Raw genomic sequence first — 558,807 nt, 5'->3', positions numbered from 1 at the left:
GTACAGCTGCTCAACCAACTCCAGTCACTGTGAGTCTCGAGCACAATAATAAACAGCAGAATCTTCAGTCTTCAGACTGTTCATCTGCAGATACACCTGCTGTCTGCTGTTGTCTCTGGAGATGGTAAACCGGCCTTTCACTGACTCAGAGTAGTATTTGCTGCTACTGTCATAACTGATAGCAGCAACCCACTCCAGTCCTTTTCCAGGAGCCTGTCTGATCCAGCCCATACCATAGTGGCTGAATGTGAATCCAGAGGTTGTACAGGTCAATCTGTGAGATTCTCCAGGCCTTTTAACCACTGCTTCAGATTGTGTCAGAGTCTGACCATCAACACCTGCAAGAGGAATAAAAACATCAAGTGAAATAAGCTGATGACACAAATAAAAGCTATATTAGATTCAGATCAGTGTAGATCTTCACCTGCCCAGCAGAGAGTTAAAAACAGCAGTCCTGTCCTATAGTCCATCATGTTAAACTGTGTGTCCACTGTTCTCTGTCCTCCTCTCTGCAGTCAGATAAGTAGAGGTGGAAGACATGTGAGTTTTGCATTGACTCCTCCTCACAGTGTAGAACTGGACTGGTGACTTTGCTTTGCTGTGTCTGATCCTCACTTGTTGAACTCAGAGTAGAGATTGAGTGATTGAGTCCTCTTCTCAATCTTTCCTCAAAATATACTTTCAAAGTTTCACTTTCTTTCCATCTTAAGTATAATCTCACTGCACCTCTTACAATATTGATTTCAATAATTAATTAACCTGAGATTATTGTATTATTATTTTATTATCCTTGTTTTACTGTAAGTCACATTGCATTATGATGATGCTAATGATGATCATTGTTACTTTCATGGATTTTTTTTTTTTTGTTAAGGGAAGTTTGTTTTATTTAGTTAAGTTTAATTTATTATTTTGTTTCTTTTTGCTTGTATCTTGCACTGTTTCAAATTGTTCTTTTGAACAAACCTCATGCACAACATTGTGAGACAATAAATTGATTGTTAAACAACAAAATTTAGGTTCTGAAAACTTTGTCAGATTGAGATGCATGAATCAATTTCATTTGACTCGATCACTAACTGTACATTATAACTGTATGAGTTCAACAAACGAGGTCCTTCAAATGTGAGATTTTGGCTCTGTCTGAAGAGCTCAGCTGGCTAAAGCAGCGATCAGGTTCACATCTGGAATTAGCCCAGAAAGGGACAGGACTCACATGGTTCATGTCCTCATGAGACAAAAACACAATAAGCCTCAGTCTGTTGACTGTTGTTATATCTGCAGAGTGAAAACATGCCTGGAAATCACCTCTGCTTTACATATGAATTTCATCACAAACTAAACTGTAACACTTTGAAAATGTGTCTGCATTTACAGAAAAAAAAAACAAGTGTTAACTTTGCTTTTACTGTTAACTATCAATGCCTAAATGTGATTACTGAAAACAATTCAACAATAAAGAAGATCTAAATTCTTGTAGAATTGCAAACAATGATAAGTATCATTATTACTATTCTTAATGTGAATATGAACATGAATAATGGACAATGGAAAACACATTCATTAAAATCAGCATTGCAATAACAATGATGATGTGTAGCCATGGAAACAAAAGGAGCAACCACCAAGAATGTAGCTTCCAGCAAGCCATGTTTACAGTGTGTTTAGCATGTTTTCAAATCATTAAAACACACTTTAAATATGATGTGAGCTGTTGTCAGCACCTCCTTCATCACATTCATGATTCACTTCACGTATGAACACAGCTTTGTTGTCAGGGCAGCATTTATTTTTTTATTCATTTATTCATTTGCACTCACTGCTGATGGTAAACACCTTATAGTCAAACTTGACTGTTCAACATGTGCTGAATCAAGTTAATGACTGACTTATGACTCACTTTACATTCCACATCATTTACAGCCATTATTGTGTCTTAATTTGTAGAAGTGTTTCCTATTTGTAGTAGTTTAATTTCAACAGATTGTTGTGCTGTCTTTCACCATTTTATCAACAAGTGATCTTTTCTGTGCTTTTAATGTGTTTCATGTTTAATAGTAATATTTCTCAACAACAATTTTATGAAATAATACATTAACAGAGAAAAAAGCAATATAAGACAAAATATAAATACTATCAAAATACATTGTGCCTGGGCTCCACCAGCCTGAAAGATGAGTACTGTAGGTTTTTGTACAGCTGCTCAACCAACTCCAGTCACTGTGGCTCTCGAGCACAATAATAAACAGCAGAATCTTCAGTCTTCAGACTGTTCATCTGCAGATACACCTGCTGTCTGCTGTTGTCTCTGGAGATGGTGAACCGGCCTTTCACTGACTCAGAGTAGTAGATGCTACCACCACTACTGACAGCAGAGATCCACTCCAGTCCTTTTCCAGGAGCCTGTCTGATCCAGCTCATAGCGTAGCTGCTGAATGAGAATCCAGAGGCTGTACAGGTCAATCTGTGAGATTCTCCAGGCCTTTTAACCACTGCTTCAGATTCTGTCAGAGTCTGACCATCAACACCTGTCAAGAGGAATAAAAACATCAAGTGAAATAAGCTGATGACACAAATAAAAGCTATATTAGATTCAGATCAGTGTAGATCTTCACCTGCCCAGCAGAGAGTTAAAAGCAGCAGTCCTGTCCTATAGTCCATCATGTTAAACTGTGTGTCCACTGTTCTCTGTCCTCCTCTCTGCAGTCAGATAAGTAGAGGTGGAAGACATGTGAGTTTTGCATTGACTCCTCCTCACAGTGTGGAACTGGACTGCTGACTTTGCTTTGCTGTGTCTGATCCTCACTTGTGGAACTCAGGGTAGAGATTGAACAGAGTCCTCTTCTCAACCTTTCCTCAAAATTTATTTTCAAAGTTTCACTTTCTTCCTTTCTTAAGTATAATCTCACGGCATCTCTTGCAATTTTGACTTCATCTAATTATTTAACCTGAGTTGATTTTATTTGTAGCAGAACCGGCCTTTAACTGACCCCTTCTTTCCCTCCTTTTCTGGTGATACTCAAGGGAAATGGAGGTGTAAACCCGCCAACTGATTGAATTATAGACCATCTGGTTTACCTATAATGCAATCTGATTTCGAAGAGAGACAAGATGTCTGGACAAGAGACATCTCCTCCATGTTTTCTTTTCAGGGAAGCCAGGGACACAGACACCTCAACATCAAAGGTGGCCTTCTCCTCACCTTCTCCTCACTATGTTTCTCATGGCAATGCTAATTCTCTCCTGATAGCCCCAAGAGAGATCAAGACAATAAAACCGTCTGGAGAGACAAACGCCAGGCTCCAGAGGAACATCCACAAACATCAGCAAATGCTGATGGGTCGTAAACCGGACATCCATTGAAGCAACTTGTGTATGCTTGTGTGATTTTCCTCAACACTCCAAGATAACCAGATCTTATGTTAAACTTAACTTTTCATGTTTTCAACTTGCAGGACTCGTTGTACGCATAATATTGATGTTTTCCCAGTATCTCTGACCTGAAGTATGACCAAGTTGTGATTTTAACGGTTTTATAAAAGTTTGTCTGAATTGTCACCACAAAACCATACTGCCATCCAGAGTTTCCTAACCATCAGATTGAATATGCTTGACTTGGCACATTTATCTATAAGTAACCATAATCATGATAATCATTTTTGGCAAATATAGCCTGCCCTCTTTATTCCTGTATCTTTATTTGTGTATTAGTTATACATTGAATCATTATACATGTTGAGATGAAACTGTACCATGATTACCATTTAATGTGTCACCCAACCATAGTAAGTGTCTAATGCATGCTGTGAACAATATTGAAATGTCATTGAAATTTTGTCATTGAAATTATATGCGATTGACCATAGTGAGAAGCAGATGAGCCCCTCCTATGAATCATTGATTAGTTCAGCCCCTTGAGGCAATCCCGCGTCACAGACCGTCTCACGTGATTCAATGGCCTGCCCTTTCCACACGCCCCGGAGCGACCTTTCAAGAACAGCGTGTAGTGCGCGTTACTCAGTTTAAGTTAGGTTTAGTTTTTTTAGTTTTTTTGTCTTGTCTTGTCTTAAGTTGGTTTTTTAGTTCTGTTCTTTTGGTTTCTTTTTCCACGTCTAGTTACTCTCAGCTGAGTTCTTTTCCTTACTTCTTTGTCTTAAGTTTTGCACAGTCGTTTTGCTCCTTAAGTTTTCGTCTTCGAGCTACTCCAAGCCATTCCGAGTAGTGTAAATTATCTTCAGAAGACGTATTCTTATAATTTGCCGTAAGCTTCAAAGTTAACTTTCTCTTTAGCCAAACGTTTTGTTTTTAACATCAGTAAATTTAGGCAAGTAATACTAATTTTGTAGCCTTCTTCGACCGGCCATCGAAGACACTCTTAATTTGTACTATCAGTCTAAAATAGTCCGTCACGGACTCAACCGAACCAAACCCTGCGGCCAGCTGTTGATCCTTGGTCCGGTTCACAACCATCCGGAGCCGTCCCGCATCTGTAACCGACACCACAGAACTAGTTCCAGAGACGCCCCGTTCAGCACCAGCTCGTCATCTTGGTACCTGGGCCTTCCACCAGAACGCCAAGCAGATCGAGCCACGGACGAACATCTGGAACGTCTTTGAGTCAGTTCGGAGCAGAGCACAACGGGACGCCAGCAACCAAGTAGGCACGCTAAGCGGGTTTGAATAAGAGTTGGTCCGTGAGGTTAAGATTAGGTCAATTCGTCCAAATTCTCTCCATTAATCGTTCATTCCCTTAACTCTGCGTTCGCGTCCCCATTATCCCCTTTCGACTGCCTCTCACTATCGCCAATTTAGTTACCATTGTTTTGCCATAAGTTTCTTGTGTGTTCTGTCATATCACCTCCCATCTTCTGTGTTATTATTCATGGTACATTACCCATTATCCACAATTCTGCTTAATAAATGATATTTTGATTTAAGTCCTGGTTAGACGGTGTCCTTTTGAACTGAATATCTACGATCCCTGTATCCAGAATTTACACTTCAGGTTATCAGACTGGTTTACTGTTAGTCCATTCGTTAGTATTTATCAGCGTTATAGCAGTTAATTTCTGCAGTCCTTCTTAGCTGAGGAAGGTGGTGCCCCGACATTTTATCAACGAATGCAACATCAAATTAAGGTAGTACACACTACATATTACTATTTTATTATACTTGTTTTACTGTAAGTCACTCTGTATGATGATGATGCTCATGATGATTATTATGAATTTCATGGATTTTTTTTTTTTTTTGAGTGAAGTTTATTTTATTTAGTTTAGTTTAATTTATTATTTTGTTTCTTTTTGCTTGTGTCTTGTACTGTTTGGAATTGTTCTTGTGGACAAAACCCATGCACAACATTATGAGACCAAAAATTGATTTTGACAAAATTTAGGTTCTGAAAACTTCTTCAGATTGAGATGCCTGAAGCAAATTCATTTGACTTCGTCACTAACTGTACATTATAACTGTATGACTTTAACAAACAAGGCTCCTTAAAATATGAGATTTTGGCTCTGACTAAAGAGCTCAAGCAGCGATCAGCTTCATATCTGGAATTAGCCCAGAAACTAGCAGGATGCCGACCGCTCAAGGCTTTAAAAACAAGCAGTGAATTCTTCAAGTCAATTCTACAATTCACAGACAGCAGGGATTGATGTTAAGTGTCCACTTTTCTTTGTGCATTAAAAAAGTATTTTGATCAGCAGTGGTTAGTGGATATGTTGCAGACTAATTTCAAAATAAAGTGTTTCACAGTAGTCCAGTCTGGAGGAGATGAACACTTGGACAATTTCTTCCAAGTCAACAACTGAGAGACACAACCTTATCATGCCTTACTTACTTCATGAAATCTTCAGTCAGTGTTTACGGATTCTTTAGAGGAGCAGCTCCTTCAGGCTTCCTGATGTTCATCTTGAGATCTACTTCCTGTCTGCTCAGATCAACTGACACTGACAGATGCAGCTGCACTCACTGCTGATGGTAAACACCTTATAGTCAAACTTGACTGCTCAAAATGTGCTGAATCAAGTTAACACATGACTTTAGTTCAGGGTACATAAGATGACCCCACACTGGGGAAATTTAGTTGTAACAGCCAGCAAGTTACAAAAAGCAAGCACAGTGGCATAAAGAGGTCAAAATAAAAATATAAAAGTATACAAGATACAGAATAGAAAATAACTACTTTGTACATGTTCATTTGTACAGATTATAAAATATAGCAAATGCCAAATAATCCTACTGCCATGAAAAAAAGTTCTGTTGCCAGTACTCTTATGAGAAAACTAACTTTTCAGATGAAATATATTGTATTGCACCTGAGAAAATACCATTTCACTTGAGAAATACTCGGTCTGTGTTTATGCACAATTTATACAGTTTATAAAAATACAGTTGCCAATATGGATCATCAGTAGTGTTATTGCACAGCTGAGAGAAATATGCAACTTAGAAATTGCACCAGGTGAAACGGATAAATGTGAGCATATATTAGCATGATAACAGTGGTACAAAACAAAAGTGGGTTTATGACGTGGAGTTGAGAAAGACAGCGTCAACATAGTGCTACAGTACATGATGCTGGAGTTAAACAGACTGACAGATGTAAGAAAAAGCACCTGCAGTATCATTCTTTCGAACAGACTGGATTCAGCAGTCTGTTACTGAAGGAGCTGCTTCAAGTTCAGCTCTCACAATATCCAGTGTACATGAGCAGCAGGAGTATTAAGCTTCAGTTCAGTTCAGGGTTCAAGTGTCAGTCACTTCAGATCAGTGAGAACAGCAGATCTGAGTGTCTCCTTTCAGCAACAGAGGAGAGACAAACTTGACACTGACTGCCCTCTAGTGATTTTATACAAGCAACATTATTTTTCACTCTCATATTATGTCTCATTTTTCAACATCAGCTTTGGCCCCTTTGCTAACAAGTCATCTTTGTTGTGTTTTTAATGTGTTTCATGTTTAGGTGAATTTTTCCCATGAACAGGATTCAGGAATTTATTTGATTATTTAAAATAATATATGTAATCTAAATATAGAACATAAAATAACATAAAAATAAAAATGTTGGAACGAAAAATATAATATAAATACTCTGAGAATAATACTTCATACTTGGGCTCCACCAGCCTGAAAGATGAGTACTGTAGGTTTTTGTACAGCTGCTCAACCAACTCCAGTCACTGTGAGTCTCGAGCACAATAATAAACAGCAGAATCTTCAGTCTTCAGACTGTTCATCTGCAGATACAGCTGCTGTCTGCTGTTGTCTCTGGAGATGGTAAACCGGCCTTTCACTGACTCAGAGTAGTATTGGCTGCTGCCACCACCATCAGCAGCAACCCACTCCAGTCCTTTTCCAGGAGCCTGTCTGACCCAGTTCATCCAGTAGCTGCTGAATGTGAATCCAGAGGCTGTACAGGTCAATCTGTGAGATTCTCCAGGCCTTTTAACCACTGCTTCAGATTCTGTCAGAGTCTGACCATCAACACCTGTCAAGAGGAATAAAAACATCAAGTGAAATAAGCTGATGACACAAATAAAAGCTATATTAGATTCAGGTCAGTGTAGATCTTCACCTGCCCAGCAGAGAGTTAAAAGCAGCAGTCCTGTCCTATAGTCCATCATGTTAAACTGTGTGTCCACTGTTCTCTGTCCTCCTCTCTGCAGTCAGATAAGTAGAGGTGGAAGACATGTGAGTTTTGCATTGACTCCTCCTCACAGGGAGGACACTGCTGAACTGGAGATATTTCATGAAACTGGGGAATTCATGTCCAAGAGTCAGTCCTCCAAATCAGCTGTTTACATGTTTGTCTGACATGTTTTCATTTGTCTAAAATGTCTTTCAGAATTAAAAACTCGACCACATTTACTCTCATCAGTGTATTTATAAGAGAGGAAAACTTTGTATTGACCTCCCTCTGCAGGTTTAAAAAGGGATTCTGCATTCAGGACTCTGTTTAACATGAAAGCGTATTGGGCAGCAGATTAAAACATACAATAATATCAATAATTTATTCTAACCACTTTTACTCTTAACACTCTACTGAGCTAAACATAGACAGTTTCTCTACAGAAAAAAAAAAATCTGAAGAACCTCTCTTTGTACTTTACTCTTGTTGACTATTGAACTATCAGCATGAAGTTGAATGAAGACTATTAATTTAGTTACTAATGCAGTTATGCAGTTTTAACAATGAATTTTTTTGTCATCACTTGAATTATTATTAATTTAGCTGAGTCTTTTATCCAAAGTGACTTGGAAAAAGTGCATTCAACCATGAAGATACAACCCAAAACTTGTAAGATTTTAAGTGCCATGGTGCAGTCTGAACAGACTCCAAGGTCATTTTCTTAACTTTTTAGTTTTTGCTTTAATATATTGATGCAACATCAACCAACTAAATGGTGGTTACTATCCTTTATTCAGACCTTAATGCTGGATAAAAATGCAGCATCAAAATCTGCTCAACTAGTTTTTAAAAAGGGATAGAGACCTCACAACAACACCAGTATCTTCAATTTAAATATTTCTAGATATATTTTCGAAGTAGTTTCAAATATATGTGAAACTGAAAAAAACAGTTCACTTTTTGCAGCCCTCAGTAAATATGAGGGGTCAATGATGACAGTGTAATGTTGTGTTATTATATATTTACAATATATTTATGGGGAGGCCAGGCTGCCTTTGGCCTCTCAGGGAAACCACCACTGTTCAGACACACTTTTGTGTTCATTGTCTATTCATCTAGTGAACAAGCTACATGTCGAGTCTGGAGTTCAACATCTCAATGTCTGAAGCTTTTGTCACTCTCAACAGCAAACACAGCTTGGTGATGGGTCTTTCAAGTTCTCCATACTTTGTCTTTATATGGTCGCTGCAAACCACACCTCTGGAATCTGCCATACTTCTGATGATTCGTCCCATCAGCTATGAATTGTGTGTAGCACTGCTGTCCACCACAGAACCAAGTCTCCAGAGCTTAAACTTCTTTTGGTAGTGTTCCACGTTAGCTCAGGGTGGAAAAGGTTCAACTCTCACAATATCCAGTGTACATGAGCAGCAGGAGTATTAAGCCTCAGTTCAGTTCAGAGTTCAAGAGTCAGTCACTTCAGATCAATGAGAACAGCAGATCTGAGTGTCTCCTTTCAGCAACAGAGGAGAGAGAAACTTGACACTGACTGCCCTCTAGTGATTTTATACAAGAAACTGCAACATTATTTTTCACTCTCATATTATGACTCACTTTAGATTCAACATCACTTACAGACATTATTCTAATTTGTAGAAATGTTGAATTACATTAACTAGTCTTTACTTTCAGCAAAGAGATTGTTGTGTTGTCTTTGGCCCTTTAATCAGCAAGTGATATTTGTTGTGTTTCATACGTGTTAAATATTCAGAAATCATATTTCATATTTTCATGATGCATGGACAAAGATTCATTTATTAATTGTACTTTAACAACAATGAACACAGAACACCTTTAAAAGCAATAGAAAAGTAAATAGAAACACAATAAATATACTTCATGCTTGGGCTCCACCAGCCTGAAAGATGAGTACTGTAGGTTTTTGTACAGCTGCTCAACCAACTCCAGTCACTGTGAGTCTCGAGCACAATAATAAACAGCAGAATCTTCAGTCTTCAGACTGTTCATCTGCAGATACACCTGCTGTCTGCTGTTGTCTCTGGAGATGGTAAACTGGCCTTTCACTGATTCAGAGTAGCGAATGGTGCTACTGCCACTACTGATAGTAGCAACCCATTCCAGTCCTTTTCCAGGCGCTTGTCTGACCCAGGCCATCCAGTAGCTGCTGAATGTGAATCCAGAGGCTGTACAGGTCAATCTGTGAGATTCTCCAGGCCTTTTAACCACTGCTTCAGATTCTGTCAGAGTCTGACCATCAACACCTGTCAAGAGGAATAAAAACATCAAGTGAAATAAGCTGATGACACAAATAAAAGCTACATTAGATTTAGATCAGTGTAGATCTTCACCTGCCCAGCAGAGAGTTAAAAGCAGCAGTCCTGTCCTATAGTCCATCATGTTAAACTGTGTGTCCACTGTTCTCTGTCCTCCTCTCTGCAGTCAGATAAGTAGAGGTGGAAGACATGTGAGTTTTGCATTGACTCCTCCTCATGGGGAGGATCTGGATTTGACTTGGATCTCAGTTACTGTTTGATGACAAGTTTCAATATAATTTGTGCAACAGGTTGATAAGCATATTGGTATGGTAGTAGTAGTAGTAGTAGTAGTAGTAGTAGTAGTAGTAGTAGTAGTATTGTCCAGTCAGACAAATTAAAACAAAAGTTGCAGTGAAAGCTAAAAGGTTTATCATCCTCTTTGCAATGAGATTAGTGAAGGTGAAAGACAACTCCGGTTTGCATTGAGTCGTCCTCGCCGGGAGGACAGAGTTTGACCTGGTGTTTGTGGGACTTAAGAAGCATTGATGAAAAAGTTGTGACACCAGACAAATAAATGAGATTTAGGCAAATCTAAACTTGAAACTTGTTAAATTTGACTTGTCTTCAAAAGTTGATTTTTTGTAATAATGTCATAGTGGTCAACATGTTAGTGTGCCAACACTTGCTACTTAGCACTTAACATAAGTCAAAGCTGATGGGGATATTTTTCTGAGATATGTGGACATGCACCAAGTTTTTGACCAGATGATGGCACTAAATTAAAAGGGATAATAAAAGTTATTACAAATCATCTTATGGCACCAGACAAAAACTAGGGGATCATCAAAATCAGGAGTAGGGCTGTCAATTAATATCCTAAATTCTAATTTATATTCAAATTGTTGAAAAATCCTTACATTCGAATGTGAAAATAAATACTGGATTGTGGGGGAAAAAAGCAGCATTGTTTTGCTGCCTGCTGAAAGAACTTCATGATGGACAGGAGCCACAAAATCAGAGTTTCCATTGTGCTGTCCGTTACTATTATTTTATTTTATTTTATTTTTTTACCAAGAACCAAGTCCGACATGTTTATGTCTACGTAGTAGTGTCAGTCTAAGTGTAAAAATATTAAACATTCCGACTCAATGTGTTGTTTCCCCCGCTGCTTCTCTGACGTCAGCCAGCTCTCTCGCTCCTCTCCCCATTTGGTGAATTGAAAGTTTATTTCAACCAATCCAGAGTTAGTAATTGTTGCCGAAATATTAAAAAGATGATCCAAGAAGGTTTTTGTCCAGTTTTATTTTGTTTTTGATGCATTTGAAGAAGTTTTTTTGAAAATGCTAAAATTACTGTTTTTTTGAATGGAGTCTGGTGGCTTTGGCGACAGCGCTGCAACAGCTGTTTCTGCTTAAGCAAAACAGATCTTACTCATCAACAAAGAAGTATCTCTGTATGGATTCTTTCCATAATAATGTCAGATACTCATTTGTAAGGTAACACAGTGGCACAAGTGGTAACACTTGTCACCTCACAGCTAGAAGGTCCCCGGAATCCCGCTGGTGGCGCCCACAGCCTTCGGTGCCTGCTGCTCGAGGAAAAAAGGGGGCCTTTCTGTGTGGAGTTTGCATGAAACCAAGGTTTCCTCCTTAAATAACCCCCACTAAAACAAGCAAGAAGATCACCAAAGGAAGGAGAACCCAAGCACCGAAGGAGAACTGGTCCCCGGGCGCCGGCGTCGGCTGGCAGCTGGCAGCCCACCGCTCCTGGTCTGCCGCGGAGGATCGACAGACCGAGGATGGGATAAATGCGGAGAAAATAATTTCACGGGAAGCATGGCGTGTAGTGTGCAACTAACTCTATGTGATGTGATAATAAAAAGTACGTTCCTTCTTCTTCTTCTTCTTCTTCTTCTTCTTCTTCTTCTTCTTCTTTCTTCTTATTATAACAATGTGAGTTTGTCAGTGGCAAAAACAAACACTTTTATTTTGGCGGTGTGCAAACACGCAGTATGATTACATTCATGCCTGCCAGCTGCAGTGCTCTCATTCAAATCTGAAAAAAACTTCCTAAATTGTTGTCTCCATTTATCAGTGAGACACAAAAAGATGGGAAAACAGGGTCCATAATCAGATGATATGTGAAATTTTCCAGCACGCGTGGACACTGGAGCCAACTGGAAACTAACATCACTTTCATTGACTGAGAATGGAAGTGTCCGCAAAGCTGAAACAAGCATATAATTCAACAACACAGTACAAGATATTGTTTGATTGGTTTATTTTGTACTGTGTAGGTACAACATGCATAAATGTTTCTTCCAATCCATCCAATACTTGTTGAGATTTTTCAGTCAGGACCAATTGGTGACATAGCCATACTCACCTGCAATGGAGCTAAAAAGTGATTGACAGTTACGGTTATTATCAAATCACGGTGTAAATTCATGACATTTGTTTGGTAACACTTGTTGTAATGGTGCCAGGGACAGATTGTAATGTGCTTTTTGCTTCAGCAGGAGATAGCAAGTGTGCCGCTGGCTTCATTGTTGACAAGCCAAGCTGCTGTAGATATACATCAGTGCATGCTAATGGCATTGACACTTCAAAGTAGCACATTTAGTGTAAATATACTTCCTAAATTTTCTGTGTTTGCCTCACTTCCAACAACAGCAGTCTTACATCCCCGTTCAACTTCTCAAGATACTTCATGACAGCCAGAACAGAGGTCACACCCCTGTGAAAATGATGCCAACTGATCTGAGAAGAAAAGCAAACCAGATAACTGTAAACCTGCGTCTTGGAACAGAGAGCCTGGTCTGTAGGACTCACTGGTTTTCTGTTGTAATAACCTCTCAGTCTGGGTCAGTTATTCCATTCTTTAGTGTGAATTAAAAACTAATCTCATCAACAAATGTTTCATTTTCCCTTTCTCAGTGACTTGCTCCTGACGTGTTATAAGTACGTACTGTAATTTTGTCTCTCAAAATCCCCAAATTTCCTCCCAGTTGGAACTGTGTTGACTTTGACCCTTCAAGGAGCCGTTTTATTATGAAGTGTTATGTGTGTTTTCCTAAACTGGCTACTCTCCTTCACCCTGCCTTGTAGTTAGAGACTGTCTTTGTTTCCCTACAATGACTTTTAATGGCCTCCTGCCAGAGTTGTAAACTTGTTGGTTTCAGTTACAATCAAGCAATCAAGACATTTGAATTAGTTTCTGAACAATCGGTGTGTTTGCTATGGTGGCACACCCACTGATAATAATGCATTTTGGCTAATTAATCTCTAGGAATATTACCCAGATTACAGCTGGGCAGACTCATTTCTGACCCAATTTTTCAGCCCCATGATTCAAATTAGAGCGAGGCTGGATTTCATGTTTGCTGGGCCTTGTTAAATACTAACATGCCAAACAGCCAAATAAAGCTAGAAATACAAAATACAATGCTAACTGATTTTAATAAACATGCTGTTTTGCCAGTCTTAGACAATAAGGCAAAGACTATTTTGCACAACTTTATGCTGTTTTTTCAATACTGTCCAGCTTTTGGACCGATCATTACAATATGCAGTCAAACATTGTCAAACCCACATTTTAATTATTTATTTTAAATTCTGATGGAGATCCAAAGTACAGTATGATACTGTCACACGTGATTTTAACATCTTAAAGCTACTGAAGAAGGCATAAACTGAAGGAGTTAATAAGAAGGGGATAAATATATATACAAATATGTAAATAAATGAGGTATGCCATAAATCTTCCTTAAAACAGCAATGCCGGTAAAAGACTAAATGTTATTCGATTGTTATCAATCCTGCCATGCACTATAAATCCCTGTTCCCTTGTAAATCATGACTACCAGCCCCCCCTCGTCCTCGTGTGTGACGAGCTCGCGCCTACGCTGTTTAAAACGATCTTCCCACGCGCTCCCTGATTCATCCCTGATCAGCTCACACAGAGAGCAGAGAGAGGAGAGCATGATTCAGTCCATACGTAAACTATTTAAGCCTGTCTACGTCTCAGTCGATTATTTATCAAGTGTTCCTCGATACCGGTCGGTGAATCTTCTTTCATACATGTACGCGGACAGTCAATCTGGTTGTATGTGAACGTGCAGGATAGCAGACCTCCACCTGCCCAGCAAGATCACGGGACTCTGCCGTTCACCTCAGGCGCACGAGGACATCGTTTGCATGAAACTGTGGCCACGGAAGACTCATTATGGAAAAAGTACACATTTGAATAACATGCCTAAAACTCAGTGATAGTTTATGATCTATTTGTAAAATCTAGAAATATAATTGTTTTTGACAGTGTGGCAGTCGCTTTTGTTCCAAAGTCAGGACTCTCACGGGACGCTGCGGGGCTCGCCGAACCGCAGTCAAAAATCCACAAATTTAAAGTTATCTCGCTTTTTCTCTAAAATCTTCGTCGGTCCGCGTGATTTCGATCTGGGAAAGTAATCAGTCGGCTCTGTTGAGTAATTCGGCTTAAAAAAATTGACCATGAGAAGGTTTTTAAAGTGTTTTTTCAGTGCTTCATCAATTGCTAATTAGATCAGGTGAATCGAACTCCGTTCGTCTCTGGCTCATCGAAGCTATGGCTTGTTGGGTGCTTCCTGACATTAACGGATCATTAATGTAGCGTCTTAGCTGACATATTTCTGTTCTATATTTGTTTTATTTTGCATGGGGCAGCAATCTCTCCACATAATTGGCTGTTCAAGGTCAATTATAGGTAGGGTTGCCACCCGTCGCGTAAAATACGGAATCGTCCTTTAATTGACAATTAAATGTTGCGTACCGCATTGAACCAGAACAGATTATGTTACTGACGTAAAAGAAGGGAAGTGTGTCATGATATGATTGGACGAGATGAGCCCCCTCACGTGTCAGTGAAGAAAATAACCTATGGGCCGCAGACCAGCGTGTGTCGAGGGCCGGCCGGTGGTTATGAACAAACTCTTGCGCTGACTTTTATTGTCGAATGCATTACAGCGGCAGGACCAAAGCGAAAGGGGTTGGCGTTTAATGATGTGATTGGGCCAGCCAAATGTCAATCGGGCCGCTGATCAACTGTCTGGTATTATGGGCTGGTCAGACCAATATTTTAAATAAAAAAGTGGCCGACTATCGACCCAGATAGCACGTCAGCCCACCGGGAAAATGCCCGGTATGCCAGATGGTCAGTCCGTCCCTGGCTGGAGTAATGCTGTCATTAATTTACAGAAACATTGTGAGTCAGACAGAGATGACAGTTTTTGTAAAATGCCTCCACTGTATATCTGATGTTATTATTGATATTATTGCATTTTAAAATGAGCCATGCTCTATTTATATCTTTTCATTGCTAAATATGTCTGTTTGTCTCTTGACTATAACAGTGAACTGGTGTTGAAATCATTAGTGGTCTGAGGGCTCCTCCTCTGGTGGCTTCATGTTGCAAGTGTTCAGGCACTGAGGGGTTTTTGTTCAGGTCTGCTGATGGTTTGTGTTATTGTGGATCTCTGGCACAGTAATACACAGCAGTGTCTTCAGGCTGCACATTCTGTCCATTTAGAGTCACTGTCTTACTGGAAGAGTCTAAGTCAATACTGAACTTGTTCTTTAGTGAATCTTTGTAGAATGAATCTCCAGTATATTTGCTTCCAATCCACTCCAGTTCTTTCCCTGCAGGCTGTCTGATCCAAACTGTGTAGTCCTCATCAACAGAATAAGAGACCTGACAGGTGTTGGTCAGACGATGACCTGGCTGCACAGTCACAGAGGCTGGCTGTGTCAACTGTTCACACTTCACATCTGTTGAAAAAAGAAAATGTTTCAGAACAAATGATCAAGTTATACTGCAAAAGAAGAACTGCTGACTTTGACAAATCCAGAGAGACTCACATCCAGCTGCCAACAGCAGCAGCAGAGCTACAGAAAACATGCTTGATGTTGAAAGTGACGTGCTGTGAACTCCACTGACAGCCTGATGTCAAGTTTTTATAGCTGAGTAACAAGGAAGCTCACTGAGTTTGCATAGAATCAAACATGTGAAGCATCAATGTTGGTCTGACTGGAGCCAATAGAAGAGTCTGTTGACTGTTGTTATATCTGCAGAGTGAAAACATGCCTGGAAATCACCTCTGCTTTACATATGAGATTTCAATTTCATCACACACTCAACTGTTAACTTTGAAAATGTGCCTGCATTTACAGAAAAGAAACAACTGTCAACTTTACTTTTACTGCAAACTATCAATGCCTAAATGTGATTATTGACAACAATTCAATTTTAAAACATGTTGAAAACATGAGCATTTATTTACTCAGTTATTTGCTCACTTCCTGTACTTCCTTCCTGTATTTGCTGCAGACAGAAATACAGTGACAGCAGCCAGGATCATGTAAACAGTCTGAAAACTTCAGTCTGATGCTGCTGGTTTGCATAAAAGACTTTTAATGGTTTCAGTCAGGGCTGGAGTGGGACTCATTTTCAGCCCTGGAGTTTCATGCCTCAGACTGGCCCACTTTAGATCACGACTTATTATTATTAAAATCATGTATACATTTTAAGTCTACAATAGCACACTGTTATGTAAAGCCTTGTAATTCACTGTATTTTTCTAAAATATTTCCAATTCAGTGCAAATAAGGGTTTCTTCACAATGTAGATTTATAGATTTACAATGTAGACTGTTTTGTATCAAAATGTCAATATTCTACCGACATCTTGAGAAAGTTGCACTTCTTCTGAAATGTAACTTTAAAGTCAGTCATACATCAGTGGATCTCAAATGTCTCTGTGTTGAATCTTTTTGAATGTCTTGACTTGAGGACATTAATCATGACAGTGCAGGTCTATCAGCCCACTGAGGACGAGAAAAGACAGAGTTGTTGTCCATAAGTTGCCCCAAATCTTCTTCAATGTACAATTAGATGTTCATAGTTCTAATTGTAATTAATTTAATTTAATTTAACATTCTTACTTAATTTGTTGAAATGTTTAGTATTTGTCATTTAATTTCAGAAAAGAGATTGCTGTCTTCAGCATTTTTATGAAAAACTAGTGCTGTCAATCGATTAAGATATTTCATCACGATTGATCGCACAAATGTCAGAGTTAACTCGCGATTAATCGCAAATTAATTGCACATTTTTATCTATTCTAAATGTCCCATTAATTATCATTTTAATACTGTTATCAACATGGAAAAGTGGATAGGCTTGTTTTGTACAAATGTTTTTTTATTGAAAACAACAACGTGTAGTGTTACAGTATATTTCACACTAACATTCTCACTTTGAGCAGTCATTCACATTTGAATGAATCAAATCTCACACAACTTCACACTGTCAATAAACAGATGACAAAAAAAATAAATACCTCGTTACAAAAAAGCCCCTTCAACAATCCTTTCTAAGGGATCAAAACAGGGTGATACAAAATAAAGTTACAGTTAAGTGCACATCATTGTAAACTAGGACTCAGCCTATAGTGCAGTTAAACCATGGTTCAAACTTTCCTTTCTTAACTTTCCTCTGAACATACAAGCAGTCAGACTGTGATGCTCTTCTGTTTATTCAACAGAGGCTTATCAACCCATCCTCTTATTTCTCTCCAGAAACAATGAACATTACTTGGCTATGGCTGCAGTAAGCTTGTTTTTAGTTGCGGTATCCATATGCCTCTGTCCAAACTTTGGTCTTGTCAGTGGACCCATCTGGCAACTTTTTGAAACTAAACTTTCTATTCAGAATCTTGTTCGCATCCATTTCGGCGTTTTGCGCTTGACATCCGCCTACACTTTCACAGCTAGCGAGCAGAGGCCTGTACCATAAAGCTTGATTAACCTAGCCGGGCTTCCTCTTACTTATCGGGCTTCATTTAACGAGACATCCGCCCTCCGGATTTTCGGTACCATAAAGCCGGCTATCAACTCACTAATTCAATTCAGGCTTGTCCAATCTAGATCTGTGCGCGCTCACATAAAAAGGGCAGAGTTTGCTGCATGCGACCAATCGCAAACATGGAAAAATCAGCCCGAGCCGCATATTTCACTACGGAGGAGCAAACAATAATAATTAATAAATACGAGGAATACAAATCAATAATCCAGGCAAAAAGCAACACAGTTGCAGCTGCCAAACGGCGCAAGGATTGCTGGCAAAAAATCGCCGACTGTGTCAATGCGTAAGTTAGTGCCATTATAATATTACTTCCCCACTATGACTGCACTTGTATATCTGACTACAGTAACATTTGTGTGTTCCATAAATGTATGTGTGTATGAAATTTTTCGTTATGGCATGTGATTGTAGCCTTATTATTTCAGATGCAACCCGAGTGGAGCAAAGAGAACATGGGAGCAAATCAAACATAAAAGTATACTTCAAAGTGGTCAGTACGCTTACTATATCTTATACATGTAGCATATGTATATGTAGGCCTACATGTTGGAGGCTATATACAATACAATATACAACGGCAAACATCCCAGGGCTTAGTCTACATTATGCAAATTACACATCAACCTTGCTTACCTGCGATGTCATAAAAGCCCTCTTTGATGCATTGCGTGGGCAGGTGGCCGGGAAACACCACGAATGCATCGACAAGCTCAGTCAGGGCCCCCGCGACTTTATGAATAGCTCTACATACTGTGTTTTTCCCGAGGTTTTCGGCATGGCCAACAGAATACATAAAAGTACCTATGAATGAATGAATCAATCCATGATTTACTTAAGCAAATAATTGATTAATGGCATTTTATCTGTGGCTTGCTTGTAACCCATCCAACGAGGGATTTAAAGCCATCATAATAATTACAAACATCACTAAGAAATATATTACCTGTGGCAAAAAACCCCAGTGCAATGCACACTGTCTGCGGGACTGTCAGCGCGTGGTTGCGGTGCGTTACATTACTGATGTAAGGCTCCAGCAGCTGACAGATGTATTGTAACCCCTCTCCCGAAAACCTGTACCTTTCGTACAGTGGTTGTTCAGACAATTCGAACGGATTACAGCGATCTCTAAATATTCTCTCACGCCTGAGTGCTCTTCGCACAAGATCCACCGGGTTCTCATAAAACGGACAGGCCATTTTCCAAGAGAACTGATTGGTCAGTAGGTGGGGCTTTTATACCTGCTGAGCTCTTATCCTGAACTTATCCTGCTCCGGAGCAGGTTAGGTGTTCAGCATAGGTTACCACGGCAACGTAGCCCGATAGAAAGTAAGCCACCTTTATGGTACCGAAAAGCCAGGGTTAAGCCTGAAGTTATCTCGCTAAGCCGTAATCCAGCTTTATGGTACAGGCCTCTGGTGAGACCAAAACATGCGTGAGGCGTGTCTATTGTTTTGTTTCCGGTTTACAATCGGATCTTGTAGTTTTTGTAACGTTACTGGCAGTGGCCACAGCTTATAAAAAACTACAAGTTCACGAGGTCACAAAGAACGTTAATCGCGCGATTAAAAAAAATGACGCCGTTAAAATTGATTTGCATTAACGCCTTAATAACGCAATATTTTTGACAGCACTATGAAAAACTGATCTTTACATTGTTTATTTGCTATTTAAAAAATGATAATTGATTACAAGATATTGAGAATATATTGAAATGACATTTATAGAAAAAAAAAAAAAAAAACTTCATGTCTGGGCTCCACCAGCCTGAAAGATGAGTACTGTAGGTTTTTGTACAGCTGCTCAACCAACTCCAGTCACTGTGGCTGTCGAGCACAATAATAAACAGCAGAATCTTCAGTCTTCAGACTGTTCATCTGCAGATACACCTGCTGTCTGCTGTTGTCTCTGGAGATGGTAAACCGGCCTTTCACTGACTCAGAGTAGTAGGTGCTTGTAACTTGGATATAAGCAACCCACTCCAGTCCTTTTCCAGGAGCCTGTCTGATCCAGGCCATAGCATAGCTGCTGAATGATAATCCAGAGGCTGTACAGGTCAATCTGTGAGATTCTCCAGGCCTTTTAACCACTGCTTCAGATTGTGTCAGAGTCTGACCATCAACACCTGTCAAGAGGAATAAAAACATCAAGTGAAATAAGCCGATGACACAAATAAAAGCTATATTAGATTCAGATCAGTGTAGATCTTCACCTGCCCAGCAGAGAGTTAAAAGCAGCAGTCCTGTCCTATAGTCCATCATGTTAAACTGTGTGTCCACTGTTCTCTGTCCTCCTCTCTGCAGTCAGATAAGTAGAGGTGGAAGACATGTGAGTTTTGCATTGACTCCTCCTCACAGTGTAGAACTGGATTTGACTTGGATCTCAGTTACTGTTTGATGAAACTGCAGAATGAATGTTTACTGTACATCAGTCATTCCTCCAAGAGTCCCTCTGACATAATTTGTATAATTTGTGCAATTTGGGACATCAGGATAAAGAAAACCTTAGAAGGAATAAATGTGAAGACAACTGGAGAAGATTAATTCAGCTTTAAAAACAAAGTCAGTAAAAACACATCAGCCCTCAAGACATGAGCATCATAAATATTCTTGTTTTCCCATGAATAAAGAGAAATTGTGCAGTCAGACATATAAACTCTGTCACCTCAACACCTCAAACGGCACGCTGTAATAACAGAAGAAGAACTGCATTTATACTATCTCTCCTGTGTGTTTTCTGCCAACTGTCTCACTTCCAGCACTCTCTCTCAAAATCACAGGTGAATCATGAGTGATGTGTTCATATCCTTCAAGGAATAGTTATTTCAACTAAGTGTTGAATTTATTTGCCCCTTTGTGCTTTCAAAGCAGGGATGTTTACAGCATTTCACTTTCAACCAGGTATCTGATTCTGAACACCTCATTGTTGTCACTTCATGTCAGAATGAGTTAAATCAATCCTAACTCAAAACTGGTCTGAAATCAGTCGTGGTGTGAGGGCTCCTCCTCTGGTGGCTTCATGAAACTTGAAACTTGATGTGCTGTGAGCTCCACTGAGTTTAATGAAGATCAATGAGAACAGCAGATCTGAGTGTCTCCTTTCAGCAACAGAGGAGAGACAAACTTGACACTGACTGCCCTCTAGTGATTTTATACAAGAAACTGCAACATTAGTTTTCACTCTCATGACTCACTTTAGAGTCCACATGATGTACAGATATTATTGAGTCTTAATTTGTAGAAATGTTTTGTATTGTTGTGATGTCTTTGGCCATTTTATCAACAAGTGATTTGTGTTGTTAATGTGTTTAATATTAAGTAATAATATTTCTCAGCAACAGTTTTATTATATAATGCATTAACAAAGATTCATTTGCTATTTAAAAACAAATCTAGTGTAAAATCTAGAAAAAGCATTATAACACAAAACATAAATACTATATAAATATTTTATGCATCGTCTCCACCAGCCTGAAACACGAGTACTGTAGGTTTTTGTGCAGCTGCTCAACCAACTCCAGTCACTGTGGCTGTCGAGCACAATAATAAACAGCAGAATCTTCAGTCTTCAGACTGTTCATCTGCAGATACAGCTGCTGTCTGCTGTTGTCTCTGGAGATGGTAAACCGGCCTTTCACTGACTCAGAGTAGGCAATGTTGCTACTATCATAAATAGCAGCAACCCACTCCAGTCCTTTTCCAGGAGCCTGCCTGACCCAGTGCATCCAGTGGTTGCTAAATGTGAATCCAGAGGCTGTACAGGTCAATCTGTGAGATTCTCCAGGCCTTTTAACCACTGGTTCAGATTGTGTCAGAGTCTGACCATCAACACCTGTCAAGAGGAATAAAAACATCAAGTGAAATAAGCTGATGACACAAATAAAAGCCATATTAGATTCAGATCAGTGTAGATCTTCACCTGCCCAGCAGAGAGTTAAAAGCAGCAGTCCTGTCCTATAGTCCATCATGTTAAACTGTGTGTCCACTGTTCTCTGTCCTCCTCTCTGCAGTCAGATAAGTAGAGGTGGAAGACATGTGAGTTTTGCATTGACTCCTCCTCACAGGGAGGACACAGCTGGACTGGAGATATTTCATGAAACTGGGGAATTCATGTCCAAGACTCAGTCTTCCACACCAGCTGTTTTCATGTTTGACTGATGTGTTTTATTTGTTGTAAATATTAGTATGAGCTTCAACATCACTGCCACATTAAAGCATATTGACCAGCAGATGAGAGCATACAATAGTCTAAATTGTCCTCTGTGAATCATTTCACCCCCTGAACATTTGCATTTTTGGGTGAGAGAGTGTACAAAATGTTATTGTTTCTCTTATTTCTCTTGTTTTAATAATTATTCATTGATTAACTCCAGTCTGTTTAGTACAGCCTCAAGACTTTGACACTGCATTTCACTGCACATCTTGTTTGAGCGTGAAACATCAAAACCTTTGAATCTTGAATCTTTTGAGATATTTCAACTGATAAACATTTCTAAAATAAATGAATGTCATTCGTGGTCGAGGTCTAGAAAGTTTTTCTGAGTCTTAAAATCTTAAGGGGGCAGCTGACAAGTTTATTTTAATGGCCAAATTATTTGTTTATGTGTATTTGTTTGTGCCTTTGAATAGAAATGAGTTCTGTTTATCTTAGTTTCCCTTTAGATGAAACAGTCTTTTCACATCCTCATAATTCTCAGCATCATAATACACAGATATAAAATGTTCAAATAAATCATATATTTCAAGTGTGAGAAAGACAAATACTTTTAAGTATTCAACAACTCACTCAACTCAATACTTTATATATATATATATATATTAACTTAGAATGTGTGTGTGGTTGAGTCTCATGGTTGCTGTGTTTGTGTGCAGGTGTGTTGGTGGTTTGTATCACTGTGGAGCCTCGTACACAGTAATAAACAGCTGTGTCCTCAGGCTGCAGATTATGTCCTGTTAATGTCACAGAGCTAGAAGAAGTGCGTGTGTGGTAAATGAACTTGTTCTTCAGACCATTATTTTGGTAAAAGCCTCCTCCACCCCACCGATGCAAAATCCAGTCCATTGGTTTTCCTTCACACTGTCTGATCCAACCTGTTGCATAGCTGTTATCAGTCAAAGAATAACCAGAGACCTGACAGATGATGGTCAAAGACTGTCCAGGCTGCACAACCATTGAGTCTGGCTGGATGAGATCAATACTGTTCACACCTGTGGAAACAGAAATCAACATTATCTCCATCATTCATCTGACTATTCACTGTTTCTAATGTGTTCATTAGAGTGAATCCACTGAAAGCTCCTCACAGGATCCAGCTGCCCGCAGCAGCATCAGAGCTGCAGAGAACATGGTTGATGTTGAAGGTGATCTGATGTGAGCTCTTCTGTCCTCTCACTGACACACAAACACACACACTTCACTTCTTTATGAGGCAACACACAAGCAGGCTCATTTACATACTGATGACAGTAAATCAGCTGACTAAAGTATATTTCAATGAATCAAAATGAAGATTAAATGTTCTGCTTTTTCTCGTCTCACAAACAAAAGGTGGAACTTGAATCTCTGACAAAAACACTTTAGATTGTTATTAAAAGCATAATTTTTTGTAGTTTGACACCATCAAATTGGCTAAAAACTCCTGAGTCACTGACTATTACAGTTAAGATTCAGATAATCAGTTTTATTTTTCTCCATTAGGATGTTATGGAAAGAAACTGACTTTCAGAAGCTGCATATCTTGTTGGATGACGAGCACTTAAAGCTAAGATGTCAACTGAACTCATTTCATCACGATAAAATTTAATGTTTAAGAATGTATAAAAGTGTAATTCATGAGTCACTGTGGGAAAACATACAATAATCAATCAGTGATGATAACATTCAGGTTATTTAGGTGATGCTTTTGAATTAAATGAAGAATCTTTGTAGAAAATCTGAAGTCTGTTTGTCTCTTGACTGTAACAGTGAACTGGTGTTGAAATCATTAGTGGTCTGAGGGCTCCTCCTCTGGTGGCTTCATGTTACAAGTGTTCAGGCACTGAGGGGTTTTTGTTCAGGTCTGCTGATGGTTTGTGTTATTGTGGATCTCTGGCACAGTAATACACAGCAGTGTCTTCAGGCTGCACATTCTGTCCATTTAGAGTCACTGTCTTACTGGAAGAGTCTGAGCTGATACTGAACTTGTTCTTTAGTGAATCTTTGTAGAATGAATCTCCAGTATATTTCATTCCAATCCACTCCAGTTCTTTCCCTGCAGGCTGTCTGATCCAAGCTGTGTAGTAGCTGCCAACAGAATAAGAGACCTGACAGGTGATGGTCAGACGTTGACCTGGCTGCACAGTCACAGAGGCTGGCTGTGTCAACTGTTCACACTTCACACCTGTTGAAAAAAGAAAATGTTTCACAACAAATGATCAAGTTATACTGCAAAAGAAGAACTGCTGACTTTGACAAATCCAGAGAGACTCACATCCAGCTGCCAACAGCAGCAGCAGAGCTACAGAAAACATGCTTGATGTTGAAAGTGACGTGCTGTGAACTCCACTGACAGCCTGATGTCAAGTTTTTATAGCTGAGTAACAAGGAAGCTCACTGAGTTTGCATAGAATCAAACATGTGAAGCATCAATGTTGGTCTGACTGGAGCCAATAGAAGAGTCTGTTGACTGTTGTTATATCTGCAGTGAAAACATGCCTGGAAATCACCTCTGCTTTACATATGAGATTTCAATTTCATCTCACACTCAACTGTAACACTTTGAAAATGTGCCTGCATTTACAGAAAAGAAACTTTGCTTGTACTGTAAACTATTAATACCTAAATGAGATTGTTGACAACAATTTAATGTTAAAACATGAGCATTTATTTGCTCAGTTATTTGCTCACTTCCTGTACTTCCTTCCTGTATTTGCTGCAGACAGAAATACAGTGACAGCAGCCAGGATCATGTAAATAGTCTGAAAACTTCAGTCTGATGCTGCTGGTTTGCATAAAAGACTTTTAATGGTTTCAGTGTTTGCAGATGTTTCAAACAATAGACAGAAGTTTCAGGCTTTTTTAACAAATATCATCAAGTCTGGATTGTAGTTTTTTTGGGGGGGGGGGGTTGTCAATCACTTTTTATTTTCAAAAAACAAAATAATAAAATGTTCTTAAACTGAAACACTATGACAAATAACAGAACAAGATAATTCCAGCCCATGGACGGATGTGGCTGCTCTTTCTTTATGTTAAGCTACAAATAACTTTTGTCAGGCCCGAACTCAAAACAGGACTCAGGAGCAGAGAATGACAGTGAGCAGACTTTTATTGAGTCAAGACAACCTCAATGCAGAGCAAACAAAGGGGCTATGAAACCTGATCTATGAGAATACTCGACTACTCTAGTGAAAACAAAAAACACTCCAAAGGAGGAAAATATCTCAAACACGGATCTTTAAAAATTATCAAAATCAAAATCACTCACAGAGAGGAAAATCAAAAGGCTACAAAACTTTAAACTAAAGTCTCTCCGAATGGAGAAAGAGCTTACAAAGAAACAGAAAGAACAGGACAGAAACAAAAAACTCTCCTAAAAGATGGAGGCTAGACTCACTACAACTATGAACTATATGAACTAAAAATCACTCCAAAGGGAGGCAAACCAAGAAAGCAAATTACTCAAAAGACTATAAATGCTAAACTAAACTACAGAAGTTACAACAAAAAATCACTCTGACGAGGAAACAAGACTTACAAGTACAGACTGTGGCTGTGAGCTATGATGCAGGCTTTGGTGATCGGACATAAGACGAAACACTTCGGCACAGGACAAAGGGAGACGCAGACTATTTAAACACATGAGGGTAATGGGGAACAGGTGGACACAATCAGGAATCAGGGATGACGAACAGGTGACACAAGAGGAAGGGCAAGTGATCTGAAACGAGAGGAGAGTTAGACTTTCAAAATAAAACAGGAAATGACAAGACAATAACCCAAGACAGGACGACCTCACTGCAGTGTGACAGTACCCCCCCAAGGGCCGACTCCTGACGGCCCAGGAAGTTCAGGATGGTCCCTGACAAAGTCGTCTATGAGGGACCGGTCCAGTATGAAGCGGGACGGGACCCACTGACGCTCCTCTGGGCCATAACCCTCCCAGTCAACCAGGTACTGCTTGCCCCGACCCCAGGTGCGCACTGCCAGCAACCTCTTGACCTTGTAGACAGGACCCCCGTCTATAACTTCCGGAGGAGGAGGGGGCGGGGGGGCCGGGACCATGGAACTGTCCTTGACTGGTTTGACCTGGCTTATGTGGAACGTGGGGTGGACACGGAGAGACCGGGGCAGACGCAGGCGAACTGCTGCAGGACCAATAACCTTAGTGATGGGGAATGGCCCCACGAAGCGTGGTGCCAATTTCCTCGAGGTGGTTCGGAGGTGAAGGTTCTTGGCTGAGAGCCACACTCTCTGGCCTGGCTGGTATGCAGGAGCGGGCCGTCTTCTCCGGTCCGCGGCCCTTTTGACCCGGTCTCCCTGGCGGATAAGGAGCTGCCGGGCGGCCGCCCAGATTCGTCGGCAACGGCGGATCATGGCATGGGCGGAGGGCACCGACACTTCAGGTTCCTGGTCCGCGAAGACAGGAGGCTCGTAACCATACGCACATTTGAAGGGTGAAAAACCTGTGGCTGAGGTGGGCAGGGAGTTGTGGGCATACTCGACCCAGACCAGGTGTTTGCTCCATGTTGAGGGGTTCTGGGACACCAAACATCGGAGGCCGGTTTCCAACTGCTGGTTGATGCGCTCGGTCTGGCCGTTGGCCTCCGGGTGATAGCCTGAGGTGAGACTAGCCGTGGCCCCGATGAGACGACAAAACTCCTTCCAGAAACGTGACACAAACTGGGGCCCCCGGTCAGAAACAATGTCCCTAGGAAATCCGTGGACTCTGAAGACATGGTTAATCATAATCTCAGCCGTTTCTTTGGCTGTGGGCAATTTGGGCAAGGCTATGAATCTAGTCATTTTGGAAAATCTGTCTACCACCGTAAGAACCGTGGTGTTACCTTGGGAGACCGGGAGCCCCGTGACGAAGTCCATGGAGATTTCGGCCCATGGTCTGGAGGGGATGGGCAGCGGCTGAAGAAGTCCCATACGTGGCCTGGAGGACGTCTTATTCCTGGCACAGACCGAACAAGCCTCGACGTACTCCCGGACCTCCCGTTCCATGGATGACCACCAGAACCTCCGGGAGATGGCATACATGGTGCGCCGTACCCCCGGATGACAGGAAAGCAGCGAGGTGTGAGCCCAGTGGATCACCTGTGGGCGCAGCTCAGCCGGGACAAACAATCGATTCTCGGGACACCCACTAGGTGGCAGGCTCTCACCGTTTGCATGCTTAACCTCATTTTCTATCTGCCAAGTCACCGCTCCAACCACACAGGTCCGTGGAAGGATTGGCTCTGGTTCTTTGGCAACAGGCTCGGGGTCGTAGATTCGTGACAGGGCATTGGGCTTGACATTCTGGGACCCCGGCCTGTAAGAAAGAGAGAAGGAGAAGCGGTTAAAAAAGAGTCCCCACCTGGCCTGGCGAGAATTCAGTCTCTTGGCTTTACGTATGTATTCCAAGTTCTTATGGTCGGTCCAGGCAATAAACGGATGTTCCGCCCCCTCAAGCCAGTGTCTCCACTCTTCCAAGGCCAGCTTGACCGCCAGCAGCTCCCGGTCGCCGACGTCATAGTTCCGCTCCGCCCTGGACAGGCGCCGCGAAAAGAAGGCGCAGGGATGCACCTTCCCGTCCTGTTCCGACCGCTGGGACAGGACTGCCCCAACCCCTTCATTGGAGGCGTCCACCTCGACCACAAACTGCCGCAGAGGATCAGGCATCGTGAGAATGGGAGCCGTGGTGAAGCGGGTCTTGAGGTGCTGAAAGGCTGCCTCTGCCTCCGGAGTCCAGAGGAATGGCTGCTTCGTGGAGGTGAGTGCATGGAGCGGAGCCGCTATAGCACTGAAGTGTCTGATAAACCGCCTGTAAAAGTTAGCAAAGCCGAGGAACTGCTGGACTTTTTTGCGGCTATCAGGCGTGGGCCACTTGGCCACAGCGCTCACTTTAGCCGGATCCATCTGCACCCTTCCAGGGGCTACAATGAAGCCCAGGAAGGAGACGGTGTCGGCATGAAACTCACTTTTTTCTGCTTTCACATAGAGCTTATTCTCCAACAACCGTTGGAGGACCTGGGATACATGGTTTCTGTGAGTTTCTAGATCTGGTGAGTAAATGAGAATGTCATCCAAATACACATACACAAACCGGTCTAAAAAATCCCGGAGCACATCATTAATCATAGTCTGGAATACAGCTGGGGCATTAGTGAGACCGAAAGGCATGACTAAGTACTCATAGTGGCCGCTAGGAGTATTAAATCCTGTTTTCCATTCATCCCCCTCTCTGATCCTGATTAAATGATAGGCATTGCGTAAATCTAGCTTGGTAAATACCTTAGCCTGCTGCAGCTGGTCGAAAACAGACGTCATCAGGGGCAGGGGATAGCGATTTTTGACGGTGATGGCGTTTAGGGGGCTGTAGTCGATGCAGGGCCTGAGAGATCCATCCTTTTTCCCCACAAAAAAGAATCCGGCCCCAGCTGCTGACGAGGAAGGACGAATAAGCCCCGCCCTCAATGATGACTCTATGTAATCTTTCATGGCTGCTTTCTCTGGCCCGGAGATGGAGTACAACCGGCCCTTGGGTATGGGGGAGCCAGGAATCAAGTCTATGGCGCAGTCGTAGGGCCGGTGTGGGGGAAGTGACAAGGCCTTGCTTTTGTTAAAAACCTCTCGGAGGTGGTGGTAGCAGGAAGGCACGGAGCTCAGGTCGGAGGTTTCAGAGTCTGTGGCAGAGGTGACAGAGAAGTGATTAATAGCAGTCATGTTATTCCCCTGGACCGGAACCGGTTTGCGGTGGTCCACACAATCCTCCCCCCATCCCATAATAGCCCCTGTTAACCAGTTCACGTGGGAGTTGTGTTGACATAACCAAGGGTAGCCTAAAACCAGAGACTGAGAAGGTGAAGTAACTAAGTAAAGGGTCAGGAGTTCCCAATGCCCCTGAATCTGCAGATCCAGTGGTTCAGTGGCGTGAGTGATCAAAAACAGTTTTTTACCGTTGAGAGCCCTGGCTTTGATGGGGCTGGCCAGGGGGTTCGATTTTAACCCCAATGTCTCCGCCAGCCCCCAGTCAATTAAGCTCTCATCGGGCCCAGAGTCTATGAGTGCCTCAATGTCCATAGTGATGGCATGGTGCATTACCTTAACAGGCGTCAGGCTGCGCGGAGCGCGGTCCATGGCTGGGGGTTGACTCACCTCCTGGATCTTTTTGGCCGGACAGGTAGCGACGAGGTGATTAGATTTGCCGCAGTAAAAGCAGCTGCCTTCCTGCTGGCGTCGTCGTCGCTCCTCCGGTGTCAGCCGTGTCCTGCCAAGCTGCATGGGCTCCTTTTCCCTGGTGGGGAAGGAGGGAAAACGGTGCTCAGGCGGTGAATCACGGAGAACTTGCCCCCCCGGGGTAGGAAAACACGGAGCCCTCTCCGACCTCGAACCGCTGCTCCGCGGTTGCCGGAGCTCACGAACCCGGTTGTCAGTCCGGATGGCAAGCGAGATGAGTGAATCCAGGTCCGCAGGCAAATCCAGGGGCAACAGCAGCTCCTGGATATGAGTCGCCAGCCCCTTCAGGAAGACATCGTACAGGGCGGTGTTATTCCACCCACTCTCCGCCACCAGGGTGCGAAAGCGAATAGCATAGTCGCACACCGAGTCCCGGCCCTGTGTCACTCTGCTCAACTCCCTGGCCTTTTCCCTGTCAGTCGACACAGGATCGAAAGTCATCATGAGAGCAGTTTTGAAGTCTGTAAAAGAGGAGCAAAGCGGAGAGTCTCGAGCCCACTCAGCGGCGGCCCAAGCTTTGGCTCTCCCTGTCAGGTAGGAAATCATGAATGCAATTTTAGACTTGTCTGTGATGAATGCGTGCGGGAGCTGTTCAAAATGTATGGAACAATCAATAAGGAAAGCCCTGCATTGTCCTGGTTCCCCCGAGTATCGCTCCGGGGAAGCCAACTTGATTCCCATCCCGGCCACGCCCTGGGACGCGGCCGCAGCAGGAGCTGGGGGTTCCGGCGCCGCTGATGGTGGGGCTGTCTGCCGCAGGTGGTCCGTCAGCTCCCTCACCTGGGCCGAAAGCTGGCCAAGCTGACCCACCATCGCCGTCTGGAACTCCTCCTGACGAGAGATGCGGGCTTCCTGAGCCTGTAACGTGGCCGCCCACCGGCCAGCCTCTGCTGAGTCCATACTGGCCGAAGTGTACTGTCAGGCCCGAACTCAAAACAGGACTCAGGAGCAGAGAATGACAGTGAGCAGACTTTTATTGAGTCAAGACAACCTCAATGCAGAGCAAACAAAGGGGCTATGAAACCTGATCTATGAGAATACTCGACTACTCTAGTGAAAACAAAAAACACTCCAAAGGAGGAAAATATCTCAAACACGGATCTTTAAAAATTATCAAAATCAAAATCACTCACAGAGAGGAAAATCAAAAGGCTACAAAACTTTAAACTAAAGTCTCTCCGAATGGAGAAAGAGCTTACAAAGAAACAGAAAGAACAGGACAGAAACAAAAAACTCTCCTAAAAGATGGAGGCTAGACTCACTACAACTATGAACTATATGAACTAAAAATCACTCCAAAGGGAGGCAAACCAAGAAAGCAAATTACTCAAAAGACTATAAATGCTAAACTAAACTACAGAAGTTACCACAAAAAATCACTCTGACGAGGAAACAAGACTTACAAGTACAGACTGTGGCTGTGAGCTATGATGCAGGCTTTGGTGATCGGACATAAGACGAAACACTTCGGCACAGGACAAAGGGAGACGCAGACTATTTAAACACATGAGGGTAATGGGGAACAGGTGGACACAATCAGGAATCAGGGATGACGAACAGGTGACACAAGAGGAAGGGCAAGTGATCTGAAACGAGAGGAGAGTTAGACTTTCAAAATAAAACAGGAAATGACAAGACAATAACCCAAGACAGGACGACCTCACCGCAGTGTGACAACTTTATTGACTGTTTTGTATCAAAATGTCAATATTCTCCCGACTTCTTGAGAAAGTTACACTTCTCCTGAAATGTAACTTTAAAGTCAGTCATATATCAGTGGTTCTCAAATGTCTCTGTGTTGAATCTTTTTGAATGACTTGACTTGAGGACATTAATCATGGGAGACAGTGCAGGTCTATCAGCCCACTGAGGACGAGAAAAGACAGAGTTGTTGCCCAAAAATTGCCCAAAATTTTCTTGAATGTACAATTAGATGTTCATAATTCTAATTTTTATACATTCCTACTTAATTTGTTGAAATGTTTAGTATTTGTCGTTTAATTTCAGAAAAAAGATTGCTGTCTTTAGCATTTTTATGAAAAACTGATCTTTATATTGTTTATTTGCTATTTAAAAAATGATAATTGGATTATAAAATATTGAGAATATACTGAAATGACATATATAGAAAAGAAACTTCATGTTTGGGCTCCACCAGCCTGAAAGATGAGTTCTGTAGGTTTTTGTACAGCTGCTCAACCAACTCCAGTCACTGTGAGTCTCGAGCACAATAATAAACAGCAGAATCTTCAGTCTTCAGACTGTTCATCTGCAGATACACCTGCTGTCTGCTGTTGTCTCTGGAGATGGTAAACCGGCCTCTCACTGACTCAGAGTAGTAGATGCTGCCACCACCATTACTGATAGTAGCAACCCACTCCAGTCCTTTTCCAGGAGCCTGTCTGACCCAGGCCATCCAGTAGCTGCTGAATGATAATCCAGAGGCTGTACAGGTCAATCTGTGAGATTCTCCAGGCCTTTTAACCACTGCTTCAGATTGTGTCAGAGTCTGACCATCAACACCTGTCAAGAGGAATAAAACATCAAGTGAAATAAGCTGATGACACAAATAAAAGCTATATTAGATTCAGATCAGTGTAGACCTTCACCTGCCCAGCAGAGAGTTAAAAGCAGCAGTCCTGTCCTATAGTCCATCATGTTAAACTGTGTGTCCACTGTTCTCTGTCCTCCTCTCTGCAGTCAGATAAGTAGAGGTGGAAGACATGTGAGTTTTGCATTGACTCCTCCTCACAGTGTGGAACTGGACTGCTGACTTTGTTCAATCTCTGCTCTGAGTTCAACAAGTGAGGATCAGACACAGCAAAGCAGAGTCCTCTTCTCAACCTTTCCTCAAAATTTATTTTCAAAGTTTCACTTTCTTCCTTTCTTAAGTATAATCTCACTGCATCTCTTGCAATTTTCATTTCATCTAATTATTTAACCTGGGTTAATTTTGTTTTTATTTTATCATCCTTGTTTTACTGTAAGTCATCATAAGTCATGCTCATGATGATTATTATGAATTTCATGGATTTTTATTTTTTGAGTGAAGTTTATTTTATTCAGTTTTGTTTAATTTATTATTTTGTTTCTTTTTGCTTGTGTTTTGTACTGTTTAGGGTTTTTCTTGTGGACAAAACTCATGCACAACATTGTGACACAAGAAATTGATTGTTAAACAACAAAATTTAGGTTCTGAAAACTTCTTCAGATTGAGATGCATGAAGCAAATTCATTTGACTTCGTCACTAACTGTATGTTATAACTGTATGAGTTCAACAAACGAGGCCCTTAAAATGTGAGATTTTGGCTCCGGCTAAAGACTTCAAGCAGCGATCAGCTTCATATCTGGAATTAGACCAGAAAGTAGCAGGATGCCGACCGCTCAAGGCTTTAAAAACAAGCAGTGAATTCTTCAAGTCAATTCTACAATTGATTGATGTAAAGTGTCCACTTGTCTTTGTCCATTAAAAAAGTATTTTCATCAGCAAAGGATATATTGCAGATTAATTTCAAAATAAAGTGATTTATAGTAGTCCAGTCTGGGGAAGATGAACGCCTGGATGATCTTCTCCAGGTCAACAGCTGAGAGAAACAATCTGATCATGTCTCACTTGAGGTAATCAGTGATCAGCAGTAACATGAAGTACACACAGGGAGCACCATATCAGCACTTTTTAGACCAAAGAAGAAAGTTTGATAGCTTTAGCATGGTTTGTATGAGAATAATGTGATATTCAAATGTGTCTGTGGTTCAGTCACATGTTTGTTTGTTTTTTATAAAAAAAAAACAAAAAAAACAGCAACAGCAAAATAACATCAAGTGAATGTGAATGACCATCTGTTCTGAATCTGTGTGATGTTGGATGGGAGCATATTCCAAGCAGAAGAAGCTCTATAAAGAACAGTTGCAATCACGCACTTTGGTTGACTTGGTTCCACCAGATGAACAGGATTCATTTAATGCTTCACATTGATCTGGAAATAAATAAATAAAGGGAACATTATGAAGCATTATGTGTTGATCGAACACAACAAAACAGGAAGTCTCAAACCACAACATCAGCTGGTGTGTGTGTGCGTGCGTGCATGCGTGCATGCGTGCGTGCGTGCGTGTGTGTGTGTGTGTGTGTGTGTGTGTGTGTGTGTGTGTGTGTGTGTGTGTGTGTGTGTGTGTGTGTGTGTGTGTAGAGTTGCTGTCATTCTCTCCTTTGTGTCATCTGATTTCATGTCTTCTGCTGCCACCTGCAGGTCTTTGGAAACAAATCTTCTGTGGGGTTTTTGGAAAGCTTCTCTGCTTCCTTGAACCAGTGTGTGTGTTTGGCACAGTAATACACAGCAGAGTCCTCTGGCTTTCAGTTGGACAGTGTCAGATACACCATGCTGTTGCTATCATCTCGACTGATTTCTACACGTCCTTGCACACTGCTTGCATAAGTGTTCCTGCTGGCATCAGAGTAGCCAATCCCGATCCACTGCAGTGCTTTTCCTGCAGGTTGTCTGATCCAGTGCATCGTGCAGCAGTTAAATGTGAATCCTGATCCCCTGCAGGAGAGACTGAGAGTCTCTCCAGGCTTTTTCACTACTGAACTGGAAGGAATGGACTCCATACTCTGACCTGTGTAACCTGATGAGATGAGAGGAGAGAGGAAGCACAGAAGAAAGTGACATCGACAAGTTTTCTGGCATCACTGACTGACCATCAGTCAGTTGTCTGATGAAAGATAAAACAGCAAGAAGCAGGAGAACTCACAGGGCAGAGAGAGAGCGACCAGCAGAAGAGTGAATGAGTTCATCATCCTGAGGCTGCAGATGTGACCTCTGATGCTCCACACAAAGCACAAGAGCAGTCAGCAGGACAGAAGTACACTGCACAGACTGAAGATTTGCATCAGGACATCATGGAGAGGGAGGGGCTCATGTACAGGACTCTGTTCCACTTTCATTCAATCATTGGCTCTTTGTTCATTTTTAATGGAGCTGATTGTCCATCCATGTTGGATACAGTCTCACGTCCAAAAAAAGGAGAGTCATTTTCCAATTTTCATAACATTTGATTTCAGGAAAAAATCCATCCTTCCATCCATTTTCTATATCGCGTATACCTTTCGGCGTTGCAGGGGGTGCTGGAGCCTATCCCAGCCATCAACGGGCGAGAGGTGGGGTACACCCTGAACCGGTCACCAGTCGATCGCAGAGCACAAACAAACAACTATTCACGCTCACACTCACACCTAGGGGCAATTTTACAGTCACCAATTAACCTAATGAGCATGTTTTTGGTCTGTGGGAGGAAGCCGGAGTGCCCGGAGAGAACCCACACATGCACGGGAAGAACATGCAAACTTCACACAGAAAGGCCCAACCCGGGAATCGAACCGGCAACCTTGTTGCTGCGAGGCACGCACACTACCTGCTGCGTCACCGTGCAGCCCTTCAGGAAAATCATTCAATGAATATCAATTAAAGAAAATTTTAAATAATACTTGATGCAGTCTCCCTGACAGACAATTTCTAAATTGTTGTGACTTTTTTCAATGAACTATTGTTGTCTGTCTGTCTTTAATCAACAAGTGATCTTTGTTGTGTTTTATACATGTTTAATATTCAGGAATTATATTTGATATTTTCATGATGCATGGACAAAGATTCATTTGCTATTTGTACTGTAAAACAATCAACACAAAACATTTTAAAAAGCAATAGAAAAATAAATAGAGACACAATAAATATACTTCATGCTTGGGCTCCACCAGCCTGAAAGATGAGTACTGTAGGTTTTTGTACAGCTGCTCAACCAACTCCAGTCACTGTGAGTCTCGAGCACAATAATAAACAGCAGAATCTTCAGTCTTCAGACTGTTCATCTGCAGATACAGCTGCTGTCTGCTGTTGTCTCTGGAGATGGTAAACCGGCCTTTCACTGACTCAGAGTAGTAGATGTAGCTGCTGCCACTGCTTATGTAAGCGATCCACTCCAGTCCTTTTCCAGGAGCCTGTCTGATCCAGCCCATAGCATAGCTGCTGAATGTGAATCCAGAGGCTGTGCAGGTCAATCTGTGAGATTCTCCAGGCCTTTTAACCACTGCTTCAGATTGTGTCAGAGTCTGACCATCAACACCTGTCAAGAGGAATAAAAACATCAAGTGAAATAAGTTGATGACACAAATAAAAGCTATATTAGATTCAGAATAGTGTAGATCTTCACCTGCCCAGCAGAGAGTTAAAAGCAGCAGTCCTGTCCTATAGTCCATCATGTTAAACTGTGTGTCCACTGTTCTCTGTCCTCCTCTCTGCAGTCAGATAAGTAGAGGTGGAAGACATGTGAGTTTTGCATTGACTCCTCCTCACAGTGTGGAACTGGATTTGACTTGGATCTCAGTTACTGTTTGATGAAACTGCAGAATGAATGTTTACTGTACATCAGTCATTCCTCCAAGAGTCCTTCTGACATGTTTCAGGATAAATTATGCCACAGGTTCACAAACATATTGTTTAAGTAAGTTTTTCTTCATTCAGCATTCTGCATCATATGAAGTCTTTGTGGGCGGCATGGCCGCAGCAGGTAGTCCTCACAAAAAGAAGGTTGCCGGATCGATCCCCGGGCGGGGCCTTCTGTGTGAAGTTTGCATGTTCTTCCCGTGCATGCGTGGGGCCTCTCTGGGAATTCCGGCTTCCTCCCACAGACCAAAAACATGATCATTAGGTTAATTGGTGACTCTAAAATTGTCCTGAGGTGTGAGTGTGAGTGTGAATGGTTGCTTGCCTTGTGTGTTGCCCTGCAATTGACTGGCGACCGGTTCAGGGTGTACCTCGCCTCTCGCCCAATGACAGTTGGGATAGGCTCCAGCCCCCCCCCCCGCAACCCCAAAAGGGATAGTCCGGCATGGAGAATGGATGGATGATAATGTGTCTTTTTTTAATACAAATCTGACAAAACTGAAAACACTGTAACACGTGGAGACAAAGCCATATTCCTGTCCACAGAGAGTTGTAGCTGCATTTCCTTCATATTAAGATTTAACTAACTCTGGTGCCTGTTTTATTGCATTAAACTGTCAATTTTGTCTGCACATCTTTCCTCGATATTTCTCTGCAGTTAAAACTTGAAAATAATTCTTTAATTACTATATTAATATAATTACTAGATTGTATAAATCTCAATACTCAATATCTGTCGAATCTCATTGAATTAAATTTGTTTGTTTGCATACACAGCAGCTCCTTCACGCTTCCTGATGTTCATCTTGAGATCTACTTCCTGTCTGCTCAGATCAGCTGACACTGACAGATGCAGCTGCACTCACTGCTGATGGTAAACACCTTATAATAAAACATGACTGTTCAAAATGTGCTGAATCAAGTTAACACATGACTTTAATTCAGGGTAGAAAAAGTTCATCTATCACAATATCCAGTGTACATGAGCAGCAGGAGTATTAAGCTTCAGTTCAGTCCAGAGTTCAAGAGTCAGTCACTTCAGATCAATGAGAACAGCAGATCTGAGTGTCTCCTTTCAGCAACAGAGGAGAGACACTTGACACTGACTGCCCTCTAGTGATTTTATACAAGAAACTGCAACATTATTTTTCACTCTCATATTATGACTCACTTCAGATTCCACATCATTTGCAGACATTATTGAGTCTTAATTTGTAGAAATGTTGAATTACATTAACGAGCTGTTGTTGGCCCTTTAATCAGCAAGTGGTCTTTATTGTTTTTATACATGTTAAATATTCAGAAATCATATTTAATATTTTCATGATGCATGGACAAAGATTCATTTGTTATTTGTACTATAACAACAATGAACACAAAACATCTTAAAAAGCAATAGAAAAGTAAATAGAAACATAATAAATATACTTCATGCTTGGGCTCCACCAGCCTGAAAGATGAGTACTGTAGGTTTTTGTGCAGCTGCTCAACCAACTCCAGTCACTGTGAGTCTCGAGCACAATAATAAACAGCAGAATCTTCAGTCTTCAGACTGTTCATCTGCAGATACAGCTGCTGTCTGCTGTTGTCTCTGGAGATGGTAAACCGGCCTTTCACTGACTCAGAGTAGTATTTGCTGCTACCACTACCACCATCAATCGAGGCAACCCACTCCAGTCCTTTTCCAGGAGCCTGTCTGATCCAGCCCATAGCAAAGCTGCTGAATGTGAATCCAGAGGCTGTACAGGTCAATCTGTGAGATTCTCCAGGCCTTTTAACCACTGCTTCAGATTCTGTCAGAGTCTGACCATCAACACCTGTCAAGAGGAATAAAAACATCAAGTGAAATAAGCTGATGACACAAATAAAAGCTATATTAGATTCAGATCAGTGTAGATCTTCACCTGCCCAGCAGAGAATTAAAAGCAGCAGTCCTGTCCTATAGTCCATCATGTTAAACTGTGTGTCCACTGTTCTCTGTCCTCCTCTCTGCAGTCAGATAAGTAGAGGTGGAAGGCATGTGAGTTTTGCATTGACTCCTCCTCACAGGGAGGAAACAGCTGGACTGGAGATATTTCATGAAATTGGGGAATTCATGTCCAAGACTCAGTCCTCTACACCAGCTGTTTTCATGTTTGACTGATGTGTTTTATTTGTTGTAAATATTTGTATGAGCTTCAACATCACTGCCACATTAAAGCATATTCACCAGCAGATGAGAGCATACAATAGTCTAAACTGTCCTCTGTGAATCATTTGCACCCCCTGAACATTTGCATTTTTGGGTGAGAGAGTGTACAAAATGTTATTGTTTCTCTTATTTCTCTCGTTTTAATAATTATTCATTGATCAACTCCAGCCTGTTTAACACAACCTCAAGACTTTGACACTGCATTTCACTGCACATCTTGTTTGAGCGTGAAACATCAAAACCTTTGAATCTTGAATCTTTTGAGATATTTTAACTGATAAACATTTCTAAAATAAATGAATGTCATTAGTGGTCGAGGTCTAGAAAGTTTTTCTGAGAGTCTTAAAATCTTAAGGGGGCAGCTGACAGGTTTATTTTCATGGCCAAATTATTTGTTTATGTGTATTTGTTTATGCCTTTGAATAGAAATGGGTTCTGTTTATCTTAGTTTCCCTTTAGATGACTTCAAAGTTAAAAGGGATTGTGGAAAAACATGCTCACTAAACAATGACATGAATTAATCCTGCTGATGAATAAACATTGAAATGTCAAAGATCTGATGAATTTTAAAATTTAGAGTTTGTTTTAACTTAGTGCTTTTTGTAGCCATCAGTATATTTGAGGGGTCAATGATGACAATGTAATGTTTTGTTATTATATATTTACAATATGTTTATGGGAAGGCCAGGCTACCTTTGGTCTCTCAGAGAAACCACCACTGTTCAGACACAGCACTGAAGTTGTTCTGGCTTCAGCTGACTGAAATCAGCTGCTTCATTCAGGCTTCTCAATCACTGACTTATTTAAAGTTGTATGCTGATGAGCTGACTGTATTCATGCAGGTGTTCAGTGTGAACATTGTAACCTGACACTATTCTGCTAATAGACTCTGGTCGTTTGAGAGCCTTTTCAACTGAATCTAACTGATAACTATTTGTTATAATGTATATATTATGTCATCAAATCTTGAAATTTCATATTTTGGTGTGGTTTTAGTTGTCTATAGGAAATTTGTTTTCTCAGGAAAATGTATGTGTAAAATCTGCAAATCAAGTGGAAGCTTTGCATTTTCTAATGTTTCCACATTGAAAAATCCTGTATTGCATGTCTAATCTTCATCCATGGACTTATGGACATATTTCACTAATACAGAAAATAAGTTCTGCTATATGGTACGGTACGGTATGCCAGATGGTCCTTTCCCTGCAGGCTGTCTGATCCAAGCTGTGTAGTAGCTGCCAACAGAATAAGAGACCTGACAGGTGATGGTCAAAATGTTTCACAACCAATGATCAAGTTATACTGCAAAAGAAAAACTGCTGACTTTGACAAATCCAGAGAGACTCACATCCAGCTGCCAACAGCAGCAGCAGAGTTACAGAAAACATGCTTGATGTTGAATGTGACGTGCTGTGAACTCCACTGACAGCCTGATGTCAAGATTTTATAGCTGAGTAACAAGGAAGCTCACTGAGCATCAATGTTGGTCTGACTGGAGCCAATAGAAGAGTCTGTTGACTGTTGTTATATCTGCAGAGTGAAAACATGCCTGGAAATCCATCCATCCATCCATTGTCCTCTGCTTATCCGGGGCCGGGTTGCGGGGGGAGCAGTCTGAGCAGGGACGCCCAGACTTCCCTCTCCCCAGACACTTCCTCCAGCTCTTCCGGGGGGATCCCGGGGGGATCCCGAGGCGTTCCCAGGCCAGCTGAGTGACATAGTCACCCCAGCATGTCCTGGGTCATCCCCGGGGCCTCCTCCCGGTGGGACATGCCTGGAACACCTCCCTAGGGAGGCGTCCAGGGGGCATCCGATAGAGATGCCCGAGCCACCTCAGCTGACTCCTCTCGATGCGGAGGAGCAGCGACTCTACTCTGAGCTCCTCCCGGGTGACAGAGCTCCTCACCCTATCTCTAAGGGAGCGCCCCGCCAAACTCATTTCAGCCGCTTGTATCCGGGACCTCGTTCTTTTGGTCATGACCCAAAGTTCATGACCATAGGTGAGGGTAGGAACGTAGATTGACCGGTAAATCGAGAGCTTCGCCTTTCGGCTCAGCTCCTTCTTTACCACGACAAACCGATACAGCGACCGCATTACTGCAGCCGCTGCACCGATCCGCCTGTCAATCTCACGTTCCATCCTTCCCTCACTCGTGAACAGGATCCCAAGATACTTAAACTCCTCCACTTGAGGCAGGAACTCTCCCCCAACCTGAAGGGAGCAAGCCACCTTTTTCCGGTCGAGAACCATGGCCTCGGACTTGGAGGTGCTGACTCTCATCCCAGCTGCTTCACACTCGGCTGCGAACCGCCCCAGCGCATGCTGAAGGTCCTGGCTCGAGGTAGCCAGCAAGACAACATCATCCGCGAAAAGCAGAGATGAAATCTGCCGGCCCCCGAACCGAATCCCCTCCGGCCCCTGGCTGCGCCTAGAAATCCTGTCCATAAAAATGATGAACAGAACCGGTGACAAAGGGCAGCCCTGCCGGAGTCCAACATGCACCAGGAACAGGTCCGACTTACTGCCGGCAATGCGGACCAAGCTCCTGCTCCGGTTGTACAGGGACTGTACAGCCCTCAACAGAGGGCCTCCAACCCCATACTCCCGGAGCACCTCCCACAGAATGACGCGAGGGACACGGTCGAATGCCTTCTCCAAGTCCACGAAGCACACGTGGACTGGTTGGGCAAACTCCCATGAACCCTCAAGCACCCTGTGGAGGGTATAGAGCTGGTCCAGTGTTCCATGGCCAGGACGAAAACCGCATTGTTCCTCTTGAATCCGGGGTTCGACTATCGGCCGGATTCTCCTCTCCAGTACCCTGGAATAGACTTTACCAGGGAGGCTGAGGAGTTTGATCCCCCGATAGTTGGAACACACCCTCCGGTCCCCCTTTTTAAAAAGAGGGACCACCACACCAGTCTGCTAGTCCAGAGGCACTGTCCCCGTCTGCCACGTGATGCTGCAGAGGCGTGTCAACCAAGACAGTCCTACAACATCCAGAGACTTGAGGTACTCAGGGCGGATCTCATCCACCCCCGGCGCTTTGCCACCGTGGAGCTTGGGAACTGCCTCAGTGACTTCAGCCCCGGTGATGAATGAATCGACCTCCAAGTCCCCAGTCTCTGCTTCCTCTACAGAAGACATGACAGAGGGATTGAGGAGATCCTCGAAGTATTCCTTCCACCGCCCGACAATATCCCCAGTCGAGGTCAACAGCTCCCCACCTCCACTGTAAACAGTGTTGACAGAAAGCTGCTTCCCCCTCCTGAGGCGCCGAACGGTTTGCCAGAATTTCCTCGAGGCCGACCGGTAGTCCTCCTCCATGGCCTCCCCAAACTCCTCCCAGACCCGAGTTTTTGCTTCTACAACCGCCCGAGCTGCCGCACGCTTGGCCTGCCGGTACCCATCAGCTGCCTCAGGAGTCCTATGAGCCAACCAGGCCCAATAGGACTCCTTCTTCAGCTTAACGGCATCCCTTACTTCCAGTGTCCACCACCGGGTTCGGGGGTTGCCGCTACGACAGGCACCGCCGACTTTACGGCCACAGCTACGGACGGCTGCATTAACAATGGAAGTGGAGAACATGGTCCATTCGGACTCAATGTCTCCAACCTCCCTCGGGATCTGGTTGAAGCTCTCCCGGAGGTGGGAGTTGAAAACTTCCCTGACAGCGGGTTCCGCCAGACGTTCCCAACAGACCCTCACGGTACGTTTGGGTCTACCAAGTCTGTCCTGCTTCTTCCCCTGCCAGCGAATCCAACTCGCCACCAGGTGGTGATCAGTTGACAGCTCAGCCCCTCTCTTTACCCGAGTGTCCAAGACATACCGCCGAAGGTCAGATGATACGACTACAAAGTCGATCATTGACCTCCGGCCTAGGTTGTCCTGGTGCCACGTGCACTGATGGACACCCTTATGTTTGAACATGGAGTTCGTTATGGACAAACTGTGACTAGCACAGAAATCCAATAACAGAACACCACTCGGGTTCAGATCGGGGAGGCCGTTCCGCCCAATCACACCCCTCCAGGTGTCACTGTCGCTGCCCACGTGAGCATTGAAGTCTCCCAGCAGAACAATGGAGTCCCCGGTTGGAGCACTTTCCAGTACCCCTCCCAGGGACTCCAAGAAGGCCGGGTACTCTACGCTACTGTTCGGCCCGTAGGCCGAAACAATAGTGAGAGACCTATCCCCAACCCGAAGGCGCAGGGAAGCGACCCTCTCACTCAGCGGGGAGAACTCCAACACATGGCGGCTGAGCTGGGGGGCTATAAGCAAGCCCACACCAGCTCGCCGCCTCTCACCGCGGGCAACTCCAGAGTAGAAGAGAGTCCAGCCTCTCTCAAGGAGTTGGGTTCCAGAGCCCAGACTGTGCGTGGAGGTGAGCCCAACTATCTCCGGTACCGCTCAACCTCCCGCACTAGCTCAGGCTCTTTCCCCCACAGTGAGGTGACATTCCATGTCCCCATAGCCAGAGTCGTTGTCCAGGGTTTGGGTCGTCGGGGCCCCCGCCCACGACTGCTACCCATTCCACATAGCACCGGCCCCTTCTGATCCTTCCTGCGGGTGGTGGGCCTATGGGAAGGCGGGCCCACGTCGCTCCTTCGGGCTGCGTCCGGCCAGGTCCCATGGGCAAAGACCACCAGGCGCTCGCCTGCGAGCCCCAACCCCAGGCCTGGCTCCAGGGTGGGGCCCCGGTGACGCCAGTCCGGGCGACGTACGCTTCCTTGATTTAATGTCTTTCATAGGGGCTTTTTGAACTGCTCTTAGTCTGACCCGTCACCTAGAACCTGTTTGCCTTGGGAGACCCTACCAGGGGCATTAAGCCCCGGACAACATAGCCTCTAGGATCATTCGGGTACTCAAACTCCTCCACCACGATAAGGTGGCAGTTCAAGGAGGAGTGCCTGGAAATCACCTCTGCTTTACATATGAGATTTGAATTTCATCACACACTCAACTGTAACACTTTGAAAATGTGCCTGAATTTACAGAAAAGAAACACCTGTTAACTTTGCTTTTACTGTAAACTATTAATGGCTCAATGTGATTATTGACAATTCAATTTTAAAAAATGACGAAAACATGAGCATTTATTTACTCAGTGATTCACTTCCTGTACTTCCTTCCTGTATTTGCTGCAGACAGAAATACAGTGACTGCAGCCAGGATCATGTAAATAATCTGAAAACGTCAGTCTGATGCTGCTGGTTTGCATAAAAGACTTTTAATGGTTTCAGTGTTTGCAGATGTTTGAAACAATACACAGAAGTTTCAGGCTTTTTTTTTTTTTTTTTTTCTTCAATCAACTATTATTTCCAAATAAAAATAAAAAGTTCTTAAACTGAAACACTGTAACATTTGACAGAACAAGATAATTCCAAACCATGGACGGATGTGGCCTCTCTTTGTTTCTATTAAGGAACAAATTACTTTATTGTCTGTTTTGTATCAAAATGTCAATATTCTTCCGACATCTTGAGAAAGTTACACTTCTCCTGAAATGTGACAAAAGTCAGTCATACATCAGTGGTTCTCAAATGTCTCTGTGTTGAATCTTTTTGAATGACTTGACTTGAGGACATTAATCATGGGAGACAGTGCAGGTATCAGGCCACTGAGGACGAGAAAAGACAGAGTTGTTGTCCAGAAGTTGCCCAAAATTTTCTTGAATGTACAATTAGATGTTCATAATTCTAATTTTCATATATTCATACTTAATTTATTGAAATGTTTAGTATTTGTCATTTAATTTCAGAAAAAAGATTGCTGTCTTTAGCATTTTTATGAAAAACTGATCTTTATATTGTTTATTTGCTATTTCAAAAATGATAATTGTATTATAAAATATTGAGAATATATTGAAATGACATATATAGAAAAGAAAGTTCATGCTTGGGCTCCACCAGCCTGAAAGATGAGTACTGTCGGTTTTTGTACAGCCGCTCAACCAACTCCAGTCACTGTGAGTGTCGAGCACAATAATAAACAGCAGAATCTTCAGTCTTCAGACTGTTCATCTGCAGATACACCTGCTGTCTGCTGTTGTCTCTGGAGATGGTAAACCGGCCTTTCACTGACTCAGAGTAGTAGATGTAGCTGCTGCCACCGCTTATGTAAGCAACCCACTCCAGTCCTTTTCCAGGAGCCTGTCTGATCCAAGCATTATCAGTGTGGCTGCTGAATCCTGAATATGTACAGGTCAATCTGTGAGATTCTCCAGGCCTTTTAACCACTGCTTCAGATTCTGTCAGTGTCTGACCATCAACACCTGTCAAGAGGAATAAAAACATCAAGTGAAATAAGCTGATGACACAAATAAAAGCTATATTAGATTAAGATCAGTGTAGATCTTCACCTGCCCAGCAGAGAGTTAAAAGCAGCAGTCCTGTCCTATAGTCCATCATGTTAAACTGTGTGTCCACTGTTGTCTGTCCTCCTCTCTGCAGTCAGATAAGTAGAGGTGGAAGACATGTGAGTTTTGCATTGACTCCTCCTCATGGGGAGGATCTGGATTTGACTTGGATCTCAGTTACTGTTTGATGACAAGTTGCAATATAATTTGTGCAATAGGTTGACAAGCATATTGGTATGGTAGTCAGACAAATTAAAACAAAAGTTGCAGTGAAAGCTAAAAGGTTTTTCATCCTCTTTGCAGTGAGATTAGTGAAGGTGAAAGACAACTCCAGTTTGCATTGAGTCGTCCTCGCCGGGAGGACAGAGTTTGACCTTTTGTTTGTGGGACTTAAGAAGCATTGATGAAAAAGTTGTGACACCAGACAAATAAATGAGATTTAGGCAAATCTAAACTTGAAACTTGTTAAATTTGACTTGTCTTCAAAAGTTTATTTTTTGTAATAATGTAATAATGGTCAACGTGTTAGTGTGCCAATTCTTGCTACTTAGCACTTAACATAAGTCAAAGCTGATGGGGATATTTTTCTGAGATATGTGGACATGCACCAAGTTTTTGACCAGATGATGGCACTAAATAAAAAGGGATAATAAAAGTTATTACAAATCATCTCATGGCGCCAGACAAAAACTAGGGGATCATCAAAATCAGGAGTAGGGCTGTCAATTAAGATCCTAAATTCTAATTTATATTCAAATTGTTGAAAAATCCATACATTCGAATGTGAAAATAAATACTGGATTGTGGGAAAAAAGCAGCATTGTTTTGGTGCCTGCTGAAAGAACTTCATGATGGACAGGAGCCCCAAAATCAGAGTTTCCACTGTGCTGTACGTTACTATTATTTATTTATTTATTTATTTATTTATTTATTTATTTATTTATTACCAAGAACCAAGTCCGACATGTTTATGTCTACGTAGTAGTGTCAGTCTAAGTGTAAAAATATTAAACATTCCGACTCAATGTGTTGTTTCCCCCGCTGCTTCTCGGACGTCAGCCAGCTCTCTCGCTCCTCTCCCCATTCGGTGAATTGAAAGTTTATTTCAACCAATCCAGAGTTAGTAATTGTTGCCGAAACATTAAAAAGTTGATCCAAGAAGGTTTTGGTCGAGTTTTATTTTGTTTTTGATGCATTTGAAGAAGTTTTTTTAAAAAAATGCTAAAATTACTGTTTTTTTTGAATGGAGTCTGGTGGCTTTGGCGACAGCGCTGCAACAGCTGTTTCTGCTTAAGCAAAACAGATCTTACTCATCAACAAAGAAGTATCTCTGTATGGATTCTTTCCATAATAATGTCAGACACTTATTTATAAGGTAAGACGGTGGCACAAGTGGTAACACTTGTCGCCTCACAGCTAGAAGGTCCCCGGAATCCCGCTGTGGGTGCTGGTGGCGCGCCTTCGGTGCCTGCTGCTCGAGGAAAAAAGGGGGCCTTTCTGTGTGGAGTTTGCATGTTCTGTGTGCAGTTTGCATGAAACCAAGGTTTCCTCCTTAAATAACCCCCACTAAAACATGCAAGAAGATCACCAAAGGAAGGAGAACCCAAGCACCGAAGGAGAACTGGTCCCCGGGTGCCGGCGTCGGCTGGCAGCTGACAGCCCACCGCTCCTGGTCTGCCGCGGAGGATCGACAGACCGAGGATGGGATAAATGCGGAGAAAATAATTTCACGGGAAGCATGGCGTGTAGTGTGCAACTAACTCTGTGTGATGTGATAATAAAAATTACGATCCTTCTTCTTCTTATTATTATTATGACAATGTGAGTTTGTCAGTGGCAAAAACAAACACTTTTATTTTGGCGGTGTGCAAACACGCAGTATGATTACATTCATGCCTGCCAGCTGCAGTGCTCTCATTCAAAACTGAAAAAACTTCCTAAATTGTTGTCTCCATTTATCAGTGAGACACAAAAAGATGGGAAAACAGGGCCCATAGTCAGATGATATGTGAAATTTTCCAGCACATGTGGACACTGGAGCCAACTGGAAACTAACATCACTTTCATTGACTGAGAATGGAAGTGTCTGCAAAGCTGAAACAAGCATATAATTCGACAACACAGTACAGGATATTGTTTGATTGGTTTATTTTGTACTGTGTAGGTACAACATGCATAAATGTTTCTTCCAATCCATACAATAGTTGTTGAGATTTTTCAGTCAGGACCAATTGGTGACATAGCCATACTCACCTGCAATATAGCTAAAAAGTGATTGACAGTTACGGTTATTATCAAATCACGGTGTAAATTCATGACATTTGTTTGGTAACACTTGTTGTAATGGTGCCAGGGACAGATTGTAATGTGCTTTTTGCTTCAGCAGGAGATAGCAAGTGTGCCGCTGGCTTCATTGTTGACAAGCCAAGCTGCTGTAGATATACATCAGTGCATGCCAATGGCATTGACACTTCAAAGGATTATTTTCAAGCTTTAGTGCGAATTAAAAACTACATCTCATCAACAAACGTTTCATTTTCCCATTCTCAGCAACTTGCTCCTGTCGTCTTGAAAGTACACAATGTGATTTTGTTCCTTGAAATCCCCAAATTTCCACCCAGCTGGAACTGTGTTGACTTTGAACATTCAAGGAGCTGTTTTGTCATGCAGTGTTATAATGTGCCTTCCTGAACAGGCCATTTTCCTTCGTCCTTTCCTTCACACTTGTAATAACCTCCTGAGAGGGTTGTAAGCTTGCAATCAAGACATTTGAATTAATGGCTGCCAATTAGTTTCTGAACAGCTGGGTGTGTCTGTAACAGCGGCACACCCACTGATAATAATGTCTTGTGGATAATTGTGGAGTCTAAAAAAAGACTGTGTTCTCCATCTGAGAGTTGACATTTGCATAGCTACAAATTCTCCTGCTGCAGGAATATTAACCAGGCCAAAAGTCTACAGCTATGCTAGCAGCTCTGTGAGGCTGCACATGGGCACAGTGACACTTATTGTAATACGAATGCCTGTATGCTAACATGTTCAGTGACAAAGCTAATATAATTGTTGTGGCTCTGTTTTCTGTTATGTCTTTTGGTTTTGCTCACATTGACACTCTCTCTCTCTCTCTCTCTCTCTCTCTCTCTCTCTCTCTCTCTCTCTCTCTCTCTCTCTCTCTCTCTCCGGTAGTGCGAGTGACGGGGGGGCGGAGCGATCTCCAGGAGCGCTGATTCTCCTGGCACACCTGCAGCTTGTTTCTGCCTAATCATCTGGCTTCATAAGCCACCCTCTCGCAAGTCCCCAGTGCCAGATTATTCTCTATGCTTCTGCACTTCCACGCAGCTAGAGATCATCCGCCTCTCGTCACGAGCAAACCACAGTGTGTTTTTTTCTCTCGAGTCATTAGTTTATTCTGGTTGTCTTTTGTTGCACTTTGTCCTGGCTTTTTCCCGACCAAGGTGATTTTCTGTTTGGAGTTTTTAGTTGGTACTTTGTTGTGAGTATTTCTGTTGCTACTTTGTTTTTTGATAGTTGTTCTTATGAACTGATTTTCTGTTGTCACTTTGTTAATAAATCATTTTTGTTGAACTCTGCTCCTGGGTCCGGGTTTTCATTGTCTGGCCGTAACAATAATAATGTTAAGCAAGTGTGATATAAATGGTATAATATTCACTCTTTTGGTTTAGCATGTTAGCATGCTGACATTTGCTACTTAGCACTAAACACAAAGTAAAGCTGATGGGACTTTTTTTCCAGGTATGTGATCACGAAGTATTGAATAAATAAAATTTTTGTCCTGATGATGCACGAAATAAGAAGTATGACAAAAATAATGCTGATTTTATGAGGAACATGACTATCAATACCAAGTTTCTTGGCAATCTATCCAACAGTTGAGATATTTAGGTAAAGACCACAAACGTCGACCTTATGGTGGCACCAGGGGATCACCAAAATCAGGAGGCTCCATCCACTGGGGGCCCTGAATGACAGCTCAAATGTTTGTCCCAATCCATCCAATAGCTGGTGAGATATTTCAGTCTGGACCAGTTGGTGGGCTGACCAGCCAATAGAACGACACAGCCATCCACATTTGCAAAGTAGCTAAAAGATAATTGACAGTTCCGATAATTTTCATACCAAAGTAAAAGTTCATGGTTTAAGACATTCTTTTCATAACACTTGTTGTAATGTTGTCAGGGGCAGATAACAAGAGGCCCACTGCCTTCATTGTTCACAAGCTGAGCTGCTGTGGATACACATCAGTAAATGCCAATGCCATTTGATTTACAGCAGTAGAAAAAGGGAACTGAGCATTAAACATTTCTATCATGAATGGATGGCAGTTATTGTCAGTTTACTTCCTAAAATTTCTGTGCTTGTCTCACTTCCAACAACAGAAGTGTTACATCCCCGTTCAACTTCTCAAGACACTTCATGACAGACAGAACAGAGGTCACACCCCTGTGAAAATGATGGCAACTGATCTGAGAAGAAAAGCAAACCAGATAACTGTAAACCTGCGTCTTGGAACAGAGAGCCTGGTCTGTAGGACTCACTGGTTTTCTGTTGTAAGACCCTCTCAGTTTGGGTCAGTTATTCCATTCTTTAGTGTGAATTAAAAACTAATCTCATCAACAAAAGTTTCATTTTCCCTTTCTCAGTGACTTGCTCCTGACGTGTTATAAGTTCGTACTGTGATTTTGTCTCTCAAAATCCTCAAATTTCCTCCCAGTTGGAATTGTGTTGACTTTGACCCTTCAAGGAGCCGTTTTATTATGAAGTGTTATGTGTGTTTTCCTAAACTGGCTACTCTCCTTCACCCTGCCTTGTAGTTAGAGACTGTCTTTGTTTCCCTACAATGACTTTTAATGGCCTCCTGCCAGAGTTGTAAACTTGTTGGTTTCAGTTACAATCAAGCAATCAAGACATTTGAATTAGTTTCTGAACAATCGGTGTGTTTGCTATGGTGGCACACCCACTGATAATAATGCATTTTGGCTAATTATTCTCTAGCAATATTAACCAGATTACAGCTGGGCAGACTCATTTCTGACCCAATTTTTCAGCCCCATGATTCATATTAGAGCGAGGCTGGATTTCATGTTTGCTGGGCCTTGTTAAATACTAACATGCCAAACAGCCAAATAAAGCTAGAAATACAAAATACAATGCTACCTGGTTTTAATAAACATGCTGTTTTGCAAGTCTTAGACAATAAGGCAAAGACTATTTTGCACAACTTTATGCTGTTTTTTCAATACTGTCCAGCTTTTGGACCGATCATTACAATATGCAGTCAATCATTAACCCTAACCCAGAGAGCAGAGATAGGAGAGCATGATTTAGTCCATACATAAACTACTTAATCCTGCGTCTCACAGTCGATTATTTATCAAGTGTTCCTCGATACCGGTCGGTGAATCTTCTTTCATACATGTACGCAGACAGTCAATCTGGTTGTATGTGAACGTGCAGGATAGCAGACCTCCACCTGCTCAGCAAGATCACGGGACTCTGCCGTTCACCTCAGACGCACGAGGACATCGTTTGCATGAAACTGTGGCCACGGAAGACTCATTATGGAAAAAGTACACATTTGAATAACGTGCCTAAAACTCAGTGATAGTTTATGATCTATTTGTAAAATCTACGGAGAAATATAACTGTTTTTGACAGTGTGGCAGTCATTTCTTCCCGAAGTCAGGACGGGGCTCGCCGAACCGCAGTCAAAAATCCACAAATTTAAGTTATCTCGCTTTTTCTCCAAAATCTGCGTCGGTCCGCGTGTTTTCGATCTGGGAAAGTAATCAATATGCTCTATTGAGTAATTCAGCTTAAAGAAAATGACCATGAGAAGGTTTTTAAAGTGTTTTTTCAGTGCTTCATCAATTGCTTATTAGATCAGGTGAATCGAACTCCGTTCGTCTACGGCTCATTGAAGCTATGGCTTGTTGGGTGCTTCCTGACATTAACGGATCATTAATGTAGCGTCTTAGCTGACATATTTCTGTTCTATATTTGTTTTATTTTGTATGGGGCAGCAATCTCTCCACATAATTGGCTGTTCAAGGTCAATTATAGGTCGGGTTGCCACCCGTCCCGTAAAATACGGAATCGTCCTTTAATTGACAATTAAATGTTGCGTCCCGTATTTAACCGAAACAGATTATGTTACCGGCGTAAAAGAAGGGAAGTGTTTCCTGATATGATTGGACGAGATGAGCCCCTCACGTGTCAGTGAAGAAAATAACCTATGGGCCGCAGACCAGCGTGTGTCGAGGGCCGGCCGGTGGTTATGAACAAACTCTTGCGCTGACTTTTATTGTCGAATGCATTACGGCGGCAGGACCAAAGCGAAAGGGGTTGGTGTTTAATGATGTGATTGGGCCAGCCAAATGTCAATCGGGCCGCTGATCAACTGTCTGGTATTATGGGCTGGTCAGACCAATATTTAAAATAAAAAAGTGGCCGACTATCGACCCAGATAGCACGTCAGCCCACCGGGAAAAAAAAAATGGATCTCTGGCACAGTAATACACAGCAGTGTCTTCAGGCTGCACATTCTGTCCATTTAGAGTCACTGTCTTACTGGAAGAGTCTGAGCTGATACTGAACTTGTTCTTCAGTGAATCTTTGTAGTATGTGGTGGATCCAGCTGCCTGTCCAATCCACTCCAGTGCTTTCCCTTCAGGCTGTCTGATCCAAGCTGTGTAGTAGCTGCTGACAGAATAAGAGACCTGACAGGTGATGGTCAGACGTTGACCTGGCTGCACAGTCACAGAGGCTGGCTGTGTCAACTGTTCACACTTCACACCTGCTTCAGTGTTTACAGATGTTTGAAACAATAAACACAAGCTTCTTGCTTCTTTATCAAATATCATCCAGTCTGGTTTACAGTTTTTGTTTTGTTTTTTTCAATCAATTTGTATTTCCAAATCAAAATAAAATGTTCTTAAACTGAAACACTGTAACAAATAACAGAACAAGATAATTCCAGCCCATGGACAGATGTGGCTGCTCTTTCTTTTTATGAAGGTACAAATAACTTTATTGTCTGTTTTGTATCAAAATGCCAATATTCTTCAGACATCTTGAGAAAGTTACACTTCTCCTTAAATGTCACTTTAAAGTCAGTCATACATCAGTGGTTCCCAAACGTCTCTGTGTTGAATTTTCTTGAATGACTTGACTTGAGGACATTAATCATGGGAGACAGTGCAGGTCTATCAGCCCACTGAGGACGCGAAAAGGCAGAGTTGTTGCCCAAAAATTGCCCAAAATTTTCTTGAATGTACAATTAGATGTTCATATTTCTAATTTTTATACATTCCTACTTAATTTGTTGAAATGTTTAGTATTTGTCGTTTAATTTCTAAAAAAAAGATTGCTGTCTTCAGCATTTTTATGAAAAACTGATCTTTATATTGTTTATTTGCTATTTAAAAAATGATAATTGAATTACAAAATATTGAGAATATACTGAAATGACATATATAGAAAAGAAACTTCATGCTTTGGCTCCACCAGCCTGAAAGATGAGTACTGTAGGTTTTTGTACAGCTGCTCAACCAACTCCAGTCACTGTGAGTCTCGAGCACAATAATAAACAGCAGAATCTTCAGTCTTCAGACTGTTCATCTGCAGATACACCTGCTGTCTGCTGTCGTCTCTGGAGATGGTAAAGCGGCCTTTCACTGACTCAGAGTAGTATTTGCTGCTGCCACCACCATTACTGATAGTAGCAATCCACTCCAGTCCTTTTCCAGGAGCCTGTCTGACCCAGGCCATATAGTAGCTGCTGAATGTGAATCCAGAGGCTGTACAGGTCAATCTATGAGATTCTCCAGGCCTTTTAACCACTGCTTCAGATTCTGTCAGAGTCTGACCATCAACACCTGTCAAGAGGAATAAAAACATCAAGTGAAATAAGCTGATGACACAAATAAAAGCTATATTAGATTCAGATCAGTGTAGATCTTCACCTGCCCAGCAGAGAGTTAAAAGCAGCAGTCCTGTCCTATAGTCCATCATGTTAAACTGTGTGTCCACTGTTCTCTGTCCTCCTCTCTGCAGTCAGATAAGTAGAGGTGGAAGACATGTGAGTTTTGCATGGACTCCTCCTCACAGTGAGGAAACAGCTGGACTGGAGACATTTCATGAAACTGGGGAATTCATGTCTAAGAGTCAGTCCTCCAAATCAGCTGTTTGTCTGACACGTTTTTATTTGTGTAAAATGAGTTTCAGTGTTCAACACACAACCACATTTATTCTAATAACACAACTGTTCATCATCGTTCAGACTTCTGTCACATGAACATAAAAGTTTTGTTGAAATGTGTTCACAATAATATAAATAATCTTCAGTTTTATTCTGGTCGCTACCAGCATTAATGAAAACTACATTATTGTCATCTCAGAATGTCAAACCATGAATCAATGTTTCTAACATTTTTTCAAATGTATTTTGGATTGTTGACATTTCACCTTTCAAATTAAACTATGGTCATGCCAAGTTTGCTGTCTGATAAAATGTTTTTCAGCTTGTTTCTCTTTTTAAACTAAATTCATGTAATTTTATTGACATCATTGTGAATATGAGACTTGTATTTTACTATTAGAAAATGATTTGTGTTTTATTGTTTATTGGCCATCATTCAGTTGTAAAAGGCTTGACCTGCTTCAGTGCTTCTCAGCTTTGTCGTCTGGTATGTCACTGTGGCTCTCATGCACAATAATAAACTGCAGAGTCTTCTTGTTTTACACTCTTCACCTCTCAGGACACAAGATTTTTGCAAGTGTCTTTGGAGATGGAAAACTGGCCTTGGAGACTTCGGGCAAATATGGTGCCAGTTCCAGCATCAGTGCGTCCAGTCCATTCCAGTTCTGTTCCTGGTTTCTGACAAATCCCAGTGCAGCCAAGCCAGCGACTCCTTCCACTTTACAGAACTGAGTGACTGGTTCTCCAGCTCTGCTGACCACAGGTTCTGAGGAGGTGAGAGACTGGTCCTGAGCAGCTGAAAGACATGCAGAGTTTAGATGACGAGGAGTCAGCACACATCCAGAGCTCTTTTTCTCCTCCTCTGCTGGACGCCAACTTCAATCACCTGAATTAAAAGCCAGGAGGACGAGACTTTGTACAGCTGTCTAGGTGGAAACTTGGCCAAGTCTACCACTGCAAAGGCTATAATGAAGGATATGCGCAGGCAGAATGGCTGGGGATTGTGCATCAGTGTGAATTTGTATTTTACCAGTGAGAGATTTTAGAGGTACAGTGTTGATACATAAAGACTGACTCTGTGAGAAGAGGAGGAGTGCTGGACTCTGAGAGAGAGAAAGAGAGTTAAAACAGACTGAGACACCAACAATAAAGATGACTCATAGAGGCAAAGGTATATTCCTGCCAACAGAGAGTTGTAGCTACATTTCCTTCATATTCAGATATAAATAACTCTGGTGCCTGTTTTATTGCATCAAACTGTCAGTTTTGTCCCCACAACATTCCTCAATATTTCTCTGCAGTTAAATCTTTTAAATGATTCCTTGATGAGCTTGTTAATACTGAAATGAAAGATGAAAAAACCCTGTTCATAAAGTATTTGTGTCTGTATGTAGAATTTAATTACATTAACTGTGTGAGGATAAACTGCGGCTCCTTCAGGCGTCCTGCTGTTCTTCTTCAGATGGATTGTTGTGCTGTCTTTGGCTCTTTTTTCAACAAGTGATATTGTTGACAGAATGTTTACTGTACATCAGTCATTCCTCCAAGAGTCCCTCTGACATAATTTGTATAATTTGTGCAGTTTGGGACATCAGGATAAAGACAACCTTAGAAGGAATAAATGTGAAGACAACTGGAGAAGATTAATTCAGCTTTAAAAACAAACTCAGTAAAAACACATCAGCCCTCAAGACATGAGCATCATAAATATTCTTGTTTTCCCATGAATAAAGAGAAATTGTGCAGTCAGACATATAAACTCTGTCACCTCAACACCTCAAAGGGCACCCTGTAATAACAGAAGAAGAAGAACTGCATTTATACTATCTCTCCTGTGAGTTTTTATTATCACCCTCTTCCGCCAACTGTCTCACTTCCAGCAGTCTCTCTCAGTATCACAGGTGAATCATGAGTGATGTGTTCATATCCTTCAAGGAATAGTTATTTCATCTAAGTGTTGAATTTATTTGCCTCTTTGTGCTTTCAAAGCAGGGATGTTTACAGCATTTCACTTTCAACCAGGTATCTGATTCTGAACACCTCATTGTAGTTACTCCATGTCAGAATGAGTGAATTCAATCCTAACTCAAAACTGGTCTGAAATCAGTCGTGGTGTGAGGGCTCCTCCTCTGGTGGCTTCATGAAACTTGAAACTTGATGTGCTGTGAGCTCCACTGAGTTTAATGAAGCTCAATGAGAACAGCAGATCTGAGTGTTTCTTTTCAGCAACAGAGGACCTTTGAACAGCAAGTTTATTTATAAAAAGAACAAAGACGGGACTATTAACAAGAATGCAGTGATTTGTACCTTGTGTAAAAAAGAATTTTCCTATCACCGTAGCAGCTCCAGCCTGAATTATCATTTAAATGCTAAACATGTAGTTGCTGCTAGTGCCGCTAGTGCTACCGTGAGCTCACTCCGCCAACCCACACTTGCTGAGTTAGGAAAACGAATGAGCAAAGCCACGACAGAAAAACTGACAAACTCAATCGCAAAGTGGGTTGCTGCTGATTGCAGGCCGATTTCAATCGTGGAAGACGAGGTCCTGAAAGAGGCGTTTCAGATAGCGTCATCTGACTCTAATTTCCAGCTACCGTCGAGAACTACAGTGATGAAAAGAATTCACCAGCTGTAATGTGAATGTCAGTGAATTGTAATGTCCTAGAATTCAAATTCTTTATTTGGGGACCTTTAGCAGATATGAGATTAAAATGCGATTAATTCGATTAATTAATTACAAATCCTGTAATTAATTACATTAATTTTTTTAATCGCCTGACAGCACTACTTTTAATATATAGATGCAACATCAACCAACTAATTGGTGGTTACTATCCTTTATTCAGACCTTAATGCTGGATAAAAATGCAGCATCAAAATCTGCGCAACTGGTTTTTAAAAAGCGATATAGACTTCACAACAACACCAGTATCTTCAATTTAAATATTTCAAGATATATTTTCGAAGTAGTTTCAAATATATGTGAAACTGAAAAAAAACAGTTCACTTTTTGCAGCCATCAGTAAATATGAGGGGTCAATGATGACAGTGTAATGTTGTGTTATTATATATTTACAATATATTTATGGGGAGGCCAGGCTGCCTTTGGCCTCTCAGGGAAACCACCACTGTTCAGACACACTTTTGTGTTCATTGTCTATTCATCTAGTGAACAAGCTACATGTCGAGTCTGGAGTTCAACATCTCAATGTCTTAAGCTTTTGTCGCTTCCAACAGCAAACACAGCTTGGTGATGGGTCTTTCAAGTTCTCCATACTTTGTCTTTATATGGTTGCTGCAAACCACACCTCTGGAATCTGCCATACTTCTGATGATTCGTCCCATCAGCTATGAATTGTGTGTAGCACTGCTGTCCACCACAGAACCAAGTCTCCAGAGCTTAAACTTCTTTTGGTAGTGTTCCACGTTAGCTCAGGGTGGAAAAGGTTCAACTCTCACAATATCCAGTGTACATGAGCAGCAGGAGTATTAAGCTTCAGTTCAGTTCAGTCCAGAGTTCAAGTGTCAGTCATTTCAGATCAATGAGAACAGCAGATCTGAGTGTCTCCTTTCAGCAACAGAGGAGAGAAACTTGACACTGACTGCCCTCTAGTGATTTTATACAAGAAACTGCAACATTATTTTTCACTCTCATTTTAGATTCAACATCACTTACAGACATTATTCTAATTTGTAGAAATATTGAATTACATTAACTAGTCTTTACTTTCAGCAAACAGATTGTTGTGTTGTCTTTGGCCCTTTAATCAGCAAGTGATATTTGTTGTGTTTTATGTTGTTGTGTTAAATATTCAAAAATCATATTTCATATTTTTATGATCATCGACAAAGATTCATTTGTTAATTGTACTGTCACAACAATGAACACAAAACATTTTAAAAAGCAATGGAAAAGTAAATAGAAATACAATAAATGTACTTCATGCTTGGGCTCCACCAGCCTGAAAGATGAGTACTGTAGGTTTTTGTACAGCTGCTCAACCAACTCCAGTCACTGTGAGTCTCGAGCACAATAATAAACAGCAGAATCTTCAGTCTTCAGACTGTTCATCTGCAGATACACCTGCTCTCTGCTGTTGTCTCTGGAGATGGTAAACCGGCCTTTCACTGACTCAGAGTAGTATTTGCTGCTACCACCACCATTACTGATTCTACCAACCCACTCCAGTCCTTCTCCAGGAGCCTGTCTGACCCAGGCCATCCAGTAGCTGCTGAATGTGAATCCAGAGGCTGTACAGGTCAATCTGTGAGATTCTCCAGGCCTTTTAACCACTGCTTCAGATTCTGTCAGAGTCTGACCATCAACACCTGTCAAGAGGAATAAAAACATCAAGTGAAATCAGCTGATGACACAAATAAAAGCTATATTAGATTAAGATCAGTGTAGATCTTCACCTGCCCAGCAGAGAGTTAAAAGCAGCAGTCCTGTCCTATAGTCCATCATGTTAAACTGTGTGTCCACTGTTCTCTGTCCTCCTCTCTGCAGTCAGATAAGTAGAGGTGGAAGACATGTGAGTTTTGCATTGACTCCTCCTCACAGGGAGGACACTGCTGAACTGGAGACATTTCATGAAACTGGGGAATTCATGTCCAAGAGTTAGTCCTGCAAATCAGCTGTTTTCATGTTTGTCTGACATGTTTTCATTTGTCTAAAATGTCTCTCAGAATTAAAAACATGACCACATTTACTCTCATCAGTGTATTTATAAGAGAGGAAAACTTTGTATTGAACTCCCTCTGCAGTTTAAAAAGGGATTCTGCATTCAGGACTCTGTTTAACATGAAAGCATATTGGGCAGCAGATGAAAACATACAATAATATCAATAATTTATTCTAACCACTTTTACTCTTAACACTCTACTGAGCTAAACATAGACAGTTTTTCTACAGAAAAAAAAAATCTGAAGAATCTCTCTTTGTATTTTACTCTTGTTGACTATTGTACATCAGCATGAAGTTGACTGAAGACTATTAATTTAGTTACTAATGCAGTTATGATTCAAAATCTTGTTTTAACAATGAATTTTTTGTCATCACTTGAATTATTATTAATTTAATTGAGTCTTTTATCCAAAGTGACTTGTAAAAAGTGCATTCAACCATGAGGATACAACCCAAAACTTGTAAGATTTTAAGTGCCATGGTGCAGTCTGAACAGACTCCAAGGTCATTTTCTTAACTTTTTAGTTTTTACTTTAATATATTGATGCAACATCAACCAACTAAATGGTGTTTACTATCCTTTATTCAGACCTTAATGCTGGATAAAAATGCAGCATCAAAATCTGCTCAACTGGTTTTTAAAAAGGGATAGAGACTTCACAACAACACCAGTATCTTCAATTTAAATATTTCTAGATATATTTTCGAAGTAGTTTCAAATATATGTGAAACTGAAAAAAACAGTTCACTTTTTGCAGCCATCAGTAAATATGAGGGGTCAATGATGACAGTGTAATGTTGTGTTATTATATATTTACAATATATTTATGTGGAGGCCAGGCTGCCTTTGGCCTCTCAGGGAAACCACCACTGTTCAGACACACCTTTGTGTTCATTGTCTATTCATCTAGTAAACAAGCTACATGTCGAGTCTGGAGTTCAACATCTCAATGTCTGAAGCTTTTGTCGCTTCCAACAGCAAACACAGCTTGGTGATGGGTCTTTCAAGTTCTCCATACTTTGTCTTTATATGGTCGCTGCAAACCACACCTCTGGAATCTGCCATACTTCTGATGACTCGTCCCATCAGCTATGAATTGTGTGTAGCACTGCTGTCCACCACAGAACCAAGTCTCCAGAATTTAAATTTCTTTTGGTAGTGTTCCACGTTAGCTCAGGGTGGAAAAGGTTCAACTCTCACAATATCCAGTGTACATGAGCAGCAGGAGTATTAAGCTTCAGTTCAGTCCAGAGTTCAAGTGTCAGTCACTTCAGATCAATGAGAACAGCAGATCTGAGTGTCTCCTTTCAGCAACAGAGGAGAGAAACTTGACACTGACTGCCCTCTAGTGATTTTAAATAAAAAACTGCAACATTATTTTTCACTCATATTATGACTCACTTTAGATTCAACATCATTTAGAGACATTATTCTAATTTGTAGAAATGTTGAAATACTTTAACTAGTCTTTACTTTCAGCAAACAGATTGCTGTGTTGTCTTTGGCCCTTTAATCAGCGAGTGATATTTGTTGTGTTTTATACGTGTTAAATATTCAGAAATCGTATTTCATATTTTTACACGTTACACTTTCATTCAACCATTTGCTCTTTGTTCATTTTTAATGGAGCTGATTGTCCATCCATGTTGGATACAGTCTCACATCTATAAAAAGGAGAGTCATTTTCCAATTTTCATAACATTTGATTTCAGGAAAATAATTCAATGAATATCAATTAAAGAAAATTTTAAATAATATTTGACACGGTCTACCTGACAGACAATTTCTAAATTGTTGTGACTTTTTTCAATAAACTATTGTTGTCTGTCTGTCTTTAATCAACAAGTGATCTTTGTTGTGTTTTATACATGTTTAATATCCAGGAATTATATTTGATATTTTTATGATGCATGGACAAAGATCCATCCATCCATCCATTTTCTATGCCGCTTATCCCTTTCGGGGTTGCGGGGGGGCCAGAGCCTATCTCGGCTGTCAACAGGCGGGAGGCGGGGTAGTACCCGGGGGGAACCCACGCGTGCACAGGAAGAACATGCAAACTTCACACAGAAAGGCCCGACCCGGGAATTGAACCGACGACCTTCTTGCTGTGAGGCTTGCGCACTGCCTGCTGCGCCACCGTGCAGCCGCATGGACAAAGATTCATTTGTTAATTCTACTGCAACAACAATGAACACAAAACATCTTTAACATCTTGCAATATAAAAGTAAATAGAAACACAATAAATATACTTCAGCTAGGGCTCCTCCCGCCTGAAAGATGAGTACTGTAGGTTTTTGTGCAGCTGCTCAACCAACTCCAGTCACTGTGGCTCTCGAGCACAATAATAAACAGCAGAATCTTCAGTCTTCAGACTGTTCATCTGCAGATACACCTGCTGTCTGCTGTTGTCTCTGGAGATGGTAAACCGGCCTTTCACTGACTCAGAGTAGAAGGTGCTGCCACCACTACTGACAGCAGAGATCCACTCCAGTCCTTTTCCAGGAGCCTGTCTGATCCAGCTCATGCCGTAGTTGCTGAATGTGAATCCAGAGGCTGTACAGGTCAATCTGTGAGATTCTCCAGGCCTTTTAACCACTGCTTCAGATTGTGTCAGAGTCTGACCATCAACACCTGTCAAGAGGAATAAAAACATCAAGTGAAATCAGCTGATGACACAAATAAAAGCTATATTAGATTCAGATCAGTGTAGCTCTTCACCTGCCCAGCAGAGAGTTAAAAGCAGCAGTCCTGTCCTATAGTCCATCATGTTAAACTGTGTGTCCACTGTTCTCTGTCCTCCTCTCTGCAGTCAGATAAGTAGAGGTGGAAGACATGTGAGTTTTGCATTGACTCCTCCTCACAGTGTGGAACTGGACTGGTGACTTTGCTTTGCTGTGTCTGATCCTCACTTGTTGAACTCAGAGTAGAGATTGAACAGAGTCCTCTTCTCAATCTTTCCTCAAAATATACTTTCAAAGTTTCACTTTCTTTCCGTCTTAAGTATAATCTCACTGCACCTCTTACAATATTGATTTCAATAATTAATTAACCTGAGATTATTGTATTATTATTTTATTATCCTTGTTTTACTGTAAGTCACATTGCATTATGATGATGCTAATGATGATCATTGTTACTTTCATGGATTTTTTTTTTTTGTTAAGGGAAGTTTGTTTTATTTAGTTGAGTTTAATTTATTATTTTGTTTCTTTTTGCTTGTATCTTGCACTGTTTCAAATTGTTCTTTTGAACAAACCTCATGCACAACATTGTGAGACAATAAATTGATTGTTAAACAACAAAATTTAGGTTCTGAAAACTTTGTCAGATTGAGATGCATGAATCAATTTCATTTGACTCGATCACTAACTGTACATTATAACTGTATGAGTTCAACAAACGAGGTCCTTCAAATGTGAGATTATGGCTCTGTCTGAAGAGCTCAGCTGGCTAAAGCAGCGATCAGGTTCACATCTGGAATTAGCCCAGAAAGGGACAGGACTCACATGGTTCATGTCCTCATGAGACAAAAACACAATAAGCCTCAGTCTGTTGACTGTTGTTATATCTGTAGAGTGAAAACATGCCTGGAAATCACCTCTGCTTTACATATGAATTTCATCACAAACTAAACTTTAACACTTTGAAAATGTGTCTGCATTTACAGAAAAAAAAAAAAACAAGTGTTAACTTTGCTTTTACTGTTAACTATCAATGCCTAAATGTGATTACTGAAAACAATTCAACAATAAAGAAGATCTAAATTCTTGTAGAATTGCAAACAATGATAAGGATCATTATTACTATTCTTAATGTGAATATGAACATGAATCATGGACAACGGAAAACACTTTCATTAAAATCAGCATTGCAATAACAATGATGATGTGTAGCCATGGAAACAAAAGGAGCAACCACCAAGAATGTAGCTTCCAACAAGCCATGTTTACAGTGTGTTTAGCATGTTTTCAAATCATTAAAACACACTTTAAATATGATGTGAGCTGTTGTCAGCACCTCCTTCATCACATTCATGATTCACTTCACGTATGAACACAGCTTTGTTGTCAGTGCAGCATTCATTCATTTATTTATTTATTTATTTATTTATTTATTTATTCGCTCACTTCCTGTACTCACTTCCTTTTTTTCTATATTTGCTGCAGACAGAAATGCAGTGACAGCAGCCAGGATCATGTAAATATTCTGAAACTTCTGTCTGATGCTGCTGGTTTGCATAAAAAGACATTTAATGGTTTCAGGCTCTGGAGGATCAGCTCTTCAGGCTTCCTGATGTTCATCTTGAGATCTACTTCCTGTCTGCTCAGATCAACTGACACTGACAGATGCAGCTGCACTCACTCCTGATGGTAAACACCTTATAGTCAAACTTGACTGTTCAACATGTGCTGAATCAAGTTAATGACTGACTTATGACTCACTTTACATTCCACATCATTTACATACATTATTGTGTCTTAATTTGTAGAAGTGTTTCCTATTTGTAGTAGTTTAATTTCAGCAGATTGTTGTGCTGTCTTTCACCATTTTATCAACAAGTGATCTTTTCTGTGCTTTTAATGTGTTTATTTTTTTTAATATTTAGTAGTAATATTTCTCAACAACAGTTTTATTACATAATACATTAGCAGAGAAAAAACAATATAAGACAAAATATAAAAACTATCAAAATACATTGTGCCTGGGCTCCACCAGCCTGAAAGATGAGTACTGTAGGTTTTTGTACAGCTGCTCAACCAACTCCAGTCACTGTGAGTCTCGAGCACAATAATAAACAGCAGAATCTTCAGTCTTCAGACTGTTCATCTGCAGATACAGCTGCTGTCTGCTGTTGTCTCTGGAGATGGTAAACCGGCCTTTCACTGACTCAGAGTAGTAGATGCTACCACTGCTATGAATCCAGGCAACCCACTCCAGTCCTTTTCCAGGAGCCTGTCTGATCCAGTGCATATAGTAGTTGCTGAATGTGAATCCAGAGGCTGTACAGGTCAATCTGTGAGATTCTCCAGGCCTTTTAACCACTGCTTCAGATTGTGTCAGAGTCTGACCATCAACACCTGTCAAGAGGAATAAAAACATCAAGTGAAATAAGCTGATGACACAAATAAAAGCTATATTAGATTCAGATCAGTGTAGATCTTCACCTGCCCAGCAGAGAGTTAAAAGCAGCAGTCCTGTCCTATAGTCCATCATGTTAAACTGTGTGTCCACTGTTCTCTGTCCTCCTCTCTGCAGTCAGATAAGTAGATGTGGAAGACATGTGAGTTTTGCATTGACTCCTCCTCACAGTGTGGAACTGGATTTGACTTGGATCTCAGTTACTGTTTGATGAAACTGCAGAATGAATGTTTACTGTACATCAGTCATTCCTCCAAGAGTCTCTCTGACATAATTTGTATAATTTGTGCAATTTGTGACATCAGGATAAAGGGTTAAAAGTGAAAAGGAATAAAAGTGAAGAAAACTGGAGGAGATTAATTAAGCTTAAAAAACAAAGTCAGTAAAACATGTCAGCCCTCAGGACATGAGCAGCATAAATATCCTTGTTTTTCCATGAATAAGATAAATTGTGCAGTCAGACATATAAACTCTGTCACCTCAACACCTCAAATGGCACCCTGTAATAACAGAAGAAGAACTGCATTCATACTATATCTCCTGTGTGTTTTCATAATCATCAATAGCCTCTCTCAAAACCACAGGTAAATCATGAGTGATGTGCTCATATCATTCAGGGAATAGTTATTTCATCTTTCAATAATTACATCATGGCAAAATCTGGACATTGCCAAAACATGAGGTGACATTTTCCTTTCTGTTTACTCACCTTAATCTGACTTCAGGTCCACAAAGTGATTTTCATATTCTATGGAGACAGTTCATTTCCTCATGAGACAAAAACACAACAAGCCTCCTTAAATTACATTGTGATTTCCTGCATTTTTTAAAAATTCATTTATGATTAAAATAATCTTCTTAATCGCTTTTTTAAGAATAAAAAAGTTGCAAAAAGTGGCGAGAAGAATGATTTATTCATGTTTCATTTGTTGTTGTGAGCTGAAGTCATGCTGTCATTTGTTTACAAAAATAGTCTGAGTCACACAGAGGTGACAGTTTTTGTAAAATGACTCAACTGTATATCTGATTATATATTTACTATTGCATGTTAAAATGACTCATGTAAACATTTTTTTTTTACCTCTTCATTGCTTAATATGTCTGTTTGTCTCTTGACTGTGACAGTGAACTGGTGTTGAAATCATTAGTGGTCTGAGGGCTCCTCCTCTGGTGGCTTCATGTTGCAAGTGTTCAGGCACTGAGGGGTTTTTGTTCAGGTCTGCTGATGGTTTGTGTTATTGTGGATCTCTGGCACAGTAATACACAGCAGTGTCTTCAGGCTGCACATTCTGTCCATTTAGAGTCACTGTCTTACTGGAAGAGTCTCAGTCAATACTGAACTTGTTCTTCAGTGAATCTTTGTATAATGTGGTGGATCCAGCTGCACTTCCAATCCACTCCAGTTCTTTCCCTGCAGGCTGTCTGATCCAAGCTGTGTAGTAGCTGCTAACAGAATAAGAAACCTGACAGGTGATGGTCAGACGTTGACCTGGCTGCACAGTCACAGAGGCTGGCTGTGTCAACTGTTCACACTTCACACCTGTTGAAAAAAGAAAATGTTTCAGAACAAATGATCAAGTTATACTGCAAAAGAAGAACTGCTGACTTTGACAAATCCAGAGAGACTCACATCCAGCTGCCAACAGCAGCAGCAGAGCTACAGAAAACATGCTTGATGTTGAAAGTGACGTGCTGTGAACTCCACTGACAGCCTGATGTCAAGTTTTTATAGCTGAGTAACAAGGAAGCTCACTGAGTTTGCATAGAATCAAACATGTGAAGCATCAATGTTGGTCTGACTGGAGCCAATAGAAGAGTCTGTTGACTGTTGTTATATCTGCAGAGTGAAAACATGCCTGGAAATCACCTCTGCTTTACATATGAGATTTGAATTTCATCACACACTCAACTGTTAATTTTGCTTTTACAGAAAACTATTAATGTCTAAATGTGATTATTGACAACAATTCAATATTAAAACATAATGAAAACATGAGCATTTATTTCCTCATTTATTTGCTCACTTCCTGTACTTCCTTCCTGTATTTGCTGCAGACAGAAATACAGTGACAGCAGCCAGGATCATGTAAACAGTCTGAAAACTTCGGTCTGATGCTGCTGGTTTGCATAAAAGACTTTTAATGGTTTCAGTGTTTGCAGATGTTTCAAACAATAGACAGAAGCTTCTTGCTTCTTCATCAAATGTCATCCAGTCTGGATTATAGTTTCCTTTATTTTTCAATCAATTATTACTTCAAAACAAAAATAAAATGTTGTTAAACTGAAAGACTTCAACAAATAATGGATCATGAAAATTCCAGCCCATGGACAGATGTGGCTCCTCTATCTTTATTTTAAGCTACAAATAAATTTGTTGACTGTTTTGTTTCAAAATGTCAATATTCTCCCGATGTCTTGAGAAAGTTGCACTTCTCCTTAAATGTCACTATAAAGTCAGTCATACATCAGTGGTTCTCAAATGTCTCTGTCTTGTATCTTTTTGAATGACTTGACTTGAGGACATTAATCATGGGACACAGTGCAGGTCTATCAGCCCACTGAGGACGAGAAAAGACAGAGATGTTGCCCAAAAATTCCAGAACTTTTTCATGATTGCAAGAGTTGATGTTCATCCATCTAACATTCATACGTTCACACTTAATCTATTGAAATGTTTTGCATTTATGGTTTGATTTCAGCAACAAGATAATTGTCTTTAAATCATTAATGAAAAACTGATGTATAAATACTTTATTTGTTATTTAACAAAAATGGATATTTGTACTGTAAAATATTGTATACAAAAGGGAAAAAAAACACAAAGAGGATAAATTCTTCATGCTTAGACTCCATCAGCCTGAGAGATGAGCTCTGTAGGTTTTTGTACAGCTGCTCAACCAACTCCAGTCACTGTGAGTCTCGAGCACAATAATAAACAGCAGAATCTTCAGTCTTCAGACTGTTCATCTGCAGATACACCTGCTCTCTGCTGTCGTCTCTGGAGATGGTAAACCGGCCTTTCACTGACTCAGAGTAGTATTTGCTGCTACTACCAGTATGAATCCAGGCAACCCACTCCAGTCCTTTCCCAGGAGCCTGTCTGATCCAGCCCATATGATAGCTGCTGAATGTAAATCCAGAGGCTGTACAGGTCAATCTGTGAGATTCTCCAGGCCTTTTAACCACTGCTTCAGATTGTGTCAGAGTCTGACCATCAACACCTGTCAAGAGGAATAAAAACATCAAGTGAAATAAGCTGATGACACAAATAAAAGCTATATTAGATTAAGATCAGTGTAGATCTTCACCTGCCCAGCAGAGAGTTAAAAGCAGCAGTCCTGTCCTATAGTCCATCATGTTAAACTGTGTGTCCACTGTTCTCTGTCCTCCTCTCTGCAGTCAGATAAGTAGAGGTGGAAGACATGTGAGTTTTGCATTGACTCCTCCTCACAGTGTGGAACTGGATTTGACTTGGATCTCAGTTATTGTTTGATGAAACTGCAGAATGAATGTTTACTGTACATCAGTCATTCCTTCAAGAGTCCCTCTGACATGTTTCAGTATAATTTGTGTAATTTGGGACATCAGGATAAAGAAAACCTCAGGAGGAATAAAAGTGAAGAAAACCCAAGAAGAATAATTAAGCTTTTAAAACAAAGTCAGTAAAAACATGTCAGCCCTCAGGACATGAGCACCATAAATATCCTTATTTTTTAATGAGTAAAGATAAATTGTGAGATCAATGAAGATCACTGGGAACAGCAGATCTGAGTGTCTCCTTTCAGCAACAGAGGAGAGAAACTTGACACTGACTGCCCTCTAGTGAATTTCTACAAGAAACATTATACATTATTTGTCATTCTCATATTATAACTCACTTTAGATCCCACATCATTTACAGACATTATTGTGTCTTAATTTGTTGAAATGTTTTGTAGGTGTAGTAGTTTAATTTCAGCGGATTCCAGTCCTTTTCCAGGAGCCTGACTGGTCCAGTGCATCCAGTAGTTGCTGAATGTGAATCCAGAGGCTGTACAGGTCAATCTGTGAGATTCTCCAGGACTTTTAACCACTGCTTCAGATTGTGTCAGAGTCTGACCATCAACACCTGTCAAGAGGAATAAAAACATCAAGTGAAATAAGTTGATGATACAATTAGTATAATTTGTGCAACAGGTTGACAAACAGCTTGTTTAACAGTTGATTTTCTAAAGTGTTCATAAGTCAAACCATTTTGGGATGCCATGTTTTTCAGCCATTAAAAATAAATTGTCCAGTCAGACAAATAAACCCCGTTAGCGTGATTAAAAAAGAGTTGCAGTGGAAACTAAAAGGTTTATCATCCTCTCTGCAGTCAGATTAGTGAAGGTGGAAGACAACTCAGTTTTGCATTGACTCCTCCTCACAGGGAGGACAGAGTTTAACCTTTTGTTTGTGGTACTTGAGAAAATCAGTGTAGAAGTTGTGACACCAGATAAATAAATGAGATTGAGGCAAATCTAAATTTAAACCTTGCAACTGAATCATCAAGACAAAATCTGGACTTCGCGAAAACATGAGGTGACATTATGTTTTCTGTTTACTCACCTTCATCTGGCTTCAGGTCCACAAAGTAATTTTCATATTACATGAAATAAAAGCTGAACTCTTCTGTCCTCTCACTGACATGCTCACTATTTCAAACTGATTTAGTGAATTTCACAATTATTTTATTATTTTTTATGATTTTTCACAAATCTGGCAAAACCAAAACATTGTAACACATGGAGACAAAGGTATTTTCTTGTCCATAGAGAGTTGTAGCCGCATTTCCTTCATAATCAGATATAAATAACTCTGGTGCCTGTATTATTGCATCAAACTGTCAATTTTGTCCCCACATCATTCCTCAATATTTCTCAGCAGTAAAAACTTGAAAATGATTCCTTGATTACTATATTAATATAACTAATAGATTGTATTAATCTCAATGCACAATGTCAAGTTATTAAGAGTTCATCCGCCTGAACTCGACCAGGCTTGGCACAGAGGACGCAGGAGTCAACTCAATTCAACTTAGTCCTGTCTTTTATTTGACTTTTTTTTGTTGTTGAATCAAAATCAGGTTGATAACCTCAAAAGAGAAAAACAGAAATCAGTTTCAACACTTTAAATCACAATCATAACCATACAATCACTTTCTGTCTTAGCCTTCGCAAATTAAACGGATTCAGATCCATATCATCAATCAAATCAATCTCATATCAACATATAATTAATGTACATAAAACACTCATACATACCAATAGCGTCTCTGTGCTTCTCTCCTTCAAGCTGAACCCAGGGCAGACAAAGGCTGCCAAGGTGTTTAACTAAGGTTAATCTCCATGGTGCTTCTCACTTTCTCCCTGAAAAGTGAACACTTGGACCCTCTTCTGCCCTCTGGCACATATCTCACACACAACTTAAACATTTAACACATACTCATCCTGAAAACATCAACATCATATAATACTCAACACACATCTGTAGAATGTCATTGACTTAAGGGCTGCACATTGGAGCAGCAGGTCGTGCGCGTGCCTCACAGCAAGAAGGTCGCCGGTTTGATCCCCAGGTCGGGCCTTTCTGTGTGAAGTTTGCATGTTCTTCCTGTGCATGTGTGGGTTTTCTCCGGGTACTCCGGCTTCCTCCCACAGACCAAAAACATGCTCATTAGGTTAATTGGTGACTTTAAATTGCCCTTAGGTGTGAGTGTGAATGGTTGTTTGTTTATATATGTTGCCCTGCAATCGACTCGCGACCGGTCCAGGGTGTACCCCACCTCTCGCCCGTTGACAGCTGGGATAGGCTCCAGCCCCCCTGCAATCCCTGAGAGGGATAGGCGGCATAAAAAATGGATGGATGGATGGATGGTCATTGACTTAAATTTGTTTGCATGCACAGCAGCTCCTTCACGCTTCCTGATGTTCATCTTGAGATCTACTTCCTGTCTGCTCAGATCAACTGACACTGACAGATGCAGCTGCACTCACTGCTGATGGTAAACACCTTATAGTCAAACTTGACTGTTCGAAATGTGCTGAATCAAGTTAACACATGACTTTAGCTCAGGGTGGAAAAGGTTCAACTCTCACAATATCCAGTGTACATGAGCAGCAGGAGTATTAAGCTTCCGTTCAGTCCAGAGTTCAAGTGTCAGTCACTTCAGATCAGTGAGAACAGCAGATCTGAGTGCCTCCTTTCAGCAACAGAGGAGAGACAAACTTGACACTGACTGCCCTCTAGTGATTTTAAACAAGAAACTGCAACATTATTTTTCACTCTCATATTATGACTCACTCTAGATTCCACATCATTTACAGACATGTAGAAATGTTTCGTATTTGTAGTAGCTTAATTTCAGCAGATTGTTGTGCTGTCTTTGGCCACTTTATCAACAAGTGATCTTATCTGTATTTTAATGTGTTTCATGTTTAGCAGTTATAGTTCTCAGCAGCAGTTTTATTATATAATGCCTTGGCAAAGATTTATTTGCTATTCCAAAAAAAAACAATTGCAATGTAAAATGAAATGTAAATAGGATAAAAATATTTCATGCTTGGGCTCCACCAGCCTGAAAGATGAGCACTGAAGGTTTTTGTACAGCTGCTCAACCAACTCCAGTCACTGTGAGTCTCGAGCACAATAATAAACAGCAGAATCTTCAGTCTTCAGACTGTTCATCTGCAGATACACCTGCTTTCTGCTGTTGTCTCTGGAGATGGTAAACCGGCCTTTCACTGACTCAGAGTAGTAGATGCTGCTACTACCAGTATTAATCCAGGCAATCCACTCCAGTCCTTTTCCAGGAGCCTGTCTGATCCAGGCCATATAGTAGCTGCTGAATGTGAATCCAGAGGCTGTACAGGTCAATCTGTGAGATTCTCCAGGCCTTTCAACCACTGGTTCAGATTCTGTCAGAGTCTGACCATCAACACCTGTCAAGAGGAAAAAAAACATCAAGTGAAATAAACTGATGACACAAATAAAAGCTATATTAGATTCAGGTCAGTGTAGATCTTCACCTGCCCAGCAGAGAGTTAAAAGCAGCAGTCCTGTCCTATAGTCCATCATGTTAAACTGTGTGTCCACTGTTCTCTGTCCTCCTCTCTGCAGTCAGATAAGTAGAGGTGGAAGACATGTGAGTTTTGCATTGACTCCTCCTCACAGGGAGGAACTGGACTAGAACTCACAGCAGAGATTGAACAATGTCCTCTGATCAGTCCCTCTCCCCTTTGTTTTCTCCCTTTTTTTTGTAATAAGTATAGTCATCTTGTATGTCTTACAATCTTCCTCACACAGAAATTGATGGGATTGAGTCATAGAGGCATGAGGGTGTGAGTCTCTGTGAAATGTATTACATGTCAATGTTTTTGAGGATTGAAACATTCAGAAAGAGAGCCTCCTGTTCAGAATTTATGCACAGTAATTTAGTTTGTGGAGATGTACATTGTCAGCAGTGCTATATTTTTTGTGTGTTTTCATAGAACCTAGCCAGAATTAGGTCTGGGTGACAGTTCAGTCTGATTTACCATGGCTTCTCAGGGATTTGACAGGTGTCGTGTGTGATATGAATTGCTCGAGACACTGTATATTTAGAGGGCTGATTTGTATGGTCGAGGACTGAACTTTCAGTGTTACCAATTCTAGTTGGCTCCTTGATTAACTGATGAGACCAAGCTTTATAGCAGTTGCTTTCAATGATTTTGATGAACTGTTATTGCAGTCTAGGTTGATATCACCAAATATAACAAGCTGCTTTGTTTTTACTCAATTTACAACATCAGTGAGATGCGATAAATCGACACTTTCACTGACATTTGGGGGCTTATACATACTAATTATTTTAATCACATCATGATGTGTCAAATTTAGAACCAGCTGCAACGTCTCAGGTTCACTCTCAACCAAATGTCTGAATCACAAAAAGGTGACTCCATGGGCAGTTTTATCAATATGGTCTCGATGGTCTACATGGTAACTCTATAGCCATCTCCTCAGTCCCCATACACACATGCGGATGCTTAGTCAGGACCCCTTGGCCTCACTTTTTAAGGCACTGAGTACCCCTTTAGTGTCATTCTTCAATGTGGAGGGTAAATGGACTTCTATCGACAGCCTGTTCTCTCTTCCAACACCTCAAATGACTCTGTATGAAGAGTGAGATGGTTTGAGTGGATTGATGAAGCAGAAGACTTTCACCCAGGAGACCCGGATTTGTGTCCCATGCAAAACCAAAAGGGAACATTGAATTAACCACTGGGAAATTGTTGCCATGACTGGAAGAGAGTGCACACAAGGCAAAATAATTTTTAAGTTCTTGCCAATTATGTCTCAAATTGCTGACTGCCTTGCATTGAAGGGATGAGAGAGTTTGGAGACCTTTGAATCCTGTTTTCATCCTTAGTTTATTATTATTACTATTAAGTGGGTTTTATTCTCTTATTTTACATATTTTTTTTGCAGCTGTTTTATATTTATTTGATTTCTGTCTTTTCTATCAATCATTTTTCTCCATGAATCACTTGCTGCACATGATTTTGTTGTTGCCAAGCACTTTGAGCTGCAATTCTTGTTTGAAAGGTGTTATTACATATTACATGAACTAAAACGAAAGGCTGCCTATTGGCATAGAACATCTAACATGACTCAATTTAAAAAAAATAAAAATTCAATTCAATATAAACTTAAAGTATACACAGAGGACTAGAACATAAATAACCATTGGTGTACTTTATAACTTCATCTTTTCCGCTCTGTCTTCTGTAGTCTTCAGTGCAGGTTCTGTGAACACAGTTTTCTAAAGCCTCTAATAAGATATGAGACATAGTAGGTGATGGTTGGAGTCTACCCTCATGGTTTGTGAGAAATGTCTGTTAACTCAGCTTTTTATATAACATTCGTGGAAAGAAAGCAAGCAGATGTACAGTGCATATTCTGAAATTATCTCACAGCAGCCCTTTCTTAAACAGGCTCACAAAAGCCTTTTAAAGAGTAAATGGATAAAGGATGACATGGTCTTGTCCTCACTTCATTACGCCTATCTTAAAAGCACGTGGAGTCAGCTATTTTCTCTTACTTGCATGAGGCCTGATCTCAAATGTCTTTGTCTTTAATACCTATTTTTTCCATTCATTGTGTGTTTAATTTGTGTGCTTTCAATCAGCAACAGATGGGAAGACCATTAACATGTACTTTGTTAGAAAAATTGTGCATGTCTGTAAAAAGCATGAAAAAGAGGAAGTGACAAACCACAACCCCAGATGGTGCTTTCACATTGTGTATGTAGGTTTGATGGCAGACAGGTTTGCCATATTTTCTAATCATATCTAAGATCTCCTGCTGCCCCCTGTTGGTGATAGTAAAAAGAGGCTGTTTGGGGTTTTTGTAAAGCTTCCTCACTTGTACAGATGAGTGTGGCTCGTGCACAGTGATACACAGCAGAGTCTTCTGGCTTTAGGTTGGACAGTCTCAGATACACCATGCTGTTACTATTATCTCTGGTGATTTCTGTACGTCCCTGCACACTGCTTGCATAAACTGTTTTACTTGAGTCGTAGTAAATAAGCCCCATCCATTCCAGTGCTTTTCCAGCCGGCTGTCTGATCCAGTGCATTCCATACTGACTGAAATCAAATCCAGTTCCCCTGCAGGAAAGACTGAGGGCTTCTTGAGGCTTTTTCAACACTGAAGTGGAGGGAATGGACTCCAGAGCCTGGCCATTCAAACCTGCCAAAGAACCAGAGGTGAAAAGAGACAAGCCTGAATGAGAGAGAGAAATATATGTCAGATCATTAAATGAGTGTATCCTTTGATCGGTCCTGCAACATGAAGTCACTTACAGGGCAGACAGAGCGCTGTCAGCAGTACAGTCAGTTTGTCCATCATCTCGAGACTGAAGGTGTGAACTCAAAACCAGAAGACAGCAAGTCAGTGTGATGACAGAAACATACCCCATAAAAACAAATGGAATTTGCATTGGGACTTTGTAAGGGAGGGGCAAATATATTTGTATGATATAAGATATATGAAAATACATCACATCGAATTCCACGTGTTTTCACGGTTCATGGTTTCACTGACAAACATGGACTCACCTGCTCCAATACGTTTGATTCTGAATTTCTACCAAACCAAGGTCCCTAAAATTCTGACCATCCCAGCATTTAAAATTGCATCTGTCCATCACTTTTTCTAAACCTTTTTATTATGCTTCCTCTGTTAATCCGTTTCAGCAAGCCCATAAGGCCTGTTTGAAAAAAGAATCTGTACCAAGGGGGTGGGTGATGGACAAAAACTGCAAGACCACAGTCCATCCAATGCCACCACTTTTCTCTTGCTAAGCAACTTGTAATCAACCAGTATACTATCACCCATGCCTCTCAACAGAAGTTAAACCTTTTTTATGTTTTCAAAAATAGTTTTTGTTGAATCACTATTGCATTGCATTTATCTTTTCTCCACATCTTTTTAGCTACTGTAACTCCGACAGTCCTCCTGTTTAGCAACATCATGCTAATGTGTCATATCTGATGCAGTTTCTTTAAATGGATAAAGGGTTATTTTCAGCACCTCCCTCTGCAAATGTATTCCAAGCATATGGATGATGTAAGTCCAAGTGAAATTCATTAACCTTTTTATTTGACACAAAAGTCTGTGATTTGCATAGCATAGAAGCGTGATTCTATTTTATCTGATGAATTCTATCTGTCTATGTAGTTTACATATGCAAACAGGATCAATGCCGTTCTCATATTTGTAAGATATGCAGACGGATAAGAACAAACTATCCAGCTTCCAATGTGATCATTGGGTGTAGATTGAAAGTGTCTTCTGAAGTTGCACAGAACCTTTAATTTTGCCAAAGCATATATGGTTATGTAATAGACCAACAGTCTGAAACTACAGGGACCAAGCAATCAAAGTGCTGCAGTCATTTTTTAATGATCACATAACTTGCATGCTAAGATTAATACACAGCATACAAAAAATCAAGTGCATTTATTTAGACTAATATTACATTTTAATCCAAATTTCTCCATTTGACATTTATATATTTCTTCCATGTATTTGAAGAAATTACTAATGCATGCAGTATATCCAGCAGCACATGATTCACAGTCCCTCTAATACTCGATTTTCCCATCTGTTGTATTCTGTTTCATTTCATTTAGTCGTAACAGATAGGAAGCTTTATCCAGACTGTCATTTACTCAACCAGCACCACATGACAGGATGAAGGGAGTCAGCAAACTGCAAACAATAAGCAAACGCAGATATAAATTATACATTAGCATCCATTTTCCAAATGAATCAAATTCGAAATTCAAATATGACAAAAGATAGCTATTCAGACAGTTCCTATTACAGTAAAATGTGTTCATGACATTTAGATACATTTACTCTTTATGAAAACAGCAGTAATGTTTGATTGTGTGCTATATGAAACTGTCTATATGCACACTGTTAAGCCTATCTTTCTTTTCTGGACCAAAGCTGCAGAGATAATCCATGTGAGACCTCCTCTCTCCTCTCTGGCATACAGAGATCACTACTGATCACGATTTACACACACACACACACACACACACACACACACACACACACACACACACACACATGCTCACACAGGAACAAGAGAAAGTGAATGACACAGCGACATATTACACAGTGACGTTAATTTTTCAAACAAAGATATTCCTAAACACAAGTTGTCCAGGATCTCGACCGAGGCTTTTGTCATGAGTCTTAAACAAGCCTGCATCTTTCTCAGAGGAGGAACCCGGAGACAAGTAAGTCAGAATGGTTTTACGGTAGATTTATGAGATTTTAGTTTCATTTTTGTTTTTGTTTTTTTACTATTTACCTTTCTTTAGCTCAGCTTTCTAGTTTTCCAAATTTAAATATATGGTAAATATAAAGAATTAGTCATTTATCTTTTTCTTTGGTTTACCAGGAACATAAATCTTACTTTCATCTGTTGATCATTTATGAAACAAAAGCTGTTTTGGTTTTATTGTCATTCTTTTATGGTGTTATTTTAGGTTAATGGGAAAAGAAGCTTACAGGACTAGTCCCATTGTGGAGTAGAGGTGGAAGGGCAAAGTTTTCAGCTGGTGCATTAGGCAGATGTATTGGCATTTGGTCAGTTCCTGTGCTTTGTCCCTAATTCCAACAAAAGCATTTACACAAAACCATGAAATTTTTTGAAATGGTATAAATCATGCAAAATATATTTACAGAAGTTGCATTCTGCACTCATCACTTTAATTCACATTTTGACCAGCAATTGAAATGTGTAGGCGATCTGCTAAATAATCAACGTACAGTGTGTCTGATATGGGATCAATCAGGTGAGATTTTTTTTAATCTTGTTGAGTTGTTAGACGCATATGAACAGAAATGTGTTTGGAAATTATTGCCAACCACACACAATGTACAGAAATACACATTAACGTGTGTTGATCAGAAACTTCAGGCTGATTTATATGTATAATATATATATATGATAATCATTTCACTGAAACAAAATAAAATTAGATAAATCCAAACCAAATAAAAGTATGTGTCAGTTTTTCTCACTTATTATATACTGAAATTATGTACTGTAAGTTCGCATGCACAACAATGTTGCAGGGGCACAAACATTAACAGCCTGTTCATAATAAACATCTAAATATCAGGTGTTACAGTGAAAGTAACAAACTGTTAATGTTTTGCAGACAAGAGCTCTTACACAAGATGAGATTGAAGGTAACCGATGTTTTGATGCTTTCAGATATTGTTGTTAGAGTGCTGTATGATTTTTTTTTTTTTCAGTCACATGCTATTCTCAGTTTTGTGTCTGCCTGTTCTTCAGAGCTGCGTGAAGCTTTTGTAGAGTTTGATAAAGACAAGGATGGTTTCATAACCTGTAAAGACTTGGGGAACCTGATGAGGACCATGGGTTACATGCCAACTGAAATGGAGCTCATTGAACTGAGCCAGAACATCAACATGAATTGTGAGTAATGTGAGGTGAAAGCAAAAATTGTATTAATACTTCATTACTACATCATGTTTGGCTGATACAGTGCTGAAAACATATATAATCCATTGTTGGTACGAGGGTATTTCCCTTTTTCTTACCAGGGTGAATGTACTGGTAAGTATAGACAAATATAACAAAATTGTGTTTGCAGAATTTTTAAAAAAGTGCTAAACAAAAGTTGGCCTCTTTCAAAGTATAATGTAATGCATTTTCAAGATTGATTTGTCACTTTGAAAGTTTCAGGAAATGTGTCTTTCAGACGAGGTCTCTGGAGATACAGAGCATATTTGCATATTTCTATCTTGAAAGCAGCCTGCCAAGCATTGACAGGAATACTCACACGCATACAGAAAAGCACAGAAATCATCTTAGTTATTGTATATCACATCTGATGGCTCAATGTGAACCACCTGTGTATTGTGAGTATTTCACTCCACTGAGATTTTGAGTCAATAATTAAATAAAGTCAGCAATTAAAAATAGGAAGATAAAGGCCATCAAACTGTACAACTCCTCCTTCTGAATGGCCTTTTTCAATATGTATATGAACACACACACACACACACACACACACACACACACACACATATATATATTTTTTTTTTTTTTTTCTCTCTCTTCTAATTAATCTTTTCTATCTCTTCTGTTCTTATAAGGAGCACCTGTAACAAAAATAATTTCCCCTCGGGGATCAATAAAATATTTCTGATTCTGATTCTGATTCTAAATAGAATGAGTGTGCTTGCATGTCTGATATGTGTTGTTTTCCACAGACTGTTGCAAATGTAATAAAACGGAGCAGCATTAATTGCCAAAGATAACAAATCTCTCCGACAAGCTAAAACATAAAAATATGTCTTTTTTGGGACAATGGAGTTACAGCACTGAAACGTTGCTTAAGCTGTGTTTTCTGGCTGCTGCCTGCTTATAATTATATCATTTGTGTCATAACAGTAGGGGGACGAGTGGACTTTGAAGATTTCGTGGAACTAATGAGCCCCAAGCTTCTGGCTGAAACTGCAGGGATGATTGGGTTGAAGGAACTTAAAGATGCATTTAGAGAGGTGAGCTCAGGATTCCTATTCTCTCTTTCTGGTCTTTGGCACCCCATGGTGGATGTCAAATGAGCACACTTTAACAAGTGAAATCTGGCAAAGCATTATGTTATGACTGCAGCATGAATCCAAAATGTCCCAAAAATTTTTAATGTTTTGGGGTTGTTTTTTTTCTCTCCCTCTCCTACAGTTTGATATAGACGGCGATGGTTCTATCACTTCTGATGAGCTGAGACATGCCATGATAAAGCTATTAGGAGAACAAACCAGCAAAAACGAAATTGATGCAGTGGTCAGAGAAGCTGACAACAATGGAGATGGAACAGTTGACTTTGAGGGTGAGAAATACAAACGCAAACAATAAAACTACTTTAATCTTTTATAGGACTATGCTAACTTCTCTCGTCAAGTCTTGTCGAGTTAGTTGAGCTGCTTTGCGAGACACAGAAGTTCAATCAGTAGTCTTTGCTTCGTGTTATCAATATCTTGTCCATTCTCTTCACAGAGTTTGTGAAAATGATGTCGCAGAAATGAGGACAGCAGAATGAATGGATGGCTGTGAATGGAGAGGATGCATTTTGTATTGAATTTTATTCTGATGAGCCTACATAATTTTATCTTACTTTCCTCATTAATTTCAAGCAACAAGTTTTTGTTACTGGTAAAAATTGATGGATATAAATTTGCAGATATTTGAACGGTGGCTCTAGACAGCCTCATGATTATGTTTTTGGAGTTTAGTTCAGCAGATTCGAAAAGGTTGTTGTCATCTAGTTTACTCTGAATCCACCAGACCTGTCCCACAGAGCAGTGAGCATCCACATCATTGTCAGCTGGTTAGAGAGAAAGAACTAAATACTAAAAAAAAAAACTTAAATTAAAGATGTACGCATTTTCCATTTAAGCATATCAGCAGAAGTTGAATTACAAAGAGTAAACAAATAGATTGTTTTTGACTTGGAATGGAGAACTTAGTTTGCTTAAAACTTTGGAGCAACACCTGGATCACCCTCTCCACATCTGCTTCCTGCCACTGGGAAAGGGACTGACCCTTATAGGACATGTGTCAAATAAAATATTATCCTGCTTCTTCACTGGTTTGTGGGAAACTTTGGTTTAATTACATTGTAGCTCCTCATCTGCTTTAGGGAGTGTTTACAACCAATTGCATCAAGTGGACACTTTCAGCCAGCTGAGAATGTTTAGCACCAGCCTCCTAAACATTGTGGTTGACTGCCACAGGCCCTTTCGTGTGACTGCAGCCTTGACCTTGGCATAAAAACCATCTGCCCCAGGCAGGCAGCCCACCATCTGCTTGAAGTTTCTTCAACAATGATGTTCACAAATGCGTTTTGCATGCGAGCATACTTAGATCTCAACAATAAATAGCAAATTTTAGAAAGTAAAACTGCAAGGTATATCTCAGACATTTGTTATTTTGTCCTTTTTTCCTTTGCAAATGACATTTGATGTCTGATACTCAGCACTTCCACTTGTTGCAAGGGTGACCTACAGGTCTGATTAGAAATTGTTCCTTTGTGGTGAAGTAGCTGTCTTGCAGAGATTATGCTCCCAGGTTATGCAGTCATACTGGCTGAGGAATTTCCTTTCAGTTTCAACACTTTCACAGTTATTAAACTTTAGAGTGTCAATGTTGATTCATTGATCAAAATATTAGATTAGAAACTATGTCTACTAAAGCCAAGGCACTGATTTGCCATGAACTTTCACCACATACTCTTTGGTCAACAGTGAGCTGTGGCCTTCGCTGACAACCAAAATTACTAGAATACTGTAATATACCAAGCAGATTAATCCAAATCTCAAAAAATATGACATATTATTTCTGAATGGCAGATTGCCAAAAAATAATAATAATAACCGATTTATTTTCCAACCACTTTGTTCATTTGGCATCTTTCACTGAAAATAATCCCTCTAAGGTCGCTAATACTGTTGCGTAACAAAAGGCCAATATTAAAATTGTTGAGTGTGACAATAGATATTTTTGTCTTTCAAATGAATTTGCAGGTCACAATCTTTTGAGGCTGTGGTATGTCACCATTGTTAGTGAAAAGTGAGAGCAGACGTCCACTTATCAGAAGGTCGGTGGTTCAATCCTTGGCCTCAGCAGATACCGAACCCCAAATTGCTCCTGTGCCATCGTGCCATGTGTGAATAGTTAAAGCTCAAGATGAGCAGACAACTACCATTGTATGAATATATGTGTGAGTTGGTTACTTGTGCTGTAAAAGCGCTTTGAGTGGTTGTCAGACTAGAGAAGCACTATATAAATACAGACCATTTACCATTTACATAATTGCTGGGAAACAAAAAATATTGCTTCATCAAACTATGTCGTGACCATTATTATTAATGCAACATATAAAACAACAACACATTAAGGATTTGCAAATGCCATGAAGTGATGACACAGCAAAGTGCATAACCTTGCCTTGTGATGGTGTGATAGGCAGTTGAGCAAATTTACGATCAAAGGTTTTTTTCCACAAGACTGCCACCAATTAATGCCGACCTACAACAGTAATACTCAATATTTGACTTGTTATACTATTTGCTTGTGAATTTGACAACAATGTTAAGCTTCCGATCTGATCCCACACGGCTCATAGAATAAATGTCATGTTGAATGAATCATACATCATGAAACAACATACATACAACTACATATAAACAGGAATCTCAGGAATAATCCGTCTCTCTGGGGTGGATTAGTTGAGCCTCTGTAATCCTTATCATGGGACCCTTAGATGAACAGATGGCAGATAAGACAAAATCACCACTCTAATTCTCATCTACTGACTGAAAAAAGTAACCAAAAAAAAAAAAAAAAAAGCTTAAAGGGACCTTAATGAACCAGAGTTGTATGTTCAAAATTATGTTTTTGTGTGTTTAATTCAAAAGGCATATTCATTAGAAATGTATGATGTGTTATAGGCTATTGTTTTTCTTCAACAATAATACTGGTTCTGATTGATTCTGGAGTTCCATAGAGAATAAATATATTTACACTTTATTTAAAATTCTTTAACAAATCTAATCTAAATATGAGATGAATGTGTGTCCTCATATAAGTTTGTTTAGCATTTTGAGAGCCCTATAAAACAATCAGCTGTGCTCCATTCACACTGTAACAGCAAAAGTGTACACAACAGTGTGTCTGAGTCAACATGGATTTATTTGTTATTTATTTGGGATTTGGATTCCAAGAATAACAGAATTGGCAAAAACCCTGATGTGTGCAATATGTAAACCACCAATTATATTAATAATAATAAACCAAAAAATAGATTCATAGATTTATAGACAGAAATATACAAGCATACATCTAGGATAGTAATATGAAGAGAGAGAATAGTATGCAAAAGTTTGGCATTCATTTTGGAAAACAAAAATAAAAAGAAATGTACATTTATACATGGTCTTCATGTTTTCACAGTTTTTTGGTTGAACCCAAGGTAACCAACCCAATTTTCAAAATAAAGCATTCCAGGCTGACTTTAATGGCCTTTCCATGCATTAGCATATCAAAATAAAGTCCAGTAATTGGGACATATAGGTTTCGCATGCAAGTAGCATTCACTAGCATAGTTTATGATGTCAAGAGAAGGTTTACAATAGTTAACACCAAATCAGCTCTTCCTAGGTTCGCTCTCATTGTGCTTTCAAGTGATGTCATTTTGTAGTTTGCAGCCAAATTGTCTAGCATGTAGCATTGTCTAACATCATCCAAAATCTTGCATTTGCGTGGCACTTCCTGGTGTACACCATAAATCAAACACCACTTGAAAGCGTGGCTAATGGCTTGTGTAATTCTTAGGGCAGATTCACACAGTGATTCATTGACTGGAATGAGATGCATGACCCACAGCAAGCAGGGCTAAGGTAAGGCATCCCTGCATGCTGTATGTTGGTAGTGCAGGAGTAAATTCAGAGGTCAGGGCTGAACATGAAGTCCAAAGCTTGTCTCTCTGCTGCGGCCACATTTGGATGCCAGAGGTCCACACTCAAAATGACTCGGGGTCCAGCATCTGGAGGCCCTTTAGAAATAAACACAGATGCAATTTTAGGTTAAAATTTGGTAGCTGTGACATTCAACTGCTGGGAACAACTTGTATTTGTCTTAAATGAAACTGCATTTTTAATGAATAAATACCATAATGTCCCACTCACCCAGAAATACAATATACGGTCAAACAAATTACAGTAAAATTTGTTTTTCAAAGTTGTTTGTGATTCACCAACCCATGTGGGAGACAGTGTGAAGGAAGGAGTCATCAACCAGGAGGCAATGTCCCTCTGACCAGCACTGAGGCTCCCCTCCCACCACCAGCTCACACGAGGGTGGAGTCTGCAGACCTACAAAAGTGATGTCTGTTTTTAAACTTTGGGAACGAAATATTGTGTTTGCCCTCAGCTAAGAAGGCCATGCACTCCATTCCTGTCTCTGTTTAACACAGAGAGGATTATATCCAGACGGATCACCACACAAAATGGGCTAAGGGGAAATGATCCTCAACCCCGACCTACAAAGTATCACATTATGCAATGGTTTAGTATTTTAGCAGGTCATTTTCTTTTCTTTTTTGGTGTAGTTAAGTCTGACAACAATAAATGTTGGCCTTGATTTGTTTGAAACATTAGTTGCAAGGTGTCTGGCACACAGCATCCTATTCTTGGAGACACTGGCATGTGAATGAAGCAAACCTGCAGCAAGTGAATACCTTTACAGTCAGTCAAGGACTACCCTCTGTTTGATAAATGTCATGCAAACATATGTCACTAGACGCAGGAGGGTTTAGATGGTAAATCTGTATGTTTAAATATTACCAAGTTAATTTGATCAAGAGCACAATTCAGTAGATTTTTATTGGAAGAGTCCATTAGGTCTCTTAGATTTGTATCATATCAATGCAAATAAACCACGATGAATGTAATTCTCCTTGCTCACCAAGATGACAGCGTAGACGTGTATTGGTGGGACCATATGAGCTGCCAAGTGTCGCTCCAGGTCCCAGCAGCCAAAATCCAGCAGATCCCAATGAGTTGCTGCTTATGAACGTGCGTAGAGAGAGAAGTGTCCGGTAGGTGCAGGGACAGGAGCGACAGTTTCCTGCCACACAGACACCTGCACTGTACAAAGGAAACACTGCCTGGCCCTAAAAGAGACAATGACCTGCAATTAACACAAGACTCAGAGGAGACATGTACATTAGAATTAAACAGCATCAATCAATTTTTCCTCCTGTCAACATCAGGGCTTATAGATGGAGATTTCTGATGGAGAAAAAGTGAATGCTGTTAATAAAACCACTAAATAAATTCAACGTTTATTTAGATTTTGTTTTTATGTGCAAATCCTATCCAATAAACGAGACAATACTTAGATTCAGCTTGTTCTCTGATTAATGTTGTAGATGAGAAATTGTTCCTGACACCAAAGGCCATGCAGTTGTGGAACAAACTGGCGGAGATGTTTTATGTATTTTTAGATTCAGAGTTGAAGAAGATCATTGGTGTGATTCAGACACTTTGTTCAGAAACAAAAGCTTTGTAACCCAAATATCAGAATATTTAAACTAATGTTAGCATAGATAGTAAAAGTGACAATCCAGCTGGTACTTTCTTTCACACAGTACGTTCTGTAACAAATATTTTTACATTCTTTATTTTGTTTATATATATATATATATATATATATATATATATAATACAAAGCATGGGAATGTTTCTTGCTCTGCCTCTTTCTCATAGATTTTATTGAGTACCTTTGGTCCCAGACAGGTCCAGCCTAATTTTGAGTCAATGCCCCGCTGGTAAACAGCCTTGAACTCAGCCAAGATTGCACAGTAGTTGGCTTCCAAGACCTCAATATCATGTCGATGGGCATCACGGGGGAAGAAAGGAACACTTGGGACATCTGGCAGGAAGAAGAGATGAGGCTTCTGTATAGCAGAGTGCTCATTCAGTCTGACCTATAATGAGAACATTGAGAAATCAATAATTGATTCTTGACAATGTTTCCTTCCTCCTTCGTTTGGAGGAACTATTTCCTTGATATAAAAATTTCTGGACCATAGGTTGACTACATTTAATATTATGCAGTGTATGCTTTGAAAAGAAACCACAATGAAACGCAATATAATACAATGATGAATACCTCATATATACAAGATTTACTGCTAATAGCAAGCAGCAGCTTCAACTTGTACCTGCTCACGGAGGCCCTTATGAATGCGGCCCATGCCCACCCAACTGTAGCGCTTGGCATACTCTTGCAGTGCTGCATACAGTTTCTTGGCTTCTGCAGATGCCTGGGCTGGGAACAAGGCATGACTCAGCACTGGGGTGAGGTAGCCCTGTCCCTGCTCCTCATCCTCCTCTGTTTCCATGGAAATAAAGGGAGTAATTTGATCACTCCTGGACAGCTTGGATCGGGCACTGCACTTTGTTCCAGCACAGCTACCACCACGGGACATCATGGCCCGCCTTGAGCCTGACTTGAGCTTTCCAGCATGTGCGTGGCCTGGGATTGGCAGGTCCGAGCCCATCCGATAGCAGTGCCACAGAAAAAGTAGCAGCACAGTCCACAGAAGGCCACTCAGTGAATGGACACCCAACTCAGCATATGGAGGCAAGGGCAGCGTGTTCATCGACCAGTGCATCCTTTAAATTTGTGGGACACTAAAATACTGAAAAGGAAGCAGATTGAGGGATTAAGGCATGTACTGAAAAATAATCTTGAGTTTTTCAGTAAAATATGTCTTTACTGGCCAAGAACAAATTCTACCAGTGACTACAAGACTTGATTATGATGTTTTCAATTCGTGTTTTTTTTCTAACTTTATACAAATTACAACAGTAACTGTTCTTGGACAGTCTTTCCTACTGTGCAAATATATTTTTTGGGCTTATCAAAATGTTGCAGATCATGGGAAGAGGACAGCTTCTGTTTGCCAAAAAACAACCTAAAGGGAATGATGGCCTGTCCTGGTTTCAAACAGCCTCCTCTTTCATTTATTTTCTTTACTTTAATCCCCTGGAGGGGTCACACGCTGCTGATGCGTGTCCCAGCATGCACTTGGAGGAAATTAGTGAAACATTTAGGACAGGTTATCTGTCCATCACAGAGCCACTGACCCTTAGTTTAGTTGCCTCTTAGACTGACTTCATGGTGTTATGTAAGTTCTGATCTCGTTCTCTGAGCAAGAGCTCCTTGTTGTGGATGGACCTTGTGCATTGCACTGTATTATGCAATGTATCTTTGTTCTATTGATTGTTGTTACTGGATTTGATGTTGTTCTGCTTATGTGTTTAATGCTGCTATTTGACCAAGTGTTAAATAAAGGTCTTCACAGGACTTCACGGCAGTCAAACCAGGGCTATCCATCTGCACTGTTACCTTGGTTGCTAATTCAGAGAATCTATGTTTGTGTTAAATTCAATGTATTTTTCTTTGCCACATCAAGGTCTACGAAGAGGCTGTAGTTTAACCATTTATGAAAGGTTGCTATTTGTTGTTATCTATCTTGTAGGCTTCTTGTAGTTTTGCCTCAACTGTTATGTAATTATGATTCTTGTCTTATGAGTCATTGCAATAGACAGTGCTCATCGCTTTAAGTTGAAAAATGTTTGTCAATTACAATATTGACACTTGACACTTGTGTGTCTTGAAATGTAAAGTGCTCCAAATATTTGCAGAGCCACACGACTTATTCACTCGTGTCATCAGTGAACCAGATGTTGCATTTTGGTTGTCTATCGCCATGATTCACTTAGTTTAATATAACTGCGTGTGTCTGTGGAAGATATTTTTTTCTTACTATTTCCTACAAGCAGAAAACATGAGTGCGTGCACGTCTCTGTGCGCGGGTGTGTATGTGTGCACGCGTTCGGGTGTGTTTCAGGTGGGAGGGCTCTTTCCTAATAGGCTTATTCCAATGGATTCGTTTCGTAGATGCATCAATTACATGCTAAGTGATGATACTGCCCACTGCAAGCACAGCACGGTTACGCATCACAGAGATGTTCCATACATTGTAGACTTGGGTGTTTTTTTCTTTTCAGCATTCATTTAGATGTTGCTCTGCAGCAGCCCCCACAGCTCAGTTGGCTCGTGTTTAATGCCCGCGTTCCATGTTAGCGCAAGCATCCACCCATGAGAGGAAACCACGGCACAAAAATGTTCGCCATGCATACCGTATGGCACATGCAGGCCTCGACATGAACAAACACACAGTGCGTGCCGCATCTCACATCCCTGCCTGGTTACCTTAGTATAGCGTGGAGCGTTGCTTCGGACACACTTCAGCACCGTGCTGGTGGACAGCTCCTCCAGCGCACACAGACAAAATGTGGACGTCTCCCGTGCGCCGCTGCAGTTCCCGCATGCTGCCGCTAGGGCGCACCTGACGCTTCAACACAAATGCCCTCACATCATAGCCGAATGCGTCAACCACACGGTAACCAGCTAGGGGCACCTCACCAGCACAAACCCCGCCGTGTTCTCGGGGCCTAAAGCAACAGGATACAATCCAAGAAACAGCACACAGGACGCAGCCTGGAGGATAAAGGTAAGCGGCAGGCACCTTTCAGCCTTGCTGAGACGGTTGTCGGTCTCACGGTGATGATGACTGATGCCAAAAATCGTCCTCCGCACAAAGAGGGCCGGAGGAGGTGCGAGTGATGCTGCCTCGGATAGCCCCATCATTTTGTCACACACCAGGCTGGTAATTTCACCGAGGAAACGCCTCGAATAACAGCGGATGGGTTTTATGACACGTTGCCATGAACAGGTTTATGATAGAATAAGGATTAGAGTATACCTGTCGTCGGGGCAGGCACATCTGGTGAATTTTGGAATAGCGCATTTTCGGGCATGTTGTTGCAGTTTTGAGTGAGGAAATGCAGGGCGAAATCCTGAATATTTAACCTTATGCCGTGTGCGATGTGTACCTGTTTCCCGTTCATAGGCATATAAAATTAACTTGTATTAAATCGTCATTTACGCCTCTGCATAGTAAAAACTGAATGGATATTTTCCAGATTGTCTGAGCTGAGCTTTTACAGTATCAAATCGCAATGATCCTCTAATCCGAGTCATTACGGCCTGTGTGGTATAAACAACTGCTCAATACCTGAATTACGATAGATTTTGAAATTATATGACTAATACTTAACAATTCATTGCCACTCCAGCCAACACGGGTTATTTCTGTGCAGCCTGCAGTGATCACAAGCTACTACTAAGCAATGACATTACAGTACAAGATACGTGAATTATTCTATTTACATTATCACGTCATAGTTTGCCAATCAGTCTGCTCACTTCAACCTTCTCAGGTCATCCAGTTTCATCTAAAGCCATGGGGTTCACACGCCTTGCTGTCCTGCTGTCTGCCACCATGATCCACCTAGTTTCAGGTAACTGTGTGTGAGTGCATGTGTGCTCCAGTGCATGGCCATTTGTTTTCCAGCCACAATCATGGACTAATGCGGAGTGCTTTGATTATCTCAAGTCGACAAAACTTATTTTCTCTGCAGTTTGCCCACCATGTCCGGCTAACTAGGTTTGTTTTCATTTTCCAAATAACAAAACAATAATTAGTCCTGACTATTTCAGGCATGAGCTTTATGACTCCTGAGCCTGATACACCACCAACATCAACCCCAGACTCTTACCCTCTGGGTGATCTGATCCATGCTGCCCTGCAGAGCAAGGAGTACTTAGGAGAGGCTTCTGCAGGCACAGGTACACCAGCGCAGGCCTTTATAGCTCCAGTCATGCAGCTACAGTACAATGTGGCTGATTGCTCCTTGGAAGTGACACACGTTGAGTTGAACCTTTGGACTCTGCAGGTACTACCACCAACCCAACGCAGGCTGTGCCTGGACTTGGGCAGACTGAGTCCACAGCGACAGTCATATCACCAGGGCTCCTCACCACAGCTTTAAGTTCCTCTTCTGCTGCCAGCCAGGCAGGATCAAAGAATACCATGTCCTCACTCCCCATAGAGGAGGAAACAACCACCACCCTGATCACCACGACCACCATAACCACAATGCATATGCCAGGTACTTGCATGGAACCACCTGGTTTCCTCTGAGTCTCAATTCATTGTTTATTGCAAGTTATGTGTCTGATAAAGTGATGTGACAGAAGTTTGAAAAAAGAATTCAGATTCTCACCTGTGGAATTAGAGGTGCTCAGGTTTCGTTGGCGTGGCGTCGTATTCCTACTGAATGACATAGGCTCCCATCGCAACTTCGGTCATTTGTGCTTTCTGCCTCTCTTTGAAGACGAAGTAACAAGGGCATCTTGACAGACGAGGTAATGTAAAACATGTTGTCATAAAATATTCATAATCAAACGTCAACAGGTCACTGTGCATTGTGAGTTACCTGGAAGGAAAAAGATTTACATGTTCTTTAGGTATTTTAGAAAATTGCAACACTTACATAACCAGCCTTTAAAGACTTAATGTAGTTTTTTAAGTTAGTGAACATAGCTACATGCTATATGCAGCTATTTACCTTTTACTGTACCTGCTAATCATGTGAGGTGACATTCTGTAACATATTCAGTACCCAGATTTTCAGCTCACTGCTAATGTTGGAATATTGATCTAAGGTAATGATATGAGTCGATGCTTCTGGTCTTCTCTGCAAAAATAATGTGGTTCTTGTATTTCTACATTTCAGGACCCATGCCTCAAATGTTTGGAAGCACAATGCCACGAGTGTAGACACTGAAAATTTACCAGCTTGAACTGCTATGAGAAGTCTTCTGCCAGAGGAAACAGAGTATAGGACAGTGAAGGGGTCACAATCCAAGATCTATATGCCTCTGTGAAATTGACTTATGATGTTTATTCACTACCTTCAATAATCAGTCACAAAAGACAAGGTGTATGGAGATAAAGAGATTAGATTAGATAGATTATGATCCTTTGAAATCAGTGAGATATGAAACACACAAGAGGGACTTGGATTCTTTCGCATGTGATGTGTCTGCTGCCATGTGAGACGTCCGCAGTTGTTGTCCTCTTTGTTCACATTGTCACAGAAGAATCTTAATAAATGGCAAAGTCTAAATATACTTGTTTGTCTTTTAGTGTCATTTAGTTATTCATTATTATCAACAAATTGAATCAGTGGGCAGGAAAACATTTTATAACTGAATACAGAGCAACTGTAAATGCGATCATCACCCCTGTTATTGTCTCAATATTGTAAGAAGAGAACCATCAATTTGACAAATCAGTCAGTCAAGAATAACATCCTGACCAGAAAGCTAATCAGGAGTGGTGGAGAACAGAATAGCCTCCTGTGTGAATGATTGTCAGAAATGGACTTAAGTGAGACAACATTACGGCGTTTCCTTTGGCTGAGCTGCCTGTGCAGCTCTTACTGCAGGTGGATGAGAGCTGTTACTCATTCTGGTCATGAAACAAAAGACACCATTACAGCAACGGCTACAAACAAGAGTTGAGGAAATGTGATTGAGTAGATTGGAGGTGTGTCAGCTGATTTGGACATAGAAATGTCAAGAGATGAATGATCAATGAGGTGTGTGTGAGAGAGAGACACCTACTTACTATGTTGTTGCATTGTTTTTATTGTGTTTTCACTGGGAATTATCATTTCAACCCCCCACAAAACACTGTCCGAGTGGCTAGGAAATGTCTCAAACGTGTCCACTGGTCATAGCTCTCTTGTCTGTACAGTAAATATGAAGTTACAGCCGTAGCTGGTTAGCTTAGCTTAGCACAAAGACTGGAAACAGGAGGAAACAGCTTGCCTCTGTCCAAAGGTAACAAAATCCACCTACCAGCGTCTCTAAACCTCAATAATTAACCCTTGATACCTTGTTTGTTTGAGCTGTACAAAAAACAAAGGTTAAAAACAACAAATGACCACTTTAAAGACTATTTGCTGGACGAGTTCTTGGCTGTGGCTACTAGCTGGGCAACCAGGCATTTACTGGCCAGTGCCAAGAAATAATCCATCATATAAGTCCCAGTAAAACTCATCCTACACTCTCTGCTAAACTGATACTAACCAGCTGCTGTATTTACCATACAGAAATGAGATTTCTGTAAATTTTGTCATCTATCTCTCAGCAAGAAAGTGAATGTGTAATGAGTGAGTGTAAATGTTGAACTATTACTTCAAGAATTTCAACTCTGAAATGCTCACTATGTGTTGTATAATAGGCATAACTTCTTGTACATTCTCTGCCATGAAAGAGTAATATGACAACACACAAGTCTATCTGCTACACTCAGATCCTTCAATTACAGAGAGATGCTGCATTTAAGTGGCCAGATTTTTCACTTTCTCCTACTTGTCTGCATGCTCAGTTAACACTGTCAGCAGTTACTTTATGGCAACTTTTTGAAATCTGCCATATAATTGAAAAGTGTTGGGTTGCTTTACCCTTATTGATGCTTCTGCCTGACACTTTTTTGTTGCTTTTCATTGTTAGTCAAATGGACTGTGAAGCCCTTTCCTCTCCAGATGCCATTTGTATTAAAGGTGGTGGTCAATAATTTGATTCTACCGAAGCATAGCAGCAGTTTCAGTCAGTCATGCGGTCAATAAAATAATTTAATGTAGGGTAATCCACCACATCAGTGCTACACCAAAGGCAGTGTTTCAGTTCAGCCAGTACTCACTGGTAGGAATTGCTTCTCATTTTTACCCAATTCAATTGGTGTACTGTTACTTACAGCTGCATACTGCCAAGCAGTGATGATAAGCCAGGCCCAGATTTGATTTCCCTGGCCCACGAGCCCAAAGAAGAGCAGAAATGTGATGGTCCTTTACCCTTGTCTGAGGTGAAAAATGCAATTATACTCAAATTAGTTGCCAGTTTAATGGTTATTGTGACAATATATGTACTGAAGAAAACTGCCACACAAGTAATATGTGAATATTTTGCTTAATAATGTGGACCTTAAGACACATTTATTTTACCATAATACATAGTTTCAGTGTTTCAAATGAATTGAGATACACTGCAATCTTTCCATGAAGTAGAGGAAGCAGTAAAATTACCCCTAATTGATCACTTTGCTCTTTGCTCACTTTGCCCCATTACACAAACATTACCAATATGGAGACACCTGTTTTATCCCACTGAAGGACCAACCCAAACAACAGTCAAGGATGCTATTTCCATTTGTTACAACTTTCATAATACTACATACATACTTGACAACTTTCACAACTTTACTTTACGCTCAGGTCATGATATTTTCCTGGAGCTCAGCAATGCTTCCCTTTATCCTTAAGATATTCTGATGATTTGCACAGTAGGGGTGAGCTATTCTGGCATCAGCAATGACTATGATTTGCATCTTTCACCACTGACCTACTTGAAAAAGATGAACAGCACAGGACAGTTTTGAGTTTTGCGCTTTTTGTCACTGAGGGATCCACACCCAAGAAGTCCTCTCTAAAATCACAGAAAACACTTATGTGAATGCTATTGTTAGCTTGCTTTTCTCCATTCCTCAACAGTTAATGCATTTCTATGCACACCAGAAATCCAGTTTTAATGTGATCATAGCGATAATGGCAGCCAAGCAGTCTGACCTCTTGGGTTATAATTCTTGTCAGTACCAGCCAGACACAATCGCTTGCAGGATCAAGGTCTTCCTTTCAGCTAACTAAATCACCACAACATCATGCTACATCTGACAGCAGTAGAAGTATGTGTGGCCCAGCTGCACCCTTGAGGGAAGCTTTCATGTAATCATTTAATTCCAGTACAAGTACGCATGCCTCAGTTAATGCAGAGCCGTGAATAAATCATGTGCAGCCAGCACCAGGTATTGTGCTTGCTATGTGCTTTTAACATGTTACTGATAACAACGAATTCTTCATAACTTCCTGGTTTATTCAGTGGAGTGCATGTTCACATCACTGAACGCCTTCAGCAGTCCCACCAGTCCTCATGCAAAATAAATAAATAAGGTTGCAACAAGATCATGCAGAAGAAGTAATGTTTTTTAAGTGCAAAAGATTTAGTAGGAGCATTTTTGTGACATGAAATGTAGCCAAATGTAACTTAATGCAACTTTAATAATAGCTTAAAAACACCTATGGCAACCCACGAAAGAGTCAGTAGCAGTAATGGGAAGGAAAACACTTTTACGGGGATGAGCCTTGCTCCTTGATTGCACGATGCCCCTTGATTCCAAAAATCCTTCCACTGGCTGTGAAAATAGCAGCTTAAAAAAGTGATATCTCACCAAGCCCTTCAGCAAAGTACCTGCACTATATTAATGTGAGTCATGCAGTTGCCATAACAAAGTCTATATGTAAGTCTGCTTAAGCTTTGCTGTATGAAGTGAATTTAAAAAGCATTAGATGTATTTCTCAACAAACACGTCTTTAGCTTTTCTTCTCCTGTCCTTTCCCTCTTATCACAGTACAATGCAATGCGACTTTGTCAGCGATGGAGGACGTTGTTGAGTCACCAGATCCTGCTTCATCGTCATCTTTTTCCCCTCTGGAGTGCACCTACAGTATCACTGTGTATGCAGGTTATGGTGTGGAAATTCAGGTAATGTGCTACAACTCCTGTGAATCCGTAAACATTCATCTTTTCAAACATGAACCTTTATTCAAAGACTTTTTTCCACTGTAAAGTAGTCAATTTTATGAAGTGTAGCTAAAGCCTTTACGTGATCTACATGAGTGAAAATGTGTATAGAAATTAGTGCTTATTTCATGTGGTCTCAGATATGTGTTAAATCAGAAACTCATTTTTTAAATGTACTAAGTGTAATAAATAGTGGCAGGGTCTGTGGCCTTTGTTGAGACGGTAAACCATCTATAATTAGCTGCATTTTAATAGAAAACATAGCAGTAATCACATGGGAGTACACTATAATCCTAATAGTAGGAACGTTGCAGCAGCAGTATGGTCAATCAGCCACACACTGTTAACTTTTAGCTAATGAGGCTCAAGTGGAATGTTAGTTAATTAAACAAAGCATAGACAATTCAAAAGATGGTGACATAATGCCTTATTAAATTAAGATCATTTAACACAGTGCACTCTATTTATGTTTTTCATTTGTTCATCTTAAGAGTGTAATATTTGCATAGAAAAACCTCAACACACTACTGTATCGCATGTGTTAGATAAGGCTGTAGAAGAGTCATTATTTCACTTGTTGCTTTCTGGCAAATTTATTTATTAAAGATAACTGCTGGAACAGGTTGCATGTCATCATTTCCTCTTTTTCCCTCCAGGTGAGGAAGGTGAACCTTTCTAAAAAAGAGTCCCTGACCATCATGGGTTATGGAGGTTTGGGACCAGAGCTCTTAGCCAACGAGACGCTGATGCGAGAGGGTCAGGTGATTCGCAGTACAACTAATCAGGTGTACATACACTACCGCAGTCTCCAACAGACCAACCATGGCATGTTCAGCCTTCATTACCAAGGTAAATTAATCCATCAGGTTTCATAAAATAACTACAAATAGCAGGTCTTTTCACTGGCCCCTTGGACTTATTTTCTTATTATACATTAAGATAATTTTAGAGATTTGTGAGTGTTAGTCAGTCATTTATTTAGAATCATGAAAGGTTTTGCAGATCAGAGTTCAGTATCTTTATAAAATGAGGACCCATAATGATAGACGATAGTGGTGTTGGTGAGCAGGCAGCCGGTAGAAGATGGCCAGGCCACCTGGGACAGTCTGATGATCGTGGTATTGATGTGGAAGGTGGAGGGAGAGCCAGAATGACAGCCCACACAGGGATCTGAATATTTAAAGGTCATCGTACAACTGTTTATTTCATAAAATGTGGAGGGAAAGCTGAAGTGATGCATGAACCATGTGAGTGAGAAGCTTGCTAGAAGTTGAATAGCAGAAGAATATATTAAAATATCAGGGAAGAGGTTCTTTTTTTAATTGTATCCTCAACATTTTGTTCTCCATTTTCCAAAATGTGTCATCGATATCAACAGCCTTTCTGCTGTCCTGCCCATTCCCTCTGTCTCCTGAGGGAGGTGGAGTGACTGTGACGGACATCCATCCTGGAGGTCAGGCACACTTCCACTGTGATCCAGGCTTCCAGGTTCGCGGCCATGAGGTGGCCACTTGTGTCAACACAACACAACCACACTGGAGCACTCCAGAGCCACAGTGTGTCGGTCAGTAAACTGACTTAGACTTGAATTAAATGTAATTGGTTATAATACTGAGTCTTTTGAACATCACATTTGGGATGTTATTTTTCCTTAGCCGTCTCATGTGGAGGGTGGATTCGTAATGCAACAGTGGGCCGGATACTGTCTCCACCCCCTCCATCTGTCAGCAACCACAGTAATGGAAATAACCTTAGCTGCCACTGGTTAATAGAGGCCAAAGAGGGACACAGACTCCACCTACACTTTGAGAGGATTGCACTGGATGAAGATGATGATAAGTAATATTGTGTTTCCTCTTATCTTATCATCCGAGTTCATTTTCAAATTTCACGTCCCTAAAGCTGCCAGATGAATGATAGACAGTTAGAAAACAGGCAAAGAATGTTTTAACCTGTATGTTTGCATCTTTGATAATTCTGGCTAATACATTACCCAGAAAGCAAACAGTGTTTTTTCTCCCCAGAAAGGCTACATAGATTTTTGTTTTCTTTTTTAATTTCTCACACAGCACTCATCATTTAATGAATGGCAAAACATTGGAGCTCATTACAATAAATAATCCAAAAAGAAGCTGTTTATTTCATATCTAAAACTGCAAAACAAACCCTTACAATTAACATTGAACTTAATGAAAACTTCCGTTTACGCATTACAAAAGAAAAACATGTTGCAATATCCTCACCAAAGCAAAATGTTTTGATTCGACACCAGAGTTGTATACGCTACAGCAGACTTGTTGATCTGCTATCAACGCACATTCACACATTCCTCATCTCTCGAGCTCACCGTCGGCCATCTTTGTGGTTTGCTCCTCTCAGGTTAATCGTGCGCAGTGGAAACAGTTCCCTGTCTTCGCCGCTCTTTGACTCAGATCTGGATGATGTCCCAGAGCGTGGGTTGCTGAGTGAGAGCTCCACGCTGTACCTGGAGCTCACAGCTGACTCTTCGTCCATCCCTCTGCTCCTGGCTCTGCGATACGAGGGTGAGCGGAGAGACTTCAGACTCTCAGCCTGCATCCTTTTCCGTACAGGACGTCTCAGCAAAATACAAAGCAGCGGCAGGGCTACACGTCCTTCTGACCTCATTATTGTGTAATATTCACTGCTTGGGTCTGCCTAACAAGTTCGATTTTATTCATTACAGAATTACCAAAAAACACCAATTATAAGAATTCAAAAGCCTCGAGGTGATTCGTCACAGGTTATTTTAATCTAAAAAAAAAACAAAACCTCTTTCAAGGCTAACCTTTTCAGTTTCGATAAGTTCTTGATCATTTTGTTGGATGTGTTATATATAATATCTAAAGCAGGAACAGAGTCTAGCACACCAAGACTTTTTTCTCATTAGTTTGTTTTTAAGAGGACCATAATGAGGCACATGAGTGCTTACTGCCTGCCCACGCTTCAGTGGGATTTATTTTTGGCTTTGGAGACGCTCGCTGCTGAAGCTTTTAGCGTCTTACACCTGGGCTTTTTCTAGCCAAGAGATTCTGGGTCATCCCAAGTGAGAAGCTGCACTCCCTCCTCAATTAAATGGCAGTTTAATGTTGTCAAGAAGCCGAACAACTACCAGAAGACAAAAGCAAGATGTAGGGGACAGGGAAATGCTTTTTTCTCCAGGACAGACATGCTGTGCCTAATTTCTTTTTGTCTGTCTGTTTTTTTTTTTTTTTTTTTTTAGCTTTTGATGATGAACACTGCTGGGAGCCCTACATGCCCCATGGAAATTTCAGCAGCAGTGACATCACATATCAGCTGGGCACCACCGTCACCTTCGCCTGCTCTCCGGGCTTCGTCATGGAACAAGGTTCGGGGACGATCGAGTGCATTGACCCCAGCAATCCCCACTGGAATGACAGTGAGCCTGTGTGCAGAGGTGAGTTGCAGGGCTGAGTTTCGGCTTAATTTCAAGTAAGTGAATCAACCCTCATCAGTTTATGAAATGTAAAAGTTTGTCATTTCTCTGACCACAATTTCCGACACGGGCTGTCGTAAAGCCATTTGATTCATTCAAAATCAAAGGGTGCCTGAAGTGTGAAGATGTTGTAGCATGAAGGCTGCAGCCACGCTGACTGTGTCATCTGCTGATCTGTTGGCATGCTGTGAAAACTGAGAGCTGCAGAGAGACTGTGGCAGATATGAAACTGGCAGAGACGCTGCTCCGGGTCAGGCACTGGCTGAAAACACAGGTGCTACGTTTTCAACCAAGCAATAAAGACAGTTTGAAAGCCATATGCTACGCTTTCTGCTTGCAGGAAAGCACAAGTATCTCATACACAGTGATGCCATGAAACTGCACGGATGTGTAACTAATGGGAGCTTTAAGTAAGCCGGCGCTGATCTCTTCTTTAAGAGCTCTATGTGATCTACATCATCTCTACTTGATCACTGTTTATTTTCTCCCCCTTCATTAATATTTCATGTTTCTCCAGTTGCTTTCCGTTTTCCAGTTCCTGGTGTTATTCCTTCAGACCTTCCATCATTCTCTCTCCATCGTCTCCCAGTCCACGTCCTCACCTCACTTTCTCTCCTCTGCTCTGTAAGCTCTGTGTGGAGGGGAGTTGACCGAGCCCTCGGGTACTATCCTGTCTCCTGATTGGCCCCAGAGCTACTCCAAGGGGCTGGACTGTGTATGGCAGATCCACGGCAACGAGGAGAAACGCATTGAACTGGACGTCCAGATGTGAGTATTGCTCATTTAAATTGACATTGCCTTTAATTTTCTAATTGGTGGAACTCAAAGGCTTGCTGAGGTGTCGCCTGTATTACGTACATGTACTGTATAATGACCTGGACACCAACAGAGCCAGTGATCCAGCATTGTGTTTCACACACTGAATCAAAATACTGGATATGTTAATCCCAGTCGGCAATCTGACAGATTTGTAGGAGTGCATGTTTCAATAATTCATGATACAACATTTTGTATTATTTGTTCTTCCAGCCACAGATGGAAAAATATCTTACAAATGTTGTACCCCTGTACTGCTGAGCATTGTTTTTAATATTTGATTTGTTTCAGTAAGGTATTTGTTGTTTGCAGAAGCACTATGCCCTTCACACAGAATGATCAGATGGTTGTTGTTTCATATGTCAGATAATCTCACACGAACAACATCTGTAACCTGGTGGGTGCCAAAGGTTTGCCATGCAGTGTATGTGAAGAAAGGCTGTGATGGGAGATGGTAGAAAAGCTTTCGATGACACAGAAATGCAGAAATGTCATTCAGTATTCATTCAGTAATTCAACCAACACCCTGTGTCAGCATTAATTCATGCGTGCACCACATATATACAATTTGAACTTGTCTAATTGCAAGTTCACATTGTGATAAATGTGCATTTACAGATTGTATATCGATAAGAATTTATATATATTTAGAAAAATAAGGTACATAAATTGTATCTTATGAAAATAGCAAATGAAAGAAAAGGAAGATAATATCATGTTGCAGCTTTATGTAATCCTTTCCTCTCTGTTCTGTGTACTGACTAATAAAATGCGTCAGGTGGGTGGACTGCCGTCTTAAAAACAGAGTATCTCTAAAGTGAAACCTCTTCTCTCGCTCTCACTCTTTTCTTTCCTCCTTAAAGTTTAAACATCCGCCACACGGATGTGCTGACCGTTTTTGACGGACGTGATCTCATGTCTCATGTGATCGGACAATACCTGGGGTCCAGAGAGCGTTTCCAGGTTGTGTCTGGGGGGTCAGAGGTCACCATTCAGTTTCAGAGTGATCCAGATGATTCCAGTTTCATCCTGAGTCAGGGCTTCCTCATTCATTATCGTGGTAAGTTTTATGGCTCAAAGTGTGAAAACCTTGAACCTGCACATTTTTACACTTAAAGAACAACGCAGCAGGCTCATGCAGAAATCTGTCTCTAACAGCATAAGTGAGGTCTGCTGCTACTGAGTAAGAGATCACAAGCCGTTCTAATGTCTTCCATTGCTCTCTGTCCCTGTCATGCAGAGGTTGAGCCGAACGACACCTGCCCTACCCTCCCCCAAATTGATTTTGGCTGGATCAGCTCATCCCACTCCTCCCCTGTGAGAGGCAGCGTCCTGACCTATCAGTGCCAACCAGGATATGACATCAGTGGCTCTGACATCATCACCTGCCAGTGGGACCTCTCCTGGAGCAGCAGTCCACCTACATGTGTCAAAGGTGTGTCTCAGACGTTACACATCCAAGTTTCATTCACGCTTAGCTTAGTTTAGCTTAGTTTAGTTTAGCTTAGCTTAGCTTAGCAGAGTGAGTGGCTAGCCTGGTTCTGTCCAAACACAACAAAATGCTCCGTCTAGCATGAACCACATCAGAGCTTTTTGTTTAACTCCAAACAAAAACTGAAGCTTGAATTATTCATTTAACTGTTGTCAAAAGCAGCTAAAGCCGCCATCATCCATGCTGCTATTGCCCCTCTTTTTTTGTATTGAACACTTTGTTCAATGGCAGGATTTAACTGCTCTCATGTGTCTCACTCTGTCCCTCACAGTCCAGCAGTGTCCTGATCCAGGAGAGGTGGTAAACGGAGCACGCTCGGTGCGTCCTGAAGCAGGTTTTGCAGTTGGAACGGTTGTCCGTTTCTCTTGTAACCAGGGTTATCAGCTGGAAGGTCCCAGCCAAATCTCCTGCCACGGACGAGACACTGGCACCCCCAAATGGAGTGACCGCAGTCCAAAGTGTGTCTGTAAGTCCCTTCCCTGGTTTTGTCTGTCTGTTCATGATGCTCATGGCTGCAAGTTTGGAAATGAAAGCAGACTCATGCCTGTTCTGTGTGTGTTTTTGTGTGCGCTGAACAGTAAAATATGACCCCTGCCCAAACCCCGGCGTCCCCGACAATGGCTACCAAACCCTGTACAAGCACAGCTACCAGGCAGGAGAAACTCTGCGTTTCTTCTGTTATGAGGGCTACGAGCTTATCGGTGAGGTCATTATCAACTGTGTTCCCGGCCATCCGTCTCAGTGGAACAGCCCACCGCCCTTCTGCAAAGGTAAAGGTTTTCGCTGTGTCAGCATTTTCTGCTCTGGGCTTTGTAACCATGTTTAAGATCAGCTGCCTTTTTCATTGAAGCATTTAGAATAAAGAACATAAAAACATGGTTGTGAGATCTGAAAGGAGCTTTTAGGACCTCCCTGTGTAATTTCTAATCATTTGTTTAGTTTCTCTTTCTCTCCTCTTCATTTCTCACAGTGGCGTATGAGGAGCTTTTGGACGATCACAAATTAGAAGGTGATTTCTTTTCCTTTCTCCTGTTTGTAATGTGTATAAGGTCAAACAGGATCTTAAAACCTAATATTTTTGCCAATTTATTATACTCTTTTGTATATCAGGTACATCACCTTCTATAGTTGATTTCATTTTGTACCTTTTTTTATTGTCCATTTATTCTACTTGTTCCATTTTATTCTGATGTTGTAATCAGAGAATTTCCTGAACATGGAATCAATATAAAGTCTTATCTTATCTTATCTTATCTTATCTTATCTTATCTTATCTTATCTTATCTTATCTTCAAAGCCAGTCAACATAGGATTTGAATTCTGTACTTTGGCACCATCTAGTGGTGCCATTACAAAAGACACTGAGATAGAAGCTGCAACAAAAATAAATGTTTTTATTGTATTTTTAGAAACTTTTGTAACAGCCAACACTTCAGTGTATCTCACAAAATATGTAGTGTAATTAATGCAGGAAAAGTCGCAACGAGTTTCTCCAGATTTAGCAGCCTGTGTTTACATTTAAGACATTTTCGATTAATAACTAATTCAAGAGCACAGTGTGAACAGAGGAGCGTCACAGCTGATGAAAAAGCTTCTTTTTGTGATGACTTTTCGACTGTTTCACAGTGTCCCAGTCATTCGAGCCGTCCCATCAGATCCTGAGCGAGAACATTGCTTTGGCGATAATTCTGCCAATCATCCTGGTCATCCTCCTGATTGGAGGAATTTACATGTACTATACAAAGTAAGTGCGCTGCACGTGTGGCATTGAACCACACACACTCGTCCATCTCTGTATGGGTGACCACAGCTTTTATTCTTCTTCTCCTCGCTTCATCATAACGTATCCACTGCAGCCTTTTATTCATCTGGTTGCATGTCTTTGTATTTCCTCACTCACAGCATATGCAGACTAGAATGGAAGCCGCTCTTCTGGAAGTCACTTTCTCACACACACTCCTACAGTCCCATTACAGTCGAGTCCGATTTCAACAACCCTCTGTATGAGGCAGGGGTAAGTATAAGGCTCAGACGTCAAACTTTGCTTTTTAGATTTTGTCTTAACTGTTATTTTATTGGTTGTTTTCTCATGTTGACCACAGGATACACGGGAGTATGAAGTATCCATTTAAAGGAGAAAACATCTTGAAGAGAATTTAAAACCGCTTTTGGAAAAACAAATTTCTTAGTATTATACGGCCTCACTCCCCTTTTATCAATCATTTTAAGTTAGATTTCAGTTTTACCATCACTGTATTTATCCGTTGTGGAAGTGCTTTATATTGATTTGTTGCACTGATATGGTGGTCTGCCAAACGTGTGTCCTACTTCACGGTCCAACTGTAACTTCTGTATCATTCGGACTGGTGCCTTACAAAGGGTAAGAAATTGACTATAAAGGGAAAAGAATAAGAGTGTGCAACGCATGTGAGCACGAGAGGGGGAAAGGGTGAACGGAAATGGATTTAATTATCGAGTTGAATTATTATGAGGCCAAAACATCAGAGAACTTGGCAATACTTTATTTGTAACCATCAAAGGTTACAGTCATGAGTGTACAGCACATGCTGAATGTTTTTCTTTTCATTTTTACAGTGGCTCATGTTACTTTTTACAAAGTGAAACCATAAAAGGGAAGAACACTTTCATTTCTAACATGGAAAAAGTTTTGTGATCAACACGGTCATTTCCTCTCTTCCTCACTTTGTCTTTCTCTCTCTGTACAACAAATACACACACACACACACACACACACACACACACACACAAACACACAAATTGAATGTAAATATCTGACTTAATATTGATTGAGGTTGATATATATACTAAATTATATATATATATAAGCCTCATATATACACTTATACAAGGTGGTGGGAGGTTATATATTTTCATTATATATGTAATGAAAATTCAGTGCCAAAATATAATGTTAAATAATTTAATGTCCCTAAGTGTTCCATCTGTTGTTGCAATACTGTTTACACAGACAGTGTTTATTTTATTCTTCGCTGTTGCTGGCGTGCAGCGTCACCCAGTGTCACATGACATATAGGAAAAGGTGAGGACATGAATGTCATTATGCTTAGAGCATGCACTGATTGTAAATTATATTGCTTCTGCTCAATCTTGCCATTATCATTATAGTTATTGACAGTTATCATTGTTATCAGATTTGATGTTGTATGCACTATGTTGATGAAAAATTACAAACTTGGCTGCTTGCTGTGATGCATTATGTATTTATTTACAACTGATTGTTTGAACAGTGAATGTAGAGTCATTCACTGTGCCAAATGAGGGATCCCGCAGACTGTTGCTTTGTAGACTTAATTCTTCTCTTATCATCAGTAGCATTTCTTTGCTTCATATATGAATACACTGTTTTGAAGGCAGTAAATTATTTGCTGAACTGGAAATAAAGTCTGTTGAATGGTGTAGAAACTTGTAGAAATTATCTTTTATGTTTCCAAATAACAAGTCTACACCTACATTTTTGCATACACAAAACATTTACCAAACAGACATATAAATCATCCATAATGTTACATAAAAGTACTGTCATGTGTTTTAGAGATAATTTTGATAATTTGTGGCTTTTTCTTCATAGAGAAGGACAACAATTCAATTCAATTCAATATTCCTGTATTAGTCCTGCAAGGGGAAATTCCAGTTTACAGCAGCACCAATAAAGCGGATAGAGTAGTGTAACAAGTGTATGCAAATTAAAAACAATAAGTATATACAAAAGAGTGGAATAAAAAATAAACGTCATCTCAAGAAATTAGAAATAGTATTTACAGACTGTTATGACATCTGCATTGACGCTACCTTACGCTACGAATACAATATTGCAGCTCCTCCTTCTAACCACTGGAAGGCAGTAAAGAGCCACAGCTACGGTCCACAGTCATCTGCAATTAGGTTGCCATGTACGTGAAGATGAAGTGATCTCCACACCAGAAAACAGTTGTTAAACCAACGCTTTACTCATATAATTAATGTCAAGTCTAACGTTACCCCTTTTATTTGTAATAATCACAAGAATAAGGAGTTACACGTAGTGATACTAGTTACAAATAGTGATATTCTAAACATTAATACTAACAGAATCAGTCACCGCAAACGACTCATGTACTAGTAATACGACCTTCACTCACTTTATTTTATATTTAAGTATTTAACGGAAGTGCATTCATACTTTTAGTATACATTAACGCTAACTTGACGAATTTATAATTGCAGTTTGTAGTTGTGGCCACAAGATGGCAGCAAACACCCATCACTCTAAATGTACTCAGGTCACAGCCATCTGCCGTGGTTATAAAAAAAAAAAAAAAAAAAAGCAGTTAGACGTGAAGACTTATTTCAAGAGAACTTTTGTTGAAAGGTTACCGTTATCTGTGATAATGAAACAAGTCGTGGCTGTATTAAAACGACAATACTACCGTAAATGTGCATTCGCCGCAAATTTAATTGTAATATTGTAGTTCCTTGTTGTGACCACCAGAGAGCAGTGCATGCTTAGCCACATACACGAGTCAAAAGTTAAGTCAAAATAGTGGCTGGGAGTATGTAATACTTTCGGTCATCCCTTTCAAAATAAGATAGCACAGTTTTTAATATTATGTCCACTGTTTTAGTGTAAAGATTTGGGATCCAGACCACCGTGGTGCCTGTAACTGGTCGCTGTTCAGTTCGAGCTAAATATAAATACATACTACCAGGGTTCCCTATAGTATATTTCACAGTAACCCAAGTATTATTCTATGAGTAACGCTCAACTCGAATCCAAAAGGTGGCAGTAATTCACGTTACGAGTTGCTGTTTTACAAACACAAAGCTGAGACTAGAAGAAGAAAACAGCGGAAGAAGATGAGACAGTTTCGTTTCCGAGTGACCTATTTAGCTTCTGCTATTATCATCAGTTAATAATCTTTATGTCTGACAATGGAATTGTCCGTTCTTAATTTAGCAGGTCGCACTTTTTGGGTGGCTAGCGTCTGATTTCTCACCCAAGAAGCGACACAAACCAAGACAGTATTGCTGTCTTACAGCGTAGCAAAATAGACTAGCTGTTGTTAGCCACTCTGATTTAGCCAGTCGACTGCGATTAAAATGAGTTGTCAAACGTTAGCGGCGTTGTAGATTCATCAGTGTGGTTTGGGCTCTTCATATTAGCAGACTAGCTGATTATCGATCGGTGGCTGATTAGCGCTCACACATTTAGCTATCTTGGCTTAGCTAGGTTCATTCTTAAAGCTCCCTTGGATGTTCACTGTGGTAAGTACACTTTGTAATAAGCTATTAGCCTGATAAGTTAGCATCTGTCATTTAAACAGCTAATCAGATCTCAGCCAGGGAATCGTTTTTGAAGTGACAGTTATGTGGTTGTAGCCAGGTAAGTTGCTGCTAACATGAAGCCTGATGAACACGTAACTTTGCGGGTCTGTTATCTGTTCAGCTCGTTTCAGTCAGTTGACAGGAAATGTGAAGAATAAAGGCTCCTTTTAGACAATGCTTCCTGTATCCCACTGAGGTGAAGTGTGGAAAGAGGGCACACAACGGGTGCGGTTAATGAATCTGTTTTTATTAAGACGGCTCATTAATAAAGATATCAATCCATAAGTAATTACAATTATTTAACGTTAAAAACCTCTTTGGCATTCATTTCCCGTCCATTTTTACTCTGGATATACTGAATCATCATTCAGTTATAATAAAAAGATGATGTTCAGATCTGTCACTTTCCTCCTCCAGCATTGTTATCAGTACATGTTTCAGAGTTTTGGTGTCTGTTCCATGTTTATGTGTCCTTCATGCAAGCTTGATTTGGACATGTTTCGATACACATGAGGAGATTTGACACACTGCACGTGTTCATGAACGTCCCTCAGCTTAGCTGCATTTAGCCTAATCAGGCAGGGTCTCTGCTGCTTCCATAAGTACAAAGAATCATGTCACCTGCAGAACAACAAGAGGACATCAGGCCATCAAAGGCCATTATACATGCTTTACCCACACAGCTGTAAATTATGAGACAACTGAAATAGTGACTATCCACATTTACAATAATAAAGAATCACTCATCACCAAACCTGTCCTGTAAACATCCCGCCTTGCTCTTCTGTGTTTCAGTCAGCAAGTGACTCTTCAGCCTCATGTCTGCTGAGGCCTCAGCTGGCAGTGATGCCGCTGACTCTGCCCAGTCTGCCGTTTCCCAGCCTGCCTTCCACAACACGGATGAGCTCAGAAATCGGGGCCTGCTCGGGAGCAAGTACGTCAAATTAAATGTGGGCGGCTCACTGCATTATACAACAGTTCAGACTTTAAGCAAGGAAGACAGTCTGTTGCGGAGCATATGCAATGGAGGGACAGAGGTCACCATAGACTCAGAAGGTGAGTGGACGTATCTCTCCGGTAAGCACTAACCGTCTCACTGCATCCTATTGTTAAGCAAAATCTAAAAGATGTTTCCACATTAAATGACACTGCGGACCGCTGGTCAACTGCAGTAAGAATGAAACTGACTCCAAATCATGTTTCCTGATGTCCCAGGTTGGGTAGTTTTGGATAGGTGTGGCCGACACTTTGGACTTGTTTTGAACTTCCTCCGTGATGGTTCGGTACCGCTTCCAGAGGACCACAGAGAACTGGATGAGGTTCTGAAGGAGGCACAGTACTATCGGGTCCAAGGACTCGTCCAGCACTGCCTCAGCGCCATGCAGGTAAATGGATGATGAGAATAATTGTCATGCACAGTAGCCCACCATAAAATCTCTAATAGTGTGTATTTGCTTCATTAAAGCAAATTAGGCAATGAGAAGCTGCCATTCATACAGGTTTGATGTGAAGTTTACGTTAGCTCGTTACAAACTTTGGCTGTGTGACATCTCTTCATTATCATCAGTCGTGTTTGCAAGCTAGCTAGCAAGTTAGGGATGAGCCAAGATGTGGAGATGAAAGTTTAATGTCAAGTGGTTGGAGGAAGATACATTGTGTGGGTGTAAAAAATGCCTGATTGATTAATTACTGCTTGAAAAGGAGCACCAGCGTTATTTTAATGGGCTCTCTCCATCGTCAGAAACAAAAGGATGTCTTTGAGAGTGTGTGTCGCATCCCCATGATAACCTCAGCCAAAGAAGAACAGAGGATGATTGCTACTTGTAGAAAGGTAAGTTGTATTTTATCTCAATCAAATGGACCCCTGACAAAAGTGGGAGCTTTACATTTGTGAGCCATGAAAATTGTAGTCTGTGTTTTTGTTTCAGTGTAACTCTTACTGAAGTTTTCTTCACAATTGCTCAGATTTATTCCCGTTTCTTGTCTTCACAGCCGGTAGTCAAATTGCAGAACAACAGAGGAAACAACAAATACTCGTACACCAGGTAAAAATTTAGGCTGACTGTTCACGTGACTTTCTGCCACATCAGAGTATTGATGTTTTTCACGTGCTCCCTTTTGGATTTTGAGTGGAAAGAACTTCTTCATCTTCTCTGCTGATCATTCCTAACACTTTGTCTCTCCCTGTGACCAGCAACTCTGACGATAACCTGCTGAAGAACATCGAACTGTTTGACAAACTTGTGCTACGATTTAATGGCCGCGTCCTGTTTGTCAAAGATGTGCTTGGGGATGAAATCTGCTGCTGGTCTTTCTATGGTGAAGGCCGCAAGATCGCTGAAGTATGCTGCACTTCCATCGTCTATGCCACAGAGAAGAAGCAGACCAAAGTAAGCATGACGCAGTGGACACACTGAGTCCTTAAAGCAATGGTTTGACAGTCCACCACACCAGTTTTCAAACTTGAACATCTGTGTTTTTAGGTTGAGTTTCCTGAGGCTCGAATCTTTGAAGAAACCCTCAATATCCTCATTTATGAGAACGGCAGAGGATCTGGTCCAGGGGGCTTGCACCTTTTAGATTCGAGAGGCTCAGGGTCATCGCTTGGACAGTCGGAGGAAGAGGGTGCCGTGGGAGGCGACCGGCGGGTACGACGGATCCACGTGAGGAGACATATAATGCATGATGAAAGAGGGCACGGTCAGCAAACCGTGTATAAGGACTAATAATGTGAAACCGTGAGGCATGGGAGAGCGACTTCCTGTATGTTCATTTTCTGTTGGATGCTTGCAGAATGAAAGAGGCGTCCTTGGTCATAGCAATAGCTTGATAGTTATGAGTTAGTTATATGTCACTGCAGAAATGTAGGGGTTGATGACTGATTTGTAACTGGAGTAAGAGTTGGCTGGAGATGAAAAATGCTTCTGTTTACAAGAAAACATAACTGTGTAAATTTTTTTAGATAGGAAATGTGTGAAATTACCTGGGACGTGAAACTGGCATAAATATTACTCTGCAAATGTCAAGGAACCTCCTGCAAGTGACGGAATGGGCCTCAAAACCCAGCTCCCACCCCATCGGTGGGTTTTATTCGTAGAGCAGACAGCCCACTGTCAATGCGGGCGTTAAGGATATGCACTGGCACCCTCCTCTGTGTTCGACTTGTAGGAAACACTGTGTCAGTCTGTTGATTCAGGTTGAGAAACATCTGTGGCCTTTTCATGAGTTGGACTGATTTATGCTGCCTGACAGCGATGAACAGAGGATGGTGGAGTTTAGCTTCGACGTGTTAACACTGGAATAAAACCGAGTAGCCATTTCTAGTGAGGTTGTCTACGAATGAGATTGTTGAGCAGCTTCATTTTCTTTGTTTAAATTATTACTGCTGTTGCTTCCAGATGTTTTTTTTTTTTTATTAATTAATTTATGAACTTAATTTATTGTTTGGTATTTAACGTATTGCACGCAAATCTCTGTGTTAGCTAGTGCTCAAGGGAGTTTTAATTCTTTTGAAATGATATGATGCACTCAATAGCACACGTCAGATTGAATTCACTCCTGTAAATGACTCAATAGCGAACTTACATTTCAGTTTAATGTTTCAAGAGGATCCGTGACCATTTCTTTGATATTGTATTGTATTCTGAGCCATGATCTTTCACTCTCGCTTTATGTCTTATACCAAACCACTGAAATTTGTAATTGGCCATACGGTGATGATAAAGGCGATTAATACTGAGATGTATGTTTATTTCCCTCAGGGAGAGGATACTGATTTTCTTTCTAATATTCACCAGTGTCTTGTGTAAATCTAATCATTCTGAATACTGAAAAAATACATTGAATGAGAGCAATATGTATCTCAGACCCTTTATAGAATCACCTGGGAACACCCTAAAATATGCACTAATATAACTTCCGTCCAATAGTGGTCATGGGAATGTTGTGAATAAATGACTTACGAAATCCAACTTGAGCTTCATGGTCTCATTTTCCGCTCTTTCCTTAATAAAGAAATGGACTCTTCTGCATACTACAGGTTACAGAAAACAAGTGGAAGTTACTGTGCTTGCTTGATGTGTCCAAAACATTTCAATCATTCAAAATGCTGATTGTAGGAATGTAATACTAACAGATGCTCAACAGTGGCATGGATTATTTGGATGTTATTCATATTATTACAGTATCCTATTATTACATTATGAATCATTTATTTAGCTGGTGCTTTTATGCAGAGCAATTTGGATTAAGTGCATTCAGTCATGTGGATACAACCCCAAAATTGCAATGATCATGCAATGCAAATAGAAGTTAATTACACTGTACATGCAGTATGGTGTCTTTTTTTTTTTTTTTTTTTTTTTTTTTTCCCAGAAGGCTTTCTCAAAGCAATTTTCTGTTTCATCAGGCTAGTGTTAGCAGTGTAAAAGGAAGAGACATCCAAATTGTTAAAGGAAATATTGAATAGAAAGGGCAAAAACAAGGGAGAAAAAACATTTAATCATGTTCCTCTGTATTTATGAAATTTTACAGTTTATGTTAAACCATGAAGGAAAAGGGTAAATCTAGGCAATCTTTTTGATAAACGAAACTTGTGAATAAAACATTTTTTCCATTAAAATCATTAGATATAAAATAAAAAACCTTGAAACCGTTGGGATCAAATTTCAATTTCCCCTCAGGGATCAATAAAGGAACTTTAAAAAATGAGTTTATGCTTTTCACAGTTACGACTAAAATGTCACCAAAATTTTTATGGTGAAATTAACTGATTCAGTTTAATTTCCATAAGAAGTCCAGGCTGTCGAAGGTTATATACCTTGTAGGGGGGGCGCAGCGTTTGGTCTGACGTCAGTTCCGGTTACGTCAGGGGACGCAGCCGCCAAAATGAAACCTCCACAGACCAAAAGTATGGTGTCGCAGAAAGAGTCGACGAGTATCCGCAGGTTTGTGTGTCGTCAGCTCCGCCATGCGCCGAACTTAAGGTACAGCTGAAGCTTTCAAAACTTGTTTGAGCCCTCGCTGTTTGTAGGTGGAATAATATCACAGCTTAACGCGCTTTTGTTGTGTTCACAGTTAAGACAACTTTGGTCTCGACGCTGTCAGCCTACTTTAGCTACACTAGGATTCAAGTCTTAAATTTAATCTAATTTAACTTTAGCTTGTTGAGCTAGCTTTGTTAAAAGTGAGGTAAAGTTGTTAGTGTGAGTGACAGCTGCCGATGAGTGGCGTTTCCCATAACAGGACTGAGTGAACTTTCCATTTTTACCGACACCTGCTGGTGAGAAGTGGTATCTTTCAGTGCAGTAAGAGTTAATGGTGAGCCAAACTTTTGGTTAGCAAGTTTTGTGCTAAAAGTGTATCTGGTAACGTTAGTGTGCAAATCTCTCACTTAGTAAAGTTTATCTCGTCTTTAGATGTATTAGAAACAAATTTTAGTTTATTATCTGGAATATTTTGCTTTGGGGGATGAAGAACAATAAAATAAATAATACCACATATGTTCTATGAAATAGATGGAGTAGACCTGCAATAATTAATCGATTGATCAATTAGTTGTCAGTTGTTAAATTAATCGTCAGTGATTTTGATAATTGATTAATCAGTTATTGTTATAATCGGAGTATTTTTTTCAGGAAAAGGAAGTCAAAGTTCTCTGATTCCAGCCTCTTAAATGTGGATATTTTGTAGTTTTGTTACTCCTATCGGACTGCGGGTTGTGGACAAAACAAGGCAACTGAGGATCTTATTGGGCTTTGGGAAACAATGATGTTTCACCATTTTATAGGCCAAACAACGAATTGATTAATTGAGAAAATAATGGACAGATTAATCGACAATGAAAATAATCGTTAGTTGCAGCCACTTTAAAAATACCTATGTGATGAATATTTTCTCATAAATAAAAACTCTAACTTTTGAAATTTAAAATTGTACTAAATGTAGTGCCAACAAAGTTACAAAGTCACACTTAAGATAAAATTTATCTAAAGTGTGAGTTTGTAACTTTGGCAAAACAACATTTACTATATTAAATATAGTAATAGTAAATATAAATAAGCAAATATATTTAATATAGTTTGTTTTTTATAGTATTCATCTGTCTCAATCAGCCATTCAAAATGTTTTGTGTATGTGTGTTATCATTTTCAGGTGTATTTCTCGGCCTGCATTCAAAAACAAAGATAATTGTGTGTGTTATTGTGAGTTACACACATCGTACACACCTTGATGTAACCTTTCTAATGTCTTATTCCAGCACACTGACCTTAGGGATTTTGAAAAGGCGATATCTGGCACACGTGCAATGTGAATCATTACGTCCAGAGGCCAAAAATTTCATGAAACAAGTGGTTCAAGAGGAGCTGATGAAAATGCAGGTATTTGATTTTTCCCATACAGTTTATATTGTGTGTTTGTTTCGGATTTTTGTAGGGAAATCTTTTTCAGCGCTGTAGTTGTTATTGTGATTGTCAATTGTTTTTTGTTTTTTATTGTTCCTGCTAGGACAATTACGAAGATGAGAGTGAGTTGGAGAGCAAGAAGTTCCAAAATAAAAGGAAGAGAGAAAAGGAAGATGACGAGGTGATAAGTGAGGAAGAAGATAAATCCGTGGCGAAGAAATCCCGTTGTCAGTCAAGCTCATCATCAGGTAGGTTATAACTTTTTTTTAATTCATTTAGGTTTGGAAACCATGAAATGTTTGTCTATTCTTGTGTGGTTCCTGACAGAATCAGTGGATAAAGATGACTGCAAAAAAGGAAGTGAGCAGAGTGAAGAGGAAGAGCAAGTTAAATCTGAATCTGAGGACGAAGAGCAAGAGGTGAAAAAATCACAGCGAAAGATGAATGGAAACGGTAAACAGCCACTGAGCAGTGAAGACTCTGCAGATGATGAGATTAATGAGTCAGAAAAAGAAGAAAATGAGAGTAACTGTGGTGACAGTCCAAAAGAAATGGTGAAAAAGAAAGCAAGTAATACAAAAAATGGAGAGACGGGAGGTGGCAACACAAGTCAAGGAAAGAAAACGCCACAGAGTGATGAAGAGAATGACACAGACACGTCAAAAAGGAGTGACAAAACCAACAGCGAAGCCTCCTCAGACGACAGTGAAAAGGGTGAGTATGCGAACTTTACACTTAAATGTCCAACACATAAAGACTTATTCATTTGTTCATTTCATTTGTCACTAATTTGTTTTGACTTTCTGTTGGATTATGCAGAAGAAAAAGACTTGGCAGAAAAGAAAGACAGTGACCCAGACTCTGATTCATCATCACTTCCCTCTTTGGAGGATAAACAGGATAGCGGGACAGAAAATACACAAGTTAAGAAAAAGGAGAAAACTTTGAAAACTAAAGAGAGCGCCAAAGTACAAAAGGTGAGGCCAGTGCCAAACATAGGTGCACACTGGTTAACTGCAGAGATGTAGAATAGACGTTGCATCTTCTATTCAGAACCTGTGCGTCTTCTGATTCGTCCCGCAGGGTGACAACAAAGCAGTTGTGAGGCTCAAACGTTACATCTCTCTCTGTGGTGTGAGGCGGAATTACAAGAAGCTCCTCGATGGCTGTCGCTCTGTTAACGCCCAGGTGGCTGCTCTGAAGAAGGAGCTTGAAGATCTCGGTGTCCATGGTCAGTGGCAACGCATTCACCTTTTAACAACACACATTCAGGGATTTACAAATAGCAATTTTTTGTTCATTTGACACAGGGCAGCCATCTATTGAGAAATGTAAAAAAGTCAGAATGAAGAGAGAGGAAGCTCAGGAACTTGCTGAGCTTGATGTCAGCAACATCATAGCCACACAAGGTAACTATTCATCACTTTTCTTTGACGTTTACATCCATCACTTTGTGCTTTTCCAGTTTTCTGAAGGAAAACACTCATTTTTATATATTTTCAAGCATCCAAGAAGAGTGTCTTATTCACTGACAAAGGAGAGAAAAGATAAGCCAAACAGTTTTGGTGTCATTTGGTGGTATTTGTTTAGGCTTGCATTGAAACACGGGGTGCTTTTCATTCCATAAATTGGTCTCCTCGTCGCCTCCACTCGCTTCCTCTCCTCACGTCTTAGCTCCGCCCAGCGAGGACATGAAAGAGGGATGCGAGGAAGGGACGTGAGGACGGAGGAAACGAAACTCCGAAATGAAAAATCCTCACTCCACAGCGTCAGTCCGAAGCGACGTCAATTACTGATGACATTTGCACAGCTATAAAAGCTGTAAAACGTGATATTATGGTCAGATCTGCAGTCAGACTGTTCTACTCCTGATTGCTATTGATGAGGTTTCAATTATATGCCGTTAGAGGCATAACAGAGGACGGCTGTGTGGTAGATTAAACCAACAGCCTTGTAGCCTTGCTTTAAAAAACCGTAATATACCAAGAATTTTCATTAATTTCTTGGTGACAGATACAATTGTTAAAAGGACACAGTTGAAACAAGAATCAAGATTACATTTGTGAAGACCTGCTCCCGCCATGATTCAAACGTGTGCCACATACGACACGCCCCTTAAATAATAAAAGACTTCCGCGTAGGCTACACCAGTGTATCCTCACTCTGATCTCCTTCAGAAGCCTCCTCTCTCCTCGCTCCTCGTCTCCTTCAGGTGCATTTAAGCAATTGGAAGATCCTTCATCATGGCGGAGGGGAAACGACTTCCGGGTCGACGAAGGAGAGAGGAGACGAGGAGGCACAATTCAACGTAATGAAAAGCACCCACGGTCCTTTTTTGAAGCCACATGATTAAAAAAAAAATTGGTCCTACAAAAGTACCATGATGCGTACCAGAATTTGTGAAATTTACATTTTTGTTGTTTTTTTGTTTTTTTTTACTGTGCATATCTCTAATCTATAATGTAGATTGTAATAGTGTCTAGTGGTGTGGTTGAATCACTAGTGTTATCATTTTATAGCACTTGTAAAATATGAAAATATTGATTAATAGTGTGATAACCTCTCTCAGGTCGACCAAAGCGTAGAGGTGCCTCATCATGCCAGGAACGACACGACCCTCCCTCTTCTACATACCTGCGCACTCTGAACTCCGGCTCTGACAGTGATCCGGAAAACTATAAACACAAAGGGCGCAGAAGAGCAACAGACTGGGCTAACCTGCAGGGGATCATCAGTGATGATGCAGACAGTGATTGATCAGAACAGTTCCTCCTATTCAGAGGCCACTTGGATATGGACATTACTTTTTTTCTTTGTACAAGTTGAGTTTTGGTTTGTACAAGTTCCTTTGATAGTAAGAATGTAATTAAACAAAATATCTAAGATTGATGCGTGTAAAATATGAGGGCAGAGTGATGATACATTATTTTTCATGTCTGTCAATGTTCTGTTTCAAATAAATGTATTGTGCACTAATTGAACAATTCTGTTTTCACCAATGTATAAAAACATAGTGCTGATTTATTTTTGCTTTTCCTAGCTGAGTAAAACATTATAAAAGAAGGACAGGAAAGACAGGGACCTGGTCGCATAGCAATAGATTATTCCGATCAGTTGTTGTTCTGTCTCCCATGGAAACTTGGCTGCGTCCCATTTCCGGAACTAATGTAAGTAAGCTGTCGGATATACGGAATATTTCGCAGGCGGACTGGTCCTATCTGTCGGTCCGACGGGGTAATGTGTCCGCCCGCAATCCGGCAGGTCAATGAGATATTTCTTGTTTATTACTTAGTTAATTACTAACAGCCGCGGAGGTTTTCTGTCTTTTTTATATGTCTATACAGCATAGCATAGCGTTATTTAAGGGCAGACGGATCTTTGATAATAAACATGTCAGTACTTGTTCTCAAGCAACGTCTGGATATGAAATAACTGCATGCATGTGACCCTCAACGCGTCTGCCGCAGAGTTATCAGTAAGTTAACAGGTTATAACCACCAATTGTTATTGTACACCTTTATGAGGCGAAATGGAAAATAAGTTCCTTAAGGGTGTGTCTGAAACGTACATTAGCACATTCTCTGTACCAGTGCAGTTGTGTGCTTCTGTATTGTCTAAGCAGGTTTATGTCCAAACACACCCATTCATCAGCTGATCCACGACTACATCATCAGCCAGTGAAGCTGTAGTCTGTTTTTCAGCCAAAAGATCATTCCGAACACACTGTGTCCAACATGTGACTGTCTTGAGTGTAGAAGAAAAACAACCCGGGCTAGATGTTAGTGTGTAATAATAAATGAAAGTATAGTGTGCAATTAGCATAGCCACCAAATTGTTATACTATATATACTGTGAGTGTTGAGAGATATCATAGACATTCAATATTTTAAAGCCCCAAGCCCCTCTGCCATGAAAGACACTATTTCATAAAGTGAAAAGAAAACAAATATTTATAACCCTCTCTCTGTGAGTTTTAGTCTATTCTCTAAAATTATACCCTACACGACAAATTTCATACAGGAATGGATGATGATGCACCAGATGAGGCCTTTGCTGAGCTCAAGACCAGGCACCTCGGAGGGTGGGGTGTTGCTCAGTTAGCTGCTGGCACTGGTCTTGCTGTTTATGCTATGTGGGTGGGAATCCTTCAGCCTGGCTTCCGAAAAGTGCCGTTGAGGCTACAGGTATAGTCTGAATCTTCATAACACTTTGGATAACTATTTATCTATCTCTTCTTGTACTGTAAATGTTGGAGAAACAACAGTCTTTTTTTTATCAGATGCGCTTTAAAATATCTTCCAGGTCCCATACATTCCTGCCAGCAAAGCTCAAGTAGGCAATGTAATGACATTGCTGAGAGGTCGAAAGGGAGGCTTTGTGGATTTGGGATCTGGTGATGGCCGCCTTGTAAGTACAATCAAGATACTTGGGCTCCTTTTTCTTACACTGGTGAACACTTGATTTTGACTGTGGTCTTTTTTAACCCTTAAGGTCTTGGAAGCCCGTCTGCAGGGTTTCACTCCAACTGTTGGTTATGAGCTCAACCCGTGGCTTGTCCGCCTGGCCCGCTTTCATGCATGGAGAGCAGGCCATCATGAAAAGGTGTCATACAGACGGGAGGATCTCTGGAAGGTTTGACATTTGTCACTTGTGTTACAGCTTTAGCAACACTCCTGTTCAAGTTTGCAAACAGCTGCTGCACCAGTTACACCAGCCACAATTAAATGACAGCATTTCACAATATTATTGCAGTTGGTCTTTTCAACCATATATTATTGCAGCAACATGATACTTGGAATAGAAACGTCTCCAATCCCAGAAGAAAAAGAATGACACAATCAGACTCCCTCTATATAAATTGCTAACAGAAGAGTTTCTTGTTAGCAGATACAAGTGTGAATTGACCAAACATCTATGATTAGTACACATAAGTTTTTTCAATGAGTAAATCCTTTAGTAACCACAGGCCTCTTGAAATCAATTTAAATACTAAAAAAATGTTTTTGCATGTGATCATTGTATTATATAAAGCTGTTGTTTTTTTTTTATAAAGTTACTGACCTGTTTACCCCCTGCCTTGTATCTCCTCACAGGTCGACTTGACAGAATGCAAGAACATCACAGTGTTTTTGGCTCCTAGTGTGGTGAGTAATATAGTAATAATAGTAATAAGGTGAGCTTATTAAAAGCCAGGTAAGATGAGGCGTGGTTGCTCACCTGCAGGCATTAGAGAAAGCTTCATCTCTGTTTCAGCTCGGTTGTTGCAACTTGTCAGGAACCTGATTGCCATGACTATACTACATTTTTTAGATTCTAGTTTAAAAAACTTCTAGGACGAATCTGTCAGCACATTGTTGAGGTGCAGTTGCATTCGGATGTATTGTTATGGGTCAGTTTCAGTGAATTTCTGTTTAAAGTATTGCAGTCATTCTTTAATTGTTTTTTGTGCTCTTATGTTCTTAGCTTTCGTTATTGCAGCAGAAGTTGCTGGCTGAGCTTCCTGATGATGCTTTAGTGGTAGCTGGTCGTTTTCCCTTCCCTGACTGGACACCCTGCAGGATTGAGGGACATGGTGTGGACAGAGCCTGGGCTTATAACATGCAAGCACAAAGACAACACACTTTCAAGAAAAATGACACAGGTAGCAACAGTGAATTCACCAAGGAGAAAGGATCCACTTGAAGCCACATGGATGTTTGTGGGGTTTTGCCCTCTAGAATGGTACCATGGAATTGTACTGCATATCATTAACTTGCTGCTTAAGAGATGTAAATATCCTTCACTGGAATATTGACAATGTTTAACCTAACTTGACTGTCTGAATACATTTGGACTCCATCTACAACCACATATGTCTGACAAAATATTGTGGTGCAGAAATGACTGAGTACAGTGATCAGCAAACATGTAGATTTTAGCACAAATGCTCTGTTCTTCAAACATGCTGTTTATCAGCAATGTTTGAACCAGAAATTCCTGGCTAAGAGTTTCTGTTCACATGAAAGGAAAACCACACCTTTGCCTCTAGACTGCTGTAGATGTTTTAGGAATTACCTGCCCGGGGACAAGAAAGCTTTTAAATGTTTTACATCTGCATTTCTTTCTGCTATGTTAAAAAAATGCTACAAAACTGAAGATTGTTTTCTGTTTTAAGTGTTCTGTTGAGTATTAGTCATTAGCACGTCTACACATAATTACACAACTTCAGAGAAAATGTTGGATGCCGTGGTGCAGCTAGTTTTCTGCAGGTATGAGGAACAAAAATTTTAAATGCTTGGATTGTGGCTCTTCAGCGTCTGGGTGTCAAAGCTGGTTAGTGTGTGTCCCCCAACACACAAAGAGATTCTAACACTTGAATAAACCCCATAGTGAATAAACAGTATCCATTTGTCTAATACATCCCTTGATGTAATCTATATATGGACTAAATATGTGTATAATATTTTGGGTGAAACTCTACTGTGGCTGATATTCTGAGATGGGACATGTGAATACTGGCCTAAGCAAAACAAGCAATTTTAGTTTACAGTGACTAAAACATGTCAGCATCATTCAAACAAAATGTGGTATTAACTACATGATCAATGATGCCTTTGAGAATAAACTTAATTAACTTTGTAAATAAGTAGAAACATTAAATTGGAAACTATGTTTAAGAAAAGGTGCAGCGGGGAGTGGAGAGAAATCTAAATATCCTCAAAAATCCAAACGGATTCAGATGATATATGGCTTTGAAGGCCTTACAGGCAATAAAGCAGCTGTGAAGATGCACTGCAGATACATGGCTCCAAGGAGGATAAACAGCCATTGGATTTGTTTCATCACGAGGGAGTACATGTTTGCATGCTGTCTTCTGCCAAATATCCAATTTATTCTCTTTCCTTTGTCATTTTCTTTTTGTGACTATGTAACATTGTTCCATTGCATGACAACCACGCTGAGCTATTTGGCAGTGAGCCTGTGTGGGTTTGCACTATGTTCTAGCAGATTAACAATACTAAAGCATTTTACATGTGATGGGGGGGTGGGGAGGGATGATATATATGTAAATGGGTTTTTGAGTAGGCAATTTTCCTTTCATTTATAACTCATCGCCCTTCACTTTTAAATTCATGTGCACACTGATACCCAGTGTTAAACGTTGTCTTTACTATTTGTCAAAAAATTGTGTAGTTTGAAAGATAAAACCGGAGATCGTGCTTTTATTGTTGTGACTGATCTGACAAGAGCTGATGGGGTTGGTTGTTTTCTGCAGCCAAAGAGGAAGTTGCGAAGCAAACCCTGTAACTAGCAAGCTAGCTGTATTCTTGAGCCGCCCTAAGCATTGAAAAGGGGAATAACAGGAACTAACGCGCATTGTATTATGTATTTAGTGTTAATACAAATTTGTCAGATAGATAATTTAGGTGTGCATATTCACACGTTTTAAAATTACAAACGGTAAACGCAAGTTGTCGTGACCAACAGTAATAGAAGCATGTCAACGTTTGACAGCTAAGTTAACATAGCTAACGAAAATGATACCTTCATCCTTCTAGAAAAGCTAGCGAGTTAGCCATCCGCTGCAACGTTAGCAACGGGGTAACTTAGCTTCGAAACGCTTGCAATAGAAAGCTAATTAATGTTGCACGTTTCTCCGATGCTGGAGCCAGTGTTAGTTATGCCACAATAGCAAGATTTCTATATTCAACAACGGTAAATGTAATAACACGACAATGCTGCTTAACTACCAGTTGGAGATAGCTGATTCAATGTTAAGCCTGTGTGCTTGGTAAACGAATGTGAACGCGGTTCATTTGAGCAAGGTAAAATCAACGCAGTGTTTAACGTTGTAATTGTTAGCAAAGTCAGCGACGCCAACCTTTGCAAGCTAGTTGTGTGTCAAATGTCGACCTGAGCAGGCGAGCAGACCATGATGAGCCCCCTCTGCGGTTACGTTAGCCAGCAACACCTTAGCTAACGTTAGCTACAGAATTGGCTAGCTGAGTAGCTAATGTTGGTTTATTACTGTAGTTAATCCGAGACTAAGTAAACTGAAGATAAAGTGAAGATAAACATGGTAAGTACAATTTAACTTGCATTATTTACCGAGTTAGTCGCGTTGTCTTCCTGTTTTATATGCTAGTGGCTAACGTGGTGCACAGGCTTTTGATTAGAATATTGGAACAGGAAGACCTAAAACTCTATTAATAATGTGCTGTTTTTTACGTGTATGTTAGCTAATCGTGTATGATTGTATGCACCACGCTAATGTCTGTTAAGTCACATAACGGGTTACGAGAGGCCAGGTATTTCACGGGATGTGACAGCTCGTTAAGCCATTTCATGATACAAGACGCCCATCTTGCAAAAGCGAATATTTGCCTTGAGTTGTGTTGTGTGAAGCCTCGGCAAGTTGTGGCTCATTTGAGGAATTCAGACACGCCTGACACAGGAACTGCTCTTTGAAATCTCAATTTGTTATCTCGGTTTTTTGTTGGCAGGGCCCGTGTTCCTCCACTTGTCAAGACGTAGCAATACAATTAATATAACATAAATGGTTTGTTTTAAGTGCAAATTGACTGTAACCCTATGATCAAGACTGGGATTCACATGCAAAGCTCAATGCTAAACCACATGAGAAAGCAAGGTTGCAGTTGTGAACAGTATAATTCTCATGTTGTGTGAGGTGTATTTCGACCACACAATGCCAAAATGTACATAACAATCAGCTATACATGCACTTCGACTGACTATAGCTATGTGCTGCTGTGGACATGTATTTATGGAGAGGTTTTTGATGGTCTGCAGTTGAGAATCTTCTGTGCATGTATACTGCGTGACATCCACTCCACTTAATTTCATCTGTCATTCGTCAAATGGACAGATACTGATTTAAATGTGTTTTTTGGCAGGGTAATGGGTAGATGATTATGACAGCTATACAGCATTCAGTGGTTTGGATTCTGCATATTTTAAAATAGAGAGGCTTAATGTGCCGTTTGTGCTCAACGTCACCTTTCATTATCAACTAGGCATCAGAGGAGGCATCACTGCGTGCACTGGAGAGCCTGATGACGGAGTTCTTTCACAGCTGCACAACCAATGAACGAAAGAGAGAAATAGGTAAGTTTGGCCTCATGAAACCCTCTACTGCACATTAGAAGCAGATATTTTCAGCTTTGTGTCATCAGCAAGCTGGTTTGTAATAGAAACAATGTCTTGTATCTAAAATAATTAAGACAAATAAAAAAAAAAGTGAAATTAAGATAAATTGATGATATCTTTGAATAGAAATTTGCCAAGCTGTAAAGGTTTTTCCCTACGTGATACTCACTCCCAGTTGGCACAGACTATATCAGTCTGGATCCCCAAATGCAATGTACTGTATGCTGGAGTATGTTGTAGTTAAGGTCTAGCTGTCACTGAAGAGTGTATAAAGTGACCTAAAATTATTTGCTTTCTGTTAAAGATATTTTTCTGTTGCTTTTTTATACACTTCCTGTGTTGTGACACATTACTTTCAGTCTGTCTGCTGGTGAAGTACTGCATAGTCTTGTACCTCTCACAGAGATCATGCCTACTTCCTTTTCTCTGCAGAAGAGCTGCTGAATAACTTTGCACAGCAGACTGGAGCATGGCGCCACTGCTTGTTCTTCCTCTCCAATACTCGGAATGAGTATGTAATGATGTACAGCCTCACAGTATTTGAAGTAAGTCCTGTTGGTGGGAGAAGCATACTTTCAGTTTTTAGTACTATATCGGGCCTTCTTTGCCTTTTTGTGCTTTGAATATAAGACAAGTATTGTTTCATGGATACTAAGAGGAGAATTTGTTTCAGGCTGTTTTTCTCTGTCCCCCCTTTTTTAAAATCTGTAAAACAGGTTAGCTAAATGTACCATATATTTTGCATTGGATAAAATGCTGAACATCTTGTGACCCCTAATGACATACTTTTACCTTCTTTAATATGTATTGGAGATATGTATGCTTAAATTTAGGTGTTTGATTTGCAGCATTGTATTCGCAGTTGAATATTTTTGTTTTTGTAGAAAAATATTTTTGGTAAGCACTGTCAGGGGTTGTGTTCACCAAATATTTTCTGCCATTGACTGAATTTTTTTAACAATGATGGAAAAATCTGAAGGTAGTCAGATTTTATCCAGTTAGTGGTGAGTGTGCATATTATCTATTGTCTTGTCTTTGATCTCACATGTATGACCTCGTTGGGACTGAACTGGCTTTAGCCATTGCATTGCTAGACTGTATCTCTACAACCCTATGGGTCACAGAGGACAGCCATGCCACTGGTGCAGAAGGAGCACTTGCAGTGGGATTTCCTCCCGATGATGTGAGCACTTATAGGATCAGGAAATCCCACTTTCAAAGTGTCTTGCTGACACTTTGAATTCAAAATTCTTGCTTAAATAGTGCTGGCAATTCCAGTCTCCATTGTGGCAGCAAAGCCAAGGTCCAGCCTTCAGAACGACAATTGCCTTTGTAGCAGTCTCCCTTGATACATATGGTTATACTCAATAGAGCACCCAGTTTAAGTTGATGGAGACCAGAAGAAAGATTTGAATTCAGTTGAGATTACAGGAGGTCAGTTGAGTTCAGTTCAATTTCTTGTTAATCGCCTGTTCATATTTAATTGTCTAATTCTGCAAAATTGCATCATTTATATTTCAGTTTTGACACATTGACCGCAGTGTTTTAGTGTCTTCAGCCGTCACAAACCAAAATAAAAAAAAAAATGTATCTGCTTCGTGTGGTGTTGACGTGACGTAAAGTAACCACACAGTCGGTGTTTCTGTTCATCTTCTCTTTCCATTCCTTTATAAATGTATTAAGTTTAAGTTTGCTCTGTAAAATAAATGTCACTGTGATTGAGTTGTTTTTGGAGAATAGGCTATGTCTCACTGTCATTACAAAATTGAAATTAAAATGATAGGCAATAATCGATTATGATGAAAATTTGAAGACCTGTCTGTCAATAAAGAGAAAGAAAGTGCAACCTCTGCACTAAATTGTTTAAAAAACCATTTACTTGTAAAATGAATCCTCATTCAAAGGAATTACTTATTACACAGGTTATTGAGAACAGTTACAACATATGTCTGTATACATTTTGTGGTCTCCCTCAGACACAGTTTTCTAATTACGCCCTTTTATTTTCAGAACCTGGTGAACAAGATGTGGATCGGCATTGCTTCACAAGACAAGATGGAGATTCGAAGCTGTCTTCCCAAACTCCTGCTTGCTCAGCACAAAGTGGTGCCCTATTTCATCCGTAACAAACTTTGCAAAGTCATTGTGGACATTGGGCGCCAGGACTGGCCAATGTTCTACCATGATTTCTTTACCAACACCCTTCAGGTAATCTCTGCTGATGTTGTGTCTGTTAATGATTATATAATATGTTTAGTGTAGGCATTAGTCATCTGTCACTGGGTGCTGGTTTGCTAAGAGAGAGATGTTTCATTAAAACAATAAGAATACAAAACCATAGCTTCTGTTACACTAAACATGAGGCTTGGGCAATATATACCGTGCAACAGTGGAAGTTTGTCCACTGGTAGAGATTTGTCAATACCATTTCCACTGTGGGAGATGTCCCTTAGTGCATGTGATATATATTCAGGGCAGGCTATGTAGCAAATCAGGACTAGATTCTCGTGTTGTCTCACAATTCTTACGTGATCTCGCAAGTCCAGCTGCTTGGCAAGGTAATGCGATCTGGGAAGCAGAACTCCTTACCACATGTCACATGATGTGAGAGGGACAGTTGATGGTGGTGATGCACCTCCAGGCTGGTTTGCCAATCATTGCAGAGGAAGAGAGTGACAAGAAAACATGGATTAGTGAATTTGTAAATACAGAGCAGGTGGCATCCCAACCAACTCAAGGTGAAGGAGAGGAACTCATTAGTGAAAAGAGTGTGACTTCTGTCATGTGGACAAGGTTTGGACTTTGAAAATCTGATATGGATCGGTTATTTTAAACCATCTCTCAATTGAATTTACACAACAGTTACTCTTTTGTAATATACTGTATGGTTACTGGGATCTAAAATTACATATGTATTAACATAATAGAAGATTTTGGCCATTTTGCCCACCCCTATTGAACATGTGTTTTAATGTGAAATTCTATAAAGTATCCCTCTCCTTTTACCTGTTGCGCATCTATAAAGTTTATTTACAAATTTACAACATTATACACTTGTTTGGTGGATAGATTGGACTGTTGCTCCAGAGCACAGTTTTGAAAAAGCTTTGTTGTCATTTCAACTCAAAAAGGGCCTTAAATAGTTTCCTCATTGCTAAATTAAAATGCAATGATAAACACTGGTTAACTTGAATAGAAAAGCCAGCAGTCCACGGGGTTCCCTCTTCCTTCAGAGCAAAGGGCTGACCAAAGAGTAAAATCATGGCTGCTTGGACATGTCTTGTGTCTACCTAGATACAATGTAATGTAAATGTTTGCCTTTTAAAAGCATCTCCTCTTTCACTGCATGTCACCAGATTATGAGCAGAAAAGTCATAGACTAAATTAACTTCACCCCACAGGAAAATGTTCAGCCAAGGGACAGACCACAGATCCTCATGCGTCTTGTCTTATGACCAATTAAGTGAGCAGAAAACAGCCTAAACAGCCACACTTACTGTACTTACTTATGTAAATGGAATTTGCTGTCTTAAGGTTAATGTGTCATTTCATAAAAGTGTATTAATTGTATGGTGGGTGGTAGCAGACAGGGTCTGTATTTTAGATGAAATGACCCATCTCCACTATAAAACTGTTACCTGTCGACTAACCCTCATAAAGCTTCTTTAAGTAGGGGTTCCCTACAGGGATCAGTCTGAAATCTGATTTGAAGGATCTGTTGCTGCTGGGTAAAGTTCGGTCATTTTTATTTTTATTGATATAGCTATTATCTGTCACTCTCTTGTGAACTGCAGTTGATCCAGTCCCCAGCTTTGGCTCCATTGGGGTTGGTGATGTTGAAAACCACATCAGAGGAACTTGCGTGTCCTCGAGAAGACCTGAGTGTCGCCAGGAAAGATGAGCTTCGTAAACTACTGCTGGAGCAGGTTCCGACAGTGCTTGGACTGCTGACAGGTGAGAACAATCTTTAGTATTACTTTAAATTACAGTCTGAACTCCAGTCCAAATTTGAAAGGCACATCTGAAATGCTATTTGAATTGGATATAAAGCCCCCTATGGTACAACCAGTTCACAAGGTTTAAATCTGACTTGTAAAATTTTCCAAACTTGACTAAAGATAAACTCTGCCAAAAAATAAGCTCAGGCTCTCAATTAAAACAAATGTTTTGGCAGAAAATCTTCAGCATTTGTAGATAATTGGGTCGTGGTCACTTCTTGTTTTGCAGGTATCTTGGAGACTTATTGGGACAAGCACAGTGTCATAGCCTCCACCCCACCTCCCTCACCCACCTCAGGAGAAAGTGGTGAGTGAAGTGTCCTTAAGTTGCCTAAAACTGAAGACTTCCAAGCAATTATGACTACAGGAGGCATTTTATTAAGGAGTTTGTTATTGTGTGTTAACAAGACCTTTTTTTGTCACTTCAATCTACCAGTGGAATTGCTGGGCAGTTTGTTTCAGGGCAGCCAGTACTCAAAGCTGCTTTGCCAGCCCATGGCAACATTGGACAATGACAGTCAGCAGCTCTGTTGTCTCGTTTTGGAGTGTTTGGCTCACCTGTTCAGCTGGATCCCTCTGTCCACAAGCATCACCCCCACCCTGCTGGCATCCATTTTCCATTTTGCACGTTTTGGCTGTGATCTTCGGACAAAGGCCAAGACAGGATCTTTCATCTCCTCCAACTCCTCCTCTTCTAATGGGCAGCTTAATCCTGGGACAATGCCACCAACATCAAATGGAGGGGGGCGAAATGGACAACAGTGTGAGGGCAACAAGGTGGATCGCGCCCGACTTGGTGTACTCGCCATGACCTGTGTCAATGAGCTTGTGTCAAAGAACTGTGTGCCAATGGATTTTGAGGAGTACCTGCTGCGCATGTTCCAGCAGACCTTCTTTCTCCTGCAGAGGCTGACACGAGAGAATAACGCTCATACAGTCAAGAGCCGCCTCCAGGAACTTGATGAGAGGTATGGCTCAGTCCATTAGTCGACACTAATGTTTCTGCATACTGTAGTAAGTGTTTGCAGACGAGAGAGTGTATTCTCCCATGTCAATTTCAGCATGTGGTCTGCAACTTAATTTTGATACACTCAAACCTAAGTTCCAGTCAGAGGTTGGGCTGTTGTATTTCTTAGTAGCATGTATTGCAAAATAACCTTTTTCATCACCGCTGCTTTCCGCACTGGCTCTATACAGCCACATACCTCAAATCTGTCACATATGTGTCTTTCTGACCTGTTCTTTCTGCCTATTTTGAAAACCATGCCATTATAACTAACTTTAAAATTTAAAACTATTTTGGTCTGTATCAGTTTCGAGTGTTAATATGGTAGCATTTACAAGCCCAGTTTCTACACAGACCTAACCAAAAGCTGCTGACATAACATTATGTGACGCAAGGTGGGGATTTGCAGACTGGACATAAGTCATTGTATTGTATTGTCTTGTCTTGTATTTTGTGCAGCCACATGAGCTGCATTGTCACTCTCCATTGTCAAGATGGAAACTAGGGCTGAGTAATGCAGCATCTTCTCACAATGTGGGCACCCAGCATTGGTTTAAGAAATAATATTGACCAGCAGAGGATATGAAATGTGAAGTAACTTAAGACTAGAAGTGTCAGTTTTGGCTAGCCATTGCCTGACAACTAAGTTAATTTTGTGCTAAGGATCGTCAGTCCTGTCCTGGACGACTTAAATGTCCAGCTCAGCTGTCAGCCGAAAAACAGGCTACAATGTAATCCCTCCTGCATTTGCACACTGTCCAAGTACATCTACTGAAAGTGGTTGTTTTTGTCACTGACGGGCTCAGAGTGTAGTTCTACATGTCTGACAACATTACAGAATGGATTCCTACAGAGATACATTTTTTGTTAAAGACTTAAATGTTTTTGTTTAACCAGGAACAGCCACTATACCGCTGTCACCAAAGCCACCAGACACCATTTACAGAAACAGTAATTTTATCATCATAAAACACACTTTAATTCAAACTTTACAGGAACAGTTTGAAACTTACTAACCCCATCTTGGTTTGTCCTATGCTGTTACAAGTGACCACCAACTGTATCTTGGTCAAAAAAAACCTTTCACCCAATCGAGAGAGGAGTGAAAGAGAGGGTGGACATCAGAGAATCAGAGGGGGAAAGCAGCCTGTTGAGCCAAAATATTAATAGTAACTGGGCAATTATTTTCAACTTAAGACTTAATCATGTTGGACTTTAACAGATGTTCCTGATTTAAAAAAAAAAAAAACAACTAATTCTGAACTACCAGATAACAAAAACCCTATCTCCAGTCAGTATTAATGAGGTATCAGATAGTGGTGATGTAGCTTTTGTTTGTGAGAGCTGTCCAGCAGTTGGGGTCAGAGCCATCTTTTCTTACCTGGCTAGCTTGACTTATAGCTCATCCTTCATGTCCTCATCAACTGTTTGATGGCCTCAGCCCACACTGTGCTCACACTGTCTGCGTATGCAAATTGACCTATAGACTGATATGCGTAACCGATCAAAAATATTCTTATGCACGGTGGCGTAGCAGGTAGCGCGCGTGCCTCACAGCAAGAAGGTTGCTGGTTCGATCCCTGGGTCGGGCAGGACCTTTCTGTGTGAAGTTTGCATGTTCTTCCCGTGCATGCGTGGGTTCTCTCCAGGCACTCCGGCCTCCTGCCAGAGACCAAAAACATGCTCATTAGGTTAACTGGTGACTCTAAATTGTCCTAAAGGTATGAGTGTGAGCGTGAACGGATGTATGTCTATATATGTTGCCATGCAATCGACGGGCGACAAGTTCAGGGTGTACCTCGCCCGTTGACAGCTGGAATAGGCCCCAGCCCCCCGCAACCCCGAAAAGGGATGGTCGGGTATAGACAATGGATGGATCCCTACTTTTGGCTGAAACATATTTGTGGTGACTTAAATGTTTTGTTAATGTGTTTTCTTTCATCTTGCAGTTACTTGGAAAAGTTCACAGATTTTCTGCGCCTGTTTGTCAGTGTTCACTTGAGGCGGATTGAGTCCAGTCCTCAGTTTCCAATTGTGGAGTTTCTAGCGTTGCTTTTCAAGTACACTTTCAATCAGGTAACGATTGTTTGGTCTAGCAGTTATTTGTTACCATAGTTACACCATAGGTTGTTAATTTCTCTCGCTTTCTTGCAAAATATGAGTTCTGACAGATTACAAAATTTGCTTCTCTCTGGATTTGCAGCCTACTCATGAAGGCTACTTTGCCTGTTTGGATATATGGAGTGTGTTTTTGGATTTTCTAACAACCAAAATCAAAAGCAGACTCGCTGACAGAGAAAGTGTTCTAAATAGGTAAGTTGCTCAAAAAATCTGTTTGCCCCTTTTAAACTTTCTGAAACACCCATTGGCCAAAAAATTATGAGTGATCTGAAATTAGAGCAGCCTTATGAAATATAGTCAATCAAGTTCATCATTTGTAGCTGCTTTTGTTTAAAATGTAACATGTTTGTGTATGGTCGGACAGGTACAAAGATGCCTTAGTTCTTCTGTTAAGGGAAGTTCTGAATCGCATCCAATTCAGATATAATCAGGCCCAGTTGGAAGAGCTGGATGATGAGACGCTGGATGATGATGTAAGAACAATTTACATGTAGTGTCAATTACACCTTTTTGATTAATACTGTATGTATTGTCTATCTCTTGTGCCATTATATTGTTAGCATATTAAGCCCTTTAAGATATACACACATTTTTCACTTCAAAGCCTGAATGTCTTCCTTCATTTTGTAACTATAGCAACAGACCGAGTGGCAAAGGTACTTGCGTCAGAGTCTGGAGGTGGTCGCCAAGGTGATGGAGCTGCTCCCATCCCATGCATTCTCCACTCTGGTAAGATTGTTGTTGTCATTCAATGTTGGTGTCACTGTGACATTTTCAATCTTTAAGTGGACTTTACAGGAGTATTATCATTTTAGACCTCTAGCAGGTACAAATTAGCTTCGGTTGTAGATTTTTTTCAACACTGAACTGGTAAAGTATTTGCTGGGTTCTCAATATGTTTACTAGTTGCGCAAATGCGTACAACCTCAAAACACCAAACATTTCTGTGCACAGTGTAATTTCCCAAAACAGTAAAGCAACACTGACTGCTGAATATTGTGCTAAAGCACTTGACCTTGATTGGCTACCAGGTGTCTGCTGACATTGTGCCTCAGGTCACCTCAAACATAGTCACTGTCAACAGTTAAACCACTTCTCAAAATTATTGTGTCAAGTATTTATTATTAAAATATAAAAATGCACAACAGGGATGCATAATATAACATCCTGCGGTACCAGTTGTACTGCAGCATGTTATATTATGCAAAATTACAAAATGAAGAATAGGCTGAGATGAGAGGACAATGTAGACGGTTGAAGCAAAGTTTGAGTTAAAATGTATTTAACATGTATTTAACACATTTCTTCCATCTGAATTTCACTCTTGCAGTGAACTTTCACTCAAAAGTGCTGAGGCATTTTCTAAGTTAAGAATGTAACACGAACGACGTTTTGGTTTAGTGAAGGTGTGAACATGTCTAACTAGAACAGAGCAAATATGAGGAGATGACTTGCAGTGTTTAATAAAATTCCGGTTCCTCCAGATAGATAGTCTTAGTTTCTAAGGTTCTTCTTTTCCTTTTTTGTCTTTTAATTCCGTATTGTGCATGTTTCATGTTTGTGTGTCTGCTGGTTTTGTGATGTATCTATATACCAACAAGTTAAAACTTTACAATATTTGATTGCAATAGTCTTCACATGGTTATGGATTTTATTATTACATATTCAGAAATGTATGTCCATACATCCCAGTCAGTAGCAACCTCGCTATTCTTCTCTCTCAAGTTTCCAGTCCTCCAAGAAAATTTGGACGTATACATGGGTTTGCAGCAGTTTATTGTCACCACTGGCACAAGTATGTAACTTTCCATTTATCTTTCAAAATTTCTCTTGCTTCTACTTCTGTGTTTTGTTTTGAGGTTCAGTCACATTTAAGATGGTCTGTCATGATGTTCTTCTTTCAGGTCGGAGGCTTAATATCTCAGCAGAGAATGATTGCCGGCGACTTCACTGTTCTCTCAGGGACCTCAGCTCCCTACTTCAAGCTGTCGGACGCTTGGCTGAGCATTTCATTGGGGAAATCTTTGCTGCACGTTTCAATGACGCACTGGCAGTGGTGGAGAGGTCAGTTCCCTTATACGCCATTAAAACATTTAAAAGGGATTCTCGTACCTACATTATGAGGTTATATTTATGTTTTGACATGTTACATCACAAGTTCTACAGTCTCTATTACCTGATCTCAACTCACTTTTAAGTTGGTTTGTTTAGTGTTAAAATATCAAAATGGACCATGTGTTTCTTTTTCAAGGTTGGTTGAAGTGACTTGCTACGGCTCTCAGACCAGCCTTTACGACCTGGAGACCGCTGTGCCTTCTGTGCTCAAGCCAGACCTCATTGATGTGTGAGTGTTGCATGTTTAAAGCAAAGCTTAGCTTTAACGTGTTGTCACATTATTTGTATATGAGCACATTGCTTTGGTTACAAATAACAAGACCAAAAGGTTGCCTTATCAAATGCGTCACTGATATCTCTGCTCTAAGATAAGGGGAACTTAGTGTGTAAACAACAGTAAACAGTGTTAATTGTGTGAACTTGGCTGTCAGCTCAGTGTGAAGTGGCCCCCTGTTCTTGGCTGTCAGTGCTACTGTTTTACAAAATGTTTCTGGGACTGATTTGAAAGAAATCCAGAACAATCCTTATTTTATTTGAATGTTAGGTTTCAGTGTTTCTATAAATTCATGACAAATATATAAAGATACTTAATGTATTGCAAGTAACATTCTAAGTATAAATTTGTTTTAGTCAGTGTTTCAACTGTGTGCGCTTGTGTGTGTGCACATGCATGTGTGTGTGTTTTGTTCATTGCAGACATGCACAGGCCCTTGCTGCTTTGCAAGCCTACTCTCACTGGCTTGCACAGTTCTACGGTGAGGTCCACAGTCAAAATCAGAGCCAGTTCATCAACCTCATCACGTCTGCGATAGATGCCAGTAGCCCACTCATCACAGCTAAGGTAGCTTGACTCTCTTTTTGTATTTGATAAATTCATTATTAAATAGCAATTTAACATTTAAAAGTGCTTACATATGATTTATGCAGAATTTCTTATTTGCGGCAAAGAAAATTCTGATTGAATCTGGATCAAATGTAAGAAAGTGCAGTTCATGGAAACTTGATGTTGGCTACATGTTGAAACAGTGGTTCATTAAGGGCGAAGTATCATATGGAAAGTACCAGTGACAGTTAAAACTTTTAGCCTGTGTTCACAGGAGTTTCTTTGTGTTTTGTTTGTTTGTTATTATGATAAAATGGTGCAATTTCATTTATTCATAGTTTGTACATAATTGATTATTTAGCTATGGTAGTTCAGCATTATTGACACTATTGCATTTTACGCAGTGGGACTGTAACATGTAACATATATAACAACTACATCAGTGCGATAGCGGAAGATTTAGGGACATGAGAAAAGATGTCTTTGTTATGTTTGTCAAAAATATACATAAGAGCATTTATTAACTATTAGTAAAGTGAAGACTAATTGTTTTTAAAGCTTGTCTCCACCATTGAGTGACATTAAACATGTAAGCTAATAGTGTTGAAAACTTGGGGAAAATAATGTTTAGTTTTGCGCTTAGATGGTGAAGAGAAACCGAGTGGAAGTGACTCTTTTTTCAACACTTCTCTTCTGTCTTTATCTGCAGGTACCAGAGAAGTTGCTGCTCTCAGCTTGCCATCTGATGGTCTCCATAACGTCTACAGTGCGACCTGTGTTCTTGGTCACTTTCCCAGCTGTTCAGAACATCTTCAACCTCATAACTACAGAGAGTCAAACCCGTAGACTTCCCCAAGAGGTAAATGTTTGTTGTTTTTATTGTGCATGATGCATTATGGTTCCCTTATAATTAACTTCCATAGTTCATAAGATGGATGATTCATCAGTTTCCGCGTCCACTATTTCTCTTTAAATGAAACACTACACAAGTAAAATTATTAAAATTATGTGGAGTTCTGAAAATGTCTTTGATACATGTAGTCATTGCTCTCTGTATGTTTGTGTGTGCCTACAGGCTCATATGTTGGTGTGTAGGGCTTTGTCCAACATGCTGCTGCTCCCATGGCCCAATTTACCAGAGAATGAGCAGCAGTGGCAAACGCGCTCCAACAACCATACCAGCCTCCTGGCAGCACTCACTCGTGAATATCGTATTTTAAGAGGGACTGTGAACATTACTCCACGGCAACCGGATCTAAATAACAGTCAGTCTTAATTTCTTTCTTTCTTTTTTCCTGGTATTTTTTATTATACCGACACCATTTTCACACATGGACATTCTTTGTCCCGTTGTTATGTTTTCTGACCATCTCTTTTCTATTTCAGTGAAAGCAGTGATACAGCAGACCCTGCCTGTGCTCAGAGACATTGTGGACAGCATTTCTGGGGAATCCACCAAATCACGTCAGATCTGTTACCAGAGCCTTCAGGAGTCTGTCCAGGTGTCCCTCAGCCTTTTCCCAGTGTTTATTCAGCAGCCAGGTCAGTGTCTACTGCTATCACAGTATGAAGATCCAATTAGTTTTTTTGTACCTACCTATCTAGTGCACGCATGATGATAACATTGCTTGTAACAAAAGACCAGATCTCTTATACAACCCAAAACAGTTGGGACACTGTGTAAATGAACAAAAAAAACTGAATGGCACAATTTGTTCATCTGTATGTACAAAGACAATATCATTCATGTTTAACATCATCAGCTTCATTGATTTTTGTTTTGCCTATCATTTTTAGAAGAGTCCTATGTCCAAGGCTCAGACCAAAACCATTCTCTGTTTGCATAGAAAAACATAATAGCTGTAATTAATAGCTGTTCAACTAAATGCAGTTAATTAATCCAAATCATAATAAACTTTTGTCTGACTGACCAGCTTTGTTAACTGGTACTTCTCTTCCCCAGATGTGACAGATGAGATGTTGGCCTTCTTCTTGACGCTGTTTCAGGCGTTACGAGTCCAGATGGGTGTTGCCTTCACAGGACAGATCATCCACACTTTCCTCAGCATGTTCACCAGGTTTGAAAATAAATAACCTCACAATTTGTACAAACAATTACAATGTTTATTAGTTGTAGTGACAGTAGTGTAACATCCTGCTTGATGGATAAAGATTTAAATAAACCAGGCACTTTTGTGTTGTCCAGGGAACAGCTGGCAGCCAGTATTTTGCAAGAAGGCAGTGCAGGGTGCCGAGTGGTGCAGAAGTTCCTGAAAATCCTGCAGGTGGTGGTGCAAGAGCCTGGTCAAGCTTTCAAGCCCTTCCTGCCCAGCATCCTCTCTCTGTGCATGGAACAGGTTTACCCGGTTGTGGCTGAGGTCAGTTGGTGCTCACCTCTCTTAATGTAACATTGATCCTGAAGTTTAATTGTATTTGCATCTCGATAGATTTGCCTGCTAGCACCTAAAATTAGCATACAGCGTCACTTCTCTCTTGGGAAATCATACAAAAATGTACTTGCTCTACAATGTGAAATTTGTGGAAAACACTGCCAGTATCACATAAAATAATCAGATAAATAGTTGGTCAGTAGAAACAAGACATTTAAGAAATCTGAAATGTTCTCAAATTTCTGAAGAAGAACTGTTTGTCACTGAATGTCTTGTGTGTCGTAGCGGTCTTCTCCAGACATCAAGGCAGAGATGTTTGAGTTGTTATACCAAATACTCCACCAAAACTGGAGGTACTTCTTTAAAACTTCAGTCTTAACGAGTGTCCAAAGAGGAGCCGCTGAAGATACCATGGAAAATGAGGCCCAGTTCACAGCTGCCATGCAGGTGTGTGGATGCATGTGGCTTAAGTTGTCATATCATTTGGGTAGATGATCGTTGTTAAACCTGTCAGCACTTCTTTTCTTAACTTGTGCTGAAATGTCTTTTCCAGGCTTTCGGGCAGTCCTTCCTGCAGCCTGACATCCACATCTTCAAGCAGAATCTCTCCTATTTGGAGTCACTCAACAGCAAGCACAAGTTATATCACAGAGTAAGTTTAGCTTATACACGGCGTGTCATAAAGTGGAGTTGTGCACTCCCTTCAAATTCTGAATTTCACTCATTCTCCAATAGGAGATTGTCCTCAAGGGGAAACTTTTCAGTCATAATCAGACCACTTCTACACTTTCCAAGCATCTCCATTTATAGACATGGACATGTAGATGGAAACGTGTGGATGTGACTTCATACAAGTCATAGCTGCAGCTACCATTTGTATGAGGTTTTACATTTAGCCGTTTTATCAGCAGTAAAATTTGTTAAATCTAAGAGTTGTCTTTTTTTCTTTTTACTTGTCCCTTTTTCATAAATAATACCTATTTATCAATCAGTAGCACAGAGAACACATGGCAGCACCCAGATCAGTGTGACCTTTGTCCTCTTCCCAGAGATCAGTAGGAAGCATGTTACAATTGAAATATGAATTATTTTAGATTTAACACAACATGAGAAAAAAAAAACTTTGTAGGGGTGAGTAATATGGTATTTCTGAGATAACAATATTCTTCACCGTATGACAAAGTACTGAAAAATATTTTTGGATTAGGATTCACAATAGCTGTTGAGCTGTGCTTCCTGGTACTCTGCCAAGTGCTTCTGCTTGCGGCCGTGATATAAGCTTGTTTTATTGCCCCCTTTTGTTGTTACAGCCTTCTTGCACTTCTCACTTGTTATGTGGTTTGTTGTACATCTGAGCATTTGTAACTAAACCACTTCCACAGTACTACAGTCACCCCCCTTTTTTTGAACTAACTCCTCCACCATGGAGCCTATAGCAATGTAACTTTCACTTTTAGCCATGCTTGTTGTTCCTGTGCATAACAGTATGTCATTACAACAAGTTGGATCATACATTTTTTAACATAAAATTTTACTGATATTATTATGAATGCTATGATATGGCACACCCCTAGTCCCTTGTAATTAAAGCAACAGTGAATGAGTGTCAGTCCGTCTGTTTGTCCTGCTCAAAATCTTAGACACCATGGACAGAATTAGATTCTTTCTTAATATATTTGAGGCAACAAGGGTCCCCTCATCCACACACTGTGATTGGTTGATAGCTACAGTGACTCCATTGTCATTATTTTGTTTTTGTTGTGCTTTAGAAGCTTTTCCGGACCTCGATGCTCTTCCACTTCATCAACGTGCTGCTGCAGGTCCTTCTCCACAAGAGTCATGACCTTCTTCAGGAGGAAATCACCGTTGCTATTTACAACATGGCCTCTGTCGACTTTGATGCCTTCTACTCGGCCTTCATGCCAGAGTTCCTCAATGGCTGCCAGGGCGTGGACACCAGCCAGCGAGCTGTTCTTGCGCGCAACTTCAAGCTTGAACGGGTAAGAGAAAAATTTTTTACGAACATTGTTTTTCATTCGACATCACTAAATTGCACTGAAATCACAGTTTCAAAGTTTCAATTGACCTGTGGCTTTTCTTTATTTACCACCTAATGGGTAATGCTGTCGGTGTATTTTGTAGGTAGTTGGCACATATGTTTGCATTAGACAGAGACAGCATTACTTATCTATAGTAAACGCTACATGGCTAAAAAGTCACTGGACACCTGACCATCACACCTATATGAGCGAATTAGATAAACTTTTCTAAAACCATGTGGATTTGGATCCACTTTTCAGCTGTTTATCCTGGGAAAGCTTTCCACAAGGTTTTTGAGTGTGTCCGGGGAGTTTGTGTCCATTCAGCCAAAAGAGCATCTGTGAGGTTGAGCACCGATGTTGGATGGGAAGCTCCTGCTTTCAGTGCGTGTTCTAATTCCTCCAAGAGGTGTTCAGTGGGCTCGAGGTCATGGTTTTCTATCTTTTATGCGCCTTTCTAAATTATAAATGTTTGTTGATGGAGATTTCTTGGCTGTGTGCTTGATTTTATGCACCTACCAATGGGTGTGGCTGAAACACCTGAACTCAAAAATTAACTCAATAATTAGTGTTAATTTGAGGCGTCCACTAACTTTTTGTCATATGGAGTAGCTTTAATCTTGAAATCATGTATAACTATGTTTTAAGAATATATCTGGAACATTTTCAGTGTCACTTTTACCATCAGTATGTTTCTGTTTGCCTGTTGTGTTCAATGTTGTTTCCTTCTCTGCACTCTAATCACTTGTCAGCTGTTGACTAGTCACTAAACTCCTGTCTCTTCTTTAAATTAATATGTTCAACTTTTCTCTCCTTTCTCAAGGACTTGCCTTCGTTCACTCAAAGCGTGCAGCGGCTAGTGAATGACCTTCGCTACTACAGACTGTGTAATAGTAGCCTGCCCACTGGCACCATCAAGCTATAGCACAATGACTGCTTGAACCACTCCACACATCGACTATGATCAAGGACTGCCTGTGCTGACCACTTTGCCCAACACTCCCTCTCAATTCAGCTTTGCTCCACCTATTCAGCGTAATAGGAAGGAACAACACACATTGTTTGGTTGAGTAATTGGAGGTTGAGGATGCTGCTGATTTTTCTCTTTGATTTCTACTGTAGAAGGTTGGCGCCTAATTATTTTTTTAAAAAGCAGCGCCCTCCTTATGTGTTGCCAATGATAATTTGGCAAGAAATGTAAACCTGGTCTGCAGTTGGCTTTCGCCCAGACCTGGAGCAGTCTGAGCCAGGCCTTCTTTCCCACGCCTCCGCTACAAAGCTGGGCTGGGACTGAGCACTTTCAACTCATTTTGAGTTTTTAAAATGTCTGCTTTTATTCATTTTGCCTTCAATTTTTTTTCATCTCCAAAGGAGACGGACTCTCAACTTAAGATCTTTCATATCATTCCATTCTGAAAAAGAAAACCTGCTTGATTAATAAAGTGCTTTTTTAGTAAAACTCAGGTATTTGTTATTTCATGAATTTATTTACTCTTGCAGTGTTGTTACAGTATTGTTTGTGAGAATAATGGTTGTATTAAGAGACTGAAGACTTTTCTGTATGTTTACACTGTTTTACTTTACATTTGTTAGTATCATCTTTTTAAAATTGCTTTTAACTTAAATTCATAGCTGAGTAGTGTTTTTCGGTCATGCATTCTTAGAACACTTGCACAAATAATCAAGTACTTGGTCTTGACAGAGTCAATGCATAAAGCAGAACCAATTTTAATTTTGTGAACTGGTAAAAGCCTTTGACGAAGATGAAGCATCAGCAGGTTTAATGCGTGGCATGTGACAAGTGTTGTGTGAGGACACAGCATGCAGAAGATAGGAAACATCCGCAGAGGAAGAACGATTAAACGACTTCAAAAACTCGACACAAAATGTTTCATCATCTTTTCTGTCAGTTGAACAGTATTGGTCTGTGTCGCAGTCAATCTGTCCAGGAATTTTGATAGTATGGTTTATCTTTACTATTGGGGACTGCTTCATATCCTTTAAAGACAGTTGCACTGTGTCTTCTGTGGCTGTTCAATGGGGACAATAACCCTAGCCTGCTTTACAAACTGTTTGGGGCCTCAATGATGTGGGTAATTATATGGCATAGAGTGTTTATTAAAGACATTGTGAAGTTGCATTATGGGAAGTGTAGCAGCCAACGGTTTTGGACCTTTGAAAATGATCCAAAAGAGGGTTCATTGTATTTTTATCCCCTCATGCAAGTCCACCACCTTCATGAAAATGCCTTACTTGGTGGAATACCAGTGAACAGTGTTGTGCCATGATTATGGTAATTTTGGACCTTAACTAAACTGAAATCATGTTTTCACAGATCTAGTTGTGGAAACTAAAGTGTAGGGTCAGCGTTTGGCCCTTAAACAGCTGGATATAGATGAGGATAGAGGTGAATTTCAAGACATACTGGGGGGCGTTTGGCATCACTGGAGTTAAATACGTTTCAGTTTGAGTGACACTCATGGGGTCAGGCAGGCAGGGGGATGACTCGGGTGGTTTCATTGGGGAGGGTTGACTCCTCTCTCCAGAGGCTGACAGAAGACGTCAAAACACGGTCATGTTGCAGCGGTCCATTTTTAGCAGAATTCTTCCGCAGTTTCATTCAGCGAATCCAGAAACCGCTAAAAGTTTACTGTCCAGGTTTCCCACTGCGCTGCTTCATGGACACAGAGCTGCTGCGCACAGGAGCACATCGAGTAAGTGACATTTCTTATTTCCTACTTCAGATGTGAATTACTCTCTTCCAGGATTTAATGTTGTGACGTAGATATTGATCGATTTACTTAACAAATCTCTCTGTGTCGAATGTGTGATGATGACAAAAATATCCATATCTTTGATTTAGACAACACATTACTGTTGAACATTTTTTGCACCGAGTCAAAGATACTTTACCTTATCAATTTGTTCCGAACTTAACGGGGCCGTTTGAGAAAACAAATCGCTTGCCAAACTTATGGGGTCATGAACTGGAACTAGGTTAGATGCACAGAAGATAGTGGTGATGGTGGAGGTAACTGACACAGTGACCTGCGGTGTGCGTAATCGGGCCAAAGCCTGCGCGCATTGTGCGTAATGGGCAAAGCACAGTACCATGAACGCCACCCATTTTTTTTCCCCAGAACGAAACTTCCATTGCAGTCCTCAAGTTAAATGCCAGTAGACTGACTTGCTCTCGTGGCGGGTCACGTGTGAATGGAATTGATCGCATGCAGCCATTCATTAGCTGCTGGTGTTGCTGCCACCTTTTACGAAAAAGTAGCAATACCGCAGAGTAAAAATAGTCTTGAATTAAAAACCTTACTTAACCAACAGTACAGAAGTTAGCATCATAAAACATAAAGTAACAAACGTGCAGTGCAGAATGGCGGGTTATGTCTGTTTCCCTGCATGTGGGTGACTTTGGGTCATTACTTCTCTGTAGGTTACTAATGTAGGCACTATGCATGAGTTAGAGCTGTAGAAGTCAGTAGAAGTTCTTTTCTGTGTGTTCCACCAGGTCTTCCAGGTGTGACGGAGCGGACTCTCATAGCTGTAAAGCCAGATGGAGTTCAGCGTCGTCTTGTTGGACAGATCATCCAGCGGTTTGAGCAGCGGGGCTTCAAGCTGGTTGGCCTTAAAATGTTGCAGGTACAGAAGTCTCACATAGATGTGTTTGTGTGATGTGCGCTTCCTCTGTTGAAGTTTTAACTGTAGCTGCCTCTGCTGTGAAGGTGTCTGAGGATCTCCTGTCTCAGCACTACTGTCAACTGAGAACTAAGCCTTTCTATCCCAGTCTAGTGCACTACATGACCTCAGGGCCTGTGGTTGTCATGGTGAGTGCTCCTCTGTCTGCCTCCTTGTGGGATGCTCCCTTATTTATACTTCTCTTTTATTTTTTGTTTTGATACAAATGAGTCTTGAATATCTTCTTTTTGTGTGTGCATATGTGTGTTGTTTTGTTTTGTGCAGGTGTGGGAGGGGCACAAAGTGATCCAGTCTTCACGTACAATGGTGGGGCATACTAACCCAGCTGAGGCCCAGGCAGGCACTGTCAGAGGAGATTTCAGCGTTCATGTCAGCAGGTAACATGATGCCATTTATGTGGACAATAAGTTTCAAAATTAAATAATAACCTCATGAGACTGCCACTTTACAGGTCTTGCATCTTGTGAGAGGATTCCATGTTTCATGGAGGTAAAATATTGATGTGTTGGTCATTTAAAGGAACGTGGCTCATGCCAGTGATTCACTGGAGGGGGCACAGAGGGAGATCCAGCTGTGGTTTCAGGGAAAGGAGCTCCTGAACTGGGAAGGCTGTGACCAGACCATCCTCTACGAAATGTGAAGAGGCTCAGAGTCGAACGCAGTGAGAATTAGCGATACTACCTCTTCTCCTGCTGCTCAAAGGTCGGTCTCGTGTGACCACAGTGATTGAAAATAATGAGTGATATTCAGTGTTCCTACCAAATAATTTACCTCAGTGAGTGCACTTAGATTCACAGATTTTTGTTTAATCAAATAGTTTTTAATGAATTAAACATGAATAATAGGTGCGGAAATTGTTAGTGGCTCAGTAGCTGATTTCCAGCTGAAATGTAGATCTTTTTATGTCTTGGCTCAAAGCAGGTCCAACATCAGAATGTATCCCACAATCACCTAATACTGTATGCCAAAGTACCTCTGACTAATGGATCAAATTGAAGGTGCTCATTTATTTTAGATATTTCAGCTTTTTTTCCAAAATCATAGTGACCAGTAATCTAAATAGCTCATGAAATAGCTCAAATTTATGTTTATGTAGACAAATTAATCTGCTATGTGATGATACACATGTTATATAGAGGATAAATTCTATATATACTGAGGCAGAACAAATTAATTATGATGGTAAACAGTTTCAAGGCGAGTGCAAGACTTTCTCAGGAACTGTCTGAAATGGGAATAGTTGTTCATAGTTGAGCCTAAATCAAACGATTGCTCTTTACACCAGAACATTTTGCCCGTGGTGAATGTTATGTGTAAAAAGTGCTGATGCTGTCAGTGTAAAAAAATACTGAAGGAAGGTGTTGTGCTGCAAAACTGATTGATGATGATTCACCTCCACCTGCTGTTACTGAGCTCTAGAATTATTTGGATTTCATGCATATTGGCATCTTCAGTGTCACTTGCTTTTTGAATTCTTCATAGAGCTCGTAAAATGTGTTATTAAATTATATATGGTATCTAGAATTTTTCACCTAATTTTCTGGAAATTGTATGTCTTGATCATTTAACTTATATGTGTCAGAATATGGGAAGAAGGATTGCAGCAAACTCATAGCTATCATATAAAAATACACATAATGTTTTATTCAAGCCAGTACATTGACAGAAATGTGTCCCTTATGTTTCAGTATTGTACATTATGTCATGATACACAGCTGAAGACCGTGAAATATTTTAGTCTCCGTAGAACATCATAGGAGTCATGAATAAAATTGTGTATTTATGACATCAGTTTTTGTGTTTTTGGTTTGAAAGAGCATCTGTCTGCAACAAGCAACACTGTCTTAATACAGTTTGACATGCAAGCAATAAAAACTCTGAATCGATGAAACATCTGACTGTCCTGTAGTCGGAGTCAAAACATTTTTAAACATATAGCTTCTATTTTCACTCTAAAAGTCAGATTCAGGTCATTGTTGCTAACATGTCAAAGTAATAATTAGTCTGTGATTATGTTTATTAGTACTGTCTGTTTCTGTTTCTTGTCATGTTTCAGATACTGCCCTAATAAAGTATAATACAGATATTTAAATTGTAAAACACATGATGAACACCAAATGGTAAGAATAACTTTAGGAAATTCTGCTGAGAATTTAAAGTTTAAAACCCCAAATGTTTTAAAAACAGAAGATAAAAATAGTCCCAATGTCAATTAGTATTAATGAGTGAGCTTTACCTTCCACACAGTTTGCTTTTCTGCATCTGTAATCTGTAGCACATAAGAGATGTAACAGCATTAAAGATTTAAATCCAGCTGTATAGTTGTATAGCATACAGCTGTGTATACAGCATTTAGAGTGTCTCCATCAATCTTTGATGCCACATCTGCGTTAGTAGATGTTCGAAAGCTCTGTCACACTACTTCACTGTTTCAGGTCGAGTTTCATCTTTTGCTTCTCCATCACCGTTTCCAGTTCTGTGGCTTTGCGCACGTCCTGCAGACGACACGGACAAAATGTGATTTAATCAAGAAATATGAAGGAAGCTTTGTTTTTTGAGCAAACATCAAAATAGCAGTTGTAGTCCATTAATTTGAAACTGTCATTTGAAAAGCACAGATGCAATTAAGTTTCAGTTCTATCTGATCACATTATAGCCAAAGTCTATGCTGTCAAAGTCAAATTAAAACACACCCCTGAAGACTCCCATTGTGAAATATCGAGAAGAACGAGAAGGCTGTTGAGTAATTAACAACTGTAAAATCCACTTACTGAAATTATTGATCTATAGAACATATGAAAGAACTATAAGAGCTAATATGTATTTGGGGTTTGTAAATTGAAAAGTAAATAATCTTTGTTTAATATAGGTCAGTAACAGTGTGGTATATGACGCAAGTCTGTGCATAAGCCAAGGCTGAGCAAACAGCTAGCTCAGAACACATGGACCCAAGCATAACCATGCAAACACACACATCCAGAAAAACATCGGACAAACCTCGAGAAGGGCCTTCTGCACCATGATTTGGCTGTAAACCCTTGAACCCTCATCTGGTAAGACAGTGCGGAGTTCCTCCTTATTCAGAGAAAAAAGCTGCGCTCCAGTTAAAATGCCCAGACTCTGAACCGTCCTGAGGAAGAAAGCAACAAAACCAGTGTTGGTGTCTGTTCACCTTCAGAGAGCTTTCATTGTTAAACGTTCACCTTTAACCTGGATATCAGTATCTTTGAGGAATCCAGTTGTTTAAACTGGAATAATCTAAAATGCCTCACCTCTTTATTTTCTTGTTGCACCTAAACGTCCTCCTAGCGCACTATTTTAGTTCAGCTCCAGCTCCCCTCACTTCACAGCTAAGTTGCAATACATAAACATTAACAGGGAGGATGTTCTGACATGTGAGGGCGCCATTGTGTACCAAACAAAATCAATGAGCATGTCTGACAGTTGCATGTGCTGCATGTGTAATGCAATAAACTGTGGATGACTTTGATTGCATTTTCCTTTTTGTTCTTTAAGTCCGCAGAACCCAAGTGTCCAATAAGCACCTATATACATCTCACTGGACCAAACCAAAACCAAAGTTGTAAATAGCCTTGTTCTGAATCAGGTTTCTGGAAACAGTCTGAACTGGATGTTTTTTTTCCAGCAGCGCACACTCACTGCTGACTGAAGCCCTTGCTGGTGAGCCAGGCCTCCACCTCGGCAGAAGGTGAGTGGTAGTTCAGGGGAACAGAAGTGTCAGGTGTGCGGGGGACCACCACTGGACGGACTGAGCCTCTTTTCCCAGCCAGCCGCTCAAGAAGCTCATCATTCATTATCAGGACTGCAAATACAATTTCAAGATTAGGGCTCAACCTCCAGGGCTCTTTGAATTGACTGTAATGTGATAAATATTCATGGAAGGTGTTAACAAAATGTGTCATGATTGAAGACATGCCACACAGTCTGAGGTCTGCTTATGGCCAGTTATCTCTGTACTTACTATCAACATTATCCCAGTATTTTTAAGGACAAAGATAAAAACATCCAATTGAACCTGCCTTCAAGATCTGCTGCTGCTGTTAAATGCTGAAATATTCTACCGTCTGTTCTCTTAACGTGCTCTATTTGAGGACACATTAGAGAATACTTCAGTGTTCATGCAGCAGATCCCTGTATTGTGTAGGTATGAAAAAATATTTGTGTTGATTCAACAACTTCCCTAAACTATGGCCTTCCTTTATTCATTTATGTTTATTTTGCTGAATTTTTACTAACTTGCCATCTAACTGGTTGAGTTTATTGGCTGCAGATTTGTAGAAGATGAACTCACTTGATATTCTAACAAGCCCCTCTTTATGATTTATCATGGCAGATATTCAACATGGATAGATTTGTTACCTCGGTCACTGTCTTCATGCATCGTTGTGGACGGTAAAACCATGCTCTGTGGTCTCAGTGGGCTTATAGGTGGAGGACTGGTCCCAATTGGGCTTGGTGGAGCATATGAGAAGTATTTTGTCCGAGGGGAAATGGCCGTCTTTTGATGTGGAAAAGCAGGAATGAATAAAAACTGCAAGGTGGCATGACGCAAACAGCCACAGTGTGTGTGACGTTTGAGGCACTGGTGTGTGTAGGTGTGTGTCTGTACTGTACCTTTGACTCTCTGCGTACCACACTCACAGCAGACAGAGGCTCCAGGATATTAAAGGGAACAAATCCTATCTGGTCAAAGCGATTCCGACACTTCCACCATCGCTTTGATGACTCAATTACCTACAGAAAGATGAGTCACAAATCAGTCAAGTTTTGTGATATGCTGCATGTAATACATTCTTGTACTCCAAGACTATGCGTCCTTTTATAGGTGGGTCACCACCTCAAAGTGTAATTATGGTTGTGCACCTCTAGTGTTTCTCCTTGTAGCACAGACAGTTCACTGCTGTTCCTCGCCACAAAGTCATAACTACAGCAGTAAAGTCTCTCACCCTCTGGTGGGAGCGAATTTCCATCTCTGAAAGAGAAACATCATTTCAAACATACGCAACATGAAACGTAGATGAAACAAGTTGACAAAGCAGAGTGAGAAACCAGTAATTTTAATCTCTGATGATTCACTGAAATGAGTTATTCTCATTTCAACTTCCAGACTGATTTTATTAGGTAATATACTGCTAATTGCAGTCATTAGGAATTTGGCTAGGAGTGTCACTCCTGTTATAAACATAATTATACCTTGTTATGTAACACTTTTTTTTTCTATATCTACAGACTTACACATCATTAGTGCCTTCACCAGGGCCCTCCACTGTCTGTTTAGCTTGGTCCTGTAGAGGTTGTGTTGCCCTTCTCTCCCTGAAAGCATCTTGTTTGTGCTGCAACTCGATGGGATCGTCCAAAGGCTGGCCAGCTGAGTCATAAGCCTGAGGCTGCCACCCATCCAGGAAGACAGGTGAGTATGGAGGAACGGACACACCAAGGTGTGAGCTGGGAAAGAGGGCAAGGCGATCTTGTTAGAGCAATATGACACACTCCCAAAGACTTACACACACATACATAAACACACAGACCAGGGTGAAGTCCAGTTGGGCCCTAATGAAGTCCACAACGCCTTTTCCTCTTCGGTCAGATGCTCTTGGAGCAGTGAAACTGCACCACTGGTCATAGCAGGGCTGACCACCGACGCGCCTAACGCTGGTCCTCCAGTGCTTTTCACCATCTGTGAAAGACAACGTCGCCACAGTCAGAATTACACAGACACAGAGGAACTACCACATGAAACATCAGAAAGACAGAAAGACCCACCAGTCTGAGAGGCACAAAGATGGGATGGAGCAGCTCTGGTGCGTCAGGATCTGTGATTGATGACTTGAGACGGTCCTAAATAAACCAGCATATGGGATCATTAACATTTTCATGTACAGCGGTCTTATCAAAATGTACCGCAGTTATTCAATGCACAATATGACCAGTTTAATCTCACCAGCAGACTGAGGGAGTACTTGATTTTCTGAAAGAGGTCCACAAATTCTTCCTCTGATGGAGGGCAAGCTTTCATGGTCAGCAGATCATCTGCACACAGAAGAGCACAGACACAGCTCCAAGCAAAACATCTGAACAAATACATAAGAAACACAGACACCAAAACACCCCACGATCACTGCTGTCATTATACATGCAGTGATTTTTCAAACATGGCATACGTTGGCATCTGTATCATTTATTAAGTGTTTTTAATATTTATTTTTTATTAAGCTGCCAAATGCGTGTTTTAATGCTTTATCTTTAGGAAAACAAGAGAGTAATAAACACCGCAGTAAATAAAGTCTTCAAGCAAAGGTGTGGAGCACTTGTTTCAGCTTGTTCCAGCCAGTACTTGTAGCAAAGCGACGCCAGTGGTAATGACTAAGAAGAATCTTGTCCTCTATTTCATTTTTAATACATTCATTGCCTTCAGTCTTAGGGTCACACCTATATTGGCACACACTGGCCAGAAACCTGGGAAACACCCTGGTCATGTTGCCAGGACATGCAGGGCTAAGACAGACAAACACTCAAATTCCCACTCAAACATACTGGAAATGTACAGTAACCAGTAATGAAGAAGCAGTATTCCACAACTCAACTCTTTCAACTAATCTTCATGTCAAATCTTAAACAGGATGCAAACTGGTCATTGAGAAAGTCTGGTATGAATATTTTACCACATACATACCATTGGATTGCCACTTCATGCCTGGTATACTGTCAGCTCAACACAATAGGTTGATGAATGATTAAAATGATCTGAAACTAAAAAATCTATATAACATTTAAGCTTCTCAGTCTTCCTGGTTTGACTTGACCCCAGCTTTAGTAGTGTCTTTGTTTTATTTCTTGAAGTTACCTGAAGAATGTCTTGGCCACCTGCCTGTTGACCTATTTCCAGCATGCAGGAGTGTGCCAATATTCGGCCTTTGTCTCCGGTTCCCTGCCTCTACTCTTCTTCTGCAGCCGGAAGGCAGCATTCGCCAATCTCCGACCAAGACTCCTTCACAGCCATCAAGCACTTCCAACTTTTCAGTCTGTCCGCCTCTGCCACCAGCTGATCTACAGTTTTTCATACTTCTAACCTGCCTTAAACACATGATCTAACTACTGTACATACTACTATTACTGAAGGTTCTGTCTGGCTGGGGTGTTTACATGCAGCGTATTTCTTTTATTTTTACCATCCTAGTTTAAACTACAGTCACTGTTAATTCTTAGGATGGAAGAAGTCTCACCATTTTGGTCCTCCTTCTTCTTGCCCTTTCCACTCCTCTTCTTCTTCCTTTGGTTGAGAATACTCTGGGCCTCAGCCGTCTGCTGCAAGCGTGCCATGAATCGCTCCACGTCGTCAAAGCAGTGGTTCAGAATCTCCTGATGAGGAAATATACTGTATGTTTTAGCTATTTAGGAGAGTGACTTACAGAACATTATGACTGAGTCAAACAACATACTGTACAAGGAGTTGAAATTATAAAAGTTGAAATATGCAACAGCTATGGAGTTGTTTTTTGTCGATGCTTAACAATTCAAATATTACATTTCATCTTGATCAGCATTGAAGACAGTCTTCACCTCATTGTCCCTGCTATTATGTATTTTGTCATGTATATACAATGGTTTTTGTCTAGATTGTGTAGATGTATAGAACATGATTTACTGACTTAAACTTGATGGATCATTTGCTTTCTTTTAGCTTCTTTTCACAGGTTGCCATCTCCTTTGACTTTAAGATCTCATTAATTATTTGTAAGCTTTAGTTGTAAAACCATGTTTACCCTACATGTACAAAGAGGAATGTGGAAAGTGAGTACATACCACTTCTCTCTCTGCATTCAGTTGAGGTGTATGACTTGACTCCTCACTAGCACCATTCTCTGAGCAGAGGGAGAACAAAGCCATTAAAGCAAACAACGACACACAAAAACATTAGGTTGGCTCCAAGCAGCAGGATAACATGCACAGAAGGAAAATACCTATTTGAGGCAACAGCACATGTTGACACATATACGTACATACTGGGCAGATGGATATACCTTTGGCAGAATGTGTGTAGACGTTCAGGCCACCAGGAGCAGGCTGCTGTCCTGGCATTATCATGACCCGGACACCCGAGTGCTTTCTCGGGAGCACCGGAGGTGGTGCAGACATCTGTTATATGTAGATGCACACAGAGTAAAAGTAAGCATATGCATACAATTAGCAGAAATGCTTGAGTAGTATGAAAAAAAGGATTTTTCTCTCAAAATGTTAACCTGTATATCACCTTTTATGTGAATTTTCCAACACCTAATTTCCTGTCTTTTTCCTGGAAATGTACATTCAAATACATTATCTTATTATTGCTTAATGACTCATACTTTGCTCCATGTTTTTACTTTTCTAGCTAGACAGTCTGCATCTGCAACATAAAAGATTTTCACAAGCTCTACCCAACAAGCTCATCTCAACTTTATCTGGATATCTTTAAAAATGAGGAATGAGAGCTCGATATTTGCCACAAGCTGATTGTAAGAATGCTGAGTGTTCGGTCTTCACACACACTTCTAAATGACAAATACACACGACAGGAAAAACCACTGTCACCAGATGCATGGTATGCAGTTGACACAACCATGGAACTTGATGGAGAAACTACCAAGTCAATATAAAGGTCATTTCATGACAAGCTTGTGCACACACAGTAGCTTTTTACTTAATCTCTTTGTCTCATCTCCCTGCCTTTGTCTGTCACCCCTCTTCTTCCAACATGAAGCAGTAAATAATGCATTAAATATTCAAGCTTTACCAATTTATGTACAGACAAAGCCCTTCATGCAGTTACAAATTAGGAAATATTCTAATGTATCCAGATGAAGGAAAGCTGCTTCAAAAGTCTCCTCTGAGCAATGTATAACTGGCACAAGGCAGCTGTCCTTCATATGACAGGTGAACCAGCTTCACTAACCCTCACTCTAACACACACACACACACACACACACACACACACACACACACACACACACACACACACACACACACACACACACACACACTGTACAAAGCTAACACAAAAAATCAAGATACATCACTGTACCTTTTAGTGAGGTTTAATTCCGAGGCACAGAAAACAATCCTCGTGCTGAGCTGTATGTGCACTGAGCTTAGCTGTTTACACGAGGATGTCCCACCTTCTTGAGATATGCAGAAACAAGAAAAACAAGTCTGGCTTTCCTTTCGCAGTTAATCTGCGCTGCTTTCACTCTCGTCTGATCCTCTGCCACACACACACACACACACACACACACACACACATACTCAGGCACATTCTCTCCCTCTCATTCTTCTCTCTGCATCTTTGTGAGCCTCTCCTTCCCTCTGACAGGCATTTCTATCAACAGGTGCCTGTGGCTTGTGCCAGGGGGATGATGTGGTCTGTAACGCATGCCATTCGAGAAATGCAAAGAAGTCTTCCTCAAACTCCCCAACTCCACAAATTCAGACATCAGGTTTCGTTTGAGATTATAATAACAAAGACAAGATAAGGCTCAGATGGGAAACAGGTCATTGAAAGTTCAAATTAAGAAATATGAATAGAAGGAGTTAAAGTTTTAAATGCAAATCATTTTTTGGATTTTCCTCAAAGGAGAAATTGCATCAGGGATAGCATTTGGTGTCTCCATCAGGATTTTAACAACTTGCAGCCTTGACTATAAAGGTTCATGCACACCTTCTGCCCCTTGTAGACAGGTGCATAGGAGGAAATATCCATGGGCAAGAGAAGAGAGAGCTCCTGCACACTGTCTTTTTACTTGCAGTAGATTTTACTGGAGAAACAATCTTTTGCTCCATAGACCTGCATCAGGTTAAAACTTTCAAACTTAAAACTTCCTTTCACTTCCTTTCTCTCTCTAACATCTTGCATCAGAAAGTCACTACAATACTGCATTAAGACACTCTTGGATACAGGAAGAATTTAAAGCAGGCACTGGAGAAAAAACTGAGCAGTCAACAGTGACACCAGCTGGCGGTTACAGGTCAGACCTCATCTGTCCCCGCACCTTTCCTTGTGTTTGACTTGGCTGTTGCACAAGTGGAGAAATTGTAAGCAAGTGTTCAAATTGAAAATCAAAAAGCTGATTGTGTGCTTCATGTTTTCAGCACATTGGCCTATAAAGCTCTTAATGAAGACATTGAAGTCCCAATTACTTTACTAATACTATGAAGAATAAACTGTAGGTGCAACAGCTAATACTGCCCAGGTAGCACTTAGCAAGCAAGAAAGGAAATTCTATACTATTTTTAATAACAGGATATGACTTTGCAGCAAATGTAGGGATTTTATTTAACATTTACAAGCACTTCAGTTCAGGATATCTCTCTCTGTGACATTTTCAACAGCAGAAACAACAAACCAGTGGGATATCTGTGTATTGGTATAGCCTCTCCCTGCTTTGGGTCAGTTATCTTTATTTTCAGGTCAGCAGCTCTGTGCTCAGGATCTGATGCTGATGTAGACTAAAAGCTTACATGAACAGAAGATTTTCTCAGCAGCTGCCCTCACCTGGCTTGAGTCGAAGCCAGACTACTCAAGTGAGTTCTTGTAAGGAAATTAAATCTTTCCTAATGATCTAAAAAATTACAATTTTGCGTTTAATGCTACTGATTTTATACACATAACATTGAGTAGCTACAGGTCTTATCGCAGCCTAAGAGCTTTTCAGTTGATTTTCACAATTAGCTTGGGATTTAGTGTACTGCTGTGAGCCTTGCATTCATTCCAAGCTTTGACTTATAGAAGGGCACTTAATCTGCATCCCAACAGGAGGCATACAAGGCAGTTCCAGTGATGTACAAAGAAGGAATAGGGGACACAACCCATCCCAGCCCTAATTGCATGTGGTGGAAAAGTGATCTTTTCTAATAGCAATTTAAGCATTTTCCTCAACACGAATCGCCTGCATCATCTGGCTGTATAAAGAGTATGCCCTAAATGCTACAACAATACACAATGAAGGACATGCTACAGGTTTAGCCATCTCCCTTGGAAAACAGTCTGGTCTGCAATACATATCACAGGAGCAACAAGCTTTAACATGTAGTAATAGTGGATTCCTGAATTCATTCATTTGTGCCAGCAAGTGTTTAGAGTCATCCTGGCACATTTTCAAAGGGCGTAAACTTTTTCTTGGATTCAGCCAACAGGTGGCAATTTACTACTAACTCGCTTAGCTCAGCTGTATGGACACAGAGGCTTGCTTTTCATGCAAGGGTTTCATATGTCATATTTTTTGTACAAATTTGTTGGCTTAAAACAAAAACCAAAATGACCACTGCAGAAACGAGAGCAATTGGAAATTCTCTGTGTAGCCCTGCTGATGGTGTGTTACCTGCTGTATGCAGGCAGGCACAATACACGTTGAGCTCTTCCAGTTTGGCATCTACACACCAGTGGTTCACAATAGTTACATGTTAGAAATGTTTTAGACTGATTTAAGTCATGCTGTATAGCAGGCCTTTTTTTTTTCATGCTCATCTTGTCCTTGAAAAAGCTTGATCTCTCAAACAAAGTTTAGACTATTCCCTCAGTTTTCAGGATAACTCTCTAAAGATCTGTTATTGACATGAATGACAATGCGAAATATTACATTTAGTGATGAGGTCACACTTCTCACACTCCACTATATTTGTGTGACAGGTAGTTTGCAGATAAGGATTTTATATTGGCCTACAAACTATATTTAATTAGTTCATGAATTATGATCCATACACCTTCTCCTCAAATAGCTGCACCATTAAACTGCTATAAGGGACTACTCTGGACATTTTTTAAATTATTATTATTAGTAGTAGTAGTAGTAGTAGTAGTAGTAGTAGTAGTAGTATTGTTTGGATAGTTGAATAGGCAACATTTTGCTTGTGTCATTTTTAAATTCTACATTACCACTCAGGCTACATAATGAGCTGGAATGGGGATTACTGCATTATCTCTTTATCTCTTCTTCAGGAGTTTGCTGGTTTTACACAACTGCTGAGTTTTACGCTGTTGCAGGAAAAAAAAAACAACAGTCAGTCCAATCAGGGCGCTGATTGGCTTAGCTGCTCGAAGATTTTCTGAGAGCTAATTGGATGATAATTAGGCGCATACAGCTCGCGCATATTTGTTCACAGCCTATGGGCAGACCTTTGCATTGAAGTGTACTTGAGATGCACTCTAATTACACAGTTGTTGACCGCAAGTAAGATTTTAAACTTTCTTTCTAATTAAATGAAAGTCCAGAAAGTATGGCACGCGCACAAACTCACTTTCTTTTCTTTGACACACACACACACACACACACACACACACACACACACACACACACACACACACACACACCGAGTAACGTCCAGCAGCGTGTGTACTCCTGTGCCGTTTTGGGGAAGGCCCGTTCAGCCCCCTCGCTCTCCCCATTGGCTCCAGCTGCACGTTATTCTTCACGTCCTCTTGAGTTGGCGACGGCAGAGTTTGTCCTACTACAAGAAACGTGGACGCAAGCTGCCAAAACGACGTGGTCGAGACCTTTCTCTCCCAGCAAATTTACATTGGTCACCTTGAGTTTCATCAAAAGCAAAAAGAAAAGGAAGAGGTTAAACGCTGTCTTGTCAGAAAGGGGCGAAGAGGGACGAGCCGAGAAACCAACACCAGGACCAGTGGAAAGTGTTGTCAGTGTCAGCATGGTATGTCCACAACACACCGTTAATCTGCACTTCATTAGCGCGACTTTATGAGCTGCAGTGACTGTCATTGTTCACCTCTTGCTTCTACTTAACTGTCCTCTCCTTCTTGTTGCTTGTGGGAAGTTTTTTACTTGAAGGTTGCTTGTAGGTTGCACCGCTTACAAGTCCGCTCTTTTGTCCGTTACTCAAGCAGTCATGAGCTGGCTTTCAGGCTGTGGTCTGCCTCTCTAATCTCTGCTATGCAGCTGATCTTCTGTGCATTTGTTCACAGGAATACCTTTGCTGCTCAGTATGTTATGCTTTAACAATGTGGATAAACTCTATACTATAATGCACAAATATTGAATTTGATGGCCCTTTTTGTCCCTTCATTTATGGAACTGACTCTAAAATGAAACCGTTCCTACACATTGATCTGGTGAGGATCAATTTGGAGCTGAAAGGCCACACATTCATAATCATAACTCATAATAATTGTTTCATTTTAAATGACATACGATGAACTTCAGAGCTGACAAACTGTCCACAAACCTCCACACTGGACACTGAAACATACTGTATGACGAGGTATTTCTCCATGGCATCCCATAGGTAATAAGCTACTCTGAAGGGGAAAAGTGAGTCAGACAGCTGTGTTGGTCATGCAATACTACATATTGTGTGTGTTGGTCCTTTTCCTTTTGATAAATGTATGCTCAGATTAAGTTTCAGCCCTAACACGTGGCATGTAGAGAACATGACTAATTAAACTTAAATGATCTCTCTTGTGATGAACACCTCAGTGCTCGTGGAGCGTAGGTGATAATGCACTGCAGCTCCCATTCGGCCACTGCGGTGACTTATAGATCTGGTGAGCTTCTCATTTTAAACACTGACACAGCATCATAAAGGCTGACAAGACATGACAGTTAAGTTTTTGCTCTTGTTTCATTCCTGTTTTGCTATCTGAGCTTTATCCTGGAGCAGCTGGCCTGAGTGAAAGTTGCATGTGTGTGGCCATCTGATGGCCTGATGAGTGTGACGATGAGTGTTTATTTTAGTCTTGAGATGGATGGAAGCGTTACAGAAATGTTACTTTGTCCTGAATGGGCCAATTGCAAAGAGACTTTTAGAGGAAAAGAAAAAAAACACTGGCTGCTTTTCAAACATGTAAAATAGCACGAGTAAAAAGGGCTTTATCCTGTCTGTTTGTGGAGCGCTGGGGTGTCTGCAAACTGAGACACACACACACAAAAAAGCATGTGTGTGTCATGCTTTTTTAGCGTTTACCCACATTATGTGTGAACACATAAAACAACATGCTTTAGATCCTGAACATGTGTGATGATAATTTATTCTATCTTCTGTATTCAGTTACTGCATTAACTGTTTAAATACCGGGATTTCATATGACATTGATTCCAATTTACTGTGTCATTTTTTGTGCTATTGGTACAGTACAGTGCATACTTATATGTACATGTGAGTACAATTGCCAATTAAAGTTAGATACTAATTTAAAAGAATATATACCTTTTGCATCATTATAGAGTGCAGGATGACAGTTACTGAGCAACAAAACCAGTGTTTGGTAGCAACTTAAAGGAAATACACAACAAAATATTATCCTAATCGCAGCGTGGTCAAGTGCAATATCCAAATCACAGGAGCTGCAATTTTTTTGGTAAAGTGTAAATGTGTCTCTACAGGCCATTATAAATGAAGCATTGTGGTGATACAGAGATGTAGCACCATGTATGTAAAGCAAATATGAGGAAGTTTGGTTGTATTCCAGAAGCCATAGACTTGTGAAAGGCCACAGTGCAAGAGATGGTCGGATTACTCTGTGTATTGACACCTTTACACCAAACAATCAGTAATATCCTGCACACTTGGAGATGTGATGCAGTCTAAGCATATTTCCAGAAAGTGCAACTATATTATTCTTCTAAAGGCATTTTAATTGTCTGCAAATAGAAAAACAAAACAGCGATTAGTCAAGCAGGTTGGACCACCGCTGCAAGCTTTTGCACTTTTACAATAAGTGTTCACAGAGTAAAGAAGTGCGGTTGCCTGTTTCCTAACTGTAGCCAAAGATAGACCTCGACTGACCAATAGGCAACAGAATTTACAACCGCTCTCTAGCCCCAGCTCTGTGTGCTTTTTGAGTGTGTGTGTGTGTGTGTGTGTGTGTGTGTGTGTGTGTGTGTGTGTGTGTGTGTGTGTGTGTGTGTGTGTGTGTGTGTGTGTGTGTGTGTGTGTGGTGGTGTTGGGGGAAGGGGGCTATGGTACAAGAAGGTAATTTAAGGTTGGCCAAGAAAAAATGCAGCAATCCCAAAGTCCAGAGCTGAAGCGTGAGCGTGCCGAATTTATTTACACACTTAGAATTCTTTTTGAAAAGTGCTTCTGAAGAAGTAGAAATCAACTCAACAATGGTCTTTCACTTTAAAACTAATTAGAGCTGTGTGCAAATTGGTTCATTATAAACTACAAGGAGACCTGACACAAGCTGTGAGGAGCTTGAGGATTCACTGGAATATCCAAGCTTGTAAATCTGAGTAGGAGTTGAACTGTCTCTGAACTGTGTGTGGTCTCTCATTTTCAGCTGTTTTGAAGGGCGTTTTGTTTTCCTTTGTAAGGAAATAGTTGCAGCACCAAGGTTACTCACAGATCTGATCACTTTCTAATAGCAGACTTTATCAGTTCACAGTGAGTAATACAGCTAAATCAGCTTCCGGTATCCTTGGTCAGTCACTATCCAAGGTTAGCTCGATCTGGAGGTAAGTGAGGCTGCAACCAGTCACTGACTTATCAATTAATATTGTTGGATGGTGTTTGACACTTATGAGACACCACTGCTACAGCAGAGGTCTGCTTTGGTCCATGATAAATGGGTCTTCACTCCACTGAAGTATATTTTAATAGCCTTGTTACCAACTATATCCACTACATGGTCCACCCATACACCTCAGCACCACCCACAGCATGAACCAGTGAGAACCTCACACCTCCCAGTGGTTCTCCCACCCACTCCTACCCACACGTCATTCAAGACTATCCCTCCTTCACCCAAAGTTGTGCCCAGTGGCTACTGCTGTTCTCCACGTCCCCTCCCCTCTATTTGTGTGCACATGCATATTTTTGTCACTCTCTCTCTCACACTCCTCTGTACATGTGTGTATACATATTTCTGAAATCACCTGACCATGTGTCCTGACCAGCCATGTACTTTCCTGGGTCATGCACCTCGTGTAATTTTCCATTCTCACCAGCTGATACCAGCAGTGGACATACAAGTCATTCACCCAGGTCATATCCTGAAGCCAGTTTGGCTCATGTTAAACCATTTTGGATCTTGCCCACTCATCTGAGCTGACTTAGATGGTGAGAGTGTGTAGTTCGTGTGCAGTCTGATGATCTGATGTCCTTCTGTCATTATTCTTTCAGAGCAATGTAACCTAACATTGGGGTTTTCTGTGCATTTTTGTAAGTCAAATGGCAGAGAATTCAGATGATCTAATCAACATTTTGATCATTTTCAAGTAACAAGCCACAGCAGTAACACAGAATAATTCAATCCTTGGAAATGATGCTCACCTTGACCGTGTAAACTTACTACAATCTACATCCTCCCAAACAATACATTGGTAACCATGGTTACTGGTGGTAACAGCAAGTCAGAAAATGACTGCTGTTTTGTGGACGCATTTTTGATTTGAGTTTCACCTCGAGTTTTAGCAATTGAATGGGTTTAATGTGAATGTAGAAAAAGTTGAGTTTGCCTCAGCAGTAACTTAACACAGCTCTGATACCACTGTGGAAGAGTGAGGCTAAAAATAAAATTAACTTGAATTACCTCCCACACTGTTAGACGCCATGTCTGTGCAGACTCATATCTGTAGTGAAGACTTTGAATGAATTTAATAAAAGGTACTATGTGTATTTTTCTGTAAAATGGACTTGTCATCATACTGACATGTATGATTCCAGTGAATAATTCCCAGTGAGAAACATGCTGTCTTCACTTTGAGACTGTTTTTACAGAGGAATACAGAGGACTGACACAGAGCTTCATCACATGGTGCAACAACAATCACCTGAAGCTCAACGTCAGCAGAATCAATGAGCTTGTGGTGGACTCTTGCTGTATGTCTATTAAGTTCATTGACAGACACAGAAAACAGGCAAATTCCTTGTATGTGTCCACATGCTTGGCCAATAAAGCTGATTCTGATTGAGCACAAAGTTGTCGCCATGTGGTCTCTCATTTTCAGCTGTTTTGAAGGGCATCTTGTTTTCCTTTGTAAGGAAATAGTTGCAGCACCGAGATTAGTCACAGGTCTGATAACTTTCTGATAGCAGACTTTATCAGTTCACAATGTAGTAATACAGCTAAATCAGCTTCCGGTATCCTTGGTCAGTCACTATCCGAGGTTAGCTCGATCTGGAGGTAAGTGAGGCTGCAACCTGTCACTGACTTATCAATTAATATTGTTGGATGGTGTTTGACACTTATGGTTAATAAGTTCAGGTCCGTCCCCCCGTCCCCCCCCCCCCCCCCCCCCCGGAACCCGAATTGATGTTTTGAGCATGTTATAAAGTAGTTTTAGCTATCCAGTACAACCAGTGTTAAAGTATATCATCGAAAGGGAAAACCTTCTACAAATTCTATAAAGGGACTTCAGGTCAGGGTGAAGTTTCTGTTCTTATATCTCAGTTTCTCTAAAGGTAGAAAAGATAGTACATCCCGCAACCACTGCAGAAATGACGGGGCTGAATTTGTTTTCCAATTAAAAAGTATGAGTCTGCGTGCAAGCAGGGAAGCAAATGCCAAAGCATTTGCTTATAAATTTGAAACTTTGCGGTCTGGGGGTGGTACGCCGAAGATGGCTGTGTGATAGTCAGGTGTTATAGTCTGACCGCAGATTTTGGAAAATACATCAAATATTTGTCTCTAGTAGTCGTTGAGGGAAGTGCATGACCAAAACATTTGTCCTATTGTGGCGGGTACATAGCTGCACCTTGGACATCCAGGAACTGCAGTGGGAAAGAGTTTGGATAATTTATCCCTTGAATAGTGCAGGCAATGGAGTACTTTAAATTGAATTAAACCATGGCGTATACAGAATGACAAGGTATGAATACGTTTTAGACTATGTTGCCACATATCTTCAGAAATCTTAACCCCCAAATCTTTTTCCCATGCCATTTTAGTTTTATCCCATGATAACCTTCCATATTTTTGTCACTCTCTCTCACACACTCCTCTGTACGTGTGTGTAGACATATTTCTGAAATCACTTGAGCTGGCCTCACCTGTCCTGACCAGCCAAACAAAGTTGTCACCATGACAGTAGACGTGTTGCTGCAAAGAAGCTTCAAATTGTAAAATGTGGATGCTTCACCCACATCTTCAACCCGGCAGCACAGAACATCTGTACAATCAGCACAGTTTCAAGGTGGACACCCAAGATAAGTGTCACCCATTCAGTATCTGACCAAATGTGGAATGTGGTTACAATCTGCCCTTCTGTTCCTGAGTCATGGTGTTCACTTATGGCCAGAAAAGTGTTTCTGCAGAACATTATGATGTCACAGTGATGTCGACCTTTGACCGTTTGCATATAAAAGGTCATCACTTCATCATTTTATCCTATGAGACATTTGTGTGAAATTTTATCCTAAATAGTGCAGGAATTACTGAGTTATGGCTGAATATGTGCTTTGTGACGTCACAGCAACCTTTGTCCTTTTACCACCAAAATCAAATCACTCCCTGTGGTATCGCATTCATGAGAATGGGATGGAATGGACAGAGAACCTGAAAACACAAAGCTTTAAAATATTAAAGCTGGATTAGACACATGCCTCATTCCCTGTGAGTCCCTGTGCATGTGAAGGCCATTGGAATCTTTTGCGGGATTCCAGCTAACAAGGAAAGCTGCTGTACAGAGAGGTAATTACAGAAAGTAAAACACTGAACAGCATTTCATGAAAATCTTAAGGATTAAGACTTTAAAATATGTGAGTTTTGTTGAGACACTGCGCAGTGTACAGGCAGCGCCTCAGAGGGTGTTTTCTTGGGACTGCCTCTGGGGAGCTCCCCTGAGAACTACATGCCTTTAAACACCTTTTCTGTGTTTGCAGTCACGCCACCAACAGGAATACTAACGGAATGTAAGATGGCCGGCGGTTGGTATAACAATGGCACTTCTACACTACATACAATGACGGACATTTGTCTGTTGTTATTCCATTTTTAAGGCTACCATTATGATTGTTAACTGTTGTTAACACAGTGCATCTACTCTGAAATAGGAGCTAAAAAAGTACCTCAAAACAGTCTCACCAGTCTTTTTCCCACATGGAGCATATCTCCCTTGTTTATTTATCAAACTGGAGAACCACATGAGTTGCAGCACATATGTCTTACAGTTGTGTTTTCACATGGTGGATGAGGAGTGGAGTTTAGCACACACTCTCCCATTCGCTCCTCTTGACTCTCAGTGGTCTTGAATCAGTCCCCCGCGACACTGTACACCTTGCATATTGTTATAAACTGCTGCAGTCCCTGAGAAATGATAAGTTGCACTCTGGGTATCTGCTGCAATCTGAAACATATTGAAAGCACTCAAACATATTCAGTGTTTTTCATGTGGTGGACGAAAAACCGTACACGCGTTGTTTTTGTTTGCAGGTGTGGGTGGAATATTTTGTCTTGATACACACATCTCTTTTCCATGTGCTGAAAAGGTTTATTGGCATAACATCTTTTTTCATCTGAGCTGTTCATGTAAATAAGAGACTTTTTATTAACTGTTTGTCAGCTAAGCTTATCATGCTTCTTCTTTGTTTATGGCTAGACGGAGAAACCACCACTAGACAGCAGCGAGGACAGAGCCTGGCTCAGCGAGGGCCAGTCTGAAGCTCAGCTTACAACTGTGCATGATCCAGATGGAGTTGAGACATCCAATGAACAACGGCCAGCATGGGACTCTAAGGTCCAGTATGTGTTGGCCCAGGTGGGGTTCAGTGTGGGCCTGGGGAACGTGTGGAGGTTCCCGTATCTTTGCCACCAAAACGGAGGAGGTGAGTGTCTTTAAAGAATGAATTGTGCATTTCGTCTCGGTGGTTTTGAGCGCTCTTCAAACCTTGAAGCCTTCTTTCATATGGGCATTTTGATGCTGGAAAACAGCTCAAAAATTTATGCAAGCTGCAGAAAAAACATAGAGGTGTGAAAAAACTATGTAAGGATGTACAAAGTGAAATAAGATAGGTGTGTGTGTGTGTGTGTGTGTGTGTGTGTGTGTGTGTGTGTGTGTGTGTGTGTGTGTGTGTGTGTGTGTGTGTTTGTATGTACTGAATACCTTCACCAAATCTTCCTTCCTTCCTTTCCTTCTTCCTTCCTTTCAGGTGCCTTCATGCTGCTGTATGTTTTTCTATTAATGATTGTGGGAGTTCCTCTGTTCTTTATGGAGCTTGCAGCTGGACAGAGCATTCGGCAGGGTAGCATCGGTGTATGGAAGCACATCTCCCCAAAGCTGGCAGGGATCGGCTACTCCAGCTGCTTGGTCAGGATTACATTTTTTTGTACTTATTCATGATATTGTTTTCTGGGTTTTGGATTGAACTGTTCATGTGTGTCTAAAAAGTGTGACGTTTGATGTTGATTACTGATAGCTCACAGTATCTCAGCAAGGCTGCTGTGATTTGGAAGATTTGTTTTCATGTTAGGGTTTCAAAGATAGGGTAATTTTAGTGAGCCCTAGAATGAAAAGATACAGAAGCCACCTGTCTTAAAACCACAGCACATACTAGCTCTTTATCACCTCTCTGTAAACATCTTTCTTTTTTTTCACTAGCCACACCGTGTATATGATGATGATGGCACCCTGCCGTATTGTAATGTGAGAGACGGCAGTGTGCTGCCAGTGTGTTACGTAACACTTTTCTCTGCAGACGGGACGAGGCAAACACAGAGTGGACAAGAATGTTCTGTGCACATGCAGCACACAGATGTATGCTTGTATGATAAGACACCCATGCTTTTTTTAATAAACATGTTTCTTTTCCAAAAAACCTCTTTGCTCTATTAGACAATTCATGATATCCACACTTTAGTGGCAACAGCTAAATGATAACTTAAGAACTTTTGGGGTACACATTTATGAAATTAGAGAACATCTTAAGTCATTTGAGGTTTGCTGTCACCACTTGGTAAATAGATATTTTGAACTTGAAAAAACTTTTGACAGAACAATCTACAGCCCAACACATACTGTATCCGAGAGGTTCTCAAAGGCCAGACCCTGGTCCGGATCTGGACTGAACAGCATGTCAATCTGGACCCAGCCCATATCGTCAAATGGTGGAGGTCACATCAATCCGGCCTGGAGAATATTAATGAATTCAGAAAATGTACACATTTTCCTCGTCCACTGGACCAGTGTGAATGTAGTTGTATCGGTCAAAATAAGTCTGGACTAACTGACAGCCTTGTCTGCCTCAGTTTATTGCTGGTCCAATCATAAGAGATGTGATGTTAACTGATTAAACGTTATTTTGTTATCACCAGTCGTTCTGGACGGCTGATCTTGAATGAAAATCAAATGCGGATCTTTGAGTGATTATGTTTGAGAACCCCTGCTGTATTCTTAAGAGCTTGCTATGTAAAGTCAATCATTCATGAACCTTTTCTCCTCCTCTAGGTCTGTTTTTACGTGGCTCTTTACTACAATGTTATTATTGCATGGAGCCTGTTCTACATGGGTAATTCCTTTCAGTATCCTCTGCCATGGGAGCACTGTCCAATTGATGTAACCACCAATGACACAGGTACTGAAATAAATGAGATGTTGAAGTGAGATGTCACATTCATGCCAGTCCAACGTCTTTAGTGTTGTCTGTCCTTGATCACCAGTGAAGGAATGTGCAAGTTCTTCCCCAACATCATATTTCTGGTATCGGAAAGCCCTGAACATCACAAATTCCATCAAAGAATCCGGAGAGTTTAACCCCATCATGACGGGTTGTTTGTTGGCTGCTTGGACAATCGTCTCCTTGGCTATGATAAAGGGCATCAAGTCTTCTGCAAAGGTACGTTAACTTCTCTTCTTTTTTTCATTGCAGCCCCGGAGATCCATACATGAGCAATCAGCTCATTTTGGTTTGCTTGTTTGCCAGCAGGATTATGGAAAAATACCGGCCTGATTTCATGAAACTTGTTGGAAGGGTGTACCCTAGGTGAAGGAAGGACCCATTGAATTTTGGAGCAGATACAAGAATTAATTTTTACTTATGTTAACAATGCAAAATAGAATATTTGGCCTCGGCAGAATAAATGCCATACATCTTAAAATCCAGTAGATGGTAGCAAAGTTCAGTAGTGACAAAATATAGGCAGTTGTGGAAAGAGGACACATTCATCGGTACCAGAAATCCTCTGGGAGAGCCGAGATATGTATTTGCTTGAACGTCATACAGAAAGCAGTCGTTATGGAGCAGTCAGTGATAGTAATTTGTACAATTGTAACATCCCTTTTTCTCAAACTAAGGTGTGGCGTAAATACACGCATACCATGCAACTAAACTATAATCTTGCTCACATCATCAAATCATCCTCCATTTCTTTTTCCAAATTTTAGGTGATGTACTTTTCCTCAGTCTTTCCCTATGTGGTCCTCTTCATTTTCCTTATCAGAGGGTTGACGTTGGATGGCGCAATAGACGGGATCACCTACATGTTTTATCCCAAAGTAAGCTCAGCCTTCATCACGGGAGTAGTCACGTTGCTTTTTTTCTAGATTTCTTTCCTTGATTTTTATTTTTAACTAATGAATGCCAAATGGAAAATGTATGTAATGAATGAAGTTTTTCAGCTCTTACAGCAATTCAGCTCATGAGACTTTATTTTTCTGGTATTTTCCAGCTGAAAATATGGGGTGAATTGCAGGTGTGGCGGCAGGCTGCTACACAAGTGTTTTTTGCCCTTGGACTGGGCTATGGCTCTGTTATTGCATATTCCTCCTACAATCCAGTCCACAACAACTGCCACAGGGACGCTCTGATGGTCTCCAGCATCAACTTCATGACGTCTGTGCTGGCCTCACTGGTGGTTTTCGTCGTGCTGGGTTTCCGTGCCAAGAACATCACCCTGCGCTGTGTGGCTGAGTAAGGATGTGTGCGTGTGTGTGAATCTGATCATTTGATTTAATTATTAACCACATAATTTCCAATGCTGATGAAATAACTGCTTTCACATAAGCCCATAACTTGTATGATTATATATTATTTACAGTATTACATTATTGCATATGAACTTATTAAAAATACAGCACTCTCAAAGAACATAGCCTTTAAGCGAAGTAAAATCATTTGTTTAGGGAAAAATGCCTTCTTCTTTTAAGTATGTGTCCATTTCAGTCACATTTTTGTTGTTAAATGTAAGAAATCATTTACTCAGTATTGAGGACAAACACTTACATGCACTGATCATCAAAGACTGATAAAATACAACAGTATGAGAGGATCCAGAGTGCAATGTTAAGCAATAATCCCTGATATAATTAACCCTCACAATTAACCAAAATGTTGGAGCCAATGGCTTTTCACTACAACATTTCCTTTCTTTTATTTCATCGTTTTATTCTAACTTCTTCCAGAAATGTTGGTCTTCTAAACCTCATGGCGTCCCATGAATCTAACCAGCACTTGGTTGCACTTGGTTGGCCATGGATCAACACGACTGATCCAAGCTCTGTGTCTATAGCTGAGTACACACAGTGGTACAGTCAGCACAGCTCCACGGTGGGTCCTAACATCACTGACTGCAGTCTGGAGGAGGAGATGAAAAAGGTATTGTTGAGATATGATTTTACCTTTCTTTGTATACGCAATGTTGAGACAAAAGTCATAACATGCTTCAGAGAGAGATGGAAAGAATCTCAAAAACAATGAAACAAGCAAAGCAAAGCATATTGTTGAAACAGTTAGCAGAGACAACAGTTGTATAGTTGTACTACACTGTGTGACATACCCACATATATATCCAGTAATATAGAAGCTGTGCTATCCATCAGGTACCAAGTGGAGTTTTGGTACAACTACCCTTTCAAGAGCACATTTTTGAGAGAGTAAAGGATCACCAAGGGCTACTGTATGAGGTGCTGGACACTGGCTTGCTTAGGAGAAAAATCAGGGAGGTGAACATTTCAATAACAATAGTAAGTAGGTGGAGTGTCGAGGTTCCCAGGACCCCTGAGGAATCTGAGGTACTGTGAAATATCCAGCCGGCAAGAGGAAGAAAACATATGCGACACTGTATCCACGAGGAGGTGTGTAGGAGAGATGGAAACAAGCTGTGACAGAGGAGTGAAAGGAGAAACTAAAGAAACAGGAAGGGGTACTAAATGTCATGTCATCAAACTGTGTTTATTTGATCAAAAAATTTAATCCTGCAAAAATAGAGGTATGAGGAGTATACATTTGTACTGAAATGTATGTTTTTCTTAAATGGATCACAAAAGGTGCATACTGTGCAGTATTAAATGCGTACTGTATTAGGCCTTCTGCCAGATATGTAGCTTTTTGATCTACCATGAATGTGCAAAGCAGTTTCGGATGCTGTTTTAAGTCAGACTCAGTTCAGCTTGAGATAAAGGGGCATGCTGGTTGTGAGGCCATGACGGTGCAAGGAAAAAACATTCCTCACCCCCTACTGCACAGACTACTACAGCGGAGCCACCAAATGCTTGTTAGCAGTCTTCAGTCAAAATGTCTATAATTCTTGCTCAGGCTTATTCCCTCTACCTCTCACTGTCGTTCCTTTGCATGAGCGCAGGGTGTTGAAGGAACAGGCCTGGCGTTCATAGCCTTCACTGAGGTGATGGCCCTTTTCCCTGCCAGCCCCTTCTGGTCCACACTGTTTTTCCTAATGTTGCTCAACCTGGGTCTCAGCACCATGTTCGGGACCATGCAGGGAATCCTCACACCTCTCATGGACAATTTTAGCGTCCTTGGACGCCACCGGACCCTACTGACTGGTAACGCACACACATCAACACGAGTGATGATGATCCGTATTACACGCACTTCAAGTCTTTGTCTGAATGACTAACTAAATTGAGGATGTATACAGTTGAAATGTGAAATAGTTCTCCCCAGGCACGACATGTTATACTCATCTATCTATGTATAACACTGTCACTATCAAAAGAGGTTTCCTTACAAGGTTTTGACAATACATTAATGTATTATATCAGAAATGCATGTTTTCTCACATGACTGCTATTTTCTAAGACTGTGTGCCACCTTCTTTGTTTTTCAGTGTCCAGCTGTGTTTTGGGGTTCTTACTGGGACTGTTGTTCACCCAGCGCTCAGGCAACTATTTTGTAACCATGTTTGATGACTACTCTGCAACTCTGCCGTTAGTCATTGTGGTCGTCTTTGAAACCATCAGTGTGGCCTGGATTTATGGAACAGATCGGTAAGAAACCAACACTTCTGACAGCTTTTATTTTTCATTATTTTTGTCTCATGTAGATTATTTTCCATCCCTGCAGCTTCTTGGATGACATTGAAGTCATGCTCAAATGGCGCCCTCCAGTGGTGTACAAATATCTGTGGAAATACGTTTGCTTGCTGGCGATGGTTGGTCTTCTGGCTGCCAGTTTTTTGCGCATGGTCATCAAGAGGCCCACGTATACTGCCTGGAATCAGAGCACAGTAAGATACTAGACCGCTGCTTTTATTGTTATTTTATTATACTTCACCATACGTATGACATATACACCAAGATACCTCTGTGTGTATTGGCTCTCCTGACTGCACTCAACACTATCTGTTGAAATGTATGTCATAGGGTGATCACCTCTATTTATTCATGTTGCTTTTCGTGTGTTGTGATTATTTTGTTCTAGGTCTTAATCTTGATCTACAACTATTATCCATAATCTATGGATATGCTAATATTAGCTGCTATAAAGACCCTGTTTCCTACAGGAATCATTTATCTTAACTTTGTAATTTTTTTATGGTAGACATGGTTTGGTGGTGAGCAGTCCTGTGCCTGCTCATGTGTCTCTTTCTGACATGCTCTGTCTCTTCAGGCGTCTGAGATGACTCTCGAGTACCCCAACTGGGCCCTCGCTATGATTGTCATGCTTATAGTCTTTGCCAGCTTGCCTGTGCCTATTGGCTACATCCATTCCATGCTGAAAGACCGCAGGGTCCGTAGCACTCGCTCTGAGGAGGTTGGCTGCCAGGAGATCCACCGCGAGTTGTACACCAAGTGCAGCTCCACCGAGCCACTGGATTCCAACTCCCACCACCGCGTCCCCTCTGAGGAAGACGAGGCTCATCCCAGGACAGCCTTCCTGCCGATGGGCAGCGAACACTACCGGCTCCTGTCCCAGCAAGAGGAGGAAGATGAGGAACAAGATACGGGGGTGTGAGCACAGCTGTGGGAGGGTAGTTGTTTGTGAAAGGATAAAAAGTTTAAATGTTGGACCTCAGACAGCGTAGGAGCAAGAGCCTGCGAGAGACAGGCCTAACCCTAACCCACAAAGTGAAGGGACGGCAGTCATAAACAGAACTGTTCTTTATCGGAGCAAGAGTCTTTGGGTTGCACCCATTTATCATATTCAGCATTCTCTACATTGCTGACAAGCAATTTTAACTATTTACATTATTGAAGGTGCATTACCAGCCAAATCAAAAGCTTTGTAGATTCTGTAGTTATAAAACTACACCTCCTCCGTGTACCTCTCTCTATTGTTTTTCTGAAGCGCTCATGTGCTTCAGAAAATAAAAACAAAAATACATGAAAAAGGAATGAGCTGCTATGTTTTGTGAAACAAAGGATTAATGGAAGGTTTTAGAGTAGTAGAGTAACTGACCAGCCACCAAATCTTTTTTCATGTGGGAGTCATAAGTGAGTTAACCTGTGGCCAGCAAACTGAGGAAGGCAGCAACAGACAAAAGTATGCTTTATGATAAGTACTTCTAGCTAGGAGCTGTGTGTGTTGTGTGTGTGTGCGTGTGTGTATCTGAACATTTGTGTTCATTTCTGTCGTGCATCAGTTTGGATGTGAGAGGACAGATGTTAATATGTTTATTTTACATTATATTTGTAGCATTTTACCTCATAAGACCACAGCAATGTTTTTACATGTGTTTCAGTGAAGTAATATTGTACTGTACCATATGAAGACTTAAATAAACCTCTAGGTGGCAGCAACCTGACTGGATGTGGGGTTTTTTGTTTTTCAGGTACACATTGCCCCTCAAACCTGAAGCTGTTGACAGCCTGAAAAAAACACAGATGATATTCATGAGGTTGTTGATGATGTATGGGCTTTTTATGTTTATTCAGATTAAGAAAGCATTAAAGAAATATTTGTGCAGGTTTTCTAACTTTCCATTAAAGCTGAACAACCTGACAGAAGTTTGACATTTTTGACTGTGTTGCTAAAAGGCTCAGTAGACTGAAGAATAGGAAATACATTCGTGGCAGATGGGCAGAGTAGCGATTGTACCTTGTAGAAACTTTACTGATAATTTCTTCTTCAGATCACATACAAGTGCATTTGTCTGGGGCTTTGACGGGATTGGATATCATAAATCAATATTTTGGCTGCTGATACCTGAGCAGGTCAAATACTTTCAACAATGATGTGCAGATGCATTTCTTCTATACTTGCACTTAATCTGAGCTTTAAATCAAGTAAAACTTTTGTATTTTCAATTCTTTAAAATGTTGGTTTATTAAAATGTTCTAAATCAGGGTCAAGGTGTTATCTGCCTGTTAGGTGCATGACAGGTCCTTTCATTACAGATCTTTCTTGCTGAACTCACAGTGAGTTACAGTGAGGGATGAAAATACCCTACATAATTAAAAAGAAAAAAAAAAAAAATACCAATTTAAAAAAAAATTAAATAAAGAAGATGGCAAACCGAAATGGCAAACCGAAACATTAATGACAAAATGCCCAAATTGTGCCACTTAAACCAAAACAGAAAAAAAAAAAAAATAATAATAGTAGAAGCCATTAATGAGAAATATATATTTGCGTCACAGCCTAATTGTCAGGAGGTTCACCCTCTATTTTCAACCTCTTCGTTTAAACTTGGGCATAATTAGCACTCAAGATGACGGTAGTTTTGTTAATCATAGAATTATAATTATTCTATTTCCACTGTGCAGATGTCCTGTGCAGACCACAAGCTGCATGCCGTTTCTTCCAGTGAACCAGAAAGGCCTACACCTTTCTGTGGCCCATCTGAGAGAAGTGGAAGCTGGTGTGGGTGGGGAGGGATGAGAGAGAGAGAGACAGACAGACAGACAGACAGACAGTGAGAGGACCGTGCGCGTTCAGGCAGGACTGGAGAGCGCGCGGGACATCAGCACACCGGCCGGGTCAAGAAGCTGCGAGGATGGAGATCCGACCAGACAGGTTTAAGGCGGTCGCGGGCAAAACTCTGGGGAAAATTCACAGGTACACACATATTTCAAATAATCCCGAGTCCACCTCTGACTTTTCCCCATTTTCATGCGTTTGCGGCAGGACGGTTTTGTTGAGCGGGATGCAGCAGCTCATCATGCGCAGCGTCCCCATCCTCTCTCCTCCAACCAGTAACTCTAGTGGAGAAAAAGTTTGCTCGTTGTTGATTTTAAGTGAGAAATGAGACGACTGACGGGTTCAAGCTGCAAAAATCATGTGGGCAGAGCAAAAGTCCAGCTTTGCGCAGCGCACAGTGCAGTGTTTGGGTTGACAGAAGTGAGTGAAAATGCTGATAGTGATGGGGAAAGTGTTTGACTGTCATTTCAGGAGTAGTTCATTTTTAGTCGTCAACAAACAAATCATGACCGAAACTATCAGAGAAGTCAATTATGGTGTTATCTTGATATAAGTGGGCAGTGAAAGTGCAGTGAACTCGCCGTAGAGTGCGTGTGGGACTAGAGGGAGGTTTTCCCGTTGTACTTTGATGATTTATTGCATAGGTTTCTTCTAAAAAATCATGAATGATGCTGTTGATCGTGTCAGTGTTGACCCAGCTCATAGTGGATTTAGTATATTGGTGTTTCAGGGGTGAAGAAAGTGTGGTTACATAATGTTTCCGTGCGTTATTGGTACGACCTGGCTGAGAGAGAGCGTTGATCAGATGGAACCAAAGTCATAATCTATCTATCTATCTATCTATCTATCTATCTATCTATCTATCTATCTATCTATCTATCTAGATATCTATCTATCTAATCTTATCTTCTTTGTAATATTTCAGGGCATCCTCTGACAAAAGTTATGTCTGTCTTTCATTATTCATTCAATTTATCAGTTAACCAACTAAAGCTTAATTTTATATAACAAACCCAGTACTGTAACCAGTTGGGTTAGGGTCATGGTAATAATTATTAATAGGCATTATACTAATGTAAAGTGAAAGCATTAGCTGATCATTAGTCGTCAACAAAAACTTAATTGGCAGCTATTTTACTAATGAATTCATTTTTTAATTTTTTTTTTTTTTTTTTTTTTTTTTTTTTTCAGGCAAAAAGTCCGTGCTACGTGTACGTGTACGTGTTTCTCGCCTCTAGCTTTTCTGTTTTACTTCAGTTGCTTTTGTCTTGTCAGTTACAAAATGGAACATATTTGTTGGGGGGGGGGTTTGCTTTTTTCCCGAAATTAGCCTTTGTTTGTTTGTTTGTTTGTTTTTACATTTTTTGAGACATTTTCTGAAATAATTGCAGCCCCACAGAAATAAAAGGAAATCTATATCACCTGCACAGCCTTTATATGATACACACACTGGCTCTTTCAGATGGTTAATCAAGAAGCTGACCTTGACTTGTTCATGTCTGTGTCATTGTAATTTTGAAAGAAAAGGTGGACATATATCATCGATCTCTTACTCATAAATGTGTTTAAGTGTTGGATATATGGAAAGAAATTACACATCAACACAAAATAATACACAGAGTGGTGTGCTGACAATATTTCAGTAAAAAGAGAGATTAAATACACTGATAGAACCTCATGCAATAACCATTGCTTTAAGCTTTCGCTCTCTCAGGATTTGAGGTAGCAACCAAATGTATAAATCCCGTCCTGAAATAGCCTGTTTTTCAGTCCAGCTGTCGAGCCACGCAAATCCCTAAACTCTCCCCTCCCACTCACTCCATCCCTGCCCATGTCACTTCCTCCAACCGCTCCATCCATCCATCCATTGAGCCATTGAGACGCCAACACAGACAAGTTTCAGCCTATCGGGGTGTCCCAGCTTAAAGGACATGCAAATCTCAGGCTTTTTCTCTGTTACTGGTCATGAGCCACGCGTGTGCACGGCCACAGCTGATGCTGTGAGAGATGTGATGCATCAGATTGGATCCAGATTGGTTTTAGTGGGTGTTTCCTCGGCTTAGCCAGTGAACTCTGGTTTTATGCAGCCACAGTGTTAGGTGCAGGCAATGTTTCAATAGGAAAAGTGACTATTTTGTTTAAATCTATGTGGAAAATGTATGCTTTGATGCATGCATCTGTGTGTGTGCGTATAAATGTGTGCATGTGCGAAAGAGTTGCATCTTCAACATGGGACATCCCTGCACTGTGCGAATAGATGAGTGTGTCTGTGTGCAATCTCACCACCTCTCAGACAAAATCCCCCCTGATGAAAGCAGCCAGGAGTTCTTCTATTATTTAAACATTTTCTCCATCAGAATGCATCTCCTGTTTCTATATTAAACTCCACTAGGTAAGCATAAACTTCAGCACTGTAAGGTCAAGTGCACTCTACATCTCTACGCTGGCTCTTCCCTTTTGTAACATTTTCAAATTAATACCTAAATATGATCTATTAATCTCCCTGTGCTAAGGAAGTGCTCCACAGCACCACATGAAATCGAATCACGCTACAACAGTCCTCTCATCACCATTTTGACGGTGTTAAAGTTTCTAATAGCATCCCATTCTGTGTCTCATAAAAATCTCACATACAGGTTTATTGAAAGACGTTTAAATGAATCATCTATTCGTTTGCCTCAGCAGGATTTCATGGCCACTCAAGGAGAGCTTGTGTTTCACTATGCACAAGGCAATACAGAATATACTGTAACAGGTAATCCATTTTTAATCCATTTTACTTGCGGCGGAGTACTACATTTTCAGTTAAACATTCAAGTGGTAATGAGATGAAACTATGCTTCTTTTTTGCCATTTAGGCTTTAGAAAACTGCAAGAGCTGCAAACTCTTTGGCATCATTTTAATCACAGCATTCTTAGAATTATTGTGAATCGCTGTATAATATATTGCACCATGTTCTTGACATTAATATTTAAGTACACCCAGAGACAGAGCGGCTTTGCTACTTGTCTGCATTTCTCTGTCAATGTGCACAATCAGAGGGGTTTCCCGATGAATCAGGGGTTTGTATCACATTTTGGGAAACCTGTGGAAAATAACACTGCAATTGACTTGCCTTTGTCACCTTTGTAGTTTCACACTGTGGGTGGTCTAACCGCCAGAGGTAAAGGCATATGAAAAATCAATTTTAACATATGGACACCTCACATCAGTCCAGCGATTGTGATGATTACAGTACAAACATTGTGCTTATGACAATGGCAGTGATAAAGTTATAGGTTGTCAAGTGCAAAGATGACTTCTCTGCCGGCAGTCACTGCAACCAAGGCAGAAAAAGCATCTCTCAGTGAATCCTGGAGGCCGACAGGGCGCTTTTGGAGATGTAAAGAATTTGAAAAGACACCAAATGTGACCTCTTGTGTCCTCTATCTTGATCTTTTATCTTTCTGTCTGTCCATGCCAGTGTGTCACTCTACCTGTGTTGTATGTGTGGAAGTGGCTACAGGTACATGGGCTTTTCCTGAAGGGTCTACACAGATGATGGATGTCTCAGAGCTCAGCAGTTTGGAAAGTTAGCTGCATCCGCTCAGCATGCCCAGTTTCTGGCAGCAGTGCAGTTTGTACCCGTGATGTCAGGAACGCTTCAGTACTTTTTATCTACGCTGCCTCCATGCATTATTCTGTTTAACACTGTGGTGCATAACAGAACTGGGAAGCAAAGAAAAAGGAAGAGAAGAAGTTTTTTTTAATTTTCTATGTATTTTAGCTCAATTCATTGTTTGAGGCTATTCGTGTGAATGTGTCGGCAGCACTCACACAGTGATTGAGTTACACTATGCGAGTATTTAGATAATATGAAGGTCACACGTGTGGGTGTTTGAACATTGTGTGTGTATGTGTGTGTGTCTGTGTGTGTGTGTGTTCACAGGAGAGACAGAGAGGGAAAAAAATGGTGTGACAGGATGGGGAGGAGGGTGTCTCCCTGGGTGACACAGTCCCACCGAGACCCAATCTGTTCACTTCAGGGAGAGTGAGAGGCTCGTGGAGGGAGGGGGAGACACCACTATCGAAATTGCAAAATAACTGCAATTCCAATATTAAAAAATTCCTCAAGTTACTACCTATATTTCCAAACACCTCACCCACAAATAGAGGACGCAAGGGGAGAAATCGGTTTCCAACAAGAGGGCTGACATGAGGAGAGAAAAGCATGGTTTACATATGGAGGATCAATTCAGCACAGGGATGCGGACAAATAATGACCAGGACGTCTGGCGTTATATAATATTTTTACCTCGCTGTCTCTCTCTCCCTCTATCATCCTCTTATGAGAGGATTACACAGGACGCTCTGTGAATTGGTGAATTTAATATACATGGTAACAAAAGCCCCAGGTCACCAACCGGCACATGAGAGTCACAGAGTGAATTTGTCAGAGCTGATGTGTTATTGCAAGATCACAAATTAGGCAAAAGTATATTTTGTAAAACAAAAAAACAAAAGTATATTTAGTAGAAGTGGCTTCCTTTCACCTGCTTGAAAAAATAATGGTCCATCATACTGGCTATAAAGGAGTTTCGTATCATACATGATTAAATATTCCATGGTTTATAGAACAAGTAGTGTGTGAGTGTGTGGGCTCTCACATTGCTTAACAGCTGAAATGGTTAGTTGATTATTTGATTATTCAACTAGTCAATCGATAATCTGTGACTATTCTGATAAAAAGTTGCTTTTTAAAGCGAAAATGGCCAAAAGAAAATGTTACTTATCAAATGGGAGGATATTGGTTTTCAGAGTAAACTAAATATCTCTGGGTTTTGGGCTGTCTTAATGCATCATCTTGGATATTTCTTTCACTAATTTTCCATTGTTTTATAAAATATCATCATCTTAAAAAAAAAATCGTTAGTATTGGCTTCAGTTCAAATGAACATGGTTTTATGTGGCTGTCCAGAGATATTCTCACAAATCATGTAAATTGAATCAAAGAGATCAAATCCAGTGTATAAAGGCATTGAAGTCATTTCATTTGAGAGACTAAATCACTTTGGTTGACTTTATGTATTTCAAGTCAGCTTTCTATTCAGGTTTTATGTTGATGTTTTTGTGCTCAGGTGAAAAGCACAGATAGGAGCTCAGTTTGAGGTGTGAGCAGTTACTGAGTCTCCACTGAGCCTGTTACTATTGTAATTATGATATTTCAGAGAGCCTGAGGTCAGGGGACTCCTGCCTGCTCATGCTCTCTCGCTCATTAATTGTTGCCAGCTGAGACCAATCAGGTCCTCGCTATGCTAACGAGAGCGGCTGTGAGGCTCACACAAAGGCCAATGTCGAGGGATGAAGCTACTTTTAAGTGTACGTCATTCCTCTGCTTAATCAAAGAACTAGCAATTTTACAAAAGGACCAGTAAACTCACAGTCTGACATTAAAACAACATATTAGAAGAGGGACACCCTCAGCTAGTCAGCTGTTTTGAGTCACTTGCCACGTGCCCTGGATGAGATTGCCCTTTGGTGAGAAGCATCTGTAAATAACGGTAATTTTTGCTGTGGGCTAGCCTCGTTAGCTGGTAGCGTATGTGTAGGTGTCAGGCTGCAATCTGTCATGAGGTTTAATGAGCTCCACTCAGGGGGCAAGTCAGCACATTTGTTTAGCACGGAGAGGACAGCAGCATGAGCGCGGCCAACTGATTCGACAGAAAAAATGTACACGGCCTCCTTTGTGTCACATCAGCTTTTTGATCCACTTATTGCTTTGATTTACAGATTTAGTAACAACTTCATCTCTCTGCTCCTCGTGTTTAATGCACTGTGGTGCACATGTTCGGAAGCCAGTGTACCCTCTATCACATATGTGCCTGCGTGTGCAAATGAAGAGAGTCTTTTTGTTCACACCACTGAGTCAATCAAATAAGTAATTTCTCTCAAATCTGAAATAATAATATAATATAATAGTATAATATCTCTCTTTATCTACACAGAAAAATATGTGTTTTTAACAGCTGGGGCGGAAAAAAAGATTCAGAAATTGTTAAATGTTTGACTTGAAACACAAAATAACTTCATGTAAGTGAAATAAATCTGATTTACAAAGGGACTAAAACACTGGATCAAAGGCCAGCATGAGCTCAACAGTGTGTCGTGATGGAGGGGGAAGCATGCTGAACCACGCCCAGTGCTAGTCTGTTCGTCCATATTCATTTCCGGAAGTAAATCATTTTTGTAATCCTAATCTGAATGTTGTGACAGATTAAGAGAGAGGGAGAGAAAGAGAGAGGATGCAGCCTCTCTAATCTCTTACAAATTCCAAGCCGTTGCTTAACAAAGTATGACTTCTCTGTTGTCAGTTGTGTGTTTTACTTGAAAAGAATATATCATGCTGGACCCAGGTTTAATTGATACATCATTGTGCCGCCATATCTTTCATCTTTTCTGTTTGTTGACTGATTGCATGGATGTATGAAGAGATTATGCAGAGTCGGCTGTGTGGAAATGGGGGAGGGAGTGAAAATCACATGCATAACGAAGAAACATAACGACTGGACGGATGAGATAGAGTGTATATGCAGAGAAGCAGACACACAGGCTAACAGATAGATAGATAGTGACAGATTATGGTGTAAAAGCTAGAGTGAATTATTTATCTCACCCAAAAACACATCAATAATTAACCAGTGTCAGAGTCTGACTTGTCTTGTGTTGGCGTGCGTGAATAAGTTATCTTGGAGGTTCAGTTTGCTGAGAGGACCCAGAGAGATGAACTACCTTGAATGTTTGCTTGGAAACATTCAGTGCAGTAAACCCTTGTTTGGGGAACTTATTAAAGCTCAAATATGAAACAACTTTTCAAAAATGCAGCCATCCTTCGTCACATGGAGCAAATCCTTGTGGTGATTGCATCCTGTTTCTGTGCATAATTCTCCAGCTCACTGACTAACTGGATCAACCCAATGGAAAGTGGACGGCTGACACACAACTGCGCTTTGCTGCGAGCTCACACATACCCCAAAACACACACTCTCGCACATATACACCCAGGTTAAAACGTATACACTGATTTAATCTGAGAAAAATGGATCTGCAAGCGTGCAAGCGTCTGCCATATGCATGTGGCAGTGTTTAATAGTGAGGGCATGTTGTTGAGAGCGTGGAGGTTATAATACACAGATGGTCGCTCTCCTGACTTCTCTGTTTGACTCCTGTGGAAAAAGTGACACTCGCCTCTTGACAAAACGGTCTCGCTCAAATAGTGGAAAAAAAATAGTGACAAAATGGATGTTATTTTTGGAAAAAAACGCTTCAAATATTGATTCGATACGTTTTGCAGTTCAGTGAACTATAAAAGCTTCTGCTTCCTTATTCCTCGTAATGTTCTATTCTAATGTAATGTTCTAAATCTATGTCGTGTTAAACAGGTCAACTAAAAGACAAAAATTATGCCTTTTTCTACTTTGACTAACTCTATTTTTCCATCTGTCTGTGCACTCACACACACTGCCTGAACAACCTCAAAGTCCCTTGAAGTATAATCACACGAGTCTGTCCGCTCAGTAATATGATGTGGTTAGATGTCTGTCAGAGAGCTCCTGTTTGTGTCTGAGAGAGAGGACATCTTGAACAGCACCAGTATGGCAGCAGGTCCCAGGCGTCCTGAAGGAACGGACACTGGGGGAATGTGCTGTCGTGCCCAACTCTGCTCCTCGGCTAGTGACAGCTGCTTCCACACACTGGGACGCGCTGACTCAGACACGACCCCAACATAGTGTGTGTGTGTGTGTGTGTGTGTGTGTGTGTGTGTGTGTGTGTGTGTGTGTGTGTGTGTGTGTGTGTGTGTGTGTGTGTGTGTGTCTGTGTGTGTGTGTGTGTGTGAGGGAGAGAGAGAGAGAGAGAGAGAGAGAGAGAGTGAGCGAGACAGAGTCTATGATAAATCGGCAAATTTGAGAAAATCTGAGTCAAAAAACATACATGAAGCAAAGATATATTGTCCTTGCCACAGCCTCAGAATAACACGGCATCCACACAAAATGCACACAAAAAATGTGGAGAAAAAAAGTGAGATCGTTTCTTGCTGGAAGATTTTTGCCGGGCCACCACGTTTCCTGCATTTCAGCTTTCACATGCAAACACAATTTTTTTAAAGCAGCGACCTGAACTGGAAATGTACCCCATGCTCCCAGGAAATCCTTTGAGCCACCTTTTCCATGTTATGCAAGTTTTTGTCCCCAGTGGAGGCATCACGTCACTCTCACCTCTGCCTCTTTCCCTCTTTTTAATGACGACTGTCTCCGTGTCCCTGATGTTTGTTTGTTTTTTTTAAGTGATATGCCAGTCTGCATTTCAGTACATAAATGTGCAGGTATATGCATGCATCAGCGAATTATTAATTTCAACATCTAGAACTATGCCCATAATATATTCTTGCAGTGTTGCACTGTTTGAGCACATCATCCCAATCAGGCTGTGTAAAGAATCAGCATTATGCATGGTAACATCACCATTAACATGTTTGCAGAGGCTGGCTTATAATTCACCTTTCCTGCACACTCTTTCTGTCTCCTCTCAGGCTGATTGAGAAGAGGCAGCCCAATGGAGAAACCATTGAGTTATCAGCAGAGGGCCGTCCTGAGCTGGTGGAGGAGAAGGAGCTGCCGGTTGTGGACTGTACCTGCTTCGGCTTGCCGAGGCGGTATATCATCGCCATCCTGTCTGGCCTGGGATTCTGCATCTCTTTTGGCATCCGTTGCAACCTGGGTGTGGCCATTGTAAGCATGGTCAATGACCACACAGTCTACAAAGGCAACAAAGAAGTACTTGTGGTAAGTGGCAAGGCAGAAATCAAGGCCTTTTAATTTGCATGCAAGCCTCACATGTGCATTTTCTTCAGTTTCGCTATGATCTGCTTTGTTTCTGCTCGGGACATGATTAAAACCAGGAATAGAGAGAAGCTAATGATAGTCTAAACACTGATCTAACTATTCTAACAGTCATATATCATCTTGTCTCCAGGCTGCACAGTTCACCTGGGACCCTGAGACAGTGGGAATGATCCACGGCTCCTTCTTCTGGGGCTACATCGTCACACAGATCCCGGGCGGCTTTATATGTCAAAAATTTGCAGCCAACAGGTGAGTGTTTTCACACTTACACCGTCTCCTTTGTGGGCATTACTGTAATCTTGGTCAGCAGGGCATTTCTTTTTTCTTCCCATCATTCTTGTGCTGCTGTTGTTACTGTTGAATATTCAGTCTGAGGCCACTTGTTTTGTCTTTTGTGTGTTTAAGAGTGTTTGGATTTGCCATAGTGGCCACATCCACCCTCAACATGTTGATTCCATCTGCTGCTCGCTGCCATTACAGCTGTGTCATACTGGTCAGGATATGCCAGGGCCTTGTTGAGGTATGTGTCTGTGTGCACATGTGCTTGCAGGGCTGTGTGTAAGACTTTTCCGCCGTGCATAAGTGTTTCCCTGACTGTTTTGTGTCCTTCAGGGTGTATCATACCCAGCCTGCCACGGGATCTGGGCCAAGTGGGCGCCTCCTCTCGAGAGAAGTCGATTAGCCACAACAGCCTTTTGTGGTTAAGTTTCACACTTACTGACATATTTCGGTATCTCCACTAGAGCTGAGTTCTGTGGGCTTGAGCATAATTTTGTGACAATAAAGCCCCTAAATGTTCCTGCAAAGTTTAAGATTTTAAAAGTAGTGGGCATGTGGATTTATATGGCCACCGGATAAAATATGTATTAAGTATTTTGAGTGCACAAATTATTATCGGATTATATGGAAAAAAGAAGAACTTTTTCTTTATGTTTGATGTCTCCTAAGGATCCTATGCGGGGGCGGTGGTGGCCATGCCATTAGCTGGGATACTGGTGCAATACAGCGGGTGGCCTTCAGTATTCTATGTATATGGTTAGTATCCTTATGTTTAAATGTGTGTTTGCTTACGACTGTACTATGACTGCTGGGGTTGTATGAGATACTTCTCCATAGTTGCTGTATCACCCACAGTACATGGTGGTTGGCACACCCATTTGGGGAGGCAACAAGAGCAGCAACACGGAAACTAAGCAACGTATTACTGTGGACTGCAGCAGCAGCAAAATGTATTTTTAACCACCTAAAATCAGTTTCAGAGTATGCTACATTTAGAATATTTTCACTGCTTTACCTTGCTGTCAGACAGCCCTTCCTGACAAGGGACTGAAGCTCCTCTGTCCGTCTGTGCTCTTTTCAAAGCCACCACACTCCTTTGACAAAAACAGTAATTGTACGTGTGTCTGCATCAGGTCTTCAGGTGTACCTTCATTTTTGCTAGTCGTCCTTATAGCATTCACCATCACGCTCTGAACTCCAAATTTCTCCAAATACTGTACCCTTGTACTCTGGCTCTCTTGCTCTTTTTCTGTTGTGCTCATGTCATTGTGTTTTGCTGTCTCTCTCTTCCTCTCCCAGGCAGCTTCGGGATATTCTGGTATTTGTTCTGGATTCTGGTGTCGTATGAGAGTCCAGCAGCCCATCCCACCATCACAGCAGAGGAGAGGAAGTACATTGAAGATGCAATCGGAGAGTCTGCGGCATTTCTTAATCCTCTCCATGTATGGCCCTTGACATGATGTTCACATGTAGCCTGTAGCATGTAGCCCTCAACTAACATTGAGAATCTCTTAGACCTACTCTTAAGCACAGACAGTGGATGTGCTGGATCCCAGTAATATTTTATTCCTTTTGCTGGCAGAAATTTAAAACCCCTTGGAGACACTTCTTCACCTCCATGCCAGTCTACGCCATCATTGTGGCCAACTTCTGTAGGAGCTGGACCTTCTACCTGCTGCTCATCAGCCAGCCGGCCTACTTTGAAGAAGTCTTCGGCTTCGAGATCAGCAAGGTGATATTATATCATATATATCATATATATAGCTGCATCTATACAACTTTATTTAGTTGTAGTTTTTCACAAATACCCTTATATACTCCTGTAGCCAACTACAGTTTCACTGCTGGGTTCAGGCTTCAACTGGATGTAATGGGAAATTCTGGTATTTTCCAACCTTTCTTCACACACACTCCCCCCCCCCCCCCCCCCCCTCAGGTGGGCATGGTGTCAGCTTTGCCCCATCTGGTGATGACAATCATCGTGCCTATTGGAGGCCAGTTGGCAGACTACCTGAGAACCCACAACCTGATGTCCACCACCAACGTCAGGAAGCTCATGAACTGTGGAGGTGAGCGTGTCACACAGAAAAGGGTGACCGTGGGAGGAGGGTGAGGAGAAATGGAGACACGAGAAAGCTCCAGGCACATAATGCACCAGCAGAAATGAAATAACACACTGGTGCACCCGAGTTTGCACAAGAACATCTCAAATTTATGACACAGAATAGAAAACTAAACTACTGTCTGAGTTTGTGTTTGTGAGAGGCAGAGAGAGAGAGACCTTGAATATTTTGAGATGCTGTAGAAATGAAAAGTCACCGTCACTGTAAAAGATTACCTATTGAATGAACTCAATAAAAAGTGTTTTCACTTTGGGTGTTGGAGAAAATCTCTAAGTGATGGTTGTAGGGACTGAGAGTCCAATCACCACAAAAGAAGAGAGGAACATCTCTGACACAAAACTTCATCATCTGTCTGAGCGAAGTGTGGCAAAATATCTGAGCACTGATAATGAAGGCATGCATATCAGTAAAGACAAAAGTCTTCATCTTATCGTCAGGTAGAAATGAAGACAGCATCTCTCTGCAACTGAGAAGAAAGACGAGAGACTTAAATTAAGCAACAATCCTCAGAAACTTGAAGAATGAAGGACCAAATGTATAATAACATCATTTGTCTGGCACCTTTTACACAGCAGCTCTCATTCAGAGTGTTTGAAGTGCAGCAGCTGCCAGTGCTGGAATCATATTAATATTTTAGCACAACTTAAAGGTTATATCAGTGTTTCTTCTGCGTGTGCATAAACATGTATATAATTTCTTAACATAGCAAATTGCAGAATATTTATAATGCACTGCGTATAACATGGACATTGCTGAGTATAGCTGTGGATAGTGTTAGTGTTTGATGTGTTAACGTGGACGTCTTCCAGGTTTTGGAATGGAGGCCACCCTCCTGCTGGTGGTGGGATACTCTCACTCCAAAGGTGTTGCTATTTCCTTCTTGGTCCTTGCTGTGGGTTTCAGTGGATTTGCTATCTCAGGTAAGAGACGTTATAGACAAGTTTGAAAAAACTGCTTAGCTTAGACTGAAAACTGGGGAAACAGCTCGCCTGGCTGTGTCCAGCACCTCATCACTTCACTGACTGACACTTTATTTAACACGTCTGCTTAGTCTGTAGAGAGATTGTCATGATAATTGTGAAAATGACACTTTGGGGTTTAATGGTGTGTTGTGTTTATGACTATTTTTTGGCTGGGACCAGCCAAACAACCAGTGAGGCACCAGGAAGTCACTGCATCCAGCTAAACAATAGTCCAAGCACTGTAAAAATGTTTCCCACTGTTTCCAGTCTTTATGCTAAGCTATGCTAACCTGCAGCTGGCTTTAGCTTTAGCCTGTAGCCTTTGCATTTGACTTCTTTGTTGCACAGCACTTTGAGCTGCAATTCTTATACTAAAAATGCCATACAAATAAAATGGATTATCATTGTTATTATTATTATTGAAATTCTGCTGCTGTTTAAAAATAAAAACTTAAGAAACTGGGAGAAATTATGTGATGCACTGTTTTTGTTCTTTCACTCAGGGTTTAATGTCAATCATTTGGATATCGCCCCTCGATATGCTAGCATACTGATGGGCATCTCAAACGGGGTGGGAACACTATCTGGAATGGTGTGTCCTCTCATAGTGGGAGCGATGACCAAACACAAGGTACAAAAAAAAAAAAATTCACTTGTACTCACTTTATGATGCCAGGTATTACGTTTCAAAATGTATTTATGGGAAATGAGAACTTGTTCTTGAACTCACCTGTGTTCCATACATTTTCACATCATTTCAGACACGTGAGGAGTGGCAGTATGTCTTCCTCATAGCTTCCCTTGTTCATTATGGAGGAGTGGTTTTCTATGGTACGACCTGACTTTGAATGCTATGTTTTGTGAGGCATGTGCGGAAGACCTGAGTTTAAGTACTGATCAGACTTTTCTCTCTCTAGGACTCTTCGCATCAGGAGAAAAGCAGGCGTGGGCAGACATAGAGGACACCAGTGAGGAGAAGTGCGGCATCATTGATGAGGATGAACTGGCCAATGAGACAGAGGAGCTCTACCGCGGAGGCGGGCAGTACGGGGCCATGAGTCAACCAGTTGTTGGTTCCAATGGAGGAGGGGCAGGAGGTGGAGGAGCCGGCACTGGGTGGGTGTCGGACTGGGATAAGTCTGAGGAGTATGTGCAGCCACCTGGATACAACTCTTACATGTATGGGGGAGAAGAGGAGAGGGAGCTGACATAGAAGACTGACATGTTTAACAAAAACAAGATAAAGAAAAGAGGATTGTTTTGGGGGAAAGCGATTGTAAGAGAGTCACTGTAATACTGAACGGACCTGCTGTGTGCTTAGGTACAACATTTGCAATTGCACATATAAAAAGTATGGATCTGACTCATTCCAGTGTGTGTGTGTGTGTGTGTGTGTGTGTGTGTGTGTGTGTGTGTGTGTGTGTGTGTGTGTGTGTGTGTGAGCTTGTGTGTAGGCATGTGCATGCAGGTGTAAGAGTGGTTAATGTACACAAACACATACAGTAAAAACTGAACTCATATCCCAGATTCCTTCCTGGTCCTGAGCTTGTTGTGATTGGTCAGGAGTTCTGTTTCCATGACATCACGGAGGAGATTCAGTGTGTGTGTGTGTGTGTGTGTGTGTGTGTGTGTGTGTGTGTGTGTGTGTGTGTGTGTGTGTGTGCGCGCGCGCGTGTGTGCCTATGTGTGTGCGTGGTGGGCTTTCTGCCTGTACAGCAACTCTCTGCAGCCACTGGCATTGTGTTGTATTTAAATTTTTATGTGTAGGCCACACGCTTACTTTTTTGCTGGGAAAGCACCTTTGGGGCCTCAGACTGGAAACGTAAAACTTTTTAGTTTACAATGGCGTCCAAATTGCTAAATACAAAATGTGATGTCACTACTGTACATTACTCACATCCATTTGTCCAGTCTGTATTACTCTCAGACACAATAGAAATCATACTGGTCAAATGCTCAATATACAAACTAAACGCACCTTTGCCACTGAAACGTTATGTTTCCAAAGCATGCATAGATTAATTATGCGTAATAGTCAACATGGGCTCATTTATGTGATTAGAATCTGTCATGTTTTGAACTACCATCAAACTGTTCTTCCTTTTCTCTCTGAAAAAAGTGCGTATGGTGTTGTATCAGTCTGTGTTTGTGTGTGTGTGTTAAGCTGTAAAAGCTGTTGTTAGGTTCCCCTTTATGTGTGTGTGCATTTGAATGTGCAAAGGTGTGTGTTTGAGCTTGTGCACTAAGTTGCATGTGGTGTCTAGATGAATCTCACCTGGGTCTGACCTAAGTAGGTCACGTCCAGCCAGGCTCATGGGTCACATGAGTAATCATCTGGCATTTGTGACTTTCCATTTGGTGTGTTTGCTCCCATTAGAGAGGTGGCCCAGAATGACAAGTAGAGTATAATTGTTGCTTAATTGTTCCTCTGCTTAACCAGTGAGGAACGACAGTTATAATATTCCCAGGCATCACAGCACGTGCTGCCTCAGTTTCTGCCTTTTTCTGTGTCCCTGTGGCTGCCTCTCCTTCTGCCCTCCTCTCCATATTTAACAGGACGTTCTCTGTCTCTTCTCTCTTTCCATGTCTTTAGTACCCACATGTCAGCCATGTTTGAGTTGGTGGGTCAGAGCTTTCAGATTGTCTGTGTGTGTGTGTTTGTGTGACAGTGAGTGTGTTACTGTGTTGGGTGCAGGTGCTGAAACATTGTGCGGTGAGCATGTTTTAATGAGCACAGCGGTGCAATACCCTGCCATCGCTCTCTTCCTTTTACACACAAACACACAGGATGCTAATTTCATGCAAGCACAGTCAACTGCACCATGCACAGTGTGCAGAGGGAGTGGTGGCACTCTACTTAGGATTTACATGGCTGTCGGTGTGAAGCGCACCCATGGAGACAGGGTGGGATTAGGAAGAATTTATTATTATACATTAACATGCAGTGTGTTAAGGTTTGTTAACAATGATGGTCAATCGCATCAGCTCCTCTCATGCCCTTTAAAAGCGGCACCCTCTCCATCTTCATGCAGGGACAGCTGGGTAACAGAGAGGAGAGTCCAGAGGTGCTTCCCCTGAGAGGACGCTAACATTCTCATACAGGAGAGGAACTGCCAGCTTGTACAATAGCTGCATAGTTCAACTCTTTGCACCTGTACATACAGTAGATAAAGCCAACATACTCAGATGAGAAATAACATGTGCATGCACGCGCGCGCACACACGCGCACACGCACGCACGCACGCACACACACACACACACACACACACACATAACGTCTGCATTCTGTGTGTATTCACAGACCATGCCAACACACATTTTTTTCTGAAATTTAAAAGAACATTTGCAGATGGCTCTTAATCAGAGAAAATGAAATACACTGCTGGAATGTTAAAAATACTTTCTTTGATTCAAATGAGGGTTTAATGGTAAGATGTGTTGGTACGTCAAGAAATTAATTTAAAGAGCAATTCAGGAAAATTATCATTTTGTTTTGGGTGAAATGTCTAAAAGACATGAATGATTATTCCTGTGAACAATTTCATTTTTAAGTGTTGTATCAGTGTGTTTTTAATCAAGTTTCTCTTTGTCTCAGTTTATGCTGTTCCAATGTTGTCCTCCTCCTCAATGAAATGTGTGGTGGGAATCAGTGTAAAAATAAAAAAGGAAGTGATCATATTTAAACATGCAAAAATGTGGAAAATATTGTATGTATAAAAGATGTATATGTGAGATATTCTTGTGTATAATAAAATTTAAGCAATTTAAGATGATGTCACTATTTCAGCACAATCATGTCATCGGGATTTATTACCTACAGCATGATGACGTATTAAAGTAGTGTTGAATTTTTTACATCATTACAGCACAATGTCAGTTTTCTGTCTTTCTCTCAGGACAGATGGAGGCTGGATTATCTCTGCGATTTAGGCAAAGATTAGATGGGAGAGCAGATGCACTCAGTGGGAGAGTGAGGGAGAAACATGGACGTCACAGACAAGGAAAGTATGATGGACCAGAGGGTGGGGCATGATGCCTGCTCCGTGTGTGTGTGTGTGTGTGTGTGTGTGTGTGTGTGTGTGTGTGTGTGTGTGTGTGTGTGTGTGTGTGTGTGTGTGTGTGTGTGTGTGTGTGTGTCCAGTGCAGTGCAGCTGAAAGTAAATCTTAAAGAAGCGCTTGAAGCCAATATACACAAAATATTCATTTGTGTGATTTCTATAATATTATTCAGTTCTTCCAAATTTACATAACCATCTCATCATAATTTTATCATGAATTTCTGTTAGTTCGTTTCCTGATACCTTCATTTTAGTCGTTATTTTGAAAGAATTGACCGGAAGTGGTAGTTCCTCAGTTTGGTCTTTATTTTGAAAGTACTCACCCAAAGTCAGGAATCATATCTCCACTGACGGTGTATGGACGAATTTAATATGGCGTTGCAGTTCGTAACTATGGCCGCTAGAGGACACACATGATTCTCCCCACTCATTAGCCTTTAACTGCTTGAGTCTGGAAGCTCTGGAGGTAAGGTAGTCCTAACTGTTATTAAAACAGCTCATAAATCTGCTAAATGTGATTTTTTTTTTTTTTTTTTTAATGACTTGGGAGCAGCAGATGCTGGCTGGCAGAAGCTGTTTTGGTGAGTTTATTGCTAAACAGTTGCTTCTTCTTTTTTTTCTTTTTCTTTCTTTTTAACATATCCAGCACACTGAGCAACATTAGCACTAATTTAGAGAGTAGCTGCACCTGAAGACCCCACCTGTTGAGTCCAAGTCCAATATTCACTCTTATTTTAGGTTTTGTTTCTACCAACTCCTGAGGGAAATATCTGGCTGTTGTCTGAAAATGCCTTATGTCCACCAGCTACTTCCTTGTTAACTTTGTCATTTGGTGCTGAGCAGGTAGCATGGTTGGTTTTAAGATTATTTTTTTTCTAAATGCAGTTGCCTGCTGCAGACAAATACAACAAGCTCAGTGAGTGTGAATTAAAACAGTAACTTTAATCCTTATCTTTACCAAAACAATAAGCTTTAAATTAAGACTAAATAGTGTTTGTAGAGGTTGACAGGAACCACAATCAGGTTGTAATTTTCTATGTGGTGTAGTAGTTTCCCGTTGTGACCACTGGAGGGCGGTGAACACTCATTCGAACATCACTCAACTCTCATGTAAACTCCACCTAGTGACAAATACGACAAGGCAGACACACTAACACTTCCGGTAAAAACGTTCAAAATAAAATATTTAGAAGACACCAGTGCAATAAATCTGTTAACTGCCCAGTGTTTGAATGAAGGTAGATAAAACATTCGCATATGTACTATTTATTGCAGTATTTATTGAACTTGATTACATGACGCTGGACTTCATAATGCTTGGAACTGGATGATACTTCAGATTAAGTTATTATTCACGGTGACTGTCATCAAAATAGATATCAGTCCATCGAAATATGTGGACTTGAGAAGAGCCATCTGTGAGAAGACAGAAGTTGCCGAAGAGGCCATGCCCAATTATGCATACTCCTGTTTGCGATTGGACAGTTCTGCCACCTTTAGGCTGGGTTGCAATCTAAAGCTCCACTATGGTTGGGCGATAGCGACGTCTGTCTGCGTGCTGTCGGTTTATTGGTTGTTTGACGAGGGGGATTAACGTGAAAACGCTCCCTTTTCAATGAACCTCAATGGAGACAGAAGGAAAGACTAAGGGAACTCGCCCGAATTCAGGCTTTTAATTTATTTATAACATGAAGTTAGATTTTTACTAGTCGCTTTACAAATCTATAGTTCATACTTTGAGAACAAAACAGAAAAACAAGTTGTGGACATATCTTGAAGTTTGCCTACAAGTGTTTTGAATGAGGAAATCGTCTCAGGCTAACGTTATGTAGCAAGCTAATCTCATTTATTCATTCGTAAGATCAGCTATCGTTTCACAAACTGTTACACATCCGACACAAAGGTAAGTACGTTTAAACGACTCCTACTTTTACCACCAGCATTCATTCATACCGAGAAATAAACTGTAAGGAAGACTTCACTTAAAGACAACAAACGTCAGCGGATAGTCTCCTTAAATCTGGGTCAGTGTCTTCGCCATGTCAGTGTGGGCAGGAAGGCTGCAATGTCAGCTGCTTAGATTTGTTCCCGTTCACCTGATAATTGGCTAACCGATACCTGCTGGATTAATCCTCTCCAGGCATGACCGAGTACAAGCTTGTGGTGGTCGGGGCAGGAGGTGTGGGGAAGAGCGCGCTCACCATTCAGCTCATCCAGAACCACTTTGTTGATGAATATGATCCAACCATTGAGGTGAGAAACTAAGCATCAGACAGTGTCCCGGGAAAGTCTGAGTGTGATACAACCGCGTTCACTTTCATGTGTTCATCAGTGTGTTACTGCTGCAAATCAGGAAATCAGTTGAATAACAAGTAGTGGGGAAAAGTGCTTAAATCCTTCCCCTCCCTTTACAGTGTTTGACTTGGACAGTTTTGTGGCAGGAGACACTGTAATTTGTTTGCAGTTTATTGTTATATGGATAAGGTTGTGTTTCACCAGTGCATCAGTGTTTTGGTGTTTTTTTTAAGTTTGCTAACGCAAGTAAACATAGCAATACATAAATGTGAAAATGTTACATTATAGGTAAAAGTCCAGCTTTTAAACCACATTGTTATTATTATATATTACAGAACTGCTAATCCACAAACATGTAAGATCTTAGCTGGTCGAGGGGAAAGCAAATTTATTTGAACTGCTGTAACAATGCATCATATTCTATAAACTGATATGTTTTTTATCTAAAATCTCAATCAGCACATGGTGACAATAGTTGTCAAATAAGTGCAGCAGAGTAAAACATTGCAATGCAACATGGTACTGTAGTAAACATACAAACAGTCAAACCGTCAGACAGCTCAAAAACCAGTGAAAATGTGCCTCTAAAAGTTCATTCTAACCTGGCAGTGCCTCCCCTGTAAGCTCTCCTTAGAGTCAAATAAACATAGAAATCAGCAGTTGACTCTGCATTGTAATCTCGATTCTCACATCATTGCCTAAAAATCACAAGTTGGCTGTAAATCTCTATTTTGAGACGGTGTTAATTATGTAAAGCTGTATTTCAGCTAACCGTGTAATTTCATAGTTGAATGTTTAAAAAACAAAAATTCAGGTTTCTGCAGGCTCATTACGAAACAGTCCATTCAGCGAGGTCTTGTTGCTACACGACGCAGCAGTCATGGGAATGTGGGAATTCATACGGCGCGCTCCACTGGCGCTCGCACTGCTTGTATGATCGTGTCGCTGCTGTGTTACAGGACTCCTATAGAAAACAGGTGGTGATTGATGGGGAGACCTGTCTGTTGGACATCCTGGACACTGCAGGTCAGGAGGAGTACAGCGCCATGAGGGACCAGTATATGAGGACAGGAGAGGGCTTCCTCTGTGTGTTTGCCATCAACAACACCAAGTCCTTTGAGGACGTTCACCTCTACAGGTACAAGATGACCATTGTCAGTACTAAAACACAGCTGGAAGAAAGTACAGTCAGTAATCCAGCTCTGTGTAGTGTACTGTACAGGCTTAGGCAGTCTAGCACTACAAAGGCTGCTTCCTGATTAGCAGGAACTGCACTTGTAATTATCTGTATCTCATATCTACAGATGTGCTGTATTGATTGACCCCACAAAACTTAAAACTACACTCAGCACATCTGTAGATATGAGATACAGATAATTACAAGTGCAGTTCCTGCTAATCAGGAAGCAGCCTTTGTAGTGCTAGAATCTGGTTCATGTTTCTGAACTGACATAAAGCAATACAGAAGAAAAGAGGAAGTGTTGCAAAGATATCTCGCACAGGTTCATCACCTTTAAGGGTAACAAGTGCTTCACGGTGGCATGTGTCTCTTCCTCAGAGAGCAGATCAACAGGGTGAAGGACAGTGACAGTGTTCCCATGGTGCTGGTGGGCAATAAGAGCGACCTGAGTACCCGCACAGTGGAGACACGGCAGGCGCAGGAGCTGGCACGAAGCTACGGAGTGCCATTTGTTGAGACCTCTGCTAAAACCAGACAGGTAGGTCAGACCTGACCGTAACAGCTGCGTTTTAATGAAACACCTGCAAATCTAAAATTTTAGCCTAATTTTAACATGATTCTGCATCTGTCTCGCAGGGTGTGGAGGAAGCTTTCTATTCGCTAGTACGGGAGATTAGAAGATATAAGGAGACCAACCGCAGCAACAAGAAGAGCAAGAAGAACACTCAGAGACGTTGCATCATACTATAACAAAACACACACACACACACACACACACGCACACACACACACACACACACACACACACACCAGCAGCATCCCTTACAGCACTTGTTTCATGCTCCCCCCTCACACACTGCGCCTCCTCTGTCACGTTGGAGACATCCAGCGCAGCTCCGGACAAGGAAGCAGACGTGGATAAATAGGTTTCCACTGCTGTCCCAGTTTCCACTTACAAAATTTGTCATGAATTCATCCACTGTGTCCATTCACCGCTGTTTCTTATCTTTGCTTTGATGACCAAACAACTAGAAACTTTTTTTTTTTTCCCCAACGACCCAGAATGAGAATTTGCCTGTGAAGATATATCTCTCTTTTAAGTGTCATTTTTCCAGCCACTGTTTTTAAACAGTTCAGCTGCTGTTGACGATTTAGGGGTCAGGGTTCACAGTGGTGCGTCACCACACTTTGCACTGTCTCATCAGGTGACTCAGTCCAGATCTCTAGAAGTGGACATTTTGTTTAGAGTGGTGAAATTTGTGATGAAGTTGTATGTGATTGCTCGGTACACGTGACGCCACGAAGTCCCACAAATTACATGAAAGCAGTGTCGCATTGACGAGGACACTGTCAAAAATTTGGCTTCCAGGCGATTGGAAGTTTAGAAAAATGTCTTCCCCTCGTGTGTTTTCATAGGTTAGTGTGTCCTCTGGGGCTTGAAACACAACAGAAATGTCTAGTTTGTTTGATTTTTGTCAGAGAAAACACTCGTCAGGATAGGATCACCACAGTATCAAAGCCTCAAAACTGTGTTCCAGACCCATAGGTGCACTTTATTAATTTCCTGTTCCGTTTTCATGGTGGAATTTAGGATTGTGTTAGTGCCATGTTACTCAGGAATATAGTGTTTTAACAGGAACTGAGGAGTAACAAACCGAGAGCTGTGTCACATGATTGGTTAAGATGCGATGCCTGCGTCCATCGTGTCCCGCCATCATTAACTTACTGAGTGTCAGCCCTGCTGTTTGTTCCACAGTGACGCTGTATTCTAAAGTCCACATTTAATGCAGTTGTTAAGTCACACCCAGTATTGCTGGTGGCTGCAGTGTTGCGTCACTGTGTCCAAGCACTGTTTATGCTCCACCACACTCTGCCAGAGCATGTAGCACGTGCAGCTGTGTGCGATTGTGACATTTAAACCACACTGATGCTGAAGCCAGTGCAGGTTAAATCTATGTAGTGTGGGTGGGAAACACAGCGAAGATCAGACTTGATGCTGGATAAGGATATTCAATAGGGCATCAGTGTTTTTTTTTTTTTTCTTGTTTTACAGCGGTGTTTGTCTTCTTTGATAATTCCGATCACCCTAAATGTAATGGATTGTTAAATTTCTATTTTTGTAGCATTACAAACGGCTTTCCCCAATTTAAAAACCAACATTGCATTAAGAAACTGCCGTCGAGTTCAACCAAAGTTCAGTGAGCTAACTCCAGCGAATCCACCGATGAAGGATTGCTGCTTTATGGTGGTGTTAAACCAGCAGCTGTGTCATTATCTGTAGTTCCGTTGTTAAAACAGTAACTCTAAAGATGTGATTTGACAACACGAAGTCTCTCACTGACAGCTGTGTAAAATCTGTAATGCACTGTGCTGTAATGAACAAGTAAATGTCTTCAGCTTTTATGCCTTGTCTGTTTTGTTCATCCAGGTTGGCTCTTTTAAACAATTGAATAGTAATTTGTGGATCTACTCTTTTCACAGTTCAACTTTATGATCATGTGTCTTAGAAAGACAAGAAACTCTTGCACTCTGGCTCTCATACAGAGAGCACACAATGAGACGGGCGGTGTGTGATTTGATGCTCTGGTAACATTTTTTTGTTTTTAGATTGAAGGAGCGAAGATATAGTGAGTGGTGGTCTGGTGTCCTCCATCATGTTTTGGGCTTGTATAATATAAATGTCACAAAGTTGTGACTTTTGCCTCTGTCTTTAGGCTCCTTTGAAGCAGTCTGAGCAGCTGAGTTTTGATACTCATGCCAAAACTGAGACCCCTGAGAACATACAGCTGCTGTGTCTTCCCGAGGATGCGGCTAGTGTTGAGACCACATGACAGCATCTGATTTGTAAACCATGAATTTAAATTGTCCACAATTTCAACAGATGGCTCATGGAAATAGGAATGATTTCCTCTGATCTTTCTAAAGTGAACAATGATGACAAGCTGTACTAAAGCAGTATGCAAGCGATATCACATCTACAGTAGGCAAAGAGCAGACACAACCTCCAGTTTGGGTCATTAACAGTTATTAATCATGGTTTTTGTTCTGGGTGGCAATGAAGTTCCTATTATTACTTCTGTTGAAGTGTGTACTTTCACTGTGACATCAAAGCATGATTGCATACATGCACAGCTGAACTGGCAGGTTAATACACTGTAACCCTCTCCATGCACGGGACATGTCACAGGCACATTTACTGTGGTCCAGCATCCTGTACGTATGTAAATGTTGTCACTTCCAATACGCCTGTTGAAGTCATTGTTAAATTAGTACTTTTCAGCCCAAAAGAAGAGATTGCACTTGACTTCATTTTACAAAAAGACACTACTTAATGTGAGTTTATTCATAGTAGAAAACATAGAAAGAGTGTGATATATATGCATTTTTACAAACACCAAAAGGCATAACAAATAGTTAGACCAGAGTCCAAGGTCATCTGAAATGAGGCACATAAGAAGGTAGAGAGTGTGTGTGCCTCTCACCAACCAAAGCGAGACACCAGCTTGCCCTGGTCATCCAAATCTTTCTGAACCTTCTTCCTCATGTAAAAGATGGGACAATCCCGGCTGCGGAGGAGGAAAGGACAGTGTTACTGGACATGAAGGGCTGCCGCTGCATGCTCAGCCTTGACTCTGCAGTAAACACAGTTGTAATAAATCTGTGCTCTACATACCTGGTACAGAGCACATCTTCATGGAGGGAGCCTTGACAACGCTGACACTGAGTCCACAGGCGAGAGAAACGCTCCTCCAGTGCATTTAGGTGAAAGATCTGTCATTTACAAGCAAAATGTTATGTCTGTTTTAGGTTTGACCCCTTAATTCTTATACTAACAAATAATAGCATACTAGCCTAAAGCAGCCCAAAAGTGCATAACAACAAAATGAGACAAGATTTGTTAGGGTATCAAAATTAGACATTACATTTTTCTTCAAACATAATCAATAACCAGATAATTGTAGTCCTGTTTGTAGAGAAAACCGACATATTAAAGTATTAAGTCATCTTGCCTACCTCCTTTTGGTACAGTTCAGACTCCTTCTTCTTACAGAAATCGCACACGGCCGCTGCAATGACACACACGTTAGATGTCACACATCTGAGGATAAGTGGGTAAGTGGAAGTGGAAGTCAAAAACAATTCTTAAACTTCTAAGGACACGCACTGTCCGTCTTGAGCACGGCTTTGCAGCCGATGCAGGTGCTCCTCTTCTGTGCAAATGCCATGAGGCCCCCGACCTTCGAGGTCAAGACAGTCTTACAGCGCGTGTGGTCGCCCTCTGAAAGACACCACGAAAAATCAATGGTTTTCAAATCAAGTTTACATTTCAAGCTTGAGAAGATAACACATGCCAAGTCTCATTTATTTGACAAGCACATGTATATTACATCTACTGGGACAAGAGAGTATTTTTATAAGCTTCTTGACTGAAATGTGCAGTGTGTGTGTGTGTTTGTGTGTGTGTGTGTGTGTGTGTGTGTGTGTGTGTGTGTGTGTGTGTGTGTGTGTGTGTGTGTGTGCACGCGTGTGCCTATGTGTGAAACTGAACTCATATCCCAGATTCCTTCCTGGTCCTGAGCTTGTTGTGATTGGTCAGGAGTTCTGTTTCCATGACATCACGGAGGAGATTCAGAGTGTGTGTGTGTGTGTGTGTGTGTGTGTGTGTGTGTGTGTGTGTGTGTGTGTGTGTGTGTGTGTGTTTGAACACTTACTGAGGAGGACGCTCTCTGCTTTGCTCTCTCCCAGGATGGGCTCAAATATTCTCAGCAGGGGCTTGGACAGCTGCTGCTCCAGGTAGTACTGTGTGTCAATGGGAATGGTGTTCTCCAGCACATAGATGGGGTCCTAAAGCAACATGTGGGTTCATCATCAGGATGGATAAAAGAAGAAAAGGGGGATGCACAAATGAAATAAACATGCTTATTTTTAGATAATCAAACGCTACAGACCTCTGACTTCATGTATGCTGCGGCTCCCTTTGCAGCCTTGATGATGACGTATGGAACTCGGTCTCCCAGGTTTGGAGCGCTGCCAGCGTCTCTTTTTCTCATTCTGTAAAACATCAACATTAACAGGTCAGTTCACCCATATCTCCCACACCAAAGCATCTTTCCTTGGAGTACTATTTGAAGTAAATGTGGTTAATCACACCTCTCAGCCAGCTCCACATGCGCCTGTTTGCCAGCGTACTCCTGGGCGGTACGCGTCAGCTCCTTGGTGATGACCAGCTGGCTGATGTCGATGCGGTTGCACAGCAGGTCCGAGATCACTTCTTTAGCGTGAACCACAGCACCCTGGGGATCCCTGACAAAACATCACATCCGCTGTGATTGCTTTCACGACAAATTAACAGCGTGGTTAGATTCTAGCAGGTAAATAAATCATTTTAATTCTAAATAATTTCCCAAATTGGGATCAATAAAGTAAAAGTCTAAGTCTAAGCAATTAGCCAGAAAGTGGGCTCAGCACTGAATGTCAAGTTTAGACCTGACAAAATAGTTCCAGGATCAGTTACAAAAGTTACATTACGGTGCTCTATTCAGTATTTCAAAATAAAATTCCAGATGCATGAAATCTTATAACAAGGAACTGATACTGCATTATCCACAGACAGTGTGTGTGTACCTGTCTATGAGGATTTTCTGCAGACAGGTGTTGATAAGGTTAGCCACCAGAGGACAGTTGTCTCTGCGGACAGTCTCAATGCCTTTACAGTCCATCTTGTCATGCGTGTCTGCACTGGAGGAGAAATAGAGGCCAGCATAGCGCTTCTTGTTGATCAGGAGATATGGGTAATACACCTGAGGAAGTGACAAAAGTAAGCTCTCGTTAGCTCGTTGCAATGTCAAACTGCTGCTGTGCTTCTGCACGTCTATCTCATCCTCCCACTTCAGCTTAAAAACTCTGTTTCAGCAGACAATATTTGTACCTCAATATACTACAGATATACTATCAGTCACAAGGTGGAATTATTTCACGAGGGTTACTCCAAAAGAGAAACGACTCAATCACAACTTCCTTAGATGATGAAGTTGCTTGGACAAGTGCTTTTTGGTAAATCAAGGGGGCAGAAATGGTACCTTCTCAAACTCCAGTTTGATGGGCGGTGTGAAGTGGGACGATACCCACTCTGCTGCCTCCTTCCCGATATCCATGGCCTCCCTCACTGTGGCAACACCAAGCTTAACCATGACGGAGTCTGTGTCTCCATAAATGACCTTTAAAGATTCAAAAATGACATTTAAAAAAAACACACACACAAACAAAGCGAGTCCTTTGAAAACAGGCTGTAGGTTTGGGTGAGTACTGGAGCAGCTCCACGTATTCCTCACCTTGGCATCACCTTGGTAACCATTGGAAATGACATACTTGGACTCCACCAGCTGTTTGGTTTGCTCAATCATCTGTCTTCCAAAACCAGTGACACTCTAGATGGAAGGAAAGCAAAGACTGAAATAAGGTCATCAGTAAATGATTTGTTGTGCTTGAATAAGCTTTGACTCACCAAGGAGGAAAATCATCAGCCATGAGCTTCGCAGTTCATCCCAAAACAGCTGTGAGGAAGTCAACCTTCCACAAAACAGCGAGAAACACAGCCTGGTGTGGTTCATGATTTGAGTTTTCATTCTTTAGATTCCCACCTGTTCTGCGACTTCTTTTTCAACGCTAATCTTTGCCCTACATCTTTGTTGTTTACCGTTTGTGCTCTGACTACATCTGTGCAGAACAGTGGGAAGCATGACAACACGCCACGTGGGGACAGCTTCTTTCTGCACGGCGAACAAACTGTCGTCTCAGGCCAGAATTTCAAGCATTCCTTATATGTTTAAAAATTACAAGTACAACAATACAGCTATGAAATGTCTGCCTTTCCTTTTGGGTGTGTACGTAGGACTTTCTTCCTCTTGAAAATGCCTTAGTTAGTAGAGAGCTTGCAAGACCACATCCTGCATAATCACTTGTATCAGGCGTGAACAAAAGAATCACTCCAAAAGTGCAAAGTCATTTTCACACATATAAAAAAACTGTGTGTCAAGCCAGTATTGTAATTTCAATTAAGACTCTAGTATCAGCATGAGACCCAGAGTCAAGTGCTCACCTGCGAGATCTCTAGACAGGGTAGCTTGCCCACCTGGGCACCTGTGAAGCCATAGACGGAGTTTGCGCTGATTTTGAGGGCGAGCTGACGACCGTCCAGCACCTGCCTCTTAAAAGGGTCAGTTTCCTTCTTTAGCTCTGCTTTGGCCCTGTGGAAGGACAGTGGGACCATCTGAGACGTTTGACTTTCATTCCAGAGTTTCATGTGTTTATTTTGGTACACGCTTTTGTATTTTTGTATTTGAGTAAAACTGATTGTCACAGCAAGAGGAAACGCATCGAACACAAGGAGGATCAAGGATCAGAGGATCAAGAAGTTAATAAGCTTAACAGCAAGTTCAATTTCAAGGTGCCATATTAGACTGAAGTCATCTACTCTCGTCTACTGAATTCCTAACTTTTCACTTAAGTTCAGGTCGAATAGATTTTGTGATATATCTGAATGATTCGAACCTCTTCCTGGCACACAGCAGGTTCTCCAGGATCTCAGGTAGAAGTCCTTTTCTCAAGGAGCTCTTCACAAACATATCACCTGTCGGAGTTTTGATGAAGTCCTCTGGTGAGAGGCTGAAGACACACAAACACTTCAGATATTAGTTCAAGTTAATACTAAACTAAAACAAATTTCTCCTGGATTTTCAAGATAACCTCACATAACAAAAAGATCTGCTCACCTATGTCTCTCCACTGAGCCTTTCTGCAACAGGGTGGTGTAGCAAAGATTGTGGGCCATCATGATGGACGGATACAAGGAGGAGAAATCCAGGGTGGCAATGGGAACGCTGTAATACCTACGCACAGTGAGGTGGTGAAGGGAAGGTAAGCTTGAACGAACCAAAATCCATCAACACCAAGAGTCATACACTGACACTACCAGCAGATGTACTTACCCTTTCTCTGGCTCAATGACAGTCGCTCCAGTGTAGTCTTCTCCTCCTTCCGTCTTTACAACAGGCATGACCAGGTCCTGTTTCATGGCCTACATATGGACAGACACTTATGGTTTCCATTCTTAAATCTATATGTACAAAGTAACGGCCCCATGTGCGTGCTTTTGTTACCTGTCGCAGCAGCTGAGAGACCACTTTAATCTGCTGTCCTCTTGAGAGCAGGTAGGTGAGAGGCACACCTGTCACTCTGGCCATCTCCATGTAGTTAATCACACACATCAGCTTCTGCAGCAAGCGCAGTGGGAGGTAGGCGTCTTTCAGGCAGTAGACGGCCAAACGACGACGGGTCTGTTCATTACCATTCTGTGATGGAGCAAACCGGAGGGAGGATAGATGTGAACAAACAGTGCCAACTCAATGTGAGTTTAAATATCTATTAACAAGGCCATGTGAATCTGCAGAGCTCTTAAAGACAACAGCTCTCCTCCAGATACATGGTTAGTGGTTCATGCTTTACCTGCAGATCAGTGATGATGGAGTGTTGCACATCCTCCTTCTGCTCTTGCAGAAAGTGGAAACTCACAGCGTTTAGTGTGTACGAGCGCAGTTTATAGTCCCTGAGGAGAACCTGAAAGGAACACATCAGACTGTTGTCAGTGTGCAGAGTCTTGTCCTGAAAACATTCTTACATAAGCAATGCACCACATGCTAATCGTATAGTAAATCTTGTTATGGTTATGATTGATAACACTGAATTGCTGTAGATGAAGCTCACCTGCAGTAGGTCAAACTGAACCCGGCCCTCCATGTTAATGGTCTTGTTCTCTCTGCGGCCCATCTGTTTACTCTGGAAGTTTAGGTCTCGTAAGACTGACTTGATGCCGCGCACACGGCCGAGGTAGGGAAAGAGGTTCACCTGAACACAAGAGAATGTGTTTTACTGAATGAACAGGGGAGAAATTTATGTGCATTACTTTCAATATGGCAGTTCTAAGCCTTGGTATTGTGTTGAAGTAGTAGACAAATGTGGCTCCATCTAACCTTTAGAGCAGCTGCCCTGTTGAGCAAGTAGGGAAAGTCGAAGTTTTGGATGTTGTATCCAGTGATGATGTCTGGGTCCACTGTCCTCAAAAACTCTGCCCAGCTCTGCTCACAAAGCCGTCAACAGACACACAATGATCAATAAAATATTCGAAAAGGGAACGAGGAAGCCATGCCAAAATATTTATCTTTTTGCATGGCCTTACTTAAGCCAGTGTGTATACCTGCAGCAGCTGTTTCTCCTGTGTAAAGCACAATATCTGAGAGCCCACGATGCTGGCGCAGGACTGGAGGGTGAACACAGTGCGAATAAAGGGCTCCGTCTCACCCTGTCGCTGCACCATAGACGCTATCTGAATCACAGGGTCTTTGTCTGCTTCTGGGAAGATTCCTGGAAAGAAACAAGTAAACGTCAGAGTCAAACTCTGCATTTGCTGTTTGTCACGTATGACTCAGCCTCCGATCCAAAAAGGTATGTTAGAGGTAATAGTTTGCATGCTGTATAATAAGAGTGAAAGAAAGAAACACACCTTTTCTTCCTGCACACTCGATGTCAAAGCTGAGGACCCTGAGCGGTGCGATCCTCTGCCAGTCTCCCTCTGCAGGGTGACTTATCAAATCTGTCCATCCAACATCCACCTCATACTGACACAAGGACTCCTGAAGGACAAAAAAAGGGGAAAAGTTCATGAAGTAAACCGCTGACGCATGTAGCCTGACAGCCATTTGTTCAAGTGACAGGCCAGATTGTGGTATGAGCCATGAACTCGACCTACCTTGCCAGTGTACTGAGAATCTGTGTTCCCCGTGCCTTTCTCTTCACGCACTCTGTACTTGCCTTTGGGAAGTTCAATCCAGCAGCATCCCACCACATCACTGTCCACCATAAACCTGACAACACAGAGAGGCTCATTAAGATGAAAAATACAGTTTTAGGGTTGCTTTTACTCCCCAGTTGTTTTGTAATAAAGTAATTTATAAAAACTCAGTATCAGAGTGGTCAGTCCACAATAATTTGTCTGCTCATGTGAATCTAGAAAACACACACACAAAGACTCACCTTATCTCAAAATCTATGTTGGCTTCAAAGGACTGGTAATGCTCTGCAGGGAAGGGTCCGAACTTGAAGCCCTGCTCCAGCAGTCTCTTTGCTGGGGCAATGAGACGAGGCATCGCCATGGTTATCCGCAAAAAATCCAGACTACGTTTCCCATGGTAACCATACATGTCTGCAGGAGAGAGGAAATCAGCTTAACTCCATGAATCGTAACAAAAGCATGGTCACTTTACTTTGCATGTGACTCATTCTGAGTTTCTGAACTCGGATCAGTCCTCTCAGTTCACAATAATCCTATCGAAGAACACACAACAAACGCACAGGAGCATCTGCACATCACTGGTACTCACTCTCTTTGCGGGTGATGTCCACAGCCAACACTGTGACGGAGATGTTGTCCTTATTGGATCTCATGTCCTTCAGGACAGCGGAGTTCAACTCTTTCTTAAATTCACCCAGGTAAGCAGACGTGAACCCTTTTCAAAGAAAGCAGAAAGAGGGAAATATTAATGCAATGATTACCCTCCAAAAGCTGAAATCATTCAGAAGTGACATGCTAGTAATTGACTAAAAGGTATTGCACTGAGCAAATGTGTCATCAAAATACATGCTGTTCATAGAGATAATGACAAATACTCACCACTTGGTGCAGGAACATAGAAGTAAGGCGCAAAACCGTGGACATGGCAACACACACTGTTGCCACTGTCTGTCACCCCAAACATTCGAATGATGGGGACTTTTCCCTGTGACTGGCCTGGCATGCCTGCCACCGTTGCCCCTGCATAACACAAATGTGTAAAACAACATACAGTCACAGCATTTGAGCAGGAACAAAGGTTTATACTCTTATTCAGACCCAATCAACAAAGAAGCTAGGACAACTCCTGACACCTGTGTCATGTCCATACTAATTACCTAAATAATAGTCAAGATCGATCTGCTGAAAAACCAGAGTGTCAGATGATGGGTCCAGTGGGGGGGCATGAGGCCGCCGCCAACGGGGGTTAAGGTCTGCTGAGAAGAGGTCACCTGAAGAAACAAAGTGGGAAGAGTTGCGGTTGAATTATGTCTGCATTTATTGAAATAACACTGTACTTATGCCACCTGTTGTGTAGTTGGTTGTGAAACACCTACCTATGGGAATAACGTCATGGCCTGCCTGCCCCTCCATCTCCTCTGCATCCATATCCACTTCGTCAAACATGGATAATTCCTCTTCGAACTGCGATGGACTGTCCTCCCACTCACCTGCCATTTTACCCCATTTGGCCTGGGACACGGCGCCCGTAAAAGAGCTACCATTGCGCCTTTTATAATCCATGTCTACAAGAAACATTGAAGGCAGATGAGAAGATGATTAGATATGTGAGGCGGAGTCATCGCAATAACAGATTCATGTTGTACTACTTCTGCATATTGTACTGAAAATAGGGCTAACATTTTGATAAACTACCAAGACATTACAGCACATATGAAAGATTAGACAGAAAAGAAAAGAAAAGAAAAGAAAAGAAAAGAAAAGAAAAGAAAAGAAAAGAAAAGAAAAGAAAAGAAACAATGACTTGGCTCAGCTTGTGTTAACATCCCGTGTATTCTCAGAGTATATCTGGCACGTAATGCACATGCAAACTGTGTAGGCTATAGTGGGCTTCACTGCGAGTAATTTGTGAAACAAGCACAGTGCTGTCACTGATGAAAGTGTTGCATTATTTAATACGACAAGCACAGGGTGCATCTCAGTGGATTGGATCAAGGCCAAAACAGCTTTAACTAGAGAAACAGGTAGCCTGGACACAGTTCAAAGGGAAAGCAGAGAGCGACACATCGGCCATGATGACTTCCTTGATTATAATACTTTCGATAACATAACATGAAAACGTGTTTTCTTGACAATGCCATTAACACATAAACATAACTGTGGGGTGAAAAGTAGTTAACTACATGCCATGTGGTTGGTAATAATCTCCAAGAAATGAGAAACAGACTTCCGTTCTGCGCATCATGTAACTTTAGCCCATTAGCCATGTAACTAGCATGGCTGGTGCTGTACTCCTCCTAAAGTCACAAACACATTACAGTTAGCATTACAACATTACTAACTGCTGTCACCTTAGTTGCTACGTTGCGTCTTCCACAGCTTTTCAATGATGTCGTTGTTAATAACTTCTCGACGCGTCAATGCAGCGTTACTTTTATACTCTGTAAGACTTAGTATGTATCGACCTCACCATTTCAGCAGAAGAGCTTCTGTCAAGTTATTTTTCAACCAAACTAACAGTTAAGGAAGATGCTCTCTTTGGGAAAGAGCTAAAGCAGCAAGCTAGCTCGCGCGAGTGTAAACACAGAGCAGTACGCGCCAAATCCGATCTTACCAAAACGGAGGACTGATCTCACTGTGCACCTTTCCCAGACAAATATCAATGTCTGCTACGTTTCTAAGCAAGTTTTACATACCTCACAACGTTACTTCTTTGCAGCACCCCCCAGCTGACAAGTGCAGCTCCCGCCACTCGTCTTCAATTTGTGAACTTTCACCGACGAAAGCGCGGAAATTTCCGCCTTGTTACTAGGCCCAATAGTAAAGGAATAGACAATGACGACACTGGTAAGGCGGCGACACGGCGGGTAGTGAAGAGGAAGTTGGAAGAAACTTGACTAAACCTAGTAGGTGAAAAGGGCCGTGTGTTCCCGGCAAAATGACGTCAGAATGTATGCAAAGGCGAGGGAGGGAAAAACGACTCAACAATCAGTGTAAGAAATCGATTACGTTTATTTTGTTTTCATATTGACTTCATCTAAGAATAACAGTTTGCCATGCTCAAAAATTTTTGTTGTTTTTTAAATTTTGTTTAAGGCATGAAATTACACAACATACAAGAAGGAGTTAAACCTTTTAACACTGTTCTGTTGTATATTTTACAATTTCACTTTGCACATCTGATTCCATTTTGCACATTTTTTTGCACATCCAATATACTCAGTATATTACTTATTTTTATTACTGTACATTTCATTGTGTTGCATATTTTGTGTTGTATATTTCTTAATTTGTGTTGTATATTTCTTATTTACATATATCTTTAGTATTAATATTCTGTTTCTTAATATTGCCTTTATATATATATTTATTCCTTCTTGTTCTTTCTCTCTTTTTTATTCTAATCTGTAATTCTGTTTTGTGTGGAGCACTGTACAAAAAACAATTTCCCCTTGGGGATCAATAAAGGAATGCTGATTCTGATTCTGATTCTGATTAAAAATACAAATATACACATATGCTTTAAGTCTGCCTCCTATAGCCCATGTGAATTTCTAACTTGTTATATTTTTGACAATAAGATGATAAGTATATTATATAACTGGTAATGTAAATGTGTTCAATTGTGAAATGTGTTTTTCTGTCTTAAATAAATTCTATGTGAAATTACGTCATTATTTGTTGATATGACTGCAGCTCTCTAAAGGCAATGTTTAAACAGTATTGCCGCACAATTACAAAGGGATGTAGTCTAAAAAACTGGAAATGTGATTTTACACTCCAATTTCCAGAGATGAGTCACTTCACTTGGGTGTTGGTTTATTTTACTTTATTAAGGGAGCCTCATGAGCCTGGAAGGTCTGCAAGGGGCCTGTGTCAGGTTGCATATTTCCAAGATCACAACAAGACAATTCAGTCACACAACATTCATTGCATACACTCACATAGTACTCAAATCAATAACTATTAATATCAGTAAGTCAAACTTCAAAGTACATAGGAACATATGTCTCTACACACTGTTATGCAGAACAACACATTTGAAGGATTTCACCAACACTTGTGCAGTGTGGATTTTTAATGGAATCAGGGGCCTGATACACTTACACTGTGAACAGAGAGCCACTCACATATTTTCAGCTGCTTCACCAATATAGACCCTGACCGCTTGGCCCATTTGTTTACCGCAGGATAGATTGCAGAGATATGTAGAGGGGTTGGGTGTCTTAATGTCACTAGTCACGTTGTATTCTCTAAACTATGCTCTCCATTAACCTTAGATGACATTATAAATAACCCAGTTGATCTTTCCCAGCTTCATTGGAAAAAAATAAAAAAGGTGACCGTGACTGTCCTGTTTTGTATGGATGAAATGATAATTCACCAACCACTGCACCTCCCGTTCACATCCGCTCATCCAATTGCGTCTCTTAGCGGCGGAAAACGCCCAGTTCTCGTCACATTGTGTACAGAGGCGGAGACAAAGAGGAGGTTGAAGCCAATGGGAGTGAAGCTCATGAATAATGTAACAGCAAAGCGCTCAACAAACCAACCCACTTCCCCGCATCGCAGGCCGTGGGCGTCCTGCCCCCTGAAATGACAGTGAACGCATCAAACCAATGTGAATCGCTGGTATTGAACTAAAGCCGCCGCCCCCTTTTCCTCACTGTCGGCTGGTCTACTTTTTTGTTTTTTTCTGCGATTGACTGCGACAGCTGCCCATGTGCAGTTCATCCTCATCAAGTTAGGACAGAAATCGAAGGGTGAGTAGACATCTGTCTTTTATTTTCCATAAGCACAGTAGTTGAATACTTCCTTAACGGGCGCGCATCAGGACGCTGTGTCCTTTGCGCGTTTCCGCGACTGGGTTGCAGTAGGTGCCTGCTCGATGTCACGTTCGCTCCTCAACTCATGAGAACACCCAGACGATACATACAGCAGCATTCTGCTGCTGGTTTCATGGTGCCGTTGTCGCCTTTGGACGAGCAGCCGCTGCCCGAGGTGGGCGTGCAGCACGTCCTCCATAGCTTGATTTGGGACTAGTGGGGGTGAGAGGGTCTTGTCAGATCTGTAGGCCCACCAGACAGAACAAATCAAAATGTTTGTTAAATGGTATAACACGAACGAGGTCATGATGGTAATAATTGTGATTGCATGTCCATGTGAGTGTCTGTGGTAAAGCATCCTTGAAGTGGTGACTCAGGCAGGTGAGGGCTCCCACTGAGAGTCCGAGGGAATCCCAGGGCTCCCCGAGGAAACGAGCAGCACTGCCCGATTAAGAGAAATTAGGGATGGCGGTTTGCTTATATGTTTGTTTCTACAACTTTAAAACTCTTCTCAGGTGCTGTTGCATAAGTTAGAGACTCTTTTCAAAGTCCCCCTCCTATTAGTTCACACGAATGTTTGAGCTTCACTTCACAGAATGATGGAAGTGCAGAGTTTGACAGCCCAAGACTGTTTTCACAGTCATCAGCTGAAGGAGGCAACGTTTCCCTGCGCTTTACCTTAAACCCAAGTTTAAGATGTGTCCACATGAAGTTGTGACATCACATGTAGGAAGCCAGTCGCCTTTCAATATACAACTTACACAAGTGTGATGTGGAAACATGAGGCCTCTAGTGGAGGAAGCAGGAGACATCTTGTGTCCATCAGTCAAACTGTAAAGTGAGCAATATTTGCATAGACTGTAGATTTCTTTAATGTGGGAGGAGGAGTAGACGTAATTTAAATTATCTCTGATGACGTCATTCAACTTATTTTGTGGCCTGAGGCCATCTCAGACATAAATAATAGTTCCAAGCAGAATATTTTTACGTCTGTCATTATGTGCTCGTCCAGTGCTATGAGTCACTGAAGAACTTGAGATCAGCTCTTTGTTAGAGTACACACAGGTTGAATTTCTGATGAGCAGTATAAAAAAACATCAAAGTTGTGCACAGGATTGTTGTGGAGGAGCATTTCACGCCTCAACTTCACGCTGTTACGACATTTTATATGATGTGAACAAGTGCCTCAGTGTGAGCGGCTTGATCAAGTTTATACTTGATTCATGCCGTTGGCTGTGCTTACCCCCGCTTTCTCACGCCTCTCCCCCAATTGTTCTGGAGGTTGCACCATTTCTGCAGAAACTGAACACACACTTGTTGTATCACTGCATCTCAGCGTCAGTCAGCAGAAATGCTTTTCTCCCCTAATTATGCTTTAGAAATGTCTGAAGGTACGGCCTCATGGCGTACGCCTGGTGCGAGGTTACTATCATTAACTAAAACTAAAATAAAAACTACACCTAGGTGTGAAAAACATTTAACCGAAATTAAAAAATAAAAACTGTACTTGAGAAAAAAAATTGAAACTAATGGAAACGATATTGTGCGCTTACAAAAATTACTTATGAATAAAAATGTGCAGGAAATGTCTTTTGTTTTATTCTTTGCCACTTTAGATGTCAGCCGGGATGTCTACATGACTATCAACCATTTGCCTTCACAAAGTGTTGTGTTTGTATTATAATACATATTCCAAACCTGGAGTTTCAGTATATAAATAGACATGTAGTAGTACGCCACACTGTGTGTGTGTTATTAAGTTAGAAGTAGTTGTGTTAGTAGCCAGAAGACACCCTTTGACCATCTCAGATTATATGCAGAACACATTCTGAAGACACACAATCGCACACCCACATTCACAGGTATGTTGGATCCCTGTTACTCAATGTACCACTTCAGTGTTGTGTGTTGGACCAGTGTTTCCTATAAGAACAGCAAAACATAATGCCAAAAGTTTAAGATAAGTTAGCAGAAAAATGTGGACCACAAGTTTCCATCATCAGTCCCTCGAGAGTTAATGAGGTTTGTAAAAGAACTGAGAAGGCTGAGTTTACGACACAGTAGTATAATGTAGTGGTGTTATGAAATAGGGGTTGTGGTTCATTGACGCCATACAGAACTGGTTTCTTGCAGTTATGAGGAAATGTTGGTCAGGAGAAAGTAACATTATTGAAATAAATATATCATTTACACTAAAGGTAACATTCAGTCTCAGGCAACTGGTTTAACGTTAGCATGTCCTGATGAAAAATGTAATACGTCTTTTTATTCCAAGGTTGATGTCATATGATTGAATTTGTTTGCAAGGAAATAAGAACAAAGAACAGGTTTCCAAGCGTGCATTGCTCACACATCAGTGACTTTTGGTAAATAAGTCCAACGAGTGATCATCATGCGCTGTGTGGTTTGATGGTGCTCCCATCTCATCTGAGTGTGCTCTATGTTTACCCAGCATGCCGCTGGCTCGCAGCCTGTCTGTCACGTCCCTGTCAGGACTGGAGGAGTGGGACGAGGAGTTCGATTTAGAGAACGCTGTTCTTTTTGAAATTGCGTGGGAGGTCGCTAACAAAGGCAAGTCTCTCTGTGTGTGGACGTGTGTTACTCGTGTTGTGAGGACATTAGTCTTTTTGCACAGTCACATTGTGGGGACTCGCCATCGTTTTGGGCACAAAAGGCAAGTCCCCCTAACAGAAGCTATTAAATTTAAGGGTGAAGATTTGGGTTAGGGTTTGGCAAGTAGAGGTTATGTTTATGGTTAGGTTAAGTCTCCAGGAAATGAATGTAAGTCTATGTAATGTCCCCAAAAGTGATGGAAATACGATATGTGTGCATGTTCATGTATATGTGCGTGCATGCGTTTGGTCCTTGCTTGTGTGCATTTGTGTCTGCACTTAATTTTTAAAGTTTATGAAAATGCATGTATTGTATATGGAAAAAAACTACAGATATTTTTTTTCATATCTAACCTTGTTTATTTGCACAAATAATTCTCTTCAGGCAAATTCTAGTTGTAAGAGAGACCTATCATAACTCCTAATACGTCCGTCAGGTTGAATCACTACATGTCTTTGTCTCGACTTTGTTCATGTACATGTGGCCTCTTTGCTGCACGTGTGAAGTTGGAGGCATCTACACTGTCATCCAGACCAAAGCCCGTTTGACCTCAGAGGAATGGGGGGAGAACTATTTCCTGGTGGGTCCCTACGTGGAGAGCAATGTGCGCACTCAGGTGGAGCTCATTGAGCCCACCAACCCCACGCTGAAGAGAACCATTGACAAGATGAACTCCAGTGGGTGTAAGGTACTACCGCACATACACAGTGAACACACACGCCTCTTAGTTAAATTTGTTATGTTCCGCTCAAGGACAGTTGGAGTACACACACTGTATGTGACTGTGTGTGGTGAATGTCCACCCTTAGCCCCTCTTTCATACCCGACGCATTCACTCTCCGCTCAGCCCTCTGTCCCTAAGAACATCTCTAAACCCTGTGACATTTCCTGGTAAAGGTTAGAGGTTGTATCTGTGTCTCTCTGTCTCGCCCTCTCTCAAAGACACGCACCATAAATAGCTGTCTGCGTGTGTGTGTGTGTGTGTGTGTGTGTGTGTGTGTGTGTGTGTGTTAGTGTTACTTTTAACACTTTGTGCTGTGTCACTCTGCAATAGCTGTGGAATTGTGGGCCAAGGCTGGGAGTGGTCGTGGTACTATTTTAGAGAGAGTGCAGCCCTTTCAACAAAGCCTAGCTGGTTTACCTTGAATCACGTGACCTTTAAGCTCACCGCAGTCCAGCACCACAGCACAGTTATTGCGTTTCTTAAAAGATTATTAGTGTACTAGTTTATTAAACTTAACATTAAAATTAAGCGATTCTGTGTCAGAAAGACAAATTTCGTCAAGCTGAATCTTGGATTGTGGTGTTGAAACTTGAAACTTGTTAATTGTTTGCCTTGCAAAGAAAGTACTTGTAGGTTAGTAACAGACGGATTAGCCCATTTATCTCCACATAAAAACACTGTGAAAGTAAATGGCTGATTAATGCATCTAATAAAAAATAAGAGTTGTTGCTGCAGCTTCAACCCCCCAAAATAGTGATTTTATTAAGTGAATGAGGGAAAACCCCTTTCTTCATTTTCCCACAGGTTTATTTTGGGCGGTGGCTCATCGAGGGCAGCCCCTACGTTGTTCTGATTGATGTCGGATTCACTGCCTGGTCTTTGGACACATGGAAGAGCGAGTTGTGGGAGCTCTGTGACATCGGCGTGCCGTGGTTCGACCGCGAGGCCAACGATGCCGTGCTGTTTGGCTTCCTCACGGCCTGGCTTCTGGGAGAGGTCAGCAGCTCACACTTGCAGAGCAGACAAGTGACAAGAAGTTCTATCAAAATGAAATGTAAAAGGTTTTAGATGTTTTGTGTCTGAAGGAGAGGTTGAATGGTGCATGTTTATGTGCAGAAAGTAGATGGATTAACTGTCTGAAAAGGATATGTAATAAAAATGCCAAAGCATGTGTTTTCCTTATATATCATGTGCAAGTCAGATTTTCCACCATGAAACTGAACCATCCTTCACAGGGCAATATTATATTTTATACTCTTTTTGTATCTAATGCACACATATATAGTTTATTTTATTTTGGATCCTTTTTTCTCTACTTTTTCTTTTTCTACCTCTTTATTCTTGCTGTCTGTAATAAGTAAATTTCCCTGGTGTGGAACTGATAAAGTTTTATCTTATCTTATCATTGACCCTGTTTTCTTCCATATTGCAGTATGCAGCCCAGAGTGAGGAGCCCCAGCACCTCGTCGCCCATTTCCACGAGTGGTTGGCCGGCCTGGGCCTGGTGTTGTGTAGACACAGGCAGCTGCCCGTCGCAACCATCTTCACCACTCACGCCACACTGCTGGGACGATACCTGTGTGCTGGAAATGTGGACTTCTATAACAAGCTTGCAGAGGTACTTTATGTGCACATTTCGTTGCACAGGAATGTAATAAAGCAAACACAAAATTATGGAAAGAGGCCATTTAACAGTCGAGCTGATTTTTCTGCAGGTTTAGCAAGCGGTTTAATTCATTGGACTCTCTCTCTCTCCCCTGTTTGTGTCCCATTCAGTTCAACGTGGATAAGGAAGCAGGTGATAGACAGATCTACCACCGCTACTGTTTGGAGCGGGCGGCTGCTCACTGTGCCCATGTCTTCACCACTGTGTCACAGATCACAGCCATTGAGGCAGAGCACCTGCTCAAGAGGAAACCAGGTGTGTGGAGGTGAAATGATGCATGAAATTCACTTCACAAACTTCCTCGATGGTTCGCTCTGTCCTCACCTGTCAATGTGCGGGCAAGCCGGTCTTACTGTACAGGGATGTAATGTATTTCTCACCACTTTCTTACCCAGTGATTTAGCTGTTAGTTAGCTACCGAGCTAATTGGATACTTGGATGCTAACTGGTTTCTCTGTCTCTGTGCTTGCTTAATGTCTGCCATCACGCACAGACATCGTCACTCCCAACGGGCTCAACGTGAAGAAGTTCTCCGCCGTGCACGAGTTTCAAAACCTCCATGCTCAGAGCAAGAATCGAATTCAGGAGTTCGTCAGGGGACACTTCTATGGGTCAGACAAAGACCCCCACAGCACACATCACATCATTCACAGCACGCTCAACTTAAAAACATAAATAAGTAGTTTTCCTGCTAGTTACACCAAATTAATTATGTCAGATGAGAAGGATACAAATCAAATTCTGAAGAATATAGTACTTTTTTGCTATTGCAGTCAAAAATTAACAGGTCGTGTATTGTAAGTGCTACACTCACCCAGCTCATGTGATAGGCTATGGTGTGTGTTTGGTTTGACCATCAGGCACCTTGATTTCAACCTGGACAAGTGTTTGTTCCTCTTCATCGCTGGAAGGTATGAGTTCTCCAACAAAGGAGCTGACATCTTCTTGGAAGCTTTAGCCAGACTCAACTATCTACTGAGAGTAAGTGTGTGTCGGTGTAGTTGTGTCAACGGATCTGTTCAAGTGTTTACGTGTGCTATTGGGGAAAGCGGAAGGTGAATCCTAGGTGTGAAAACTTAACCCCATATTCCTGTATGGTCCCCCTGTTGCAGGCCAATCACAGTGACGTGACGGTCATTGCGTTCTTCATCATGCCAGCTCGGACAAACAACTTCAATGTGGAGACCTTGAAGGGCCAAGCAGTCAGGAAACAGCTCTGGTGAGGATTCTTCTTATGTAAGGCGAAGCATCGACATAAGTGGCTAAGTAAAAGTGCACATTGTGAGCAGTCAAAGTTCTACTCTCATCCATACTGATCATCAGACACGTTGACTTCAACTTGGAAAAGTTTGTAGCTGTCTTGTTATACTTTCTCTTTATTTTTGTCACTAACAGGGATACTGCTCAGACTGTGAAGGAACGCTTCGGAAAAAAACTTTATGAGTCACTTTTAGTGTAAGTTGATCTCTTTAAGTCTACTACATGAAGCCTGATAAAGACGTGGAATTACTTGTGTTATAGCTCCATCAAATTATAAAGTATGAAGAAAGCAGGAAAAAACCCATGTAATGGCTTCAGCTCTGAATATGCAACAAGCTAGTTGAGTTATTTATGCTAATAAGTATTGTATTGTAGGTGTTTTTGGAAATGACAGAGACACCCAAACACACATCTTACAAACAAGGACCCAGCTAATCAAATTTAAGTCTAAAACCAGCTGTTTCCATTAGTGGACAGCTGCCAGATGTGTCAAAGATGCTGGACAAAGAGGATTTCACCATCATGAAGCGTGCCATCTTTGCGACTCAGAGACAATGCCAGCCTCCAATCTGCACCCATAACATGCTGGAGGACAGCAGCGACCCCATCCTTAACTGCGTCCGCCGCATTGGCCTTTTCAACAGTTCTGCTGACCGTGTCAAGGTATGTCAGCTGTCCGTTAGCCTAGGATACAAAGAAAATGATGACCCTGGCAAGATCCTAACCCTAAAGATAAACAATGCATTAAATGTGTAAATGCGTGGTTGCTGGTACATCACTACCCAAAACTGAATGGTGTCTCCCTTCTTTAGATTATCTTCCATCCAGAGTTCCTTTCATCCACCTCTCCTCTACTTCCAATGGATTATGAGGAGTTTGTAAGAGGCTGCCACCTCGGCGTCTTCCCCTCTTATTATGAGCCTTGGGGCTACACACCAGGTATGACTCACGCACACTGACGAGATGTTTTCACGTGTTGAGGTATGTTAACTGAAAGCGTTAATCAAGTCTTATGTTTCTGCCACCGTCAGCTGAGTGCACAGTCATGGGAATTCCATCAATCTCCACCAACCTCTCAGGCTTTGGCTGTTTCATGGAGGAGCATATAGCAGACCCCTCAGCATATGGTGCGTTTGTCAAACTTTATCTGTTCACTTCTTAATGATTCTCAAAGTTAGTCTGTAAGATGATACACATGTTGCTTTCTTTCACATAATGCTGTTTCTTTTTTGCAGGTATTTACATCCTGGACCGGCGGTTCCGGGGGGTGGACGAGTCGTGTAATCAGCTCACTTCCTTCCTGTTTCAGTTCTGCAAGCAGAGCCGGCGCCAGCGGATTATCCAGAGGAACCGGACTGAGCGTCTGAGCGAGCTCCTGGACTGGAGATACCTCGGCAGGGTGAGATTCCGACACCCGAAGGACTCACTTTGTGCATGTGACAACTTCAGGATGAATTATTGTTGTTTTTCTTGTGTTCTGCTCTAGTACTACGTATCTGCTCGTCATATGGCCCTAGCTAAAGCCTTCCCTGACACCTACCTGTATGACCTTCATGAGCCCACCTCAGTAAGTGAAATATTTATTGCATTCATCAAAGTGAGATCTTTACACCTCCACTCACTGCTTGAGACTCTGATGCTTCCTTGTTCTCGTCATCAGACCTCGGGCTTCCGTTACCCTCGACCAGCCTCTGTGCCACCGTCTCCGGCTCTGTCCCGCCACTCCTCCCCCCACCACAGCGAGGCCGAGGACAACGATGAAGATGAGCGCTACGATGAGGATCTGGAGGCAGAAAAGGACCGGGTGAACATCCGTCAGCCCTACTCCCTGCCATTCAAAAACAAGTCTTCGGTTCTCCAGGGGGCCAACGGCAACAGCAATGGCGTCCCAAGCGAGAAAAACTGACACACATGCACATACACACATACATACAGTAAACCTCACTAGTGAAATGTTATCTGTGGCGATCGTTAAAGTCATCCATGCACTCGCAAACTTTACAGTCGAGTGCATTTGTGTGAATGCGAGTGATAAATTTAATATGGGCTTGTTGTGAAAAATCGCATCACTCTCAGTGTCTTCCCAACTTGCGCGTACCTCAGAATTTTTAAAACTATCTGTCAGTTTGATATTGTTTCAGTTACACCAGCAGTGCAGCCATTGGTTTGCTCTGTGGACTAGAAGCAGCAGCTAGAAAATGAATACACGACAGCTCAACGTGGAAAACAAATCAGGATTGCTGGATTTTGTAGTGTACTAGCACTGATAACATAGGTAGACCTAAAGCATTGAAAAAATAACAGGATTATTATGAGACCGTGGATTCAGTCTACTTGATTCAGTGGTGGGTGACAGCAGGGAAAACAGCATAACCCTCCTTTTTACCAGCTTGTCATCTTCACACACTCAAAGCAGGATCAGCTATTTTCCTGGTATCAAAAAACGGCCCGTGTATAGAGGGCGTCAGCTGCTGTGAGGACCCACAAAGAGCACCTACTCTTTTTTTTTTTTTTTTTTTTTTTGGCTTAAAAGTGTGATCATGTTTCAGTGCTTCAAACTGTCCACCTTACAGCATTTTCTTGGCTAGAAATGAAATGTAGAACACACACACAAATACACAACAACAAATAGCGTGACGCTAACAAAAGGCTGCTAGTCCACTCATTTTAAGAATAGTGTTATGTGTGTGTTCTCCTTTTCTTTCTGTGCCTTTTTGTGCCACAGCCTTTCAGTGACAACCACCCGTGAATAACCTCACACTCCTTTTTATCTGTCTCTGTGTGTGTGCGCTTGTGTGGGTAAGGTTATATCCCAGGTACCCCTTGGTTTGTATTTGTGAGAGAAATAGAGGTGAGACAGGCAGAGTGGAAAAAAAGGACTGTGTCTTGAGATGACAGCCAGAAAAAGAGTTACAGTATCCTATGTCTTGACTATATGGAAGAAGTGAAATGGTTTTACCGGGCGTGAACACACACTCCCTGTAAGAGTTTTATCATTTGTTACAATCTTGCACCAGATGAACTTATAATAAAGTTTAAATATATATACCTATTAGTGTTTTACAAATGATAAGTGGCTCGTCTTTCTTTGTATGCATGCAGTTTATTGGGTCACAAATATCCAGGGGTCTGTGGGTATTCAAGTTCTCAGTAACATAATGATCTAGTGACAAGAAACAGTTTACATCACTATAAACTGGATCTTCTTGCTGTGTTGCAGTTAATCCTGTAGAGTTCTCTTCTGCTTCAGCACAAGTGGACTCGTCCCCCATGACCTTTACAAACTGTTAGAGGAAAGAATTTGAAGGATAAAAACAGCCAGGAGCAACAATAATTTGCACACAAACAAACTCAAGATCCTTTCTTTAATTCTGACTTAACAGCTGTTTCAGGACAGTGATTAACAAATTACAAGCATCATCGTCTCCAACAGACCTTCCAGCAGATGGTGGTAGAACGTAACTAAGTACATTTTGTCAAGTATTGTGCTTAAGTACACTTCTGAAGCATTTCTATGCAACCTTATACTGCTATGTCACAAATTTTCAGAGGGTCAGCAGTTAAACCCCTGAATTACAGCACATATAAATAGATAGCGAAATATTGCTCTTTTTACTCCACAGCATTCATCTGACAGGTGTAGTGACTAGTTACAATTCAAATTAAAAAGACGTTATAAGCTTATAAAATACAACACATTGTTGAAGATCAAACCTTTATTGTTTGTGACCACTTAAGACACTTTTTTAATGTCTTATTGAGGATCCCAGTCATGCTTCAGATGTCTCTGAGCTTCCACCTCTGAACCTCTTTGATAGTTTCATTCAAATAATTGCTTGACACCAGAGGGGTCAAGCAAATCTCATCCGCTACTTCACAAATAATCCAAATCCATAGAAACATTTGCAGAACAACCTTTTCTTCTTTCCAACCCCTTTAAACATCTCACAACCCCTCTTTTGTCACAGGTGCCCCTGGACTAAACTACCTCCTGGACATAAAGCAGTCTGTTAAAACTAGACTAGTTTTCCTTTTAAAACCAGTTCTACTAGTTCTTTTTAGATTGTTACTTCTACTTAAGTAAAGAATCTGAGTACTTCCTCCAGGGTTAGATAGTTGGTAGGATCCATTAGGGACTTTGAGGAAGTGTTTTGAAACCATGCAGGACTCACCAAGTAAACTATTCCAGAAGGAGTTGTATGTTGCACTGCCGGTTACAGCTCCGAGTCTGGCTGGATTCCTCCTCACTGTGTGAACTGAGAAGCCACCAGGCCCAGTCACCTCCACCTCGACCACATGATAGTCACTTAACCTGAGGCATGAAGAGGATTGCAAAGGATGATTCGAGCAGATATGAAAGGCTGCATCAGGTCAATCAGATATTTCAGAGGACTCACGCTGTGTCAGACACAATCTCTCCCTGAACGCCACTGAAGCCAAGCGTTCCTGCTGCCACCGCTGCTGCTGCCATGGTATTAACGTTGTTTGGAGCAAGTGGGCACAACTCTGCCACTGAGCCTCTGAATAAAACACGTCGGCCCTCTCCCTCTGTCCAATCAGAGAGGACGTCTCCAGTCAGCCGGAAGCAGGATGGATGCTTGGACATTCTTATAAACAAAGCCTGAAAACAAGAGAAGACACAGACTATAATCAGAACAGTACTCATCACAAGAAGACACTCATTTCCTGAGTACTAAAATAAAATAATATTTTATTTGCCATTTTGTCCTTTAAGTACCTTTCACTTTTAATCCTTGGCACAATTATCTTCCACGACATCTGTGGGCTGCTATGCTTATGATAATATTTGCAGCCACATGTCAACAAACCAGTGATATAATTGTTTTTAATGTTTATTCAAGGCGTCCAGCAGCACTTCAACATATTCTGTAAGAGCTGTGATGAACTTATCATTGTGCAACAAGAAGACAGCATGTACCAGCTGTAGTGGCTTTCTGTGTTGAAAAAAAAAATGCTTTTGCATAAATCAATGTATTCCTGTATTTGGGAATTAGTGCAGCTAACTCAAGTGGACAAGTGGAAAGTAAAGCAGCTGCACTTTCAATCTCAAAGTCTAAAGCATGTGAAGAGTGGTCACTGCATGCCTTCCTCTCCCTGTACCACTCTGCCACACCGGTACGACCTGTTACCTTCAAGGACCCACTATCATTCAGCCTCTGGATGTCCTGGCCTCCCCATAATGCACCACTGGGGACGTAAAGGGTCCTACCATACTGCTGAGCAGCCTGACGGAGCTTCTGATTCAGATCAGGATCAGAGAGGGCAGAGGGAGAGCCCACCTGAGAGGGGCCGATATAAAGGTATAAAAAGAGGATTCCACAAATCTGCAATTAATAATATGTACAGTGTCTATTTTACACATTTTTATTTTTCAATCAGTGTCAACATTTCTGATCAGTCATCATACATATCTGCTGGAGACAATATAGAAAATATTGCTACAACCTTTAATACTATAAGACTTTAATAGACTATAATAACTACATCTCCTCTTTCGAATGTTAAGCTCAGTTAAAAATAAAACCCTTGCTGATAAACACGAACATACCTCACCCCACAAAAAAAAAAAAAAATCCTCTCAATCATTACATTTTTGAAATACCCTGTTTATACCCCTTATTTTCCCTGGATTGGATGAAATAGCTCTTTCCAGACAGGGTCAAATAGTGTCTGTGAATAACAAAAATAAACACAAAACAAAGTAGTGACAGTAAAAAAAACACAACTCACCATGAAATGACACTGAGACAGGAAGTGGAGCCCAAATTCTTTCACTATCTGCGGATGGCACACCTCTACAATCACGTCACATGGTCTGTGAAACACAGTGATTTTTCACTGAAGTTTAAAAAAGATGTCATGGGACATTGGATTCATGTTGTCTATCACAGAGATAATAGAAGATGCTTATACAGCGTTTTGCATATGGGTTTAGAATACATTTATGTGTGTTTGCACCTGTTTGCAAAGGATGACAGGTCATCAAGTATGAGCTCATCAGGAACTAAACCTTTGAGCTTCTCAGAATTTCTGTTCCAAACGAAAGCCAGAGTTAGACCCAGAGCAGCTCCATCTTTAAGGATCCTCTCCACCAGGTACTGCCCTTAACATGATAGAAGATTACAATAGCTGAATACATTTTAGCAGGAGATTCATATGGCTGTATATCATAAAGTGTGTGTGGAGTTTGGAAACGGGAGTTCAGACCTAGGTGTCCATATCCTACAACTCCAATCCTTTGGGAGGAAGAGCTGGTTGCCATGTCCTGTGCTGAGAAAGCAAACGTGCTGACAAAAGCCTAGAACATTCACCTGCAACTTGACCTTGTGACCTTACTTCCTGTTCTCACTCAATCTCTTCTTGATCAGTGTAACACTCACTATTTATTGCTCTACTCACCAGATAATCCCACGTAGCTGAATCCGGAGCTGCACTTCTACTGACATGAAGCACAACGACCGGCCCACGACTCCAGGTATTGTGGGCAAGCTCAGTACAAAGTTTGACTCAGACAGGCCATAGTTAATCATTGTTAGTACCTAGATGTGTGCAGCAATCACATGATGGACAACTCCTCCATCCACTGAAACAATTTCAGTCTCAGGTGCATTTAGGATCTCTGGTAAACGGCAACAAAGAACTATGCTTTGTATGACAGATGAGACATGAATTGATTCTTACGTTACATGTAATGTACATCAATCATTCTTTAATTTAATTAAACTACATGTTTCTGTTTTTACTTTAAATCAAATGTATTTCTTTTATATCCATAACTTAACAAACAATTGTTTCTTATATTATAGCATCAAGTGGGGTGGCACACCTTTATTTCAGACACCTGAAACAGTGTGGCCATTTAGTGAAGTCAAAGAATGCAGTGAGAGATTTATTTTTTCTTTACTAAGATTTTGATCGCAACCCTCCCAAAAGTGTCACATATCGCTAATTGGCAAATAATCATGTACAGAAACACAATTTCTGCTTCCATATTATAAATTCCAATGAAAATTGGAGAGTGTTAGTTGGTTGGTGTTGCCAAGCTCAACCTATATTAGTGACTTTTTCAGATGTATTTCTCTCTCTTGTCATAGTTGTTGCAGAGATTGCGATTAATAGTTAACAGTTCATTCACCAACAGTCTTAGAGATGTGGTTCAAAGGATTTCCGCGAAGGAAGTCACTTTCTGGTAAGAATGTGGCGATTTTCTCACAATTAGTTTGTCATTGGAACAATCAGAAGTTCACATGCAAAGAAAGAAAACAACCTTTGTCATATATGAGTTACTACTGCTTCTACTTTGCCCCTCATGTGTCGATGTCACCAATGTATTCTAGCTGAAGAGGTCAAAGGTCAACTGTTTGTCCATGAGAACTCAAAACAGGGAGAACATTGATTATCAGAGTGTAATCGGACAGCAAAGATCGGTCCAAAGTTCATTGGTGTGAAATGCCAACAGACTGACAGAGGCTGCAGAGATTCGAGACGGGGGACAGGAAATCAAGACGAGAACATCTGAGGATTATGTGTTGGTAACCAAGCCTGTAAAGGCAGAACTGGAAACATAGAAGAAGACAAAAGTTGATAACAGGACGGGTTCGTACAACTGAGACATCTGCTGGAGCTGCAGACCCTGAGACGATGGACATCCTTGAAACAGATGCCTATGACAGGCGGCAAAGGAGAAATACGGTACCTGAAAACAATTTATTTTTACTAAGTCACTGATCAATTGTTGTTTATGTTACTTACTACAGCTTTTGCCATGTGCAATGGATAAAATTGTCTAAAATTGTCATTTCAGCCTACACTTGAAAAATTATTTTATGACTTGTCTACTTATTTCTCTCTGTTCCTCCCCCTCTATCAGTCCTGTGCTCTCCTTTTTTCTCTCTTGCCTTTCTTTTTGTCCACAGCTGTATACTTCTACTTGTGGACTCCTGACTCGTCCGCATCCATCACATCTGCAGGTGTTAAATCAGCACCAATACTCCTCTTGGCTGCAGTAGTGCTGAGCTGGAATGGAGGTCAGAGTGTCATGGGTGTGGTAGGAGGTCTAGTTTTCTCTGCTGTTGGTGACTGTTGCCTGGTATGGCCTGAGCTTTTTCTGCATGGTAAGTGCCCTGTTCATACACAAGTGAAGCACAATTTTAAAGATGCAAATAAAGCAGCAGGTTGGGGATTTTTGTCCATTGTCACAGTCAACAGTGAACTCTTGTTATAGGCATAATAGGTACTTAGAGAACATACTGTATGTGCATTGCAAATGTAATTATTTAACAGGTATTAAGATCCTTCAGTGTGATCTGTAGGACCTTCTAAATCATGACAAACAAATTCATCAATTAGCTGTCCATTATTAGTCACCATCTATTTCGATAATCAATTTGACAGAATTCTCTGATTCAAGTTTAAACGTGTATATTTTCCGGTTTCATCACTCTATAACAGTAAACCGAACATCTTTGGGTTGTGGACAAAACAAAATGTGTCAGGACGACATTTTGGGCTTTGGGAAACATTGATTGACGTTTTAGACCATTTTATGACATTTCATAGATCAAACAGCTATTTATCTAGAAAATAATTGACAATGAAAATAATTGTTAGTTACAGCCCTAATGATACCTAACATCTCCCACATCTGTTCCAGGCATGGGTGCATTTGCTGTGGCTCATCTGCTGTACTCACTCACCTTCCTCTCCGGTCGGTATGCAGCATATCGCTCTTCCTCCTGGACCCGTTTGCTATATCTGATTTTGTTCATGGTGGGAGGGAGCTTCTACATCTACTTATATCCTTTCCTGCGGAAGGCACCAAACTCAGATTTGCTCATTCCAGCTGTGGGCGTCTACATTTTCTTAATTACTCTAATGGGGATGCTAGCCATCAGAACCCGTCGCACAGCAACACTGCTTGGAAGTTTGTCCTTCATGCTGTCTGACATGTCACTGGCTCTGCAGGTTTTCAAGGTGACAGCACCAATGAAGCATGGCCAGACTGTTGTTATGGTGACATATTATTTGGCACAGCTACTAATAGCGGTGGGCGATGTGAAGGCAGTGGAGCACAAAGATGATTTTGCAAAATGGAAGCGGCCCTAAACAGTATCCATGTGGCATCCCTAAAGTCTGAAGTATCTCGCTCCTGGTCTGCCGTGGAGGAAGGACTGACCATGGATGGGTCAAAAAGCGGGAAAGAATTACACAATTGCATGGCATGTACGGTTTCCCTCCTCAACTATGTATGTTGTGACGAATAAAGGAATTCTTAATCTTAATCTCCCTCACCCTGGTAAAATCCTAAAACTGCCTATAAGCACTTCCGTCAGGTCTTCAAGTTTTTAATATGAACCTTTTACATACAGGAAAAAAGGAACATAAACAGAACAAGGTCAGCTCTCCTAATATTCAGCACTTGAGAGTTACTAAATTCAAAAGATAGTGTGAAAATCTTATGTGTTTCCAATTTGTATGTGATATTTCAATGATCATACCAAGCATACCATTTTAAAATATCACAGTCTACAAACACATTTGAAGGAAATCCAATAAAAATCAATATCATCTGCATTCTGTGATTTGTGTTGAAAATATTTTAATCAGAGACAACCATGTTTATATGTAGGTGGTGCATGTGGTGGCAATATTTTACACTTGTGAGCTGGAGCTGGACATCAGATAGATATAACTACTCCCACTTGTTTCGTTATTAATAAATTAATATGGTGTGAAAGAAATGTTGAGTCTGAGTCATGCTTTAAAAGACAATTGACTAAAATGAAATGAAAACACTTCTACAACTCAAACTTCAGACAAACCTAACATACAAACAATTTTAAATTAGTTGTACATGTAACTGAATTAAGACCGGGATGTAAATATTAACCATGAAAAAGAAAATACTTCCCGTACTACCTGTGATGGAGGTGTTTGGTATTACATTATATGATATAAGAACTGAAAACACTGGAGTAAAATAACAGCTGACTTGAAAAATTCTTTTATACACTCGAGTTATTTACACAGTAAAATCCATGTCCTGGATTACATGCAAAATATGGACAGCATCTGTCGTAACAGATAATAAAGTAGCTTAGCATCCATGAACCAGATCATGAATGTTCTGTTACATCTTTGCACACTGATACCAAAACAGGTGAGGTAAATAAGCCTTCAGCGATCCATCCCATTGTCATCTGACTGCTGGCCAGGGAAACACATAACCCTCAAACGCTCACAGAAGTCCAGCTCTTCCTGTTGGAAACAAAAAATGGGACTTTAAAAGCTGCATGATGGACAAAAATAAAGCCTAATTTTACCACCTTTCACCATCAGGGTAAAAACATAGGAATTACCTGACTCTCTTCTTTTCCTTGGAGATCTTTGGATCGCTGTTTGAGAAGCTCCTCCAGACCCAGAGTAGGATTCCTGCAGTCTCTGAGACCCTGTGCACAGTCTTCCACCAAACTAGAAAGATATCAGAGTGGCAAAAGTGTGTCCAGACTAATGTGAACCATGAATTAATGTCAACTTGTGAGTGTTGAAGACGTCAAGGTAGAGAGCGTTTCTTACCAGCAAAGGGCGCCGAGCACATGTTCATGGAAAGGTGAGTGTGGTGTGCGAAGAACAGATACCAGCTGCTGCACCATACCCATGGAAACAACTGTGTCTGCAGGAAGGTGGAGACACATAGAAATATCAGATCAAAATGAGTCCCAGAATCAGTTCAGGGAAGAAGAAACTCTACACTGTTATTGCTGACATGCTGAATAGAACAAAGGTTGACTGAGTGGATTTTTACTTCATTTAAGCAGGGAAGCCTTAATGAGTTTTAAAAAAAACTTTCAAAGGTTTCCTGTCCAAGAAAGAGAGCAATAACAATGAACTACAGACAAACATAGAAAACATGAAACGTGACACAAAAAAATCAGAATCAAACAGATACACAAGTGTAAAATCATGGATAACATAGATATGATCATGGAATCATGTAAATGCTCTATTTAAAATTTGAACAACCGGAAAGATGTTTTAAAACAAAAAATACCCCAAACTGTCAGCAGCCAGAGTAGAAAACATTCAGTGTACAATTTTTGATCTGCTGTAGCTGCAGATGGTTACAGGCAGAGGGAGCAGCACACAGCACATAAAGGCTCTTTTACCCAGTTCAGTGCAGACTTTGGAAACTGTCAAAATGAGCGGTGGGAATGAAAAGCATGGCTGTTCATGCATTTATTTTTAAATACATTCACATATATAAGATGGTTGCAACCCAAGAGAGAGGTTGAAGTGGACTCGCTGACCTCGGTATACAAGGACTCTCACAAGTTTACTGACATAACCATCCCATATTTTTCTATTTTATATTCTCTTATATCTATTTATTTGTTTTTTGCTCATTTCAATTCCTAATTCATTGTTTTATACAACTGACTGCAAATTAACTAATTTAAAGAGAGACATTTCCCAAGATTCATCTTCCATTGAAGAGGAATATCTTCACTGAAGAGCTACAAAACCTCAGACAAACATAGTATAGTATTACCAGATCAAAAAAATCCACAACTTAGTTTAACGTCACTGTCTCTCTCCTTCGTACCTTTCTGTTCAGGATGAGACGTCAACAGGTTGAGTAGAAGGAATGCCGACTTGGTCCTGAGTTTCTCGTTCTCTGACTGCATTCCTCGCATTAACACTGAGAAGCCATCATTAGACAAGAAAGCCTGGAGTCCTGCCTCCAGCTCACGAACCAGACCTAAAGACACGACAGGACACAGTTGGCGTTTTGCTCTGAGGTGGACTGTATACTTAATGTCAAGCTCCATGAATGCAAGAATGCTATCTTAAAACTAATTAATGCTTCTGATTAAACTACTACTCAGAATCATTACCAGCCAGTTTCAAGTGCACAAAATGGCTAATTAAGTGATCTTTATATTGAATTATTTGCAGCACTGTCTCAGACACTCACATGACACAGCATAAAGGGCTTTTACTCTGACGGTGGGATGGGGGTCTGAGTCTGTCAGCTGCAGAAGTTTTGGCAGTGCCCCAATGCTGAGCAAGTGGACCTGCACCTGCGGCATGTTCTGGGCACAGGAAGCGATAAGCTCGGCAGCACGCCACCTCAGCCCGCTTTGGGCATGGCACAGATACTGGGAGAGGCACAATTCCAGTCCACCAAGAACCATCAGGTCTGTGAAGCAAAGGAAAGAGGAAACAGTCAGTAAAGAGCCAACAAATAGTGTTTTTATCCATAACCTCTACCTAGCTAGTGGCTCTTGGTCCATGCCAACATCTGATAAACAGAATGCTTGGAAAACATCAACATCAATCATTACAAACCTCGCGCATTGTCCAGGTTCTCACACGAGTCAGACAGAATCTCAAAGGCTGTTTCCCGCGCATCTTCATCCTCTTCATCCTGCTCCTCTGCTCCGTCTCGCTCCCTTTCACTTATTCTCTCTTTGCGCAAGATAGCCAAGCACTGTTTCATCTGCTCCACCTCACTAATCTGCCCTTTGGAAATTTCAGCAAGAGCCTCTGTCAGCCACATTTTCCTCTGGAACAAAGAAAGAATATGATGATACAAGGTAGAGGTCTTCATACATCCAAATTAAGCCTTATAGTCAACCCATAAAAGGATGTAGCCATCTCGTTTGTTTTCGGCAAACCGAAGATGGAACAGTCCTTTTAAAACATAGTCTCAAAAACACACACACAAAATAGTACATGGACCAATCCAAAATGCTGCAGGAGGTACAATGTAATAAAAAACTGCACCTGTTGCTTACATTTGTCTCCTTACCAGACTTCTCTCAGGTCTTCACAAAGGTGAACTAGAATGTATGGAGATGATGAAGTGTGTGCTGAAGCCTGTAAATTCAGACTGTAAATTCACCCTCCTTACCTCCTCTGACATGGGTTCCAGAGGGGCGGGTCCCTCCGCGGCTGAGCCGGCCTCCACTGCCAGCTGTAGGACCCCCTGGAGGTTCTGGGGGTATCTCCTGTTCTGACTGTTTTCTGCCATGACGTTTACAGCTGAAGAAGAAAAACAACAAAAATCAGCAACAGAAGGTCAGCTGGATGGCGAGCTTTAGTACCGTACAGGATCTGGGGGTATGAACTCAAAAAGCAGGAAGCAATCACAGCAGACATATCTTCACTTTATACAAGACTTCATCTGGTTTCCCTCTGTAAATGCTAGTACTACCATTGCTCTACCTCTAGGACCACAGTCATGGAAGTTTAGCAGTAACACCTCGTAATTTTACATCACTAAAATTAAGCCAAATAGCAATACATACATACATACATACATACATACATACATACATACATACATACATACATACGTAAACTGAAGTACAGAACTAAGCAAACCTGCTAAACCTGATCTTAACATAGCTGGCTACAGACTCTCACTTACCTGCGGATAACATTGATTCTCCTTGACAGAATGAGTTTCCTCCCAACTTACCTTTTCAAGACTGTTATAAAGCTGTGTCGGATAAATGGACAGACGGGGTCTTTATGTAGCTGAACACCAGTTAACGCCACCTTACAACACAAACATGAACACGCTAGAACATTCTAGCTAGCTGAACTCATGAGTGGCAAGGAGGCCGCCATGTTTCCCCGTAAACCTTGAACCAAATTGGCAAGGAAAATGTTTTTACATTACTCTTGTCTCACCCCAAAGTAATTTCATTCTTCACTTTTTATGAGTCATTCCAGTCCTTCAAAATTACAATATAATAAAACTGACAGTAATACGGCCTTGTATTTAAAGGACAGCAAAGTTGTGTCCGTTAAATACAACAGCCATATTAGCGTACTTAAGGTAAATCAGTAGCGTCTTATGTGCGACACACAGAGAGTATCAGTAAGTGAGAGAAGTACCGTATGAGAATTCTTCAAGCAGAAGAGCAGTGGTCTAGATTATTCCCGTAATACAGGAAATTAAGAAAAACACATAAAAACAATGTTCCTCCAAAGAAACAGATCAGATGTGTTCAAAAACGCACTAGTCCGGTCTGATCTATTGGACGTATCCCAAAAACCGCTCTTTGTCACTGAGTCTTATTAAATTACTTTGATAAATAATGAATTGATGTGTGTTATTATTATTATTATTATTATTATTATTATTATTATTATTATTATTATTATTATTTGTAGTAGTAGTAGTAGTAGTAGTAGTAGTAGTAGTAGTAGTAGTAGTAGCGGAAACATTGCAGCCCAGGTCTGCGGCTTGGAGGCTCTTATCTTGATTTTTTTACTATCTTTGGGTTGTCTAACCATCCAAGATGGCGGCGCTTCTGGGACTGCGTGCATGTTTCTCTGGTAAAATCGTTTAAGTCTTTTGTAGTATGTAACTTTGTATGCATTTCTGACATTTTTTGACTCACGAGATTCTGGTTTGTTTTGCACACCATAATTTATTATTTGTATCTGTGGAAATATAAAATATAGTGAAAAAGACATGATGCTGTGTATCCCGATAGCAGAGCAAGGTCACGTTACCAGGAGTGTTAGCTTACGATACAGCTAGCCGAGGATGAGGACAGACTGAACAATGATTGTGATTGAAATTAGCTAATGTCATAGGCGGCTAGACAAGTACCGAAACAGTAGCTTATTTGAAAGAGGATGACACTGTCGAGGCCTCCTTTCCGGTTCTAATGGGTTTGTTTGCTTGATGGCAGGTGCTGCTTCAGCTACCTGATGGAATCAGAACGTTAAGGGTTTTGGCTTTATTATCTGAAATAAATCTTTGACACAGTCCCAAACCCTTCATCGCCTTATGCAAAATTTGATTGGACAGTCAGCAAAGATGTGGTCCCAGCGAGGTAATGGAAGTTATCTTTATCAATAGAGGGTGACATTGATTGAAACAAACATGTAGAAAAACAGCAGGTTTAGGATTTACTGTAAATATATTTTACAGTGCGTTTGAAAAAGAAAGCAGAGATTAAATGTCTGCCGTGGACCTAAAATACCTTCGTAAACTTTTAATGCTTGTATGCTCCACAGTGGTGGATTTATAGGATGATAATCCTGATAATCAGCCATTGTCTTATATTTCTAATTTTCATATTTTGATTTTCTCTTCTCAGCCCTTCAGCTTTCTTCACCAAGCCTCGTGCACAGCTCCCTCAAACTGGTGAGCATGCACTCAAACTGCAGTCTACGAACTGTTTAAAATGGATTTTGTAACTTAATAATTCTTTGGTTTGTCTTCGTCTGGTAGTGCCCTGTGCCTCTAAGTAGGCGGACCTTTGCTGCAGAGGTTAAGAAGACATACAACAGAGACAAACCTCATGTGAACGTCGGAACAATTGGACATGTTGATCATGGCAAGACAACCCTGACTGCAGCCATCACGAAAGGTACAATCACTGACGGCCTAGCTTTTACTCTTACAGTGGCCCAGATGAACATAAATCCAACACACTGAATTATCTAATTTGATCGAGAGACTTATTTGGCTCCACTGACCTACAACAAAAAAATCATGACCTTTTTTTTTTTTCCATTTTGTGAAAGATGAAATCAGAAATGTGACCTTGGTGTATTATTGGGTCCTCAGTTCTCGCTGGCGCTGGTGGTGGCAGCTATAAAAAGTATGAGGACATTGACAATGCCCCCGAGGAGAAGGCCAGAGGAATCACCATCAATGCCTCTCATGTAGAATACACCACAGCCAACAGACATTATGCTCACACAGACTGTCCTGGGCATGCTGACTACGTCAAGGTAACCTGATTTACTTGTTCAAAGCACCTGCAACCAGCCTTGCCTAGAAGGTACTGCACACGATGCAGCTTTGTTGTTATCTTAGCTGATTAAAATCCATGCTTATCTCAAGTATTCAAACATATTTGTTTATGTACTTTATAAGTTATGCAAAAATGTAATTAATCACTTTGAATTAACCCAAACTCTTTTCTTTGTCAGAACATGATTACTGGTACAGCTCAGATGGATGGCTGCATCCTCGTCGTGGCGGCTACTGACGGCCAGATGCCTCAGACGAGAGAGCACCTCCTCTTGGCCCGGCAGATAGGTGTCGAGCATGTGGTGGTTTTCATCAACAAGGCAGACGCAGTGGAAGATAAGGAGATGCTGGAGCTGGTTGAGATTGAGATCCGTGAGCTGCTCACAGAGTTCGGCTATGATGGCGAGAACACACCCGTCGTGATAGGCTCGGCCCTCTGTGCCCTGGAGGTGAGGGGAAGGCTGGTTGTAATTTATGTCACAGTTTAGATAATACTGGCAGCTGCTTGCTTTTATCAGTTAGCTACAGTAAAAATAATTAGCAATGTTATGTTCTGTACAGATGACAGCACTTTAAACAGATAGTGTTTATGTCTAACTAAGATCCCAACACAGTGTGAGTCAGACTACCTCCAGATGTGGTCGCATTTAATACCAAGTATAAATGGGTTTGTGATGTTTTCTTTTTGTTTTTTAATCTCAGAACAGAGAGCCAGAGCTTGGGGTGAATGCAGTGATGAAACTGCTAGAGGTTGTGGATTCTTATGTTCCTCTTCCCAAAAGAGAGCTGGAAAAACCTTTCCTTCTGCCCATTGAAGGGGTTTATTCCATCCCAGGTATGAAGAAAAAAAAAAACAAAATGCAAGAAATGCAGCCTGTAAACGCATCGATCTATTGATTGGTCCGTAAGATGTCAGAAAAGAGTGAAAAATATTGATCATTGTTTCCCAGAGCCCAAGATAATGTCCTCAAATGTCTTATTTTGTCCGAAACCCAAAGATATTCCAATCAATTATCAAAATAGTTGCAGATTGATTTAATAGTTGCCAACTGTTCGATTAATTGTTCCAGGTCTATTTTAGAGATGAAATTTTATCACTGATTTGCACCTCTAGCTGTAAAATGCTGTATCTCAGGAAAATTGAGATGTTTATCTGTTGTATCTTTCAGGCAGGGGTACAGTGGTGTCGGGCACTTTAGAGAGGGGTGTCATCAAGAAAGGAGACGACAGTGAGTTTGTGGGCCATAATCGTGCCTTCAAGTCAGTGGTTACAGGTGAGTGAAAGAAAAAGCAGAATAGAAACTCAGCGGAGGAGCTCCTGTGCTGTTTAAAAAGCACATGAACCAAAACATGACCAATATCCAGATGAGTGACAAATTTAAGGAAAACCCTTAGTAAATGAGTGGAGAAATTTTGCGAATGCAGCAGCTCCACACTGGGTACAAAGGATCACTGAATGCTTTAATGAGTATGCAAATGAATGCACTTTGTGTGCTTTAATGATGAGTATCTGATCTAAAGCTACTGCTGAGGACAAGTCCAATAAATGTGTGTCCAGAAGTATGTAAACTTGTAGGAGTACTGGTGTATACACAGGAAATTCACCCTGCTGTCCGTCCTGTTGGGTTCAGGTATTGAGATGTTCCACAAGTCTCTGGATCGCGCAGAGGCAGGAGATAACATGGGCGCTCTGATCCGAGGACTGAAGAGGGAGGAAGTGAGGAGAGGGATGGTGATGTGCAAACCAGGATCCATAAAGCCTCACCAGAAAGTCAAAGCCCAGGTCTGAGAGCACAGATTTGCTGTGTTGATTAATTAGTAATGGTTTTGCATAATCAATGAATCGAAATCTGAATCTGTTACATGACTGTATATAATCCAGCAATTGTAATGGTTAAAGAGCTGTTTAAAGACAAGCTGGGAAATCAGCCAGATGCCACAGTAATGACTCTGAGGGCGTTCACTCAGTTAAAGAGTGTTTATCTGCTAACAAACCAATTTCTGGTTTAAAATGAAGTGCAGAACCCACTGTTACCCAGAAAATGATGCACTAATGTGTGTGTGCTTTCTGTATGACAGGTGTATATTCTGAGTAAAGAGGAGGGAGGCAGACACAAACCTTTCGTCTCCAACTTCATGCCCGTCATGTTCTCTCTGACCTGGGACATGGCCTGCAGGGTCACTCTGCCCGATGACAAGGTGTGTGTGCACATGCGTGTGTGTCTGTCAGTAAATGGATGTTTGTCAAGTAGTGTCATGTTTGAATCCCATTCCCTAACAGTTCACCCAGCTAGTACTGGTAGCTCGAGTTACTTTATGTAATTTCATGATGTGTCAGGTCTGTAAAAGCAGTATGAGTCATTGTCTTTCTTTAATAGAGATTTTTGTTGTGATGTTTTAATGCTCTGTGCTGACAGCCGCGGCCAGAGGCATTATGTTTTCGACTTGTCTGTCTGTCCATCTGTACGTATCTTATATGTTATATGTCTTATATGTATCATATGTTTGTATGTACATCCCATTCAAGGGAAGGCAATATCTCATGAATGCCTGGAAGGTGTTTCTTCATTTCTTCTTGGCACAAATGATTGGATCTTGGTGGTCAACGGTCAAGGACTCTGTGACTGCTCAAAACACATTTTTGACCCTAACTCAGTAATTAATTTGCTAATTAGGACAACATTTCATACAAAGGTCAGCCTCACTGTGACATCATAATGTTCTGCAGAAGCACTTTTCTAACCTTAATTCAACACCTTAACTAAGGAACAGAAGGCAGATTGTGACCATATTTCACATTTTGTCAGATACTGAATTGGTGACACTAATCTTGGGTGTCCACCTTTTAAAGTTTGCCAATTGTATAGATGATCTGTGCTGCCATTTTACAACTTGTAGCTTCTTTGCAGCAGCATCCATATTTGAAGCGTTGTAGTCCACCACAAGCTCACTGGTTCTGCTGATATTGAGCTTCAGGTGATTGTTGTTGCACCATGTGATGAAGCTCTCTGTCAGTCCTCTGTATTCCTCTGTAAAAACAGTCTCAACGTGAAGACAGCGTGTTTCTTACTGCAAAGTATTCACTAGAGTCACACATGCTAGTATAATGATAATTCCATTTTTTTTTTGTAAATTGCAGCTGGACTGGTTGGTGGAGGCATAGTCCCCTGAGGCAGCGATTCTTGTTTGGCTTTTGAAGCAATGTTGCATTTTTGACTGAGAAAGTTATAATTTTAAATTTCACAAAGGTAGTATTTAATGCAGGACTGTATTTTATTACAGCATGTTTCTCATCACTCAATATGGGTTTGTCCCGTGAGGATATGGTTTTGGGATACACGACTTTACAAAAACAAAGTCTCCCAATATAAACTTAATGTACTTTTACTCTTCTTACAATTGTAAACAACATAATACAACAAGAGAATTTTAAGGGACATCCATCACTCTCCTGTCTGTTGTTGTTGTCTTTCAGGAAATGGTCATGCCAGGGGAGGACACCTCCTTGACGCTGACGCTCCGCCAGCCAATGGTTCTCGAAAAAGGCCAGAGGTTCACTCTGAGAGACGGAAACAGAACCATCGGCACTGGGCTGGTCACAGACATCCTGACTTATACAGATGATGACCAGACCAACTGGGGCTGAATGGAAACTGCAGAGAGTTTTGGGCTGGGGAGGGGGGGTTCAGGGAGGGAGGATGAGTGGGTGTCTGTGCCTGGTCAAATCAAATGATAATAGAAATAAACATTCAGTACATAAACCCATGCATAAACCTCAAAGAGTAGAGGAGTGCATGGCTCTGTTGTGCTGTTCCATCCAACCAAAATATCTGTAATGTTCAGCACTGTCTTTGTGTAACAGGCCAGACTGTCAAAATTATGTCATTTATGTAATAAAATGTATTTAATATAAAAAGCCATCCTTTGTTTTGCGGTATTGGCTATTGCTAGCCAGATGATCTTCAAAAAACAAACACGCAAAAAAGAAACCACTACAAATGAACAAGAAATACATTTCAATGTCACATTCATCTTAATCCAGAGATCTATTTAAGATTTGGCTGTAAGGCAGAGCTGCATGTTAGAGGATCATTAAGCCACATGAGGGCAGCAAAGAGGTGCTTCAAGAGCCTGTCAGCCAGTCCAATGAAATAGTTCTGATCTCATTATTAATTATAGAAAACAGTCAGCTATATCAGCAATGTGTTTTTGGTGATCTTTTGTGAAAATCAGTTCAATGAAATTCATGTGCTCATTCTACTGTTTGTAGTTGATAAATTCGTGATGATCAACTCTGTCATCAAGCAAATACAGCAAAATATTTGATATAAGGTTACAATTAACTGAAAATCTGAATATATACCAACCAAAACAGGAAACCATCTTCACAAATGTTTTGATATATATATGGTAATTTCCAGAAATAATCTGAGAAACACAAATTGTTCATTTCCCAATTTTCCCGAACTACTAACTAGGTTAGTGAATATATCTTAAAATTATGTGGTCCAATGACTTATGGATTGGGCCCTTAAAGACATTACTGGGGAAAAAAGAATCTGTGGACATGAACTAATCTGACAAGAACGCACACATCTCACTCAGGAGCCACAAATCCACTGCATTCAGAGCATTCAGAGCAAACACAGCATCTCTGTTAGATGGAGACACATAGCATCAGCCTGACAGAGAAAATGAGAGAAAGAGTGGATGGTTGATAGTAGAGACTGAGAACGAGATTGTACCAGGGGATTTTGGATAAGTCTTAATAGTTTTTGAACGTACAGCATCCTTTAGCGCCAGGCTGAACCTGTTGGTGTTTGTGCTCTGAATAGTTGGTGGTCTCTGCTTTTTCATCCCCAATAGGAAGTTCTCCAGTTGCTCTGTGTTTGCTGTAGGTATTTGAGTGAGTGCCTCATGTAATCTAATCAGCCTGTTGCTGTAATCAAATACTGTACGTCTGCAGGAGGCAGGAGCAGCAACTACTGCTGAGTGATGTGCTCAGCTGGAGGATGAATGTCTCCATGAGCAAAATAACTTAAAGAGATACATGATCAGTGAACTCTCATATGTACTGATGGTCAGTGATACTGGCTTTAACTGTCTCTGAAGAGGTCTGATACACTCAATGTCATTCAAACCAGCGTAACCTGTGACTGATGTTTGCTGAATCACGTCATGGCAATGCGCTTCAAGGGGCATTTGAGTTAAACAACCTCAGCGTGTAGACGTGTCAGAGGGACGAGATACATGAGCGATAATCGACTTGACCAAATAATGCTTTATAACACACAATAATGTATTTGTAAGCACATTTTATGATAAATTTGTCAACAGCTATTACTGCTCCTGTGAGGCATCACTAAGAGATGATCAATGATTCATCTATGAGAAAAGGCCTTAATTCAAAATTCTACTAAAGTAAAAGTGTATAACTATTACCAATAAAATCAATAGCAAAAAAAAACCAACAATAAAAAAGAAAATTCTACTTATATACAATATTTGAGTAAATTTACTTATTTTTTTCCCACAACATAATAAAGTGCAGCATAGCAGCAGTGATAGAAAATATGTGTTTTGTATAAATATGAAATTTGAAGTATTTATTTAATCAACTCGAGTAATAATATGCCTGTGAATGATTTGTCTGTAAACAGTTAATAAACATGCTTCGTAACACACTGTAGGGATTTATTAATGTGTGTAATCATATCGCATTAAATGTGATTACAGCTGTTTTACTGTGTTATTAACCTTTTATCAACTTTTTATACACCAGTTACCCACATAAAAACACTTAAATGACACTAAATTGTCCTCCTAACCTGTCACAAATACATTATAGTGTTTCTGTTATTCATATCATACAGTATGTTATATTTTATGTACTGCTTAAATGATATGGTTAAAGTAAACAAACAGGACATTTCATGCTAAATGTAACTGTTATGTGTGGAAAAAAAAGACAGGTTCGTCTCTTTCTACATTAATAACAGTGATTTTTCCTCTTTTTTGAGAGTAATGAAAATTCACACAGTCGTCTTTGTGCAGCTTCAAAGTTTAAATCACAGTTTAATCCACCCTGGTGTTAAAACCAGTTTCCTCTGTCAGACTGTCCCAGTCAGGGCGGGTTTTTTCCATCCAGCAATCCTCCAGTCACAAGTTCACTCCTCTAGCCTTTAACCTCCCCGCACTCCTCAATAACATGACTCTGCCTCAGCTATCTGAGTATTCTGTGAATGGAAAGGGAAGCTGCAATATAATATCAAGAAGATGCGACGAGTGGTTTCCTTGACTTGCTCTGTCCTGATTAGATGTCATGTCCCCGGGCGAAGGCCGACAAGATTTAACTCTTTTTTTCCAGCCAATCGTCAACATGGACGCCCATTTCCCAACAGCAATGACTGACTCTGACCCATATCTCTGTACATCAGAGCCGGGATGGGTGGTTACACTCCCATAAGAAACACATCAAGCCAAATATTATCTTTTTCTACATGGAGGCATGCAATGGCATATCGATGACAGTAATTAACCACAGAAGAGCATGCAGTCTGTGTTAAGCAATAGTCAAGGTATATTAAAACTCATACTTTCTTGTCTTGTCTTTTTTGTCATTTCCTAAAATATTTAAACTTCAGAATTATGCAACGTTTTCCATCAGTAGCGTAAGGAGTGGATCTGTTCTTGGTCAGAACTGATCATTCATAGATATGCAGGCACAATGATTCAGGTCTAAAGTGTCTGGAGTTATGGCTGTAGGAAAGGAAGTGCAGCTGTTGCATCATGTTGCTTTTTTTTCCCACCCCCCACCTCCTTCTGGCAGCTGAGGGAAACCAGCGAAGAATAGCGCTGCTGCAATTAAGTCCGAATTTGCCTTTCAACAGCCCACTCTGCATGCTGGAAGACTGACCCTCCACGGCTTCTCATCCTCCAACACTGCCGAGTGGGTGAGAGGCATCCCAGTTTATTCTCAGTGCTCCATCCATCACACAACACCTCTCAGAGGATAAGGCACTCTTAAAGCAGGAAATTAAACATTCATTTGGCACTAAAGTAACTTCCTGAAAGTGAAATGCATGAAAGGGTAGAACAGTTTATTTGTTTAGATGTCACTGTTATAGGACTTGTTGACGCCAGGATAACATTTTATTGTCTCACACACCCACTCTTTAGCTCTTTAGCTGAGAGGTCATATCAAATGGTAATTGTATAAAACCAGTTCTGGGTAATATTATTCTTGAATACACATACCACCAACGCATAGACACGATATTCTACTTAGGAATTTAAAGTATTTTCTCAACAGTGAAAACTTTGATTACATGTAGTGAAAAGAGTGAAAACCATTCATATTTTATCAGTAATGGTTTTCAAATATTTTACTCTTTGATCATGTGTAAAACTTAAAATAAATAAAATTTGTCCGGTGATATGGAGTCATGTCACAGAAGCCCACACAGGTTTTGGACTATTTAACTAAAGCTAATCTAAGCCAAGTTTTTGTGTGTGTGTGTGTGTGTGCGTGTGTGTGTGTGTGTGTGTGTGTGTGTGTGTGTGTATGTGTGCTCGTGTGCATGTGATCTCTTTTCCAGTGTTCAAGGTTACAGGGCAGTGAAATCAAGCAGGACTGCCAAGTCTTGTCTGTGCATATGCAAAGACATGCCTAATTGATTGCATAAGAGTGAAAGCAGAAACCTCTGACCCCAACCAGATACCATCCCACCAAATCACAGCCATAAATTACAGTCCATTCCTCTGTGTTTGTCAAACAGCTCGCTCCCACTTTTCTCTCCCCGCTGCTCTTATTTATTAGAACTCTACAACAAATCATTTAGTAGACGCTTCCTGTGAAAATCATCGCTGTATTTAGTGCCTGTCTGCCATGAAGGAGAAGGAAAACTGTTGGCTTTGCGAGACATATTTTATTGTGGTAATCAACAGGAGAATTCCTTTATTTGTCTGTCAATTTCAAATTGTTGTCTCACACAACAAACTAAAACCCTGTGAGGAGAAAACAAGGTGCAACTCAGAGTGAAGTTCCCTTCAAATGCATTTAGTGGAAGACAAGAAGAGGTCAGCAGACATTGTTTCAGTCCATTAAGCAAAGGGAGTATTTCCAGTTTCTTTCTTTTCTAAACAAACGTATTATATTAACACTGATTTCTTTTTTTAAATATTGTATTAATACTTTAACTCAGCCCGAAAGATCATAAAACCAAAAAAATAAATACATTTATTTACAACACCAGCCCGACAATGCACGAGTTATAGTTCTTCCCTCCTGCTTTACATGCAGGAAGACCTTCCCCCTGCTCTTGGTGCAAATGGCAGTGGAACCACCATTAGTTTTGTTTTCTAGAGCAAGCCTTTTGTGATATTTTCAGCACAAGTCAGCAAGATATAAATACAAATGTGTTGGAATTTGCTGAAATGGCAGTCGGGTATGTAAGTTACCTCACATGGAGTTTTTTAGTTTGAGAAATGTGGAGAGAAAACTAATTCATCTCACCTGGGACATGTGAAACTGCAGGCTGACCTAATATCTTTATTACTTGTCATATTAATAGTAAAAGAAAGGAAGAATAATGACACTGGCCAAGAACATAGAAAGACAACATACACTGTTGTATGACATCAACAAATTCAATAGAAGAACCAAATTAATATATAAAGTGCATCTATCAAAGGTTTCTTTGGACATTGGTGATTTTACAAAGTGAATTGATTTGTTGCTTGTTGCTGTGTGTGCGTGTGTGTGTGTGTGTGAGATCCGCCACAACATACACACACAGGCACACACGCACATTATTTTTATCATTGTGACATAATCTTCAATATGATTTCTTTCTTCTTCAAATTCATCTTTCACCATCTGTTACTTGGTTTTTAAATCATGAGCTACAATGTATTATCTCATATGATATACTGTGTTATGACATTTTTATGAAACTATAATGACTCTATAATGAGTTAGAGCTGTTTACCCTCACAAAAAATGTATTTTGCATGAGTTATTACAGAACATGTGAATGTCTGAAATGTGTCCCATGAACATCTAAAACATTCAAGAGTCATATGTTGGCTTTACATTGACATCCAAGCACTTGAAGAGATATTTCAGTGCCGTACTTTGTGTTGTGTGCCAGAGCTTCCCTTTGGTCAGTATTTGTTTTTTGGATTTAGTGTTTTAACTTAATATAGAGCACAGATGTATTGCAGTATTACTCCACTCTATCTCCCATGGGTCATACATGTGACACATCACTTTAATTAGACTCCTTTATTGCCTGGGGGGCCCTCCAAAATTGTGTCAAGTCTTTGATAACCAATATGCGACTGGTGACAGTTAGATTCTCCTGTTTTTAATGTCTTTTTATATCATAAGGTCATATAAAGGGCTGGACTTTGAGGTGTTTCTTATTTGTGTTGGTTATTTCTAATTTTGTAATTTTTATATTCACACAGGTCATGATGTTGGCTTTTTGACCTGCATCAGCAATTTGTATATTTCTAAGCATTTATAGAGAGAAAATATGTCACATGCAAAATATAGAGTTAATGTAGAGATGGATTGTATTCCCCTTTATAACACATTGCATCTGAGCAGAATTAAGAAATTAATTTCAATTGACCATTTACTTAACCCCATGCCTGGCCAGCGATTGTGCAATCATAGCTTAGCACCCGTGATTAGGCACAGTAGGCATGTCAAGCTTTTGATTTGTTCAAACGTTCTACATTTAAAGACTGTGAAGGGTGGTGGGGTTTTTCAGCCTCTCCAAAACTAAAAATGCATGCGCAAGAGTGTAAGGAATGGATAACCAGATGTGTTTGTCTAAGTCAGCTGCAAACGAAAGCATGGCCGTTAGCATTACCTACAGTACGTAACCTAACCCAGTGTTACTTCCAACTCCAGAAGCATTTCAAACTACGTTATTTGTGTGCGGTTACATGTTATGTTGCAGTTATGTGAAAGCCTTGGTCACAACTAAAGCACATCCACTGTGTAAAACTTCCTCACTGTGTGGAAACTGGTCCTGGATGCTACCATATATCAGACTGTCGGCTAATATTCACGGCTCTTTCCTGCTGTTAATTGGATTTGGGTTAGTTTACACCCCAGCAACCCAGATATTGTTGAGATAGCACTGTTAGTTCTGATCCTAAAAGCCATTTCTCTTGCAACATTAGTGAAACATACAGTATAATTTCCAAATGAGAAAAATAAAGCGTACATCTAACCTCCGTCTTGCCTGTAGAATAAGATAAGCAAACAAGCTAATCTATCTTTGTACTGCTGTTTCTTTATTCATAGGTTTTCTTCATGGATCATCGACTGTTGAGGAGGCCTACTATTTGCCATATGTGCCATGGGAAAACAGAGAGTTTGACAGGCATAGTAAATGTAACCAAGAGGAGTGGGGCTTAGCAAAGCTACAGTGCTCTCTCAAAACCACATTTACCAGGTTTCAATCAAATGTAGTGCAAAGTTATTTACATATATATTTCCATCCACTACCGCTATGCTAATATTAGAAGTTAAACACCTCGAGATCAACAGTTGGTGGCACTAATTCTCCAGCTAAGGGTTTTAGTTTCCGTCCAGCTTTTTTAATGCACAAATTGAAAACGGGCATCAAAACAAGCAAATGGAAACACAAAGATTGCCTCTGGTAAACTGTTGAGAAGTAAATGACATACATCATCTACTCAGGTCAAATGTTTCCTGTTTCACTGGCTGAAATGATAAGACACAGAAGAAGAGTGCTCACTGTTAATATGCACAAATGACATACACCATTCAGCCACAACATTAAAATCCTCTGTCCATTAAGGGACTAGTGTTGGAAATTAGCTTTGGCTATATACACATGTACAGTACATTTGAGACTGTTTCTGCAACTGTCTGTACTTGTCCCTCACAAACTGATAAACTAAAAAGAAATGAAAAACTAATAATTGTGTAGGTCCCCTTGTGCTGCCAAAATAAGTGACGGTCCATTGATGTATAGGCACAAAACCTCTGAAGGTGTTGTGCAGTATCTGGCACTTACAATCCTGTAAGTTGCAAGGTGGGGCCTCCAACTCTTTGTCATGTGCCTTAAATCATTGCCATCAGGGAATACTGTAGCCAGGAGGTGTGTACTTTGTGTGCAACAACATTCAGGTAGGGGGTACATGTCACAGTAAGAGCCACTGAAAACAAGGACCCAAGGTTTCCCAGCAGATCTTTGCCTTGTAAAGAGATGATCAATATTTGTTCACTTCCCCTGTTAGTCATTTTAATGTAGTGGCTGATCAGTGTATGATGCACCATCAACTTTATTTTCCCTCATCGTGATAGAAATGTTTATAACTCTACCTAGTCATGTGTCTCCCATAATTACATGCAGTCCATACAGTGTATGTATCTCAGTCGTGCATATGTCAACTAATAAAGTCACCCACTTACATTATACAGTGTAGAATATTTAGAATCTTTTTGTTCACATATTGTTATACTATTAAGATGAAAATCCACTGTTGATCTACATTTCTGTTTTTACCAAATGAGTCTGGAGAAATATGCCCACATTTTCGTTTTCTAAACGTCATCTGCAAAGACTCCACACTCAGATGTAAATCGCATATTTGAGGTCTGTGAACACTGAACAGCACCTACAGATAGACCTACACTATTAAAACATTTCTCAAAATATTCATACAAAACTATGCTATGGTCATGCACTTTATTACTAGGACCATCTGCAGATTGAAAGATTTGTTTGCATTTGATAAAGCTCAATAACCATCCCAGGGAAGCGAAAAAGTTAATCCGGTGAGAAATGTGAGAAATGAGTTTCATCCTCGCTTGTATGATAGAGATTAGAAATGTTTCTCCCCACCTGCAGCAGAAGTGTTAGCGGTATCCTCATGTCAGTAGAATGACAGTCATAGGGCTCTTCGTGTGACGCTGGAATTGCTCTGCATCCCAAAAACAAAACAAAACAACCCACAGGTTACATCTCTGATTCTCTACGAGAGGACATTTGATCACATCCAGGAGTGGCCTGCTCGGTCATTAGCTCTAATGAATACTTCCTGTCTTTCTCCTCATCTCCCTCTTCCTCCTCCTCATCCCTGCTGATGAAGGCCAGCTCATTCTCATAGCAGAAGGAGTTCGCGCCAGATGTTGGGAATTTTCTCTCCTCCATGTCCTTGGCACTGCATCTGGGGGTGGATGGTACTTCGAATGTTTTGTGAAAATAGGCATAATCTATCCTGTACTGGCTCTTCTCCTCAAAGATGACGGGCTCAAAGCGGTGACCCCACAGGATCTCTGAGGGCAGGTAAGAGCTACGAGCTTGCGTTGTCATAGCTGTGGCCTCCACCAACCCTTCTAGAATAATTACTATCTCAAAGTCAGATGTTTCGAGATCTTGCTTACTGATGCCAAACAGTGGACTTTCTTCATCAATTTCATGTATGACGGTGAGGGGTGCAACCAGAAACAGGCGGTCTGTGCCTTTGTCATAGCCTACATTCATGTCAATCTGATCCAGGGGGATATATTCACCTTCCTCTGTGTAGCGGGGCTTGACGAGCTGAGCTCTCACATGAGCTTCCACAATGTGGCTCTTCCTCAGATTTGCAACCCTGAACATGAGGCACAGTTTCCCATCACGCAGAGCAATGACTGCGTTGTGGCTGAACAGTAGAGTCTCTGCACGCTTTTTGGGTCGTGCCATCTTAGCCATGATGGCACCGATCATGAAGGCATCAATGATGCAGCCCATGATGGACTGAAACACCACCATGAAAACAGCAGCTGGGCATTCCTCAGTCACACAACGAGCTCCATACCCAATGGTTGTCTGGGTCTCAATAGAGAACAGGAAAGCAGCAACAAAGGTGTTGACCTGCGTGACACAAGGAACAAAACTGTCGTCCCCTCCGGGATGGTCCATGTCACCGTGTAGGAGGCCGATTACCCAGAATGCCAGGCCGAATGATAGCCAGGACACCACAAACACCAGGCTGAACAGCAGGAACATGTATCGCCAGCGGATGTCCACACAAGTTGTGAATATGTCAGACATGTACCTCTGTGACTTCTCATCCATGTTTGAGAAATGGATGTTGCATTGGCCAGCCTTGCTGACGAACCGGCTGTGGTATTTGCGTCTCGTGTGAATCTTGCCATTGCCGAAGCTGCCCACAGCAGGCATGGTACTCAATCTCAGGCCTTCTTCTTCACAGGACACAAAGCTGTGGTGGTGGGCCCTTCCAAAACTCATGCCTCCGTGGGGCACAGCCACGTGGCTTCACGCTATCAGGCCGGTTCATACAAAACTGACCAGACTCGCAGGAAGTGCACAGCTCCGTCCAAAACTGATTCAGTGTCGACTGGAATTGAAAGGTGAGGCACTTAACTGGTTTCCTGTAAGGAAGGACAGGGAAAATATAAGTATACAACATTATCTATTATCTGCCCACAATGTGATTTATGTAAAGTGATTTGACATCACCTGAAAAGTGGAATATGAATTAATTTAACAAAAATCAAAACAGTAGTATGATATATTTGTGATAGTACATTAACAACTTGTTGCTTGTTGTATGATGATCGATGATGCACACTTCTACTTAACATTCTCCTTAAGTAGCTTCAGTGAAGCTAAAACCTTTTGTTTCTATACAGTTGAAGAATATGAATATGACATTCCCCATCTCTTTGTCCCAGCGCTTCATTGACTGTAACTACGTATTACTACTACTACTACTACTACTACTACTACTACTACTACTACTACTTTTTAAAGGAGAGACTTCTGCAACTCATGATGAGGTGCTGAAAATTTGTTCAGCACCTGGTGTCTAATAAGAGGCTTCCGGTTTCCAAAGTCTTAAGATTATATTTTTCATTTAATAATTTTCAGCTGTTGATTTAGTTAACACTCTTTTGATTATTTCTCCTCTTGATTATTTCTTCTTATCTCTCCTCTCGTTGTTGTTGAATGTAATTCATAATATTCTGTGTTTTGAAGCTGTTTGATTTGTAGGACACAATTAAGGGCAAACATGGAAGTGATGAAGTGATTTTCAAACTGCCTTCTATGTTGAAAACTTGGCTTCAGGGTAAGATATTTACCCTTGTTGAAAGGACAGTAGCAATCCTGCTACATTTCATTTGTGGTATATCCTTTCATAGCCTACATTTGATTTTCTGTCCTACCACCATTTCTCCCCTGCTCTGTTGGAAATTATTCTGGTATATACAATACATGTTTCTCTGATCAACAAGGTACAGAAATAGCCAGCTAATCCAATGCCCTGCCATTTTATGTGACGTATCTGCTGTTTCCTCCAGCTGGCACAGCTATTAGAGTCACTGGAGTACTGTGCGATTCCCCTTTGAGGCTGAACTGGAAAATAATATGGGCTGAAAAAGACAGGGTAGAAGTAGTGGAAGAGACAGCTTTAGAGACAAATGGTTTGACAGCAGTAATCGATGCGATCACTACAGGCCCATTAATGGAAAATATTTTTAAAGGGGAACTTTATCCTGATCAGTCCCAACTGGAGCCCTTACCACACACAGCTTGTGTTGTGTTGATGATAGAAATAAATGCTGTTGCAAAGTTGTTAATATGTTAAGTGCCTTTTCTATGTTTATGACCTGAATTCTTGGATAAAAGAATCTTAAAAATTTGTCTTAACAACTTCACTCCATGTAAAGTAACTAGACGGTGCGAGAGATAGTTGAGTATACAAATCCATATCCCCCTCAGAATGCACTGCAGTCACTCAGTTTGTGAGTTCAACCTTTCTCACTCAAAAGCACACATTTAAACCTCATGCTGGCACTAGAAGAAAAATCAGGAATCACCAAAATCATTAGGAGCAATCCCCAGGGAACCACAGATGTCTGTACAAAAATGAATGCCAATCCATTTGGTAGCTGAGATATTTCTGTCTGAGCCAAAGTGGTCGACCAACAGGTGTATGGACAGGCATCCCCAGAGCCATGCCATCAGCATGGCATCAGCATGGCTGAAAATCTAATTTCCGTTTGATGGAACTGCATACATTTCAAGTCATAAAATAAGACGCTGCCACACTATCACACTGCAGACTCAAGGGACCCCAGAGGGAAGACCTTCATCTACAGGTCAACACAAGGTAAAGTGTTGGACAGCAACTGCTCGTGACACGCTTAGTGTTGCTATTTAGATAATTATTATAATGTTGATTTTGATTTTATTGTTAGTCTTTTAGAATATCTGAGAACTCGGCAGGATCACAAGATTGGTTGCGTACAGTCAGCCACAGAAAACATGGTTTAGGTCCTTAGCATGATTGGTTTTTTTGATTCTTCAAGAGACGAGATGCATGCAAACACCCGATAATGTCCCTGAGTGCTTTAAAAATCGATAGTTATTAAGCAACTTTCATTTTTAATAAAACTTCCAAATGGGGTCATAAAGGCTGTTGTGCAGGTTTTCCCTCCATGGATACTCTATAGCTATGGACTGGTCAACATTAACAGCCTGTATATACAAAGAAACAGGTACGTAGCAGCAAAAAAAAAAGCAAAAAGGAGATGATGAATTTAATACTTTCTGTACAGATTCAAATTGAGGTGTGTCTCTAACCCTCCAATCCAGAATGACAAAAACAACAAATTGCACATTTTTTATCTATGAAAAGTGTTTATGTATGAGTGAGGCAGTTGCTCTCTCTCAATGCTCTAGTTGCTAGGAAGCAGGATGTTGAGTGTCCAAAGGATATTAATATCTAATATTCTGTGCGACTGCTCCTCAGCTCTCACAGGAGCCACTCTCTGCCTGCTGTGCTGTGATTGTAGTGCAGAGCAGAGAGCAGAGATTAGTCTATTTCGCTGCTGACATTGCTCACAATCGAACCGGTTCTCACTGAAAATGTATTCGAACTGAACAATGAGAGACAGTCCACAGGTTAGGTAATCTATGCAAGGGTGTTGGCTACAATATTATAGCATATTTATATCTTCTACTGTCTAAAATCACAAGAAGCTTACCTTTTGTACAAGTGGTCCCAATAAATGTTGTTTTCCAACTTTCCTTTTCTTCCAGATCTCCCAGTCTTTCAACCAAACTGCTGCATGTTTCTCCTCAGGCTTCCTTCAACTCTTTTCTTCTGTTATGGGTAGAACCACTCTATCCTCCTGAGGCAGAAAAGTAAATGGCCACAGAGCACCATCATGTCTATGCCTCCTAGTTTCAACGCGTCTCTTCCTCCCCTCAGTGAGGAGACCATTACAATCACTCCTACTGTCAAGTCCTCCAAAGTTGCAGCTCGATTGATTTCCCGTCGATCAGGAACAGACAAGAAATTAGAAAACGACTTTAGTGGAGCGCTGAAGTCATAATTTTGAACCTGAAAATAGCACAACGACTTGATCACAGTCAAATTAAATGTCTGTAGGGCTCACATGGCCTGTAAGGTCTAACCCAATCAAAAAATCAATTCCTCACAGCTTATTTTAGAGTCATGGGCAGTCGACAGTCTCACACTTTCTTGGTATATCTGCTATCTGATCTTGCTCTGCTGCAGATCCCACTCTGTATCCCACATCCAGTGAACTATTGCTCACTGCTCAGCTCTCGTCCTCCCCCTCCCTTTCACGGTGTCACTGTAGATATTTGGCATTTGGAGACTACGTGCTCTTCCCCTACCAAGTGTTGCACCAGTGCTGGTCAGCAATGCTCAGAGTTCAAAGAACCATTTGGTTAATTTAGGATTGATGTGTACTAGAGAGACCACCTAAACACATACTGTGCATTTGTTTCCCTGATTTATCTAGACTTAAATAAATTAAATTAAAACACATGGGTGCAATAATGGGTACATTATTGGTCCAGATATAAAATCTATCAATTGCAATAACCAAGGAATAACTAAGTAATTCACACTTCTAATAGGCAACCATGCTCTGTAATGTCTTTATTTTACCTAAAACCAAATAGATCACAGAGTGGGTGGTGTGGTCTCCATTTTGACTCATTCAAAGCAAGGCAGCTCATGTTGAACACGCTGGACTTGAAAAGCACATGTAGGCAGTTTCTTGCTGAACATCACTCATTTGTCTTATGTGTGTGTGCATGCTTGGATGAAGGAGGACATCAGCGAAGGTCTTGTATATCACAGAGCCAATAAGCAGAATGCAATAAGCACAGTGGCAATACTAACATGCTAATGTTAAACAGGTGCAATATTTGCCATGTTCTCTTAACTGCTTACCATGCTTTGCCTATCTGTTATTTGCTTGTTACTTAGCTAAACTAAACTCAAAGCACAGCTAAGGCCGATGGGAAGTCTTGGGAGTGGGAACAGCTTTGCAGGTATTTGGTCACGAACTGAAACTGAATTTTTTGACTTAATGATGGCAAATGTCAGGATCACCAAATTCATTAGGATACATCATCTGGGAACCATGACTGTCAGTGTACCAAATTTTGTGCCAATCTATCTACTTGATGTTGAGGCAGCTCGGCACCTCAGTGGTTAGCTCTGTCATCTCACCTCAAGAATATCCTCTGTGTGGATCTAGGAGTATATTGTGGTCGTTCCAGTGCTACTAATACTTTGAATAGGTTGAATGCAAAGATCTAATATCCCAGTATGGGAATCAAGAAAGAGTAATTTAAGTGACTGTGACATATTTCACAGAACAAATGAATATATTGACCTGATAGTGGTGCTCGAGGAGAGGTCAGAGGATCATGTCATTATGGCTCATCTGCTTGACGCCATGATATTTGTACCAAATTTCATGACAATCCGTAAGTAGTTGTTGAAATGACTTAGATGGTTTCTTTATTGATCCCAGTTTGGGAAAGTATATTATAAATACAGTCTAAAAAAGCAAATGATGGAGTTTGAGGAAAAGTAGCAGTTAGATTGGTCCCCTGGGGGCCATGAATGTCTGGTATTCAATGGTGCGCTGACAGTCAGATATTGCCACTCCTAAGGCCATGCTGCTAGCACAACTTAAAAACATGTAAACCGTAAAGGGAGAGATATTCCCCTCTGGACCAAAGCGTAGAGCAAATGAACATACATTGTCAGTCAGAACTTATGTGCAACCACAACTGAACTGAACTGCCCTGGAGTTTGTAATTGTTTTGTGAGTTTCATTGGACAGAAACAGGATCGTTCCAGTACTGGCTTGACCCAGATTCACTAGAGGCCTTCAGAGAGCGGAGAGATGGGTGGAAGGTGTGTGTGACACTGGAAAATGACGGCCTCCGAAGAAGCTAAGCCGCGGTAGTCTGAGTATCAGTTTTCTGATTATAATAGGAAAAAATATTTGACCTTGGTGAGTGTTGGTGCTGTTGGATCTGTGTCCACTAAAGCAGGGAGACCGGCGTATCCTCATATCAGTTCAGGAGGACAAACTTACACATTTATCCAAAATAAATGTACTCAATACCCCAAAAGATAATGTGTGTAAAATATGATATGTTAATGTATGGTGTATGATAAAAATCAGTTTAAGGTGACCATAAGGATGTGCATATTTGTGAGGAATTGAGCAGATTCTGTTTTGTAGCGAACTACTCACAGTAGACATAGTAGTTATATTTGTGAGAAAAGTTTTATATATCAGGGGTAAAACCTTCAGCAGAAAATGTGCTGAATGTAACATTTGGTAGGCTTTAACTGTAATTCAATGATAATCCTTTTAATATAGCCCATTTCGAACCTTAAAATACAACATACTTTGTGTGTGTGCATGCTCCTGCGTGTGGGTGAGTGTGTGTTTTGTAGCTTTACATCATCACTATGTTACTGTTACTGTGGTGTCAGGCCTGTATGTAAATGGGTCACGGGTTCAGTCAAGAGATGGCAGACCAGATGGGGATGTGAAGTGTGCTATAGGGACAGAGAGAGACCAGCCGATACCTCGGACCCAGCGAGTTATTTAAAGGCCGCCTCACTGCGGCAGGACAAAGTGGGCCAGGCTCGACCACACTCGGAGCACGGGCTGCAGTGTTTGATCACACTTTGACCACCTTTCAGAAATTCAGCACACACTCTCCCGATTCATTTCAAGTGTTATGTCATGTTGTGGTTCTCCCCGTGAGGTACAGAAGACACTAGTCAGAGCACAGGATGTTTACTGAAAGCTCAATCAGACATGAGCCGTTCTGGCAGGACACTCAGGATCAGGAGCATGGCAGGTACTCCAATTATACAACTGTGTAGCCGTCTGTTTAGTTCAGCCCCCCCAGCTCTCCTGCCGTGTGTTTCTGCAGTTCCCGTTCATTGTTCTATTATATATCGCTGTATACAGTATCTGCGACACGGCCTGTAATTGCTGTTGGGAATAAAATCAATCACATAGTTAATCAATCCATTTATCTGCCATTAACTCTTGTGTATCATCTTAATGGTACAAGCATTTGTAAAATTGATGAGCTTGTTTAGCTCATTATGTCCTTTCAGTCAGAGGGAACAGTGTTCATTACAGCTGTGACTGTGTGTGTCAGTTGCATTCAGCATTTTCCCCTTTCTTATGCCTTTTATAGTAGTTTTACAAACATTTACAATGTTGGTGTTTAATATCTGTAAATGTATGATAAGTAAAACACCTTATTGCCATGAGTCAAGTTTATTACACTGAAACCACATTTCCAGGTAAGAAATCCCAGTTTATGCATGTTCACAGTAACTCTAAGATGAATGTGAACATGTCACACTGATGTCACCCTGTAAGTATTGTGAAAACATACAAGGGCTTATTACCCTGTTACACATTATAAATTGCTGCCACATTAGGTTGCAGTCACCTCGTGATTGAGGGTTTTTTTCAACTTCAATGGATAAAAGTTTGTTTCAAATAACATTTTGGAATAAATATAACTCTCATCCGAGAGTTAAATCATCCGAGAAAATGGCTACAGGCCTGTGTAACACAGCAGTGATCACAAGGAAGAGAACAAACATGAACGCCAGAGGTACTGTAGAGAGTCTCTGTTGGCAGCCAACACTGACAAAAGCAACCTGAGTGGGGAAGAGAGGCGTTGAGCACCCACCCAACAGAAAGAAACGCTGCATACACACAAGACACAGGAGTTTTTTTTAGGGAGCTGTTCACTAACCTCCCTGCTCCAGTTATGCTCCAGAACAGCCTAATCAACATCCACACAGAAAGGACTGGAGGCTGAATTTTACTGAGGCGACATCTGCATTAAGTCAAATAACTTTAATTAAACTTTTTCCTCACATAACATTAAGGTCATTTTGCAAGACGTGAGAGCGTTGGGCCATTTTTTGATCACTTGCAATGTTTTGGTTCTGCATTGTGGTCCGGATGAAAAGTTTAACATCACTCAGTCTGTTCTGTTGTCATGAACAGATCAACTTCAAACTGACCGCTGCTGAAAGACAAAAATAACCTGAGAATTCAAATTTATGACAAGATAGACAAAATCTTCAGTGTCATCAAATTTGTATAATTTTGATCTGTTGAGTTAGATCTAAAATTGATGCCTATTAAAACTGATTTCATATTGGATCATCGTTTGTGTTGTTTCAAGGTGTCTATAACTGATCTACGCATGTGTTTTTGCACCAACCAAACTTTGCTTGTTCCTTACACGTTTTACTTAGAGCACACACAGGAGTTGACTGTATTAACGTGCCTCCACAAATACCAATCAGCCTCATCACCTTCATCGCGGGTCTGGTGTTGCCAAACTGATGTCGGTGCCAAATCTATATTTAACTCAGGTGAACGGCATAGGATTTATCCATTGTCATGGAAACACTGACAAATTTGAGTTTGAGCAAACAAATTGCATGTAGGTCACACGCCTCTGGACCTGATTTTGTAACACTGTGATCCAAATCAAATTGGAAAAAAAAAACAGGTCCATGCAGCTCCTTGATGTTCACACAAATATTGAAAACACAAACACAGACCCATGTCACTTGTGAGAGGAAAAATAAGCAGAGTTGTGGTCCTGTCCGAAATATATCATTGGGGATGCAAGCAGTGCAGATCAGAACCGCCTCTGTGCTTTTTGCAGTAATTGATCTTTGCATGACTAAATGGGCCACTTATTTTTGCAGCCTGAGCAGGTGCACCTGCGTACCGGTGTTTCTACATCAGCCGCTGATCAGTCATGAGGGCCGGGAGCATTTGTAGGGCAGCTCAACTCTGAAAAAAACCCTGCAGGTGCACTTACACACTCACACACACACACACACACACACACACACACACACACACACACACACACACACACACACACACAGACACTGTTAAACACACAAAGGAATGCAGAAACAAACTGAGAGAAGTTTATATTTTAAATATAAACTTTCTTTTATTATCCTTAACATCTTTTAATCAGAGTAAATTTCACATTATTATGAGGAACTCATGTAGACAAAATAGTGAAGGAACTTCAATTAAAATGAGTGACAGCACATGAGTATAAAGCCAGAGAGAGCTATTTATGAACACGTCTGTCAAGTGTGTTTGTCCATTAAGGCATAAAGATTAAGAAGACGATGAGAAATATATGTTGAGAAGGAAAATTCCTTAACCTTATCACAAATACAATTTTCTATTGGTTATTTGAATCGATATCAGAAACTTAATTATCAGGAGAGTTACTGTACATACTGCAGTCTACTGATACCAAGAAACAGAAATAAACTGGCAACTTGATTCTTTGAAATTCCACTCATGAGAAAAAGTTTCTATATTCTGTCTTCATATTTCTGGGATGAGAAGAGTTCTTAAGCTTGATGATATAGAGTGAGGCAAATTCCAGTTTACTTCACAAAATCAAGCACGACAGAATAATCTGAACTCAGAGATTATTTTTCATTTCGCACTTTAGTAATCCTGCATGGTAATATTAATTTTTTACACTCTAAACTAGAGATGTCAGAGTGAGGGGGTTGCCACAGAGTCGGCGCTCCAGGCACAGGGGTTTGGTGTGTTGCTCAAGTGCCCAGTAGGTGAAGTAGCACCTCGAGAGTCCACACTTCATACTGTAAGACAGTCTGAGCAGGACTTGTCCCGGCCACCCTTGGTTCCAAATCCAAGTCTCTACATACTGAGTTACTACCATACCAACGGGTGGGATTCATAATCATTTTAATTATCGATTAATCTGACAATTCTTTTTTGGATTGATTAGTGGTTATGTTGACAGATTGTGAGAAAATCATGAAAAGGACCCATCAGTGTGAAGATGACCTCTTCAAAATACTTGTTGAGTCAGACAAACAGGCCAAAACCCAAAGATATTTATTTTCCAATTATGAAAAAAAAAAGAAAAAAAGAAGCAAATCCTCATATTTTAATTTTATTTATTTTTAATCAATTGTCAAAATAGCTGTTGATTCATTTGCTGCTGACAGATAATCAATTTACTCTAGTTCGATTATTAGATTGTTCCAGAACTTTCAACCAGTATTCATCAGCAGATCAAAGCTTCAGAGCGACGAAAGCTAAGAAGTTGACCTTGATTTAAAGATTATCTTGTCCAACTACTATTTCCAAGGAACTTTCATGCACACAATTTTTTCATTTCACTTATGACAAACTTTGAATGTAATGGCAGTATGAACTCCACTTGCCCAGTCCAGGATTACATCCCTGGGGTGTTTTAAGGTGAAAAATCTTACCTACCTGATGTAAAAACCATGCTGACTTTCAGAGAAAGCGGCATTTGTGTTGTCACAGCCTGCCAGAAAAGATCACAGGTGCAGAATTATATCCACTATGGATGATATCAGAATCAGCTTTGCTCTTTCAAAGTGTCAGCTCACATGACTGCAGTTTCACACGCCGGAGTCGCAGGGAAGGAAAGATGAGTGTTGGGTTTTAATGAGGTGCGATGTTCCTCTTTAGGAATATGACCCCAAGGAACAGAGCAACAAGATTAGGTCTTCTACAAGGGCACTGAGAGACATGATGACAAATGTACACAGAAATCTCTGGAGATGTGGATATTTATTGTGAAGGACTTGTGTATCTATGGAATAGAAAATTTAAAAAAGATGAAGTAAGACAACACGCTCATGAGCGCTCTCCATGTTGCGTTCTAGGTAATTCTAAGTTCACAAATGTTACGAGTTAACTGAGGCAAGCTGTAACATATCTCTGAGAAATGTAAGGCATGTTACCTAAACGTCAACAGCATGGTGGTTAAAAAAATAGTCATTCAGGAGAGATTAGGTGTTTGGGGTCTGTCTGGACTCCTCTTTATGACAGCTGGCCTGATGTTGGAGACCTTGTTGAAGTATGTTATCACATGAAGGCTCTGTGCTCCACGAATGACATACATTATGTGTATCCCCCATGAGAGCAGGTGTCAGTTTTTTCCTGCACCAGCCTCATCATTAGCTGCCGGGGCTTTTGAGAGCTCAGGTTTGTCAGTCGTTGTCACTGCATGTGGAGCTACACAACCAGAGAGGTATTGCCAGTCATTGCCGTGTCCTTATCATATTCCTACCAACCCAGCTACATCAACACTTGGGGCAATTTATTTTACTGTAAGTGTCAGTGAGCTGGTTTTGCATTTGGACGTCATGAGTTTGGCATTCTCTCCAGAAACGTCATCAGACCACTTTTAACAACACATGACATGAACCACATTCATGACTTCAGGCAGATCTTGAGACTGTTCTTTAGTTTTAGTAGCCAATAATTTCTCAACCTGTCACAAAAGACCTTCTCTCTCTCACATTTATATCTCATGATGAGGACCAGAATTGGAGATATGCTTTTAGGAGGATGAGTGTTTATGTGTAAATATGACCAATATTTCATGTTTTGTGTAAATCAGTATGTTTCTGTGTGGAACATGCACTCGCTGTCAAAACAAATCTACCTTACACTTACACTTACTCTAACACTTACCTATCTATGCTGCTGATAATAAGCCATAAACCATCTAGTACCTTACAACAGATTTTGCTGAAAGCTAGTTTTCAGTATCACAACCTTTCACTTTCTCCAATCAGATATTGTCAGAGGGAACCAGGGAAACATGAACAATGTGTTTTGGCTAACGGACAAATACGAGGCAAATACTTTATTGTTTGTCTTTACATAACTTATTGATGCGACAATACAAAAGCTTCATACATTACAGCTACTATTCTCAGATACTGATAAAAAAAATGCCCTAAAATTCTTGCACTTATTTCATTTTCCAACTCAAATATTTGTGGTCATAAAATGGCTGCATGTCTGCTTTTGCTTGCAGCAGCTGCAGGACAGATTTTAAGGTTTAAAAACAGACACAGGTACACTGACATCATCTCTGCTGCCTCTGCTGGGACAGTAGATGTTGTTTTATGCTACATCTAGTGGCAGAATATGTTAACAGCAATTATTATACAACTGATGCAACACACTGGGTTATTTTGTAATAAAAAACACTGGCAGTGTGTCTATAAGTTACATTGTGCAGTGTGCGGAGCACCAAAATATGAATATAATTTCTTTGTGAATGCTCTGTCATATTTGATATCAAACTTTTAGAAATGTTTATCCAGAGAAGTCAGTGTTTGTTGCTCCCTCTGGTGGTACTCTGATGCCTCTCTCTCTCTCTCTCTCTCTCTCTCTCTCTCTATCTCCCACACACATACAAATTCTTGTTTTGTTGTTTATGTACACATAAACAACAAATAACAGCAAATCATCTTTTTACACAGAAAAAAAAACATGATATAACTCATAGAGCACAAAGACAAAATTACTGATACTTTAATAGACAAAAATACATCTTCTCTCTTTAAACTGTACTGAGCTTAGATTCCACCTCCTTGTCTTGTTTGGATCAGAATGACTCAAACAGCTTCATTCTTTCTTGGACAGAAAGGCCTTCTTTTAAACTCTGCAAGCCAAACACATATAAAAAGAAACGGCATCAGTATGACCGAAACAGTTCACTATGAGCCAAGGGTTTGAAAATGGTTAAAGATGGTTTAAATGACAAAAGCCGACCTTCTGATGGGCAAACTTTACCTTTGATCTCACTCCTCTGATCTGACGTGTGAGGGATGATTTGTCTGTTTTCTTCAAAAAAGCAGCGTTACCTGTGTTTATCACAGTGTCCTCTGAGGAAACAAGACGAGGAGATCAATGGAGGTGCTTGTAAAGTGATTTTGTTACTTTTGGAAACAGCCTTTTTCCAGTTTTTATGCTAAGCAAAGATAATTAGTTGCTTGCTGTGGCTTCACATTTACTGTACAGACATGAAAGTGTTATCGATCTTCTCGTCTGGCTGTCAGGAGGAAAGCACATTAGCTTTTTTCCCAAAATGTCAAACTATTCCTTTGAGGTGGATCTAAATATGGATGTAGTCAAGCATTAGCTGACAAAAGACATCAGGCTTCACATCAAAGTATGCAGCATGTTCACTCACCAACTAAGAATATGTTAAACACTTGAATGTCTGAGTCACAAGAAGTTTTCCTTCAGTTTCATAATGTACACAGAGTGTCTCACCAAGGCTCTGTCCTGAGGCGTCTCTGCCCGGAGACCAAGTGGCGAATTTGAAATCTTCACAGAGTTTGTTGACATCATGACCGGGCTCATCCTGGCTGTTCGTGTAGAAGGCCTTCAGCTTGTTCTGGGCATATATCTTGTCCTGTTACACACACACACAAACTCTGAGATATAAATGTATGCAGCTTTTCACAGCATTAATCCAGCAAGTTTAAAGAGATGTCGGTACCATCCGAGCAATCTTCAACTCCTCCCTGAGAGAACGAGCCTCCTGTCTAAGAAACTGCATCTCTGCCTCCCTCGCCCGCAGGATCACCTGTAGCATAAAATACATCAATACACTGTCATAAAGACCATATTATGGATCATCTGTAATTTATATGGTCTGTGTTAGAGTAAAGGGGAGAAGATTACATGTGCAAACATTTACTACATTCCTATAGAAATATGTCATTACTCTACCCTTTTTTTTTTTACATTGGATTCATCACATCTGTAGTTTGCAAACTAGACAGATGGAGGTATTTGGGAGATTTCATGATGTGGTACAAAGATAAAGGTCAAACCTTTCCACTTACTTACTTACCTCCATCTCATAGAAGTCGTTTACCTGAGGGGCAACAAGTGGCTGTTTCCCATTTAGTGAGAAATGTAGCTCAGACTCTGTTTCTCTCTTAAAGGATGACAGAGAGAAGATACACTGATAAACTCTAAATGGCTTTAGAAATACACACAAACACACACACACACACTGTTAACGCCATCGACATGTGGTTACATTGAGTGAATACAAATGAGACACCTTCGTGTGTGCGTGCGTGTGTTTATACCTGCTTCTTTTTGAGCTCCTGGTTTTCCTCTTGGCACTGCATGAAGGACTGCCTCTCATCTTGCAGCTCCTGCTTCAGCTGAGAGGTTTCTAGGCATTTCTGAGCGTGCTGAACTGACAACGCCTCGAGCTCCTTATGCAACAACTGGATCTCCTTCCTGCAGTGGAAATCACAAGCACAGATGACATTATGCAGAAAAGTGAGCAGAGTTCTGGGAGAAACTTTACTAGGAGGAAGTGATTGATATTTGGGTTAAATATTAAAGTTAAAAAGCTGCTATAATAAGATAAAAATAGCTCCGAGCACAGGGCCACAGGGCACAAGGCACAGGGCTATAGCCATGGTAATTTGCAAGGAATTTGATCTGTGTGTTTAAGCTGTTTTTAGGCATGTTTTTTTGGCAATCAGTGAGTTCAAGAGGTTTCACATTTGTATTTATGTATTTATGTTGTCTACTATGTACACCATATACAGTAAATGACCAGTTTACTGCATAGGGTACACATTACAATATAATGCAATCCAATACAATGTCCCATGTCAGGAGCCGTGGTGTAAGAGAAAAAACAAACACTGTGAAAGGACACTCACTCGTGTTGGATGTGCAGTTGTGTGACATCAGCACTCTCCTTGATGTGCTGAGACTGTCTGCTTTTCTCCAGCTCCTGCTTATGGGCTCTCCTCATGGCTACAATGGCTGTAGAAACATGTGACAACTTGCATAACTGTTTACCACGAACCCTGAGCCACTGTAACATTCATTCAACTAGTGCAGTTCATCTAGTCGGCCCCCATGTCATTACAGGAATTTCCTTTATTGGCCATTACTAAAGTAGAGCTCATTGTTTGCAATCAGTTTAAACGCAGTTACAACTTCTGCAAAAATCGCCAATCACAAATAAATAGATTTTAAAAATTGTCTTTATATTGGCTTAATAGGCCTACGGTGCTTTTATTTTTGCATGACTTCCTCTTTACCCGCCATTGTGGCAGCTGTTTCTTCCTGCAGCAGGTGGTCTTTCTCCTTCAGAAGTGCTGCCACCTCCTTCTGATGCTGCTGCTGTAGGTCACCAATCAGCTTCCTGTGCACCTCCTCCATAGCAGTGAAGCCTTCAGCACAAGATGTCTATAATGAAATTTAGAAAAAGAGAGACTCCATAGTGTTATGTAGTGGTTGTGTGCACTTGTTAATGCTTTTTGATGTCATACTCATTCAAAAAAAAAGTTTCTTTTAGCAGTGATTGTTTAAATTTGATATTTTATTGATTAGATTATGAAGGACAAATGTCCAGCAATAAAGATGAAGAAACATAATAACACTACACTTAAGTACTGCTCTCTACCCTTCAGCATTTCTCTCTTTAAGAACAGTGGTTTTTCCACTACAACAAATCATGAAAGATTAGAATTAAAGGACTCATATGAGATGTAAGATTTCCAATTAAAGTGAACGATGGTTGATGAGTAACTAAAAAGCTCCAAATGAGTAGAAGTTACAGTAATTACTTATTAAATCGACCAAGAAAAAAAAGTCTTTGTTACCTCAAGTTTTTCTAGATCTTTCAGGTAAGCCTCTCTCATGGCTGCTGCATCACCTCCCATCATTCGGTTCCTGAGCTCCTCTGCTGTTTTTCCCTCCATCACAGTCTGGTCTGGCAGGGAGGAGGCACTCACAGTGAAAGCAGGTGCCTCTGTGCAGGTTTTGGTCTGTTTCTCTTTGGAAGCACAGGACTTGGTGTAGTAACCATGCAAGTGTTTCATCTCCTCTTCATGGATCTGTTGCAGTCCCCTTATCTTCTCTTGAAATTCTGTTTCCAGTTTTTTCATCCGTTCCTCATGATAATCCTCAATTTTCCGTATGTCTTCCAGCAGCCTCTGGTTCCCATTCTCAACAGATATTATCTTTTGCTCAGCCAGCTCTAGTTCTTCTCTTAATACACTGTTGTCCTCCTGAAGCTGACATAGGGTGTGATTAAAAGCCTCCTGCTCGTCCTTTAAAGTGATAGCCTGCTCTTTGCACAAAGCTTGAAGTTTGTCCTGTAATGTCTCACGTTGCTGCAGCTCCTGTTCTAAATCCAAGTTCAGCCTGTGTGACAAATAAATCAACTTTGCTTGCTCATGCATCCAATTTAAGTCAGCTGCAGAGGCATTTTCCCAGTTCTCGTTCATACTACACTCTGCCTCACTGCCATCAGAAATGTCCTGGCAGAGCTGGCGTAAGCATTTAGCCCTTCTTTGCAGCTGGGATGTAAGTCTCTCTAACCAGTCTGATGCTTTCTCTGCCTCTACCTTTATAACATTGGAGTCATCCTTTTCAGCTGGTTTTGCAGCTCCCTCTAAACCTCTGTCATTTACCTGCACTTGCTCCTCATAAGGAGCCAACTCCGGGGGACTGACATCTGCCAGACCCTTCCTTTGATGCCCCACTTCTTCATTATTTATTTGAGTCATGCTCTCATATTGCTGCTGAAATTTTAAGGCCGCATAAATGAGCTCCGCTTCAGCACAGACTTTACTGATTGCCCTTTCATTGTTGTCACATTCTGCTCTCCCAGACTGAGTCCTGTCTTCTGTTTTCAGGGCTATTCTTTGGGAGATTATGCTTTTGTACCTGTGTGCTACATTCCCCTCATCCTCTCTTGGTATTAAGGACAATTGTTCACTGCCATGTTGACTCTGCAGCACAGACACCATTTTTTCTACTACAAACAGTTCCTTCATTAAACACCTCCCAACACTTTCCATATCATCCTCTGGGGGTGATGCATTAGTGAGTTTACTTTTAGCACCAAAGTTGCTCTCAGCTCCAGCTAATGTCTCATCATTGAGGATCTTGTCTTCTCCTTTGCTGGCATTACGTGACTCATGCTGGTGTTTCTCTGCATCTTTCTCTCCTTGCTGAAGGCAGGCAGCGACAGTGGCTAGTTGCTTCTCAAAGTCTGAAATATTAATTGGAGTGGCTTGAAGCCTCTCCCTGCAGGCTTGTATGATGTTCAGAGCGACCTGAAATCTACCAACCAACATCCTGCAGCGGTTTTCTGTTTCCTGGGCAAAGCGCTGGCTCTGCTTGGCCTGACTGTGAAGCAGCAGACTGAGGTGCTGAGCTGTTGCTCGGCTCCTCGTGAGCTGGGAGCAAAGGTGGGGGTCCTGGCAGGTGATGTGACTCTGATGCTCTTCCAGTCTTTGCATGATGTCCCTTAACTTCTCCTCTGTTGCATAAAGCTTGTTTTCAAGTGTCTGGATCACAGACATAAACCTTTCTGGGTCATCCCCTGCAGCGACAATGCTCTGATATGATGAGTCAATAGAGCGAGAACGGGCTTGTGCAGGTTCCACGACATTTGAGCTGTTAGACAACTGTGCACTGTCTGTTGCCTTTGGCCTGTTGTCATTTACGGTGAAAAGATCAGTTGCCTCTTGCTGTCTGTCATTTTGCTGAGCAGGGTCTGACGATTCACCCTTCACCTGAGAGGAGGCACAGGTGCAGACTTTCAACACCTCATTCAACTTAACTTCTGTCTCCTCCAGGCTATTACCTAAGACTTCCATCTTCAGCAAAACCTCACTCAGCTCCTGCTCCTTCCTGTCCAGGAGTCTGTCGTAGCCTTCTCGTATATCCTGCATTTCAGACTCCTTCTGCTGCACCTTTCCTAAGGCCAGCTGCAGTTCCTCACAAACTGTCTCATATGAATGCTCAAGATTGTAGTAGTGAGTCTCATCTGTTTTCAAGCGGGTTTGCAGCCTGCTCACCTCCCCATCTGCCTCAAATAACTGGTTCTGCAGCTCCTGACAGCGGCGGTCAAGCTGCTCCCTCTCCTCTTGAAGTTTCTGCACAGCAGACACCGTACATGCTAGCTCCTCTTGAAGTTGTTGTTGAGCCTTCTCAATTTCCCTGGTCCAGGTCTGAGTCTTATTTAGGCTCCCCACTTGCTGTTCAGCCCTATCCAGTCTCTCCTGGAGCTCTCGTGACTGTTGTTCTGCCTGTGCCAGGCTAACGGTCAAGCTCCTCCGTTCTCTGTCCTGACTGGCTTGAAGGAGCATGAGATGCTTCTGCAAGCGAGCTTCCTTTTGAGCCTGTGCTTCTTCATTGGCATGAAGCTGAGTTGTCAACTCTTGGAGATGTTGCTGCAAGCGACCAGCCTCCTCCTGGACACTGCAGAAACTCTGCAACTCCTGCTGCAGCTGACTGAAGCGCGACTCAGCCTCTTTCCTCCGCTCCTCACTGATATTCAGCTGGGACTTCAGGGAGGCCATGCAACGTTCCCACTCCATTTGTAGCTCCTGAAACTGCCGTCGATCTTGCTCTAGATGGGCTTGCGCAAGTGCTGTTGCATCACCTGTGACCAGTAACTGTGCTTGCTGAGCTAAGAGATCTACTCTTCGCCGTAGTTCAGCTTCTCTGGCCTCCTCCTGACTCCTCTTCTGAGCCTCCAGCTCAAAGCGGAGGTCATGGTTCATCTTCTGCAGTCGCTGTAAAGCCAACGTTTGTTCTGATGACTTTGAAAGATCATTCTGCAGGACAATAGAGAGCTTTAATCAAGACAATATGTGTTTTGTATGATGATATTTTAGTATGTTATATGCAAGATTTTTGGTGTGTCGACACAGTGTGTATATTCACAATACGGTAGCGGCCATGACAAGTGCTGCTAAAAGAATAGTGAATATCTTTATGTGTCCTCTGTGTTGTACCTGTGGATGAACCCTTGCCCCTGAATGACTCTCCCTCTTTTGTTGTAGCTCTTCCTGCAGATTGCTGTTTAACTGCTGGAGTCGAGACAGTTCCTTCTGTGTTTGTTCCAGCTGATGAGAAATCACACAAAACAGGTACTTTATGCGTTCAGGTGAACATGCTTCTATGCACGTGTGCACTCCTGTTCTATTGAGTTTTTGTTATTTCCTGTTTGTGACACCTTGTTTGTTTGGCATGGGAAAAATAACAGGTAAGTGTTTGCACTCAAACGTGATCTCACCTCTTTGACAAGTTGCCCAGTGTGCTGCTCACAGGGCAGCTTTTCCTTCACCTTCATGCACTCACAGCTGATGTTTATTGACACTTGTTGCTCCTCACTCTGGGGTGTGGTTTTAACTTGCTGCTCAGTTTCACTCGGCACGTTTGGATGTTCATCAAAACGCCCATCATTTGACAGCATTGTTGTGGAAGTGGAGCTGTCACTTCCGGCTCCTTCAATGCATGACGACGCATTTGTCACACCTGGTTTTATGTGCAAAAAATATGGCTAGTAAAACATAGAGCAAATTGAAATGATCTAAATTTCATTCAGTTGTTCAGTGACACACTAGTTTGTGTGGTTGCAACAGGGATCGTACATTGACGACAGGATGTACCTTCGCCCTCCTCCACCTCCTGTGGAGGACTGATGGGAGATGGAGCATGCGAGGCGGAGGGGGAGATGGGGGAGGACAGAAGAGAGAAGGAGATCATAGCTGCTGCAGAGTTTTCATCATCAGAACTCTGCTCTCTCTCTGGCTGCAGTTTGAGCTCCTGTTCTTTCTGCTGTCTTTGAGTTTCCTCTGCACAGTCACTGATTTTGTCCTTTTGCAAAAAGCTGTTTGAGTGTCCAGTTTCCACCGGACCCTCAGCCAACTGTGAGTCTGTTTGCTGTGATTTCTGTTGAGTGGTCTGCTCTGGGAGGGAGCTGCAAGGAACACAAAAGAAGCTTCTTTACACAAAGGGTAATTTGTTCAGTATGTTAAATCCACTAACAGCCATTAAATGACCTATAAGGAGTTAAGATGATGTAAACTCTGAAGGAAATGTGATGTGTGATCTGAAACAGTGGATTACATTTTATCTAGAAATCTGACTCATGACCACCCATGCAGCACTTTTAGAAAAAAAAAAAAAAAAAAAACCCGCTCTATTTACCATGTGATGTCAGGTGTAAGACTGGGCCTCACATTCTTCAAAACTGCTTGGACCCAGTTGTGTCTCATCCCAGAGGTCATAGCACAGAGTGTGTACACCCCGTCTCTGGTCTGTGGAAAGAGAAATAATATTCATTACATACCTAAAAGTGAAATGTAGTGAATGTGTTGAGGTATGTTAGAGTAAGTATGCATTGGTGCTTCAGATCAATTGCAGCTAAGATTGCATTGATGATAAATAAATAATTCACAAAATAAAGGGGGAAACATAGGAAGTGGGGGGTTTGCAGAGAATACCTTTGTGTAAAATGCATCATTACAACATTAAAGAGGACATTGCTTCTCCGACACAGATCAACCCACAAAAAAAAACACATGTAAGTCAGGGAACTTGATCTTTGTGTGGATCCCTACCTCAGATATTTAGGATCATCACATGTCTAACATCATAAATCTCTGAGTGACACAAAAAAATCATCCTTTTTTCCACCTTTTTTTGCGGTACCAGTGCAAAGCCACAGAGTTGATGTAATTCACCTCTACAAAGCACACCCACACCAGACAGTCTATGCAGACTGTCACATTCCTAGTAGAGAGGCCAAAAGGAGCACAGTCACAAACAAGCCGCTGGTCCATCGTTTTCCAACACCAACCAGCAGCTTTAACCAAAGGAGCTGCTTAAAGATCCTCGATTCTGATTGGTTAGACATTGTTACATACTGTTTCGCCTACCTGCATGTGTAGTTGCTGAATAACTTTCTTTTACTGGTAAAAATATTTAATAAGCCATTCATGTTTGGATACATTGAGATCATGATGGGGGGGATCCATATAGCTCTTTATCATACCTAATTAAAAAGTATGCGCAAGTATTTTCTGCTCATGCCTTGTCACACTTGCCACATATCATGGAACACATGTGATGCTATATGTGATCAGACTCATTGAATGATAGGCATTGTGCATCTATTCGACAGTAAATTTGAGCAACTATTGAACTCACATGAATTTGAAAACCACAGTCCTTCTGAGTTGGGTAGTCTGTGATGTCAAAACATGTGGACAAGTTTATCTCACCATCCACATCAGCTGCCTGAAATGAACAATCAGGGAACAAATATCTGTAACATAAACCTGCAGTCAGACATTCACTCACATTGATGTTGAGTAGAGCGTCATATGTCTGAGTGTCTGATGTCACATTTGAAGACTTTGTGATTTTTCTTTTCTGCATATTTAAGTTCGCTGGGATCAGTGTCCATACTGACAGACATATGAGCTTCTTCTCCAGCTGTAATGTTACATTTATCTCTTCATTTAACAAAGCAGATTATAGTGGAATACAGCGCACCTCCTCAGCTATAGAATCTTTGTGGAACCTCAGGATTTGGCCAGTCAGGACAAACCAGTGTTTCTGCCACTATGGGAGACATATTCACAGTCAGAGCAGAACACGATTGTCAGACCTGTAATCATGCCATGGCCCGTAAAATTTCAAATCGGTGTGAATTGACCAATTCACCTGTCCAGATGCATCCTGCCGCATCATCCATCCTTTCTTAAAGTTGAGGAGGTCAGGCTGAGGAGGAAGCAAAGAATCTCATACCCAAAAATACTGTATGTATGTCAAAATGATGGCTTGTGTTGATTATTATTTAAATGCAATATTTTTTGTTTTTATACGTGCTAACAACTGAAATAGTCAGGAGGCTGAGAAATTTACAAGTAAAAGAGCCGGTGTTTGTTATATATTGTAAATAAATCTCAGACTATTACGAGAATGTGTCATGATCAGACTCACAATAGCAGAGGCCTCAGCATCTCTGCACTTGAAGGATTTGAGCCGGCAGTAACGAGGAAGGGACGAACGTTTCAACTCCTGGCACAGAAAAGAGGGTTTAACTGATGCTGAGCAAATCATGATCTACTTAAAGTGAGTCATCATTAAGTTAAAAACATAAGGGATTTGCCTGCATTTTGCATCCCAAAATAACAGAATTAATAAGAAGCAGAGGGAGTTCTTGTATATAACTTCTAAAGCACTGGATTCCCCACTCACTTCAGAATGAGTTTAACAGGGAGACATGGAGTCATTGAACATCTAATAGGTCACTTTTCTATGGAGGTTTGAATGTTTCACACAGGTTTTCTTGGATTATGATTTTGCTGCTGCAATACAATTCATACTTAAAGTGAGAGTTTTAACATGATTTATAAAATTTCAGGCATTTTATTGTTCCATTTTTAATCCATTTTTTTAAGTCTTGGGTTTCAGTATTTGTAAAATATTACTAAAAACTTTATTTGTGCTTTTTTTTATTCGGTAGCTCTGTCGAGATTGCCCTTCAGTGCTCCAGTGATTCCCACTTCATTAAATTGTCTAAAAGTGCCAAGGTGTAAGAAACATTGCAAATGAACCAACCAACAAAGCCTCAAGGATACTGTCACAAATGCACACATAAAAAAAGGGCCAAAAAAAAAAAAGAGGCATAAATCTTGGTGTTGGTTCCAGTTAGCAGGAATTTCATCACTCACAGAGGTATTGTGTCATTTTTTCAAAGCTTTCTGACTTTGGAATAGTTTGATGTGAATGATCGCTCCATGAGACAGCATCTAACTCACTACTATGAAAACAGTTTCCATGTGTTTGTGAAGTAGAACACAATGTTTTGTTGAACCTTGTGGTCTTGATTTCACAGTTTTGGGGTTTTAAAAATCTGTTCTCTATGTTAAGCCTGGGTAGTTTCTCTTTGATTGTCCGCTGCCCTCAGAGCCTGGTGAATAACAATGGGGCCAAGATGTGCCATTCCTTCATTAACCAGCAAGAAACCAGAGCGAACAACCCCGACATTCACTGAGTGACTGCATGCACCAGTTCCAATCAACTACGCAAGAAGATATAGTACAATCAATACATGTCTGTAATATGCTGATTGGTATAGACAGACAAAAGCAGAGACCCATCTTTGACATTTCTGGGCTGCAGGGCCTTAAATCCAGCATCAGCAGTTAACGCTTACTTAGAAAACATGTATTCATAACTACACATTAAAGGAAAAACTGAAAGTACCTGTTTCTTTACTTTGTTGCACTGACGATGACATTCAGCTGTGGAAACCAGAGAGGGGGAAGACTCCAGCGGCTCAGAGGGGCTGCTTGTTTTCATTGTCTCAGCATTATCACCATGACACTGGTCTTCGTTACCTCTTTAATGATGAAAACATAAATGGGACGCATTGTTGATGGTTATTACTGACAGATCACTGACATGTATCAGTCATTTGAAATATATTGCAACACAACAACAGCATTTCACAGAACACCCATAAATTAAAAAAATGCTCTGAAATACTTCAAAAACAACAAAAAACCTGATTTGCTCCTTGGAGGAGAACAGCTGATCACAACTCCGGGCTTTCTTTTCTGTGGTTTGTCCTTCATTGACTTGTGAACTTGGGACTGCACCTGAATCTGTTTCAGAGGCAGCAGTAAATAAACAACAACAGCTACATGTAAAATAATTTGAGAGGCCTCTTTTGTTGTATTTTCACTGTTTTCTTACAAAAGCTTCAGATAGTCTTTGTCATGGTGCAACTGAAAAAACACTAATAAAAAGCAAAATAAAACTCAACCACCACATTTAGAATTGTTTTTGACAATAATATAACTTAATTTGGATGAATGATGAATCCTCTGTATGCATGCTCGAGAACTACACAGAAACACACAGAAATGAAACATGAATGAAATTACCGTCTCTAGCGGATCTTTGGTCGAGTCTGCTGAGAGAGCGGCTGCTCCTCATGAATGGAGCAGCAGTCAGAGAGGAGGTGTGGAGAGAAGAAAAGCTCCGGCTGCTGCAGAGGTGGAGAGCCGGTCTGGCAGGATGAGACGCTTGTCTGGTACCCTGGTGGCCAACGCAGCCTTGGTGGCTCAGACTGCCTCTTTTCAAAGTGCCAGCAGCCTTATTGCCACCAGCAGCCGAGTCACTGCCTCTGCTGCTGAGGCTGTTGCTTCTTCCATAGCTAACCCTGCTTTTAGATATACTGCTGCCAGCCTGTTTACCTCCACCTGACACAGGTGCCTTTGATGCTGCTAGTTCCTTTAAGAGAGAGAACATAACAGAAAGGCTAAACAGTGATCGTGTAGAAAAAAAGTCACAAAAAGACAGCTTTGTATGGTTTTCAGTTCTGAGGATGATGATATTTAAATGTCAAACATCGTACCTCCTGCTCACCCCCCAACTTGGACTCTTTGACACATACAATCCAATCACTACTGGAGAGGACCTTTTAATCCTCACAAGAGCTCTTAATTTGCTTAAGTACCATCTGACCAACACTGCGATCATGGACAAACACACATTAAACTTAATCACACTTGAGCACTGGAAAGCCATCAGACCCAGACGGTCTATTCCAGTCTCTGCAGATGCAACCTCACCAACTGCAGAGGCAATCAATCTGTGGCCGGACCACAAGACAGAGAAATCAATTAGAGGAGGCTAGAAGAGCCCTGACTTAGCGACTTGTGTAGGTTGTAACTACGCTGACTTGGTCTTCGGCCATTAATGGCTACACAAATCAAACCAAATGCATCCGCGTCTTGCAAAAACATGCACCCACTCTGAGGAAATGGTGTTCATGTTAAATGAGCAACAGAGAACATTAATATACTGCAATAACATTAAACGCTTTTATAAATACAGTTGGCATTGGCTGCTGGAGGAAGGGGGAGTTGTTATACCGTAAGATGCTGTACTTCGACCCTTGTAAAATCAGGTTATCAAAAAGATATTTTCCAAAACTATTTATAATGGAATCAGTGATTTTTCTGTCAGCACTGAAAGAAAAGTGACAAAACCTGAGCAGATGCGTCAAATTCAGCAGACTTTTGCCTGCAGAAGGAACAATTTCTCTGTTTAAGAGTTTAATTGTTGTTGTTGTTGTTGTTGTTGTTGTTGTTGTTGTTGTTGTTGTTGTTGTTGTTGTTGAGTTTAGACACTCAAAGGCATTTTCAGGATCTCATTTGAAGGACCTCACACGATCCAGTAAGGCAATTTCACCACACAAAACAAGTGTAACCATACTGCTGTGCTGCATGTTGTAAACTGGGACAGTTAATCAGGGCTTTTATTGTCCCCTATTGAAAGCCTCATTTTCATTTTTTTCACTATCACTAAATGACCAAAGCAGCATTTTTGAATTTCTGACTGAATATGGAACTTACCGCCCCCCCTGTCTTCAGTGTAGGTTTGTTGGTCTTAGAGTTTACCAGGGTCTCATGCCACCTGCTATAGATAAGGTTAAGGCAGTTAAGCGCAAATCATCCTGCATTCTTACTCACTTGTTCAGCAAAAAAAAACATTATATACTGAATGAATGCATACATGTATTAATAATTTTGCTGAAAAGTGTCAAAAAAATTCAACCACATTGTGTTCACTGGTAAAGCAGCTCATAGACAGCTTGTGAACGTAGCGCAAGTTAATGGAAATAATATGTGGTCTGCACACATCTGCGCCGCTGATGATTGTTGTTGTTCAAAGGGATAATCTGTGCAGCTATTTTTCTCATGAACACGTAATATTCTGTTTCCTGTGTAAGAGACAATGTAGTTGCTATACTAACACAATTATATAAGTTCCAGGTTGCAGAAATAGTTACTTTATGATGCTGGGTATTAAAAAAAGGAATCAGCTTAATAATATGAACCTTTACAATGCAATGCAAAAATACATAATGATTGTCAAATAACTGCTGCAACATCTTGTCTTTTTCTCTTTTTCAGCTGTGTATCACATTCCAGAGTCAGCAGGAAGGTAACAGGAAACGAAATGGCAGCCATGTGCGTGCCATGTAGAGCGCAAAGCTTGAAACGTGTTTTAATCTATACCACATCCATCTCTTGCACATTAAGAAAGAGAAAATTCACAAATGTATTCATCTGTTTGAGCTTTAATTTGAACTCACTCCAGAAGATTATGCCTTAATAATAATTTTCTACATCACATAGGAAACAGCTATAGTGCCGACTTACCTTTGCTTCTTGGAAATCATTTTCAGCAGCACAATGAAAGAACACTATTGAAAGACCATTAAGATAAGCGTGACAACTTCTCACTAATATATCTACAAAAGAGGTACGTTCTCCCTCTCACTGTGGCAAAAACCAGAGAGAAGAAATCACGAACAGGTCTAGAAAACAGTGTCCCACACACACAGAGAGACACACATAATCCCACATAGAGTTGACATACTGCATTAGAGTTTTGCAGGATTAGACCAACACCTTAACAGGATTACTACTCTGTAATTTTAGTGATCTTGACATATCTGGCCACAATATCTAGAAATACTCAAATGTCTATCAAGTTTATATTAAGACACAGTATTTAATTTACATAACAACAATCTACAACACACACACAAAAAAAAACATGAACTTGAGCTGAGAAATATTTGTTTACTGACAACACAGCTGCCACTGTGGACCTGTGAGCTGTGACCTGACCTGAACTATCACTTGTCTGACTGAATGCACTGTTTAAATGCCCAAAAATCAATTATTACACAATTAGAGCTAACGTGCCTGAACTAAATAATCATGTAAGTGTATGTGGTCAGGGCAAAAAGTGTAAATCTATTTGGTGGCTCACACATGGGAACAAAAGAGGCTCCAAATAAAAAAATAAAAATAATTTTTTTCCTGATATTGAAATGACAAATTGTTTAACCTTTTTGTATATATCTAGAGGTTAACAGTATGTCACAGTATGTCAATTCTAAGTAGTTTTAAAGGATAGTATCAGGTAATATTAATGTGTGAATTTTAGATTTTGCTAAACATGCAAATGGGACACACACAAATGTGAAAAGTGTTGCAAGCATATCTGATTTTAATATGACGTTATTTTAATAGTGCAATAAGCAAAGTTGGTATATTATAACTTTCAGTTTTATTCGATCTCTGAATAATTTCCCTTCAATACTAAAATCAACAATCGCTGTATTTCCGATATGTTATGACCATTTCTTAATTAATGTTCAAAGTAGGTGTTTCTTTCACCTTTGGACGATTGAATTAAACTATTCAAGTTCTGTTTTCCCACGTGGCCTGAATGCAGCATGTGAAACATTCGAGGTCGGTCTCAGAGTTTGATGGTTTCCTCACTTTCAGGCGTCAAACAGTCTCTGCTTCTCCTCTCAACAACATTATTATCGTATTATCATAATTAACATCATTATAACAATTTGTAATAGTTACTTATATTGCACTAATCTTAATCTTTAAATCTATCGGTACCTTTTCCTTCTCTCTGTCAGCAGCGGCGTTGATTCGCTGGATGTCACGTGACCTCACAGCTGATTTCGTTGGATGAAGTGTTTTGCTTTCATCATTTCATGTAGCCATTTCTGGTTAGCAACACTGTGGGATAGCATAGCCATCATCGTCAGCCGTAGCAAGCTACTATGGCACAGGCAGCGCAGGCAAACGCCTTCGACGCGAATAGCTCTCAGATTCAGGTGGAACACGATAAAAAGCGCCGGCAGTTTGTCATAAGACTCAATGGTAAGTTCAACATGTAAACATTAGCATGCTAGCTGGCTAGCTAGCTAATGTTAGCTCAGATGTTGGTGTAGTTTTTCTTGCTGCCAGCATCGTCGTCGTGCCCTTATTGATAACTCCAGCTGCCGTTTCAGACACAGACTCGTTTTTATTTTCGTGTAGTTGAAATGTCACGTCTTTGTTCTGACATTATTTCCTGTCAGGAGCTGTTTGAATAGAGGGCAGTGCCTCGACTTGTAACTTCAACAGCTTGTTTTTTCTCTGCTGTTTTGGACACGACGAAAACATTTTCGTCGTTCCTTTCCTGAAAGCAATTATGCAACCTTAAATAGCGTGCACTCACTAAAGACATTCCTCAACATCGATTATTCTTCTGAGTGAAGATGTCTTATAACAACCAAGTTCCCCTCCCCAACCTCTCCAAGTTATGCTTCAAACAACAATCACCCACCGGCAAAATGCATCGTGTTTTATCAGTCAGACCCTCGTACAGGTCGGGGGACTTTTTTCAGTTTAAATCTTAATTGCCCTTAGTTTTTGGTCTTTGGACCTTTTTAGTTTATGATAAACTAAAATGCAGATGTTTGGAAGTGTTCTGAATGTTTTATATTATGTGTGATCATCTATGAATTGAGATGTTCTTGTGCGTTACAGCTGTATGAGATTCTTTGCTGAATGAAGATCTTTGTCAATCTCTGTCTCTCTCCTGCAAAAATACATCATCCTTTCCCACAAGCACTTGTTTGTACCTGATTAGGCCATGTGGTTCCTTTAAGATGTAGTCTATTGACTGTGGCACCATATCACGTGCTACTCTCTTGTTTTGAGGTCATATTACTTCATATTCAGCAGCCATGTTGCAGTATTGTAGATAGATTAAACGCTGTTATTACAGCTTGATCAATAACTTCAATTTAGCCAGTGGGTTTATGCTCAACTCTTGATAGTTAATAGCATAGGACTGTGTTTTTGTTTATGGTGGTGGTTGTCAATTTTCACGGAGAGCAATTTTTATGAAACTGCTGTATCAGGTTTGCCCTGAAACATTGAGAATTACATGCAAGTATGATCAGTATCTCCAAGCAAGGTGGTGTCCAGTTGCTGTTTGAAAACCATAGAAAACTGGGTTGGGTGGAGACAAACTTAATACAGCTGAGAGCCTTCACTTCTGTCTGCCCTCAGGATCTCATGACCGTGCGGTGCTTCTGTATGAATACGTTGGAAAGAAGACGGTCGACTTGCAACACACTGAAGTTCCAGATGCTTACAGAGGGAGAGGAATAGCCAAGCACCTGGCCAAGGTAAAACTCATAAAGACTATATTCACCATAGTGTGTTCACATGCAGAATTTAATAACCTTTTATTTAACCTTTTTGTTGTTGTTTACAAAACACAGATCGGGCCTTTTCTCATTTCCTTTTAAGTGTACAGCATTGTGAGTGTATGAACTCAAATAAGTCAAACGATTACCTGTAGGGCTGACTTACTTTATTATAAAAAGCAGAAGAGTACCTTATTTAGATAACATCAGTGATTTTACCACTTATGCATGGGAAATGTCCTCAAGCACAGCTCACATAGTTAAATGTTAAAGGTGTAATAAAATAAGGGTCCATATAAAATGCTGTCTGATTTTTATGCTTCTGTGATGGCAGGCAGCCATGGATTTTGTGGTGGAAGAGGATCTGAAAGCCCACTTGACCTGCTGGTACATTCAGAAATACGTCAAAGAGAATCCTCAGCCTCAGTACTTTGAACATATTTATCAATGACCCTGTGGTGCTCCGACAGAGAAGAGAAGGAGACAGAGACTCCCAGGGGATAAATGCAGTGTGGCAGCATGCTTTGGAGTTACAGGCTGATAATACAACAGAGGACCTTCCAGGCGTTGTTAAACATGACATTGAGTGACTCCAGAGACAAGTGATCTCGCTACAAAGACGTCTGTGAGCTGAGCGTTGGGTTGATGGGTCAGTCATGTGCATAACATGGGGATACACACTCACCAGAAACAGGAAGTCAATCAGCAGGTCAGCTTGTAAAACTACAAGCAAATGAACTAACCAAAGCTCAAGCCTGTTACCTCAGACAGACACCTTCAGGACGTGCACCTATCACTGACTGGAAGCAAGGGTTAGGCATGTAATGAGACCAGATGTGAGTCAGATCTTATGTTGCATATTTTTGTCCTCCTCTGGACTCACTAGTTGTGAGTGGTGCTACAAGATGACACACCCAGGCGTCATCTTGCAGTAGCTTTTTTTTTTTTTTTTTTTTTCCATTTTTTCAATTTCTTTTACACTCCGCTCAAGAAATTGTGTTTCAAGGGCTGAAATGATAATTTGGTGAACTGAAAATGCGAAATGCATCTTTGAAACATCAAGCTACTCAAAAAAACTTTTTTCAAGGTATATGCATAAATTTGGTTGGTAAAGGGTCATTTTTTTAAACATGTAACCTGTATTTTGAAGACATTTATATTCCTGAACTCTGTTGGTTCCAGTGATCTGCTTCCATTCTTCCCAGTTATAGAAACTTACTGTCCATAATTTGAGTTATAAATTGACTGGTCAAAGATGCGGGGACTTTTAAACCAAAGATTAAAACTGAGGATTTCTCACTCTGGAAGTACAATCCTGAACAAGCCTCAAGACAAAACTCATCACCTCCTCCACTGTTAAGTTACAGACACGCGTGTGATAATTGGGTCTGAAGCTTGTCACTGTGTGAAACCACACCTCAGTGTAGATATGGGTAAATCTCTGCTCAAACCAGCATTTCCGCATTCAACATTCAGGGCATTTACAGTGTATTGTGTCCACCATCCTTTGTTCTGTCATTCAGGGAAATGACACTGGATGGTCATCTGTCCTGTTTTTTTTCTGTTACCCACAAGGCTTCTTTTGCCAGCTGATGTCAAAATGATAAAGGTCATCATAGAAGAAAACTTTTACTTAAAAAAAGGGGGGGGGGGGGGGTCCTTTTTTGGCTCTTCAGGAGCTTTTGCTGTCGACAATCTTATGTGTTGAGGAGAAAATGAGCTCAGGTTACTCAAGACACTCTGGCAGGACACACATCAACACGCAATGCAGACCCTATCTGCTTTAATCGCTTAGAGGTAATTGCAGGAAACCACTTTCCCTTTGTAAAACTTTCCTTTCTGTGATACACACCTACTGATAGGCTGAGGTATTAAAGGTGTCTTTTTTGTTTATTGTTTATCTTTATATTTGTTTTTTTTTTTGTTTTGTTTTTGGAAATGAGCTTTTGAGCATGTGGCTCTACCAAATGCGTCAAAATGTACCAATCCTCATTATGTTATTTTGTGCTTGAGACTCCCCCCCCCCCATTCTTGTTGTCTATAAATAAATAAATCAAGTACTCATCACATTATTAATGTCAAAGTATGTATGTCTAAGAAAACTGAGGAAGATGCACTTGCAGCCAACTTTAAAGATAAGTTTTGATACTACACAATACATTTTTAGCCAGGGTGCATTTGTATCAAGATGTAATTTCACAAATATGTCTCAGTTAGGACTGTGGTGTTTAGTTCAGTGTTTGAAAATACCTTGAAAATACCACCTCAAAACACTTTTCCTTGGTCAGATCACCACTTTACATATGAGCAGGGTGGAGTAATTACTGTTTACTGCAATAATTACTACATGTGCAGTAAGTCAGAGAGCTACTTAAAAACATTCAACTTTTAATTATGGATGTGTGACTTTAGGTATAGCATGTCTTTAATAAAAACGTTAACATCCTGCAAACAACTCAATAATTTAATAAGAGAAACTGGCACTTGCAGATTTTTTTCAAACTCGTTTTTGGCGCCATCTAGTGACGATGTTGTGAATCAAATAGGTGGACGCTGTACAACCCCGATTCCAAAAAAGTTCGGACGCTGTGTAAAACGTAAAGAAAAACAGAACGCAATCATTGATCAATACAAGTGTTCACAAGCCCATGAAGTAATATCCTTTATCCTGTTTGTGAAGGACTGAGCCTTTCGAGGATGCGCCTTTCCTTCCCAATCATGATCCCTCCTTTTCCAATTTGTTTGAAACGAGTTGCTGGCATCAAATTCAGAATTTGCAGATATGTACAAAAATGAAGTTGATGAGGTAAAGCATGAATGACATTGTACTGTTTTCAATTGAGTATGTGTAAAAAAAATAAATTAAAAAGAAAAGGATTAGTAAATGATCATTCTGTTTTATGTTTTATCCAGTGTCCCAACTTTTTTTTTTTTTTTTTTTTTTTTTTTTTTTGGAATTGGGGTTGCACTATTTTGTGCCATTAACAATGCACGGGCAGACATAATACAGCTCTAACAAGTGTTGTCACGGCCGCAGCATTTGGTTTCGGCAGATCCCACATTCCTGAACGTCACATTCTAGTTGTTACATCCAAAGCGCCTCAGGTTACAGCACGCGGACAAGCAGCCCATACAAGTGCACGGGGACACCAGGACAGAGCGCGCGAGGGCACAGTATGGGTAAGTACCCAAAAGTATACAAACACAAATATTACTACAAAGCGAGATGGATAGGACATTATATTGCATACTGTGTACAGTATGTTATAACCGATGCGTGCAATATACTTTGCTTTTTAAAAAATAGATATGCCTCCTATATTTGATGTTCAATGATACAGTAATTATTAGGTTTTAAAGAAACATACCTCCGTTTCTTTATGTTTGATTTATTCAGAATATGGTCTGACCTGACCTCTCAAACTTCAATGTGCTGTTAGAAAATACGTAACGTCAGGTACTCTGGCTTCATAGCATCAAGGGAATTGTGGTCCGCATTCGTGTCCAAGTGATGCATCGACTTTGTTGACGCACTTCATTACCCAGAAGGCTGGGTGCCGTCATACGTCAACTGCAATCACGGTTGTATCTCCAACATGGCGTCGCTGGGAAGGAGGCGCGGTGTCCCAGTAAGCAGGGAGAGGTCAGTTACTCCACATCTTGGCCATTAAGCGAAAATGTTTTAATGTGTCACATCTTTTTGTAGATGTCACCATTCGCCAGATTCCGAACATGCATATCGTTTGGGATTTTATGTCAAATGCCAACACGTCAAGTCGGAATTTTATGGAATGGTTAGCTAACGTTAGCTGGCTAACGTGCACGGTTTGCTAACGTTAGCAAGGAAACAAACTAGCAGCTCATGTGATGTTTTGGTTATTTCACACCAGCCGCTTACCGGTGAGAAAAGTTGAGTTTAGCCGCATGTGGGTGCGAATGGTGGTGAGATTTATCACGGTTCACATGCTACACAGTCCTGGTTGAGCTAACAATGTTGTCCGCTGTGTTTATCGACCTGCTCTGAAATTAAAACGGTCCTCAACTTAGCTGACCAGTCCTCCAACTTTCTACCATACAAGCGAGTTAGCCACCGCTATCTAACCGACGCTGGGGTACATGATGTCCCTGACACGGTAATCCTAAAATGATTTTTCACTTGTATCCGATGCGCATTCAAATTCTTTGCCTACTTTGCCAAAACCCCGCTGTCTTTGAAGCCGGATAAGCTCGGTATCTATTTTGTAGTTAGGGTTTGCTTGTCAACATGTACTGGAAGGCCTCAGAGTGTTGTCACTGATCGACACATGTACTCGTAATGTTTGAAGATAATTTACAAACAATCGGAAACATATCAGTTTATAGGGGTGTTAGAACCAAATGTACTAGTCGGTTAATCAAAGAGGCTATCAACAATGTTCGAAAGAGTTGTTGGTTATAGAGTCGCAAATACTGCGTTTTATGTTTAACTCCGCATTGCACATTATGAAGGTATTTTGTTGACAGCAAATCACTTTTGAAAACTTTCGTTGGCCATTTGGTAATTTTGACATGATGTAGTTATGAATCAATGTAAAACAATATGGAGCAAAATTACTTGTGCAACTCAAGTGCCCTCATTTGAAGTGATGATATCCAAATGTTGAGTTGCATATAGTGTTGACACATTCAAGATTACAAGTTGAAATTGCCTTGATAATGTTGTAAAAATGTCCTCACATTCACACACCACATCTTATATTGTGGAGGTCATCAGTGTTTCATCAAGAATGTATTAAGTCATAGAAAGTGAATGTAATTAATTGGTCTTGTATTCATGTAGTTAGTTCAGTGCCATGTAGTACCGATTAAGAGCAACAAATGAAGTGTGTTGTGTAAATTATACACTTAATATTTTTCAACAGGAGAACATTTTGCATATGCCATGTTATTTCTTTATTTTTGTTTAACATAAATCAAATATATAATTTCTACATGCATGTTACAGATTATATGTTAATTATGGTAGTGAGAGATATGCTATATGGTGTGATATGGTAAACCTTATGGAATTTTGATTGAGAAGCCATTTGGGTAAAATAACCAGCTGGGAAAGTTTGTCTTAGCTATTGTAGACTAAAATTATACAAAGATCCATTAAGAATGGGCAAATTGGTTTAAAAACTTAGCCAGGCCAGTCTTACACCATATCTGAAGAGTCCTGTTACTCTACTCTCTATCCTTTCTCTCACTTTCCTTGTTGGTTTTTCTGTTTTTTTGCGCAGGGGAGTGATGGCGGCTACAGACTGCTACATTGTGCACGAGATCTACAATGGGGAGAATGCGCAGGACCAGTTTGAGTATGAACTGGAGCAGGCACTGGAGGCCCAGTATAAATACATTGTTATCGAGCCCACACGCATCGGGGATGAGACGGCCCGATGGATTACCGTGGGCAACTGCCTGCACAAGACGGCTGTGTTGTCAGGCGCCGCTTGTCTCCTGACGCCACTTTCACTGCCCCCCGAATACTCGCGTTATGTGGCGTTGCCTGCTGGCGCCCTCAGTGTGGCCTGTGCTGCCCTGTACGGGATTTCATGGCAATTTGACCCCTGCTGCAAGTACCAGGTGGAATACGACAGCCAAAAACTCTCGCGGCTGCCCCTGCATACACTCACCTCCTCGACGCCCGTGGTATTGGTACGCAGGGATGACATCCACAGAAAGAGACTCCATAATACGATAGCACTGGCTGCCCTGGCGTATTGCGCCAAGAAGATCTACGAACTCTATGCTGTATGAGTGCACTCTGAAGAGGGTTTAAGAACCAACAGAAAAATGGAAAAAACAAACAAAAAAACAGAAACCATCCACCCCCAGATGTAAGAAAAGTGGAAGTCACGATCAGGCCCAGCAGTTACCTCCACACATGTGGTGGGTGCTTCCATTTTGAACTTCGATCAGAGGGATATAGTTAAAACTAGAAGGAATTGTTTTTCCCTGACACTTCCTTTACTTCTATGTGACAGCAACAGCACACTTATCTCTGTAGTACCCTTGCGCCTCCTCCCCTGCACCCTCCACCTGCATTCTTGACACCACAAGCTAGTGCACAAGGGTATGACAGCAGTTCGTCTGGACTGACTTGTATTGCAGATGAAATGGACCGACGTGTTTTGAGTACCAAGCTCTTTCCCCCTTTCCCTCGTAGTTTTACTGTACACCCCTTTCTTGCTGATCAGTACGTCACCCTTTCATTAAACATTAGGATATTTCAAACTCACTTTTCTGTATTTTATTTTACTTTTTTCATTAAATGGATTCTACATGATGTCCCGAAAAATGCAAATAGCTGCAACTTATTTGAGATTGTGTCTTGGTCATGTAGATTTTCTTGTTTAAAATGGTGGAAGTCAGATCTCATGTGACAATGCTGTGGCTTAATGTCCTTTTGGAAGCACTACAAAAATACTAACTTCGAAAGTCACATTTCACACATGCTTCTAATAATGTATATTACATCGTAATCAAGACAAACCTTCATAAATGAAATTTAAGACACTCTTTGACAGTACACATAATAATTACTCAGCAAATTCTCAGACCACACTTTCTTGTATGTTTATCCAATGGTGCTTGTTATGAGTTGCTGTTTAGATCAGCAGTTTTAAAATTTGTTGTCCTAAGAGGAGGTAGCAATTATCAGATGAGCAGAATTAAGTATGGATGAAGTGATGGGTGAGTTCTGACACAACAAAGAGACAAGACATGCAACAATTGAATGATAAAGTGGAATTCTAGGAATCACAGTACTTGCGTTACAGTCACTGATTTAAAAGTAAATCCTATTTAAATGTCCTTACATATATGAAATGACTTTCCACCACACTTTTATTTCTTTAACAGCAGGAAATAAGCAAATGAAAACCTTTTTATGGTACATCTGTTCATGAAGAGTTTCCTGAAGAGAATTTCATGTAAATCGCTGAAAAGCTCCATTAAACAGTGTATCAGAAATGAACTCAATCTGTTAACTTGCTTCAAGGGTTGAAAGTGTTGGCAGTGTTTCATTAAGTAGTGTGACGATACATAATGCTAAGAGACATCTGTCACTGGTAGCTGTCTATCATGAAAATGTAAAAGTCTTTGCTTCATCACAATATTTTGTATTTCTGATACAGACAGGGAGTGATCTAAAACATTTCACATCGCTCTAAAATGACTCCAATAGGTTTGCCAAAAGTTCAGTCATTAATGGAAATGTTCAACTGTTGATAAATGTCATCTGTTGTCTTAAAATTCTAAACAAGGTGCTTTTGTTTTTGTTTTTTGACCTCAGTAAATGGTGTCTTACATTGGTGCATTGCATAGTTTCTTAATAAATGCATACAGCGTATGAAAGCAGTGCCTCAGACGATTGAGACCCAGGCTGCTGGCTGTCAACCTGGAGAAGATTCAGTCTGACACATTTGCAAGTTCAGCCTTTGTTGAGGTAGGCAGTATGCTGAACCTGGTAAACCATAGACATGGTGTTTTGCAGTCCATGCATTTCCCGTTAAGTCAATTTGAAATTCTATAAAATGAAAAGAATTTATGCACACTGTGCAACAGCCTCCAGTGCTCTCACCATTTCTACATACATACATGTACCTTGATGGGATGAGCAGAGACAGCAACACTGAAGCAGAGGAACAGCCTGAGACAACCCCATCAGTTTGCTGACTTGTGGCCAGAGCAGGCTAATTAACTGTCAGCTGACACTCCTGCTGACCCACATGAGTTGAGCTGAGTGATGGACTGGCTGGTTATCAACCATTTCAGGGAAGCACAGCGGGTTCTGGTGATTGGTGAACTAATTCATATTGCATTTTTTTAAAAATCGATGTATGATTCTTTTCTGAAAACATAAGGCTGGCCAAACTGAACCCTCTGGTGACCCAACTTTCCCGTGGAGCTCACTTTGGGCAGCCTTGTATTAGATAACATGAGGATTTACCCATAAACCCAAGTCAGATTGTTTGCAGTGATGGAAGGTAAACATTCCCAAACAGTTTCAAAACCAGATGTAGTCAGGAAAGACTTGTGTTGGATTAAAAATAAAGCTCTGGCTTTATTTGGCTGAATGTGTCCTCCAATACAAGAAGAATGACTGATAACTTGGCAGCAACGGATTCATATCTCAGCGAAACAAAAATGGGCGCACGAGCCCATCTGTGTCTTTTGGCATGCAGGAACTTCAACTCCCACAGTTCCTAGCGGGACACACATCCGGCAGCCCCTTCAGAAACGCGCTCCGGTCGTCGTGTTCCTGTCAAATGAGCCCGGAAATGCTCATAGCACCGACTCACGCTGCTGTTCAGTAAAGCAGGACTGCAACTCAGGTGAGTTTGACTGTAGACGACTGATGAGTTTGAGTGAATGGTTCATTACAATGTGTTAGCTAGCTAACATTAGCATTTACTTTTTACCTTAACCAAAGATGGCTAAACACCACTGAGGTTAGCTTGCCTGTGTACTGCATCCCAAGCTCGTTCTGTGTTATCATCCAGCCTATTTTATGTTACGTCAATGTGAAGGTTCCCACCATGCAGCTTTATGCAGCATGGTGGGAACCTGTGGTGTAAGTATGAAGTTGTTCATGCCGTGGTAGATGTTTGAGTGTCTGTGCCCACAATTAGAAATATGTGCAGCTGCCAAGGACAGACACAGGAGGACACTGTTAAAGCACACACAAGAAACATATTCAGAGTATGTACACTGTTTTCCCACAGTGTCCCAGCCTTCAATATCCAGCTGATATAATCAGTCCTTTAAGGACATGTGTCGAGGATATGGAGAATATTATAATAATATCATTATTAGTGGACACAAGAAGTCTCTAAATTGACTAAATGCCCTAATATTTTTCTTTCTTTGCTGAATGTGTGTGTGTGTGTGTGTGTGTGTGTGTGTGTGTGTGTGTGTGTGAGTGTGAGTGTGTGTGTGAGAGAGAGAGAGAGAGAGAGAGAGAGAGAGAGAGAGAGAGAGAGAGAGAGAGAGAGAGAGAGATATGTTAGTACTTGTCACTGTTGCCATGCTGGTTGTTTGTGCTGTGCTTTGGAGACAGGACAAGTGGAAGAGGCTTAACTAAATGCAACAGACATCAAAACATTCACAATCCCTTCAGCATGGGGGCTTGAGAGCTTACAGAACACACATGTCAAGGTCACACCGTGGTTTATTTAAAGCCCTTTTTTGCATCCACACATATTTGGTCACAAAACCAGTTTATGAAGTAAGGAGCTCAGGAGTCACATATGGCTTGATGCCACAATGAAGTAGGTGTTACATGTTAGCAGTGGTGGCTATTCTCATAATTCATCTGACAGAGATATGTTGGGCGACACTGTTCTATTCAGACCTTTGTTGGGTGACTTCTCTGCACAAGAGTGATGGATGTGAATGTTGTAAGTTGCAAATCAACAGCTGCACTTGGGAAAAAAACTCTTCCTAACTAAACCCTTTGAGCTTGTGTCTGCAGGTAGCTCACGCAGAGAAGCGGGGGGTGACTCTCAGTCATGGAGCGTGTCATGGGAGGAGGGCTGCTTAAGCTGGTTTTAGGAAGTGCAGGGGTCTTTCTGCTTTACCGGATACTACTCCGCCTCAGACCAGGAGCTGCTCTGCAGGATGCTGTGGTGGTCATCACAGGGGCCAGCTCTGGACTGGGGAAAGGTCAGTCTCATGCTCATTTCTTATGTTCAGCTTACATGTAGATGCTTTTTACAAATCAGATGGTGTTCAGACATTCATGTCAGTTGGGTGGTAGTAATATAATGTACAGTAACATGTTTTAGTGTCGTGGTGCAAGAGCTCAATATTCACCGTGAACAAGAGGTGTGTTTTCTGTCTTGTAGAGTGTGCACGGGTCTTCCATGCTGCAGGTGCACGGCTCGTGCTGTGTGGACGAGATGCAGTTCGCCTGCAGCAGGTGGTCCAGGAACTTGCAGCAAGTTCAACAGGCTCACAGCGACAGGTGTGTAGATTTTTCTCATCAGAACATCCTCTTTTTCCTCTACTGTGTGCATGTGTGTGTGCATATATATTGTCTAAAATCAAATATTTGAAGTACAAGATTAGCTTTGGCATTAATCCTCTGGTTCCAAGGAAGTTGGGATCATAGAATAATTTAAAGCACTTTGGCACAGATAGAAGATTTAGTCTCATAATGACAGCGAGGCATGTAAAAACCGTGCTGCTCTGTTCTGTTCAACCACCAGACTTACACTCCCAGCACCGTGATCTTTGACCTGGCTGACACAGACTCAGTGGACAGAGCTGCAGAGGAGATCCTGAAATGTTATGGACAAGTGGATGTACTCATCAATAATGCTGGAATCAGTTACCGTGGGAACATACTGGGCACCCACATCTCAGTTCAGCGGGAAGTTATGGAAACAAATTACTTTGGGCCCATTGCTCTTACTCAAGGTTAGTGAGGAGTGCACACTGTGGCCCTTTTTAAATAGCTTTTGGTTGTTGGATCAGAGCAGAATATGTGGCATAAAAAGTCAGAAATATATGGAGCTTTGTGTAAAGGGTCTTAAAATAAAAGCTAAATGAACCAGGAGTCCATGTTATGTGGCTGGGTCGTAGCTCTTGTGATGGTTTTGTTGCTTTGGTTGTACAGATAAGGAAAGGAAGTAACAGAAGCATAAACATAACGTGGACGTTTTCACCTTTGTTATGACAGGAAGCACAATATTTTATCTGTCAGCAGTTTTTCTCACCTCTCTCCTCCACTCACAGCTCTCCTGCCCTCCATGGTTCGGCGGCGCAGTGGGCACATCGTCGTCATTAGCAGTGTCCAGGGCAAGATAGCCATTCCCTACAGATCAGCTTGTAAGTCATCTTCCTCACTCAGTTAAGGCAAATAAATAGAGGTGGTGTTTCAGTCAGTGTGGTTGGTCGGAGATGAAGCAGGACTCTGGTTTGTACAAACTGTGGTCAGATGCAGCCTCCAAGCACGCCACCCAGGCCTACTTCGACTGCTTACGGGCCGAGATCGAGCGCTACGGGATTCCAGTGACCGTGATCAGTCCTGGGTACATCCGAAGCAACCTGTCACTCAACGCCATCACAGAGGACGGTTCCAAGCACGGAGGTGAGACAGTGAGACAAATGCATGACTACGTTTACACTAACAGTAAGAGAATATCAATCAGTGAGACAAATGTGCAACTGTAGATGGAAGGTGCCAAATACTTTATTCACAACTGACTTGTATAAACAACATAATCCTTAGCAACTAAAGTGTGGAAGTGGTCAAAAAGTGGAAAATTAATGACTTGCTAATGGTGGTGGGAGTGTATGGATCTAACATTGCAAGATAAGATAAACATGGGGGTAAGTAAAAAGAGGCATAAATAAACAGGCTGAAAAGAATACAGTTAAATATACGATTAAAAAAGAAGCTAAAATTGAATAAAACAAAATAAGCAGAATGATTGGAAACAAGAAGGAACCCAGTCCCACTATCTGATCAGTCTTCTGTATTACTTCATCTCCTGACTCGACTGTGTCATTGACATGCAACATGTTTCTTGTTTGTGCAACGCTGCTCAGTTTTGGATAAAACCATAGCAACGGGTCGGGACCCCCGGGATGTTGCTCAGGCCGTTCTGAAGGCTGTCCGTCAGAGGAGCAAAGATGTTGTTTTGGCCGGACTTGTGCCCAATCTGGCCATCTACCTCCGCACACTGTGGCCCGCGCTCTTCTTCAAAATCATGTCCTATCGCGCTCGCAAGGAGCAGAAATCTAAAGATGAGTGATGCTGGAGAAGCAGAGGGCCAAGAGGCTCACAACAAGGGCACACATGAGGGCCAAAACATGAAACCGACTGCTTCACCTGGACAGGAGACATGAATGTCTTCAGCAGCCTGTTAACCTGTTTGTTGCTTGTCCAGCATCTGAAACCAACCAGACGCCTGTATGTTGTAAGGCTGTGTTGTTCAGCTGCAGCAGGAATTCACTTTTGAAATGTCTTTTACTGACGAGACTGAACGCTGTGCTGTTCTGAGCATGTGATGCCGTTTTTCAAAGTGACTCCTCAACATGGATTTGGTTTGCAAATAAACACTCAGGCTGTGATCTATTTTCAGGAGCGTTTATGTTTATCCTGTAATAGATGTTAATGTGGCCTGTCAGGCCTTCCAAGTAGTTTTGAATTATTTTCCTCTCACTGTCTTGTGCTGTCCCACTTATGAAAAATCCTTTAAAGCCTGCAGTGTCACATTTTTAATGACTGAAAAATAGATTGAACAACAGTGCACCGCTGTGCGTCTGATACTGGCAGTAGAAACAAGTAGATGGGAATAGCTTATTCAACCAAACAGCAGGATTTGATAATGCTATGGTGTATGCTGTTCTGGCAGAGGATCCACCCACAACAAATACTACAGTTAAAAAAAACACTTTGTCAACATCTTTCTTAGAGGTGTGGTACAGCACCTGGCATGTTGTTTTTGGGTCATCTGTACCATATGGCACACAGAGCACACCACCGAAGATGATTCTCAAATAAAGAGCTTTTGATACACGGAGGAAGGAAACACTGTTCATCTCTGTCCAGACAAAAAAAGAATTTTTTTAGTGGCAAGTTTCCTGTTCACGTCCAGCAGTTTTCAACCATTGTTTTATCACCTTCAGTCCAGACGATCTCAGCCCGCCCTCCCCCATATGTCTGTATTCCTGTTGGGTTCATTAACTGAGCTGTATTGTTTTGATATGTGAGGATTTATTTCCTTTAATGGGGACAGTCAGGCATTCAGTACGGGGTTAGCAGAAAGACCACTCAGCTGTCTTCGGAAAAGCTGACAAACCTGCGTTTGTAATAACCCGGAGGCCACATAAAAAAAAGTTTGCATTTGAACTGGTTTTCCACAAAGTACACATAAGGAATACAGACACAGACAGGTTTTTGAACCATCTTTATACACAGAATAAAAACACCTTTTACAAACTGAAAACTTTAAACAGGTTTTTCCTTTTTAGAAGTCATCTTAATATTAAGTTAAACAAAACGCTTTTTCTGAAATGTTAACAATAAATACTCCAAATAACAATTTACATTATTTTACAAAAGCGCAGTGAATACTGGAATTGACATTTGTACAAATAAATCCAAAAAAAAAAACATGCCAGATTCAAAGACAAAACCTGCAATTTAATCCTTAAGAATAATCCTCATTGTCTCTTATCTAGTGTGAGAACACAGTCTTCTCAGATGTCCTTCACAAATGGATGAACGTCACAAGAGCTTTTACATTGTAGAGTCGAAGCCCCCAAGGTGCTTTAAAGGAGACCGTTTTAAATCCCACTGACGGGACGACAACAAGAGCTCTCCTACAATTTCCACTCAGATGAAGTTAAACATGTTGATGAGACAGAATGTTCACAATACTGCATATCGATGGTGCTGGTTAATTGAAATTCAGAGAACATCCAGATGCAGTGATTCTGGATATTTTATGGTACATGTGTATTTGCTTTGAACAACGGTACAGTGCAATGGTGAAACTGCACGTGGAAAGTAAGAGAAAGAACGTAAACGCATCCATTTACCTTTAACTTCATCACACACAAAGTGGGCTGACGTTAAGGGGACGGTGACCATGTTCAGAAGCGTCAGTACTCGTCACTGGAATTAATGTTTTGAGCACAACCAATGAGAAGGTTTGACTAGTGATTTAAAACTGACTACACAACCTAGAAAAACGTAAAATAAGGAGTGTGGCTTTAGTGTTTGAGCATACTTCTGACTGCTTACTTTGGTGGAAATGGAGTGTAACACTACTGGGAACTTTTTTACATTTTTAATTCAAGTCGGTCAATGAAAATCAGTACATAGCTGGTCACATTATGGGACTGAAAACAACTCAACCCGCCTCTTTCAAGTGCAAGATACAAGCAAAAAAGCTAAAGTAAATGAGCAATGTTATTTATCAGAGTGGCTGTGGGAAGACTCATCTGCTGTGGTAGCATTATTTTTTAAAAGTAGACTAAAATTAAATGTTTGGGTGAATAATTGACATGTAAAAAAAAGAGAAACGGGAAATGAAACATAAGTGACCTGTTACGCAAAAACCAACCTGAACACCACTGCATCTAAACATATGTTAAAAGTAAAGAAAGCTGCATGAAGCCACTGGTGATGGACACTGAACTCCAATATGATTTCAGCACTAAATTCAAGGGTAGCAGCTGCAGATGCTCACATCTGTAGCGCAACCAACAAAAGCTGCCGTTTTGCATGTGACCCTAAGAAATGACAAACCTGATTCCAAACACACATGGCAGGCTACGTTCCTAAAATGCAACCAGTAAAACCTGAACTGATCGAGAGCACATGAAAAGGGGGACAGTATCAGACGATGTAACCCACCCTGCTGTGTCGTGCTCTGCTTTTGCAACTGAGGCCAAAACTGAATAGAAACAACTATCTCACCACTTTCACTCTCTTTCTCACTGCCATCACTTTCAAAAATCACCTTCCAGTGGCTGCCAGCTGGGATCTGAACTGCACATTTTGGCGGATTTACACATTTTGGGGCTTGATCTGAGAGTAGACGACACACATACACACACACGCGCGCGCACGCACACACACACGCAGAGCAGGAGGAGACATAAAATATAAGTGGAAATATTTTGTTCAGATATGGCATAGTATTTTCCTGTACATGAGGTTGTGTTTTGTAAACGCATTTGTTTTTCTAAAGTGTTTTTAAAGGGCAATTCACCTTAAACAACAGTTCAGCGAAACAAACTCGTTTCAAACTCACTTTGAACAAAGGTCAAGGTTCACCATTATTATTGCACTTTTACAAACAGGGCAGGGATGGCTTCAGGGGGTTGGTCTTTCTCCACAGCCGCCTTTTCTCCAAAGTAGAGGAGACAGCATGGCGACAGTCTAGACAGAGAGGAGAGCTCCTCAGCTGTCCTCTGGGTGGCCGTGGTTCAGTCGAGCTGGGTCTCCTCTTCCTCAGGGCGGTGGGATGGAGGGCTCAGTCACAGCCAGCTCCTGAGCCAGGTCATTGAAGCGAGCGATGTAGTCCACGCTGCTCTCACTCATCATACAAGCAAGCTGGGAGTCCATCTGCAAGCACGACCGAACAGCTTTCAGTGTACAACAGCAATGACAACTGAAAAAAAGACAAATCCCCCTTTTCCCCAGGGACCCCTGGAATTTAAAGGAATAGTTTGAAAAAAAAAGATGATTTGCTTTCTGTTGGAGTTAAATGAGGAGATCAATCACACCCTCCTATTTGTCTGTTAAAACTAAATTAGCTTAGCTGATACAGAAACGGGGAAATGGCTAGTCTGGCTATGTCTAAAGATAATAAAATCCACCTCCGTCCCAGCCAAGAAATTGTCTGGACATTGTAGTTTTTACAATTCTACCTTTGTACTGATAAAACAAATGAGATACAGCCTGTAAATTACTGAGCGTTACAGGTACTGTCAGGCCGATTTTGTTACCTTTGGACAGAGCCAGACCAGCCATTCCCCCAGTCTTTATGCTAAATTAAGCTAAGCTAACAGGCCGCTGGCTGTAGCTTCATATTTATCTTACAAAGGTAAGACTGGTATTAAACGTCTCATCTAACTTGCAAAAAAATGTAAATAAATGTATTTCCCAAAATGTTGGATTATTCCGTTAACAAGGAAGCCAATTTTTAGACAGAATAGAAAGAATAAAGAACTAAAAAAAAAAAAAGAAAGAAAAAAATAAAATAGCAAATTTGCAGATGACTAAACACAAATTGTTTTCACTCACAAGTCCCTTGATGCAAAAAGGCTCAACTTACTTCTGCCACATCAGGAAGGCCACGGGATTGAAAGGAATCATGGGAGTTGCAGTCAAGGAGGCTGGGACCCAGCAAAGCCGTGCCGCTGGAGGGGCCAGAGGGGGTTAGGGTGGTCCGCCTGCCCTTATCAGGAGAGACCATGCTGGCTGGAAGGAAAATAGACACACAGAGACAGTGAATAGAAGGTGCAGTGAACATGAAGAGTGGAAACTAGGCCATCTTTACATCACTGTAAGAGGAAGTCTGCAGCTGTGTCAGTGTTCCTCTGTATTAATGAGAGAATGAAAATTTGAAGGCACACAGAGCTCTTTGTGAAGCTTTACTCAAAATAAAAAGTGTTACTTTATTAGGGCCTTTACTGATTTCAAGCTAGTACAGTGCGTATCGTTTTACAGTCAATAGAGTCCTAAAACCCAGGAACGAGTTAGCATCGTTACACTTCTGATTCCCCTATCTCGCCTGAAATAAGGTTTGTGGTTAACACAAGCTTAGGAGATTTTCACTTTTTTTTCTAGGACATCACTCTACTTGTGAATTTTGAAGCTTTCACGTGTCTTATGATTGTGTTAGTGGTTGCTAACAAGTAGCTAAATGAGACAGAGCAGAGGTTGTCAGGGGCATAAAACATCTTCACCACAAACAGGCAAACTCATCTCCTCACTCGTCCCCCTTTACAGCTTTGTTGTGTTAATGCAAACTATTCCAACTCAAACTACAGATTTATCAATTTATAGTAAAGCTACAATGAAGAATAAAGAAATTAGAAAAAAAGAAGCTCCGTAAGAGTATCTGTGTATGTTTATTTGAGAGAGACTTACAGAGAAGGCATCCCAGTGTGGAGTCAGATGAGTCGCTGGGGTACCACTGGGGGTCGTGGCTGGGCGAGGGGATCCAGCCTCTGGATGGGCTGACTGAGGGAGACGAGGCCAAGAGTTTGGAGCTGTCGCTGTTACCCAGCTTGGCTGGAGAGAGAGCAGCCTCTTCACCTTCATCGGAGCAAGCAAACAGCCATTAGATTACACAAACCATGTTCAATAAGCCTGGCCTCTCAGAAGTTTCACTGCGTGCATGTCGACATATTTCATCAACAGAATACTTCACATATTTTCAACAGGCAACACGAAGGTTACCCTTACCTCATGAGTACACAAAACCATCATCTCCAAAAACAAATGTCGCTCCAGAATAAACATTTGAATTTAATGCGAATACTCTTCTGCAATTTGTCATTTTTACTGAAAATAATATACACCACTTTAGATTTCCATGTAGGATAAAAACACGCACCATAATGGGCAGAGTTGATGGCGAGTTCGATGATGGAGTCACTGATGTGTGTCTGAGGGTCTCCAGGGGCAAGAGCCTCTTCAGGGGGTCCAGGGAGAGAGATGTCCAAGAGCGAGGCTACACTGGGTGGAGAGAGGAGAGAGTCCCCACCACCGCTCACTCCAGGAGACGGAGGAGGCATGCCGTTCTGTGAAAATAACAAGTTGAATACTTAATCAGGGCCATTTTGTTAGATTGTCTGAGGTTTTATTTCCTGAACAGATGTGTTTTCAGTGCAAAGTGCCCCGAAACCTGACCCGCACAGGGATAGAGACTGTCATGACAACCGCATACAAGGCATTAACAAAATACACTGGCAAAGAGGGACACCAGCCACGAGTCAAATCTCAGGCTTGAATAGACTGCAGTCAGCCACCATGTTCTTCTTGAACCTGTACCTCTGAATAGAGCCTTACAAGCTGTACTTTACTGTTGCATTTCCCAACGGAGCCCCACTTCACCCACACAGTAAAGCAGTTATTCTTCATCCTGCTACTCAAGCACCACAACCCTGGACGTTATACTGTATATTCTACCAAGACGTGACCTGCATTCCTGCTGAACTGCAGACATTCAGCCCCAAGTTCAACCAGCAGTGATCTGGAATGACATCCATCACATGTCTGATCTGGAGGTATGTAATCAGAAACTAGTATTTAATGAAACTATAGTTATTTGTGGAATATGTTAAACGGTTTGTTGTAACAAAGCTTCTCATAGAGTCTGAGTTTGCTTAATAGCAATACTAATCATAGTCTGGCAGGACTTGTTGTACCCTGCAGGATGAAAGAAACAGCCATAAAAAGGACAGCAGAGCATCTGGAGGAGCATCTAAAATCACACTCTGATATTTGTGGTATTAGCTTTAATATTTAAGTCCAGATGAAACAACATTTCGAGAGCATCTCGCTTCCATATTGTGACATTTCCTGTAACTACACTATTTTGGGAAACGGAACAAGGTTTGAAGTGCTAAACACCCAACAACACACTGACATATCAAGCTGTTGATAGCTAGCTAACTAACAAATCTTAGCTCTGTGCCACCAAGTCACGATAGCCATGATATTGTCTGAAATCGGTAAATTCAGTGTGCGCTGCTGACCTCTGGGATATTGTGCTGGAGGAGCTGAGAGTCTGGTTCAGCATCAACAATGGGCGTGGTGGTGAGCAGGGTGCTGTTGTCAACAGAGGGAGAATTCAGCTCCCGACAGGGACTGCCAGGGATGATACCTGCAGACTTAGCTGCCAGGTCAATGGCACCTGAAAGAGTATGAAGAGTTTAGAGAGACAAGGGAGTTATCACATTAGCACATCCCTGATAAGCATGTGAAGGTGGATTTTAACAAAAAGTATTTAACTCCAGCAATTAGATTCAGCAAGAATTTGGGTGAAAGGAAAAAAAAAAAATCAAGTTCTTCGTGTAGAAGAGTGAAGCTGGAAGAATGTTCTTTTTGTCTTTTTACCCCCACACAAAAGAGGACTTGTTCAAAACCATATTCACTGTCTGAGTTCATGTAGGAGTAACAGAGGCAATCATTTCCATACATTTTGAAAGCAGAACACAATTTTGGATTCATCCAGGGGATTCAGGGAACAGTGGTTTACACAAAAAAACAACTTAATCTGACAAAAGCAGGAAAGAGAAGGAAAAATACAAGATGCCTTTAACTAGGACTTTATCAACTGTAAATTAGTCAAGTGATTTGTAATGAGGAGGGTTACTTTAAACTTGAGAGGTTAAAAATGTAAAACTCTCTTTAAGCGGTTTTATTTGTGTCTATAGTCTCTGTTTTGTTGAGCCCATGTCATAAAATATCTGTTTAAAAGTGAAGTAAATGGGAATTTCAAAATAAGAAAAAAATATGCACTACTGTTTTTCATAGTGGCTGGAAGATTTAAAAAATGTCAAGAAAAGGTTTAACTAGCACTCAAACTGACAGTGCAACATTAATTATACTCTAAGAAGAATTTTACAGCATTTTGATACAGCAAAAAAAGGAGATGAAGGAATAAAAGCAGTGCATACTGGAGAGCTGGCTGGCTGCTGCAGAGCTGGCAGCTGCAGGGGAAGCTTTGGACAAGGGGGGGCGGGAGGAAGGGGCCAGGCGAGTATGGATTGGCCGGAAAGATCCAGTTCCTGAGGGAAGAAACAGGAAGTGAGAAAGCTAGAAATTTCTGAAGTTGTTGAAAAAGAGAAATGACGTTTAGAGCACATTAGCTGAGCGGATTACCAAGGTTACCACATAAATAAGCCTGTTCAAGTATGACAAGATAAAGGCTTTATCCTGCAGGACAGGGAAAAGTACAATCGTTTAAACATTTCCATCTTCTGCAACAAATTGCACTGTAGGATGCTGATGTCTGCAGAGTACCTGTGGCAGAGGAGTTGGAGAGGATGGAGAAGGAGCAGACATGCTGAGGAGTATCTCCTGTAGTTCGGGGTAGGAGTGTTCGCTGAGGATGAGACAGAGGCAGCTGAATTACATGCACTGTGTGTCTTTTAACCATTAACATATGTCACTGACATAGCGCAGAGATGCACTATAACACTATAACTATAACACTTACAGTATTCAGCCAATTTGCTAACCCCAAAAGTTTGAATTCTTTCTGCATCATTTCCTACAACAAAACTGAACTTTTCTCACATTTTTAGCACTGACATTTTATGCCACATGTTCAACACCTGCAGGAACTGTTTCGTCCATATTCTTTATCACAGCTCTCTAACAGTAGCATTTGAGTTCAGAAGGCATCACAAAAGGATAGTTTATCACACTGTACAAAGCAGGAGGAGATGCGGTGAAACACCTTTCTGTTTTTCTCTTACCTGAACTACAAGCGGTTTCCGAAGTTGTCTGCTTCGAGGTTTCCTCTGTCTAGACAAGAAAAGATCTGACTGCATCTGCGAGGAAAAAAAAAAAACATATTAATATTTGTGCATATCCCTGTGGACCATATACCAATGTAGTCTTTGTACACTTGGTGTAAAGCTTTGCTCCGTCTTACACTGATGGAGTCGAGCTGCTGTCTGAAGGCGAGCTCGGCTTCCTTGTTGGGAGAAAACATTCTGTTGTGCCGCGAGCTGTTAGGGGGCAGCGTGGTGGGAACCGCAAACACACCACCCTCGGAGTCACTGCCGGCAGTCGACCCCAGCAGAGAGCGGGGGAGGCTGCGTCCACCTGAAGACGGGAGGAAGAAGTAAGATATGTCATGTGAGGAGGACAATAATTAAGAATGTAAAAAGCCACTGGACAGCATTCAGTGATTCCACGTGTGAGATTATTCATTATTCGTCATAAACCATCCTAACCAGACTGACATTTTATCAAATTCAAATAAATTTAAGCCAAATAATCAAGTAGTTACTGTTCCAACTGCCACAGCTACTACGTTTCCCTCACAGACTTGACTTGAGCAGGTCACCCAGGTATATTTGCCATCCCATTTTAGCACTTTCATTATTTTTTTAATTCGTCAAAGAATGACACTCGTGATTGATAAACTAGCGGACAATCTCCCCCTGTCCTGATATTACATCCCTCCTGTAAATGCCCTGATTGTGGTGCCACATCCCCCGTTTAACGCAGGCCTACGTACACCTTTGTTTTGTAAAAGCTTGTGAGTGCACGTGTTTGGTGCAGACAACAAAGACATTCAAATGTGGCACACCTGCTGCGCTGAAAACGGACTCGAGGCTGAAACAATCCAAAACACGTTGTGTTGTTTGGGCTTTATGAAACATACTGTTGACAAAGATAGTCAACAGAGTCGACACACAGCAAAAGAACAAGACAAGCAAGGTGAGCAGATGAAAGTAACCAGTGAGTAAACACTGAAATAAGGTGGAGAATTAAGTAGAATTAAAATGGTGAAACAAGAAATAACCCTCTAGAAACGAGGTAATGTATTGTTCAAATATTTTCAATGTGAGAAAGAGGCAGAAATACCTGAAGCTCCAGCATTTGGCAGGTGTAACCTGGCCCCTCGGACAGACGCCTGCTGCCGGCCGCAGCTGGGGCTGCGAACGCCTGCTATAGGACCCTTCCCTGGAGGTGTGAGGGCCTGGTTTTGCTCCTCCTGATGGGTCTTGAGCGGTGATGTGGCTGTGGAGCACAACTCTGGAGCCTGAAGGAGAAGACACGTGATTGACATCATCTGCTCTACATTTCTAGATAATGCTTTCAGTAGAGTTTTAAGGTGACACATAGCACAATTCACAGCCCATTCCCAAGTTTCAGCTGACATCGCACAACTCTGAATGATTACTTGTGTTTATCCTTTCTCTGTAGAGGACTTGTTGCAGATTAATTCACTTAGCAATGCAGTTTTGTTTGTGAATCCACAGGGATATGCACCCTGCATACTGCTGTCCCATTTTGTTGGGCACACGATGTTCATTTTAAGTTGCATGCTTTATTCATGCCAAAAAATCATGACATTCAGAGATTTTGTCCACAGATCCAAGTTAAAATGGCTGGTAACTGTGAGAAGTAACAGTTAATCCCTACCAAAGGTTTCGGATTGACCTCAGTGGCAACCAGCTTGAGCAGGCAGCGTAAAACACGGTGTGTCCGGTTGGGCTTTGGCTGTGCCAAGGCTTGTCCGTTTTCTTGGTTGTTGGAGGGAACTGCAATGGGCTGCCACTCATACTCCAGCTGCAGCTTGCCAGGCTTCCCAAACATCAGGTAGAGCTCGGCCAGGGTGACGTTTTCTGCGTCGCGGGCGCTCCAGCCCTCCTCTCTGATCTGCTCAACAGCCCGTTCTTTGGCTGCTGGTACAGAGCCCTGCGACATTCCCTCCTCTGAGCCAGCCACTGCAGGTTTGGCTGGGGGAGTCTGGCTGGCCTCTGGGGAGGAGGTGCTGGTGCTCTGCTCCTCTTTGCACTGCTCTGATGAGCTTTCTGTACCACTACATAACTTCTCCATGCTTTTGGCCACTGCTAAACCACCACTGGCCTCCACACAAGTACTGGCCCTGCCCCCCTCAAAGGGTCCCATTCCTGTTCCCTCTTCCCTAGGAACCACAGTCTGCAGAGAGGAAGCAGAGACAGAGACAGACTGAGGTCTCCTCTCCTCAAGCTTTGTAGAATTGTCTTGTGAAGGCTCAGTGTTAAGGGGCTCAGTTCGACGACTATCACCCAGTGCAGACACTGGAGCACTACCAGCAGCAGCAGCAGCTGCGGCGGCGGCAGTGCCTCCCCGTGCAGATTTAGTGCCAGTCCGAAGTGGTGGAGCCGTGTGAATACCCAGAATCTGGGCAGCCGGCAGTTCCTTGGCGTTAGGCCGGTTCTTGCCACTCTCTAGCCAGTGTACAGTACAGGAAGCCTTGGAGTGAACCACACGTGCCACACCAGGCAGTGTGGTCAAGGTGATGCTCTCAGCTGGGAAAAGAAAGAGCTCCTCCCGCTGGGATTTGCTGGGAGAAGCTGTGCTGGACTGGCCGCCCTCCAGAGCCTCCCTCTCCATGAGACTGTTTAGCTGAAGCGTCAGTGTTAAGGACCCAGATGTTTAAAGCTGAAGTGTATTACCACAGCTCTAATTGACATACCATAAGAGGTTAAACTAATACTCAACATGTTATTGTAGCATGTTGTTATCAGATGGCTGTATAACAGATGTTGACATCTTATCCCTTCACTAACTGATAAAATGGATTGTTTCTAAGAATATTTCTTAAGCTTGCTGCTCCACTGCCACATCACGACTCTGCATGAAAGACTTGCTTCTCTGTGAAGCTGCTAAGCATACGATGTTTTAAAGGATACAATCCGCTGGTCGTGGTACGCCCACTTCTGTTTCAGGTACTCAATGAGGCTGGAGACTTTCCTGTGGAGCTCCACCACCATCCTGGGTTGGAAAAGAGACAAACAGAGACTGATTCACAGGCTGCTGTGGTAAGATGGAGGAGGGCTGGGTAAATTAATTCGTATGCTCACACTAAATAAATGACAGAGTAACCACACACAAAACAGATTAACTTCAGCCATTGATCTGAGCATTCATTTTTTACCATCTTTAATCCATTAACTACAAATACACTACAAATGTAGTATCCACAGGATTTCTGCTGACCTGAACGCTTTTAAATAGCTTCTTTGCGTCATTCCTATGTTATATTCTTGCGGTGCTTCAGCTCCAAACAGGCACCATTTTCAAAAATGCTTTTTGATGCATTCATGCAAACTCCAACATCTGAAAACTGGGATTCATTGGCTGGACATTTGCATGATAGAGCTGTGCTGTTGGAAAATTGATCCTGTAAACTCAGACTAAATCTTCAGGGATTTTAAGCAGTTATGATATTGCAGCAAACCGATTCTCGTGCAGTGCTGAAGTAAATCTTAAATGTCTTGTGATCATTCATATGGTCTGCTTTTGATAAGGTTTTTTGGTACTTAACTCCTCTCTTGGAGTGCATTATTATTTTTTATTATATAAGTATTGTTGTCTAAGCTCTTATACTGCTTCCACTCTTGTCTCCCTGTGACCCGCCCACAGTTCTATCTGACTGGTTACATGTCACAAGTAATAGCATATCAGCATTGAAGGCTACTGTGCCACAGACAGGCAGAGACTGAAGCTCCTGGGTGAGCAAACGGAGCTGTGCGTCGAAGGGAATGTAGCAGATATTGCCGAAGTTGCAGTAAACATCTCCATTTTATGATGCGTTTCTATAATGACAAGCATTCACAGTTATGAACACCATGACTCTCTCAGATATTAGTTAACAGGCATGCCTGACCTGAGTCGAGGGTTGTGGGCGAGACTCTGAACGCGGGCCCAGGAGTAGTTACTGCGTGGCTGGAGCTCCACAGCAACCTTCAAGGGTAGTCGCACCGGTTTCTGGTCCTCCTCGTCACTCACTCCTGTAGGGACACGAAGACAGTGAGACAGAATGAGTAACATCGTCAAAGCACTCTTGGGAGAGAACGTTGGGTGTGTCTGAAAAGCAAGAGCAGGTGTCCAGTCAGTGTGATTTTGTGACAGTATGAACCCAAAGAGCCACAAAAGTACTACAAGAACAGCTGACAGTGCAGCTGCAGAAGAGTTGAGTATGCTCTCTTGCAAACTTTCGTTCTTAATGGACTAGCAGGCAACAAAAAGACAGGAATCGAATTCAGTGGTACTGAAGAGGACACAGCAGGACCAGGCCCTTTGCAAAACACTGATACAGCACTGAAAACAGATGACAAGAGAAAGATGGTGGTGCGATTTTGTTTTCTCTACGTCTGGTGACTAGCTGTTATTGAACAAGAGAGTAGATTATAGTCAGTCTCAATCATATCCCTCCTGCTCCTCCTCCTCACTTTGCTCCCACAGAGTTACCATGGAAACGCCACTAGCCCACACGCGGCCATTGTTATTGCCAAAACCCTGTGCCTCACCATCGCCATGGTTTATATTATCAGCGCTGATGTTTGCTTAATTTGTATCTATAGTATGTGTTGGACATCTGTGCAAGCACACGCTCACCATCTGGGTCACAAAGTTTCTTCAGTGCACGGCACATGGGTGCTTTGATTCGCAAGTTCCTCCCTTTGGAGCGTACTGTGGTGGCCCTGGTCAAATGGAGAGCACAGCAGTGAAACCTTTTTCAAGTATCGATTGGTATTGGTGGTCTACTTGAGATCGCATTTATTCACTTTTACTACAGACTTACCCCTGCTGGATGAGTTCGTTGAGCTTTGCCACGTTCTTGTCATCCATTACTGTCAAAGACAAAACACAAAGGCAGAGAAACGCTTACAGCATTGTCCCTCAAGAGCAGCTGTCCCTTATGACTGGGAGCAAGCAATGCTTAATCGCATCCCTTGTGTCCCAAACTAACAGCACAAAAACACTTTGCACAAAAAAACAACTTAAAAAAAGGCATTCGTTCAAACACATGTACAGCCCGCACTTACAGCCTCCAACTTTTTTGCGGAGCTCAGCATAGCAGATGAGACCGTATAGTTCTTGAGAGGATTTCTTCAGCACTCTGGAGTACACTGAGGAGAAAGATGGCACAGGTCACAATACAGCTGTAAGCAGCAATGCAGGAGATGTGTATGTTACATAAAGAGTGGAAAGTGCGTCAGGCTTATCTGGAGTGGTACTTTAATATATGTTTTGGGACAAAATAAATAAACCAAATTTGCCATCCCGTCATGACATACCAATGTGAATTCAAAAATAAATACATGACGCCCTTTTCAACCCCTGGTCACATGCAATCGCCATGTTAACTGACAGCTCTAATGGTCATAACAGGATAAATGAGATGAGATGAGATGAGATGAGATGAGATGAGATGAGATGAGATGAGATGAGATGAGATGAGATGAGATGGTTTGTTGTTTTTTTCTTTAAAAAAAAAAAAAAAGCGCTCAAATTTTCACTGAGACTCAGTGAGGTACCACCTGTTTTTGGGTGTCAAAGATAAAGGGTAGCTTACCAGTGGCAAAGTCAATGTGTTTGGAGATCTTGTGCCAGGTCCGGTAGTAAAAGTGGCGGACCTGCTCCTTGTTCTTGACCATGTTGGCTGGCTTGCCTCTTTTCTTGTACTTCATTGCAATGTTGTTCTGGATAGCCTCAAAATCTTTCCCATGCTGGAAACCGGAGTAGTAGAAATAAGATGCCAAAAAAATACAGAGGAAGACACATTTTAACTCAGTTTAAGTGTCCTATGATACATATCATAAGCATGAATGCCAGGCCTTTACGGTGAAGTTTGTACCACATACATTAGTGTCAGTTTTTAACCTATGACAATCTGTTTGTTTTTACCTCATAGAGTCCTTCAAAAAAGCTGTTTTTGTCCTCTGCGCTCCAGGACTCCCACTGCCGACGGGCCCTCTTCTGGTTACCAGCTTGCTCCTCCTTCTCAGCAGACCCTTGGCCCTTGGAGGCCTTGGACACTCCTCCCGTGGAGCTGGCCACAGGCCCCGACTGTCCCACTGTCCCCTGGGTAGAGGAGCCATTCTCTGCCCCTGTGTTACAAGGCGAAAGGATGCCCACAAATCCATCAGTCGTGAAACATTCAGAGGAAAAACACATCTTAAATATCAGAAAAAATGTAAGGATTGAGCCAAATGTTTTGGTTGACCACCCTGGTTGTTTTATACAGCATGGGAAAAAAAATACAATTGTAGTTCTGAGGTGCGTGGTTTGGGAGATGTTAAAATACATGCCGCCCACTGCCATTACACTACAAAACCTGCAGAGCTTCCCCCTTTGTGGCTCAGCTCTGGCAAGGAGGCAGGAAAAGCAATCAGTTCCTATGGGCAGGTCCATAGTACACGGGTCCAAAACCAACTCGTGGTGGGCTCCAATAGCCAAATTTACCCCAGCATAATGCCAGGAGGCTTTAACACAAGCACAGAGGCGGTTGCTGCTGCAGCACTGCTCTATATTAAGACAACTGTAGATTTTCAGCCAAAAAGGGTATTAATTCACAAATGCAAATCTGATCGACACCAACCTAAAAGTGTCTCTTTCAAAAATAGATGTGGACCAATATAGCATCATATCAAAATAAGTAGGGTTTCATTAGTCAACTGGTTGACACTTGGCAATCTAAATATAAATTTGATGAAACAATCACAGTCTCTTTCCAACAACAAAAGAAATCCACGAGTCACGCCTGTCAAAGCACAATTATTCATCAATATTCGTTTATGATGACATTTTAACAAAGAATAACTGACTTCTTGTTAGCACCATAATTACACACACTGCAACAAATCACTAATGATTCCTCACTAAATCTGTGATTAAAAAAAAAATAAAATCCTTGAGCACAGACAATACAGGTTTCTGGTTAGTGGTGTAGCACTTTTCTAACAGGCTCCCAAATGAGCAGAAGCCAAACATACAGGATGTTAATGCTGCTGCCCCACTTTCATTTGCCTCTTATCAGATCGGTGGTACAGAGACCCAGGAGGAGACGCCTCGTTCACATGGATACACTGAACCAAGCCAGCTGTCCATTAGTGTTTATCATTATTCAATGAGGCAAACCTTCGGTGTGTTTACGTATGTTAGCCTTATGTTTTCTCTAGCTTTAGTTCTTTGCTCAGACACTCCATGTTATCATTTCAATTCACCAAAGACAGTGTCCGAAATTTGCTACAATGACAAGGCTCCACTAATGACATTTTAAGCTGTTTGTAGCATCACTATTGTTTTTAATGACATGTATGGATAATTCTAAATAGCAAAACACAAAATGTCTATTCACCAACTGGTTGCATCAGTGGCTCCATGAAATTGGCTGAGGGCACTAAAGTGTTCCTGCTCTTTTGTGCAATCCCTGAAAAGATATACAGATAAAAATAAAATTAAGTGTGACAACTCTCTATAATAATGACCCTTTCCTGTCCATGCAGAAACACTGAAGTCTTAAACCTGTGATTTATTTTTCCTGCACTCACTTGATAACAACAGTCATAACATCCAGATGTTCTTAAAGATATAAAGGCATCCGCGACTGACAATATTCAGATGATATACTAATTGAAATCTAAATTTTGTCCTGTGTTTCTCCACCTTTTCACAGACATGGTTCGTTGGATGGTGTTGCAACTTGGCCCGGAGCAGGCAGACAATCTAGCCGGAGTATAGCCAGTGGCCCAGAGGGAGTATACAGCAACAAAACCAGCACCAGTTTAGCCATTACTGATAAACAAACAGGAAACACGCTTTCAACTGAGAGCAGACCCCCTGCTAATCCCACCTATGCACACTTTTCTCCGAGCCGGTCACCTACAGTACCTTTCGATTTTGCCCCGCCATGTCCATTGACGGCCGAGCCGATTGAATCCTTCCGGATACGTTTGCTCGGAGGTCGAACGCTCGATCGGAGAAAATGATGCTGGTCGTGACACGGAGGGGCGGACTCCGCTGAGGTCTGGGGATGCTGGGTCGAGCCTAGCCCGGCTCGGTTCGGTGGAGAGGCGGGGAGGACCGGAGCCGAACCGGGGCTGAGACCCGTGGCTGATGGATTAAGAATTTCCACTCCGTCGTCTCCCTTTGTACTGCGCTCCTCGCTCGCCTGCTCTCCGCTCTCCTCCTCGTCGCAACCTTCGGGCTTTCTGGACGGATTCCTCCTCCCATCGACACCGATCCCCTCCCTGGAGCCCGGTGTCATGCTGCCGGAACACATTCAGGGAGAATTTGTCACATTAGGAGCAAAGCTGTGTGCAAAATTAACTTCTAAAGACGACGTTCACTGTCTCTCAACATGGCCGCCGCTGTTTGTTTCAAATCCCCTCTCCAGTCCCGACAAAACAACACCAAATATATGCATTTAACGTCTTGAGATAAATTACATTCAACAACCAAAACAGTTTAGTAACTACCGGCAGTGTTTCACCGAGTGTCTTTTGGCTCAAATGGGCGATATTTGGGACTGAATTTCAACTAAATTCAAATGCGAGCGCTTTTCAGTTTAGCGCCCTGCAGAAACGACAACGAAACCCCTCGGTGCATTCGACCTCTAAATAAAGTGTTTATTTCAAACATAATTTTACCCATTTTCGTGCTCTTCGGTAGTAGGCGACGTCTTCTTTCTCTTCACCATGAGTCCGACCGGTTAGATTGGCAAACGCTGATCAAATTGAGCATAATAAAACCCAGACCGATCTCTCCGCTTTCTGCCCTCTCCTTGCTCTTGCTTCGACTGAGCTGAACTCTCTGCGCAGTTCAACTGTTTTCTATCAGCAACAACATTACTCAATGCTTCTTTGCAACAAGGATAAAAACTATAAAACCACTGACGACTAGAAGATATTTATTGCATACATTGAAGAAAATGTTTCTACAGTCCATGTGAGCCGAGCCCGTCTGAATTGATAAGCATATAGTTTTATTAACCTCAGTGCAAGTGGACTTTGCTTGTCACTACGTCACCATCGCCTGCAGAAATTATGTCTGTAAAACTATTTTTTTCATAGACATCCTGCTATTTTAAGGCTTTATGACAATACTGAATTTGCTAACATTACTATTTCCTATTACAAATAATTCATTGTACGTCAAAATCAGGACGTGGCTTTAAGTGCCCAGTGCACATCAAGCCCTTGTGTATTACTACATTTAACATAATAGTGTTAAAATGTGTAAACATCATATAACTTTATAATATTGTCTTTGCGCGATTGTTTTCCCACTATTTATTTCTAAACAATCAGAAGGATGGCAGCACAAAATGATGCCAGCCAAGAGAAAGATAAACAATTTAAGATGAATTGGACATGAGTAGTCTGAGTCTGAAAATAACAAGGACTGTCTCCATTGCTACAGACCGACACAGTCTTTATATTCCTGTTTCGTGTCATCTGAAACGTCAATTCCATGAGCCACAAAATACAGGTGATCCAACAGCAGTGAAAGTACGAAACTAATAGTAAAGCTCGATAACACTCACTTTCGCTCATTGGAATCTTACTCCCTCAAGTGATTGTCACGTTAATAGACGGATGCAACTATAATTTAACATATACTCAAAATGTCGTTTCAGTGTAACTTCAGATTCATGTAAATGCTTACATGAATACACTGGCATACCACAAAGTTACAATACATGTCAAATTTCCACTGCAATGTTACAGTCCTAGCAGTCAAGTGATAGCAGTAGCGTTAGTCTAACCATTGGTCTGGTATTATACAAGAGGGTTTACGTTACTTAAGAAGTGGGGTGTAATGACGAATTACGTTTTTGTTTAAATAAAAACAATTGTAAACTTTGTTGAAGTAAGCTATCTTACATGTATACAACAGTCGCCTCCATACAGAACGTGGTACCTAGCATGGCTGCTGTTGTTCGCTAGTTAACGTTAACACTTTGGCAGTCAATCCAGCCAGAATGTCACAAAAACTGCTTGCAACATAATGATTATGTTAGTCGGACCCTCAATCAGGTTGTTAGATGGATAACACTATCAAAGTTTAAGAATTACCTGAAGTGGAAGCCTGCTGGTTGTATTCCCAATCGGGACACAGGATAGCATACTAGCTGACGGTAGCCGTCCAGCTTGTTACCGATGACAGTTCCTGCGGTACGATTGTCCACGCGTTTAGGCACGCCTACTACAACTCGAAAACAAATCCCGTGATTGGTCGGAAATACACGAGGATGACGGTTAAAATTTGATTGACAGAAAGCTCTGCCAATTCTTAGTAGGCAAAGCCCTACGAAGGACCAATTGCGATTCTCTTCCTGTCATGCCGTATAAGTTTCCCGATATTTAATTTCAAAGTTAAAAGCCAGTTTTAATCATCAATTATCTACAATTTTCGTGCAGTGACTAAGCGTTATTTTAACGATATTGGGTCACCACAATGGAGGTTTTTGACACTCTAAAAATAAGTTCCTCCCAGGAAGTGATTGACATTTTAAAGATCCAATCAATAGGCAGAATTCAGAGGATGCGCTTGATTTTAATCCTAGTGTACGCCGAAAATCCACCCACTAAGTGGAATCAGAAACTTACATTTACAGCGGGCAAGAAAACACTGACTAAAACCATGGTTCCAATGCACCAGCTAGAACAAAATAGTGTACAAAGGGTTTTTTGATTTAAAAGTATCTGCACCTTATTTTAGTCGCTACTTCAGGCTCACCCTACTTTGCCTTTGTCCAGGGCGGGCGCGGCCCCAGTGATAAAGAACAATCATATATCAAGACTACTGCTCTGGTTTGGTGCTGACACACCAGCAAGGTGGAGTTTCATCCGTTTTTATACTAGACGAGTACAAAGGATTGCATATATTCAACAGATGTACAATCAAACGTAATACAAAATACAGTCACCTCAGTCCTGTTGTGACCAAAGAGCAACTTTGTCTCAAAAGAGTCATCGCAATGGATTACTATGGCCAGTTTATCTGGAGGGATGCCTTGCGCAGTGAATCTAGCGCACCCCATCACTCAACAGCTTGGCAGCGAACCAGTTATATTACTCGGGTGGACTGAAATTCTTCACTCCGGAGTTTGGTTGGGCACGCGCAGATAGGGGAACTTACTGGTCGTCCAGTTGGCAAACCGACGAAGTTGTCTTCGGAAACTTGAAGGCTCAAAATAAAACCACTATGACTTCGACGAACATGTTTCAAGGCTTGGATGATGGTGCAAAACCAAGTTCAAGGTGAAGAGTATATAGTCGTGTAGCGTTGTTATTAGTGAAAGAAATGGCCTACAATGTCTTATTTCGACTTAGTCGTTCGGTCAGCTAACGTTAGTATCTCAGTGTGGGTTAACGTTACATGACAGGAGCTTTTCGGAGCTTTTTGCACCATCACTTTTCCGCTACTGCCTTCAGACATAACGCGAGCAACCGCGATGTTATAACAAAGGTAGTCGCTCATCTGGAGCTAGCTGGGTTTGAGTTGTCTTGCGTTAGCAAACTTAAGAGTCATGAATTAGCTTTTAAGCTAACCGAACAGGCGTTGTCTGCTGCGCCTGCGGAAGTGTGAAAGCCACTTCAAGCTGCTCTTCTTTGTACTCGTCAACAGCGGCGTTGTGTCCGCACTGTTCTAGTTTAAGGAGGTTCGGTTTCCTCTTGACTCGAAAGCGTCAGTTCTTGGGCCAGCTCCACTAAAATAGTCGAGTTTACGTATGTTGTGCGTTGTAATAACGCGAGAAAGTGTGCGGTCAAGTCTAACAAACTAAATATTTTTCAGACGTATGGCGCCGTTCCCGGTATATGCTCAAATAACCTGTTATTTGGCTGCGTTGGCTGAAGCTGTCGCGCCTGCTGTAACATATTTATAGCCAGGTTACCTTCAGTTTCTTACTTGTCTTCTTTGCGTATAAGATTGTTTCGGTAAACATTAACCTCCAAAGTTAAATACATGCTGAAAACAGTAGTATTCACTCTTTAATTTAGCCAGGCTCACCACCCGCTGAGACATGCTACCTTTAATGAATTGGCTCAGTATATGCCATCTGTTAAGATTTAGTAACATGAATTCTAAATCAATCACTATATATCTCTCTGTCTTTATTTAAAGTCTGTCTTTGCCTGCTCACACTGGCTCACAAGATTATTGATCTAAATAAGACTTAAAGGGGTACTATGTTCTTTTTTCTTTTGCAGGGTGTTGCAGCCTCCTGGAGGTGGTTCTAGTAACCTGTTTGGTGGCTATGATGATGATTCTGCATCATCAAGAAGGCCTCATAAGATGGAATCTAAAATTTTTGCTCCGCCTGAGCAGTCCCAGAGTGTGCCCAGACGCTCCAACCCTCCAGGTCAGACCAGCTTGTCAGGGCTAATGGATGTGCAGAGGCAGGACAGTCAAAGCATCAATCAGTGTCCAGGGTGTGAAAACTGTTTCTATAGTGTGCTAATTCAAGTATAAACACTTTCACTGTTGTCTGTGCCTGAACGTAAGACACCTCCAGATTTTGTGGAGTATGTGGTATAGGCAAGTGTGTTTTCAGTCCAGGCCACTGTTGAAAAATGGTCTGAGTTTCCAGAGAGAAACTGCTGGGTCACCCTGGCTGCTTTGTCTACTATTTTGTCATTGTGGCATTAGCATCCCTGAAATGGTCAGTGTATTGTGTCTAATCTAGTATATGTACATTATATGACACTACGATTTGCTTGTGCACACTGTGATGTTGAAGAGTGAGTGGTCATGAAGAAGCTCTGTTCAGATGACCGTTATTTCTTATGCCCATATAAGTGCAATCTACCTCTGTCATAAATCTGCAGGACCACTGACACTAAATGCATCAGAGTTGAATGTGTCAGTATGACATTGCGGCAAAACTTAACACACATCTTGATAATACTTTATGTAGGTGGGAAGAGTAGTGGAATATTTGGGGAACCTGAACCTCCAGCTCAACCACAGAAACCCATCCCTCCAGGTGGAGCGACCAGCAACATATTCGGGAATGCAGAAAGTGCTCCTGTTCAAAGCCCAAGCCGAAGCCACCCAAATAAGCCAAAGGTAGGAGACGCACCTACATTTTGTGCTTGATATTACTTGAAAAAGTACTTGATTTTGACTGCACTTTGACATGTTTTATTTGTTCCTTATTATTTTATTCCTTTTCACCCCTGAATCGAAAATAAACACTTGATAATAAACACAGCAGCTAGTGAGCTTCCAAAGTTAATAGTTCACCCCAGATTAAAAGTTTTTTTCATTGTCTACTCTCCACTGTTAGAGTCCAAAAGTCGACAAGTAACCTCATTTATTTGGTCCTCATGTTATCCTGTAAAACTTGAAGAGCACAGCAACCGTGTCGCATACCATCGTGTATCAGTATCAGTCATCTCAGGGGTCAGTAGTGTTTGTGCAACCAGAGCATTGTTAGCTGAGACTGCTGAGTCTATTGCAACAATATCAGCAGTGACACAAATAAATTCCAAGCATCCACTTTTCAAGATATCCATTAATTTACCAGCTTTCTGTACACTTGCTGAGATTGGTGATAGTATTTGTATTCCATACAGCTGTTTACTTGCAGCATTGGAAAACCTAGAAAAGACACATTGATGAGTTTATCATGTCTGGGAAAGTAGAATGTAAAGATTTTGGAAAAGCTTTTTGCAGTTACACGTTACTCTGCTTGGGTTTATTTCGAGAGGCCTTTTTTCTCGCTGACAGGGGAAGCTTACCAATATCAACAGTATTTATGATAATTTCCTCTTCACACATGTTCAAAATGAAGTTGGATTGTTACCATAGCCTGTTTTAACGGCTGCCCTCTCTGTGTTCAAGAGAAAATAATACATTGTCTATGTTAAAACAAAAGCTGAATTAATCTGCATAAATGGGAGATTTCGCTGCTGCAAAACCAGTCAAACCAGTCACAGCATGGGTGATGGTCACTCACTTGCTATGACTCATCTGATCCTTTACACTGAGGACATGTGATAGAATTGCGTGTGATCATAATGGAAAATGTTGTGTTTAGTCATATGACAGGATGTATTGACGATAAACATGTCACTTAAGTATTTTACCACTCTGATGTCAAGATGCTGTTCTGCTGGACCATTGATCATGGAAGCTGCACTGCTTTACAGAGTATAAGCAGCTATTCTAGATTTCCTCATGTAGCATGAAGACGAGAGCTTGTTTTTCATCCTCTCATTGATTACACAGTGAGTATTGTCTTATTTTCCTTAACAGGACAATCTACGTGTGGCACCTGAGCCTGAATCACCAGGTGAGTTTGTGGCTAAAGCTTGACATACTGAGTCATCTTACTCACTGTAGCATTTTGAGTTTTTCACCCACTGGATATATTTACAAATTTAAAAAAAAAAAAAAAAGACCCAAGTGTTGCCTTAAAGCTACACTATGCAGGAATTGTCGCTGATTATATTTTTAGGATATTTAGGGTTTTTTTTTTGTAAGACCTTTTCCTTGTCCTCACCAAGCACCCGAGAGCAAGGTCAGCCAACCTGAGGTGAAGGAGGAAGCTGCACCCCCAGCTCCCATGCCAGCCAAGGAAGAGCCCGCTGCTGTCTCAGCCCCTTCAGCGCCTGAGCCTTCCTCTTCCTCCCCCTCACCTCCTGATGTGAGAGATTCGACTGCTGACCTGAAGAAGCACGAGCCTCATCTGGGACCCAAGCCTCGCTCTCACAACAGGGTCCTCAACCCCCCTGGAGGAAAGTCAAGTGTGGTATTCTACTGATGAGCTGAACACGCCACTCCTCCCTGTTTGTGTCCATTCACTCCTTGTCTGCTCTCCTCTTAATCTTCTCTCATTCCAACACCCCTCTCCCCACGGTTATTTCACCTTCATCTATTCATAGACCAGATTTTTTTGTTATTCAGATTCCTGGTCAAATATGTTCTCCTCAACTTCTTGCACTTTCAGCCCCATTTTAGGCTCCCAGCTCTTTGTCCAGTTCTTCATATTCTTCCTCACTGAAACCTGCAATCATACAATCACCAACCAGTCAATCAAGATGGTTGTTGCTCACTTTGAATGTGACACTGTTCAATCTCAATAATCCGGTGACTGTTTTCACAATTTTTGTTGAAGTGTATGTTAAATGTAGTTTGGTTTAAGGCACAGTTGTTTGTCATTTCCATCTCAAGATTGGTTAAAATGTTAGAGGGCGTGCTCTGCTTTAAACTGTCCTACGTTCAAATAATTTGGTGTGATTGAAGCCCTGGCATAAAAAATTCATGGCAGACATTTGTTCAAATTTCAGGGTGATTGTTTTAAACCTTAATGCGGAGGCAACTGTTGTAGTTACTACTGTAACCTATGTAGTACAAATTATGAGTCAGGAGTGGGTGAGTAAATCCTTCTCACCAATGTAATATGTAAAATGTTTCAGGGAGTTTCACGAGTGCCACATCCTTACTGGATGACTACATAAAACCTTTTGTCTGGCCGTTTCTCAAAATAGCACACGTGTTAGACACCATTTAATGACTGTATAATCAGAAGCCTTACATCAGCTCAGCATTTTTCATCTTTCTTGCCTTCTCATGAGTTGCTTCTTCACGGTTTCCTTCTCTGAATGCCAAAAAATGACTGAAACAAAGATGAATACAGCTGTTTACTCCCAAATGCTTCTGCTTCCTTAAAGAAATTCCACTTTGATTTTACATGATTGTATTGTGCAGGTGCTTTTCTGCTTTGTCCTCATTGCTTGCTTTATCTGAGAACATGCATTTTTTTTCTTTTTTGCTTGGGGTAGGCCTTTGTTTATGTTTTAAATTAAAACGGCTGAAGACAAGTGAACTCCGGACAAGCGTGTGGCCTACCTGAGTCCAGGTGGGCTCATTGATAATCACATTTTCACCCACTTCATGATGCACATTCACGGTGTTCTGGTGCCAGCCTGTCCCCTGTGTGTTGATGTGCCTGGCAGGCAATGAGCACAGCAGAAGAAAGAAATCCTGTGTATTGCAATAAAACTATTGTTTTGCATTTAGAGTTTGCCTCATTTGTTTGCTTTTCAAAAACACTTAAAATAATACTTAAATTACACACATTTGAGACTCAATAATTACTTCAACCCTGATTCCAAGAACTCACTACATGGCCTCAGGAGCACAATGACAAACAGCTGTTGCGAAATACCATTAATTTGCAAATGATTACACTCTGTTTTAGACATCTTTTTGGAATCAGGGTTGGAATTAGAGGGGATGTAGAGAGTAAATTTACTTTTCAAAAATGGAAATGCCTTCCGCATCTTGTGAGATGTTTGCGTCGGTGTATCTGTGGCATTATGTGACGAACATAATCTTGTCTGCTCCAGATTTGTACTTAAGTGTTGAATCACTAACACTAATGTCTTTGTCCAGATTCGCCCTTTGGCAGCACTCAGTGCAAGCTGCTTGTTCTAAAAACAAAATGGCCACTGTATGCCTCGGGGGAAAATGTAGTTTTAGCTTTGCAACCGCACATTGGAATCTGTGCTACTGTTTTTCATTTCCTCTGTTAAGCAATGGTCTAGAAGAGCTAACGATGGTTGTTTGTGTCAGTACACACGGATACTCAGAGAGGTGTCCTATGTTTTTGAAACCAAGAAGCCCAAACTAGTTCTCCTTGTTTTACATTTTACTGTTGATAAACATTTTACAGCTTAAAAGAAAAGTATGATACCTAAGCACACCTCTAAACTGCCCATAAACAAAAGCCAGTTGGTGTAGAACGAGTTCTGGCTGACTGTTTGGAGCCGTTAAGACCAGAATCTCAACTAATCAAAGCCTCTTTCACATGCAGCCTGTCTGTAAGACTGTTTACAAGGAGTGTTTCTTGAGGAACAATGAACAAGGTTTGAGGAAAAGTACAATCTCCTCAGCCATGATGTACACTGGTGTGTCATAAGGAATCAAACAGACAAGCAACTGGTGTCCCATTTGGCTTGACATGCCACAGGATGGGGTTGTCTCACTCCTCTCTGCATTAAAAACTCCAGATGTGAATATCACTATTGCACTGTCTTCATGTCGAGCATCCTGTCCATCATTGGCAGGAGAAAAAAAGTTTTAGTAAATCCCAAATTACTCAAATGAGCTTCTGTCACTTACCTGAAGAGTAATGAATGAAAAATGAATGTTTAAACTGAGATGTTTACTTAAGAACCAAATAACAGCAAACCAAAATAACACAAAGTTCAAATGCAACCAAGCAAATTCAGTAGTATGAGATTTTCTTATTTTACATGCTAAGAAAACTGGACGCTATGTACGTGTCACCACTCAAACCAGGTTTATCTAAGTCCATGTGAGTCTGCTTTGTCCGCTTTTGGTGCAGTACCAAGCAGCAGGTCTAAACCTCAAACCCAGGGGGGACCCCCGCAGGACCACCCACCTTCTGCTGTGAGTCTGAAGAAAACTGATGAATGGTGTGAAATGTAAATATTGTCAGTATTTCACTGCCACCTACTGAAAGAAACACGAAAGACAGCTGAAGCTTTATGCTGATGAAACCAGTCCAGCCAACGCTTGGATATAGTCAACAGTCATTGTGGTAGATTTAAAAGTTTAGCTTGCCGTTTGTTCAATCTACATCTGACTTAAATTGTCTTGATTAACGCTGCCGTCACTCTTTCAGCGTGGCAGTTTAAAGATGTTTGATCATTTGGGCCTGATCACAGGTACACTGAGTCGCTGTTAAATATGGAGGTGGTTCTGTTTCATTTGGCTTTGGAGCTGCAGGTCCTTTATCCACCCAGTCTTCATGCTTCACTGACCAGTTTTTGTCTCCATTGTTAATCCTCTTCACAGCAGACAATAGGCCAAGCTGCACTTGTCTAACTGAAAGAAAGTTCAAGTGAAAGATGTTTGCTCTCAACTGCGTCCCTTTTCTTTATGTCCAGAAGTGATTGTCATACATCACATGCTGTCCTATCTGTGGGGTCTGTCAGCACTCCCCCCTCTTATGTTAAGGCTTTAGTCTTGTCAAGCGTAAGTTCTTATTGTTGATATTATTAATCTTATACAGGAAGCAATCTACCTTTGCAAGTCATTTTACATTAAATTAAACGTTTTTTTTTTAGGACAGCACAGCTCACAACACATCAATCAGGAATGTCCACTGCAAGAAGAGATTGTGACTCAGCTCATCTCTTTTGCAGAGTCGAGCGCGTTTGCTTCAAGTACCTGATAAAAGTCTGACCATCGAGAGCTGTATTCCTCCCAGTCTTGATCAAATGACTTCAAGGTCGTCTCATGGATTTCATTCCTTTTTCTGACCATGTTTTACGCTGCATCCAGGTGGATGCTGTATATGCTATCAAAGATCCTGCAGACTATTGACCAGCATTCTGAATATTCCTGATTATTTGACTGTAGTTAATAAAAGATTATTTCAGTAGCGCAAATAATTATTAAAACCATTGAAGCCTTTTTGCTGCTTCTTGAATTACAATGGTTGATTGTCCCTCTGTTGACTCAGTTTCTTCTGTAGTTTAAAACAAAATGTGTTCATAGCTAGTTCTCATATGCTGACCCCCTTCAGACAGTACAGTACAGACGGACGTAGACCACCTGAGCACCAATCCTTTGGACAAAAAACAAAAAAACAAAAAAAAGCTTGTATAACAAGATCCATTTTCGTTGCCAGTGTTCAGACAATTTGAGCTGCTCCCTCAAGAGCTGCTATAGTTAAACAAAAATGTTTTAGGTACTTTATTCTAGGTGGGAAATAGTATTTATCAGACTGGACCTTCAACTTTTAACTTTAAAATAATCAACAGTTAGGGTTTTAAAGGGGCTGGTCGTGTATAATTTCTATTGTTCGTCTGGATTGTGAAGCATTTTATTTAATTTTTACAGAGTGCATTGTCATTATTAAATTCTAGCACCAGGTCCTACTGCGGACGTACGTCAAGTGCGCTATAGCAAAGTTTAAACTTCCGGTTTAGACTTCCAAAATAAAATTACCTGCACATATGAGACTGCATAAATCAAAGCGCAAAGGACAGCGTGACTACCATAGAGGACACTGACGGCATTTGTCAGTAGTGTTTATGGGAATGTGGTGTTTAGATCTCTGTTTATGGAGGAAAGATAACGCACAAATAAATGAATAGATATAATGTGACATGGGCTGCACGGTGGCGCAGCAGGTAGTGCCTCACAGCAAGAAGGTCTTTGGTTCGATTCCTGGGTCAGGCCTTTCTGTGTGAAGTTTGCATGTTCTTCCCATGCATGCGTGGGTTCTCCCTGGGTTCCTCCCACAGACCGAAAACATGCTCATTAGGTTGACTCTAAATTGCCCCTGGGTGTGAGTGTGAGTGTGAATGGTTGTGTGCTTGTGCCCTGCGATCGGCTGGCAACCGGCCCAGGGTTGACAGCCGAGATAGGCTCCGGCCCCCCCGCGACCCCGAGGGGGGTCCATGGATGGATGGATGGATAATGTGACATGTAAGTTAAAATGTATTACCGTAGATATAGAGTAGATAAAATGCAGATGACTAACCTTAAGTTAGTCATCTGGGAATATGATGACATCAGTGAAGCCAAAACCTGAACCGTTTGGTTAAAGCATAAAAGGAAATCAGTGTATATGTGTGACATGTTCACTGGTGTTTCATAAACATCAAGTAAACCAACAAGATATCATGATAATGAGTTTGACTTTGTTTCTTGTGTTAACATACTTTTTTGATGCCTATCAGATTAACAGATCATAACTGAGCTCACTGAGAAAGTAGTGACAAAAATCTGAGATAAATGTGATGAACTTTAGAAAGCTCTTTCCAGAGCCACTGAAGGCAGTGTACAACTTTGCTTTTTAATTTGGAAAATTGCTGAAAAACCCTGAAAGCTCTCGTTTTAAAAAAAATGACAAACCCATTGTTACGTCCACTGACTTCCTCTGGCCTCTTTTTGGAAGAGCGCTGTCTCTCTCAGTGTTTCAGATCTGCGACACCTGACCTCCATCCGATGGTCACTGGAGCTGTATCACAACAACCTGAACCCTTGTTCTTCACCATTTGGCCACTGAGCTGTCTGTTGGATTGGTGCTTCTGAGTTACTGGTAAAGTTCTGTGTTTGAGGTAGTGTCTTGTTACAGCTCTGATGAGTTCATCCTGGCTTGCTGACTAGACTTTAGGGAGACCTTGAATGTGTCATTTTGACACGATTGCTGAAAAGCTCAGCTTTCGTAATTCATTATCTTATGTCGCTTTATCGTGAAATCGTGAAGCTGACTTCCGGTATGGTCTGTCTGACTGGACGCACTCAGGCAGACTCGCTCGTTGCAGACGCTGTGACGTCAGCGGGGTCGGTCAGCTGGCTCCTCCATCTGAACAGCAGGGAGAGCCTCTCCCATAGGGGGACATCACCATCAACGCCCGAGCCTGGCCAGCAGCATCGGCGGCCCGCTGCAAGGAGGAGCAAAACATGGAAGAAACGATATTATAGTGGCTGATCGGGCGTCGGCGGGAATCGGGAGCGTTAGATTATTTATTTACCTATTTATTAATTTATTTATTTCCCCTGCCAGCAATGGCTGGGGTCCATGGCTGCGGCTGCTGAGAGGCAGGTGCAATATAATCGACGAAGGCATTTCGTTCCTCGGCATGGACTCAACGAGGGCCGATCCACAGGCCGGCGCACTGCACACCCACTGCTCCCCGGATCGGATGCTCTCCGCGGGAGGAGAGCACTAGCTGGGCCGCGCCTGGAGGCGATACAACGGGCTGGCGGTGGGAGAGGAGGGGGCCCTCTTTACATCAAAACACTGGAGCCAGTATTTTCAGTACCGAGCTCAAGGTTATGCGCCGTTACACACAGTAACAGCCAGTTTTAATTGCGTGAATCGACGCTGCTGCAAAATGGCATAAGTTTTCTATATCTGAGCAAAGACTGTGATTGAATTGAATGTCCCTTTTTTTCTGCGCTGAGCGGATCCAAACCTTGTGACAGTCTCGCCTTACAGGCCTGAAAAACTGTTTGAGCGCAGCCTCCTCATCTGGAAAACAGAAGCCGGCTCCAGCTGCCAAGATGATGGAGCTGCAGATAGACGAGGTGGTCTACCAGGACGACTACGGCTCCGGCTCCGTGATGTCGGAGCGGGTGTCGGGCTTGGCCAACAGCATCTACCGGGAGTTCGAGCGGCTGATCCGCAGCTACGACGAGGAGGTGGTGAAGGAGCTGATGCCGCTGGTGGTGAACGTCCTGGAGAACCTGGACGCGGTGCTGACCGAGAACCAGGAGCACGAAGTGGAGCTGGAGCTGCTGAAGGAGGACAACGAGCAGCTCATCACCCAGTACGAGCGGGAGAAAGCGCTGAGGAAGCAGGCGGAGGAGGTGAGTGAAGCACCGGCTCTGCTGGGCCTCGCATCATCACACCCAGCCTCACGCCGCTTCCTTCATAGTCACGGTCTGAGCTGAGAGGCTTCATCAGACATGTGACTCATGTTTAGGCCTGTGACAAGACACTGCTGAGCTTATTTTCAGTCTCAATGCACCGCAGATACCGCTGACACATTGGCAACAGTGTTATCTGTCAAGCTGTTAAAAATAGTCTGTAACCCAATAATGAAACAGAGTAAATCAAGTGTTTACAGCAGAACTGCCTTTAGCCGAACTCTGTTCTTGCTTTGGTAGAAGTACATTACTCATGGGAAAATGATAATTGTTTGTCTTTGCTCAGCAGGTGTCATGTAACGCGTAAGACCAGTTGTGACATCGGTGCCAGATTTGGAGCATAAAGTCCTGCAAAATGTAAATTCTGCATAAAATACCAAACAATTCAAAGAACATTAGAGGTTGTAATCTAAATCTGGATTTTTAGGATTTTTGAATTGATACCATGTCAGTTAAGGTAAGACGTTGGGGTCAATATCCACCGTTGTACTGCATGCAGGCTACCTCATAACAAACAGTACTCAGATGTTAAATACATACAGTTCAGTAGTCAGAACTGTTACAGCAACATTTCTATGTATCGATGACAGAGGAGAGCATTTGTCTTTATTACTAAAACTGCTTATACTGCTATAATACGGCTGAACCTGCCTTGGTTTCTACTGTTACAGGTGTTACACAAATAATCATACCGCCACCACCACTATTACTACAACTACTACCCCTAACACTGCTTCCACCACTGTATGCTACAACTAACATCAGTGACAAGAACACAAGGCAAATTTCTATTTTTCAGTAAATAACAGGTATAAAGTTTATTTTTAGGACTGTTTTATTGAACCTTAGTTGGCGCTCAGCACAGCTGATGTTCTCACATGCAAATACATAAGGACACAATATGCAAACGCAGGCTTGATAGCTTACAGACATTATATGGTGATAAAGGGACAGTCAGCAAAGCTCTGACAGATGAAGGGTGGAAGCACTACTCTCAGTGGGCGTTTACACTGGAAAACGCAGTGAGAACAGGGACACAAACAACAAAAGTGGACATCAATATGGAGCTATCGCATTACCAGCCAAACTCCACCTCCAGCAAATCTTTTTTTTTCAGCCCACTGTCTTTCTCTGACTGGTGTCACAGCAGCCGTGGGATCCAGCAGGCATCATAAAGCAACTTTAATCCTCCTCCCATCCAAAGAGGCCTCAGCATATCACTGGCAGCTCTGCTAGTATCAGCTTAGCTCAGCTTTTAGTCTGGTTCATCATCTGCTCCCCCCGCCGTGTTCTCTCCCTGTGTCTGTTGTCTAGTTTGTTTTCACTGCAGGCAGTTAATTGGTTCATAAAACTTCACTTTCAGCATATTTAAGCTTCTTTAATGCCATGACAGAAAACCAAATCCTTCATTGTAAAAATGTGGTCGCATTGTAAGTGGTAATGCTGCAGGTTGCAGGAGGCGCTGAGACCATGGTTTTAATTGAAAGATGGCGACAGGTCCAGTCACATTTTGCAGTTTTCTTTGTTAAAATTGTTACCAAAACTCAAACTCAGAGTCTGTGTACAGTAACTTGATGGTGAAGACCAGATCATAATGACTGTATATCCCTTTAAATGCACTTTATGGTTGAAGTTACTCTGCACTCTTGGTTGCATATCCATAACTAATGTATCTCAACATACCAAAACACTCATTGACAAAACTTAAAGCTTTAAAGGCTTCATCCCAGTTAACACATTTAACAGTACAACACATTTATTTGTCTGACCCTGTTACTCTTTTTTGGCTAATGGCATAGTTTGGCTCACCAGACAAGAGAAAATCCAAAACTAAAACTATTGGATTTGTATTCCCACTTCATCGCCTCAAATAAAATTGCAATATCAAAAGTGCTGATAATCTTTATTTTCTGTATCCAGTGTGTAATTTATGTTGAAAACAAATTTGAATAGAACACATAAATGGAGAGACAGTTTTGTCTGACTATCGGTGGGGTTCAATGGGGGATGGGAGGGGGAGTCACAGGAAATCAATAGTGCACAGAGCACACTGAGGGAGCCTGGCACTGTAACCTGATTTGTGCTTATGAGGAGCAAAGACAGAACAACAAAAGCAGAGAGAAAGACCTAGACTGGAGTATAGAAAGCTGCAGTACGAGCGAGTAAACGCACAGGCCAGATCGCACAGAGGCTAATAAGAAGGAAAGGCGGCCTGAGAGAGAATCTCACAGCCAGAGGAAAACAATAACACAGCCTCTCTGCAAGATGCAGGGAGCAACGAGGAAAAAAAAAAAAAAAACGACTCAGATTACAAGGTTATTAGGCTCAAGCTAATGGTAAACAAAGCCACAACTCCCTGTCTGCTCATGTAGCTCTCACCAAGACATCCAGGATTACAGCTATTAAAGTGAGGTTAACAAATTCAGCCATCTTGCATCATCTTTGTTGTTTTCTGTCAGAGGCTGCGTCTGGAATGATCCATCACTTTGTATCACTGACCGTGCTTTGTTTCTCCGCTGTGTATCACGCTTCTCACAGTGTGATGACAGTGAAAGATTGATCATCACTGCTTTAGCAGACCATGCTCTTATTTCCTCCTCTCTTGATTTTGATTTTGCTTTCACTGGTTGTACCTCCTTCACTGAAATCCTCTGCCGATTGGAGAGGTTAGGTGTCAGATGCAGGCAGAGGTGGTGGATAGAGGAGTGCAGTTGAAGGGCGTCGCTGTAGGACACGTTCCCGGTCTGAGGGGACGGGGCCAAGGATATTATTTCGTGAAGCTGTGGTCTGCAGCTCTGGAGGTAGATCTACTGTACCGCATAATGGTGGTCCCTGGTTTTAGCACATTATGTTTTTAATGTAAAACAGACGCGAAATATGAGCAGAATGCATCTCAGCTTTTATCCATTTGAAGAAGTGACTCTTTTTGTAAGGCTTCATGTGTGAAGCAATGCATTTTTAGACACCACACCATCCCTCAGATCTGAATATTAAACATTATGAGAGATGGAAACTATAATTGTGTGTATAGTCAGATTCTTTATCTGATATGTAAACTTGGTCTTCAGTTATTATCTTGAAGCAAAGCAGTACCTGTTTATTCAGCTTGGTAGTTCATAATAAAATACAAATTCACCTTTTATTGAGTCATTTTTTTGTCATTAAGTTGCTTTACTAGAAGAAACCTGAGAGTAACATCTCTTGTCAGTGGCTGGAAGGACTAATCGGTTCTTTTTCTGCTGAAATCCATTCTGCATTGTGACAAACAAGCAGGGATTGTAGACCCACAGTGTTGGATATCAGTATCATGTCGTGGGTCATCGTGTTGTAGCAGCTGCCTTTGTGTGGTGCAGATCTGCTGCATATTCCTGGCACTTCGGTCTCCCTGCAGTCGGAGGATTACAGTATTAAGACTTTGTGGACTTGCTGCACTGAAAAAAAGGACGTCATTGTGAACAGCTTTATAAAAAAAATATCCAAACAGGCGATGGGAAGGGGAAGTAGGCAGCTGTGTGTTTGCCTGTTCTGCTTCCTCTCTGACTGAGTTAATGTGCACACTGTGGGACCAGCGGAGGTTTTTCATTAAGCTGTTTGCAAACTCCAACCGCTCTGTAAGAGACGAAGGCTTTAGATATAACATGCTTCTCATCTAAACACTGTTTTTGATGTATGCAGCACAGACTGCACAGTTAATGAGTCACTGAGAGGTGATTGCTGCTGTGAACTGTACCACAATTACAGGACACCACTGTGTGGCTAAATAATGTTAGTGTGCAGCGTTTTTTCCATATCAGCTCCATACACAAATCCAGTCCATACAGAACAGGCACCATATTCTATCATTTGTCTCTTTTAGTACTGTTTGTGAATGTATTCTCAGCTGTGTAAAGACCTGATTTTTCCTCACGTCTTCCCTCAGAAATTCATTGAGTTCGAGGATGCCTTGGAAGCTGAGAAGAAGGACCTGCAGGTGCAGGTGGAGTTTCTGGAGCTGCAGGGGAAGCAGCTGGAGCTCAAGACAAAGAACTATTCTGACCAGAGTGAGTGGGCAGGCATCCTAATTAGAAAACTCAACATACTGTACGAGCAGCACATCTGTTCTGGCTCTCTGGAAATTAAAAGTTATTTGATGAATTTCAGTTAATATCTCTGCAGCTCTTCAAGCTGTTTTTCTTCAGATACACAAATTAAAGAAAGCCCAAGAAAGCCTTTCCATTGTAGTTGTAATGGAAAGGGAAGTAGAGAGGATGGTTGTATTTTTAGATTTGGACACTTTTAAACTGAAACCCTGATTAGCTTTTCTCCTCTTGTCAGAACCTTAGGAACACTGGCAGACATGTTTGATTGGCTGTGTACTTTTATTTTCTTGCCACCTTTTTTCTTGTTTTCTTGATTTACAGTCAAGTTTAGAGCAAAACAGCTAAATGCTCCATCTTTCTTGTCAGTATTTTACCTCACAGAAATGACCTTAGGTTTGCTGTAACCCCATGCAACTGTCATCAAATTCTGTTTCATTATCCAAACCCCCAGTTGGTGACAAATTAGAAAGTGAACTGGTCAACCAGAAAGGATTACTGCTATTTAATCCATTACTTTTTCCTCCACACTCACAACTATGAGTCCCTCCTGGACTTCTTGCTGTTAAACTCTCTCCCTGTCTCTGTCTCACAGTCACTCGGTTGGAGGAGAGAGAATCAGACATGAAGAAAGAGTACAACGCTCTGCACCAGCGGCACACTGAGGTAAGATCAGTCCCTGGTTCAGCTTTATTGTCACAATGAAGTACAGGATTGCACAATGAAATGCTGTTTTAGCCCCCTCTGTGCTCCACACACAAATGGAAATGTATGAACAGGTATTAAACTATTTAGATTAGAATATAATAAATAAAATGGCAACTCAATAAAGCAAAATATATAAAAGTGGCCCTATATACATATGTACATGTAAAAATATGTCTAGTATATTCTAATAATAAATAAACAGCAAAATGCAAAAGCCCTCGCTGACAGTTATCCAACATTTAGTAGATGATAGATGGAATTAAATCAGTGTAATTCTTTTACACACACATCCTTTGCTCAGCATCGTTTCTCTTTTCTTGCCCTTGTGGGTCACAGATGATCCAGACGTACGTCGAGCACATAGAGCGGTCCAAAATGCAGCAGGCAGGGAGCAACAGCCAATCAGAGGGCCCCGGCTGTGGACGAACGTGAGTCGTTTTAGCGTGTTTACAGGCAGCACGTATATATTCGTGCGGATTTGAATCGTAACTTTCATCCATCGTCTTGTCGCTGATGTTTGTGTTTGTCTTGAATGTATCAGGCTTTTCCGTCAGCGCGCTCGTTGTGATGACGCTGGTTTGTCAGTAGCCATGATGAACAGTTGCTAGTTCCGTCTAACAGAGAGGAGAGAAAGTGTACAAAGAAACCTGGCAGTTATTATGAGCCTTGTGGGAAATAATTAGAAAAAAAAAAGTTTGGAGTTTATGTGCCAGCTTGCAATGCTCAGCCACTGGCACAACCCATGAGTCCTGAAGATATATGAGCATGAAACACGACGAGGAGTGGGACATCTGGTGCCGCTTCTGTAGCTGAACTGCAGATTATTCGCCTCCTGCAACATGTTCACTACACACACAGTGTCTTAAATGTCTATTTGGCTACACTGTTTATTCAAAGGCATCCTAATCCTACAAATCTTCAACTGTTCGAAAGGATGGTTGCATTATAAACGCTGATTCGGCTTCCAAGCTGCATTCCTCCTCAACAAACTGCTGATGATCAGAAGCAGTTTTAAATGCAGAATTGTAAGAAATACTTTAACCTTTAGTCAACTTGTAAAGGTAAAAAGGTGTGTGTGTGTGTGTGTGTGTGTGTGTGTGTGTGTGTGTATGTCTTTTCATGTGTCATGGCATGTTCCTGTCTCCTGTCTATCTCTAATCGGTGTCTGTCTGTCTTGCTGTCTTGCTGGCTTGCTCTCTGTGCTGCTGTTTGCACAGTCAACGCCACACATGGAGGAAAAGGTAAATCCAACACGGTCCCACGACTGCCCTCACAACACCCCCCCCCCCAGCTCCCCCATCTGAACCGGCCTGCTCTCACTTGAAATGTGACTTCAGATTTGCTGATGCCCCTCCTCATGTTCCTTTATGCGTTTGCTTTATTAGTTATTGGTGCTTGTGACAATTTCTGAGCGTGAATGTATCAATGACGTTGCGATGGATGAGATGAGGAATGGTTCGGAGGTTTTCCCCGTCTGCCTCCTCCTTTTTCTCCCTCATGAGTTGCCAGTGTCTGTCTGCCTGCTCTGCTTGTCTTGTCTATCTGTCTTCCAAGAGTGAAGCAGTAATATTCTTCAAAGGGGAAGCAATTATATGGAAATGCATTAATATTAAGCAAAGATTAAATGGTTGTCCTCTGCAGTTCTTGTACTTTTCTGTGGAACAACATTACACAAGCGGTAGGAATTAGATTTGTGCCTGTCTGATGTTTCGCTGAGGAGCTGATGTAAGTAAATGCGGATACATGGATCTGCACCCTGTGCAGCTAGTTTCAGTCTTCAGCTGTTCAGGCATCACACAACCAAAACACTGCACATACAAGGCGGTAATTCCTGTACAGCCCATTTATATGTTTAAACCTATATTTAATCCCATAGTCGTGGTAATCTATGTAATGCATCTGTTTAGTTTCCACCTGTAGTTTCCTGTGGTGATGGCTCTGTATTTTGAATGACTTGCATCTCCCCTGTAAATTAAGAAAAGCTCATGAGGAAAATGTGTTTGGCTTGCTCAACTGGACTGCATGCCGTCAGAGCCCTTGTTGCCTCTCATTGCGGGCCTCATAAAAGCAACCTTTCCCCTAAAATCTCAATCCCTGTCGTGCTCTAAGTCCATACTACTCATTTTCAAAATGATCAGGTGTGGGTTTGATTGCAAGCGTTTGCTGTTTCTGTGTGGAGTTTCTTATGATTGTGTGTCTTTCTTCTGGGTGGTCAGGCATCCTCCACAGTCCAAAAACAGAGTTAAACTACGCTCATTCACATTCCTGCCGAGAGCTAGATGAGAAGATCAATACTACTGTCGTAAATGTGAAGCTGCAGCCGATTATATTAGCTTGAAGAGTGGAAACAGTGGAAATTAGTAAGCCTGGCTTTGTTTAAAGATAAGAAAATCCATGTATGTGCACCTCTGAAGCTCACCAATGAGCACATTAATAAATGCAACAGTTCACAGTTTTATCCAGTGTTATATGCTGGACTAGCTCGGATAAGCTAGCGGCTGCTGGTTATAGCTTCGTATTTACTGCGCAGACATGAGAGTGGTGTCAATCCTCTCATCTAACTCTCAGCGGGAAAGTGACTAAAAGCATTTTCCAAAATGTTGAACTGTGTTTCAACATCGTGCTGAATAGTTGTCCAGGTTGTTTTGTGCCTTGCATCAAATGCATGCCAGGTCAGACTCCAGCCCTGGAGAGGAGAGAGAGGTTGAATATAATAAACAAGTGATCGATCTTGGCCTCATGCTAGTCTCCACCCCTCTCTGTGTCTCCTGTGCCAGCAGCAAAGTGGAGCGCCCACCGTCATTGAGCCTGTACCCCAGCGGCGAGGGCATGGTACGTGGGGGTCTCGGGGGGGCTAGGATGATGCCCGGGAGAGACATCTGGCAGGTCAGCGAGCTCGGCCAGTCCACCTTCTGCTCCGCCTATCAGGTGGGACAGACAGCGCCGCTGTCTTCCTCCACGACCACAACAGCCTGGGGAGTGGAAGGGGGAGGGGCAGGCTTACTGCCGCCCGTCCCACTAGCCACACCCACACGGACCACCTCCCCCCTCACGCCTGCTTGTGTCTCTTTTTGAGGAAACTTATTTTTGCTACATCGCACGGAAATCTACTCTTTAAATCAAATTTGTGAGGTGTATATGTTGACTCAAGCAAGCAGGGGTCCATTTATTTTTCCATGGAGTTTTCTTTATGACTGTGATCATTTTACTGTGTGATCATGGAGTCCTGCCATGCGTCCTCATGTTTCAGTTTATACTTACACATTAAGTCTAAGCCTGTGGTTCCAAAAGTGTGCTATCCATACAGTGTGATGGCATATATACTCTATCTGTCTCTTTAACAGCAAAGGTAAGAACAAAGAGAAATTTGACCTCACACACTTAACATTAGGAGTGCTAGTGGTGAATCCATGACTTGCAAAATAGCCAAAAGGTGTTAATGCAGTCTGTGCTTTAAATCCGCCCATAAAGCACAGAAGAAGTAATGTACCACAAAACATGGAGCTGCTTTTAAGAAAGCATTGATAATTACTGATATTTGAATCAGGTATCATTTTTCCAGCAGAAATTAAAAGAGGTGGAGGTGTTTTAGGTAAAAAATTAGCACCTGACCCTGCCTCACTACATAATGCTCATATAATGCTGTTTGTCTCTCTCCCATGTCCTCGTCTCACACGGCCTCTGCACATTAAGGAGGATGGATCAGAGTCCGACTCGGTGGCAGCCACACCCAGCAGCACGGGAAGCAAGTCAAACACACCCACCTCCTCCGTTCCCTCGGCCACTGTCACCCCCATCAACGAGGGCTTCCTCCCGCACTCAGACTTTGACGTGATGCGGGCCGGGAACCGCAGGAAAAATGCCAAGAGGCTCAGCCGGAATATGGAGGTGCAGGTTTCACAGGAAACCAGGAATGTCAGCATCGGTAAGAGGAAGTCACCACCTGTTTACACCTGGAACGTCTGAGACGATCGCTCTCAGCCTCCCTCCCCAAATTGTGGTGTAAAGTCCAACAAAAAATATCACCGAAATGTTTATAGTTGTCTGAAGTTGCAGCTGAAATGTAATTCCGTTGCATCTTGCTCATGTTTTTCCAGGCATGGGAAGCAGCGACGAGTGGTCTGAGTTTCAGGAGATTATCGATTCCACCCCCGAGCTTGACATGTGTGTGGACCCCCGTGTGTACGGAGGAGGAAACAGGTACAAAGATTCAGCTGGTTTCCATGTACAACAAATGTTGACAGTCACAGTCCTGTTTTTCCAAAGTTTTACCACCTTCAAAAATGATCAGCATTGTGCCACAAATTGCAGTTCCTCAAATGGCCACTTGAGGCTGGCTCCAAAAGTGAGTCAGTCCCCATAGACCCCCATATTAAAATGATAAACTTTATTACGAAATAAAAAATAATAATAATTAATTTACATCCAAAATAAACATGTTTGCAGGCTGCAGTCCTTGAATCTTTCAGCTGAAAATTAAAAATTTCAAAATGACCAAGGTTGAAGTGGCCAGACTTTTGATGGACAGCATGTGTTACACATGTGCAGGACTGTCGTCACAAAGTATCATATTTTGACTAACATTAATTAAAATAGATTTCGCACTCATTGTTCATTTGCAATTAGAGACTGAGAGGTACTACCGACGCCTTCTCATTGCTGGTTTACATATTTATCATTTGGTGTTGTTTACCTGTATGAATTGACCTGCAGACAGTCTGACAAATGAAATGTCCTAAATCAAGGGGAGTGCAAGTGACTGACTGTGAGCGAGATATTTCCATTGCCGTTGTCTGATGAGATCTGATGTCTGTTTCAGCCCCTCACAGGGCATCGTGAATGAGGCATTCGGCATCAACACCGACTCTCTCTACCACGAGATCAAAGACGCCAAGTCGGACATCATTGGAGATGTCGATGCAGGCGCCGAGCTGCTAGGTATGAACAGGACTTTGGCTACTGCTGCGGTCGTAGATTCATTGTAGTTATAATACTTTTCTTGGAATCCTGAAGAGGAAGTGCTTGAAAACTCTTTCGCCTCCTCTTGAGCTGATCAGTGCTCACTTTGAGCTGGTGAAAGTGAAGCTTGTGACTCCTACTTCTACTGCCAGTGTGTGATATTACTCAGTAATATCAGATTAAACCTGCAGTGCGGAACTTTTGTCTCCCCCTTCTGGCAGTGAGAGTAATTACACAAACACTGTCGACATGTTTATGACGCCATAAGCTCCGTCACACTCCTAGGGTGCTTTTCATTATGCTAACTTCCTCGCATCCTCTCTCCTCCTGTGACACAGAATTCGTTTGCCCTCCGCCATCATGGAGGAGCTTCCAATCCCTTAAATGCACCTCCAGGAGAGAGGAGCCTTTTGGAGGAGCTTAGAGGGAGGAAACACGGGTGTCTCCTCATCTCTCTGAGATGAAGAGACACCCGTGTTTAATAAAGAGAGACTTACCTGGCGGTGATGATCAGCATTGTGTGAACTTGTCTGACAACTGCTTGAATGTACCAGACAGTCACTTAAATGTAAAAGTCCCGCACTCCAGCTTTAAGTGTAGATCCAAAGTAAGGGCGGATGCATGTGTGCGTTGCACAAAGCCAGCATTTGTTTTTGCTTTGCGTCACTGCAGGGCAGGAGCTCCATGTGAGGCTGTGCAACTGTGCCACTGCATTGACTCTGATTTTTTTTTTACCTTGCATGGCTGAGGCTGGAATACACTCCATGCCAGCAGCTCATCCCTGCATCACTTCCTGAAAAAACATACAACCCCTCACTGGCTGCACCCTCAACCCCAGCTGCCCATTCATGCAGTGTTACTTTTATGATTTCTTTTATATTACTAAGTTTGTTCTGTCTTTTTTTTATGGGGCAGAGGCATGTTTGATGCAGCCCATTTCAGGTCAAAAGATCTTATTTTTAAAAGATTCATTTCACTTTATTTCATGTTTATACTCCGTCAGTCTCCATTTTTGGCCAATACAGCTGGGTTGTTTTTGGGTTTTAAATTTGTTTTCCCAAAAATAGAAAGGGAGATCTTGCCCGTCTTCTTGTCCATCTGTTAACCTCTCACCCGTTTCCTTTTTTTTCCCCTTTTATGTGCTTCTGCTGATGACACCCATAGGCGAGTTCTCAGGTGTGTATCTGAGCATGCGTTGGTTTTTCTTTTACCCTCTCGACTCCTCTCTACTCTCCAAACTCCACAGCTAAGAGTAAAAATCAGTCAGTATGCACAAATCAGAAAATGCACATTACTATAGTTTCAATTATTAACACATAAAGATTCATTTATTGTTTGGAAATCTGGAATTTTTGATGATGCCCAGTATCCCTACAGGTGCAGTAAGGCAATTTTTTCTCATTCCTTTAAAGTCACAGTGAAATTATTGATAATCCTTGAGTTTTCAGCCAATCGTATTAGAATAGATATTTGAAAATCCCTCCCCCCTGCACTGACAGCACATCCCATCGGTTGAGAATGACCCTCCCAGCCTCATGTTCAGAAGCAGAGTGCTCTTAAAAAGTCTGTTTCACTGGGACTTTAAAATCAGTCCGATGGCCTTTTGAATCAATCAGGCAGAGTAGCAGCTTTTGTCTTCTAGTTCTTTGTCCCTGCTGCTCTTCCTCAAATCCAAATTAATTAATGCTTATCAGCTTCCTCTCTCTCCTCTCTTCCCTTCCTGTCGCTCTCTCTTTCTTCCTCTCTGATCTGTGGCCTTTCTCCCTCTCCATTCTTCTTCTTTTGCCTCCAGTCCGTGATGATTTCTTCGGTAAGGCGTGCCTTGCCTACGCTCATGGTCACATTTGCTTGTTATGTCATTCCCTGGCCTCTAGCTCTCACATTCTGCCGGTTCCTCCGTGGTGTCTGTTTTTTTTCTGTGGCTTTATATTTACCTTTGCATCTCACATACCTAATTACATTTTTTTTTCCAATCAAGAGCTCCACATTTATAGAACGTTAAAATTAAAAAATCCTCTTGTTTGGTAGTAAAACACTACTGGAGGATAATGTAATGCAGAGACCATGCAGAACAACAGATAAATAGTGAAAGTGCATGTCTTGGATAAGATAACAGGCTGTGTGGTGAACACCATTCAACAGGAGACAAGTTGGCTTTAAAAGTGTTTTTTCTTCCCATTTCTTAAGACTCCTTTAGTCACCACCTTCAAAGTTCAAGATAAGAGTGATTTCCATCAAGAGATTGATTTTAGGCAGCAGCTGTTAGTTTGTAATTTAGAGCGCTGCAGTTAAAGCTGTCAGTCTGAGCCGCCTCAAGTAGACACGACTTAGTTTCCACCTCTGCAGTCAGATCACATATCTCAGCTCCACCAAGGACCATTTTCTCTGCAGAAAACACAAGCTATCACCACTCTTTTGTTACTGACACCTGGTGTATAAGAGCCTCTTGGCTTTTTTTTTTCTTTGTGGCTTTGTTTGGTTTTGACATGCTCTCATGTCAAACTTTCTATGTGTTTGCTTTTCCCGTGTGCGCTCGGCTTATGTTGCACAGTGCTTGCTGCTTGCATGGAAGAATTTCAGTTCACGCGTGGTAACAATTAAGATGATCAAGATCTAATAACAAAGTGAAGAGGCTGAGCATGACATTAACACTGTCGCTCTTAAGGGAACTGACCTCTGAATATATGTGCGCTCATGGAGCTGGATGTTGACTGATATTAATATTGACAGGATATTTTGACGTGTTCTCACCAGCGAAAAGCAGCTAAAGATGCTCCAGAACTCCTCGCCTGATATTTAACAACAGACCTTCCTTTTCAAACTGATTTATGCTCAAATCAATTATCTGTCCATTCATTTTTATTGCAATTATTAAACCGTTGCCTTTTGTGGAGGTTTTCCACAATTTGATCCACACTTACCTTAGCTGGTCTGAGAGTTGCCACAGAAACTTATCAATCAAATGGTGCATATAGTGTGTGGTGAATAACAGAGACTTGGATGTGACTGTTTCAGGGATGGGCAAGGAGGTGGAGAACCTGCTGACAGAGAACAAACAGCTCCTCGAGACCAAGTAAGAGACACACAAAAGAGTAATGTGCGTGTGCGTGTGCCAACATGAAAGCCCACCATGCAGTTTCCTGGGGGCAGTTTTGATGTCTTACCTCTTTCTGCTCTTTGCTTGACAGAAATGCTCTCAACATTGTGAAAAATGACCTTATTGCCAAAGTGGACGAGCTGTCGGGGGAGCAGGAGGTGCTGAGGGAGGAGCTGGAGGCTGTGAGGCAGTCCAAGAACAAGGTGGATGCCAGAGTCAAGGAGCTGGAAGAGGAACTCAAGAGGTGAGTATGAACAGGCCAAATACAACTGCGCTGCTGTTAGAAGACAATATGCACAATAACTTTTATGCTTCAACATAATGGCTTTATGTGTCGACCTGTAATCCAAACCTGAGTGACCCGAAAAAATGAATACATCCTGACATGAATACAGACACAGAGGGAGAGTAACAGGATCGTCCTGAAAAACCTTTACTGGTGATGTGTGCGACTATGAGAACCGGAGGACACAATGTCTGAATACAGATCTGAGGTTTTCTGTGTCGTAGACAGCACCTTGGCCACTTCAAGAGCCTGTAATTTCCTGTATTGATCCTTCAGTGATCTTAGCTGAGTCAGCTAAGAACTCCGCGTGCTGCTGAGTGTGCTCCTCCACTGTGAAACTTCCCTGTAAAGAAGCACACTGTCTCTTATTCAGCCATGTTTTCCCGCAGTTCGAAGGTGCCTCTTTAAACTCTTAGAAACCAGTCTGTGTTGCATCTGAGCAACAGGTTTCATGGTGTGATCATATGTCAGTGTTGCTCACACTGGATGCTTTTCACCTGCGGTTAAAGCTGATGTGGGATCAGCTTCTGCTGCTGTGGAGCGTTCAGTCGGAAACTGTAAAACTCACCAGGACACATTTCCAAAGGCCCAAGAACGTTTTTACAACAGCCAATAAATCTGAAGTTAAATTAGATACACTTGTGGGTTATAAAGACAGCTTTAAGTCAGAGGAGAAATGGGTGGTCGTAAATTTGGGATGGATGGAAAGAGGAGAGGATCAAACTAGCTGATAGAGACTTCCCACCGAGTTCAAAGACCAAGACACAGGATGTCATTCTGCTTTCTTGATGTATTTTTTACATACAACTAATGAAGTTCACAAGCCACAGGTAGAAATAAATGTTATGTAACCTGTTTTTTTTGGGCTGCAGGTTAAGAGCAGAGGCTCTCGGTGCATCTAGGGACTCCAAGGATGAAGGAGGTGATGATGTGAGTGAAACTGCTTCTGCTTCCGTCTGAACTTCTGTCAGTGTGCTGCACATCTGTTTGGAAATGTGTGTTTTCAGACCTCTGTTTAATTAAAGAAATGGCACTTTGCTCTCTCCCAGTTTTCATCACCCATGCAGGACGGCGACATGACGATGACGCAGCGGCGGCGGTTCACCCGTGTGGAGATGGCCCGAGTGCTGATGGAGAGGAATCAGTACAAAGAGCGACTGATGGAGCTGCAGGAGGCCGTCCGGTGGACTGAAATGATCAGGTAGACGAAAAGGAAAGACGCTGCTTTAAAGTAGAGAGGAAGAAGTTGGATGAGCCCAAAATGCCAGAGATTTCAAGAAAAAGCTCTAAACTTTTTTCTTTTCCTTCGACTCACTCCTCTCCTTCCTCTCAGGGCGTCCCGGGAGAGTCCCCCAATCCAAGAGAAGAAGAAGTCCACCATCTGGCAGTTGTGAGATTCTACTTTAATAAAACTCCTTCACAACAGTACAATTTAAACAAACCCTTAATGAATCATTTGGTAAATCCAGGCCACGAAAAGTTAAACCTCTTCTCCCCTTTTTCTCAGCTTTGCACGTCTCTTCAGCTCATCGTCCAGCCCTCCGCCTGTCAAGCGGCCGTACTACAGCGTCAACATCCACTACAAGTCTCCCTCGCCGGCCGGTTTCTCTCAGCGACGCAGCCACACCATGTGTCAGATCTCCACCTCCAATCGCACGCTGGAGTTCTTCCCCGAAGAGTGAGCAGCAGCCGTTTAGACCGCTTCGCTAAACTCGAAACCTCCACCTTTACCTGCTTCCCGCTTTGGTGCCGTGGTTGCTTGCTCGCTTGCGGCAGCTTGCAGAGTAGGAGGCTTCCAGCAGGCTCTCTGTTGCTCAGCGTTTGGGATTAGTGCCTTCATGTTCCGTTCAGTCAAATCTCTTCATGATGATTAAAGGAAATATTCTGAACGTTATCCTGACTGCATCTTGGGTTGTAATGGTTAACGCTTTTGTTATTGAACAATTGAGTAACTAGTATTAGTGCCATATTTCCTCTTTATTATTCTTCATTATAAAGTACTTATTAATGCCTTATTCTGGATTTTAGGACTATTAAGGGTTGGTTTATTATGATTATAATTCATGTACAACAACTTCCTTGCTTACTATAGGTAGGCAATAGGTCATTGGGAGGTTATTGAGGAAGAACTCAGTTTAATGGCCTGGTAGTTGTAGAATATGGTCATGCAGAATATGCAATATGCATACAATCTCATCTTTCTTCTCTTCTCTTTTCTTATCTTTGGACCTGCAAGCACAAACACTAAAGATATTTAAAATCCTTCCATAATTTTCACTTCATTGGGAATAAAGGCATTGCTTGGCTTGAGCTAGATTAAAGCTGTGTTTAACTTGTGCCTTTAACTGTTGTCGCGTTACTTCCTTCCTCTCCTCACCTCTTCATCTTCTCGCCTCTCCTCTCCATCTCTTGCTGCTGGCTGGCCAGGCTGCTAACGCTTCGCTCTCTCTCTCTTCCCCTTCCTCCCTCCCCGTTGCTTCCAGACTGGCCAGTAACGGTGTTGCGTCTCTCCTCAGTGACTCGGCACTGTTGGCCCGCCGAGAGCAGCGGCGTGAACAGTACCGGCAGGTCCGCGAGCACATGCGCCGCGATGACGGCATCATGCAGGCCTGCGGCTGGAGCGTGCCGTCTCGCTTCAAACAGGTACTCGCACAAGCCCACCCTGCATGGTCAGAAGCCCCTCTGAGCCTCCACATACACAAGAAAAACACAAATAACTCATTGCAGGAGGGGAGAATAACCTCGCAGTCGTTTGGCTGGTTGGTTTGTGAGTGCGTAAATGTGTAGAAAAGATGTGTAGTTATAGAAAGTAATGGAGATTGTCTATATAAAATTAAATGAAACGTGAAGTCACACAAAAACTACAGATTTAAATCAAAAAAGCGTGTGACCCTCAGCACTCAAATCTCCTACATTATGCGTGTCACTGTGACACATGCAAACACGCAGTGAAGTGACAAGAACAAACTTCTTTTTCACACATAAAATAAAATTTCTCATGCTGGCTTTTTCACAGATTTACACAGTGCGGTATGCTCGCAACACCTGAAAATCTTATTGACTCGCTGTAAAAACTGTTTCCCGGTTGATTCTCACGTGTGAAAGTGAAGGGGATTAAACATTATCCCAACAAGTAACAAGCCATTTTGCAAAGACTCATGATGTTTGTAACATTTTTCTTCTGCTGTTTATGTTGATTTTTGGATTTTTGCCCACAGTCCACTTTTACATTATGGGTGTAACAGCTGAAGCTGATCAGGGGTCAGACTGTTGATTCATTTTGGCTGCTGTTTGTTAGCTGGTACATCTTGGCACGTGAAGATTGTTCTGAATGTAAATGTACCTGCTGGGTCTTTTCTACTCTGTAATGTCCAGATTAAAAGGAACATTTCATAATTGCCACAAAGGGCCAAGCTGCCGATAGCTGTCAACAAACCTCATGAAAGGACCAAAACCAGTACTATTAGTCTCTCACTTGATGTTTTACAACCGCCCTGTTTGTATCACTTAATCAGGCCCAAGCCAATTGTCTCCTTTGCAATATGTGGTTTAATTCTTAAAAAAGGCTCAGTAATCTCCTTAAACAGCAGGGCACTGTAGCAAACAAATAGGAGTAAATAGAGCATTTGCTGGGAACTATTTTCAGATGCAGATTAATACACATTTGGCGCTTTAGTTATGTTTTTTTGGACAATAATGGAGCGCTGAGGCACAGGTATATGATTATCAGGCTCTGGAGACACAGATGCTATCCACTGACCTTGTGAGCAGGATCAGTTCATCGTTGGTTTTGGTTGTTTTATGGGATTTATCGACAATAAGAAAAATAGAGGAGCAGCTTTCAGTCTTTTCCATCATAGCATGATTTCATAGCACAGAAGTGTGTTTTGAATTAGCTGGCAGACCCTGTGCGGCGGGAAAGGCCAGAGAGGCAGAGTGTGTTGGTAGGCAGGTGGCTCTAACTCTGGTCTCCCACAGACTGGTGGTCAGACGGACAGCGCTCAGGACAACCCGCTGAAGAGACAACAGGCAAGTGAGACCGACAGAGCGCCAGCATGCGCCTTTAAGGCTTGCCCTCCCTTTAACCTCCCCCCCTAAAGCCCAGACCCCTAGACAGCAGCGGATGGCTAACACCAGAAAAACCAAGAGACAAAACACTGAACACACATCCAAATAATCAAGACATCGTATTGTGCACTCTGTCAACCCCACGTGAGACGTTTTAATACAACAAGCTTTTTTTTTTTTTTTTAAATAAAGACGAATTCTATGATCTGAGTAACTTTGCCCTGAAATGCAACTAAAATGCATGAACATTTTCATTTTGAGGCATGATATGACAAAAGACAAAATGTTACCACACACGCACACACACACACACACACACACACACACACGCACAAACACACAAACACACACACACACACACACGCACACACACACAAACACACACACACACACGCACACACACATGCACACACACACACACACACACACACACACACACACACACACCCCTTATTGACTGCATCTCTGATAAACTCCTGTCTTTGTGGAGTTGATTCCATCTGATCTCCTCTCCCACTGCCAATGTTGTTGCGACCTTTTAACCTTTAACCTCTGTCTGTCTCAACCTGCCTCAACTTCAACATTGATGCCGTCATCACTTACTCCTGCTTTGATGTCAGAGTTCGCCTTAAAGGAAAAATTCACTCTAAAATACATATATATATATACAACATTAAGTAGCATAAGGGCATGTGTATTTCATGCGACAACATGACTTCGCATCAGGATATTTCCCATGCAGCTACGATGGAGTTCAATAGCAGAACAATCTGAAATCACATCTCGGTGCCACAATCGAAGGATGGATTCTCTCTAAAAGCATAATTTTGCACTAACATGTCCTGCAGCAATCAGCAGAGATACATCTATTACAGAAGAGGCAGAGACAGTCCATTGTCCAGTGTGGCATCCTGGGAAAAAATAGCAAATCGTTAACATCACACAGTGATGATTCCAGTGGAATTTTCCTTTAACGCCTGTTGCGTATGTACTGTACATGCATACGGTACATAAACGAACTCTCAGTGTTTTTGTTTTTCATTAGTGGACAGTATTACCATTGGAGATGTTTTGATGGAACCAGCCAAAAATTCACTTCTCGCTCGTCTCCTGATCTGCTATCACCTGTGCTTCTAGACTACTAACGAGAAAGAAGACAACCGGATGAAGAACGTGCCCGTCCCGGTGTACTGTCGTCCTCTGGTGGAGAAAGATCCCAACAGGAAGGTGAGGAGTTCAGGGGATGAGGTTTTCTGTGATATGAACCACCGTAGCTCTGCAGTTGAAGTCCACCTCTGCTCAGAAATGCATTTGCTCGACTTGAAAGTTTGATCTTCACTGTGCAGAATGATGCACATGCAGTTTGGTGCAAATTATTATTCAATATTTGGGAACAGGTTGGGATCCAATGGTTTAGAACATGGTCTTTGTACAATAACAACATTTTTAAGGGGCACTGTGGCAGTCAGTCACTCACAGGCGGGAGTGTGTGCACATGCTTGTAGTTGTGGTGTGCAGCTGGAGTGGACCTGACCGGATGGAGGGCCAGCACCCAGGAGTCAGTACCAGCCAAAGCACCGTCAGGGAGCAGCGACCCCCTGCACGCTGAGGAGGACGGAGCTGGCAAGAAGAGCAGCCACAGCTCCCCAGAGAAGAGGAAGGTAGACCGAGTTCAAGACACACAATCATGACAGCTTGGATAAGTTAAAAAACGGAGCATTAAACTACAGAACAGGACACACACATGAACCATGTCTGTCCTTTCTCAGTCAGTTGTCGCTGTGTTAAAACCCATTGTCTGCTCTCTCCCTCCTCTGCTCGCCCAGTCCAAGGAGCTCCAGGAAACAGACACCATGAGCAGTCGAGTGTGGATCCTCACCAGCACCCACTCTGCCAGCAAGGTGGTCATCATCGACGCCAACCAGCCAGGCTCGCTGGTCGACCAGTTCAACGTCTGCAATTCCCACGTCCTCTGCATCTCCAGCGTGCCAGGTGAGACTTCTTCTTCTCTAACCTCGTACTCACGATTACTGTTCTCCAGAGGAGCATCTCTGAATAATACAAAGTGAGAATTCAAACGGCTCTTTCTCATTTGCTAAAGTTGAACGTCTTCAGATTTTTGTTATTAATTCAGAAATGTGTGTTTACATGTGTTAATGTGTGTGTGTGTTTGTATCCAGCTGCCAGTGAGAGTGACTATCCAGCAGGAGAGATCGTGTTGGATCCGGGTGACGGAGGAGCAGGTGGAGGCGACGACGCCGGCAGCGTGGAGGGCATGCTAGCAGGTATCACTCTTGTTGGCTGTGCTACCAACTGCAGTGTTGCCCGTAGCAACTGCTCCTCACGCACTGACACGCCCATAATGGACAAAGGACAAGGTGAGACAGCCTAAATGCTCCTTCCATCTTTTTTTTAGTATCATAGAAAGGTGTCAAGCCCACCAGTCTGTCTATTTATTGCAATACTGGTCATGCTTTAGCCCCCACTGCTCCCCCCATGAATGGGAAGATTCACCCCGCCCAGTCGGCCGAGGAGGCCACAGAGGCCACTGAGGTTCCCGAGCCAACAGCCAGCCACACAGAGGTGGGACCCCCAAGACCATTTACGGAGCACGTCTTCACCGATCCCCAGCCTCGCCCAGCAGACGCCTCCGACAGGTAGGAGCTCAAAGTCTGTCTTTAAAAGACGATCATGAGGAATGTTGGGAATAAATGACTGTTGTCTGTCCACACAGGAGCGCGGGTCAGTCCAAAGAGGAGACTTCTCACCTTCCAGAGTCAGAGGACGGAGAAGAGGCCAAGAACTACACCAGCGTGGCCCCCACTATGTGGCTCGGGGCCCAAAATGGCTGGTAAGTTCTGCTGGAGCCCCAAAAACACACAGTACAATCGTTTCTTTACTCTGCTCTGTGAGTCACATATGAGCTCATATTTTTAGTGATAATTCTTTACTTTTATAAGAAAAGATCAGTCACACTCTGGATGGGAAGATTCCCCCAAAGAGTGTTGTGTCTTCCCAATTCCAAAAAAAGCTGGGACTCTATGTAGGACATGAATAAAACAGACTGTGGTCATTTGCTAATCAAATGCTCAACTGAAAACAGTAAAAAAGACAATACGTTTAATGTTTGACCCCATCACCTTCATTGTTTTTTGTATCTGCTTATTCTGAATTAGAAGCAGCAACACAGTTTGTGAATGATTGCATTGTGTTTTTATTTGTGGGTTACGCAGTGTCCCTGCTTTTTTGGAATTGGACTTGTATAAATGTAATGACGGTGCTTCTTTTGAACTCTGTATGCAGTTTGGTTTTGCTCTGGAGTATCTTCCCTCTGTTCTCCCTCAAGGCTCTACGTGCACTCAGCAGTTGGAAACTGGAAGAAGTGTCTCCACTCCATCAAACTCAAAGACTCTGTGCTCAGTCTGGTGTAAGTGGTGCTGACCGTTAAACTGTCAAATAAACTCGGTTGTGGGCAAATGTTTTTTTCAGGTCTTTTTTTATGAATATGCGTTTCTCCAACAGTCTTGTGTCTCCTCTCTACTTGCAGGCATGTGAAAGGTCGTGTGCTGGTTGCCCTCGCTGATGGGACCCTCGCCATATTCCACAGATCAGAGGGTATGTGGAGTTTAAAATATGTGGTTTAACAGAGCTCCCATACATGAAGCCTCTAGTTGGTTCCAGGAACTAAAAAAAGCCATTTTGATTTTTACACAGAAAAAACTCAGCTCACAAAAACAAGAAAGAAAGCAATAGAATGGAGAAAATATTACTTAAAATAAGCAAAAGTATCTGCCAAAAAACAGGAAATTTTCACATACCGAGGTATTTAAAACAGGGAAAAATATCTCACCAAATAGAATGTTCAGACGAGATTAATGCATTCTAACTTTGCACTCTGTGTGCGTGTGTGTGTGTGGTTTTGTCATCAGATGGTCAGTGGGATTTGTCAAACTACCACCTAATGGACCTCGGTCGGCCTCATCACTCCATCCGCTGCATGGCTGTGGTCCATGATAAGGTTTGGTGCGGCTACAAGAACAAGATCCACGTCATCCAGCCCAAGAGCATGCAGATCGAGGTGAGTCATGAATCCACTGTTACGTCATCTAACAATCAGCGTTTATGGAGCTTTAGGTCTAATAAAACTGCAATAATGAGCTGATTTACTTCTCTGCAGAAGTCCTTCGATGCCCACCCTCGTAGGGAGAGTCAGGTGCGGCAGCTAGCGTGGATCGGCGACGGTGTGTGGGTGTCGATCCGGCTTGACTCGACCCTGCGCCTCTACCACGCGCATACACACCAGCACCTCCAGGATGTGGACATCGAGCCATACGTCAGCAAGATGCTGGGTGAGAGCATGCTGGCTTGTTATAGAGAGCCTCTCATTCTCAGAGAGAGAAAGTGGGCTGCAATGTACAATTACAATCTGGTTGTAATTCACAGGTACTGGCAAGCTGGGCTTCTCTTTTGTGCGAATCACAGCACTTCTGATCGGTGGAAATCGTCTCTGGGTAGGAACTGGAAACGGTGTGATCATCTCCATCCCACTGACAGAGAGTGAGTCTGTGGTCACTTGACATTTTTGTTTTAAAACCCCTGAACCGTGAGGTGTAGCAGGACGTTTTATTCCTGGATTGCTGAATTCAAAGCAAATGCAGATTTTACACTATTTAGATATTTTTTTAAGACGATCTGAAATTCAGCTAACAGGGTGTCCATGACTTTCCTTCACTACAGAAACTAACAACAGCAGCATCATAATCAAATCATAGCCTGAACTGACCAATCAGGAGCCTGCAGTTTCAACCTCGCATATCTGTGTTCTCCTTTAGCTTACTCCCTCTTCCCCCCACAAACTCTTTCTTTCCACCTTCTGTTTTCCTGCCTCCCCTCAGTGGTTTCACCTCTTTCGCAGACAATCTTGGTCATAACTGTTACTGTTACTGTCCTCTTTCTCCTCTGCTCTCCTCCCACCCTTCTCCTCCTCCTCCTCCTCCTCCTCCTCCTCCTCCTCCTCCTCCTCTGGTAGCGGTGGTCCTTCACCGGGGACAGCTCCTTGGTGTGAGGGGTAAGTGGGAGTGCTCCCTCCCTCCTGCTGTTGTGATCTCCCTTTTCTCACCCCGTCAAACCTTGACTTCCCCTGGAACGATGACGCATCCTCAGACTAAAGCTTCCTGTTTCACACATGCTGTCTCAGGCATTTTAAGTAGTCCTCTTTTATCTGTGGACGTTTAACTGGAGGTCACCAAAGTATTCTGTGTGCAATGATTTTACTTTTTACTCTCCGTCAGAACAGTGCTTTTACTCATTGGTTGCTTTGCATGCTCTTTATCATCACAACATGTTGCATCAATGACTAAAAGATTAGTTTGTGTGTACCGGGTCCGTTGCATGCAAGGGGTGTGTTTTAGCCATTTCAAACTTTTTGAAATATTCTTAAAAACACTTCTCATTTTCAGTTGATCTGTGGATATATGTTGATTGTCTGGCTGTTTTTCCTGTAAAGACTGATTGATTCATTTTGCCTGCGTCATGCTACCACATATGGTTTGCTCAGAAACATTCCTGGTTGGTCAGTTTGTCACCTCTGGGTTTCTCATCCCTCAGCCAATAAGGTGTCTCCTACATCATCCAGTGGAGTGATCCACGTATACGGTGACGACGGCTCTGAGAAGAGCACCGGCAGCTTCATCCCCTACTGCTCCATGGCACAGGCCCAGCTCTGTTTCCATGGACACCGTGATGCTGTCAAGTTCTTCGTCTCTGTACCCGGTAGGCACAAAGTCCGTCTGTCTGCTGATGTGACTGACTGTCGGTAACGGACTACGTTCCTGAGTCTTTTAACCTTGTTTTGATTTTTTTGTGTGTTTTTGTGTGTGTGTGACAGGCAATGTTCTGGCCACCCTGAACGGCAGTGTGCTGGACAGTCCATCAGAGGGGCAGGGTTCAACGGCGCCCCAAGAGACGGAGGCCCAGAGTGTTCATAACGTGTTGGTGCTGAGTGGAGGAGAGGGCTACATCGACTTCCGTATAGGTGAGCAATCACACCTTGTTCATAATTATTTATTTCCTGAGTTATGACTTGTTATTAGTCTGATTGTTATCATCGCTCCCCCAGTGGTCACAATGAGGAACTGCAACCCTAGATTAAATTGATGGTTGACACACAGTATTGATACTTGTGTTATTATTGATATGTACGACTCATTATCAATGTGATTATTGTAAAAATCATCAGCAACAGTTGCAGGTGTTTTTCAGCAGTGTGATTACTTTATTTTGAAAGTACTCACTGGAAGTGTCAGCAAGAGTGTATTTAGAAGCCTGAGTGTTCACTGTCTTCCAGTGCTGCAGTTCCCCGCTGTGACCACTGGAGGGCATTGATATTTAATGTCAGCTCTGCAACATGTAAATGTGTGTCGTCCATACCTGCAATGCCTAAGCAGCAGAATAAAGTTTAGTATGTGTTCATCATGTAATAACATTCTGTGTGTTTTCCTCAGGAGATGGAGAGGACGATGAGACAGAGGAAGGAGACACCGCTGGAGCTTCGCAGATGAAACCTGCTTTGTGCAAAGCTGAGCGGAGCCACATCATAGTCTGGCAGGTGTCGTACATACCTGAGTGACACCTGGATCTGCTTTAACACCTCGCCCACTCATCTCCTTAAAGAAATCTCCTCCTCCCCCCCCAAAAGCTTCCAGCCACCCAAACCTTGTAATTATCTCCGGTCATGTAAAAGTTCCCCCTTGGCTCTAAAACGACCCTCCAAGCCGTATATCGTCCCTTGTAACTGATATCCCCTCCTGCCCCACCACCTTGTAACTTTAATGCCTTGTAAGTACCTCCTCTGATCTAGTAATCTGCCTGCCATCCTGTTTCTGTCCCACCCAGGGCATTGTAACTATCTTCATGAGCCTTGTACCCCAGCCTCATAACTACCTCCCTCCTCTGTACCGATCTTATATTCACCCTGTAAGCACACTGTATCTCCTCCTATATTTACCTCAATTGTCCTGCATCTGCCCCAGAGTTACTCCTCCTCTTCCTCCACTTAGTTTGTCATCTGTGAAACCTCCATCTCGTCTTAAAGCGAAGCCCAGAGGCCCAACATTTATCAATTGTACCAAAACAAACAAACAAAAAAAGAAACAGCAGTGTGAATGACAGCACTGACTTGCATTTCCACCAGAAATCTGTCTGATTTTCCCAACAGCCAATCAGGAATCCATAACCATTTAGGCCAAGTGGACCCTATTTAAATGGAGTTAATGGATGCAGATGTCAGGTGTGTGTGGATCTATCTTTGACTGTGTTTGTGAGTGAAGACAAATGCGATGAGACACCATACAGGAGTCTTGTTTTGGCTTTAAGAATGTAGTGGCTGGCAAACAAGTTTGGGTTTGTTAAACTTTTAATGGTAAGTGACGGTACGACGACATGGAACAAATGGAAAGTCAAAAATATGTTGAATTCAGCACAGAAGTCTGGGTTTTTTTGGCTGTTGCTTAAAACATTTCGCATTCAACCTTGCAGTCACGTCTGTTTGAAGAGTCTCGATTACTGACGTTTGCTCACTTTCTACCCCAAATTAAAAAAAACTCATGTCTTAATGTGTGGTAACTGACCCCAAATGACAGAAAATATGTGGTGCAGCAGCCAGAGGAGTCATGCTGGAGTCGTGTTTTACACCAGTAGAACGGGGTTGAGCGTTATGTGTCGAGGGTTCAGTCTGAGACCCATTTCTCTCGTCTGACTGGCTGTTGATCAGACAGTTTGCAGGTGAACAGTGACGTGTTGTCATTATTTGTACAGGGGTTATTGTAAATCTCCAGACACACTGACGCCCATCCTCTTTGTTCAGTATGGAAATTCATGCATTGATCTCTGTGTGGATTAAATATTAAACATATTTGTGTGCTGAAAAAACGTACAGTTGGTGTGTGGATTTGTTACTTTACAAGACAGACACATCACAGCAGACATTTAAAAAAAACATGATCAGATTTATTGTTTTTGACAGTTCCAATGTAAGTTCATAGAGCATCATGGTATTTCAGAAAAGCCTGAATATGACAAAAGCAGCAACTGGAAAAATGACACTTTCATAGAGCAAAAGAAGATATGAGCACATTGAATAAAGTGCAGTTTCTCTTCCATTTGGAAACAGAGCCTGACATCATGACATTACAAAACCAGAATCAGAGCTGTGTCCTCCTCGAAAGCCTTAGCTGAGCGTCATGCTTTAAAACTTCTACCCTTTACATTCGAGTAATCCCATATGATGTGACTCTCTTTTCACACCATTACAGAACTGAAATGGAGGTACTGGAAACTGAAAATCAATTCAAAGGCAATAATTATGTTGGTGTCATTTGTTAATTGCTTCCATGTGGCTGGGTTTTCATTACAAGGACTATTACAGGAGACACATGGACATATGGCTGATTTTTCAGCAGAATTTCAAGGAGGCTTATTCCAAGTGACAAAAGAAGATACCGTGTGATGTGCAAATTTTAGCCAGTACTGCATCCAAAACAAACTGAGCTGGTAAACAAGTTATCTGTCATTTCATGATTAGTACAACCTCAAATAATTTGCACAGCACGTTTCCTGTACTTTAAATAGAAATGGACCTTTAGGGTGATTTTAAATGCAGCTGTTTGTACTTGTCATTCCCTGATGAAAATCATGACTCACAACCTTTTTATTGCTCCACATCCCCATCTTATTGCTTAAAAACTGTAAACATGAGCTGGCCTAAACAACAAAAACTACAATGAAAACCTTAACAAAAGCAGACACTGTTGAGTTGCTGATCAAATTATTGCTCACTTAGCGCAGGTCTGCTTTGTAAAGCCATATAAAAAAAATTTTTTTTGAAAAAAGCAGCAATGACACTTCCTCTCCCGAGTGGCTACAAGCTACTAAAGCTGAAAAAAAAAAAAGTCTTCTGGGGTCATGATGTGATCCATCTTGTAATGACACTAACAGAAAAGAACTCCGGTTTACCTACAGGACGGTGTGCACACGGAACATGTAGACGGTCAGTTGTAGATCCAGTGGCTGCTGCTGTCCTCCCAGCACTGAAGCTCACTCTGACGAAACCACAGAGAGATTTCCTTCTGGGCGCTCTCCACCGAGTCGCTGCCGTGGATCACATTCCTGCAGCGCACGCAGTCATGTTCAGGACACATATGGAAACTGAGGACAATCAGGAGGAGGAGAACTGAACCAACAGGTGATCTTACCTGCCCACATCCACACAGTAATCTCCTCGGATGGTTCCAGGCAGGGAGTCTGCAGGGTTCGTCTCACCCATCATCTTTCGTGCAGTCTTGACCACGTCCAACCCCTCCCACACCTGAACAAACGCAGAGACGTACATTACATAGGTACATAGGAGAGTGTTATTCCTTTGTGTTACGTCGATCACTATGCCTCTAGTTTCATGACACTCTGTGTGATGTGTCAAATATCTTTGCTTACAAACATATTTAAGTCACATTTTTTTCTTTCTGTCGTGTCGGCATTATATATTGGCCATCAGCCACCCTGCTCTCTAAATATCTGCACTGGCCATTGAAAATCCACATCGGTCAACCTATAGTCTCCACTGAACATCAGATGACTTCCTGCTCTAGTAGGACTGCAAACTACAGCTTATTATGTCAGTTGGGCAAACTAAGATCCCTCTAACTCTCTGAAAGTCTTTACTATCCCGTAGTCACATATACAGTATGAGGCAGAATCTCACCATTGCTACGATTGGTCCAGAGCTCATGTGTCTGATCAGTCCTCTGAAGAAAGGCTTACTCCTCAGGTCAAAGTAGTGTTCCCTGAGAAGATCCTCAGATGCCTGAGATAGACATTCAATTAAAATATTAAAAAAGTATATATCATTCATTCATTGCATTAGCCATGACTGTTTATTTGGACCACAAACTATTTTGGAGATATGAGTCTCAAAGCATAAAAGGCAGAACACCCCAAATACCTGCATAAGTTTCAGGGCCACTAGTTTGAACCCTTTCTTCTCAAAGCGATGCACAATTTCCCCCACCAGCCTCCGCTGCACGCCATCTGGTTTCACAGCAATGAAGGTGCGCTCATTCACACCAGTCCAGCCTAGAAGCAGGAAAAACATGTGTCAAAATCAAGGTAAACCCAGCAAGTGCTTAAAATGAAGAGCGATGGCCACCACACAGCTCTGAGCAGCTTGCATGCACCTTGATGCAGAGTGGAGGAGACAGCGTCATTTGTTCAGCTGATAGTGGCAAAGAAAAATGCAGTGTGCAGTCGTGAACAGATGACTGGGGAAAGAGACCATACAGTTGAGCTCTGTGTGGTGCTTTTCTGTCAGATCTAAGACAGTCTGTGTCATACACAGTTAATTTTGCTTGTAGACAGTCTCTGCACCCTTTACACACATACATAAAAACCCATGCAGCAGAGAACACAAAGATCTGAACTCTACAAAAATGACATGATCTCCACAAATATTACATTTTAAGTTTCACAGGCCACAGCTAATGAGAAAATGTAGTCCCCTCACCCAGCAGGAAACACGTCTGAACCCTGCACTTTGACAACAAACCTCTAGGCCACAGCAGGTTCAGTATCGATTATTTCTGCCTACGTTGCGTCTCACCAGATTCGTCAATCCGTGCATGTTTCACCACCAAATCCTCAAGTTTAGGCAGATCTCGCTGTGACCTTTTTTTCGGTCCCATAGCGGCTCTCCTCCTGAAGCAGCCTATCAGTGCTCGCAGGCTCCACATGAATCCTGAAGGCACCAATGGCAGCTCACTGACCCCCCAGCTATTAATAGCATGATGAATCAACTTATTTTACAGTGAGGACGCATGGACCAGCTGCTGTAAGTGTACTGTTAGTAAAACGCAGACAGTCTGGGTATTAACAGTCACACTTGAAAGCCGAGCGATTCTGCGTGGCTATTGTTTAATATAAAATTAGTTACAAAAGCTCAGTCAAAATTACTGAAGGCTTCATGACACCACTTATTCACCAGTTAACGACTCCTCCTGTAGCTAGCCGAGTCTGGCGAGTCCGCGTCTCCTGCTCACACATGGCGGAAACTGTGAGCATATTATCCAGAATGAAAGTCAAAGTGACGGCTGTTATCGACACATGAAGTACAAGCAGACATAAACACCAACCTGACTGAAAGATGTGAGCAAATATGGACAGAAACAGGCAGATCATTGTCGCCGGTGGACGGAGCAAACTGGAAGAGAGAGGGAGGACGTAATCACGCACGTACGCACGCACGTTGCTTGGGAACGATCACCAAAAGCGCGGGCACGTGGTGTTCCAAGGCTCACGAGGGGCAAAGATACGCAAAATCTACGGAAGCCCATTTCCACGGAGAAAGACAAAAAGTGCCAGTGTGACAGAAGAGTTCAAATGTTTATTAGTTGGCATTATAGCACCCCCAAGTCCCTTTTTTTTTATTTCTAATTTATAACAACTTACACGTTAGCACGTGTTCCTAAATCAATACGTCTAATTTCGTAGCGTTTCGCCGCTGTGACTTCAGGTATGTCGATGCTGTCAGTCTTGCATATGACACTAACCATGTTATGACGATGCTTACTGCCATATGCCACCGCTGTTGGGCACAGAAATGTGGGACGTTATTATGGAAGTAGTAGTTCGTGGAGCATGGACATGTAGAGCTCTTAATACCAAACTAAACTTTGTCTTTGCCCGAGTGGTAGATGGTCAAATCTGCTCCCACTCATTTTCCTCTGCTGATACTAAAAAGGTGATTTTAAGGTGTTAAACTATTAGTCCCAAGTCTTATCTACATTAAGTGTTTACTGTGCATTCTCAGTGCTGGAAGGCTGTAATAATCAGTGAAGTTGTCTGGGAAGGATTCTATAACACATTCACAAAAGAATAAAAAACAAACACTGATAGGACCCATGTTTTATCTCAAATTTATTATTTACCTCATCACACAGACACATATTACATACAGAGAGGCCCGCTTCAGATGAAAATGGCAGGGAACTAATTTGAGTCCAGGAGTTAGTGGGACACTGATGTGAGGGCTTCCAGTGTACTTGGACAGAAGAACTTACGACTTCTGTTAACACTGATTTGGTCCAAAATGTCCAAGATTTTCAGTTTCAGAACCACACCTGTCACACCGCTGTCCCCTCTGTCCTCTTCCTCTCCTGTTCCTGTATGCGGAAATAGTCTTTGTTGAACGCGACGTCCCTCTTTAACGGCAAAGCCGGCTCCTTGGCCTGTACCCTGCCATATGTTTTCTTGTGCTGGGCCAGCAACATGGCGCGGAGCAGGGGAGGGTATGCGACGTAGCGCACAGGCGGCTCAGGGAGTGGCTCAAAGCTCTTGAACTGCTCTTCCATGTGTTTGGGAATCAGGCGCCAGTCGTGGTACATAACCTTGTCCACCTCCTTAACCTCACTCTGTTTTCCTGCCAAGCAAAAATGCAACAAAGTCACTACATGCAGTTTATTTCAAGAATAATTCTAACTTACTGTTTATTATTTTATATGTTATATATGCTAAAATGTTTTAGTTGAGTTTTCCATGTTTCATTTATTTTAAGTGTTCAAAAATATCTGTTATATTTTCAATTTTACAAAAGTTAGAATGCTGTCTCACAGTGTTCTCCACACAATTCTAAAACCAACACTGGTGGATAAATAAATATATTGTTGTTGCCCTCAAAGTAGTCTAATTAATTGTAATAAGTCTGAAAAAACAGCATGGCGTTTGTGACCTCAATGGTAGTTACAGATACATATTGTAGTCACAGATAAATATAAGTTCATATATTGTCAAGCCTTGCTTTCAAATCGAATAAACAGGATTAAATCTTACCTTGGAAGGAGAGGATCCCCCATGCTTTGCCATGATCCATATTCTAGAAAACACAAAAATCAGGTGTCATTTGGCTGCAGCAATCCTATCGAACCCCGGGCCAAACCAGACTGTTTATTTCAATCAATCCCACACTTCACTGATAATGTGCAGACTTGACACTCGGTGTCCCGTTCTCACCTCAGCTGCGTAGTCCACCTTGACTTTGGTGATCTGCCAGTAGCTGGGCTCTGTATGGTCCTCCAGCCAGGACTTGCGGGTAAAGAGGCGACCAACTCCAAACATCCTCATGCCTGCCAGCAGGGAGAAGAGGCGACTCTCCCTGCGGACATCCTGCCAGGCCAGCACAGGCAGCATCTTCCCTGTGTTCGGTCGCCTCATCGTCTCATAGTCCAGTGCGTACTTCTGGGACTCTCGTGGCCGGGACTTCTGCTCACGGTACGCCCGGATCTTCCGAGCCATTTCTGCGATGAGGCGAAGTCGCTTCTTCTTGACCATGACTGTGATGTACAGGAGCTACTCGACAATCCTCACTGACACACACTGGTCGGTGTTTATCCTGCAAGAGATTTAACTGATTTATGTACATCTGAAATTGAAGGACCAATTGGACCCGTTGCTTACAAAAGAAACTAATTAATGTAAACCAGTCAGCATGGATTGTCCATGGAGAGCTCAAACATGTAACTACCCTGAATCAACAAAGCTACCCGGAATGATAGCTCACACTGGATGCTAAAAAAAAACTTTATAAAATCGTTTCGTACACTGACAACGACCGAAGGATTTCAATTAACTTCAAATGAACTATGGACAATGTTTATATTCTGCTAATATTTGAATTAAATATACCTGTGTCCCTAATGTGAGCACGTCAAATTCCACTTGACCTCCGCAGGCAAGGAACACAACTTCCGCTCACTTGGTCCGACCTTAAAGAGTTCCCTGTGAACACGGCAGTGCATTTCTTGTTCCGCTTGAGGAAAATTAAATAGAAGACAGGTGTCACATTAATAATGAATTAATAATAATTAGATAACAACGGATATTTAATAACCTATAAAGATTTTCAAAACAACTTCTAAATACCCATTAAACCAAAGTAGAACTGAACTGTTTCCATGTTTTGCTTCATTTTGACCACATAACAGGTGAAAGAATGTTTTTGTAATTCAGTTGTTTATTTCACTCTGGAACTAAAGCAAAATGATCAAATTACAAGTCTTTTTTAAATTGTATAAGTGAATTTATGTGTTACTGTGACATTTTATGTAAAATGAAACGCAAAAAGCGATCCTAACTTTATGCACTTGAACTAAAACTTGAACTAGCTACCAGTTTCCTTGGCAATTAATAAGAACATCGAGTCCTTCGTGCATATTTAGCATTCATTTTATTTTCAGCTGAAAATCATGCTGATAAGTTATACAGAAAAAGATGAGTAAAGGCCTTCACATACAGTATTATTAATATGACATGTTATAGAAGAAACACTTAAATTTTTCCTATTTACAGTAGAACAGTAAGAAAAAGTGCTTGGATGCATCAATGTGAAGACAGATACTGTGGAAAAAAAGACATGAAACCAATCTGCTGGACTACAACTAACCTCTTTGTGGTTACATTACAAGATCTATACAGATACGTCTGATAAATCATTACAGAAGTGGACAGAATTGTGTGTCTAACATCACACCACTCATGAGCATGGTCCTCTGGTGCCTTCACCACTGTCTTTGCGCCTGTGGCTCCATCATCTTAAACACCGATTCCTCCTGAAAACCATTCTTAGACAAGATGCTTGTATTGCATAGTACCTTAAGTCTTTATGAATGTCTACTTAAGCCAAGACCTTGAGGAGAGCAAATGATCAAACACCGGTGACTGAGGCAGCAGTTGACTTACTGTGTAGCCTCAACACCTGGGTCAAACACGGTTTTAATCTATACATTGTTGTGGTTTGATACTCTAAGGAAACTACATGTAAGAATTATTTCCATATCTGACCCAGGGGAAATGCTGCCCCCTTCAGTAATTATTGATCAATTAACACTTCAACTGACCTCCAAACCACTCAGCCCATGTTGGCTTGAAAAGTGACTGAGTATCACAACAACCATAGAAACGTTACAAACCACACCTGCAGCATAACCCACGTCTCTATTGTCCTTTCATATGCTCAGTATATTAAAGAAAATGTGGCTAACTCTACAGTTTCAGTCACAATTGTGATCACAGTAGCGCAACATGTTAACTGTTTTTAGCCATTTTCAAAAAGTTCCTATTGTTAGGAACACGCTAAGCTGCTGCAGGAGCAGTGTGAGATGTTTCTATAACCATACTGAGACTCATTTTCTGCTGTGAACACTTAAATGGGGAACAAATAACTTTTTGCAGCCAACTTTTCGGCCTACAGGGGCTTAGCATTTGATACCAAAAGGATTTAGAGTAGAGTACGCCCTTAATGAATTACAGTCCAGAGGAGCTGGTAAAGGAAATGATGGAACACTCTTGCATAAAGTACAAAGAAGTTTAACATTAAAACTGCTCATAGTCTCATATTTTGTCAATCAAAGAAACTACATTTTTTAAAAAGCTCTAAAAGAAACAATAAGGTGTAACAGTGATGAAAAGTAAACTTGACATGTGTGGCAGTCTCTTCTGAGTGACCTACGTGTCTCATGATCAGATTTAAAAGAGCTACACTAAATAACAACACATACTGCTTCTCTTTTAGAAAAGAGAAACTTGTTAGTTCAGTTTATCAGGTTTCAACAGGAGATTTTCAAAAGCTGGTGACAGATGGATGTTGCCGTAAATGTAACAGATATTTGACTTGCAACTTTTTCTTGGAAGTTACTCAAGAAACAAGAACTATCTGATGAGGAACCATAGGTGCAGGAGAGACAAAAAGGAATCTTTCCATTTTTGGGGGACCAACAGCTGCAAAGTACATTCAGGTTCATTCCACCTCCTAACATTTCAAGTTCTAAACATTTTTGACAGTTTTTGCTTCAGAGCTGTAACCTGTGGGTAAAAAATAAAGAATATGAGGTCCTGCATATCACCTCCTGTCTGTTTAACCCATGGGAAATAGTGTCCCACTGACTCTCACTTTGTCAACCCAACAGAAAATTGCAGATGCCAGTGAAACACTTAAAAGATTACTGTGACAATGCACTGACAGCATTTCGGTTGTGAACAATACACATTATTTGCATACAGGATGAAAACACAGAAATATACAGTTTCCCATTTCTGAAACCACCTTTTTGCAAATATACCTTGCTGACCACCAAAATTTGGCCACATGTGACTTCAGTGTTACACTGCACAGTCTACCCCTGCACCATTTCACTAATCCCCATACACACATGGCAACAGGTTACGCTAGCTAACAAAACGACACCACATTCTTCACTTATTACTGAAGCTGGTTTGGATACTGAATGTGTGATGAGCATGAAGACATCTGAATGGCATGAGAGGAGATCACAGTAAAAACGTGCAGGCAGTATTTCCGCCATCACAGTTTTCCACCTACATACCACTCCGATCCTTCACTACTTGACAACACTGATGTTGAGGAAAGCTTGAGGCAGGTAGGAAACACTAGATTAGATGCCATAGGACAGTAATGTCTACCAGTGTTTGAGAGGAGGTAGGATTTGAGATGTCCAGTCATGTCCAGCGGCATCTCTTCCTCTGACAGGCTTCAGGGTCAGATGTACATCCCTCTGAGTCACTCTCAGAAGAGGACGGTCCAGCCAAGGGGGGGACAGGCAAGCGTGAGGGGCGCTCAGGTCCATCTGGGGTTTCTTCTGTGGTGCCATTATTGAGACTGAGCACCCAACCCAGTTTGTTGTGGAGCAGCTGACGAAGGCCTGGTGGCAGTGGCAGCACGTCCAGTGTGTCGATACAGTCCGGCAGCAACTGGCGAAGGCGAGCACAGCAAAGGTAGAGCAGGGAGGTGGGCGCGGAGCAGGACCTGATCACCTTCATGCTGCTCTTCGCTGCTGTGGAGCACGCCATTGGATAAAACCTCTTATTCTGTAGCTCTGTGGCAGCAACACCTAAATGGAGAATGGAGATCATAAAGTTTTTATGTTCATGTGTAATATCTTCTTACTGCTCCAGAATGACTCATCCCACCATTAGGATTCTCAATTTTGCCTTTAAAACACATCATAGGGAAGCACTGATCCAATAAGCCAGATCGGTATCAGTCAGATGTGACAGATTCATTAAGTTCAGTTTCTTGGTCATTGTCATAAAATGTCACATTCATTGAGTCACAGCAGGCTGCACACTCAGTGTTTAGTGCCACAGTATTCTTGGCCAACCACTGCATATAAACAATGCTGACAGTGAAGTATACAGTAGAGCTAGACCGATGAATCAACCAGGTTAATATGTCAGCTGATATTATTGGTACTGGTGTATATGTCAGCCAATATGTAACACGAAATTGCTTTGCTCACTAGCACTAACCTATACACTTGCGATTCTTGAAGAAAGTGAGTGTGCCGTGCCACGTGTCCAGGTGGACCCCAATGATGGACCCCTGTCCAAACCGGGAGGAGAAGTTCATCTTGTCTCCTTTATGATGCAACAAGCCTGCCAAAAGGAAGACAAACCCCTGATGTTTAATTTCCGCAATAACCACCGTGAGCACTTAATGCTACATCTTAGCATGTTGTGTTGTTAACCTTACCAGTGTAAGAAAGCCCCCAGCTGTCTGTATCTTTTCCCAGCAGGCTGCAGAATGTGTGTCTGTATTTGTCTAGATTGACCTCAGAAGTACCAATGCCAACCATCTGTATAGAAGTAAAGAATAATTCAGAGACAAAGGAATTTCCACAAAAACTTTTGTTCATGAATTCAACTCTCGCCTTAGACCTTTGCTCTACCTTTGGATTACTTTGGAAAAATGTGTTTACATACAGTGATAAGAGCAGGTCACTGTTACGAGATGTGGGAGTAATTTATGGATATAAAGGAATGCTTAATTTATGCATTGACATGGATAGTTGGTCTGAGAGGGCCTCAATGTCCCTCACAGGGTGTCTGACCTTGTTGATGTTGACTCTCCTGATAATGGAAGGGACCTGATGATATGTGATTTTGTATGACGTAGGACATACTGTATAAAGCTGAACAAGTTTTTCTTCTTCTATCCATCAAGGTGAAGACTAACCAGAAGTACAAGAGGGTAGAGGTTTACCATGTCTGTTCCATAAACCGGGGACGTCATCTTGATTTCCCAAAAGTGCTGCCCATCAGCCAGCTCCTTGGAGCCACGGATTGCTGCTGTGCCACAGCTGTACTCAGAATGGAAGTTCACTTTGCGATTGTCGCAGCTCAGCAATGTTGCTGTTGACCGGCTGTTGGCATCCCAGACCCAGTCAAATTCTGAAACATCAGAAGTCGTTTATTCATGACAAATGATACAAGAAGCTGACATTTTACCTTGCATCAATTAGCACAGAAAAACATTATTTGTATAATCTGTAAGTGAGAGAATCACAGAGCTCAATAAAAGACAACATGATTGGCAACAGTGCGCAACTGAAGTGACATCACTTAATCAACGGGTCAAATATAAAATGGATGTATTCTATATTAGTTAGCCCTTAAAATCCAGCAGTTGTCTTGTACCTTGGTCATCCTCTCCACAGTGACAGTCTTTCACTTGGTGAAAACCACGCAGACGAGGGTTGTAGTTGGTCTCAGCCTGGGAATCACAGCCACAGTAGGACTCTCCAGTGACTGGCACTGCACTGGGGACTGGAGGCACCATCACTGCTGAAAAGTCCGCCTCAGAGTCTGAGTCACTGTACTAGAGAGCAACAATGTAAACAGAAAGATCGAATGCAAATGTCAGCAGCACTGTTTCTGTAACAACACAGGACTGGTTTTGATGTTAGGCTGCTACAAAGCCACTGCATTGGAAAATTCATCAATCTCCAGATCTTGATGTGTTGCTTTTCTGTTGGTGGGACAAAATTATTTGTCCTCATACAAAGCATGCAAACAACCCAACATTTGCTTCAAGCAGCAGACATTATCATCAACAAACACACATTGTTGATAATGGCCAAAGGCGAAATAGAGGCTGCGAGTTTGACACGGCTTCCTGGGGCACATTTTCCCTGCTAATGGTGACACATCCAATCTCCTGCCTGGAGTGTAAACAACTGGCATCATATGACACCAACAAAAACTTGAATGCCTACTGACACGCTGTATCTGTTCAGGGCTTTAAGTCCTTGGGAAAAACAACAACCCTTGTATGCTTACCTCTAAGCGATCATAGCTCCATTCTTCACTTTCAGAGGCCAACACAAGTGCCCGGGCATCAGCATCCCGCCGTATCCCACCCCAAACGTATCGCCATGCACGACTGTTCCTGCTTCTCCTGGACATGGCAGCAACAGAGTCTCACCAGTAGAAGAGCCAGCCAGTCAGATCAGGTTCTAATCCAGATGCTGGAGGAACAGCATCAGTCCAGCTGCTGAAATTCAAAATGACTGCATGATTTTCTTGAGGGACAGGCACTGAAGACTTATGAGGCAGTTAACCTGGATAGCTTTTGACACTGCTGTTTGTAGCTTTGTGCAAGTGCAAATCCTGACTCTTGTTAAAAAGACTAAGACTCACACCTGCATTAGCTGTATGACAACAATTTGTGATTTTTTCATATTGTATTGATGTCTTCTTACACAAGTAACATATGCTCCACATTTCCACAGCACTCATCAGATTATCTTACTTTATAGGCAATCTTACCAAATGCAATCTAGCTCACCCAGACACTTTGTAGGGCAACGCTAGCCGCAGCATCCCACATTAACATCGTCTCCCTGTAGGATAATAACTACATAAACATCATCTATCTACTTGATTTACCTTAACGTCCCCGGTCCACAGATCATTGCCATCATCAGTAAAATCATTACCAGGTATAAAATTAAAATAAAATTATTGTCTTCCTTCTTAGCTTCAGTTAGCCACCTAGCTAACAGGACCAGCTAACGCTAGCAACATAGTCCTCAGCCTGCTGAACGACGCATGCATTAACATGTTAGCAGGCAAAAAACAAAAAGATCAGAGGCGTCACAATTCTGGTCAGACTGCTGGTTATACAAGTGTATATAGCTTTATACACTGGTAGATGCCCTTGACTGTCGTGCGTTCGTGGCTTATCAGCCATGTAATAAGAAAAGGGTGACCGGAGGCGGAATAACTTGGCTGGTGATGCAGATTCAGACCTAGCATAAACCAGCTAACTTAGCTTCCGTTAGCAGCGCGTCGCTACCAGCACTGGATTAAAGCATAGAGATAACGTTACCTGCCTGTTGTTCACAACCAGCATTCACGGAAAATCATTGACGACACCACAGAGACGTCGTTCCTTGAAGCCACCTACTACTGGATAGTTAATATACGACAACTGAACGAGTGGCTAGCTACTCTTCCCGTTTTCCATGACCTACTTTACATTAGTCTGACCGTAAACAATAACAGCCAGGCAGGCTCTGTTTCGCAGGAAGTTTTCAGCTCACATCAGACTCCTGTCGGTACAGCCGAGGAAGAGTGAGGGCGTACTGCCCCAAGTACATCAGCTCGATGCTTTCCTGAAGTACCTGTGCAGTGTCACAAAATAACGCCATTACTTGTAGAAGCTCTGCATTCAAGGTTTTTAAAGGGTATCAGCAAAATAATGTAGCAGCAGTAGGAGTACGTTTTATGAACATTTGCCCAATTTCAGAGAGTTGTGTGTTGTGTGTAAACGGTAGAAGCATTTAGGGTCAAATCATTTATTTAAGCAGTAATACCACAAAATAGAAAAATACTCAAACGCAAGTAAATTAAGTAAATTAAGAACTAAAACACACGGGGAGGCGGCTTCTGGTCATTATGGCCCCCGACTGTGGAACAGCCTGCCGGAGAACCTCAGGGCCGCAGAGACTGTTGATGTTTTTAAAAAGAGGCTCAAGACTCACTTTTTTAATCAGGCTTTCAATTGATATGTTTGATTTATCTCATTCCTTTAATCAGGCTTCTTATCTTATCATATTTTAGTTGTATGTTTTAGCGACATGTTTATTTACTATTTATTTCATTTACTCATTTTATTTATAGTTTATCTATAGTTTTCATTTATAGTTTATTTACTATTTATTTCCTTTACTCATCTTATTTCATTCAGTGTTCATGTTTTATATGTTGTATTATTTTACCCTATTTTATTTACTTTACTTATTACCTTATGAACTTTTCTTCTTTTATTTAATTTATTTTTTTTTAATTCCAGTGTTTCCTCGGCGGGTCCTCCACACTGAGAGATGTGTCTGATCTGTGCAGGGGGTGCTGTCCTCGGGCCCTCTTGGCCCGGCTGGTCGGGCGACTCCCTACCTTGGTGTGGGGTCCACCGGGCTGTCGGGCTCGGGTGGGCCCGGGTGCGGGTGCCCCCTGTGCTCACAGTCCCTGATGTCTCTCGGTGTGGACGACCCCAAAGGTGGCATTCTCCTCAATCATTAGTGCCGTGCCATGTCTCCTTACCCGTGCTATTCTCTGCAGTAAGAATGTGTGTGTGTGTGTGTGATCGAGCTCTTTAAAGATGAGGTTTCTGCAGCACTTGATTGACCTAAGTATCTGGATTACTAGTTTACTTTGCAAATTTAGGAAGTCCTAAATGCTCTACATTTAATTCACTGAATGAAAAGACTCAACAATGATATTCTGGAGGAGGTTGAGTTTTATTCGGAAATCTGACAGGCATGGCTGAACAGTGAGCTCTCACCTTAAACAGAAAAAAACAAACAAAAAAATCAAGACAGCAGCACTACAGGTAAACAATACTAGTGTTTGAGAATGTCATATTAAACATAAATCCACTTGCACACGTTACGCACTCGGGTCATTTACACACACGCGCTCACACACACACGCTCACACACTGTCAACTCCATGTCAACATGAGGACATCCTCCATTAATAATCACACTACATCCAGAGGAATTCCAAGCACTTAGAACAATTACCCACAGTGCAATTAATCTAACTATACACAGATAATTTATATATTTTGATGTATATAGGGTATTCAATAAACAGTATTCCATTTAGACAATTTTATTAAATCAAAGTCATTTTCATAACTTTCCATAAATAGTGAAAAAAAATATGTCTTGTCAGTTCCTCACCACTGTGATTCAAAAATGGTCCCAGAAAAGAACATGAAAAAAATAAAACACTAATGTGCACAATTCTTCAGCAGTCTCAAAACAGAGAATGATCAAAACCACCAACAAAAAACAAAAATCGAAGGAGGGGAATGGGCAGAGGGATAAACGTTGATACTCACAGCACAGACTGGTTACTACATTTACAGGGGGTGGAGGGACTCTGGATCACTGTACAGGTTAAGATCAGACAACAAATCAAGCAGACTGTCCACACATCATCCCACAACAACCAATACATCTTCATGCCCGTTCTGTACACACAACACCTGACACAACCGGATGGCTTTAAACAATATGGATAGATCACATCTACTGAGGACACAGCTGTCAATTCGACCGCTAACATGTTTCTGTTGCCATCCCATCCTGTCAGACCCACGGGGTGTAATGGAAGTAGGTGAAAATCTCCTATTTGTTCTTGCTGCTTTGATGTGGAATGAATGAGATGATGTTTGATGCAGACACTTATTTTGTAGATAGGATGAGGGCCACGATGAGGCCGTAAAGCCCCAGCACCTCGGCGAAGATCAGGATCAGGATCATGCCCACGAAAAGCCGGGGCTGCTGGGCGGTGCCTCTCACACCGGCGTCTCCCACGATGCCAATGGCAAACCCGGCCGCCAGACCACTCAGGCCCACGCTCAAACCAGCACCGAGATGCAGGAAGCTCCTGTTGAAGGGAAACGAAGAAAAGAGAATGGATTTAGTCATATAATGGCAATATTACACTATGAATGTTTGAAACATGCTAAGTATACAGACGGACAACAGAGAAGCAGATTATGATGCGTGAGTGGTTTCCTCATGTCGCCTATCAAATCTGTAGAGGAGAAGTATTTGACATCCGAAAGATGGCCAAATTGTCAGTCAGTACATTCAAACACATTTTGTTATCAGACAAAATGTCAGTGTCTAATCATGTGGTAGATGAACAAAATGTAAAAAATTCAGAAAGAAAATATTCAAAATGTAATGAATATCAATGAATTTGTTGTAACACATTATTCATTATCAAGTGAATCTTCTGCAGGACAGCCTCCATATGCAGCTTGGGTCTGACACAAAATCTTCAACATTACAAACACTGTAAAGCTATGAAATTTTGTTAAAAGCAAACCGGATTGCTTTTAAATCTACCAGTAATTGTTTTCCTATTAATAATGTGGCCTGTCTGATGGTTAAGACATAACTCTGACTTTCAACTTTCAAAACCTTTGAGAATTACTTTGGTCATCCTGTCCACATAGTGTGTATGATTGGATCTCACTGTGTTCATCAAACCCATATATTAAAACTCTTGCAAAGAGGTGGAAATAGCATCTGTGCTATGAAGAAGGGAATCAAACAAAATGCAAAAACATAGATCATGGCAGAACTGATCAAAACAGAGAGGATGACAGCTATGTGCATGCATGTGCTTTGGCTCATAAGCATACTATGTAGTAGATACTGCATGGAATATTTCTGAATTTACACAGTTAGCCTGAGTATAAAAAACAGGTAAATGTAACAGAGGTCCATCTTACTTGTAAAGGGTGACTCTCTCAGAGATGTTGTTTGCTATCAGCACAGCCACCACCAGCCCATAGATGGCAATGATACCAGCCATGACCACGGGGATGATGGACTTCATGATGAGTTCTGGCCGCATCACAGACATGGCGGCGATGCCTGTGCCACTCTTCGCTGTCCCATACGCTGCTCCTAGTGCTGAGTGAGAGAGAAGAGAGTTTCTGTTTATTCATCTGTTCAGTTCAGTCAGTGTTACCTCTTCACTTACAAATTCCTGACAAATGACTCTAATCAGACAAGATACGGATTTAGATGGAGCTGCGTGACAGCGATTAATCCAGATGACCAATTTCGATTCTCTGCGCTAACATGCTGGATCTGAGACATGCAGGTGACAGACAACATGAAACAGCAAAACATGTTCGACTGCCTGTTCTCTTACACCCAGCAATAACGGAGAAATCTAAGTGGTACATCAATAATATCAGACATACTTGCAATCTATTTTTAAGGTTCTTCTCAAACCGTGCCTGAAAATCATTTCAAAAAGTGGTAAATGGTTGCACTCCAGAGCCTTGCTACCCCACATCACCCAGCAACTTCAATACTTTACTACAGGACTATTTTCATGATGTGACAGAAAATGGGAGGTTTCCCCTTGAGCCCCACTGTCACCTCATGTTTCGTCAGATAGCCAGTTGTATGTCTGCCAGTTTATCACTTGTCTGACATCTACCCTTTTTTTACCAAGCAGTCTACATCATGTGTGGGGGTTCATCCCCTGCATGTATTCACTAAAGCTCACTGAAAAAAAGAAATACAGATAATCCACAGTGATCAGTGCTATTCTTCATTATCTGTACAGCATCAATCTGCACAGGTCAGTAACTGATTGTCTTTGATGGTAACAAGCACTAGGTAAGTCTGAATACAGGATGCTACCTGCTTATAACGAAGACCTGCGGGAAACAAACGAATAAATAAATCACACAACACCAATCCTTGCTTCTCACTTGCGGCTGTGGGTGTGATGACACTTGTACGGGCTATGTTCTTAGACAAAAAGCTATTGTTGGTGTGTATTTTTTAAATAAGCAACACGACATTTTGTCCAACAATTTTAAGTGCTGTGGCCATACAAAAGAGGAATCCCTAAAAAGTCAATAATGATTTTCTTATCCACTGATAGTTGATGCAGTTTGTATTTGCATGTAAGTATAACATAATGTCTGAATCTTCCCATTTTCAGCGCATCATGTGTCAACTCCGCAGTGCATACTTTCCCACTGTACCTTGAAAGGCAGTACATTTGCATCCCATAGACAAGGAACGGGGATGAACATCACATTTCTGTCCTGTGGGTCTTCAGCCTTACACAGATGTCAGCTACAAGATGCTTGATTGAGTTGCCTTGAGTGTTTATTAAGTATCAGCTTTCTGATTTCCTTTCTGAAACATAACATCACGGTTTGTGTGTCACGCAACTGTCAACTCAAGAAATCCTGGACCGACTCCACTGTGAATAAGCAACTGTTATGACTCTATAACAGCACCAATGAAGAAGGAGAGAGAGACATAATATTTTTCTGATTCAAAGCTGTAAAGCCAAAACTGGATCCACAAAGGAAATAATTTATAACTGAGCCTGACCAATACATTGGCTGATAAGCAACAAGAAACTGCAGAACAGAAAGGATATTCTGTCTATATTCTATATTTCTGAGGAAATTTAGAAAAGTTTATTTTTCAAAACTTACTTAATAACTAAGCTGTTTCTGTTTAAAAACAAATACTGGCCAATAAATTAGTATCTGGATCTTTTTTAACTCTCCAAGATCAATATTAGTACCAGCCTGACACTGCTGCAAGATTAAATGCTAATGCCATGTATTCAGGCAGTGCTGTGCTACACACTAACAGTAACTGCATTAATCATCTGATTTGTGATACAGTATACAGCAAAAAAAAAAAAAAATAGCAGTAAAAATGACGATGGAGATGAAGTAATATTTCTAACCATCATTGAGAAGAACCTGAAAGATTTTTTTTTTCTAGCCTGCGATGTCGTCTTTTCACAACCTTTACACAACCTGTTTAATGGATTAAACATAACAGTTCAGACAGACCTAAGTTTGTGCAGGATAGCCTCAACATTTTGGTATACATCTGCTAAATAACAAGATATCTCTGACATAGATCACAAGACACTCCAACACAAAGGTATAAGGATGTCTTCTGACCTACATTAAAAAAAAAAGACCTCATTTAGATTAATTACAGATGCACGGATCCAGTTGTAGGCCAGGATGTGACCGATCCACATTAAATAGAGTTTTCTTTTGTCAATGTCATTATAAAATGTGGTATTTCTGCTATCACTTCAATTCATTCAGGCATGCCAGGTGGTGCAGCGTGCTATCCAGATGTTGAATTCAGAAAAAAAAGAGAGCACTGGCAAAGGATCAGTACTCAGTATGACAGCCGGGTTAAAGTATTGGAAGTTTTGTCTGTGCGTACTCGGCTTTACTATCTCAAACAGAAATTTATGAGCAAAGTCTGGCACTCACTCAATAAACAAATTCCACAAAGTGTCACTTGATTTCATCATGAAATCATCAATGATTTCCACTTCATGGAGACAGTGTTCTGTGTCTGCAGGAATAGGCATCCTCCCATTGACTTGACCCTTGTGAGGGGACCTTGTATATTCTGTATGGAGGTGTAATGTCATCTCTTCTTAGACAGACTGGGTGTTTCCTACCTCCATCCTCGAGCGCATGCTACACATGATAGGTGGCAGTACATGAATGAATGGATGGATTCTCCCTTTAATTTCCCACACTGATATTCGGGCCTTGACGCTGGCCTTCCTGTGATACGGCTCAATTCAACCAATGGGAAACATGCCCTGGATCCTATTTCAGCAAGAATCGTATTTATCTTATAATTCATGAAGATCTGGACCCTCCTACTGTAAAATGACTTCATTATGACAGATAAGAGATGGCCTGATGGGGCAGCTGCCACCTCAGTGAGGGTCTGCGTCACCATCCAGCAGCCACCAGGACACAGCGTTACAGCTATGATTTGATGTGATATAATATAATAAAACCTGTCTCATACAGGGGGTGGCTAGCTATAATGTTAGCAGTGTGAAGAGCTGGTGGTCAGCAGCTTGATGTCGGCGCAAACCTCCCCCCACCTCTGCCTCGCATCCCTGGCAGGTGTGTATGAGCCGTGACCGACTCAGCTAACACCGACACCGTCTCTTTTAAGACAGCCCCGTGTTGTCGTCTCTAATATCGCCACAAGCATTCAACATCTGGCTAAGCTAATTCGCCGTTAGCGTGACAATGACGCCGAAGGCTGAAATGTCAGATGAAGGAGCTGGTGTAGTTACCGCTGAAGACCATGGCCGCAGAGGCTCCCATCACAGCGAAGAAAGGCGAGTACTCGGGGCTCTCCTCAGAAGACATTCTCGCACTTTTCTCGGGGCGATATAGCTACGAGGAAGACTATCTTCTTTTTGGGGTTTCCCCTTTCCCACCGTCAGCTTTGGACAGGTCAAAACACTGCGAGGGGGCGACAACGTAGCTGCCAGCAAGAGCACCGGTGTAGAAGAGGAAAATGGCGAAACGGAAAAAGTCACGTGACCAACCATCTCGGAACGGTCCATTTGTGTGGATATAGGGGTGCATGACACAAACAGGCTTGAAATATCTCGTCCTTGTTGTTTATTGTAAGGTAGAATACCTTGTAGAAATCATTTCCATTTGATAGAAATTTTCACAGCGATTATGTGTTAAAGCAGTTTGTTATACCCATTGTATGATATGAGTCGCTCGGACAGTGTGTGTGCTGTGGTATGTTCTGCTGCAAGTGACTGCAGTTGAAACGCCAGTACACGCTACTCGCTGGTATTAATTATTAGGTGTCAGATTGAGAGTAAAATCAACAATAAACACTATGTTTGCTCTAATTTATAAGTACTACAAGTTAACAGAGTAATCTAAAAGCGTTCAGAAAGCTCAGTAACACTGTGTCCTTATCCAGCATTCATGTATCCTCCCAGTCATACAGCAGTATGTGCATGGTGTATGCTGTCAAAATGAAATAACAGGGAGAGTTTAATTTCAAACACTTCCTTTTGTGTTCAAACAAACTAACACAGTCCTAATTCAGTGAGCTTCCTCTTGTAAGGTGACACTGTAAAATGGAAATGGGTGTTTCTAATGCATAAAGGACATTTTCACCTCATAATTCATCATAGATGAATGAAACATTTGTTTGCTTGTTTTGGTCAGATTTTCTCACATTTTTATCAGATAATTTTTGGCCTTTTACACAATTTAGTTTTTAAAAAAAAAAAAAAAAATCTTATTTGCATTCATTTGTTTTGTAGGTTTGACAGCTAGAGCAGATTTATTCCCTGACAATAACACTAATTACACTCAGCATCAGCTTTAATAAGAGGGATTTGTCCTAATGAGCTGTATTGCTGCAACTTGCTTAACAGGGAGTTTTAATGTCAATTGATTGGATCATATCAACTCCTCAAGACATTTCTCAAGCATTTATATTCAGTACACTGGGGGAAGAAAACACTGACAGTACTTGGTGACATGTACCATGCAGTGAAGGAGACCCTCTATATGATGCAACATATCATGGAGGATTAAATAAGAAAACATTAAAATGTGTGTCCCACAGTGTTACTTGTGTAAAGTTTCTCTGTCACTCCATAATGCCTTTAATGAGTTCAATTCAGTCATGAGAATGTACTTACAACCCAATCTTATGCAACAGGTACATTTTTCAGGCATGAGAAGTGAAAGCAGAGCGGACAGTTGAAAATGTGAACTGCACGCATGACTGCCAGCAGCCTCTCCACTTTCTGGTCAGAGTTCACTCATGTGACCTGTTCTCGAGTGTAACAATCATTTCTTTACAATAAAAGGAAGATGTGTTAGATGTTAGAATATATATTAAAATTATATAAACCACTAATTAATCAAACACCACACACACACATGCATTAGTACTGCTATGCAATTAACTGTACAGAGCCAAGGCCGCTCAGTGCTAGATGTTGTGAAATATTACTGCAGTATCACTATTACAGTACTTTCTTTCACTCGCAGAACTCCACTCGTGTCTTGTATGACTGCACATATTGTTTATGTAGTGTTTTATTTGAACTGTTTTCTAAAAGTAGAAAGCCTTTTGGAGTGTGGAATTTAATTTTTCTGAACAAAATGACACATCTTCAACTGTATGGAGCAGCCTTGTACAACCAGCAAGGTATCTAGCATGTTCATATGTCGTATATACATCTACATCTAGTTAAAACTAATGCAGTCTGATAAAACAGCCCTGCACTACCTTCATGTGTGTTGTCATGTTCAGCTTTTGGTGAGTGTTCCAAGTTGATATATAGTGCATATGAAGTTATAATGTATTGCAGCGTAGCATACATACAATCTAACAGTACCCACATCCCCATCTGCTGGCTGATTTCAGGTCAGTCAGTCAGGGCATCCTGTTCGCTTTCTTCCTCCTTATAAATGAGAGCTCTGCTCACATGCATCAATACATTACAAACTTAAACTGTGAACAGATTGTTACACCATTACGCCATATGCATCAGCAGGTATGCTCTGTAAAAATTACCTTAAAATGATGCTGAAATTCAGAAAGTGGGGTAAAGGATGATCAGTTCTTAAGCGGTGGAGATCAGATCTGAATGCTGTCTTTGTAAGCTGAAGATACAAAATATTCCTGTATTGTAAACTAACTGTATACTAAATTACATAAATAATTCAAGAGGAGTGTTGTGGGAATCTGAGACAAGTTAACATATGTAGAGTAACATACCACAAGCAAAAGAAAACAGAACCACAGAGGTTACAGACACTGCATTTTAATGAAAGATTAGGTTAAAATAATACACTTTTAATGAAAGAAGCAGACATTAAAAATCACCATAAATATGCTACATAATCCTAATCACACCTTGCACTAACACGATTGAGTAAATGTATGTGGAAGGGCGGCTCAGTGTTAGGTTATACACAAACACATGTAGGATAGATCTCATCAGCATGAAGGAAAAGTGAAGACATCCAGCTGTGCAGTGAAAACTCTAGATGTGAACCCCAGACTAATGCTTCTCAACACCATCCATCTTAAGACATCTCAGCACCTGCTGAGCGCACACGCACACACACACATGCACACACACACACGCACACTAAAATGTACACCTACAAGCAGAAAACATTCATACTCCAGATTTAAGAATTCTTGCCGGAGACTTTTGCGGGCTTTAACATTACTAATTCAACATCCTGACTGCCTTTGGCAAAAATATGAACAGGTGTTACTGATCTTACCATAAAAAACATGAATTTCACTGATAAAAAAACGAGCCCTCCCACTGCTATAAGCATTCCCATCACTTGCATCACTCAGAAATGATCTATGGGTTAAACAGGCCTAAATTCTTTCCTCAGATTGGGCTAGATATGTCTAATTGTGCACCTTAAACTCAGAAGGAAAACCCACATACCTGCATCCAATGTGAAAGAAGGTCAGATTATTTGACTTGGTGTGGCCTCGCCCACACAGAGTGTGTTTAGCGGTTGCTGATAAGGGTTTCATTACTCAAACACACGCTTTAAAATCCCTCACGCACACGTGCCTGTGTGACTACGTCTCCCAGTCGTTCACACACAAACCCTGCACTCATTCAGTTCATGTCCCAGCACAACTAGCAAATGGGATAGCAATATCAGCACATGTGTTGTTGTGGTTGCCGGAAAAACATGAAGAACAGAAAAAGATAAGGCATCACATGCTATTCTTGACGAAGCCGTACGAAGTGAAAGTGTGGCACACAGCGATGGCTCTTACGCGGGATGAGGAAGCTACACTGGAACCCTTTTAAGTCAAGGGGATGCAACTTTTGAAAAAGTCATGAAGAAAGACGAAGACTTCCCTCTCAGTCCCAGCCGTTGTCCTTTATCATGTGGGACAGCTCGATGATAAACTTCCCCTCCTTATACTTCTGACTCAGCTCAAAGGCTTGTTCCTGCAGAAGGAGGGCATTTAAGAGTTACTCGAAAGTAGATTAAAGTGAAGATCAAGTTAGCTGTGTACCAAGGTTATTTACTACTCTGGATTAGTTTAATAAAAAGATATGCAGATTCTCCAAATGGGTCATTTATTCAACTCAACAAAATCATCTGCAACAACAATATAAAATGTCTAAAGATGTAATTATACTTGTGCAGGTTACAGTGTAGCTTCAGATCGCTGTTCTCAATAACAATGAATGAATGTAAACAGCTACTGCAGTGGTGGCCTCCTGCTCAGTAATGAAACAAAGCACACTAGAAATCACCTGGCTGTGCCTCTACTTTTATAAGCACAAGCATAGCTTATTGTTGCTCTATGGCACAAAACTGGTGAAAGAATGTAAACGCAGTCGGGAACACAAATAAAGCACGACACGGTCGAATCACGGGCCATACTGTTACTGTTACCAGGGTGCTGCCAGTTGTTTAAATCTGATGCTGACCTGTAAACCCTACACCATAGGTGTGCATGGTAGGAACCACGTTAAGTGGACGCACTTACATATTTCCAGCCCAGTGTGGTGTGACAGTTTTCACAGTAGATGTCAGCTACTGCGTGAAGTCCCGTGAGCAGCAGCCTCTCCTCTGCGGGGCCGCAGCCGACGTTCACCCTGAAAACAAAGGAGGTGTTGTTAGACAGCAGCTCCTTTCTGATTCACAGGGATTCCCATCCTTACCCTGAGACTACTGTGATCCTAAAGGAACAGTAAAGGAACTACTTTCCTGTATTGTCATAACTTCTTTTGAGGGAAAAAAAAGGTCACGCACAGTCGTGGAGAGGACAGCTTTCTATGAAACCATTCAGAACAGAGTTCCACCTTCAGAAATCAAGGTTTAAACTGAAGAAATGCTGATGGACTTAGATTATGTGTTATTTAATGGGCTCACAGAGAGCCCGTGTATTTCTGACCCACTAACCCAGCAGGAGTGTGACCAACGTGAACTCACCCAACTTCAAGGTTCACTCAAGAGCAAATCAAATTATCTGTTGACAATGTGGTCTGTGCAAACCCGTGTGATACTGGGAATACTGGGAGAGAACTAGACTTATTTTAGAAATGATACGCACGCAAAACAAAGAAAAGCAAAGATTCATCAACTTCTTTTAGTTTCTGAGACCCACTCAAGAGGCCACTAATCTTATCTGAAAAAAATTGATAATGTCGAGCAAAGGGCCATTTAAGGAGAGTCTTCTTAAAACTGTGATGAATACAAATCAATTGTAACCTTCGCTGAATTCACGTTTTTACCGTCTGCGCAGTGATTATGGAGATAAAACTAAAACTGGACACCTAAAATCATAATATCCACTTCTGTACATTCAATGTGCCAACATGTAGTAATATGTAGAAGAAAGTACTCACACAGAGTTGAAGAGGTAGGCTCGGCCCTGACTTCCTTGGAAAGACTAGGACACATGAAATCAGAGAATTAAAAATAAATAAATAAATCACAACATAATATTTATTAGGATTTTTCCAGCTTTACAAAATATTTCCAAAATGTCTCCTAACTTTGGGAGATCACTTATTTGATTTATGTCAGTCCGGTTTTTCCAGTGTAGCCACTTGCACTACTATGTGAGCTATGAAGTGGTGCCACCTGAAATGATTATTAGCAACAAAGAGTGGCAGCACACTCACCTTGGAGATAAGATCGTCATGGTTGGCCAGGTGGGCGCGGCAGTGCACACAGCTGTAGCGGCGGTGGCAGGAGTCCAGGTAAGCCTGGAAAGTCTTGGCCTTTGTCAGCTTCACCATGTCTGAGGACGAAGAGGGTAGGGGGATGCAGGATTGTCGTATATTACCATGCACAGAGTTAGTGATTCCCAAGAGCCACTGATTAATCGTATGTGTGAATTTAGGATTATCACTTTACATTTACCTGTAGCTGTGAGGAAGTGGACAGGTTTTCCATCAACTTTTAATTTATCTGATAATAACAGCAAAACCCTGCAAGGCATTCCCCCCCAACAAGCCTGAACTAAATGTTAAGAAACTGTGACACTGGAACAATCAGTTGGTTAACACACTCATTTTTAAATGTACTTTTTTCAATCATTAGCTGTTTATAGCTTTATAAATCGTATGCTGGCTTATTTTTTATGTAGTTACATATAATTATGTGAAGTCAATATTAAGAGAAGGCAAGCCATTATTAGATAAAAATCTGGTATCAGGACACTTTAACTAAATTTAACACTTTATTGATCAAGTTCATTGAAACTGGATGAAGAGTTAAAAACCACAGTAAGTCAAAATTACAAACTGTTACTTCCTACTTCATAATTTTGACTTAGTAAAGCAGTACTTTGTCTTCATATCTCATAATTTAGGCATGGTATCTTACAAACTTGACCAAGTATCATAGCTTTATAATTGACCATGATTATTTCAACATTTATCTTTCTTTTCTGGCAGAAATGGTCTCCACAGTTGGACAGATTTATCTATCCTGCAAACTGACTAAATTGCAGCTCTACTACACAATGTGCTGTGATCAAGAAACTTCCTATTGTGCAAAGACTGACGTATGGTCAAGGCACATTAGACAAAGCATGCATTGTTATAAATTAACAAAATTGGTTTCAATTAATGCTGGCAAGCAGGTTCGGACAGTTTGCCAGCTTGCTTCCTGGTCCATGATAGTTTGCACAAACAATCCTCGCTTCATTAGATACAATCAGTTAACCCAAATTCAAGCCCCTGCAACGTGTGCTGCGCCATTTATGCGCCACTAACACTGGTGACCGTCTGTCAGTCGCTAAATAACGACCCACATGGCCTGAAACGGCACGATAATAGTTACATCTGTCAGCTACGAGACAAACTGCCCACCAGCTCGGACCTAGCTTGCGTGTTAGCTAGCTGGCTAGCTTCACTGACACAACATACAGACGCTAACAGCAGCTCAGATGCGCATTGCAGGATATTTTCCAGTGTCTGTCGACTCACCTGATACTACTGAAGCTCTTCACAGTCTACACAGCGGGCCAATGCGACTGACAACTGAAAAGCATCCGATCAAAGCGGGTCTGTGGTCGGCGGGTCCGCTCGGTCCAACAGTCGACCACGCGCTGGCGGCTCGGACAATGAGGACGAACACAGACAGCCTTCGTTTGTTGCAGCGGAGTCCGTTTACCCGCGTCTCTCTTTTGAATGTGAAACGGCTTTCAAAGTCCCCCCACGACCTTCGTTAAAACAGGATACAAAACCCGACTATGCTGGCTGGCAGACAGGATGACCGTGCGGCGGCCCCGGCGGGAGAAAAATGTGGTTTGTTTATGAAAACACGCAGAGGAGGAAGTCTGAAGAGTGCAAAACAAATCCCTGTCGACCAATAGGAGCCTGCGGGTGACGTTAAGAATGTGGGTCAACCAATCAAATTCGCTTCACACGAGCCCTTTATGGCTATCGGTTTGATTGTTGGTACACAGTCCGATAAATGCTGTTAGCGGTTTATCGCGACTCTCGTCCTGTAGTTTGTGTTTATGGATTTGGGATGAAAGTCCGTCAGATTGGCTGCAGACTGATCACACGCACACTCTGTAGGGGACAATCATCAGCGGCTACGTGACAGGATTCGGCAAATCTTTAATATCCCTGAAGGAGGAAGCAGGAAGGATGTGGAGATGATGTGGTTTCTTCTCTTCTGTCCAGGAGGTCCAGATTCCTTCAGCACAGCACCATCCAACATCAGGAGACATGTTAATGAAACGGATTCTGCTAAAGCTTATGAACGCCCCCGCAAAACCACCACAGCAGTTCACATTTCATTGATAACAGTTCAATTTAATTTAGCTCCCTGTATCATGCAGGGTTGAAACTAATTATTTCCACCCGTATTGATGAATCTGTTAATTATTGTCTAATCATTTGGTCTATAAAATGACAGAATATAATAAAAAAGTTCCCCAAGCTCAAGGTGACGTCTTCACATGTCCTGGTTTGAAGATGTTCAGTTTACAATCATAGAAAATGAAGACAAATAGCAAATATTCACATCTGAGGTTGTATGATCAGAGGAACGTCATTTCTCTGCTGGATTACTTATTAAAATGTTTGCTCTACTTTCTTAAAGACCTCAGTGTGCACTGATCCACTTATGTCCCACTAACTTATTTGTCACACGGCAAGGCACTGCCAAGCAGGTCAGAAAAATACAGCCATTGTTACACCAGAATACTGGTTGATTATTATCACAGCAGTGTGGCTGGACTTTGAACGTAGCCTGGGACACAGGTGAGGCCCACTGCACATGTAAAACCCTCTATTTTAACTTGCATGTGTAGTAGATGAGTGACTGTATTACACACAAATGCATAACATGGCCTAAACACTACATTAATGACACTCCACGCACCAGGATATATTTAGAGTATCACAAGAGTGTGTTTTCATTTCACTCGTTCATACTTTTCATTTTAATCCCACAAAAAAGACATATGAAGGAATATAAAAGTGAATCATACCAGAGAATTTATTTTCTTAAGTCCAGCACTTTCTCAAACCAATCAAATAATGGAAAATAATAACACATCCAATCAAAACAAAGCCATGCTTGCTGCCTTATCATGAAAAATGTGATGTCAGGTGACTTGGTGCAGCTGGTTAAATATTCACTTCAACTACAAACACTACACCCTCCCAGCGCCACTTTTCCACAGACTGACAACTGAAATAAAACTGAACTACCAGCAAAGACAAATGCTGCTATAATCTGACTTCTTTTGAAACTTAAACACCCCACTCTGCCAGACAGCTACCGTCCCATTTCAATAATCATCACAGACATAAAAATCATGATTAAAGCTCTGGCTCACAGACTAGAAAAGGTGATTGCTCCCATAATCCACCCACATCCAACCAGTTTTATTAAAGGTACACACTCATCCAGTAATACACATAAAGTGTTTAGTTTAATACATTACTCATGTCCCTCCATACAGAAAACGCTTTTCTTGAGGTCGATTGGAAATTTCTATTTGCTTCAGAGAATCATCAAAACTTCCAGCTAGAGATGACCACACTGTCCCACTGCAGTGGTAACATCACATACACCCCCATTCCAAAAAATACAACAGTGAGATAAATTGCTAATCCTTTTTGACATATACTTCATTGAAAACAGTACAAAGACAATATATTGAATGTTTGACTTCATCAGCTTCGTTGATTTTTGGAAATATATGTTTATTCTGAATATGATGCAGCAACACATTTCAAAAACTTTGGCACAGGAGCAACTAAAGACTGGGAAAGCTGTGGAATGCTCCAAAAACACCTGTTTGGAACATTCCACAGGTAAACAGGTTCACTGGTGACAGGTGATAGTATCATGATTGTGTATTAAGGTGGCATCCTGGAAAGGCTCAGTGATTCACAAGCAAGGATGGAGAGAGGTTCACTACTGTGTGAACACATGATTATATAATGGATGAAACTACGTGGACTCAGAAACTGTTGTCAGTCAACGGTTTGTTTGCAGATGATTGAATTCTGTTTTTATTTTAATTTTAAACAGCATCCCAACTTTTTTTGGGATCAGGGTCATACATGGGGAGTCACGTTTCCCCAGGCTGTCAGGGCAGTCCAATGTAAACTGCTCAATAAACAACTTATCAGTTTCAGGCAGAATAGCTGCTGAAATGACAATGCTCTACTCCCTAAATTTAATGATCTATTCTCAGTGTTTCCAGTTCAATCATACCTGGTTTAAATCATTAAACTCTATCATCACCCAATATTAGTGGAAAACAAAGACACCCAGAATCAAATCAACAAAATCCAAAAGTCCAAGGAGGCTTAGAAGCGCCACACCTCCTCCATTATTTCTTAGCAAACCAACTCCAATACATTCTCAAGTGGATCCATCAAAACCGGTCAGAAAACGCACATCACCAATATATTTTTTTCTTTGTTCATATCCTTGTTTCTTCTTCTTTTTAAATATTCATTTATTTATTTGTTCTCCTCTGTCCTCCTTCTCTTCCTCACACCTGCACATTCCTCTGGTCACACTTTCACAAACATGAATACTCAACACACACAACACACTTTCACACACGCGCAGGAACACATACCGACATGAAACGTCACTATGTTGTTCCCTCACAAACACAAACAACTAAAAATCTAAGCCAAATTCAAATCTTAACCTCTGTGTGTTACATGTTAACTTTTCTGCGTTGCTGTCTTTATTTCACCTTTATGGACTAATTCCAGGAAAATACAATAAGATCGCTTCAGCACTGTTTGAGCTGTTGCTGCTCAAAAATCAATGATAGTTTCTCAAAACACAGGGCTGTGCTGACAGATCAAGAGTGATCAAGGATTGGGATTAAGGAGTTTTTTTCCCCATAGTTAGAACAATAACTGTCCAACATTTCTTGTGTTCACTTCTTTTTCACAGTCTTCTCTTTTTTGCACACAATCCTCATTCACCTCGTTCATTCGTCCTCATTGTCGTCATGTGTGGATGCATTTGAGGTCAATCCTGACTTTGGTTTTGGCAGAGGTAGCTTGACAGAAGAGTTGGGTAGTCAGTCATCACCCCTGTGGCCCCCACTTCAAATGCAGCCTTTATGTCTTCATCCTTATTGCACACAAACAAGTGCACCTGCAATTACAGATGTATTAGTCCACTGTAATGATCCGTTCAGGCCCCCTTTAACACCTCAAAACACTTCATCACCTTCATACAGATCTTTTCATGTTTTCATTTTAACAGAACTGCTTATAAACCTGATTTCAACTGAAGAAAGTCATTACAGAAAAGGATATTTTTTATTGGGTTGGGGTCTCACTGCATTAAAATGGGGTTAAATACAATTCACTTTTGTCTGTATATCTGTGATTGGTGTTGCCAGTTCCTTCTACGCATCACTGCCCCTCCCAAATCCCCAATAAATCTCTCTGGATTTCTGTGTGTACACACCTCTCAAGAAACTTTTGACCTCAAACCTGCTGTAAGAAATGTCACTGTGAGGAATAACAACCTGTGCACTTTCTGGAAAGCAGGCTGTGTTTGTGCTCATGCACAGGAAGAGGGGAAGGGGAAGCTAACATGTAATTGCATTGTGATGAAGAAGAGATGGAAATATCGACAATCTTTCTCCAGAATGACTCACTCCACCTTTAAGGAAGTAAACAAAATGAGTGAAAGAATCTGCTGGCATCCTGTTTCCCTGTTATCCTTCCTGCAGCCTTGAGCTACAGTATGTGACCTGACCATCAATGGAAGTCAAACTCAGCTGTCCTAAATTTGGAGGGTTGCAGTTGTCTCAGACGTAAGAGTCAAACTAGAGCAGACATCAGCATAAAGTGAAACTTTGAAGCACTGAGGAGCACCTGATCAGACTAGACTGTGTTTATATGTTGCAACAATATATGATATCACTGCCATGACAGCAGCTTTATTATACTGCATTACTGAAATATACAGTATATTGTACTTATACTAACATATACAGTGGATTTATGCACTTGTTTTACACTTTGTCCATTTCTAATACTGACCTAGGTCCACTTTTTCTAGAAGCAAGCAAATCTTGTCCCTCTGTTTTGACGTGGATAATGAGGAGCAGAGCTTTTCTTAGTCACAACCTCAGCAGAGAGTGCTCACATCAGGACAGAGGCGATGCATTCAAGACACTCAAAGAGGCTGTGTCAGTGTTACTGTTTGTCTCAGTTGAGATACTGGTGTGCAATGTGCATTAAACCCAGTGGTTGGGGACCGCTACCAGTAGCGGTCTGTGGGCCATTTGGTACTGGGCCGCACAGAGCATCCACTGTGTCTCCGGGATCCAATGTGGGATCTGACCCGGGACACACACACTAATAATAATAATAATATCAACAACTCACGCTGGATCCAGACCTGGGCTCCAACCTGGGAAACACACACTAATGATAACAATAATAATATCAACAACCTGGGCCAGATGTGGACCAGGGATCCAACCCGGGACATACACTAATGATAATAATAATGATAATAACAGCTGGGTCAGCTTGAATTAAAGGCATGAATCAGTTTTTCAGTATCTGACCCGGTACCTCCACGGGTTCGAACCGGTACCGGCCCGGAAATTTCCCAGGACATTGCCGGGACTGACCCAGAACTTTCCCAGGACCAACCCGGAACTTTCCCTGAATTTTCCCAGGACATTGCCAGGACCAACCCAGGAAAGTTCCAATATCAGCAGTCCTACTTTATATACGGGTTTATCGCTTCAGGTGATTCTCACACACCAAGCCCGCTCTGCGTAATATGTGGCGTCAGGCTCGCAAATGAGGCAATGAAGCCTTCTCGTTGAGGAGAAACAAGCGCAGGGCTCCCACTAATTACAACAACTACATTCAGGCTAATGGTTAGTTGTATTTTTAATAATTTGTTTTTATTTGTTTCTATGCTAGTCAGGCAAATTATTGCTTTACGTGAAACCAGTCTGTGGTGCAAAAAAGGTTGGGGGCCGCTGCATTAAACCATTCAGTGCTTTGATTAAATGAAGTCCCACAGTTGGTGATCCAGGAAAAAAACAAGAGGACTTGATTTTCACTGTGTCATATCATGATAATTGGTATACAACTAAATGCCAAGGCAATGGCCTTGTATGTGAAAATTTACTTGGCAATAAACTGATTCTGCCAACATTTTCATACCTGAATTCCACGGGCTGCGAGGTGTTTAAAAAGACTGTTCCTCATTGTTACTCTGAAATGACAACAGAAACGAATACAGGAAGATTTCAGTTTTCATACAAACAGGAGTAAAAAATCAATTTGACCTTGCTGTGTATAAACTGTGCCACTGTACTCCTGCATAAAAGCACCACTCCATGTGTTCTGGATGTAGTGCTCTCAGAAATGCTTTCAGTTTTTTTTTTTCTCGCATGACCATTTCAGATTTCTACATACAGCAAGTTCACTCACTTTTGTAACAAATAGATGATCAGTCTGTTCCTCAGGATGCGCTTCTTAGGGATGAATGTCCTTCAACACACAAAGACAGAAGCAAGAAAAAACAGAAAATCTGAAAAAATCTGTAAGATCTGTCAGACACACACAGCACGCGGTGTATAGAAATGAAGACAGTTGTGAAATAGTCTGAGCAGAGACGAAGAACATCTCCCTACCTGTGTAATGGCACATGCATGACAGACACTTGGACTCAAACATGCACACATCTGCAGCCGCACCTGTTGATGATGTGCGGCAGGTAGAACTGCAGCAGACTCTCTCCCAGTGGCACAAAGGGCAGCAGGCCGCTGTAGAAGAGAAGCAGAAGCAGCACGCCTCGGCTCGCAGTGAAGCTGTACGGCATGGAGCTGTTCTACGAGGAAGCAGAGAGACAAGCAGATTTACAGTACACACAGTTTACACTTTAATTTCACCTGTACTGATCAAGCAGTCACTATAATGTCACACTGTTTGTGAACTGATAGTAAAATGATGCACAAGTAACTCTGTCTCCCCCAGGTGGTTTATATACCGTTGTGCGACATTCCTTCATGATCCTGGAGTTCACCGTGGCCCAGACAGTGATCTCCTCCCTGTTGTAGTGTTTCACCAAGTCTGATATCTACACACAGAAAACGGAGGGTCGCAGATGAAATTTTGCAATATGAAGGTGAATCCAAATCAGAAAGTAAGTACAGTTAATACGAAACAAGACAGACACAAGTGCACACCAGCAGTGTTACAAACAGGAATATCACAGGCATCGCTGTTTTAGAGAGCATGAAAAGGGCGGCAGATACATCATGGAGCATAGAGAGAACCAAATATTGGAAACAACTCAACTTTGGAGTAAAAGAAAAGCTGCAAAGTCAAACAGTGGCTGTAATTCAAATCTCATCATCGGGGATAATCTTGACATTTAGCAGGCTGAGCTGTGGCTCAGACCGTCTGATTGGTTAGTTTTTCATGTAGACATTTAAAGACAGACAAAGCCAAGAAATCATAATGTCTGCTGCTCAGTTGAAAAAAAGTAAAGGTCATGTGACTTTTATGTTATAATTCTGTGTAAGCCGAATGATGATGATGTTTTATTGCTTAGTGAGTTCATACCTGTTTGTTTTGGGCAGTGCTACATATCATCTCTCTGAAATGTCAGCACATATTGTGTCACGGTTTAATGGTTAGTGGAGGTTTCAGAGTGAGCACAGCATGGGGATCCAACATATCCACCATATTGAAAACTACAGACAAATATGAACATTATTTCATATTTTGGAGATTCTTTCATACCACTGGGAGAGTACTGAAACTGCTCAGGTAAGAGCTGTTTTTCTGTGTGAACTCTACCTTTTCTATCAGCTGGTGGTTATTCTCTTTGATCTCAATGCTGACAGGCATCTTAGGGAACTTCCTGAACAGGTCCTCCAGCAGAGCGAACTTCCTGTCTTCACCGCTGCTGTAGCAACCTGGAGAAGAAGGGTGAAAACCGATGCATCATCTTCATCTTTTCATTACTAATTGAGAATTGGAGAATGAGAGGAGGAACTCACCTGCATAAAATGTGACCTCCAGTCTCTCCTTATACAGAGGCAAATCCTACAAAAGCAGATGTATGGAGGCATGTATCATTTATAAACTATTTCTAAGCATGGTTGTCTGAAAAAAAACCCCAAAAAAACCACCACTTTGACACTGTGTTTGGTTCATTGGCCAGAGCTACAGTCTCAGCATGACCTTGTGACCTTTGTCCTAACCACCTGTAGCTTGAGTGAGGAGACGGTGACGTCTTGCCCGGTCTGCCTCAGCAGATTCTCATCATGTGACACCACCACATGTCCGTCTTGCGTCAAGTGACAGTCCAGCTCCAGCATCTCAGTGCCCTGCTCCACTGCACTGGAGACAGATGGAGGTACAGAGATAAAAATAGTGTAAGGCAACATGAACTAATCTCTTTTAGTAACAAGAAACTAAAACACCTAATGCTAAAAAGACTGAAAACTGCATGGGTACATCAAATGTTTGGTTTTCTGAAACTCCACTGACTAAGGTAGCTTAGATTTCCAAATATGCTGTTGTTAAGCCTAAAATCTCACAGGGACAGCTCATCAGACAGCATCCAAAGCTTGCAAGTGCACAGATGCTAAATGTAAGTTCAGTGGTGCTCAGTTGCTCACAGACTCCACAGAAACATCAGCGCCTGTGAAACGCTGGCTGTTTTAAATGAGGCTGGCAAAGGAATCGACCGCTCCATTTCACTGTCAGTAAACATATGGATGTCGACCATCAAAAACTTCTTTTCTTAATAGTGGAAGAGGATGTTAAGAGGTCACTGCACCATTGACTTCCATTAGTTTTTGTCTATTATGATTTTGTTAATAATTCCCATTTGACCCTTGACCCCTATGGATTCTCAAAGGTTGGCTACATGGTTCGATTTGAAGGACAGTAAATCTTTGCTGTTGATCAATTTTCACCTATTTCATTTATTAGTGATGGGGCCATAGTTCCTGTCAGTTTCACCAAAATCATCACAGATGTCACCGACTTGTTGGATTACTGTTCTGTGATGATCTTATGTCATATTTTCTTTATCATATTCCGATAATGTGAACATAAATTCTGTTTATATAATCCATCATAAATCCTGAATGTAAAAATTGAGCTCATTTTTTCATCATTTTCAAATAGCTCTGGTTATTCCGAAAGAGAAAATGTGCAACACATCCACATTTGAAGCTGACAGACTTTGAGGGACTGATGAATCTAAGCAGTGATCTGTTTCTCTCACAGCTGTTCTGAGAGCAGCGGCTCACCTCTTGAGTTGTGTACTCACTGTGTGAACGCCCCCATCGTGCTTTCTATCCTCTCTCCACATCCTGGTAACAAACAGAGGGTTGATGACGGCAGCAGAGGAGCAAGAGGGACCCAAAAATACAGAAAAATAGCTCATGGGGCTACATTTGGACAAACTGGCTAAGTCCTGAGAATATTGCATCGCTGTCTCCACTGCAGGTCAGGAGGAAACAGTGAATAATTAATCCACAGATCAAACAACATACTGGAAGGTCCTCAGTGTTGTCATATCATTAAGGATTTTTCCTGATGTTTCAGTAGCCATAGACTCTCTCCATGAGGTTAGCAATCACATCTGGATTCTCTTTTCAACATGCTTCTTTTGCTAATTGTTGACATCTCACATTTTCATTTGATCTATGTGCTGCAGGTTAACATATTAATGAGAAAACATATGCCATAAAATGTGTGAGTGAGATTCTGCCCTCACCTTCTAATCAAACATTTGTGCACGAGACACACTATAGGAAAGCTTTTGTGTGGATTCCCTCACAAACTTTGTGCAACTAGTGGATGAAATGAGCCTTTAAAAAGGGGGAAAGTGACACAAAAATACAAACATCCTTCCACCTCCTTGGCTACTTCACAGTCGGTTAGCCTTCTCCACGCCCTGTGCTGCTTTGACTGATCAGAACATCATGGGTCCCTCTCCCTCCAGGTGGAGCACCAGTCGCACCCTTACCTCCTCTGTGTGAGATGTGTGTGCTGTAAAAGGCTGTGCGTTTCCTCCTGTGCAGGATGAGCGGATTCTTCAGCAGGTACACCGAGGTGAGAGTGTATCCACCCAGAGCTGGGAGGATGAAGTACACAAAACTGCTCATCCTTCCCTGCAAGTACGTCCCGTGAGCTCCTGAGTCTATGCAAGGTCGCACCACAAAAACAGTGATCAAACTAAACAAAGGGTGCCCTTGATCAGGAAGAGATAATTACACTCTTAATAAAGATCTACAACAATCCCCCTTTGTGCTTCCAAGAACAAGTGAACAAATCCGAAAGCTTGACTGAAGACAGTCTGCTCTCTGCCTTCCTTGGAAGATAAGAACAAACTGGACTGACTGGTAAGACCAAAGAGAGCCTCCCTCTTGCTCGCTCTCAGCGAACGCACCTGAAACCTTCAGAGCTCTAAAATCAGTTAATGAAGAACTAGCTCACAACCTACAGCTCACCTCACTGCTCCCTCTCGCTCTCCCTCTCTCTCTCTCTCTTGCCTCTCCCTTTCCTGTGGCAATACTATTTCACTCTCTTTTGACTGCTTTGTTCAGCTGGGATCACGGTGGCTTTGTGTACGTGTGTCATACCTGGGCACTGCATATTTGCCAACACCTTTCTAGGATTTCTTTTACTCTGCTTCATTGTTTGGAGTGTGAGGTTGTCCATCGGTATTTAGTGATACAGAACATATCTGACACTAAATCATAAGATCATATGCTAATTCACAGCTGGTGCAAAATGAGGAAAATAAGTAATGTCCTTTCCAGATTTAATGTGGCATAGTTTGTAGCAAGTGGCTGGGCGGTAGAAAGACAAAGGCATCACTGGAAATGCAGCAGGACTCTTAGCCTGTGTGTATTTGACAAAGGTGTGTATAGATATGTAAACTCACCTTTAACCCACAAGGCTATAACATCACATGTCTAGAAACATGCATGCTCACTATATATGCAGTACAAAGTCAGCAGAGTGCGTAACTGTATTGTTCAGCTTCAACAGCAGAGCTGGAATGCGACAAACAATCAGCGTGACGGCCTGAGCCGCCTCTGAAATGTTACAACAAGCCCGGTTTTCACCCGAATAGAGCAATCTATTGACAGCAGTAGGACGTGACTTTCCAGCATTTTCTCCGCAGGTGTCTCCTTTTGACGTACAAAGTATGAGCAAATCCTGGTCCTCTGTCACCCAGACCATGTTGCCTGTGTGCCCACGTTTCTGTTCTCCTGCTATCTTTCCAGCTGTGGCCAAAGACTGCGGGAATATCAGGGATGGAGGGGGCAGCCATGCTCAGACATGTCATGGAAGAAGATGGGAAAGGTGTACAGCAGGAAAAGCAAGTTCACGACGTGCATTCCTGTAACTCTCGTGCTTAAGGTTCTTCTAGGGACAGTTTCACAGACGTATTTCAGACTCAGCTGCAGTGTTAGTCAGTTTTGCTTTGAGATTAGTCTAATGCACTTTAGACAAACAGACAGACTTATTAGAAGTGCAAAAAGTTAACCAGCCAATCCCCAAGCTGGCTGAGAACTAAGAGCCATGTTTCCATGGTAACACTCAATGACACTCGCCATCCAGCATTTCCATGGTAACAAACAGTGGCACCTGCTGAACGGTGTCTGTGATGACATCGTCAGTCGTTTTCATCAGGACGCTTTGCTGACCGGCGCGTCACTGCGAGTCCTGACAGCATGGACAGCTCCGCACTGCACACACACTCTGACCTGCTGGACTCTGCACTGTTCCACTTTCACACCACTAAAGTGTCTTTTCATGAAGGATGAGTGAACAGAGCAGGTTTAGAAACTTTAGAATGGTTGAAGGGTTTCAGATTCTTGGCAATAATACACTTTACACTACACCTTTTTAAGTAACATTGAAAATATTCTAATATGAGATAATGTCAGTGAATAGATGCCAGAAGCACGGCTGGATTATGAGACATCGGGCTCCTGGACACACACATTAAAGGCCACACACACCCTCCCTCACTGGAGCAACACATCCAGACTGGGTTTGTTTGTAGTTGTTATTTTTCTGGTAATTTGGCATCTGTTTGTGATTGTTTTGCATTACTTTGAGGCAATTTTGTGTCTCTTTGTAGTTATTTTGCATCCTTTTTTTTCACGTCTTTGTAATTTTGCATGATTTGTGGTCACTTTGTGAGCAGTCTTATGTGATTTTACAATAGTTTTGAATCATTTTCTAGCAGTTTTGTATCACATTGGGGTCGTTTTGATGCCGTTTTGTGTATTCTAGATGTTTGATTTGCTTTTTGACAAGGAAAATTTACAGCCCCTTCATGCAATGGTTGTGATCTTACCAATCCAACTATCTACCACTTTCTTACTCTGGTGTGTATCTGAAGTCTATTAGTTAGATCTAAGCTGTAGTCAAAGTCTTTCTTTGTGAAACCGGGCACTGGAGTTCAGTGACAGAAGGCAAAAGGAGCTGAAAAACAAAAGACCACAACAAACAGTTGCAACAGTATCAGGAAATTTTATTTAATTATATGTATATAATTCTGTTTCTTTGTTAATCGTTTAATTCATAATACCCATGAATATACAGACTATAACCCTCAATAACTCATATCTCTTTGACAATCTACTTAAATCTTCTTTTAAAATAATTCCTTATAAGATCTTGGAGGGGAAATCAAAAAAAAAAACCAAAAGAAAGGTTTCAGAAAGATTGAAAACACTGCCAATAATAATCACGCCCATAAGAGAAATAACGAAGAAAAAAATACAAATAAAAACATCCTAATATTTAAAAAAATGATACAACTTTAACTCCCTTTTATGTAAAAAAAAAAAAAAGAAAGAAAGAAAGAAAGAAAGAAAGAAAATACAACAACTCACCAATATAACAACAATAGCAATAATAAGAACAGCCATTTAAAAACAACAATATCTGGTAACAGGCCTTGTTAGCGACAGGCCTTTAGACTCGTTGATACTCTGAATGTTTATGGTGTGTTTAAGTGCAACTTTTCACAAACACACAGATACACTCCTCAGAAAGAGAGAGGAAGTGTGTGTGCGAGCATGTCAGGAGGATTGCAAAATGTGGTCCTCTTGGTTTGTTCCCATGGTTACCCAGTGAGATGTTTGGTCTGGTGGCAGGTTGAAGAGGAAAAAAAAAAAAAAAAAAGCAAGCATGGCCTGGACATAGAAAATATCTGTGCGACTGTTTTGGTGTAAGAAAAAAAAAAGTCTCACAGATGTAAAAGCACAGGTAACTGCAGGGAGACGAAACACGACACACTTCCAAAACACACACACATACAGGACAAAAGGAGTCTTGGCTTTATGTTACTGAGGAGCAGATACACAAACACTTGGACAAAGACAAATTACTGCAGACCATCAATGAGTCTTAACACACACACACACACACACAGCAGGTGAAACTTAAAGCTGAACGAAGAGGATGCAAGACGGGGAGTGAACCAAAACAACAACCTTGAAGGGGAGAGAGTGTGGCTGGAGAGACAAAAGTGCAGGCGTGCTGATTGAGTGATGATTGCAGTCAGTTCCCTGCTTGTGTGGCCATCCATGATCTATGATCCAGGCAATGGTTTTCTGAGGAGGGGAGGAGGAGGAGGAGAAGTGGCAGCAAAGTCAGTCCCACTGAGGAGAAGCAGACACGGTTGGGAGGAGGAGGGGAGGAGGAGGAGGAGGAGGAGAAGGAGAAGAGGGGAGGCAGCCCTTTTAAGTAAAGCGTGGTCAGAGTCAGGGGGGGTTGAACAAAAGGATGAAAATCCCCACATGCACCAAAAAGCCTCACACCGATCCCAGAGTGCTGGCTATGGCTTCTGAGAAACAGCCTACGACGCGGCTCGAGCCCGAGACAGAAAAAACAAACCAATGGCTCTGCGGACGAGTGGGCGAGGCCGGTGAGCGCTCCAGATCTGGAGTCTCTAAGCATCACGGGCCTGCCCCGACGCAGAGGGGATCCAGTGCATGTGTTGGTCCAAACTGGGGGCTCCTCTACTGGTCCCAGTGCAACAGGCAAAAACTGGTGCAGGCAAAGCTGGTGACTGAGCTGGACCTGCAGGTGGTGCTCCAACAAGCAGCTGTTAGTACAGTCACGTCCAGAGCGAAGAGAGAGGAGGGAGCACACACTCACGGCTGACAGGAACAATGCACACAGGTAATAACACACATGCACACACTCGAAGAAACATGAGAAGCCGACAGGAGCGCAGGAACTGGGATATATGCTGTACAACCATGAAGGGGTGATGGCTGCTTGGCTGTGCACTGAGCAGGAATAGCTGTGCAGCACTCTGACATTCCTGAGTTTGACCATTTTGTTGTTGATTACGCTGCATTCAAGTCATATCGGAGTTGTGATTACGAGTTTCTGACTTTTACACAGCGCTCACGTCCACTCTCAAGCCACGACGTCTCTGAAAGCTCTGATATATCCGACTTGGCACTGACTAAAAGATAAGTGCCTGAGAGCAAAACAAACTTGGACACATCAGCCAAAGAACGCTCGCAAGTCGATCGTCCGTATCAATATGACACGAACGCAGCATTTTTCAGCAACACATGCAGTTTTCTCAGTAGTTGTAAAAAAAAGGAGCTGTTCTTGTAACAGTTTGCAAGTGGTGAACACTAAGCTGCAACGACAGACTCCAGAAAACTCAGGCCATTTTCAACGCTCACGTCAATGAGCCAAAACAATCCTAATCTGAAAAGGCTTTGTTGGAAAGTGCAATTTGCTCTTCTGTATGCTGCATTCACATGTAGTCACTTAAATTTCATGAAATTTCGTGCAGAAATTTTAGGTTTGGGCCTCTGCTGACAGCTCGGCTCCAGCCTGCGTACACGTTTGACGGCACACAGTTGTCCTGGGTCAAATGGCAGCTGAAATGCAGAACAAAAATAGCACGGTAGGATGGAAAGGTTGATGTTAACCAGGCCCCATTTTCCAGAATACTCTATGGGCTCCGTACACATGGCTCTGGAAATTTAGGATTGAAGATACGCTGAGGAATGACAGCTGAGAGCTTCAGTAATGCTGTGAGACGAGCAGTCAACCAGTCAGCTGCTATGCGTTTGTAACTGAAATGTGATTTAATATAGGAATGTGATACTGACACTGGATCAGCTATTTGATGTTGGTTGTATTTCAAAGAAAAAGGGATATTCTAGGGTCAAGTGTGGACAACACAGTAATGTTACACTAGCGTCTCACATCAGCATTCTGGCAGTATCTTCCACTATAAAACTTCAGGTAGCTCCTGATCGTTACATTTCTGATGATTCAAATCTCCGACTCTCACGTGTGTTGCTAATTTGGAGACTGTTGGGCAAAAAAAACAAAACAGCTTTGATATGGTGCCATGAAGTACTGTGAACGTCCTGGAAAATGGGGCTTAGCTGTCACTGCTGTAATATCTGAATGAGCACGCAATACAAACTATATCTCATGCTATTTCGCTTTGTTCCAATCATATAGCGCCTCCTAAATATAACCAACTTTCCATAAATGACGAGCGCGTTCACCTTTGTCTACTCTTGGTATGAGTCATGTATAAAGAAACGTGTTTAAGGTACAATTCAAAACTACGACAGATATTCTTTCGTTGCTCCCCAGCTAAGTTTCTCACATCTCTCTGCCACTTTGGTTAATTTCAGGAATGCATGCATTCATATGAACATCATACACAGTTTGTTTTTAGGAGGGGGGTGGGGAGAGCGACAACAAAGAAATCTATAAACCTGCCAACATGCCACTAAAACATTGTATGTTTGTCTTGAAATCAAGTTTTTCGAAAAATGACTACCAAATATAAACCCCAAAACATACAAATACGACTGAACTGATCCGAAAACACTCGAACAACGATGTACAAACAAGAACTGCGACAAGCACACTTAAAAAGAAAAAAAAAACAAAAGCTTTTATATTTTTGTATATACATACACACACCTGATTAGCATCCCCCGTTCTTTAGCCCTCAATTTTTCCCGGTTGGAATTTACATGGATCAAGACAAGAGAGTTACGGTGTTGGTTAATACAGTAGTATGTGTTTATATGAGAGGGAGCGACAGAGAGAGGAGAGCTCAGACAGACAGATCAGCGACAGGTGCAGGAGAGGAGAAAGAAAGGGTTTGATCGGGACGAGAGAGTTACTGTAGACGGGACAGTATGAGGCAGGACGTCAAACAGGTGAGAGGAGGGAGAGTCCAACATGGATAAAACTGAAACAGTATGAGTACGCCAGACCCTACCACCCCACCCAACCACAGAAATCAAAGTTAGACTTAGCTCTCTTGCAGTAGAAATGGAAAGATAAGCAGTTAAATGTTCATATTTCTTGTTTTCTCTTTTTGTTGGTTGCTTGAAGATGCATTTTTCTTTTGTTTTAGCATGTCGTTTGGGGTCTTCTTGGTCCAAGCCTCTGTGTGGCTTTGCCACTCTTCAGGGCTAAAAAAAAAAGAAAAGAAAAAAAGAAATGCACTTAGGGCCGTTAGCTCCCGTAGGACAGGATCTGACTCACTCACCGTTCGCTAAGATACGAGGATGTAGCAGAAACGTCCATTAGAGTCACAAATTCAATTGAAGAACTGCAGAAAACAACATCCAGAGAAATTTCTACCAAGAAGTATACAAACAATGGACAGCTCAGGTAATAACTTTCACCTTTGTGTGGATCTCCAAATAAACAATAAGGTGGTGATTGAGATGGTCAGTGTTTAGAGACTGAAATCTGGGCTTTTTTGATGAAATAAACACGTGTGGCTCTACAGCCACAATTCCACCAAGGTGTCCGGTTCATGTCAGTTCATTACACCAACAGAACACCAACAGAACCACTCCACTCCATCCTGTTTTTGTCAGCCCGCTGTTGAGGTACCAAGCACACTAACACAGTACCTAACGGTGGAGCAACAAACACTGCAGCCTGTTGATTGATCAGAGAGATGTGGACCAATCACAGTCGTCTCATTGTCTGCGCTCTGATGGTGGAGTTTTTTCCTCCAGCAGCCTTTTGTCTTGCTGCCTGCAGTCTTTTCTCTCCTCAAACAAAGCTCATATCCTTGCTGTAATAAACAACAAGACACTGAGAGAATATGAAACATTTGGTGTCCTCTATCATGTTCTTGTTGTTCAAAGAGCAGCACAGCTCAGTATGTAATGTGACGGTGAATACGAGCAGAGCAGAGGAAAAGGTGAGCAGGAAGTCGTCAAACTGGCAGTAAATTTATAGTAGAGGTTACAGTTAATAAATACTACAGCCTCTTTAGACCAAGAAAGGTCTTGTCATTTAAGAGTACTGTCTGTGGTGGAAATGTGGAACAGATCATGGGTTTAGCTACGTTAGTGTGTGTCAGGGATGGATCTGAAGAGTACTACTTTGAGAGCACATCATGTTCTCAAAAGTCAAATATTATGCATGCTAATAGCAGCAGGACATTAAGGCCGTTTACTGGACATCATCGCTCTGGAGATGATCATTTGTTGTCTTAATAAAAGGGCCTTCCTCCACTCTGTCCAGTAGACTGTCTTTGAGAACATGCACACAGCTCGACCTGTGTCAAACCAGGCCAGACTCGGTCTAAATAAACAGTTTTTGATGAACCCGGACCGAGTGTGAGTGTCATTTTTAGATAACCCATTTAGCCCACATCTGGCCGCTTTTGTCTAATCACAACACTCACCAACCATCGATTTCTGCCGCATGCGTACAATTACTGTCGTCTTTTAACTGGCTGGTGGAAGCTGCAGGGTTTGAGTGAATGCATAAAAGGCATTTGCTCCACTGGCATCTAGTGGTCTCAAACCACCACAAAGTCTATTCAGAGCTCTTATGGAAAAAAAAAAAAAAAAAAAAATCAGGCATGGGGTGAACCAGCTTTCAGTACAGCTTTCTGACATGAACTGATACTTAAAGCGGTTGATTCTTGACTTATGTTGCAGTTTGTTTACGTTTTTCTCTCTTTAACAGAACATGCTGCTAATCACTCAGATAAAGCTGCTGGGACTTTAAACCAAGAAAACTAGCTTGGTCTGTTGCTATATGTGCTGAATACTGAGAATCAAAAATAAATTGCCATTTCTTTCCATGAAGCTGGCCAATGCTAGGTGGTGACACTAAACCAACTAGTTTGTGTCAAGAAAAGCAAGGGAAAATCTTCCAAAGTACATATTCGTATACTAAATTTGTGACAGCAGAACCCTGTGTCGCCCTGACTGTGTGTTTGGTGTGAGGTCACTGGCCTTTTCACATACCTGCGGGTCTCAGGAGCCCTGGTAGGTTTCCTGGAAACGAGCCGTTTCCTCAAAGATCAGTTCCTTCAGCTTCTCCTTGGGAAGGTCATCCAGCTCCATGGAGAAAGTGAAGGGCTCCTCTGCTACTGGCTACACACAGACACATTGTACAAACCTTCAACCACAAGCTCACATCTAGCTTTAAAAGAAAGTCTGCTGGTAAAAGTGAGAGGTGAGTTGTGTTACACAGTTGCAACTTGCTGCAGAGTTATTAAACTTGTAAGAGGCAGCAGCAGCAGCTTATGATCTGGAAGTAGTGGTTTGAAGGCTTTAAGACTGCTGCTGCCAAGTGGATTTATGTAGCCACAGCAGTGCAGTACAGTGTGATCAGGATACAACAAGAGCAAATGGAGGAGCAATTCAATGAAAGCAGTATTTCCACAAACACTGCTGCACCGCCTTGAGAAAGCTGTGCTCAAACACACTGATTTCTATGGCACAGTGCAGCGTAGTAGTTGGATTCCTTCTCTGCTGACATAAGATGTGACGTGATTAGCGATTACATTCTCTAACATCTCTCAAGCCGAAGCATGGAGCAAAACTTAATACTGATTGCATTCCAAACACAGCTAAGAGGATTCCCGGCACACAGTGAAGTCCTGGCTCTCGGTCGAAAACAATGACAAACGTGTTTGAATGAATAAGCCCTTCTGCCTCCAACATTTGTGCAAATCTCAAAACTGACGTAAGACCTGCTGTTGTCGTTCTTCAGTTTGTGCAAATTTCTCTGTGCAGTTTAAATATTGATAAACTGATCTTACAAAGGCTGCCGTTCTTACAAGTTGAGTCTTTAGCTTTAAAAAACTTTCTTCACTGAGCACATTCCTCCAGGCCAATATTCCACAGCTTTTCATCTCTTACAACTTCACTGTAGAAGTAGAATAATTCACAAATCAGCTTGATACGGTGGCTCCATCTGCGCCTACCTCGTCTGAGGGATCGTAGTACTGCTCCAGGTAAGGATGAGCCAGGGCCTCTTCCACACTGATGCGCTTGATGGGGTTAAAGGTCAACATGCGGCCAAGCAGGTCCAGAGCTGCATTAGATGAGTCAAAAGCTTTTGTTAGTTCAGTCACCAGGTTGTGCATGTGATATGAAATACAACTTATTTTATTTCACTGTCAAAATGTTTATTTGAACAGATATTGAAACAACCAAATATTGCACTATTTCCACTTATTTACTTATTTTATTCAGTGTATTCAGTGTATACATGGACAATAGCATTGGGAGTGCACATAAATTGTAATTCAAATCTACACCCGTCCATAGAAGGCCTTTTTTCTGATTTTCTCCCCCTTCATATTCCAGATTTATAAATGAATTCCATACCTTTAGAGTCAGCCTTGCAGTAGAGCTTTTCCCAGGGGACCTTGGGTTTGTCAGGCAGGGCCTGCAGGTAGTTCCTTGCCTTCATGTTGATAATGCAGTTCAGATCTTCTTGAGATGGAGAGCCAAGGACACCTACACACAGAGGAGAGTGAGAGACATCTTTTAATGTGGCTGACGGCCAGCCATATGCTGGTGGTCTATGGGGCAGATGGTGCTGTTAGTGTGATGAAAATCCTCCATAAATGCCACCAAAGAAGGTCCAACGCTCACCCCATTTTCAGCTCAATCACATCTAATTACTTTGTTGTTTTTGTAAGACAGAAACTATGCACATTCACTTTTCATAAGTTGAGTGATACTGTAAAGGTCATATGTACAAGCTGTTTAAATTGGCTGTAATTTCAAGGATCACAAACAAAACAAAGAGGAAAAACACAAGAAAATCAGACTTGATGCCAACGTGAATGATCGACTTGCAAATAAAAATGACTGATGAATGTAACAGGTGCTTCAGCCAAGGTCACAGCGTTAACATCTTGTAGAAATGAGTGGAAACTCGGTCTTACCCAGTATGTGGTTGAGCTGGTCCAAGTAGTGCTTCCCGGGAAAGATGGGCCTGTTGGACAACATCTCAGCCAGGATGCAGCCCACTGACCAGATGTCAATGGACTTAGAGTAGCCCTGAGACACAAACACACGTACAGTCAACAAACCAAGAAGCCATCCACTCTGATGCAGAGTGCAGCTCGGTTCCTCAGACACCTACCTTTGAGTTGAGCATGATTTCTGGAGCCCTGTACCAACGTGTGGCCACGTATTCGGTCAAGAAGCCTGTGTGGTCGTGCTCGGGGTCGGCTATCCGTGCCAGGCCAAAGTCACAGATCTGAGGATGACACAAAGGGTCAGAGGTCACAAACATCATTCTGTTGTAGATTATGTCACAGATGTACTTTATGTCATCACTTGTATGTTGTGTACTTCAATGATATTCAGTTTGATTGTGCAGATGTCCAATAATAAATTCAATTGTAGTTCAGCAGTGTTTCACTTCTGGCCCCTTCGAGTTTGGCGAGCTATCTGCTAACATAAGAAACAAACACTTGAGAACAATAGTGGAATCAGGAAAGGGAAACGCCTTCAGGGAACAGTTTCTAGCATCCAAACCCAACTGTGAATCATTTAATATGAAGCATCTGCTAAAGCAAAATTTCATTCAGTGTTTAGTGCACAGTGAGCGGTTATCCTGAAGTATCTTTAACTTAGATTAAAAGTAGTGAAGTCAATTCCATATGAGACACACACAGACCAACAGGACTCTAGTGGAGGCAACCAGGCTCCTCTGTGTTGTCATGAAACTCTTACGGGCATAAGAATAAGTCAAGGCTGAAAATCTGGATCATATAGAGAAATAACTGGGGGATCCGTGGTAAACAAGGAAGGGCTTGGGTCAATTCATCAGCCGCATCCTACATTCCTCAGATTCCTTTTCAATCTTGTTGAGAGATGGTCTAAGTTGCTGCTGGTACCAGTGTTTAAATCAGCAATATGGTTCTTGTGCAAGATGATTACTGAAAATAAACATTTGACTTTACAACTAAAATCTTTTTAACACTTGTCAGGTAATGCTTAATACCTGCAGTGAAATTCACAATATATAAATGCAGGATTTCAACAAATGTTTAAAAATACTGTGCAAAGCATTCAGATGTGTAAAATCCACCATCACCTAAAATATCAATGCTGTGTGTGTGTGTGTGCGTGTGTGTGTGTGTTGACCTTGAGGTCACAGGTGGTGTTGATGAGCAAGTTGGAGGGCTTGAGGTCACGGTGCAACACATTGGCCGAGTGAATGTACTTGAGGCCTCGCAGGATCTGGTAAAGGAAATAGCAGATGTGGTCGTTGCTTAGCTTCTGGCTCTTCAGCAGCTTGTACAGATCCGTCTCCATCAGAGTCTGCACGATGTAGCTGGAAGGACACGCGAGTCAAGGAGGACAGCGACAAGTATCCACTGACAACAGGAGAAACATAAGGACCGCTCCGAGAGCTAATTCAACATTGTCCTAAATTATTCAGACTTAAGTTTATGAGTAAAGTCAAATCAAAAACTGCTGAGCCATACTTTATATTATATCTACCTTTGTTTAAACCTCCAGCTTCTGGGTACAATGATTTTTTTCCCATCATGTTCTCTACACTTTCATCTTGGTTAGTAATATATAAGCGTATGATGCATGCCATTGATCATCAACATAACCTGCTATATGCGTGTTGCATTCAGGGACCACCAGGGAAGGACATGTTAGCCTACTATCCATCCATCCATCCATTTTCTATGCCGCTTATCCCTTTCGGGGTTGCGGGGGGGCCGGAGCCTATCTCGGCTGTCAACGGGCGGGAGGCGAGGTACACCCTTGACCGGTCGCCAGCTGATCGCAGGGCACAAACACACAACCATTCACACTCACACTCACACCTAGGGGCAATTTAGAGTCACCAATTAACCTAATGAGCATGTTTTTGGTCCGCGGGAGGAAGCCGGAGTACCCGGAGAGGGAAGAAGAACATGGGACAACATGGGAAGAACATGCAAACTTCGCACAGAAAGGCCCGACCCGGGAATCGAACCGGCGAGCTTCTTGCTGTGAGGCACGCGCACTACCTGCTGCGCCACCGTGCAGCCCGTTAGCCTACTATTTTGTGTTATTTCCTTCTATTACAGAAAAAAAGAGTAAAAGCTGACCGGAGATTTTTTTCAGATTTCAGTTTCTTTTTTTGTATTTATGAAATCCCTCGTGGGCTGGATCAAACGGTCTTGTGGGTCGCACACAGCCTGGAGGCTGGACATTCTCCACCGCTGCTCTATTGCGACCATGAGGTTCACATTTGTGGTTTTGAGCAAAATGCCATACAAACTACTGGATGGACTGCCATAAAATATCAGTGAACATGACATTTATGTCCACATCAGGACGACTTGTAATAACTTGTCATAATTTTCCACCTATCAGGCCAAAAATTCAATTTCTCCTATACTTTGGTTACAATCCTGCAAAACTTATGACATTCCCATTAGCCTCAGCTGTACTTTGTGTTTGTCAACTAAGATGGTGAAAGTGGTAAACATTATAACCACCAAACATCAGCAGTAGCATTTAGCTCAACGCACCATTGTGCTCAAAGTACGGGCTCACTGAGCTGCTGGCATGACTGCACCACTCTGAGGTCACAAACTTGGTTAACACAAGTACAGTATGGGGCCGCAAATGACAACACCAGGCCCAGTAGGCCCAAGCACCTGACCCCAGTGAACATAAATAAGTGTTCTTAGATAACAAAATTCAGTCCTCAAGATATTTAGAGCTAATCAGAACATTTCTATTGGGACATTATTGGTATTTATGTTTGCACTTACTTGCCTGTCTTATTGAGGAGGTGATAAAGGCATCCTCTGTAACTAATCCATTGTACGGACATGTTCAGCTAGAGCTTCAACAAACTAGTCAGCTGTGATTGTTTTGAGCAGAAGGGAACCTAAAACAGAACAGGTCAGCTTTCTCTTGTTGTTTCACGCTAGTAGCTACAGCCAAAGATATCAATGGCAAAGAGTATGGTGAGCAGCAACCTTCAACAGGTGGCCGATTCTTATGCATTGCACCTTTAAGGCTTTTTAGGTGACACACTAGAATGCAACAAAGCAGGAAATTGATCTTGCATGGCTCTAAGTGTCTGCATCCTTGCTTGGCTCATGTTTGTGCCCTTAGTCTTGCTCATATAGGAGACCCTAGCATGCAGCGCTCCTACAATCTGAGCTTCATCCAGAATGGAACCACTAACCCATGTCAGTGCCTTCATTTGGTTACATCTGCCCTCATTAGAATTCATCACAAATCCCCAACAACAAAATACAACATAGTGGAGCAACTAAAGAGATCAAAACAAGAATACACCACACATTTCCTTTCAGTGGACAAAGCAGCTTTTCACAGAGAAAGCAGCAACTCACTGACCGGCAGTGCCTACATTGCTCTGCTAGCTGCTCTGCCGGCTGTCTGAAAGGTCTGACCTGAATTATGTGGGTACTGTAACTCATAAGAGTTGAACATAAACTAGCCACAATAGATAAGCAGGTGTTAGATAAGCACTTTGATTGAGCAATTGCTGGCATTTGTGCCTATACAGAGTACTTATTCTTAACTCAAGAATGCAGTAACATGGATAAACTACTTTAAATGTCTGTTGCATGAACTTAGGTTCAACATAAAAAATCTGAGTGTACAAACTGTAGATTTAGAATAACTATCAGTGGCACCCAGCTCCTCAAAACATCTGAATTGTTTATATTTATATTTAGATTACATATTTAGCCTTTTAGTTTAGCTTGTCTGGCCAAAAAACATCAAGAGCAACATAACTGTCTCATAGTTTATCTATCTATCTATACACACACACACACACATATATATATATTTAGTTTAATCTAATAAAGCTTAAAAGGATACACATCCCTCATGTTATCAATGTGCCGTGCCCTGAGAATATCGTTGATGCCGATGATATTCTCATGGTGGAAACGCAGCAGGATCTTGATTTCTCTCAGTGTGCGCTGGCAGTACGTCTGGTGCTCAAACGGGCTGATTTTCTTGATGGCTACGCGCTGGCTCGTCATATTGTCCAGAGCAGAGCTGCACAGGGTGGATGTGGAAAGAAGCACAAAACAGGTCTCATATTACACACTGCACAATTCACACACAATGACGGTATCAGAAACTGGGCTAATGCTGAGCTCCAAAAAGGGCGTTGCAGACTGCCAAGATGCACATGTGACACTTCTTTTCGGAGCGATATGTCGTGAAGCACTGTAGGTGTAGGCCTGACTGTAGGTGCAGTGTGAGTGTGGTGTAGGTGTAGAGTAGATGGAAAGCAGGCAGTGCTGAGAGCAGCTGTAAATGGTTTCTGTTTTGGAGCCCTCGCATTTACTGGTAATCCTCCTGTTGGGTTTGGGGTCTAAATTACAAAAAAATAAAAGAAAAAAAAATTCCATCAAGTCCATAAGTGATTACCAAACGCCCTTTACTGGAAAAAAAAATGGCCAAGACAGATTTTTACACAGCCACCCTCAACAGGAACAACAGTTACATCACATCTTTCCTATGAGTGAAAGCGTGTTCTCTTATTGCACAAGACACTGCATAAACTGGGCATGTTCACACACCTGTGAACCTTCTTCTGTGGTTGAAATACAGTGAAATGAAGAAACAGCACTGGATGTAAGCATTGTTTAAAAATCACATTTGTCACAAAATATCTGTGTGCCTGAATGAAAATGAACAGACAGCTTTGACGCTGGTGTAAATCATGTGACTGAACCCTAGTTTTCCTTCACTGTACCAGCCAGTGGGTGTTGACAATGTTTATTTACAAACACCAAATGCTGCAACAGTGGGATCACATGACCGCGATGGCACAAACAAATAAGCACGGTGCTGTCACCCTCCTGTTTGGAAATGACAGGGCTCTACACGGCGCGTCCTGCTGGACGCGTGCGGGCCCTGCTCTCATGCCACCATTCACTTTGCACAGACACGCAATGCTGTCACATCTGATTGGGTTAACAGTTCTGCCTCGATTGCGATGACTAGGCATCGATGTCAAGTGCAACAGGGTTGCTTAACGTGTACACACAAAGCTGTAGATCACATACAGCGATAACACGAGGAGAGGCCTCGGGACAACCGACAAATCCCACTCGCATCCTCTGCAGCAGCTCTGCTGCAGGCTGAATGTTTAGCAGTCAGCCTTCAGGCAGAGATGAATGTGACTGAGAGACTGATACCGCACGTAGAAAACGGCCACAGCGATAACTAACTCAAATTTGCGGTCAAATGCAATCTGCAAAAGCGCTTTCATCGAACAGCAACGACGTCCTGCGCAATCACTCCCAATCTTGTTTCCTGCAAAGCTCATAGCCACGCCTGTAGCTAGTCAGCTAACCTGCTAACCACAACATGGGTTTTACCGAGGTTAAAAAAATGCCTCAGTGTTGGGTCGCTGTTTTAAACACATACATCGTGATAGCATTAACAGATACTGGACAACGCTTGTTGAACACAGCAGCTGAGGTTATCTGACTGACAGTATTTGCAAACAAACAGCTGACGTTAGCTAGCACTTTTGATTTAGATACTACGATGGCCCAACAGAGACGGCAAGCACAACTCACCAAACCATTCCATAAGCCCCCTCCCCGATGTAAGACAGGTTCGTGTAGCGGGGCCCCACGTCAAACAGCTGGCCCTTCACGGACTCGCACCCCGGCTTGGCCCCCGATGCGGGCGCTCCATCATGCGCAACCGTGCCAGCCGCCCCGGCAGCAGCAGCGCTGTCGGAGCCTGCGGCCCCGACCGCTGCAGTGCTGCTTGAATCCGCCATTCTTCCTCTCCAAACCGCTCCTGCTCTGTCAGTGAGTTTCACCGAAGGACCGCCGCCGCTCTCAGCAGTGTTTAACGTTTTCCCGAGGCTTTAACTGACTGTTTGATTGACGGAGAAAAGCAACTCGATCGGGGCCCTCTCTACTACTGAGGAGTAAATGGATTTCGTGCGCGCGCACGGATTTGGTCTCAGCACCGAGCGTAAATGCGCGTGCCAAACTACGGTAACACAGATGCGTTAGATATGATTGCTGGGGTGACTTGTTTGGGCGGAGTCGCGCTAGTTGTCTCGAGGCACCGCCAACTCAGCTGCATTGTGAAAACGAAACAAACGCAATCTGCAAAAAAAAAAAAAAAAAAAAAAGAAAAAAAAAACATGCAACAATGGCGAGTGGGCGTGCCGAAATGTGTTGCATGCTGCTTGTAGTGACAAAAAACAACAGACTAGATGATCAAATAGTCATTTTATGGATTTTTTTCTTGGTTATCTTTCCCTGAACCTCGAGTGTTGACTTATAGGTGGCTTGTACACTCAATAACACCTACCAACCTCCTGTTATAGCATTGTACCCACAGGTGAGGCTTTTTTGTTTACAGCTATGAGGACTTTACTGTGTATCACGATTCAGATAATGGAAAATAAGATACAAGAAACGAAACAAAAAGTGTTACCAAATGGCGCTTTTTAAAGTTTGTAATAAGTTATAGATACAAAAATATAGAATACTAATTTCAAAATTGACATATTTGTCAATTGTTACAACGTTTGTTACTTAACTTTGATTTCATCCTTTGCAGGAGAGACAGTTTAATCAATTAATGTTCAATATTATCACTATGGAAACAGTGCCACTGTTGTGACCCCACCCCTCTGCCGACGTCACCGCGCCGGGCCGTTTACTTCCTGGTTACTTTGTGCTCCTTGTTGAAGCGGTTGTACTATTGATTTATTGGCTTGGGGCATGGTACGTCTCCTTCTGCGACAGGACTGGATCGGCCGGATTCATCTAGCGCTCACACTCTTCGGACTGCCGTATACCGTCTGCACCCCCGGAGTCAGGTATGGACAGTAACGTTAGTTATAAAGATGTGGCCAGAAGCTATTACATAATGGTACAGTTTCTGCTTTAAGACAACAGCGTAAGCCAAAGTGCACATAGTTATGTGTTGCAGTATTTCTGTCAAAGGAAAAAGTATTTCTGGTATCACAGGCAATCCTAGCTGACCCAGGCGATACGATTGAAGTCAATATTACAGTAGACGTAACCATTAGCTAACTGTATTTATGACCAATGTTCTGTATTTTGACGTGGCTTATGCCCAAAATTATAGTCAAGTTATATTTTTGTTTAATGTCATATTAATATGGAATTTCAAAATGTAACAAATGATCATTCAGAGTTAGATAAAGTAAACCACGAGTAATTTAGTCAACAGATGTATATTGCAGTGTAACAGTAGCTCTCATTCTGTCACGATATTCTCTAGTGACAATCAGTTAAGTGGCTGGTTTCCTCCTGAATATAAATGTCATCAGTGTGTGACAGAAGATTTGTGCTGTGCATTTTATATAATTTGCTGAAGAGCCAGGAGGCCTCCATGCATGTGGATGTGAGTGCATGTGGGGTGTGCCAGGACCATGCTGCAGCGGGGAAGGCAGAGCGAGGCTTATTGACTGGATTTACATGTCTCATATATCCTCCCCTGCAGGTCTGCCATCTCCTGCTCGTCGTCCCATCTTTTCAGAACCAGTCAAACCATCAGACCCATCAGTACCAATATCTGTAACCACTACGTGACCAGTGCTCATACAATGCCACCCTCAGCGGCGCTTCATGTCAAGTCCAGATGCTCCCTCTATCCAGGGTCAGAAATCATGCGCTTCCCCGTGCCTGATGACAAGGTGGAGTGGAGTCAGAACTGGCCGCAATATAATCCAGTCAGCCACACCGACCCATCAGTATTAAAGAAGCCAGTGTGGGCAGATCCTGATATTGGGTAAGAAACAAATACCTGATGTGTGAGACATTCTGACTGTTATACAGGCTGGGGTGTGTTCATGACTGTTTGGATGGCTTCTGTTTGTTTTGCAGCTCTTTCTCTCCAAAGTTCAATGCTGTGGATGGTACTGTGGATAGGACAAGCTTTGAGGGCAGCTACAAACAGGAAAAGGGAAAGCCACTGTAAGTGATTGAGTACCAAGAGAAATGGTTCTTACAAATGTTTTCCTAACATTTAGATAACATTTGTTTATGACACTGTCAGCTGGGTTGGTTTTGCTCAAGAACAGGCACTCCACGTCTGCATGAAGTCATTTTCAAGCCTTGAAGGGTCGAAAGTGGACTCCAAAAGAAATGACCGAACCAAAATTTCTGATGCTTAATGTGATGGCAAACACTTTCACACTCATATAGCAGTAGCTACACAAAGCTGCTGTCCAGCATGATGATTCTCAGAGGGACCTGTAGTATGAGCAACCCTTTCACATCACATGAAGTTATTTCATTAAACAGGGTGTCTGTTTGCACCCAGATGAGAATAGTCCCACAGCTATTTGGCTATTTACAACCGTTATTATTACCTTTATTTAACCAGGAAATCCCATTGAGATTCAAAAGAGACCTGGCCAAGGTAGCAGGTCTCTTGTTCCCAGGAGAGATAGAAGAATGGGAGCAAAGTCCAGCAAAGAGACCGGGGTTTGAGTCCTGTGTAGAACCAAAAGTCAATGCTGACTTAATTTATTTATTTACATTACTTAATTACATTAATCAACCAGTTTTGGGTGCAAATAGCATAGTTGGCTTTGTACACCTAGGTGCTAATAGCATCTGGTTTCATTAAATGTTAATGTCAAAGACATAACTTAGTAAAGCTGTAGTCCAAACACATCTGGATGACTGCCCAGTGCAGGGCTGTGAGAGCTGGTTCTTTAAAGTTAAGTCTATAATTGGAAGGTCTACAATGCTCCATGTCCTCTTTACTAAAGAGTTTGTGTTTGTATGAGTATTTCTTATGCTTATTTTGACTTTAAACTAATTTTTGGAAAACATATCTTTGCAAATTTACTTTTTACTCATTTAGAAATCCACGTGGACGTACAGGGTTGACTGGTAGAGGTTTGCTTGGAAGATGGGGACCCAATCATGCGGCAGATCCCATTGTCACCAGGTAACTTTTTCTTTACTGGTATTACTCGGGGTTGTTAACCATAGTTTATTACTCAGTTTAGTTACCTAAAGAGTGATTCAGTAAAACTCTGTAATAAATGCCTGATGGCTTGATGAATGTCACTCCCTGGCAGATGGAAAGTAGATGCCAATGAAGCAAAGATACATCACCCAGTCTCCAAACGGCCTGTCCTACAGTTTGTGTCCATCAAGAGGAGAGACTGTGGGGAGTGGGCCATTCCTGGGGTGAGTGGCGTTTTTATACAGTACTTTTCTTTTTCATACTTTATTGATGAGGTCTGTTGTTTCCACTGTGTGTCCAACACTTTGTGCCATTCTGCTTTGCTTTTCATCACCCCTATCATGATATGCTCACAGCTGTTCAAGGATCCTCAGGCCTGTAAGATGTTCCTGTGACTTGCTTTTTTGTTTGAGTGCATGCGCTTGCTTTGCAGGGGATGGTAGACGCTGGGGAGCAGGTCTCTCTCACGCTGCAGCGGGAGTTCTCAGAGGAGGCATTGAACTCGTTGGCAGTCCCGCCGTCAGAGAGAGAAAAAATCCATGAACGCATCAACAAACTGTTCAAATCGTCGGGGTTTCAGGTCAGCGATCAACACTCTCTCACTTGTTTACTGTCACATTTTAGTAAACAAGTGCTTCTATGAGGAAATTCAAATATTTTTTTTCCTCCTTCAGGTCTTCAAAGGCTATGTGGATGATCCTAGAAACACTGACAATGCTTGGATGGAGACAGTTGCTGTCAACTTTCATGATGACTTAGGTATTAGTCTGACTCACTGGATGTAGACCATGGCTATCTGGGTATCCTCTATCTGTGTGTTACCATTTTTAAAATCCCTGTCGATACGGAAAACAACAACAACTTTCGAACTAGCAACCTACATGCTGACCATTGCTGGAAATGGCGAGTTACCTGAACTCTAACCTGGCTATTAATGATACAAACATAGATAAGCTGGCAGCTGTTACCTTTTCTTTTTATTTATCCATTTTAATGCTAGGGCTTGCCTCCTCACATGCAACGGTTGCACTAAAACAATTCCACCCCACCAAGACAATTGTGATTAATTTAAGGGTTAAATGCCAACAGGCCAAAGCGGTTTTCCTCCACTATGAGAACAATCATTTTTGGAGGCAGACTTTCCTCCAGCGCTAACAGAGTGCTGTGGTTTGGCCAAGGGAGACTACTCGGTTATCAGTAATTAGGAGGAAGGTTTTTTATCCTTTTTAAAACTTGCCTTGTTTTTCTGGGGCCAATAAACAGCGTGTTTTGTAGAGCAATGACATATCTTTGCTGTTACTGCAGGCAACAGTGTGAGCGAGCTGCCGCTGCAAGCTGGAGATGACGCAGGACAGGTCAAGTGGGTTGATGTCGATTCGTCCTTCCAGCTCTATGCGAGTCATTCCCATTTCCTGGAGCTGGTTGCCAAAGAGAGGAAAGCCCACTGGTAACCAAGGATGAAAGACTCTGTTCTGACATACCAATGACAGAAACACTAAGAGACTTATTGCTCTCTGTGTGCTGTATGTTTGGGCATTGCCATGTACATTTATCCTATATACAGTCCATTTACCTAATCGTATGTGAATCCTCCCATACCAAACATGATCTTAGGTATAATAGTGGAAGCACAATATGCATCTTAGTTTGACACTCATGTACAGTCAAAAGTTTGGACACGCCTTCTCATTCAATGGCTTTTCTTAATTTATATTGGTTTCTACATTTTACATTAATACTGAAGACATCAACACTGCAAAAGAGCACATGTGGGATTATGCAGTAAGCAAAAAAAAAAAAGAGTAAAAAAAGCAAAATATGTTTTTTATTTTAGATTCTTCAAAGTAGGCTCCTTTTGCTTTGATGACAGCTTTGCACACTTTGGCATTCTCTCAGCCAGGTTCAGGTTGGTTGATTGTGGAGGTCAGGTCATCTCAATCAGTGCTCCATCATTCTCCTTCTTGGTCAAGTAGTCCTCACATAGCTTGGAGGTGCGTTCTGACTCCTTGTCCTGTTGAAAAACAAATGATGGTCCCACAAAGCACAGACCAGATGGCACGGCATGTCGCTGCAGAACCCTGTGGTAGCCATGCTGCTTAAGTGTGTTTTGATGTTTTAAAAAGTCAAGAAGGCAAGAAATTCCGCTAATTAGCTTTTGACAAGGCACATCTGTTATGTGAAAGGCATTCCAGGTGACAACCACGTGAAGCCATTTAAAATAATGGTAAAAGCGTGCAAAGCTGGCTTCAAGGTGAACAATGGCTGATTTGAAGAATCTGAAATATATAAGATGTTTTGCTTTGATAATGCTTAAACATAATTTTATGTGTTCTTGCATTGTTGTGATGTATTAATCCTCCATGTAGAAAATAATAGAAATAAAGACAGATCATTGAATGAGAACATGTGTCTAAGCTTTTGACTGACTATGCAGCAACAGTGTGACAATGAAGTTTCAGGTTAATATAGCAGAACTTGCAGAACGGATGAAATGAATGAAAGTCACAGTTTGCAAACTTGGCTGCAGTTTTTGACTCACTGCCTAGAAAAAGCTTAGTATGAGACTGTAAAATGCAAGATGCCGCTGAGTGGCACACCACATTATTTCTGTTGGCACAAATTATGCTAATTTATTCACTGTTAACAAGGATCACATTTACCCAGCGTGATCGTGGAAGAACAAACACAGTGAGCTGCAATGAACATAACACACATTACATTGATTTAAGTGTAATGGGGGGATCAAGATGAAAATGTGTAGACTTGCTTTGATCTTTACATGTGAATGGAATATGAAGATGTGCTGGAACTTCCCACACAGCCCAGCAGTGCAACAAGCTGAACTGAGACAGGCTGAAGCTAGAGGGCGAACATGTTTTCAAGTGGTGACAGACGGTGGAAAGCAAAGGCCATTTCACACTCAACAGCTTGCCTTTATGAAACAGCTCATCTCACTGCTGGGCATACTTTGCTATGAGGCAAAGGATGGGACATTATTCATTAAATGTCTGTTACGTTAGGATTCATGATGCAAACACTAACATGTGGACACTTGTGTCATCAACGGATAGCTAAGATTAAATTAGTTTCAGTTGTGAGAAATAGCTGCATAATCTTGTTTTTCTTATTTTGCACAAATAAGTCCTCTGGCTGAGTTAACAGATTTCAGAAACTCTGATATGAATATTCTGTATGCTTTGCCCACTGGGCACTTATGGGAAAGGGAGAAGAAGGATGCTGTAATTGGGTTTATCCAGTAGGAACCTCTTACAAGAAGAACTTCATTGAATTAGGTCCTCAACAGGTCTAGGAGGCGCCACAAATCCTATAAACCCTTTTTATTTGCTCTCATTGCTGCTCAGCCCACAACATTTGCCTCCATGATATGATATTCAATTATATTAATGTGCAATACCAGCAGCTGTGTGTGGGGAGGTTCAAACCTCACTGTAATACAGTCGGCACATTATAATCCCAAAAATCTTCACACCTATGCAGATGTACATTCAGCTCTGGCGGATTCACAGTCCTCCCCAGACACTTACCAGCTCCACTGGAGCATTTATAGACGAAGCACTAACAGCATTTGTTGTTGCAGCATGGGAGAGTATTTCCCATCCAGATTTCCCCAGGTGTGCTTTTCAAAACCTTTGCTTTCAAGTTCTGGTTACTTCTGCCTAATGTGGTTCTTGGCTTCTGGTCAGTACAAGTCAAAAAATAAATATATGGTAGGATGAGAGAGCGTTATGACTTGGATGCTGCACAATCAAGTGATCAAATAACTTGAATTATCTTCATTATTAATACCTTATTACACCTTACATTATTAATTAGTGTTACACATATGGCTTTTCTGATTGGATTGTCTGTATATTCTATAATATGAAAATGAACCCAGAGGGGTTTACTTATTAAACCTACACCAAAGTGTCTGATGTTGTGTTTCTTCTTATTCATTGGACTCACTTGAAACTGCGAAACATTGTGAATTCTTGAGTTGATTTGTGCAATTTTCCTCCTAAAACAAAGGTGTGTCTTGAAAGTGATCAGTGTACATTGTGTACTGTCTTACAGTACATGTAACATCAGCTGTCTTTAGAAGCAGTGATCTTTAAATGCTTGTGCAAACCTTAAAACCTTCTGCACTATGAAGTGCAGCAGTTACATTTGAACTTACCTACAACAAACCTATATTAACATCTTATCATTTTTAGAACAAATTCTATTGAGAAAAGGAACACTGTCAACAAGGATCACATTAACAACCCCCGTGGCAAAGATGGGATGATTGGGTGAGAGGATGAAAAGGCATAAAAAGACAAGTTGGACACTTGATAAGTGTACTTGACTGCTCTCTTCGCCAGCTGGATGCAGACCCAGACACTTTCCAAAAGCCACTTCTTTATAATGGGTGGAGACATTGCAAATCATTGACTAAACTGGATGTAATGATTTCTTCAGTGGCCTTTAACCTCATAGATGCTGTTCTCACTCAGACAGCAGCAAGTGTGTACTGCATTATCACTACAGATATATGTGCCATATGTACGGACAATTCAGTAAGACCAGTGAGGAGCTGCAAAAGAGTATTGTAAAGCTGAGAACATTTAAGTTATATGCAGTATTTGAATGTGCATATTAAGGGGAAAATGTGTTGTTCATCAGACAAGATCAAAAAGAAAAGATGTCAAGGTGTCCTCACTTATTATTGGTTGCATTTGGAAGTGTAGGTGTCAATGTTAAATGGTATGAATCTTTATCAGTACACTTTATCAAGTGTCCGACTTGTTTATCTTTTTATGTGTTTTTCCAAATTTTTCATCCTCTCATCCCATGTCCCACTCTGTGATCGGAACTGTTACTCAAACATGCATTTTTCACGTCATTCCTTTTCTGCTTCAGATATTTTACCTTCAGTGAGACATAAGCGGAAGATGTTGAGATTCTGCTGTTTAGTTTCTGTTGTTTAAGCTAATAAACAGTTATCAATTATTGTATATCAATTTATACAAAAAACAAAGAAACATTATAAGTAGTTGCGGACTTTTGTTGGGGGTTAGTGCATGCCTGAAGAAAAATGCCTGCTATGTGCATATGTGGCATTGCACTGATTCAACGGAGGAACTACATTGCCCAAAAGCCTTTGCGACAAAAGCCTTTGTAGCTGACGACGTGGCTGAGGGACGTTTCAACCCCGTGTTTCAGCAGACCGGGGCGATTCAAACGAGGCAAACGGTCTTTGTTCGCTGCTAGTTCACAGAGTTGTGGGATTTAGATGCTTGAACAATTCTCTCCAGAAGTTTGATATCATCACTGTTCAACAATGTCTGGGAAAATCAAGAACCGAAGTGCCGCTAATGCAGACTCGATTAGTGGTGGTGTGTCCTGCGATGAGCGCATCTTGCGGGATTGTCATCAACTGTACACGGAGCCCGACAGCGGTGAGTTGGCTGACGTAAAATTTGCTGGATTCAAATCCTCCTTGGAAGTCGCTCCAACATTCATCTATTTTGGAGCAAAGTTAAGATAGCAAACAATTCGCCGACCCGGAATCAGCGTTACCTAGCTAACTTAACGTTAGTTACGAAGTTTACGTAAAGTGGCGTTAGCCCTGATGCAGGGGGCTAACCGTTAGCTGGCTATTTGATAAGGATGTGTGATTTGGCCGGTATTGCGCTCGCCTGCGTGAGTGCTCGTTAAATTAACCACACACAGCTTTAGCAGCCTGTGCTAAATTATTAATTAATGATGAGTCACCTACATACTTACGATGGTTTTGTAATTGAGTTCTTAGTATACAGAGTTTTTATAGAGTTGGAGTTAGCTCACAAGATAGAGGTTTGCCAGGGGTGTAGCTAGGAATTCTGGGTTCCCATAAAATGGTACATCACTTTCTGAACAAGCCATCTATGCTTTCTTAAAATTAACAAAATACTCCCACTGAAATGTTTGTGGCTCTTCTCCAGCTCCTTCTCACATAAGCAGTCTTGCTCTTGACTGCCTGACCTGAGTCCAACAGGTGTAGCTGCAGCACCATGATGGCCCCAGTTTGAAAGCCACATCCCTGATTTTCCTAAAACCAGTGCAGCAGTGGTTAAGTTTATTATTTAAATCTTGTTCTTTGTTTTGTCCAGGATTGATTTCAGTCGCTGAATCTGTTGGTGTGAAGTTGCTGCCGCCCAGGAAAAAGATCACTGTGTTGCTGATGGGCAACCACTCCGCTGGGAAAAGCTCCTTCATCAACTGGTAAATGGATTTTTTACCAAATGTCCACCCACCATCAAACTTCTCAGCCATTAGAAAACAAAGTGATGCCTTATATGAAAAAATATTTCTCACCCTCTGGTGCATCACTAAATTGTTTATCAGTTCGCTTTATCTTATCTTATTTTATTTTTGTCAGGTATGTGGAGGAGCACATCCAGCGCACTGGGGTGGCTATTGAGACCCAAGGCTTCAGCTTTGTTACAAGTGGGCGCAAGAGAGAATCTCTCACAGTGAGTAGAAAAACAATAAGTTGCCATTAATTGTAAAATAGATGATTTGGTCCAGGAACAAATAACAAAGGGAATTTCAAATTGTTTTTATCAAGTCGCAACGTCAATTGCCCACTTTCCCTTTGAAGTCATTCCTCACGATAATGACTTATTACTCCTCTAGTCCTTTCAGTACTTCCTCATACCTGTTTCACGAACCTTAAAACTGACTGATCTGGTTCTGATTTCCTTTAGGGAAATGCCACTCTCCATCTTTATCCACACTTCAAGCCTCTGCAGGAATTCAAAGGTGAGATTTCAGCTTGAATCACAATCCTTCCCTGTTCTATTCTAAAGAGTCACCACAATGACACGCTTTGTCTCCACCCAGGCTGCCGCCACACTGATCCATTCCCAAATTCCCAGCATTTCGACTGAGATTTGCTCCTTTGTTGTTTGTCTATTTGAAAGTTTCTTGAACGTAGTTTGTCTGCAAGCCAGTTTAGGTTGCAGCAATAACACAGGTCGATCAGTGTCACACTTCTTGTCCTTTGAAAACACTGATACAACCATGAGACCCACAATCACTGATCCTGTTGAAGATGAACAAGATTGTTTCAGATGTGCCACTACAACCAGCATTCAGCTTGATATGCTACAGTTTTGTTAAAGCCAAACAGAGGAACTTATGTCATAGTGCAGAAGCCAAGTGGCTTCAGCATAATTACATCAATGTTCAAGTGATCAGTATCTAACATTAATGAAGTATTGACATCTGCCGTCCTACCTGTTTTTCACCACAATTCTCCGATTTCTTTGTATTGATTTCCAGGTGTTTCAGAGTACTTGAGCACAGAGATCTGCACGTCGAGACAGAAACGCTTCAGCCTGGTGACATTTGTGGATTCGCCAGGGTTGGTGGATGGCGATATGAAGTACCCTTTTGATGTGGATGAAGTCATCCTGTGGCTGGGTGGGTTGCCACTAACTGACCTTGTCTGTTGTCACACTGTAGTTATCAAGGGTCCCTGAGGCTTCTGTGGCTGCTGCTGTTGTGACATTGAGTTATTTTGAGTGGGATTGTTTAAAGCAGCTCTGTTGGCATTTGTAGACGCTTCGAAATGCTGTGTGCTGTTTAGAATGAGCTCTTTTAAGCTCATATGGAGCTGAAGCTAAACTGAAAAAGAGCTAAAATAGAAATGGTCAGTGGCTTGTAAACAAAACTGAAACCGAATTAATTCATCCCTTATTCATCCCTAACGTGCTGGGCAGAGGGAGTTCGGAGCCTATCCTGAAACATTATAGAAAGTAGGACTATTTTCAACAACAGGAACTGAATACTGATAACCTCCCTTCAGAGACATTTTGTTTCATTATCCAGGCTTTGCTTTCACATCTGCGTTGCCATTTGTGACACAGTAATGTTCCATTAGTGAGCTTTTCTTCTGGTCTTATCACTTCCGTTACAAGTGAACTTCGATTGCCTCAAAGCAAAATGTTGACAGCTCAGGTTTTGTAATCATGATGCTAAAGTCTGTCTAAAAAGAAGCAAGTAAAAGAAAAGAAAAGAAAAGTGCTAGTGTTAACATGCACTTTGGAATATATTATGCAACAGACATTTTGTAACAGAGGGGTCAGTCTACTGTGGAAAATAATGGTCCTTCCCACTGTCCCTCTCAGGTGATCTCTGTGACCTGATTCTGGTCTTCTTTGACCCCATGGGTCAGGCTCTGTGCAAGCGCACCCTCAACATCGTGGAGAGCCTGAATGAGAAACACGGGGATCGACTGCGTTTTTACCTGAGCAAGGCTGACGAGGCCGGGGGAGAGTCTGACAGACAGGTATGAACAGCAGCACTTAGGCCCCTCTAGAAGGAATGATGACATGAAATGGAACATGTCGTCTTCATGTGAAGTGGTTTTCAAGTATTTATGCATCCAGGACACACAAGTAAATGGACATTCACTTCCATAAGATATAGTCCTTTGTGATAGCATCACTAGATTTTCTCTGACGCTGAAAAGCAGGAAGTGACATCTTTTGTCTCTTTTTTTTGCCTTTTTTTGACTGGTTAACGCAGAGAGTGATGATGCAGATTGTCCAGGAGCTCTGCAAGCGACCAGGACTCAACAAGTGTGGTTTTGACATGCCCACCATCTACATTCCTAATCCAAATAAGGTGAGGGTCGCACTTTCTCTGAGTTGTGGGTGTTGGTCGTACCTCTGCTCCCTTCTCCTGTTCTTTATATATAACTGAATTTTTTTCCTGTCCTCAGCCAAGTCGCTGTGTCAACCAGATTGAGGAGGTGTGTCGTACCATCGAGAAAACTATCAACCAGACGGTCCAGAATACACTGAACTCCCTGGAGAAAGACTGTGAGCTCATCAGCGAGGCCATCACTGATACGCTTGTTAACGACAGGTAACTCACAGAAACATGTTATTTCAAATTGGCATGCTCTGTTGCAATAGTGAAAAATAAAGTATATGTTATTAAATATACAAAGAAAGGAATGTCACCTAGCTTCTGCACGTAATACTCTACAGTGCAGGGTAATGTTACTTTGAAAAGTCAAAATACTCTTGTTCATTCTGACTGTCAGCACAGTCACATGCAGATGTTTCAGATTAGTGGGACGCACACGGCAGCATCACTGCCTTCAGAGAATAACCTTGACCCTCTGCTCTCACAGGCAGACCAGTGTTGAGAACCGACGGGCGCGCTGTAAGAGCTGCCTCCTGACCCTGCTGGGCTTCAGCGTCCCCATGGCGCTGATGGCCTTACTGGTGCTGGGCGCTCTGTCCCAGGAGCTGCTGGACATGGTCCTGGGCCGTCCGGCCACAGAGACACTCTCCCTCTACCTGGTGAGTGTTCAAGTGAACGCCCGCTCGTGTGTTGTAGTTGTTGCATCGTCTACTCCTAAAGCAGTCAGGTCTTATTTAGCTGCTCTTGTAATCCACAGACTCCCATAGTGAGAGCATTGGACTCGCTCTCTGCGGAACAGCAATTGTATGGCTGTGGCGGCCTGGTCCTTCTCTCCTTCCTCCTGCTCATCATCGCACGCTTCTCCTTCAGGTACGACAGTAAGATAGGAGCACATGAACCAAATAATGTCAAATATTACCTACTACCAGCTTGTCTGTTGTAAGGACTTGCTGCTTTTCTTTGTCTTATGTTATAATAAGTCGCACAAGACAAGTAATTTGATGACATCACCTTATGCTGAAGGAAATCATAACGGGCATTGAACTGTTTTCTGAACTCGTATAGACCAAATGCTTTTGATCGATTGCAAAAATAATTAGCAGGTGAATTGATAATTAAAACAATTGTTAGCTGCAGCCCTATAGTACAGCTCTGTACATACACTACATCTGCATACAGAATACTTCTATCTCTCCTTTTTCTGTATATTTTCCCCTCACCCTTGACATTTCACCGCTTTTTGTCCTCCACTCCTAGTCTTTAGTGCAGCTGCGGTGCTTTCATTTCCCCTTGTGGAATCAAGAAGATAATCTATGTTAAGCAGCTGCATGTGATTTTGGGGCTTGTTTGCATTTTTTCCAGCTTCAGCTCTTATGTAAACAAGAAATCTTTAAGGCGTTTCTCTTGAATGCTCCGCAGGACTCAGCCAACTCTGTCAGGCAAACAGAAAAGGCAACTGCAGGAGAAGCTGGAGTACGTTCAGGAAGTGGTCAAGACCAAAAAGGTAGTGTGTGTGTGTGTGTGTGTGTGTGTGTGTGTGTGTGTGTGTGTGTGTGTGTGTGTGTGTGTGTGTGTGTGTGTGTGTGTGTGTGTGTGTGTGTGTGTGTGTGTGTGTGTGTGTGTGTGTGTGTGTGTGTGTGTGTGTGTGTGTGTGAAAATCTCACTTTGACATCATACTGCCAATTAAAGGGAATGGTACTGGTGTGTGTTGAACAGTCTTATCCTTTCCTTTTAGAAAAAGCTGTATGAAGAATACCTTCGCCAGAGTGTCAGCGATCAGGACATGGACTTGTAAAGTAACACGTGGTGCACACAAACATTCAGCATTCCCACACCAACCCAATGAAATCAAAGCTTCGCCAGGTTTCACATCAGCTGCCGTGTCACCCTGACGGCTCGATGCTGTATCTTGTTGAGGTATGCGGATGTAAAGTTACAAGCACATCGTAGTCGCTCTGGTGCTTCGGATACTGTAAAGCCTGTTTACCTGTGAGATGACGTTACCTCCATTAAAAACTGCACTTAAGTCGGGTTTGATCTCATAGCAAAAGCGCTTTTGTTACTGATCACTTATTTATGAGAATTAAATACACGCACTCTGTGCTTCCGCTCCGCTCACAGGAATTCAGCCATGTACCACTATAAGATATTTAAAACATAGCAAACTATTTATGATATTCCTTTATCTAAGAAATTGTATTCTGGTGGACTGGGGTGTAGCACTGTTTTACATGAGTCACTTTGTATGAGTTAGTGTTTTTGAAGACCTTCACCAGCATTTTATACGGTACTTTGACTACACTAATCATGAAGTTACAGTTTTGGTATTTCATCATGAATGTCTGCGTGTTAGCTAATATGTAGAGTATTCAATTATCCGCACAACGCCTGAAGTAAATGAAGATTGTGAGCCAGCAGTCAAACATTTTATCACCGACCTGTTCAACCTTTTGTATTTTCCTGTAACATTGTGACCATGTTTTTAATTACAACTGTCTTCAATAAAAAAACTGTTCAGTAAAGCAGGTGATGAGGCTTTTTCTTGAGATGAAGGTCTGAGTTTGACCTTTTTGGGACAATAAATTCACACAAATTTCGATTCAAAATTCATTGACTCTTGGTGGAAATCAAGGCAGGATGCTCCGCCTCTGTTTTGAATTCCCCAAATTACTTCCTTTTTTGTCTTTATACATGACACTTAAAGAATGTGACTCACATATGCCCATATTTCTTCTCCACTTGTATTCTCTGATCAGTTTTGGTCTTGCCACACCCTGTTTGTCTATAAATGGATAAGGTGGAGGAGTGACGCATGCTCTCCAACATCTCGGATGTCTAGATGAAAACTGAAGAGAGGCATGTAAGAATATGAGGTCTAGGAGGTCAAATCAATACTATGAATAGATCCAGTTTTGGCCACAGCGTGTAGATGGAATGATTCTGCTGTAATTACAGAAGCTAAAAAGAAAACTTGTGTGGCGTCACCATTTTAAGTGGCTTCCAGTTATTTCAGGTCCTGTGTAGTTTTTATTAAAGACCAAACACAGGAAACTATAAACCTTGTATAGTCATGCCTTTGACAAGCAAAGGAAGCAGGTGCAAAGCTACTGCTAATAAAGCACAGTTTCCCAGTTTCAAGGGTAATATGAAGCCTGGTTTTTAACATCTGAGAATTCAAGTTTATTAATCATTTTGAGTATTCTTCTTTTACTCAGATTTTAGTTCAAGTAGTTGACTGCATGATAATAATTTGACATGACTGTCCATCATGCACACATACTAATAAAACCTTTTCTCTGTGAAAGACAGCAGAGGACTTCACATCAGCACGCAGCATGAAAAGTGACCTTCATGCCACAGAGGGAGCATTATGTTGCAAAATGAGAGGACCAGTGCCTCGCTGGAGCTCATTTTGCACTTGGCACTTGCAACTATAGCGTGGTGAGAGCACTTGTTGGAGGAGAGATTGGACAGTTCAGGTGGAGGAAAGCACATGGAGCCATGACGGCACAACCAGGTTTTTGTGACCAGCAGGTACCTCTTCCTGCACACAGCTCCTCCAAGAAGAAAAGCTGTGCACAGATGATTCTCGCCTGTTAAAAAAACAAAACAAAACAAAACAAAACGTGCATTGAGCACAACACCCTTCAACATAAAGAGTCCTCTACTGAATGACCTGCTCACCTGCAGGATCTTCAGCAAGGTGTGAGAGCACACCAGTACACACTGACCTTCTCACTTTCAGAGACAAAAGCAATGTAACTTTTTGTTATTCAGTGCTGCCATCAGATGAAAAATGATCAAATATGATATAATCACTGGCTGTCATGCAGAATCAAAGGACCAGACAGTCAAGAATGTGGTTCAAAGTGTGGTTCAGTGACCTCCAGTGGTCACCACACAGTGGACATGGCTGCAAACTTAATGTCCCGGGTGTGGCAGTCACAAAAAGCCAATCTGTGATCACTGTTCTTGGTATTTAACCACATTAATAATGCGTCAAATGAAATTCAGGCCAAAACTCGAGCGCAGAGGGAAAGGCATCTGTGAACAGGAAGCAGGTTGACGTGATTTCCGCAGGCTCAAACCGGGGAAAGTTGTTTCCTGAAGTTGACACTGCGCTGATCATTTCCACACCAAAGCCCTGATGCTTTGAACAAAATGACTCCGACAGCTTTCTCGGACTGTTTGTAGACGTTTCGTCTCGTCGCTGATCTGTGAGGGCAGGATGAGCTCCAGGAGCGATGACACAGGTAATAAAAAAGAGCGACGTTAAAGAGTAATCTGCCTTACATCTAAGGGGATTGGTTGTGAGGTGATACTGACATGTTTACAAGCTCAGTTTTAGTAAACAATAACTTTTTGCTTGTGTTGACTGTGAGTGAAACCTGTTGATGTCGAGCTCTGCAGCTCTGGTCGGGTCGCTGTCCCTCGGCCTGTTAGCTTCGCTGACACTCACATGAACGGCGCTGCTAGCTGCTAGCTAACACTTAAGCTAATTAACCAGGAGACCTCCAAAGACCACCGAGGAGGGGCCACACAGAGTGAGTCTAAATCCGGTTCAGCAGGAACACCTCTGTGTCACTTCTGCTATTATTCTAGCCACCGATATGACTCTTGTACCAAGTCATATGTTTTAACAATTTCACCGTTAACTAACGTTGGCTGCTGCTTCTTGAGCAAAGTTGTGTAGCTAGCTTCTGTAGCAGATGAGCTAATTTCATCCCCTTGACATGAAAATGCAACAAGTGTCGCCGTGAAGTTGTCCAAGATGAAGTGTACCCTCATGTTGTGTTTGGGGTTCAGGATACTGTCACCTTGTTTTTTCCTGATTTTAAGTGAATAGCTTTTGAACCTGGTTTGGAGCTGATGACATGCTTCATGTTAATGTCATGTCTGTAAAACCTCATTAAATGCAATGGATTTTCAACTTCTTCACTGTGTGGTTGGTGTTGGCAGTACTTTTACACAGCTAACGATATATTTAAAATATTTTTGAAAGACATCTTTATCAACCCACTGTGTGCACACCTAACAGGGATGACATAAGCATGCGCTGTGTCCTTACAAAGCTGAACAATGAGAGGAATTCAGGGTTGCATCCTGCACTCAGCTTATAGATCACTGACATCAGATCTTATCTTACAGTAAGGTATTTACATGTCTAATCTGATAGCAATTATAGTAACAAACTTTATTTGTATAGCACCTTTCATACAGGAATTGCAATACAAAATAGACATGAAGACACACAAAAATGAATGTAAAATAAGACAATGCATAAAACCACACAATAAAATATTAAAATCTAGATGAAAATAGAGAAGAATAAGGCAAAAAAATCTGAAGAATTCTATGAGGATGAGGCTCTAAACAAACTCTTCGTCTGGTGTCTCTCCCTCTGTGCTTTCTGTTGTTTTCAGACACAACAGAATATTTTCTGTCTAAACAGATACAGATTCACCACAGGTCTTTATTACACTGAAGGAGACATTTCACACCCGCCTCAGAACGTCTTCTCATGGACAGAAAAATATAGATTAGAATAGATTATATAGTATGCATAAGATCAAGTAAAATACAACATTTTAAAAGAAATTAAGAAAATATTCAGCGAGCTGCTTCCCTCATATCTCTAGGTAGTTTGTTCCAGAGCTTTGGGGCGTAATGGACAAAGGCTGCATCCCCAGTTTTCTTTAAGCTGTTGTTGGAGACCTCCAGCAGACCAAGGCAAATGGTGAACAAGGGATTTAGCGATGTAGCTTGGTCCTTGTCCATTAAGGCTTTGTATACAAGGAGGAGAGCAGCTAAAATTGACCAAAGTGCTCTCTGCTCTTGGTTCTGGTTAATAGCCGAGCTGCAGAGTTTTGAATGAGCTGTAACTAGTGCGTTACAATAATCGAGTCAGCTTGAAATAAAGGCATGAGTCAGCTTTTCAGCATCTTTTTAGTTTGTTGTACTTTAGCTGTTTCTAAGGGGGAAAAATCTAATTTTCTTCACCTTGTTGATGTGAGACTTGAATCTTAGATCTGAGTCTAGGGTAACACTAAGACTTGTTACCTCAGATTGAATCCAGGGAATTAATTATCCCAGATTATTAAACACCATTCCGACTAGTGGGTTTCCCTCATTTAACTTCAGCATAGCATCACTGAATCTTTGGCAAGTTGTACTCCGTATGTTGTCATGCCATGAGGACTATCATTATCGCAGAAATACCGTGAAATATTGTGATATTATTTCAGGGCCATATGACTCACCCCTAGATTTCCCCCAGACTGATGCAAACATACTCAAAACAACACAAAGAAGGCAAAACTCAGCAAGCTGTCTATGATTTTCAGACACGAGTCTGCGGGCCCAGCTGGCCGAGTGCCGAGCTCAGGTCGAACACTGGCAGGGTGTGGCGACGATCTGTGAGCTGAGCAAACAGGAGGAACTGGCAGAGCTGCAGAAACAATGTGATGAAGAGATCCAGTCTCTGCAGGAGGCTCTTAGAGGTTGTGTGTGTGTGTGTGTGTGTGTGTGTGTGTGTGTGTGTGTGTGTGTGTGTGTGTGTGTGTGTGTGTGTGTGTGTGTGTGTGTGTGTGTGTGTGTGTGTGTGTGTGTTAGCACTGTGTCCTTGTGTGTACAGGATGTAATTTCACACAGTAAGATAGTATTTCATGTTTGGTCTTTTTTGAGGAGAAAGAAATTGGAGCCTGAATAATTTGACTCTCTCATGTAATGTTTTACATCATAGATTCAAACACTCTATATTCAGTAAATGTCCCCAAGGAAACGCAAATAGCTGCCAGTGAGAGTCAGAGATTAACATCTCACTGTTGGACAAACACAAGAGAAACTCCCTGCACTTCACATAAAATCAGCACCAGCATACACTGAATATAATCACACAGGTTCATACAGGAAAAGATCCTTGTGCATGTGTCACAGTTTGAAGAAAAGAAGAGTTTTAAGCCTGCCATGATGAGAGGTCTGGCAGGATATGCAGCTATAAGCAACTTAGAAAGCTTTTATTTTCATTCAACAACTTCGGTGCCTGTTCAAAGGACCTGAGAGACCTTGTCTTTTATCTTTCAATCCAGTTAGATATGTGGTGAGATGCTGGGCCTTTGAGAGCTCTGAAGAAAAAGTAGAATCAGCAATTGAACTGTCAGTACTGACTGGATACCACAGCATGTTTGATATTTTTCATCTGTGAATGTATTGAGTGTGAATTTATTGTGCTCAAACATTGCTTGCAGTAGATGCATGCCCAAGTGATATCAAACTGTGATGGGAAACCTCTCCATTTGATGTGTTTTAATGATGAATCACTGTTTGATGAGCGATGAACACATGTAATTTGCAGCTACTCTTCTTAAAAGTATTGTGGGCTTATACATTGCTGCTTTTATAACCTCAGCCATTGAGGCAAAGCATTCTTTAGACTGGTTTAATGGTTTCATCATTATTTCATCCTCCTGTTGTGTTTACAGAGACAGCAGCCCAGTATGAGGCCAGGATAGCTGTTCTCCAGTCCCAGCCGGTGGAGTGGAGGAGGGCCAGTGGACAGAACATGGTCAGTCTTTAACTTCACTAAACTTGTGTCATCTTTTCAAAAAATGTACGGGGCTTCATCTCAGCGTTTGTTTTCCTCTCCCTGTTAGATCACTGGAAGGAAAGCCAGGATGGATGCAGAAGTCAGCAGTAATGAGTCCCCATCACAGACCACCAGCAGGCAGCTAGAGGCTGAGAGCACGGCGTCGACACACAACCAACCAGCGGAGCTCGAGGCGGCGGCGGAGGGAGAGGGGGTGCCACTTACAGCAGAGGGGTATTTTTCACTGCGGCAGTGCGACTCGGCCTCGTTGTCGTCCTTCTCCTTAGACACGCCCTCGCTGCCCAGAAAACTCCACTCTCAGGAAGACACCGACTCTCTGGTCTCCACAGGAACTTTGGTGCCTGAAGCCATCTACCTGCCGCCGGCTGGACACCGGCTGGTCACGCACGGCGACTGGGACGCACTCAATGCTCAGGTGTGTATTTTGTTTTTCAGTCTGACCAAAAGCTTCTCCATAGACTAATGACTTTGCGGTGTAATGAGGGTGTGATGTGTTGGGCAGGTGTCAGAGCTGCGAGGGGAGGTGAGCCGGCTGGAGGCTGAGAAGGAGGAGCTGGAGAGAGAACTGGATACACAGACCAACCACACACACAAGCAGGTGAGTCAGTGAGTGTACGTCTCTGTGTGTAGAGTGGATATGATGTGTGCAGACTTACACACGTGTGCGTGCATGTGTGTGTGTGTGTTCAGGTATCAATGCTCCAGTCTCAGGTCCAGACTTCAGAGGCCCTCCTCCAGGATTTGCAGAAGTCTTTCAGCCAATCACAGAATGCAGTCCAGAGTCGGCTGGTGAGTGATAATGATGTCAATTATACAGAACCGTAGCCAAGCCAAGCTAACTAGCTGCTGGCTCCAGCTATATATTTCCTGTACAGATATGAGTGGTATCAATCTTTTCATCTAACTTGGCAAGAAAGAGAACAAGCATATCTCCCAAAATGTTGAATTTTTACATTTTTTTATGCTTAGTTTTATTTCAGCTGTATTGATTAAAAGCTGCCATGAACAGAAATGAAGTGGCTGCTCTTCAATTGTGTTTTTGCCATAAATCTGTAACCCAAGTGCATGATGAGTCACTCAGCCTTCACACAGTGATTAAATCAACATTGGTAATTCGATTCTCAGGGCAAGTCTCAGTAAGTTCCCATCGAGTATTTGTGGGCTGGCATTCAATTTATTAACACATTATTCAGTGGAGTGGGTGTTCAAATTGGCCTTTGTGTGTCCAGGCCGAATTATCCTTCTCCCAGAGGAAGATGTGCAGTGAGCTGTCCAGACTGAAAGGAGAGGAGGTTGAGGATGAGGGACCAGAGTCCAGCCCATCACTCCCAGCAACGCTGCAGGTGCAGTTACTCCTCTCAGTTTTCATTTATGATAAGATTTTGTTTTTGTCACCTTTCATGTGTGGATGAAGGTTGGATTTTGTTGCCGTGGCTCTGGAAGCATTTTGATCATCTGTCGGTCGTGAAAAATGTTAAAGGCAGTTATTTTATGTGTCTCAAGCTTGTTGTGTTAGTCTGTGCTGACTATTGAAATTGAACCTGCAGGGGGCGCACTGTGAGGAGCGGCTTCGCATTGAGATTGTCAACCTGAGGGAGCAGCTGGACAACCGGACAGAGGAGAACGGTCTGTGGATTCTGTTACTTCAGACATATTTTCTGACTGACTGTCTTGACACTGACACTGTTCTCACTTTATCTCCTCCTGCCTGCTTCCACTCGCAACTGCTGTCCTCAGAGGTTTTAGAAGGTGAGTGAACGATTCATGTGTTAGTGATCATCTGCTAAATCAATCTTGTGAATGGTGTAGGATTACATTTCATTCATTTCATCCCCTTTTGAGTGTATGGTGTAATCATAAGCAACAAAACTGATGGCCAAAACTAAGAGAACGTGCAATAAACTGTAAATTCGCTTTAATAATCACCAGACTTTAAGCAGCCTTGTTTGTGATCGTGTGTGCAGTGCAGCTGTCCAGTCTGAAGATGGAGACGGAGAGGATCCAGGTTCAGAAGGACCAACTGCAGGCTGAACTGCTGGCCTGCCGCACTGAACTGGAAGCCCTGCGGGTGGCGCTGTCTCATGTGCAGAGCACCAACAAGACCCTCAGCAGTGATAAGGTGAATCCATCCTGCTTTCAGCACTGAACGTGGTGTTGTTACTGTTCATGCTTGCTCACTTCACTGCTGTTATTTGTGCTGGTGGTGAATCCTGTCTGTAGTGGGCTGCTCTCAGAGGTGCTAATCCTGATTTTTAGTTAGTTTAGTTTTTAAAGCTTTCAACCACTCAGTTGCTCCATTGTCATCCTTGAACAGAAACAAGGGTTACAGTTTCACCTGAAGACTATATGAAATTCCAAACTTAAAGTCACGTAAAGACGTCTACACCAGCTTCATGACAACTCCATCTCCAACTCTCAGGAAGCCCAAGAGATGTGGTTGAAAGCTTTGAAAACAAGTAAGCTGGACCCTGTATTGGTGCTGGTTTTCTTTTAATTTAATTTGACTGTTTTCTCTGTGGCTGTCAGGCGGCCCTGCACCAACAGTGTCTGGAGCTGCGTAGCCAAGTGATCAGTCTGCGCTCCCAGGTGGACACCAGCCAGACTGTACAGAGGGACTTTGTCCAGCTGTCCCAGTCACTGCAGGTAAGGAAATATTGACAGTTAGCATTAGTGCAGGAGTGATGGTTACAAACCCTGAATGAATGAAAGTGGTCAAACATTTTTGTTGCAGAAACAGTTCAAAATGTTTGAGGTGCCCCGCTTGGATTATTACTTTCCTGACCCGCCTCTCCCCCTTCAGGTGAAGCTGGAGTTAATCCGGCAGGCTGAGAGTCTTGAACAAGTGAAGGAAATCCTGGAAGAGGGAGTCAGTGAAGCTAGTTCCCCGCCTGCAGACGCCTCGTGAGCCATAGAGTCGTTTTGGAACCAAAGAGCACAGGCCAAGAGAAGACGTCCCCAGAGGGACCAATAAGGACCAACTAACCATCACCACATTAAATACTGTCGCGACCACTGGGATTATCACAGCTGGTGCTATGGTTTGGTGTCAGTGACTGAAACTGTTGCTTCGTGACCAAAGTGATTTTTGATGAACTCTTTGGGGCACTGTACATTTTCTTACACCCACTAACACGTTTATTCCCGTACTAATACATCTGTAAATGTATTCTGTCGATAAAACTGACACGACTCCAGTAACACTGAACAGTCCGACACTTTTTGCACTGTATGAACTACACAATCATTTTCCTATGCAGGCTTTTTCCGTGAAGAAGGACCTCTCGAAGCATCACACTGCAGTAATCAAGTGATACAAAGTAGAAACCCAACTAAAATAACTGCATTTCAGATGGGATATTTTATTATATGCATTAATTTGTTGTCTGTTTATTTTAGCATTGTTAACTTGTCTGGTTCTTACTACAGTCATACTAGCTTTTAGACTAAAAGCAAATTTATGAATGTGGATGAGGAAAGAAGCAAGAAGTAAAAGTCAATGAAGAAATGTGAACGTGTGACATTTTGTCAGTTTGTTTTGTGTTAATACACATTGAAAAGTAAAGATAGGCTTAACTATGGGCTCAGAACTCTTAATATGTCGAAGGGCTCAGGGGAACTTTAGAAGATACATTTATGAAACTATGTAATTTGATAAAATAACTTTTCATGTACTTAATCTTGATAACATCCATTAAACCTATTTGGAAATACATGCAGCAAATAGAATTTGAAATATGGAGTCACAGGCCACAGACAGTTGAGAAACTCTGAATAATGGGAAGAGTTAACTTTTTACAGTTAACGTATAGCTGTCTCACTTGTGCAAAATCTGTCCAAAACCAAAGTACAGTCATAAATTTAAGTTATTTATAAGTAGTTAGAGAAGAGCTTCTGCATGAGCAGGAGCCTGTTCATGACAACATGAGATACTTAGATACCGTTTCACTGAAGGTCAAGAAGTGCTGCTAAACAGCTATTAAGAGCAGGTTACGTACAAAAATCGAATTGGACAGTGAAATCTGACATATTCTTAAATACATATCTTTATTCTTTAAGAATAAAATCAACACAGAATTAATAACTCTCACCTATATATTAACTTCAGTACATACACAGAAAAAATATTTTGCAGCTTTTTTTTGGTGTATTTTCAGGTGGCTGATGTGTTTTCTTTTGTATTCATGCCACTCAATGTTTTGATCACGTCGAGGGGCTGTTGGCTGCTCTCTTTCGGTGGGAGCGCTCAGCCTTTTCTCGCCGTCCTCTGTGTCTCAGCTCTCTCTCTGCTTCAGCCTCTGTCCTTTTTGCCTCTAGACTTTCCCTGGATACGAAAACAGACGTCAGTCAGTTGAGGTGATGTCAATGCATTGAGGGTGATTAGTTCATTTGTTTAAATTTTGGGGAAATACGCTCATTTGATTTGTTATCTTTTCAAATTTTTAGTCAATTAGCTCGTCAGTGACACATAGTGGTATTAGTTCCAGTTAAACTCAGTAGAAGACTTCCACAAATTGTGAGAAATGTAAGTGACAAAATCAGACTTGAAGCATGTTTTTATGTGAGAACTGTCAAGAAATTGGCTTCATTTTATAATCACAGCTGAGCATGCATGATGTGTTTGACAAATAATTTAGAGACATTTTGATTATGTTTAATCTTGTTAGCAAAATGCACAATATTAGATGGATTATGTGCTAACTGACGTTTGACTATTTCTGCTTTCAGAGCATCTAGAAACTACTTTGAGAAATAAGCTAAAGTAACCAACTATGCAACAGTATGTATGATGCTGAGACCAGTTATTAGATTTCTAATGGTAGTTCATGACAGATGCACAGCCAGCTGACTGATCGCTGCTGCACTCAGGATCCAGATGTGTTAGTCCAAAAAGACTCCAAAAGAACATGTACAGTACCCAGCATGAAACTTTCAAGATGTGCACGATGCAGAGTACTGAAACCTTTGCATGAGTCAGGGGAATACCTTGTTGTGTTACAGGGGTATGGAGGAGGGAGGAACAGGTTTAGACTGGATTGTCAGGGAGGAAATGGTGAAAAAGAGCATCCAGGGAAAGGAAAATTAGATCAATGTCATCAGAGTCAACAGAGATTAGAGTAAAGAGGGTGGCAGAGAATTAAACTGTGTCAGGAATAAGAAAAGAGGGAAGAGAGGTTAAAATCACAGATATTAAAAGACATTTAATTTTATGGGAGGTAAATTCTTGCATCAATAAAATCAAGAAAAAGGGGATTTGGTGGCACGAGTTCAGGTGAAAAGGAGGAGGAGTGCAGTTTATAACTCAAACCTCACCTGTAGATATATGATCACATTTGTTTTTTGGATACAGTGTGCTCTATGAACATCATACTGACAGAATAAAGGAGGAACTTGGTAAACAGTCAATGTGTTTAACTTACCCTCCAGATATGTGCGAGCCACAAACTTGAGAACCTCATCAATGAGGATGACGGGGAAGGAGAGCTTCAGCACCATAACCCACTGCTCCACATTCAAGTGAGTGAGCTTGAAGATCATCTGTGGATGGGAGCACCGTGTTAAAGCTGCCAAACTACGTGCATAACCAGCAGTAACAAACAGCTGTGGGATAATGATAGTATTAATAGTAAACGTGTCTGTATTATTCCCACTGAAGAATGAGTTGTAGTTTCCAACTGTGACCACTAGAGATCAGTGAACATCAGATTGAATTCATGACCATTTCTGTGAATTTGTTTCAGACTGCTTCAGCTTGCTCATTTAGATTTATTTTAAAATACTCAATTGAAAGTATTCCCCCAGAATTGTGTGAAGACATAGAAAGATCTGAAAACATTGTGGAAAGTTATCATGTGGAAAGTTATCTCTCTGTTAGTAACTTGGAGCAACTGGGCGGTGCGTCATCAGGCAGTATTTAAGCAATGAGAATGTGAGAGAGAACATGGAGGTTGGAGAGGCAGCGTGTGAGCTGTGTGTGAGGGAGGAGCAGAGGGAGATGGATGTTTGCTTTGGAGAAGAGGGCTGTAGTGCAGGAGGCCAGACTCACGGGCAGGGGGTCGACGTAGATGATCATGAAGTGAAGGGACATGGAGAGGCTCATGGCGCCCACCAGCCAGCCGTTGCTCCAGGGGGGCATGCGCACCAGGGACTGGTTCTCAGACAAGCTGGGGGGGAGGGAGGAGGAGGAAGGTGGGGTTGGATGGGGAGGCGGAGGGGTACGTTAATGCAGACTGATAATGTGTGACGGCATATGAAAGAGTGTGTCTGTGTGCTGAGGTGAATGTAGGAGAAGGTTGTGAACAATGTCAGCCCTGATAATCACATGGTGAATATTAAGGGAGAATGTCCCACGTGACATAGTGACAGAGAGCATTTTTGTCCAAAAGCTAGAGGAGGAAATACTAAGACCCTTTAAAAGTAAAAGTAGCAGTACTACAGTGCTTCATTATGAGAAATGACCAACATTGAAAATATCACATAATTTAATGTACCCACAAGCATTATTAGTAAAATACACTTTAGGGATCAATTACTCAGTGCAGAAAAATGACCCCTGTAAGTGTGATGCTATTATTTGCATTGTTATTACTGATTTAAGTTGTATTTTACTCACTATAGTAAGCTCTATAAAATAAGTAAGTATAAAGTTGCATAAAATGGAAATTTTCAAGAACAAGTGACTTAAAAAAACGACTTGAGTAAATGTTCTTTGTTTCATTCCACCACTGGATAGAAAATCAGCTAATTTCCAATAACAGTGGTGTGGTTTAGCGCTTGGGTGAAAGTACCCACAATGCCGTATGAGTTGACGGTGTAGTCAGACCTGTTCAGAGCGTTGCACATCTCGATGGTCACCAGCACAGACAGAGCCATGGTCATTGGAGGAGCAGCCTCAAACACCTCACAGTGGACTCCGGCAAAGTCCTCGTTGTCCTCGCTGCACTGCATGAAGTGTGACTGAGAGGGAAAATAGAAACATTCATTATTCAGCCTCTGAGCTTGTAAAGAGGTGCTGGAACTTTTCATTAAAAGGTTGAAGTAACAGCAGCCGGATGGACTGTATGTTAGGGTACCACAGGGTTTGATGTTTGATACCAACCAGCTGGTGGAAGGTGACCATTGGGCCATCATCACTGTACAGGAACCACCAGGCAGCTGCTGCAACAGTTGCAGCACCAACATAACCTGGAAGAGATATTACAGTGTTGAATAAGAAATTGCATCCAAAGAGACAAATTAGGTATCCAGGAAGGAACCTGTGACAGAAGTTCAAATACTCAAGTATGTGTGTAAGTGTTCTTTTAAAGGACCAGTGTGTAAGATCTACAGTATTGACAGAATATGGCAGTCTCTTCTGTTCATTATTGATCCTCTAGTCCACCATGTTGCACCACCATGTTTCTACAGTAGTCCAGAATGCACAAACCAAACACTGGCTCTAGAGAAGACATTTTGGGCGATTCTGGTTCTCCTACATGCTTGGAAAAGGAGGGGTGAATGTGTCCAAATGAATGTAATCTGCAACCTCACTGCAAGATATCACTAAATCCTACGCACTGGTCCTTTCAATGATTGGTTGGAGGCTATTTTTGATAGGCCGAAGGAAATTCAACAATTCAACAACCAGGGGATGAGGAATTTATCTGCAGTATCAGTAATATCAAACAAATCAAGACAAAAATTGAAACGTGGTATTTCATATAAAGGCAGGAAACAGTCTATTAACAGAATAATCTAACAGAATATTTCATGTCACTGAGAGCGACAGCATAAATGTGTTGTACCTCCAATGGCCAAATATCTGAAGAAGAGCCAGCCAGAGATGAGGGGCTCTTTGGGGGATCGGGGGGCTTTGCCCATGATGTCCAGGTCAGGGGGGTTGAAGCCCAGCGCAGTGGCAGGCAGACCGTCAGTCACAAGGTTGACCCACAGCAGCTGCACAGGGATCAGAGCCTCGGGCAAACCCAGGGCGGCCGTCAAGAAGATACTGAAGGAGTGAGCAGAATACTTTCTTAATTTTGATACAGTCCTTCTTCTTGTCTCTCTTGTTTTCAGCAAAGACTTGTGTCTCAGGCTAAATATGATTATATTGACGTGTTCACGTTTTATTGGGATACTTAATGGAACTGAGTCATTGTTAATAAAACGTATTTCACCTGTGCTTGTCATCCTATGACAAGTCAAACTGTCCAACAGGTTTCACACAAGAAATAGTGATTATCAGACCTGATCGACACAAGTATGATGTACTCACCAGACGACCTCGCCTACATTGGAGGAGATGAGGTAGCGGATGAACTGCTTCATGTTGTTGTAAATGGCCCTGCCCTCCTCAACAGCGGACACGATGGAAGAGAAGTTGTCGTCAGCCAGGACCATCTCAGAGGCAGACTTGGCAACGGCAGTGCCAGAGCCCATGGCGATGCCAATCTCCGCCTTCTTCAAGGCAGGGGCATCGTTCACTCCGTCACCAGTCTTAGTGAAGGGTTGAAGGAAAATGGAGAGGAATAATGCATCAACCGACGATCAGTTATCATATTTGCCACCCTACATTTCAAGGCAAATGGTTTCATTGCATTTTAATGGTCAAGAAACACAACAAAGTGCTCTTCGTCATCTCACCATGGCAGTAATCTCATCAAAGCCTTGCAGGAACTCAACGATCTTAGACTTGTGGGACGGTTCCACTCTGGCAAAGCAACAAGCCTTTCGGACAGCGTTCTTCTGATCATATGGAGAGAGGTCATCAAACTCACGACCAGTGAAGGCCTTGCCAGTGACATCCTCATCCTCAGAGAAGATGCCAATACGACGGCAGATAGCCACCGCTGTGCCTTTGTTGTCACCTGGGGGGAGAGAAATTAAGATTTTATTCTTTCTGTTGAGTCTTGCCTGATTTCTTAAACATTGAGACTATAATTTGCGTACTGACCAGTGATCATGATGACGCGGATACCAGCTGCCCTGCACAGCTCGATGGAACTCATGACTTCCTTACGAGGAGGGTCCAGCATGCCAACACAGCCCACAAAAGTCAAGTCAGTCTAGAGAAAAAGTAAGAACAAAAAAGGTTGGTTAAAAGAGCTTCAAATGCTGCGACCAGGGAGACGCTGAATGTTGGTGCTATATCACATCTGCTTGAACGTCACCCACCTCATAGTCTGCAAACTTGGTTGAGTCCTCCAGGTTCATCTCTTCCTTCCTCAGGGGTGTGTCGCGGGTGGCCAGTGCCAAACAACGGAGGGTGTCGCGCCCGGTGCCCCACTCCTTGATGACAGACATGATGTGGTCTTTGACTGGGCCAGTCAGGGGTACACGGTTGGTGCCCACACGAACATACGCACAGCGGTCAATGACACCTTCTGGAGCACCCTGTTAACACAACATACAACATCATTATCAACATACAGTATATGCTATAATATGTGACTTGATTGACTTGAACTCCTTTTAGACCAAATCTTTTGAATTTAGACACTTTGTCTGGCATGGCTTGGTTTTATTATAATGTCATAATTTGTGTTCTGAGGCTTTCATAGTCCCTAAATTTAAATATTTTATTTTCCTAGTGGCATGGCTGTAGGGACGGCTGTGCTACTTAGCTGGTCCATCACTTCAGTCTAGACCGAAATATCTCCACAGCTAGTTGGCATGAAAGTTTGGGCAGATATTCATGGACCCCAAACAACGTATCTGACTGATTTTGATGATCCTTTGAGTTTTCCTGTAGTGCCACTGTGAAGGGCACATTTGTGGCTTTAAGTGAAATATCTCAACAATTATTGAATGGATTGCCATGACATTTGGTTCAGACATTCATGTGCCCTCAGGATGAATCATAATAACTTTTGGGATCCCTTAACTTTTCATCATCGTAAGGTTAAGATTTGTTGAGTTTTTGTGTGCTACATGTCTTGGATCACATGCTCACTTTGACAAACATCTTGCTTCCCACAGGGGCTTTGGCGGACTTGGCAGGAGAGCAGTAAACTGACATAGACTTCCTGTCTCTGGAGAACTCCAGGGTGAACTCCTTCTTCATCAGCTGCTTGATCACCTGTTAGAAAATGAAAAAATGAAGGTTGAGTCTAGCGCATCTATTAGTTAATGTTTGTAACTTTTTGCGCTAGTCAAACCTGCAATAACTTTTTTGACCACTTGGGTGCAGTGGACATTGACACATAATCACCTTTTCAGTTGATACCGCGAACTTGTTAGCAAACAGTTGCCTAGTTACACATCCAGCAGATACAGAGCAACTTTATCTTTCATTGGAGTTTTACTGGCCACCAGATGAATTAAGTCCAATAGTCATTCAATTTTAGCTCTATTTTTGGTCTCTACAAACTCCTGAGGGAGATATCTGACTGTTTACCTGCTAAGTGCACCACTAACTAACTGTGTCTGTCTGCTGTTTGGTGCTGACGTAGTATAGAATTGGTTTTTAGAGCTTTTCCACTGAAAACAGCTGTTTGCTGCGTTTGGTAACAGTGCTATGAGAGCTGTGCTATGAGACCTAAACAATTAGATGAAGAAAGTGACAAAACTCTGTAGAGCTGTGTTGACCTCTGATAAGTTGGTTTGCCACTATGAGCAACCCCTGTCACATGCAAGTAATCATTTGAGCCATTGTTTATGAAATTTTGACTAGAGATTATAGTGATTATAGTTAAGTGGATAAAGCTGCCATGAATTTACCTGTAAATTCTTAGGTAACACTTCAATTTGTAGATGAATGCAGCTGTCCTCTACGTTACACTAAAATGTGTTTGTGTATATGATAACACACTTTATATATGGAATCTTTTGTGGACTTACAGAACAGCAAGTGTTTGCCCTTTCCACCTTGGACAGACCGCGCACTTCAGTGTTGAACACGTTCATCTTCTCCACCAAACAGCATAGGGCGGTTTCAGTGGCCTCACCCACTTTCTCATAAATACCCTTGGACTACATCATGGAGAAATATGAAAGACAAAGTGCATATTAAAGTTGATGGTGGGTTACATGCTAACATAAATGTTTCCTGAATGCTCTGCAGACCTCATTGTAGTCCAGAGAAGAGTCATTGCACAGAGCGCAGATGGTAGCCAGCTCAACCAGTCCGTCGTACTGTCCGCACTTCACAGACATGCCGTTCCTTGTACTAGGAGAATATGATTGGCAAAAATATTCAGTCAATGCATTGTTGTTCAAGAATGGTTTATGGTGTTTCTGTGTCTGCACAGTCTTGTAACATTAACTTTTAATTCTTTTGACACTTACACTTCACCCTCAGGGGTGTACTTTGAGCCAGAGATGTCAAACTGACCAAGGGAAACACTGTCACCGTCGACTTTATCAATGATGAACATCTGCATGGAAACATGACAAAAAAAGTGCACTTTCTGCATTAGATCTGCTCTTTTCAGTCACAAGCAGACTTTCTGAATAGAAAATGAACGTGAGTGACTATGAACCTACCTTAGTTACACACATCTGGTTGGTGGTGAGGGTACCGGTCTTGTCGGAGCAGATGACTGAGGTGCAGCCCAGGGTCTCTACAGAGGGCAGGCTTCTGACGATGGCATTCTTCTTGGCCATACGACGAGTTCCCAGAGCCAGGCAGGTGGTGATGACAGCAGGCAGACCTGCGATGAACAGAAGGAGATATTCAGCAGAGAGGTACTGAATGAAATACAAAGTCATTGCTTTAAAACAGGTAGGACAGGTTGAAAAGTGAAGAAAACATTAAGAGGAACTTCTTAAGCCAAAGAGCCCCAGGTGAAAAGAAAGAATAATCTGACATGTCTGTTCAAAACCACCTGGACTTTAGGGACTCTGCTGCTGGGCAGGCTGACAATAGTGGTGGTCCCTTGACAGCCTCTAACACATCAGCTGGAGCACACCCAAACTACTGAGTTCTCCAAGGCATTCCTGTGGGAGGGGGCTGCTGCAAGCCATTCAGTCAGATCTGTGTTCAGACTCTTGGCAAAAATCAGCTCTGACAATGGTGTGGAGAAAGTCTGGAGCATGTCCAGTTTAGTGACATTATGATGGCATCTGTGTTTGCAGATGATGTTGTCCTTTTGACATCATCGGACTGTGGTCTCTGATGAGCATTGGCACAGTTTGTAGCTGACTGTTTTGTGAGGGCACCTCCAAATGCCAGACAGTTTCTGTCCCAGAACAGGCAGCAAAAAAGAGGCTGTTTCAATTATAGGAGTTTGATGATTTTTAGGGTCCTAATCACAACTGAGGACAAAGCAGTTAGATATAAAGACAGAGCTGACTAACTAGGCATGGTCTTGATTTATTGACCAAATGTCTATCCAACTTTCATCTGCTCTTGGAGTTGGGTCATGACCAAAAGACTGGGCAGAGATCCCTGGCCAGACAATGACCTGCAGAAGCACAACTCAACTGAGAGCACTCTGAAAGGCTTGGAAGAAAAATAAATATGTTATGTTTGCCTCATCTGCCAAAATAAAGAAAGATTTGTATTCTTCTTGGTTTGAGACTTCAAAACATAAACATACTAGATGCAGTACTAGTACCCAAGATCTGTAAACGGACTTGAACAGTACTCTGTAAACAAAGTAAAATTGGTGGTATTCCCTTTAAAAATACAACAACTGTACATTGCTGTATGATATTGTGAAGCTCAAGCATAAGCCACAGTTGAATTTTTAATGGACTGGTAGCTGCAGCATCATATGGATGAGCTACACAAGATGAATCTCAGATATGATAACCTTCTTGGGCAACCAAATGGAAGTTAATCCCAGGGGCTTACCTTCAGGGATGGCAGCCACAGCCAGAGCCACAGCAATCTTGAAATAGTAGATAGCACCGCGGATCCAGGAGCCTCCATGGACAGGGTCATTGAAATGGCCAATGTTGATTATCCACACAGCCACACAAATGAGGGAGATGACCTGGAGGACAGGCAGTCAGAAGGAGACATTAGTCGTAGTTTGTACTATTGACAAATCGTCTATCTTAATTCATTTAAAAGAGTATTACATTTTGAGATTTTTACAAAATGAATAAATCGATGAGAACTGTTGCTGTGGTGGTATAGTTTCAGAAGGCCTTTTCTGTCTCACCCACCTTGGACAGCTGCTCTCCAAATTCGTCCAGTTTCTGCTGCAGAGGGGTCTTCTCCTGCTCAGTGGCAGCCATCTGGTCACGAATCTTACCGATCTCAGTGGAGACACCAGTTGCGACAGCAATACCAGTGGCTTTCCCAGCGGCAATATTGGTGCCCTGAATTTTAAGACAGGGGAAAACCATTGGGAAGTTAGCTGGTCAGTTTGCACCAAACAGACTGAAATATCTGAAGTATGAGATCGATTGCCATGAAACTTTGAACAGAAATTTATCGTTCAAAGATAATGAATCTTGGAGATTTTAGTGATCTCCTGACTTTTACTATAGCACAACATATTTTTGAATAGCTGCAGCTAACCAAGCTAGTTCATTAACATTAATTGGGCTAACACTATGTCCTTGGGTACTATGAAAAAACTTCTAAAGATTTGTAATGCATTACATAATATCTACTAAACATATTAGCATGTTAGCATTATTGTTGTGAGAAAGGTGTTGCAAACATTTTTGCATGTCCCAGCAGGGAAATTACAGATGTAATTGATATCATTGTTCCTTTGGAGGAAAGGGTTGAATAGAATGCAGAAAAAGACTCACAGAGAACAACATGTTCTTCTTGTCCTGGTTGACGGCTCTGGGGTCAGGGACAGAATCGGTGTGCTTGATCACACTGACAGACTCACCTATGAGAGACACAGGTTTTGGGTGGAGTGGTCAGGGACGGAAGCAGACTTCAAATACACATTTTTTTTTTTGCCTGTCCATCTGGCCCCTGTCACCTACCAGTAAGAATGGACTGGTCCACGCGCAGTGTTGTGGATTTGATGGAGATGATCCTGATGTCAGCTGGCACTTTGTCACCGACTATTGTCCACACACACACACACACACACACACACACACACACACACACACACACACACACACACACACACACACACACACACACACACACACACACACACACACACACACACAGAAATGCAATTACAATACAGTTTAATTCAGCCTTTTGACTTCATGTGCATGAGTAGTAGCAGTACAGTTTTATATCAACTGACTGCAGCATTACAGCACAATAGATGGTGGTGGTGCAGGGTTGATTTACTGGTTTTAGTGCTCTGGATGGACAGTGTTGTTGTTGAAAACTGATACCACAGTCAGAGACAGAGGGAGAGGGAGACCTTGGGGAGATCATGAAATGAAAAGAACAGGTGTACAGCAAACAGAGGGAGAGGGAGAGACAGAGGAGCGAGTCCGGCCGTTGATATTAAGTGTATTTATACTCAAGCTTGTTTTTTTTTGTTCCTGCAGCAAGTTCCTTCAGTTCCCCTCCACCCCTTTATTCTGTCACTGCCTTAAAAGGGCCCATGTTCACTCTCAAGGACATCAGGAGCCATGTGCTCTCACACACACACGTGCATGTGACTCTTTTGAAGTATATGAGCGCATGAGCCAAGTAGCTATAGGACCCGGAGAAGCTTGATTTTTTTAGAAAGTGAGTATCCACCGTACCATGCATTATACACATGACTGACTTTCACACAATCTTTTGCGACATCAGAACCTTTTTGTTATTTTCTTGATGATTAATTGATTTAATTTCTCAGTGTCCTCTGCTGCTTGTTTTGCTTACTCATCTCCTGAAAGGAAAAGACACTGACCACAGTGGCTCCATTTTTAACTTTTCCAAGTGGCTGTGCTGCATGTATGATCATAGTTTTTACATGCTACTTCTGTGTTCTAGAATTGCGCTTTATTTTATAATTGCACAATAATGTGCATGCTAAAATTGTGTAGTGTGAAGAATAGGGCAGACACTCTGTCCTCTCCTATATAACACGGTGATTACACAGCACATACAGACATTTAATTTTTGACCTCTAACCATGTGTGGCTAAACTTAGCATACTTAGCAAATCCTACAAATTACAGGATGTCCTTATTTTAACCTGCTCTGATAGTTTTACCTGGGAGCTGAGCTGTTATGTTCTTAAGGAGTTGACCACAATGATGTCTCCTACACCACGTATAGACACTCTGTGACGATCACTGCAGCAGCCACATTACAGTCTGACAGTGTTTTCAGGTGCTGGATGGGCTAAAGGAAAGAGTTCAGTTCTGGGAAACTTACCGGAAACCTCCACCACATCACCAGGAACAATCTCCCTGGCCTTGATTCTTTGCACGCTCTTCCTGTCTGCGCGGTAAACTTTCCCCATCTCAGGCTCATACTCCTTCAAAGCCTCAATGGCACTCTCTGCATTGCGCTCCTGTTGCAAAAATGCACAGAGAACACAACATAAAATATGGTTATTTTGGTGCCATGACCTCCCTGAGTGTGTCATTCGCTCCTGTGCATTAGAATATGAAACTCCATATTGCTTTTGTATAAACCACACAGTGTTCCTTGGATTGCTTTTGAAGGAGACTTTGATTGAGACCATTTATTCCACTCATGCAATGAGCCCCTCACATGATGGAATATTCCTGCAATACATTTCCAGCAAAGTATTTTTATCAGTCAGGTGGTGATGATTTAACTGGTAAAAATTACTCGAGTTGGTAACTCTTGGCATATTGTTGCATTTGATTGCATTTCAGATTTCCCTGTTGTTTTGTCTGTTTCCTGTGGTTTCATATTAAAAGTGAGAGCATCTGCTACAGTCTACATAACATCTGAAGCCAAATATTGTATAACAATTTCTTGCTATTCTATTTTTTTTAATTTTATCTACAATGTTTAAAGCCCTTGGAAACTTGGTTTGGATTTCTTGGTTTTTAAGTATTTCTGTTAAAAATTAAATACTCATGACTGAAGAAGCTGCAATCAAAGTTGAAGTTTGAGGAAAAGCAAATCTTTAGATAATATTTCTTTTCAGTTAAACACTCAAAACTCAGCTAGAGTGCCATATCATGGCTGTGAGGGTTTTTGTTTGGTCAGCTAAGTTTGACAGCGCTGGCATGAGCCAACAAACTCAACAACCATCATCTGATCCTGAGTCAAATGTTGCTAAATCCTGATTGGTGCATGGAAATATGACATCACATTTTTCCAACTGAGCCCTGAAGAAGCTGAATGAAAAACAAAAGGTTTTCAATGAAAGAGTTATTAATAAAATGAGTGACGGCTGCACACTAGCTTTAAACCACAAATGTTTTTAAATAGACAATATTTGGATCCCAGTTGGGTCTCTACATGCACAGTATATGCCAATTAGTTTCTGTTATGACAGGTGTGGTTAACCACCCAATCAGCCCATAAACATGTCAAAACGATTAACAGTTGAAGCAAGATCGAGTGTGAAGTCAGTCTTTACATAAATTAAGTACATACATATCATAGAATAGGAGCACAAAGACAGTCATAGTTCTAATTTCACAAATCTTCAGTGACCACCACACGTGTTTGCAGTGTGAGGTGTCTCTCTGTCTCAAGCTTCAACAACAGGTTGATCAGAGGAGTCAAACGGGCCGATGTTCAGCTCAGTCTGTGGTTTCTTCCAAGGCTGCCCTCGACCGCCTCAAAGTGTAAAGCCCAACTTATGCCAGCCGCCCTCCCTCTCTCCATTCTCCCCCATACCCCCCATGTGTGAATCCTTGTGCATAGTTTCCAAATGACTGCCGCAGGGTTGATATGAACCGCCCTACCACGCACAGACACACACCCACACCGCAGGCCTGTGGTAACCCGAGCGTCCCTCTGTATTTTTACTGTGGATTGCACAGTGCGGATTGTGACAAAGCAGACTCCGTTTGAGCCTTCAAGGCAGGACGAGTCCCAGTCCGCCATCGCCCCCTTCCCCTCTCCCCTTCACTCACACCCGTTGGCTTAACCTTTCACCTTTTCACCCCCTGCTGACGTCAGGCCTCTGTTTCTAGATTCCCTTGAACTTTGAGCTCTGGTAGGAGTGTGTGCTCTCTGTAAAGGACACGGGCTGCGACCTGAACAGGCCGCCATCGAGTATGATTTATTGTGTGTGACTGTTACTAAGTATAAGAGTCTATTTAGGTGTGTGTAAAAGACAGCATTCAGGGGCAGGTATGTGTCCTTGTGAGTGCAATTGTTCTTCTCTCTGTGTGTGTGTGTGTGAGTGTGTGTGTGTTTGTGCGTGCGTGTGCATCACTGACCTGCCACACTCCGACAACAGCATTTGCAATGAGGATGAGGAGGATGACGAAGGGCTCCACAAAGGCAGTGACAGTTTCCTCACCTTCCTCAAACATAGCCAGCACCTGAGAGAGACAAAGAACAAAAATGTCGAACGTCCACTTCTTTCAGCCTCTTAAATCTGAGGATTTTTTTTTTAAATTTGGGGTTTTGGTGGCAGTTTTCATTATTAATCAATTGCTCAAAAACTAGTAAACAGAGCTGTTAGGTGCATCCTCAATATGGTGCTAACACTGAAACCTAAGAAACCCATGTTTTTTTAATAGAAGCACCATTTGATCATGACGTATTGTAGCTACTTCATTTCTAATGATGGATCCTCTCATGGTTCTGTTCTAATGATACTGACTCTTTCATTTGGAGGTTAAGTATCACATTATTACTCTCATTAAGCCTGTGATTCTCTGCTTGATACAAGTGTCTTTAAGTCTGTTGTGCACCTGTTGCTCAGGGTGTCCAGCGTTAAACATAAACATAAAATGGTCCCGGCTAGCAGCTATTTATGACTGTTATGATGCCATCACTGGATCGAATGACATTTCACTTTGTTGCCTCTTATGTCATCCTGTGTGTGAAATCTCTACGTGACTCTTTTCTGAACCTATAGTCAAACACGTGTGCACCCCTGTGAGCGGGGGTCCCAAGTAACTAACACAGGTCTGTTTCGGAAAGGCTGCGTGTTGACATTGACACAGATTAGCTGCAGGCCAGCGGAGCACAGAGCTAACCACAGAGAAAGAGAGAGGGAGGGAGAGAGAGAGAGAGAGAGAGAGAGAGAGAGAGAGAGAGAGAGAGAGAGAGAGAGAGGAGGCTCCATCTTTCTCCTGCAGCATTTCACTTTTCGCTCATCATCATCGTCTGCCCTGGTTTTCATTTGCCTGCTTTTCATCTCGCATCTTTTCTCACCCTTTCCCCAAAATAGGCTCTATAGCTCACTCTCTCCAGTCTGTCTTCACCCTGCTTCTCTTCAAAGACACAATCGATCTCCAGAATGAGCGTCAGAGCCTGTCAGCACATTTCAGCGGCAGGACATTCCTGTGTGTATGAATAGGTTGACCATGTATTTGCAGTATTTAGTGTTCTCTCTTTTAGAAACCGTATACGACTCTGAATCTATTGCTCTCGGTTGTCATTGTAAGAAACAATGCCATTGTGCAACCCAATCCCCGACCCCCACACCCCCACCTCCACCCTCCTCTGTGTCTTTCACTCTCTCCTGCTGCTGCAAGCCATCCCTCGTTCCTTCCATCCCTGACCTTTGTTCAAGGATACAGTTTCTCGTCCTGGCTTGAGACTTTCTTAAAATAAAGCTCCTGCTATGCATACTGTATGTGCAGACACACACACACACCCACAGTCATTTTTCCATCACTTTTGAGGACTTACATTTATTTCGTGGAAACTTACCCTAACCATAATCATAACCACCATTTACCAAACCCTAACATTTACCCAAGCCTTCATCCTAAAATGTAATGATTTATGTTCTGCATTTTGTCCCACTGTGTAAACTGATTTATACCCCACAATATAAGTAATACACACACACACACACACACACACACACACACACACACACACACACACACACACACACACACACACACACACACAGCCGTCAGGCCTTCTAAGGCCATAGTGACAGCTGTGCAGGGAGGCCAGAGGGCAGAGATGGAGGATTAAGACAATGTGTCCAGCCTGCTCTCCTCCACAAAACTGTTTTGGAGAGAGCAGCAGGGAGGGAGAGAGAGGGATTCCTTGTGTAAATGAGAGTGAGGACATGGATCCAAATGTAATTTAATAACTCAGCGATGTACACGCTCTGTTCATTGGCCTGAATGTGTGAGGGTGCGTGTACTCACAAAGAAAACAGGGGAGGGGTCAGGGAAGATGCAGCTCAGGGTTTGCACGTCGCTGTCAGGTTCTTTATTGAGCCTGAACATGCACTTTTGTTATTGCCAGCCTTGTTTCTTTTACTCCTATCACGTCACTGAACCTTGCTTAGAAGCAGAGACAAGAGGTGACCTTGTTTGCGACAACTGTGAGCAACTAGTTTATGACTTTGTTGTCTCTCAAGCAGCTCCTCCAGTATTCAGACAAGCCAAACATTGACCTTAATATGACCTAAACTTAAACACAACCATTTGATAGGTGGAGGCTGTTACGGACGAGTGGCAGCAAGGTCATGGCAGTGCTTTGATTAGTGATACCACCTTCTAACCATTAGGCTGAATGCAGGGTTTTAATCGATTTAAAATTGTGCTAAAATGTCAAAAACAAAACACGACAAAACAAATCAATTTGAGGGGTCTCAGGATTTCTACTAATTATCCTCTATATAATAATATAATCTGCAATCTAATAATTAAATCAGATTATGAAAAAGTCCTTTTGAGGGGAAGATATGTTGAGTAAAATACAGGAGGAGTTTACAGAGTGCATGTCAAGTGCTTATTATCAAAATCGAATATAAATAAGTAATTTCATGAAAGAAGCATGACTATTATAAAGAGTTCAACAACAAGCCTGAACTTTAACTTGAGAGATTTGAGAAAACTTTCTTCTTTTCTTGGCCTTTGCACGTCATACTCAGGGAAGCATGTCTGGATTTCTCTTGTTTGGATTCAGTTATTCAGACTCTATATGGGCCAAATCTTAGTGAAGTGGGAAAGAACAAATATGTTGCACCTTCCAAATGTGGACATGACAAAGATCCTTAAATACGTGATGTTCTTAAACCTCTGCAGAGTCCCTGCATGTACATTCTGTAGCGTGCATCTTACTATGTGGAAAATAGTACTCAGTGGATACAAATGCTCTGGTTCATGTGAAGGGAAAAGTGAGCAAACTCACAAAAGAGATGCAGGCGGCCAGCAGTAGGATTCTGACCAACAAGTCCTCAAACTGTTCCACCACCAGCTCCCAGATAGTCTTTCCTGTTCAAGAAAATACATAAAATCGCACACACTATTTAAACATATGGGGTCATTTGTGTGCTTCCTTGCTTTATATGTTAATATGTTTGTAAATTTACCTGGTAAATGGTTAAAATATCATGCAATGTGTATATAATCTTGATAATTCATGTGCTTTTGCATGCAAGATAGATTAGCCAACAAGGGTTGTGAAAACATTAAGTCAAGGATAAATGATTGGTAATTTTGTTATATGTCCACCTAAAATATCCATATGGTGCTGTTATGCTCTGTGTGCACAACACTGGTTTCCATATTGTCCTTCTTGTCTTTGAGTCAAATTATCATAGCTGTAAGACCATTGGTGCAGACAGGCAGGCTAAATATAAATGCTAATTATTGAAGACACACAACCAACATCTCCCAAACCACAGAAACTGAATGACCTTGGATCAACTGCTTTCTTGAGATGTGTGCAGTATGAAGATATTATTAGCAGTTTGGGTCTCTGTTTTAACACTGGTTGGTACAGCGCAAGACGTCAATGACAGGGATTAAATGAATGACTCATCATCACAGGAAGTGAGGGGAACAGGTGTGTCCGGGTGGGACAAAGTGAAAAGATGCACTTAGTTCATCATGAGTAATTAAAAAGCTGGTGTTTAAAGTGGACTCACCCTCCTCTGCTGGCAGCTCTGTGGGTGAAGAGAGACACACAGTGTTAATAAAGCAAAGCTGCACGTCACATTTACTGCATTTTTTAATGTTTGCAGTGTAAAAAGTCAGCGAGGACGAAACGGTTTGACACATTTTGGGATCAAACCACGACAAACTGAACATCACATTACAGAAACTATGATCTAACATCCATCCCTGAACTGTGAACGTGAAGTAGCAGCTGGTTTGTTGAGGCCTCCTTGACCCTCTGCCAGTTTATGACACAAACGCGGTGACTTTAGTAACTGACCTTTACACTGACCCCAATTACTCTGCTATTCTCATTTGCTGTTACTCTGTCAACATTCATTTGTCAGCTGAGATACTCCATGATTTAATGCAGCGATAAGACAGTAAAAATTTAGACAGTAAAAAGCTTGCTCACAGAGATGCCTTTTTAATTCACACTTTGCTGTGAGTCAAATGCTCTTTGACACGTCGCAGAGGAAAAAGCACATGTGTAATTAATAACATTAATGATGGCTCAATTCAATTTATTGTAGGTAAAGGGTCACCTCAGTGGAACAGACCCACTGTTAATGATATTACTTTCACCAAATGGCCTTCAAATAGCCAAAAGAATGCAAAAAAATAAAAAATGCACAAATCTGAACTCAAGGTCCTCTTAAGAGCCTTTTTGGGAGCTTTCAGTTGCATTTCATGCCTTTTTCAATGGATGGAGTTGAGGCTATGAGATGCAGTTTGAAGTAAGTAAGTAAGTTGACCTTGAATTGCTTCCAAAGTCAAGAATGAGCTGCCATGCTTGAGTTTCAAAATAAAAGATAAATTAAGAATCTTCAATCTAAACTAAAGCCAGTAGCGATTGCCAGAAACCTGAAACTCTGAAGCACCTGCTGCACAAACATCACTCCCCCTTTGTGTCATTCGGATAGTTTCCCTTAATTAGACCATCATGAAAAACTCACACACAGTGCCAGTTCATCTGTCAGTCGTCCCACCGCTTTTCCTCTTCCACCTTCTCTTTCTTCTCTCCTCAGTGTTTGCTTCTGCCATTTTATCTTTGCTACACCTCTCAGGTACGCTGTTTTATGCCTCACACTCTGTCTTCCAAGCTAAATCCAAATGTTCCTCCTTCTGGACCTTTCCATCTAGTGATTCCTCAACCACTTCATTCATTACTACTCTTTCTTTCCACTCTCCAATGCTCCATCCAACTGCTTCCACCATCCATCCATCCATCCATCCATCCATCCATCCATCCATCCATCCATCCATCCATCCATCCATCCATCCATCCATCCATCCATCCATTTTTCTCTTTCTTGCCCTCACCGTTGAAGCCATACTTGTCCAGGTTCTTCTTAACCTGCTCAGGTGAGAGGCCGGTGTCTTCAGTCACGCCAAAGTAGGACAGGACCTCCCCTGACTCTTTGGTGTGTGCGTTCTCCATCCTTGCTGAAACGGAGAGGCTTCAGGACAAAGGGATAGAAAAACACAGAAACATTCACATCAGTCTGAGCGGCCCAGCCGGCCCGATACTGAAAGTTACAACAACTGAGCCCATGTACACCCACCACTTTCTTGAAGAGTGGGATTGGGATTAAAAACTGGCAACCCCCCTGCGTTCACACTTGCTCTCTCTACCCCCTTCTCTCTCTGGGCTGTTGCTCTCCTCGCGGAGCCCTGGACTGACAGAAAGTGCAACCCGGCAAACTGTCCTGAAAAGTTTTATACAGATGAAAAAGTGGCCCCATTGGTGCTTGCTCACCATGCACTCACCCCCCATTGGCTGAGAACGTCACAAATAGGTGGGCAGGGATGGCCCTGTGGTAAAGAATAGGCAGGGGGTGGGGGGGTGAGAGAGGGCAACAACTGCAGAGGGGTCTGCTGCCCGGCAAGCTGGAAATAAGATGTGCATGAGAGAACATGCATGATCGGGACATTGAGGAGGGGCAACATAAAGGCTTTCTGAATGAGAGTTGGGGGACACTCATGAGCACATGACAGAGTGCTTCTCTGTTTATGTGTGTGCACATGTCTGTGGACACTCAACAAGTGATAAAGGGTGACCCCCCTCCACTCGATTAAACTATCAAAAATGTATATAGTTAAAACAACTACACCAGTAACACACAACTTCAGCATTGATTTATTAGTGTTAACATAACATATTACAATTACATACATACATACATACATACATACATACATACATACATACATACATACATACATACATACATACATACATGTTATAATATATCAGTCACACGAGCATTTTTCTGCAGAAACAATGCTTTCACTTTTGATACTTTAAGTACATTTACAATTGTTGTGTTGGTGCTTTTACTCAATTAAAGGTTCTGAATACTTCTTCCACTTTTTTTTTAGGATAAAGCAGTGGCGGGACAGTCAACAGTGGCAACACATGCATACATCAAGAGAAAACTTAGACGCCCAAATCTTTTATTTGTCCTCTGCAGTACATGGAAGACGACAGGAATTCTGCTTTTGCTATGCCCTGAAGGTGTTATACAGAGAGAAATGCCCTCATAAGCACACAAACATACATGCAGCAAAGGGTTAGGGTTAGGAGGAGAGAGAGGAGGAAATAAAAGAGCAGTGCTGGGTGAAGTATCATGGGGGGGGGGAGGTAAGGAGGCTTTTAGGATCTATGAACAGCATGTGAGTTCAGTTCACTTAAGCCCCTTTTATTGCTGTGGAAAGCATGTTAACTGCAGATTGCTGATAATGTAGTAAAAAAGAACAACGATTACGGCTGTCTGGTCTCTTGTGTCCTGTCCTCATGTCACATGACAGAACATATGGTCTGTAATGGATGTGTATGGTTGCAGGACCAAATGCAAACAAAGGGGAACCCTGCTGGAACCTCTTATCACTTGCAAATCAGCTTTAACTTAAAACCTGCAATGACAGATCTGTGTCTGCTGTTTAGTGTTACGTTTTGGCAGGATTTGGACTCAATAGCAGATGCGCAGACAGGGAGCAAGGGTAAAACAGGAATTTATTTGAATGGATAATAAAAGGAGACTCCAGGTATGCAGGAAACTCATAGCTGGGAAGTCCTGGGAATAGCAGGCGAGGCTTGAGGTACTGAGGTGAAGAGCAGTTCAGAGATATGCTGGAGCGCAGAGCTCAGGTGGTGTGAGTACTTGTGTAGAGGGCACGTGGTGGTGGAGGCACAGGTGAAACTAGGTGGTGATGGTTGTGGACTAGAGACTCAAAGCAGGTGGAGGCAAGAGGCTGGGCGGGGTGGGTTGCACAGACACTGGAGCTGGAGATCAGTGCAGGAGAAGTCCACTGTCTTTATGCTGTGCTTGATTGTGATGAGTCCCAGCTGTGTTGGAGCCAGCTCCCAGCCACCTGGAGAAACACAGGAAACAAAGCCCCACACCTCTCCACAGCACACAGGAAAAGAACTGAATTTCCTAAACCACCACAGTTTTAGAGGGTTTTTTACTGCAGCCTGCTGCTGCTGGAAGCAACGTTCAGCAGGAGCGGAGGAAAGACTCTAAAATGCTCTGCAGAGCTGAAAGGAAAGTATAATTGTCTGTGTCAGTGGGTTTATCAGTGAGCCCTCTAATATACTGTACAATTAGATTTTTTTCCATTTTAATAACCTGTAATCAGATGAGAAACAAACAGAATGTAGTTTATGTACACATATATTAAAGTTTTTTGATTATATTGTATATGTAATGTAATGAAATGAGCATTGATGCTTAGTGTAGTTTTAGATGTTTTCACTGTTTTTTAATCATTTGATAAAAAGCTGAACATATATGCATCTCATTCATGCTGTTTATCCAGTCAGTCAGTGTGGTATGATAAGTGGACTCTGTCATAGCCATAAAAGCCCAGAGAAACAATGGGAAGCAGACCAGCCACTGTCATCAGAGTATCATCCTTCATCACTGGCCTTTTCTCATTCCTCATCTTAACTCCCTGCGGGTTCATCACCTCTTATTCTTTGATTTTTCTTCCTTCTGTCTTCCCCAACATTTGCCTCTTGCCTCTGTCTCCCTGCAGGCTAGTGTCTGCATTTAAGCTGCTCCTCTGTGTGTTCCTCCCCTGCCCGGCGGCACTGTTGTAGGCTGACTGTAGCAGTGCAAAGCTCAAGGTGGCTCACTGACATTTAGCTCAATCTCCCTTTGGGATCAGGTTACTGCGGCTCATCCTAAGCACTGTGCTCTAATGCTAATAAAACACCGCAGTGATAATGCTGCACCACCCGTGCAGAGGCACACACACACGTACACACACACACACACACACACACACACACACACACACACACACACACACACATGTATTAGTGTTCTTGCACAGTGAGGAGGCAATTCTTGAAACACTGGTTTGGGATCATTACTTGGAAAGAATGATTAGGTGTGCATCACACATTCGTGCAATCATTTGAGCTGTCAAAAGGACACTTCACCTCAATATTGCAATGACACAATTCATTTTCCTGAAACCTATCTTAAAACAAAATAAGGGGCTTTAATCACTAAATGATATACATGCAGTTTATGCAATTTTACTTCCGTAACCTTAATGGAAATGCGCTTATCCATGTGATTATTGGTTGAAATAATTAGCTTTGCTTTGCTTAACCTTACTCTGACTTTGATGAAGTGATTGTTTGGTGTTAGCTGCCAAGCCAGCTGGTCAGATTTGGCAGTTGTACCTGTGACTTCATGTTTTCAAGGTGCTATTGCTCGCAGGGGGTTAACATGTCATGTTTCCTGTTGTGGCTGTTGACTTAAGGATATTTAAGTCCCGGGATATCATGGACAAGGGAGAGGACACAGTACTCCTAAAACAGGACGTCCTCTACTGTCGACCCCTCAGTGTTCTGCAGTCTCTTCAAAATCTCACATCAAAACATATCAAGATCTACAAATTTAAATATGTTTTCATAATAGACACATTTTTGTCCTTCAAAAAGCTTTAACTTTCTCACTATTCGTATTATTTTCAATTAAAACAAATATGGGAGGTACAAATGAATCTGTTTTCTTTGCACATAAGTGTAAAGCATGCTGTCCCCCTGTCCTCCCCGCCCTCCCCTACAGTCACCATTGAAATAAAAAAATGCCAGCAATGCTTCAAAAGCTGAAACAAAACAGTGGATAATTAGTACTCTGTCAATGAGCTGATTAGTAATCAGCTCATTGACTGTTGCAGCTATAGATGAATAAATCAACACAAACAAATGTAAAAGGCTTGATCAGAAACCTTCATCACACCAGTCATCTACCTGCTGATGAAACGTGCTCAAAACCAACAGAAAACATTAAAGCAAACAAAAGCACAAAGGGGGCCTGTAAGAAGTATTCACCCCCTCAGAAGTTTTCATGTTTTTATTGTATTACAAAGTAGATTTAATATGGCTAAACCTTGATGGCCACCACAAGTCTCTGACCACCTAAGACGTCATTTTGAAAACAGATTTTATACCTTGAAATACTGTATGTAGCAGCCTACCATCCATCCATCCATCCATTTTCAATGCCGCTTATCCCTTTCTGGGTCGTGGGGGGGCCAGAGCCTATCTTGGTTGTCAACAGGCGGGAGGTGGGGTACACCCTGGACCAGTCGCCAGCCGATCGCAGAGCACATACACACAACCGTTCACACTCACACTTCCACCTAGGGGCAATTTAGAGTCACCAGTTAACCTAATGAGCATGTTTTTGGTCTGTGGGAGGAAGCCGGAGTGCCCAGAGAAAACCCATGCATGCACGGGAAGAACATGCAAACACACAGAAAGGCCCGACCCGGGAATCGAACCTGCGACCTTCTTGCTGTGAGGCGCGCGCACTACCTGCTGCGCCACCGTGCAGCCCTAGCAGCCTACCATGAAATGAAAAAAAGTTTTCATGTTTTACTGTCTAACAACATTAAAACAAAGCAGTTTTTATGTAAACTTTGCTAGAAAGTGATCTGAATTTGCCTGCCCCTCCTTTAATAAGATACACATAAATCAGCACCGGAGCAGCCTGTTGGCTTGAGCAGTCACATCATTAGTTCAGTGCAGATCACCTGTGTGCAGTCAAGGGTGCTTGCTCTTGATTGGTAGCATAAAGACACCTGTAACTTTGATGTGAAAGGGTCTTTGCCTGTTCATCAATGTCAAAAAAGCCACATTAAATCTGTTCAATCTTGAAGAGCATAAAACATGAAATCTAAATGCTAGTTATAAGTGATTATAAGTCTATTTTTGACACCATTTTAAGACATGAAATATGTTTTCAAAATTGTGTCTCTGGAGGGTGGAGGACCTGGTGGCCATCATGTTTTACCTCATAAAAGTGCGTAATATCAAACTTCTAGACCTTCAACTTTACGGCTGTGACTTAATTATCGTCTTGCTTTTTTTGTTCCCTTGTTTGTCTCTTTGTGTTGACAGTGGACTCTGTGCACCTGCCACAAACACCCTGCAGTTATAGACCACATTCTCCTTACCCCTCAAATGATTATGTGCATAATGATTTGGAGCTGGGACGGGGACAGGCTGTCGTGATGTAACGAGTGCTTGTTGGCAGGCGGCTTGGTGTAGGGGGGTGGGCACGGCAGGACTGCCTGCCTGTGGCTGCTCATCACCATGATAGATACAGGAAGTAGCCAAATGTGTGTGTGTGTGTGTGTGTGTGTGTGTGTGTGTGTAGGCAGGTAGTGCTTATACTGCATTGTATTATTAGCTGAGGCGGGGCAGCTGGGGTTTGAAGTGCCCCACTGTAACTGTACCTATAGCAGCAGTTGTGCTCCTCTGGTATAAATAGTGCAGTGGGCATGTGGGCAGGCAGTTATGACACACTGGCAGAATTTCGGTGTTCTTTCAGGGAGGTTTGAGAATGTGACACCCTGCAGACTAAGACCCCCCTAGATGCACACTGAGGCTTGAAGGTTACATCAAGGTGGGGATGAGTGCTAACATGCTCTGCAATAACTATATTATTCTCCCGTTTCAACATGCAAACAGAAAACCCTGTTTCCTTTTGATGAAAGGACTAAGGCAGTTAACAGAAGAGTTTGACATTTTGGGGAAATAAGCTTATTTGCTTCCTTGCTGAGAAGACTGACACCACTGAATGTCTGTATGTTAAAGCGACAGACAGCCGCTTAGTTTAACACAAAGACTGGAAATGGGGAAAGATCTTACCTCGCGGTCTCCATAAGAAACAAAATCTGCCCACCAGCACACCCACGGCTCATTTGATTAATATGTATAGAAGAGCTCATAGGAAGACTTTGTTAAACCTTGCACAGAGTCAGGCTAGCTGTTTTCCCCTGTTTAGTCTTTATGTTATGCTAAGATAAGTGGCTGCAGGCTGTGGCTTCATATACAGACATGAGAGTGGTTTTCAGTCTCTTCAGTCTGTGCTAGAAAGTATATTTGCATTTTTCTTCCCAAAGTGTCAAACTATTCCTGTGACACAGCTTTTTCTGCTGATGAAATCCAATCATTTGGCCATTCAAGGCCTTTGCTAACTATGGTTACCTTGAAATTTCTCATCTGTGCAAGATTAATGAGGGTGTCAAGTCATGGCATGCTGAGAAGTGATGTTTTTTTAAAAGTAATGGTTCACATTAAACACTCTGGTTGTTTGGCGCTTGTGATTTGAAATTGATGAGAATGAATAACAACTTCATGACTTCCTCTGTAAGGTTTTCTTTGTTAATGACAGCAGTGAATTCTGGTGACTGACCAGACTAAAAAAAAAAGGAACATGTGTAAACATTGTATCTCTCTGACCTGATGACTAACAATAATCCATTTTTGTGTGCATGTCGTCAGTGATGTCATTAAAGTCTCCTTGTAATCTTTGGCTGAACAAAACATTGAGTGTTCAAGTCACTCACACTCTTCCTCTTATTGCGAAACGTAGCTTCAACAATAGCAATTATTATGATCCAACTCATACGTATGTGTGATATTCTCCCACCTCCTGCCATCCCAGCCATCTCTTGTCTGAAATCTCCCTCTTCTCTGTTTCACCAGCTCATGATTCCTGTCCTCTCCTGCACCCACTTCATCACTTTGCTGCCACGTGCCTCGAAAACCATCCCTGGAAGTAAACCAAGGGCAGGCGCTCTCTTAAGTAAGTGTGTCCCTGAAAACATCAAGTGAGGACACACTTCAGGCTCTCATGTTGCTCTGTTATGTCACCAAATCTCAGACTGAGGTGCACCCCCCACCCCCCCAACTCCTGTCTCTGGTCCATGGAGAGACTAGAAACTGATAAAGAGCCACTTCCTCCTCAGAAGATCTGCTTGGGCTTTGCAGTGAAGCAGAGCCAACACAACACAGGGCAAACACACACACACACACACACACACACACACACACACACACACACACACACACACACACACACACACACACACACACACACACACACACACAGAAACACACACTCTGCACACACTGTGCCTCCAAGATGTGGTTTTGTTTACAGTCCTGTCCAGTCTTTAATGAGGCTTATGACATCAATAAATGGCTTTGTACCAGCTGCTGCACTGCTTAAGTATCTTTGATTTATGTCTTCTTAAGAAGTGTCCAAACTAATCTGTCCCACAGATTCTTTGGATGGGACCTCCAATTTGATTTTATGGTGTGCACACAAGTGCTGTTCACACTTAGGGCCTTTTTATAAATTGTAATGAAGATGCCAAGATTTCCAACTAACACGGCTGTAACTGCCACTGAGAACACTGAGGTCATGACCTTTTTCTGAAAATTCAAAGGGTTTAGCAACTTTGGGGGAAGCAACTTCTTGACTATAAGCTTATTCCTGCATTTTTGGACCCAATATGTTTGACCTTGTGTTGAAAAACAAAAAACAAAAAACAAAAAAAAACCTATAATGGAAAAGTTACATGAATAAATAAGATAGGAAAGAATCAAAACGATAAAAAATAGGGATCTCTTTTTGATTTCTGTTCTGGCGTTGCATCGGCCTGTGTTGGGCATATGTTACTGTTAGGATCTGCTCACCTGTCTGTCCCTTATGTTTTCCCTTCGTGTTATTTGCCTGTCTGTCTGTTCCCTTGTCTGTCTGAGGCTGGGCATGGTCTCCTGCCTAATCACCTGCGCACCTGCTTCACGTCAGGCTCATCAGACCAACAGTATATAAGCCTGGCTTTCTTCACCTCTGGTTTCCAGTTTGTTCTGAGCCTCCTGTGTCATGTGTTTCATTCTTTTTGATAATCTGTGCTAGGACTTTGCCTTGTTCATTAAAATGTGCTTCTGTCTGTACCTCTTGCTGTGTGGCTGCTGTTGATTTAATGTGGACAATCCAACGTTTTACTTTGATTTACCAGATCAGTGTATTACGTTTAAAATGTATTATTATTTCCATACTATGTATCCAGATGTATCCACTGCTGCAGTGACTGAAGAGTTTTAACCTTCCTGAATGCACCTCATAGGTGGTACTGCTACAGAAAATGCTTATGCTAATGAGACAATAAGCCCATTGTTGTATGTGTTAGAGCCCCTCTGCTCTGTGGTGCATCTCTCTCTGGCAGGTTAGTTGGAGGAGTTTGGCATTCTTGGAGCTTCAGAGTATATTTAACCCTGTGGCTCCCTGCCGGATGGCCCCGCCATATACGGGCCTGAGAGCGGGCAGGCTGGGAATGACTGGGTGCACAGGGCTGGAGAAACAGCAGTGATGACGGGATGATAGATGAGTGTTGAGCAAGATCAGGGAGTCCACTATGGAGAAGTCAAGAGAGAGAGACGTGGAGGTTGTGGAGGACGAGAGAGCTCAGTGTTTGCACCATCTCTGCTTGGTGTTTATTGACCAGCTGTGACAGACTGAGAGTACTGAAAGATGCTCCAGCTGCAGGTTCAATGCACTTTAACTGGTGGCATTTATCAGCTGATATCTCTGTCGTCAGTAGTGGAAGAAGTATTCAGATTCTTTACTTAAGCAAAAGTACTAATGTCACAATTAAAAAATACTCCTTTGTTAGTAAAAGTCCTGCATTCAAAACCTTATTATCAGCAACATTTGCTTAAAATATGAAAATAATGTTGCCGTTGCATTTTGCTGTTGTAGATGTTTAAGACTGAGCTAATTTTACATACTTTATGTACTGTTGCATAATTAAATCTATAGCAGTGCATCATAATGTGCTTTGCATTTTTTGACTAATTCAAAGGGCTTTTAGTTTATTTAGCTGTCAGACAAATGTAGCGAAGTAAAAAAATATTTAATTTCCCTCTGAAGTGTAGAAAGTATAAAGTTGGAGAAATTGGAAATTCTCTAGTAAAGTACAAGCACCTCAAATTGGTACGTAAGTGCAGAACCTTAATAAATGTACTCTATGGTACACACCACTGCAGCCCTATGGAAAAAATGTCTATGAGAAGGTGTCTGCACCATGGATGCAGGCTGTAATCAGAAAAACACAAGTGTAACAGTGGCCATGTGAGAGAATATAGAAATGTGACCTTGCAGACAACATCTCTGAGCATGTCACAGTATGTTCAACTGTGAGTGTGAGACAGACAGGAAGACAGACAGAGGAACAGACAGACAGAGTGCATGGTATGCATCGGACAGGTGTGTGTGTGTGTGGGCATCCATCCAAGTGTGAGAGCATGCAAGGGTGTGTGTGTGTGTGTGTGTGTGTGTGTGTGTGTGTGTGTGTGTGTGTGTGTGTGTGTGTGTGTGTGTGTGTGTGTGTGTGTGTGTGTGTGTGTGTGAGACAGGTGTTTAGTTGGAATGGTGCTAAGCTTTAAGTGCTGTCCCAAACCAAGCCCTGTTCCTAGGGTACACGCACACACACACGCACACACACACACACACACACACACACACACACACACACACACACACACACACACACACACACACACACACACACACACAGTAGAGAAGATGAGTAACTATTAATAGTAGTAGTCAACATTTGGAGTCTCATTTGTTTTACAATTAATATTATGAATTACAAAAGTGATAATACAAAATAATGCACACGCACGCACGCACACACACACACACAGGCGTAACCACGTTTTGTTTCTCCTTCATTACTTGAGATACAGCTGATGGTTCAATAAACTCTTCCCACCAACAGCGATTGTCCAATCGTAGCTGAGCAACCGCACATGGCAGGTCTGTGTTTGGATTTCTTTATATACCAAAGAAGCAATGTTTAAAGAGCTGTACACTAAGACAGATACCACATTTGTTAACTTTTTTTTTTTAACCCACTTCAAAACCAAAAACACAGGATCAAAAGTGAAAATAACATAAGATGCTAACGTGTCTAAGCTAACCTGTCTTTCTCAAACAAGTATGTAACCTGAGCAGCTAAGCATTACAATGTTAGTATGATTTTATTTAAAATTGCATGATCATGTACATATTTGAGAGCTCTCTATAAAACAAGTTAGTTTCAGATGTTAAAAAGTCTGTGGGAGACGTTAACAAAAAACTCAAGAAGCTAAAGTTAGCATAATTAGCAGCGGTTGATCATGTGTGACAGTTGTAATATAAGAAAAAAGGCAACAGTAGAAATGAGAAGTTGCTTTCTTTTTCTTTTTTCTTTTCTTTTCTTTTTTTTTTTTTTTTTTACCACAGTCTAAATTTAATAACTCATTGTTTCAAAATCAAGACATTTAAGCGGTAAATCTGCCACCGTTAACGCTGTGAACTGCACAGTGTGTGAAAATGGGAATGCGTCACAGGTGTGAAGCCTTTTTGAAAATTGTGAGCACAAATGTAAAACACAAAAACATCTAAGAATGAGTCATATACAAGCACTTTCAGCAGATCTCACAATCCAATGACAAACGGCTTGAGGTGTATGCTAACTAAAAAGTAGCAAACAACCACAGTAGTGTCTCCCTTGTGTCACAGTATGTGTACAGTATATGTAGGCAGATTGTAGCAGTCGGGGGAATAGCTGAGGACAGGGCTACTGGATGGCGACCCGGGGCCTATAAATCACCTGCAGTATGTGTGGAGCTCGATTACCGCTCCAGAGCTGGAACCAAAAGAGCCCAGTGCTGAAAGAGGAGCCAAGTAAATAATATAACACTGAGTCCATCACTGCTGCTCTGGAACAATTCTCTGTGGGAGAAGAAAACAATGCCCATGGCCTTTTAGAAAAATAAAACACACTACGTGAGGAGATTTTGTATTTTAATGCTAGAATACAGCTTAAAAGTAAGGAAAACAAGTTATATCATGGCTAGGCCTTGAGAGTTTTTCACAGAACATTGAGAATTAGATGAATTTCTGGTCTTTAATAGTCTGGAAAATGAATGTAATTGACAGTGTGAGGGGTCAGAGCTACAAAGGACCGCAAAAATAGTTAGCTGAACAGAAGGTCCCATTTCTCCAGAGCCAGTTGACAGCACTTCCTATTTATAGTGAGGATTGTCCTTGGGTATTTTTATAAAAGGAGATGGGTGTGTGTGAGTGTGTGCATGAGGGAAGTAAGGCAGAAGGGGATGAAGCTTTCTCAGAGAAGACAGATAGAAAAAAGCTCGTGTTACAGCAGACTTACGCACCGCTCGGCTAATGCGTCAGACTTTGCCTTCACCCATTGGCTTGTGCCACCCCCCCCAAATCTTCTCCATCCTTCTCCGTACACTTGATGTCACTTATTCCATGTATCTCTGTTTTTGTCTGTCATTTTCTCCACAGTCCTTTTTACACACACACACACACACACACACACACACACACACACACACACACACACACACACACACACACACACACACACACACACACACACACACCTTTGTCTATTTTTAGAGTGCTGTGGGGTTTGAAGGTAGAGTTGTGTCGACCCCTTGTCTCACCCCAGCTCCAGGCCTTACAAGGACCCCCGATGGACACTGTTGCTTAGCAACCGGCTGTGTTTGCACCTAAGCTGTGAAGGTCCAGCGCACGACCCACACCTGCCCTTCATCATCTTAATTATCAGCGTCACCCTCCCTATCCTCTTCCATATCATATCATCTTTTTTTTTTTTTAATCATAGTTTAGTTTGCCAATGCAGCAAAAAGGAGACATGTGCGTGTGTCTTCAGTTGTGGTGAGGAAACTCATGATGTGAAAGTGGAGTTTTAGTGTTTAGTGTTTTAAAAGCCTTTCTTTTAAAGGAAGTTTCACAAATTGCTCATCACATTTCACTCCTGACAGCATCAAATGCTTGTGGAAAACTTTGCTCAACTTTTCACTTTTCAAGACTGCCAGACGGTTGAAATAGGAAGCAGAGATATTTTCTTATTTATTCCTCTCATTCTTCTTCCTTGTCATTACCTGGCTCCTACAGTACTCGACCAGTGAAATGCTAGCCCCTACTCTTCAGTCTCAACTGACTCTGACTCAAGTGACATCACTTGAGGTATATCAGACGTCACACAGCTTCCTCTGGAGCCACAAAAGGCTTTGTCATTTAAAAACATAACTCAAACATAAGCAGGAGTACTTCCTGTAATCAGATTGTAATGTGTAAATCATAGGCATTCCCCTTTAAAGTTGTATAATGTCGTCTGTGGCTCTGGAGGAGTTTTGCCATGTTTAAAAAATTACCCTGATGATGTCATCAAAGTATTTATCCTGGACTTGCAGGGATTCTTTTACAGAGTTCATGATGTGTATTACCATAACACATTATCAAGAAGTCCATATATCATATAGGAAATTATTGTGAAATACTGTGAAACAAGCTTATTCACTTTTTGGCCAGAGTTAGATGAGAGATTTCATACCAATATCATGTTTGAACAGTAAATACGAAGCTATCGCTAGCAGCACATTAGTGAATCTTAGCATAAAACTTGAATAAGTTTGGCGCAGTATAAAGATAACAAAATCTGCCTACTGGTAGCTCTGCTTACTATTTAACATGTTATATCCTATTTGTTTAACCTGTGAAAAATTGGCTAGTTGTAGCCCTTTGTTTCTAGTCTTTGTGCTAAACTAACTAGCTAGCTGTAGCGCCATAATTACTCTGGGCTAACTCTCACATGAAAGTATATAATTTCAAACTATGTCTTTAACAATAAGCCACCCAAGGAAAGTGTTTTTATTGTAATTACTGTCAATTTTAGCATCAGAATGGATCTCAGGTGTGCTTATAATATATGCACAGTAATAAAGCTAATTACATTATTTGCCTTAATTTATACAACAAATTGATAGCCTCCAAAAGACTAACTGTTCATTACTCCTAATTAAACCAATTCAATACAAGTTCCATCATCATTATCTCTACAATCAGCTTTGAACACTCAAGATCATCTTCACAATTGTTATCACAATCACACTGCTGTAAAAGCTTTATCAGGATTCTCATGACAGACAATTATGTCAACCATCACCATTATTATTATTATCTCTCTATGCCGAGTCACCATTTCATTCCATTTCCCCCTGATGTCCACCAATGTCATAAAGTCCAATTATGTCAATTACCTCACCAAGGCACAGAGTGCACAGCACAAGGTGTGACAGTGAGCTGTGATAATGATGACAGGGCTAGAAGGAGAGTGGAGGAGGAGAAAGGTCGGGCCATTAGGAAGAGACAGCTGCTGGAGACAGGGTGACATGTTGGAGGGCAGAAGAGGAGCAAAGGCACCGCTCTACTGTAAGAACGAGTCCTGGACAAAATAAATATCAACACAGTCTGAGGGCAAGCAGGAGGAGCTGATAAAATCTGACAGTCATTAACTTAAGGGTCAAAATGAGTGTTGATGTTTTTCAAGCTACTTAATTTAATGGAACTGCCAAATGATTCTGGCTTCACAGAGAGGATGCAGAAAACTTCTGCCACACTGTTCTCGATGAGATGAAACTTGTTGCATGTGTGATCACTCATTCTTAAAGATCATTTTTTTTACATTTGATGGGTGAGTCAAGAGGTTCAACCTACGGAAAACAGTTCAGCAGCAGCTTTCTACTCTGTGAAACGATGACGAACCCTTTAAACCTGTAGTAACTCATTTTGCCACGCAGGGGCAGCAGAAACAACCTTAGCAAACAGCTGCTTAGTTACAAATCCTTACACATCCAACTTGATCATCCATTTGGACCCATGTTTCTGGCCACCCAGAGAATGTCACTCCGATCTTTCTTTTAGCTCTGTGTTTGGTCACTAACAACTCTTTGGCTATATTCAGCGGCTGGTCGCTAACTTGTCTGCCTGCTGTTTGGTGCTGAGCAGTGGCTTATTGTAATTATTTCCAAGCTTCCTGCTGAGGCTGAAAACAACTCCAAGTTCAGTGAGTTGAAAGACGATATCAAGCTCTGTTAAACTTAGGGGAACTCCAGAGCCAGATGAAATTTCTGTTATTTCACGAGAAGTGACCTTACGAGTAGTCACATGATCCATTGTTGATATACAAATTTTGATTGTAGCTGCTTTAATGCAAATAATCTGCAGAAACATGTACACAAGTGTTACTGCACCAGTTCATGTGCAGACTAAAGGAGATCTTGTGATGCAAATATTATTACCATGTTTCACTATTTTCCTTTCAGCTATCTGAATTATTGTGCAAAACCAAATCAACAGCCTACACACACACACACACACACACGCAAATATACACACACAAACATCAGTGAATAATGTCGTGATGACATATTTATTACAGTATAGAAATTACTGCTTATACAAGCTACAAAAAAACTATTCATATAATTCAATCGTTCGTTTTGAAAAATCATCACTATTCTCAATACTGGACAAATGCATATAGTCTAGTGAAGCGCAGACATTTTTTTTTTTTTTTAGAAATACATCATCTAAAAGTTGCTATAACTATTGATTTTAGACATTGATTGTGTAAAAATGTCACAGAGCATTTCTCCAGGAGCACTAAAAACATCCCTTGTGCTCAGAATGTGAACTGAAGAGCCATCCACAGTGGACATGATGGCAAAGTAAGGACGGTATAAGTTACTTATAATAATCTAGTTCACATTTGATAAGAGATGATACCATGTATTCAGACAAAATATGGATACACACAATTAAGCTGAATTCACTTTCATTTAAAGAATGGAATTAAGTCAAAAATGTAAAAATATACATGACATATGATATATATATATATACATTATAAGAGAACCCACTTTAAAACACAGGTCTTTCCAGTTTAAAGCCATCAGTATTTCCAAAAAAAAAAAAAATAAATAAAAAAATGAAAGATTCCCAAAAGGAGTCTGATGTTCGAGGAAATCGATGCCTTATTTTGGGATCATTTACTATATCACAAAAAGGGCTTTGACATGAAATCTCCACAAACAAAAACATTCATTCATTCAAATAAAGGAACAGAAAGTGAATTTAACTCAGTCCTGTCTGTGTCACATGTTTGATCCAGACAAACTAACAACAAGGCAAACTAGAAATAAATGATGAACTGATTGTCCGGCTGGTTTAATGTCGCTGGTCCCATTGTCTCTCTAACAGAAGACACTTTAACCTTTTAAATGTTAGTATAAACCTTTTAAGAGACAGATGAGCAGAGGGGGGGAACAGGCCATTCATGTCATTTCCACAGGCACCAGACTCTGGCCAGCAGGGACCGTCAGGGTCCACACACGCACACACGCACGCACACACACACATTTTCAACACGGTCCAGTTCTCCTTCATTGACATGCATCTGTCGTGTTAGTAGCACATTATACATAAACAGTATATTATCTGGATTATAATAATGTGAAAAAATATAATAATTACGATAATACTATATTTTACAGAACAGCTTGAATTTGTCTGTGGCCAATAGTTAAAAAAAAAATTCTTTTAGTGTCATAGCAATAAAAAATGTCTTTCTCCTCCTCCTCCTTTCTCCTCACAAGAATCACTACAACGTGTGTGTGTGTGTGTGTGTGTGTGTGTGTGTGTGTGTGTGTGTGTGAGGTGAGCTGAGGGGCCCTATAGGTTGCTGAAGAGTTCATTTTTCTTGGTCCAGTCCATGGGCGGGGCTCTCTTGTTGGAGCGTTTCTGGTGAGCGAGCTCTTTGACCTGCTGCAGGGACAGGTTGAGCGCTGGGATGGCGTCTGTGATCAAACCCTGAGTAAAGACCAAAATGTCAACATATTTCAGCACAAATATGCAGCACGTTGTGTTTTTTGAAAGGTAGTGGTGCTGCAGAGCATTTTCTGTGACGTACCTCAGGTGGCGTGTTTGTGGGCGGGGTTGTGAGTGAGGCATTGGACGAGGTGTTGGATGGAGAAGGACTGACTGACAGCTTGGAGTCCCTCTCTGCCTCTTTGGCTCCTCTACCGTTCACCTGGGAACACAAACACTCATCAGCATCACTTCATTATGTACACTGACAAACCATTAAATATATCACAACACTATGAACGTTTTTCCATGAAGACATTTCAACAAGTGCGACTGGAAACTACTCTCTCTTCCAGGCATGGTGTAGTACTAGAGCACACCACATGGGGGCAGTCTTAGATTTGAGTTGTTTTTTTAATACAAACAAGTGAAGCTGACATTTTCAAAAATGTCTTTCGAACACTTTTTTTTTTTTTTGCTTTGCTAATATGATGAGTTCTGCATTTCTCTCTGGGACATTTTTCTGTCAAACATACATATCTGCAAATGTATTGTTCTGGGAATCACAAAAAACAGGCAGTTAGTACATCTGTGGGCAGAGAGCTCATGAGATCAGCAAAACACTTTAACATTTGTTCTGGGAAAGTGGTGAAATTTGAAAACTCTTCTCGCTTCTCTTCCTGGTTTATTATTATTTCATTCAGAGCTTTTCATGCAGCAGTTTGAATGTGTTGAAAAGGTTACAGGACAAGATATTTAAGTTCCCACAGCCTCAGTATACGAATCAGCTTTAGTGTCTTCAGCTCATTTTACATAAGCCAGTAAAATCTTCTCTTCTCATACCCATTGATTCGTAACCCACTCCAACCCACCAGCCGTTAAAGACAACTTCACTCTGACCTCTTGCGCCACCTCTCCCTCTCAGCTCTTCAACCTTTTAACTGGTGTCTCTTATGCAACAACATGGAACATCTAACTTCACTGCTACACACACACACACACACACACACACACACACACACACACACGCACACACACACACACATATCCCTGACAAATGGGAAGGGTGGGTCAAGCTTCACTTTGCATATTTGGCCAAATGCCTAAGAGGAAGGCGGCCACACAGTAGTTTCTTTTAGTTTGTGTCCTGTGTCTTCAGTCTGGAATTATCTCTATCTTATCAACACCGATTTGCATAAAAGTCTAGTGTGTCCACCTGGGAAGTGGACACTCTGGTAACCAGAGAGACCCTCAAAAATCATTTCTGTGATGCCACAACCATCTACCACAACTACTTTCTGCTTTTGTTGGAATAAACAGCGCGCAGGAACTCCAATTAAAAGCCTGAGATTTTGGGTAATACGGTGGTGGAGGAAGTATTCAGATCTTTTACTTAAGTAAAAGTAGCAGAACTACACTGTAAAAATACTTAACTGCAAAAAAAATTTTTTAAAAATCCTGAATTCAGAAGTATTAGCATCAAAATTTTTAAAGTAAAAGTACTCAATGTACAGAATGGCACCTCAGAATAATGTACTGTATTATATTACTATAGTATATTTAGTGATGCATTAATGTGTACATCACTCCACTGTTCTTGGAAAGGTAATCAATAATTTTAAGTAATTTTAATTAATGTACATACTGCTGTGTACCTTAACCTATAATAATATATAATCATTTATTATTTGATTTATATTTGTTTAATTAATCTGAATCTGCGAAGTAGCAAGTAAGTAAGTAAGTATGTGGATACCTTCTGAAATTTAGTGGAACTGAAGTAGAGTAGTATAAAATCGAAACACTTAAGTGAAGTACAAACACCTCAAAACTGTGCTCAAGTACAGTACTTGAGCAAATGTTAATTCCCACAGCCTTGAAGGCGTCATGAGCTGGACTATTTCTCGGCCGGGGGCAGTAACTTCCTGGAGTCCCCGCTGGTTGCCTGGCAACTGCTCAAAAGCAAAGAGCAGTCTGGAGGATGACCCCTGTGAAATGGTGATGTGTTGTTTGACAGAGTTTCGCCCTCGTGTCATTCACGAGAGTTTGACTGGTTCATATTTATTCACCCTGAACAGCCAATGAACCTGCTGTGCAGACATCAGCTGTAACGTTCAGTGAGCTCGCTGTGTCTTTTTCATGTCGCATATGTATCCCGTCTAATTGCATCTTCCCATTGACTTTGTATGCAGTTGAGCCGCCTCTAAAATAAGCTTCATGGTCTGTCCAAACACACAGTTACACCTCAATTTTTGTAGAGATAAAACATAAAAGACAAACTGCAGGCAGATTATGTTACACTTGGACAGAGCCAGGCTAGCTGCTTCCCCCTATTTCCAGTTTTTGTGCCAAGCTAAGCTAAATGGCTGTAGCTTATATATCCCGACAGACAGAGAGTGGTATTAACATAAAACTGTTATATTCTTCATGCCTCAGCTTAAAAGCGTAGCCTCTGCTTTTAATATACCTATTATACAATATGCTATAAACTGTGGGTCAAGCCACTTAATCTCTCACATGATTTCTATCTTGCACACACAACCTGTCCTTGGTCAACCACTTTCAAATAACTCAAAAGTTAATGGCGAACCAGCTGGGTGGGGTTGTCCACACAGCACCACACAATGCACACCAGAACCTTTAGACAATCACAGGAAAGTCCGTTCAGTACACGTCTCTGTGATTAATAACTCTCTTCAGCAGCGCCTCATTTCTCCGATGTGGCGCTCCACACCTGAGAAACGTTACTTTCAAACGCTGTTCGACCTTGACCTGCTGGGCTGTTTGTGCCACACGAGGAGCTACACAGTATTCAAATCAGAAGGTCGAATTATTATTGTCCTCCTCTCTGCCAGGAAGGAGAGGCTCCATCGGTGGAGGGGGAAGTTGCCGCTGTGGGAGACCGACAGCCCTTCACACACTTCAAATCCCACTTCTGGCTTTGCTCTAAAGCACATTTCCAAACCAAATCGCAGCTCTACGCTCTTTGAAGTGCCATCCTGCGTTTTGAATGTGTGATATATTTGCTGCTGGTGAATCTTACCTTCTCCTCCATCCCTCCATTAATGGCAGGCTCAGGCAGCGGACCTGTAGGCACGAGAACCACACAAGAATTGGCCATTAGACCTCAAAAATACAACTCTGTCTGTCAGGACCGATGTCGTGCCGTGACACCTGCGGCCCTTCAGTCCAAGTCCTGCACCATCGGAGCAGGGAGCTTGGTGCTGCTAGATCAGGAGTCTTTCTGCAGCTCACCTTTCATTCCACCATCAGCTACTCTCTTACATAGCACAGGTATGAGCAGATCATCTATTATTCATGCGTGGTTCATCTTCTATGAGATGGTGCTACCTCCTGGTCCTCTCCACCTCCCCTCTTCCTCCTCCTCCTAATCAAACTAATCCCTTTACATGTCAGAAAGCTGTAGTGGAACATTGCCCCTCATCTTTTTTCTCATGAAAATGCCTCCATGTTCCCCTGTAGCCATGTTTGAAAGAGGTGGTACCTGCATCACATCACAGAGGTCCGACTCTTCCCTTACCTTCCATCTCTGATCCTTCGTATGGCCCAAAAGTATTTTTAAGCTAATGGTGATTCTTACAGGAAACAGCAGCTGCTCCTCCAGAGTTAATCTGAGATCCAAGTCCACCTCAGGTCTTTGCTCTGTGTGTGTGTATGTGTGTGTGTGACTCTGAGAGGAGCCTCTCCAAGTCCCAGCACAGCTCCAGCTCCAGGCTGAGAGGCCACTTGGAGTGAGCGCCTTGGAAACCAAACAAAGCCGCTGGCCAGCCGGGCTGCTCAGAGAGAGGCCGTGTGCATGAGTGTGTTGAAGTTAAGAGTCAGTGTGGGCAGGCGTCCTGTGAGTGGGCAGCGTGTGAAGTGCAGGCAGTTACCTGGGAAACACCTCACTGGAATCTCTCCCCTGTAGGACGCTATTATTTTAATCCCAGACTGAAACGCTGGAGGGTTTAAGAGTCCAGGAAACTGTGAAACATCTGCCTCTGTGCACAACTAAGTCCAACCGGGGTAGTTTATGAACGACCAGCAGGGAGCAGGGAACTGCTTCAAACATCAACACTAAACGTGTAATGATCTCAAATCTAATAAATAAATACATGTCCTCTGTGAATAAACAGGGAAGCATCCCTCCCCCCTCCCTTTGGCCAGAGGACACACACACCACTTGATCTGTGGCTGGAGGGACAGCCCCCATCACAGACTGTACCAGAGCTCCCCCTGGGGGCCGTGGTAAATATGCCAGGACAAGGATAAGGATAAGTCTGGACACTGGTTTCCTTACTGGACATTTTCTGGAGCTTTCAGCCATATCTTTTGGCCTTCATCAGAGGATGGACTTCTATACCCGTTTGTTATCAGAGGACTGATACTTACGTCGTGATAATAACCAGACAATCTCCGTGAGAACTGAACCAACTCCATCTGATCATATAATGCAGTTCAAAGGTGCAGAAATATATCTGCTTTCTAATTATTTTTGGTCAAACTAACTTATTATTGTTTTATCATTCTTTTTGAGTGCCAACTTGCCATATAATACAGAAAGAGAGAGAGAGAGAGAGAGAGAGAGAGAGAGAGAGAGAGAGAGATCTGCATTTAAGCCTTTCCACTTTGCAAACAACACTGTTACTCAATCCAACTCTGATCTGTCTGATCTGATCTATTTATGTCTAAAAGATTAACTTTCTCCACGGGGCATCAACATGAGGTGCGGGGCAGGAAGCGGCTCAGTGTCTCTGTGTTTGTCTGCGTTTCTTGGCAGAGAGAGAAACAGAAAGAAAAGGAAAAAAAAAAGCCATGCAGGGCCGAGTGAGTCAAAGAGAGATCGAGAGAATCAGAGGAGAAGAGAGAAAGCACTGCCAAGAAACTGTGTGACAGACTTTTATTTTGGCGGGATCAAGAGGAGGACAGGAGGAGGCAGCGTCTACTACATGTTAATAACTGACAATCCTGAAGGCAAACGTTACGAGCTAATCACGGCCATTCATTCCGTCCTCTCACCGGTCAGGTGATCCGAGGTGGGGGCCACTCGGCACCTCTTGAAGAAGGCGTCCGTGTCAGGGTCCACCACCAGCAGACGGGTCACGTTCCCGCCGACTTTAATGGCAGCCACTACTTCTGAGTGTGTCTTCCCTTCCACAGAGACACCGTTCACCTGTAGAAAAACAGATCATTTCAGGTTTTATGAAACTAAGAAAAAAGCACTATTGTTTCTTTCTTTTTTGCCTTTGTTCACACACAGACATGAACAAAGTGTTTTTATCACTGTCAGGATTTCTTTCTCAATATTATCACTTTGTCTGCCAGAGGCTCCGGGGCAGGAAATCCTGTGTGTCGTATGCGCACACACACGCTAACACACACACACATTCTTTCAACCACTTACTTACAAAACAATCACCAGAATGAGCTCAATAGTCTGCTGCCCCCAAAAGTCTGAATTTTTTTGCTTTACTTTGTTCTTTAAATGAACGTTGGTCCATCATGTCTCCACGTTAAGAGACACTCGGCTGTGTGACAGCTGTGCTTTAACTCTGTGGTATACAGTAACCCAACATGTCAGGTGGCTCCTTCTAGCACCAGCTGAGTGTTCTGGGTTAAAATCACCCTGGGAAAGCATGTGAGAAATGTCTCAAAGTGTGTGTGTGTGTGTGTGTGTGTGTGTGTGTGTGTGTGTGTGTGTGTGTGTGTGTGTGTGTGTGTTTAGGTCATAGGGTGGACCTGCATGTCTAAGCCAGTCCCACAGAGGAAGCTGGACAATAGCTGCCTGGCCAGTAACAGCAGTAACAATGGCTGTCCGCTCCCCACAAAGCCCCGCTCCTCAGTGGGTGGTGTGGCTGTCTGGGGCCCTCTGGGGGACTGGAAACCCCTCGCTAGACTCTCACACAGACCTGAACCTCTGTGGTGCTTTAATCCCTCTGTCCTCTGTCTGTCCTTCTCCTCTTCCTTTTCATTTTACTCTAGTTCTTTCTTCGGGAGTGAAGGGAGGCGTGTATGACTGTCCACATCAGTGGACCCGCTGTCGCTCTGATTGGACCGTGTGACGATGTATTACACTGAATGAGTCAGAGGCGTTCATTCTGAGTGGCTTCTGCTTCTGCTGGCTAAATAATAAGTGGAAGTATGGCAGACAGCATGGTTAGAACATCTATTAAAGGACAATAAAAAGCAGGCACGTGGTCTGTGGTTAAAGTACAACCACAGCTCTGTCTCTTATACATTAGGACAACAGCTCCATCAAATCTGCTTTTATCAAACATTTTAATGACACACTCACAGGAAATTTGCTAGTTTTCACCAGAATTGTGATGTGAAAATTACAGTAATTCACACAGTAATTTTAGATTTATTTTTTTATACACGTGTCTCTGTAGGCCAGTGTATGAAAAAAAAGGTGGTGGGCAGAGCAGACCCCAGACCAGCTCTGAAGCTGATTATTCCAGCGTGAGGCTGCTAACAGTGACAGGTACACCAGAGTCCTCTGGGGGATTTAAGACCCCACACAGTGGCTGCTGGTTCACTTCACATTCCTCTGAACACACAGTTAACTTTGGGAAAAGAGCTGAGTGCAGTATTCAGACGACCTGGATGGCTTAGATACTACTGTAGGATATTTTTAAGGTGGATGCAATGAGTCAGAAAATACTCCATTAACAAGTGAAAGTCCTGCATTGAAAATGTTACTAAGATAAAGTATTTAAGTATAGTCAGGAAAATGTACTTTATCTATTAAAAGAACTCAATGCAGAAAAATGTCCCCTGTAACTGTTCTACTATTCTACATAATATCATTAGATTATTATTACTCATGCATTAATGTAAAGCAGCATTGTGCTGTTGTAGGTGGTTGAGGTGAAGCTCATGTTGAACTGTTATGAACAGGACTGTAACTAACGATTATTTTCTTCATAACTTGGTTTGTAAAAATTCATAAAGTACTGAGAAATGCCGTCACAGTTACCCAGATTACCACAATGCTTGTTCTGCCCAACCAACAGTCCAAATCACAAAATTGTTAAAAATAAATTACAAAATTATTCAAATAATTAAAAGGAAAAGCAGTAAATGTTCACATCTGTGAAGTTGGAACCATGAAATGTTTGGCATTTTAGTATGAAAAATTACCTAATCGATTGGTCAGTCGACTAATTGACTAATTTCTTTGGCTGTACTTGTACATTTTCATCATTTTCATATGTTTGGTGTGCAAAAATCTTGATTTGTAAAGTAAGTAGTATCTAAAGCTGTCAAATACTTTTAGTGGAGTTAAGGCAGTATTAAATAAGTAAATGTACTTAGTTACTTTCCACCACTACATCTTTGACATGTGAGATGTAGCCAGTCCTTCAGACTTGTACTTTGTTTCTTTATATGACATCCTAAAACAGTAAAAAATGTATCAATATTTATTTTAAGAGCTGATATTCAGTCAGATATGAATGACGCAGAAACAAGGTTACATCTACAAAGTGTGTAACAAGGGTCTGATTTCACACTGTATGACTAGAAAACGCTTTAGTGCAGCAGCAGAAAAGCATAACCAAAAATATCACTTTTTTTTCTTCATAGAAAGTAAACAGGCTTTCTATCTCATACCTCTCAGTGTAGGTGAGGCCTCTGTGATCACCACACCATTCTTCTCTATTTTTATCCAAATACAACAATCCCTGGAGGCTGCCTGGAGCGGAAGTATGGCAGGCTAATCAGGATGCACCATTTAGATGGATATTTTTGTGCAACTCTAAGGACTCCAATCAGTTACTTCACATAAAGATTAGTTGGGAGTAAATTTCCTTTAAACTGCCAAAGACTGACATAAACACTTCTTACATAAGAGGAAAATCTGGCACCCTGTTCAAGGAGTTTCTCAACTAGAAAATCCTCTTACCAGAACAATAATAATTTTCCTAAATGTCCCTTTTGTCACATTATGAGTTGCTGCCCTGCATGGTCTCACAGTATTCCAGCATTGATCTTTCAGAGTACCTGGACTATCCTGTCCTTGGGCAGCAGGCCTGCCCTCTCAGCTGGAGAGTCCTCATCCACAGCCCTGATGTACTGACCCGGCCGCGCCCGCTCGCTGTGCAGGTTGAAGCCATATCCGTTGGACCCTCGCTGGATCACGCAGAGACGTGGTCGCAGTTCAGTGCCCGCCTCCTGGAAGAGGCCAGAACAGAGAGCAAACAGTATATTAACACACTGTACGTGACATGCACCAAGAGACAAAACACGAACTTTAATAAAAATACCTCCACCATGGCTGTCTGCTCAGAGAGAACAAGAGGCACAAAGATTACGGAGAGCTCCTGTGACTCGTTAACCATGAATATAAAGCCGAGGTTGAACATGCAGGTGGCTGCTGCATGCTGATGTGTGGTGCAGTGTGTTTTTGACAGTCATGAATAAACTGAGGCTGCTGTTTGGCTCCACGTGACTCCGCAAACTGCTCGCCAGGAAGGAAGGGGGGCTTGGAGGCATGTGATTGGAGGTCTGCTGGGAAGGTTCGCGGAGAATTTGGGGAGGGGGCAGTCGGCTTGAGGAAGGGACCGGTTCCGGTGTGGTCCGATAGCCCTGCTCGCTCCAGGCTCCGAGGAGGACAATGGAAGCTGGGCGTTGACCTCTGACCGCCTCCCCCTTGCCCGGTCCCGCTCTGGGATGGCAGGAAGAGTTAGAGCTGTATTGTCATCCAGGAAAAAACTGGAGCTCAAACCAAGAACCTCCCTTCCGCTGTATGGATGAGGCAGGTTCTGTATTTAGCAGAGGGGCCTTTAATGGCGCTGCCATCAAAGAGGTCAATGAACAGAGCAAAACACAGGCGCTCCAGAGCTCAGGAGAGACAGTACCGGTCAGGATAATCTTTGTCATTGTGACCAAATCTGACCTGACACTCCCTCCACATCACTCCCTGTGTGCTCTCACCCTCTGTCAACTGAACACTCGAGGACAATCAACAACCTCTATTAAGATGTCAGTGTGAATGACTCACTTTCTGCGTTAGATACAGGCAGGAGGCTGATTGATTAAAGCTACTTCAAAATACCAGTGGACATAAACAAACTGATAATAACTGAAGAGGCCTGACTCAACATTTTCTCTCATATACTTTGCAACCAGCACTGAGTGACTGTCACTTCACTGGATTATGTAAGAGAATTGTTCTGAGCTACAGTAACAACCCACCCACCTCTGCCAAGAATGAACTATGTTTCTGTCAGTGAAGCACCTGGAAATAAACAAGACATTTCGGGACGGGTCACCTCTGGTTCCAGTTCCAGGAATTACAGATAAGAAGCATGAGCATGTTAAGAAGAAGATATATTATATTAAAGAATCAGAATGAATGTAAATAATAAGCAAACTACAGATGTTCCCCAAAATGTCAAACTATTCATTCAACACAGCTATTTCTGCTAACTTGATCATCCAAACCTTAGATAGCTGGGTTCCTTGGAGATTTCTCATGATGCCAAAATATGTTAAACAGAAATATAGTGTCGCACATTTCCTAGGATATAATACATTCAGTGTAATGGTGTCAGTGTTTGTCTAACAACAGTCTGTCCTCATCAGACATACAGATTGGCCTCCTTTGTGTCCTGCTGAACATTTATCCTGCTGATCAGATGTGCTCCTGTAAAAAGCCCTACATCATAATGGTAACTGGTTATACAAAAATGGTTGTCCTTGACTACACGTCCTTCACTCAGTGTTACAACCAGACTACAAATAAAACCACCTTTCTTTACAAGCTCTGAAAGAGTAAAAGACACAATCCGAAGCACAGACTAAACAAAAAAGTGCTTCTTTCTATCTTTTCCTTTAGTAAATGGTTAGTTTGGCTGCTGGAGGTCTGTTATTCCTGACCTTCCTCCTCTAAAAGCCTGGAATGAGCTGAGCTTTCTCTATTTCAGCTGTGTGATGGCAGAGTAAAGCATCATTTGCAAGAAGTATGAAGCTCACCAGGATTACAGGGTGTTTTCATTTCTGAAGAAACACTATTTATGCAAGATAATAACTCAATAACTCATGTGTTGGACACCCTGATAGCAGGTAACACTGAGGGCCATCAACACACACTGCAGCCTTGCATCGGGCCCTCTGACACTCATCAGCGGCTCTGGCTGACCTCAGGCCTCCCAGCGCAGTGAGAGAGGGTGAGAGAGGCTCTGGCAGCAACAACAGAGGAGGGTTTGTGTTGGAGTGGAGTGGAGGAAAGAAGAATCTCCACGCGGGTCTGAAATCTGTGGAATCTGCTGAACACACACAAGCCAGGAGGGGAACCGAGGTCCTGACTACTTGTCAGATGTGCACGCCTGTGTTTCTGCGGTACATCGCTTGTACTGCCTGTTAACGACAGCAAATACAGAGCAAGTTCTCCAGAACGTTACATAGCTGTGAGCTGTGAAATGAGCTGCTAATATACTTGTCACATCGAAGGTACAAACACAGAACATTCATGGGACGTTCTGGAAAATACAGACTGATATGACTCCTCCACACACAGTGCAATCAGCTGAGACTCGAGGCTAAAACAACAACTAAATATTTGTTTCAGTCAGGGTTAGAGCCGAGCTGAGGTCAGCTTCTTCAGGAACATTTCTACACTTCCTCTCACACTATTCTGTTTAGAGTACTTTCCAGACCCTAAAGCAGTTGCAAGTATGTGACATGTGGAACGAAAACAGATTAATTCATCCACTTCCTCCAGTTTAGTTTGGTTGTTGTAAGCCTATCGCAGGGCTGTGAAAATCCTCCACTTCCTCATGTGTTGACAGTCCACCCTGATACAACCAGTTCAGCATCATCTCACCTGTGTAAAATATAATTTAAAAAATAATCTCTCCAAAAGATGAAACGCTCAAAAACTGTGAAACATCCTCATTATCAACATTTCTCACTGTTAGTGTCACTTTAAGATCAAAGTCACGCCGTTTCCTATTGTGTGAAATGTTCCTCTTGGCCCAGAAAAATAGCATTTCAACATGAACACACTCTCTGCGACACAAACTTTCCTTTGTGGAGGGAAGCGTTGAACAGGAACTGTTGGCACATCTTCCCTCAATATGCTTCCCCCTGCGCTGGCTCAACTTCCTCACATGAAAGAGAAATCAATATACAAAAACACATATGCACACAGATGCACACCATCATGGGAAAGGAGGCTGAAGAGGATGAAGTGTCTCCACAGAGCAGAGAATTAAATGCGAGTGTGCGACATCTCATAAAAGAAGCCAGGCATCAACAAACGATGGCTATGATGGCCGCGAGGCAAATCTGACAAAGATTAGGAAGTCAACTCACCACCGATCCCCCGACATAAACACAAGCCATGACACAACACTCAGATTCAGCCGGTAAATATACAAGCTGACTATGAGGGAGGGAAGGAAGGAGAAACGATGAGCCGATGATACAGGCTGGAAACACAAACATGGAGGAACAAGCTCTCTCATATAACAGGAGCCAGTATTTTATGTTAACTTGGCCTCATAGAAACAATTCGACATGCAGTGAAACACACTCGCAAAACAGCAAATCGATGTTTTACAGGGGGTCAAGTGGACGACTCGTTCTTGGTTGTGACCAGTAACTTCCTGGACAGCCCGCTGGTTGCCTGGCAACTGTTCACAGCCCCCCCCCCCCCCCCCCCCCGAAGAACGTGTGAATTGACTTTTTTTTTGTACAGACAAAGAAGATATAATGTGTTAATTAGTGAGCTTTAAAGGTGCTAGTAGGCATTTTTGGTTACCTTTGGACTCACTGTTTCCAGTCTTCATGCTAAGCTAAGCCAATCAGCTTCTGCTGTCTAAACACATGAGTGGTGTCGATGTTCTCATCTAACTCTCAGCAAGATGGAAAAAAAGGTGTATTCCCCCAAAATATTGGAGTTCTCGAATGAAAACAGACAGAGAGGGTCTGAGCTACTGTGTGGTGTAACTCTTCTTTCATTTTGCATCTTGAATATTGGCACATGTGCGTGCCTGTTTAAAAGGCTCACTGTTTTATTTCCTTCATTTCATAACGTTGTGAACACTCTGAAATGCTAAATAATGACGTGCGGTTTGTTTTTCTCTCCGGTGACAGATTTTTGATGTATTGTAAATGTCTCACAGTACATGTAGACGGTGTATCATGATGCTGCCTCTGTTTTCTTGGATGATGCATCATGAGCTGTGATTCTTGGCCCTGAAACACTGATTAAACCTGGTAACTGTTTTGAACTGATTATCAAATGACACTTTACTGAGTATCAACTTTGACACTGACTGGGTGGATACAGAGTGAAGTAATGCCGGATAATCTAAAAAAAAAGGGAAACCACTGTGTGAAGTAAAGTTGCATTATATGTTTCCACTTTGACTTTTGTCTACTGAACCACCTGCACTCTAACGCCTGCTGCTGCGAAGCCTCTTTCAGGCCGCTCATGTCTGCGTGTACTTTCTGTCTCCACTGAACAGACTTCAGATGGCTTTGGCAACTAAAAATAAGCCATCGCTTTGAATACCAATCACTCCAAAACAATACCAAGGCCCGTATTAATATTCTCAAAACACACTTCTGAGTCACACGGCTGTCTCATGAATCTCACTGCTACTCCAGCACAGCTTGTTCAATAGTTTACAGGTTCTCCACCCAGAGGCTGATGCAACCCTGTTTTAGACATGTTTCTGGTTTTTCTCAGGAAACTGCGATAACCAAGAGATAAGATACCGAGGCAAAGTTCAATTTACAGGCCTGCGCTGCAGCTGCAGCACCTCCGTATGTGAGTGGAGCTGATCTGGCTGATTTGACTCTCTTAATCCTAAAGTGAAGTGCTGAATTCCAAAATCCTACAAAAAAAAACAAAAAACAATTTTTGGAAAACCTTTGCTCTCTGGAATGTAACAGTGAATATTTAAAACACAAATTACAGCTTTGGAAACGCTGCATTTGTGTAACCAAAGGTCACAGATGCTGAAGGAATTTTCATGGTCAGTCAAAAAGGCTTTTTTCTGTCATGCAAGACATCTTGTTTTATGTTGATATGAATGAAAGACAAACCTAATGGGTCAAGTAACAAGGGATGACATGAGGAACTGTTGCTAATTAGTCCATTTCACGCTCATAATGCAGCAAGAGCATATATTACAGACACAAATTAACCCTTTTATTAACAAGACTAAGAGTCTACAGCCACGCTAGCAGCTCTGTGAGGCTGTACTTAGAAACAGCCGTGCTTTCTGCATGCTAACATGCTCACAGTAGCAATGCTAACATGTTAATGTTGCACAGGTACAATGTTCTCCAATGTGCATCATCTTTAGTTTAGTGTGTAGCATTCTAACATTGACTAATTAGCACCAAATGCAAAGTCTTGCTGATGGGAATGTGGTTAGTTTTGCAGTATTAGTCATAAACCAAAGTATTGGATCAATGAACAATTTGACCTGACGGTGGCACGAGCTAAACATTCAGCTCAAAACCACAAATGTGAACCTCATAGTGGCGCGAGAGTTCAAGTCAGAGGATTACCAAAATTCATTAGGACTCTTCCTCTGGGGACCATGAATGTCTGTAGCATATTTGAAGGCAATCCATCTCATACTTGTCAGGCATGTTGCCCCGCAAACATAGTACAGGAGCACCGAGTCCTTGTTTATTCCTTTCAAGTACCCACAGATGAGTGTCTGACAAGCTGTATTGATTGATTTGCATCTTCAAAACCCTCTCAGGGAGTATTAAAAAGCAGCCAACTACCTCCATAACAACCATCCATCATGTTTATCACCCGCTGCCACCCTCTAACTCTGGAGATTTGCATCTGCCAGGCTCTCCTGCTGATTCTCTCCGGCAGAGGAGCGCTGTAGCTGTGAGCGCTGTCTGGCATGGAAGCAGCAGCCTGTGTGAGAGAGATGCCAGCGGCTGCAGCTCTACCACTCAGCCTGCAACTTACTTCATATTTTCCTCATGCCTGGCCAGCGGACTGATGTGTAACTACTGGCCTTAATAAAAGAGCATACATACAGTGCTGGATGTCTGTTACTGGAGGCTTGTGTCAGTCCTCCACGGCTCTGGCTCTCTGACTCAACTACTCGTTTTGTTTCGCATACCAAGAATAAAAAGGTCACATGCTGAAATTTCCTATAATTACATAAGCACCTCACTGACGCAGTCCGACTGTTCTATTCAAACAGCCACTTTTTTCCAGTAAAGTCACGAGCCAGGGGCATGAATGCAGGCGGTGCGGTTGCACAAGGGCCCATCATAACTACCTTACAGCAGTGTCAGGAGTCCTGCAAATCATCAACTGAAATCTGTCACACTCAGCTGATCTTTGCATGCAGATATGTCCCCTGAAGCAGCCCAGCCTCTCTTTCATCTCTATGTATCACCCTCTGTCCTTCTGCTGCTTACTTCGGCGCAAGAACCCCCCCGTCACCCACAGTGTCGCTCTCCCGTGAGTTCGGCCTCTTTGATCAGCATAAAGAATAACCGCTAAAGTGACAGATTGCAAGGCACCATGGTTACTCAGTGACATGACAAATTGTTGGCCTCCTGGTCCTTGTGATTGTCATGTGTAGTTTTGGATGGAGATTAACAGCCTCAGGGGCAGACGTAATAAATGTTTGATGTTAACCTGGTTCCTTTTTAACCAGCACAGCACAAGTTTTGTCTCCTTGAGTGGTTGGAGCGCACCACTCTCTCAGGCAGTATGGGGGTGTTGGATTTCAAGCTGGACCATTGAACCAGCTGCGAGGCAGGCAGAGGGGGGGAACAAAGCACCCTACTGTCCCCCCCCTTGCATTAGAGGATGGGACAAACTGGCCCTACAAAAGAAACCAAAGAAAGGTTCTGCTGAGGGTTCCCATTACAATACACTCTTTAGGGGGAAGGCCTAGAAATAGAAAAGTAATGCCAGTCATCACAGCAGGGGTACAGCCACTGATAACAACAAATGGAGTGGTCTTGATTACCAGAGAGACCTCGTCATTGCTTTAAGATCTCTCTGGAAATGGAGCTGGCAGGTTCTGCCTTTCCTCAAGGGTCTTCTGCAGCGTCCATCTTGAGTTTGTCCACTCTGCAGTCTACTCTTTTAAAAACATGATTGCATTCCGCCCACCGAAAGCCAAAGAGTTAAGTTTTATCTCTTCAACCAGTCTTCCTGTCCCTGACCCTCCACCCTTGCAGACCTGAAACTGACATCAGCTCAATAACCTCTAACACAAGTCTTTTTCCCACTTTTCATACACAAACACACAGAGTACTGCAGTGTCTGATATAAGAAAATGCATTTACATAGACTGCATCCAGCTGTTAGTGGAGCATGTGGGTGACGGGCAACAATGGGAAGAAGACTTTAGTTGGGGCGAGAGATTTAGAATTAATACTGAAGAAAAGGTCATGCCCTTTACTTAAAACATACCTTGTGGCTGTGTTGTATAACTGAGGCTGCTGTTAGCGAAAAAAATTTATATTTAGTGTCTTTCCCAGTGCTGGTAAAATGTAAAATGATGAGTTGCTGAAGTGTTGTCCCTCCTTGCAGCTGAACATAAAACATCTCAACAACATAATGGCCACTTAAAGCCATGTCCTCTGGGAACCATGAATATCTGAGCACAATTTCATCTCAATAAACTAAAATAGTTGTTGAGATATTTTGGTCTGGACCAAAGTGGTGGACCAACCGACAGACATAAAAGGCGTGACAAAGCACTGAGCATGACTAAAATACCACCACCAAATAAAAACCTGGAGCAAGGAAATCCAATTATATTACTAACTGTTGACCTTAAACAAATGCTGAAGTATTCTGGGACAGATTTTTCTCGCATTTCCTCAGTCCAGTGTATGTAAATATCACCAACAATGTACATCAATTTGCTCTGTCTTGGACTCAATGCATGGCGTCTCTGTCTTGTACGGTGGGAAGGGAGGTGTACGGCAGGGGGTGAGTCTATTTCAGGGTGAGCAGCAAGTCATTTCCACCCCCTCCCACCCCCGGTAGGGCGCGGCCCTCCGGCGCATTGTCTGACCGGGGTGGTGAACCTTCAGCAGAATGGAGAGGGAAATGGAATGTGGCATTGTAGAGCCTCCATCCAGCATCCCCTGAGACCAAATCACCAGCAACCCCACCACCCACCCACACACATACACAGGGTTCAGGTTCCACGTCTGACGTGGGCCACAGTGGTCTTGGCCACGGGGATGGGACAGTAGTGCTGTTGTTTGGACTGACGTCATTGAGAAGTTTCAGAGTGAGAGTGCTGCGATGTGCAAAGGCAACCACAGATATTAGCTCCTAATCGATTGAGCCACATCTTGTGATGTGGTAGAACTGTATCCTCTTGCTCAAGATGTAATAGTCGAGCCTTTTACCGCTTAATGACCGCCTCAAACAATATTACATAGTCTATGAACTTGGGCTAGCATCAAAAAAAGCTAATACTGGCTTGTCCTCGTGGCCCATGAGATACTGACCATGACGAAATGTCTTGGTTGCAGACCTTTGTTCAAAGTCCTCCCCACTCCTCTCTCTCCCTTTACTTCCTGTCAGGGCCTAACTGTCAGCCAATAAGAAGGCCAAAAACTACCCAAAATACTTACAAAAAGCTAAATACTCTAAGCACTGTTCTTCTAATGACGTTATGTTTCCATAGTTTTGGATGTTTTTTTTACCTTTTCCTGGCCTCTTTCTTCAACTGATATGTAATAAATTGTGTGTGACTGTCTTGCAGAAACACTGCTGCTGTACTGGTGGTTATCTTGGGCAACATTTTGTTGTTAGTATTGTATCATGAGTTACTTTCTATGAGACTCCCACCCATAATACACACACTATGAAAGACACTGGATCAGAGAAGTGTATATAACGTGCGTAAGACTGCCAGTGTTTGGTGGTGGTTACTAAAACACAAACTGACACATAGTGATTACTGAATAGAGACAATCTGGCCACTGCATGCAGCTTGGAGCTGTATTAGATGTGAGTGTGGTTTTGTTTACTTTGGTATAGACTGAATGTTATCTAAATGGCCCTATTAGAGTTCTGTGGTAGACAGTTATTGAGTGTATTTATGTCTATTTAGCTGCTATTAATTAATAAAGTGAATACTGTCATTGCCACATTATCAATCATGTGTTTCGCTGTGATATTTGATTTAGTCAGGAGGAGGGCAGTAACATATGTGTTACATAATAAACCTGAGACTGCATTTCTAGTATTCTAGAAACACGTTACTGTTATGAATGCACAAATCTTACAGTAGACACACAATGAAGCCCCTCTGCCGCGTCTTATCATGAGGGCCGTTTCCCCTGGGACACACAGCCCAACAATCAGCAGCAGGACAAGGAAGGGTGACTCCCAAAGTTTCTCACACACGCACATATAGTAATGTGAAAACACCCACGCTAAACAAATACAAATGCAACGTATGCCCAGACCGTCCTGGGTGAGCAAACGTCAAGCGGCGGCGTGCGTCCTGTTAGACTGAATCATAGAATACATCTGATCCGGTCAGGCAAACACAGTGACATAAGCTCCATTACCCAAACAGAGCCTGAACAATACCTGGCTTTGTCCCAGTGGCTTCAGTGATAATGAAACCAACAAATGCTGCTGGAGACACTGTTTACTTTTCAGTGTCTTTTGCTGGAGCGACATGCTATTCAACCAGCGTCTGTATCATTGTATTATATTTTCTATTTAGCTGCCACTTTTGCTCAGACACACAGCGACGTTGAGACAGCTTCTCTAACCTTTTAGCTGTAGTTTACTGTCCTGCTGCAAGCTGCTGGGACTCCAGGGGGCTGAGAAGAGGATCAAGACGACGGGGTGGGGGGAAATCTTCCACCGACAACAATGACAGGAAACCAGCACAAACGTCCTGGGGTCTGTGCACAGGCCAAGACTCCCTTAGACAGCAGCAGGCAGCCAGAAACACACCCCTGACCATCCTGGCTCGACTGCTTACTGTAGGTGTGGCTATTTGTGCCTCTAATGCACGACAAATGATCATCGAATGTTTATTCTAGTAAAAGACAATCTTACCCAGGGGCTATTTCTGAAGGCTCTGCGTGAGGGGTCAGTGAATGTGGACTTGATAAAGGTTAAAGGTAAACACTACCTACACTACCACCTACACGTGGATAGGAATGCCTCAGCTGAACAATCCCTTTAACACACACACACACACACACACACACACACACACACACACACACACACACACACACTCTGATTGGACTGTTAAAGTGAAATAAGGAGGATAGCCTATAAAAGCCAATTATAAAGGCCATTGTCAAGCCATGCACTGAAGGCCATTCAGTGGAGTGTATACAAATATAGACCGAGTGCTCCCACGCAGCAGCTCAGGGATGATTTGTTTAGGGAAAACACGTCGCCCCGTGCAGTTAAAGGACCGTGTTTTCTATGTCAAAGCCAAGCATGTGCGGTGAAAGCAGTGGAAGGCTTCGAGCTCTTTAATAAGCAGGTTTTATGTGAATGTGCAGATTAGAGGCTCAGATTAGAGGAGAGGAGCAACAGCCAACAGGCACATCCACATAAAGTCGCCCTCTTCGTCTAAGAGATCATACACACACACACACACACACACACACACACACACACACACGCTCTTGCGAACACTTGCCAGTGTACCAGATCTCATCTATCCGTGGTCAATTTCATCTGACACAGGCGCTCCTCTTCTCCTGTAATTAGTGTTTATGTAAGCATCCGGCACCCATTCAGGAAGACTCCCAGAAAAAAACTTCTCACCCTCACACTCTCTCTCTCTTCAGCTTGAGCGGATCACTGAAGGAACAGCCAGAGCAGTGTGATGACGCAAACACACTTTAACGGCTATCACTAGACAATGTTTCTGCACAAAACACTACAGATTTGCATGTTAAAACAATGATGGACAAATGCAGTGGGATCATCTGCTTTCATCAGTGCTAATAATTGATCGATGAGTTGAAAAATGCCCAGGGTCAAACCACAGGTGTGCAAAAAAAAAAATGTCTGATTGCAGCTTCTCAAACGTGTTGATTTTTCTGTTTTGCATATCTTTGGGTTTTGGACTGCTAGCAGGACATCGGCTCGCTGAGATCATTCCTATTGTTCAAACTGGCTGTCAAAAGATACTTTTCTGGATGAGCTGACGGATCTAGATTGGTAATACGAGCTGAGAGAGAGCATCTACTGCTACTTCACTGCACTCAACAAAAGGCAGAGTAAAAATTTTACTGCCTGGTAAACAAAACGATGACCTTTGGAGCTGATGATGTGTTTTTTGAGTGTGTGTTTTGTTCCATGCTGACGACGGAGGCTCCTATTTTCTTACCAGGCCGCGCTCTGCATTTCGACCTTCATCACTGCTCATTGCATTTTTTCGCACCTCCCCTGCGCTGTCTCACTTTCGCCTACCTCCATCCTAACACATGCACTGCACACACACGACATCAGCGTAACCATGGAAACCTTGAGCGAGATTCCTCAGTTTCCGGAGAAGGCGTCGCTCTCGAACCCTCTTTTGTGTCGCTTCAAAGACGAGGCCAGATAGGACGAGTGCGGACGTCAGTGTGACTGTTGAACCGACGCTGTGTGTGTCTTCCAAGGCTGTACATGAGTGTGTTTGTGCTGTCTGTGTGTGTCTGTGTGTGTGTCACTGGCCAGGCACAGGAATGCTGGACAGGATGTAGGGAGAAAATTCCAGAAAGAGTCGACGTGAGAAACACACCCTGAGGTGACTCTGACTGTAACACAGAGGACTCTAGACCGCGTCCTTTGAGTCTAATTTACACACTCTCACACTCTGCTTGTCTTCTGTCCCCACGTACCTTCCTGTGAAATCTCGCATTTGTACACACTGTGCCTTTGTATGAAAAAGAAATTCCCAGCTGCGCTCACTGTTTGGCATGATTCGTGCTGGATTCTTGCTCCGTATGTCAAACTCTGGGAGGCTGCTCAAATCAAAAATTGAAGAGTTGTTAGGAGTGCTATTGTTTGTCTCGACGCCACTTCCCTCTGGGTTGCGTGCCAGTGTGAATTGCACTGCCACAGCTCCATTAGGCCATCTGTGGAGAGTATTGAGAGTAAACACGGGAACAATCGCTGTATATTCCCAGGACAAACAACCTAACCCAGCAGTGTTCAAGAGCTGTGCAAGTGTGGGCCTGGTGAAGGAAAGAAAATCTCTTTTAAATTCCTGAAACATAACTGCAACAGGCTCTGCGTGCTCTGAACATGTGAGAGCTGCCATTACTCCGGTGTTATGAAGAAAACAAAGTAAGGAAGCAGTGAGTGACCCAGCAGAGCTTCAGTAATAACAATGTGACGCTTCAGCTGTGCTCAGCTTTGAACAGCTGGGTTCATCTAAGGAGAGCGAGCTTACTGATAGGTAAGCAACACATCATTACAAATTAATGGGAAAACACAGTATGTGTGCAACAAATTATCTAGTTCCACCTTCTATAATGTGATTATCAGCTGTGTTTCTTTGTCCTCTATGATCTAATACTGCATATCTTTGGGTTTTGGACTGTTATTCAAACACGGCATTTGAAGATGTCACCTGGGACACCGGGAAACTGTGATGGACATTTTATGGAGAAGAACAACATGTGTAGGATCCATATATTCATCAGAAATGGATTTTTTTGTTGCAGCTCTAATTTGAACCATAATGCAGTTTGAGCTGCTGCTTCATTTCCTGAGAATCGGCAGGAAATTAATCATCAAAGTAGCCGTTGAGGTTGTCTAATCACTCAAAATCCCTAATATTTGTGAGTTCTGGATTTTCAAATGTGCAGAAAGAAAGCAAACGAGCACTTTTCCCAAAATGTCAAAGTATTCATTTAAAACAACATTCAAACTACACTCAGTTCCTCTTCAAAAATGTCCCAACTTAACCTTTTTGACCTCCGGTCAGTTTCTTCATACACCATTATGACTTCAATCTCAGCTTGAGGACACTTTCATTCTCATCAATTTTTGCCTCCACCAGATCATACAGATCCCAGAAAGACCATCATCTGCCAATCACATGGGCGGAAAACAGGACCACAGCAGGGTCTTCTCTGCGTCTTTGTTCCTGACCGCTGCTGGCTCTGCACACTGTGGCCCTTCTTCCCACCTACAGTAATGTACTGAGGAGCAGAGCTGGACAGAAACAGCCTCGGGGGTAAACATCTAGGATGCAGCGAGGGGCACAGATGTTCCGGACTGCAGGGACCCTCTTCTCCTCAAGAGCTTTTTAATAAACCCTGGTCACAGCCGCACACACACACACACACACACACACACAAACACACACAGAGGCAGACAGACAGACGGCGTGGCAGTAGAAAATAAGGGCAGACTGAGCAACAAGTGGCTACTGCGGGAGTGCGAATACACCCATAATGTTTTACAGGCAAAGATCAAAGGCTGAAAAAAATCCTTTCAGTGGGACTCATTTTGTGGAGATTAAAAAACATGAAAACACTAAGCATTTCCTGTTGTTTGTTGTGGAGGGTTGAGCAATGTCAGATATTTGTTAGGATTGTTTCTTCTTTTACAACACGAAGGCACAACATCACGTCTCTCCAAAGTGTTTTGCTCACGCACGCTTTGGTGTGGGGCTGCAGCCTGTCATTGCTGCTGACTCCATGCTGAACCATGTGGCATCGCTGCAATAACACAGGGCAGAGCTGCTCTTTGAGGCGCTGGGAGACACATCAGCATCACTTATTGCAGAGCAGCAGTTACAGAGAGTTTACAGACTGACAGACAGTTTGGCCCCTGTACTATTGATCTCAGAGCTGAAGCAGGTTGTTTGTCCTCTCACCCACAGCTAATGTGCAGCCAGCTGACCCTGCCCACAGCCTGGAAGCTCTGCAGCCAGCAGCGTGTGGGTGCAGCTGCCCATGTTCTCCATGTCATCGACACAGAGCACCTATTCTGTCCAGGAACCCCCCCCCCCCCCCCCCCATGCATTCAGCGTCATTAAAGTAACTCTGGAGGACAGAAGTGTGAGAGCCGGAGGTGACCTCGTGCAGAAACTTTTTTTTACCTGCCCTCGTTCTAACTTTGTCAGACTCACCTCCTCAGAGTTGATGCTCAGCTTCTTCCCGACGTGCTCGTGGATTTCTCCGTTACTCTCCGGCACCGGCGTGGCCTCCCTGGATATCCCCTTCACCTCCTCCTCCTCCTCCTCCAACTCCTCGTCCCTCTTGACGTGCCGCTCATCCCCGTTTTCCTTCCCGTCTACCTCCCCATCCTCCTGCACCACCACCACCTCCTCCTCCTCCTCCTCATCCTCCTCCTCGTCGAAGGGTAACGGGACACCGTCGTTGACATACTCCTGCAGACACTTCATGTTGTGTTTCTTCAGCAGCTGCTCCGTGTCCGGGTCCACCACGATGAGCTCCAGCCGGCCCTCGGTGGCTCGTATCCGGGACACGACCTGCTGGTGGCTCTCGTTCTCCACGTCCTCCCCGTTCACGAACACCAGCCGGTCTCCGGCGCGGAGCCCCGAGGTTTCGGCCGGGCTGTCGGGCTCCACTAAGCGGATGAACTGCCCCGTCTTACCCTTCTCCCCGTGGAGGTGGAAGCCGTAGCCGTTATCCCCCTTCTCCAGCACGCACAGCCGGGGGCGCAGATACTGGCTTTTGCTCGGCATGGTAGGCTTCACTCGCCTTCACACTACTGCTGCTGTGGCTCAACCTGTTGCTGCTTTAAAGTGGAAACGACTGGAAGACCTGCTCAGGATGCTGCCGGGGAGGGGTGTGTGTGTGTGTGTGTGTGTGTGTGTGTGTGTGAGTGAGTGAGTGAGTGAGTGAGTGAGTGGTACCCTTTCAAAAAACACCCAACCCCCGCCCTCTTGGGGAGATTAGTCCGTGGGAAGCGGTGCTGGTGTTTGTCCCACTCTCTGGTCCACTTTCCCAGACGAGTCCAGGTCTAATGTAGACTTCACACCTGCTGTAAATCCTCGCGGTGTGTCCTGCGCTCGGACTGTCCTGTGGGAGCAGTGAGGGTACTGACCCGGGGTCTCAAGTCACAGCGCTCCTTTCAGCGCGCGACAAAAAGTAGGATAGGCACTCAGGAAGAGGGAGGTGCGTTCACGGAACAGCCCAGCTGGCCGCCTCATGTAAAGTAGAGAGGAATGGAGAAGTAAACAGAAACCGAGGCTGTCCAGGAAACATAGACGAGAAGCCGAGGTGGTGTTTGGATGAAGAATATGAGCGCATTTCGAAATGTTAAAAAATTATGTTTTTATGTGTTCTTGTTCCATTTCCCCCCTTATTTCCTCGCAGTCTGTGTTTAAATAGTACCTTTGTACTTTTTCATTCTATTTCATTTACTACTCTAGAATTGTAGACTGTTTTCTTCTCATACACAGTGTCTTAATTCCCTGTAATTCCTGCTGTTCATTGCGCATTAATTAAAGGGATGAATTAAGTGTCAATCCATCCATCTATTAATTTCTGTAAAATGTGTCCGGAGGGATGTAAACTACAGTGCGTTTGTCTGTGATATTATACACTGATTATGTTGTGACCTTAGCACACTTAATTTTTATTACTTTACGGACAAATAAGAGCCAGTTATGAATTTCTGATATGCCAGTCTTCAAATTACATTATGTTGTTATGATCAATATGCACAAATTGGACAGAACAGAATTTAACATTAATGATCAGCATCATTTTAAAACTCACCACCCATAGCCCCTGTGGAGATGTGAATGACATGACTGTGAAAACAGAGCCTTGGCAGGGAGCTGCTGAATTTAAACCTGGACGAGGATTTGACTTTTCAGCAGAGAAGGCTTGACCTGATAAGAGGACAGACACAGGATCTCTCAGCACACTCTCCAGCATCAGTACTGATAACTGCAGTACATTCAGGGGAATTCAGCTGTTAAGTTTAGGGAACAGGAGGTCATGCAAATACTGATTTTTTTTCCACAGTAAAGTATAGTTGGACAGGCTCCTTAATGTGCCTGCAGTGTGACTCATACTGTAGACATGAGTGGGAGAGGAGGTGCATTCAGGTGTGCCCAGTACAGTGAATCGTGAGTTTGCTCCGCATTTATAATGTCCACTGGCTTCACCTAACGCATGAACCTGACTTTAATGCAACCACAGTTTTAACAAAAACATCACGATACAGATGTTGAGCACCCTTTCAAAAATGCTAACTCTATAATGGCACAAAATAAACTAAAACAGTACCAACATTTGTGCTAAACCTGCCTAATTGATTTAACACAATACTTGTACCTTGTGTGACAGAGAGAACAAACAGTGTAGCTGCTGCCACACAGTGGCTCATTAACCTCAGCACATCCTGTCACTCTGTGACTCCCACGCCTTTCCTCCAAAACCTTTACACACACACACACACACACACACACACACACACACACACACACACACACACACACACACACACACACACACACACACACACACACACACACACACACAAGACACACAGACAAGACTGACTTCAATAAAACAAAACCACATACATTACAAAATATATATTTTATATATATATATAATATGATAACAAAGCACTTTTTCATGGCACTTTGTGATCACCGTGACACCTCAGAAGAGGGACAAATGTAACATTGAGCAAGTTCAACAAGCGAACATTCATAATGAACATTGTACAAAGAAACAAGTTACACAATGCGGTGCGTGAACAAATACAGCTTCGGTACAGTCTAGACAACAACATCCATCAACGAAGGAGACACAACAATGTTTGGGGGTGCTGGGTGCTGCTCTGTGTGTGAATGGTAAAAGGCAAATTACATGCCAAGGAAGCTATAACCAAAGAAAAAGAACATAATGAGAATAACCTCTTTGTAATGTCGTGTGGTGCAACAGTGGGGTGATCCTCCAGCACAGTTACATGTACAGTACTTTGAATGTAATGTAATGCAAGTGTCCCTGGCCCTGAATTGAATTTACAGACAGACACACAGTGGGCGAGCGCCCTCAAAACGTTGGCTTTATTCTATCTAACAGCAGTACAGATGTGAACAGACGGGATTATTTTAGCTACAATCTGACTGTGAGACTGAAGTCCACTTCTCAAACACACTCACTTATCAAAGAATCATATTGAAGACTGGAAGGCCAAAAGGGATTCAGTTCACAGCCTGGTAAAATTCGGATGAAAACAAACTAAGAGCTGCATGGCAAAATGCTATATCCACATTAACAGTCATACTGATTGTTCATACAAAACTGTCATTGATCAAGAGTCAGGCCTGCAAACTCCGGTGAGATGAAGAAGGCCTGTTCTGAGAAAAGGGCCAAACTTTGCTTTATGATGCATCGCTTGGAGTGGGTCATGTGCTGATGCAGGGCCATGGTTAAGCTAGGTTTATGCTGGATGCAGTGTCCCTGACGCAAAGGTAAGCACACCAAAAATGACAGTATTGCATCTTTTGCATTGAAAACGGACAATCTGCAACTCGTCAAGTCACTTGGTCGTGCACTTCTGAATCTTTGTGATTAGGCATGCGTTTGGAAGTTGACTGACTGAGCAGCGTCGCCTCGACAGACACCTCTACGACCTTTGCTCGAGAGACCACAGGGACACTGAACTGAACAATTTCAACTTGGAGGTAAGCGACAGTAAGTACACAAGGGCAATATTTGGCAGTATGTCAGTGTTTCCTACTGGTGCCAGCCAGGCAGCATGTGCAGCCATGTTGGATAATGACGTCCTTCCAGCAGCACTCATTGACTTCTTGCTCATTCACAGAATATTTTGCTTGTATGCTGTTGGACATAAGAGAATATTGCAACAAACAACACAGTGGGCATGAAACTGCATGCTCGTAGCCCACATGCTATCTGCAGAAGCCTGTGCTACTGTGTCTGACGCAAGAATACACAAGGTTTTATGTCACTGAAGCGCAGTTAAACAGCGACCTTTCGAGCTACAGCAACCGAAAATATTAAGAACATAAGGTCAAGCAGAGGCCTGCCATAAAGAGGGACTACACACCGAATGACTTTTTATGTGCTGCACATGTGATCAAACAGATTCTTGTTGGTATATGATGTTACAACATTCAAATTTTGTATGTAAAAAATACATTTTATGCTCAAAATGAGCTTATATGTGCAGATTTGAAAGTCAAGAGTGCTCTCACTCCTCCCTAACTCAGCACAGAGAAATGATACACGTGAACATTTATTTCTCCACAGTGGCAGCAAATGCAGCACACGGGCCCACAGACAACTGTGCTTTAATCAGAGTTTATCAAGATATTTAGGGCCAAAAGATAGAGACACTAACAGCATGGCTATGACCGGAGACCCTCTCGTAGCACAGCTGTTAGCCCTGCCACAACACAGCTACCCGCATAGGGTCATACATGTGCTTCTAGCGACTGTCCAAGCTCCACCAAACTCTCTGAGATCAGAGACGCAGAATGTCTGATAGTAACTGCTCATGGGTGGATCATCACTCTAAAAACCAGCTCTACGTTGCTGTTCATGCTACACTGAGCTGTGGTCAGTCAGTGTCCCTGATCCTCTGCATCATGCACTAGACGGCCACGAGGTCATATAGGTTTGCAGTTTGCAGCTATGCAGAATAGACTGATAAATCTGTTTGTTTTTGTCCCTGCACATGGATATAGCATTTCAGATTGTAACTCCTGACTTTGATACAACTGTCACCACAAAGACCACAAACATCTCTACGCATGACATAAAAGAGATTTAAATTCACATTTCAGATAAGGGATGGCAGCCAATCCAGATTCACTTCCATTCAGCCAAACGCTCAGTGGAGAAGACGAGGACGTCCGCTTCTCTGGTGTGGCGCTGGGATTGGCTTTTTTGTAAGAGAGCAGACATTTTTACCACCCTCCCCCCCCCCCTCTTTCTGTGTGTCTCTCTCTGGCTTGTGATCAGGATCAGCTACATGAGGCCGCAGCAGCCAGACTTCTGCTTCTGAGACTCGATGTAGTCGTGTATCTGGAACTTGGGCTCATTGGGCTGCTGTGTCGCTCTGTGCTTCAGCTCCCTGATGGAGAGAGAGATACAGGAAGTTAGATACAGAGGGGGTGGATGTGTGGGATGCAGCACAGACAGGGTGAGCAAATCAAGAAAATGAGAAAGGAAGAGAAATAAAAAGAGCAAGAGGGAGCGAGGGAGAGAAACATCCCTCTGTACTGAGATTTAATCAAAATGCCTCTGGCATGAATCATTTTATCTAACTTGCACTTAAAATACCCATCGCATGAAGATAGCAAATCACCTACATTACTTTCTTCCACAGCTCTGGGAACATGCTGTGCAATGTGTCATTTTTAGACTAAATAACAGTCCTTTAACATATTTCCTGCCATTCAATAAGAAAGGTGTGTACACAAGGAAGCCAGTCAAAAACACAAATTACACCGTTGATGTTTGAGATCCAAAGGGAGTCTGAAACGTGCACAATCCCATTATAACGAGTCAACGGGAACAAACAACAAATTAGCTAAAAAACCATTAGAGTGTATTAGTTGCAGGAATCAGAGGGAGGCGTGTGAGCATAACTGCCAAGTCAAATAAAAGTGTAAAAATACTCTGAGTCTACAACAAGATGTCGGCTGTATATGCATGAAGCAGATTCAAATACAAATCCTTTATGTTGCGCCTCAGTCTTTATTGCTCCAGAAGCATGAGTGGAATGGATTTTTCCAGTCTGTTGTGGCCTTTCTATTACAAGCGAGAGAGATGTGCAGTTTCACAAGTACAATGAATTCTCACTGCAGAGGACCGCTTAAAAGAAGATGTAGCTTCTGAAGCGTAAAATATGTGTTTTGGGGATCACTTTTAGATGACTGTGGAAATGAAAACGAACAAATAACTTCTCTGTATTATCCCTGAGTGATTTGTTGTGTTTTCTTTATTATTTTTTTTGTTAATTTTCTTGAATGAGTTTGGCCACTGATGTTTTGGCAATGAACCCTTAAAGTCTGTGTTCCAGTTCATCCCAAAGGTGTTGGATGGGATTGAGGTCAGGACTCTAAGCAGACCAGGCCAGTTCATGAGCGATGCTTTGCGCCCAAAAGCATGTTGACACAGAAGAGCTCTAAGTCGAATATTTGCTCTCTTTTAGGTCTTTTGAAATATGTCTCAGCTGCCAAATGCTCCACTCTGTTTAGCCGCTTGTCGCTAACTTTGACTGTCTGCCAGACTGGGCAGGTAATGTGCATTTATCAAAGCTTTTTCAGTGATAACAGCTGCCTGCTAATGCTGGAAACGATGCTAAAGAGAACGGTGAGAGTGAACCAGAACAGTGAAGCTTTGGGCCAGAAAACCAAAAGAAAGAGCTAAAAGAAAAGCTGAGGAGTACAGTGGAGCTACTGCTTTTATATTACACGTAGGCATTTCAGCCACTGCTAATATAAAAATGTCGATAAGTGCAGCTTAAAGACTTACTTTGCTATAGCGAGAAAGGCCAGCTCCACATTGACTCCTGTCTTCGCACTGGTCTCCATAAATGGTACACCATATTCCTAAGATGGAAACACATTAGAGGAGCCAGTGGAGTGTCTGTTGTTGAGAATATGACCACATGGGGCCATCACACATTACCTTTGCCAGCTTCTCTCCATCCTCCGTCTTCACGACCCTCTCTGCTGCCATGTCTGACTGTAAGACAGCGCCAGAGAGAGAAAACAAGTCATCATAGCGGAGGCGAAGGGTCACAGATTCACCATGCCATTAGCTACAGTGATGCACCATCGTGTCAGCCTGCACGTCCTCTTATCTGCCAGCCCTGCAGCACAGCTGCTGAGCCAGAGCTCCTGCAGACTGATGAGATGTCAAAAACTCCACCTCTAGCAGAAGAGCGGCACTCCCACAGACTGATGCCACCAGTTATGCTGCTCTCACAGCAAATGATCTGAACGACTGCTGTGTGACATCAATGACCCTGGAGAGGGGAGAGTCCTCTCTGCACCACCAGAGGGAGCTTACAGATACAGCAGCAATGACTGCTGGTTGTGGTGAGACAAGGAAATTTCTGCTTTCATTGCCAGCAGCACTGTGAAGGAAATGGTTTCATGCACGGGAAGCTTGAAGCAAGCGAGTAAGTTTTGGGGGGTGTTTTGAACGCATCCTACCCAAAAGGATCAAATAACATTGGATGATGGTTAAGAAATGAATGTGCTGGTTATTTGACTTATCAAGTGTGCACATTAAAAACATGAATCAGCAAAGACGTGCAAGCACAATTAAGATTCTGTTTCACTTGTAAATGTTAAAATAAACAAGTGACAGTTTGCATTCGTGCATGTGCTGCATGGTAGATGCGCTTTCTGGCTTTTAAGCATTCACATGTGTCTGAGCGTGATAAGAGTGCGTTAAAATTGTGCTAAGAAACCAGTTATCCTCCTGATCTTTCTGTGTAATGCAAAAAGGAAGCTTTGCTCACCTTGTTGCCGAGCAACATGATGACCACATCCTTCTGGGCATACTCGTGTATTTCAGTCAACCAAGCCTTTAAAGTACAAAAGACAGACAGATACAGGAGGTGGGAAGTAAGAGAGATTGAACTCTAAACAGAACAAATACCACCATTTAAAGACTGCATCTCCCCTTTCCTCCCGAGCCGTGTATTATCACCACCCTCCTATCGATCATGGTGAGACTCAGTCGCTCTTATCCTTGAACACTTTTATTGCTTTTCATTACTGAAACTGGGAACTGTGTCGTGAAGCAAACCATAACATTATGTCATTTCCAAAGAGAGCTGTGAGAAAATGTTGGAGGACCTCATCGTACTTTGCATGTAAATAGACAGACTGAAGCGTTCAGCTTGAGAGGGTTTGGGAAGTGAAAATGAAGAGAGAGCAGGGAGAGAGCAGGGAGAGAGCAGGGAGAGAGAGAGAAAGTGGGAGGAAAAAAGCAATTTGTGACAGTCTTACCCTGATATTGTCAAATGATGGCTTACTGGTGATATCATAGAGCAGAAGTAACGCTGTAAAAGGAAGCAGAAGAGCAGTTTGGTTGCACCTTTATTGTTAATCTGCACATCGTCTTATGCAACACACACACATCAACACCTACACGCATTTCATTGCGCACTAATAAAAAGTACAGATCTCAGCCAGGTTGCTCCCTTACCTGCACTACCCCCTCCCACTCACTAACACACACTCACACAGACACACACACAGCATGAGGAAGTAAAATATAAAAAGCAAAGGTTACCCTGGGCATCTCTGTAGTAGGCGTGCGTTACGCTGCGGAATCTCTCCTGGCCAGCTGTATCCCAGATCTGCATATTAAACCACATAATACACAGCAGCTAATGTGGGAAAACTGAATCCTGAACAATCCTCGCAACAAACCCTCCACAGCCAACCTTTAAAGCGGAAACATACCATTGTACTGCCAAACTGGAGTTACCATTTGGTCAGTTCAAGCATTCTGAGGACAAAAGTGAGCCACAGCTAGCCACTCCGGCTAAATTTATAGAGTATAAAAACAGCTAAACTAGTTATGCTAAAAGGTAGGCTAACTAGCTTAGCATAGCAGAGTAGCTATAATTGCCATCTCAGCTTCTGACAAAAGTGGAGTCCACAATTTGTTTGTTTTGAATCACATATTTAAATGCATTCAATTGTTAATTAATACACTACATTATCCATTATTACATTATATCTAGATTAAAGGTTCTCAAAGTCATAACCCTGACAGACGCTTAGGGGGGCACAGTTGGATGCAGTAGCCGAATAGTGTATTAAATGTAGGTTATTTAAAGTCAAAGTATTGATATGGAAAAATATACTGCATGCATTTCACGTCACGCTCAGGGGTAGCACGTAATGTTTCTGAGGGCCACCATTGGCCCACAGGCCACATTTTGAGAACCCCTGATCCACATAATCATCAATAATAGCAGATGGAAAGCTTAAAGAACGCATTTTGTTGGCTCATACTGTGTTTTTCCTCATATTCCTTTATGTTTATCTGAAGGCAGAAAGTGCAGTTTTTAGGATGCATCGATAGTTAACGATTTTCCATTGTAAAATAATCTGTTTAAAAATACAGAAAATTCAAATTTTAGTTTCTATCCATGTGGTATACTGTGTATCCAGCCAGCCTGAAATCATTAAACTCTTTTCTCTCAACTTAATCTTTTCTGTGTTAGCTGCTGTTCTCTGTCAGCACAGACTCATGGTGGAAGAGCCTATTTTGGAATTAATCACAGGATTTTATCATGTGCAAGGACCGTGCATGAAAAAAAAAAGAAAAAAAAGCTAAGGATTTACTCGCACTAGCAGAGGAATCTAATTTGGCACCTCCCACTCAGTGTTGAATGAACAGGTTATGATGATAGACGGGTATGTGCCGTAGATTAACAGCTTGCTGCTGGCACATAACCCTCCAGAGTCCCGTACGCTAATACGATATCAGACACTTTGATTGGATTGGTAACGCAAACAATGACAGTCAAGTGAGCATAAAGCATATTTGGGTCAACTATTATTTGTAAACATATTATTTTTAATTCTACATAATCTACCAGATTGGTTCAACTCAATAGCTGCCAGAAGGATGAGATCATTTAGCAACTGAAGAGCTGAAATGCAGACACGGTCTAACATAGATCTAGAGAAAAGTTCTCACCTGGAGTTTCACTTTCAGGTTGTCGACATCCACCACTTTATTCTGCAGAAACGAGAAGAGCTATGAGAGACTGACAATCCACCATATGGTTTAGAGACTGGAGTGCTGTGAAAACGACACAGAAATGAATGACGAACATCACGGCAGACTGCAAAAGCTGAGACTCAGCGTGTGGCAAAAGAAACAAGATAACTAAAAGTGGCTTTGAATGCTGGCAGAGAAAGTAATTTGCAACACCCACACAACAAGGTCCTGGGATTAGACTTAATTACACAACAGTGAGAAAGACGACTGGCAGCATAACAACTGACTCCCCCGTTAATTTCCTGCAGCCCTGTAGGGGTGCCCTCTGATTTCCTGCAAAGACTGGTCTGAAATAGTTTAGGCACCTGAACTAAAACAGACTACATGTTTTGACTAGAAGGGGAAAACTGAAAAAAAAAAGAAAATCCTGAGTGAATTAAGAATGGACATAAAGTTTAAGATAACATGCATGTTTCAACATGCAAAACACAGGTTTCCCCCAAGCTGTGTTTATTTTACCATAACATAACATGCTACAGCAGCAACTCAGGCCACAGCCATATTTTAACCTTACACAGCAAAAACCACCAAAGAGAGAGCAGCTGAGATGAAGGAAGTGTGACCAGCAAATGTTCTGCAGCACTTCCTCAATCACTTCATAGTGTCATATCAGTGACAGGTCGCCACAAACCGCCCCTGCCTTTCCTGTGAACGTACAAAAGCACATGCATGCACCTAAAGAAATGCAGAAGAGCTGCACAGCGACAAAATAAACCTCTGCGATGTGTGCAAAGCTGCCACTGGCAGCTAAAGCTGCCACCTGCTGAATCCTCTGCCTTGGCAGAATGGACATGGTTCAACCCCTGCATTTGTTGCCATGGGTTTCCATTTTTCCCTCAATTATGACGTGAGAGGAGCCTGCATGCTGAGTAACTGCTACAAGGAAGCATGCCGAAAATAGACCAGCCATGTTACAAGCTGCCACAACAGCCTGCCTGCCTATCCATGCACAGAGGACAACCTCAGCATATTGACTCAACTGTTTCTCTCAGATGACTCTGTTTCTAAGCAGCTTTGGCCCTTATCATAAACACGAGCAGGGAAACCAAAGTGAATTGCATTAACAGCCATTCTTCTGAATGGATAGCGTGACACTGAATGCATCTTGTTGTTCAGGTGTAAACCAGTGTCAGGTGCCTTTTTAATGCATTTTATGAAAAGATGCTGGTGGCAGCACTTGAGTGGGGGCAAGATGACACGATCACGCTTCTGAATAGCCAACGTCCATATAGCTGCGTCAGTCAGATACCCATTATGCTCTCTAATGTCTACACCACCACCAAAAGAAGACAATACATCACTCTGGCTAATGCAACACAGTTTCCTCCTCAAATCACCCCTACTTGACTTGCCATTAGTGTGAGCTTTTTGCCTTGATTGGAGGGAAACGGTGGTGGTGGTGGTGGTGGTGGTGGTGGTGGTGGTGGGGGTCTATTTTCATATTCATCCCAGCAGAGGAAGATATACAGTAGAAATCTGCTCCAAACTTAGCGACAGACACTGTGTGGGTCTGTGTGTGAGGTATATGTGACGAGGTAGGAGCTTGTCTGTCAGCAGTGTGACTCCTCAAGGACCGAGTTGAGCTGCAGCCAATCTTTGTAGGAGACAGGGACGTGGGCAGGCATCTGCCAAGACATTTATGAAGCTATCCGCAGCGCCTCGCAGCACAAGTGGTCTGTGAACCTGACTGATTGGTGAGAGGATTTGTACATTCGGTGCTATCATCACAGAATGATTAAGTGTCCCGCGTGGAAATAAGGTGATAATTGGGCTGATGACACTCTAACAAGTGGATCTCTTGTTGCTTTGTAAATATCATTAGGCTGTTTTTGTGATGCTAAATATTTCCTCAGAGGAGTAGCAGGAATAAAACACAAATGACAAAACAGTAATAGCACACACAGAAAGAATGAGAATATTATGAGTCATTCTGTGAGTCTGTTCAGCAGCATCTCTCTCACCCTAAAGTCTATTCCAACGGTGGCTATAAAGTTGCCTCCCAGAAATGCCCCGTCTTTAAAGCGCACCAAGACGCATGTCTTCCCCACAGACGAGTCTCCCAGCAGCATCACCTGGAGCAAAACCCACCACCAAAGAAGAGGGACAAAAGGTTACAGACAGTCTATACATGGCAGGATAAGAACTACAATCCCCCTGGAGAGGAAATTAAAACTGAGGGACATGTTGCATAAATGATTTTGCAATTGAGTGAATATTTCACAACTGGGATCATGATGGCTGAGCCTGATGGTGACATTGTGCAACTGTCTTATTCACTTAATGTGCCGCCTGGTTAAAATTATAAGGCGAACACAACCCCAGCGCACTACAGATTGGGTTGTGATCCACTGTTGACTGAGCTGCCACCAACATGTGGTGCTCTGCCAATACTGGAGAAGGGGATTAGAGATGTTGGATCCAACTCTGTCATTTTACTCTCATTGTCTTTCTGTGCGCATCCTTCTCCAAAACTAATCAATAAAATTACAACAGGATGTGCAATTATACAGCCCATCCAGCAGCATGTGAACCAAAGCTCATATGTTCACACAGTGAGTCATAGCTGCTTAAACACACAGTGTACACGATGGTGATCCAGTTAAACTTCTCCTTTTGTCTGTGGGTCTTTGGAAAACCATCACAGGTGTGTCTGTGCACCTTTTCTAGATATTTCATGGGAGGGTTCCTAAGGAGCAACAAGTACACCCTCAGCAAATATTTGCATATCTGAAAGGGCGGACAAAGCCACCCTCGAGAGATTTACAGACTCAGAGAGACTTCTTAGTAATACGAATGAAAGCATCAGGTCAGTGACTGTGTTGCCTATGTGCAAACAGTAAACATGGCCTGTTTCACGAGGAGAATGCATAAAGCCAGACTAATCAACTGAGAGTTAATGGTTTTCACTTAGATTCTGCACATTCTCCAGATGTGGAGAGTCAATATCCACGTTGTTGCTGCAGATAAACCCAGTTGTTTCTGTGTCAAAGCTACAGTAAAATGTAGACACCTGTTCCACCAGCAGCACCACAAAGAGAACAAAAACACACGACAAGACGGAAATACACACCTTAAAGGCAATATCATAATACTCGTTAATAGAAGCGCATCTTTCCAACACATATTTTGACGTTCCGTTTTTAGCCTGCTTGTCCGTCAACGATGTCTTTCTTGCAGACATCGCAATGCCAAGAAAAGAGCGCAGGCTGTGGGAGCCCAACCACAGTAATCTCCGAGATGTGTCCCAGAAAGACGCGCACGGTGCCCGTGAGATCTCCGCCGCTCAGTCCCGGTCTCCGCCAGCCTCCAGCCCCTCTGCTCGCATTACTGCATGTGGCCACAAAATGATCACCAGGCGCTTCCCGCGGACAATCACACCTTGATATCTCACAAGACGGAAGCGACGATGAAAACTTGACAAGCAGTCAGCAGCAGCGGCTCTTCGGCATCTGCACGGACCAGTCAAGAGAGCGGTGATGGCAAACAGGCGGAAACATTTCTCGGGCTTTGCAGAGCGGAGCGGTGCATCCTGGCGTGGGCAGATGATTAACTGAATGTGCAAGGACGTCGACAGCTCCAACAACAGCGTGTTTTCTTAGGAGTGAAACATCCGTCTCTCAGGCTGACATTGTCCCCACGACGGCTGCGGGGGTCAATCTGCGCTGGTGGCTGACTCACCCGCCACAGGTGGTGCTCGATCATTGAGAGGGTCAGAGCAGAGAGACACAAACCAAGAGAGGAGGAGAGATGTTGAACTGTCACACACTAGTTTAAATACACTTCACGGATGAGGTGAATTTTCCTCCTGAAGACAAAGAACCTGTTCTTTATGGGGAGAGTGTGCGTAAAAAGGCGCATCCCTTTAAGAATATCTCACAAAAATGCTGACAAGACCATCTTATATTATCAGAAAGTAGTGCCTCTCCTTTATTTTTATAGCTTCTTCTCTATCAACCCCTTTCCCCCTCCCTTTTCTCCTCTCAGCAGGCCAACAAACACTTATCCAAGTCTCTCCTCGTCAAGAACGCATGACCTTACACATATCCCCAATCCCTCCATTGAATTAGCATGTCATACATGTCTAAAATGGTTTCACCGAGACTCGATTTGCCCATCAAGCCTGACAATGAATCTTTTCCTGCGGTGTTTGTCTCCCCCCAGTGTTCAAGTCCAGAAGAAGCGCGTCTCCGCTCCGCTCCGTGGCGACAGGACTGATAATGACACATGGTCAGAGATCACTTATATAACTGACGTGCAATCTCTTGTTCAAACATATGAACGCGTCACTCTGTGAGAGCTGCAGGCAACATCTGGCACGAACAAAAACATCCATCCAGGGACGGAGCGGAATACATTTTTTGATTCATATCTGAACGGGGTGAAAAAGAAGTCTGTAGATGTGTTCGTACAGTATGCGCGCATTTTCCTGGAACTGACTATTTATTTTAAAGCAGTGAACAGAAGTGCATCTACAACGCGCATAAAGGAGGCTAAAATGTAAATGCTGAAAACTTATTCCAGCTGAGAGAGCCACAACAAATGCTCATGGATCCGCAGAGAAAAACATACAGAAACATTTTCACCTTGTGCGCATTTAAAGCAGTATTAGTATATTTGCAGGCCCTGTCTCCCCCTTGACTTTAAGCCCAGTAGATGAATGCAGCAGAGTGACTTATTTAGTTGCTGTTGTGCATTTCCCTGCAGGGTTTTTGAACCTTGAATCATACACTGCCACAAACTTATGCTAATGCGAAATGGCAAAGCCAATTTTATACTTCCTTCACACATTTCTGCCGCCTCTGTGCTGCTCTAATGGCAGTGACACAAAGCCAAAGTTATAGCTGCCACTGCTGAACATTTTTACACTAAATGAGCCATACATCTTCCCTGTTTGTCTCCCCTCGTCTCCACTTGCCACACAGAGTGAGCTCCCCCCCTCCTCACATGTCGCAAAGCATAAAATCACTCTTGTTTAAAACAGCTTTGTTAAAAACATCCAGCAGCAAACAGCCTGCCGCCATGACATTCATTAGCTGTGCTCTATTCACAGTAATTTAATCATAGCAGTGGCATCATTAGCCATAATAATGCAAACAGCCCCCCCAACCCACCATGTGCACACACAGTGTTATGGATCGTAATGAATGCAGTGAGAAGATGCGACATGCCACACTGGAGTGCACCATTGATTCGTGCTGCACTTCAATGACACACAAACAGCAGAGACACAGAGCAGATCCGCCCCGCTGCCATGATGCTGCGACCGCAGGGACGCGGCTGAAGTCAACAGCAGGAGGTGGGGGGGAGTTCAGGGTGTGGAGGACAGGAGGTGTGGACTCACTGTGAAACCGATGCCCACGGTGGCAGTGAAGGACCCCTGGATGAACTTGCCCTGGTCGTACTGGACCAGCAGAGAGGTCTTGCCCACACCGCTGTCGCCCACCAGGATCGTCTGCAGAGAGAGTCACAGGGAGGGGTTATACACAACTGTGGTCACTTTAGGATTAAGATTTGACATTAAAAACATATTATTAGGTTAGAAAATACCAAAAATCTTTAAGATTAAACCAGTGATAATCAAACCTTTTCCAATATCTTTATGGCATGTGCATCATATTTTGTGGTGAAGGATGCAGATCTGGGTGTGCGACTGCAGTTTGTAAACGTGTGCTCCATCTGTGGTCTCTTCATACCCAGGACAAATTCGTCCCACTGGACACAGCAAAGACTCTACTCTCTTATGATCCCTTGCATAAAGCAGTGACGTCTGTTAGTTGTTAGCAGGTCCATCAAGGTCTTTTTTCACTTCAGGGCCCAAAAGAGGTAAAATTATCCACTATAGCAGCAAAAAGCTAAAATTAGTGAAACGTTTAAAAAATTGATTAAAGACAAATGTACGCAGCTGAACCTTGTTTTCTCCTCTTTAAGTCATCTCAGGACCACTCACATTTACAGACTGTGACCAACACAACAGTAACATGCTACTTACAGTACACATTGATTCAATCTACTGTATGTAAATATATACTGTATATATCAGCCACACAGCCTCTTCTGTTCAACAAGTATTTACTTTGGAAACATTTAGCCGATTATACTGCTGTACTTTCCATAACTATCATGTTAAATACAGAACTTTACTTCACATGGAGTATTTTTACATAGTTTTACAGCTACTTTTGCTTCAGTAAAGGATCTGAATACTTGTTCCACCACTGCTCACAACACAAATCAAACCTCTCTCGCCCTTTATCACTCTCTCTCTCTCTCTCTCTCTCTCACACACACACACACACACACACACACACACACACACACACACACACACACACACACACACACACAGACACACACACACACACACACACACAAACAAAAACCATCAGTGCTGCTGCGATAACCATCAGCTCTCATGGCCGAGCAGGAATGATGTGACACCACGGGCATCAATTAGACTCATCGCCATGTTATCGTCTCACTGGGGGCTGCTGGTGGGCCCAGCCTGCTGACATGTATCTCCCTCTTCCTCCTCCTCCAGCACGGTGCCCCCTCCCCCTGCCTGCCTCTTATCGAAGAGCCCGCATAAGGTGCAGCGTTGGAGCACGCAGCGCTCTGCAGCTCACAATACGTTCACTTAGACTTTGGTCTGCCATTAAAAACATAACGTCCTGACAGTTTGAGCAGATAAACAGGATGAAAATCTGAGAACATCTGGTTCTTTAAAGTTGGATATCTGCAGAGCTCTCTTTGAAGATATAGTCTTCCAAACTGCAGAGTAAAGCGACATATTTTCTACAGGCAGCACAGAGAAAGGCTTCAGAATTCCAGCAAATAGACAGTGACCTTTTCAGATAAAACATACAAGATACAAAGAATATTTATATAGAGGCTGTTTTTTTTTATTTTTGAATGAGAGGCATTTGGAGCAATGCTTTCTGAGGTTGAGCAGAGACAATCCTCCACAGTGTGAGTGAGTACAAGCACAGATAGGCCCTTAAGTACAAATGATGCAGACCAGAGGCAAGCTGCTGTGTGCATGACTCACAGTTTGAAGGGGAAGCTGCGCAGTGTTTAGCTAGCCAGTGTGAAACCAACATATTACTATTTCATGCCTTCATCAAATGTTGATGTTGACGTGTAAACAATGCTGTTGGAGTGAAAGAGCAGCAGCGAGGAAGATGTTAATCTCCAGGAAGCACATGGGAACTGAATGTATGTGTGGACGGAGGATCGAGGTGGGGGGTGGGGGGTGGGGGGGTTACTGGGGCAAGGGTCCTATAGCAGAGATGCTGAGGATGTCTCCATGGCAATGTGAGATTTCTCTGCGATGCCTGGGTCCATCCAGAGCGAGCCCCAGAGACGCCTCCTAACGAGATCGTTACCATGAAAGTGATGAGTGGAAACCCAACACCTCATGTATGCAAGTGTCCATTGAATACAGTGGATGATCATTTAACTCACTTAGTCATAAGCATCCACTCTTACAGATATCCTGGTACGCCAGTATGTAACTCACCACACAGTTCGCTTAAATAACATGTATTAAGCAGTGTTGAATAATGCTAAATGTTATATTTACAGTACAAATTTTGGGTACTTTTTCAACTGAATGAAAAGTACCTTATTTTTTCCACAGTTTCAAGATGAATGATGGGCCCTTACTCAGATGTTTCTTCTTTTTTTCTTTTTACACTAATCCAAATGTGAATTAATCTCAAACACATTGTCATTTAAGAGAAAGCCAGGCTTGTCTTTTAACACGAGCAGCGCTGCGTGGATTCAGCAGGAAGTCTCTCTGCTCTCATGTTTCCCAACCAGGAGATGACTGTAATTATTCTTCAAATGCTGATAACTTTACATTCAGCCTTCACGTTAAGAATGATTATTGAACTAAAAAGTTTAGCAATGGCATTTAGAAAGAAACATCATTTCATTTTCCTACCAAACTTTTTATTCTAAGCAGTTCTGAAACAATTGCATTTTCATATACTGCAGTGTATTCTCAAGGAAATGTATTTTTTCATTATTACATATTTATTCTATTATTTCTCACTGAGGCAGCTTCTTGTCATACATTTTCTCAAACGTTCATTAGTGTTAGCATTTAAGGAGCAGAGGGTCATTGTATGTTGTGCAGTTTTATGATGACTGAGCGAGTAGGGGCTTGTTTTAGGCTCACATGCAGTAAGGACCAGTTGAGTTATTGAAGGTCTTGACGCTTATAAAGGGATCAAATTAACTGCAGTGTTAAAGCAGTAAAAATTCTCACATACAAAAGCAAGCTGTTCATTGGCATGCACATAATTTGACACAATATGTTACTACTCTACTAACAGACCAAACCAGTCCTGCACATTTGATCCACAGAATCAAGCATTTAGGTCTATGACAATGAAAGTTACTGTCTCAGAACGACCGTCTATATGCAGAAGTGCAGCAGTTTGCTTTTTATGTGTTACTTAAAAAATAGAAATCGGGATTGAGCTCTCACCAGCTAGATATGCTGTGTATAATAAGTTTGTGTGTATGTGTGTGTGTCATGTATGTAAGAGGATTTGTGCATCTAGGTGAGGAAGTTGGCGTCTAATTTGCTGCATGTGATCACATAGAGGATTAACGAGACTTAGGTGATGAATACCAACGGTGATCTCTGTCCAGCTGAACGCGGTGGTGATAACAGCACAGTGGGTAACAGTAAAGCTAATTCAGTGGAGGAGTTTAATGGGAAAAACATAACTTCCTTGACTCTCTTTCATCCAGCCGGCTGCCCATAGGGACATACAGACACGTCATTAACAGACTTGGGGGGATTTTCTAGTGTGACAGCCCCCTCCTTTTGTCACAGCCTAAGTGTCGGGTCGTGACACTAGAGAAATACATTCATCACCCAAAATCAAACAAGGTGGAGATTCATCTGTGAACAGTCAATCTAATGAGGTGCTGGCTCAGCATGGTGGTAATTTGACAAGCTGCGGCAGATTTATTGGTGTGTAGGTTTTATTAGCCTGCAGAGATGTTGTATTGGATGGCACTGGATTGTGAAGATGTACCTTAGAAATTGCTTAGATTATTGGTGGTTTACTGCAGTGGTTCTCAACATGGGGCTTTGTGCCTTTTGTGACCGTAAAAATATTTTTAAAAGGTCAGGAACCAGATGTTTAACATAGAGCCTCAGTGTTCAATACTTAATAAATAAGTAAACAAGGTCATTATGCAGTAATTAAGTAATGTCAGTAACAACAAGAGCTAAAAGACATAATCTGTTATTGTGACAATAATTGAGGAAATAACATTCATAATTGTGTTTTAATCACTTCTTCTATCTGTGAGTATTTGTTTAACTTTGGGGTTTCATAGTTTAACTGCAGCAGGCATGATATGCAGTTCTATATTTTCGACTTGACAGAGCTCATCAAAATTAGTGCAAAAGTCAGAAATCACCTTATGCGTTATGTCTTCATTATAAGGAAAGGTGTTGGCTGTGGGTGTCTGTCCGTCCTCTGTGTCCGTGTCCACCGCAGATGACCCGTATGCACTGTCCGGGGAAACCAGCTTCACCTCCTCCTGCCTCTGCGCTTCACACGTGTCGTCCATCCTGTTTGTTCCAAGCTTTAACCTTGTTCTCTGCTGAAAAGCAGATGCGCTTCTGTAAATAAACCAGATAACTTCCTCTCCCTCAGCTTTGTCCGGTATTTTGTTGCCCCTGCCCATCGGTCATCACCTCTGCCCCTCCTGGTCCGCATGCTTTGGGTTTATATCCTCAACGAAGACGTAAAGCTACCTCGAGTCCTGTGGTTAAAGCACGCACAAACCGGACTAAATATTTATATGAAAGCGTTCTGGTTAGAGACAAACACGGGGGTGTACTTTACAGTATTTATGAGGTAAAACCATGTCAGGCATTTCTCCAAAGAAGTGACAACCAGGAAGAGTTCAGCACCCTGGAGAGCGCCTCTCCTTCCCATAAACATGTGCTACATCTGCTTTAAAGGAAAAAAAAACACTTTATAAACAAATATTGAGTTTAATGCAGTACATCTAGAATAAAAAACATCAAGAATTACTGCTCTAATACAACTAGATTAAGTCAAAGCCGACAGATGAGGTAATCAGACACAGCGTGACAAAAACCTTCATTTAAGTGTGTTTGTTTTTTTATTGAGTCATCAGTCACGATGCCTTTCCTACTAGCGTTTCCAGAGGCATACAGTGACAGGCTGAAGTACTCAGATAAAAGCCAGGGGGCTCAGGATGACTCATCAACCGGACGGAGACCCCCCTCCCCTCCCCCTGGAAACAAAACAAAAACAACAAAAAACAGAAGGTCTGCTTCAAACCGCACTGAACAGGCGGGACTGTCAAATGCACCATAATTAGACAGCAGTTTGTAATAGTTTAACAGAGCACTGGAGATGAACAGACGACACACACACTTCCTCTCAAACAGTATAGAAAAATAAGATCTGCGACACCTCATCATTCTGCTCTCTTCTATCAATAACTGGGGCTTCACTGAAGCAACTGTGCTGTGCAAGGTAAACAAGGTCACTTGAAAACTCATATGGTGGCCAACTACTGATTAAGAACAGACAATAAAACTAGTAACAAAAATGCAAACTAAGACACGGGCAGGGGGCTTCACTATCCTCTGAAAGGCATTCATTGCACATCTCTGGAAGCTATTCTCCTGTAGTAAACAACTCATCTTTACCACTACGTAAAGGCAGCTTAGATTCTCTTGATCAGCAAAAATAAAATCATACACAGAGCGGCCTGTTGAAATACACCTTGGGAAATAAAATGTGAACAATAACCGACACAAAGTGACAATACTGCATATTAGTGGACATACCGATGGTAGCATTGTGTCGACCCAAGTTTGCAATTTAAAAGTCTAGCATTTCAAATTAAAAGTTGGGAAGTATGCATTTTTGCTGTCTTGTCGAGGGCTAGATGAGAAGATTGACCGCTTTCATGTCTGTATGGTAATGATGACCATTGAACAGCCACTTAGCTTAGCACAGATCCAGGAAAGAGCTAGAGTAAAGTAAGAAAATCCTCCTGTCAGGACATTTAAAGCTCCCTAATCAAGAGGTTAGATGTCTCTTCTTTAATCTGTAATTGACAAATTGCTGTTTTTACAGATGGTTATGAAAATTCTTTGTTGGCACCAAGAAATAGTCTGAAACGTAAGCATCTGTGAAACTGTCTGATTTGGAAACCAGGCTAGCTGCTCCTCCCGGTCTCCAGTCTTTGTGCTGAGCTAAGTTAGCTGCTCCTGGTCATAGCTTCGTGTTCACCAGGCATCCATGAGTTCTCCTTTACCTCTCAGCAAGAAAGCAAAGAAAAAAAAATCTTTTCAAGTTTATCCAAATTAGTTTAAAAATTCTGCAGCCAAAAAAAAAAAACAAAAAAAAAAACAGAGCAAATACGGAAGATTTCACCTTCAAAACTGAAATGGAGACATACTTCCTGAAGGTTTTAACTATATCAGTGGTCTTCATCATCAGGTGGGGGCTGCTCAGCTGTCACACAACTCTAGCGAGACATTTCAAGTAGAGACTGTCATCTGTTTCAGAGGAAATCTGAATGTGACCTCACTACCTTGATGCTGTCGCTCTCAGGCACTTTCTTTGACCAGAGAAACAACTCATGGTAGCTTCTGTTGTAACAACGGACATGAAAGAGAACTTTACGGGCAGTTCAGGGAACTGACAAACAGAACAAATACTTTAAAAAACTATTCAAAAATGTTATGACAAATTAAACAAAACTAAAAGAGAAAGAAAGAAGACTCTAAACCTAAGAACCCTCATCTTTATCCTTATTTTTTCCTATTAGAGGTTGTCACAGCACACATTTAGTGATGTATCTTCGAGTGTACTGTAAAATGAAGTGATGTGACCTTATCTATGACCTTTTCACTTCTCACACCGTAACAAAGTGACCTCTGTGTAACATTACAGTCTTACAGTAAAGTGCACTTCATCTGCCTGATCCATATGCTTACATAATAATGCTTTAAAATAAGCACAATAATATGACTCAGATGTTCTGCTCTCCCTTGAAATGAAGACAGAACACAGCAACGAGCCTGTTGTGGAGTTTTGACAACAGCTCCCTGACTCTTTCAAAGCAGAAGAAAAACCACAAGGTGTGCGTTCAAACATGCGCAGGGGATTCTTTTCAAAGTCCGACCCGGACGGAGCCGGACTGAAAACCTGTGTGCCGACAAAATAACACAGCACATGTGGCATCTTTGTAACCATTCACAAAACAATGACACGTTTTTGCGCCTGCAAACATCTATGTGCAAATTTCCAGCAGTCATATGCTCCTCTTTTCAGTCTGTATTCCCACTTCACTGAGAACGTCTTGAATTCTCAGATGTTTTGTTGTTTATGTGCCCTTGAGCTCTGAGTCAAACACTGAGAAAATATCCGACTCACACAGGTTCTTTTGGAGCTCTCCAGTGCAGGTCCAGCTCTCCCTCAGTCTCCCTGCATGTGTATTGACGTCTATAGTCTCTCCTCTCTTGGGGCTACCTGATCCGCCCGTCACTTTTGACTGGACCCAGTTCAGATTTGGGGTCTGGGGACAGAGAGCTCCAGGAGGTTTTGGAGCAAGGTCCTATGGCAGGGCAAGATGAAGTCTGTGTGGCGCACAGGTCGCCTGTAACCCAGAATGCCCCTACGCTGCTATCCACCCACGCTTCAAGGGGCTGACCCACCAGCTGGGCTTTGCGCTGGGCGTCCTGCATGGCAGACTCCTGGGGCGGCAGCTTGAGCATGGAGCTCAGCTGCTGGAAGCTCTGCTCCAGGTACAGATTACCTGGAGGACCTGCATGGAGCCAGCTGTCTTCTTCTGCAACGGACAAAGAGGAATTGAGGGCAAATGAGCTTTTAGAAGACCCGACAAAACATATCAGATGAGTTATTACATATCAAGTGATATTGCATATTGTTTTTCTCATCAACAATGCGATGCGATCATATTGCCTGTGAATCCAAAGCTCAATAGTTTATTACTCTTTCATATAGAGCTCCAAACATATCAGTGAATCACACTGTTGCAATGGTGACATGTCCCTTCATTTAGAGACAGACTAACGTTGTGTTCAGACAAAACACAAAGCAAATTTTTCATGTGGTGTAATGACATACAAAGTCAATGCAAAACCACGAATAGACAGGAATTTACATCTTTGTGCGTTGGGAGACAGAAATTACGTGACTCGAGGGAACCAGAGAGCATCGGTGTCTCTGCTGAGAGCTGAATTCGGTCAGAGGCTGTCCTGAATGCAAACACACACACACACACACACACACACACACACACACACACACACACACACACACACACACACACACACACACACACACACACACACACACACACACACACACACACACACACACACACACACACACACACACACACACACTCTGTGCCTGCTAATACTTGCTAGCTTAAAGCTAATGTACATGTATTGTGGCTGCTCAGGGCAAATAAACACACAGGTTGAACATTTCTCAAGTGAATAAAAACACAGACAATCCTCCACAGTCCTCCACAACACAAATGCTGGTTTTTCTCTTTCATTAGATGTGTTGCCAATAGAAAAAAAATATCTCCAGCTTTGTCCTTTAAATTGACATAATGATAATAAAAAATGCTCTGAATCCATGTCTCACCTTTGCGTAGTGGCTCCTTATCTTTGAAGGTTAAAGGCATGACCAGAAAGCGAACCTCCGCTACGCGCTCCCACTGTTTTAACACCTGTACCGTCCAGGTACCGGGCCGCAGGGGGCGCTGCAATGGGGGTTTATACTGGGTGTACTCTGCATCCACATCCACAGTAATCTCATAAGAAGCTGCCACCACTAGAGCTGGGTCAATCCAGACAACAGTGGCTGTGAGGTTGGGGCCACGCGCCCACTTCTGTACCGCCAGTGGTTCATTCAAAGGGCCGATCACCCCGCCGAAGTTACGAAAGATTCTTTCTTTAGGATCCCACTCTGTGCCAATCTGTCAGGCACAAAGACAAAACGAACAATAATGAAACAATAACGGCTTACGTTACGCAATACAGCAAAACAACGTCTCCTTTGTCTTTGACTTTCATTTTCTGTTTGAGGACAAGGCGAGACAATATGTTCGCACTTTCTGCACGAGCATGCCTCACAATATTAACATACTTCTAAACTAATTAAACTTCAAAGTTCAGCTTTGGCCAGATCAAGCCCTGATAAAACCACCCCATTTTTTTCATATCCAGAAGAAAATCTTCTGAGACAGCAGTTTTCTTCTGGTACCTTGATATTAAAAGTTGTACAGGACAAAAACTTCAATATTAATGAAGAATCTTCATCGTCTTTTTCAGACAAGAGGACAAGAAGTATACTTACTTCCAGATTCTTCAGCCTTTCAAACTCCTTGAGGTTTGTCTCCAGGACAAATGTGGCTTGGGGCACTGCCCACATCTCCAGTGTCTCCTTCACCTTTGAGCCCACAGCCTGGACTTCCTGGCGCACCAGGTATCCTTGGAAACGGTCGTCATAAAAATACAAGTGTACTGATAGAGGGTAGCCTACTGGTTCAAACCTGTAGTGAGTGGAAACCAAAAATCACACATAAGAAATACAGAAATGGAGAATAGAATAGAAACACATTTTATCATTTACACATTAAAAAAAAGTGTCTATGGACCTGCACGCCTCTGCACTGCTCTGAATAGTTGCCAGATTCTTGAGGCCCAGGCGAAAGAAAGACGTGTAAGCAGTGAGAGCAGCATCACTGAGTGAGCCCACGCCATCCAACTGCTCAAACAGGCTCTCCCAGTATGCCTTGATGGCAACAGTGCCTGGAGCATATTGGCCATATAGGTGAGTGTCCAAGATGTCTATGGCCTCCTGGTTCACTGCTGACTCAAACTTCCGGGCAAAGAATGTCGGACGGGTCAATTGCTGTGGATTTGAAAAGCAAAAATAATAAAAATAAGCCTGAAAACATTGAATCAAAATGGGAGTGACAAAACACGAGAGACTGGGTAACTACAAGGAAGGCTTTTCTGCAGCTGGCCCTCGTCTGGCTCGCTCACCTGGATCCGAATGAGGTCTTGCGGTTTGAAATCGTTGGGAGAGCAGCCGCACCAATCCACAATGTGCTTGTACTGGCATTTACATCCCAGCTTACGATTCCAGTTGGTGACACGCAGGTTGTTGTCCACCAGAGTGTCGCACATGTGACTGTTTCCGAGCACCGTGTGGAAGAACGACTGGGAAGAAGGAGTAAATGCATCATTTCTGCTGAGCTGCGCAATACAACAATGGCTACATTGTGTGAGAGAGAGGACATTGTAAACCACTAAAGACATGTATAAACAGCTTCTCACCACTGACTATAAATTGCGAAAGGTCACGCCTCTATAGCACCAAACAACAGGGAACAAACCACTGCACCTCCTCCGAGACATGAAACCACACAGTCGGATGAACTCGAGTGAACCCTACTCTCGTCTGGCACCTCTGCTGCACACTGCGTATGAAAGCTTAAAGTATTACATTATCTCCGCTGCTAGGCTCCTCTGACTTGGCAGGGGAGGACAAGCATGAGACAGACTTGTATATCAAACTGTCTGTCTCAACTGCGGGAGATAAACAGACCACCTAAGGCTTACTTACCTCAGCAGGGAGCAGAGCGTAGGAATAGAACTGCTTCAGCCCTGACACCAGGTCATCCTGGGAGTTGATGACGTACTCCACAAAGCGGCGGGTGAGCGCAAACCAATCAGAGCCACCTGAGACCTCCAGGCCGTCTGGGATGCTGCGTTCGCCGAGACGCCACATGTGGTTGTCACACTCATGGAAGAGACGGTCAAGGCCCTGCTTCTTAATAAACCTTCAAACACAGAGCACAGTCTGAATTGATGTGTAGAAAAGACACTGCTATTTCTAAAGTCGATGATCAAACAAACCATTTCTGTCTGAGCTGCCACGCTTTATTAAATAATGGCAGCAGAATCGGTTCATCGTGTTGTTTTGCTGCCTCTCCTGTGTCATATCAACAGCTTGGAGTTTAAAATGTTTTCTTAATTGGTCCCATTTGCCAGCTCACTGGAATATCTCCTCAGATCCACAGTGTGAGTTTATGTCCATGCATCGTTTACCACGACCACTGAGTGACTACAACATTTCTGTCAAATCTGAAATATCCTTTCAATTTACTGGGAAAAAAATCTAATGTTAGTGCCCCAACCAAATGTGTGTTTTAGCTGGTTGTGTAGCTGATAGCTAGCACACTCACCTGGCATTTTCTCTCCCGTGGGACTTGAGGAAATTCTTGTCTCTTTGCTGCGACAGAAATGCCACCAGTTCATCATTCGTCCTGCAGGAGGGTGTTCAGGGGAGCGTTGAAAGGAGGCAGAGGTGAAACAAGAGGAAAACAGAACTCCAGAAGATTCTTTGGAATAATATTCATGAATGAAATCAGCTACTTTGGCCAGGATTTGGTTGACAGAGGCTTCTTTGTGTGCATCCAGCCAATCCAAGCTTATTACCCCTTGGGCAGATGACTCTTTTCATCTGGTAAATGCTATGACTACTGCTACTCGAATTTCCACATGGTATTGAAAGATTAAGCTAACAATGAGAAAGGCAATCAATGAAGAATCAGCAAAAACTGAAAAAGCTGTCAAGGCTGAACCTAACACCAGTACTGGATGCACTGTACTTAACACCTGAATGGAGTTGGGGTTAATGCAGCAAATATAAACACAGCAACATCTGAGAATCCTGCTGAGGACTAAGGATGTTACATAAAATTACTCTGCTGCACCAACCTGGTGGGGAAATCTGTCGCACTCAGGTTGATGAAAAAATCCCACTTCCAGTCCAGCATGGAGAGCAGGTCCTGCATGCTGCGTAGGTAGGCCTTCAGTAGACTGGCACCACCCCAGATGGTGACCATCCGCCAGGGCGTGGCTCGAATGTTTGGGTACTGTTGGGCTATCTGCAGGACCTCCCGATGCAAGTAGCCGGACCGCTGGAGAATTTCAAAGCGGAAAGGTCAAACAGTTGAACGAGTGAAAACTGTGTTTCTGCATCATAAACAGTCCTACAGTTTTGCAGCTGCCACCGTGCCAAGACAACCACACAGAGCTGGCTCATGTTGAGAGAAGAGAATTTCATCTCAGCAGAACAACAGCCACATAACGCTTTGCATTGTGGGTCACCATGATGAGAGAAAGAGAACATTCAAATGAGCCATTTTTGCCTTGTCGCAAATTTCCATAGGAAACAGCCTGACAGAAGAAAGATGAACAGAGCTTAAAGGAAATACAATTTAAAAAAAAAAAAAACGTCAAGGAGGGATTAAACTTCAGGAGGGAATAAAGGATGAGATAGAGGAAGTCAAAGAGCCAAGCAGCTGTCAAGCTTCACATTAAAGGTGGTGAGAGATGTAGCTACGAGTGTGACCATTTGACTGAATATCGCAGGAAGCCAAAATCTGTAAGTTCAAAAGACCTTTTTTTAATTTCCCATTAGAGCTAAATTACATTAATTAGCACCTAATTAACAAGCAGCTTTTTTTTCCAAATAAACACAGCTCATAAAAGGTTCTGAAGCAATAAAAGGGCACTTTAAGAGAATAAGACACTTGGAAATGATTTGTTTTGGGTTTGGTGAAGCGCGGTGAGCCACTTATTCTGTCCTGTGTCAAATAAAGAGTGGACAACATGCCAATGCATGCTGGAACAAAGGATTTCTTTCTAAGCCTTAAATTTAACCAGACGTTACAAAAATGTGTGGGGTATCCTGGCTGTGTTCATAACAGAGCCAACCACAGTAAAAAAGGCAACAGAATGACTCAGAAACTCACAGTTGATTTGTGCATGGCTGGAAAAAAGGATGTTTGGGTGGTGGAGTGCAGAGGAGCTGGTAGACTGATTCCAGTACAACCTGACCTGTTTTGCAGTCTCATCTCTCAAACAGGCTTTTGCCTCAGAGATATATGAGGTGATGTTGGCAAAGTGCCTAAGATGCTGTCTGTGGTGCGACTGTCCCACTGACTTCTTATTCATCACTGCCTCCAGTGAGCCCCTCCACCGTCCCTTGGCAGCAGAACAGAGCAACTCCCCGGGACTCAAAACCTTTCTAGCTACGCAGGTGCACTGACGACATGCACCTGCTTCTCTGCTCTCTGCACTAAACACATCTGAGGTCTCAGCCTCATATCACCACTCAACCATACATTCGTCTTTTGCCTTCCGGCTTCATATGACAGCAGACTTTTCCTCCACTAAATCCAGGCCCTAAGAATAACCACACTTTACTCTATCCAGGCTAATCCCCTTTAACACACTGTGAGACCCACGGGATAAATCTAACCTTCATAATGCAACAAGACCTAACCGGTAAAAGCATTTCTGCGCTCAGCGTAGCCAGCCCCAAGCAGGGTGCCAAACACACTTCAGCCTGAACATAAAAAAACAATACTGTAAGCTAGTATCACCAGCATAACCTTTTCCAGATCTTAGAAGTAAACAAATGAATTGTCTCATATTTGGACTACGATGGTCTCTCTGTGCAAGCGAGGACAATTGGCTTACCTTGTCCACATGGATGTAGTAGTAGTGGTCACGGTGATATATGGCTTTGATGAGGCGCTTGAGCTGCCGTACAGCACGGCCATGGACCATCAGAACGAAAGCCACTCTGACGGGGTTCTCCACTTGAGACAGGCTGTTGTCCAGCTCACCAATGGCCTGGACCTGATTTGATACACCTGAGGACAGAGACATGAAAGACTGACTCAGTGGGGTCTGGAGAGCCTCAAAGAATACTAACTGGTAGGTTGGGTGCTGAGAAAGATGCTGTTCAATGGATGAAATTTGACTTTAGAAAGTTACATAATAGGTTCATGTGTGAAGTGTATATATTTAAAGCGGGGGACGTTTTGTCCTTATTTCTTATTTTTCTTCCAATAAAGCTTCCCACACACATGGACACTGCCAACAGTGTCCACTGGAATGCACAAACCAAGGGCGTGGGCCGAATGTCCCAGTGCGACCCTGACACTGACCTACAGCAATACACAAGTTCATTTTATATAAACTTAGATATGTGCGATTTGATTGGCTGTCAGTGATGTCTAACCCAGATTTGGTGTACGAGCAAAGTGTACGCCAAGTTCAAACGCAGAGAAATCTGTCATTTTATTCAAGGTAACGGTGCGTTTCATGTGGTCACCTGTCAATGCTTTACTCCCTGTAATTTCCAGGGTAACATGGGAAAATATCAGATAATACATTAGAGAGTGAGGCAGGAAGTCAGCGAATGTGACTAAACATAATGAGTGAATAAACAGTGAAGACAACAAATCCCATAATCCCATTCTACTTCATCAAATTACATCTTTTGTTTTAACTGTTTTGACTGAGAGACTCAGTCAGAAATTACGTACTGTGCATTTAAGAATCGTAAACAGCAATACCCTCCACTTTGTCGTGAGGATTCAATTATCACCCAGTGAAAACACTGACAGGTTTCCTCTAGATAAGGAAACCTCAACACAATTGAATGGAATTTTCAAGAAAATGTCTCGAGTAAAAATTAGACTTATAAACGATCAGACGTGTGTGTGTGGATTGCCTGCGTCTTGAGCATCATCACAAGGTCAGCACACATATCAAAGAGTCCTCACCGAGCTGTGGGCAGAACTGAGGAAGTGCGTCTGGCATGAGCTGTCTGGCCTGATGCTGACACACGATGTTGGCAATCTCCTGTCGGCACTGCTGTGACCCCGCGCGATGAAGGGCAGACAGCGCGTCTTTGCCTATGATATCACATTTCGGCACAAAGTCACTGCTGGGTGCTTGGTGCGCCCCGTCCACGCTGCCCGGCTCCCCCAGTATGGCAGCGGCAGGCAACTTGGCTGCGCCATCAGTGCCACCTCGGGTCTCGTTGAAGTTACGGCTGCTGGACAGGTCGTGGAGGACCACGCCATCCAATCCAGTGCCCCTCATGCCCCGCTCCTGGGGAGACTTCAGCCTGATGTTGGGCTTTTCTCCTTTTCGGCTGGTCCCTCTTCTCGGCGCACTGGCTGCTGTGCCCCCCGTCTTCTCCAACCTGCCACTCCATCTGCCCCTGTTCCTCCCTGACAAAAACTTTTGTGTGTCCCAAAGTGCGGTGTCTTTCTTGGGGTCCTGGCTGTTGTGGTCAGGCAGCTTAGTCTGTCTTATTTTTCTCTGACGAGAGAAAGAAGAATAAGAAGAAAGCAGGGGAGGGGGAGAGAGAGAGAGAGAGAGAGAGAGAGAGAGAGAGAGAGAGAGAGAGAGAGAGAGAGAGAGAGAGAGAGAGAGAGAGAGAGAGTAAAAATACATTTTAAATCCAGATTTGGTGCCACTCCTTCCATAAGAACATCTTGGACACTCGCTACTGTGAGGAGGTGTTGATTCACAATCCAAGAATGACATAAGGTAAACGAAGACCGCCAGTAAGACAACAGCCAAGAGAGGCCCAGAGGGAAGGATGTGTTTATTTGGTTTTGTTTTTTCATTTCTCTGATCTGGGTTATTTTTAGCTGAGCCTCTGCCTTTTGTGGAGCTAATCTGCAAAAAGCACAGTTCTGGATAGCCACACACACACACACACACACTCACACTCACACTCAAAGACACATAATGAATCGAGTGATTCACTGTAGAGACCTCAACAAACCTGCACCGTCTGGCAGAAAGTGCAGGACAAATGTATACATTTGAGTGTGTCACATTTTCTCATACCTACACACACACACACACACACACACACACACACACACACACACACACACACACACACACACACACACACACACACACACACACACACACACACACACACACACACACACACACACACACACACTCTGTGCCTGCTAATTTTCAGACTGAGCATAAAAACCTGAGACATTAAGGAGGCTACATACAGAATCCTTATCAGACACCTACTACGTGTGTGTGTGTGTGTGTGTGTGTGTGTGTGTGTGTCCTAATTTTATGCATACATGCACCACGACCGTCACTAATCTGGGATTTTTCCTATAGTTTCAAAGTGTGTAATTTAATTTTAATTCCAGAATATGTAATTCAAGAGTATAGTGAGAATCTTACTGGAGCACAAATCACACCTCAAAACTGGAAGGCAGGCTTTGAAAAAAGGACTTACGCCATTTCTAAATCTTCTAGCCAAACAGCATCACAGCTTGGCGCAGTAGATTATTGGATCACACAAAAAAAGCCCTTCAAAATGTGTACTTGGAGTAGAGGAAGAAGAACAGTGAGTGGGCTGAGGGCTTTCTGCCTCTGTCAGGCGATATGGCAGAATGCGGGCTCGCTCGACTCACGCCGCTGGCACGCCGACAGCCCGGAGACAGTGGGAACAGGGGCCGGGGCTGTGTGGTAGGACAATGAGCCAGATAATTCACTGCCAATGAACCAGCTGCCAACCAACACAGCGCAGTCAGCTAATGTTTGCCAACTGCACTCTCAAACCCATTACAGTAAGAGGTATCGTGCAGCCCAGTTACATACCAGTCATTGCAGTGTAAGCGTCTCTCAGTGAGTTTACATGCACTTGAGTGGCCTGGTTTTTGACAGATTTCATCAGAAACTTGATTTCCTAAACAAGAAAACTGGGTTCCTTTCATCCCAGGTTTCCTTTGACACTCAGTTCAAGCATCTAGATTTCTACTAAAGAATTTCTCTCCATGTACTATATAACTAGGTTTCTAATGGGAGTTGACTCTTGATACACAAAGTGTCAACATAACAGCAGCACAGCAGTGTCCTTGTATCTAAAATAATGAACTCCAAATTTAGATTTTACCTGAAATGAGCAAGTCTAAAAATGTTGAGGAGAAATTTGTTTGCTGACTCCTGATTTTACACAATTACTGCAGTGCACTTCATGGTTTTTCTGATTTCCGTTTTAATGTGATTTCTCAGAATGACTCCATTTTTATCTGCACGTAAACACCATCTTTGTTGGAAAAGTTCCTTTTAACATCAAAGCCGCACTGAGGATAAGACAACTCGGTGCCTTTTCTATTGCGATTTTGGTCCCAGTTTTTGTTCAGATGCCAATTGTAGCATGAAAGTGCTTCATATTTTATTAATTAATTATGATAAAAACGTTTGTTCTCAGCATCCTTTAACATTTTGGACCGTTTCACACTTTCTCCCACAGTGGTGGTACATTTTCTCTCCATGGTGGCTGAAAATTAGTATAAAACCTTAGTGTGAAGATCTATGCCTTTTGTCAGCGAACACTGATAAAGACTACTACTACTTTTTGGCTGCAAGAGTAAATGTTCTCACACAGAAGACAAGCATGCAGCAAGGGCTAACGTTTCAATTTTCCTTATCACTCGTTCTCGCAGCTTTTAATTAACACCATCACGTCAAAAAAGTACTGATTCAAAGGCAAGCCAGGCCATGTCTTTACTTTCCAATTAAAGTCCAGCGAAACCGTATCAGCGTCGCCATCTGCTGAAGCGAGAAGCGGCAGCAAGCACTCCACAGAGGGTGACGCAAGGATGACAGAGTCGTCTTCTTCTGTCCTCACATATAATGTATGTGGCTGTGTTCACACATGCACAGCAAGCCACTGATTAGAGCAGTGTGGATTAACTCAAGGATGGAGGAATGCGGTCACTGCACTGTACTGTACTGCACTGCACTGTTCAGACGTGAAGTGATGATTAATATGCATTCTTGAACCTGAAATTTGATTCTCAATCTGTGTCTGCAAACATGAGCGGACCCAGTGCGCTGACATTCGCACAGATGTCTGCCAACATAGTTGCATGTCAGGCTGACAGCGCAGAGAGCAGCAGCGTCACGTTTCGAAGGCAGAGTTCACAAGGAAGGAATGAGACCAACTTTAAATGATTTACCAAAAAAAAAAAACCACTGAAATTGATTATTAATAAAAGGACAGTCTGGTCAGCAAATACTATGTGCAGTTATGCTGAGATTTTAGAGGTGTGCACTTGCTCCTTTACAGTCCTAGGTGAGCTTCAGTTAACTACAAACCTCGACAGACATTCCTCTGTATCTATGCTGAAGCATGTTTAAGCCTGAATGCACCTGACGAGGCAGCAGAAAGGCTGGAGGCTCATAGTGCAAACAGGTGACTGAAGTCAAAAAGGATCATTACTTCTGCAATATGATGAATGTCACGTTTCCCGTTTTGTCACAGTGTCACGTTTAAGTGTCCTCAAAGGAAATGGATTACTTCATCTAGGCCTTATTGAGCGTTTACTGTTTTATTGTTCAGCCACAGTTAAGTGAATTGTCTTGCTGGACACAGATCACTGAATAGAGAACCATGATCCCTCTTTTCCCCTCTCTGATAATGCCTTTCCTCCACTGGAGCCACTGCATTACATCTGCCGCCTGCCTCATCTGTGCCTCCAGGCACATATCTGCAATCTGTCCATATTAGGAGGAATACTATTTATCATCCACGCTTATCATATCAGGATAGAGAAACAGCATGGTTCCCTACTCAGGTCTCAGCTCGCATTCCTGTTACTCCATCAGTAACTTACGCACAGCCCTCCACAGGTCACATCTGTTAACGACTCCCCGCACCTTATTTAGAGGGAGAACAGGAACAGGCACTGCCTCAAGGTAGTGTGCTCCAGGTGTGCGAGGGAGACACCGACATGAGCTTCCCACGGTGGACTTAGCTATTGGTAAATACACTGTTTCAGTGGTATGTAGTGCAGGCTGGTCTCTGCTTAACTCTAACCTGTATCCCTGGGCTATGCTCCCTCTCTGGGTATTTTGGCATGATTCAAAGCTGAGTGAAGGTCACAGAGACAGAGCAGCCCCGCAGAGAAAGGCCTCTGGTGGTTAAAATTAAGGAGAAAATGAAAAATAAAGCGGAACAGACGCTGGATGTCCTGGGACAGCTACATGACGCGAGTCAGCTCACACTGATTAACTGTTAACGATCAATGAATCATAACGGGCTCTTTCACGTGTTCCCAAAAAGTTGCATCATTTCAAAGACATCATCTTACTCTTATATGAGTAATGTGGGTTTGTCCGTTTCCTCTGTCTGCCCATCGTCACATTTTCTTAACACCACGGTAACTTCAAAAGGAATGTAGTGACAATGACCGATGTGAGGACCGCTGCTGTTTCTTTAACAAGTTAACTAAGATAAAAGATAAACAGTACCATCAGCTCCAGTAATTTCATAGTTTTCAACATGTAGCGCAGCATTGTATAGTATTTTACGGTACCAATCTGCGGTGCTGGGGTCAGTGACAGAGAGACACACCAGGGCTGGTCCGGTTCTAATGTTTCGGAGCGGCGCTTTTCTCCAACTGCTAACTTAGCTAGCGTCAGCTAGCGTTACTGTATCATAACACAGCGCGAGCTCAGCTAGGCGCTAACGGCTAGCTCTACAATTAAACCCAACCGAATCACTGTCGAGACATAAACAACCGGAGGGACTGCGGCTCACCTCTGCCTCGCCTTCTTCTAGACTTCTCAGACTCCATACCACAAGCCCTTGGATCAGGAGGATAGTTAGTGCGGCGGCAATCGCGAGTTTATATCGGCGGAGGAGCTTCTGTACTCGAGCGCTGGCCACCATTTTTTCGACTCCAGTTGAGTGTGAGCGCGTGCAGGGCGCATTCTGAACTGCGCGCGCACACGGCGTCGCTCGCCATCCTCAGGTTGCTGCAATATCTCCAAAAATTATAAACAACGTCTTTTTTATTCCTTTCATTTCTTGTTCTTTTTTATATTTTGTATCTCTGTATAAAACAACAGTGGTGAGAGAAAAACTTTTTGTTGCTCCCTTTCCAGTGTTTCGAGCGCATTGAAACTCTCAGACCCCTTCAGGGCCGGGTCAAATTGTGCAGTAGTTGAAGTGCAATGTGTGCGTGTGAGTGCAAATATAATATCTAAACATTTGCAAACCCAACAATGGCAAAAATATAAAACATACTGACTTTGCTTACAAATGTTTGACACATTCACTCTGCAAATCAAACGATGGCAAAAATATAAACAGGTTAAAAAGGTATGACTAATCCTACTTCCCATCTCCCTGCAGTCCTGTCTGCTCTGCCCTGGACCCTGTCTGCTGCCTCTTCATCTCATCTGCCCTGCTCGTCTTCCTTGCACCCCAACACCGCAGATTCCACTCTGGACCTTCTCAGCTCTGCTATCCACCCCCTGGTCTCCCTGTTTGGCTCGGCCCCTTGCTCATCACAACCAGCCACTAACCCAGTCCCCCACGCTGCCAGCCCGCCCGGCTCATGTCCCATATCCCTTAATTCAAATTCCAGTCTCATTTCCTCTTGTGTCACACTTGGGTTCACTTGCCAAGTCGTAACAAATGTTCACAATTATATCCATGCTGTGGCACACTTATGCATAGATGAGGGGAGGGGGTGTCCGCTTGGGGGACGCAGTAGGCAGGCCAGCAATTGTATCAGGATGGCCTTTGGCAGCACTCCTGGGTCCATGACATTGCATGCAGAGAACATTATGTCCCGTAAATCAGAGTTGTAATGATTTTAATACATACAGAGACAGTAATCCAGAGAGGAAAGAGACTAAATTAAAAAACCCAACCCAACCATTTAACCCACTGGTTCCCTAAGTGGGATTCAGGACCCTGCAGGGCTTCATCTGATACTTCATTAAAATAATGTCTATTTTTCTAATTCAGCTTTTTTCTTGTGAAAAACTGGATCCTGTCACCTCTTCAGGAGCAAAAAAAGCCTTCAAATTGCAAACTGCTGGAAAACACGAGGCAATCGTGATGAGGAGTCACTGCAGTGTTATTGTAAAGGATCACAACCTAAAATACTGAATCACCGATTTAACCCATATCCTAACAAATAGAAGTCAAATTACAGTATTTACTGATAATTTACATGTCAGGTACAGAACCCATCCTATGGCAACGGCCTTCAAGATCTTAATCACTATAAATTAATCACATTTAAACCTCTTGAGATGAACCAGCTTGTTTTCAAGGGGGTTCTTAATACAAATATAGATGGAAGCAAAACAACACACACACACACACACACACACACACACACACACACACACACACACACACACACACACACACACACACACACACACACAGAGACGGACATTCTTCCAGGCCTAGACACCACAGATTGACCTAAAAATGGCTAAATACATACAGTAATGTATACTCATGAAAAACTATATCCATACATTTACATGCACCTACACACATTAGAGATAAAGCAAATTAAAGGCACATTGCCAAGTTCTTTCTAAACTCTAGTAAAAAAGGACATTTAGTCGCCCTATAGGATGGACTATATGGAACTACAGCTTCATTACTTATTAGTAAACTAAACGTTCAGATCAAGATCATTTCCTTTATTCTGTTTCTACAAGCACCACACAAGACCCCCTCCACCTCAGGACAAGCCCATATATGTCACTGCAAATATTAAAGATAAACACAAGCTAATTGTCAGCAGCTGTCCTCTCTTTCTGATGAAAACATTCTCACTTTAACATCTTATCTCTTGGATTCATAAATAAATCTTATTAAAGAAAAAAAAAAAGCATTTGAAGTTGCACTTAAATCAAACCAGTAGAGATGCGATGTTTGTGAACTCTTTCCTTCTCCGAGGACTGCAATTTAATTTAGCCCAGACTTGATGTTCCCTCCATGTAACAGAACTTTTCCTGCATAAGTTTTATCATAACACCTCCCCATGGAGTCTGTTGGTTCTGCAGTACACATCTTCAGTTAAATACAGCCCTTTTTATAAAATCATCTATATTCTTTATTTATATATATTTCTGATGATCAAGGATAGTATCTGTGCCTGCTCGCGTGAATTTGGCAGGTTCTTGCCTTATGTTGCAGCTCAGAGTTGATCTGCAGTGAGCATCTACATGGAAGATCAAGGTCATGACCACTTCTGATTGAAATAAAATAAAAAGACATTTGCCATGTCATGTCATCCAATAATTTTAGGGCAGGTCTGCAATGCCTGAGATTCAACCACTACCCTCAAAAAAGCTAAAATGCAATATATTACAGGTAATTTGAGCTGAAAAAGAATGCATATTTTACATAGCTTCAATCCATGAATACTAACGCTTCATTTAGGGGCCTTTGTCTGCATAGAGACCGTCGGGTGACGGGATCCCCTCAGTCTCCAGGGTAACTGGAGTCCAGCTCAGGCATCCAGTGTGTTAACCTACTGGTCTGGATGGATTCATTTCAGACGGCGGAGGGAGCAGCAGTTGTCTACTTCCTTGAACATTATTTGGATTGGGTTGAACTCTCGATATAATAATGAATATGTACCATATGTTGAGACTTGGATCTTCTTTTTTACATAGAAGTCAGAAACCTCTCCCCCCGTGGGACTTTTCGTGAATTAAAAAAAATAAATCCACGTCAATTAGCCTAAGCAGTGAGTCTGTTTGTCTGAGTGGCCGCTGCTGCCTGCCAGTCAGCCCATAAACCAAACGCGGACAGACGTCCAGCGCGGAGCAGGAGCGACGTCACGCGGAGAGGGCGTCAGTGCGCCCTCACGGGCTCACCGCACGCGCTGTGGCGTGTTTACCCATAGGAGAGTTTGATCCCATTCGCGGAGCGCATGTGGACCGCTCAGTCCGGGACGCAGCAGACGATGAAGGAGGGCACCAGAACCGGCTTGCGTTTCTTTTTTCTCTGATATGTAAGATGAGAGAGTCTGCGCTGAGTCTCATGAGCTCAGGAGGATTTCTGAAGCGAACATTCACAGTTTCCACAGAAGAAATGTCCACAGCTGCAAGTCCGACCATTCCCTCCTCACATCTGACATCGGAGCAACTCACAGTGCTCGCTGCGTCCTGTAAGTGAAACATTCAAACTGTCAAGAACATTGAAAAGAAAGAGGATTTAGCTTGATATCCTGTAGAAGATGTCGTTTTAAGCATGTGATTCAGCAGATGTTTACTTCTCTGCTTGCTGAGTGATATTTGAACTTCATTTATAATACCTTGCAGCATTATAAGGGTGACTAAATTTTTTTTTCTTTGTTCCACATATGGTGACAGTAGATAGCAGCTAATTTGATTGTCACAAATTGCACTCAAAGCACTAAACCATAATTACGGCTAATAACAGAATTGGTCTCCAGTATCAGGTCTATTATTTTCAAGCTGTCATTGTTCTTGATAGACAGGCAGAGCAGAGGAGAGAAATAACACCTTCAAGTGCTCAAAATGTAGAGACAGACCGTCAATCAAAAGTGTTCAGAGTGAATCAACTATATTTCATATAGCAAACTTCACATATTCACAGATTTAAACTGTTAAACTGCTCCGATGGTGTTCTTTTATGAGTTGTGGTACAAGGTGTTGGAGACAGTGTCTGTTTAGATGTGACTAACAGACATTTCCTTCTTCCCTGCAGTTTCTTCTCTGGTGTTCTTTGTGATTATCGTGGTGCTGCTGTCCATTATTTACCGCAAGGATCCACAGTGCTGCAAGCTGCACTCTTATCAGGGGCCACGTGCAGATATGGTAAGAGGAAAACAAAGTATAAAAAGTGGTTTTTGTGCTGAGTTTTTCTTTTTTAAAGTGACCTGTATGCTGAGCTGTTGAGATGACTCTGAAAAAGAGAGAGGAACCAGGCACAAAGACACCGTGCGCACCCAGTGTAGAGCCATTAAGAAGTGTCAGATTCAATTTGCATGGCTGTGGGAAAAAGGACTAGAATAAACTTGATATGATCATTGCCAGGCAATGGTTTTGCCTCAGTTGAATTAGCTGCCCTACAGAGATCTCTCTGACTGCCACAGCAACTCTAATGGAATTGGACAGAATTAGCACTTAACACATACATTGATGCTGGTTCGGCCCCAGTGTAATGAAATCATTACAAATCGGATTTTGTTTCTAACATCGGCATAACAGGTGAAGCAAAACAACCTAATCTTTTAGGTTTTTAAGTGAGCGCGTGACATTTTGTATCATTATTAATCTAATTTCTAACAGGCGCCACGCCTCCACCACCACACATCGCTCCATCTACTAAGATAACTGCTTGAATGTGTGTGAAGCTGGAGGCGATGGTGCAGGGTGAGGTGAAAAGGAAATATAAACACAGCATCGAGGTAACTTTTCATGGGTTGCCCATTCTCTCTGCTTCCTCTTCCTGACTTGTTTCTCACCTCTGTGAGTCTCAGGGGTGAAGTTTGAGGGTTATCATCGGATTGCAGAGACACAACTCAAACCTCCCCTCTCAGCAGACAGGAAGCTCGGCTCGGCTGTGGTTTTAATGGAGAAGCTCTGTTGTCTCCATTTAAAGAACTAACAGAGTGGCTAACTGGTACAAAGTGATTCATGCTGACCTCTGGTTACAGCTGTATCCACACACGGTGTACCTGATAAGACAACGTTGGCTTCTTAAACTCATAATCAAGCCAGTGTGGTCAGAGTCTGCACCCATGTAGCTTCATTTGCTATGGGATTATTAATACACACATGAGTTGTCAGGTAATTTTCCTGAACATGTAATTAATGTATGTGATTGAAAAAGAGGAGACAGAGTGAAGTCACATGCACACACAAACACCCTTCCATTGTGTTGCTGTGGGACATTTCATGTCTTCAACTTCATAGTCACATACCTTTCCCTGCCTCAGTTTGCACCATGAATAGTGGGCAGACCCCACTGTGGGTGTTGGGGACACAAGGGGGACAATGGATCTCCTTTAGGTTTGCGGTGGTGAAAAAGGCACACTGCCGCTCGGGTCCTCCCCCGACTTCAACACTGATTTTACACGGTTGTGCTTTTTCACACTGGCTGAATCAATGGCGGGAGACAAAGGGACAAGTCTCCTTTTTTCCCCTCTTTCCTGAGGACTTTTTTTTTGCCTCTTTAAAGTACAAACCAATGAGGGAAAGTGACCTTTGACATCACCTTTTTGGTGTCGTCTCTCTCTCTCTGAAATGGGTTATGGCAAAGGTCGTTAGAGTGAGTTTGAGTGATGTCATTCTTTAACTGGCCTGGGAAAACGATAACTCTGATATTTCAATACCACTCAGTGTTTGTCGCCTCTGAGTCTGAGATCCTATCATCTGTCCTAACATCTCTTAGCCTCATGCTGGATTTAAATCTCAGTCAGGCGACAAATTGACTTTGTTGTAATGCCGGCCCAAATGACATACAAGGCCATAATGTGTATTGGAGTGTGCTTTTTAAGAGGTACCTGCTGCATTTACAAGGGGAATAGAGAGACGCTGAAAAGACCACACGGCGTGGTTTGTTGCCTAGGGACTCTGATGACACAGTAGGACACCACATTGTTCTCCACACAAAGGGAGACTCGTTTAGGCCCAAAGCAATTACCTAGCTTTCCTGGCAGCTTTTTTCAGGATTCCTGCACCTCATACAGTGAGACACTGACAGGTCTTGTTTTAGAGGGGGTGGAACGGGGAGGAGGCACGGAAATCGGAGGGTGTTCGTCTTATTGATTAGATAATTTATGGTATTGCTAAACCAGCCAGTGTCTACAGTGATTAAACAAGGCGTGAAAATTGGTCAATTGGGCTGAAATGAGTGGATTTCTGACTAATTGCAGTGTTAGACAGAGCAACAAGGAACCGTCATGTAGAACATCTAGTGAACATCTATACTGATAAATGCTTGTAACAGTTTCATTAATAACTAAGGTTTTACAGGATGCTCCTCCTCAGTACTACAGCAGCAGGCAGACACTGGTGGGATCTCCTTGTCTCGAGCAGAGTCAGATCATGGATGACAACAACACTCAGGTGAGAGCCCATTAGTGCACTGGCATCATCCGCTATTAGCTGCTCAAAGTATCAGCCTTCTTTCCTGTGCACACTGCTGCAAGAGATAAAGACAAACTCAGTTCCCTCTCACAACATACACTGTGCAGTTCACATATTAGTGGGTAGATTTAGCTCAAAGTACGGTTCAAAGTGGGTTTCAGTAAAGGGGTATATTTGGACCATTATCCATAAATACTCAGCTCATACAAGCTTCTGTTTACTGTCATGTCTTCATAACCGTTCCTCTGTGTTTGGGCCCGTTTGTGTGTCTCAGCAGGCAGGTCAGCTGTTCTACGTCGGCCTGCCCTCCAGCTACAGCCTGCCCACACTGGAGGCCCCCCTGCCGAGGCTCCCCTCCTATGAGAGCGTCCGTAAGAAGGACCGCCAGAGGCAGATCCACATGATGATCGCGGACCGCTTTGGCCTCAATGGACCCATTGTGACTGAGGTAGGCTAAATTAAGGATTAGGGCTGCGTCACAGCACGTGATACAATCAGAAATGCTTTGACAATGAAGTGTTTCAGGTGCTGTTTCAAAGTTCAGTTCAAGGAATGCTGAAGCTCTGATAAACTCGTCTCATCGCGGAGGCCCCTCATCTGTAGTTTCACAATGAATGGAGATGATAAGAAGCAGACTCTCTACTATGACCTCCCCGTCAAACAATATTGTAACAAGAGCTTGTTCAAAGATTAGACTGCATTCAGAGTGCAGTAAACAAGATGCGTTATCAGCCCATCTAATGCTCACTGCTGAGTTGCGTTGGCAGCCGCGTTTCAAGGTTTTACTGTGTTGATCTTTCGCTGAGCTTTTGACTCCCACAACGCTTCAGCAAACAAGGTAATGAGAAAAAGGCACATCAAACATAATTAAAGCCAGCATTGTGAGTGCAAACAGTGCCTGGGAATGCAGCTTTGTGCTCCTGTCTTCTACTGGTTTTTTTTCTTCTTTGACCTCCCATTTTTTTCTTAATTAAACAGTCCCTAGCATGACTGCCCATCTCTCTCTCACACGCACACATGTGCACACACACACACACACACACACAAAGAAAGAACATTCACACACAGTACTCTCCGCTCATCCCATCACTAGTCACTGAAAAGTCGCCCCCCCATAATTTACCCCTGTCTGACCTGTGGCCTGAGGCAGGATAGTAGTAAAACTTTGCGGCCTGGTGTGTGTGTGCATGTGTGTGTGTGTGTGTGTGTATCAGACAGAGGGCAGGGTTGTAGGGTTGCTCTTGTCGCCTGAGGGTCCCCAAGCAATTAAAAGATAAGAAGACTAAATCAGGGAGCATGAATCTACAAGATGTGATCAGAAAGATTGGAGAGAAAGTGTTTCAGAGTCTGGCCGGCAACTGATTACTTGGTAATGTATATACAAACATATTCCACTTATTTTGAGGGATATATGTCAGACCTCAGGATGTTTTAAGAACCACACTCATCCTGGGAAATAACATTTTCTTTCTGTCTGCTTCGGATGTTTTAATTTTCCTAAAATTTTGTGGTTATTACCTCTAGTGGTTATACTGTTTCAGGCGTATAAAGTGCATGGTTTATTTTTATGTCTGTAAATCACAATAATATTCTCAAATGGCTTCACACACTTATATTAGACAGATAGCAAGTGAGAAAAAGCCCCATAAAAACTGGAAAAAAAATAAATAAATAGAAGAAATCTTTGTAATAATCACAATATGTGAACTCTCCTCAGCACCAAGTGAGCAGCAAGTGAATCAGTAAATCAATTGTAGTTTATTTGACAGTATTAGCAAATGAAACTGCATTGCCTGATTTATTTTCAACCACTTGGGGCAGTGCAATAAACTGTAGATGCAGAATGCAATTATGACTGTATAAAAATGATCATGGTGGACATGTTTGCAAAAAAAGTTGCCTTTTTACACATCCAGCAGACAGAGAGGGACATTACCTTTCATTTGGCAAATATAAGTCTAGTATTCACTCTCTTTTAGCTCTGTTTTTGGTCTCCACCAACTCCTGAGGAAAACAGAATTCACAAAATCACACAAAATCACACAAAATCACACAAAATCACACAAGATCACACAAGATCACACAAGATGACGCAAGTCAAAAATCCATCTTGCCAAGCTTCAAGTTCTGTCTTTGTGTCCAGACTTCAGCCACTTCGGGGCCAGTTGGCGTCCTATGAGGAAGTACTTACAGCTACAGACATAGACGTGACTGCTCAATTGAAAACAACCGTGGCTCTTGAAGAGGTTAGCGTAGGTGCTGCTTCAGCATCAGTTATATCAGAACTGAGACTATATACATGTTTTCACTCTTCCCCCTTCAGCAAGAGATCTACTACAACATATGGTTTGTTGATCTGACTGGTGTAAGTTCGCCCGAGGTAGACAGTGATAGGCAGTTGGTTCATCCTATCACCTGCCAAGTACTTTCTGAAGGCGCCTGCCACAGTTTCCATGGACGACTTCCCAGATGGTTGTGTGTAACAAACCATCTGGTGAGTCAGGAGCACTCTCACATTAAGCACAGTCATATTGTGTTTAATGTGAGAATCCATTGTTTTGTTTTGTTTTACGATCAACTGTTTGCATTATTGTTTTATTTTAACACAGGAAAAGGGAATATGAGCCACTCTATATAAAATATTTGATTAGTGCAGCTTTAGTTGCTTTTTAGTTTGTTGCAGTTAAGTCTGCTCATTGCTGTGCTGGATGAATCTGCAGCATGTCCTATGTGTCAACAAAATGAAATAACACTATTCATTCCAGAGATTTGCATTTAATATAAGCACTCAGTGTCCACTTTATTAGGTACACCCGCGCAATCTAATGCAATCCAATACAACAGCGCGGCTATAACATTTATTCTTATGAAGATGAAAGTGTTTAGTTTTTTGTCCTGGACTATATATGTTTTTTTGTCCTCCCTGTTTACATACATGAGGGGGGCCGAAACACATATCAATACAGTGCAGTCCAGTACAAAAGCATCACTAGGACCACAAATTATTGAATTAACACCTATCTATTGGATTGCATTACACCATACAGGATGCCTAATAAATTGGACACTGAATGTATTTTCAAACTCGGATTCAAAACCGATCTAATTTTTCCTTCAGCCTCCTCCAACGTATGAAGAGAGTATCCGCCAGTCCATGGAGCTGCCATACAACATCCTCTCGCCTAGTCTGGACATCTACACCACAGAGCCTGACGCACCTCATCCAGTCAGTTCGGACACCAACAGCGCTGTTCTAACTGTGTGATGCTCACTCCAGCTGCCTGATGAGCGGGAAGACATTTGATAGATTTATACAAGTGGACGGACTTACGAAAAGACTATGCTTGCTGAAGATCGGTCACAATTGGGTCCTTCACGCTTTGCAGAAGCTGATTCAGATACCTCAGGACTGTGTTTACGTTGAGAGACGGACCAAAGTCAGGAACAGACACTTCCAGCCGTGCACACTGAATGTAAAAACACTTTGTGACAGTTGACTGTACCGTGCTGATGAATTTCAAAAGAGAATCACTGGATGTGAACATTTACCGAGATGGCTGGTACATCTTGAAGACTTCACCACTACAATATACCAAAAAGAGAACCACTATTTACTTTGTTAATTATATGTCAGTCGATAGATCTCTGCTGTTTGCTCTCTTCTTTGGTTCTGTTCCTGAGCCAGAGGCCTCAGTGTCTAGTTTATGGTTGTCAGAAACCTGTTTGATTAAGAGTTGCTGTAAGGCATGTTTCTGTATGCTGCTGAGGCTGTGGCATACTGCTTCAGCATGTGGTTCAGGTGCTAATGAGAGTGCCTTCCCAGTTCAAGTTAGAATCAGAAGAATGTGTATCAACAAAAGGTTTATTTTTTTCACTTTGTGTCTGTTAAGGCAGATGGGACTCGATGATTTCTCACTTTCTTATAAAACATTCAATCCTTGGGTCTGCTGTTCTGTCCTCCAGAAGGCTTCAGACTGAAGTGGAGTGAATGTGAAATGAAAACAAAAATTCTTGTCAAGACCGGTTTTGTGCGTCTCTTATTTTCTGTAAACTACTGTGTGCACATGCCAAACGTTTGCCCTGCATATTGTCATGTATTGTATTTATTGAGGAAGAATGAAGGCCTCCTCATTCTGTTCCTCAAACAAATGTAATAAACACTTTTGTTTTGTTGATGGACTATTGTAATTATGTAACAGTAGCTGCGTTTCCATTACCCCTAGAAATGCGCAAAACCTAAATATCGCAATAAAATACTGGTAATGGAAACACCTATATTTCGAAAATCCTCTCAAATATCGCAAAAACATTTTTACGCTCTCATGAGGTGGTTTTTCAGACGTGTCGATATAAAAGTGTATCGCAAAAGTGTAATGGAAACACTTTTTTCGCATTTACATGTCACCGAGGTCAACGGACATGACGCAAGGGGTCACGCGAGCAGTTCATTTTGAGGAAGATGGCGCGGTATGTGTGGACAGAGGGGGAGATGGAGTTATTGCAGTTAACAGTTATTCGTGATAAAAATGTCACAGCTATATTAGATAGCAAACAGCAACGAAATTCTGAATGTTACAAGGAGCCGTAGCGGCTCCTGAGATCAGTGTACCGAGACGCATAACGCTTTCGGCCATCTTCCTCAAAGTGAAGTCTCGCGGGACGGCCGAGAATTTACGAGAATTTCGGTTAGTTCACAAAACACCGTTCAATGGAAACACCTGCAAGTAGCACTTGAACTTTGTCGAAATTTCAGAAATATTGCTTTTATTTTGCGAACAACTGTAATGGAAACGCAGCTACAGGCACATCATGAATATTTAACCAGCATATAAAACAGCAGTGACTAACAACTTCAGTCCCCCTCATACTGAGGCTGACCTTTGATGGTTTAGTTATATTTTTATTGCTATATAGCATATATGTGTGTATGCGTGGGTGTGTGAAAGACAGCAAGAAGGGGGAATTTTGTCCAGTTTCTCACAGGCCCCCGTATGAGTGTTTCTTATGGTCTTTCTCTGTCAGCTCTGAAGCTGATGTTAAGATTCACAAATAAACTTCAGTAATGTTCAATGTTCAAACATGATTGGGAAAAAAGGTAAACAAGATTAGTTATAAAATGTATGTTCTTCTTCTCTTATGGACTTCAGCTAAATATCCCAAATATGTTCCAAAGATCTAATGAGCCTCAATCACTCTTCACTGTTCAAGGACAACGTTTGTGAGCAGCAGCAGCAGCAGCAGCAGCGGAACTGTGTTAAATATTCAGTTAGCATTTTGCCTTATTCCGTAAGGAAAAATAATAAAACTAGAATCACTGACTGTAAATGTTACTTTTCTTGAACTTGAGTATTCTTGAACTTAAGTATTTTCAATTAAATGTAACATTGAGTAAGCCTATTGTGAGCAGTAAGGTTTGATGTTAATATTTCCATATTAACAGTAAATCATGTTTCATGTTAAAAGTGGTCATTTTTTTGGAAAGTCCAGGGGAGGTCCACAGGCTGTGGAGGCTGCAGTCAGAATAGTGTCTCAGCTGTCCCCTTGGACTGTAAAAGACAAAAATATCACTGTTTGTCAAACTTTACAGTTACTCTAATAAAACATGACTCTCATGTTAGCTCACAAGCTGTGTTGTCCTCTCTGGCATCATTAAAAAAATAACATTGGCACATGTTGGAAGAGGTCAAGTGTTTTTTATCTTGTGCAAAATCTGAGAAGTTTTGTGTGTTTTCAGTCACATGAGCAGAGACGATGTGAGTTGTGTTTTTAATTAGAAATATCAGCAGACCTACAATATTCCTTTTCACATATCACACATCAAGTCTATGATCAGTAAGCCAGAGGGGGGCAGCAATCTGCAATCTACTGTGAATATGTGACAGCCTGAAATTCAGAATACCCTCATCAGATCAAGTCTCAGTGACCTGAAGTTAAAGGGCAGAGTCCTGCATTGACAACACTAGTAAGTATTACAGTACAGTGCAGTATTAAAAGTATTATGAACAACATGCAATACTCAGTGTATTTCAGGCAGCAGATTGTGAAAATGGAAACACTCGAGTAAAGTACAAGTAGTTCAAATTCATTTTTATGTAAAGTACTAGAGTAGATGCATTTAATTACTTTCCACCACCGTCAAAGGGTTTGCAGCCAGATATCACAGTTTTTACTTAAATCTGCACTGGAAGAGGTTTTCCATTTAGACTGCGTCAGCAGCAGCATGATGACCTCACAAACATGGCTGCGCGCTTTGTCCACCGGAGAATCTTGAGCGTCACGGACGGAGAAAACCGAACCTGCCCGAGTTGCCGACTGTCAGTCTGGTGTGTAAACAAGGTCAGACACTGCAGTACACGGACCAAACACTTCCTGCACCGGGCGGCTGCTCGCTTTTAACGCAACAGAGGCAGAAACCGTCTTTACCAAACCTCTTTGGAGAAAGGTAAGCCGTGCGCTGTGCGCCATGGTCATCCGTGTTATTTGTGTGGTTGTGCAGGACGCACTGCAGGAACGAGTTGCAAGACATGACCAGCATATATGTGTAAAATACGACTCTCTTTTAAATGCACATCTGTAGATAAATCAGTTTGCTGGGTGTGTAAAGATTCGCACTGTATCTAAAATCCCAGTTTGCCGCAAAGTCACACGACTGTGTGTCTTACCTCATGCGCAGTCATCAGCTGGCCTCTAACTGGGTCGCTCTCACGCTGCAGAAACTGCTTGGTCATGCTTTCCCATGACATTAATAAACCTTTCTGACGGAGCATTTTCTTTTCAGATGCCTTGTAGCTTGTTTTCTCTGCAGTCCAGTTACATATGCAAAAATGTACTTTACTATGTGCATCTTTGTATATCAATCAATATTAATGCATGCATTGTACTAAAACATATAAAGCTCATAACCTGGTATGTATGTATTTTTAATCACCTGAATAAATTAACTAGGATTGTTTATGACTCTCTTTAATTAACCTGCACATAAACACTAGTTTTGTTGCATTAAATGGGGGTGCAGTGACATGCAAGTCCAGATTTGTTTATGCAAGTGCATTCACCAACATCATCTCGGTCTGCGTCGGCACAAAAGCCTGTGAAAACTGGACGTCCTAACTACTGAAATGCCAACCAGGCACAGGCTGAGCTCACGTATTTTTCTGCAGATGACGGTGGAGAGAAAGTGAGAGGGACATGAAGAGGAAAAGAGCAAGACAGACAGAAAGAGAGAGAGAGACTAACCAAGGACACAGTCAGACAGCAGCTGAGGCACAACTGTGGCTCTGCAAGTGTGCAAGCCGCCTGCTTTTACTGCTCCATTCTGCTCCGGTTAATGATCACTGATGTGTTGTGGCCTCTGATGTGACCTGAAAAACTTTCTGTTGGATCCTCGTGTCTCATCAGAGGCGCTTTTAATCTGGGACCGACATGAACAACACACGGCTTTTAATAAGCTGTTGTGATCACACTCAGGTGTCATGTGTTCTTAAGGGCTGCGCAAATTTTTCCATCACGTGTGTAATGATTTCCATGACATACTGGTGTTTTGCATTTGAACATTAGCGGCGTGCCAGTTTACAGGCTGACTGAAGGCCAGTGGGCAGATGAGACAGTGTTAAGTATCAGAGACCAAAACAGATGTATGCTTCAACACCTAAAATCAGACGTTTGCCCTCAAATGTTAGGCTGTTTATTAAGTAGAAGTGGTAAACTGCTTGATTTAACAAGTAATTTTCCACATAACCAGGTACTTGAAACTACTAAGATGTATTTGTATTATTCACTGCAGGACTCTGCTACACACCAGCCAAGATGATGCAATGTTTTCACTTCATGGTGGAGCCAGCTAAAACCTTAACGGCCAAGATAAAGGTATCAAGTTTTGGTGAAACACTCTGTGTTTAACGTACAAACCTGTTATTTTGGGTCACCTTCATATTTAAGTCGACAGTTGACAAAACAGCAATTTTATTACCGTGTGACTGCACGCACTTCTCCTTTGCTGATTTAATTCAGCGAGGGAGCCACTGTGTGTGGGGAGTTGTTAGTGAGATGGATCAAAGCAGGGAGTCTGGAAGGGAGGGGCGCCTTTCTTTTCTGCTGACAGGAACAGAGTCACCATGTGCATTTTAATCAGGCTGAGTGACCACCTCCTTTCTCATTTGACCTAATTACTCTCTAAGACACTTGTAAAAGCAGCACTTATGTCCTTTTTTAATGAGGACCCCTTCTGAACAGTTTCCCACAGATGATCCTTTTTTTCACAGGAATCACACAAGAGGACGAAGAAGGAGAAGAGGGAGCCTCTGGATGAGGATCAGCTGTTCATTGTGGATCTGGCTAGAGATCTCAGCCGAGTGTGCCAGGTAACAAGAATGGTTCTGGACACAGACAATCATTATGAGTTACATCTTTTTCCTTTGTCCTTATTATCATAAATGAATCTGTCTTCCTATCACCAACCCCAACTTTCCCTCTCTGCAGAGGTCAGCGGTCCTGGAGCACATCTGGAACCAGAATGACACCTGGCCCACCTCTCTCTGCAGGGCCTTCATCCTACAGTGGGCCTCCATGTTAGAGAGCAAGGTGCTTTTCGAAGTGTAGGGACAGAATATCTCTATACTTAATCAAGGTTTATCGAGGTTTATTCGCTGAAGGTATTTATGTTTCTACGTGCAGAAGAGGCCCATGCAGACAGACGGCTGGCCCGAGATGGATGAGGGCAAACAGCCCGATATAATTAATGAGCAGGACCTGCTGGAGGCCAAAACTGTGATCCTGAACTGGATCAAGGACCTGAGAGCTCAGCCTGAGGTGGGAAATATTCAAGTAACGTTTCCTCCTCACATGGCTCAGACAAACAAAACAAAAATGTGCCCAGTAGACATATTTTATTCACACTGATCATCCTGCAGCAAAGTGTGTGGCCCGGGGAACCTGTGGCGAAGGTTCTGGAGGACATGCAGTCCGCCTGGCGTTGGGGCCGCACACCCAATCTGCTGGCTGCTATGGAGCTGGTTATGTGGACTTTAATGGTGCAGCGCCCGGATAAGGTAGGAGTCCATGTAACATTTCACAGTGTGCTGAACTCATGGCGTACTAGCTGGTTGTCGGTTTCTTGTGCAGGTGTATTGCAAACCTGTTTGGTGTGTCCTTGCAGGACACCATACCACAGCAGTGGCTCATGTGGAAGCAGAGGACTCAGAAGATTGGTTTGTAAATCAGTACTGAATCAAGTTGGATTTTATTGTAAATCTGGAGATTTTCATTTCCTCATGTGCTCTTTGTTGTGTCCTTTCAGGTGCTATCTCCTACATTCCTCAACCAGGTGAGTGTTATACTACATATCAGTTTACACACTGAAAACCAGATCCTTTAGACTCACAGATTCCACTACAGATCACTCGCAAATTATTTAAAGCCATGACATACCAGCCCCGCTGGTTTGCCAGCCAACATCACACTGGCAGAATGACATTTGATTGTAATTGTGGGTCCAGTAAGTGATGCAACATTGTGATCTTTCATTGTGATCATTGTCTTTGTCTGGTGAACAAGACTAAACAGGCAGATGAAAAATGAAAACAGCTTCCCCTGCAATTAAGAGATCGTATGAACCAAAATAATAGAAAACACCCACATCTACATATTTACTATGCACAGAAAAATCACATAATGTCCCAAAAAAGGACTGTAGCTTATTACGTTTTCTTTGCAATTATACATTTTAAGTATGTATCACATATAGGCTACTGTTTGGGTACAGATCCTCCTTTGGGACATGTGGTTTTCTGTGCATACAGTATTAAATTGTTTGGGGATATCACCTTTTATATGTAGATATACAATAGCTTTTTTTGTTCTCATGGTAGAGGGAGGTTTGCCTGATGAAACATTGCACCAGTTAAAATGTTGGGAGCACAATACCTTCTGTATGGTCTTTTGATACTGGTGATGCAGCCTCTGCCTCCATACTGACAGCCCTCTGAATGTCAGACATCAGCTGTCTGTGATCAGACAAACATTCCTTAATGTCTTCTTTTTTTGCAGTGTGGGATTGGATCACAGATGCTGCAGGTACAGTATTCATTTTATCATCATCATTATCATTATTAATACTAGCCAGTATAATCTTTACTGAACCTCTCTCATGATTCAAACCTCATTACTTCTCCCTTAAAGTTGAGGTGACTCTGGATCAGGATACAGCCAACCCTGATCTGCTCATCACTGATGAGAAGAGGATGCGCTGTGGTTTTGAGAGGAAGGATGTTCCCAACTACCACCAACGCTTCGACGGCTGGTGGTGTGCTGTAGGCCTGGAGGGCTTTGGCTCAGGGCGCCACTACTGGGAGGTGGAGGTGGGTGAGCGGGACTGGCGGCTGGGCGTAGCCAAAGAGTTGGCCCTGAGGAAAGGCTTCAAGTCCCTGAACACAGATACGGGTTACCTGACCCTGCGGCTGGAGAGGGGCACTGAGCTGAAGGCCCTGACGGTGCCCTTCACTGCCCTGCCGCCGAGCCTCATCCCCCGCAAGGTGGGCGTCTACCTCGACTACGACCGTGGCCAGCTGTCCTTCTATGACGTGGACAAACACTGCCACATTTACACCTACAACGAGAGCTTCGCTGACAAGCTGTTCCCCTTGTTTGGTACAGTGGAGATCATCAAGGATCTGGTGATCAAGTCTCCTGCAGCTAAGACCCAGTGTCTGTGCCCCACACCCTGCCTCTGGGGATGAGTCTCCCTCTGCAACCCCTTCCTTTAAAATCCAGTAGATATCATAATAAAGTCTAGTAAATCAGGTTATATAATAATCACTGAGAGGAATCAGAGATCCTGACGTAAAAGACCATCATTGTGCTATTGCTTTGACCACTGCTGCTGCTTCAATGTGATTGTTGCAACCACTTCCTCACTTTAGAGCTCTAACGCTGCTGTTTGCTCACATACATGATGTATTTTCATATACTAAAAAGGAAGCCTATTGTATTAATGTAACGTAATGTGCAATATTAACCCTGCAGTAAGAATGCATCTCTGTGAATAACAAATAAACCAAATCCATGTCTTATGTTTTGGTCTGTTTATTAGTGCATTAGACATTAAAAAAGTGATGTGTATACGTCGCAAAAAACAGGAATCCCTCTGCAGCATGAACTGAAGAAAATAGATGAATCTTTGGTAAGAGAGCTGAGGTGTTGGTCCCTGATTCACGCACACTCCATGAAGCCACTCACCTGCAGAGCATAAGGTGGAGGAGCAGAGTAGCGCAGAAACAGCCTCAGTAGATCTAGTCAGTGATATTACAAATTCTCATGTATCCACCAGTGCCTCAGTGTGGTTCAAGCTTCATTTTCAATTCTAGTGGAGTAGATACCAAATATAACAAATATGTCAAGCTGGAAAAAGGGGGGAGGTATGAAAAAAGATTCACAGAACGTCTGCAGCATTTCATTTAAGAACCACGCAGCTGCAATTAAATGTGGAAACACAGATGCAGAATTTCTGCATGTGTGTGTTCCTGTAAAGTAGAGAGAAAAAGATTTGCATGATGAGAATTTTAAGGAGAAACATTTAGATTGAAATTAATATGTAACACTAGCTGGATTACCAAACATGCAAGGGCAACCACCCTGAGGCCCCCAGAACTCCAGGGGCCCTGAAAGCTCCAGTCTTACTAACTAGTTTGCGTAAAATGAACAAAAACCTACATGATAAGATACACACCTTGTTTTAAAGAGGTTCTCTGTGTAAATATTTGGTTCTCTTGTCAGTCTCTACCCTGTCTGTCTTGTGTGTATGTGATCACTGCAGGGTGTGGCTGGCAGGTTTGGTATCTGTCACTGCTTTTAACACTTGAAAGATCTGAATACTTCTTCTACTATCACATATGACCAATAGATGATCTGGTGTCACTAGTGCAACACAGAAAAACTGTCCATACTGCAGTGAGAGTGGTCACACAGAAATACAAAACCACCTGCAAGATATGGACATATTATGTTATGCCTGCATAGCCTCAGGCCACATTGGGGCAACAGTTCCAATTTGGACCAAGAAACAGAGGATGAGGTGGTGGAGGACACAGACCTGGAGGTCCTGCACTGTGCAACAGGTTTTGGCACATGACTGATCCTTTCAGTCAGAAACAGAACTATCAGCCACCACCATGACATCCTTATGAAAACCCATCTCACAGCAGTTTGCTTGTGTTCTGTATAGACGCAAATAAACCTACATGGAGTGAACATTCCAAACCTAAATTGAGAGTCTTGTTTTAATCCTGTTAGTGAGATTTGTGGTGCCTCACAGTAATCAGATGCAGTAGAATAATCTAATTCAAACGATCAGCTTTCAAACAGTATCTGAGGACAAGAAAATCCATCACACGCTTCAGTAAAGGATCTGAGTACATAGGGGTGTCCATACACTTTTGGCCATATACAGCTTCGTTTCCCCCGCATGTTGCACGTGTCCAGCAGTTATGGTCGTGATCAGCTGAAAGGCTTGTACCAGCTGGGCCAATCAGAGAGCACGAAAATATTGTTACAAAATATATAAGAAATATAATAAAATGTAAGAAAAACATAATGACAAAGAGAGAAATGCTTCGATAGACTACGCAGATAAGTCAAGTGCATCTGTAAACGCAGCTTTTTAAAACGTTTATTCTTAGTATTAGCTTGTTTACGGCCGTGATGACGTCACCGGCGTGCGACGGCGCCAGAAAGGTTCATATGAGTTCTCTACGGAGCTCCTGACGATGGCAACAACTTTAAAAGAAGCTTTGAAAACCCACTTTGGGTTTGACAACTTCAGGTCTAAACTGCAGGAGGATGTTGTCAAAGCGCTGGTCAGAGGTAAGACAGCGTTCGGTCTGTTTATCTGCCGTGTTTGTTTATCTTTGTGCTAACTAGCAGACGTTAGCTGGCTCCAAGCAAAAGACAAGCAGCTAACGTCACTGACGTTTCCACTGTGAATATAAGGCTAACGTCACTGACGTTTCCACTGTGAATATAAGGCTCACTTTGAGTTATTTCTCACAGGTAGTGCTGTAACAGAGAGGGTAATATCTAGCTCGGTGGTGACTGTTGTTGTCTCCCTGTAGGTGACAGGGATGTGTTTGTGTGCATGCCTACTGGAGCAGGAAAGTCCCTCTGCTACCAGCTGCCCGCAGTCCTGGCTGAGGGTATTACTCTGGTTATATCCCCGCTAATCGCTCTCATTCAGGTCAGTCTCTGATTGTACTGCTCCAGTGCAAACCCTTCAAATACATGTAAGATCTTGTGTGTTAATCCCATCCTCTGTTTCTCCTCAGGACCAAGTGGACCGCCTGAAGGGTCTGAACATCCCTGTCTGCTCCATCAACTCCAAGCTTCCAGCAGGCGAGCGCCGTCTGATCCTGGCTGACTTAGGGAGCAGCAGCCCCAAACTGAAGCTGCTCTACATCACACCGGAGATGGTGGCCTCTCCCTCGTTCCAGCCCTGCCTGACAGACCTGTGTTCCCGGGGTCTGCTGTCTTACCTGGCTGTGGACGAGGCTCACTGCGTCTCCCAGTGGGGACACGATTTCAGGCCAGACTACCTCAAACTGGGCGCACTGCGTGCTCGCATGCCGGGGGTTCCCTGTGTGGCCCTGACGGCGACAGCGCCCAAGAATGTACAAGAGGACATTGTTAAGTCTCTTAGCCTGTGCTCGCCACTGTCTTTTCTGACACCTGTCTTCCGCAGTAACTTGCACTATGATGTGATCTTCAGGGAGATGCTGCCAAACCCGTACGTCCACCTCCACGCCTTCATTAAGAAGGCGCTGGGACTGGACAGCGGGTCCAATGGACAGGTTGGTAGACTTGACTCTTTGAGGATGTGGGATTGTTTGTGTTGCTCCTTTGCTCCTTTTTTACAATTATATTAAAATTATGTTGGAGTGGTATACAAAGAAAAGCTATATGAGAAGAGCCCTTTTAGCTGATATTTTCTCTCGACTAAGGTTTCTTTAACCTGCTGTATATGATATGTGTGAACAGGGCTGTGGGATTGTGTACTGTCGGACCAGGGAAGGCTGTGAAACTGTGGCTTACCAGCTGACCAAGCTTGGAGTCTTGGCCAAGGCTTACCATGCAGGTTAGACCTTTTTCCACCATGTAGGTTGTAGGATCGGAAAACACAAAAAGATTTGAGCTCAGATGCTTGACTTCTGCTAATTTGCTGTAGGTCTGAAGGCAGGAGATCGCACAGAGGTCCAGAATGAGTGGATGCAGGGGAAGGTGCTGGTTATTGTAGCCACAATCAGCTTTGGGATGGGAGTAGACAAGGCCAATGTCAGGTGAGGCAGTGAGGTTAACCATATTCTTTTTTTATTGGCTTCACAATTTAAGTTTGTATGTGCTAATGTTTCTCTTAATCCTTCAGGTTTGTAGCTCATTGGAACCTGGCTAAGTCCCTGGCAAGTTACTACCAAGAGTCTGGGCGAGCCGGGAGGGACGGCCTGCCCTCCTCCTGTCGCACATACTACTCCCCGAAAGATTCAGACCAAATGAACTTCCTCATCCGCCAGGAGGTCAGCCGCAGACAGGTCAGCACAATTCAACTCAAAATGTGAGGAGCTCCTAGAAATAAAAGTCAGCGTCTTTTCGAGGTTTATGAACATTTTGCAAACTTTTCTACAGGAAAAGCGTGGATCTGCAAAGGAGACAGACAAAACAGCCATCACAGACTTCGAAGCCATGGTGTCGTACTGTGTGCAAGAAGCGTAAGTAAAGCGTTCAGAGCACACATGCATGCAAGTCTTGTTTGTTTATTTCACACAAATCAAGTGTAGAGTGAGAGTACCACACTATCATGTAAAGTCTTCACCCTTTGCACATAGATAACATGCTGTTACACATGAAACTTAACTTTGATTACATGCTATGCTTTTCAAAATAAAATCACAGTCCATGTCAGTTTGTGTCCAGCAGAGGGCAGACTCGATCTCACTTTCAGACTGTTGTGAGGTGTCGGAACACTTTCAGATTTGAGAACAGCTTCCCCCTCAGGAGGATCTTACCTAACTAGCTAAGTCTGACTGCCCATGCTCATTCCCTGAGAATGACACAGAGTTAAGTTTAGAAAAACATTAAAAAAACAACTTGGCTTCCTTTTCATATTTCACCAGGCAACTTGCTGCAATTGTTTAAATGATTCGACATGTTTTTACAGCTCATGTCTCATGTGTTTGCCCGCATTATTAAAGTTGCTTTGGGTTTGCCCGGCCTTGTCTTCAGGTCAGGGCTGTTGTTGTTGCTCTGTAAATCGCAGAGATGCCCCAAGGAATGTAGGTTCTCCTGAAAATCTGGCAGCTGTAGCAGGTGTGTTTCGCAGCTAGTCAGGACGTCCTCCTCTGTTTGTCAGGTGCTTTGTTGTTCCAGGGTTGGGCTCCTCTAGTGCCCCTGAACACACCCTGTACGAGGCTTCACCGCTCACTCAAATCTGCCTCTCTGTTGATTACATGACCATGACTCCCGGGGACGTTTTACACCATGTCCTGTTACGTTTCCTCAATGGAGAAACATTTGCTCATATGTACGACCCCTTCGTCTTGGTCTTGCGACAGCAGCAGCAGCAGCAGCTCACGCAGGTCAGCGTCATCATGAGAAGGACCACCACTGCAGGAGAGCAAGTAAAAACACCATCATGACCAGCTCACCATGTAAAAAAAACGAGTAATAATAGAGAGGAGACTCACAGATGAAGGTCAGGAGGACGAAGAAAGCTCCCAGCTCTACAGGGGTGGCGTTGGGCAGACCCTGCAGCTTGACCCATATCTTGTTTAGCATGTTCAGCGTCTCTTCTCTGGGATCCATCCTGATGAGGCAAAAATAAGGTGGAGGCCATGCTTGAGTGTGGTTTACACAGTAGCTCATTTATTTGCTGTGTTCAGTGTCATCAGGATATAACTCCTGTTGCGTGTTGCTGTTATACGGCATAGCTGGTGTATTGACACAAGCATGATCGAGTGCTGTTTAACAGTGTCTCACTCTGCAGAGAAAGTGGCCAGTAGAGAAAGGCAGTGAGGGAGTGCGCAGCATGTGATTTATCTAACCGAGACCGAGTCTGAAAGTGAATCTGTTTCCTAGGGTAATGATACAGTGGATGGTGTTGGTGGTTCACCCTCTGTCCGGCTCGCTGCGTAACAGCAGGGTTCTGCTCTGGGTTCAGCTCTTGGACCGAAGGCTTCCCTGACAGCTGTCTCATTGTGTGTAATGTGTTAAGACTGTAATGTGTTTTTAATGGGTGGTGTTCATGTGTCAAATTCTGTGTGGTTTACTGTTGACTGTGTTATTGTGCTGTACAGTAAATGAAAAGGGTGTGACAGTCTGTGGGTTCAGCTCTTTGCTGGTTTTGGAAGCCGCAGTTTGTTGTATTGGGTTGAATACACAATATGAAATAATAGCAACACTGTATCACAGAAGATTGTTCATTTCATTGTTAAAGGAATAGTTTGACAATTGGGTTGAGAGTTAGATGAGGAGATTGATACCACTGTGTGTGTGTGTGTGTGTGTGTGTGTGTGTGTGTGTGTGTGTGTGTGTGTGTGTCATGTAGCCGCCTTTCAGCAGTCACCACCAGTTGCTTGGTGACTTTTTCTGGCTAAGAAATAGTCCTTCACATAACCAACTGTGAAATGTTAAAATGTACAGATTAAAGAAGCGAGATATAAAGTGTTAACACGGTAACGAGTGTTAATTTCCACAGTCGGGCGAGCTGTTTCCAATATTCGTGCCATTAGCACTGCTCAGCTAAGCTAACTGACTGTGAGAAAGCAAATTACCGAAAATGTCAAAAACATTCCTCTAAGGTTTTAATGTTTTGTGTCTTAATCTCACCTACACTTTTTTTGTTTCCTTGCAAAGGGCTCTGAAATGCTGAATCAGCACCAGTTTAAACTGAATCTTTGAACATTCGTGAGGCTCAGGTTTGCTGCAGGGCTGCTGTGCGTAGTTGTAACGCAGCATACCGAGCACGCTGGCTGCTGAGTGCTGCTGGATGTTTTCCTGCTGCCTCGTGCGTGGAAGCAGAGACTTTCTGCCTATTTTAATGCAGCAGAATTCACATGAAAAAACCTTTTGAGGTGCAGTTTGACACTTTCAGAACATGCAGATGACAAACCCCAGGCTGACAGTGCTTTAGAAACATATCTAGTTATTTAGCCTGTGAGGCAGATGACCCTGATTGATTTCTCCACCGTCACTGGTCGGTGGGATTTTTATTTTAAACCCTGTTTATATCCTTTGATGTAACCTTTTGATCTGTAGTTGACAAACATTTGTGGAACTTTTCCTGTTGATAACTTTTCTCTTATCACTTCTCACCCAGTTCAGACTTTTCTGCACATTTTAATGATGAACATTATCATTTAGAAATAGCGTCCCTTCATTGTTATTTTAAGGCAGCCTATCTTAAGTTTCTTGTATATATTTGTACAGAACAAAGTCTTTACTAAGTATTTCAGAGCGCATTCTTCACATTCCTCTCAGCCTGGAGTCTTCCTCAGGTGATTTGCCTCTAAAACTTCACTTGCACAGACACACACAGTGAAAGGCACTTACCTGTGAGAGTCTTTGTTGTTGTCACACGCTCAGCCCAGCCCAGACTGAGTGGCAAAAATTTCCAGGACAGAAGTAAGCAGACCAGTTGATGAGCAGGAGCCGGCAGGTAACTCCTTCAGGGAAGAAAGCTCGTGTTCATCACAGAGTCTTTATTTGTTGCTGAAACGTGCAGCGCGTCATCCAGAGGAGGAGTCCTCAGACCAGCAGACAGAGATTAGCAGTCAGGTCGAGATTAGGGTTAGGAGGGATGATAATTCCTCACAGAAAATCCCACTCACTGCTCCTCTGTCCTCCTTGTTGCTCCTCTTAATCTGTCTTTTCTCCTTGGTCCTCAGGTTTGTTGCTCTTCTCTTCTTCTTCGTGGGTTTTGGTGGTGACACGCACAGTAGTTCTGTGCTGTGCCTTACTTTAGTTTGTCTGCCTCCAGGGCTGTTTTCTCCTCAGCTGTCCTCTCTGGGAGTGACTGTTGCTTCACAGAGTCTTTGTGTGCCTGTCTGTCTTTCCCCACCTCCTCTCATGAATCTCTCTTTCATGGCTGTGAGCACAGCGTTTCCATTTCCAGCAAGGTAGTTGGTATGTTGTTGAAATGGCTAGTGTAATGCACTGGTTCCCAAACAGACTCTATGTGTGTTTGCTTGCGTGTGTGGTTGTGTGAACATTGCCTGTTACATAATACTGGATCTGATACAGAAGTGTGAGGCTGTTTTTTAAAAACTCATGTCTGAAGCTGGGATTTTAAGAGGAAACATAAAATGCAGGAAGAAGGTGAGCCCTCAAATGAAAAGGATATTGTTTTTAAAAACCATGAAATTGTAGGAAAATAAGAATAATTACATTCTTATTAGGAGTACATTCAAACAAACTGTTCTGTCAATTTTGTGTTAAAAAGCACAAAGTCATTCATCGTCTTTCTGGGAGTTTATTCTTACGCCTGCAGACGGGCTCATACTTGCTGCCTCAAGTGAGACGGCAAGAAGAGAGCCCAGAACGGGGGAAGTTGGGGGAAGGTTATATACAATACTTTATCATGTAAATAGGATGACATTACCATCAGAACAATGTCAGCACAATAGGCACGTCATAATGTGTTGTTCAGTCAGGACAATGGTCAATCAGCAGCTGTGATCATGCAAGATGTTCCCTTAATCACTAGATGAGTACATTCATGGTGTCATGGTCGGCAAATTAGCACATACATACACCTAATCAAATGGCATAGTTAATCATTTGGCTTTAAGGTAGTGAATCCTTAAGACTGAGTGAAGAGAAGATGAAATCATTTGGTTGAGGAGAAGATGAATAATAAGAAATCATTACAAAACGCTAATAGCTTTAGTTTTACTTTTGTCATTTTCAGACAACTATATATGTTATTTAATGTGAAGAAGGAGCCCTGTTTCATAACAGAGACATTGATCTTAGTCATGTGTGACGGTTACGCAACAGCTGATCGATCAATGATACACTGGATGGTCAGTGAGAGTGTGCTCGTCGGGCTTCACCTTTTTAAATGCACTTAAACGACTTCAGGCCGTCTTGCATGTGTGTCGCTGGCCTGTCCTGACATGTCTTCAGCTTTTAATGAGCCACGTCTTCTTATCTTCCCACCAGTTGTCGCCATGCCACCATCTCCAAGTTCTTTGGGGATAAGACGCCAAACTGTGCAGGAGCCTGCGACTACTGTCGGAACCCCAAACTTGTACGAGCCCAGCTGGAGAGGGCGGCTGCACTCAGCACCAAGACTGAAGCTCCGAGCAGAGGGCCCAAAGGAGCGTTCGGCTTTCAGCCCGACCTTTATGAAGGAGGAAAGAAGGGCTACGGCTTTGAAAGGCAGGGCAAATATTTGACTGTCCCACTTTTGTCTAGTAACGTGAAGCAGCGGTGAACCTGTAGATTGACGCTGACATCACACCCTTTTGCAGGTTTGATGAAGGGGACGGCAGTGGTGAAGATGATGCCTCACAGAGGAAAAAGGAGTTTTCTGACCTCTTCAAGAAGCAGATGAAGCTTCGGAAGGTGAACTATAATCACCAAGGCACACAAACTCGCTTTGGAAATGTTTATTTTCTACAAGTAGAAAAACACTCCGTGCAGCGTTTGTGTTGTGTCTTTCTACATCTGCTCGCCAGCTGTTGGCAGCAGGAAGGTATGAGGCTGCTGAGGCCCATGTACGTGAGGATCGAGGTAAATCTTTCCCACATGTTTGGTGGTACAACATTGAAGTAAAAGTATTCCTCGGCAGGTCCAAGGCGAGCTCCTCTAGTTTACAACACCATAAAAGCAGGAATGCCGTGATTGTAAAATCGCAGAGAAACTAAGTGACGTAAACATCAAAGAAGAGATTAGGAGGCAGGGTGATGGAAAGGAGGCCATTGTCTCTCCCATCCCACAACACCCAGAACACATATTTGTAATCAATACAATCCTGTTTCTGCTATGAGAGCTGCTGTGAGTCAGTAGTAACCGACAAAATTCAGACTGACCACAGCTGTTGTACTAACTTTTAAAGCCGCTGATAAGATGACAAAGGGCCTGTTGCAAACCCAAAACATGCATTTATTTTACTACATTTTGGGGGGCATTTTGTGGCTTCTTTGGAACAGGAAATGAGGAAGGGAGGGAGGCTTGGAATTGTGGCGCCCCACAAAAGAGGTAATGCGGATGTGGACGTTAATTGGCAGGGCAGGAGGTGATGCTCCACAGGAGGAAGGGCACCAGTGTGTCACTTCTTCTTCTGGAAGTGAATATTTCCAGAATTAACTTCTGTCTGTGCTCATGTTTCTGTAGGGATCTGACAGGCCAAACGCTGACTTCATTCCTCCAGGTAATGTCAAGAGAAGAATAAATTCTGAATGGGCGTCCAGGCTCACCAGCGCTGTCATATAACGGCTGTGTCCTACTGTTTAGATGCTGACTGCCCACTCAGAGAGGCCAGCAGCCAGAGGATCCCCAGGCTCACTGTGAAGGTACAACACAGCGCTCGAACACATTCCTCATACCTGCTGCTCTCATTAGCACGCCTGCAGGAAGACAGCCACTCATGTGTCAGGAGATGTGAGGGTCGACAGTAGAGCCATGTTATTCATGTAAAATGAATATACAGTGGCTGGATACAGTACAGCAGACAGAAATACAATACTGCCACTCAGGCTGATCTGTGCAATACAGTGCAATGTAAGAATTTTACTCATTTGAGCCTTTTCTGTGAGACTGCCTCTTACTCTCTCTCTGTTAATGCATGTGACATTGATCTGTCTGCACACTTTTACACAGTTTTATTTTTCATTGGTTCATTGGTGACTATGATGAACCATATATACATATATTCTATTCCAGGCCAGAGAGCACTGCCTGTGCCTCTTGCAGGAGGCATTACATGGCCACCAGGGGGCAGAGGATGCATTCAAGTAAGAGTGCAGACACGCTTCGAACATCGTTCCAATGCATCGATAATTTCCTGCAGAAATGTCACTCTGCGTTGTCTCTCACGTCTTCTCCGTCTTTCAGCGGTGACTCCTTGTCTTTGGCGGTGGATATCGAACACGGGGTCTTCAAGAGCAGCAAGTCCTCCAACTTGTACAAAGCTTCCGTCCTGAAGAAGGTGACTCCTGACTGCTCTGCCTGCCACAGCATCACTGGTAGAAGATATATTTACTGAACTCATCTCTTGTTTTAAAGGTGGCAGAGATGAAGCAGAAAGCACCCGCTTCAACTGGAGGAGGAGGAGGAGGAGGAGGAGGAGGAGGAGGAGGAGAAAACGACAGGACGAGCAGCGGCACTGAATCCACAGGGTCAAAACTCAAAGAGGGAGCAACCTCCTCTTCCTCCTCCTTCTGTGAGGAGCTGCAGGGGTTCACATCTGCATCTGAGATCTACTCAGTAAGACACTCTTTACTACACAGAATTTTTAGTTTCATTTTCTTTTGGGGCTGCAGACTATTTCGATGTAAACAACAAACTTTTTGTTTGTCTCTTTCCATTATACCTCCAGCTGAAGCGTAAGAGGGTGGGGGCAGGTCAGAGGGGCTCATCCAACCCCTTCCTGACTGCTAAGGATCTGCTGAAGCCCTCGGTGTTGGACTCTGTGTCTAACAAAGGGACAGAGAGTGGCGGATTTTACAACGACAGCTCAGGAGGCTCTGGAGAGGCAAACAGAGATGCACCCGTAACGTCTTCCATCAGAGCCAGAGCAAATGCTGCTGCCGCCACCGCCGCCGCCTCCCTGAACAGCCCGACGAAGGCAGGCAGAGCCGTGAGCAAGAAGCAGCAGAAACTCGCAGAAGCGGCAAAGAGTTCCCGCAACATATCCCAGTACTTTTCAAAGAAACAAACAAAAAGCCAGGAAGAGGAAGAGGAGGGACTTGATGCTATGTTGTCTCGTACTACTGCTGTGGAAGAAAAGAGCAGCCAGCAGGAGCAGTCACCCGTCAGTGTGGAGGCTGTGGAGATCAGCCCCATGGAGTCAGACACTCAAGACGTGATCCAAGAAGAAAGTAAAACAGAAGTAATAGTTATACCGGATGAAGAGGAAGGCAGCCCTAAACTGCTTGAGCTGGAGCGGGTTCAAGACACATCTAAAGAATTTAAGTCCACGACAGAGTAAGAAACGATCAGTGCAGCATTTTAAGATGATGGAAAAGTCTTCTCCCAACACTGACATGATTCTCTCTCACACAGACAAGACAAACCAGAACAAGAAGCTAAAGCGCCTCTAATAGCAGCGGTAAGCGTCTGCTTCTTATCCAGTCTTTAAGATTTACTTCCCGCTCAATGCTTCATGGTACGTGTGTGTGTGTGTGTGCGCAGTTGACAGATGACATGAAGGTGAGCAGAGAGTCTTCTCCTCCAGCGAAGCGCAGACGCCCTGCAGACGGCCTCAGCAGAAGAGTCACCTTCAACCCTAATGTTCAGGAGAGGGCCCTGCACCCCGTTAAGGAGCCGCCCAAGCCTGTGATGCTGAAGGAGACGGCTGATATCGTGGTCCACTACCTGGACCCCTTTTACAAGCAGGGAAAGTTTGCCACCAAGGTGAGAGAGGCGGACGTCTCAGCATGTCATGTGTGCAGAGAAAGCGGGGTGAAACAAAGTCTCATTTGTTTTTGCTCTTTTTGGTTGCAGGAGCTGTTTAAGTCCTTCGCCCGCTACTTGTCTCACCTCCTTGCAGAGGGGAGGAGTCGGGGGCAAAGCCAAGGTAAGCAGCGTCTAAACCCTGTGCAGTGCTGCATGCCGCGGGCTCCTCTCTAATTGTTGCCTCTGCATTCGCAGTCAAAGCAGAAGCCAAGGCGCTCATCAAGAAGTTCTTCGGCAGAGTCCAGCGCTGCGAGAGCGAGGCGGACTGGAAGCACCTTAAAAGGCCGCACAGCTGTGAAACCGCGGAGAACAAGGAGTGATGGGAAGGGAAATGCAGCCATTTTTAGGGTCAAACCCTTCCTCTTTGTCAGTGCCTAAGCTTCCCCTGTTCCAGTGATCTCAGGCTTCCCCACAGATGCCTGCACACCTAGTTTACAGTTGATTTGCTGCTAAAGTTCTGCTTTTTTTCAGGCTTGTTGCTGCTACAGTAGCGTGTGATTAAGCAGTAACGTGGACTATTAAAGCCAAGTGGAGGTAAAACTGTACATACTAATATGAAAACTTTCCTTTATGTTTCAGCCCATTTACCGAAAATCGTGTATTCTTTACATTAGTGATGAGCAATATGTGGTTTAATTTATTCCTCTAAAGGCAGAAATTGGTTTTCATTCATTTCACAACAGTATGGAGCTTTGTGATCCTGCATTCTTCTTTTATTCATGTCAGTCTGCACTTAAACCAAAAACATGTTTCTCTGCAAGTCGATGTACATACTGAGCCGAAATGAATGGAAACCAAAGGCATCTGGGAGTAAACAGGACTAAGAGTCTACGGCCATGCCAGCAGCTTCGTGAGGTACCTGGAGCTAAATGCTAATGTCAGCATGCACACAGACATGCTAATGTTTACCACGTTCAGCATCTTAGTTTAGTGCGTTAGCATGCCAACACTGAACAGAAGGTACAGCTGAGTCAGCATAGGGAACAGTGAAGTTTTGACTGTTAGATGAAAAGTCAGTGGATCATCAGAGTCATTCGGGTTCATCCTCTGGGGATCATGTAAGTTGCTACCAAATTTCATGGCAGTCTGTCAAATAGTTGAGATATTTCACCTGGACCAAAGCAGTAGACTGACCAACAGACCAGCTGACAGCACGGTGTTGTTTTGTTGACAGTAATGTGAAGGCTACATAATTTGAAGTAAATGGAGATAAAAAAAAAAATCCAAGGACAGTGGAACAAAGTTTTAGTATTGAATATAAAGCAGACCGTTCTGTGTCTTGGGAGCCTGATAGATATTTTTCCTGCTCCTATATGTTTGTCAAGAAACAAAGTAAATGGACATAAATAATAGACGAGGTCTGAGGTCAAACTGTCCTGTTTGTGTTTAACTTCAAACTGAATGCAGTTTTGTTTTTGTTTTGTTTTTGTGAGGTCTCTTTTGCAGAACAACGGTTTTTCTTTCTTTCTCAATGAGGGAGATGTTCGTTAGCTGTAGTGCCTGTGAGGCCTGACAGAGGCCACAGTTTCTGTGTCAGCATTCAGGAGGTGATCCGAAGAGCCTGGTGGACACAGAGGCCTGGCTGTGCAGAGTCTGAGCTGTCTCTGTGCTCTCTGCTCCGACATGTTTACAATAAAGTCTGTGCTGAATAGGAGCAGACCATCCACAGAGTGAGACCCTCCCTGTGTGTTCTTTCATCAATGCTTATGTCTAAAACGGGACAGCTGAACTTATTGGACCTTTGGGGGCTGGAGGGGGAGGAAGGGGGGGGGGGGGAGACGTCCGTGCCGGGGACGCTGTCAAATAGACGTTGACGTCATCTCCACTGGTGCTGCCTTCAAGGGCGCCTTGTACCGTACGGCTTTTTTATCCCTACTTTCTGACACGTGAACAGAGAGGTAAATAGTAAAAGACGATTACTTTCATTTAGAACAACACGGCAGTATTGTCTGCGGTGTCTCATCTAAGGATCATGTTTGACAAAATATAATGAGATTAGAAGGCTGGCTCACATTTAGTAAATACCTGAGGGAGAAAACAGCAGCTACCACAGCTATCAGTGATGGAGTGGTAGAGCTGTGCAACAAACGTGCTCCTAAACACACACCTCTGAAAGCTTTAATGTAGAAAGTTAAAACTGGTCAAAATCTAACTTTATTTCCCATAAAGAGATCATTTTGAAATACCTATAAATACTCAATTGAAGAGAATTAGCTGCACCTATCAGTGATGTTATTGTTTTATTACTACTCGGCACTAAAAAAACGACCTACAAAAGACAGGAGTTAAAGTCCCCATTATCCCACGAGGGATTTCCGACTGCACCTGAATGCATCAGCAGCAGCACTTGGCCACTGAGCGGCGCGCGGGCTGTCATCCTGCGTCTGCAGGGCCGTGCAGCGCATCCACACTGGAGGGACAAGAGCAAAACACACCGTGATATTCTCTGCCAGATGTTTTATTTCATAGCTGCGGCTCCGCCGGATATAGTTTCATTCATATCCGCAGGTGGTTCAAGAAGCAGGTGCGCTGCCGGCATTTTTGACTAATTTGCCTCAAAGGGTTACACACTTGGGGAGCTGCGCCGCTGATTGTTGTCACTTCCGGGCGAGCCAGTCGGCGAATTCGCAGATCACGTCGCCGGTGAGGAAGAAGAAGTCCATCGGCATCGATGCTTCGTCCAGGCAGAATGGAGGAGTTTGTCACGGAGGAAGAGGAGCCGTGGTACGATCAGCGGGACCTGGAGCAGGGTGAGTGTGGGGGGGATCACGCCATGTAACAATGCCCCATCCACAGACACTGCACTGTGGGATAAAAGGATTCATGCAGGAGGGGGTGGATGGGAAGAAGAGATGGGGGTGCATCGATTGCAAAATATACAATGTCATTTCATGCACGAGCACCATGAAAGCTGTAAACTCATGCCTTTATGTTTCTGCATCTGAGTCTGGAGCTGCCTGCCCTTCATCTCTGCTCCTTTCCTCTGCCAATTATTTTGATCTCGTCAATGGTGTTTCCAGGAATAGTCCTGCTGTCTGACTGAGTGAACGTTGCCTCTGTGTCGTCTCTGCTCCTGTAGTTTCCCTGTTTTAAATCTATCAGACTCCTCGTATTCCCTCTGCAGAACTCTGTGACACAGGGATGTCAAAGCCCTGATCATCAAGAAGGTATTATTTGTGGTGTGTGTGAGGCAAAGAAGCAGAACATGGACAGAGCCAGGACTGTGAAACAGTCACACGCTTCATGTCCAGTAGTTTGTCAGTTGATAAAAGCTGATAAAAGCTCAGCGGGCAGTGATTTATTATGTATCATGTGGAAACAGGCCAGCAGTCACGCCTGATGTGACCTTAAATTACATGGAAGGCAAAGACAGAAAATCTATCAGAGGTGCGTTTGCTGTTCCACTTCCTGATTGCTGCATGATGTGCGATCAGCCTCCTCAGCCATGACTTAAATGGATGCGCTTCCATCGACGGCGCAGCTCAGAGGAGAGATGTGTGTCCTGGTTGAGTGTGTCCCTCTGCAGCATCACCCCACCCCCTGATTACCTGCTGACCCAGAGAGCTAAAGCAGCTTTGTGTTTCATCATCACACTGTACACAGAGAGCAGAGAGGCAGGTGGATTCTACTCTGTGTGTGTGTGTACAGTATGTGTGTGTCGCCTTGCTGTCTGCATCTCATCTCTGCATTGTTCAGCTTCGAGCTTGAAGTCATTAAGCCCCTGGCTGATCTGATTAGGGAGCCCCAGACCAGACCTCCTTAGTCGGGATCAGAGATTCCAGGCTTTGGGTTCAGACTGGAGGCATAATTGCTGTCGGTGCTCACTGCCCCAAACAAACGTCATCCTGCACACACTCAGGCATGATTTTGCCCCAGAAATGATGCTGTTACGAAACTTCTCATCTGCCACCTCTGGGATTTGCTGACCCCTGTTTTCATTATGATCTGGCAAACATATGAAGTGCGTCTGGGCAGATGGCGCGGTGTGGTGATGTCATGTGTTGAGTCTGAGGGGCCTGCCACTGTACATGAGATTCACACATCAAAAGAGCGCCACAGGGATGCATGTGCAGAGAGCAGAAACATGAGCAAATGTACAAATGCAGTCTGTGTTTGTGATCAAGTTCACCGGTGAGGTTTGAGCAGATGTGACAGCCTTTTGTGTTATTTCATGTGGCTGCTAATTGGTATTTTCTCAGCGCAGCCTCTCGTCTGTGCATGTAATTCTGAAATTACATAACTAATATCCCGCACGTGTCGACCCTCAGGCACAGAAGCAGCACTGTGACAGAGATGCATCTCGGGTTGGAGGCTCGCTGTGCTCTCTCCTCACACACTCGCACTTAGCTCATTATCGCTTGGCGGCTCAGACCGGTGTTGTGTTGTCAGTTCTGTATTGTTGAGACGGGAAATTCTCTGCAAGTGCAGCAACACAGGCGTGCACGGTGTGAGCTAATGATGCTTGTTAATGATATTAGATTAAACAGAGGGGTTCCTGATGCTGGATTGCGTGTAGCAGATTACACATGGGCACATACAGAGGGATAAACTGCAAATCATTTCTCATCTCTTGTGTTTTACACCTACGATGTTGCATTTGTGCGTGTGTGTTCTTGTCGTTGCTCACGCCCTGCACTGTGGTGATAAAACACTGCATTCATGTCCAGTAATGGATATCAATGGCTCTCTGTTTCTTCCCCGTCTCTACACTCCTCCAGTGCTGTGTTGTTCTGGGCTCCAAGTATGCAGAGCCAGCGGGATTCTCCTCCTCCTCCTCCTCAGCCCAGCTAGGCTTCTTCTCATCTGAGGAGATGAATAATGTATGCTTCAAGCTGTGTTGTAAAATAACAGCAACTGTGGTGTTATCACTGCTCAGGGCCGCGGTGTGCAGATGGCTACAGGTTTGTGTGGAAGCAGGCTGAACACAGCGATGACGGTTGTGTTCAGAAACTCTATGTGCAAGTCCAACACCATGCAGCGAACTCCTGCGCTTGACTCTCTTGTCACTTTCTGCTGTTTACGTCCCTTCTTTTTTCTTGGCTCCTGTTAGACCTGCACTTGGCAGCCGAGCTCGGCAAGACTCTCCTGGAACGCAACAAGGAGCTGGAGGACTCCCTACAACAGATGTACATCAACAATGAGGAGCAAGTGCAAGAGATCGAGGTACGCTTGTTCCAGCTATTCTTAACTCGGCCAGCGCATGTTCAAAAAAGTGAGTTTATGCACATCCTAGAGAAGAAGTACTCAGATGAAACACCTGCCATGAACTGGCCCCTCTTGATGTTGTATCAAGCTAATTACTGTAAAGCATGGAGCACTTAGAAGAAAAAAAAAAAAAAGATAAAAAAAAAGATTATTCTGTGAACATGAAAGGATGTGTGAAATTACTGTATCACCTCGTCACAGCTCAAAGATGCGACTGCTTATTAGTCAGAAGGATTGATGGAGGATGAGTGTGCTCAGCTGCAGACACACAACACAACTCAACTGAGGAGTCACAACAAAAACACTTCAGAACAGTCGAAGTGCTACTGTTGTGTGTTTCATAACATGTCAGTATCTGCTAGACTCACAGCCGAAGAGACAAATTGACATCATAGTTCCTTTGTTTGGCAGACTCCTTTGTCCAAAGTGACAAAGTGCATTCAACCTCAGAAACAAGGGCGAGACGTGATTTGATTTACACTGTAGGTTTTGGTCTCTAACCTGTGTGGTGTAGCCTACATGGTCTGACTCATGTTCCTTTAAATTGCCATAATAGCCAGCTTTTTATTCATTACAGGCTATTTAATCATTCAGCCTTTTTGCTAAACATTTCAGGTCCTCTGCTTCCTAGTTTTCACAGCCGACTCCAGTATATGGATATATTGATTTTTAATAAACCGAGCTGCTCCACAGTCTTCACACGCACCCCCTGGGAGCTGCAGAGGTACCCCTGTTCAGGGATCTGTGCAGTGGATGAGCTATTGAAGATGTCTAGTCACTAATAAACTCACGTTCATATTAAACTTGTCTCCTTGCAGTACCTGTCCAAGCAGTCGGAAATGCTGAGGGAAATGAACGAGCAGCACGCAAAGGTGTACGAACAGCTGGATGTGACTGCCAGAGAGCTGGAGATCACCAACGAGAAACTGGTGCTGGAGAGCAAGGCGTCGCAGCAGAAGATAGACAGGTGATCAGCAGCCGGCTGTCAGTGTCTGAGACTTTCACGTTTCCCGTCTCCTGCTCTCCAATCACACAGCGTAGAGAAACATGTCTGTAACAAGAGTGACGCCACAGATCAGCCATGTCAGTGTCAAGTACAGTAGGTCTTAAAAGGATATTTACACAAGCAGAAACCAGCAAGAGGCTGGTGCACCGATGTATCATCATACCAGGAAGTAGCTTTTGTAATTTACATTGCTCCACATTTGCGTTTACAGGCCTTCCTACAGCCTCTTGAACAACTTAAGCAAAGTACTTTAATCTTTTTCTCTCTTTCGCAATTTCATAATGACAGTCAGGGTTCAGAGTTCCTCACAAGTCCTATTAGTGGTCTGAAGTCTGTAATTAGTTTTCAATGGCTGCCTGTTCTTTCCAAATCTGCTCCTGCACATTCTTTGTTTTGTAACTCACTGCGAGCAAAGAATTAAGTCACTTAAATAATGACGTAACAAGCACTGAACAAATGTGTGTGTGTCTGTGTGTGTGCGCAGATTGATGGGCACCATGGAGACCTTGCAGGGTCAGGTGGACACTCTGACATCTCGGGTGGAGGAGCTGAGGACGCTGGAGGAGCTGAGGGTCCGCCGAGAGAAGAAGGAACGACGCAAGACTGTGCACTCCTTCCCCTGCCTGAAAGAGCTCTGCACTGCGCCAAGGTCACCAGACGTTAGAGTTTCTTTTCTGCTGTGCCCAGAGGCTTTTCACTTTGTCGCTGCCGGCACACGTCCAGACTGCGGTCGGGTTTTGTTGTCATTTTAGCTCGTTCACACAGATTAGCATCTTGCTGATAGTAGCTGCAAACAATACAGATGAACAGATTGTTCTGCAGGAACTGTGAGACTGCACTGCCCCACAAAGCCAAAAGTCAGTTATTACACATTTGGTCCAAATTGAGTTAAGACCAGAATTTGACTTTTTGACATCTTACCTTGCCATAGAAATGATTCTAGCATCTAATGTATATTTTTAACAGAAAAAACAGAACAATAAAACAGAAGTAACAACCGAACTGTACTGCAGCTAGCTCAGGCTAGCTGGTGAGGTCGCCTTAGCTAAAGCTAATTTAACCACTTTTTGTTGTTTCCAGAAATTGAAAAAAATATTTTGATGCTCCAACATGCTAACAGTGAATGCTCAAGTTAGTACACTGATGGTATGATTGTGCAGTTGTAAAGTATTTAACAAATCATGCAGAAAATCCAGCTCACTCAGTGATGCCACACTTCTTCTTTTCAGGTATGAGGATGGTTTCCTGTTGGCCAACCCGGGCAGCGTGGACCTTGCTGAGAGCCAGCCAGCAGACGAGGAGAATGAGCGCCTGAGAGACATCATCTCCTCCCTGCGTGCAGCCATGGTCACCGAGCGGTCCATGAGGGAGAGCGCTGAGCGGGAGTGTGCCGCTGTGCTGCAGGAGTTTGAGCGTCTGGAACAGCGTCTTTTAGGAGCGGAGGGCTGCCAGCTGCGAGTCCGGGAGCTGGAGGCTGAGCTCCAGGAGATGCAGCAGCTGAGGGTGTCCAGGATGTGTCTGATTGGAGGCATGGAAGACGGCCTAGAGACGCTGCTCAACAACGGCCCTGAGACAGACACCCCGGAGGAGGGCGTAGGGCTGGAGGAGGGAGGTGAAGGAGAGGTGGGGGGCGCAGGGCAGCAGGGAGGCCCAGTGAGGAAAAGCTGCAGTGACACAGCTCTGAATGCCATCTCAGCCCGCGACGCCTCGGGCAGGCGCCAGGGCAGCTACGCCCTCCATGCCAACGGCGTGCGCAAACGTGGCATGTCCATCCTGCGGGAGGTGGACGAGCAGTACCACGCCCTGCTGGAGAAGTATGAGGAGCTGCTGGGGAAGTGCCGGCGTCACGAGGAGAGCCTGTGCCACGCTGGGGTGCAGACCTCAAGGCCTGTCTCCAGAGACCCCTCCATGAAGGAGTACAGCATGGTCTCCGCGGGGCCTTCGACATCGGGGGCCGTCGCCACCCCTCCCACACCCCCCCAGACTCCCTCCACCCCGGAGGCCCTGGAGGGGATCAGCAGGCAGGTGGAGCAGGTGGACAAACGGCTCAGCCAGAACACGCCGGAGTACAAGGCTCTGTTCAAAGAGATCTTCTCCCGCCTGCAGAAGACCAAGAGTGACATGAACTCCACCAAGAGCAGGAAGAGTCACAAGTGAGCTCAGAGGAAGCGCTTCTCACACTACAGGCAGCGAGTGCGGCGGCGACACAAGATCCCTCTTCACTTACCTCACTGTTTTGAAGGCGTCTTGTCTTACATTTGACCACTTGTGGTCACGGAGTTGGGTGATTAATCGTGCATATTGTTAGCAGCGGACCCTCTGTTTGCTTTCTAGGAAGAAAGCTCGGCTGATTCATCTGAAGCTGCCAAACGTTATATTTCACTGCGCGGATGGAGATTGCTGATGTGGACAAAATGCCTTTTTCTGAGTGACTGTAACTGATAAATAATCTGAACTGAAGGTTTTGTTAGCGTCTTAGGACAGTCTACTGTATGGTGTAGTATTTGTGATTGAGATGTACTGCTGCAGAAACAGTTTAACTATTAGCATTTATTTTTTATTTATTGAATAATTAAGCCAAATAACTAATATAAAAGCGGAAAAACATCCATTGGCTTGGAAACGTCTCGCGGCTTTTGAAGCATGCGTCTGTCTAATAAACACTAAGCGCTAAATTAGTCTTGAGAAGCAGTTTGAAAGCAAATCAAGCAAGCTTTTGACCAGCTTGAGTGATATTTGACTGCATTTTGAATTTGTTGGATGGTCCGAATCCTTCAAGACAGCTGCCAAAGTGTACTGTGCTTAAGTGTTTAATGGAGATTTGTTGATTTATGTGAATTACTGTTACTGGTGTTGAAGCAGAGGACACCTGGAGGAGGTGTGGATGCCTCTGAGGTGTTTTCACAGCATGCTTTACCAGCTGCAGGGGAGTGACCTGTTTCAGGGATTTGTCTGATTGTTTCATACATAATCAGTTCTGCACTGTGCTATCACATTTCTGTTGATTAAAGTAAGAAACATACCTAGCATGTTTTTTTTTTTTGTTAAGTGCTCAGGGAGGCTCAGGGGAGCAAAAATAAAGATGAAAATGCAGGACCTATCTGTTTGGTTGAATGAAACAACGGGACACACGCAAACCCAGTCTGAACACTTTAATGTGAACACAGGAGATCAGTAAACTGTCGGTAATACAAGTAGCACACATTCGGTCAAACCCAGCCCACAGAGAGAAACATCAGTCCATGACAGCGGGATGAAGCTGCAGAGACTTCATCCACATACTTATGGAGTGTACAAAAAAAAGAAAACACTTTCATATGGCAGGATGTGTTACTCATCAATGTCTGGTTGGGGACTGAGGTCTCTGTCCTGGTTTAAAAGTCAATTACAGACGACGTCTCGCCTCACTGATGTCGAGCACAGAGTGCTGCCAAGTCAGCAGGAGCAGCACGTGGTCGTAAGAGACTGGAGGCACAGTCAGCATTGGTCATTTTTATACTGGAGTGATACAAGGTGAGCGGTTCAACAGTCCTTGCGTTGCAGCTAAAGTAACACCTCGGAGATGCTGGAAGTATGGCCTCAGGGAGACTGGAGGACGCTGGGTGACAAAAAGCCATTCGTCCAGCCTGGACTCACATTTCCAGCTGCTGTAAAACATCTAAAATCAAGTCGATTTAACTGCTATTTAGAAGGCTACAAGTACTGCAGTGAAAATGGTGTCTGCAAATAGAGACAACCACGACATCAACCTGTAATGCTTTTACAAATCCTCACAACCTGAAATAAAGCTGTTAAAGCCTGCAGTCCTGAAACCCTGTCCGTGTATTACAAGTCTCCTTAAAACAGGCTCACATGATGGTCTGGCAAATATAATCTGAAGGCAAACGGCTCAACTGGGTTGTCTATTTCGTCTTAAGCGTTCTCGTTAAGGCAACATGTTCTGCTAAATACACCGCCAAAATACGCTGATCAGGAGTGGAGCAGCCACGCCTAAAGGAAGGGGTCAGAAGGTGTTCGAGGTAATTCTGTTCTCCCCCGTTCTCCCAGCAGACCCTGCAGGGTGCAAAATCGTTTGAAAGAGAGGCGGCCTGAATTCCAAATCATTTACCAAGACCCCGGTACAAATAATCTGCTCAAAGGCTTTAGGAGGGCTGCGTCCAAGAGTTGTGTCCAGCAAAGACTGCTCAATGACCGTACAGTAGCCACATACGTACAGCACTACTGCTCCCTGTACAGTGCTTTGAAAGGCAGATCACGGTAATCGTACAAAAGAATCTGAAAAATACAGAGGAGTGAAAAGGGGGCAGAAAGAGCAGGAAAGGGGCAGAGGGAGATCACACAGCTCATCACTCAGCAGTTAACAGACATGATTTCTTTTTTTACTCGTTTATCTTTTATAAACAAACCATAACAGCAAAAATCTGGATTGTGCACACTGTTTGCTTTCTCCATTTGAAAGGTTGACTACTCAACAGAAGGGTGGCTGCAAACCAGCGAAGCGTTAACGACGGGAGGAATGATGAAGTGATTGGAATTTAGAATGAGAGGAGGAAACTGGAAGAGCGGGTGTCCATGGACGGAGAGAGCGAAAGCTTAAATCAACACGTAATCCAGAGAAGGATCCAGACAGGAAAAAAAATGGAATGACAGCGGGAAAAAAGAAAGAGGAACAAAGCATGATGGCGAGGAGGAATCAGTCTTTCCAGTCTTTCTTGATAGTGAGGCTCCAGTCCCAGGAGAGATGATCGTGTTTGTCGTCGTCGGTGAACTTGGACTTGATGTTGTAGGTGGCGCGGGCCAGCAACCCTTTGGGTGACTCCTCCATGGTGGTGAGGAACTCGTACTCCTGGTTCGGTCTGGGTCCGTAGCTGCCGACCATGTAGTCCGTCTTGTCAACTGTGCGTGAGAGAGGGAGAGGAAAGGAGTCGTGAGAGGCCTCTTGAAGATATCGTGCACACCCTGAATTCAAATATGTGAATACAACACCAACCCACTGCCTTTAACCCGTTGACCAATGTAAACAGTAAACACGTCTCCACATGCACAAACACCAGCAGCTTCATCATTCCAACAGGGAAGCAGGTTCATTTTAGAGAGTTTTAGAGAATACTTCAACGTTTGGGAAAGAGTCTTCTTCACTTTCTTTCCAAGAATTAGACAAGAACATTGACACCACGCTCATATACGTACAGTTAATGTGTAGCTTTAGCTAGCAGCTGGTTAGCTTTGCATAACACAAAGACTGGAAACAGGAGAAACAGCCAGTCTGCTGGTGCTTGGTGAGCTTTGGAGGGGCTAGCAGACAGATTTTGGCTGATTTTGACTCACCGTTTCCCCCTGTTTCTAGTCTTAAAGCTAGGCTAAGCTAACCAGCTGTGGGCTGTATTGACTGTGCAGACATGAATGGTATCTCAACCATCTCATAGAGAGGCAGCAAATAAGCTTATTTCCCAAAATGACAATTTATTTCTTTAAGTCAGAGGATGCTTTGACAAATGTCAAAATGAAATCACTGTCTTACCCCTTACTCCTTTCCTGAATGTTTGCTGGCTGTACTTCAGGCCTGACACAATCTCCTTGTTGACCTGCGAAAAGCAAAATAAAATAAATCATATCCTGCTGAACTGTTGCACACGACAAAGACAGTCTTGGGACTAACAAAGACCGGACTCTCTCACCTTGAAGTTGATCTTTATTCTGTATTCAACTCCCTCCTTCAGCACAAATGGGTTCTTCTTGAAGTTCTCCAAGTCTCCTAGTAGAGTAGACAACACAGCATCAAAGCAGAAGTCAGGCGACAACATGCATGCATTCCCCCCAACAACCTGTAGTAATGATACTGACCACCAGGTGGCACAGTACCTCAAGTGAGCACAACCTCTGCTCTGCTGCAGCTCACTGTGACCACTGAGGGAGGGCAGGAGCGCCATCAGGAAGTGGCTCATTAACCCACTTACACAGGAGCCATGTCATTATTAATTAGCAGACTAATGGCCCAGCAGGTCGTTTGGTCTATATTTGCACTCAAGGAGTGATTACTGTTCATAACTGTTACTGTGAGCTAATTCTTCCAGTTTGTCTGCTGGAAGGAAAAACAGCTGCCTAAATGTGGGCGTCCGTACACTCATCTTTCAGATATAAACTTAAAAAATTATGTTTTTCACTCCAAAAAAAGACGCGCTCCACTCACCCGTCAGGTCAAGGACCAGAGGGCCTGGTGCTGACTCGCACAGCAGGGTCATTCGTGTCACCTGGACGTTGGGGGCGGTGGGATCTAAGACGGGGAGAAAGGTCACAGCGTGCACAATTATGACCATGCGCTCATTCCTCTCGTGCGGCATGCTTTTTCACTCTCACAGCAGACTTTTTTCCACATGCCTCACTGACTACATTTTAAACTAGTTCCACTCATATGATTACATTAACCCATGAAGTTTTAATTCTAACTATAAAACACTGTAGTACTCTTGTAAGCTTGTAAAAAGGGACGCTACCATCTACAGACCTCTGTGGGAGATGTGTGAACTTCCATGGTTATTAATAACACGGCTTGGACAAACTCCAGACAGTGGACACTTTTTCCAGCTCTGACATGTTTTCATTTGGGTCTCAGGGTCTGCTTTAACTTAACCATTCAAAGTCAGTCATTTTTCCTCTTTACTTGAGATGAGAAATGACCAGCTTTACTCTCCTTGGATACTTGGACCAGATTTAATGTCTTGGTTTAAAATGTTTGAAGTGTCCTGGAGCTCCCTGTTAGAGTGGATATTATTCACAGCTTCTCAGTGTTACTTGATCTAGTGCAACAAACAAACAAAACAAAGATCACTTAACGTCACAGGTCTGATCAAGTGAAGAGTGTGACCGAGTAACTGAGGTGTTTTCACATCAAATAGCTGAAGTTTGACTCCCTCACACTATTGGCAGTGCAAACACACAGAGCAGGGACTTCAACAGCTGTTAGAGGAAGTGTATAAAAGTCTATGACTGAGGTTAGTTAATGGCTGAGATTACATGTACAGCAGAGACCACTAACCTGCGACCACAGCCGTATTGCCCAGCAGTGCCTCCTTGTACTTGCGCAGGCTCTCATCATCCTTGTCCAGCTCCTGGATCTCCTGTAAGCTCTTCTGGGCAGGAGCTTTGTAGTCCACTTGGCTCTCGGCCTCTTCGTTGGCGGCTGCGATCGCAGCAAGCTGCTCTGGTGTCGGCTCCTGTTCTGCCATCGTGTGCTGGAGAGTGACAGCAGAGAGGAGTGGTTAGCGGACGGGGAAGATAAAGTGGTGAGGACGGGCGGCAGGAGTCCACATGACAGACCACTTCCCTTTTCACTCCTGGCTTTGCTTTAATGAAATCTGCCCTGTGTGTGGGGGAAGGCAGCACATGGTTATTAGAGACCTGCTTGCTGGATGATCATTACTGATCAAGAGGGAAGTGAACTTTGACCTGGGGGTGACTCTTGCAATGTAAAGCAGAGGTTCAATTACAAAGACACCATAAATAAATCACACTGCTCCTCTCCTGTTTGTTTGCCGTTTGTTATCCATATTCTGTTTTGGTCTCTTGGACATAACCACGCATGAGCGCTCAACCGGCAGAGACGACAGCCCGGACACGTGACCATCTGGCCCTCTCAGTTCCTCTGACATACAGCAGAGGCCGGCGGTCTGAGAGCTGATGATTATCTGAGCTCGAGGGCTTCTCTCCTCCACCACTAACTGCTGTCAGACATCAGCAGTGGGACAACAGTAAAGCAGCAGCGCTAATGTGGCTCTCTGCGCCGACAAGCCGCTCACCTCTGAGCACGAACGAGGAAGCGGATTCTGAGCAGGGAGCGGCTCGCCGACACAGTGACATCACGTTCACTTTCAGAGAACATGGAGGTGCTTGGCGGATGTTACAAAACTCAACTGTTGCTCATAAAAGGTTGTGGAGGAGTTATGCATTAATAACATCTGGTGCACATGTGTTGGGCACGGGGCCTGATCAACACCTGCAAAAGCCAAGAAGCAGCTGGATGACGGTGTTCTCAGAACACTTGTTCTGTGTGGTCTGCTGTCCTCTTGTTCTCCCTGTAGTCCTCACAGAACATGCACACACACACATCGGTTGACCAGCGTTTGAGCTCGTACGCGCTTGTCAAAAATCAACGCAGCCATAAATGTGTTATTAGGAGAACTGATACGACTTAAAAATCAAACATGCAATATGGAAGAATTAGCTGTGGGGGTCGGGTCACATTTAGATTACTCCTTATTCAATCAGACTTTAAAACGCTCCCTTCAGTCAACTACCACCTCGAACTTCTCCTCCTGAACGTTTGACATTTGCATGTTGAAACAACCCAACTTCCTGTAATTGAGTGAACTCAAACACGCATGAGCCAATGGCGTTAAGCTGTGGAAGATGATTTACGGGTCTGAAAAAGAAAACTGCAGGCACGAGTGATGTTAAAGGGCTGCAACAGATGATTGGTGCTTGAACGTCAATGATGGGATCAAACCTGTGTCCAGACAAAAATAACTACCCTCAAGTGAAAGAGGAAGGTGATGCCCAAGCAGCTTCCCCATTAAAGTCTAATTACACTAGACTTACTGTAAAGTTAGTGCCTTTTTTTCCATGTATTAGCTCTGTTTCATTTACTGTTATGAATCAGTGTTAACGTGTGAGTTAAAGGCCGTCACACATCAACATGAGCAAGCTAACAAATCAGACAAACGCAAACACAAGAGAACCACCAGATGATAAACAGTGACTGACGACCTGCTGAAAACAGGTGGACGCTCTCAGCAAAAATAATAGCTGAGCGCCTGATTTACAATGTGAGGAACCACAGTCCTGCAAACAGAAACCCCGCGCCGCAACACAAAAACCGGTTCTCTGCCTCTCCAGCCAAACCTCCTCTCTGCTCTATTGCCGTCTGCCATATTTAGCTGGGTGTGAGCCAAGCAGGAACTGAGAGCGCGGTGCTGTTTTTCCAAATGGGGCCTCCGCACGTCCATAAAAGCACAAATTCCTTGTCTGCCAATCGCGTGCTTTAGACTGGTCAGCTGTGTGTGAGTGTTTCTGGTCAGAGAGAATGAGTGAGAGGCTCCTTGTTGCACACAGAGAGAGAGAGAGAGAGAGACAGGAAGTAAGACCAGATAACACACGTTCGCCATCAAGCAACAGGTTGTTTTTCTCGCATCCTCTCCTCGGTTGTTGCAGTGTGGGGCGTCTCTTGCAGTGAGCTGCAATGTGCCAAACTGTCAGAGAGGAGGAAGTGCTGCGTCCTATGAATGCATGGTGTACAGAGCTGCACTATTCAGAGTCCTGGAAGACACACGGGGCATGTGGCAGCTTCTCCGCTGCATTTTAAGTCTATGGCTACATCAGCCGCTACGAGCACAACGCACCTGATTCTCTGAACTGCCGGCAGGCAAGTTGCAGTGTGTCTCAGGTTGATTGTAATCTTTTCTTACAGTCCACTGTGGGACTGACAATGCTACAGGAGCACAATGCTAATGTGAAAATATTCTATCTTTACACGCATCTAACTCGTGACTGTTGTTCAGACAAATCAAGACATTGGATGAAATGATCTTAAACTGTTTTTAGTTATCTTATCTGACGCGCAGGTTATCAAGCCTTCATGAGGGTCTTGATAAGGATCAACTCTTGAGTCCAAGCGAGGTGTGTTAGAGAAGAACTGTGCAGCAAGTAAACATTTTGCCCTGCTAATGTGTATTTGACATGTTCCTGCACAGCTGCTAGCATTTGGACAATTGTACATTTAAGCACTTTTGCTTCTTTTCGTGTTTTGTCGAAAAAACACATTTGTATGAATGACACACAGGTCTCCATGGCTGAGAGGAGGTGATGTGGCTCATGTTCTGCCTCTATGGCAGCACCCAAGGCCGCTCACCGTCCTCCTGAATCCATATTCTTCGGATTCCTCCTCTGTTGCTCTTCCTTTTTTCCTGTTAGAGGTGTTCTTCCTCATCTGAATCAAGGCTCTAAAAGCATGGCGGGTGTACAGAAAGCCACTGTGGATTTGTGATTCTGGGCTACAGAAATAAAACTGACCTGAGTTAGAAACTCTGTACTGATTCACGCTTCCCTGCACTTTTTCACTGTCAACAACTTCCCATTTGCTCACAAATTTAGAAGAAATTGTTTGTAAGTGCGTTAAACAATGTCTGCACACAGCCACGCCACTCAGAGATGCCATCTTAACCGAGTATGAAATTGATGATTCAGCAAATTACAGGCTCATGCACGGAGTAAAATAGATTAGTTTGAACAATATTGACATCACCATCCTCATAATGATACACATTGTTCCTGGGTAACTGCTCACACAATGCGGGCTGCGGCTAACTGGCTACATACCAAGCGGACATGAAAAGACCCTGTTATTGTTCAGCCTGCTGGGAGACGACACGCAGGCCATGAGATCATGCAAACAAAGACCGGCAATGCTGCAGAACCTCTCCACCTCAGTATCCTAACCTCCACCTGCGGGCAGCCCTCTCCTCCAGGAGGATAAGCTGTTTGCTTGACAGGGCTAAGCAGCACAGTTTCACCAACACACCAGGCTTGGCAGCAGCTCAGGCTTAAGATTAGGCCTGTTCCTTAGCAACACTGCTGAGCAGTAAGATTATAGAAAGTGGGATTACAGCTAATGAGGCATTCAGGGACAGAACAGCAAAGTGTTCGGAGGTGACGCCTCAAGAGGATTCACCAAAAGGAGTCATTAGTGTCATCGAAGCGTTGCCGAAGATTATTGATCAGTGAGCTCAGTCAGGACAAGGGAATCCCTGTGGGATGATACAGGCTTTATGAAGTGGAGGGGTGTGTGTGTGTGTGTGTGTGTGTGTGTGTGTGTGTGTGTGTGTGTGTGTGTGTGTGTGTGTGTGTGTGTGTGTGTGTATGTAGGAGCATGACTGACGCATCTGTGGCATCACATCTAGATATATGACGGCAGTCACTGAGGGACAATAACATGGGAAAAAGTATTTCAGTTACAGTTCGAGCTGACTACTAATTTCTGCTGTCAAGCTTAAAATGAAAAATATGTCATAAAACAATGAATGACTGCTTGTTAAACTTATTCTAAGAATGCTCTGGTTTCTAATTATCTCCTGACCGCACTGACATTCATCTCCATGGCCATCAGTACGTGGTCAAAAACAGTGTATATTTAATTTTGTTAATATTTCCTGACCTAACGCTGAAGACGTCCATCATCGTGTATGACTGCAGTCTGATGTCATTTTAAGGACTCTGCCTGGTGCCATTGATCGTACTGGAAACCTTGACTGTAGCCCTGCTCACGACCCTCATGACAAAGTATGCAGCTTCCACTCTTGCAAGATATGAACTAACTAACTAGCCATGTTTTAGTCGTGATAACGCAGCAGCTGTGTCGTAGAGGCACCTTTACTGATCATTTGAGAAGTCACAGTCTTGCAGCTGATGGTGAATAGTCTGAGTTACCAAAGAGAAAAAACAGGACGTGAGTGTTGCTTCACAAAAAGCCAAAACTGGTAACCTTTTTGTGGCGTGACATTTCACTCTCAGCTGCACCTCCCTATTGAAGATGTCACCCACGGATCCATGGCTGCTTTGATCTCTCCTCTCTGCTGGTCTCTCTCATGCAACACTCGGCCCGCCACGGACCTTTGCAGTCCCTTTCAGCCTCACGATTCAAAGAATAATTCAAATGAACATTTTGGCCCCGCTGACCCTCCCCGGGTTCTTGTGAATAAATGATTCTGCAGCCATTCTGATGCGACTGGAGCTGCTGAAATGAGCTCGGCCTGCAGCGACGTGTCAATGCAGCTCGTGCATCAACTCGCATGCAATTTTGTACTATTTGAAGCATTTCAAAGTCGAACTCTCAGAGCAGAGCGGCACTAGTTTTTATATCTTTTGCACCGTCACATCAGTGACTCCTGAGCAGAATTGTGATTTAAAAATCTGATTACCGTCAAGCCTGTACTCTTGATAATACAATGACTAAGTAGCATGTCAGGCTGCAAACTTTTTTTTTTCCTGTCAAGCATTTACTGCACACTTCCTTTTTCAAGCGAGCTTGATGATTCACATCCTACAGAGCACGAAAACCACACACTGCAAGGCTGAAACACAGCTCACTTCTTAGCATTCCACCTGTGAGGCCAACCCAACCTAATCATTTTTAAAGATGCTGGAATAATAGAATATCAAAAGGCACCGACTAGATGTTGTGGCGATAGACAAAATCGTGTTGGTTCCATCAAGCTGAGCGTGTGGTGTTGCACATACCAAAGCGTTGAGGAAGTGTTGCGCCAACAGCTCTTGGCAGAAGTGATGCAACATACAGCCTTAACAGACATAAGGAAGGGGCTGAGAATAAAAACTTGTTACAAGGGTGTGTTCACTGTCAGTAAGTGAAAATCAATTGGCCCTTGAGCCTTTCAACAATGACAATGTTTGCTGGGTGTCCGTCACAGAATTTGTCGTATCAGTAGAGAAGACTAATGCCATCTCAGAAAGAACAAGCAACACAGGAGAGGCACTGTGGGAGGGATGAGAAACAAAACATGACTCTATCCCAGGAAGAACCAGAACAAATAGGAAGCTTTAAAAATAGCCGGTGAGAAATCCCTGCTTGCAGCGGCCGGAAGCTGCGAGTGAATGGGAGAGCGAAGGTGCCAGCTGAAAGGTCAGGGCTTATTCCCCGGCTCGAGAGGAGTTTCAGCGACATGCCCAGATTCAGTTTGGCAACAGCTTCGCTGCGAGTGACGGGCTCTTCACTGTGCAGACTTACAGCTGTAATCTGCAACACTCTGATATTTCACTTGCATCTGAATACAAGCTATGTTCAGCTTTTATACACTTCAGGCTGGCGGTTTTGACCCTTTGACCCTCCGGCTTGAGGTGCCTGAAGCTTATGATACAGATGTAAATCAAACTCTCTTCCTTAAGTGGTTATTTCTTCATCCTCAGGTGGACTCAAGATGCAAATTGACACATCTGCTCACGCTGCAAGGCTGCTCGTTTTCAGGTAGAGCCTGAATAAATGAAAAAAGCTGTGACATAAGTGCATCAAAGTTCTTCAAGTCCTGAAACGGAGGAAAAAAGTGCCTCCAGGCCATGTCTGTCACACGGGAAGGAAAGGGAGGATTCACGGTTTAGAGGATCTCTTTGAGAAATCACTTATCAGCCGTCCAGCTGGGCACACTATCACACAAAAGTGCACAAAAGTGAATCCCGTTTGATCTGAGCAGATGTGATCTCTGTGCACTTGACTGTGAAAGCCTTCAAAAAGTCAAGATGGTGGCTGGTTGAAGGTGTGAGCTCTCTCCGCCAAGTCAAACTGAAAGCGTTCCAGGAAGTGGGACAAATTGTACCTCATGCTACCGCGACAAGTCGAGTCACACACACATTTAAGAGCAGAGCAAATTACTCACTTTTTTTCCACCATTTGGGCAATGCATCCATTCATTATTTGCATCACTGTGAGCAATTGAACGCAATGGATGGCATTATCGTTAACGTTACCTAACGGCCGACACTGGCAGCTCGGATCACACTCGTACCCGGAAATGAACAACTAATGATCGCCTCTTCACTCCTCACTGCCGCCTGATAAGTTTATAATGACCTGGCAACAAATTGACGGATTAAGAGTTACGTTGACTTATATTACGACTACAACAGCATTAATCTAAAGTAAAAAGGCCAAGCACTGACTGCAGGAAGTTGCTCTTTGGTTAACAAATTCCTGCTTTCATAAATTCACGTTCATGCGGTAAGTTACTAATACTTCCTCTTCAGTGCCGAAAAACTTGCTAACTACGCCGCAGCAGCTCAGAAATGTATGCTTACCGTCTAAAACGAGTTAGAAGAGGAGTTGATGAAGTATTTCACTAACTCTTACCGTTATTCCGCTGGTCTGCTGGGACAGCTACTTCTGAATGACGGTGAGAGGGAGCGAAGTGAAGCCGCAGAGAGAAAATCTGAGTCAACAGGCGCTGACAGAGCACACAACGTCCGGTTCGCTGCCTTCAAAATAAAAGCAGCCTTTTCCGGGGAATTTGGACACGATGGAAAATATGGCAATTATGAAAAAAAAAAAAGGTCGCTGAAATACCCATATAGATCCTTTACACACTAGTATATTTTCCATGTTCCAGTACTTATTTTACGTAATAGGTCATGATTTGTGTCACTTTAAACAACTTCTTAAAAAAAGGTTAATTCGGTTTTTAATGAATTTGGGACAATCATCGGACTATCGACATTTACTTGAGTACAATTGTGAAATTCTTTATTAAATATTTTATGTTACTTTGTACTTCTACTCTTCAGTTTAGGAAGAAACACTGCTTTTAATAAAAGCGTGTCCATGTATTTTCCACTTTTTCATGCTGGTTACTTTGCAGATTACCTTTATACTATGATAATAATTATGTCAACGTATCAAAATTTGAAAGCAGTACGTTTTCATTACAGTATTTGATAACAGTAGAGAATTTAGTAAGAATATTTTTGATTGCCTCACAATTGTGAAAACCCAACCGGATACTGCCTTTGTTAACAATCGAAAATTTTGTCTTTAGACGCTCTTTCTTCTGGCTCCTTGCAACACGCGTGAACATGCAGATCTATACTGCACGCTCACATATTTTGTATTCAGCAGTCCAGACATTTTACTACATTCCTCACTTCCACCTCAGTTTTCGCTCATTCCCGCAGCTGAAAAGCAACTGCAGATGTCCTCTACGAGTACGAGGTAGTACACAATGCATGATTCATTTCAAACCACAGCTGTAACAAGCAGGTACCCAGGAGTACATCTGAAAAACCGGCAGATCCAGTCAGGTTGGCATAAATATATTGTATAGTGAATAGATACAGCACAGACCGCGGGTGGATACAGAGGAAGGCGACATCTAGTGGCAGCTGTGGCAAATTTCCTATTACAGCTAAATAATGTGGACACACAACCATCGATTCTAACAATTACCATTCAATTAACAGTGCCATCAGTCTGTTCTCAATTTAGACTTGCACTTATCATTGAGCCACTCACGACAGATTCGTAATGTTTTCAGTTATTCTGTAATATTTCATTGGTTGTTTGGGCAAAAGATGAACCAACATTACTTCAATACATTTCCTTCTCTTCAGAATGAGTCATCGTGGGTTTCAAAGTGTGACACATTATTCCAAAAGATCAAAACCCCATCAGGCCACCATACAGGTCCTTCACACTGAGATGCTGCTGAAGATTTATTCTGAACATCCATCTCATGCCTTTGGTTACAAATGGAAATCATTCGATTTAAATCAACAAACATACACACACAATATATATATATGTATATAAAACTGGTGGTGGTCTAAGACACCATTTATAAACAGGTATAAAAAGACAAAGCATGTGGGAAAATCACTGCATTTATTCGACAGAAAATAACAAAAGGAATTTGCTTGTAAAAGTGAGTTTAAAGCAGACACATGGACACAGAGGGAGTGGTTAATATGCACTGCAGGTTTTATTACAAGTTCCATTAACTACAGGGTAGAGGAAAGAACTGGGAAAACCCAATTCACATTGTCCTACAGCCAAAACCATTTTCATCAGAAAAAAGGGGAAGAAAAAAATACTGGTAAAAAACACTTCGGAGCATTTAAAAGAAGAGGTTGGAACAATAATTTCAGACACATCAGAGCACAACCAAGTGTAAAATATTCTGCACATTTGTAACCACCACCCTTCTGTGCAGACAGGAAGGGTTGACAACTCGGAAGAGCTTCATTTCTTAGCTGGTGTCCATCTGAGAAAACAAAACCAGAATGAAATTAGACAGCTGCAAAAGCACAATCTGTCAACTGATGGCTGTACTGACAGCTGAACATACCCTCGCATTGTAGGCGTCTAACTGAGCGTCAAGTTCTTCTGCTGACAGCTGCTGCTTGCCAGTGCCACCTCTGCCACCTCGACCTCTTCCTCTGGAACCACCTGCACCCCTTCCTCCACGTCCCCTCTGCATGCCTCCGAAGCTGCCCCCTCGATTTCTGTTCATACCTCCACCTCCTCTGTTCAGACTGAAGACAAGAATGGCCATCACACACAGTGTCCACAATGTTTGCGAGAGGATTTTCTCGAACTAAAACGCTGTTCCACTCACCCCTGCATAGGTCGCCTCTGTGTGTCGATCTGTGATGTGACGAGCTGTATGTTCATGGGTCGCCCTGGAGAGAAAGACATATTCAAGTTCACAACATGGGAAGGGCAGCAGTGCTGAAATGACCACTGAAGTACTGAGCCTGGCAGAAAATTGGCAAAACAATATAGACAATGACACTGAACAAAGAACTGCAAGTAGAAATACTGTCAATAATTCTGAGCTAGAGAAAATGTGATACATCAAGTTTGAGGCCTACCATCAAGTGGGATGCCATTGTACTGTTTCATGGCCTTGAGGGCATCTGCCCTCCTTTCGAAGTGGACATCTGCGGTTCCTAGGCTTCTTCCTGATCGGTCATAATGAACTGCTGCCTTTTTCAGAGTCCCAAATTCAGCAAAAAGTTCCTGGGAAAAGGAAAACCCTTAGCGGCTATACCTTTGATCCATCTTGTTTAACAAACCAATCACAGCAAACATGCTTCACTCACAACAAACACGAATTGGAAGGCTGAAAATCCAAATACCTGAATATCTGCATCTGAGACTCCAAAGTCGAGATTGGAGACAAGGAGCTTCCCTCCAGTTTCCACACCAGCTCCTGCGCCACCCCCAGCAGCACCATTGAAGCCACTGAAGCCGTTGTCAAACATGTCGTGCTGCCACTTATCTGGAAGCTGTTTAGGCTGCAACAGATGAAAGAGAACGCACCTGCTGACTTCAGGATCCCCTTGCCTCTGTCAATCACAGAGTCCACACGGCTGGGTGTTGGGGCAAGCAGGGGCTCCGCTTCGAACAGGGCCAGGGTGCTCAACTCCCCCAAGAGGGTCCCCAATGTTCCCTGCCCACCCCATCACTACAAGCAAGTGAATCAGTTCACACAGGAGGACACGTGCAGGACAATCAACTTAACTATTTACAGCAAGGGGATCATGTATATCGAATCAATATACACACAATGTACATAACATGAGATCTAGCAGCATCCACTGAGACTGTACATTTACTCAGGCTATTAAGTACAAAATGAGTTGTTCATTATCCCAAACCCACCCACAGTCTCTATACTGAACAACCCCCCCCCCCCAGCTAGCTACCAATATTTCCCCGCTGTTGCTCTTGCCATCTGCGCCTCCACCAAAGGCTCTCCAGATATGATCCTCGGGTACACAGGGGTCGCCTTCTGAAGCAGCGTTGCCTCCAGCGTTGCACCATGTTTCCCGGCCCGCCCAAAAGTTCTTTACCAAGCCACGAAAGGGGCTTTCATGAAGGGGGAAGTGTCCATTAGATGAGGGAGAGGTGGATCAGAAAAACAACTAGGGCCAGCTACCCCTTCTAAGCGAGCGTGGATTATTTGAGCGTCCATTTTGAGACCACGCCATTTTGATTGGTGCTTTGTTTGGCTCGTCTAAAATTCTCATTCACACTTAAGGAGTGACGATTTGCCATAAATGAACACTATCAGGAAGGGGGGTGTTGAAGTCCACTGATCCAAGTAACAGCCACACTGGTTGAAAAGCCACCAAACAGGCCTTGTAGTGATACCCGCCAGCCACTCCCGAACAAAAGGCCGCCTGGTCGCTGCACCGGGATACTATGCTCCCACAGGTGGAGGAAAAATCATTTGCGGGTGAACTTTCTCGATGAAGGAGTTTCTTCTCACCGTCATTTTGACACTTGGGCTGGGAAGCACTGCTATTGACCATGGGCGACTAGCTCTAATTTAAGCTGGTGGATTCAAAATGGCGCCGCCGAGGCCTTCACGATCCAACTTTAGCTAGTTAGCCAATATGGCTAACATATTCGCGTTCTCCAAAATGCCTCTTCAAAAAATGATGTAAGACATATGGGTTGTGGGAGAAGGGACACACTATGTATACAACTTCCATTAATGCTTAACCGCAAACCACAGAGCTCTCACATGAGGGACACGGCGGTTAGAGCAATCATTTCATTCGCTTGACTAGCAAACTGGCTAGATGGTTAGCTAGCAAGCCTACTGGAGGATGTAACCCAGGCATTTTCAGGTCTGCCGAAGGTTTTTTCCTTTTTCCTGCCCATTCCGCTAATTTTCTCATACCCTGCTGTAAGGCGTTGGTCTGCCTCTACCGCGGTTCAGGCTCTGTCGGTTCCTCATGGGGCCGGATCCGCCGCCTCGGCCTCCAAATCCTCCGCCGCTGACTCCAAGACGCCCGGCGCCTCCACCTCGGCCGCCGCCTGAGCCTCCGCGGCCTCGACCTCTTCCTCCCCGGCCTCCACCTCTCTGCTGCCTGTTCTGCTTGATAATGTCGTCTAGAGACATATCCATTTTATCGGCCATTATGCTGCCCCAATAAGTTAGTGCTAAACTGTCAACAAAATATAAAAAAATACACCCTAGTCTCGATTGGTCCCTCTCTTTGCCGTTTCACAGTTCGACGCTCTCTGCCCCGACGAGAAAACACAATGAGCTAAGGTTCGCGGTATGTAGAAAAGCTAGAGCGGTGCGTACTGCACGTAGACCTTACGTCACCACGTAATATGCCTGTATAAGACGCAAACGCCATTCTAACGTAATACCGTTAATTAATACAAAATGCACTGCATCACAAGCACAAATCAACATGCATGAATAGATCGTTTTCTTCGCAGATTCTAATCATGTTGATCTAAAACATCAGCATAACCAGGACACAACATAAATTCTCCCAACTATCTGGCTTAATGACATTCCTTCCAGTGCACATTTCAGGGTACCTTTCACATAGTTTCCTCTTTTATGTCGGATCAATGCAAACAAGAGTACTGTAAAAGTCTTTTATTTCAACATTTTGTTTCAAGGCTTGGGGGAGGGGAGTTAACTAAGGGCAGCATACCTGGGGAGGTCTCTACTTAGTAAAGTCCATTTGAGGGCAAGAAAATGTATAATAAAAGTGTTGGCCTTCTACATTGCATTTGGCTTCCAAAACTTGCCCATAAAGTGTGTATCCAATGTGACCCTTACATTACCTCTACAATTTACTGATCACGGAAACTATCTTCCAAAACAAACTTAAAAAAAAAAAAGAAAAAGAAAAATAGAAGTCAGCCCTTTCACATTTTCCTCCAAAGTCATATAAGTAGCAGTAGTAAAGAAAATAGGGTTTGTATTTAAGACTGCAGTCTTCTTTGTCCTGTGGAGAGTTTGCATCAATCCCATCCACATAAAGATAATGTATGTATGATGATTTTATGACTTGAAAAAACAAACCAAGAGACGGGAGGACTTGTGCTCCCTGGAATCCCACTTCTTTTCTTCTTAGTTGCAGAGGGTAAAAAAAAGAGACTTGTGTTGCTATGGTCCAGAGTTTAGAAATGATATTGGCATTCTGTGCTTGAAGGGCCAACAGGGCTGACATTCTGTCTGATGGAGGAAAAGTTCTTGAGGATAATGGGTGCAAAAAAAGGGACTGGGCCATCTTGAGAAAGACTAGGACTTTTTGGAGTCCTGTGTGTTGCGTTTCTTGAGGTCACTCAGGTCCACTGGTGTGAAAGCTGCAAGAGCAGACAGAAACACATTGTTAACTGGCCTGTGCTTCATTCACTTAACCCGTTAGTTATATAAAAATAAAATCCACTTCACTATCAAGTTACACTGTAACTTACAATGTAGGTTAGGATTTGGATTCTTCTCCACATACTCCTGTGGTCCACGGTCATTGCGTTCACTATTTTGTGTTGATCTGATGTCTCTTAGCACACACTGCCAAGCTGTGAAAGAGTAAGGACAATGATTTTATTACATTTAGGAAATCTTATCCTACCCTGCACACTTGTAAGCAATGACATCACAAGACAGACTGGAGGTAAATAAGAAGTTCAACTTAATGAAGGAGAGACATCTGTAGTTAAAGTGCCCAATGTCACTGCATCCCAGACAGTGTGCTTACATTTGGTAGCTTGCAAACTCATATTTTACTTGTAGTCATGGACACTACTTCCACTTTTAATGATGATGATTGAAGTGATCATCAAAAAAGTTATCTGAAGTATCTGTGGTCAGTCACTGTCCAACAACTTGGTCCTACCTCACAGACACCGCTATTCTCAGGACTAAAAGATTTCCTGGAGCTTTTGACCTCTAGTAGCTCTATGGAGTGTTTTTCTGAGTGGGTCATGCACGATGTGGTGAACATGCACGAGGATGCACATGCAAGTGCATGCCCGACACAAAATCCTCCAAATGGTTTCAGGATATTGCATTGATCTACAGGTGGTGGTAATATGTCGAAATAAAAATGTTTTTTTGAAGAAGGAAATGCATTTGACACGTTTGTTAGACCTCAAGGACAATGAGTTTGATGGGAAACAGAATTTTTGTATGTTTACAAGAAAACTCCACAGGGCACCTTTGAAACCCACATAATGAACAAGGGGTGGTTCTCTCGACTTTGCAAACAGTGAAAATAGATTTATCCCTGGGCAGCACTGTTGGCCTCTTGAATTGAGGAGAGGGAATGCTGACTGATGCATGAAAATGCTGTAATGACACTGCTGTTTACAAATTAGGCCTCATATTCAAGTTGGCACATAGCCTCTTTTCTTGCTCTATAAGGTGCTTAAATCATTAAAGCTGTGAGCCCGTTATAATACAATGTTGTGTTTAGAATAACCTACTATGTGAATAAACAGATGCTCTGTTCATTAGTAAAAAAAAAAAAGAAAAAAGAACAACCCCAAAACACTGAGCTTATCCTTACAGAAAATTCAAGATGTCAGTGTGAGAGCATGTACTTACTATCATGTATGAAACGCACATTTTCCTCATGTGCTGGGGTAAAAAGCTCCCCGCTGTTAGTGGGGGATCGGGGGCTTGAAGTCCGCTTGTAACTATTCACCATCCTGGGAGCAGATGAGCTTCACAAATATAAAAAGCAACAGACATTCACAAGACTTTTAATCATTATTTAATGTAAACTAAACTTCACATAACATCATTCTGTTCTGTTAAGTCCAAAAGCAGTATATACCGAAAACACCGTGATGAAATTGTAATGTTCACTATTGACATTGGCTCATTAGCACTCGAGTGTCACACTTGTTATTACAGACCTGGTCATTCTGTTTGCAGTCTGTACTCGCTCCTCGCTCCTCTATGGTGAGTGGATTTGGAGAATACAAAGGTTCAGAAGTCCTCAGCTGAATTCTAACAACAAACCACTGTGTCAACTACAGCACACTCTCACAAATCACTTTCTAAATGACATAACACAGGCCTAACAGAACACCTCCATCAAAACCCACTGCTGGAAACGGTGAACTAGTGACACTGCTGGTTAGCTCAGAGTTAAAGTTGCTAGCTATTTACTAGCCACTTAGAATAAACTCTTATATCGTCTGAAGAGTTCTTAAAAGTCAAGTGACGATACGAGCGTTGTAGTTGTTACTGTTAATTACTCTCTGTATACCTAAGATACGCCGTGCTTCTGGAATAAATGAAGAAATATTGACGTTAGCTAGCCACGGGCTTTTGTTTACGTTTTTACTTCAGGAGTTTCAACAGTGTTAGCAGCAGGCTACAGAGCCAAGCCCAGCAAGTAAACTACTGCTCGAATTCTCATCAATAAGAGTATCTATTGTGTCTAAAACCGTTTCTGCTTTTCCGGAATTATGTACTCCTATAGCTATGTCCTGGGGTACAGCTAACAAGAGATTTGCTGACACAATAATTTCAGCTAACTTTGGCTAGCTAGCTAGGTGCTGATTTACATTGTCTTGTCGTAACGTTAGCCTCAACCAGCTAATATTTTGCGGCCGTTACCGGTCGCACATATTTAGTAGAAAGACATTTAGGGCAGTTATAAAAAAATCAAGACGTCCAACAAAGGGCACGCTGTTAAGATTTTAAACGTACCTTTTAATGGCCCTTCCTTTCGATTTCTTTATTCAGAGATTCTGTACGCCGTTAGACCTGACTAAAACGTTGCCAATGCCAACCAATCATTTCCGGGAAAAGACACGGAAGTGAAAGAGTTCTCTCCTCAATAAACGTAATATACATGAAATATTACACACAACAACAACAAACAACAATAGTGAGAGTTATTATGATTATTATGATTGTTCAAATGAACACACGCACACGCGCGCGCGCGCGCGCACACACACACACACACACACACACACACACACACACACACGGAGACTGACCTTTCCCACAGGTGTGAAGTTACTTCAAAAAATTAAAATGAAATCAGTATGTGTACACAATTTACATGGTCCATATTTCAACAACTTATCACTTTTTTTTCCTTTTTTTTTTAACATCTGTGTCTCCCTGAATAAGAAATACAATATGACATTACATGCTTTTCATTGCTACTACTGTATTTCCATTTTACCTTCATGTCATAGGTTTCTTACCAGGAAGTAGTTTTGCTCTCACTTTAATTAAAATGTGCTATCACTACTTTAAATTTCAGCGGCACTAAAGGCTGACTAAAGTTGAGGGCATGGCATGTGTCCCAGGTAATCTTGTAACATAGCTTCACACAAAGAAGATGACTGAAAAGCTACAGCTTGAAGTGATGGTGGAGAAAATGTCAGTGTTTTTCTTCATCACAACACTACTCAGTCATATTTATAAAAGTTCTCTTTATTTACGAAAACGTACAAAAATAATTATTGAAGAGAAAATTATAAGACTTTCATTGCTGACATTTGTATATCTACTGCAGGAAACAATACAAGGAAGCAATACATCAGGGAACAATACTGCAGCAGTAACAGCATAAAGTCAACATTTTTTTTGATTTCTGACCATCAGTCAAGTATCAATTATTAATTTGGCTGATCCTCTTTCTGCCCAGCAGTGAGGATACATAATCTCTCTATAAAACACAAACATCTCGGCTTAAATTCTACAGTCTGCAGAGTGCAACCAGCTACTTAAAAAGTGTCTGCTTAACACTAACACAAGTGAAATAAATTAAATCGAAATGCACATGAGTATAGAAATGAAGATAATTTTCTCCAGAAATGAATAGATCTTCAGACCTGGACCTTACACAGCAGGTAAAGATGACGTTTTGATTCTGTGTCACATTGGTATTGTATTACATGAGCTGAGAGTAAAGACAGGGAGATATTCCTTAACATCTGTGGTATAGACACTGGCAGTATGACAAATAAATGAATAAATGGAAAAAAAAAATAAAATGAAATAAAAACAACCCAAAAGAGAAAAACAGCTTACTGGAGTATTGTTTCATGGCTATATGTAAAAAAAAAAAAAAATCTCATGGCAAGCTGTGCTGCACTTTTGAAACTAACAGACACAACCACCACCTTGTTTTACTTCCCTCTCTCCGGCTCTGTTCTTCCACCCTGATGCAAGTTCGTCTGGTACACTGTTAATTCTTTTTTTCCTCTTCCAAGTGGCTGCTTAGCTTTCTATCTTCCCTCTTGGGTCCTTGTGGTGCCCGATCACACGCAGCCTGCCTCAAAAAGTTTGACCAGCTCTTTGCAGTCTGGGTCGATGAGGTCTGCAGGCTTCTCGCCGCTTTCGTTTTCAGCCTCTGTGCTGGCTCCCTTCGACAGCAGGTACCTGAGTGGAGGATGAAGCAGAGCATCGTTAAACGGAGGTTCTCAGATACAAAGAAAACATGGCACAGTTTATCAGGACTGCAGCTTTTTTATTTTTTGTTTGCTCCACTGTCTTAACTCAAAGACCTCAGAATAAAGGGAACTGTCAAAATGCAGTGGTATTAGTTAAACTGTCTGTATTGTTGGATGGATATTTTACAACATTTTGACATCTTGAATTCTCTTCTATCCAGTGTTTTTCCTCTCTTTAAATTCCTGAGTTTTCTTCCTGCTGAACACCATGTTTTGTGTGTGTTGTGATGGATAAATTATGCAGTTTCACGTTTCAGCATTCAAACTGCCAGTGCTGCGACTAGATAAACATTTTTTCTGTAAGACCATTGCAATAAGGTGACCTCTCCGTGCTCCTTGATGGACATCTGATGCATCCATATTTAATAGAAAATGAATACATAATATAGTGTGGGTTCAAATACCTGTTCTGTATTGAATTAAAGATTATGGAGTTATGGAGCAAAAGTTTTTTTTATTGTGTGCCTAAAAAGCAAGCATGATCGAGACTGAAATGTTAAAAAGTCATGTGTCACCTGGCGATTTCTGGGTAGCCATCACTGCAGGCCATGTGAAGTGGCGTCCAGCCATCTTCATCCCGCTGGTGAACATCTGCGCCATATTTCACCAGCAACTTCACCACCTCCAGGTTTCCTGTTAGCACAGCTTCATGTAGTGCTGCCATACCTGCACACAAGACGACATCAGTCCTCCGCTGCAGCACTGCTGCACACAGCCATGCAGTCAATTTCGAAGCCTTGATCCTCACCGGCTGCCATTATTTCTAATTTCACAATAAAAATTCAAACTTTAAACATATGAATCCCTGCAGGCAAAATCGCTGGAGGAAACAGTAAAAGCTGTGGAGCCTGTGCTCACCTGAGTGGAAGAGTGTATCCACACGAACCTTCCTCGCTCTCATGAACCGACCGATTTGCTCCATATCTCCCCGTCTTACAATGTCCTGAAAGATGATGTCATTGGGGAAGTGCACAGTTCTCTTTGCAGGTGCGACAGGTATTACAGGTGCAGGATGCTCCTGAGGTTGTGTGCGCTGTGTGGAACTGTACCGTGAGCCTTTGCTGTATGAGGGGATGTATGTCGATGCAGGTTTGTAAGTGGATGTGTAATGTGATGGAGTATAATGTGTCGTGCTGTACTGTGTCGGGGTGTACTTTGTCGTAGAGGTATATGTGGATGTGTAGTGCGTCGGTGTGTAATGTGAGGGGGTGTGATAGCTAGGTGTGTGATATGTTGGTGTGTACTGTGAGCTGCGTGTGTACGTTGACACTGGCACATGGTAGTTGTACTTCATCCCTGCAGTGGTTGTCTGTCCTCCCCCTTTGCTGTCAGCCCAGGAGGAGGGAAGCAAGAAATCCAAGAGAATGCACCAGTCCGATGAAAGAGCAGTATCCTTTGTTCTGTGTCCTTTCCCCGTCTCCTTGCTTGCTTGCTTGTTATCCTTTTACTTTCCAGCTGGAGAATCTCCTGCTGTTACTGCGGAGTACAAGCGCCTCTCAAATCCTTCGCTTCGCCGTGTTCCAGTCCTCGTCTCTTAGCTCGGACGGCCGTCTTCTTCTCGCCTGCTGTGAATCTCTCCCTCCTGAATTTGAAATTTTCTCTTTGCACAGTGTGTTTGCTGTTGCATGGAACCGTTGTCCAGTGGGGCAAGTGGGAGAGGACCCCTATATACCCTCTGTAGGGCTATTTTAGGGCCCAAGATCCAGTGACTTCAGCCTAGAAATGAGTGGCCCTCGCCCAGCTCCTCCCACCATGCAGCCATATGTGCACTGACACAGCAGCCACCCCTAGATCATAAAAATGTTGACAACCAAAATGTTCCCCTTGAGTCTTACTTTAGACAAGCATCTTCTCACGTAAACATCGAAACAACTATGATTTTTATCAGAATTAAATGTTGCCAGAAGAGGGAGACTGTACCTCAAATATACAGGAGACTTGAAGCCCAGTTATTTCTCTATTTTGGGCTATTACAAGCAGTTATATGCAGCCGTTTTCTGTGAATCACGTTGTATTGGTGCTATTAACGAGAGGCATTTATTGCAGCACATATAAACAACATCTAACAAAAACAGCACATGATCTCATGTTGGTATGTGTTATTGATTTGTCTGCTGACATCATACCCGATGGTGCAATCCAATCTTGGTAGACTAGACACATTAGAAAGTGCTTTCAAAAACACTCTTATACTTCTTTACTTTCAGAATAAAGAGGAGATCTTTAAGTAATGCAGTGTTACTGCGTGTTTTCACTGCGTTCATCCATGTTCTTTCTCATGTTCCATGTTGACCTGCGGGTCCGTCATGTGACACTTTGCCCTTTGCATCACAACCAGATACACCAATAAAATTCACCCACCGAGGAGGTTACGTGTGGGAGTGTCGGTGTGACCAACTGAGGGGCAAAGCCACTAAAATGTAACCTCTCCTCTCAAATGCCACTGAAAAGTCACATGATTTCCAGAACGGCTGCTATTTACGACGCTAAACTTTTGCCACACACTGAAATAAACGTGGGAAAATGACAATTTCTGAAGAAAGATTGATGTACATAGAGCAAAAATCCTAGAAGAATAATATAGGTTTTTATCACTGAGAGACATCAGTTCGTGTGCCTGAAGCTGTAACATTGTGCTGGCGTCGCCAGCTGTCCCCCAGACAGACTTCTAAGATGGGCCGAGCTGGTTATAACTGGTTTCCCAAACCTTTGGAAGAGGACTTGGGCATTTCACAGACGCTGCCAATGTAACAGAGGAAATAGCGTAGCTGCCATCGTCGGGATTTTGTTTCTCAAAACAAATCCGACCACTTAAGATATGACCTTGCTCCAGAACTTGATCACCTCTGTTGTAATTTGCTGCGGTTTCAATGTGTTGCTGTACATTCTGCATAATTTATTCATATATCTCATGACTTTGAGGGCATTTGCTCACCAGTGCACCTTTTAGTTTTGTGTGTTACACAACCAGAGGAGGGAGACGGCTCAGATTATCCCTGCAGGAAATGATCAATTAATTTCTGTCATGGTAAGAGTTGACCCCAGCCCTGAATGCCAGCACGATTTATTATTCATCACCCCCCTGCACTACTGGTCTCTAACCAACGGGATCAGGGGAGAGAGGCTTAGAGCTAATGTCTAGACAAATTGAGGTAAGAGTATTTGAATGTTCACAGCTCGAGGAGGAGACTTTTAGCAGCAGCTATCGGGTTTCACAGTCTCTTATATGGTATCGGGGGGGTGCAGGGGCATCCCTGAGCAATGGTGATAGTCCTTCCAGCTTCCCTCGCTCCTCTTCACAGCGACTTCCTCACCAGAAGACACGAGAACCTCGGCCCGTGGAAAATGTTTGTTTGTTACAGCCCAGTGTTAGGCCTGCTCTGGATAAATGCCAAAGAGACGTCTCACACGTTACGGCTTCTTACTATACATAGTCCAGGCTGTCCTCCCCCTCCCCACCAGCGCTTTAGGGTGCGTGCTATGACCTGTCAAATTACCAAGAAGTCAGAGTTGAAAACATTCAGGTGTACAGAACATAACCAAGGACATTACGAGCAGCAACAATCACAGACAGATTAGGGATAAAGTCAGAGGTTTCACATGTGTATGGTGTCGTCAGCTCCCTAAATGTGATTTTTGGGTTATGAGTTATGATGAGTAATAATGATCTATGGTACAAATTGCTTGGAAATCTGCTTTATTAAATGCTTTGACACAGACATGTCTTTGTGATTAAAGTGCATTCAAGCTGAAATGATGACACACGACTCTCTCAGAGAAGACACATCAGCTGCTGTTCCTAATGAAAAGCATCACTATCAGTAGCTTTGATTCTGGCCCTGATATGATTTAACATTGCACTAGCTGCTTGATATTTTGGATTTGGACATATCTGTCAGTCCCGTTCATCCAACATTCATTCACAGAAAATGTTTTCATGCTGTTGAATCTTTTACTTCAAAGACAACTGCGATGTCTTGTTTACAATTTTGCTGGAATAAAAAATCAGGGCCTAATTACAGCTGACTCAGAGCAAATCAAACAGCATAGACAACTAAACTCAAATGCTAATATTTCTGACTTATTATCAACAAAATATTGTTGATAGTCAGTCAATTGGTGCCACCAGTGATCCATTTGTGTCACTTTACAGCACTTCCTCAGTGCTCTACAGCCAGGTATTCAGGGACAAACAGCTCAGGACACACAAAGCTCAAACCAAATGACGATTTTAATGGCAGCCTGTCACAGAGGCTTATCACTGGGCTATTCGTGTTACAAAAAGGCAAGCAATGCGTTCCTTAACACTTGAACGACTCACGTGATGCAGGTAGCAGGCAGGTTGGTGACTCCATCGCCTAAAAATAAGGTCTGTGAAGCAGCTTGTCTGTGTATAGCATGTTATGAATGCAGGCTGCCATCCTCATAAACACTGTTGTCTAAAACGGTCGGTGTAACACAAGTCATATGTATCTGTGAAAATTCTGTGTGAATAATCCACATGTATGCAGAGACATACTGCAGTTCACAGCTTTGGTCTGACTCTTAGCTGGAATTTTAACTCCACGTGGGCAGCCGGGGATTCTTGATTTTAGGGCTAGTTCGTTAGAGAGGTGGTTGGTCTGGGGGTGTATTTTCAGCAGCAAAGATGCTACTCAGAGATCATAGAGATATTATAGGAATATTATAAGAATATTATTGGGCCAAGAATGCTCCTCTCACTCTTCCACAGCTACACATTGCCACTTGTTGCTTTGATCATGAAGGTGACACTACTCTATAGAGCATACAGGCTGCACTGTAGCATAAAATTGTATATTTATGCTATATAGACTAATTTTATAGAACCAAAATGAAACCGAAATAGGAGCAGGACTTTGAGAAAAAGGTCGATTACAAATCTGCCTGCCACTTCAGCACCACAGACAGCACCGTGGATTTATCAATACACAGCACACTTTGGCTGCTGATATTTCAGATTCTAACCTGCACAAACCTCAGTCAGATAAAGGATCAGTGAGTCAGGCAGACTGGACTAACATAAGGGGGATTCAGTTTGGTCATTTTGTTAACAAGGAGAGATGGTATTCTAGTTCATCCCCCCTCAGATGTCCTACTGGACAGTGGGGGCACAGGGGGAATCGAAAGGGATGCTGGAAGGTACATCTTTACAATAACACCACCTGATCTCGTCTGCCCGTCTTGTGAGGCTTTACCCTATTCTCAGACACTACCCTGTTGTCCCGGCACGTGCACTTGCAGTCCCATGGGTGACAACAGGAGAAGCGGTTTGTTTCTTAACAGGCAGCATAATGAGCACACCTGAACAGTAAACACTGCAGGGATTAGTGTGTCTGCATCCCCAGTGGGAGACTCTGACTGGGGTTAAGAAGTATCTGGTTACAGCTCACACATTGGGCTGAAAAAGGGAGTTGGAATCTAAATCAGGAGCATGTAATCCTCTGTTGTTCAGTGAGAAAGAGGGACACCATGATGCCCGTGGCTGTGGAGATCGATCCATCTGGGGAAACAGAGATTCAGAGTAAAAAATGAGGCGCACTGACCCTAATTTTCAGATATTTGCTAGACATCAAAATCATTAGATTTGCAATAGCAGCTGTCTAATAGAAAATCATGTAGTGTATCTACTGCTAATTCACCTTTACAGCCCTTATAGCAGGCCTGGAAATGATTAGAAGTATTAGATGGTGCAACACATCCCCTTCTGTTTATGACTCACAGTGAAGTCAGTTAGAGGGCTGCACACACACTCACATAGCTCTGAAGTTACATCCAGCTGATGTATACAGCTCTACAGCAGCTCATTTTATTTGCCAGTTGGTTGTTTGGTTAAAGTACTTTCATGCAATTGATACAAAGCAACACATTAATTCTATAGTATGTGTAATATGGCTCTACTAGAAGTACTGCGGTTGATTTACAGTGACATCAGCATTTCTTGTTAATGTGGGTCTGGTGGAACACAAATAACACAGTGGACACCAAGGAATGGTACCGACAACAGCCCACCTTAGTGTATTTGAGAACATATAGCTTTTTCCCAAATATTTGCTTTCTCATTTAAATGAAACAGCAGCTAATGCAGCAAAAGTCCACACGCTTTTCAGAAATGTGCATTGTGCTCGTGGTGGATCCTCTTGTGCATGTAGACTACTCAGTTGGCGTGAGGTGAATTCACACATGGATGAATCCCCACACAGAGCCAAGCGTTAGACATGCCAACCAAAAGTAAATTGAGCCATTTGCTGTTGAAAATGAGTCCAACGGCCATCTGTCCCTACATACATGGCATGGCCCTCATGGTTGCCATGCCTGCGCACTCTGAAGTTGCTGAACACTCCCAGTCACGAGCACATAGTTTCCATGGGAATTGGTTCATATTCATTACCACAGAAACAGAATGAATCTGGATTTTTGAGGAAACAGTTTAAATACATGTTTGCACCTTTTCTATTTATTTATTTATTTATTTATTTATTTATTTATTTATTTATTTATTTATTTATTTATTTATCTATCGTATTTAGATTTTGTTTAACATAAAACCCAGTGCTTCTCTCAGCTATGATGGCCGGATCTAAA

General features: G+C 42.2%; 48 protein-coding genes and 2 long non-coding RNA genes across 65 annotated transcripts; 25 read left to right on the top strand and 25 right to left on the bottom strand.

Annotated features, from left to right (window-relative positions):
* The first annotated feature begins 73,832 nt into the window (after positions 1 to 73,832).
* cabp5b (calcium binding protein 5b) lies at positions 73,833 to 76,976 on the top strand. Its single transcript, XM_070981293.1, has 6 exons — positions 73,833 to 74,075; positions 75,006 to 75,036; positions 75,143 to 75,286; positions 76,268 to 76,377; positions 76,559 to 76,706; positions 76,874 to 76,976. The coding sequence occupies exons 1-6, from the start codon at positions 74,025 to 74,027 to the stop codon at positions 76,900 to 76,902; spliced, it is 513 nt and encodes a 170-aa protein (XP_070837394.1). The 5' UTR covers positions 73,833 to 74,024; the 3' UTR covers positions 76,903 to 76,976.
* Positions 76,977 to 79,547: 2,571 nt separating this feature from the next.
* On the bottom strand, positions 79,548 to 85,107 carry asphd1 (aspartate beta-hydroxylase domain containing 1). The gene is made up of 6 exons (XM_070980359.1): positions 84,662 to 85,107; positions 82,602 to 83,081; positions 82,158 to 82,364; positions 81,341 to 81,548; positions 80,635 to 80,748; positions 79,548 to 80,429 (listed from the first exon to the last, which is right to left on the bottom strand). Exons 2-6 carry the CDS (start codon positions 83,052 to 83,054, stop codon positions 80,320 to 80,322), a joined length of 1,092 nt encoding a protein of 363 aa, XP_070836460.1. The 5' UTR covers positions 83,055 to 83,081; positions 84,662 to 85,107; the 3' UTR covers positions 79,548 to 80,319.
* Positions 84,811 to 100,227, top strand: sez6l2 (seizure related 6 homolog (mouse)-like 2). Its single transcript, XM_070980358.1, has 19 exons — positions 84,811 to 84,962; positions 85,732 to 85,812; positions 86,012 to 86,140; positions 86,248 to 86,463; positions 90,828 to 90,961; positions 91,657 to 91,849; positions 92,379 to 92,564; positions 92,656 to 92,839; positions 93,380 to 93,543; positions 94,242 to 94,436; positions 95,105 to 95,243; positions 96,155 to 96,351; positions 96,532 to 96,726; positions 97,055 to 97,249; positions 97,362 to 97,553; positions 97,754 to 97,792; positions 98,410 to 98,527; positions 98,686 to 98,797; positions 98,886 to 100,227. Exons 2-19 carry the CDS (start codon positions 85,755 to 85,757, stop codon positions 98,913 to 98,915), a joined length of 2,676 nt encoding a protein of 891 aa, XP_070836459.1. The 5' UTR covers positions 84,811 to 84,962; positions 85,732 to 85,754; the 3' UTR covers positions 98,916 to 100,227.
* Positions 100,228 to 101,637: 1,410 nt separating this feature from the next.
* kctd13 (potassium channel tetramerization domain containing 13) lies at positions 101,638 to 106,097 on the top strand. Its single transcript, XM_070981817.1, has 7 exons — positions 101,638 to 102,066; positions 102,922 to 103,182; positions 103,342 to 103,511; positions 103,868 to 103,957; positions 104,119 to 104,171; positions 104,321 to 104,516; positions 104,610 to 106,097. Exons 2-7 carry the CDS (start codon positions 102,945 to 102,947, stop codon positions 104,850 to 104,852), a joined length of 990 nt encoding a protein of 329 aa, XP_070837918.1. The 5' UTR covers positions 101,638 to 102,066; positions 102,922 to 102,944; the 3' UTR covers positions 104,853 to 106,097.
* A 905-nt stretch (positions 106,098 to 107,002) lies between these two features.
* Positions 107,003 to 111,504, top strand: hirip3 (HIRA interacting protein 3). Its single transcript, XM_070981641.1, has 8 exons — positions 107,003 to 107,111; positions 108,386 to 108,506; positions 108,634 to 108,778; positions 108,858 to 109,244; positions 109,350 to 109,507; positions 109,614 to 109,761; positions 109,841 to 109,939; positions 111,100 to 111,504. The coding sequence occupies exons 1-8, from the start codon at positions 107,014 to 107,016 to the stop codon at positions 111,285 to 111,287; spliced, it is 1,344 nt and encodes a 447-aa protein (XP_070837742.1). The 5' UTR covers positions 107,003 to 107,013; the 3' UTR covers positions 111,288 to 111,504.
* A 227-nt stretch (positions 111,505 to 111,731) lies between these two features.
* On the top strand, positions 111,732 to 114,928 carry antkmt (adenine nucleotide translocase lysine methyltransferase). 2 transcript variants are annotated; one of them, XM_070981237.1, is made up of 6 exons: positions 111,732 to 111,791; positions 112,551 to 112,714; positions 112,833 to 112,937; positions 113,022 to 113,162; positions 113,624 to 113,674; positions 113,994 to 114,928. In XM_070981237.1, the coding sequence occupies exons 2-6, from the start codon at positions 112,553 to 112,555 to the stop codon at positions 114,210 to 114,212; spliced, it is 678 nt and encodes a 225-aa protein (XP_070837338.1). In that variant the 5' UTR covers positions 111,732 to 111,791; positions 112,551 to 112,552; the 3' UTR covers positions 114,213 to 114,928. The 2 variants fall into 2 exon arrangements, with proteins under 2 accessions (XP_070837338.1, XP_070837337.1); XM_070981236.1 differs by having other exon boundaries at positions 111,741 to 112,005; positions 113,994 to 114,923.
* An 855-nt stretch (positions 114,929 to 115,783) lies between these two features.
* On the top strand, positions 115,784 to 134,049 carry xpo6 (exportin 6). Its single transcript, XM_070981073.1, has 24 exons — positions 115,784 to 116,589; positions 117,545 to 117,635; positions 118,110 to 118,222; positions 119,688 to 119,885; positions 121,472 to 121,631; positions 121,905 to 121,982; positions 122,112 to 122,643; positions 124,631 to 124,757; positions 124,885 to 124,994; positions 125,167 to 125,275; positions 125,439 to 125,531; positions 126,528 to 126,597; positions 126,707 to 126,866; positions 127,054 to 127,146; positions 127,614 to 127,758; positions 128,450 to 128,599; positions 128,816 to 129,005; positions 129,127 to 129,282; positions 129,704 to 129,818; positions 129,947 to 130,118; positions 130,416 to 130,577; positions 130,684 to 130,782; positions 131,900 to 132,130; positions 132,993 to 134,049. Exons 1-24 carry the CDS (start codon positions 116,587 to 116,589, stop codon positions 133,092 to 133,094), a joined length of 3,459 nt encoding a protein of 1,152 aa, XP_070837174.1. The 5' UTR covers positions 115,784 to 116,586; the 3' UTR covers positions 133,095 to 134,049.
* Positions 134,050 to 134,744: 695 nt separating this feature from the next.
* Positions 134,745 to 136,514, top strand: nme4 (NME/NM23 nucleoside diphosphate kinase 4). Its single transcript, XM_070981222.1, has 5 exons — positions 134,745 to 134,883; positions 135,687 to 135,817; positions 135,901 to 136,002; positions 136,139 to 136,251; positions 136,394 to 136,514. The coding sequence occupies exons 1-5, from the start codon at positions 134,745 to 134,747 to the stop codon at positions 136,512 to 136,514; spliced, it is 606 nt and encodes a 201-aa protein (XP_070837323.1).
* A 1,513-nt stretch (positions 136,515 to 138,027) lies between these two features.
* eps8l1a (EPS8 signaling adaptor L1a) lies at positions 138,028 to 145,016 on the bottom strand. The gene is made up of 14 exons (XM_070981600.1): positions 144,957 to 145,016; positions 143,917 to 144,031; positions 143,699 to 143,757; positions 143,119 to 143,254; positions 141,837 to 141,925; positions 141,659 to 141,733; positions 141,424 to 141,572; positions 141,131 to 141,340; positions 140,759 to 140,867; positions 140,510 to 140,629; positions 140,255 to 140,393; positions 139,535 to 139,697; positions 138,872 to 139,004; positions 138,028 to 138,369 (listed from the first exon to the last, which is right to left on the bottom strand). Exons 2-14 carry the CDS (start codon positions 144,029 to 144,031, stop codon positions 138,298 to 138,300), a joined length of 1,569 nt encoding a protein of 522 aa, XP_070837701.1. The 5' UTR covers positions 144,957 to 145,016; the 3' UTR covers positions 138,028 to 138,297.
* A 1,373-nt stretch (positions 145,017 to 146,389) lies between these two features.
* On the top strand, positions 146,390 to 162,793 carry slc6a16a (solute carrier family 6 member 16a). Its single transcript, XM_070980682.1, has 12 exons — positions 146,390 to 146,452; positions 155,422 to 155,647; positions 155,972 to 156,129; positions 157,267 to 157,393; positions 157,479 to 157,654; positions 158,203 to 158,313; positions 158,487 to 158,728; positions 159,220 to 159,412; positions 160,398 to 160,599; positions 160,884 to 161,043; positions 161,120 to 161,282; positions 161,666 to 162,793. The coding sequence occupies exons 1-12, from the start codon at positions 146,390 to 146,392 to the stop codon at positions 162,008 to 162,010; spliced, it is 2,166 nt and encodes a 721-aa protein (XP_070836783.1). The 3' UTR covers positions 162,011 to 162,793.
* A 1,106-nt stretch (positions 162,794 to 163,899) lies between these two features.
* On the top strand, positions 163,900 to 180,023 carry slc17a7a (solute carrier family 17 member 7a). Its single transcript, XM_070980158.1, has 13 exons — positions 163,900 to 164,053; positions 172,483 to 172,735; positions 172,926 to 173,044; positions 173,201 to 173,315; positions 173,408 to 173,495; positions 173,744 to 173,830; positions 174,374 to 174,516; positions 174,657 to 174,806; positions 175,011 to 175,143; positions 176,007 to 176,117; positions 176,663 to 176,790; positions 176,921 to 176,990; positions 177,077 to 180,023. Exons 1-13 carry the CDS (start codon positions 163,992 to 163,994, stop codon positions 177,370 to 177,372), a joined length of 1,755 nt encoding a protein of 584 aa, XP_070836259.1. The 5' UTR covers positions 163,900 to 163,991; the 3' UTR covers positions 177,373 to 180,023.
* A 1,793-nt stretch (positions 180,024 to 181,816) lies between these two features.
* LOC139342884 (GTPase KRas) lies at positions 181,817 to 186,096 on the top strand. Its single transcript, XM_070980159.1, has 5 exons — positions 181,817 to 182,121; positions 182,359 to 182,471; positions 183,473 to 183,651; positions 184,072 to 184,231; positions 184,330 to 186,096. Exons 2-5 carry the CDS (start codon positions 182,361 to 182,363, stop codon positions 184,441 to 184,443), a joined length of 564 nt encoding a protein of 187 aa, XP_070836260.1. The 5' UTR covers positions 181,817 to 182,121; positions 182,359 to 182,360; the 3' UTR covers positions 184,444 to 186,096.
* A 910-nt stretch (positions 186,097 to 187,006) lies between these two features.
* Positions 187,007 to 196,317, bottom strand: pold1 (polymerase (DNA directed), delta 1, catalytic subunit). The gene is made up of 27 exons (XM_070981005.1): positions 196,237 to 196,317; positions 194,917 to 195,105; positions 194,698 to 194,811; positions 194,420 to 194,560; positions 194,130 to 194,255; positions 193,783 to 193,951; positions 193,499 to 193,613; positions 193,253 to 193,382; positions 192,947 to 193,113; positions 192,723 to 192,827; positions 192,457 to 192,597; positions 192,199 to 192,309; positions 191,853 to 192,044; positions 191,682 to 191,770; positions 191,466 to 191,582; positions 191,245 to 191,358; positions 190,793 to 190,940; positions 190,026 to 190,121; positions 189,774 to 189,911; positions 189,319 to 189,494; positions 188,845 to 188,997; positions 188,643 to 188,745; positions 188,406 to 188,538; positions 187,859 to 187,972; positions 187,708 to 187,760; positions 187,367 to 187,464; positions 187,007 to 187,259 (listed from the first exon to the last, which is right to left on the bottom strand). Exons 2-27 carry the CDS (start codon positions 195,101 to 195,103, stop codon positions 187,172 to 187,174), a joined length of 3,318 nt encoding a protein of 1,105 aa, XP_070837106.1. The 5' UTR covers positions 195,104 to 195,105; positions 196,237 to 196,317; the 3' UTR covers positions 187,007 to 187,171.
* A 1,794-nt stretch (positions 196,318 to 198,111) lies between these two features.
* Positions 198,112 to 207,700, top strand: gys1 (glycogen synthase 1 (muscle)). Its single transcript, XM_070980346.1, has 16 exons — positions 198,112 to 198,303; positions 200,819 to 200,937; positions 201,486 to 201,667; positions 202,508 to 202,699; positions 203,136 to 203,321; positions 203,480 to 203,624; positions 203,863 to 203,980; positions 204,230 to 204,350; positions 204,482 to 204,588; positions 204,765 to 204,824; positions 205,100 to 205,292; positions 205,442 to 205,568; positions 205,661 to 205,756; positions 205,865 to 206,028; positions 206,116 to 206,196; positions 206,290 to 207,700. Exons 2-16 carry the CDS (start codon positions 200,820 to 200,822, stop codon positions 206,533 to 206,535), a joined length of 2,136 nt encoding a protein of 711 aa, XP_070836447.1. The 5' UTR covers positions 198,112 to 198,303; position 200,819; the 3' UTR covers positions 206,536 to 207,700.
* On the bottom strand, positions 207,635 to 210,912 carry aspdh (aspartate dehydrogenase domain containing). The gene is made up of 7 exons (XM_070980356.1): positions 210,858 to 210,912; positions 210,609 to 210,753; positions 210,381 to 210,465; positions 209,780 to 209,929; positions 209,027 to 209,250; positions 208,802 to 208,941; positions 207,635 to 207,913 (listed from the first exon to the last, which is right to left on the bottom strand). The coding sequence occupies exons 1-7, from the start codon at positions 210,910 to 210,912 to the stop codon at positions 207,876 to 207,878; spliced, it is 837 nt and encodes a 278-aa protein (XP_070836457.1). The 3' UTR covers positions 207,635 to 207,875.
* Positions 210,913 to 212,291: 1,379 nt separating this feature from the next.
* tmem86b (transmembrane protein 86B) lies at positions 212,292 to 213,755 on the top strand. Its single transcript, XM_070980681.1, has 3 exons — positions 212,292 to 212,342; positions 212,521 to 212,764; positions 213,304 to 213,755. The coding sequence occupies exons 1-3, from the start codon at positions 212,292 to 212,294 to the stop codon at positions 213,753 to 213,755; spliced, it is 747 nt and encodes a 248-aa protein (XP_070836782.1).
* A 224-nt stretch (positions 213,756 to 213,979) lies between these two features.
* Positions 213,980 to 218,307, bottom strand: hspbp1 (HSPA (heat shock 70kDa) binding protein, cytoplasmic cochaperone 1). Its single transcript, XM_070981268.1, has 8 exons — positions 218,134 to 218,307; positions 217,564 to 217,694; positions 216,999 to 217,215; positions 216,625 to 216,849; positions 216,253 to 216,408; positions 215,226 to 215,322; positions 215,009 to 215,120; positions 213,980 to 214,907 (listed from the first exon to the last, which is right to left on the bottom strand). Exons 2-8 carry the CDS (start codon positions 217,681 to 217,683, stop codon positions 214,827 to 214,829), a joined length of 1,008 nt encoding a protein of 335 aa, XP_070837369.1. The 5' UTR covers positions 217,684 to 217,694; positions 218,134 to 218,307; the 3' UTR covers positions 213,980 to 214,826.
* Positions 218,308 to 218,936: 629 nt separating this feature from the next.
* Positions 218,937 to 226,117, top strand: tufm (Tu translation elongation factor, mitochondrial). Its single transcript, XM_070982079.1, has 10 exons — positions 218,937 to 218,999; positions 219,773 to 219,819; positions 219,907 to 220,045; positions 220,246 to 220,412; positions 220,614 to 220,883; positions 221,137 to 221,269; positions 221,604 to 221,708; positions 222,066 to 222,217; positions 222,514 to 222,633; positions 223,910 to 226,117. Exons 1-10 carry the CDS (start codon positions 218,963 to 218,965, stop codon positions 224,078 to 224,080), a joined length of 1,341 nt encoding a protein of 446 aa, XP_070838180.1. The 5' UTR covers positions 218,937 to 218,962; the 3' UTR covers positions 224,081 to 226,117.
* Positions 226,118 to 228,344: 2,227 nt separating this feature from the next.
* On the bottom strand, positions 228,345 to 237,049 carry kcnj12b (potassium inwardly rectifying channel subfamily J member 12b). The gene is made up of 2 exons (XM_070981703.1): positions 236,480 to 237,049; positions 228,345 to 233,860 (listed from the first exon to the last, which is right to left on the bottom strand). Exon 2 carries the CDS (start codon positions 233,715 to 233,717, stop codon positions 232,440 to 232,442), a length of 1,278 nt encoding a protein of 425 aa, XP_070837804.1. The 5' UTR covers positions 233,718 to 233,860; positions 236,480 to 237,049; the 3' UTR covers positions 228,345 to 232,439.
* An 8,133-nt stretch (positions 237,050 to 245,182) lies between these two features.
* On the bottom strand, positions 245,183 to 256,560 carry LOC139343192 (early endosome antigen 1). Its single transcript, XM_070980680.1, has 16 exons — positions 256,417 to 256,560; positions 256,035 to 256,134; positions 255,734 to 255,869; positions 252,665 to 252,774; positions 252,124 to 252,434; positions 251,748 to 251,989; positions 251,467 to 251,577; positions 248,317 to 251,286; positions 247,753 to 247,900; positions 247,366 to 247,471; positions 246,775 to 246,931; positions 246,531 to 246,617; positions 246,174 to 246,260; positions 245,945 to 246,086; positions 245,462 to 245,553; positions 245,183 to 245,330 (listed from the first exon to the last, which is right to left on the bottom strand). Exons 1-16 carry the CDS (start codon positions 256,466 to 256,468, stop codon positions 245,274 to 245,276), a joined length of 4,908 nt encoding a protein of 1,635 aa, XP_070836781.1. The 5' UTR covers positions 256,469 to 256,560; the 3' UTR covers positions 245,183 to 245,273.
* Positions 256,561 to 256,663: 103 nt separating this feature from the next.
* Positions 256,664 to 258,817, bottom strand: LOC139343083 (uncharacterized). Its single transcript, XR_011603091.1, has 3 exons — positions 258,703 to 258,817; positions 257,893 to 257,956; positions 256,664 to 256,765 (listed from the first exon to the last, which is right to left on the bottom strand). It is a non-coding gene; the product is annotated as an uncharacterized lncRNA (long non-coding RNA).
* Positions 258,818 to 260,055: 1,238 nt separating this feature from the next.
* On the top strand, positions 260,056 to 263,618 carry natd1 (protein NATD1). Its single transcript, XM_070981271.1, has 3 exons — positions 260,056 to 260,235; positions 261,415 to 261,533; positions 261,889 to 263,618. Exons 1-3 carry the CDS (start codon positions 260,136 to 260,138, stop codon positions 262,003 to 262,005), a joined length of 336 nt encoding a protein of 111 aa, XP_070837372.1. The 5' UTR covers positions 260,056 to 260,135; the 3' UTR covers positions 262,006 to 263,618.
* A 1,051-nt stretch (positions 263,619 to 264,669) lies between these two features.
* Positions 264,670 to 267,813, top strand: tmem11 (transmembrane protein 11). Of its 2 annotated transcripts, XM_070982119.1 has the most exons (3): positions 264,670 to 264,734; positions 265,029 to 265,197; positions 266,816 to 267,813. In XM_070982119.1, the coding sequence occupies exons 2-3, from the start codon at positions 265,151 to 265,153 to the stop codon at positions 267,330 to 267,332; spliced, it is 564 nt and encodes a 187-aa protein (XP_070838220.1). In that variant the 5' UTR covers positions 264,670 to 264,734; positions 265,029 to 265,150; the 3' UTR covers positions 267,333 to 267,813. The 2 variants fall into 2 exon arrangements, with proteins under 2 accessions (XP_070838220.1, XP_070838221.1); XM_070982120.1 differs by lacking the exon at positions 264,670 to 264,734 and having other exon boundaries at positions 265,186 to 265,687.
* Positions 267,814 to 269,820: 2,007 nt separating this feature from the next.
* dhrs7b (dehydrogenase/reductase (SDR family) member 7B) lies at positions 269,821 to 274,474 on the top strand. 2 transcript variants are annotated; one of them, XM_070980354.1, is made up of 7 exons: positions 269,821 to 269,911; positions 271,051 to 271,241; positions 271,424 to 271,542; positions 271,787 to 271,997; positions 272,316 to 272,408; positions 272,518 to 272,670; positions 273,132 to 274,474. In XM_070980354.1, the coding sequence occupies exons 2-7, from the start codon at positions 271,088 to 271,090 to the stop codon at positions 273,335 to 273,337; spliced, it is 936 nt and encodes a 311-aa protein (XP_070836455.1). In that variant the 5' UTR covers positions 269,821 to 269,911; positions 271,051 to 271,087; the 3' UTR covers positions 273,338 to 274,474. The 2 variants fall into 2 exon arrangements, with proteins under 2 accessions (XP_070836455.1, XP_070836456.1); XM_070980355.1 differs by lacking the exon at positions 269,821 to 269,911 and having other exon boundaries at positions 270,641 to 271,241; positions 272,481 to 272,670; positions 273,132 to 273,271.
* cramp1 (cramped chromatin regulator homolog 1) lies at positions 274,393 to 291,729 on the bottom strand. Of its 2 annotated transcripts, none has more exons than XM_070980342.1 (20): positions 291,645 to 291,729; positions 289,459 to 289,835; positions 287,473 to 287,675; positions 287,141 to 287,294; positions 286,611 to 286,694; positions 286,367 to 286,415; positions 286,180 to 286,265; positions 285,449 to 285,572; positions 284,472 to 284,553; positions 283,216 to 284,184; positions 282,655 to 282,832; positions 281,714 to 281,886; positions 281,535 to 281,609; positions 281,077 to 281,158; positions 280,731 to 280,841; positions 279,807 to 279,964; positions 278,663 to 278,849; positions 278,194 to 278,361; positions 277,376 to 277,521; positions 274,393 to 276,663 (listed from the first exon to the last, which is right to left on the bottom strand). In XM_070980342.1, exons 2-20 carry the CDS (start codon positions 289,832 to 289,834, stop codon positions 276,550 to 276,552), a joined length of 3,519 nt encoding a protein of 1,172 aa, XP_070836443.1. In that variant the 5' UTR covers position 289,835; positions 291,645 to 291,729; the 3' UTR covers positions 274,393 to 276,549. The 2 variants fall into 2 exon arrangements, with proteins under 2 accessions (XP_070836443.1, XP_070836442.1); XM_070980341.1 differs by lacking the exon at positions 291,645 to 291,729 and adding an exon at positions 290,217 to 290,367 and having other exon boundaries at positions 274,394 to 276,663.
* On the bottom strand, positions 289,729 to 347,468 carry atp6v0ca (ATPase H+ transporting V0 subunit ca). 2 transcript variants are annotated; one of them, XR_011603082.1, is made up of 4 exons: positions 347,228 to 347,468; positions 343,842 to 344,025; positions 342,000 to 342,985; positions 289,729 to 289,738 (listed from the first exon to the last, which is right to left on the bottom strand). XR_011603082.1 is itself a non-coding variant. In XM_070980357.1 (3 exons), the coding sequence occupies exons 1-3, from the start codon at positions 347,301 to 347,303 to the stop codon at positions 342,781 to 342,783; spliced, it is 465 nt and encodes a 154-aa protein (XP_070836458.1). In that variant the 5' UTR covers positions 347,304 to 347,468; the 3' UTR covers positions 341,808 to 342,780. The 2 variants fall into 2 exon arrangements, 1 of the variants encoding a protein (XP_070836458.1); XM_070980357.1 differs by lacking the exon at positions 289,729 to 289,738 and having other exon boundaries at positions 341,808 to 342,985.
* Positions 292,675 to 297,595, top strand: jpt2 (Jupiter microtubule associated homolog 2). The gene is made up of 5 exons (XM_070982020.1): positions 292,675 to 292,832; positions 293,784 to 293,935; positions 294,491 to 294,642; positions 295,834 to 295,870; positions 296,085 to 297,595. Exons 1-5 carry the CDS (start codon positions 292,777 to 292,779, stop codon positions 296,339 to 296,341), a joined length of 654 nt encoding a protein of 217 aa, XP_070838121.1. The 5' UTR covers positions 292,675 to 292,776; the 3' UTR covers positions 296,342 to 297,595.
* mapk8ip3 (mitogen-activated protein kinase 8 interacting protein 3) lies at positions 301,905 to 328,118 on the top strand. 5 transcript variants are annotated; one of them, XM_070981907.1, is made up of 34 exons: positions 301,905 to 302,934; positions 306,914 to 307,034; positions 307,666 to 307,736; positions 308,115 to 308,206; positions 308,996 to 309,019; positions 310,559 to 310,610; positions 311,472 to 311,703; positions 311,876 to 311,978; positions 312,598 to 312,716; positions 313,902 to 313,913; positions 314,530 to 314,547; positions 315,753 to 315,810; positions 315,926 to 316,078; positions 316,993 to 317,050; positions 317,170 to 317,321; positions 317,454 to 317,510; positions 317,628 to 317,798; positions 318,604 to 318,763; positions 320,099 to 320,149; positions 321,326 to 321,415; positions 321,694 to 321,849; positions 322,015 to 322,180; positions 322,369 to 322,566; positions 322,668 to 322,845; positions 322,923 to 323,039; positions 323,535 to 323,615; positions 323,736 to 323,803; positions 324,118 to 324,266; positions 324,366 to 324,537; positions 324,632 to 324,745; positions 325,218 to 325,256; positions 325,796 to 325,960; positions 326,076 to 326,222; positions 326,692 to 328,118. In XM_070981907.1, exons 1-34 carry the CDS (start codon positions 302,629 to 302,631, stop codon positions 326,814 to 326,816), a joined length of 3,975 nt encoding a protein of 1,324 aa, XP_070838008.1. In that variant the 5' UTR covers positions 301,905 to 302,628; the 3' UTR covers positions 326,817 to 328,118. The 5 variants fall into 5 exon arrangements, with proteins under 5 accessions (XP_070838008.1, XP_070838005.1, XP_070838007.1 ...); XM_070981904.1 differs by having other exon boundaries at positions 310,559 to 310,706; XM_070981906.1 differs by lacking the exon at positions 320,099 to 320,149 and having other exon boundaries at positions 310,559 to 310,706; positions 318,637 to 318,763.
* On the bottom strand, positions 328,176 to 331,459 carry nme3 (NME/NM23 nucleoside diphosphate kinase 3). Of its 2 annotated transcripts, none has more exons than XM_070981910.1 (5): positions 331,369 to 331,459; positions 330,186 to 330,316; positions 329,946 to 330,047; positions 329,440 to 329,552; positions 328,176 to 329,353 (listed from the first exon to the last, which is right to left on the bottom strand). In XM_070981910.1, the coding sequence occupies exons 1-5, from the start codon at positions 331,412 to 331,414 to the stop codon at positions 329,236 to 329,238; spliced, it is 510 nt and encodes a 169-aa protein (XP_070838011.1). In that variant the 5' UTR covers positions 331,415 to 331,459; the 3' UTR covers positions 328,176 to 329,235. The 2 variants fall into 2 exon arrangements, with proteins under 2 accessions (XP_070838011.1, XP_070838012.1); XM_070981911.1 differs by lacking the exon at positions 331,369 to 331,459 and adding an exon at positions 330,840 to 331,291.
* Positions 332,136 to 333,999, bottom strand: mrps34 (mitochondrial ribosomal protein S34). The gene is made up of 4 exons (XM_070981362.1): positions 333,917 to 333,999; positions 333,245 to 333,623; positions 333,065 to 333,107; positions 332,136 to 332,654 (listed from the first exon to the last, which is right to left on the bottom strand). Exons 2-4 carry the CDS (start codon positions 333,560 to 333,562, stop codon positions 332,359 to 332,361), a joined length of 657 nt encoding a protein of 218 aa, XP_070837463.1. The 5' UTR covers positions 333,563 to 333,623; positions 333,917 to 333,999; the 3' UTR covers positions 332,136 to 332,358.
* Positions 334,439 to 340,604, bottom strand: spsb3a (splA/ryanodine receptor domain and SOCS box containing 3a). Of its 4 annotated transcripts, none has more exons than XM_070980349.1 (7): positions 340,416 to 340,604; positions 339,365 to 339,578; positions 338,723 to 338,903; positions 338,289 to 338,476; positions 337,779 to 337,881; positions 337,556 to 337,681; positions 334,439 to 337,137 (listed from the first exon to the last, which is right to left on the bottom strand). In XM_070980349.1, exons 2-7 carry the CDS (start codon positions 339,488 to 339,490, stop codon positions 336,746 to 336,748), a joined length of 1,116 nt encoding a protein of 371 aa, XP_070836450.1. In that variant the 5' UTR covers positions 339,491 to 339,578; positions 340,416 to 340,604; the 3' UTR covers positions 334,439 to 336,745. The 4 variants fall into 4 exon arrangements, with proteins under 4 accessions (XP_070836450.1, XP_070836454.1, XP_070836453.1 ...); XM_070980353.1 differs by having other exon boundaries at positions 339,365 to 339,575; positions 340,416 to 340,595; XM_070980352.1 differs by having other exon boundaries at positions 340,420 to 340,595.
* Positions 347,469 to 349,731: 2,263 nt separating the features above from the next.
* ypel3 (yippee-like 3) lies at positions 349,732 to 354,493 on the bottom strand. Its single transcript, XM_070981996.1, has 5 exons — positions 353,918 to 354,493; positions 352,607 to 352,725; positions 352,328 to 352,371; positions 351,466 to 351,574; positions 349,732 to 350,917 (listed from the first exon to the last, which is right to left on the bottom strand). The coding sequence occupies exons 2-5, from the start codon at positions 352,721 to 352,723 to the stop codon at positions 350,828 to 350,830; spliced, it is 360 nt and encodes a 119-aa protein (XP_070838097.1). The 5' UTR covers positions 352,724 to 352,725; positions 353,918 to 354,493; the 3' UTR covers positions 349,732 to 350,827.
* Positions 354,494 to 356,909: 2,416 nt separating this feature from the next.
* gdpd3a (glycerophosphodiester phosphodiesterase domain containing 3a) lies at positions 356,910 to 363,910 on the bottom strand. 2 transcript variants are annotated; one of them, XR_011603107.1, is made up of 11 exons: positions 363,459 to 363,910; positions 362,757 to 362,799; positions 361,681 to 361,816; positions 361,474 to 361,519; positions 361,271 to 361,389; positions 360,456 to 360,545; positions 360,163 to 360,296; positions 359,897 to 359,956; positions 359,627 to 359,678; positions 357,179 to 357,581; positions 356,910 to 357,018 (listed from the first exon to the last, which is right to left on the bottom strand). XR_011603107.1 is itself a non-coding variant. In XM_070981405.1 (10 exons), the coding sequence occupies exons 1-10, from the start codon at positions 363,595 to 363,597 to the stop codon at positions 357,453 to 357,455; spliced, it is 948 nt and encodes a 315-aa protein (XP_070837506.1). In that variant the 5' UTR covers positions 363,598 to 363,671; the 3' UTR covers positions 356,933 to 357,452. The 2 variants fall into 2 exon arrangements, 1 of the variants encoding a protein (XP_070837506.1); XM_070981405.1 differs by having other exon boundaries at positions 356,933 to 357,581; positions 363,459 to 363,671.
* Positions 363,911 to 365,963: 2,053 nt separating this feature from the next.
* mapk3 (mitogen-activated protein kinase 3) lies at positions 365,964 to 379,850 on the bottom strand. The gene is made up of 9 exons (XM_070980348.1): positions 379,332 to 379,850; positions 377,611 to 377,793; positions 374,887 to 375,076; positions 373,877 to 373,993; positions 373,677 to 373,791; positions 373,111 to 373,242; positions 372,705 to 372,814; positions 371,740 to 371,868; positions 365,964 to 369,933 (listed from the first exon to the last, which is right to left on the bottom strand). Exons 1-8 carry the CDS (start codon positions 379,538 to 379,540, stop codon positions 371,749 to 371,751), a joined length of 1,176 nt encoding a protein of 391 aa, XP_070836449.1. The 5' UTR covers positions 379,541 to 379,850; the 3' UTR covers positions 365,964 to 369,933; positions 371,740 to 371,748.
* Positions 379,851 to 380,421: 571 nt separating this feature from the next.
* On the top strand, positions 380,422 to 386,660 carry nudt9 (nudix (nucleoside diphosphate linked moiety X)-type motif 9). Its single transcript, XM_070981900.1, has 8 exons — positions 380,422 to 380,599; positions 381,250 to 381,537; positions 381,633 to 381,722; positions 382,621 to 382,707; positions 382,841 to 382,952; positions 383,162 to 383,308; positions 383,403 to 383,487; positions 384,034 to 386,660. Exons 1-8 carry the CDS (start codon positions 380,502 to 380,504, stop codon positions 384,177 to 384,179), a joined length of 1,053 nt encoding a protein of 350 aa, XP_070838001.1. The 5' UTR covers positions 380,422 to 380,501; the 3' UTR covers positions 384,180 to 386,660.
* Positions 386,661 to 387,914: 1,254 nt separating this feature from the next.
* LOC139343548 (uncharacterized) lies at positions 387,915 to 393,929 on the top strand. The gene is made up of 12 exons (XM_070981270.1): positions 387,915 to 388,169; positions 388,863 to 388,974; positions 389,132 to 389,225; positions 389,460 to 389,514; positions 390,037 to 390,177; positions 390,885 to 391,045; positions 391,285 to 391,383; positions 391,481 to 391,626; positions 391,898 to 392,069; positions 392,168 to 392,280; positions 392,830 to 392,914; positions 393,146 to 393,929. The coding sequence occupies exons 1-12, from the start codon at positions 388,052 to 388,054 to the stop codon at positions 393,203 to 393,205; spliced, it is 1,356 nt and encodes a 451-aa protein (XP_070837371.1). The 5' UTR covers positions 387,915 to 388,051; the 3' UTR covers positions 393,206 to 393,929.
* Positions 393,930 to 395,361: 1,432 nt separating this feature from the next.
* Positions 395,362 to 403,086, top strand: rabep2 (rabaptin, RAB GTPase binding effector protein 2). Its single transcript, XM_070980347.1, has 11 exons — positions 395,362 to 395,663; positions 397,755 to 397,910; positions 398,892 to 398,974; positions 399,063 to 399,431; positions 399,519 to 399,614; positions 399,707 to 399,805; positions 400,246 to 400,359; positions 400,564 to 400,765; positions 400,981 to 401,135; positions 401,543 to 401,659; positions 401,817 to 403,086. The coding sequence occupies exons 1-11, from the start codon at positions 395,639 to 395,641 to the stop codon at positions 401,919 to 401,921; spliced, it is 1,521 nt and encodes a 506-aa protein (XP_070836448.1). The 5' UTR covers positions 395,362 to 395,638; the 3' UTR covers positions 401,922 to 403,086.
* Positions 403,087 to 403,115: 29 nt separating this feature from the next.
* Positions 403,116 to 421,552, bottom strand: atp2a1 (ATPase sarcoplasmic/endoplasmic reticulum Ca2+ transporting 1). 2 transcript variants are annotated; one of them, XM_070980345.1, is made up of 26 exons: positions 421,444 to 421,552; positions 421,202 to 421,338; positions 419,869 to 419,886; positions 419,130 to 419,212; positions 416,237 to 416,341; positions 414,240 to 414,378; positions 412,889 to 412,969; positions 412,703 to 412,788; positions 412,106 to 412,261; positions 411,789 to 411,930; positions 410,477 to 410,643; positions 410,279 to 410,367; positions 410,057 to 410,159; positions 409,832 to 409,963; positions 408,945 to 409,070; positions 408,167 to 408,385; positions 407,946 to 408,057; positions 407,636 to 407,859; positions 407,268 to 407,488; positions 406,798 to 407,000; positions 406,113 to 406,198; positions 405,837 to 405,970; positions 405,060 to 405,177; positions 404,434 to 404,551; positions 404,000 to 404,044; positions 403,116 to 403,337 (listed from the first exon to the last, which is right to left on the bottom strand). In XM_070980345.1, the coding sequence occupies exons 2-25, from the start codon at positions 421,317 to 421,319 to the stop codon at positions 404,040 to 404,042; spliced, it is 2,985 nt and encodes a 994-aa protein (XP_070836446.1). In that variant the 5' UTR covers positions 421,320 to 421,338; positions 421,444 to 421,552; the 3' UTR covers positions 403,116 to 403,337; positions 404,000 to 404,039. The 2 variants fall into 2 exon arrangements, with proteins under 2 accessions (XP_070836446.1, XP_070836445.1); XM_070980344.1 differs by lacking the exon at positions 404,000 to 404,044.
* Positions 421,553 to 435,497: 13,945 nt separating this feature from the next.
* LOC139343769 (Na(+)/H(+) exchange regulatory cofactor NHE-RF1-like) lies at positions 435,498 to 459,996 on the bottom strand. The gene is made up of 6 exons (XM_070981557.1): positions 459,033 to 459,996; positions 444,952 to 445,122; positions 441,967 to 442,120; positions 439,991 to 440,034; positions 437,051 to 437,170; positions 435,498 to 436,950 (listed from the first exon to the last, which is right to left on the bottom strand). Exons 1-6 carry the CDS (start codon positions 459,609 to 459,611, stop codon positions 436,813 to 436,815), a joined length of 1,206 nt encoding a protein of 401 aa, XP_070837658.1. The 5' UTR covers positions 459,612 to 459,996; the 3' UTR covers positions 435,498 to 436,812.
* A 1,468-nt stretch (positions 459,997 to 461,464) lies between these two features.
* LOC139343936 (ras-related protein Rab-37) lies at positions 461,465 to 472,545 on the bottom strand. Its single transcript, XM_070981786.1, has 9 exons — positions 471,752 to 472,545; positions 470,643 to 470,753; positions 468,598 to 468,639; positions 467,176 to 467,242; positions 466,890 to 466,942; positions 466,397 to 466,462; positions 465,556 to 465,612; positions 465,400 to 465,476; positions 461,465 to 463,993 (listed from the first exon to the last, which is right to left on the bottom strand). The coding sequence occupies exons 1-9, from the start codon at positions 471,860 to 471,862 to the stop codon at positions 463,888 to 463,890; spliced, it is 690 nt and encodes a 229-aa protein (XP_070837887.1). The 5' UTR covers positions 471,863 to 472,545; the 3' UTR covers positions 461,465 to 463,887.
* A 6,276-nt stretch (positions 472,546 to 478,821) lies between these two features.
* xylt2 (xylosyltransferase II) lies at positions 478,822 to 493,348 on the bottom strand. The gene is made up of 11 exons (XM_070981675.1): positions 493,203 to 493,348; positions 488,386 to 488,929; positions 487,292 to 487,467; positions 485,522 to 485,724; positions 484,987 to 485,067; positions 484,365 to 484,581; positions 483,782 to 483,958; positions 483,391 to 483,647; positions 483,090 to 483,285; positions 482,376 to 482,709; positions 478,822 to 481,545 (listed from the first exon to the last, which is right to left on the bottom strand). Exons 1-11 carry the CDS (start codon positions 493,332 to 493,334, stop codon positions 481,223 to 481,225), a joined length of 2,640 nt encoding a protein of 879 aa, XP_070837776.1. The 5' UTR covers positions 493,335 to 493,348; the 3' UTR covers positions 478,822 to 481,222.
* A 2,950-nt stretch (positions 493,349 to 496,298) lies between these two features.
* LOC139343914 (uncharacterized) lies at positions 496,299 to 503,716 on the top strand. The gene is made up of 5 exons (XM_070981756.1): positions 496,299 to 496,593; positions 497,157 to 497,266; positions 499,430 to 499,522; positions 499,821 to 499,991; positions 502,662 to 503,716. The coding sequence occupies exons 1-5, from the start codon at positions 496,443 to 496,445 to the stop codon at positions 502,806 to 502,808; spliced, it is 672 nt and encodes a 223-aa protein (XP_070837857.1). The 5' UTR covers positions 496,299 to 496,442; the 3' UTR covers positions 502,809 to 503,716.
* A 2,058-nt stretch (positions 503,717 to 505,774) lies between these two features.
* Positions 505,775 to 510,609, top strand: LOC139343975 (butyrophilin subfamily 3 member A3). Its single transcript, XM_070981841.1, has 10 exons — positions 505,775 to 505,985; positions 507,327 to 507,409; positions 507,805 to 507,903; positions 508,022 to 508,123; positions 508,217 to 508,351; positions 508,453 to 508,590; positions 508,698 to 508,749; positions 508,839 to 508,865; positions 509,588 to 509,614; positions 509,720 to 510,609. Exons 2-10 carry the CDS (start codon positions 507,350 to 507,352, stop codon positions 510,274 to 510,276), a joined length of 1,197 nt encoding a protein of 398 aa, XP_070837942.1. The 5' UTR covers positions 505,775 to 505,985; positions 507,327 to 507,349; the 3' UTR covers positions 510,277 to 510,609.
* Positions 510,610 to 512,250: 1,641 nt separating this feature from the next.
* recql5 (RecQ helicase-like 5) lies at positions 512,251 to 523,872 on the top strand. Its single transcript, XM_070980368.1, has 19 exons — positions 512,251 to 512,398; positions 512,647 to 512,768; positions 512,857 to 513,378; positions 513,566 to 513,662; positions 513,753 to 513,864; positions 513,951 to 514,113; positions 514,208 to 514,290; positions 518,741 to 518,959; positions 519,052 to 519,145; positions 519,917 to 519,953; positions 520,037 to 520,095; positions 520,466 to 520,536; positions 520,637 to 520,730; positions 520,808 to 521,008; positions 521,121 to 521,728; positions 521,807 to 521,852; positions 521,936 to 522,157; positions 522,248 to 522,320; positions 522,395 to 523,872. Exons 1-19 carry the CDS (start codon positions 512,302 to 512,304, stop codon positions 522,517 to 522,519), a joined length of 3,045 nt encoding a protein of 1,014 aa, XP_070836469.1. The 5' UTR covers positions 512,251 to 512,301; the 3' UTR covers positions 522,520 to 523,872.
* Positions 514,317 to 517,754, bottom strand: LOC139343859 (uncharacterized). Its single transcript, XR_011603118.1, has 3 exons — positions 517,130 to 517,754; positions 515,266 to 515,384; positions 514,317 to 515,185 (listed from the first exon to the last, which is right to left on the bottom strand). It is a non-coding gene; the product is annotated as an uncharacterized lncRNA (long non-coding RNA).
* A 680-nt stretch (positions 523,873 to 524,552) lies between the features above and the next one.
* Positions 524,553 to 532,219, top strand: cdr2l (cerebellar degeneration-related protein 2-like). Its single transcript, XM_070980369.1, has 5 exons — positions 524,553 to 524,949; positions 527,250 to 527,362; positions 528,223 to 528,371; positions 528,895 to 529,059; positions 529,640 to 532,219. The coding sequence occupies exons 1-5, from the start codon at positions 524,871 to 524,873 to the stop codon at positions 530,565 to 530,567; spliced, it is 1,434 nt and encodes a 477-aa protein (XP_070836470.1). The 5' UTR covers positions 524,553 to 524,870; the 3' UTR covers positions 530,568 to 532,219.
* A 561-nt stretch (positions 532,220 to 532,780) lies between these two features.
* On the bottom strand, positions 532,781 to 542,396 carry arhgdia (Rho GDP dissociation inhibitor (GDI) alpha). Its single transcript, XM_070980370.1, has 6 exons — positions 542,317 to 542,396; positions 535,447 to 535,642; positions 534,601 to 534,684; positions 534,089 to 534,165; positions 533,932 to 533,995; positions 532,781 to 533,306 (listed from the first exon to the last, which is right to left on the bottom strand). Exons 2-6 carry the CDS (start codon positions 535,634 to 535,636, stop codon positions 533,104 to 533,106), a joined length of 618 nt encoding a protein of 205 aa, XP_070836471.1. The 5' UTR covers positions 535,637 to 535,642; positions 542,317 to 542,396; the 3' UTR covers positions 532,781 to 533,103.
* Positions 542,397 to 543,914: 1,518 nt separating this feature from the next.
* Positions 543,915 to 547,017, bottom strand: alyref (Aly/REF export factor). The gene is made up of 6 exons (XM_070981626.1): positions 546,650 to 547,017; positions 545,097 to 545,255; positions 544,830 to 544,977; positions 544,574 to 544,637; positions 544,304 to 544,490; positions 543,915 to 544,219 (listed from the first exon to the last, which is right to left on the bottom strand). Exons 1-6 carry the CDS (start codon positions 546,887 to 546,889, stop codon positions 544,205 to 544,207), a joined length of 813 nt encoding a protein of 270 aa, XP_070837727.1. The 5' UTR covers positions 546,890 to 547,017; the 3' UTR covers positions 543,915 to 544,204.
* A 334-nt stretch (positions 547,018 to 547,351) lies between these two features.
* mcrip1 (MAPK regulated corepressor interacting protein 1) lies at positions 547,352 to 550,555 on the bottom strand. Its single transcript, XM_070981219.1, has 5 exons — positions 550,442 to 550,555; positions 549,640 to 549,733; positions 549,326 to 549,444; positions 548,194 to 548,298; positions 547,352 to 548,082 (listed from the first exon to the last, which is right to left on the bottom strand). Exons 2-5 carry the CDS (start codon positions 549,645 to 549,647, stop codon positions 548,018 to 548,020), a joined length of 297 nt encoding a protein of 98 aa, XP_070837320.1. The 5' UTR covers positions 549,648 to 549,733; positions 550,442 to 550,555; the 3' UTR covers positions 547,352 to 548,017.
* Positions 550,556 to 551,952: 1,397 nt separating this feature from the next.
* On the bottom strand, positions 551,953 to 553,816 carry ppp1r27a (protein phosphatase 1, regulatory subunit 27a). The gene is made up of 3 exons (XM_070981558.1): positions 553,063 to 553,816; positions 552,720 to 552,870; positions 551,953 to 552,133 (listed from the first exon to the last, which is right to left on the bottom strand). The coding sequence occupies exons 1-3, from the start codon at positions 553,496 to 553,498 to the stop codon at positions 552,013 to 552,015; spliced, it is 708 nt and encodes a 235-aa protein (XP_070837659.1). The 5' UTR covers positions 553,499 to 553,816; the 3' UTR covers positions 551,953 to 552,012.
* Positions 553,817 to 558,807: the final 4,991 nt, after the last annotated feature.

The sequence above is a fragment of the Chaetodon trifascialis genome, chromosome 15 (genome assembly GCF_039877785.1).
Source record: "Chaetodon trifascialis isolate fChaTrf1 chromosome 15, fChaTrf1.hap1, whole genome shotgun sequence".
NCBI classification, from domain to species: domain Eukaryota; kingdom Metazoa; phylum Chordata; class Actinopteri; order Chaetodontiformes; family Chaetodontidae; genus Chaetodon; species Chaetodon trifascialis.
The sequence above is the reverse complement of the archived record's forward strand: the minus strand, read 5'-3'. Positions and strand labels throughout refer to the sequence as shown.

What these genes read in the sequence shown, in the direction of transcription:
- cabp5b (XM_070981293.1), top strand. Translation starts at nt 74,025, where the DNA reads ATGAGTCTTAAACAAGCCTGCATCTTTCTCAGAGGAGGAACCCGGAGA. An exon ending in GAGGAGGAACCCGGAGACAA is followed by an intron (nt 74,076 to 75,005) that starts GTAAGTCAGAAT and finishes AATGTTTTGCAG; the next exon opens with ACAAGAGCTCTTACACAAGA. An exon ending in TTAAAGATGCATTTAGAGAG is followed by an intron (nt 76,378 to 76,558) that starts GTGAGCTCAGGA and finishes CCTCTCCTACAG; the next exon opens with TTTGATATAGACGGCGATGG.
- asphd1 (XM_070980359.1), bottom strand. Translation starts at nt 83,054, where the DNA reads ATGCACTGGTCGATGAACACGCTGCCCTTGCCTCCATATGCTGAGTTG. An exon ending in ATAAGGGCCTCCGTGAGCAG is followed by an intron (nt 82,365 to 82,601) that starts GTACAAGTTGAA and finishes TTCTCATTATAG; the next exon opens with GTCAGACTGAATGAGCACTC. An exon ending in TCACACTGTCTCCCACATGG is followed by an intron (nt 80,430 to 80,634) that starts GTTGGTGAATCA and finishes TTATTTCTAAAG; the next exon opens with GGCCTCCAGATGCTGGACCC.
- sez6l2 (XM_070980358.1), top strand. Translation starts at nt 85,755, where the DNA reads ATGGGGTTCACACGCCTTGCTGTCCTGCTGTCTGCCACCATGATCCAC. An exon ending in AACCACAATGCATATGCCAG is followed by an intron (nt 86,464 to 90,827) that starts GTACTTGCATGG and finishes CTCTTATCACAG; the next exon opens with TACAATGCAATGCGACTTTG. An exon ending in TCCAGAGCCACAGTGTGTCG is followed by an intron (nt 92,565 to 92,655) that starts GTCAGTAAACTG and finishes ATTTTTCCTTAG; the next exon opens with CCGTCTCATGTGGAGGGTGG.
- kctd13 (XM_070981817.1), top strand. Translation starts at nt 102,945, where the DNA reads ATGTCTGCTGAGGCCTCAGCTGGCAGTGATGCCGCTGACTCTGCCCAG. An exon ending in GGTCACCATAGACTCAGAAG is followed by an intron (nt 103,183 to 103,341) that starts GTGAGTGGACGT and finishes CTGATGTCCCAG; the next exon opens with GTTGGGTAGTTTTGGATAGG. An exon ending in AACAAATACTCGTACACCAG is followed by an intron (nt 104,172 to 104,320) that starts GTAAAAATTTAG and finishes CCCTGTGACCAG; the next exon opens with CAACTCTGACGATAACCTGC.
- hirip3 (XM_070981641.1), top strand. Translation starts at nt 107,014, where the DNA reads ATGAAACCTCCACAGACCAAAAGTATGGTGTCGCAGAAAGAGTCGACG. An exon ending in AGAGCGCCAAAGTACAAAAG is followed by an intron (nt 109,508 to 109,613) that starts GTGAGGCCAGTG and finishes TTCGTCCCGCAG; the next exon opens with GGTGACAACAAAGCAGTTGT. An exon ending in CAACATCATAGCCACACAAG is followed by an intron (nt 109,940 to 111,099) that starts GTAACTATTCAT and finishes AACCTCTCTCAG; the next exon opens with GTCGACCAAAGCGTAGAGGT.
- antkmt (XM_070981237.1), top strand. Translation starts at nt 112,553, where the DNA reads ATGGATGATGATGCACCAGATGAGGCCTTTGCTGAGCTCAAGACCAGG. An exon ending in GACGGGAGGATCTCTGGAAG is followed by an intron (nt 113,163 to 113,623) that starts GTTTGACATTTG and finishes ATCTCCTCACAG; the next exon opens with GTCGACTTGACAGAATGCAA. An exon ending in TGTTTTTGGCTCCTAGTGTG is followed by an intron (nt 113,675 to 113,993) that starts GTGAGTAATATA and finishes TTATGTTCTTAG; the next exon opens with CTTTCGTTATTGCAGCAGAA.
- xpo6 (XM_070981073.1), top strand. An exon ending in CCCATGCATTCTCCACTCTG is followed by an intron (nt 125,532 to 126,527) that starts GTAAGATTGTTG and finishes TTCTCTCTCAAG; the next exon opens with TTTCCAGTCCTCCAAGAAAA. An exon ending in GCAACCGGATCTAAATAACA is followed by an intron (nt 129,006 to 129,126) that starts GTCAGTCTTAAT and finishes TTTCTATTTCAG; the next exon opens with TGAAAGCAGTGATACAGCAG.
- nme4 (XM_070981222.1), top strand. Translation starts at nt 134,745, where the DNA reads ATGTTGCAGCGGTCCATTTTTAGCAGAATTCTTCCGCAGTTTCATTCA. An exon ending in TTGGCCTTAAAATGTTGCAG is followed by an intron (nt 135,818 to 135,900) that starts GTACAGAAGTCT and finishes TCTGCTGTGAAG; the next exon opens with GTGTCTGAGGATCTCCTGTC. An exon ending in CAGGGCCTGTGGTTGTCATG is followed by an intron (nt 136,003 to 136,138) that starts GTGAGTGCTCCT and finishes TGTTTTGTGCAG; the next exon opens with GTGTGGGAGGGGCACAAAGT.
- eps8l1a (XM_070981600.1), bottom strand. Translation starts at nt 144,031, where the DNA reads ATGTCTGCACCACCTCCGGTGCTCCCGAGAAAGCACTCGGGTGTCCGG. An exon ending in TACAAGGAGAAACACTAGAG is followed by an intron (nt 140,630 to 140,758) that starts GTGCACAACCAT and finishes ATCTTTCTGTAG; the next exon opens with GTAATTGAGTCATCAAAGCG. An exon ending in TGCAGAAGGCCCTTCTCGAG is followed by an intron (nt 138,370 to 138,871) that starts GTTTGTCCGATG and finishes TGTCGTCTGCAG; the next exon opens with GACGTGCGCAAAGCCACAGA.
- slc6a16a (XM_070980682.1), top strand. Translation starts at nt 146,390, where the DNA reads ATGAACAGAAGATTTTCTCAGCAGCTGCCCTCACCTGGCTTGAGTCGA. An exon ending in GTCGAAGCCAGACTACTCAA is followed by an intron (nt 146,453 to 155,421) that starts GTGAGTTCTTGT and finishes GTTTATGGCTAG; the next exon opens with ACGGAGAAACCACCACTAGA. An exon ending in TGTAACCACCAATGACACAG is followed by an intron (nt 157,394 to 157,478) that starts GTACTGAAATAA and finishes CTTGATCACCAG; the next exon opens with TGAAGGAATGTGCAAGTTCT.
- slc17a7a (XM_070980158.1), top strand. Translation starts at nt 163,992, where the DNA reads ATGGAGATCCGACCAGACAGGTTTAAGGCGGTCGCGGGCAAAACTCTG. An exon ending in AGCCACAACAGCCTTTTGTG is followed by an intron (nt 173,496 to 173,743) that starts GTTAAGTTTCAC and finishes ATGTCTCCTAAG; the next exon opens with GATCCTATGCGGGGGCGGTG. An exon ending in TTCAGTATTCTATGTATATG is followed by an intron (nt 173,831 to 174,373) that starts GTTAGTATCCTT and finishes TTCCTCTCCCAG; the next exon opens with GCAGCTTCGGGATATTCTGG.
- LOC139342884 (XM_070980159.1), top strand. Translation starts at nt 182,361, where the DNA reads ATGACCGAGTACAAGCTTGTGGTGGTCGGGGCAGGAGGTGTGGGGAAG. An exon ending in AATATGATCCAACCATTGAG is followed by an intron (nt 182,472 to 183,472) that starts GTGAGAAACTAA and finishes GCTGTGTTACAG; the next exon opens with GACTCCTATAGAAAACAGGT. An exon ending in CCTCTGCTAAAACCAGACAG is followed by an intron (nt 184,232 to 184,329) that starts GTAGGTCAGACC and finishes TCTGTCTCGCAG; the next exon opens with GGTGTGGAGGAAGCTTTCTA.
- pold1 (XM_070981005.1), bottom strand. Translation starts at nt 195,103, where the DNA reads ATGGATTATAAAAGGCGCAATGGTAGCTCTTTTACGGGCGCCGTGTCC. An exon ending in AGGAGAAACAGCTGCTGCAG is followed by an intron (nt 192,828 to 192,946) that starts GTATACACACTG and finishes CTTTGTGAGCAG; the next exon opens with AGCTGGGCAGAGTTTTTGAG. An exon ending in ACAGGGCAGCTGCTCTAAAG is followed by an intron (nt 192,598 to 192,722) that starts GTTAGATGGAGC and finishes TCTTGTGTTCAG; the next exon opens with GTGAACCTCTTTCCCTACCT.
- gys1 (XM_070980346.1), top strand. Translation starts at nt 200,820, where the DNA reads ATGCCGCTGGCTCGCAGCCTGTCTGTCACGTCCCTGTCAGGACTGGAG. An exon ending in GTGGGAGGTCGCTAACAAAG is followed by an intron (nt 200,938 to 201,485) that starts GCAAGTCTCTCT and finishes GCACGTGTGAAG; the next exon opens with TTGGAGGCATCTACACTGTC. An exon ending in CTTTATGAGTCACTTTTAGT is followed by an intron (nt 204,825 to 205,099) that starts GTAAGTTGATCT and finishes TGTTTCCATTAG; the next exon opens with TGGACAGCTGCCAGATGTGT.
- aspdh (XM_070980356.1), bottom strand. Translation starts at nt 210,912, where the DNA reads ATGGCAACCAGCTCTTCCTCCCAAAGGATTGGAGTTGTAGGATATGGA. An exon ending in CTGTCATCCTTTGCAAACAG is followed by an intron (nt 210,466 to 210,608) that starts GTGCAAACACAC and finishes TGTGTTTCACAG; the next exon opens with ACCATGTGACGTGATTGTAG. An exon ending in GAGATTGTGTCTGACACAGC is followed by an intron (nt 208,942 to 209,026) that starts GTGAGTCCTCTG and finishes TTCATGCCTCAG; the next exon opens with GTTAAGTGACTATCATGTGG.
- tmem86b (XM_070980681.1), top strand. Translation starts at nt 212,292, where the DNA reads ATGGACATCCTTGAAACAGATGCCTATGACAGGCGGCAAAGGAGAAAT. An exon ending in GGCGGCAAAGGAGAAATACG is followed by an intron (nt 212,343 to 212,520) that starts GTACCTGAAAAC and finishes CCCCTCTATCAG; the next exon opens with TCCTGTGCTCTCCTTTTTTC. An exon ending in GCCTGAGCTTTTTCTGCATG is followed by an intron (nt 212,765 to 213,303) that starts GTAAGTGCCCTG and finishes CATCTGTTCCAG; the next exon opens with GCATGGGTGCATTTGCTGTG.
- hspbp1 (XM_070981268.1), bottom strand. Translation starts at nt 217,683, where the DNA reads ATGGCAGAAAACAGTCAGAACAGGAGATACCCCCAGAACCTCCAGGGG. An exon ending in GAACCTGGACAATGCGCGAG is followed by an intron (nt 216,850 to 216,998) that starts GTTTGTAATGAT and finishes TTTGCTTCACAG; the next exon opens with ACCTGATGGTTCTTGGTGGA. An exon ending in GTCTCATCCTGAACAGAAAG is followed by an intron (nt 215,323 to 216,252) that starts GTACGAAGGAGA and finishes ACCTTCCTGCAG; the next exon opens with ACACAGTTGTTTCCATGGGT.
- tufm (XM_070982079.1), top strand. Translation starts at nt 218,963, where the DNA reads ATGGCGGCGCTTCTGGGACTGCGTGCATGTTTCTCTG. An exon ending in CTTCAAGTCAGTGGTTACAG is followed by an intron (nt 221,709 to 222,065) that starts GTGAGTGAAAGA and finishes TGTTGGGTTCAG; the next exon opens with GTATTGAGATGTTCCACAAG. An exon ending in ACCAGAAAGTCAAAGCCCAG is followed by an intron (nt 222,218 to 222,513) that starts GTCTGAGAGCAC and finishes TCTGTATGACAG; the next exon opens with GTGTATATTCTGAGTAAAGA.
- kcnj12b (XM_070981703.1), bottom strand. Translation starts at nt 233,717, where the DNA reads ATGAGTTTTGGAAGGGCCCACCACCACAGCTTTGTGTCCTGTGAAGAA.
- LOC139343192 (XM_070980680.1), bottom strand. Translation starts at nt 256,468, where the DNA reads ATGAGGAGCAGCCGCTCTCTCAGCAGACTCGACCAAAGATCCGCTAGA. An exon ending in CTTACACCTGACATCACATG is followed by an intron (nt 252,435 to 252,664) that starts GTAAATAGAGCG and finishes TGTTCCTTGCAG; the next exon opens with CTCCCTCCCAGAGCAGACCA. An exon ending in CGCCTCAGGACAGAGCCTTG is followed by an intron (nt 245,554 to 245,944) that starts GTGAGACACTCT and finishes TTGTTTCCTCAG; the next exon opens with AGGACACTGTGATAAACACA.
- natd1 (XM_070981271.1), top strand. Translation starts at nt 260,136, where the DNA reads ATGGCACAGGCAGCGCAGGCAAACGCCTTCGACGCGAATAGCTCTCAG. An exon ending in GTTTGTCATAAGACTCAATG is followed by an intron (nt 260,236 to 261,414) that starts GTAAGTTCAACA and finishes GTCTGCCCTCAG; the next exon opens with GATCTCATGACCGTGCGGTG. An exon ending in TAGCCAAGCACCTGGCCAAG is followed by an intron (nt 261,534 to 261,888) that starts GTAAAACTCATA and finishes CTGTGATGGCAG; the next exon opens with GCAGCCATGGATTTTGTGGT.
- tmem11 (XM_070982119.1), top strand. Translation starts at nt 265,151, where the DNA reads ATGGCGTCGCTGGGAAGGAGGCGCGGTGTCCCAGTAAGCAGGGAGAG. An exon ending in GTCCCAGTAAGCAGGGAGAG is followed by an intron (nt 265,198 to 266,815) that starts GTCAGTTACTCC and finishes TTTTTTGCGCAG; the next exon opens with GGGAGTGATGGCGGCTACAG.
- dhrs7b (XM_070980354.1), top strand. Translation starts at nt 271,088, where the DNA reads ATGGAGCGTGTCATGGGAGGAGGGCTGCTTAAGCTGGTTTTAGGAAGT. An exon ending in CAGCTCTGGACTGGGGAAAG is followed by an intron (nt 271,242 to 271,423) that starts GTCAGTCTCATG and finishes TCTGTCTTGTAG; the next exon opens with AGTGTGCACGGGTCTTCCAT. An exon ending in GGACGGTTCCAAGCACGGAG is followed by an intron (nt 272,671 to 273,131) that starts GTGAGACAGTGA and finishes AACGCTGCTCAG; the next exon opens with TTTTGGATAAAACCATAGCA.
- cramp1 (XM_070980341.1), bottom strand. Translation starts at nt 290,266, where the DNA reads ATGGTGAAGAGAAAGAAGACGTCGCCTACTACCGAAGAGCACGAAAAT. An exon ending in ACCGAAGAGCACGAAAATGG is followed by an intron (nt 289,836 to 290,216) that starts GTAAAATTATGT and finishes GTGTTCCGGCAG; the next exon opens with CATGACACCGGGCTCCAGGG. An exon ending in TTTTTGAAGGACTCTATGAG is followed by an intron (nt 287,295 to 287,472) that starts GTAAAAACAAAC and finishes TCCGGTTTCCAG; the next exon opens with CATGGGAAAGATTTTGAGGC.
- jpt2 (XM_070982020.1), top strand. Translation starts at nt 292,777, where the DNA reads ATGACTTCGACGAACATGTTTCAAGGCTTGGATGATGGTGCAAAACCA. An exon ending in CAGACGCTCCAACCCTCCAG is followed by an intron (nt 293,936 to 294,490) that starts GTCAGACCAGCT and finishes TACTTTATGTAG; the next exon opens with GTGGGAAGAGTAGTGGAATA. An exon ending in GCCACCCAAATAAGCCAAAG is followed by an intron (nt 294,643 to 295,833) that starts GTAGGAGACGCA and finishes TTTCCTTAACAG; the next exon opens with GACAATCTACGTGTGGCACC.
- mapk8ip3 (XM_070981904.1), top strand. Translation starts at nt 302,629, where the DNA reads ATGATGGAGCTGCAGATAGACGAGGTGGTCTACCAGGACGACTACGGC. An exon ending in CTGGAAGAGGAACTCAAGAG is followed by an intron (nt 316,079 to 316,992) that starts GTGAGTATGAAC and finishes TTTGGGCTGCAG; the next exon opens with GTTAAGAGCAGAGGCTCTCG. An exon ending in TGCCGTCTCGCTTCAAACAG is followed by an intron (nt 318,764 to 320,098) that starts GTACTCGCACAA and finishes GGTCTCCCACAG; the next exon opens with ACTGGTGGTCAGACGGACAG.
- nme3 (XM_070981911.1), bottom strand. Translation starts at nt 330,969, where the DNA reads ATGTGGAGCCTGCGAGCACTGATAGGCTGCTTCAGGAGGAGAGCCGCT. An exon ending in CTGGACCAATCGTAGCAATG is followed by an intron (nt 329,553 to 329,945) that starts GTGAGATTCTGC and finishes GCGTTTGTTCAG; the next exon opens with GTGTGGGAGGGGTTGGACGT. An exon ending in TACTGTGTGGATGTGGGCAG is followed by an intron (nt 329,354 to 329,439) that starts GTAAGATCACCT and finishes CGTGCGCTGCAG; the next exon opens with GAATGTGATCCACGGCAGCG.
- mrps34 (XM_070981362.1), bottom strand. Translation starts at nt 333,562, where the DNA reads ATGGTCAAGAAGAAGCGACTTCGCCTCATCGCAGAAATGGCTCGGAAG. An exon ending in AGGTGGACTACGCAGCTGAG is followed by an intron (nt 333,108 to 333,244) that starts GTGAGAACGGGA and finishes TGTGTTTTCTAG; the next exon opens with AATATGGATCATGGCAAAGC. An exon ending in GGGGATCCTCTCCTTCCAAG is followed by an intron (nt 332,655 to 333,064) that starts GTAAGATTTAAT and finishes TTTGCTTGGCAG; the next exon opens with GAAAACAGAGTGAGGTTAAG.
- spsb3a (XM_070980349.1), bottom strand. Translation starts at nt 339,490, where the DNA reads ATGTCCAGGAGAAGCAGGAACAGTCGTGCATGGCGATACGTTTGGGGT. An exon ending in CTGTGGAGAGGATGACCAAG is followed by an intron (nt 338,477 to 338,722) that starts GTACAAGACAAC and finishes CTGATGTTTCAG; the next exon opens with AATTTGACTGGGTCTGGGAT. An exon ending in CTGGGGGCTTTCTTACACTG is followed by an intron (nt 337,682 to 337,778) that starts GTAAGGTTAACA and finishes TCCTTTTGGCAG; the next exon opens with GCTTGTTGCATCATAAAGGA.
- atp6v0ca (XM_070980357.1), bottom strand. Translation starts at nt 347,303, where the DNA reads ATGTCTTCTGAGGAGAGCCCCGAGTACTCGCCTTTCTTCGCTGTGATG. An exon ending in TGCGGCCATGGTCTTCAGCG is followed by an intron (nt 344,026 to 347,227) that starts GTAACTACACCA and finishes TCTCTCACTCAG; the next exon opens with CACTAGGAGCAGCGTATGGG. An exon ending in GAGAGAGTCACCCTTTACAA is followed by an intron (nt 342,986 to 343,841) that starts GTAAGATGGACC and finishes TCCCTTCAACAG; the next exon opens with GAGCTTCCTGCATCTCGGTG.
- ypel3 (XM_070981996.1), bottom strand. Translation starts at nt 352,723, where the DNA reads ATGGTGAAGCTGACAAAGGCCAAGACTTTCCAGGCTTACCTGGACTCC. An exon ending in ATGACGATCTTATCTCCAAG is followed by an intron (nt 352,372 to 352,606) that starts GTGAGTGTGCTG and finishes CATGTGTCCTAG; the next exon opens with TCTTTCCAAGGAAGTCAGGG. An exon ending in GCCTACCTCTTCAACTCTGT is followed by an intron (nt 351,575 to 352,327) that starts GTGAGTACTTTC and finishes CTTTGTTTTCAG; the next exon opens with GGTGAACGTCGGCTGCGGCC.
- gdpd3a (XM_070981405.1), bottom strand. Translation starts at nt 363,597, where the DNA reads ATGAGCAGTTTTGTGTACTTCATCCTCCCAGCTCTGGGTGGATACACT. An exon ending in ACCACCAGCTGATAGAAAAG is followed by an intron (nt 360,546 to 361,270) that starts GTAGAGTTCACA and finishes TTCTGTGTGTAG; the next exon opens with ATATCAGACTTGGTGAAACA. An exon ending in CTGCCGCACATCATCAACAG is followed by an intron (nt 359,957 to 360,162) that starts GTGCGGCTGCAG and finishes TGTGTGTTGAAG; the next exon opens with GACATTCATCCCTAAGAAGC.
- mapk3 (XM_070980348.1), bottom strand. Translation starts at nt 379,540, where the DNA reads ATGGCGGATTCAAGCAGCACTGCAGCGGTCGGGGCCGCAGGCTCCGAC. An exon ending in ATTGATAACATGAGGGATGT is followed by an intron (nt 375,077 to 377,610) that starts GTATCCTTTTAA and finishes GTGTCCTTCCAG; the next exon opens with CTACATCGTGCAGACTCTGA. An exon ending in AAATCATGCTCAACTCAAAG is followed by an intron (nt 373,792 to 373,876) that starts GTAGGTGTCTGA and finishes TTTGTGTCTCAG; the next exon opens with GGCTACTCTAAGTCCATTGA.
- nudt9 (XM_070981900.1), top strand. Translation starts at nt 380,502, where the DNA reads ATGGTACGTCTCCTTCTGCGACAGGACTGGATCGGCCGGATTCATCTA. An exon ending in GTCTGCACCCCCGGAGTCAG is followed by an intron (nt 380,600 to 381,249) that starts GTATGGACAGTA and finishes CCTCCCCTGCAG; the next exon opens with GTCTGCCATCTCCTGCTCGT. An exon ending in GCAGATCCCATTGTCACCAG is followed by an intron (nt 382,708 to 382,840) that starts GTAACTTTTTCT and finishes ACTCCCTGGCAG; the next exon opens with ATGGAAAGTAGATGCCAATG.
- LOC139343548 (XM_070981270.1), top strand. Translation starts at nt 388,052, where the DNA reads ATGTCTGGGAAAATCAAGAACCGAAGTGCCGCTAATGCAGACTCGATT. An exon ending in TGAAGTCATCCTGTGGCTGG is followed by an intron (nt 390,178 to 390,884) that starts GTGGGTTGCCAC and finishes TGTCCCTCTCAG; the next exon opens with GTGATCTCTGTGACCTGATT. An exon ending in AGACACTCTCCCTCTACCTG is followed by an intron (nt 392,070 to 392,167) that starts GTGAGTGTTCAA and finishes TGTAATCCACAG; the next exon opens with ACTCCCATAGTGAGAGCATT.
- rabep2 (XM_070980347.1), top strand. Translation starts at nt 395,639, where the DNA reads ATGAGCTCCAGGAGCGATGACACAG. An exon ending in GGGCCAGTGGACAGAACATG is followed by an intron (nt 398,975 to 399,062) that starts GTCAGTCTTTAA and finishes TCTCCCTGTTAG; the next exon opens with ATCACTGGAAGGAAAGCCAG. An exon ending in AGCTGTCCCAGTCACTGCAG is followed by an intron (nt 401,660 to 401,816) that starts GTAAGGAAATAT and finishes CTCCCCCTTCAG; the next exon opens with GTGAAGCTGGAGTTAATCCG.
- atp2a1 (XM_070980344.1), bottom strand. Translation starts at nt 421,319, where the DNA reads ATGGAGAACGCACACACCAAAGAGTCAGGGGAGGTCCTGTCCTACTTT. An exon ending in TTGATGAGATTACTGCCATG is followed by an intron (nt 407,489 to 407,635) that starts GTGAGATGACGA and finishes CCCTTCACTAAG; the next exon opens with ACTGGTGACGGAGTGAACGA. An exon ending in CAGATATTTGGCCATTGGAG is followed by an intron (nt 406,199 to 406,797) that starts GTACAACACATT and finishes TATCTCTTCCAG; the next exon opens with GTTATGTTGGTGCTGCAACT.
- LOC139343769 (XM_070981557.1), bottom strand. Translation starts at nt 459,611, where the DNA reads ATGCCGAGCAAAAGCCAGTATCTGCGCCCCCGGCTGTGCGTGCTGGAG. An exon ending in CCAAGGACAGGATAGTCCAG is followed by an intron (nt 442,121 to 444,951) that starts GTACTCTGAAAG and finishes GTTTTTCTACAG; the next exon opens with GTGAACGGTGTCTCTGTGGA. An exon ending in CACCTCGGATCACCTGACCG is followed by an intron (nt 440,035 to 441,966) that starts GTGAGAGGACGG and finishes TCGTGCCTACAG; the next exon opens with GTCCGCTGCCTGAGCCTGCC.
- LOC139343936 (XM_070981786.1), bottom strand. Translation starts at nt 471,862, where the DNA reads ATGTCTGCAAGAAAGACATCGTTGACGGACAAGCAGGCTAAAAACGGA. An exon ending in ACCTGAAAGTGAAACTCCAG is followed by an intron (nt 467,243 to 468,597) that starts GTGAGAACTTTT and finishes TTTAATATGCAG; the next exon opens with ATCTGGGATACAGCTGGCCA. An exon ending in GCCTTTCTCGCTATAGCAAA is followed by an intron (nt 463,994 to 465,399) that starts GTAAGTCTTTAA and finishes TCTCTCCATCAG; the next exon opens with GGAGCTGAAGCACAGAGCGA.
- xylt2 (XM_070981675.1), bottom strand. Translation starts at nt 493,334, where the DNA reads ATGGTGGCCAGCGCTCGAGTACAGAAGCTCCTCCGCCGATATAAACTC. An exon ending in ACGCTCTGCTCCCTGCTGAG is followed by an intron (nt 483,959 to 484,364) that starts GTAAGTAAGCCT and finishes CCTTCTTCCCAG; the next exon opens with TCGTTCTTCCACACGGTGCT. An exon ending in AGCAGTGCAGAGGCGTGCAG is followed by an intron (nt 483,286 to 483,390) that starts GTCCATAGACAC and finishes CACTCACTACAG; the next exon opens with GTTTGAACCAGTAGGCTACC.
- LOC139343914 (XM_070981756.1), top strand. Translation starts at nt 496,443, where the DNA reads ATGAGAGAGTCTGCGCTGAGTCTCATGAGCTCAGGAGGATTTCTGAAG. An exon ending in CACAGTGCTCGCTGCGTCCT is followed by an intron (nt 496,594 to 497,156) that starts GTAAGTGAAACA and finishes TCTTCCCTGCAG; the next exon opens with TTTCTTCTCTGGTGTTCTTT. An exon ending in TGGATGACAACAACACTCAG is followed by an intron (nt 499,523 to 499,820) that starts GTGAGAGCCCAT and finishes GTGTCTCAGCAG; the next exon opens with GCAGGTCAGCTGTTCTACGT.
- LOC139343975 (XM_070981841.1), top strand. Translation starts at nt 507,350, where the DNA reads ATGATGCAATGTTTTCACTTCATGGTGGAGCCAGCTAAAACCTTAACG. An exon ending in ACCTGAGAGCTCAGCCTGAG is followed by an intron (nt 508,352 to 508,452) that starts GTGGGAAATATT and finishes ATCATCCTGCAG; the next exon opens with CAAAGTGTGTGGCCCGGGGA. An exon ending in CTCCTACATTCCTCAACCAG is followed by an intron (nt 508,866 to 509,587) that starts GTGAGTGTTATA and finishes CTTTTTTTGCAG; the next exon opens with TGTGGGATTGGATCACAGAT.
- recql5 (XM_070980368.1), top strand. Translation starts at nt 512,302, where the DNA reads ATGGCAACAACTTTAAAAGAAGCTTTGAAAACCCACTTTGGGTTTGAC. An exon ending in CGCTGACTTCATTCCTCCAG is followed by an intron (nt 519,954 to 520,036) that starts GTAATGTCAAGA and finishes CCTACTGTTTAG; the next exon opens with ATGCTGACTGCCCACTCAGA. An exon ending in AGGGAAAGTTTGCCACCAAG is followed by an intron (nt 522,158 to 522,247) that starts GTGAGAGAGGCG and finishes TTTTGGTTGCAG; the next exon opens with GAGCTGTTTAAGTCCTTCGC.
- cdr2l (XM_070980369.1), top strand. Translation starts at nt 524,871, where the DNA reads ATGCTTCGTCCAGGCAGAATGGAGGAGTTTGTCACGGAGGAAGAGGAG. An exon ending in TCGCAGCAGAAGATAGACAG is followed by an intron (nt 528,372 to 528,894) that starts GTGATCAGCAGC and finishes GTGTGTGCGCAG; the next exon opens with ATTGATGGGCACCATGGAGA. An exon ending in GAGCTCTGCACTGCGCCAAG is followed by an intron (nt 529,060 to 529,639) that starts GTCACCAGACGT and finishes TCTTCTTTTCAG; the next exon opens with GTATGAGGATGGTTTCCTGT.
- arhgdia (XM_070980370.1), bottom strand. Translation starts at nt 535,636, where the DNA reads ATGGCAGAACAGGAGCCGACACCAGAGCAGCTTGCTGCGATCGCAGCC. An exon ending in CAATACGGCTGTGGTCGCAG is followed by an intron (nt 534,685 to 535,446) that starts GTTAGTGGTCTC and finishes TCCCCGTCTTAG; the next exon opens with ATCCCACCGCCCCCAACGTC. An exon ending in TCTGGTCCTTGACCTGACGG is followed by an intron (nt 534,166 to 534,600) that starts GTGAGTGGAGCG and finishes CTACTCTACTAG; the next exon opens with GAGACTTGGAGAACTTCAAG.
- alyref (XM_070981626.1), bottom strand. Translation starts at nt 546,889, where the DNA reads ATGGCCGATAAAATGGATATGTCTCTAGACGACATTATCAAGCAGAAC. An exon ending in TCTCAGATGCAGATATTCAG is followed by an intron (nt 544,978 to 545,096) that starts GTATTTGGATTT and finishes TCCTTTTCCCAG; the next exon opens with GAACTTTTTGCTGAATTTGG. An exon ending in CAATGGCATCCCACTTGATG is followed by an intron (nt 544,638 to 544,829) that starts GTAGGCCTCAAA and finishes CTTTCTCTCCAG; the next exon opens with GGCGACCCATGAACATACAG.
- mcrip1 (XM_070981219.1), bottom strand. An exon ending in TGTGCGTTTCATACATGATA is followed by an intron (nt 548,299 to 549,325) that starts GTAAGTACATGC and finishes ACTCTTTCACAG; the next exon opens with CTTGGCAGTGTGTGCTAAGA. An exon ending in TCCAAATCCTAACCTACATT is followed by an intron (nt 548,083 to 548,193) that starts GTAAGTTACAGT and finishes CTGCTCTTGCAG; the next exon opens with CTTTCACACCAGTGGACCTG.
- ppp1r27a (XM_070981558.1), bottom strand. Translation starts at nt 553,498, where the DNA reads ATGAAGTACAACTACCATGTGCCAGTGTCAACGTACACACGCAGCTCA. An exon ending in GGATACACTCTTCCACTCAG is followed by an intron (nt 552,871 to 553,062) that starts GTGAGCACAGGC and finishes TCTTGTGTGCAG; the next exon opens with GTATGGCAGCACTACATGAA. An exon ending in GGCTACCCAGAAATCGCCAG is followed by an intron (nt 552,134 to 552,719) that starts GTGACACATGAC and finishes TCCTCCACTCAG; the next exon opens with GTACCTGCTGTCGAAGGGAG.